Source organism: Notamacropus eugenii, chromosome 4, assembly GCF_028372415.1.
Source record: "Notamacropus eugenii isolate mMacEug1 chromosome 4, mMacEug1.pri_v2, whole genome shotgun sequence".
Classification (NCBI taxonomy): domain Eukaryota; kingdom Metazoa; phylum Chordata; class Mammalia; order Diprotodontia; family Macropodidae; genus Notamacropus; species Notamacropus eugenii.
In genome coordinates, this window is record NC_092875.1 from 77,289,208 (window position 1) to 77,865,923 (window position 576,716).

Here is a 576,716-nt window from a genome sequence, read left to right on the forward strand (position 1 = left end):
GTTACTCTGCTGTTTCTTCTGTCTTCTGGAGCTCATTTGAAACTAGCTTTCTCCTGAAGACCCTTCCTCTCTTGGTTCCCTCTTCCAAGGATGGCTGCTCCTTTTGTCATTCCTTTTGACACACCTCCAGAAGGAGGAACTGACATACTCCTTGCTCCCCACTGCTACTCCAGATACTCCCTCTGCCAACATTATTCAGCAATCAGCTTTCTTCTGCCATGTTTAATATAATCTATTGCCTATCATTATAACTCCCATCATGTCCAAGTCCTTATTGCTGCCATATATGGTCCTTCAGGTTATCTTCTCTGGCCTTGATATTCCTCACACTACTACTGTCTCCAGACCCATACTTTCAGTTGTGCCTGACTCTTCAGGACCACATTTGGGGTTTTCTTGGCAAAGATACTGGAGTAGTTTGCCATTTCCTTTGCCAGATCATTTTATGAATCAGATGAAGAAACTGAGGTAAACAGGGTTAAATGACTTGACCAGGATCACAAACTAGTAAGAATTTGAGATCAGATTTGAACTCGGGTCCTTCTGACTTTAGGCCCAGCCCTCTATTAATGGCGCCACCTCGCTGCCCTATTTTTGTGTCATCTACCTTAAACATTCATAGGAGTAGTCATTCTTTAATCAGCTCTTCCAGGTCCCTATCCCTACTTCTGCCAACTAAATTTGTCCAAGTGCCAGAATTCATAATTTTGCCCATACTGATGAAATCACAAGGTTTTGGAAGCATAAAAGTCCTTTACTTAGAGGAAAACTAAAGTCAACATGCAATCGAGAACACAATATAAACTGAGGCTCAATTTCTGCTTCTGATACTGAATTGTATATGACTCCCTCCAAAGCTACCAAACTTATGCTCACAGGTTGTATTTCTAGTGGCAAAAAGGCCTTGGATTCAAGGCATTTTAGGGAATCTGAATTCTCAAAATTCGAGCTCAAGATCCTACTACTTTGTTTAGCTTTAATACTCAGTGAGTTGGCACAAATAGCTCAAAGCAAAAGGATTTACTGAGATGCTTGGTAAGCACAATTATAAAAAAAAAAATTGCCCCTATAAACTGGGGGTATCTTCTCCCACATCTCCACAAAGTGTCAGTAGAAGGAGTGGACACTTATACAGACATAGTAGAGAGGTACACACACTTCAGGAGTACATGTGGCCAAGGCAGCTTACACTTATGACATTGTAGGGTTCTTGTGTCCTTTCCCTTCTCATGAGGTCTTCATTCATTGGCATTTGGCAGCTAGGTGGTGTGGTGGATAGAGTGCTGGACCTTGAGTCAGGAAGATCTGAGTTTAAATCTGGCAGCAGACACTTACTAGCTGTGTGACCCTGGGCAAGTCACTTGCCCTATTTACCTCAGTTTCCTCATGTGTAAAATGAGCTGGAGAAGGAAATAGCAAAATCACTCCAGCATCTTTGCTAAGAAAACCCCAAATGGGGTCATGAAGAGTTGGACATGACTGGAATGATCCCAAAACAAACAACAAGGGTTCTTGTATTCCTTTTCTTCTCGCGAGGTCTTCATTCTGCTCATCTTGGGCACAGAGTCTCTGGCCAGACAAACTGTTCAGTTAGGGCTTGTTTCTCTCCTGATAACTAGGAATGGTTCTCTTCTCAACTTACAGAAGTCATGCTCATCAAAGATGTTTCTTGTCTTAATTTTCTGCTGGATGCAATGTTTCCTACTGAGAGAGTAGTTCTATGACTGATGGGAAGGAAGACAGAAATCCTTTACCATATCTCCCAAGGATTTCTCCTCAAGGGATGGACTCTTCCATAGCTGGTTCCCATCTCAACTACTAGAGGTTCCTCAGAGCTATATGTTGCCTTGAATGACTTCTTACAGACCATGGCTTTTGAATTTTAGAAGGCTACCAGTGGGATGGTTGATGGATGATCTGAGAGCTTTTTCATGTTTTGTTAAGAAGTAATAGAATATGGACATCTCTTTGCATTAAAAAAGTAACAGATCTTAACACCTCATTGTCCGAGTGACCATTTGCTTATCTTCTGTGATCTCATAATTATACTAGAAGGAATTCAAGTGATCTAGGTTGTCCTGATCAATTACTTCTTATCCTTACTACAATTAATAATAGCTAGCATTTATAATGCTTTAAGGTTTGCAAAGTCTTTACAAATATTATCTATTTTGATCTTCACAAAAACCCTGGGAGGAAGAGGAAACTGAGTTACAGAGTGGTTAAATGACTTGAAGATGGTGGAGGGGACAACTCAGATCTTCCTGACTCCAGGTCTGCTATCCGCTATGCTACCTCAATGTGACAAAGAATAGTTCATACAATACTTAATAAAATGGGTCACTTTATTCTTTTTAGTCCCCCCAAGGCTTCTGTGAATATTTGAAGTATTATTAGACACATATTATTACTCTTTTGGGGGCATTTATCATTTTAATGGCTTTTCATGAGCATAAACAGCACATACCATCCTATCCCTTCATTTTAGCCATGGTAATTGGTATATACTTTAAGGTGTTCAAATTACTTCACATACATTATTTCATTTGATCCCTATCGGACCCCAGTGTGGTGATCCCTAAAAGATAATAGAATCTGATGCAGAAAATTGAGACTTAGAGAGGTTAAGTGACTTGTCCAGGCTGACATAGCAAGTAAACACCAAATGTGGGATTTCAACATAGAATGTCCTGATTCACAGTCTAGATTTTTATCTACTATTTTATCTACACTGCCTCTAGAAAGAAAAGGGGTTTGTATTTGCCCAATACAATGCTAATGACCAAATGTTAGCTGTATTTGTCTTGGTGGCAGATTACATGCTGACACAGGAAGAGGGAGTAAGAAATAGCCAGACTCCCAACATAGTAATAGTAGCACATCACTGAGTGAGCAAAATGAAATTGTTTGCAAAACCTCTTGAGGGAGTAAGAGACCAAAAAACCCAATAAATTACTTTACCACAAGATAGGAAGTATTAAATGATGATTTAAAGAGAAATGAATTTAGTATTTTACTTCTGCCTATCCTCTGTATTTCCATTTTTCCCCTCCCCTCCACTATCTTCACATTTTTTTAGCATCATATTCCTTTCACTGATTCTATTTTCTTTTGTTTTGTCATCCTCTTGTTCCTGTGGTATCTTTAGTTCTCTTAATCTCCTCCTATTTCTATTATCATCGATTGATCTTGCTTTTATAACTTGTCTTCTTTCCTCCTCTACTGCACTTGGCGTCTCACCCGTTAACCTCTTCCTGGTGTTACTTACCATGTTGGTACATAGTATTAATCTCATAGGAGTTTGTGCCCATGTAGAAAGAATAATTCTGCTATCATACAAAATCTAAGGATGTCCTCAGATATAAGATTTCCTAGTTTCCCAAAGATGCATATAGAATATATTCATATATATTTATAGAATAATATATTTAGAGCCAGAAGATCATTTGTTCCCAACCTCTCTCCCATCAAAGAAGGAAGAAACTGAGGACCAGAGAAATGAAGCAACTTGCCTAAGGTCACACAACTATTAAGTTTTAGAGTTGAGTTTTGAACTCAAATCTCCTGATTCTGAATCAATTATGCTTCCCACTACACCACAACCTTATAGCATAATTAGGCTAATATTTCTTTTTTCCCCAACCTCATATGACATAGGCTAGGTCTTCATTATGGGAAATAGAACTTACCCCAGCACTTAGCACAGACTCTGGCACATAGTGGATGCTTAATAAGTATTTATGGATTGATTAATATTAAGTCTGAAGAGTTTTGAAAGTAGCCACCATATTTGGGATGCAAGGTATTCCAGCTCTTTCTTTGGTTTGGGGGATTAAAGTTGGTTTTATAAGAGAGGAAGTACATAAAACAATTAGATTTTTACTATGATGTCCTTTGACTAACAGAATGGAAGGTTTAGGCCTATCATGAGACACTCAAGGGAGTGAGAGAACTGAGGCAAGGCATTAAAGGTTTCATGACAAAATGTTCATCTCATCTGATAATGTGGAAAGGATACAACTGGGTTTCTGTTTCAAAAAGATGCAGTGGTTTTTAGGCCACAGAAAGAATAGGAAGAGGAGTCAGGGATAGTCCTATGAGAAATTGCCCTGGGATTTGGAATGCCCACATTCCCAGAATTACAGAAGTTGAGAATTGGAAGGGACCTCCATGGCCATTGAGTCTAATACGTACATGAAAAGAATTTCCACTTTAACCTGCCCAACAAGGGGTTACCCAGCCTTTTCTTGAAAATCTAAAGGGAGAAACTTCCACCAAGATTTTATAATTCCTCCTAGTTGATAGGTAACATGTTTGGGTCATTCATCATTTCCACACTGAGGCAGCTTACTTAGCAAGTGAGTACCATGGGTTTTCTTGGGGTGGAGGTTCACATTCAGATACATTGGACTTCTAACTCTGATGTCATAGGGAGGGATACACCATGGATTGGCTAGAGGAAGCTCACTCCACAAAAGTGTGGGGCATAGAAGTTTCTAGAGGTTTTCAGGAAACAGCAGGAATAAGAAGTATTGATATAAGACAAAAGGAAGGGAGGGATTCAGAACAGAGGTAACCTGCTGTTGAGAAAGAAAGGCAGGCCCCTAAACCAGAGAGACTTTTTGGACTATCACATTAAGTTGTGTTCATCCTTCGTTGCCAAAGAAGACCATGCCATCAGAGAGATGATGACATGACTTGCACTTGACTTTGTTTTGAGTGAGGTAGGGCTGTGCAAGATCACTAGCCTCACTTCTCCTCCGGAGCCATCTTATCACATTAAGTATTAGAAATCTGAACGCCCACTGTCCTTCTAAAACATCACTTTCATGGCAATAGAATATTCTTGAATTTTCCATTTGTGGAAAATGCACTTAAGTGAAAGTTAAACTTAATATAGAATTGATTTTTGTATGAGAGCTGTAGCTCATGTACAGTGCCATGAGCGATCTGGTTTGCATGTCTTTAAGGTCTTCCTTAAACCCACAGGAAGATAGTGTTTCACTCTGGGAATTATTCCATGAGAGAGTGCAATATCTGCATTGTCCACAAGGTGTCACTCTCCTTGAAGCAATAATTGAGTGTTGAAGTTCAGTCCTTTATTTCCCTCAGATTCTTCATGACTCCCACGACCCCATGGACCATAACATGTCAGTGCTGTTCATGGAGTTTTCTTGGCAAAGATACTGGAAGTGTTTTTATTTCTTTTCGTTTCCTTCTCCAGTGGATTAAGACAAACAGAGGTTAAATGATTTGGCCAAGGTCACATGGCTAATAAGTTTCTGAGGCCAGATTTGAACTCAGGTCTTCTCCCCTCCAGGCCCAGTGCTCTAAACCATCTAACTGCTTTATAATATCTGAGTCATCCTCGTTAATAGTACATGAGGAGAATTACCTTTTGAAGTCCTACTTCATCCATACAAAGCATGCTGCTCTATGATCTGATTCACTCTTGATCCAGAACTAATCTAGGGAATAAAATTGTTACTAAAAAATATTAAAATACAAAATTTACATTTGGAATACAGCTCATGATTCCCCCATATTCATGGATTCAAAGCCTTAGTAGTTTCTGATTCCATTGTTTATTGGAAATAGTGAAAAATGAAAAGAATTGGGTCAAATACTCCTATGTGAAATCATCTGCCTCCAGCCAGCTCCAAAACCTTATCCCGCCTGCTGTCCCAGATCTTTGGATGTATCAAAGGGATTCCTGAACTACATATGCCACAGTTCATGGAAAGGAATAAGAAAAGGAGCTGTGGTCAGGATACCATATCTGGATCACAGAATATAAACAAGAGAAAGCAGAGGGAAAGCTTGTATCCAATAAGGTTGTCACAATGGATAGAGCACTGGGCTTGGAGTCAGGAAGACTTATGTTGATAGGTTCAAATCTGGCCTCAGACACTCACTAGTTGTGTGACCCTGGGTAAGTCACTTAACCTTTGTTTGCCTTAATTTCCTCAGCTGTAAAATGGGTACAATAATAGTATGTATGTCTCAGGGTTGTTGTGAGAATCAGATGAGACAATAATGGTTAAGTACTTAGCCTAGTGCCTGGTACATAGTGAGCACTATATAAATATTAGTTGCTACTGTTAACCATAGATATCCCCAATACCCTGTTCCTAGCCTCATTTTCTTTTCTTTTTTTTGAAAAATTAATTATTTTATTTGTTTTCAGTTTTCTACAACCACTTCCATATATCTCAGATATTTTCCCCCTCCCTCCCAGAGGTGGTGTGCAATCTTATATAGGTTCTACACATAGATTCTTACTAAATACATTTTCACCTTAGTCGTGTTGCATAGAAGAATTAAAATGAATGGGAGAAAATACAAAACAAAGCAAAACATAATATAAGAGAAAATGGTCGGCTTCATTCTGCTTCCCAATTGCATAGCTCTTTCTCTGGATGTGGAAGGCATTTTGCCTTGAGTCCCTTGGGGATTTTTTAGGTCCTTGCATTGTTTGAAGGGCTAAGTCTACCAGAAAAATTCCTCGCACACTGGTTGTTGCTGTGTACTAAGTTCTCCTGGTTCTGCTCCTTTCACTCATTAGCCTTCTTTTATTCTCCCTCTGTACTATTTCTCTCAGCTTCCATAGACTCAGTTATGACCTCTATGTATATCACTCTTGGATCTATTTATCTAGCCCTAACCTCTCTCTTGACCTCCACTCTGAGTACCTCTAACAGCCTACTGGACATTAGCAGTAGCCTTCTGGTTGACTTCTCTGCCTCATCTTTCCCTGCTCCAGTCTATACTCTACTTGGTTGTTCAACTGATCTAAGTCTCCCCCCATCCAATAAACTCCTCTCGGTAGCACAGTGAATAGAGCACTGGGCTTGAAATTAGGAAGACTCATGCTCATGGGTTTAAACCTGGCTCAGCCACTTACCAGCTGTGTGACTCTAGGCAAGTCACTTAATCCTGTTTGCCTCAGTTTTCTCAATCTGTGAAATGAGTTGGAGAACAAAACGGCAAACCAGTCCAGTATCTTTGCCAAGAAAACCCCAAATGAGGTCAGAAAGAATTGGACTGAACAACAACTTTTTGGCTTTTTAAGCCCCTTTCACTCTTAAGACCCTTTTTAGTCTTAAAGCCCCTGGCCTCTTCCTACCTTTCCAGTCTTTTTATACCTTTCCATGTACTTTATGAGCCAGTGAAACTGGCTTCCTTGGAGTTCCTCACACAGGAGAGTCCATCTCTGAACTTAGAGCATTTTTATTGACTGTCCCTCAAACCTAGAACTCTTTCCTTCCTCATCACCACTTCCAAGTTTCATTGGTTTCCTTCATGTCTCAGCTAACAGCCTACCTTCTATAAGAAGCCTTTCCCAGGTCTCCTTCATCTTAGTGCCTTCTCTCTGGGATCATCTCCAACTCACTCTGTATATGTTCTGTTTGTACATAATTGTTTGCACAGTGTCTCCCTTGTTAGATTCTGAGCTCCTTAAGAGCATGAACTGTTTTGTTTCATTTTGGTTTTGGCTTTTCTTTGTATCCCCAGCTTTTAGTTTAGCACCTGGAACATAGCAGGCACTTATAAATGCTAGCTTGTTGAAAAGCAGCAGGGGAAATCAATCATTCCTTTGAGCTCACCAGTTGAATGGGATTTACAATGGCTGGTAGTCTTGGCACTTGGGATATTGCCTCCTGACTTTTATTCCCAGGAAAATGCTAGGAAAGATCAATAAAGAGATGATGGGCAAACATCTATAAAAAGGAAGTGATGATTCCACAATTATGTGGCTTCATCATGAACAGGTAATGACACACTGACCTTATTTTCTTTTTTGACAAAATTTCTAAACTAGTTGATGAAAAAGGCAATGGATATCATTTACTTAAAGTTTAGTAAAACTTTTGATCAAGTACGTCATACTATCTTGTAGTGAAGACATAGATTAGATGATACTATAATAAGGTGGAAATAGAACTGACTGGATGGCCAGATTCAGAAAGAAGTCATGCCAATAGTTCAACGTCAGTGTGGCAGAAGGTCTACAGTGAAGTACCCCAGGGATCTGTGCTCAGGCTTGTGCTATTGTGGATGACTCACATCTAGGGTTGGGGTAGGGATTAACTAGTACACTGGATGACGGAACCAGGGTCCAAAAATATTGTTCCAGACTAGAGGGATGAATCTAATGAAGTGAAAGTCAGTATGAATAAATATCAAGTCTTATACTTGGGTACAAAAAAAATCAGCTTCAAAAGTAAAAGATGAATGAGGCATGGCTAGATAGCAGTGCTGAAAAGGATTTGGGGGTTTTAGTGCACTGCAAGTTAAACATGAATCAGCTGTGTGATGTGGCAGCCAAGTAAGGTAGGCAATCTGGGGCTGCATTAGGAGGGCCACCACTTCCAGAAACCCTTAGGGAAGTGATAATCCCACTGTACTCTCTGTTCATTGGACCTCATTTGGAGTATTGTATTCAGTTCTGGGCATCAGGATTTAAGAAGCTATATGTAAGCCGAAGAATGTCCAGAGGAACCAGAACAGTAAAGCACCTGGAATCCATGACATTTGAAAATTGGCTGAAGAAAATGGACATGTTTAGCCTGAAGAAAAGAAAACATGGGAGCGGGGTGATGATAGCTGTTTTCATGTATCTGAGGGGCTGCCATGTAGAAGACCAGGAAAGGCTTCTTGCAGAAAGTAGTATTTTAGTTGAGACCTAAAGGAAGACAGGAAAGCCGGGGGTTGAAGACATGGCTAAGGAGCATTCCAGGCATGGAGAACAGGCAGAGAAAAAGCATGGAATTGGAATGGAGCGTCATGTGCAAGGAACAAGACCAATATAGCTGGATCATATGAAAGGGATTAATGTGTAAGAAAGGGGGCAGTTAGGCAGCATAGTGAATAGAGTGCCAGTCCCACAATCAGGAGGATCTGAATTCAAATCCAATTTCAGATATGAGCTGTGTGACCCTGGGCAAGTTACTTTACTACTGTTTGCCTCAGTTTCCTCATCTATAAAATGAGCTAGAGAAGGAAGTGGCAAATCACTCCAATATCTTTGCCAAGAAAACCCCAAATGAGGTCGTGAAGAGTCAGACATGACTAAACAACAAAAATGTAAGAAAACTAGAAGAACAGGATGGTGCCATGTTTTGGAGGATTTTATATTTGATTCTGGAGGTCATAGGGCATCACTGGAGTTTATTAAATAGGAAGGTCACGTGGTTAGACCATGTTTACAAGATCACTTTGGCAGCTGAATGGAAGGTGAGCTGGAGTGGGGAAAGCCTGGAAGGGGAAGACCAAGCAGAGCACTGCTACAATAGTCTAGCCAGCGTAATGACAGCTGCCTCCAATACAGTGCTGGCAGTGACAGAGATGAGAAAAGGGTCCTGTATATGTGAGATGTTTTGAATCTACAGAACTTGGCAATACATTGGATATGGGGGAGGAGCTGCCGATAACAGCTAGATTCTGAGCCCTAGTGACTGGGACAGCTCTCTTGATAGTCCCAATTGTTCTAGCCTGGAGAAAAGGTTGACAAATAGAAATAATCATAAAAATTGTAGAGAGCTTTAAGGATTACTGTTTCATTTTTTCCTCATAATGACCCTGAGAGGTAGGTGCTATTTTATCCCCATTTATATAGATGAGGAAACTGAGGTAGGCAAAGGTTAAAGGGCATGGAAACCCAGGGATAAGAATTTAGTGGTTGTAGAAGTTAGGTCCTGTAACCCTCATTGGGATCAGAATGTCAAACCTCCAATGGTACTGGGAGGAAGCAGGAGGCAGCCAGCCCTGAATACACAGTGTACAGATCATATATTCTTCTCTTCTCTTGAGATTTCCTGCTTGTTGTAAGCATGAATTTCCCAAGACACCCAGTGGTGGAGGAGGGATGATCACTTCTCATGTGTGCCAGTATTATCTAAAACATCTGTTAATCTCCCTATCTATAAATCATCATGACCTTGGGCCTAGAGGAAAATAATAATTCAAAAATAAAAGGCAGGGCAAGGGTATAGGTTACATTTGCTTTCCTCAAATGAGATTTACTACCTAGAATTTAGTGAGGAACAAAGAAAATCCAGTTCTCTTTCCATGCATTTTGGTCTCAAGTATATGGTACTGAAAAGTCTCACAAAATCCATTTGCTGAATAGTGATTCCCTACTGTACTGCAGTCAATCTGCCAACACTGGAGAATTTTAATAGCACTTAACACTACAGAATCAATTCAGTCATTGTTATCATGTAAGCTGACATCCTGCTCTCAAAACCACTAATATTCTGTAGGGTATGGGTACAGTTTATTTTCTTACGTTGTGGCTCAGAATACATAGTTGAATTAGAAAATATTTTGATTTTCAAAGAAACAATGGCAAAATACGCCTAGGAATATTGTGTTCCCCTTCCCCCACCTCCCTTTTTCTTCCTCCCTTTCTCACTGTCTTTCTTTTTCCCTTCTCCTCCCTCCCTTTCCTTCTCACTCCCTCTCCCACTCTTTATTTTTTCCTTCTCTTCCTCTCTTTCTCCATCTCTCTTTTCTCTTTCCCCCTCTTTCTCTTTCCTTTTTTCTCTTTCCCTCTCTCTTCATTTTTCTTTGTCTCTGTCTCTGTCTCACTCTCTGTCATATGTCAAGTTAAGTCAAAATGAGTAGGGAGGCAGGAGATAAAATTTTCTAAAGAAATAATTTTTACTTTTTAAAATTGGTCTGAAATATCCTAATAAAACAAACATTTAGAACCTTCAATTTTCTTTTTCTCCAGGAGACTGAAGACAGGGAAGATTATGATATTGCAGTTTCTAGGATAGTGGGAAAATCAAATGGATGCTAAAGCATTCAATTGTTTCTCTGGTTCTTTAATATTTTCCTCCATGTTTTATATGTTTAGCTTTTTGAATGAAATTCAAATGGATAGAATTTGAATGGAATTTTGGTGTAAGATGAATAACATTTTTTCATGTGTTTTTGGTGCTGATGCCACTGCAACTTGGTTTTTTCCATTATTGATTATAATTCCCCCTCAAAAAATAGAGCCAGAGTATTAAGTATTGACATTGTATCCCATATTGCCACCCTAATGAGTACAGGATGACATGTTGAAGCTTATTGCAAGAGACTTCAATTAATAATATTTCCAAGTGATGGAACCAGTGCAGAAATAACCAAATAGTGAGAAACCTGCCATGATAACCTCCCAAAGTGGTCATATATTTAAAATTCCATAGTACTTCTTCTTGAGGTACATCCTCAGAACTCTAATGCCAGGCAGGGAAAAATCTAGCTACTAAAAAAGAAAATACAAACTTAATTAAACAGTAGGTGGTAAAAGCAACGCAGAAAAAGGGAGTGGGCTCTAGGAAGCCATTTGTTGCCAGCTTCAGATCTGAGATTAAACAGTAACGCTATCATATTTCCACCTACCCAAATGGCTTGGCATACTCTTATTTCAAAATCTGATCCTGTCACCTGCTTGGGTGGCAGATGTGAATGTCTCTCTATTCCCCCAGGCACATCTGGGTAAGGTGATAGCCGCAGGTTCATTTTAATTATTTGATAATGAGAAAGATGATGACACAGAAGACAGGCTAGGAGTTAACAGTCATTGTGTAATTAGAACCTTTTCTAATGTGTGGGAGGATTATTATCTCCATTTGCTAGCTCCTTCCTAACAACTGCTACTACTATAGCTAGATGTTAATGACGTTGAGTCATTTTCTGTCGTGTCCAACTCTCTGTGACCCCATTTGGGGCTTTCTTGGCAAAGATGCTGGCGTGGTTTGCCATTTCCTTCTCCAACTCATTTTGTAGATGAGGACACCGAGGCGAACAGGGCTAAGTGACTTGCTCAGGGTCACCTAGCTCGTACGTGTCTGAGGCCAGATTTGAGATGAGTCTCCCTGACTCCAGGCCAGGTATCCACTGAACCACCTAGGTGCTAGTGATAATAGTGCTAATTCCCAGTACTTACTGAGGGGAAAATCCTGGCTCTGGTCTCAGGTGACCAATATTTGCTATCAAAACTGCAGTAATGCCCCATAGTATCATAGCATCATAGATTGAGGACTGGAGGCTCTCTTAGAGGCCAATTAGATGACCCTCCCCAGTCCCATTTAACAGATGAGGAAATGGAGCTTGGATAAGTGACTTGCTCAAGATTTCACAGGTAGTAAGAGGCCAGTTCTCTGACTCCAAACCCAGTGTTCTTAGGAACATACTTTCAATTCTAAAAATTATCTAGACAAGGTAGAATTTATATCATTATATTTATATCTGGTAAGAAGATAGTTCTCTGAGCCTCAGATTTCTGTGGGTTTGTCTTAGATAACTGGTGGATAATGTCCCTAAAGGGCAGCTAGGTGGCGGAGTGGAGAGAGTACAGGGCCTGGAGTCAGGAAGGTTCAACTTCATGGCTTCAAATCTGGCCTCAGACACTTACTGTGTGACCCTGGGTAAGTCACTTAACCCTGTTTGCTTCAGTGTCCTCATCTGTAAAATGAGGTGGAAATGGAAGAAGGAGAAGGAAATGGCAAATTCTTCCAATATCTTTGCCAAGAAAATCCAAATGGGGTCACGACTGAAGAACAGTAACAGTGTTCCCTAAAAACCAATGTATTTGGGTAAATGAGGAAAAAATCCTTTTGATGTGCAAGAACTTTTTTCTCCTCACTTTGTGAATCAAAAATGTATGTTTCCCAGACTATGACTCATCTCCACAAAATCTCACTCTCAGGCCACATCATGGCATGAAGGTGATCCTTAGCTTTTCAAAGTAACATTAGTGTAGCATAATCTCTGTCATAATCTATCTGGGAAGGCTTTCAATCTATCCATTGTGCCAGATCTGTCTGTTGCCCAAACATTATCCTAAGTACAAAGAGATTGGTCATTAACAGGTTAGACACTGGAGGATGAGTTCTTTGGCCATGGCTACTCCATGAAACAAGACGAAAAGTATAACATGGCCCTCCATCCTGTGTGGCCTGCTTTTGCTCCTTTAGTGACTGTGGCACAGTGGTGAAAGGGAGGAAAGGGGTCCATTGGTTAGGTACTGTTGCCAGTCACTGACTCAGTGACATACAAATAGTTATCTGTAGATTTTATTTACACTTGGAGTGCAAGCTCATTTGGATGAAAAGTCAGGGAGCCTAGACTGTCCGCTTCAGCCATCCCACATAGAATGGGAATATATAAGTAGGATGAATACAATGGAAGTTTGCAGAAAGCAGTAGGGGAAGATAAGGTATACATATCAGATGGGAAAAGATAAGGATTCAGCATCTGGCAACAGTTCTAAGAATCTCCATTTTTCTACCATCTAGAAAGATCATTTGAACTGTTGGTACTCCAAATGTGAGATGTGTGGCCAATGACCAGTTAATCTGACGTACTATGAGAGGAACTGAATAACACCATCACTGATAATCTTGCTGGAAAAAAACCAGAATATATAACGAAATTGTAGCTAAAAGGAAGGATGGCTCTCAAGTTCTCCTTGGAGAGGCAGAAAAAGAGATGGAAATGTTAATTTTATCATGCACTTAAAGGAAATAAAAAACATCATGAGACTCGGTCATCTAGCCTTGCACTACCACACAGGACAATACAACAGAATGACCATGAAGATAATTGCATCATAGGTACCAAACATATTACAGAGGATGGAGTGAAGAAATTCCAGGGAAAGCTTGGCAAGATCATCCAGATCTATACCTTAGCACCCAGTGACTTCAATGTTAAAGTTCTCCCACCTCCTTTTAAAGGTCTCATTAGCGTAAAAAAATTAAAAACAAAACACAGCCTTAAAGGCTTCCTTCCAACAAGGAGTTACTCTATATATTAAGATCATCTGAGATCTGATTTGATAAATGCACACACAGAGATAACTGTTCATCAACTCTCTGATTATCAATGTCAAGTGAAGCATTAAATAGTATGCTTGCTAAAGGTGTTTGTCCCTGTCATGGGGGATGTTCTGCACAGGATCCTTGTAAATGCTGGTATTCATTAGGGGTGGGTACTCTAGATGCTCTCCTTTTAGGATAATGTTATACTGATTGCATTACAATGCATTGCTGAACTACCTCAATGAGATTCATGATTACTCAGAGAAGAAAGAGCATAGGGAAAAAAAGACCCACAAAAGAATGAAAAAGTCCAATGTCCAGATTATGAAATGCAGTTCATTGGCCAGTTTGCAGGTGGTCAATGAGTTGGGATCCAAATTAAATAGTAGCAGGAGAGCAGACAGCATTGCAGTTGGAAAATTCTGGGCTTTTTAATGATACCAAATTGCTTCTTGACTTATTTCAACCCCAGCTTTCAAAAGCCAGCTTTCTCACAACTCAGTTAGAAACCTGAAAGCTGCATATTGACTTAGAAAATCATAACTTAGCATTATCTATTTTCTATTGTATTTCGACTTATTTTGTTAAGCATTTCTCAATTACATTTTTAATCAGGTCCAGCAGTACGAGAGGGCTGAGAATTTGATATCTATGTTACAGGTTATGGCTATGGATATTGGAATTCCATAATATCTGGGAAGTCTAATTTTTAGTTGAACTAAAAGGAAATGGAAAGATGTATGTGGACACACATAGGTCATAGCATGTTTCCAAAAAAAAAAAAAGGCCTACCTGCATGTAAACGGTGCAGGGATTAGTTGTAGTTGTTATTCAGTTGTGTTTAACTCTTCATGACCTTATTTGGTGACCTTCCCATACATTTACAACTTTTTTTTTTTGGAAAAATGCTGGCATGCCTTGCTATATTCTTCTCCAGCTCATTTTGCAGATGAGGAAACTGAGGCAAACAGGGTTAAGTGACTTGCCCAAGGTCACACAGCTGGTAAGTATCTGAGGCCAGATTTTAACTCAGTAGGATGAATCTTTCTGACTATAGACCAAGCACTCTGTCCACTGTACCATCTAGCTGCCCTGGTATAGGGATATCATGCAGGAAATATCTGAATAGTAGGTAACTGTCAGAGAGATAAGGGTGGGGAAGAGAGGGAAATGGAGGTTCTCAGAAGCCATCACAGTTGCAAATGTCCAGGTACATATAAATGTCTCCTGGTTATAGTTCCATTCAGGGGTGAAGAGGTACTTGTGGAAGATGATATCCATGAAGATGGCTAAGGTGTAGTTGACATTGTTGGCGGTGCTTCAGCCAAAAGCTCAGATGAAAGCTGAGTTTTTAGAGACAATGAAACCAGCCAGGCTGTACTGTAAAAACACATAACTGGATGATCAAGGCCCCCTTTGCCCATTCAGGGTCAATGTGCAGTTGAGTCTGGTGTCTTTGAAGGTGAAGATGTGAATAGTTCCCTTATAATAAGAGGCACAGAGGAAGAAGGAGTGGTGGCTGAAGTTGATGAAGTAGATGGGGGTGGTTGAGTCAGTGCCCCAACTTAGTTCCACCAGCTTCTCCAAGATATATACAGAGTAGATGGAAGGAAAGTTGAGAGGGAAGACATTGGGAGCTAGGAAGACCAAGAGAGGCCTGGAATAGATAGAATTTGAGCTTTGTTTTAGAGAAATCAGGGAAACCAACAAGTGGAGCTGAGGGAGTCAGGGGTGGGGAACCACTTATGGCCCTCTAGGTCCTCAAGTGTGGCCCTTTGACTGAATCCAAACTTCATAGAACAAATCCCCTTAATAAAAGAATTTTTCTGTAAAACTTGAACTGAGTCAAAAGTCCAAGGACCTAGAAGGCCACATGTGACTTCAAGGCCACAGGTTCTCCACCCCCAGAGAGCAAAGACACAGAGAAGAAAGATGGAGTGTCATTTTAGAGGAACTCTAGATAGGTCATTGTTTTTGGTATGTACAGTGTGTTTTTGAATTGAATCATTGGTGGATTGGGAATCCAAACTTCAGGGGGTTTAGAAGTGAGTGAAAGGAGAGGCAGTGGAGGCATGGAGCATGGATGGATTTCTCAGAGATTATCTCTGAAGGGGAGGAGAGATAGAGCACAACAACTACAAGGGGTGGTAGAGTAGAAAGAACTTTGTTGTTTGGTTTTGGTCCGTTTGTTAAGGATGAAGGAGCCATGTCAGTGTTTGTAGTCACCAGAAAAGGAACCAGAAGAGAGGGAGAGGCTCAGGATAAGAGAGGATGGGAAGGATAGCAGAAGGAGATGAGAGCCGATGAATAGGCTTTGGTGACAAGTACCACTTCTTCATGTGAGGTAGGAGTGAAGGAGGAAATAGTGGGGGAAGAGGTTGGAATGGTGGCAGATGATGCAGATAATCTCTTTTTATTTTCAGTGGGGAATGAGATAAGATCTTTAACTGAAATGGTGGAGGGAGACAGAGGGTGTCATAGGAAGTCTGGGGAGGGATAAAAAGGTTTAAGTAGCTGCTGTGGTAAGTAGAATAGTAAACTAGTCAACAAGTGTCGGGCCTGAAGTCAAGAAGACTCATCTTCCTGAGTTCAAATCTGACCTTAGATATAACTAGCTGTGTGACCCTGGGTAACTCACTTAACTCTGTTTGCCTCAGTTTCCTCATCTGTAAAATGAGTTGGAGAAGGAAATGGCAAACCACTCCAGTATCTTCGCCAATAAAACCCCAAATGGGGTCAAGAAGAGTTGGATAGAATGGCAAAATCATTAAACAACAACAAGCATGCACATGCACACATACATATAGATATGTGTATATTTAAATGTGTATATATACATGTATATACGCATTTATGTTAAGAATTGTGATTTTGCTAGTGGAGGAAATTCCTAGATGAAGAAACCCTGTCAATATAGAGTGGCAACCATTCAACACATTAGAAGGATAGCTCCCTGTGGGCACTGAGAAGTTAAGAGATTATATCAGTTATCCAACAGCTAGTATATATAAGAGGTGGTGCTGGGCCTTCTCCAGTCATCCTGATCTATATCTGGTCACTGGATCCAAATGGCTCAGGAGGAGAAGGTGAGGCTGATGACTTTGCACAACCCTCCCTCCATTAAATTCAATTCACTTGCAAGTCATAGCATCATATCCCTGATGTCATGGTCCTCTTCAAGAACAAAGGACAAACCACACACATCACAGGAAGTGGCATTTGACCCCAGGTCTTCTTGGCTTCCAGACCAACTCTTTATTCACAGTGCCAGCTGCCTCTCAAGATACATGACATAAGAAAAGTTAAATAATAATTCCAGAGCTAAATCATAATATAATATAGCATCATGATAAATGTCATTAGATGATAGTACATGATTATGCAATGAATAAATGTTGGAAAGATAAGGCTATAGAATTTCAGAGAAGAGAGAGATTACTATGTGGGGGAATAATTGAGGGAATGATTCATGGAGGAGATTAGACTTGAATTGAGTCTTGAATTATGGGTGGGATTTGGATTAGCAGAGAAGAGGAGGAGAGCACATTTCAGGCTGGGTGAGTAGCATGTGCAGAGGTGGCAGGGGGGATGTCACGTGTTGAGGACAGATTGTGGAGGGTTTTGAATGCTAGGGTAAAGAGTTTGAACCTCATCCAATAGGTGATGGGGAACCAGTGAAGGTTTTTGAACAGGGAAGTAACATGATGAAAAGTGCTTTAGTCAGATTAATCTGGCAACATTATATGAAATGGGTTGTATGAGAGAGAGACAGGAGGCAGGGAGCTCAGTTAGGAGGAAATTGCAGGGATGAAAGTCTGATGGTGAGGACTGGTGTAGACTGGTGTGGTAGGATTTCAAATCTGTGTTTGGAAGCATCTTTTGCATAGGTGAATGGCTCTGGGGAGTGTCCTTGCAATAAAATCAAACAGATAAAATTTGGAACTTAATGCTCACAATGTAGAAGAAAACTACACAAGTGAATTGTTATGGTACATTGTGGGCATATTGTGATAAACAGGCATTCATTATCTTCAGCCTTGAAACAGGAAACAAAATATGCCTGTTTTTATGTTTAAAGTAATTTCTTTTTCTTCCCTATGAATAGTGTTCTTTCAGTAGCTGGGACACTTTCCACAATCAGTTTGCTTCCACAAGAGGTATAACCTTGACGCATTAAAAATGGAAATGGGAGGGTGAGTGAAGAAGGATTAGATAACAGGGAAGCATAGGATTTCATAAATGGAAGGGACCTTGGAGATCACCTAATCTAACCCCTCGCCTCCATTTAACAGATTAAGAAACAAGTTGAAATAGGGAAGATCAACTGCCCAATGGGGAAAATAGTCAAAGTCTGTTGTTGTTCAGTAGTTGCCAACTCTTTGTGACTTCATTGGGGTTTTCTTGGCAGAGATACTGGAGTACTTTGCTATTTGCTTCTCATTTTACAGATGTGGAAACTAAGGCAAACAGGCTTAAGTGACTTGTCCAGGATCAAATAGCTAGTAAGGATCTGAGGTCAGATTTGAACTGAGGTCCTCCTGACTCCAGATCCAGCATCTATCCACAGTGCCATCTAGCTGCCCAATGGTCAAAGATCAAAGGAAAATTCTGCAGCTACCAGAGGGCTTTGGAAAAACAAAGAAAGACAGTTTTAATGTTTGCTCTCTTTTTTTTGTTGTTCTTGCTTTGTTTCTTCTTTCTTGTGGCTCTTCCCATCGGTCCTAATTCTTTACAACATGACTAAAGTGAAAATAGGTTTAATGTGAAAAAAATAAAAATATGTATGGTATGCTGGGGGTAGAGGATGGGTGGTGTTATCTGGTTATTGTTTTAGGCCCTTCATTATTTCTGGGTTTTTTACTGGGTGCCAGTACTTTCATCTCCCTCTTTTCTCTTTCTGGCTGTTAATCCCCAGGAAATGACCTATGTTTTCTGGTTTGCTGTTCAAATATCTGGAACCATTCCTGGCCAGGTTCATTATCACTAGTTAATTTCCCCCCTTTTAATTTATGAGTGACTAACTTGGCTTCTCCAAGCAAGAGGCCATAGTTCTTTTAACTCTCAGGTGTCATTCTATTGTGAGTGTTATTGTGCTGTGGGTTTGTGCATGAGGATAAGCTTACTCATGCCTGAATTACTCATGATGACTAGACAGTGCTATAGGGGAATAAGCCAAGTGAGCCAGGAGACTGAAGGTCTACTTCTGATTCTGCTGCTTACAAGCTAGGTGACTTTGTCCTCTTTGGGACTTAGTTTCTCTATCTAGTAAAATATAAACTGAGGGAGGAGAGTGTTACACTAGAATCTAGATGATTTGTAAGGTCTCTCCTATTTCTAATGTTCTATTAAATGAGGAACCTTGCAAGAAAAAAGCTTTTGCCTATCTTTAGGGTTAGGGTTAGGGTGATCTCTGTTCTTGTCAAAACTCAAAGTTTTGTGCATCTTTGATACATTTATCCTGTGATATTATATATTATAGTTTGTATCCTATAACATCTATCAGATATTATGTATTACAGTTGGTATCCTATCCCCTTACAAGTGTAAACTCCAGGAGGGCAGGAATCATGTTTTATATAAACTTTGTAACTTCTCTAGCCCCAAGCCTGGTGCTTGGCACTTAGTAGGTTACAGATGCTTAATAAATGTTAGTGTAGCACCACCTTTGGGCTGCCTTTCCCACCTGAACTTGCATTCAAGGATTAGTTCTCTCAAGACACAGACACTATTCCAAGATATTTTGTGGTTTTGTACTAAAAGCCCTCATCTGTGCATTCATCTTTAATAGTCAGCCAGGTAGCACAATTAGCTCAAAGCAAAGGCATTTATGTGTTTTTTCTCTTTCTTTCTCTATTTCTCTTCACCTTTTCTTTGTCTCTTTGTCTCGTCTCTGTACTCTTTATTTGTCTCTTCTCCCAATGTCTGTCAGTGTATCTCTTCCCTTGGTTTTCCTTAATCATATATGTGAGAGATAACTGATCTCATTCTCTTCTAATTTTTTTTATGCTATGACTTTATGTTCAGGTTACATTCCAAGGTTATTGAGTTATATGACATAAGATGTTGGTCTAAATTTTTTGTAAATTTTTCTAAAGTAACTCATACTAACACTTTATTATTTTGATGATAACATTTGATAATTAAATGTAACAAACATTTCTTAAGTTCCTCCTATGTTCCAGGTATTGGACTGGGTTCTAGAGACACAAGAACAAAAATTAAAACAATCCTTGTCCTCATGGAGTTTATAATTAATTAAAGAGAAGAACACATACACAACTAAGTAAATATTAAATGAACACAGTAAATACAAAGTAGATTTTTTAGGTGGGAACTCTAACAAATGTTAGAACTAGTCAAGTAGAAAGAATGATAATGATTAACAGATGAACTTGTGCATTGCGATTGAAGCAATAGAAACCAATGCTAGAGGTAGCTAGGCAGCACAGTGGATAGAGCTCTGGGCCTGAAGACCTGGGTTCAAATTCAGCCTTATACATTTACTACCTGGGCAAGTCACTTAACCTCTGTCTGTCTCAGTATTCTCAACTGTAAAATGGGGATAATAGTAGCACCTGCCTCCCAGGGTTGTTGTGAGGAACAGATGAGATAATATTTGCAAAGCCCTTAGGACAGTGCCTGGTATAGACTAGGTGATTAATAAATGCTTATTTCCTCCCCAATGAGATCATCTGTCAATCAATCCAATTGACAAGTATTTATTAAGTATCTGCTGGGTGCTGGGGATGTATGTTTAAAGATGAAATAATTCCTAATGAAGGAGATAAGAAGTATATATTCAAGTACATACAGCATAATATAAAGTGAATAAATATATACAAATAGTTAAATGCAAGGTAATTTGGAAGAGTAGCAGGGACATATTAGAGCCAGCATAGTAAAATGACAATGGATTGTAAAATTTTCATCGTATTTACATCTCACAAATCCACAAATGCTACAAATCAGATTTGGATTTATTGTTTTATTGGTTGTGTAGATTTAAGAAATGATACAAATAAAACTTAAAAGTGCATAGTATATACATTTTTTCTTGGAGAGCCAGTTGGCAAACATTTACTTACACAGCTCTGGAGGGAGGGCACAGGCAATTGGGGGATCAGGAAAGGTAGCAGATGGTAACTGAGCTTCATTTGAAAGGAAGAGAAGGACGCTATAAAACGAAAGTAAGAATGGAATGTATTCCAAGTATGGAGGGCAGCCAGGGCAAAGGTATAGAGGTGGGAGATGAAGTGTGTAGGGTGAAGAACATAAAGGTCATTTTGACTGGATTACAATTTGTGGGAGGGGTAATAATGTCCAGAGAGATTGAAAAGAGAGCTTGGGACCAGGTTATGAAAGGCTTTTTATAAAAAGGTCTATTTATTGAGTTCAGTGCTTAGGCTAACCTTAACAAAAATAAAGATTTGCAGAGGTCACTGTAGCAGTCCCTTTCCCAGTCCTAGCCTCCCTCTTCTCACAATTCAACATAATCCCTTAGGGACAGTGCTGCTGTTCATGGGCAGGGCTATCTGGGTGCCACTGAGTTGGACTCCTCAGATCCAGAAGAGTCTAGCAATGTCCAGTGAACAGTCAGTGAGGTAGCTGGTTCTCTAAGACAACAGGATTTTGCTTTAATGAGTGGGGCCCTGTTAGGTTATTACTAGACCTTTCTAGTACCCGTGTCCATGGCATCGTCCTCAAGATGGCTCCACATTTGTTGACACAATGTGAGGTGTTCAGTGTTGGAAGCACAAGTCAAAGTGGTTTAAGGATTCTTCTTTTATCTTGTGTAAATAGGACTTTGGTATAAACTAACAAATCCTGTTCTGCCAAGTACAGGCTATATCATTAGTTACATTAGGGGGAGATTAAATACTTCACACTGTTGGTTCCTTCTAACTATATGCCTTCAAATTTTTCCCAATACCAAAATGTTTTTCTCTCCCTCCTACCTTCCTCAACTGAGAAAAAGGAAAGTAAAACTTTCATATTAAACATTTAGAGTTGAGCAAAATAATTTTCTGCATTCTATCTATCTACCTACCTACCTACCTATCTATCTATCTATCTATCTATCTATCTATCTATCTATCTATCTATCTATCTATCTAATTCTTCATCTTGTATACAATACTTCTTTGTCAAGAAATGGGCAGTGCAATTCCTCCTCAGTCCTCTAGAACCCTGATTGGTTGTTGCATTGGTCCGAGTTCTTAAATCTTTCAAAGTTGTTAATGATATTTTATATATACATATGTATATATAAAATATAATTATATTTTATAAATTGTTCTCCTGGTTCTGTTCATTTCATTCTGTGTAAGTTCTCATAAGTCTCCCCAGTTTTCTCTGAAATCATCTCCATTTGTCATTTCTTACAAGACAATAGTACGCCATCAAATTCATATACCATAATTTGTTCATCCATCTGATAGGTATTTCCTTAGTTTCCAGATCTTTGGTACTTCAAAAAGAGTTTCTATAAACATTTTTTTTGGGTTATAAAGTCCTTTTCATTTTCCTTTCCTCTTTTGTGTATATGAATCCTTTTCCTTGTTGAGGAAAAAGTCTAGTAGCTGTATCATTGAGTCAAAGGGTATGTTTGCAGTTTGGTGACATTTTGAGCATACCTCTAAACGGATTTCCAGAATACCTAGACCAATTCACAACTTTGCCAATAGTGCATTAATGTATCTCCTCCAAAATTTATCATTTTCCTTTTTTGTCACCTTTTCAAAATGGAGGGGAATAAGAGAGAACACAAGAGCTGCTTTAATGTGCATTTCTCTAATGGTTAGTGATTGGAAACATTTAAAAAATGTGACTGTTGATAGCTTTCCCAGCCAGAGTGCCAAAGAGGGTCCATGACATAAAAATGGTCAAGAACCCTTGGTCTAGAATGATAAAATAAAATGCATTTTTTTCTTGAGCAAGGTTTTCTGTGGGATTTGCTTTTTCCATGGGAGATTTCATGGATGTGACTCAGAGAATATTAAGGATTTGAGTCATTAAATGTTCTAGCCTTGGCACCAGTGCATTGTTGTTGAGTTATTTCAGTTGTGTCTGACTCTCCGTGACTCCATTTGGTGTTTTGTTGGCAAAGTTACTGGAGTGGTTTGTCATTTTCCTCTCCAGATCATTTTATAGATGAAGAGCTGAGGCAAACAGGGTTAAGTGACTTATCCAGGGTCACACAACTAGCAAATGTCTAAGGTCAAATTTAAACTCAGGTCTTCCTAACTCTAGACCTGGCTCTCTATCCATTGTATGACCTAGCTGCCCTGGTACCAGTATATTTTTCCTTCAAAGAGAACAAATTTAGAACCAGACCATGGAGGGCGGGGCTTTCATGCAGACAGTTATGAATTCCACAGACATGAAGGAGAAATTACCTGAAATCCTTTTTTTCTCCACCTATATCTGATGCTATGCTATTTGTCCAAGGTGATGGTACTCTAAACTCATTCTCATCTCTCTGATGTCTCATGGTCCTTCCATAGTTCAGCTATTAGAGATAGATATCTTTATAACACAGAAACCACCAAGGGATGTATATGTGTGTGTATGTGTACATATGTATATACATATATACACATACACACACATATACGTGTGTGTATATATGTATGCATGTATTTGGCTTACATCCTTTGTCATCAACTGAAGAAAAAAGTTAAAACTTGAGTAGTGTCTTCAGAAGCCTCTTCTGATAGTATAGTGGAAAGAATCTGGTTTTGAAATTACGAGCTTGGCTATGGAACGGCACAGAATGAGACTGCTATTTCTTCATAGGGTTGTTGTGAAGATCAAATGAGAAAACTTCTGTAAAGGGCTTTGTAAATGAAAACTCTTACTTTGTCATAAGATTTTTAGTTAATATGGGGCCATGGGGATTATCTAGTTAGGACTGTTTACTTTGCAGGTGAGGAAAGAGGTCCAGAGATGGAAGATGAGTTGCTCAGTAGAGCACAAATAGAAGGCGGCAGAATGGGATTCAAACCCAGGTGGTCTACACCATTTACTAGAGCACGCTTACCCTCCTTTGGATTAGAGTCTGAGCTTTCATTCTAAAGGTAAGAGAAACATGGGCATAGGGCAGTATAAAAAAGGAGTTAAAGCTTCCCTTGTTCAAGGCATCAGAAAAAATAATTGTGTACCTCCAGGAACTGTGGTTCTGGCTTTTCAAATAAAAGCTAAATTCATTTGCAAGTCATAAGAACTCTGACACACAAGATCATGTCTCCCTTTGGAGTAAAAAATTAGCCATTTGATGACAAGGGATAGATGTATACAGCAGTTGTATAGAAGCAATGAGGCCAGGATGTTTTACTCTTGTGCTGACATTGGCCCTCAACCAAAGCCATTGGGTTTAGTTTTGCTCTTAATATTTAAATTTGTAAGTAAGCATGTGCTTCTGTATGCTTTTCCACTTTGATCAACTTCAGATTGTCTTTTTTAGGAAACCAAGGAAAAGCAATATAGGAGGTTACCTTGATTTTTGTAAAGTAGGAGAGGGTTAAGGTTGCCCTTTCTTAGCAATAAATTAGGTGACAAATGCTTTATACCTTACTGTATTTTCATCAAACAGGGTTAAGTACCTGTTTGCCTCAGTTGCTTCATCTGTCAAAATGAGCTGGAGAAGGAAATGGCAAACCGCTCTAGTATCTCTGCCAAGAAAACTCCTAATGGAGTCATGAAGAGTCAGACATGACTGAAAATGAAAGATTTTCATCAATAAAAGCTGAAGATTATAAATCTAGCTATACTAAGGACCTATATATTTAGCTACACTAAGAACCCATGTAGGGGGTGCAAAATGAATTTTTTTCTGGTGAAATATGGCAGCTTAATATTCGTTGAGACCCAATTTCAAGTTTTACCTGCTGGATTTGACTGCCAAATTGTTTATGAAATATTTTAGCCTCTCAGAGTTAATACTTGTTCAGATAACAGAGGGAGGATTATCTTCATTTCCTCTAGAGAATCTTTGATCTGAAAAGACATACAAGTTCTATATACTCTCTACTGAAGATTTTGCATAGCTGTTTGACATCTCCAAAAAGTTTTTCTAGAACCAGGGCTTCCTTTTTCTCTGGGAATGTGAAGCACCCTGCTTACTTGGCATTTGGACCTATGTTATATCACCCTGTGCCTACCAGAGGATGTGCTATTTTATGTAGGCTTTGTCTCTGGCTCACCAGTGTCTGGCATGGTGCCCAGAGCAGACTGGAGGAGTTGCTTATTGAAAACTTATTGAATTGAATTGTTGAATGGGGCCATAAAATGGGAGGTTGTTGGTGCAGAAGTGCAAAAGAGGAAAAAATTCTTCACTGTGGTTGCTTGATTTTATAAATTGAGATTAGTAGGTTAGAATGAGGTCTCTCATAAGTATTGTGGGTCACTGAGGTGACATGATCTCTGGCTTCCAGACCAGATCTGGTCCAATATTAAATTGACTTTCAAAGTCTTGTTGAAATTCCACAGTTGATCTGTTTGTTGGAAAATGGAGATTTTCTCTGCAATTGATATGCTGTCTGGGACCAAAGAGGTGTCCTTCTGGATGTAGTGGGAAGGATTATTCAAGTATTGGTGTAGTGGTGGTAGGAAGAACTAGAGAAGCATTTGAAAGAAATTTAACTTTTGGAGAAGGGTTACATTACATGAGTTGTTCAGCCATTTCAATTGTGTCCGACTCTTCAGGACCCCATCGACAGAGATACTAGAGTAGTGTGCCATTTCCTTCTCCAGTTCGTTTTACAGATGAGGAAACAGAGTTAAGTGACTTGTCCAGGGTCACGCAGCTAATAAGTATCTGAGGCCGTATTTGAACTCAGGTCTTCCTAACTCCAGGCCTGATACTCTATCCACTGTGCCACCATTCTGCCCTTGTAAATACTACAAAGTTATTTGGCCAAGGTTACATGTGTTACAGATGGGGCAAGAGTTCGTGAGTAGGTTGGTAAAAATGACCAAGATCAGAAAAGCTTTGTGGAGTGTGAATCAAAAAAGTAGAGCCACATCATTGACTTTTTCTGTTATTGCAACAAAACCAGCAAACCCCTATGCCTCAGTTTCTTGTCTTTGACTAATAGTTATAATTCCAACTATCTGCCTGAGTAGTAGAGCATGAATTAAATCATGAGTTATGTGAAGCCCTTTGTGTTGGTTTATGGACTGTGCTGAGTCTGAGGATCCTTGTACACATAGACATGGAAAAAGCCCCAAATCTGAATCACTAGATTCATACCCATTCAAAAATATAGTGTATGAACTCCGGATTTTAAGGGACCATGAGTTCATGCTTGACAGCAGGTGCTATTTTTAATCTTTTTTTCCTATTGCTATTATATTCCTATAATATAATAATTCCTGTTATATTATATATAGTAATATATATATTATATATATAAATCAGTATGTAATAGTACAGTGCTGGCACATAGTAGGCACTTAATAAATGCTGTTGCCTTGGTTTGACTGGACTGATACATTGAATTTTATGAAGGTTACTGGAAAGGACAAAAATTCAAAGTGAAAGATACTCAGTTAAACAGCATAGTAAATTAAGTGATAAAATGAAATCTGCCTCATACCCATAAGGAGTACAATATCCTGTAGGTTCCACATCTCCCATGCACCCACGTAAAGTGCACCCACTCAAAACCACACGTGGCCAAGGAACATATGTGGAGGGCCTCATATGTGGGAACATGTATGGCTAATACGCAGCAGTGCCCATTTCTGATTAGGCAGAATGGATCTTTGGGATGTCATTGTACTGAATCCTGCTGGACCTTGGGCTTCTGCATCTAGCTACAGTATTTGCTGAGCTTCCCTCACTGGGCATCTGTTAATACTCAGCTCGCTTACGCCATGTGTTGCTCTCTGCCACCATCTGCTGGGGGGCATTGACTAGTTTCTGGGTAGGGCTAAAGTTCTTTTAGTCCACAGTCTAAGGCTAGGCAGCTAGCAAAAGCAAGCAGATGTTCTTAGGTTAAGACTGTGTGCCCTTTGATTTGGTTTTCTCCTACTGCCAAAGCTTCTTGCTGGTTCCAGCTCTTTGAATTGGGAGCTAGAAAATTATTTTTAACTTTTTCTAAATTCCTGATTATCAGTCTACGTCTTATCTATAAGTATATGTGGGCAGGTAGGTGGAGTAGCGGATGGAGTGCCAGGCATGAAGTCAGAAAGATTTATCTTCCTGAGTTCAAATCTGGCCTCAGATGTGACGCTGGGCAAGTCACTTACCCCTGCTTGCTTCAGTTTCCACATCTGTCAAATGAGCTGGAGAAGGAAATGGCAAATCACTCTAGTATCTCTGCCAAGAAAAACCCAAATGGGGACATGAAGAGTTGGACACAACCGAAAATGACTGAATATCAGTAACAAATAGGTATGTATAAAACACAAGAGTGTTCTTGTACCCCTAGCCCATATTTGTCCTACATTTATCTATGGTTCTCTCAAACCATTTCAGAGAGTCAGCCTAATAGAACCACCAAAGAGCTATGTGGGCTTGGACAATGAGGCTTACCCATACTGTGTTCAGTTAACCTGCAAAGAAACCTGGAGGGAAGAACAAAAAGGCTAGGTGAAGCCATCAGGGTTATCAGCCTGTTTTAGATAATTTGTTATACCCTTTTACCTTTATTATGTGTGTCTACCATCAACAAAATCACTTGTCTTTTTTTTTAAATTAAACATTATATCTAGAACAAAAGTGTTGCTCTTTTACAGATATCTTTTTAATTAGATGACAATTAACTTTTGATTATAGTGACTCTATAATATCTTTAATATTTTACCTCTTATCATAGATAGTGAGTAGAGGAGGTGAGGGGGGAAAAGTGCAATAAGTAAGGTTTTAAAAATGCGATTTATGGCTTTTAGCACCATAGTTGTCTAGATTTAGAACAAGAAAGAAATTTTTAAGGTGGGGTGGGTAATGTGGGCACTAGCCAATGAGTCAGTCAACAAGCATTCATTAAGTACCTACTTCACACTAGGCTTTCTGCTAAGAGCTGGAGATACAAAGAAGAGCAAAAATAGCCTTTGCTCTCAAAGAGCACATGGTCTAATGGAGACAGCCATGTGTAAACAGCCATGGGCAAATAGGATGTATACAGGGTAAGTGGGAGCTCACCTCAGAGGAAGGCACTGAGGTTAAGGAAGACTGGCAAAGACTTCTTGAAGGTAAGACTTTTAGCTGAGGCTAGAAGTAAACCAATGAAGCCCAGATTCAAAGAGGACCAGAGGGAGAGAATTCCAGACCTGGGGCAGGGCCAGTGAAAATACACGGAGTCAGGAGCTGTAGTGTTGCATCTGAGGAATATCAAGGAGGCTTAGTGTCTGTGGATGCCAGAGTACAATGTGGTGGTATGGAGGAGGGGGTAGAAGGTGTAAGAAGAGTGGAAAGGTTGGAAGGGTTCAGCTTGGGGAAAGGCCAGGCATGTCATCAATGCAAAATGTTTTTAGACATTTTTTTCTAATTTTGCCAAATCTAGCTTAAATTTTAACCTATAGGTTTTTCAAGGGCTTAAAATCAGAAAAGTTCCTTATTTAGTGAAACACGTTTAAGCTCAATCATTTGGCTGAATTCTTCTCTTTTAAAAATATTGTTTATTTATATTACTCTTTTTAAATTTTGAGTTCAGAGACTTTCCTTCCCTTTCCCCACTCTGCTGCACACTGAGAAGGCATACAGATGAGGCTATATACCAGATAACACACCTTGTAAAGTAGCTCATCTTTGGAAGTGAGATTGCTTAAACAAGAGAAAAAGCCCCAGATTTCATCCAAGGAGAAATCCCTCAAAGTCTGAAGTATAGTAATCTGGCGATAGGAGCACGATCAAGGTGCCAGCTTCTCCACATTTTCCTCTACTTTCTTGTCAAGGAGCTGAAGAGAATCGGCAACCACATGTCTTCCTTGTCTCTTGAAGATGGAGAACACCAGGGACTCGCTTTTCTCAAGTTCTTGCCAACTCTACCCCTTATTTAGGCACAGATCATTGAATAATCAGTCTCCACCAATGAGAAGAATTTATGCAAATGGATTGAACAGCATGTTAGATCTTTTTCCATTAGTCTTTTCCCCTTGGACCTTCATATAACTTGTCAAATACTTATAAAACTTTGTGAATAAATGTATTCATGGAGTAAAACAAAATTTTACCTTTGCAAGTAGTTTCTACTGTTTTACTTTACTGAAGAAAGATTTTCAGAATTTATAATTTTTAGATGCCATAAAATTCCAAGAGGAGAGGGTACCTTCCATTTGGGGGATGTTGCAACTTCTGTCCTTGTTATACCTTCTCGGTAAATATTCTTGTGAAAGGAAGTTGATGTTATCTGGTTGATTGATATTGAGAGTACACACTGGATTGGGGTTAGTGAGTATCTTATGGTAGAATTCCAAGTCAACTGCCCCCTGGGAACAGGGTCCACTAGTGGGAGTGGGAATTGGGGAAGATGGTAACATGATTTTACTGGTATAGGGAACTCTCTTTATTAATGTAGAGCAAATTTGTAAAATTAAAGAGCTGCCTGAGGCATGTAGATATGAAGTGATTTGTAGCCTGTGTCAAAGGTGGACTTGAGCCTGAATTTCCCAGAACGAGGGTAACTCCCATCCATATGCAATGCTGCCTTTTCTCCAGGGGAAGGACACTAGCAGCTAAAGGGAACAGGATAGGTTTTCTATAGGAAGTGACATTTAAGTTGAGCTTTCAAGAAAGCTAGAGATCTCATAAGGCAGAGGTGAGAAGGGAGCACATTCTAAGTCTAAGGACTGGCTTGTATGAAGGCATGGAGATAAGCAATAGAATCTTATATGTGGAAAGCAGCAAAGAAGCCAGATTAATGCATGAAGGGGAATGATATGCAATAATCCTGGAAAAGCTAGGTTGCAGCCAGATCATAAAGGGTTTTAAAAGCCAAACAAGGAGTTGGTTTTTAAATTAGAAATAAGAGGGAGGCACTAGAAGTTCATGAATAAGGGAATAACAAAGTCACTTCTACATTTTAGGAATATAAATTTGGCAGCTGTGTGGAGGATAGATTGAAGTGGAGAGAGGCTGGGAACTAGGAGACCAAACAGGACAGTATTGCAATAATTCAGTTGAGAGGCAATAAGGGCGTTATCAGGAGTGGTCATTGTATGAGTGAAGAGAAGGGATGGATGTAAGTGGTGGTAGAATTGACAAGACTTAGCCACTGATTTAATGTAAGGAGTGAGGCAGAGGGTGACTTCAATCCCATGAGCCTGAGTGACAAGTAGAATAGTGATGTTCTTTACAGAAATTGGGAAATAAGAAAGAGGAGAAGGTTGAGGGGGACAGAAAGGAAGAAATATTGAGTTTTAGAGGAGATAAAATCAAGATGACAGAGTAGCAGAAATCAGTGTAGCTGAACTCCTCTCCATAAAACTCCAAACAGATGTAGAAAATATACCAGACCAAATCCTAACAGGGAAATGCAGAAGATGTCATGGTGAGTCATTTGTCATACCCAGGTAAGCATAGAAAGACAGAGAAGTCTGTGAACACTGCGGGTGGGTTTGTGCAGGAGCATACTGGTAGTCCAGAGACTACAAGGAGGTTATGCATCCAAGCAAACTAGGTTCTAGGCTCATGTTAAGGTAACCCAGTCCCATTCTAGGGCACTGAGATGGGGACAAGTGCCAACTGTTAGTTTTTATCACCCACTATAGTTTGGGGCCACAGATTTAGGGCACCCAGTGGTGGTATTTCCAGGTAGGTAGGCACTAGGCTGCTGCTGCTGTTTGTCTTTTCTTTCATTCTTTTTTTTGTCCTTCATTCTTGAAGAGGACCATGACACGAGGGAGGTGATGCCATGACATGCAAGTGGATTGGATTTAAATGAGAGAGGCCTGTGCAAAGTTACCAGCTTCACTTTCTCCTCTGGACCCAGGGTTCAGTGACCAGATATAGATCAGGAAAACTGGAGATGGCTCAGGATGCAGTTAGTATATTGAGAAAAGAGGATGCTCAAAAGCAAGCATCAGCTTAGACCCCAAGAACAGAGGGAGGTCTCCCTTCCAACATCTAGCCCAGACTTCAGAGGAATCAGGCCAAAGGAGAGTCTACAGTTCTATCCCACTGAACCAGGAGAGCTTTCTAGCTGGCTTACAAGGGCTGAGTTGAGCAGCATTCTTTTGCTTTTCTGACTGAAGCCCAGGTCATGAACTTTCAGAGTTCAGACCATGTGGGCAGTAATCAGACTTTGCCTCGGATCAGTCTCTCTCTTTGGGAGCACTGAAAGCTTGCAAGTCCTCAGCCTGTCCCTGAGGTCTTGGAATAACATAGCACTCAGTACTCTAAGAAAGGGGCAACAGGATCAGTCTAGACTATCCTTCCAGAAATATGGCAGAGTTCAACCTTAATATGAAGCCTGAAGTCAGGAAACAAGCAAACAAACATAAGAATCCCTTTATAAAGAACTATTACAGTGGCAAAGAAGGTCAAGACACAAACCCAGAAGAAGAGAGTGATTCCAAAACATCTAAAAGCAAAGCCTCATAGAAAAAGACAAAGTCCAGGCACAAACTCCATTAGATTTCCTGGAAGAAATGAAGCATTAATAAATAGAGTTAAAAACATTTTTATCAGCAAAATGACCATATTAGAGGGGAAAATTGGGAAAGAAATGAAAGTGATAAGAGTATTGGAAAAAGAAGTAACATTTTGCACAAGAGGTATAAAACCTTGCTCATACAAGAAGCTCCCCGAAAATTAGAATGAACCATATAGAGACTAATGAATCTATGAGGCAACAAGAAATATTAAAACAAAGTCAAAAGACTGAAAAATAGAAGAAAATGTAAAATATATCATAACGAAAACAAATCGATTAAGGAGAAAAACTTTAAATATCATTATACTAGCTGAACTCCATGACCAAAAAAGAACCTAGACATCATTTTCCAAGAAATCCTAAAAGAAAACTACCCAAATCTCTTAGAACCCAAGAGTGAAGTAGAAATAGAAAGAATCCACCAGTTACCTCCTGAAAGAAACCCCAAAATGTAAACTCCCATGAACATGATAGCCAAAATCTGGAGCTTCCAGGTCAAAGAAAAAATATTGCAAGCAATCAGAAAGAATGAATTCAAGTACCTCAAAATCACAGTCAGGATTCTCACATGAGAATCTGCCATTTAAAAGGAATGCAGAATGTGGAATGAAACATTGCAGAAAGCAAAGGATATGGGCTTACAGTGAAGAAAAAATTTACCCAGCATAACAGAATATAATGCTACAGGAGGAAAATGGACACTTAATGAAATAGGGGACGTCCAGTCATTCTTGATGAAAAGATGAGGGCTGCATAAAATTTTGAACTTCAAACACAAGAATTAAAAGAAACATAAAAGGTAAACATGAATAAATAATGATATAGGATTAAACAAAGATAAACTGTTCATATTCAAATATGGGGAGATAATATATGTGTCTCCTCTGAACCCTATCATTATTAGGGAGTCTAATTAGACAAAACCTAGAAGTGGTTCTGTTATATCTTGATGATCTTAAGAGAAAAATGGATAGAGGGTAAGAGGAACATACTGGAAGGGGGAGGAAGTGAAAGGAAGGATAGGGAAAATTATTATCTCACATAATCTAGGTTCACAAATAGATATCTATATAAACTAGGAGGAGAGGGAGTGGGATGGAGCATCTGACACTTCAGCCTCACTGTTATCTGAATTGAATGAAGGAAGGAAGAATGCATACACACAGGTGGATACAGAAATATATTTCACTCAATAGGGAAACTAGGGGGAAAGAGAACGGTGAATTAGAAGGAGGGTAAATTAAGGGAGTAATTAGTCTTAAGCAAAATAAACTCTAACTAAGGATGTACAAAAGTATTGAAGGTGCAAAGAATGGAAATCTGAGGTGGTGTCTATAAATTGGGGAATGGATGAAGAAATGGTATATGAATGTGATGGAATACTATAGAGCTGTTATAAATGATGAAGGAGATGGTTTCGAGAAAGACTTGTATGAATTGATGCAGTGAAATGAATAGAACCAGGAGATCAATTTACACAATGACAACAATTTGGTAAAGGTAAATAACTCTAATAGAATTAAGAATTCTTATAAGAATAATGAACAAGCATGATTCCAAAGAACTGATGCTACCCATCTCCTGAGAGAGAAGTGAAAAGACTCAGAGTGCAGAAATTTTAAATTTTAAATTTTAAAAATTATTTTAATTGACTATATATATTTGTGATGCGTTTTGTTTTTCTTTTGCTCTTAATGGGGAGGGGGTTGGGGATGAGCAGATGAGAAGGTAGAGTTTTGATGATTAAAAGATATATAATTAAAAAATAAAAGAGTACATAGGAAAAGGAAAAAAAAGTGTTCTGTTTTGGACATGTTAAGTTTGAGGTGCTGATGAATAGCTACTTGGAGATGTGTCATAACAGGCCAAACATAGAAAGTTAATTTGCTTTAGGTGCCAAGTGACTTATGTGAATTTTTGATAATTGTGTACTTCTGGTGACTGTACAGTTTGAAATATACACTTTTCATATAGTTTTATAAAAATCTAGAATTTTGTAAAATTCAGGGATGAGAGAGGAATATATTGGGAGGAGAAAGAAAGAAACAGAATGGGGTAAATTATCTCATGTAAAAGAGGCAAGAAAAAGCTTTTTCAGTGGAAGGGAAGAGGGGGGAGGTGAGAGGGAAATAGTGAACCTTACTCTCATTGCTTTGGGCTTAAGGAGGGAATAACACGCACACTCAATTTGGTATGAAAATCTATCATACTACAAGAAAGAAGGGGGGAAGGGGATAAGCGGGGTGAGTTGGGGTAGGGGATGATAGAAGGGAAGGCAAATGGGAGGAGGGGATAATTAGAAGTAAATGATTTTGAGGAGAGATAGGGTCAAAAGAGAGAATAGAATAGATGGGGCTGGGATAGGATGGAGGGAAATATAGTTAGTTCTTCACAATATGACTATTATTGAAGTGTTTTACATAACTACACATGTATAACCTATATTGAATTGTTTGCCTTCTCAGTGGGGATGGGTGGGGAGGGAGGAAAGAAGAATGGTTGGAACTCAAAGTTTTAAAAACGAATGTTAAAAATTGTTTTTACATGCAACTGGGAAATAAGATATACAGGCAATGGGATACAGAAATCTATCTTGGCCTATAAAGAAATAGAGGGGAAGGGTATAAGAGAAGGGAGGGGTGTGATAGAAGGGAGGGCAGATTGAGGGAAGTGATAATCAGAATGTGCACTGTCTTGGGGTGGGTGAAGGGGAGAGATGGGGAGAAAATTTGGAACTCAAAATCTTATGGAAGTGTCTGTTGAAAACAAAAAATAAATAAATACATTTTTAAAAAGAGAGAAAAAAATTCAGAATTCTGGTAAGAGATTAAATTCAGGAGTGGGGAACTACAGCCTATAGGTCACATGTGGCCCTCTAGGCCCTCAATTGTGACCCTTTGATGCAAATCCAAGCTTCAGTCAAAGGGTTGCACTTAAAGACCTAGAAGGCCACATCTGGCTTGGAGGCCACAGGTTCCCCATCCCTGGTTAGAATATGGGAGCGAGACTGGGGCTGGATATTGATTTGGGAGTTGTCTATAAAGAAGTAATAGTTGAACCCATGGGTACTGATCAGATCACCAGGGAGAAAGTCTCAAGAAAGAAGAGGACGAAGGACAGAGCCCTGTTATACTAGTGATCAGAACACGGAGGAGGATAACCTGGAGGAGAATTTAGAGAGAGGAGTGGAAAAAAAAATCTAGGATGATGAGGTGTCTAGGAGGAGGGGGTGGTCACATTTTCAAATGCTGCAGAAAAGGAATAAGCACTGAGAAATGCCATCAGATTTAACAGGTAATAAATAGATATTGGTAACCTTGGAAATAGTAGTTTGTCTTAGAACTTTCAGTGTGTGTATGAGGCTTTAGAAAGAAGACATTTTAGTTTGGAAAGGTTCAGACCCTCTACCCATAAGTAAAACAGTTTGCCGCTTTTGAGGAAAGAGGTGAGAAAAAGCCGGATGCTCTGGTTAGCGTTTTCCCTCTCAGTGAAGTTGACTATGACATTGAAGGTTGTCAGTGACTACTGAGTGTTTAACGATGGTGGGTTTGCATATGTAGCCACTGTAGTGCTTACATCCAACTCATTAATTTGTAAAGTGCTTGACCCAGGGAAGGGAGTGGGGGGACGATTCTGAGTATAAAAGACGCTAAAAAAAAATGTACAAGTTAAAACCTGTTTTGATTTTTGACAGAGCCTGGGGAAAGGAACCAATCATGCAATAAAATTCACACACGTTCTAGGACAATGAGCAAAGGGAGGGAAGAAAAAAAAAAGAAAATTACATGATAGCATTATTATATATTTAAAAAGAATAGTAAGTTGTACATAATATATTGGTAGTTTCATGTACAATTATCTTTTTTTCTATTCCACTATGTTATGGAAATGTTCATTCCTTAAGTTCAGAATAAAATGAAAAAAATAAAAAACCACACACATTGCTAACTCTAGGGATTTCAGTTAGAAAAGATGAGGGTGAAATACCACATTGTTTCCTTGACAATTAACAATGGTGCTATTATGAAGCAGGCTACAAAGGGTAGAACGCTAGACAAGAAATTAAGAGAGACTGGTGTTGTAGTCTTGACTTTATCATTCATTGTGTACCCTCAGGGATGTTCTTTGATTTCTTAGAATCTCAGTTTCTTCATCTAAAATGGAGATAATCATCCCTGCCTGTTTTTAAGGGTTGTTGTGAAAATCAAATCAAATAATTTAAAGTTCTTTGAAAAACATAAAGGGTTATACTAATGACAACTATTTGTTGGTGTTATTTACCTCAGAGTTAGGAAGACCTGGATTTAGTTCTGCCTGTGATATATACTGACTGTGTGGCCTTGGGCAATTCACTTAACTTTTCAGTACTCAGAGTAGAAACTCTCAGAGACTATAAGCTGCAGTGTAGATGAGGACCTGTATTGGTAAAGGCAATCTCTTCAAATGGAGTTTCCTGTACAATACCAATGAAATCACATGTCTAGACCCTATTTCTTTTTTTACTACTACTGTCACACATCATTAATTGCCTAATGGACACTTCAAACTGGATTTCCATATGTCCTAAACAACAAAAAAGAGAGAGAGCAAAAGTGTAACTGTTGTGAATTGCAGTTGTCAAAAATAACCCAGCAGAAGCATATGGAATCATTTTTTCACATTGCTTTGTATAAAATTTATATAAACTTAAAATATCTTTTTGGGAAAAAATTAAAAATCATACGCAAACAGGCCATATATGGGATAAATTGGGAAGGCACTAAGATTAAAGAGGACTAAGAACAGCTTCTTGTAGAAGATAGGACTTTAGCTAAGACTTGATGGAAGCCAATAAAGCTGAGAGGCAAGGATGAGGGGGGAGAGAATTCCAGGCATTGGGCATTGCCAGTAAAAATGCATGGAGGTAGGAGATAGAGTGTTGTGTTAGGGGAACATAAAGAAGGCCAACATCAGTGGATCCTCAAGTACAAGGTAAAGATGTGGAGGAGGGGATGTAAGGTTTAAGAAGGCTGTGAGGGTAGGAAAGAGCCAGGTGATGAAAGGTTTTAAGTGCCAAAAAGGGTATTTTATTTGATCTTGGAAGTACTAAAAAGCCACTGGAGTTTGCTGCATTAGGGTGTGACATGGTTAGATTTTGTATTTTAGGAATCGATATGATAGTTGAGTGGAAGATGGGTTGGTTTCAGGAGAGTCTTGAGAAGGGAAGGCCAACCAGCAGGTGGTTGTGATCAGCCAGGTATGAGATGATAAGGGCCTGCATTTGGGTGTTTGCAGTGTCAACCTGAAAGTTTGCTTAGAGGAGGCAAACAGTCGAAGCTAGTGAACATGTATATACACGGAGCCAGAATGTGAATTCTGACTGTCTGATAAAAGGAATGAGAAGGTTTAAATATATTTTAGAACAATCCCAATTCAGGACTCAAATTTATGATCGTCATATGTGTTTAACCATAGTATGAGAAAGGAATTTCCTTCATTGAATAGATGGTAAATATAATAAATAAGAGAGCTGACAAAGTGTTAATTGGCCCAGGATATCTATGTTTTCTTTGCCATTAACATGACATAACATAGTAGACATCCATAAAATATTAAGAAGAGAAAAGTCTCACTGTTCAAGATAGTGTCTCCAGTTAAGGCTCCTTGTCCTTGGTATTCATTAACAGAAAAATGTTCTGGTCAGCTTCACCTGGCCTTGGCTTTCTCTGAGTTTACTCAAAGAGCAAAGATAGGAATATTTGTTAAGTTGAGGGGCTTCTTCTGGTTGATTAGTTCAGGCTCTGGCCCTTATTGAGTTCAAATAATATTAAATGATTATCAGTAGTATCAAAGGAGAGAAGAGACAAATAAAGATATGTTATGAAGATAGATATGACAGGACTAAGTAAGAGATTGGATGTGGAGGGTGAGAGTGAGGAGGCTAGGATGATACCCCTATTGCAAGCCTGGGTAACTAGGAAGATGATGGTACCCTTAATGTTAATAGTGAAGTTAGGAAAAGGGTAGAGTTTGGAGGGGAGAAAAGGTACTGAATTCAGTTTTGGATATGTTGAGTCTGTCTTTGAGACATTTAAATGGAGATGTTTAAAAGGTAGTTGAAGATGCAAGATTGGAGGTCAAGAGAGAAATTAGGACTGGATTAATAGCTCTGAGAGTCATTTGTATAGAGGTGATAGGGGAATCCATGGGAGCTAATGAGATTGCCAAGTAAAACAGAAGGAGGGAGAAGAGAAAAGAGAGTTTAGGACAGAGTCTTGGGTGTGGTTAGTGCACATGACCTGCATAAAGAACTAGCAAAGAAGACAGAAAAAAGAGCAATCAGGTCAGCAGGAGGAGAATCCGGAGGGTCTCATCACAAAAACCTAAAGAGAGTATCAAAAAGAGTGATTGACAGTGTCAAAGGTATGAAGAGATGGAGAAGGATGAGTATGGAGAAAAGACCATTCGATTGGGCAATTATAATGTTGATGACTGTGCAGAGAGAAGTTTTGGTCATACATGAATCCCCTCATCACACACTTCAACTCAGCCAAACTTCTTTGGTGTTTCTCCCACATGGCACTCCATCTCTTCTGCCTGTGTACCTTATTCTGGCTATCTCCTATGCCTGGAATGTACTCCTTTCTCCCTTATGTCTTAGAGTCCCTAGTTTCCTTCAAGGCTCAGTCAAGGGTTGTTTTTGACTGAAGCCTCTCCTGATTCCTCCAACTGCTTGTGCTTTACCCTCAAAATCATCCTGAATCTCATCTCATCTCTCTTCTCCTCTCCCAAACACTAGATGTTTAATAACTACCTGATACACATAAATTTTATACATATATAAACCAAGAGATAGATAGTCAGAGTTAGGCACAGGCATGGTGGAATGTTGAGAAAAAGGGGATAACATATTTCAAATTCCTGGATATACAGAAATCTAACAGGAGTAAGCAAGGAAACACCTGATCTTGGAGTGGGACACCTTTTGTGGATCTGGTCATGTGCTTTGGCTCAGTACTGGGCACATGTGCTTTTCTGGGATGACATAGCTACTTTTCGTTGGTCCCTGGGACTGTGATTGGGGTAGGGATGGGGAAAGGGTCACTGCAGATCAGGAGGATAGCCTCTAGTCAGCGAGGAGGATGGACCATAAAGCTGGGGAAATGTTTTTGCTCATTTCTCTTCTTTTGGACTCTTTTCTTTCAGGTCCTTTCCCTTGGACTTCAGGCAAAGGGTGGGAGGAAAGTAGATTTCTTTACACTTCTCCAAGGGTGGCTGCCAGCACATAGCTGCAGGAATATGTGTTTTCCTAGATAATTTGGTAAGTCAAGAATTCCCAAGCTGGATTCAGCTATCAGCTGACCAGAGAGCAGAGAGCATCTCAGAAGATGGTCACTGCTGGGATACTCCCACAGCCAAAGGACAAAAGAAAGCCATACTCTAGCTGGTCACGATTTATTGACCTTATGAACTCTGAACCTTATTACCTACACTGAATGGCAGTACAGTCCAGATGAACATGGAATATCCATCTAAACATTCCACAAAAAGGTCTTTACCTTTGTGTGTGTGTGTGTGTGTGTGTGTGTGTGTGTGTGTGTGTGGTATATGAGTATTTGAGATTTTCGTTGGTTTTCTGAATTTGTGATTGATTGCTCACCTACAAGCCTGTTCCATCTTAAATATTTTCAGTGATGGAGGAAATAAACAACTGTTCTATACCTAATTTCCATATTAGGTATTTAGTACCCTTTCTAGAAGGACTCAGATATTCGCATTTTGGGAATACTCTAGACATGAGCCATGCCTAAATTTTGTGAGAGAGTCCTAGAACGATACTCTGGGGTGGAGGAAAAGCAGTGATATGCTGGTAAATGTTTAATAACCAACTCTCTGAAAAAATTCATGCAGGACACACTTTTAAGTTTAATTTGCATTATTAATATTTTCTTCATCCATTTCTTATGTTTAGACAATCAACAAAATGATGGATTAAGCTCCTATTTATAGAGTTTGCCAATTTCTGAGGTAAATACTCATACTGAAAATTTAACAATTGGTTCCAAGTACATCCTTAGGGGTAGAGATGGTGAGGGAGAAGCCTGATACCCCCTCCCACTTCATCTGGGGTCAGTCTGTCCTCACCCCCAAAATAAATTTGGACCTGTGAGTACATAGTGACAACTTCTTGTGGGAGGATGCTCCCTGGACCACAGGTGAGAGCGATAGAAGCACATGCTTTAAATATGGAATCATGCATCTCAAATCTGCAAACATTTCTACTCTGCTATAAAAAAAAGCAAAGTTGTAAATATAGAAATGTTAACTATGAATGACAAGTCCATAAGGATGTCATGCGTAATAGTTTCCAGTATCTCATGGCAAACCATCTTGAATAGCTATAAAAATGTCTTAAACTCATTACCTAAGTAAATTTTAGAAAGAACAGTTCATGGTGAAATGTCCATTCTACACTTTATACGTATTTATCCTTCTAGGAAAAAAATGTTTAATTTTTGATCATTTGGCAGAGAATGTAGGCACATGCTCAAAGCAATGCACAATAGGCCAGTTTACCCATGTAATAGATATAAAATGAGGATAATAATATGTGCGGTACCTACCTCACAGGGCTGCTGTGAGAAATGTGCCTTGTAAACCTTAAAAGCACTATGTGCATGTGATTTGTTATTGATGATAATGACAATAATAGTAACAGAACAATAATGAGAAGTTGAGTAGCTGAGATGGTGACTTGTTCGTAGTTAAATCCATGCCCTTCTTCTTATTTGTATGACCACCACCATAGTTCAGAATGTAATCACCTTTCATTATCTAGGAGATGTAGTGGATAGGGCATAGGACTTGGAATCAGGAAGACAACTTAAAATCTTGACTCAGACACTTATTAGCTGTGTGATCCTAGGCAAGTCACTTAACCTTTTTGTGCCAATGGGTTGGATCAAGTAGTTAATGAAGAGCAGGAAGCCACTCTGGGCATCCTTGACCAGGAATATGAAAGAATGGTCGGCATAGAAGAGCTTGGGGCTCCACAGCTTCTCATATCCCTCAATCTCCTAATCAAAGGGACTGTCCTCTGTATCCCATTCAAAGGCTGTAACATGGAAGACACTCTACAGGTAGAGGTCTTTCTTGCCTGACATGAGAGATGGGTTCTTTTCACTCTTGATTAGGCCCAGGCCAGCCAGATGTTTGTGGAAGTCGTGAGTAATCTCTACAATGTCTTTGGGCAAATGGCCATAGCCCTCTTCTACAGCTTTCTCACTCAGGTCTTCAGCTGCTTTTTGGTCAGGAACTTTTTAAGTCTCTCCAGGAGCTCCACATAGTGGGGACATGATAATGATGAAACTTGAGAACTTATGGGCTGGAATCATCTCAACAATCTGGAGTGTTGGGTTCTCATCCTTATAATAGTTGTAAAGACCTTGTATGTTGCCTCAAGGGGATACCATGTGGGTAGGAGCAAGTCATTATGAAGCCATGGTTGTTGACCATCCCACGGTAGAATTTTTCATTTCAGTGAGGCTTGAATAACGTGGCATCGCTAGATGAGGGTGCCATCAGTCTTTTTTGGTGACCTTGGAAAACTTGGTTCAGGTGGTCTGGGAGGCCTGCCTCAGAAGCTGATTCTAGAGTGCTCATAATTTCCGGGTTTCCTTCTGCTCTGGATCAAGTAGTCAACAAAACAGATAGAGCTGGGCCCATAGAGGCAGCTACCCAGTTTCCATGTCACATTGTGAGCCAGGAGATGCTGAGGGCTTCAAGCAACTTAATTGGTTTATACGTTTTTTCTCATGCAGCTTATCCTTGCTTAGCACTGCCTTGGGCTGTGAAGCTATGACTGCTTTCCCCCTTCTAAGATCAGCCCCAGGGATGAAGCAACTGACCAAGAGGAGAGTAAGATGTTCCCCACTCCCTCCACTCCTGGGCACTGACGTGGTAGTGGTTGAAGGTCAGGCTCCACTTTGCCAGGTCATCTGTCTTCTCACTTTGTTCTGTTTCACTTGTCTTGTGACCTGTTTGCTTCTTGGCCTTAGCTGCCTTGGCCTCTGCCAAGGGGTAGAGATTGGTAATGAGTTGTGTCAGCCACATGACTGTTGGGAGACTAAGGCCCTGCTTCTTGTTTCTAAGAACCTTGAAACTCACCCAGAGGGAACTCAATGCTTACTTTTTTCATTCTGATCTTGGGGGCACAGATTTGAGGGGGATATTAGTTGGACTGTGTCCTCAGCCCTGACTTGGCACTGCCTCTCTCATAATGGTTATTTTTCACAAAGTAATAATTTTCCTTCTAAAAATCACCAGACCAATAATAATTTTTACATCAAATATTATCATATTCATCATCACTATTCCACCAAAACTAGATTTTGGCATTTCCTATGATGTGATTTTCCTATTGTCAACATCTGCTGAGGTCACAATAATTAGATTTGGTGTTAGAATCTCTTGTTTTCATTATTGGTGTTTTCTACCTGGAGCTGATATATATATATATATATATATATATATATATATATATATATATATATATATATATATATATATATATATATATATATTTTAAAGGGAAAGGCAGCCAAATTTCACTACTCATTTTAATTCCTGCCAGATTGGAATGCTTCTCATGCCCAAGAGCACACAATTCTGAGAGAGAGAGAGACAGAGAGAGAGAGAGAGAGAGAGACAGAGAGAGACAGAGAGAAAGACAGAGAGAGACAGAGAGAGACAGACAGACAGAGAGAGACAGAGAGAGAGAGACAGAGACAGAGAGAGAGAGACAGAGACAGAGAGAGAGAGAGAGAGAGAGAGAGAGAGAGAGAGAGAGAGAGAGAGAGAGAGAGAGAGAGAGAGATCCTCCTTTGGAGGAGGGGGTCTCATGAATAAGGTAGATGATTATGGTTTAAATATAGCACTGCTGAGAAGCGAAAAGTTCATGTGGCCTCTTAAGGTGCTTTGAACTTGTCATGTTATTAAATCTGCCCATGTAGAGGTGTATTTAGCACCTAGCAAAGTACTGGGTATAGGTATATTTATTTTATTCTTATGAAATTTCTTTTTCATTATGAAATTAATAATCATCAATAAACATGAATGGTTCAATATACAAAGAACTAAAAAAGGGGATTCTATATGAAACTGCCAACTTTTGTTACCTAGTTGTTTTTTTTAAACCGTATATATTTAATTTTAAAAGGTAGTAGCAAACTTATGATTTGCATTTCCTTCTGAATTTCTTTTTCTTCTCTTTGGTGTATTATTAGAATATTTTATTGATGTTCCTTTTTCCTCCCTCTCTTCTTCCTTTCCTCCCTTCCTCCCTCCATCTCTTTCCTCTCTTCTTCCTCCCTTCCTTCCTTCTTTCCTTTCTTTTTCTTCTTTCATTCCTTTCTTTTTCTTTCTTTCCTCCTTTCTTTTTCTCTATCTTTTTCTCTCTTCTTCCCTTTCTCCCTTTCTTTCTCTCCTATCTTTTTGTCTGTCTTTCTCTCTTTCTTTTCCTTCCTTCTTTCCGCTACTCACTCACCTTTACAAATGGCTCCTTTATCCCCAATAGATGTTGTCCCTTAGAGCCAATATTTATAATCAAACAAAACAAATGAATGCATGGGCTGTATGTGGTCCATTGTCTCTCTCCTGAAAGGAGGATGGCCTGCTTCATTATCAGTCTTCTGAAGTCATGATTTGTCACTGCATTGACTCATCTTTTATATTACCTTGTAATATATTGTGTAAATATATTGTAACAAATACATTGTGTAACTTGGTTTTCTGCTTCTGCTCACTTCACTCTACATTAGCTCATGTAAGATGTCCCAAATTCACCTGAATTTGTCATATTTGTTATTCTTATGGCACCATAATATTCTAGTACATCCCCATACCACCGTTTGTCCAGCCATTCACCAGTTAATGGACACTCAGTTTCCAATTATTTACGACAACAAAAAAGTGCTAAAATATTTTTGTACATTTGGTTCATTTCCTTCTGAATTTGATCTCTTTAGGTAAATCCCTAGAAATGGAATTTCTGGGTCAAAGTGCATGCATAGTCTAGTGATTTTCTGAAGACATTTAGTGAATGTTTGTTGACTGATTATATTCATTCTGCCGTTTTCTTTCATAGAGTGACAACATATGTGCTGTATAAATAATTAATAGAAGCTTAGTAAATTTGATTTAGTTCTCTATATTGATCTTGAACAAATGTGTTTCTCTGGAACTTAGAAGTTTATGGTTATGATGAACATTTATTAGATATTCATCTTACTCAGAATACAGAGGAAGAAATAGGGGCTATGCTTGTTAAGTTTGTTGCTGTATAGTTTTTAAATCCTATAATGACATAGCCATTTACATGGGCTGCATTAGGTTTAATCAATAAGTAATGACAATTCTATCTATTGTTCCTTTTGTAAAGGATATTTTTGGCTTAATCAGTACCTTAGCTTGAAAATTTGACATATTCCTCCTTATGGGAGATAAATTGAATTTTGAATAATCTATTAAGACTAGATAGAGGGAGAAGGAAGTTTACCAGAAAAAACATTAACCCAGATCATTTCAAGAGCATTTAAAGATGAAATAGGAAGGGCAACAAATAGAAAAAAAATGGAAAGAATCTGTCGAGGTTATTACAAAAATCTTTTTGTATATCAGCAATAATGGAATCACTACGATTTGACTTTAATCTTAGTTTCTGATATTCTGCATAAGGAAATAGAAATAGCACTACAGAAAACAATGATGGGAAGAGAAGTTAGATTAGCCCAAGCATACACAGAAGAGGTCCATAGGCAATGATCTCTTTGGGGGGGGGGGGGTATCTATGCCTAGTGGTATACTCTAGTGTATACCCAGTTCAGTGGCTTTTTGGGTATAGTTTGGGTATAGTTTGGAATTGCTTTTCAGACTGAGTAGACCAGTTTGTGACTTCACCAACATTGGTGTGCCTGTCCTCCCATATCCCTGCCAACAATTGTAATTTTCCATTTCTATCATCCTCGTCAATTTGATGGATTGGAAACAGAAATTCACAGTTACTCAAATTTACATTTCTCTTATTATTAATAATTTGGAACATTTTTTCATGTTTGCTGACAGCTTGCATTTCTTCTTTTGAGAATTACATGTTTGTATCCATTGACTATGATGATGACTCAGTCTTATACCTGTTACATGTATATGTGGAGTTGTCTAAATATATATAGACAAGACTCATGGGTAGCATGGATAGATATGATCTGGTCTACTTCTGTGGAGAGTAGGAGGAAGGTTATGGTGGCACCACCAGCAGTCTAGTTAGGGTAGGTGAGAGACATGGGCAGTCAAGGTCTAGGACCACTAAGCCAGGACATTCTCTCCTTCAGATTCAGGTGTCAGGCTAGAAGTATATCTATCTGCTATCCCTCAACTATCTTTAGGGATTATGAATCTGGGTTCAGAATGAAAACCATTTCCCTGTTTGCTCTCAAGGGCTTAGACTTGCCAGATTGTTTCCCTCCCACCAAATACTGATTATACAAAAGACCATCACAAATAGTTAATAAACCTCTTATTGACAAAAGTAGCAAAGAGTAATTGGAAAAGTTATTAGATTAGGATATACCAAAGAACACACAAGAGTAAATGAACTCTTCATCTGGGAGAGAGACAAAATCTTGGCTTAACCAAGGAGGGAGGCCTGCATATCCCTTCTAATGAAAGTTGGTGGGGCCATTACACATCATCTGTTGTTTGGGAAACTCAAGCCATTCAGACTCTTAGGGTCTAAGCCAGGGAACACTCTGCATTTGAGAAAGCTGTGTACACTAGGTGTCCCCACTTTTGCTCTCCTTTTACTCCTAAACTCTTCGTGGTCTGATGTTCTATATCATCATTCAACTAAAATTGCCCTTTCCAAAGTTCCAAGAATATATTCATTTTCAAATTCAATGAAGTTTTCTTCATATTCATCTTTCTTGGCTTCTTTACAATATTTGACACTGTTGATCACCTTTTCTTTTTTCCTCACTAGACTTTTGTGACACTCTTCTCCCTTGGTTCTCCTCCTATCTGTCTGACCACTACTTCTTGTTCTCCTTTGCTGATTTTTTCTACTCATTCATACCCACTCATTTTGGGTGTCCTGAGTCATTGGGAAGATGGTGGTACTAACAATATGACCCTGTGTAAGTCATATAACATCTGTCTGCCTCAGTTTCTTCATATATAAAATGAAGATAATAGCATCTACCTCCCAGGGTTTTTGTGGTGATAAAATTAGATATTTATAAAGTGTTTTAAAGCACTTTTAAGCATTTATATAAATGCTACTATTTTGAATATTATTATTATTAAATAGGGAGGTTTGAAAGAAGAATAGGTTTAGAGGGGGAAGATAATGAGTCCTGTTTTCTACACTTTGAGTTTGAGATGCTGGTAGTATTTCTTGATGAAGATGATCAATAGGCAGTTGGAAATGTGGGACTATAGTTTAGGGGAGAGAGATCAGGGTCAAAATATATAGATTTTGGTGACCACTAGACCTTCGGAATCACCAAGGTAAAGAGTATTAAGAGAAGAGGGCCCAGGACTGAATACTGAGGGACAACCAAGCTTAGAGTGTGGAAGATGAACAATAGACAGAAGAGACTGAGATGTTGGGAAAGGTAAGAAGTTAATTAGGAGAGATCATATTTGTAGGTAGCAAGGAAATAGCCAGTAGATTGGACACTAGATCAAAGATGAAAGAGAGAAAAAGAATGACCTGTGGAGTTGGCTAGTGAGGGAGCCAGGAGGGGATGGAATTGAGAGCTCAAGTATAGAGAGTGGCCTTGGAAAGAAGTGTCATCTCATCCCCTGAGACTAGAACAAAGGAGGAGATAGAAGAGGACACAGCAAGGGTTCTCAGCCTGAGGAGGACAGATTTCAAGGGACCCATGAACTTACATTGGAAAAAATTGCATCTTTATTTCAATATAATTGGCTTTATTTATAATCCTATGTATTAAATTTTATGTATTTGAAAACACTAGTCTAAGAAGGGATCCATAGGCTTCATCAGATTACCAAAGGTAGACTTTGACACAAGAAATTTAGAACCCTGACATGGAAATTTTAAAATGTGGTGAAAAGGACATTGGTGAAGTCACAGAAGATAAATATGGTTTCCATGGTCAAGTAGAAGGGGAGTTCATCTGCTGAAAAAGAGGGAGATGTGGATGTGGTTGGGAGCTTAAGGGAACAGGAGGTTTAGATTAGTCAGTCAATAGATATTTATTAATCACTTACTCTGTGCCAGACACTGTGCTAAATGCTGGGATTACAAAGAAAGACAAAGATAGTCTCTGCTCCCAAGGAGCTCACACTGTGACAAGTCGAGTTGTTGTTCAGTCATTTTCAGTCATATCCTACACTTTGTGGCCCTGTTTAGGGTTTTCTTGGTAAAGAGACTGGAGTGGTTTGCCATTTTCTTTTCCAGTTCATTTTATAGTTGAGGAAACTGAAGCAAATACAGTTAAATGACTTGCCTAGGGTCACACAACTAATAAGTATCTGAGGCCATACATGAACTCCTCTTCCTGACTCCAGGTTCTGTGCTCTATCCACTGCACCACCTAGCTGCCCCCAAACTAGACTATTAGTCCCCAATTTCAACCTGTCATCTTTCATTCCTAGAATGTACTAATTCTTCTCCTCCTTTAATGATCAGGGAATAAGGATAAGGAAATAGTGGTGGTGAGCATTGGGGGACAGTAGCCTTGGAAGTTCCATGGGAATTGGTAGGAACATAGTTAACTTTTGTCTCCTTTTAGAAATATTTATATATCCAGGGGGCTATTTAGTCAGCAATGATGCCACTTCAAATTAAGACAGAACTGAGAAGTTATACCAGGCAGAAGATTTAGATGCTGATTCAAGAGCCCTATTTCAGGGAAATAACTATAGAAAATGTGCATTTTCTATATTCTGGGATTCCTTTTTTTTTTCCTGATCCTGATTTTGGGATTTTCTCTTCCTAAGACTGCTAGTGTTCTTGGCTGAATTCCATAGACTCCACACAATGAGTGGTCTCTCAGGGTGCCTTTGATTAACAATGAAAGCAGGATTAGTAAACTTGACTGGTTTAATATACTGTTCATAGCTTTCCTCCCCTCACATTCTTGAAGACAGTGCAGGAGTGATAGGAAAAGGGGTGGGAGTTTAAGGGAGTCAGTCATCTAAAGATGCAGCAGCATCCTACCTGTGGGTCCTGTGATACCCCTTTTGACACTTTAAGGGGCCAATGGATATGCAGTGTGTATTTGCCTCAGTTCAACAGAGGGAAGTTTCTAGGTTTTTCAGGAAAAGAAAGGACATTCAGAGAGGAGGAAAAAGAGGGAGACCACGGGGAATAAAGGATCAAAGAGGAGAAGGACAGATGAAAAGATATAAGAGAAAGAAAGGGTGGGAAAATATCCCTACGGATATGAAATTCATGGGGGATGAAACAAAATTGCCAGGTCCTGATTAGTGTGAATATAATGAATCCTGTGAAGTGGTCACATGTATTTGAATTCACACTATTCCAAATTACAATTATGTAAAATATGGTCATTGGTTCCAGCTTAAAAGAAACAAGCAGTGTAAATTGGAATAATGCAACCACTTCACGGGATTCAGTATTCATACTCCTTGGGACCTTTTGTAGTTCTAGAGGCTATGAGATGCCTAGTCTAACCTGGCTATCATCATACATAAGCCTGTAGTTACACATTTCAACATATGATTATTTGCCAAATCTTGTTGATTTTACCTCTACAACATCTGTCCCTTTCTCTCCACTCACATAGCCTTTCACCTACGTCTGGCTGCCATTACCTTTTTTTTGGTACTCTGCTCTGCTTTCCTCTCTTCCTTCCTTTCTCCTCTTATGAATCTAATGATCATTTCTACATAGCTGAGTCTCAGATCTATATTCATTATAGATAGAATTTACCATCAGTACTGTAGCTGACCTTGATGCCTTGTTCATCCTCTTTGAAAACATTTGACAACATGGCTGAAAGCATCATGCTTAAAAGCATGGGAGCAAGAAAACAGCCTTGTTTCACTCCATTGATGATTGGTAAAGGCATGAGAACATCGTCCACTATCCAGAACTTGGGCAAGCATGCCATCATGAAATTGACGTACAATACTGATGAACCTCTCCGAACCAAATTTTGACATAATTTTCCATAAGCCCTCATGACTAACAGTGTCAAAGACCTTGGTCAGATCTACAAATGTTGTGTATAGACCTCTGTTCTGCTCCTGGCATTTCTCCTGGAGTTGTTGGGCAGCAAACACCATATTGACTGTTCCTCAGCCCTTCCTGAATTCACACTGGCTCTCAGGTAGATGACCATCTTCCAGGGGAAGGATCAGTCTATTAAGGAAAACTCTAGCAAGAATTTTGCCAACAGTGACTAAGAGAGAGACCCCCCTGTGATTGTTGTAGGACAGTCTATTTCCTTTACCTTTATAGAGATAGATAATGGAGACATCCTTGAACTCCTGGGGGATAACCTCTTGACATATAACTTGGAAAATTTCAGTCAGCTTTTGTATGAGCAATAGTCCCCCTACCTTGTAAATCTCAGCTGGACATAGAATCAGCACCAGGTGCTTTGCCACATGAAAGGAGCCCTCAAAACCTCTTCTTCACTTGGAAGTTTAGCTAAGCAGGAATTGACTTCAACCTGAAGTGAAAAGTCAATGGCCTTACCATTGATTGATGATGGTCTGTTGAGAACACTATGGAAGTGTTCACCCCATCTCTCTAGGATCATGTCCTTATCACTAATCAATGTGACTCCATCAGTACTAAGTAGTTGTGATGCACTATAGGTTTTTGGTCTGTAAATAGCTTCAGGGAATCATAAAAGCACATTGGATGTTACTATCAGCATAAAACTGAATTTCATCTCCCTTGTTACTGAGACAGGCAAGTGATGAAGCACCAGGTCAGGATACACTAGGAGCTATAGTCACAACCCTGCACACAGGTGGCCCAGGCCATAGGGTCGTTTCTCACAGGAAGCAACAGTGGAATTCAGCAGCTCTGTCAGTGTCGGAGAAGACTTTTAAGGATCATACTGATCACCTCCTGGTGTGAGGAAGGGGACTAGAAAAGGTTCCCTAAAAATTGTCTGCTTACCTAACCCTGGCCTGGTTACTGCGGCAGGTGGGAAATCCCACTTTGTGGTCAAAACACAAAAAAATGTACAAGATGTACAAAGACATCTGCAAAGATGATTCCACTCATCATTGGCACATGGAACGTGCACTTACAGAAAACACAAAATTCAGTAGACCTGAAAGATGAACTGCTCTTGTTGTAAGAGAACTCAACAGGTATTATATCCAAATAGCAGCCCTGAGTGAAACAAGGTTGGCAGATGAAGGCCAGCTTACTGAAGTTGGAGCTGAATACACATTTTCCTGGAGTGGCTGCAGTGAAGGGGAGCACCCTGAAGCTAGTGTAGGTTTTACAATCAAAGCTAATCTAGTTAGCAAGTTGGTATGCCTGCCAAAAGAAGCGAATGACAGGCTCATGACAATGTAATTGCCACTTGCAGGAAAACATCATGCCACCATCATTAGTGCCTATGCTCCCATCATGATGAACCCTGAGGAGGTCAAGGAAAATTTTATGAAGACCTAGAAATCACACTGTTTTCTGTTTACCTAAATGCAATAAAATTTCATAGATGCACCCTCACAGTGAACATTGGCATCTAATAGAGTATGTGATTGTAAGGAGAAGAGACAGACAAGACAGACAAGAGAGTGACAAAGGCAGTGCAGAGTGCTGGGCTGATCATAGACTTATCCTTTCCAAGCTAAATATTTGCATTCATCAAAAGTGCTGCCCCCAGGCAAAATGACTACTAGAATTAATGTCAACAAATTAGAGCTATTCTCTGAGCATGAACTGTTTGTTGCTAACTTGGAGGGAAAGTTGAATCAACATACAATTGGCAACAGTGGAGCAGAAAAGGAATGGGCAGCTTTCAGGGATTTGGTGTACAGCACTGCATTTGCTCATCTGGGTCAGAACACTCGCAAACACCAAGACTGGTTTGATGAAAATGATGGGGAAATTCAGAAGCTGCTAAATGAAAAACAAGAACTCCACCGGATTTACCAGCAGGATAGTTCATCCATCTCTAAGACGGCAGCATTTAATTATATCAAAAGTAAAGTACAAGCAAAGCTTAGAGAGATGCAGGACTCACACATGATAATGTATTAAGAAACATATTCTCATAGCTACTATTTTCATATATATAGTTATTGTCTCTCACTTTTGACTTCAACTTCCTTGTGAGGAGGGAGTACTTCATACTTTGTATTGTATCACTAGCACCTAAAAGACCTTGGCACACAGTAAGTACTTAACAAATGCATTGTGATTGATAGATTCATTGAACCATTACACTAGTCTCCTAATTTGTCACCTTGCTTCCAGGGTCTCTTCTCTCCAATTCATCCTCCCCAGAGCCATCAAACTGATATTTCTAAAGCATGGATCTGATCGTGATACTCTCCTGTGAAAAAAATCTTTAGCTTCCTAGTACTTCTAGGATAAAATCTCCTGGCATATAAGACCCACTACATTGTGATACTAGTTTTGAATGATTTCCCTATACATACTCTCAATTTCAGTGAAACAGACCAAAGAGCTGTTGGTGTACATGCCATTCTATCTCCTGTCTCTGGGGCTTTGCCGAGGTGGCCCTTTATGTCTAGAACAGTACTCTTAAACTATGGGTCATGATTCCATATGGGGTCAGGAAAAATTTGGCAACAGTAAAAGACTTGTGAACACTCAAAGACCAGAAATTAATTAAAAATCAAACATATAATGAATTGAAGGTGTTTCTGACAGTGCTTACCCATGTTGCATCAGGCAACTTCACTGCATCCTTGGTTTTGAACACAAAGTATGTGCGCTTTGCACTGCACATGCCTTAGGCCACACAACACCAATGACCATGCCAAAAATGTGGAAAGGGGTTGTGAGTGGAAAAAAATTTAACAATCCCTGGTCGAGCATGCACTACTTGTACCTGGTAGAATTGCAGCATTCCTCAAAATATGACTCAGGTTCTTCTACACAAAGCTTTTCTTGATCCTTTCAGTCATTTACTCTCTTTCCCTCTTGAAATCACTTTGTATAACTGTAAAGGAAGGGGGTCAAATGAGTTGATCAGTCACTCCACCCTACCTAAGCTAAGAAAATACACTGGCTTGCATAATTTTATCAGGTTAAGAACATCTCTAGTGAATCAAAGGCTTTAAATTGATGTTCACCTTGTCATACCCTGAGTCTTCTATAAAATAGCAAGTCAGTTTGGAATCTGGTCGTCAACTTCTTGGCAGCGTAGAGAAGAGAGTAATTCTAATCAAGGTAAAATGAGTGCAGTGGTGTAGATGAGTTCTAAATTTCTGTCCAGCTCTGACATTCTGTTACCTGTGTAACACTTTGTCAAACCTAGGCATAGAGAGGTCACCAAATAAGTAAGGGTTCATGTGGCCACTTCATGCTGGAAATAGGTCCTGGGTCACATTTCTTGGCTCTTACTTGGGCTAATTGTCTTTCCCAGTCTCTTGCTCTGATAAACGCCCTTTGAAAGTCTGATTTGGAGAGCCACACATGAGAAGAACTGGGAACTGATTAGAATTACATGGAACATATCCAACTTTCTACTAATTAGCTGTGTACTTTACCTTTTTCCTTACTTTGAATTCAACCTGGTTGGTTATACATTGAACATCACAGATACCATCATTATCCCAAGGCCTTCCTCTGAATCCCACTTTCTCTCAGGGACCACATTATCCTCCACATTTATAGCACCATTCTGTAGTTGAGGATCTCCTAGAAAGGAAACACATTTGAGATCAACAGAGATATAAACCCCACCTGAAATAGTAGCAACCATGGGTAGGCAAAGAGCACAGACTGGGTGCCAGTTCAGCCTTCATGTACACCAGTGGGGCCACTATGGTTCTACCCCAGTCCCCCAAAAGAAATATTCTTGGAGTTGCTAGAGAGTCAACTCCATCAGACCTGCATGGTCCACATAACCTGTAATCATATTGGAGGATAAGGTCCAGCCTTGCTCTTCCATATTGTGAACAGTATTCTTCTGTTTAGGAGGCTTTGTTCAAGAACTTGAGTGGAAGTTTATTCTCTTTTAAAGACTGGATCTAGGAACTCTCAGTTCTTCGCAATGCTTCCAGCTACTGCCATCTATGAGGAAGCCAGAAGGGATAAAAAGGCTACCCTTCCCCAGTGGCTTAAGTTCATTCCTTTCTCCTCTTTGGCCTCTAATCTCTCTGCTCAACCTTTCATAGGCCATGTTTCAAAGCACAGGTCAGATCCACCATAGCACGTAACTATGGAGTTATGATTTAATCAAGCACACAGCTCAAGGGAGTCTTCATACCATATCATGGACATGGGATAAGAATCCCAAATATATTATCAGTGGTCTTAATAAAAACTTAATCTCTTAATCTTGTTGAGTTGGTCACCATGACCAGAGAGTCAATATGAAGTCAGATTGATTAATTCTTTCCAGCCAAAGGTGGAGAAGCTCTACACAGTCAGTTAAAATAAGACCTGCAATTGAATGTGGCTCAGATCTTAGTGAAAATTCAGACTTAAATTAAAAAAAAATAGGAAAAACCATCAGACCATATAGGCATGACCAAAATAACATCATTTATGAATATGAAGTGGAAATGATGAATAGATTTATGGGATTAGACCTGGTAGACAGAGTACCTAAGGAACTATAAACAGAGGTTCTCAATATTGTATTTTATTTCTTTTCCAAAGAAAAAGAGTAAGAAAGCAAAATGACTCTCTGATAAGGCTTTACAAATAACTAACGAAAGGACAGCAAAAAGTAAAGGAGAAAGGGAAAGATATACCCAACTGAATACAGAATTCCAGAGATTAGCAAGGAGAAATGAGAAGGCTTTCTTAAATGGGCAATACAAAGAACTAGAAGAAAACAACAGAATGAGAAAGGCAAGAAATCTCTTAAAGAAAATTAAAGATATCAAGGGAACATTTCATGCAAAAACGGGCATGATAAAAGACAAAAATGGTAGAGACTTAACAGACATAGAAGAGATTAAGAAGAGGTGGTGAGAACATACAGAAGAACTATACAAGAAAGATCTTAACATCACCAATAACCATGAATGATGGTATGGTTACTGATCGAGAGCTAGAAATCCTGGAGAATGAAGTCAAGTGGTCCTCAGGAAGCATTTCTAACAATAAGGCTAATGGAGGTGATGGAATTCCAGCTGAGTTATTTAAAACCCTAGAAGATAAAACTGTTGAAGTGCTATACTCAGTATGCCTGCAAATTCAGAAAACTCAGCAGCGGCCAATAGAATGGAAAAGGTCAGCTTATGTCCTGATCCTAAAGAAGGGACAATGCTGAAGAATGTTCCAATCGCTGAACAATTGTGTTCATTTTACATGCTAGCACAATTATGTTTAAGATTCTGCAAGCTAGGCTTTAGGAATATGGGAACCAAGAATTACCAGAAGAGCAGGATGGTTTTCAAAGAGGCAGAAGAACTAGAGGCCAAATTGCCAAGTAAGTTCCAGAAAAAAAATGAACTTCTCTATGCTAAAGCCTTTGACTATGTGGATCACAACAAAATGTGGCAAGTCCTCAGAGAAGGGAGTACCAGATCATCTTACTTGTCACATGAGAAACCCTCCTGAGGGCCAAGAATCAACAGTTAGAACTGAACATGGAACAACTGATTGGTTTAAAAATGAAAAAGGAGTATCAGAAATCTGTACATTGTCACCTTATTTATTTAACATATACAGAGTACAACATGTGAAATGTCAGGCTGGATGAACCAAAAGTCAGAATTAAAGTTTCTGGGAGAAACATCAATGATCTCAGATATGCTGACAATACTACTTTGCTGGCAGAAAGAAATTAAGAAGTTTCTTGGTGAGGGTGAAGGAAGAGAGTTTAAAAGTTGCTTGAAGCTTAACATAAAAAAAACAACAACAAAGATCTTGGTAACTGGTCCTGTCAATTCCTGGCAAAGAAGAAGAAATGGAAACAGTGTTAGATTTTATATTCTTAGACTCAAAGATCACTGCAGACAACAATTGCAGTCATGAAATGCAAAGACACTTGCTCCTTGGAAGGAAATCTGTGGCAAATCTGGACAATATACTAAAAAACAGAGATATCACTTTGCCAACAAAGGTCTGCATAGTAAAAGCTATGGTTTTTCCATTTTCAAATTTTGGTACTGGGGAAGACTTTTGAGAGTCCCCCGGACAACATAGAGATCAAATCAGTCAATGCTTAAATAAATTAATTCAGACTTTTCGTTGAAAGGCCAAATACTAAGCTGAAACTTAAAACCTTGGTTGCATAATGAGAAGACAGGACTCATTGGAAAAGACCCTGATGTTGGAAAAAATTGAAGGCAAAAGGAGAAGGAAAAGGTAGAGGATGAGATGGCTAGAGAATGTCCTGAAAGTTGTGGACATGAGGTTGGACAGACTTAGGAAGATCATGGAGGACAAAAGGACCTGGTATGTTATAATCCATGGGGTCATGAAGAGTTGGACGTGACTGAACAACAAAAGACAGGCTTTCTACCCTCTCTCTTGGTCACTGTATTCTAGTACAGGAAGATGGATGAATTATAGAATTATGGATTCAGAACTAGAATGGACCCTAGAAGTCATCAAATCCAATGCTCTCATTTTACCCTCAATGAAAGTGAAGCCCTAGTTAAGTGACTTGCCCAAAGTCACGTAGGTAGCTAGGATTTGAACTCAAGTCTCTTGACTCCCAATCCAGCACTCTTTTGTCCTTGACATTTACAAGTGGAAAAAAAGGACATAGTATTGCTATTTTAAGAAGACTTTTAAGTCTCTGGACAAAAGTTAGAAGAAACAGGATAATTATTCTTTGGAAGTCAGGGTGTCTGGTCACTTTAGGTGACTCATATAATCAGTGTGGTTTGAAAATGAGAATAATTAAACACTCACGACAAGCTGTACAAACACAGACACGCCACACCACAAACAACAAACACTGTCTCATTGAATGATGGAGAAGGCTGAGGGAGAGTACATTTAAAAATGGTTATTTAAAGCTGGGAAATTTCATCTTGCTTCTTAAGGGCGAGAGGAGATTAAATGAACTCTGAAAGAATCCAGCCCAGATTTTGCCTTTTGCTTTGGAACTGTGCCCTGATTCTTAAGGACAGTGTCTCTTATAGAGTCCAACTCCCATTATGTGGGTGACACGTGATCTAGTCAATGGGGTAAGAAGGATTCCCAGCTTGGGTTCATCCAATCCAATCCCATGGGATAAGTACTTTCTTTTCCTTTCCCTGATAACACTTTAAGAAAAAGGTGAAAATGTTCCTTCCAAATACATTTTACAACAAAAAAAGACAAAATGTTTTCTGGGTTTATTTGTTTGTTTATTTTGTCTTGGTTTTCTGTTAAAAAAAAGACATTAAAAAAAAGATATTGCATCCCTCAACTTCCCAGGGATTAAAGTCTTTGCAACTGAGTCTTGTTATTTCAGAAACTAAATGATCCTGATTGAATTTCTGTTGAATGCCCTTTTTTTTCTCCTCTCTTAGGGAGATTTCTTTCTAATAATATAGTTCTCAATCCAAGGAAGAGGTAGAGAAGACAATTTAGAGTTAATTGGGATAGGAATGAGCAAAACAGCCCAAGGGGAAGATTTGGAACTGTATTTGAATCCTTTTTAAAAAAAGCATAAATAATTTAACTGCATTTGGTTTTAATCTATTTTAATTGGTTAATAACTATAGCAAGGTGGTAGGAAACAGGAATGACTTGGGATGTGAGATAGGGGAGATGGTTAGTCAAATAAATACAAATAAACACAAGGCCAACCCCCACCTGGTTATTTTTTCCTCTCTTCTACAACCCCCCTTCTGACTTCTCTTCTGCTACTTGACTGTGGAGGAACCTTACCTGGTTTGGGGTGGCAGGTGCATCCCCTCCCCCCTTCATCCCTATGATTTTGTAAAGGAAATACAAAGCAAAAAAGAGCTGATGAGAGAAATAGCATTATTCCTGAAAACGGCTAAATATCAGAGGGGTTAGTGGACTTTTGGAAGGGGGACAAGAAGATGAATTTTGTTTGGGAAGTTGGTAGGGTGAAATCTCCTTGGCCAGGTTCCTGTCTCCATGCTGTGTCCCCTTGAAACACTTCAAACTGAAGATGAGCTGGGCAGGATGACTGGTTCTCTCCTCCTTTCCTGTTTCTTTCCCTTCTTTCTAGCATAAAGGAAACCTCTGCTCTCCTCCTCCTCCCCTCTCCTCTTCTTTCTCTCCTCTCCTCCTCCTTCTTGTCATCCTCCTCTCTCCTCCTCCTCCTCCTTCTCTCCTCTCTTCCTCCTCCTCTTTTTTCTCCCTCCAGCATCCAGGACTCTGGCAACTGGCACATCAGCTTTCTTCTGTTGCTGCTTTTAATGGGAAGCATGAAGCTGTGAACAGGGCTGATCTTTCCATCTCTCTCAGCTACTTCTGATCCCCCTCCAGATCTCTTGCCTCTTTTTGACTCCTCACTTATGTTGGAAATGGATTCTTGGCCTTCAGAAGGTCTGGGCAGACTAAGGGAGAAGAGGAGGGATACTCAGTGCAGCTGGATCCATTAACCATTTACTCACTAGCTGTTTTGCTTCCCCTCCCAAGAATCCAATAAAATCCAGGTGAGTACATTTTGGAAAGAAGGGTGGAATTGGGGGCTTGTGGGGGAAGGAAGGCAGGTAATGAAGGAAGGGCTGTTACCAGGAGCATAGTCATCTCTCTTTTTGTGCTGCTATATTAGCTTGATAGGTAGAAATGAAAGGAGAAATGCTCCTTTCCACCTCTCATTTCTGTTATTTCTATACAGTGGAAGCAGGGGGAGGGCAAACTCAAGCTTATCTTACACTTGTTTGGATTTTCATTTTAAAAAGCTACCTCCTTCCACCTATATGTAACTTTAGTTGAACATCTGATGCACTCTTTACCTGTACTGGGGACATGTTAACACACTGTTCCAGGAACCAGTATGATTTTTGGCGACGGTTAATTTCCTTTTGTTAAATTTCTTCCACTTCAAGCACTCATTCTGTCTTTCCCACTTCAACCTCCAGGCAGGCAGATCCATCCCTAGTCAATGATTGGGCTTAGTTCAGCTTGGTATCTCTTTGTCCCATTATTGCCAGAGGCTTTAGGTACCTAGGAACAGAAAGTTCCCCATCACTCTGGTCCTGGCTCTTGTTTTATGGGTGAAATGCAGTGGGTGTGACATTAGTGAAAGGGAGATGATGGGCAGATGTAGTTCACACTGTTGGGGATAATTACAATTTAGGAACCATTTCTGCCACTTAATATTTCGTCCTTGTGCTTCTTATCTTCTGCATCCTACTCAAAATAAGGGCCATTAAAGGTCACTAAACCACCTTTATACTAATCCATTCTGGTATATATTTCTTCCCCCGGGATAGAAAATGCTTTTGTCTCAGGCTTTCAAAAAGAATTAAGAAACCCAGAGTGAGAGAGAGTCTGGAGCCTTTCTTTTCTCCCCTCCTGATGGCTTCATAGAACAGATGCTTCTAGGAGGCATGCAGTGAAAACATAAACATTCCCAGACTGTCTTTTCCAGGTTTTGCATGTTGGCCTGAGGGTGAGAAACTGTCAGCAGAGAAAGAAGCAAGGGTTGAGGAAGCATGAGCCCAAGGCATCTTTGTCTTGACAGCTGCTTCAGCTGAGCTGACATGAGTTGAGCTGATACCTCTCCATCTTTCCCCTCACCCTCCTAAGCTCATCAAGGCTGCAGCTGAAGAACTGTTCATAGTCTCTTAATTCACAGGATCATCAATATAGAGCTAGGAGAAATCTTAGAGGTCATTCAGTCTGACATCTTCATTTTACAGAGAAGGAAACTGAGGTCCAGAGAGGTTAAGTGGTTTGCCTAACGTCAAAAAGATAGTAGTTGGCACAGTCAGGATTTAAACTTAGATCCTATGACTCAAGGTTGAGTACTCTTTCCATGGCACTTGGAGGGGAATTGGACATGAATAGGACCAGGCATTTATGGAGATTACAAAAAAAGATGCTTTGTAAAGAGATATGTAATGCTTTGGGAGCTATGCAATGAAGATCAGAGATTGCCATCACTCAGAAATGATATCAGCGTTGTTGGGGGCATTTAGGATTCCAGTTATTTCTATAACTTAGACTGATCCCCTTCCTGCATGGTTTCCAGACTTCCATTCTACATCATGACCCCTCAATCTTCAGGGAGGCAAAAGGCTGAAGACAGCCTAGCACAGAAATGTTATTAGCATCAAATAATAATACTAATATAGTATATAATAATAGACTATACTTTGCAAACCTTAAAGCATTATAAATGCCTGTTGTTTTTCCTAACTTCCAGTCTGATGATGGCTTCATTCCCTGAGCCTTCTACTTCATTCCTATTGACTCAAGGAAGGTTTTAGAGCAATTCAGGTGTGTGCTAGTAAATGCCTAACAACCTAGCTCTCCCGGGGGGAACAATGTATGCACACATACTTTTTCAGTTTAATCTGCTTTACTAAGTTTGTTGTTACTCAGTTGTTTCAGTGGCATGTGATTCTTAGTGATCCCATTTGGGGTTTTCTTGACAAAGGTAATAGAGTGTTTTGCCCTTCCTTTCTCCAGATCATTTTTATGGAAACTGAGGCAAACAGGGTGAAGTGACTTGCTTAGGGTCACACAGCTAATAAGTGTCTGAGGCTGGATTTGAACTCAGGTTTTCTTGACTCCAGGTTAGAGGGGCTCTATCCACAGCAGCATTTAGCTTTCCCACCATAGTTAATACTTAAGTGTAAACAAAACAAAACAACCCCCAATAAATCAAGCCCTGATTAATAGTGATGGATAATTTCTGAGGTATAAATGCTCACCTTGAAAACTGAACAATTCATTCTCAAGCAGGCTAGAGCTGGCTCCAGCACACTCACCCCTGTCCCTAGAAACTTAGTTCATCTCTCTCCTATATGGTAAACTGCCTGAGAGAAGGCACAATTTTTCATCTAAGCACTGCATCTCATCTGGTGATTTATAGTCCCTTACACTGTTGGATGTGAATTGGAAGCCCTGTGCAGTCTTTATTTTCTTTTTTTCAGATCTCAGAGAGCTCCCATGCTATCTCGTTGCAAAGTACTCTTGAAATGCCTGAACCCATTTCATGTGAATCTTCCTCTCAAGGTACTGGGGAAAAAGCAAAGAGCCCTGAATTTTAAGTCATGGCATCAGAGTTCAAAGCCTGCCTATGCACTTAATACCTGTGTAATCCTAGGCACATAAAGAGACACCAACAGGGCCCTGGTTAAGCTAAGGTGCACCTAGTAGTATTCTTTCTACAGACAGGTTTGGTTTTTTGCCTTTGGAACATCTCTCTTATAAGACCTTCTGTGCAGGCATCCATCACCACCCTGGACTACTGAAAAGGTGAGCCTGTAGGTGGGTCTCCCTACCACAAACCTCTCTCCACTCCAGTCCATGTTCCCCTCAGCTGCTGCCTAAAATATGGGTCTGACATGTCACTCCCCCTCTCAAGAAATTCTAGTGACTCCCTATAACCTCCAGGTAACATAAGATTATATTATAGTTGTATTATGTATATATAATATCATTATATTATAAATATATTATTTATAAATATAAATATAAGATAGTTTGACTTTTAAAGCCCTCTCCAGTCCCTTTCTGGTCATCTTAAACCTTACTGGCCCCCCCTCATCCTTTGTAATTCAGTGACACTGACCTTGCACAAAACACATCATTCCCCGACTATAGACTTCCTTCCTTCTTCCTACCTTCTTTCCTTTCTTCTCTCCCTCCCTCCCTCTCTTTCTTTCCTTCTTTTTTTCTTTCCTTCTTTCTTTTTGTAGTTTCACCTCTAATTCTTTTTTAAAAACAAATTAAATCATTTATTTTTAGATTGCAACATTCACTTCCATAAGTTTTAAATTTTCTCTGCCTACCTTCCCTATCCCTTACCCATGATGACTTGTAATCCAGTATAGGCTCTACATATACATTCTTATTAAACATATTTTCATATTAGTCATGTTTATAGAAGAATTAGAATATATGGAAAGAATTGTAAGAAAGAAAAAACAAAACAAAATAGAGCAAATAGTATGCTTCCACCTGCATTTAGACTCCAAAGTTTTTTCTCTGCATGTGGGTAGCATTTTTCATCATGAGTCTTTTGGAGTTGTTTTAGGTCCTCACATTACTGAGAAGAGCTAAGTCTATCAAAGCTAGTCATCATACAATGTGGCTGGAACTGTGTACAATGTTCTCCTGGTTCTGCTCATGACTATTTTCACTTACTGTCTCCCCATGTATAGAACTCTCTCTCTCCTCATCTCTGCTTCCTGGCTTCTCTGACTTTCTTCAGCTCCAAGATAAAATCTACAAGAAGCCTTTCCACAGCTCCCTTAATGCTTGTACTGTCTCTCTGTAATTATTACTATTGAGGAAACTGAGGCATATATAGAGGTGAAGTGACTTGCCTTGGGTCATATGAGTGACCAAGGCCAGATTTGAACACTAGTCCTTTTGACTCCAGGCCCACTGCACTATCTGCTGTACCACCTGCTGGGGTTGAGAGAAGGGGATAAACCAAAACAGTTTAGCAAAAATAATCACATTTTAAAAAATCTAGCATTATATGTAGCATTCCACCAGCAAAGTCCCCCACATCGTCGAAGACGTGGGGAGGTGTGTCTTCTCTTATATCTTCTTTTGGGGCTAAACTTGGTCTTATTTTCTCCCTTGTTCAGTTTTTTTCAGTCATGTCTGACCCTTTTGGAGTTTTCTTGGCAAAGATACTGGAGTGGTTTGCCATTTCTTTCTCCAGTTCTTTTTACAGATGAGGAAACTGAGGCAAACAGAGTTCAATGACTTGCCCAGGGTCACAAGGCTAATAAGTGTCTGAGGCTGGATTTGAATTTAGGTCCTCCTGACTCCAGTCACACATACTGTGCCACTTAGCTGCCCACATATAATACATATTTGTATATTATAATTATTAAGATAGTCTATAGGGGCCTTGTATTATCTACATTTTGATTCTCTCGCAGTCCCTTGCAAGGGCCTTGGGATACAGTAGTTGCTTAATAAATGCTTGTTGAACAAGAACTTCTGAAAAAAAAAAAAAATCCCAATGGTGGACCTCAAGGCAAAAAGCCTTCCACACTCAGAGAGAGAAATATGGAAGTCACTCACATAATGTAGCAGATCATGTTTGTGTATGTGTATCTGTTTGTGTATCATGTTCTGATTTGTTATACGGATTCTTTCATTTATCTTAGTCTGACTACACAGCATGACGATAGTGAAAATATACTCAATAGGAAAGTTTATGTAGAATCTATACAGAATTGTATGCAGTCGTGGGGAGGGAGGGAGGTAGTGGGGGGTGGGTGGGGAGGGATAAAATCGCAATTGTATGGCAGTGATTGTTAAACATTAAAAAAAATAAAAAAATTAATAAAAAAAATAAATAAATAAATAAATAAATGCTTGTTGAAGGTGACGGTTTTTGGGCATGTAGAAATGAAAGTAGTGGTCATTAAGAGGTGTTAGGAGTCATGCATAAGAACAAGTCATTCCAGACTAACCTCATTTCTTTTTTTTGACAGGGTTACTAGGCTGGAAGGTAGACTAGGGGTATATCACAGGCACAGTATAACTATATTTCTCCAGGTCAGTTAACAAAGTCCTTCATGATACTTTTGTGGATGAGTTGGAGTGATGTGGGTTAAATGAATTTAGACTTCCTACAATGATAAGGGATATCAGAGGTAATGATCAATGAATGGATGGACAACAACCTTGAGGGTGGTCTTTATTGCAGGTAGAATTTGTCTTTAGCCTAACTGTTCAACATTTTTATGTTGAAGGCAGAGATAACACTTATTAGATTTGTGGATACCTGGGAACTGGGAGAGAGGATGAACCTCAGGTGACAGAATAAGATCCAAGAAGAAAGCTTAGCAGGGTAGAACTAGGGGCTACATCTGATAAGATGGTATTTGATAGGGACAAATGTAAAATCTTGTGTGAGAGTCAGAAAATAATCAGAAATAATTAGTTATCCAAGTACTAGGGAAAATGAGATGAGAGAAATGCAACTCTATGATAATTGCTTGAAAGACTTGAGGGTTTTGGTACATAGAAAGCATAATGGAATTTTATGGGAACGCTAAGGATCTCTGACTTCCCTAGCACCATTAAGTGACTCGTACAGGGGGAGCAGCTACTAAGTGCCAGAGGCAACATTTGAACCCATATCTTTTTGGCTTAATACTTAGCATTCTATTTTCTGTGCCAGGCTACTTCCATAGTCTTAGCTTGTATTAATAGATGTTTAGTATCCAAAATGAGGGAGATGTGATAGCCCTCTTGTCTTCATCTCTGTTTAGACTATATCTCTAGCACTGGGTTCAATTCTGGATATGGAACCCACAACTCAGGGCCTTCTAAAGACTTTGGGTTTACATGGATGGGGTCCAATGCTGGGATCTTCCCTAAACCATAGCTCTTTCCCTCTTTGGCTTATTGTGCTTCCACCCAGTGTTTACTCTGAGAAGTCTATGTGTCTAGGTTTTCACAAATGTAGGTAACAGGGATTCTTAGTTTCTGTATAATACTCAAGACATCCAAAGCATTTTGGGTATAAGGTTGCCTTTATTTTACCCCACAAAAATGCAGAAGGTGCTAAAAACTCCCAGGAACCTATTAACAGATGTAGAAAACATATAATGCAAACTAGAAGAATTTCCCTTTAAAGGAACTGAATTCATGGTTGCTTGTGGGGAAACCCTGACATACTCATTGATTGCTACCTCTCCTACACAGCCCTACCCAGCCCCTCCTAGTCATGTAGTGCTCTTGGATGTGTATAAAGTATAGGCCAGGTGTGACAGCACTCTCTGGAGGAAAATTCCCTCAGGGGATGAAAGAGTGCCAATGGGAATGCTCCCCCAGGGTGTGCTGGTACACCTGACCGATGGCCTGTGTCTGCCTATAGCAGTGCCCCATGTGTTTAGACTCCACCTGTTAGGCAAGCATACTTTAGAGTTGCTAGGCAGCCAACCTCCTTTCTATCAGACCTGTGCTGTCTGGATAATTCATCATAACAGCAGGGGTATTCCTCCCTCCCCACCCCCATGGTAGTTTTGCTCTCTAGCTATAATAGATTACATATGGGCAATCCTTTTTTTTCCTTCCAAAGCCACGCCATTCATTCTCTAGAAGGCCCAGGTCCCATCCTCCTGAACTTAGGGTGACTTTTGAGGAAACCCTTAAGCCTGGTACTGCCCAAGACATTTTCCTTCTTGTCTAAAAGGCCAGATTCCAGCAACATGATGCCTAGGACATTTCCCTCTCTAACTAAGAGGTTGAGATTGAGGAGTATTGTCCATGAACTCCCCTCTCATGGTAATAGGCACAACAAAGTTCAGGTCTTCTGCTTCCTTTTTTTTTTTTGAAGTTTTCAACAGAAAAAAACCTATGCCTCATTTCAAATGCAACATTATTCAATTAGATTTGTTGTGTCATTTCAGTCATGTCCCATTCTTTGAGAACTCTTTTTTTTTATAAATTAATTTATTTGTTTTCAGTTTTCAACAATCACTTCCATAAGTCTTAAATTTTCTCCCCCTCTCTCCCTCCCCTCTCCCTCCCTGAGAGGGCATGCAATCTTACATGGGTTCTACACATTCATTCTTACTGAACACTTTCACATTTGTTATGTTGCTTAGAAGAATTAAAAAGAACAGGAGAAACTCTGAGAGAACCCAACCCAAACCAAACCAAAACATAACACGAGAAAAAAGTCTGCTTCATTCTGCATTCAGTTCTGGTCTTCTTGAGGCAGTATAGTACAGTGGCTTGGGAGTGGGAGAACTTGGGTTCAAATTCTGTCTCTGATACTTACTAACAATCTTGGCCAAATCACTTTACGGAGAAATGCAAAGTGTAAACCAAGATTTCTTTGTGAAGCTGTTCATGAGGCTGAGTGGACTTTGTAGTATCAACCAGTTAGGAGGGTTTAGCTGCCCTCCACTTAGTACTTGTGTGGTCTTGGACAAGTTGCATACTCCATGGGTCTCAGTTTCCCCATCTGTAAAATGATGGGGGCGGGATCCCTTCTAACTGTGATCCTCTGGTCCTTTGACTTAGGGATGGAGAATAATGGTTCCTTTGGTTTTATTCTTGCCCCTGACATCAACATAATTTGATTCTTTGCTACTCACAAGGTATAAAATCCAGGAGACAATGTTTCCTTCCTTAGTTGTAGGGGATGTTGTAGGAACATTGGACCAGAATCCTTTAATGATACTCTATGATTCTAAATGGAAACCAGAAAACTATTCCAGATGAGAACAATGACATTCTGTAATAAAAAGAACATTATTTCCAGAATCCCAGAGTCATATACTTTGAAGGGTCCTCGGAGGTGTCATCATCGTAATAGTAATGATGCTGATAATATATCACTTTAAGGTTTGGAAATCCTTATACACACATCATCTCATTTGATCCTTACAACGACCCTCTGGGGTATCAATATCCCCATTATACAGGTGAAGAAACTGAGGACAAGAAGGTTAATTGATTTGCCACTACCAATCATTCTACATTGCCTCACCCATACTTGAATCAGAATCTACTCTAAAACATACCTGACAAACTGGCATCCAGCCTCTTGAAGACCTCTGGTGAGTGGTAATTGTGCCTCTCAAGGTAACCATTCTGATTTTGAATAGCTATAATTATCAGGAGATTTCCTCTTACATTAAGTCTAAATCTGCCTCTCTACAGCTTTCACCCTTTGCTCCTAGTTTTGACCTCTGAAATTTAGCAGGATAAGATCTAATTTCTCTTGTATACATCAGCTCTTCAAATACTTGATGTCAACTATTCTGAACCTGCTAAGTCTTCTCCAGGTTATCCATCTCTAGTTCCCTTGATTAGTCCTTATATGGCCTCATCTCCAGTCCCCCTACCATCCCAGTCACCTTCCTATGTATGTTTTCCAGGTTATTCGTGTCCTTTCCAAAATGTGGGGCCCAGAATTGAACATAATAAACTTTAGTGTGATCTGATTAGGACAAAGTACAATGGGGTTCTTTCACTTCTCTTGTTCTGGATATAATTTGTCTTATTAGATTAGGCCAAAAACTCAAAATTGGTCCCATTTTTTTGCTCCTGCATCTAACACATTAGCTATCCCTCACAAATTTGATGTGATTTGATGTATGCCCTTATTCAAATCATAAAAGCCTGTGTATGTTTTGAACTAGAAGGGACCTTAGAAGCAAGAGTGTGCTAGAGTCAGCTCAAAAGGATTTTCTAGAGCCAACTATTAAATATTCAGTGATCATTTACACTTGGGTAATCAACAAATCAGGGCTTGATTTATTGTTTTCTTGACTACTTAGATCTAAGAAAGTGAAGGACAAAATGTTAATAATGCAGATAAACTTAAAAGAATATCTACTACGGCTTTTTTGAAGCTGGTTGTTAAAATTTACCATGACACCCCTAGTCCAATATCCTCATTTTACAGATTTTACAGGGCAGCAAGGTGATGAATAGAGCCGTAGGCCTGAAGTCAAGAAGATCTGAGATCAAATCTAGTCTCAGATACTTACTCTCTGTGTGACCCTGGGTAAGTCATTTAACCCTCTTTGCCTCAGTTTCCTTATCTGTAAAAATGAGCTGGAGGAGAAAATGACAAACCACTTCGGTATCTCTGCCAAGAAAACCCCAAATGGGGTCATGAAGAGTCTGACACAACTGAAACGAATGAACAATGAAACTGTGAATGACTCCAAGGGGGTGTAATCTTTCTAATATCATATGGTGGTAGAGTGAACTTAAATCTTTTGACTCCAAATTCAGTTCTTATTACACTGACCATTGATTAAAAAAAAAAAACAAGAAAAAAACAGAACAGGCATAGATCCCTGTAGTATTTCACCAAAGCTGCCTTTCCAAATTGATCCTGAGCCATTGAAAGACCTTAAATCTAAATTTGCCTCTCTCCAGCTTTTACCATTTGAATAACCACTAAATATGATTATCCAACTAGTTCTAACTCTACCTAACTCTAGGTAGAAACCAGAAACTTATTCTAGATGAGAAAAATGCCATTGTGCAATAAAAAAAAATTGTACTTGGAATCCCAGAGTCACAGAATTTGAAGGGTCCTCAGAGTCGTAATAGTAATTAGTGATAACGATGATGGTAGTTGGTATTTTTATATCACTTTAAGGTTTGGAAAGTCATTACAGACATCATCTCACTTGATCTTCACAACAATCCTCTGAGGTATCAATACTCCCATTATATAGGTGAAGAAACTGAGGCCAAGAAGGTTAATTGATTTATCACTACCTGCTGCTTTGCCAGTCTCTTAATCTTCTCCACAAGAAAAGCATGAAAGACTTTGTCAGCCTCTAGATAAACAGTATCTATGACATTCTCTTGTTCTGCCAGTCTAGTGATACAATCAATAATGAAAAGTGATGAATCTGGCATACCCTCAGTTTGATCATAAGATGATAGTGGGGATGAGGGAAGGTGGGGGGATTGGGGACCTTAGATGAAGCCATCCTTGCTCCCTGTATTCATTGCTTCCTGGTCTAGTTATTTACTAATCAGACATTTAATAATAGGTTCCAGAATTTGTCAAGAATAGGTCAAGCTCATTGGCCTGTAGTCTATAGATTATGTCCTTTTCCCTTTTGGCCTTAGGGTATATCTTGGGGCCTCAGTCTCATCATCCACAAAAAGAGAGGATTGGACTAAATAATCTCTGATATCCATAGTCTCTAAATCTATGGTTCTGTGATCCTATTTCCCTCGAGTGGGAATTTATACCTATTCCTGCAATGAGATGGAGTAGTCAGGGGTTATAGGAAGAGCAGGCTGGGAAAGAGACCAGCTGTGACATGGTTTATTCTCACTAGGAAGTAATCAGTTCTAGTTGTATTTTGGGTTGCTTGCAAATTTTGTCTTTCCTATCGTGACCTAGCACATAGGCTCTGCCATATGCTCTGGAATTTCATTTAGTTTTGTTCTTATGTATGTGGGGCAGTTCTAGAGTTTTGCCCCCCAGGCAAACTTAGCACAGTGAAAGCCATTATACTGGGTCTCACTTTAGCTTGGTTTAACCTTGCTATTGGCTAATTTGAATACAAGAATTTATTTTGCTTATTTACAAGATAGATACCTGTGTGGGGGTCAACTTTGGCTCACTGCTACAGTCAGATCAACAGAGAGTCAAATAGCACCATGGAAAGCGTGTTATTTGAATTATATCCCAAGATTAACTGTCCCTTGGGCTCCATCACCATCCATACAGAAGCTAGTGAAGTAAAAGCTGTATGGAAACCAATAACGTAATTTTCTTCCTGAAGAATGTCTATTTGAGGGCTTCTCCAGGTGAGTTTTGAAGCTTGGGTAGGCTGTCAACACTCATCACCTTCCTGGCCACTTTCCCTAATGCTCTGCTATATATGCTCTCAAGGGATACAAGCTAATTTTAATACCAGACTAAACAAAACATAATTAGGAAGATTAACCTGCACTGCATGTCTCTTTCCCCCTCTCCCCCACTCCCTATCATAATGTATTCCAAGGCCCAATATAAATAATATTTTCATTACCCCAACTTTATGCCTGTTCAGGAGCATGGGGAAAGACAAGTAACTGCATAATCCATGGCCTGATAATTTTCATGTTACTCTTTATCTTGAATCAAAGGAAGAGAGAAATCATGTTCTCCTGGACCTCAGCAGATTTGGGATTAGAAACCCCAGATTCAAATGCTGTCCGGGTTACTTAAGCCTTTTCACCTCTCTAGGTCTCAGTTTTTTGGTTATTTCAGTCATGTCTGACCCCATTTGGGGTTTTCTTGGCAAAGATATTGAAATGGTTTGCTATTTCCTTCTCTAGCTTATTTTACAGATGAGGAAACTGAGGCAAAAAGAGTTAAGGGACTCACCTAGGGTCATACAGTCAGTGTTTAAGGCTGGATTTGAACTCAGGTCTTCCTGACTCCAGGCCCAGTGCTCTATTCACTGTGTCACACAGCTGCTCATAGGAGTCAGTTTCCTGTAGTGCAAAACAAAGGAGCTGAACTATGGACTGTTTAAATTCCTTCTCAGCACTAGTTCCTATAAATCCATAGCCTGCCACTTTCTTGTTGAAGTCATCTGACTTGTCTGGACCTCAGTATCCACATCTGTAAAGTCAAGGGGTTGGTCAATAACATTATTACCATCCTTCCATTCTAAAACATCCTACGAATTTATCTCTTCCTTTGCTCAAGATTGGATAAGAAATCCAAAATGAAATAATATACACTCCCTGGTGGAACAAGTGTCAAAGAATAATTTTCGAAGGAGAAAATACAAACTGCCAATAATCACATAAAGAAAAACTGCTTTAATTCCCTAATAACCAGAAGATATATGTCAAGGTAACTTTATGAATTAATTAATCAGGGATATGAACTAGGTGTAAACCAAACCCTAGATATGCCATTGAATCAACCAATCATCATTTTACCCTACTTTTAAAAAACTACATAAACCAGATGAGAATATTGAATCAATGAAGAACATTAGACCAGGTTCTAGAAGTCCTTGAAAGCTGTTAAATGAAATGTAGTGACATTGAACAGAAGGTATGTTGATGTAGGCTGAAGATACTCAGCCCCACCCTGTGGGAATGTCTGAAATAATTAAGCTAGTTTGAAATCCAAGATTTCAGTGGGAGGGAGAAGAAAGTAATTCCAGCTAAGCTTTTATGAAGGGGGGAAGGAAGAGAAAGTCTTTCTATCCTTCCCTATCCCCATTGACTAGAGGAGGAAATAGTAAATTTTGGAGATTCTGAGGATCTGGACTTTCTGTTCTCCTAGTCATGTTCCCAGAACAGCACTGGTTGGCAGTAGTGTCTGCTCAGGAGCTGAGGACAAGCTGGACATCCTGAGCTTCATGATGCTATAAGGAACTCAGCAGGAGGTGCCTGAGGAGAATTTCATGAAGGGGGGAAAAGGGGAAGAGAACTTTTAACAAACAGCAGCAGTGAGTCATCCCTTCTTCACAAGTATTTTCTAAGCTTTCTCCTGGACTCTGTACGTACTGGTTGAAGAGTGTGAAGACTGTCTGAAGAATGTTTTGCACGCCCTGTTCTTACTATAATAATTTAGTAACCACCCTTTTCTAAAAGCTAATTAAGTCTAGTTGACTAATTGTCATGAACTGATAATGCCTGGGGAAGCACACTAATGGGGGCTTATGAGCTATAATGTTAGGAAAAAAAATTCCAGCCTCCAACTCCCCTGGAAAAGCTAGGTGGTGCAGTGGATAGAGTGCTTGGCCTGGAGTCAGGGAGGCTTATCTCAAATCTGACCTTAAGATACTTACAAGCTGTGTGACCTTGGGCAAGTCATTAAACCCTTTTTGCCTCAGTTCCCCATCTGTAAAAGGAGCTGTAGAAGGAAATGGCAAACCACTCAAGTATCTTTGCCAAGAAAATCCCAAGTGGGATCACAAAGAATTGAATGCAGCTGAAAAATGACTAAACAATAGCTAGACCGTGGAAGAGGAGGAGAAGGCACCCTTTGGGAGTGGGAGAGAAGCTCCAGAGCATGTGGTTCATCAGTACAATTCAATGACAAAATTCAATAAAATAAGTCACAAAGCTTATGATTGCTTTTGACTCATTCTATTACTAGGATTTAATGTTAAAAATTTCATTAAAAGATAAAAAGTGCCTATCTGTATAAAATATTTATGACTTCTAAAAGAAAAAAAATATGTCAATCTACATGCCTAATGGTTAGAGAATGGATAAATAAATGATGGTATATTCAACATCATTATGATTCTACAGGGCAATGAGATCTGAAGTAAAGGTTGTATACCCTCAAGGGGTCATCATCAACCAATTAGAGAGGTGGTATTATGAATCACATGCCACTCACCTTATGATAGTCAGTCATGGGCTCAACTCCAACACAAGTATTTTCCTCTCCCCCACCTCATTCAGTATCACTCAATACAATTCCACTATACCTAGTCCTACAATTGTCCTACTACTACTCCGCTGGGACTCATTCCCTCAAGGTGATTATAGCCTTAGCCAGGCATCTTCAGCAGCTGCAGAGGCAACATTTCCTATCTCCCTGCAGTCTCTCTATATCCTACCTTCCCTCCTCTGTCTCCCATCATCTCATGGCCATGGCAGATGCCCAGAGAAGGTTGTGTGCTCTAGGACAGTGGCCTATGAGTAATGCTGACATTCTCCCCCTCTCTCTCCTTTTTGTTTTCCAATGGGACAGAGTGAGTCACAAAGGATTAGCAGGTATGGGTGGATTGTACTCTACACCAGAGCTCTCAGTACATTATTTCTTCCTAAATTTTTTCAACCCTTTTTATTATCTTTAAAGGTCCTACCATTCATGATCTTGATTTCATCCTTCATGCCTCCGCCTATATCCAATCAGTTGTCAAATTCTATATTTCTTTCTGCATGGTCTTCTGTATCTGTCCCCTTCTCTCTATTCCCAGAACTACCACCGCAGGCCTTCATCACCTCTCAACTGGACTATTACAATAGACTTCTAATGGGTCTCCCAGACTCTTCTCTCCCCTTTCACACCTCTCCTCCTCACACTTGCCAGTGATTTTCCCAAAGTGTGTGTCTCTCTACGAACTCCACTGGTTCCCTGTTGACTCTAGAATCCTGTATTATTTCATTTTTATTTTATCACTTTCTAATTTCTATTTTTGTGTAAGTTTTATAATACACAGATCTCAAAAGAAACACAAGATGGGCAAATTTAGAGAATCTATCGCAAATATTCATATGGACTATTTGTGCTTGACCTGTGGTAGAGCATTCCAAGGTCTGATGCTATTTTGGTCTCTTCGAGAAAAAAGGTCCACAACCAACCATAACACATATAATGGTGTAGAGAATATACTGGAGCTGTGTACTCAAAAAGTTTTTTGTTGATAGGTGTGCATAATCCCAAAAGTTTGGAGAACATTGCTACATATGTCCTACCCTATGATTTCTTCCCCATGAAGATATTCAAACCTATGCAGACTGTCTCTAACTTGTCCTACAACTTGGAGTCTAAGAGAATTACCCAGGGCCTGAGAAATTAAGGGATTTTCCCTGTGTGTCAGAATTCAGGTCTTCTCATTCCAAGGTCAACTCTCTGTTCACTATAGATGGCATGCTGCTTCTCATGCTACAGAAGTAAGAAATAGGAAGCATACAAAGAAATCTAGAGGGAAACAAACAAAGTGATAGCATTAGAACCAGCAAAATCATAACTGTGTGTAGGATGATTCATCTAAAGAAAAGAAAACAACATCAAGGTGGTGAAACTTCACGGACTCCTGGCAAAGGCCACAAAACAAAGGACTTGTTTTGTTTGATAACATATTTGGCTCTAGTTTATTAGATGCTAAGGGAAGCTTGTATTACTTGTGTTTGTTTTTGTTAATAATTCCATTCTATTTATTTATATTTCTTTTTAAAGAAATATTTTCATTATTTATTTATTCAATTTCTTTTTAAAGAAAGCTGGTCGGAGTAAGGAGCAATATGACATTGGAAAGGGAGAGTCTGTTCAGGGCAGGGAGAAGCAAGGCTAGGGAAAGGAGGAGAGGGCCCTAAGGAAGGGAGAGCTGGGGGAGCAGAGCTGAGAGGAGAGGTTTGCTTCAGGGCCAGTGTGTCATGGGTAGAGAGTTTTTATTTTTAGCCTCTTTGTAATTAACACTTTGGTGCCCCTGACATTCTGGCTACTGGAATACTAATAAAAACTAATATGAAAATATTATAAAATATCCTAAATGGAACGCTCATTGCTCTTGTAAAGAAGGTGTCCTTCTCCCGCAGTGCACTTCTCTGTGAGTAGAATGTGTTGAGGTGAATGAGAGACACAGAGAGAGAGAGAGAGACAGAGACAGAATGAGAGAGAGAAGAGAGAAGAAAGAGAAAGAGAGAGAGAGAGAGAGAGGAGAGACACAGAGAGAAGAGAGGGAGAGAGAGAGAGAGAGAGAGAGAGAGAGAGAGAGAGAGAGAGAGAGAGAGAGAGAGAGAGAGAGAGAGAGAGAGAGAGAGAGAGAGAGAGAGAGAGAGAGAGGGAAACAAAGAAAGAGGCTTCTAAGGCTGTTTTTTCAGGACCCTGGCCACGTGGCATTTGAACGCCACAAGGTGGTGCTGTGCGGCTTTACCGAGATCGCTGGGATTATTCACCAGGGCCATGAAATAGACATACGCTCCAAACTAAACCAATTTAGAACTCCTGGCCTGCCTTTCCTATTGCTCTGGCCAGCTGTTCAGCAGGTTGGTGCTTAGGGGATGCAAACTAATTTTAATATTGGTCTAAGTAAAAGATAATTAGAAAAAGAAGCTGCTGCTATTATGCCTTACTTACACTGCCGGATACTTTTGGTGATATTCAAGATATATTAGCTAAATGGATGGATGCTACAAAGTCATATAATGCATTACTAGAAAAATATAGAAATTATTTTTTTGGTTTTTATTGTTTCCCCTCTGTTAGTATGGCTGGGAAGTCCTTTGCCTTTATCCAGGCTTTGTTTATTTGTACAATGAGGGGAATTGGGTTATATGATCTCTTAAGTATCTTTGCAGCTTCTAAATCTTATGAAGCCCTACAATGAAAAGTTAACATTATTAAGCATAACACTTGGTATGATACCTTGGTCATATTTACTTTAAAAATCTGTAATTTCATTAATATGAGTGCTTCCTGTGATGACACATGTACTCCCTCCATGCCTATCTTTATGAATTGCTGTGGCCAAATCCTCCCTCACTTTCTGGTGTTGATTCACACTTCATGCTAGGGGCTTCCTCCTGGTGTGAAGTACCTGGGAACACTTTGGGCTTAGTATTAGGATTTTCATTCTTTGATCCCATCATCATGAGCCCTTAGATCTACAAAATTCAAAACATGAAAGTTTTATTTTTCAAATTAATGGACATGGAAGAAAATCATGTAGCATCCCTCCTCTTGGCTACCTTCCCAATTCACACATATTTATAAAACATTATTCCCCACTAACCTGATGCTCACTTTCTCACATATACATCCATTATCCATGGGGAGAGAGGACATAGAATTCAAGTACAGTGCCAGTGAGGTATACACGTGGCCGTGGCATTGCATGCCAAAGAAACGGTGGGGCTTCAGCATCTTCTCCATCCTCATGGAATCCTTAGACTGCTCCCTGCAGGTGCATTATTTCAGCTGGGTGAATTTGCTCATCTGGGTTTCAAGTGTCTGGCCCTCTCTGCATGCAGTTCAGCTCTTAATTGCCAGGGCTGGTTCTTGAAATTATGTTTGACTTTCTCCTTTGCGGCCAGAGATAATGCTTCTTGAAGTTTATTCCCTGCTTCCCTCTCTGTATCTATGTCTCACTAGAAAACTTGTCTTGGTGCCTTCTTCAAATTCTCTTAAACCGAACTATTGAAATGCTGGATGGAAGGAGGGATGTTGTCTCCTGCTGTTCCAATACCCTTGCTACAACATACCCTCATAGGTTGTGATTAAGGAGAGAAAATGTCCTCTTTGCTCCTTGTTGTTCACCGGTATAGACTGAGAGATCTCTTCTACAAAGCAGCTCCTGGCCTAAACTCACCGGAACTCCAAGGCTAGGAGGCTTAGCGATTTAGAAGCCTCCAGGATGTGGCCAATCCCCCCAGCCAGTGGTGAACATGTCAGAGAAAGATATGCATAAAGAGACAAGAAGATGTCAACTCCTTGTAATCTGGAATCATACATTGGGGCAGTAAATAGTTTAGCTAATGGCAAATTCCCCTTCCTGCATTTGCATTTGAGTCCACAGAAAGTCAAGACATCCTTTACCAGGCAATCCTTCCCCCATCCACTTATATAGTTCATGTGACATAGCGCTTCCCTTGCTGGGGCTCCAGGAAAGGGGGAAGCCAGGGTTTTTTTTCTGGTATGTCATTGGTCCCTTCCAGGGTCCCTTCATCAGTCTTGCAGCATTCTCTCTCCCTGTTCACTGGTTATTACACTCTCTCCTCTCTTCCACACTCCTCCCCCAACACTCCCTTTTCTCTTCATATACATATGTGTGTATACATATACACATATATACATGTATATATGTGTGTATACATGTATGCATGCATATATACATATATTGATATTCATCTCCATCTATCATCTATCTATCTATCTATCTATCTATCTATCTATCTATCTATCTATCTACCTGTTTATCTATCTGTCTGTCTGTCTATCTATAAAATCACCTAGTACCTTTGTGGCTTTGCCTTTCGTAACTCAGTGCTACCATACTGTTTTATTGACATCGGCAGTCTTGCCATATTGTCTTCCTTCCCCAGGGGACCAGCTTTCTAGCTGCTGAACAGTATAGAGTGATTCCTTTGGATCTTTGGCTTCAGCTTCGTAGGACCTGCTAGAGCTTGAACTTCCCTGGGATAGTCTTTAAGAACTCCAGGACTGTTCGTATGCCATGATAATGGCTGTGTTTGTCACTCAAAAATACATCTTGAGGGCCTGAGTGCCTCCCTTCTTTTGAAAATTATCTTTTGTACATCTGGGTCCCATAACTCCTTCCCTTTCATACAGAAGTTCTCTCAGGTTGCTATGAGAACACTGTCTTCTTGCACTGTTCAAACAAACGTTTACCTGCAGCCCTGGGCAGAGAGATAACAAGCCAGTCTCATTAACTTCTGCACTTCTAGCGCTTTGGCTCTGTTTCTTACTCTTGCTGAGGCCCACAGAGCTTTGGGATTTGGAGGTGCACGCTTATACCCTCACTACTCATGTTTTCCTCTGGGGCACCTGGACTTGATTATTTAGACTTCATGGACTTGCACAACCCTCTGCAAATATAGATCAAATATTTGGCTCATCTCCTTAATTACTTAGCAGTAACATGCAGGGGTGGACTGGTAAATTGTTGAACAAACAATCCTCCAAAAATGTAACCTTGGCACACTTTTAAGTTCAATTTGCATTATCAACATTTTCTCCATCATTTTCCTAAATCTAAACAATCAACCAAACAATAAATCAAGATTTATAGCATTTGCCGATTTCCAAGGTGTAAATTCTCCCACTGAGAATTTAACATTTGGTTCTTGTGATTCTTTTCAAGCTGGCTCCAGCACAGCCCTGCATTTCTATTTCTGCCCTTTCATTATGCTTCAAGTTACTTTGAAGGTCTTAGGATTTTGTTAGTATGGGCACTCCTTTCCATCAGACCAGATTGCAGCTCAGCTGTACCTTACTAGATGAGTTACTATGGCTGAGATCCTTGCCAGCCTGAGGACTGAACTTGTGGCAATAAACCTTTCCTTACTTCTTCTCTAGGCTAAGCCCCAAATGGTAGACACAGGCCTACCAAGCTGGAAAGGCAGATCAGGAGAACCTGCTAGAGCTTGAATTTCATTGGAATAGTTAAGAACCTGTGATAGGTGTATGTTTGTATGTATACCACGATGAGGGACCAGAGTCAGTCTTTATGGTTATATCATGCCACAGATTTTATGTCAATATAATATCAATATGGTCCCTTTCCTCCTTTCCAACTCCTTATTTTACCAGCTAGTGATGCAGGGGATAGAGCACTGTACCTGAAGTCAGCAAGACTTCAGTTCAAATCCAGTCTCAGATAGCTGTTACCTGTGTGACTCTGGGCAAGTCACTTCACCTGTTTGCTTGTCTGTAAAATAGGGATAATAATAGATAGCACCTACTTATTATAATAGCAACAACCTAACTGGATAAAATGAGATAATACTTGTAAAGTACTTTGTAAACCTTAAAGCGCTGTACAAATACTAGCTCATTATCGTTGCTTTCATTCATTCATTATTTATTTATTCATTCATTTATTACCTTTAGCTCTTGGAGGTCTGGATATATAGGATTCCTTCTTCCTCTTTAAGTCTTTTGGTATATATACATTCAGGAGAGAATTTGTATTTGTCAGTGACTGACTGTCACCTGGATAGGAACTTGGAGAAGTCTAGAGGATGGTAGATGTTGAAGTAGAGGGGACTCGGGGTGGGAATTAAAGTGAAGGACACATGCATCCTCATTTCTCTTCTAGTCAGTGACTAAGAGTCGTAGATGGATCTAAACTCACCCCTTCCTTGTATTATGTTGTTGTCTTGGGCTCTTTTCATCTCGTGTTCTTATTTTTCTGAGTGCTTTTTTGGTCTCCTGTGTTTAACATTGGGGAGCCTGGTCATTGAGTATTTCCTTTTTGAATGAATGCTTTACTGACCCCTCTTGGTCCTAACTGAAATTACCAAGAGGGTGTGTGGGTGTGTTCATCCTTCATTGGGAAGAAGACTATGCCATCAGAGAAATAATGACATGACTTGCACTTGACTTTGTTTTGAGTGAGGGAGGGCTGTGCAGGTCACCAGCCTCACTTCTCCTCCAGAGTCATCTGAATTCGGTGACCAGATATTCATCAGGATGACTGGAGATGGTCCAGGATGAGGCAAGTGACTTGTCCAAGGTCACACAGCTAGTGAGCTTCAAGTGTCTGAGGTGAGATTTGAACTTGGGTCCTGCACTGGTGCTCTATCCACTGCACCACCTAACTATCCTACTCAGAGATTAAGCATGAGGTAGGAGAAACAGGAAACAGGGAGTGTTGCCTTCAGCATTACAGAGAGATGGGTAGCCCCAAACCTAGCATAAAAGTACCTTCAAGTCAACTTGTAATTCCTAATGAGAAAATAATATTGGAAATAATTTTCAAATTTCACCTGACAAGAGGGATTAGCTGAAATTGCTGAGAAGGCAATGACTGAACACCTTAGTTAAGAGCAAGCCAAGGGTCCCTAGGCCTCTAGACCCTTCTCTGCCATGGTTCAGCATTCGTTATCATCTATCTGTCTGTCTGTCTACCTATCTATGTATCTATCAGATACATAAATGTACCCCATCTATATCGCATATCTATATATCCCATATATATGTATATACATATATATATATATATATATGCCACATGGAGTCTTTTTGTTTTCTCATTGCTGTTAAATGTTCTTCTTTCAATGATTCAAACCAAATTTCTTCCTTTCAGTACATTTAATGGGTTCTTCCTTTTTCTTCCTCTGCATTTAGCTGTTGGTAACGAATGCTTATTTGCCATGGACTCTGGTCACTCCCTCATAAATGTGCTGTTTTGACCACAGCTACATTTCTATGACTTTATTGTTGATATAGGTAAACAATTCATATATGTATACATATATGCATCCTATGTGCATACACACATGTTGTGACCAGTCATTTTGGGGATAGCTACATTGCCTGGGTAACTTAGTGGTCTGTTGACATGTTTGCTTTTCAAGTGCATACATATGACTCCTATCTGGCAGCTGTGTCTCTGTGAAAACTGTTTGTTAATGTCTCATCCCAGCACCCTTTGTTTTGTTTCCCTCTGATCACCTAGCCAGGAGCAGCTGTTCTATTTTCCCTACTCTATGGTTGCTATCCCTCCCTGGGTTTTCCCCTCCTTCCCTGGATCACACACTTAGGAAAATATCAGGGGGAACAGAATCTAGTCCAAAGTCAGTCTTTTTAGGAGATAAAAAATAACCTAGGCAGCCTTATTCCCAGGAATATCCCTTCTGATCTGCTTTCTAAGATTTTGTTCACCTGTGCAAAGAGCGTTCTGGGCTACTTTTCAGACCTGTGGAATTGTTCAGGGAAATTTTCTCAGCTTTCCTTGGAGATCTGGTATGTATCACTCATTCTTCTGGGGAGATTCAGTCTGGCTTGCTTTCTGTGGTGTTAGTACTGGAAGGGATGCTGTCCCAGACAGTCAGTCAGTCAAAAAATATTTATTAAGTGACTCCTATGTAGCAGGCACCATGATAAGCTCTGAGGACATAAAGAAAGGCAAAGGATAGCCGTTGTCCTCAGAGAGCTCACAAGCTAATGGGGAAGACAACATGAAAGCAACTATATACAAGCAAGTTATATATAACTGGTGTTACCCTCAGCATTAATAGGGAAATTTGGAGGGTGTTAGGGGGAAAGATAACGATTTTAGTTTGGGACATGTTGAGTTTAAGATATCTGCTGCACATGCAGGCAGTACTTTTTGTTGTTATGCTAACTTTAAGAATTGTTGTGGAATGTACTTAGAATTGGAATTGCATCCCTTGGGGCCCAGTGGGATTTAGGGGCGCTGCCATAGGTTGTAGTAGGACATTTGGGCATGATTTCTGGGTTTTACTTTTTCTCATCTGTAAAAGAGGAGGGGGGTAGTAGCGTTTTCCTTTTAGAGTTGGTTGTAAGGAATAAGAGAGAAAAAAAAAGATGGCAAAGCAATTTACCAAACATAAAGGACTCCAAATATAAATGTGTAATTGTAGGAGTTAAAGAGAATGAAATTTGGCAGTAGAAAATTGAAGCTGAATATCTAATAGACCTGTTAAACCCCATTAGTTACACTGAATATTAAACTGATCCTATCAGGGAAGTAGGGAGAGCCTCTTTAGTTTGGGCCCTTAAAATAACTTTAGAGAAAATAGATTTAAGAATAAAATCCTGCCTTCCCACATTCCTAAACTGATTTGTATACCCAAGCAGCTGCATTGGCAGAACCCATTTAATTATATCATCAGATTTTTAAAATGCATTATAAATTTTTTTTTGCATTCCATTTATCTTTTTAATTATGATTGGCTCAGGCTAATATCTTAAAAAGCTTCTCTTACTTCAGTGTAAAAGACAGCATTGTATCATAGATGGAGGGTTCAATACTGAAGTCAGGAAGGCCTGGGTTTGGTTTCTGTCTCTGATTAACATACAAGCTGTGTGATCCTGGCCAAGTTGCAACTTCTTCGTGTCCCAAGGAAACTTTCTAAGGCTATAAATTGCCAACAATTTGCTTAATATGTGTTAGTGAAAGGAGTTTGCACATCAAAAGTTATCTCTACTAATAAAATCACAAATCTGAACCTTCAATTTCCACCTCCCCATTTTTCTTCCTCCGTTTTTTCTCCAGCATACATGGGCTTTATGGTGAAGAAACTGGCATGAGACTTAAAATTCTGCAATACTTTGGGGACTAGAGAGCTGGACTGGTCAGGACACGGTGTTCACCCTCAAATGTAGTAGACAAAGGGACTAGACTTGGAGTCAGAGATCCAAGTTTGAATCTTACCTCAGAAACTGACTGTCTCTGGGAAAGTCATTTTGTATCTTTCTGCCTCAGTTTCTTCATGTGTAAAATGAGGATAATAATAGCGCTTCCTTCACAGGGTTATTTAAGGGTTGAATGAGATAATGTATGTAAAGTCCTTTGCAAACCTTAACTGTCTTTCAGGCACCTTCAAATGGATGTCCTTCAGACATCTGAAATTCAACACATCCAAAACTGAACTTGGTTATCTTTCCCACCAAGCTTCAACTTGCCCTCAACTTCCCTATTACATCCTCCCAGTCCCACAGTCTTGCAGCCTAGATATCATCCTCATCTTATCACTATCTCTCACTCGCCATATGCAATCTGTCACCAATGCCTGTCAATTTCATCTTTGCCACATTTCCAGAATAAGCTCCTTTCTCTCCTGTGATATTACCATCATTCTGGTGCAGGCTCAGCTATCAAAGTGATCTTCCTAAAGCAAAAGTTTGACAGTGTAACCCTCCTATTCAAAAAACTTCGGTGTCTCCCTGATGTTTCCAGGATCAAATATAAAATCCTTTACTACTATAGTGTAGGAAATGATGAGTTGGTGGACTTAGAAAAATATGGAAAGACTTGGACTTCTGAAGGAAGATATTATCCATCCTCAGAGAAACAGAGGACAAACTAGTACAGCCTTACATAGATGCAATTGAATGTATATGTCTATATATGAGTATAATTATAGATATCCAAGTATATCTATGAGTATATGTATGTATACATGTATATATGCGTATGTGTAAATTTATGTATATGTATATATAAATATATTTCCACTTAATTATAGCCTTTTTGAGGGGAGAATGAAGAGGGGCAAAGAAGGAAGTAAAAAGTGCATAGCAGAGAACAAAAGAAAACTTACAAGCAAGCAAAGATGAACAGCTCAAAACCCAATGTGTGGTATTTATTCTATAGGCTTTCTTGAAATGAAATTTGATTCCTGTATATTTAGAATCTCCTCTTATGTTCTGCTGTGCACATGGCAATGGTTTTTTTTTCTTATTTTGTATTTAAGTTTATAATGTTTCTTTTTCTTTTCTTATCATGTATTTAAGCTTTAGTATTCAAGTTTAAAATAAATTGATAAAAAAAAGAAAAAAATGATAAAACTCTCAAGTTTTATAATCTCAAAGCCTGACCCTCTCTACCCCAAATGCCTTTCCAGTCATTCTACACCCTCCACCTCATGCAGTTCCTTTCTGATCCAGTGGCACTGGCCTCTTGGCTATTCCCATCTCTGGATTCCAGGCATTTTCTCTGACTGTCTCCCATGCCTGGAATTCTCTCCAGTCTCATCTCTGCCTCCGAGCTTTCCTGGCTTCCTTTAAATATGAGCTAAAATACCCCTTTCTAAAGAAAGCCCTTCCATGATGCCCCTTAATTCTAGTGCCTTCTCTGCTGAATATTTCTAGTTTACCCTGCACCTATTTTGTTTGTGCATAGTTGTTTTCATGTCATCTCCCCTGTTAGACTGTAAGGTCCCCCATAACAGGAGCTGTCTTTTGCCTTTGTGCCTCTAGCACTGAACACGGTGCCTGACACATAGAAGGCGCTGAATAGAAGTTTATTGACTGACTGATACATAAATGTGAGCTATTAGAGGGGATTTTTGTTCAAGCAGAGGTTGGACAAGATGATCTTGCGATCTCTTCCAACTCTGAACATCTGTAAGTTTGAAAACTCAATTGAGAAAAAAATTTACACCTTAAATTTTTATCTAGTAATAATCTATCTCCAATGGCACAAAGTAAAGTATCTCAAGGAAAACGCACTGGTTTGAATAGGAGAGAAACAGAACCCCAGAGAGGTTGCAGAATTATTTTCAGCAATCCCCAGACCTCCTATGGTTTAGACTTTTATTATTATTGTTATTAATTAGGAACTATGCTATCATGATATGGAGAAATCTTCGTGTGGAAATTTCCTCCACCATTGCTGTTTAGTAATTTTTCTTCAACTTATAGTGTTAATAAATTACCTAGAGTACTGAGAGGGTAAGTGACATGCCTGTGGTCATGCAGGGTTACCTTTTTTTTGAGGGGGGGAAGGCAAGGAAATTGGGTTTAAGTGACTTGTCCAAGGTGACACAGCTAGTAAGTGTCAAGTGTCTGAGGTCGGATTTGAACTCAGGTCCTCTTGACTCCAGGGCTGGTGCTCTAATCACTGGGCCACATGACTGCTTCTCTATATATTATCTATCTATCTACATACATACATATGCATACACACATGTGTACATGTGTATATATAAATATATTTAAACACATATATTTATACATACACATACATACACATACATATACATATATATATGCATACACACACAGACACACACACACATACATATGAAATACACCACTGGAAACACAGGTTTCCCTGACTTCAAGGTCAGTTCTCTATCTACTATATACACTGTCTTTCACAATTTTTATACAGACTGATTCCAAACTATTACATTTTTTGTAGCCAAGGAATTTGCCTGACAAATTTAGGCCTTTAGAAAGAGCAGTTTTCTGTTCAGGATTTGATACACTTATATGTAAACAACATTGGTCTCCTTCATACCCATTGTGGACAGGATACCCCATATGGAACATAGTGGGTGCTTGATAACATTTTCACTGATGAAAATGCTCTCATCAGCTCTTTTCAGATCTGCCTTCTCTCCCTCCCCGTTCTCCCAACTGAGAAGGCAAAAACACCAAAACCAAACCCCTGTTACAAATGAGTGTTGTCAAACAAACAAATCCCCTATGGCCCCTATGCCTTAGATCTGTATTCTGCGTATTTTACCTATTAGTACATGGGTAGCATGTTTCATCTTTAATCCTCTGGAATGTGGTTGGTTATTGAGTCGATCAGAGTTCCTAAGTCTTTCAAAGTTGTTTATGTTTACAATATCATTGTTATTGTACAAATTGTTCTCCTGGTTCTCACTTCACTTGACATCAGCATATACAACTCTTCCCAGGTTTTTCTGAAATCATCTGCTTCATTATTTCTTGTGGCACAATAGTATTCCATCATATACATACAACAAAACTTGTCTAACCATTCCACAGTCAATAGGCCTTCACCCCACCCCTGGCCTTTACCACAAAAAGAACTGCCATAAATATTTTTGTACCTGTGGATCCTTTCCCTCTTTCTTTGATCTCTTTGGGACGTTGACCTACTAGCGATATCTCTGGGTCAGAAGGCACGTATAGTTTTGTGGGTTTGGGGGCATAGTTCTAAACTACTTTCAGAAGAACCCTAATTTTATATAACAAATGTTTATTAAGCACTTATTACTGTGTGCAAGGTACTATACTAGGTGTTAAAGGAACCAAGACGAAAACAAACCAGCTCCTGCCTTTAAGCAACTTAAATGCAGCTTGATGAAACTATACCTTTAGTAGTTCATTCCTTCTAAAGAAAACATAGTAATATGCCTACATTTTCTCACATGTCCTCATGTCCTTTGCAAAACTTTTGTCAGGAGGGAAGACCAGGCCTCAGAACACCTATTTTACAGATAGGAAAATTGATATGCAGAGAAGCTTAGTGCTTCATACTAGATTGCCTGATGAGATGGATGTGGGCTTAGAGTCTCAGACTCTTCATTGACCAGTTGGTCTTCTTTTGATGAGCAGCCCTTGGGAAGTAGTTTTGGTGTTTTGTATCACCAAGGGACAAGCCCGCCCTGAGCTATGGATGGTTCATGGTTCCATTTTCCATGAAGCAAAGAGAAAAGGATTATGAGATCACAAGAAAATTTTAGAGCTGGAAAGGAACTTGAAGTCTGGTCCAAAGAGGTCAGATACAGCCTGCAGGATCTGTATGGTCCACAACATTCCAGAATGCTGGAATGTAATTGGAAAATATTTAACAAAATAAATAAAAACATGATAAAGCACAGACAACATAAGTATGTGGTTTTTAAGTCCATATACAGCCTGCAGGGATCCTTATGGACAGTCTAGTGGACCCTCATTTCTCCTCAAGTTTGACACAACTGGTCTAGTCTAAGCTTTTAATTTTGTAGGTGAGCAAACTGCTCCAAGGATGGGACATGACTGACTCAAAGCTATTCAGGTAATAAGCAGTAAATACTTATTCAAGTAATAAGTATAAATATTGGTATTCAAGTAATAAGAGTCAGAATTTGAACTCCTGTATTGAATTTTTGAATATGAATTTTCTTACTCCTGTAACTCCCTCCTTCACCCTCCACTCCTCTTCTGGGTAGATCCCCAATTACCTCTGTCATTATAGGGATTCTCCCTAATCCCTTTTTCTTTTTTTCTTTCTTTTTTTAAAAATCTTCCTTCTCTGTGTAGTTTCACCCTCAGAAGAGTGAGGGCAGAAGATTTTGGGCCTCCTTCCCAAAAGCATATGGATGGCAAAGCTCCACATGGACCAGGCTCCCATGCTCTCTCCACCAAGTTATTATGATATTTTACAAGAACAAGACTCTGGGCTCTCTGGCTTGGACTGCCCTTTTTTGGGTAGGCCTAGAAACCTGCAAGACATGCGATACCATCAGATGGATGAGAGCCAAGAAGTACCCTCTTTCAAGCGTCGAGGTGGCGTGGTGGATCATCGGGATGTCATCTTGGCTCACCAGGCTCACAAAATCCACAGTACCCCCCAAGCCAAGCGAAAGGAATGGGAGTAAGTATACAATAGAATTCTTTTAAGACCCACTTAAAAAGCGTGGGCAGGGAGCTAGTATTTTTGTCAAATGCAAAACACTCTACACATGTTTGGCATTATTTGTACCTCATGTATGTGGCTATGAAAACTAGGCCAATCATATTTTTAGCCAAGTATCATTTTGTTTCCCTTACCTCCCTCCTACTTACATGTCACAGAAAAGCAAGAGTACAGGAAGCAATAATAAAATATTGCTGAAATCAAAGCTTAGAGACAGTTGCTTCAAGTCGTTTGCATTCATAGAAGTGTGGAACAAGGGTTGGGTGGTGCCGTCACTAGTGCAGGGGAAATGGGGGGTTTTTGTGGTCTTCCATGGGATTCTTGCTGCCCCCTACCCTTGCCTGACTGAAGCTACCACTCCCTAAGGGGGTTATATCACTGTTGTATACCTTTCCCAGGTCCTGCCTTTTCCCACACCATGCTGGTGCAATTGTCCTGGCTAGGCTGGACGGCCTAGATGATACTACAGTGTTAGCTACAGGGCTGTGCCATGTGAAACATTCTGAATCAGTGGCAATGGGGGCATGTGCTGACTTTCCCAACCACAGCCTCAAGGTTCCTGTCTTCCTCATTCTTCTCTTTTGAATTTGTCCCAAGTTCCTGATTATGGTTCTGCGGTTGGGACACAGAGAACAGAACTTGTTTTCTAATAGGTTTCTAATACTAGCTAATGATAATAATAATAATATGGTTGTTGAATTGAATTGAATTAACTGTAACCTCTCTCCAGTTTCTGTTTCTGTTTCTCTTTACCAATGATTCACAGAAAGTACCTTTAAAGGCCCAGATAGTGCAATAGAGAGAGTGCGGGTCTGGAGACAGGAAGACCTGAGTTCAAATGTGGTCTTAGGCACTGACTAGTGTGACCCCAGGCAAGTCACTTAACCTCTGTTTGCTTCACTTTCTTCAACTGTAAAATGGAAATAATAATAGAATCGACATTCCAGGGCTGCTGTGAAGATCAAAGGAGATAATATTTGTAAAGTACTTATCACCATGCCTGGTACATATTGGTGCTTAATAAGTGATTCCTTCCTTCCTTTCTCCCTTTCTTCCTTCCAGCTTCCTTCTTTGCTTGCTTCCTTCCTTCCCTCCCTCCTTCCTTCCCTTCGTCTCTCCCTCACTCTTCCTTCTTCCCTCCCTCCCTCTCTTCCTTCCTTCCTTCCTTCCTTCCTTCCTTCCTTCCTTCCTTCCTTCCTTCCTTCCTTCCTTCCCTCCCTCCTTCCTTCATGAGTGGGGAAGGCATCATGACACAATAGAAAGAGTATTGACTTTGGAGTCAGAAGAATAGTTCAAATCTTTCCACTACAACTTATTACCTATGTAAATTTGGCCAAGTCATTTCAACTCTCAAGGCCTCAGTTTCCTTATCTGTAAAATGAGGAGGTTGTATTTGATGAACTCTGAGGTTTTAGACAGCTCTAAATCTATGATCTTACAATCCTATGCCCATGCATAGTCTCCTCTCCCAAGGAATCTCAGAGCAGGATCATGTGAAAGTTACATGTATTTGACCATAGCTTATGAACACAGATTAGACGCTAGTTACTTCAAGGGACTGACTCAGTCCAAGTGTGAGATATGTAAATCTCATAACCCAAAGCTATTCCTGGAAATTACTCAGATAGTACAGGTCTATAGGAAATAGATTTTTTGTTCAGTGTTTGCTTGCCTTCTGGAGGAGGAGAGGTAGGTGGAAGCCACAGGGTGACACTGTGAGTCTTGGGACAAGTGTGAAAGACTCTGTGGTAAAGAGTGACTCACTGAATGTTATTCAGCTCCTTTCTGAGAGCTTGAGTTGATGACTGTCATAAAAGTTTTGGGATTCGTTTATGGGCTCTTATGAGTCTTTTGAGTCTTTTATATTTTTTGTGGGGAGATATAAAAACTGTCCTGTACCAGATACTAATTTGGTGCCTTGAGTTTGGGAGCAGGGAATCTTACTTAGATTTGGGGAAAATCAGATATAAGCTACATTTGAGTTTTCTTTTGGATACGTTCATGGGGTGATTCTAGATGGGGACAATGAACTAAAGAGAGACAATGAGATCATTTGTGGGTGTAAGTGCCCAACATTGAATGTGAGTTCATATGAGCCCAGAGTCTTAGAAGTGTCCTGGACCTTGAGTTACACTGAATCAGCATTCTAAATCCATTTCTAGATAGGATCCAGTGTAAAGTATCCATGAGAGATTTGAACAATGGCCAGTCACACCAGCCCTGAAGATAAGAGTGATGGTTATAGCTACTCTAACCTACCTACCTTAACCTACCTACTCTACATGGGCTCCTTCAGTGACCAAGTCTCATGGCTTTTACCTTCACAACATCTTTCACATTTGTTCCCCTCCCTTCACTTGAAAATCACCCTCTTATTTTAGACCCCCATCATCTGGACTATTACAACAGCAGCCTCCTAATTCCTGCCTTAAATCTTCCCCCCATTCAATCCGTCCTCCACATGGCAGCCACAGTGATAGCCCTGAGATACAGCTCAGATCGTGTCACTGCTCTGCTCATTAAACTACTCTGACTCCCTATTAGCTCTAGGATCAAATGCATCCTCTGTTTTGTATTTAAAGCCCTTTAAACCCTGACTTCAATCTATTTTTTCCAGCCTTAATAACAATAATTACTATTGTAGCACAGGTTAAGGAACTTACCCAGGGTCACACAGCCAGTATATGTTAGAGAAAGAGGGAGAAGAAATCAGAAGCAAGAAGAACAGGACATGTCATGGGGAGGAATGGGCACTGACTATGGAGTTAGAGTTCTTGAGATCACACCCTGCTTCTGATGCTTACTACCTATGTGTCCTTGGGCTTAGCCTCCTGGGGTCTCAGTTTCCTCCTATGTAAAATGAGTAGATTGGACTAGATAAACTTTGGGATCTCTTCTAGCTGTAGATCTATAGTCCAATGATCTTGGCCAGCTAGGTAGAGCAGCCCTGGAGTCAGGGAGGACGTGAGTTCAAATCTGGCCTCAGACACTTGTGAGCTGAGCTGTATGACCACAGGTAAGTCACTTAACCCTGTTTGTCTCAGTTTCCTCATTTGTAAAATGATCTGGAGAAGAAAATGGCAAACCACTCTAGTATCTTTGCCAAGAAAACTCCAGATGGAGCCATGAAGAGTCAGACATGACTAAAGCAGCTAAAGAACAACAGCAACACTTCCCTTCTTTTAGAAAGGCAGCACATCATAGTGCATAGAGGGCTGGCCATGGAGTCAGGAAGACTTGGGTTCAGTTCCTGCCTGTGACAGGTGCAGGCTGTGTGACCCTGGGCAAGTCACCGAAACTCTCAGTGTGTTAGACAACTCTCTCAAACTCTTAATTGCAAAAAAGGTACTGACCTGCCTGGTAGACAGAGTCCCTATATCACTGAAATCCCATCTATTCTCTAGTTCACTTTCAGGTTCTTGATGGGGCACCCAAACTGCCCTTCTTGTTCCTTATTCACAGAAGTATGCCAGTAAATATTTAACAACTGGATCTCAAAATAAATGTATGTAATAGACATTTTAAATTGAATATACACTATTGATGCTATAATGAACACATTATATGTTATATATAACATCTTGATATAATATATAACATAATAATGCAACAGTACGCATTATTTCTCCATCACTTTTTAAAGTCTAGACAATCAACAAAGCAATGAATCAAGCCCTGATTTGTGGTATTTGTGGATTTCTGAGGGGTGAAGGTTTATGTTAGCTCCAGCACACCTCTGTGCATGATTTTCCTTTCAGTTTATGGGAAATTCTCCCTCTTTAAATAGCTGTCATTTAGCATTTCTACAAGAATTCTTTTATCTTTTTCTATTTTTTCCTTGTCATGTAAATAAATAAGGTAAAGGGATCTCTAGATCAAGCAGGTGTCTTGGATATCAATCCACTAGGCAGTTACAGAGGGTTCAGACCATTGGAGCTCACTTCCCCTCTATGAAAAAATCAAACAAAAGATCATGAGTTATAAGTAGGACCTTATAGGTCATATTTTCTATGCCATGAATTTGCTCTGCATTCTCAACAAGTAGTAATCCTGTCTTTGTTTTAAAACCCCTAGGACTCAGGAGTGGGGAACTTGTGACCTTGAGACCACATGTGGCCCTCTAGGTCCTCAAGTGCAGCCCTTTGACTGAATCCAAACTTCACAGAACAAAGAAGCTTAGATTTGGTCAAAGGTTGCACTTGAGGACCTAGAGGGCACATATGGCCTTGAAGCCACAGGTGTCCTACCCCTGTGCTAGGTTGTTTCATTCCACTTTTGCAAATCTTAAATTATTTGGGAATATCATCTCCTTATATTTATTTGAATCTGCTTTTGGGTGATATCTGCCCATTGGTACACATCTCTCTCTCTCTCTCTCTCTCTCTCTCTCTCTCTCTCTCTCTCTGGTGCCAAAGAATTATCTGATTCTTCCATAAATCTGGGTTTAAATCCTGCCTTAGACACTTACTAGCTGTATAATCTTGGGTAACTCATTTAATCTCTGCCTCAGTTTCCTCATCTTTAAAATGGGGGTCATAATAGCACCCACCTTCCAAGGTTTTTTTTGAGGGATCAGATAAGGTAATATTTGTAAAGTGCTTAATGTAGTAGCTGGTACATATTAAGCACTTAATAAATTCCTCGTTCCTTCCTTCCTTCCTTCCCTCCCTCCCTCCGTCTGTCTCTCTTTTGTTCCTTTCCTCTTGTCCTTGTCCTTCCTAAAATGTGGCATCCAGACCTGAATATAATATACTAGCTAAGGCTTTCCTCGTTCTCTCCACCATATTTCTATTAATGCTGCTTAGGACTGGATTTGTTGTTGGTTTTTTTTTTTTTTTGGCTATTATTCCGTTGATTGATCCTAAGCCGCCATAAGCGGTAAGTGGAAAGACTGACCAGTGTCTCCATAGAGTGCGTCAATTAGATTTGACCTGTGCTGCTGAAACTTCAGTCTTTCTCCTCCTTGGCCCACCACGAGGGTCAAGGCAACGTGTCTCCAGATGTTCCTTGGCAACACACTTATCAGGCAGATTCATCAACACCTCCTCATCAAACTCAGAGGCAACTACATGGTCTGCTCTTAAGTTTCCTGAGGCAGTGCTGACATCTGGTGGCAATTACAGTTACCACTTATGAAACTAAAGTTGTTTCGGAGGGTGCTGCTAACACAATTCTCACTCAATCTCTGTCTGTTATTTTTCATTTAAATGAAATACATCCCTCACTCCACAACCCAAGAAATGACATGACAATTTCTTTACCAACCTTAACTCCTATTTTCTCCTCTTTATGCACTGTATACTAAGGCTAAAATAAACTGGTCTTTGCCCCTTGAACTCATGCTATATTCACCTCTGTGCATTTGCTTATACTGTGCTCTGTCTTAAATGTCCTTCCTCCAGGAGTGTACTGAAGCCAGCTCAAACCACCTCTGTAGAGTTGATTGTCAGATTTTCAGTGTGAGCCTTTACACCTCTGAAATTAGCAAATGCTACAAATCAGGGTTTGATTCGTTGTTTACTGATGATTTTCTAGACTTAAGAAAGTGATGGAGAAAATGTTAATAATGCAGATTAAATTAAAAATTATGTCATGAGAACATTTTGCTCCTTGGAGAGCCAATTGTTAAACTTTTTACAGTTCACCCCTATCTCCATATCTTTTTGCCTGTTGAATTTCTGACCAGTTTTTAAAACCTAGTTCAAATACCATCATGTCTGGGAAATTGATCTTGATTCTCACTCCCCACGCCTAACTTGGTAGTGACCTCTCTCCCATTGTGCTTTGAGCTGTACACCTTTAATACACTAGTATAATATTTTATATTATTTGTGTTTGGGTATCATATATCTATTGTTGAGTTGCCATTTGGGATTTTCTTGGCAAAGGTACTGGTGTGGTTCACCATTTCCTTCTCCAGCTCATTTTACAGATGAGGAAACTGAGGTAAACAGGGTGAAGTAACTTGTCCAGGGTCACACAGCTAGTAAGTATCCTAGGCTGAATTTGAACTCAGATCATCCTGACTCCAGGCCTAGTGTTCTATCCACTGTGTCACCTAGCTGCCCTACAAGACTATAAACTTGAGAGCAAGTTCCTTTGTCTTATCTAAATTTTGTGTTTTCCCCAGTGTCTCCATAGAGTGCATCAATTAGATTTGACCTGTGCTGCTGAAACTTGTGTGTGTTTTGTGTTTAGCATAGTATCCTAAAGAGAGTAGGTCCTTAATCAATAATTGTACTTCTCAAGTCTTCTGAAAGGAAAGAGGATTTTTGTAGGAAGGAAACGTGTTAAGGCTTTAAAACAAGAGTTAAATGTGACTCATGGCTCAGGACCCCAGTCTCTGAACTTTCACAGACTAATTTCAGTCTTGGGGGAGGCTCCACAAATCAGAATTTTTTGGCTCATTTTGCCCCCAACCAGTTGCCTCTGTGAAATCTCAGTAAATCTTTCATAACTCATGTCTAGATCTCCATAAGTCTTCAACTCTCAAGCAATCATGCAGGGTAACAATGCAGATCAGGGACCGGATACAGTTTTAGCCTTTATTTCACACACTAAGGAAAATACTAAGGACTCACAAGAATACATAAGTCATCAATACAATTCTCTGCCCTCTCCTGGAAGCCCCCACCTTCCTCAGGGCCTAAGACAGTTCCACAGACTTATACCATTGCCTTGTCATTTGCCCTTTCTTTTTAAAAATTTTAAATATTTCATTTTTTTCCATCTATGTGTAAAAACAATTTTTAGCATCAATTAAAAATTTTTGAGTTCCACTATGCCCAAAAGGCTACAAAACTGTGCATACCCTTTGATTCAGCAATACCACTACTAGGTCTTTATCCCAAAGAGATTAAAAAAAGTAGGGGGAGGGAAGACCCTATTTGCACAAAAATATTTATAGCAGTTCTTTTTCTAGTGGTAAAGAATTGGAAATTGAGGGGATCCATCAATTGGGGGATAGCTGAACAAGTTGTGGTATATAATTGTAATGGAATACTACTATACTATAAGAAATGATGAAGAGGCTGATTTCAGAAAAACCTGGAAAGACTTAACATGAACTGATACAAAGTGAAATGAACACAACCAGGAGAACACAGTATGTAATAACAGCAATACTGTATGATGAACAGCTCTGAATGATTTAGCTGTTCCCAGCAATATAATGATCCAAGAAATTCCAAAGGACTCATGATGAAGAATGCAATCCATCTCCAGAAAAAAGTACTGATGGAGTCTGAATGCAGATCAGAACATGTTATTTTTCACATTTGTGTGTGTTTTTTCCCTTTGGGTCTGTGTCTTCTTTTACAACATGACTAATATGGTAATATATTTTTCATAACTGAACATGTGTACCTTTCTCAAATTGCTTACCATCCCCAGGGGGTGGGAAGCAGAAAATTTGGAACTCAAAAATTTAAAAAATGAGTGTTAAAGATTGTCTTTACATATAATTGGGAAAAAATATTATTCAAAGAAATTTTGAGTTCCAAATTCTCTCTCTCCTTCCCTTCTCCCCTCATTGAGGAAGCAAGCAATTTGATATAGGTTATATGTGTATAGTATGAAAAAAAAACTCAAGAAAAATAAACTAAAAAAGTTTGCTTCAATCTATATCCAGAGTCCATCAGTGTTTTTTCTGGAGGTGAATAGAATTTGTCATTCTAAGTCATATGACTGTAGATAGTTTTGATTTCTTCATCTGAAGATTTTGGCTTCTCTTTAGAAGGGAAGCAAACTTAGGGTTGCTAAGAATGACACCCTCTGACATTCTGGTGAGTTGAGCTTTCGCTCCAGAGACCTTTATGGGCATCAAACCTTATGTTACTACCTTGAAGGCTTGATTCCCAAAGAATAGAAATGAATTGGAAGGTTTCCATTGGACCCATGTGATTTGGATAATTCAGGGTAATAGTTATTGCTGGGCAAAGTCTAGGTCTTTTGCTTCCTTGTTGTAGCTTTAGTCCTTTGCTTCTCTCTGGGGATCATATGCTCAATCTGATTCCCCTAAGGGACTAGGGCTGCCTAGAAATTCTCTTTTTTCTCTACAGAGGATTGGGATTAGGGAAATCTCACTGGTGGGCCTTGTGTTTTCCTTATCCGGGAGTCAGACAGTTGAGAGTACATGTAACTGTCATGTATCTTTGCAATTGCTTCTTGGGTTTTAGGTAGAGGTATGCAGAGTTCCCAAATTCTTGATTCTTCATAGCTCCCCTGGCTGCTGTCATCTCTCACCTTGAGTTTAGAGGGTTGATGGTACCTGGATAGCTACGCAAAAGTCGTCTCCCCCATCCTCAATGCCACGAATACATTCTCAGATCTTTGGTTTTTGACCTGTGCTCAGAAAAGGGGGATAAAAGTGCAAAAAAGTATGATCCCTTTTCGGCTCAGCTCAAAGGGCTGTCTTTGACCTTCAACAATCTGAGCCAATCAGTTCCTTCCCAGTTGATATGAACACAGTCCCAGGAAGGAAGGAAGCACCTACGATGTGCCAGGTACCGTGTGAAGAGCTTTACAAATATCTCATTTAATCCTCACCACTCTGGGAAAGAGGGGCAGTAGGTGCTGTTATGACCCCTATTTTACTGCTGAGGAAACTGAGGCAAATAGAGGTTAAGGGATTTGTCCAGGGTCACACAGCTAGTAAGTGTCTGAGGCTGGATTTGAAGTCAGATCTTCCAGATTTGGGGCCTACCCCTCTTTCCCTGTACCACCTATCTAATGTTAGATCTATCAGGAAACTCCTTTGATGAACCTCACACATATACAGTTAAAAAAACCAAAACCAAAATCATACATCCTTGACTCCTAAGGAAAGGAAAAATTTCCCCAAATTTTGAATACATTTTATTTTACTAAATGCATTTTTATTTTATGTTATGCAACAGTGAAAGCAGTCCAAAGTAGGTACTGATTAGAGAAGCCAGGATTTCTCTCACTTCCTGTTGACAACCTAATTTTAGGGAAGTTTGTCCATCCTTGGTAAGGGATTGAATGATAGGCTTGTACCTCTACCTGAATCAGATTTTGTGTGTGTGTGTGTGTGTGTGTGTGTGTGTGTGTGTGTGTGTGTGTGTGTATGTAGTGAGGGTTTTTCTTCCTGGAGGTGCCATATATGATCCTAGGTACCCAGGCAAACGTGTTGAGCATTAATGATCGTGAAAGGCCATGAGGGGGCTTTTAAAATGAAACTCTTGGTTCCCAGGAGGATTCAGCTTGGACATTTCCATTGCTCCTCAACATTCATCTGACCGAAGAGTCCTCCTTTGTATGTGTAATACTTGGATTTTACCCAGTGTCAGAGTTAAAAAGACCCACAGCTCGCATCTATTTTAGGGTAACGTTAAAAATGCTATTGATATTGCATGGAATTGAATGTGGCAAGGAGACAGACTGGGCAGCTCCCAGAGAAAATCAAGTGGCCTTTCCCTAGTGTCCATTTCTCATCAGAATATATAGAGAATGAATAAGAAGAATAAAGACCAGTTAGTCTAGATCACAAGCTGCCTGCCTCTGGCCTTGGGACAAAGTAGTTTGTTATGCTCATGGAGAGGGAACAAAGACTTGCTGGTGTGTTTTTGCCCTCAGGTGCTCGGAATGGGAGACTCTGATTTTCTCTCTGACTAGCCTTGCATAGGAACTGGGGTAGAAAGAAAACCTAAATACAAGAGGGTGGATGTGACTGCTCATTAACACCAAAGAAAGACTAGGTTAAAGATGGAGTCATTCATGTTCAGAGAGAGAAGATGGGTGGGGGGGCTCTCTCTTTTTGTTTCCACACCAGGGTCCTTCTATGTAGCTCCAGGGATGCCCACAGGACATTGTGAATAATGAGCCCAACCAGGGGAGGGGATTTAAAAAGGAGATTAATTTGAATATGAGGATCTTGGGTTTCCTGGGCAGGATTGTAATACCGAGTTAGTTTGCTATACATCTTAAATAGCTTTAGATCTTGTATTGTACTGCAGAACCGTGGAAGCTACTAAGGAAATTAAAACACACACACACACATATACACATACACATGCACACACACAGATGTAGTAACAAATATGTATATTATATTTTTATATGTGTGTATATACATATACACACATACATACATATATATGAGGAAACATTATATTGAGACTGGGGACATTTAAAAAAGAAATTCAACAAATGTTAATTAGTTAATTCACTTAATTAATTATTTAAGTAAGTGCTGTATATAGGACCTTATACATGGTACTGGAGTTACAAGGAGCTAAAATGTGAGTCTTTGCCTTCCAGGAGTTCCCATCTATGCACTCTGGCCCCACTCTCTCAGGGCCAGGTCTGTTAATGTCTCCCACAAGGTTGTTAGGGGTTCTGAGGGGATTGGGAGTGGTTTTTCTCTGCTGCTATAGGCATAAGCTCCTACTGGCTATACTCCCTCCACTAATTAGGGGCTAAGTGACTAGTGTCCCAGTTCCATTTAGAGATATTATCTGTTGGTTTTTACACAAGAATTTTAATTCACGTATATGGAAAGAGTAAGTGTACACACATTTCTCTCTCCCCTGTCTCCCATCCCATGCTGGTGGTTGGGGGTGGGATTAAGCTCTTAGATAAAGCTTTGTTCTCTACATAATATTGGTTCCACCAAGTTCATATTCCAATATGATGTCATGGCTGGATGAGATCTTCTGCTGGGCTGAGGTCCCAAATATTACCCCCAAAGGTTGTTCCTTGCTGCCCAGGGCATCATTTCTGGGCTGGTTTCAGCATGGTCTGGACTCCAGTTCTTACCCCTGTGGTCAGAGACTCTACCTGCACCCAGAATGGAAGAGAATGAATAAAAGGATCCATGTGGCCCCATTTCTTGGGGCTCATTTTGCCTCAGAGAGGAAGAAAGGCCTGAAGCCTCTCTCTTCACAGCAAAGTCTCTCTGGACTTTGTGAGTGCAGGAGTCACCATGCTTCCTCAGCATGAACAGAGCGAAAAGAAACCAGAGCAGCTGACTCAGGCCCTTTGGAAGATGCTGACAATTCTCACTATATAGCCAATTGATAAAGGCTCTTCCTAGCTGTGGGGTTAGCCAACCAGAAACTAGAACCAGTTACAGCATATCTACACATGCTTCCCAGTTTCTCCAAGGCCCTTTCCTTACATATCCTCACAGTTCTCCCAGAAACAGCTCCTTAGCATCCTTCCCAAGGAGACAGCATCTTAGGTAGTCTGTGCATGCACCAGCCCCCTCCCCCCACCATTACCTATACATATATAATACAAGGTTGGTAACTAGGGTGAGATTGAAGCAAAGCAGAGATCAGGGTAAAGTACGAGAGAGAGGGAGAGAGAGAGAGAGAAGGAAGAAAGGAAAAGAAAGAAAGGAAGGAAGGAAGAAAGAGAAGGAAGAGTTTCAGCCAGGTGAGGTCAAGAAAGACTGTGAATGAGGTGGTATCTAAGCTGAACCTTGAGAGTGGGAGGATGTCAGCAGAGTGATGTAAAGGGCAGATCAATATAGGATGAAAGAAATGTTGAGAACAAGGTGTGTTTAAAGAAATCTGATGAGGTTTTGGTAGGAAAACCTATCTTACAATACAGGAAAGTGGGGGATAAGGGGATAAGCAGGGTGGGGGGGATGATGGAAGGGAGGGAATGGGGAGGAGGGAGCAATTTGAGGTCGACACTCATGGGGAGGGATAGGATCAAAAGAGAATAGAAGTAATGGGGTTTAGGATAGGATGGAGGGAAATATAGTGAGTCTTATACAACACAACTATTATGGAAGTCATTTGCAAAACTACACAGATTTGGCCTATATTGAATTGCTTGCCTTCCAAAGGGAAGGGGTGGGGAGGGAGGGAGGTAAAGAAGTTGGAACTCAAATTGTTAGGACCAACTGTTGAGTAATGTTCTTGCCACTAGGAAATAAGAAATACAGGTAAAGGGGTATAGAAAGTTATTTGGCCCTTCAGGACAAAAGAGAAGACGGAAACAAGGGCAGAGAGGGATGATAGAAGAGAGAGCAGATTGGTCATAGGGGCAATTTGAATGCTTGGTGTTTGGGGGGGGGGCGGATAAAAGGGGAGAAAATTTGTAACCCAAAATTTTGTTAAAATGAATGTTAAAAGTTAAATAAATAAATTATAAAAAATTAAAAATTAAAAAAAAAAAGATCATACCCTAAAAAAAAAAAAAAAAAAAAAAAGAAATCTGATGAGGGAAGTGACTACTTTTAGCTAAAAGGATCCAGTCTTGATTCCACAACCACCTTCTAATGAGATTTCTTCTGATTCAGTTTTCTTCCCTTAGTTTGCCTTTGTAAGTACAGGCGAGAACTTCTAGGACTCTTTCTACTGCTCTACCACAAGAAGGTAGCACTGCCTCATTCCTTGGGGTAGCCCTTGCAATAGAGGATCAGAGGTCAAGCTTTGTTGACCCTGATAATACGGTAGCCCCCCATCCACTTCTTCCCATGAATCCTGACCTGGTAGGGAAATTCAGACCACCAATTGAGATGATATGGTTTTTATTTCAGTAACATCGTGATTATAATCACCTCCGTCAGCATAGCCCCGATTTTGTCATTGTTGTTAGTAATAATGTTTTGGAGCCCATTATACTTTTATGAAGTACTTTAATATTCATTATCTCTTTTAATTCTCATAATAATCCTGTGAAGTTGGTAGGGCTGGTATTTTTATTGCCCAGAATACGATAGCTATGGAGTCTATGCATCTAGTAAATTTCGGGCAGGATTCATACAAGGATTTCTCACAGTTTTGACTTCTTCCCCAAAGCAAATACACACACATACACACACACATACGCATACACCCACATATTTTGGTATTTAATACAGTGCTTATTGATTACTGCATATGTACAAATATGTAATGCACATATACATATGTTTATATGCATGTGTATGTGTTATATATATGTCTGTCTATCTATCTATCTATCTATCTATCTATCTATCTATCTATCTATCTGTCTGTCTGTCTGTCTGTCTGTCTGTCTATCTATCTATCTATCTATCTATCTATCTATCTATCTATCTATCTATCTATCTATCTATCACCAACCTTGTGGAATCATTTACCTAATGTCATTAACATGGTTACCCTGTAGTGATCAGGGGTTCAGTACTTTTAGTAGTTGGGGATGTCTGGGCATTTATGAAGATGAGAGAGGCAGAGAGGGAGGACTTACCATTTTAAACCAGTCTGTCTTCTATTTACTCAAGCAGTATCCTGTATAGCCTTGCTCTGGGAAGTTAGGTTTATAGGGAGATATTGAAATTGGGATAGCAAGCTAGGTCTACTTGCTACTGCTATTACACAAAAAGAATCTACATGGAATCCCCATGGTTTTTAGTTGCTATAGCTAAGTGGGGAGGGGAAGAAAGGGGGGGAAGGAAGGACCAAGCATTTACTAAGCACTTATTACTAAGCACAGACACTGTGCTAAGTGCTTTACAGATATTATTTCATTTGGTGATATTTGTCAAGAATCAAGACCTGGGGTTCTAGTATTGGCCTTGCCACATACTTGCTACATACCCTTGAGGTACATGGGTCATTTAGTGTCTCTGGGTCCCAGTTTCTTCATAGGATTTAGAGCTGAATGGGATTGTAAATATAATTTAGTTCTCCTTTTTCAAATAAAGAAATGAAGGCACACAGAGATTAAATGACTAGTCCAAGGTCCCAAAGGTAATAAATATCAGAACTAGAATCTGAACCAGCTGTGAAACCCTAGAGAAGTCTGGGTCATCTATGACTCTTTTAGAACTAATCTCTAGTGGTTCTTTATGAGCTGTAGGATAAAATATAAACTCCTTTCTTTGGCATTTAAAGCCCTTCAAGATCCAGCCTCAACCTCCCTTTCTGGCCTCATTAAGCATTACTCTGCTTTCCCACACTCTAAGGTAGAGCCAGACGGGTCTTCTAGCTTTTTCACACTCATGCCACTCCCATCTTCGGCTCCCCTGCCTGTCCCCTGACTGGACCCCATGCCCGGAATGCATTGCCTCCTCACTTCTACCTTGGAATTCTTCACTTCCTTCCACTTATCTGCCAGTGCCCCCATACCCCAGACCTTCTTATAACTCCCTTGTGTTAATTTTCATGTACATGTTGTCTCCCCCATTAGAGCATAAACTCCTTGAAAACGGGACTGTCTCCTTTTTGTCTTTGTATCTCTACTAAGTATCTGGCACCTAGTAGGTACTTTAAAAATACTTTTTGGTTGATTTTTGGATTTATTAGATGATTAGGAGAAGAAAACCTATGGGCAGCCAACTGTGTAATTTTCTAGCATGGCAGTCAATGTGTCTATTACATAGCATCTTATCTTTGTGGTCAGTATTTAAACTAAACCTCTGGGTACAGTTGCCTTTCTCCATTTGCTTTCGGTTGAGTTTATCCCAGCAACAGATCAGCTCACCAGATGGCGATGTTGTTCTCTCGATGCATGGCTCCAGGCTGGGTAGCTTGCCAGAGATTGAGGGGAAAACTGTCAGCAAACTCCTTTCTGGTACCTATCTCCCAGGTCAGCTGAGTGCGTACTTCATCTGTACTGTTCCCCAGCCTTTTTTGAACTCCTTGTTCTTAAAAATGGAAAGATGCTAGCGATAAATAATCCAATTCATTTTATTAGTTAATAATTAATGAAATTACATTTGTGGTGGGTTTTCATCCAAAAAAATACTTTGTAAACATACTAATAGGGAGACAAGGTTTTTGGGTTTAGGATCTATCTCCAAGTATGGATAGATAGAACGAAATCAGGCTCTAGGAGCCCTGCCTCCTGAGCTCTATTTTTCAGTTCTGTCTTTGTTTTAAGAATTTTTAAAGGGGAGTCTTTAGTTTCTGGGGTCTCATTTTCCACATCTATAAAATGGGAATAGTATTCAGAAGTAGTAATTAAAATGGAATGTAGTGGATGAAGACATTTTCATTAGGGATGGCATACTCTTTCAAAAAATGATTGGACAGTACTAACCTAATTGATTGAAAAATGTGTCTGGTACCAAGGGGCCAGGGTTTTCAGTTTAACTGGTGGATTTCTAGTTCAATGAGTCCCTTGAATCATCCTTCTCTGAATTATCATATTGGGTTTATACAAGTCAACATGACCTGAGGAGGTTAGATGAGATTGGTTACCTACATTTTAATTTGTGCCCACCCCCTCCCAGATCCCCCTGGAAAATTTTTTCAAAAAGGATCTTTTTACCTTTTGTTAATTATAAGATTAGTGCTGAGAGAGAAAATGAATAAAATCTTTAACATGATTAAAGATGTGAACAGGGTAAGGGTACGCAAAAAGATTTTGTTCACTAAACATTTTATATCAAAACTACAAAGCACCCTTTGAAATTCAAAAAAGATAGTACAAATAAAAAGAAGTAATAATGTTACATTTGTAGCATTTTATGCTTTTCAAAGGGTTTTTCTTTGTTGTATCCTTTGATTTTCACAATGACCATGTGGTACGACATACATTAAAAAACTCCATTTTACAGTTGGAAAAAGAGAAGCTTAGAAAAATTAAGTAAATTATCCAGACTCAGCAAGTTAGTGGTAGAGCAAGGAACCTCAGGGATTATCTAGTCCAACTCTCCTTTGACAGAAAGGCAATTTGCCTTCAGTTTCGGTAATTAGCGCAGTTGAGATTCACACCCGATGCTTTGACTACAAACTAATTTCTTTTTCCACTGTGCTACCAAGCAGTCTCTCTAAAGTATTTATTACCGAATAAGCAGGAAACTTATGAATTTGTAACCCCAAGAGGTGACTATAAATATAAATACATTCTAAAAAATGTTTGGATTAAATTTTGGTAGAATAAATCCATAATTTATTAAGAGAAAGGAAGTTTTGAGTGTGTCATCAGGGAGGATATTTGTCACTTTAACAAACCACCAAGCATTTGTTAAGTGCTTACTATGTTCCAGGCATTGTGCTAAGCACCCGGAGCTTACATTTTTGAAGACAACACATACATAAAAAGGTATAACACTTCATTTCAGTTATTTTTCTAACTTGCATGTGGGGATTGGGTTCCCAAAGGCTAGTTGTGGGTGACTACTTCTACCATGCAGTTCACAAGGCCCCATCAGTGTGCTTCTCATTGACAAAAAAACAGTAACATTAATCGGCTCTTAGTAAAGGTATCTTTTATGATCATGTAGCAAGCATAGTCGATCAGTCAACAAGCATATATTAAGCACTTACTGCATGTCAATCACTGTGCTTAGTTTGGAGGAAATGAATGAAGGTCAAAAAAGAAAAAAGAAAAAAAACCCATTCTCTCACATAAACCTGGGGCATAACTGAGGGATACCCCCAAATACATACAGTTTCTATGGGGAAAGTGGGCTCAAATTCAGAGTACAATTATAGTGAGGCTCGTGAGTAGGATTCACAAGTAGCAATGACAACTCACAATTCCTAGTACTGCAGGGCCTGGAAGTCCTTATGAAACTCTTTGTGAATTCAGCATCTCTTCTGGGCAGGCCACTCAGCTAAGCCTCCAGGGTCTGCTCCTTTTGTGAATCCATCAACTTTCTGCTGTACTGTGAGGGATCATATTCCCTGAAGTAGCTACCTCCCTTGATTGAATATTTCTCTGTAGCCCTCTCTGTCTTTGGGTGTGTGTCGTTGCTCCCAACTGGATAGAGTATCTCCTACCAGACTAATATCTCTAATGATATGACTGATGGGAAATGGGGAAGAAAATATTCTCTCCTCTTTACTGGCCTTGGGCATGTCTCTAGCACTCATACTCAAACGCCTCAACTGCTGAGTTGTTTGTATCTTTTAGGCTCAAGGGGCATGACTGATTCTCTCTGACAATCACAAGATGTTCCCTGGGTGATCAGTCACACTTGTCCAACAGCTAGCCCCCTATAATCTTCTCAAGTTGATTAAGGAACTGCTTCACATGGTGTTGTGGGTTTTCAGGAAGACTCCTTAATACCTAGTACTTATCATCATCATCATAACTAGCATTTATTTTGTATTTTAGTATTTTAAGTAAGGGAAAGGGAAGAAGGGAACAGGAAGTTACTAAGTACCTACTATGTGCCAGGTACTGTCCTAAGTGCTTTACAATTATCTCGTTTGATCCTCACAACAAAGTTGGGAGATAGATGATATTATTATTCCGTGTTTCACTGAAGAGGAAACCGAGGCAAATATAAATCAAATGACTTGCCCAGGTCATAGGTCTATTAAATGTCTGAGGCTGGAATTAACTTCAGATCTTCCAGATCTGAACCACCTACATGCCTCTTTATTTTTGTATATGCTTTGAATTTCCTTAAAAATGTGTTGTTTCATATACCCACCCCTCCCCCACAGAATGTAAATTCCTTGAGAACAGGGACTATTTGGCTTGGTTTTTATATCTCCAGTCCTTACTAGGATGGTTAAAAACATTCAAGAGACATAGTTTCTGGGTAATTTAATCATTTTGTTAATAAGGCCAGCAGGTTATTAATAAAAGGATGGTCATTTGGCCATTTCTCTTAGACTAAAGATAATAACCTCACAGTTTATTACCCTTCAAAACAGTAGGTGGTCCATCAAACAGTAATCAAACCTAATTGACTAATGTGATTGGAAGTGGACTCTATTAAAATAAAGGGCTGAGTATCTCTTGGATAAAGTATCTGTATATCAGACCACCCATAGCTTTATTGTTGTTATTGTGAGCAGAACACAATGGATTTCCCCACTCTAGATTAAATTTCTTGCAAGGCTGGGTGAGGTCTGACCAAGATGAAGGCAAGTCAGTGCAATCTCATTATCAGTAATGGCCTTCAAGAAAAACTTGACTTAAAGTCAGGACTTTGGAAGAAGGCGGGGAGCTCTGAATCTCTCCAAGATATTGGCTATTAATAATCATTTCTCATAGTAGTATTTGGAAAAAATTAAGTATTTATTAAATTGAATTCAGAATTTTATCCCTATGAGCATGTATATTAGCAACCAAGAATGAGAACTCTAGAACTTCTATTCTTATTTAAAGGCTAAAAGGAGGGGGAGGAGGAGAATGAACCTTGGAATGTACTTCTTGAACAGAAGTAAAATCTATCTAAACAAAATCTAACAGAACTAAAAGGATCTAAAAATCATTAGAAATATGCTTTTAGGTTAGAAATCTCACCTGTCTAAAGCTCAGAACTAAAGGATTCTGCAGAGGAAAAAACTGGAGACTTCTTTTAAAATAGTTGTTTAAATGAGCACAGGCCCTTAAATGCAAAGCTTGAAAGAAATTATCCAAGCTTTAAATGAAAACAGACTGTGAGCAAATAGGCATCATAATGCAAAATGGGAAAATACTGGTACTGGACTGATCTCAGCTCCTGGTGTTCATCACCATTAAATGCAGCACCAGAGTCCAGAAAGCATGGAAAACACTGGGGAAATGTGATATGTTGGCACAAATACCTTACAGAATAACTGGGCTTTTAAGTTTATCTTCAAGACTGCTTTAAGATATATGGTAGTTTCTCTATGTACTTGCCTCCTCCTCTTTTGGAATTGAGTAGAAGACCCTGGTAATTTGTCTTTGTACATTGACATAACATTTATTATGTCTGGCAAGTGAAGCTGCAATATAGTACAATATTCTTATCATGTAACCTGTGAGTCAGCCCCTCTCACATGTGGGCCCCCAGAAAGGTTTTCCCAGGTTTGAATCACTCTCTGGATCTGTACCTACTCAAAGCCATAGCTCACAAGTTCCCACCAATGTATTTGTTTTTTTATCAACTAGGCAGAGAACACATTGGTTCTAAACAGTTAACTTTTCATCAACTAGTAACAAATACAACGATAAGAATAGATTCCTTCCCCCATGTACTCATGGAATACAGTCTTTCACAGTGGGAGGACACGAGAACACATATGACCAGGAGATATGCATCAAGTAGCACATGGGACCAGAGTTCCTATAGGAATAAGACCTCCTATGCCTCCAGTGGTATAGGGCTCTCCTCTGATAGTGTCAGCACACTGTTTTCTTCTGTCCCCAGCTAGCTATCTCACTAGATATCATCTTCTCTCTGTTGCGTGTTGCTGCCGATCTAGTGGTCATTGAGGTTTTTTTCTGCTACCATCTTTGGACCTGCAGCTTTTCAATTTTCTGTTGGATTCTCTGCTCCTGTCTATTAAGGTACAATGATGAGAAAGCCTCTTTTTGTAAAGACTTAGATCTCTTCTAGTCCACAGCTGAAACTATGGACCACTATAGCCAGCTAAGAGGTGCTAAAAAATAAACAAATGAACAAAAAGCCACTCAGAGTAACACAGGCTAAGGTTGTCTGTTCTTTTGATTGTCTGTGTCTGGTGCAGATTCATAGTTCATGCGTCCAGATAACTATGTGATTTAAGTTCAGAGAATTTCTTGCAACTCCTTCCTAATGGGAATACCATTTTCCCCAAACCAAAAGGATCTGTGTTAAAGCAAGGGTAATGAAGCTCCCCCTTAATCCTGAGATTCCCTTTAATTGGTAATCAAATGAAGTTGAGCAAGAATAGTAACTAAATGAAGTAGGCAAGTTTCCCTCCTTATCCACAATCCTGCCTTTATTTTATATATTTGCCAGTAACAAAACACTCTGGCCAGTGCAAAATATCATTGTCTCCTTTTACTAGTATTTTCTCTGAAACAGGATGGCTCATTTAAAGCAGCCTGTTTAAAACAGCAGGAACTCTAAAGGCATCCTTAAGGTTTTCAAATGAGAAGTCTGTAGAGAAATGAAATGAGCTGTTTTTTCTTCTCTCAAGCTCAAATTAATAATCATCTGGTAGCTAATGAATGAACAATGCATTCTTGTCCCCCAGAATTTACCCTTTACTTTACCTGTACAGGAATTCCCCATATAATTTTCCAACAAATAGTCATCCAGCCTTCGCTGCAAAACCTCTAGTAAGGTGTCTTCACATTGCTTCTTGAAGCAGCTGATTTTAATTTTGGATTGTTTTGATGGTTAAGAATTTTTTTCCCTTGCAGAATATAAAATCTGCTTCTTTTCACCATTTACCCATTCTATCTAGATCTGCCCTCTGAAGCCCAGAAAAACAAACCTGATTCATCTTTCATTTGACAGCTTTTCACATACAAGGTGTCCCAAAATTCTTAGTGCAGTTGTAAGCTTTCCTAGCTTTAAAAGACTTTTGGGATACTCTGAATTTAACCACCAAGATTGTGTCCTGACCAAGTCTTCCCTTCTTTGGGGCTACCTTTTTGCCATATGAGATGTATCTGATGTTTATATCAGTTAGCCCTTTTGCCCTGAACTCTGCCCCTGGCATCAACAAGTTATTTTTACTTACAAAGTTCTGTTTCCTTTTATGGGAGTGGAGGTAGCAAAGGGAGAGACAGGCGAGGGATAGAGAGAGACAGAGATAGAGATGGAGACAGAGACAGAAAGACAGAGAGAGATATAGAGACAGAGACAGCAACAGAGAGTTGATAACAAACACAATTTTATCATAGCCTCCATAATCTCCACACTAATATTGGAAGCCTAATATTTACTTATTTTAGTCTTGCTATAATATTATTTCAGACACCCCCCCACATGTGGATTATTGGTTCTAAGATAATAAGGATTTTTTTCTATCACCATTTGTCATTTTTCATACTTACCCAACAAAGGCTTAAAAAACCTCTTATTGAGTCCAAATGTTCTGTGATTGATTTTTTTCCCAAATTAAACTAATTTTTTTCTTTTTCTTTTCTCTTTCACATAATAATCCTTTATATTCAAACATTTTTCTAATTATACATAAAACTTTTTAACATTCATTTCTTAAAATTTTGAGTTCTAAATTATTTCCCTCCCTCCCCTTCCCCCTCATCAAGAAGGCAAGCAATTGGATATAATTAAACTAATTTTTAAAAAGATTTTAAAAACAAACCTACCAAACTGCTAGATCAAGGATACATCATAGATGTGATATATCTGAATGTTACCAAGTCACTTTGACAGAGATAGGTAAAACCTGCTTGACAGGGAGGGGGAGCAAAAAGGGGAGAGAAAGTTCCATTATAAATTGCACCTATAAATCAATTGGAAATGATTATCATTATATCATCATCATCATTATCATTATTACCAGCTTCAGTTTGTAGCTCTGTTTTGATGATTGCCAGATTTTTATTTCTAGACCTGTTCTCTACCTGGGCAGTTCCTTATCTCCAAGTACACATTAAATATTTGTTTGATGTCTTGCCATTAACTGAAACTCAGCACATCCAAAACTTAGCTTGAAAGCTGCTGCTCCTTCCAACTTCCCTATCTCTGTTAATGACACCACCATTTCTAGTCATTGTTCTTTACATCTTTGACTCATTCCACTTTTTCTTTCTCTTTAAAAAAAATTTAATTTGAAGTTTACACCATTCAGTTCCACAAACTTTTGAATTCCAAATTTTCTCCCCTTCTCTCACCTCTCTCCTTCCCCCCCTCCCCATGACAGCATGCAATCCGATATAATCTCTACACATATACATTCACATTAAACATATTTACACATTAGTCATGTTGCAAAGAAGAATTAGAACCAATTCATCCCACTTTTTCATTATCCCTATTTGGTCAATCTCCAGTTCTTGCCAATTTCATCCTGGTAAATGTCTCCAATCCCTTCCCTCCCGTCTATTTCAATGACTCCCACCTTTGTCCGCTGGGGTCTGAATTACTGTAACATTGCCCTTGTGGGTCTTTCTGCTTCTGGGTTCTTTTGCTCTCCCATCTATCCCACATAGCTCTGCCATACTAACCCTCCTCCTTTTGGTCCCTTCTCTACTTAAAAGTATTCAAGACTTGATGTATTAGGACATAGGCAAGTAAACTTGTCTGCCTAGATTTTAAAAGTAATTTTATTGATGTCTTCATATGTTGTATGCCATATTCTTTTCCTGATATACCCTTCCCATACCTAGAACACTCTCTTGTCCTAAAGAAAGTCAAGTAAAACTGCCTAGTACAGCAACCTTCTCTGTCAGCATATTTTGCCTCAGGCATCCAAAGCCTCCCTATACAGCCTCCCCTCTCCCACCGTCTTCCCCTGCTCTGACTTCTCTACTAAGAGGAGGGAAAAGTGTTTCATGCTCTGGAATTTTTGTGCTCTGGAATCAGTATTGGCAATTTCAGCCTGGCTTTTAAGATTAGAGTTACTGAGTCTAACTAGGGAGGGGAACGGTAATAAATATTTATTTGTCATTCACGATATGCTAGGTAGTATGTTAAGTACTTTTATAAATCTTATTTCATTTGATCCTCACAATAACCTTGTGAGGCAGGTGCTGTTATTATCCCCATTTTACAATGGAAGAAACAGGCAAATAGAGGTTAAGTGATTTGCCCAGGGTCAGAGAAGTAGTAAGTGCCTGGGACTGAATTTGACCTTGGATTTTGCTGACTCCAGATGTGGGGCTCTATCCACTGCACCACCTAGCTGCCCCATTTTTATAGATGTGAAAATAGACTCATAGAGGTTAAGAGATTCGCCCAATGCTATAGACAGTAAGTATCAGAGTCAATATTTGAACCCAGGTCTTACGAATGCAGAGCCAACACTTTTCACACAGCTTTTCTATAGATGAGGTTCTGGGATCTAGAGGTCTTTGGTGCTGGACTGACTAGTGAAGCCTAGTGTTAGAGGCTCAGGATGTAGAATTTTTGGAAGAAGGTTGTGATAGCTGGACAAGGGAATGTTATTCCAAAAATATGTCAATGATGAATTGATTTAAACAATTGTAAATAAATTTAATTATTTTTACTCCTCTGAACATAGTTGATTTGATTAGATAAGATGGATTCAGACTATATACTTTAATGTATAAATATTATGAAATATTAGGGGCATCTAGGTGGTGCAATGGATAGAGTACCAGTGAAGGAGTCAGGAGAGTCTGAGTTCAAATCTCTCCTCAGGCACTTGACACTCACTAGCTGTGTGACCTTGGGCAAGTCACTTAACCCCAATTGCCTCATCCTGGGTCATCTCCAGTCATCCTGATGAATATCTGGTCACTGGATTCAGATGGCTCTGGAGGAGAAGTGAGGCTGGTGACCTGCACAGTCCTCCCTCACTCAAAAACAAAGTCAGGTGCAAGTCATGTCATTATTTCTCTGATGGCATGGTCTTCTTCGGCAACGAAAGACGAACACACACATTATGGAATTATTAAAGGAGCTCAAATGTTACAGGTAAGGTCCTTTCTTTCCTTTTGAGTGTCCTCTTTGCTGTCCTGGGGGGCCACCTGAGATCTGCCCCCTCTGCAGAATCAGCAACTTAAGGTGGCAGTGCCTTCAGCTCCGAGTCTTCAGTGTGTTTGCTAGAGTTTTAATTATAGTAACACATTGGTCACTCCAGAATGCACATCTATTACTGTCACCAGGACCTGATTAATAGGACACAGTTCTCATTTCCTCTCCTCTTGCTGTTCTCTCCCAGTGCCTCTCCCCCGCTTGCTGCTGTGCCATCTGTGTGACCAGAATGTAATCCCATTTGCCAGGTTGGCATGGAATCTCTAAACTCACCAGTTGTCCGGTTCTTAGCTTCGGAAGGGGCACATTCTGGTACAGACAAATGCAGGTTGGGCTCCTGTAGGACCATATTGGAGGTGGCATTACATTTTTCCTACCTAAGCCTTTGTCAAATTTGTTAATGAGCAACTATCTAAGGTAATCCTATTGGCATTTGCCCTGGTGACCTGGATATAATAACTGTTTGCACAGGTATTTAGTCCCAGATGGAGTCAGAGCATTATGCAGTTTTAAGTGGGTGTGGAGAAAGTTCTGAAAGTACAGTTCCTGGAGACAGCATGGATTACTGAAGGGGCCCTAAATCTCCCATCAGAGAAGCAAATATAAGAGAAAATGCTTACCCTGGAAGGGAAAATTCACCTCTTCCCATTGACAGACTCTGGTCCATCCACTGGCAATTTGAATTGGGAGATGGCCCTTCCTGTTAAAGCTAATCTATGTCCTTGAACACATCCCCTCTGGTCTCCTCTATGCCTTGGCTTTATTTGTAGCTTCCACCCCCATCATATTCAATCTTTCCTTTCTTCCCTTATGCCTACAAACGTGATCAGGCCTCCTCGTCCTAAAAATGTCTTCCCTTCAAATATTGTCCCAGTTCTCTGCCCTGCACATGAAGCTTAAAAGAGTCTACATGCCTCTCTTACCTCACCATCTACTCACTCCTCAACTACTTGAAGCACGACTTCTGTCCTCAACACCTTAAGGACAATAACCTCCGCTTTTTAGGAACAATAACAAATTTAAACCATATAGAGCACAGTGCTAAGTACTGGAGAAGAGACAAAGTTGTTAGATAAGACAAGAAACTACAATTTTGAAAGGGATAAGATACTAACAAACAACTATACGGTGGGGTACTTAGTTGGGTGAGCCTATAGTCTCCTCCACTGTTTCCTGAACAAGTTGCAAAATTCCCTGGACAAAGTTAAATTCTCCTGGGAACCTTTCACCCAAGGAAGGAGATAAATTCAGGATAAATTTTTGGAATAACGTTCCCTTGGCCAGCTATCACATCCTTCTTCCAAAAATTCTGTGTCCTGAGCCTCTAACACCAAAAAAATCTCTTAAGGAAAGAAAGACATGTAAGGGAAGAACTCAAGAGAGGAGCATATCAAATCCTGAGTCCAGTTGAGTGGCCCTCCAAGGAGAGAGCTATACTCAAAGAAGTCTGTGTGAGGATTCTATGAAAGGGTGGGGGGAAATAAGCATTTATTAAATATCTATTGTGCATTGGGAGCTGTGCCAAGCACTTTATAAATATTATCTTATTAGAAGGGAAAAAGGAGTTACTAGGAGTTCTGAGTAACCTTTTCTCCCTCATGAATTCAACAAGTGTGCCTCTCTGTCATCATACATTAAGCTTGAGCCCATATTTCCCATAGACCTTTGTATATTTGTGGTAGATTGTGTATTTGTGGTATACCAATATTCTTTTGTTTATACCAATTGTTTTTGCTACACCTTCTTAGGAAGTGCCTTCACTAAAAGCAAACCAAGTCTCCTTTCCATTATTGTAGTAATGGAAACTACATTGGTGGGAGCTGAAGAGCTACACAGATTTACCCATGGAATGCTGAGAATAAGCCACCATCCTCTAGGGAATCTAACCTGTTTGTGTGAATAAGAGCACACATAAGACCAGAGCTCCAGAGGTGATGCTGTGCATGGGACAATTATATTCCCCAAAGTTGTTCTCCATTGTCATGAGGGACTTCTAGCACAGAGTCCAAATGGAAGAGGAATGCTGAGGTTCTCCAGTTGTTTCTGTTCACACGGCACACTGTACTGACTGTATCCAGCTCCATAACATTGCAAAGCCTTTCCAATGACATTCATAATCACGTAATAGAATATGGCCTAACTTTTCTTTTGGGGAAAAACTAAGTGAATGAAAAATACCTATTTTCAAGTTTACGATTCCCAATTGTATGGATAGCCTAGCGTATTAGCATGTATATCTTGGACAGATACTTTAGATGAACAATGAACTGCGCCTAGATTGAATAGGAGTAAGAGAGGATGATTGATTACATTTGAGAAATTAAGCAATTCTTTAATGTTTCTGAGTTCCTCTATGAAATAAAAAAAAACAACTGTCTTTAGATAGTATTCTTCCAGACATGGTCTATAGTTTCAAAGTATGAAATTATCCAAAGAATTAAAACTGTAGGTTGTTAGTCAGCTAATCAGTAAGCATTTATTACATGCTTTTTATATATCAGGAAGTGTGCTAAGTTAGAGGGATACAAAGAAAGGCCAAAAAAGCCCCCAACAAACCCCAAACAACATGAACAAAAAACAAAACCCAAACAAGCAAACTAATGAAACCAACTAAACCAAACCAACCAACCCACAAACAAAAAAGAGTCCCTACCCGCACAACGTGTACATTCCACTGGAGAAGACAACATGTAAATAGCTACATATATGCAAGATATATGTAGAGTAGCTAAAAGGAAACCAGAAAGTTGTTAGCAAATGAAATGATCCTAAAAGGCATTCTGTAGGAGATATACCTTGAGCTGTCTTGAAGGGAGTCAGGGAAAATAAATGGAAAAAGAGGTGATGTCCCAGGAAGGCGGGTCAGTTAGTGTAAAGTTATGGAGACAGGAGAAGAGAATATTGTGATCAAGGAATTGTCAGTAGGTCAGTGAGCAAGTCACTTAAGCCTGTTTGTCTTAGTTTCCTCATCTGTAAAATGAGCTGGAGATGAAAATGGCAAGCCACTCCAGTATCTTTGCCAAGAAAACCCCAGATGTGGTCATAGAGAATCAGAAATGTGGCTGGATAGTAGAACGGGAATATGATATAGGAAGATTTGGAAGACTTTATTTTTTTTAAAGTTTATTATTTTTATTTTTCTATTGACAACCATTTACAAATGAATCTATTTTTTCCTACTAATTCCTCTCCCTCATTGAGCAAATTAAAGAAAAAAATCCGCTGAAAAATAAAGCTCTGATTACATAGCTTCGGAGCATGGCAAAACAAACTCCCACATTAGCTGTGTCCAAAAATGCATGCGTCTTGCTGCATTTTAAGTTCTAGTATGTTTCATCTTAATCTTAATTCTTTTGGACTTGTGGTTTATCATTGTGATCAGAGTTCTAAAGGTTTTCAAAGTTATAGTTAGTTATACATTTAAATCTATAATATTGTTAAAATTGAATAAATGGTTCTCCTAGTTAGGCTCACTTCACTCTGCATCCGTTCAAATGGCATCAGTTTCCTCTGAAAGCATCTATTTCATTATTTCTTATGGTACAATAATATCCCATTACATTAATATACCAAAATTTGTTAACCATGTCTCAATAGCATACCCTCAAAATTTCCGATTTTTTGTTACCATGCATAACAACAAAAACAAAGGTAATAGCTGGACATTTATATAGCACTTGGAGGTTTGCAAAGCATCGTACAGATACCTCATCTTCCAAACAACCCTGGGAGGTAGGCATTTTACAGAGACGAGAACGAAGGCAGACAGAAGTTAAATGACTTGCCCAGGGTCACACAGTGAGTAAGTATATTTGAATTTAGGTATTCCTGACCGCAAGTCCAGTGCTCTATCTACTGCATTATCCATGAAAAGAATTGCCATAAATATTTTTGTACATATAAATACTTTCTCTCTTTCTTTGATTTCTTTGGGACATAGACCTAGTAGTGTTATAGCTAAGTCAATAGATATGTACAGTTTGGGATTTTTCTGGTCATAGTTCCAAATTGCTTTCCAAAATGGCTAAACCAATTCATACCTCCACCAACAGTCTAATAGTGTACCTGCTTTTCCTATAGTTCCTCCAGCATTTGTGATTTCCCTTTGTCATCTTTGTGACTAGAAGTGGTACGAAGTAGAATCCCAAAGTTCTTTTAATTTGCATCTCTCTAATTATTACTGAATTAGAATACTTTTATATACTTATTAAAAGCTTGGATTTCTTTCTTTGAAAACTGTTTGTTCTTATTCTTTGGCCATTTATCTGTTGAAGAGTGTCTCTTAGCATTATGTTTGAAGCAATTCCTTATAAATCTTGGATATGAGATGCTTACCAGAGAAACTGACTGCAAAGATTTTTATCCTAAATAATGTCCATCCTAATTTTTATTATATTAGATTTTGTGCAAAATATTTACATTTTATATAGTTGAAATTATTCATTTTATCTTGTAATCCTTCTCTATTACTGGCTTATTCATTAAATTTTTGCCTTTCCATAGATCCAAAAGGTAATTTCCTCTTTTTTCCTCTAATTTGTTTATGCTGTGACCTCATATTTAGAGCATATATTCTTTTGAATCTCATATTGGTGTGTGGTATGTGGTGTGGGTCTTAACCTAATTTCTGTCAGACTTTTTCTAGCAGTTTTTGTTCAGTTTTCCCTGTTGTTTTTGTCAAATAGTGAGTTTTTCTTCCAGTAACTGTGGCCTTTAAGTATACTGCATATTGTGTTACTGTGTTTGTTTGCTTCTTTGTGTTGTATACCTAATCAGTTTCTGTAATTGACATCTCTCTTTTTAAAAACTGGTACCAAATCCTTTTAATGAGTACTGATTTATAGCACAGTTTGATTAATGGCATTGATAGAACCCTTATCTATTTTTTTTCATTATTACCCTTGAGATTAATTTTTGATCCTCCAAATGAATTTCATTATTATTTTTTTGGTCTACAAAATATTCCTTTGGGAGTTTGATTGGTACAACAAAGAATAAGTAAATTAATTTAGGTAGCATTGTCTACTACCCATGAACAACTAATGTTCCTCCACTTATTTTGTCTATTTCTATGAGGAATATTTCACAGTAAGATTCAAAGATCTGTGAGTGAATCTTGGTAACTACACTTCAAATATTCATAACTTTTGTTGTTATTTTGAATGGAATTTACTTTCTAGCTTTTCCTGCTGATTTTGTTGGTTAGATATAGGAATGCTGATATTTATGTGAATTTGTCTTGTATCCTACAAATCTTCTGACATTATTAATTATTTCAGTGAATTCTTCACTGCTTCTCTAGGATTCTCTATATCATCTGCAAAAGTGATCACTTTGTTTTCTTTTTGCCTTCTCTTACTTATAGTACAATAATATTCCATCACTTTTATTTACCACGATTTGTTAGCCATTCCTCAGTCAATAGACATCTACCATGTTTCCAGTTCTTTACTACCACAAAAAGTGCCACTATAAATATTTTGGCATATATGAAGATTTTCTTATCATTGACCTTCTTGCCATATATGCCTAATAGAAGAATCTTTAGGTAAAAGGAAATGTACATTTTAATTACTTTGAGTAATTCTAAATTACTTAGCAAAATGTTTGTGCCAATTTATAACTCCACCAACAATACCCTTCTGAGTCTGTTCACCCATAAGCCTTCCAATATTGATTCTTCCCATATTTGTTATTTTTGCCAAATTAGAGGGGATGAGATGAAAATTTAGGATTGCTTTGTGAGGGTATTTTAAGGATAGATGGGGGAGACATGGACATCTTTATGGACATGGTAGCATGAATAGTCTACAATATATTACCAATTTTGCAAGAGAGGTGGCATTAAGGACATCAATACTTAGATCCATAAAGCACCAATTTTAGGGAAATTCCCTGAACAGTTGAGAATTGATATATTCTATTTTCACTAAGGAAACAGGGATTAATCATGCTTCTTAACCTGCCCTTCTTCCTCCTCCTCCCCCGCCCCAATAAATTAATGTTAAGAAGTATCAGGGAGTCACTGAATACTTCCAAAATAATTAAAGGCTTACCTCATCTATCATTGTAAAACTGACTATGGACAGTGTGGGAATTTATCTTGCTCGACTATGTCTATTTGTTTTAAGGATTGTTTTTTTCCCTCTTTTTCTTCTAAGTTGGTTGTGGAATAGCATGGGGAGAAAATAAATATTATTAATTGGAAAATCTAAATGACGATTAGAATTTTTAAAAAGGTATTATCTGAGAGGTGTATGATTAAAAAAAGAGGTGGTCTAGTCATGTAGCAAGAGCGAAAGATAAACAATGGACAGCGTCCATGCTTCATTGGTATCTAGGCAAAGTCAAAAGATCATAGAATCATGGAGTTAGAATTGGAAGGGACCTTAGAGGCCATTTAAGTCCCAGGAGAGTCCTCCTTGAGATGCTGAATAGACACCTTATGGAGGATTTGTGGGAGGAAATGGACAAGAGTTACATACATTGAGAAAGTAAAGATGGCTTGTTATCTATTCCAGTGAAGTAGGTATTCATATTAGTAATATCCCAGATCCATCAAAGTATCAAATTAAATGGAATTTCAAAATGAAAGGAGTAAAATCTCAGAGCTGCAAAAAGCCCCAGAGATCTAATCTAAAGCATACCTGAACAAGAATCACTGCTACAGTATCCTTAATGAATAGTCATCCAGCTTTTGCTTGAAGTCCTCCAATGGTGGTGGAAGTTACTCCCTCCCGAGGCAATCTATTCAATTTCTAGGATGCTTTAATTGTTAAGAAGTGTCCCTGCTATCTAATGCTTCCCATGCCATAAACTTGAAGCTCTTAAAAAAATCTAAACATGGAGCTCTGGATTTAATCCAGCTGAAGTAGACTTTGGGGGTATGATCATTTCTCCAGTCTTGGATATCATACATTTCTTAATAGAAAGGCCCTTAAAATGTGGCTTGTACCTAAGATTGTGTTAGTAATTTTGGATGTCACATTATACTGTTGACTCATATGAAGCTTAGAGTTGATCAAAACCAAAAACCAAGCCCTTTTTCTGATACATTGTTCTCTAGCATTATCTCCCTAATCTTATGTTTGATTTTTAAGCTAAATTGCAAGACTTGCGCTTTTATCCCTGTTGAATTTCATTTTGTTACATTTAAATCTGTTTCCTAGCTTGTTAAGTCCTGACTCTATCATCCAGCAGCTTAGATATCCTTCCCAGCTTGTGCTATCTACCGATTTGATAAGAGGCTCTCTGTTCCTTTATCCAAGCCACTGAGGCTTGGATAAGCCAAGAGGCAAGCACAGATTCCTGGGGCACTCCACTAGTAACTTGTTTCTAAGTTAACATTGAACCCCTAATGACTACTCTTTGGGTCCAACCATTCAACAAATTCAAAATCCACCTAACTGTACTATTGTCTGGTCCACATGTTTTATGTTCAGAGTTTCTTAAATTGTAGGTCATGACTCCATATAGGGTCATGAAAAACTGTCAATAGTAAAAGGTTTCTGAACATGCAACAACCAAAAATTAGTTCAAAGTCAAATGTGTAATGAATCCAAGCTGTTTCTGGCAGTGCTTGCCTATGTTACATTATGCAACCTCACTGTAGCCTGGGTTCTGAACGCAAAGCATGAGCACTTTGCACTGCACATGCCCTTAGGTCACACAACACCAACACTGCTGAAACATGGAGGAGGGCTCATGAGTGGAAAAAGTTTAAGAAGCCCTGTGGATGAATAGCATGAGAGCCATTGTGTAGTGCTTTGCTAAAATTTACGTAAAGTATATTTGCAGGATTCCCTTAATTTGCCAGTCTCCCAGTCTTGTAATCCTATCAAAAAATAAAAGAAAGTCAGTCTGCTCTTGACAAAGCTTTGCTGACTCTTTGTTGTCACTGTTTCTTTTTCTGATTGGTCACTAACCTTCTCTTTAGTGATATGTTCTAGAAGGTTACCAGGAGTAGAAGTCAAATCCAGTGGTCTAGATTTTGCAGACTTTCTTTTCTTTTTCAAAAATTGGGACATTTCCTTTCTCTTATCAGAGTCAGAATCATAACCAGATTTTTTTTTTCCTCATTGGGGCAAGTCCTATAAAGCACACTCAAGGTGAGCCATGTGAAATACATAGTCAGTCCACTGAGTATGGTGAGGTGGGGGGCTATATAAAACCTAGATATTAGCTCAGGGCTTTTAGAAGGATCGCTATCTGGAGGCCAGGACAGAAGAGAAATTTACCTCAGTCCAGCACCTGGTACCTTTCTATTTTGTTATTATTCAGTTGTTTTCAGTTGTGTTCAACTCTTTGGGATCTCATTTGGGGTTTTCTTAGCAAAGATACTGGAGTGGTTTGCCATTTCCTTTTCCAGCTCATTTTACAGATGAGGAAGCTGAAGCAAAGAGGGTTAAGTCACTTGCTCAGGGTCACACGGCTAGTAAGTATCTGATGCTGGATTTGAACTCTGGAAGATGAGTCTTCCCCTGCACTCTGTGCATTATGGCGTTGCCCAGCTTTCTATTTCATCTATTATTGCTAACTAAACTAGGTGATAAACTCTGCTGTTTTAATTCTACTAAAGACCAGCAGGTATTTTCACTTCTCTCTGAAGAGAGAGGCCTCTAAATTTAGCATGCTGGGACAAATCTCCAATTGCTCTGCCTGTTATAGATCTGGAGATAACTCATATTCTTCATGATCTTTCAAACGTGATTATCAGTGGCTCAGCGATCACATTGGCTAGTTCCTTCAATGCCTTAGGGTGTAGTTCAATAAATCAGTTATTCAATCAATCAATTAACAAGTATTTGTTAAATGACTACTGTATGCCAGGTACTGTTCGGGTTTGGGGGTTACAAATACAATGAAATAAACAATCTCTATTTTCAAGGATCTTATATGTGTGGACCTGGTGACTTGAACCCACAGAAACAACTAAGTCCTTTCTTATTTCCTTCCTGCTTATCTTGGGTATCAACTCCCTGTTAACTATTGTTGTCCAGTCCTTTCCACTCCAAAGATCCTTTTCCTTGGCAGAAAAAAGGGAAATGAAGAAGTGTGGCCTTTTTTCCTTCCTCTGTTATCACTATCTACTCCAGAAGTGATTCTATCCATTCTTCTTGTTACTCCTGTTTTCCAAATATACCTTCTTCCCATCCCTCTTTTTGTCCTCCTTAGCTTTCCTGTCCAAACTCCTGTCATCCTGAATTTTATTTTCCCAACACAATCCTTGCAGGACCACTCCATGCTTTTCTATTCATTCTACAACACCTACCCCTGATTTTATCTTCTACTGATGTCTTATTAAAGTGTAAGTTGGTTGATGAAGGTCCTGTGCATACACTGTCTCTTTGGATAACTTCCCCATTACTTTCTCTTTAGAATTATTCTCTCTGTGACTTTAGGATTTCATTCTCAAGGTCTTTCCATCTTCCCCCGGGGCTGACTTTCTTTTTAAAACTTTAGGTGAGGATATTGATCCTACTTATCCTTTCTCTGAACTCTTTGAAATCCACTTTTCTGAAATCTAGGGATTGTATTAGATGATGTCTAGATTTCCTCTCATCAACCACAAATTCTAAATTTCTGGGAAACTCTCAATCTTTCCTGAGATTCCCTTAAAAAAGATATTCTTACAATGTTGAAGCAGCAAGGTCCCCTGAGGGAGAGAGAGGACGCAGCATGTGCTCCTAAAGTCAAACCACTGCCACCATCTTGACTGCCATTTCCTCTCAGACTCTGATGGAGACAGCCCAGGACTGAGCCCAAGAGCCTTGGGAATAGCAATGCTTCCAGCCCTGTGCTTGCAGCCATCATCCTGGGAATTCCCACCCGTGGAAATGCAGCCTGGCTGCTTCTACAGGTGCTTCAGCCACAGCTATCAAAGACCCAGAAAAGGAAGTTCTTACCACAAAAGTCCTTGGAGCTGTTAATTGGTTCAACACCAGACCCTGATGTGATCTTTTCCAGGAAAAATAACATTAAAGAAGAGGCATTACCATCTGCTTTGCTGCTGCCCCCTAAGGACCATGGGATCTTTCCATCTGACTTGGAGTTGACATCTTTCATATGTGTTGTCTTCCCCATTAGAAAGTGAATTCTTTGAGAGCAGGGACTATTTTTATTTCCTCTGGTATCCCCAATGCCTGGCACTGTGCTTTGCATATAGTAAGTTCTTAATAAATATTTTTCATTCATTCATTCTTTCCTTATTGGTGAAGGAATCCAATCCAATGTAACAATTACTCTGCTTGTTCCTCTGCCTTTTGATGTATGAAATAATCACCAAGGTAAATTAAGAAATTGTTAACTGCCCTACTCTCGGCAAAGAGAATACTCCAGCTAATTGAATTCTCCCAATACTACTGGAAAATTCATCCATGTGAGGCTTATGATGTGTTTCCCAAACTCTTTATCTTTCTGTCCTCTGATGACAATGCTACTTCTGATCTTTCCTCCATTGATCTTTATCCAAAAGCTTTCCACACGCTTCCCCCCCTCCATTTCTGGGAGTTCCTGACATGAAAGTATCTTCTTAATGTACAGTGCTATTCTGTACCTCCTCCCAACCTCATCCCATCCCATCCCATCCCATCCCAGTCCCAATCCCATCCCATCCCATCCCATCCCATCCCATCCTATCCTATCCTATGTCTTTTGAATAAGTCACACCCTTTCAGAATTATATTTCAGCTTTTGGATTCATCCTACCAAATCTCAGTAATACCTGTGAGGTCAAATTTTGTTTCTTGCATTAACATCATTTTAGTTGTTACCTATATTTTGTGCTTTTGTGTATAGACATCCTAGGCCATGGTTTTTATTGCTGACTTCTTTCTTGGATTTTTGTCTCCTGTGGATTTTTCCAAGTCTTTGTTATGACTCTTCTAACCACATTCTAGCTATTGTCTATGGAATATAATTTGGCAGAGACAGGTAATTTTTTCCCCTCCTCCTAACTTCAGTATAAATCTCTTTTGATTAGATTTGCAAGATTCCAAGCAAATACATTCTCACTGACCCTTGTTTGAGAGTATGGCCCACTTCCAGCCAGGAACATGTAATTCCTATATTTAAAATCATGGTCCAGAAATTCAAATCCCATTCTTTGAAGGTATCTTTTAAACTAGCCGGTCACTTCCCAGATCTTTCTTCTTCTGCATTTCTTGAATTGGATGGGCAGCGGTGATGCAGATCACACTTATGCTTATAAAGTCTTCAGGTTCTTTACCAAGATTTCTTCATCTTTAGGATGTCCCCTGACCATACCATTTGTGCCCAAATGAATCTTCAGAAGTAGATAGGTAATAAGCTTTCATTCTGTAAAGTTCTCATAGATAGCGGACTTTGCGTTGTTTTCAGATCAACAAATAGACTGTCTTTATTTTCCCTCAGCAGGAAATCAACAACCTTCACATCTTCTCTTTTCTTCCTCTGACTCTTACTTGATGGAATTTGTGGATCAGTTATTCCTTGGAAGTCAAGCAGTTCCTTATCCTCAGTGGGTCTAGATTATTTGTCATTGGCAAGAAACTCACATCTCTAACTTAGTTTCAGGTGTTCAGGGGGCGTTCTCTTTTCCCTTCATGATACTTTCTCTCACTTTCCACCCTCCTGACTTAAATCAGGATTCCTCTCCTTCTTTAAATCCTTTTTCTTCTTTGTTTTCACATTGCACTCCACATTTCATTTTTTAAAATGGAACCATTCATTCACCCTGATAACTCAGAGAGTTGAGAGTTTCTTCACCTTCTTGGAGCATAGATGATAAAACCTTGCACACGACAAGAATACAAAAGCTAGATACTTTACACAGGTAATGTATACATTGCAAAACATTATTTTTTTGTGAAAGATTTCCTTGCTGGAAGTGAGATCCTCAGGCCATTTTTCTTTCTTCCCCACTCCTTACCCCTACCTCAGAGAACAGAAATGAATTGAATTGAGGGACGTTAATTCTCTCCAGCACCCCTGAATTCTTTCCATATTTGGGGTGGGAGCTCAAATCCAGAGTATTATTATAAATCTGGAGAATAGTTACCCTATTCTCAACCTAATCATGAGTTCCTCTTTCACCTTTTCCTACTACTTAAGGAAGTATTATAAAACTGGAAGGCTACATAGGTGTCTAGGGGAGATAGAGGCTCATCAGAGAGAAAAGAGTTATCTTGATTATTTATGGCCTCAACTAGGAGTACTTTGCTTTTATGGTAGGGTCAAGTGAAATCTGTCCTATATTTCATGTCTTGTTAGTTGAGTGCTTGCATGCAAATGGAAAGTTGTGTGTATGTGTGTGTTGTGTGGGTATGCGTGTGTGTGTGTGTGTGTGTAGATTTAAACATGTCATATTCTGACATTTTCAAAGGAAACCCTCTTTGGGGAGCCAATGAAATATGGATGATGCTTCTCCTATTGAGCTCTGTTTGTGACAGCACAGAGCTATGGCAATTGGTCTTGGGTTATACTATAATGCACCCTATTATATATTAAGTGCATTAGAGGTTTTTTTAAGGTACGATGGGTGTAATCATATGCAACTTATCTTGTTAGAATATGTGCCCAGATAATTTTATTTTTTTAAAAAGAACATTTATTAAATACTATGTGATGAATCAAATGATCGAATGCTTTGCAAACCTTAATGCTACTCATTATTATCATAAAGGAAAGTATTTTAAAAGGATATGGTTCATTAAATGAAAGTAAAACAACTAAACTTAAGTTAACAGCTGAACTTATATTAAAATATAAACTTAAAATCAGAAACAAAATAATTTTTTTGGAGACATTAGAATGCACCCTCTCTAAAGTTACCAATGATTTCTTAACTGGGGGCATCTAGGTGGCAAAGTGGGTAGGTCACTGGGTCTGGAGTTCTGGACATCTGAATTCAAATATTTACTAGCTGTGTGATGCTGGGCAAGTCATTTAGCCTCTCTATGCCTCAGTTTCCTCAGCTGTAAAATGGAGAGCATAATAGCACGCACCTCTCAGGGGTGTTGTGAGGACTGAATGAGATATGTGTAAGGTGCTTAGCATAGTACCTGGCATCATAGTGAACATTTAATCAGTCCTTGTTCCTTTCCTCTCTCTCCTCCTAACTGCCCAATCTAAAGGTTGCTAAGCTTGTCTAAATCCTCATCCTTCTTGGGTTTTGGGGTTCCTGCTCTCTCCTGGTTCTCCCTCTATTTATTGGAGCCCTCCTCAGTCTCCTTTGCTGGTTCTTCACCCAGGTTGTGTCTGCTAACCATAGGTGTCTCCCAGGGTTCTGTCCTGGGCTCTCTTCTCCCTCTACACTCTTTTTCTCAGGTGATCTCATTATCCTACATGGATTCAATGATCACATCTATGCTGATAATTCTCAAATCTATTTCTTTAACCCTAGCCTCTCTGTTGACCACCAGACTTGCATCTACAGTTATCCCTTGGCCATCATGAACTGGATGTCTCAAAGACATCTTAGAATATGTCAAACAGAACAGATTATCTTTCCCCCCAAAATTCCCATCTTCCTAACTTCTGTATTACTGTCAAAGGCATCACCATTCTTCCAGTCATCTAGGCTCATAATCCAAGTATGAACCTCAATTCTTCTCTCTCCCATCCTCCCCCAAATCCAATCAGTTGTCAGGTCCTGTCACTTCAATCCCTTTGGAAAATCTCTCATATAGAAAATCTCAATCCTCCAACACTGTAAGCTTCCTGGTTCAGGTCCTCATCATCTCCTGCCTGGATTATTGCAAGAGCCTGCTGGGTGGTCTCTGTGCTTTAATTTATTTTCCACTTCAATTCATCTTCCACTTAGTTGTCAAATAGAAACTTTCTAAAATGCAGGGTGGACCACATCATTTCTCCTACTCAATAAGGTCCTGTGGCTCCCTATTACCTCCAGGATCAAATATAAAATCCTCCATTTGACTTTTAGAGCCCTTTTAATTTGGTCTCTTCCTATTTTTTCAGTCTAGTTATACCATACTCCCCTCCATGTAGCCTGGGATCCAGTCACTTTGACCTCCTTGCTGCTCCTTCCTCTTCCAGCTCTGGACTTTTCACTGGATGGCCCCCATGCCTGGAATTCTCTCTTTTAAATATATAATTAATTAATTTATTTTTAGTTTTCAGCATTCACTTCCATAAGATTTTGAGTTTTCAATTTTCTCCCCCTCCTCATCCCCTCTTCCTAAGATAGCATGCAATCTGATGTAGACTTTACTTGTACATTCATATTAAACATATTTAACATTAGTCATGATGTAAAGGAGAATTAAAACCAAAGAGAGGAACCATGAGAAAGAAGAAACAAAACAAGTGGAGCTCTCTTTTGCCTCATCTCTACCTCTTAGATTCCCTGGCTTTCTTCAAATCTCCTTCTGCAAAAAGTTTTTTTCAGACTTCTTTTATCTTAGTGTGTTCGCTCTGAGATTAATGCCAATTTTTCCTGTATATACCTCCTTTGTACACAATTGTGTGCATGTTGTCTCTTCCATTGGACTGAGTTCCCTGAGAGCTTTTGTCATCATTGCCGTTTGTGTGTATGCGTGTGTGTGTGTGTGTGTGTGTGTGTACCTAGCACTTACTACAATGCTGGGCATATAGTAGGTACTTGTTGACCATCTCACTGCACAAGCTTGTATACATTCCTGTGATTATGTGAGGTCTGAAGGGAAGGTAATCTGACGGGAAAGATGAGGACTTCTTAACTGGTCTTTAAAAGACAGATAGAAATTTGACAGATGAAGGGGATGGGGAGAGAAGCACAGGCATAGTCAATAGATTCTCAACACCTGTGAGTTGTTCAAATATAGTACGTTTGGGAGATAGTTTATACAGTTTGGCTGAAGCACTGAGAGGCTGGAGGGCAGTAATATGAGATAAAGCAGAAATGGTAGAGTAACATCAGAGTTGTAGCGGTCCTTAAGTGCCAGCCAGAGGAATCTGCACAGTACTCAGTAGCCAATAGGGAGCCATGGAAATTTTTGAGTCAGAGAATGTCATGATCAGATCTATACTGAAGAAATATTATGCTGGAATTGACAAGCAGGATAAATTAAAAGTAACTACTGAAATCAACCTCTACAAGTGACCTTCAAGTTGCTGAATCCAATTGCCATGTTTTCAAAGTCATTTCCTTTGTCTTTCTGTAGTTTTTTTTTTAAAACACTTTCCTGGTCCTTTCTCCACACTACTGCTCTCCTGGTTTTCTTCCTACCTCTTTGTCCTTTTCCTGTTTCTTTTTTTCATTGGTTTTTCTTTCAACTCCCTCTGCCTAAGTGTGATTATTTGTTATGGTTCTGCTCACAACCTTCTTCTCTCTATATATTTTATCCTTTGACAATTTCATCTATTCTTTTGTCTTCAGTTATCCTTTTTTTCACCCCATCTGCTTCCCCAAGGTCTGACCCCATATTGCCAACTGCCTACTAGACACCTCCCCTCAAGTGGCTTGTTGGCCTTAAACATAATATGCCTCAGTCTTCATTATATTTGCTCTAAATACCCCTCCTTCACCTGTTTTTGTTGATGGTATCATGATTTTTCCACTCATTCAGTCTCAAAAATGTGGAACTGTTTTTGGCACTTCCCTTTCTTCCCTTTCCTGCTTCTAAGCAATAGTCAAGTTCTATTGTTTTTTTTCTACAAGATGCCTCCAACATCTCTCCGTTCCTTTCCACTTCCATTGCCATCTCTATAGCTTGGCCCCTCATCACCTCTAGCCTGGATTATTGTCATAGCTTCTTAGCTGGTTCTTCTCTCTCTTTCTACCCTTTTTCTCTTCCTCCCCTCTCTCTCCCTCTTTCCCTCCCTCCCTATTCTCTCTCCCCTTCCTTCCCTCTCTTTCTCTCCTTCTCCCTCCTTCCCTTCCCTCTCTCCTTTCCTCCTTCTCTCCTTCCCTCCTCCTCTGCCTCCCTACCACCCTTGTCCAATCGATCCCTACACTGTAACCTCCCCAACTGCATGCTAATTTCTTCCCTGCACCATCTCCCTTCCCTTCCTAGAAGACCATTGTCTAAGGGAGACGTGAAGGTTTATGGGGAAAAAGAAGAAGGACCCTGGTCAGACCACAGGATTGAGAGTCAAAGGGACCCTTGAAACCCTTCATTTTACAGATGGGGAAACTGAGGTCTGAGGCCGTACATGTGGTAAGTAGCAGAACTAAGATAGAAACCCAGGAATCTGATTCTTCACCTAGTACTCTTTTGATGACATTATGTTACTTGTGTTTTTATTCCAAGATGGAGAACAGTATGATTGGGTTGCTTCTAACCAGCAGAGTAGAGAAGAGTGCCATCTTGTTTCTGGGACAAATCCACATCAATTTATCAATAGCTCTTTATGACATATATAATAGATGGGGGCTCAGAATATTAGGGTACCTGTTTATCCCTTCGTGGGCTGCCTGCCCACTTCCTAGACCAATTATGAGAGATACATTCAAGGAACACAATCACCCTCAAACTATGCTTCAATCAGAGAAAGCTTTCATTTGCTCAGGAACTTGAGGGCCTGCTTTCTGGATGAATATGATCCAGAGAGGCTTAGTTGGAGCCCTATTTTCAGTTTTTTGTTTTGGAAGCATAGAAAACCCTTCTCTGTCTCTCTGGCCTTTTCCCTAGAGGAGACAGGAATGGACTGGAATTTCTCCAATATGCCAGACCAATGGATATGCTGAAACCACGAGAGCTGGTTCTTAGGCCTTTTTGCCTTGGAAGCACTTTCCCCCATTCTAGCATCTTGCCAGCTAGTTCTTCAGCCTCCTCCCATTTGTCCCCTGCTCAGAGGCTTTACAAAGCTCTGAAATCTGAAAGTGCTGAGGCCAAGTGTCTTTTAAGTGCTCTAGTCTCCTGTGACCAAGAAAGGACCTGCTGGGAAAATCTGTTAACTCCTTCCTGATCAAGACTGTGAGGAACACACTGTCCTGCTGGCTAAAGGGGAAGGGAGAAGGAACTGGGTCAGCAAACAGCTCCAAAGTTCCCTCAATACAGAGGGAGTTTAATACATAGCCACCTACCAAAGCCCCCTTCCAGAGTGGAACCAATGAGCCATGGGCATGGGTTAGCCTTGGGCATCATGGCTTGGAAAATGTGGACAGAGCTTTCTTCTGTACCTTCAAATGAAAATATTTTCCAATTCCCACCCCCCCTCCTTTTTCTTGGATCTCTCTTCTCCTTTGCATTTTCTTCTGTCTCTTTGCCCATCCATTTCTCTTTTGTATACTCTTTTTCTTTTTTCTGGGTGGTGCTGGGGGAGGAGAAGCTGGATTCATCTCATTCTCCTGTGTAGCCCCTAACCAGGGGTCAGGAAGATAAGAATGAACTAGATGAGAAAATCAATTTGGCTTGCTTGGGGAAGGGCGGGGAGAGCTCAAGCCAGCCATAATTGTACTGACACATCCCCCCCTTCTTTTTGTACCTGCATCTCCGGAGGGAGGGAGGGAGCAGGGAGGCTCACAGCAGGTGGGCGCTGGGGGTTAGGCTGTTGGCCATCCTTAGAGCAGCCAAAGCAGAACAGGAAAGAGAGGTCTGGCCCATTCAAGTGCCACCTACTCTTTTGTCTGCCTGTCTGCAAGGTCCCTCTGCTACCTTCCCACACACCTAGCCTGCTGTTTAATCAGAGGGTAGGCTGTGTTGATGGGCCCATAACAGAGCCACTGTTACTAGCACAGCTGTTGACTTCGCCTGCCCAATTCTTTTCTAAATGAAATTTTTGGCAGCAGCAGGTGACATGTTGCTGCTGGCTGCTGCCCTCCTTTTATCCTTCATGGGGCTAGTGCCAGCTTCTTCATCTCTGCTCTCAGCCGTTAGTTTCCCCCCACAATCAGGAGAGGAGAGGCCGTCTTCCAGGTGGGGTGAGCTGTTAGGGTGAAGTGCACACCTGTCCAACCAGGAGTGAGCCTGAGCTCCCCAAACACTGGCCATCCCATTTCTTTGCCCCTAGGCTAGTCAGAAATCAAGCAGTACCCTTTTTTCAGTGCCTTTCTTTGCAGAATCCTATATATTTTCTGCTTAAGAGAGATGCACACACACACACACAAAGGTGATGGTTACTGTCCTCAGAGTTTTTTGTTTAGTTCTAGAATCAAAACATAGGAAAAGAGACTCCAAAAGATAAAGCTATCTAAAGCTACTAATGGGCTCCGATTAATACAGTAAAATTTCACTAATTTGGGAGATGGAGGGGAGGGATTGATAGGTGACAGAATGAATAGGGGAAAGCCTGAGTAATATATTTTGAAAAGAAATGTAATCCATATGGCAACGAGAACTGGAAGAACAGAATATTGTGTTGCCCAATATGAGGCCTTCAGGAAGCTACTTAGATAAGAATCATTTGTAGCTAGCATATTACATTTTTATATGAAAGATAATCCTTTTAGAGTATTTGCTCATCATACTTTCAAATACGCTAAATATCCCCTTCCAACCTTTGTTCACCTTACTCATTTGCTTATGAGAGGCTTTTTCTTACTTAGCCAAATATGCTCTAGTCTGGATTATGACCAATTCTACATTAATAATAATGATAGCTAGCATTTATATAGTGCCTACTATGTGCCAGACACCATGCTAATCAAATATCATTTGATCCTCACAATAGTCCCAGGAGGTAGGTGCTAGTATGATTTCCCATTGTATAACCAAGGTAACTGAGGCAGACAGAGGGTAAGTGACTCACTCAAGGTCATAAAGCCAATAAATGTTCGAGGCTAGTTTTGAACTTAGATCTTCCTGACTCCAGTCTTAGCACTTTATTCACTGTACTATTTAGCTGCCAATTAGTGAGTTCTGTGTTAATGATCTTTTATTGAGTAGTATAAACAGTAGTACATAGGAACACAGGATGTGATCAGAACCACATGAGATTAAATAAGAAAACTGTTCTGGAAGTAGGGGGCTGGGAATGAATTCTGGATTAAATTTTAAAGAAGAAGAACATGAAGTAAAGATGTATAAAATAGCGTAAGGATAAGAAACTTGTGTCCTGGGACTGACTTGTATCTTTACTCGTAATTATCTGGAATCAGTATAGTTTAATAGAGCCAGGTCCTGATTAGTGTGAACAATGAATACCTCCGAAGTGGTTGCATTATTTGAATTCACAATGCATATTTCCATTTGGCTGGAACCAATGCCCATGTTTTATGTAATTATAAATTCTAATAATGTGAATTCAAATGCATGCAACCACTTCAGGGGATTCATTATTTGCACTAATTGAGACTTAGCTATAATGTAAAGATGGCTAGGTTGGGAACTGGGAGTTTAGAATTCTAGTTTTTATTCTCCTATTAATGTATGATTTAGGGTAGGCCCCTACAGTTCAGTTTCCTTACCTATTAATGGTGTAGCACCTACCCTCTCTGAACTCATTCTCTCAACCTCCTCTGTCTCTGGCAGATTAGATTCCCGCAGGGGACCATTCTTCCCCTCGGGGTGCTAGGGGGGTAAACTTAAAGGGGCTGGGGATTCCAATATCTTAACTTACTGTCTCCCCAATATCACTTAGCCAATTAGTATCTCCTCAGTATCAATTACCCAGGTAATATTAATTAGCTTCTACACAGAGATAGTTATTGAGGAAGTACTCTAGCAAAGACCAAAGAACAAAAACATCCCTCTAAATGGGAAGGTGCACCATTCTTTCTACATATCCAACCAGTCCCTGGGGAAAGTGGCTTCAAACTTGAACTGGCTTCCATAAAACATTTCTCCAGCCTGGGGTACTTCCTGCTTGGGAAGTGCTTTTTTCCCTTCATAGAATCTCTACCACATTCACTTTTGGGTTCAGTAGAGCCAGTGGATGAGTCGCTTCCTTGTCCAGTTGGGCTGGCTCGTTGCTGTTCCTCAGGGCTGCTAGATGGTTTTCTCATCATTGGCTACTGCTGCCACGGGCTCTTAGATTCTGTCTATCTTTGATTGATCTCCTGGTCTCACCTGTTGCCCTGCTACTTCCCTCTTCCCACTTAAGATCTGGAAAGAAGAAACACAATGGGAATAGTGTCACCATGCATTCACAGACACGTGGTGGCTGGATGGGGAGATAAGGCAGCCAAGCCACTGCCTGTCCCCCAACCTAGAAGTTTGCAGCAATCCTTCATCTTTGAAAGCCATCAAAGAGATGGGGACCTGGACCTTTTTGTAGGCATATTCAAGTTCTAGCTTAATAGTCAATTAAAGGCTCCTTTTTTTATATCACCATGTGGGCAAGAAATAGAAAATACTTTCTTGTGCTAGGAAGGTGAAGGAAGAACCCTTTCATGACACATAACTGCAAGTAGGTTCACTAAGCTTCCACATGGGTATGGTAGACCATATCTCACCTACACCAAGGACTAGGCCCTCAGGCATTACAGAGAGAAGACAATTATGTGCCTCACGGAAAGTGAGATTCATTTAAAAATGGTGGCACAGAACTGCATGAGAAACAGGGGATAACTTTGGGTAATATAGCATTTTACCTGGAAAGGTTTTAAGGTAAAACATTCTATTTCTTCAAAAGGCCGTATTACTCAAATATAGTTTATATTACCCTGTTGAGTGAAAACACAGGCCTCTTACTATTGATGAGACACTGTATGTGAAGAGCTCCCAATTATTCTTCTCCTTCCTCTCCTTCTTCTCCTCCTCCTCTTTCATCACCATCATCATCATGATCACCATCATCATCATCATCATCATCATCATCATCATTGTCATCATGAGCATTTATATCCAAAGTCTGCAAAACCTTACAAATATTAATTCATTATATCCTCACAATAATCCTGGGAGTTAGATGCTAATATTTCCATTTTACAGATAAGGAAACCAAGACAGACAAAGACTGGAATGACCTGGCCAGAGCCACACAACTAGGTGTCTGTTGTGGGATTGAACTCAGATCTTCCTGACTTCAAGTTCAGCACTTGATCCACTGGCATAGCTGCTGCCTAACTTCGTGGTAATTAAGGAATAATCCCCAATCTCAGTCCATGATGAGGAACCCTTACTTTGCACTGAATCTTTCCTGATCCAGCTAGAATGAAACACAACAGGCCATAGAGTAAAGGAAATTTACTTAAAATAGAACATGAGGTAAATAATAAAGGGTGTAATCAAGCAGCAACACCCAGTTCTTCAAATTGCAACCTCTTAAGCCTCTAAGATAAGGGTTCTCATTTTGTGTCATGGGCCCTCCCCCCTCCTTCCCCTGCCACCATTTGGAAGTCTGCCGAACCTTTTGGGCCCTTTCTCAGAGGAATGTTTTTAAATGAATAATATAAAATACATAGGATTACAAAGGAAATTATATTGAAATATAGATATCAAAATGTTAAAACAAAACAGCTCAGATAAGTTCAAACACCCCAGATTAAGAACCCTGCTCTGAAAACTGAAGGCTGTTAAGTCCTCACTCCCAGAATTACTTTTCAGATCAGCACTAAAACCTATGGAATGGGAATGAATGGATATTAAGAGATTTGCCTATTAGGGTACTGAAGACCATATGCCTGAAAGAATCTGTGTCTTCATATAGTAATACCAAAATCTGGGGGCACTTCTCACTAAATCCAGTATCGTTGAGAGAGCAAGATGGGCACAAATCTCTGGGGAGTCAGATTAGTAGAAAATAAACTAGCAGCCAAAGGAGGAGAGGAAGGGAGGAGGCACCATTCAAAGAGCAATAAGACAGAAGCCCCCAATGTGGAAGAACAAACCAGGACCTCATCCAGGACAGCACTGCAAATTGTGTGGAGTCTTCAGGTCTTTCAGGAGGGTTGACCAGCCTGAAGGATTGGGGTTGCTGAAGTTCTTGGAAAACTCCAAATTCTTTCCCTTAGTATTATAATCCAAGAGGACTGGATGGGACTTTGGTGGAGGTTCACAGAGAAGTGATGAGTTATATAAATCTTTAGGAAACCCTGAGTTCCTTCTCCTTAGTGGGGGCCCATCCAAAATAGTACTCTGATCAAGAGGGCTATGAGATTGCCTTGGGGGAAGGTAGAGGTCATTGATTAGAAAGGAACTTGCACCCTTGAGTTTGAGCAGAAGTCCTTTCAGTGTCCTTTGTTCTACAAATAAAGATTATTTCATGTTTGATGCCTTATGACTCTGAATGCTTGTAAGGGTAACTCCTCCCTGTGGCAAAGTACTATATCTTGATATTTTTAGGTGGGGCAGACAAACCAGATTTATGAGATAAATGAGCTAATGGCAACTTTTGGGGGGGAGTACAAGACAGTGAGTTCTCAGAATTCATGTAGGTAGGAGTGAATGAACTAGAGTAACTTACGAAATGCTCTCCCTCAAAGGGTTACTAGCCATTTAAGTCAAGAAGGCTCTGGCACAAAGGCTAAATTTTAGACTACCCCTAAGCAGGCATAAATGATGCATAAATGAAGGGAAGGAAAGTAAAGAGGGACCCATGACACAATGTTGAAGATTCATGTCCCCAGTATATACTTATCAAACACACTGTAGTTTATCTCCTGAGCTCTCTTCCTTCTTTCATCCTCCCACTTAGCCCCTTTTAGAACCTGAGTTCAGGGACCTGCAAATCTATATAGAAAATGGAGCAAGGTTTAGAAATACAAGAAAAGATTGCAACACTTGAGGAAAAGACACGTGTGGACTTTCTGTAACGAGAATGAAAGCTTTGTAAGCAAATCTCCTTTAGGACCACATTGGACTTACAAAAGCCAGATGTGGTTTTCTTTCCCTTCCTGCGATTCTTGCCTAAAAGACCTTTCTTCTCACAGGTTGATGATTGATTTCTCAACCTTTCCATGTGAAATATAACGAGCTCTGATTGCTTAGCTACCGCTTTATCACCAGGTGCAAAATGTGTAAACTGCTTTCAGGTTCTGAAGCCACAAACCCGATTCCCAGCTGGTGAAATGGAGGAAACTTCTAGCACATGGTCATAAGCTAAAAAAGTTGAATTTGGTTGAATCTCCTTTAATGAATTTTCTTGATTGCTGCCAGTTTCTCTCTGTTAAGGGATTGTGTTAAGAGGAAGTGTGGTGTAATGGATAATCAACTTTGAAGCTAAGAAAACCAGGGTCAAAGTCCTTCCTATGTGTTTCTTATATGCTGACTGTGTGACCCTGGGCCTCTCGGTGCTCTGGACAGCTCTAAAACCATGAACTGCAGAGTAGGTGTCAATCTGCATTGGTAGATGGACTTTCCTCACCTGAGAGTTCACTAGATTAATCTAGCTTACTAGATTAATCATTGTTCCAGTCCATATCTATCTTGAAGGTTGTAGACAGCTTTATTTTTTGTAATGTTCTTTGGCTCTTGCCATGTCCAGTGCTTTCCGACTTCCTTCTTGAAGAAAGTATTCATGGTATGCAGATCTCTTTTATAGGATCATACAGTTTAGAACTGGAAAGAACTCTGAAGATCATCTCATTCAATCCTGTCACATAATAGATGAGGAAAGAGGAGCTCTGAGAAATTAAGTGATTTGTCTGAGGTCACACATTTGTCTGAGGTAGAAGCCAAGCTCCCCATATTTGATTATAACTATAACTATATATGTATATATATGTATGTGTGTGTGTGTGTGTGTGTGTGTACAACTTTGTCCTCCCTTTTACTCATCTTTGCACTGAAGTCATTGATTAACATAGTATACATAGACCCAATTTGGAGGATCTCATCAAGTTCCTCATACAGTTCTCTGTTTTATCATTTGCTAAACACATTTAATAATAATAATAAATAATAGTGGATAAGCTGTAATACTCTTTATGATGGCTTATTTGTTTATGAGAGTGCTGAAAGGTAAGATATCCCCAAATCCTATGAAATGATGTTTCTTGTTGCCTTGGGCTCACAAGGAAACCAGCTCTCACAACTCCATTTTCACTTAGCTGTGACTTCTGTTTTGGGGGGTGGGGGTGGGGAGTGAAGCAATTGGAGTTAAGTAGCATGCCCAAGGTCACACAGCCAGTAAGTGTCAAGTGTCCGAGTCTAGATTTGAACTCAGGTCCTCCTGACTTCAGGGCCTGTGCTCTATCCACTGTCTTTGATTTCATTTATCATGTAACATAAGTGTAGGCTGTGTAGGTGCAAGCTTGCTGAGTATTCCATGTCCACGCTTGAGGGAGGGGGCCAGTCCCAGTTCCTAAAAGATGAACAGGGACCCCACCAGGCAGTTCAACCCATACTGACTCATGTGCTGCCTCCCTTAAGCCCGCAGGAAAGCAGGATGTATTGATAAATCAACAAGGACATGTAATATATAATTTGGCCACCAGGTGATGCTATACTAAAGACATACCCTAGTGATGCTGTAGGAGTAGATCTGATTCCTGCTGTGAAAGATTCCTAGTAATAATGGTTTTACTGGTCACTAGAGGGCTTTTAGTTCAGGAACTTTCAGATTATACCTCCTCCCTCTCCTTCCACTTCCTCCTTGGGATTGCTGGGCAGTTAAAAAAAATCCTGACTTTGAGGTTCTGAATTTTAGCCAGGGACATGGACATAAACATTTCTCAGAATTATTAAAATAGGGGGAAAAAAGCAAATGTCCTATGGTTTGTTAGCCCCCAGCTCACATCTGGAACTTTCTTTTTCTAAATTACAAGCCCCCACATTCATAAGTCTCGGACAAACAACATTTTGTAGCCGTTCTGTTTATCTGTGTATCTATGTATCTGTCTATGTATCTATGTATCTATGTATGTATGTATCTATCTATCTATCATCTGTCTGTCTATCTATTTAGGGGAAAAAATGGAAAAAGAAATTAATCAGGTGCTCCAGCCCTGATCATTTCCTAGTCTCTTTCTCATCTCCTTCTGACTATCCTCAGATAATAAAAAAATAAACAGAAGGATGTGTGTGAGTTTGCTAACCCTAAAATCCCAATGAAGCTCAGAATTTTAAAAAGAAGCAAGGCTGGTTCAGGGCAAAAGGTCCAAATTCCTGCTCCTGATCACTCCTCCCCACTCTGCCATAACCAACAATTCCCATCACTCTGGAATTTCCCTCAGCAACAGTAATCCCTACAGTCTTCCGAAGGCTGCTTACATCTCTTCTCTCTTCCAGTCATGACAGGTAGAGGCTTAGGTTGTGGTATGAGCAGCCTAAGATGTTCCATTCTCAAAATCTAGGCTCACCCATATGGGAAAGAGGCTCAGACAGACAGACAGATCTCCAGTCAGACAGCTGGTAGGTCAAGTCAACAAGCATTTATGAAGTTATTTCATAATTGCCAGGCACTGTGTGAGCTAAGCATTGGGCTTACTACCACTAGGCAAAACCAGTCTGACTACAGTGTCTTTATTAGCACTTTAAAGGCAGAGGGAGGGGCAAACCTGTCACACCTGCTCACAAAATCTCAGCTTTTCTCCTGTCCTCTTGTTGCAGCTACATCCCTATTGCAAGTACATACTCAGGGTGGTCCTTGTTCAAATGGGTCACTGACTCAATTTCCCCTTTGGAAACCCTTTGCTTCCTATAGAGATGAAACATGCAGCAGATATCTGCTACATGAGAAAAAAATCAGTATGATTTGAGTCCTTTATTCTAATAGTGTGTCAATATGTGGCTTATTAGGCAGAAATGTGGCACTAGATACCAAGAGTTAACATTCGTAGAAAGGTAAAAAAAATGGATCCTTTGCCCTATCCCTATGGAAGCAGGAAGGGACCATAGAGCACCGAGGGATCTTTGGAACTTTTATTCATTTCCAATTTGGTGACGTGATACAGACAACTTACGCACCCCCTGCATCTCCCCATTGACCTCTGAGTCACCAGAACTCTGGAGTATTCAGTGCTGTTCTGGGGCTATTTATGCAGGCGGGCTATTAAGCTCCTATTATGTGCACTTTACAAATGTCTTATTTGACCCTGACAATAACCCTGTGAGGTAGGTGCTGTTGTTATCCCCATTTTACTGAGACAAACAGAGGTGAAGTGACTTGCCCAGGGTCACCCAGCTAGTCAATGTCTGAGGTTAGATTGGAACTCAGGTCTTCTGACTCCAGGCCCAGTGCAATGTGCCACCTTAGCCATCCCATTATTGGAAGAATATTGGTGTCAACAATGACAGGTTTTGTGTTCCAGAGCGGTTTGGGATCATTTAAATTTCCCAAATGTAATCTCTTTTTCTCCTTTTCATTTTTGGGGCCAAACTCATTGCCCACTAAAGAACCCGTTTGAGACAGAATGTTCCAGTGGACTAACACAATGGGATGCCCAATCAGCTGTGTGCCTCAATTATCCCTCTCTACCAAAGGCAAATAGAGTTGACACTGCTGAAAAAGAATGCAGAGGCTGTGGGCACAGACACTTGTACCCCAGAATCTTCAATCTACTTGAACATCCGTTGACCTCGGAGGGTGGGGTCCCTGTTCATCTTTTAGGAACTGGGACTGGCCCCCTTCCTCAAAATTTGGCCCCATCAGCTAGATGGAGCAACAAATAGAGCACTGGACCAGGAGTTAGGAAAATCTAAGTTCAAATCGAACCTTGGACAATTGGGCAAGTTACCTAATTGCTGCCTGTCTCAGTTTCCTTATCTGTAAAAGGGGGATAATAGTAGCATTTACCTCCCACAGTTGTCAGGATCAAATTAGATAATCTTTGTAAATCACACAGTACAGCACCTGTCACATAGTAGATGTTTAACAAATCCATCCGTTCATCTTCCTTCCTTCCTTCCTTCCTTCCTTCCTTCCTTCCTTCCTTCCTTCCTTCCTTCCTTCCTTCCTTCCTTCCTTCCTTCCTTCCTTCCTTCCTTCCTTTTTCCTCCTCAGGCAATTTCTTCCTTATTCCTCTAATACGTTGATGATGTCAGCCTTTATGTCTATATCACGTACTCATTTGGAGCTTGTCTTAGGGTTGAGGACACCTTCTTAATGCTTCATCCCCTTATGTATCTTTTTTCTTTTGAATAAGGAATATTTGTCCAGAGCTTTGTCTCAGTCCTAGGTTTTATTCCACCAAGTCTCAGTGATGTTTATGAGACCTGACTTGCTCCATTTCACTAGGCCCTCTAGTTTGAATTTGTTGCCTAAAATTTGGGCATTTGTGTACAGGCATTTGAGGCCAGATTTTGTCTCCTATGAACTTCTGATTGTCTCACCTGCTATTCTTTGTAACTTATCTTTATGGTATCTAACTTTGGGATACATATATACTGTCTGCTCTCTTCCCCCCTTCCTTTTGATTCATTTAATTAATTTTGTAAGACACATGGCAAATCAGATTTTGTTAGGTGCACACCATCTTTGGCTAGGAATCTATTATCCTTATATCCATGATCCAGTGTAAAGAAGGAAGCTTGCTTACCCACCTTAACTGTTGTGGTTATGAAGGATCTAGAATGTAATCACCAAGTGTTAGTAGGTATTAAGGAATCTTCCAGCAATCTTGCAATCATGTGTGAATTTGTTAGTTATAAATTAAAATCAGTTTGAGAGAATTATTGGCCTTGAGTATTGGATGAAGGAAATTGGCCCCACACAGGAAACATCTAGTGATGTGAGCATCAGTCAGTCCTTTGCACCTATATATAAAAGAAACAAGTAATTCAGTGGTGAAATTGTCCAGGCTGACCTCTTGGATTGTTCCAGAAGGCAACAAAAGGGAGAAGGGACTTTCTCTCCTCTCCACTCATATTGGTCATGTTAGTGGTGTTGTTGGACTGGTAGGAGATGATGCATTCAGCCAGGAGCAGGGACATGGCCAGATATAGATCCATAGTCACCTAAGGGAGCAGTTTCAAGGAGCATGACCCTTTGAATCAGAGAACAGAGATGGCCATCAAATAAAGAGATGAGCAGAGGCTGGGAGTACAGCTTAGTGGCCTGGACAGAAGAGATGCTTTGTTCAAGGAGAACTGCAGTTCAACCACTAAAAAAGACAGGATTCCAGCCCATGCAGTGCCAGGAGCTGAGTTACTCTGCTGCGTATTAGGGGGAAAAAGGGGATTCAAAGAAGGAAATAGAAGCTTTACCTGGGATAGACGGGATGTTAATTACTAACAACAGAGAGTGGGCAACACTTACTGCACAATTCATAATTTGTTTCTTCCTTTTCTGCAAAGAACAATGGGAAAAAGAGAACAAAGATGAATCATGTGGAGTTGATAGCCAGCTTCCCCTGATTCAAGTCATCTGAACAGGTGACCCACAGCTTCAAGTACTGAAAAAACTGGCAGATGTGATTGCTAAGCCACAAGATCGTGGAATTTGGGAGAGGTACTCCAAAGTTCTCCTTTTAAGTCTCCCTAAACTATGGACTACCCCACTCACCATGCCAGCTATTCCCAACTTTTTATTACCTCCTCAAGCCTCCCATTGTACCTCCTGCCATTTAACTGAGGCTTTCTTCTTGTATTTCACTGGAAAAAAATTGAGTTCATTTACCTAGCTCCCTCCTTTCTCCCTCCTCCTCATCTGATATCACTCATGCATCTTTCCCCACTATCTCCTCCTTCTCTCTTGTCTCACATGAAGTGGTGGTCCTCCTTGCCAAGGCAAACTCTTCTACATACACACATACGCACACACTTTTCTACACATACTTGATGCCATTTCCTCCCATCTTCTCCAGTCGATTTCCTTTTCTTTCATCTCCACTCTTTCTCTAAGCTTCAGTGTCTACCTACTGGCTCCTGTCCTGCTGCCTACAAACACGCCCAAGTCTCCCTTCTCCTTACATAACCCTCACTTAATCCCCACCCTTATCTACTATCTCTTTCCTCCCTTTTAGCGGTACACCTTGAGAAAACCAGCTACGATATCTTGCTTTCTCTTCTCTCTCTCTCTTCTATACCCTCTGAAATCTTGTTTAAAACCTCATCATCCAACTGAAATGACTCTCTCCAAAGTTACCAATGATCTCTTTCAGATCTAAAGGCCTTTTCTCAGTTCTTATCCTTCTGGATCTTTCTGCAGTATTTGACATTATCAATCACCTGCTCATTCTGGATACTACATCCTTCCTAGGTTTTCATGACCTTACCCTCTCCAGCTTCCCTTATCTGTCTGATTACTCTTCCGTCTCTCTTGCTAGTTCCTCATAGTTCTTATCCTCTTGGCAGTCCCTGACATTGTTGAACACCCTCTTCTCCTGCATACTCTCTTCCCTTTAGGCTTAGTTTTTTTCCAAATAAAGATCCATCTCCATTTCCCCTACCCTCATCCATGAGAAAGCAATAAAAACCTTTTAGGTTTTAGTGATCCTGATTTCTTCTGGTTCTCCTCCTGTGGGATCTTCATTCAGATCATGCCCACTAATCATGGGTCTCCCAAGGCTCTGTCTTGGACCCTCATCTCTTCTCCCTCTAGACTAGCTCAGTTGGTGAGCTCCTCAGTTCCCATGCCATCAATGATCACCTCTGTATAGAGGCCTCCCAGATCTCAAATCCCAGGCCCAGCTCTAACCTTTCTCCTGAGCTGTAGTTCTACATCACCTACATGCCTTTTGGGCATCTTGAACTGGATGATCTATAGGTTTCTCAAACTCAGTATGTCTAGAAAAGGACATAGAGAAGGTTCCTCTAAAACCTCTCTTACTTTTTAATTATTTTTTATTATTACCTTCTTCCAGTTACCCAACTCACAACCTCAGTGTAATCCTTGACTCACATTCATCCCACACATCCAATCTGTTGCCAAATCTTATCATTTCTACCTTTATAACATCTCCCATTTATGTCCTCTTTTTTCCATTCACATAGCCATACTCTAGCAGGGACCCTCATCACTTCTTGTCTACATTATTGCAATAGTTTTTTAACTGGCCTCCTTGCCTCACATATCTCCCTACTCATATCTACCCTAAAGTGTCCCACCTTAAGCAGAAGGCCTTTCCTGGTCCTTCCTGCCAGTAATGCCTTTCTTCTGAGATCATCTACATACTTTGTGTATGCGTGGCTATCTACATACATGACATGTCCTTTTAAGGTTAGTGATAGTGTTTTTTCTTTAGTAAACATTTAATAAATGTATATTGACTGACTGATTCAATGTCAATATGGCAGGAGGTCTGTAGTATAACACTCCAGAAATCTGTGGTTGGCCCTGTGAGGTTTAACATATTTAACAATGACTTGGATAAAGGCATATATAGCTTTGTGTACATGACCCAAAGCTAGTAGTGATAGCTAACACAGTGGATGACCCTGAGCAGAAACCAAAAAGATGAAATTCACTAGGGATTAATGTAAAATCTTTTACACCTAGGTCCCCCCAAAAATCAACTTCATGAGTCTTAGAGGAAACATGTTTGAGCAGTAGTAGTTCTGAAAAAAAGATCTGAGGGTTTTAGTAGGTTGCAAGATCACTATGAGTCAGAATGTGGTACGACAACCAAAAAAACCCCAAACACAAACCCAAATGTAATTGTGGGTTGTATGAAGAAGACATAGCTCCCAGGAATAGCAGGGTGATAATTTCACTGTATTCTGTGCTCTGAATTGTAGTTGCTAGGGAGCTGGTTCCATGCCGGAAGTGTTTACAGCTCTTTTGTGACTCATATTATGGCTTCTTCACCCAGCCAGCACAACAGAGTCCCTTAAAAGCAACTTTTTGACTACTCCATTTAACTCAGGGAGAACTTCCTGAGGCCTATTTGATATCTCAGTTAAGATGTATAAATGCCTTTCAATCTCCATCATGGTCCTGGTTGCTAGCATCATTTCATCGGAGCTTAGTTAGCCGCCTGGAGGGGCAGAGTGGAGATAGTCAGGATTGTTTTGTGTTGCTCAGCCATGTTAAAATTGCTCCACTCTCCCCAGTATGCTATGAGGCAGAATGACATATTGGATAGCCTGCTGTACTTAGTGCAAGGTTCAAATTCTTCCAATGATACTTCCTATTTGTGTGACCATGGTAAAAGGGAGATAACAATACCAGTAACACATATTACAGGGTTGTAAGAATTAAATGAAATAATACATGGCAGTTTAGAAACTTTAAAGTGCTTTATAAATGTCAGTTATTATTACCTAGTCCAACTCCCTTATTTCCACAGATAAAAAACTGAGCCCTGAGGATTCGTGACTTACCCAAGTTCACATAACAGCAGAGTCAAAATTTGATCCTCTGACCCCAAATCCTATGTTCTGTTCTCCATGTGCTGCCTAACAGCCTATGAATGGATGAATGCAAAAACAATAATAAGCATTTATTATGTATTACTATGAGCATTTACTACTATGTAGTACTACATACTACAGGCACTGTGCTAGATACTAGGGAAATAAGTACAAAATTTGAGGTTATCTCTGTCCTGAAGGAACTTACATACTCGTAGAAAAAGGCAACACATAGAGAGAAGTGCTGGCCAGGGAGGAGCACTTTGGTCTGGGACATCATTGGCATAGGAAATGGAGGCATAGAGCAATTGACAGACTCCTTCCAGGGGTTGTAGTATGGATTTGATTACTATTCCAAGAGCAAGAGGGGGAAAGTAGAGGGCTGAGAGAGGATGGGCAGGCCAAACTGTGGTCAAGTCTGGGGGTGGCTAACTATGATGAAATCTCATCAGTGATTATTGTGCCCATTTGTGTAATAACTTCACCACATACTGGTCAGTGAGCAGGTTTTGTTTAAGCAGATAGGAATTCATAGGCAAATCTCTGGATTTTTAGGGTATATCTTGAGATAGACTTATTCTATTTGGAGAATCAAAAGACTATGTATTCATATCATAAAGAAGTTCTTGGATAAAACTCAAAGATTTTGATTCAAGTATTAGCATTTTAAATTTTAGCAAACAGAATGTGAACCAACATTGTTGCTTTTTTCCACTACCCCTTGCAGTACCAGACTAGTAGCAAAGAAAATGCTTTCTGATGATTTCTAGAATCAGTGGGGAGCAAAGAGATTTCTCTCGTGGTGGCTCTTTTTAAGAATTCCCCACACTAATCTTACAACCTTGAGAAATCTGATATAGCTGTGGTGTAGTGGGAAGAACTCTGGGTCTGTTAGAGGACTTTACTACCCAGCTGACCTTGGGCAAATCGCTTAAAGTCTTTAGTTTTCCCATTTCTAAAATGAAGAAATCCACTAAACTTTTAGAACTTCCAACCCCTCCGCTATTGACTACCATTAGGGAACTGATTGCACAATAAATTCATCTTTAATAATAATAATAATCGGCATTTGTATAGTGCTTTAATGTTTCCAAAGCTTTTTACATATGTTGACTAATTTTAATCCACATGACAATCCTGAGAGGTAGATTCTACTAATCCCCATTTTACAGATGAGGAAACTAAAGCCGAGAGAAGTTAAATGATTTGCCCAGGGTCACAGAACTAGCAAGTAGCTGAGGCATGATTCAAACTCAGCTCTTCCTGACTCCAAGTCCAACTCTATATCTAGTGCGCCACTTAGTCTTGATCTGTTGGCCTGGCACTGCAAAATCATCCTGTGGAGCATGATGAGGATGGATCCTGGCCCCTTCCTGTGAGCCATGTACTCTGATTCACCTCTGAAGGATCTGTGAGTTGGGACAATGCAGCATCCCTTTTTTTAGTCCTCTTGGACCTCTACTTTGGCATGATGAGTGTCATCCCAGGGATCATGCTAGGGGATAGGACCAAGCTCCAACCCTTGACAAAAGATGTGCATGATCAGAGAGGCTCGTTGGTTCCTATTGTAACTCAATTTTTTTTTAGCTAAGCCTGGAGCATTTTACATAAGACTCTTTAATTGGAGGAGAAAATGATGACACAATGCTACAGATCTACGTGAAAGAAGAAGTTGGAAAGGAGAGACATTCTTTATGCTGGAGCCAGACTTTTTTGGGGATTGACTCTAGATACATGGAGAGAGAAAGACAGGCTTTGGAAGTAGCAGGCATGTAGGGGAAGCTGGCTCCTGAACCTGAGCCTAATTTTAAAGTCAAATCCTCTAACTAGAGACTTCAGAGAATTTTCCCTTGAGTAGAACTGAGGTCTCCCTCTTTGGTTTGAGCTGCAATATCTCACTCTGAATGGGAAAATCTCATTTACTCAGTGTATTTTCTGGCATATTATAATCTATATAACTTCTCTGATTCCTATGTGCTGTTTGTTTGGACAAATTGGTTTACTTGATATTCATCATTTGGGATGGTCTTTTGTGTAATTATCATTTGATGGGAAGGAATTAAATCTGTGGGTACAATTTTGAAATAACCCCCTCCAAGAGCTATTAGGAAAGTAGTTTTGTTTTGAACCCGTTATACCTCTAGAACAGCAACTTTTAGAGGGCAAAAGAGACACAAGTAAGGCAAGAAATATTCTAGAGATATCTACCAATGTTTTCCCATGAGCTACTTGTCTATATGTTTAGATATCCCATATAGACAGATTCATGTTACATGGAAACATGTACTTCTTACATTTTTATTGGGGGAGGAGTTGAAATTGTATTAAAAAGGAGTGATCACTAAGCCAGAAAGACCCCTCCATTCAGTAAGTTTTAGAAGAAATGGTTTCTGCTGTCATTCTTTCTTTCTTTCTTTTGAAGAAGTCTGGCTTAAGATTCAGAAAACTCTCCCTTAGATATTTCCAGTGGGGTAAAGGAAAGGTTATTTCTCTCCCAACTCTCTCCCCAGAAGCAGCTATGATGGCTACATGCAACATGGCTGGATCTCAAGGCCCTTGCTACCTCCTTCTTTCCTTGAGCACAGGTGATGGATGTTTCCAGCCTTAGTTGCCACCTCATGAATTTGAGAAATGGAGTCAGTTAGAGAGGATGGAATATTGGCAGCAGGAAGTTTTTTGTGCCATTGGATTCCTTGGAGGAGACGACAACCATGACGTGAAGATGAGGCATGAAGTCGTGTCTGTCTGGCTAGAGCACAGGGATCTTGAGTCAGTTGCTCAAAAGGTGCAGATGCAAGGTGAAAGTGAAATGCCTGTTCAGCAATCCTACCAAGTCTCCTGGGAGTCTCCACCTCCTGAGAGAGCAAAATAAGAGTTACTGTTTCATGTTTCAAATACTCCTTAATGTGTGTTTAGGAGTCTTTTGTGTTTTAAGCATTTCTTTTGTGGAGGAGGAAGTGAATAGCTGACTTACACCTGAAAGCTGCTGCTTTGTAGATTTTCTAGAAGGAACCTTGTGAATATCTTTTGGAGAGATCCTTAGATGTTAGCCAGACCTAAGCTTTATTTAAGTGATTTCCCCTAGAGCTTCAGGATAGGGGCATAATGAATCAGAGTGTGAAGAAAATGTTTAATCTCTTCTTTTAGAGGTTAGGCTACTCCAGGGCTGAATTTGGATTTGAGTGAATCAAGAGTTGGAGCCCATTGGTAGGAAAGTGATCCCTTCAGAGCCATGAGAAGGAAGGAAGGAAGGAACTTATTAAGTTCCTACTGTGTTCCAGGAGCTGTGCTATCTCTTTTATGTGTTATCTCTTTTAAACCTCATAACAACCCTGAGAGGTAGGTGATATTATTATACCTATTCTATAGTTGAGGAAATAGAGGGAGGTATAAATAAAGTGACTTGCTCAAGTTTACATAGCTATCATGTGTCTGAGGCTGGGTTTGAACTCAGGTCTTCCTAACTCTGGGTTCAACTTTTAGTCCACTTAGCCATACCATAGGGCATGTGTGCTACAAATGTAGATTTCAGACAAAAATAAGGAACTCCATATTTCTAGTTGTGATTGTCCCACTAGCTTGTAGTAGGACCCTTGACTAGTCACTTAATCTTTGTAACCCCTCAGTTTCCTCATCTATCAGATAGAGATTATAATATTTTACCTACCTCACAATGCTATTTCCAAGATAAGAATAAATTGTGGGAGTGAAAATACTTAGAACAAATAAAAGATGTTCTTCTACCCATCCCTTAACAGATGGGCTCAAGAAGCAGAATGGGGTATACTTTTTTGGAGAATAGTACCATGAAGCATTTATAAGGCACTTTAAGGTCTGCAAAACTCTTTTTACAAATATTGCTTTACTTCATCCTCTCAACAACCCCAGCGGGTAGGTGCTATAATTATCCCCATTTTATAGCTACGAAAATTGAAGCAGACAGAGGTTAAATGACTTGCCCTGGGTCAGAGAGCTAAGTGTCTAGGGCAGGATTTGAACTCAAGTAAGGGTTAGTCTTTTTGACATCAGGTCCAACACTCTTATCTATTGCACTACATAGCTGCCTCTGACACAGCCACCATGAGAATTTGTTTTTCTTGATAAAGGATATTTGTTACAAGGGCTTTGGAGGTGGGTGGGAGGATGGGATGGTAGGGATAAGAAAGCAAATAAAAAAGAAAGAAAGGAAATAAAATAAAACAAAAAGGAGATTCATTGAGGAAAATTTTCAAAAATAGAGAAGAGAAAAGAAGAAGAGAAGGGGAAGAAAAGGAGAAGAGAAGGAAGGCAAGAAAAAGGCACAGAGGACAGCTTTGAAAGTTACAGAATGAATTTATCATATAAGTAGAGATCAAGCTGTACATAACAGAGACATGAAGTTTCAAGTACAATTCTTTTTATCTCTTGTACTTTCTATATGGAAATGCCCATTTTATTTGGCTTTTTTAAAGTTCACAATGAAAATTTAAAAAGAAACAAGAAATAAAAAAATCCTAAGCAGTCTTTCATACAAGAAAAAAAGGTAGTACAATAATGTCAGTATATAGTATTATTACAATAAACTTCAGGGAAACACTTAAACATCCCTAGGGATACATTTAAAAGCATTCTTTACAAGACCTTTAAAGGGATGAGCTCCACATTTTTAAAAAAGGAAAATTATTAGTTAAAAATATACCTATACACACGGAATTATAACACTAGAAGGAATCTTAGCAGTCACTTGGTCCAGCTCCCCTACCTGAAACCTTCACAATATACTCAGCAGCCTCATCTTGGTCAAGCAAATACCTCCCTAGGCTGCCCATCCTACTTTCTTTAGGAAGTTTTTTCTCATGTTGAGTTTAATTTACCACTTTACAAGTTCCATCTACTGAGCTTAATTCTTCCTTTTGGGGCCAAGCAGAATAAGTCCAATTTCTCTTTCATAAGACATCCATTCAAATACTTGAAGATGGCATGCACAACCCTTGTAAATTTTCTCTTCTTCATGCTAAGTATTCCTAGTTCTTTCAACCGGTCTGCATATGCTACGGTCTGCCATCCTTTTACCATCTTGGCTTCCTTTTTAAAAAAATTATTTTATTTTTAATTTATGGAATGAAACAAACATTTCCATAACATAGTACAATAAAAAAGATGATCGCACGTAGAACTGCAAATCTACTAGGTACAAGCTGCTATTCCTTTCAAATATACAATAGAACCATGCAAATTCATTCTTTTCCTTATTCTCCTTCCTTCTCCCCTCTTTCTCTCTTTCCCCACTCTAGAGATAGCTACCATTAGACACAAATAGGTGTATATATATATATATATGTGTGTGTGTGCGTGTGTATGCATATATACATACACATATATAATTATTACATACTTCTATTTATCAGCTCTTTCTCTGTTTTTCTTCATACATTCTTTGTAGTTAATTTGGGTATTTGTAATAGTCAAAATGACTTATTCACTCAAAGTTGGAAAAAATGGGCCAGTAAAGCCATCATATCCACTAATTAGGGATTTGATTTTATTGATAAATTGATAAAAATCAAATCCTTAATAAGCAATAAAGGATCTGACGTCTTCCAGTTTGGAGCAGGACAATATAAACTCCTTATCTTCTTTAAATTTTCTTAACTTTGATATTTTAAAAACTATAGTTGGTTGAACATTCTAGTCCCTTCCATGAATACAGGAGATACAACACAAATCCAACCATCCAGGCCTTATTTAGAAATCACAACATTCTCTATGGGAAAAGCCTCACAAGAGGTGGTGAAACCCATATGGTAATATCCAAAGAGAGCCAAAGTGACTATGTGTAATGAATGGACATAAACTGTGTTAGGGGAAAGCACTGTCTTATCTGCCATATGCTCCCATGATGTAGAGACTTCATTTTGAAGAAAGTAGTGTGAAATCGTGGTAAGAACATGAGTTTTGGAATTAGAACACCTGAATTTGAATTCCAATTTTGTTACCTACCACTTGTCTGATTTTTGGCAAGATATTGGCTTCAACATTTTCTCCTTTGTAAAAAGAAGCAGTTGGATGAGATGATGTCTAAGATTCTTCCCAGCATTAGGCATTATGAGCTTTAGTCTAAAATTCAATAAAACACTTCTCTTTTTGTTATAGCTTCCATGAGACAGTGTGATAGGGAGCCTCAGACCTCCTTATGACATGGCAGAGAGGAGCTTAATTCCTAAAATTCTGGGGCTCAGGAACAGGTGAATTGCTCAATTAGACTTTAATGTGGTAGTGATATCCATAAAAGCACAGGAATAGGAAGATATGAATTTATTAAGAAATTTGTCTTTCCATAGGGCCAAGAGAAAAACTAAATAAAAGGAGAATTGGGCCTCTGTGTTGTCTATATGATACCCATGTTGGGGCAGCTAGGTGGTGTAGTGGATAGAGTACCAGTGCAGAAGTCAAGAGGACCTGAGTTCAAATCTCTCCTCAGACACTTGATACTCAATAGCTGTGTGAGCTTGGGCAAGTCACTTAACCCCAATTGCCTCATCCTGGGTCATCTCCAGTCATCCTGCTGAATATCTGGTCACTGGATTCAGATGGCACTGGAGGAGAAGTGAGGCTGGTGACCTGCACAGCTCTCCCTAACTCAAAACAAAGTCAAGTGCAAGTCATGTCATTATTTCTCTGATGGCATGGTCTTCTTTGGCAACAAAAGGCGAACACACACACACACATATTATCCATGTTGTGACCGGTTGTGTTGATGGATTGTTGAATATGGTGACATGGATCAAATACTCTTCATATCCCAAACTAAGACCCCCATAACCAATTTCAGAAGGGGCACTAGGGCAGTTGTTAAATAATAAGGATTTGAGGCTTTTGGATGTGAACCAGGAAGACAGAAAATAAAATCTTCGGGTAGATCTGCTCTTGAAGAATACCACTGTATCATCCGGTAATTGTTTTTGAAACCAAATGTAATTTAAGGTAATTTGTTTCAGGAATCATTCTGGTGATGCTGCCCTGGTTAATTAAATAAAGCATTCAGGGATGGTTTAGTAACGCTGCTGCTGTGTGTTGATCTTACTTGCAAAATTTAGTTTTGTTTGATAAATCTAATCTCCAGGTAACAGATGTGAGTTAAAGATTTGAACTAATAATCTCAGTTGATTTTTTGTCAGTCTCTTCTTTTTGTGACCCAAATCTTCCTACTTGTAAAGAGAAATCATTCAGAGGATTGTGCATTCCCTATCTAGTGATTTTAAGAATCCAGGAAGATTCCTTACCCAAAACAATACGTTACTCATTTGTTAGCAGATACCCCAAACCCCAAATATATATATATATTTACTTAAAACTTACTACTTCATTTCTGCAAGGACTTATAATTTCATTGGTGCAGATAAAATAAATCTCAACTCTCATGTTTGAGAGAATAGCTCTACGAGTTTCTGTGGTCCAAAATATCCTAAATCTCCTGGTGATCAACCTTCTAGCAATGAACCTTTCCTCTCTTAGCTAGGCTGATTCTCTGAAAACAGACAGACATCTAGTCAGTTTGAGGACTTGTGAATCCTCTCTAGCTTGGCAGGATCTGCAATTAGAACTTCTGTTCTGTTAGCATATCCTTAAGGAAGCCCGGATCTTTGATGAATCATCAGAAGGAATCTTTCCTGGAGTTTAAGACTTTTTGTGCCTGTAAAATGGAAATACTCCCGGAAAAGGTAGCAACCTCAAGTCTTATCAAAATTCCCTCAGTAGAATGTGGGCTTCTTGAAGACAAGAACTTTTTTTGTCTTTGTATCCCTAGCACCTAGCACAATTTAGCTTATTAATTTTAGAATACTATATAGGGATCCTTTGATCTTTCCATCCCTGGTAGGGGCAGGACTCCTTGAAAAAGCTTTTTATAACGACACCTCCACTTTCCTCTCCTCTCACTCTCTCCTTAACTCCTTACAATCTGACTTCTGACCTTAACATTCTACCCAAACCACTCTCTCCAGACTTACTAATGATCTCTTAGTTTCCAAATCCAAAGATATTTTCTCAATCCTCATTCTCCTTGGCTTCATGGAAGCCTTTGACACTTTGAATCACTCTCTCTTCCTTGAAACTCTCTTCTTTTTAGGTTTTCAGGATACCCCTCTCTCCTGGTTTCCCCCCTACCTACCTGACCGCTCCTTCTTTGTCTCCTTTGCTGGATCCTCTTCCAGATCACACCCTCTAACTGTAGGTATCCCCCAGATTCTCTCCAATCATCTTTTCTCTCTATAACTCATATGGATTTAATTACTATCTCTATGCTGATGATTCTCAAACTTACCCATCCTGCCTCGAATTCTCTGCTGTCCTCCAGTCTTGCGTTTCTAACTGCCTTTCAGACATCTCAAACTGGATGTCCAGTAGAAATCTTAAACTCAGTATGTCCCTATTGAATTCACATTTGTAACATTTCTCTATACATCCCCTTCTCTCCTGACACTCCTATCACTGTAGTGCAGACCCTCATCTCCTCACACCTGGATTACTACAATAGCTTGCTGGTAGGTCTGCCTGCCTCAAGTGTCTCCCCTCTCCAATCTAGCCTTCATTAAGCCACTAAAGTGACTGTCTTAAAGCACAGGTTTGGTCACGTCAGCTCTCTACGCTCTACTCAGTAAACTCCAGCACATCCTTATTACCTTGAGGACCAAGTTTAGAAGGCTCTGTTTGGCCTTCGAAGCCTGCCTTCCAGTGTTCTTACATCTTACTCCTGACATGATCCACTGACACTGTCCTCCTGACTGTTTGACAAACAGGACATTCCATTTCTGGGTTCCTGGAATTTTCCCTTGCTGTCCTTCATACCTGAAATGTCCTCTCTTCTCTATTCTGCCCTAGCTTATTTTAAATCATTCATTCAATAAACATTTATTGAATGCCTACTATGTGCCAGGCCCTGTCCTAAGTGCTAAGGATACAAAAAGAGGCACAGGACTGTCCCTACCCACAAGGAGCTTACAGTCTAACGGAGACAACACATAAACAAATGAATATGAAGCAACTATATACAGAATAAATAGGAAATAATTAAAAGATGGAAAGCCCTGGAATCAAGAAGGGAAGACTTCCTCAGAGGGTGAGATTTTAACTGAGATTCAAAGGAAACTTGGAAGGTCAGTAGTTGGAGCAGAGGCAGGAGAGTGAACATGCCTAGAGGACAGCTAGAGAAAATGCTGAGAGCTAAGAAATGGATTGTCTTGTTCCTGGAACAGCCAGGAGGCTGGTGTCACTGGATCAAAGAATTTGTTGGAGAATATAGCATAAAAAGACTGAAGAGGTTGGAGGGGGCTGGATTATGAAAGGCTTTGGATGCCAAATAGTATTTTGTATGTGCTCCCGGAGGCAATAGGGAGCCCTGGAGTTAATTGGGGTGAGGTGACAACTAAAATCCTACCGTCTATAGGAAGTCTTTCCCAAACCCTATTAATTACAATGCCTTCCCTTAATTATTTATCCTATATCTAGCTTGTACGTACTTATTTGTTTGCATGTTGTCTTCCCCATGAGATTTTAAGCTCCTTGAGGGCAGGGACTGTCTTTTGCCCTTTTTTTACATCCACAGTACTTAGCACAGTGTCTGACACATAGTAGGCACTTAATGAATGTTTGTGGATTCATTGATCACTACTATCATTATTCCACTACACACTATTCCATTCAAATCAACCTGGACCACTCCATTTACCCCTGTATCTGAGATATGCCCCTACCCCTCTTCAGCTGTTGAATTCTTACCTCAAGGACTTCTCTGATACTCTGCATTAATATCAGCTTTCCTCTTGTGTCATTCCATAACCTCTGATTTTACAACTAAAGCACTTCTGTAATATTCAATAGTACAGCTATTTTCACTTGTGTATTGTCTCCCTCCCAGACTTGTAAACTCCAGGAGGACAGCGTGTTTATTGTCTAAACTTTGTATCTCCTCTCTAACCCTGCCACCTTGATAGATTTATTTAGTGAAAGAGTGTTTCACTGTTTAGCCTAAGGCTTGCATCGTAAACTATATTAACTGAGAAGAAATAATGGAATACATCAAGAAAGATTCAATGTTAGCTCATACTTACCTAAACTGAAACTTTGATCTCCTTAAGGAAGCAGAATTCGACTACGTGGACCTGATAACTTCAGGACAGAGTTCTCAAACCTGGCTGCTTGCAGCCCTTCGAAACATATTATGTAACCCTTGTCTTTTGGTTAGGTAACTTGTAATCAAATGAACAAGAGAAGCAAAAAGTGTGTGTGTGTGTGTGTGTGTGTGTGTGTGTGTGTGTGTGTGCGTGTAGACACATACATACACTTTGTATCTATATATTATGTTATATAGTATATAGATGGCAGTGGATTAGGGCCTAGAGGCAGAAAAAAACTGAGTTCAAATCCACTCGAAAACGATTACTAGCTGTGTGACCCTGTGCAAGTCACTTAACTCTATTTGCCTCAGTTTCCCCATCTGTAAAATGAACTGGAAGAGAAAGTGGCAAACTACTCCAGCATCTTTGCCAAGAAAACCCCAACTGGGGTCATGAAGAGTCAGACATGACTGAAATGACTGAACCATAACTATACACACATGTACTCATATACATATACACAGACACACACGTACGTATATATAGATATATACTCATACTGTCAACTCTGAAAACAAACGACCAAAAAGTCACAGAGGTAATAACTCTAAAAAACCCAAAGAACTTACAAAGGTTACCACAACCATAGGTAACTTTAAGAAATAAAATAAAATATAAAAACAAAGAGCCAACAATGGTTACAAGCATGTGTTTTCTTTATTTCGTGGGAGGAGGGAAATTAGACACTTGTGCTGGGGCCTCCTCTGGTAGGAGACCCAGTTTAGTGTGGGCTGACCTCGATACACATACTGATGGTTATGTAATGAGCTGTAGCCCTGACAATGAGAGCTAACAGAAACAAAGAGGCAAGTTTGATTCTTAGCAGGGCTTCATGACCTGAATGTGGTTTCTGCAGGTACTTTTCCTCAGGGACTACTCGGGGCTGATGTAAAACAATTCTGGGATTTTGTGGTGGCTGAGTCCATATGTTGGGTGAGTGCAAAGGATTATTGGTATGCCAAGCTCAGAACACAGCTTGCTTGCCGGGTCTTAGCTTTGCAAGACAGGGTGTTGCCTAATAGTACAAAGAGAAGGGTGGTCTTGGCATGGGGATCCTGACAGTAGACTCTCTCTCTCTCTCTCTCTCTCTCTCTCTCTCTCTCTCTCTCTCTCTCTCTCTCTCTCTCTCTGTCTCTCTGTCTCTGTCTCTCTCTGTCTCTCTGTCTCTCTGTCTCTCTGTCTCTCTGTCTCTCTGTCTCTCTGTCTCTCTCTCTCTCTCTCTCTCTCTCTATATATATATATCCCATTCAATTCAATAAACATTTATTCAGTATCAACTCTGTATCAGGCACTGTGCTAAGTCCTGGGGATACAAATAAGAAAAACAAAGACAGTTCCTGCACCCAAAGACCTTATCTTATAATCTAATGGGGGAAGATACACAAAAGGAAGCTAAAAAGTGGGATGAGTGGGCTGGGAAGCCCACCAGAGTGTACCTAGCAAAGTATAGATATTTCATGGCATTGAAACCAAACAGCGCTGCTGCTGCTGCTGAAGAACGGAGAGTTACCTGGAAAGTTCTGTAAGTTCAGAGCCCTCTGTAAAGGAAGACTTTGGGAGGAATTTACTGTTCTACATTCCCGCTCTCCAATCAGAGGGGACAGGCAAAATTGAGGGTGTTGAGAAGGTGATGATCATCAAAACTGGAGTTGAACTGTCTGATGTGATGAGACTTCAGATGATCAGCCTATTCTAAGAAAAGAATGATGTTCTGTGGAGTCAAAACCAAGCAGAACTGCTGATGGAAAATATACTAGGTGTACCATATGTATATTGCGTATATACATACATAGAACTATGTACATGCATGTGTGTATACACATGTTACATACAGTTAAGCTTTAATAGCTTCAAACTGCACTGATACCCTGCATACATACATACAGGCAGAGATTATCTTGCTTAAGAATAATAATAATAGTCTACATTTATATGGGGATTTAAGGTTTGCAGGGTACTTTATATGTGTTATGTCTTTTGATCCTACCATTCTGCAAGGTAGGTGCTATTATGATCTCCATTTTACAAATGAGGAAACTTGAGGCAGACACACTGGTTAAGTGACTTTCCCAGGGTCATATAGCTAATAAGTATCTGAAGCAGGTTTTGAACTCAGGTCTTCCTGACTTGAGTTCAAATCTTGCCTCAAACATTTATTATATATGTACCTCAGAGTCCCATCAAGGTGGCCCTCCTCTCAGCTAGACCTAGGTTCATGGTACTGTGTGTAGTTGTCTATTCACATTCACGGCTCTGAGTCCTCACTGATGACATATCTTCTCCTACCACACCAATCCAGATGACGTACAAATTCAAAGCAAAAGGCAGGTGATGACACATAATAGCAAGATAATATGTGTGTGTTTGTCCTTTGTTGCCGAAGAAGACCACGCCATCAGAGAAAGGATGACATGACTTGCACTTGACTTTGTTTTGAGTGAGGGAGGGCTGTGCAGGTCACCAACCTCACTTCTCCTCTAGAGCCATCTGAATCCAGTGACCAGATATTCATCAGGATGACTGGAGATGACCCAGGATGAGGCAATTGGGGTTAAGTGACTTGCCCAAGGTCACACAGCTACTGAGTATCAAGTGTCTGAGGTGAGATTTGAACTCAGGTCCTCCTGACTCTGCACTGATGCTCTATCCACTGTGCCACCTAGCTGCCCCTAGCAAGATAATAACAAATTTGGTGAAGCTTGGAGCTATTCTCCCAACCCACAATAGCACTAACAGGTTGAGTTCCCAGAGCAAGGTTACTGCTCTAGCTTTCTTTTGGGGTTCTAGTAGTTTCCTTAGGGGCAGTGCATTTTTTATAATGCTGTTGGCTCAACTCCTAATTCTAGTGTGTTATCCTCAAAACCTATAGCCAGTTATTACTTCTCCAATATTATCTACTAGTGCCAGTCTCTCTGATATAGTTCATTGGCAGCTCAATATTATTAACAATTAACATCAATTAGCTTTCACAAAGGAATATTTACTAAAAAAAGATGGTGTTATTAAGTCACTTCTAACTCCTTGTGACCCCATTTGGCAGATACTGAAATGGTTTGCCATTTCCTTCTCCAGCTCAATTTACAGATAAGGAACTGAGACAAACAAGATTGAGTGACTTGCCTGGGGTCATACAGCTAGCAAGTATCTGAGGCTGGATTTGAATTCAAGAAGATGAGTCTCTGTTTCAGTGAGTACCCCAACATACACAGGGGGGCTTGCTGTCACAGGTTCTTAGATCTGCATTCATAAAAGGAAAGGCAATTTTTGAGGGGTTAACAGTCACTTTAATCAAACACATATATCATTCACCTAGTTTAGGGGAGTCAACACCCTGAACTTCAAAGAAAATACAGAGAAATTAAAAGTCAACAACATGGCTTCCTCTGCCTGAATTCAACAGACAGTTGGACCCCAGCTGCCTGACCATGGTTAACAGAGAGGAAAGATCCTCCTCAGTCATATTCAAATAGAAGCCTTATATTTCTTGATTATACTAAAACAAAAACAGCAACAGATTCTATTTTACTTGCCATTACAGTCTCCCTGACTTCAGGTCCAGCACTTTATCTACTGTACCACCTAGATGCCCCCAAAACACCCAAAGTACGAAAACATTTCCCTAAACCAGGACAAACTTTCTTCTCTACACCTAAGTCCCTAGGAAGAATGAATTCAGCCTTTTTTTTGTTTAAAAAAATCAATATTATTTTATTTTTTAGCTCTGAATTCTTTCCTTCCCACCTCTTCCTTCCTCTTCCATTGAGAAAACACAAAAAGCAAAACCTATTACAAATATCTATAGTCAAGCAAAACAATTTTGAGTGGGTTCAAACTTAAAGTGGCTGCTACAAACATTCCTCCCACCACTGAGTTCACTTCTGGGTGAGGCAAAGCTCCTTGGCTCGTATCTTGGCTGCTATGTCAATCCCCTGCTGGGCTGCATCAAGCAGGTGTTCCTCAGGGCTGGCTCCTCATTCTACTAGTTCTCCTGATCTTTTGGAGCTCATAATCATCCTCAATTGCCTCTTTCCTCTGATTGAAGGGCTGGAGGGTGGAACAATAAAAACTCCTCTCAAAGCCTTCTTTTAGGGAGAGCTCAGAATTTTCTAGCTATCATCAGCTGCTTTGCTTGATTTCAACTCCAGGAACATCGTGCCTCCTCCAGGATGAGCTCCTAACCTGAAATCTCATCGTCATGCAGATTGACTCAGTTCTGATACTCAACACCTCCTCAGCTCCCTCAGCTGCCTCTCCCCTCGGATTGGAGGGCTGGACGTGGAGCAACAAACTCCTCCCAAAGCCTTCCTTTATAGAGGGCTGAGAACTTTCCAGCTAACTTCAGGTTCTGAGCTGCTCTGCCTGGTTTCTGACGCCACAAACATCATACCCCACCCTAGGCATAGTCACCCTAGTGACTCCCCTGCCTTACCCCCTTTCAGCTGCCTTTTGTGTATTTTCTTCCCCTACTGGATTATAAGGGCAGCTAGGTGGCACACCCCAGAGTAAGGAAGATCTGAATTCAAATCCAGCCTCAGACACTTACTAGCTATGTGACCCTGTCATTTAACCCTGTTTGCCTCAGTTTCCTCATCTGTAAAATGAACTGGAGAAGGAGCTAATAAAACACTTCAGTATCTTTGCCAAGAAAACCCTAAATGGGGTTGTGAAGAGTCAAACATGACTGGAAACAACTAAACAACAAAACATTAGCTTGAAAGCTCCTTGAGAGGAAGAGTTATCTTTTTCTTATTTGTATCACCAGTACTTAGCACAATGCCTGGCACATGCTTTATTAAACACCTATTAAATATTTATTTACGGACTGATATGGCTTCAGTCTTATCCTTTCCATCTCACTACTCATTCACCTAAGAGCTGGGAAAAATAAACATAAAGAGGGAAAAAAACCAGAGGCGCCATATGTTCACAGCCACATGTTGGCCTGAAAGGGGAATACATCATTGGTGCTACCTCTTTTTTCACCTGGAGGCAATTTCTTCTTCTATTACCACCAGGAAAGAGAAAGACTAAGTTTCTCTATTGGAGCCTTCTGTATGAATTCTCATTTTTGGTTCAGCAGCTAATTAGAGAGATAGCTAACTAACTAGAGAGATGGACAGACAGACCGCATTTATTAGGCACTTACTACGTGCCAGGCACCTCCACCTGAATATTTTTTCCTCGCATGGTTTTCATAAGATGTCTTTCTCCTAGTTTTCCTTATTCCTGTGTGATTACTCCTCATTTTTCTTTGTATCGTCTCCTCAAACTTACCTTCACATATCTCAACTTCCTCCCCTTCAGTTCACTCACAGAACTTTGACATTCATTCATGCCTTCATGACCCCTTTAAAATAGCCTCCTCTTGGGTCTCCCTGCCTCCAATCTCTCCTCTTTCCAATATAACCTGCACACAACTGCAAAATTTGTATTCTTTTTCTTTCATCTGTCAACACTTTTATTATTTTTCTTTGTAAAATTTTGATTTTTATTTCTTTTTAGTTTTCAACATTCATTTCCATAAGTTTTAAATTTTCTCCCCCCCTTTTTCCCTTTCCTTCTCCCCAAAATGGCATGCAGTCTGCTATAAAACTCTACATATATATTCCTATTAAACAAACTAAATTTATATTCTTAAAACAGATCTGATCAAGTCACCCCTCTCTATACTCCACACAGCCAATAGTTCTCTACCGCCTCTGGGAGAAAATATGAGCCCCTTATTCTGGCATTTAAAGTCCTCCATAGTATGGCTCTTATCAGCCTTAATTTCCTGTTACTTTCCTTTCTGCACTCTTCATTCCAGTCTTACTGACCTACTAGCTTTCTTCCATGGACAGTTCTCTATCTCACTTCTTCTTTAGATAATAGAATTCCCAGCTTCTTTCAAAACACAGCTCAGGCACCATCTCCTATATGAGGCCTTTCCAGACATCCTTCTTAAAGTTTCTCTCTCTCTCTCCTTCCCTCCTTCCCTCCCTCTCTCCCTCTCCCTCTCCCTCTCCCTCTCTATATATGTTCTCTCTCTATTTTATATGTATATATATATATACTCTCTCTCTCTCTCTCTCTCTCTCTCTCTCTCTCTCTCTCTATATATATATATATATATATATGTACGTATATATGTATTTACTTATTTGGGTCCATGACATAATTGCTCCCCCCAGCTCCAAGAAGAATATTAGTTTCTTGAAGGCAGAGACTTTGATTTTTGTATTCTGCCTTTGTCTACAGGGCCTTGCATATAGTGGGTGCCTAATAAATGTTGAATTCAATTGAATTCATTAGGTGTTCAATAATAGTGATGAAACATCATGGAAGGGAGCTGTTGAACTCTATGGTCTTGCCAGCATCCAGTCTCATTTTCTAATACTGTGAGAACGTTTTTTGGTCAATAATGAGTAGATAAAGGCAAGCATAGAAGGCCCATCAGATGTGAAGGTAACACAAAGCTAGAAGAGATGGCTAACAGTTAAAAGACAGTATAATGCAGAAGAAAGAGCTCAGGAATTAGAGTCCAGGGACCCGGTTTCAAAGTCTAACCCTGTTGCTTCCTGCCTTAGTAATATTGGGTAACTCACTTGACCTCTTTGGGAGTCACTTTCCTGATGTGTAAAATGATCCTTTCCAGCACTAAATCTATGACTCTTTGTAAGAGAATTAAAAAGTATCCCAACAGGCTAGGAGAATGACTGAAACAAGTAAGGCACAATTTAATAGGGATAAAAATAAAGTATTTCAGTTAAAAAAATCAATTGCATAAGTACATTTGGGAAGGTGTGTGTGTGTGTGTGTGTGTGTGTGTGTGTGTGTGTGTGTGTGTAGCTTTCCTTAGCATTCATTGCCACCTTTACTTCATTTTGGGCTATTGGTATCCTCACAAAATTGGTACAGCACCAATGTTACGTGCACCCCTCATCCCTTAGCTCTTGCTCTCTCTCCTCAAATATTTCTCAAGAACTGTCTGCTATCTCTTTTGCCCACTTCACTCTCTACCTTGTCTTATTGTTATTCAGTCATGTCCAATTCTTCATGACCCCATGGACCAGAGCACATCAAACCATTCTATCCTCCACTATCTCACAGTCTCCCCAAGCTCATTTGCTGTTTTCATGCCACTATCTAGCCTTCTCATCCTCTGCCATCCCCTTTTCTTTTTGCCTTCCATCTTTCCCAACATCAGTCCTTTCCAATGAGTCCTGTCATCTCATTATGTGACCAAAGTACTTAAGTTTCAGTTTCAGTCCTTCTAGTGAATAGCCGAAATTAAAGTATTGACTGATTTGATCTCCTTGCTGTCCAAGGGACTCTCAAAAGTCTTCTTGAAATCATTAATTCTGTAGTGTTCAGCTTTCCTTCTAGTTCAGTTCTCACAGCCATATATTGCTACTGGAAAAACCACAGCTTTGACTATATGGACCTTTGTCAGCAACATGAAGTCTCTGCTTTTTAGTGTGCTGTCCAGATCCACCACAGCTTTCCTTCCAATGAGCAAGCATCTTTTAATTTCATGGCTACGGTTGCCATCCACGGTGATCTTTGAGCCTAAGAATATAAAATCTGACACAATTTCTATTTCTTCTCCCTCCATTTGTCAGAAGTGATGGAACAAGTTGCCAGGGTCTCAGTTTTTTGGTTTTTTCCTGTTAGGTTTCAGACCAGCTTTTACATTCTCCTCTTTTGTTTTTCCCTACTAGTGCAGTAGAATTTCTTGAGGGCAAGGATTGTTTCTTTTTCATTATCAATCACTTTTCTTCTCTTTGATACTTTCTTCTCTCTAGGTTTTTGTGACATTACTCTCTGTCCTAACTTTCTGATTGCTCCTTCTCAGTCTCCTTTGCCGCATCTTCATACATGACATCTCCACTAACTGTAGATGTCCCTCAAGGCTCTATCCTTGGCACTCTTCTCTTTTCCCTCTATTTGATTTCACTTGGTGATGTCATCAATTCCCATGGATTCAATTATCATCTCCATGCAGAAGATTTTCAGATTTATTTGTTCTATTAGCTGTGCATATCTAAAAATGGACATCTCAAAGATATCTTATACTCAATGTGTCCAAAATGGAACTCATTATCTTCCTTCCAACACACACACCAATGCTTAGCGCAGAGTCTTGCATATAGCAGGCATGTAAACACATCTGTTGCATTCAACAGATCCACCCTCTGTTACCTGTCAAATGTGATAATATTTGTAAAGCACTTAGCAGAGTGCCTAGCACATAGAAGGTGTTTCATAAAAGTTTATTCTTTCCCCCTTCCTCTTCCTAACTTCTACCTTCTATACATAGCTCTTAAAGATATGCCTTATTCAATGAGTTCCTTTTGCAACTACACTGAGACAGTTCCCCTTTTTCCTTCTTATCAAAATTCCATTTGTATCTTCAGCATTCAGTTTGCAAGACTTTCCTGCCCTGTTGGGTCTGTCTTATGTTTTCAAATTTTAGCCTGTTCAGTCTTATCTACCCTTTGAAATCTGCTCTCTCAAAAATTTAGGGTCCATATCAGATGATGCTGAGATTTCCCTTTTCTCTATCAATGGTTTCTAAGATGGAGGTTCTGGTCTTTTCTACATCAAACCACACTGCTGTATGCCTGTGAAACCTAGACAGTCCTTGACCAGTGCCAAGTCAGGAAACTGAATCGCTTCCATTTGAATTGTCTTAGGAAGATTCTGAAGATCACCTGGCAGGAGAAGGTACCAGACACAGATCCTTACTCAACTAGAATGCCAAGCATTCAAACTCTGCTTCAAAGACCACAACTCTGATGGACTGACCACATTGTTGGAATGTAAAATATACGCTTGCCAAAAAGGCTGTTTTATGGAGAACTTACACCAGGCAGGCTTTCATATGGTGATCAGAAGAAGAGATAAGAGGACACTCTCAAGGTCTCCCTTAAGAACTTTGAAATTGGTTGTGTAACATGGGAGACACTGGCACAGCACTGCTCAGCATGGTGTGCCCTCACCAGAGAAGGTGCTGTGCTCTATGAGCAAAGCAGATTGGAAACAGCTCAAAAGAAATGCAGGATGTGAAAATTTAGAGTATCCACCCCAAATGTTTACAGGGACTTTTTGTGCCTAACCTGAGCATTCCAAGCTCCTATTGGTCTGATCAGTCACAGTCAGACACATTGAAACGGGACTCTAGCACAGTGATGTCATTTTGATCCTCTTCGAAAACAAAGGACAACAGCCAACCAGTTCTTTCTTTTTGACTAGAATCCAGTCAAGAGTAACAGAGTTGCTTATGATTTCCTCTCTTCTTTGAAGAATGAAAATATGAAAAGAATCAAAAATCTGTTAGTATTCTGTTTTTGTGGTGGTGATAGAGCAATGGGCTTGGACTAAAGAAGACCTGCGTTTAAATCCTGTCTCAGACACCTACTAGATATGTGACCCTAGGCAAGTCACCATGCCTGGCACATGATAGGCATATGGTAAGCATAGAAATGCTTATTTCCCCTTCTCTTTTGACAGAGAAAGAGTTCTAGCAATTGTTCAGCATTGAACCTATAGAAACCTTACATCAACGTGCTGTTTCATGTCTCCATGCTCATTTGTTACCCCAAATTCTTTGTTAATATTTCATCCTTCTGTCCAGGTGGTCTGTGGTATAACCCCACAATAATATGACTTTTCTCGCGCCTTCTGTTGCTCTTTATCCAAATGCTCTCAATCATGCTTACCTTATCAGGTTCTGGAATTTCCTCACATATGAATGTGAGTTTTTATATATAATCTTTATATATAATCACATATGAGTGAGTTCTTTATATATGTATCTACTTTTCCATCTTCTTTGTATGTAATACTTCTCCATTTTCTGTTCTTTTTGAATAAGGTATGCCCTTCCAGAACATAATCCATTCATGAGTCCCATCCCATCAACTTTCAGTGATATCTGTGAAGGGGCAGCCTTCCCCAGGAGGACGTTAGGAGTGTGTGTTCGTCCTTCCTTGCCGAAGAAGACCATGCCATCAGAGAAATGATGACATGACTTGCACTTGACTTTGTTTTGAGTGAGGGAAGGCTGTGCAGGTCACCAGCCTCACTTCTCCTCCAGAGTCATCTGAATTCGGTGACCAGATATTCATCAGGATGACTGGAGATGACCCAGGATGAGGCAATTGGGGTTAAGTGACTTGCCAAGGTCACACAGCTAGTGAGTGTCAAGTGTCTGAGGTGAGATTTGAACTCAGGTCCTCCTGACTCCGCACTGGTGCTCTATCCACTGTAACACCTAGCTGCCCCGCATTAGGAGTGAGGGAGGAAGAAGACGTGCAGCTGCCAGTGAGGCAGTCCTCAGAGCCCAAGTAGGTATATGGCGGCTGGTCAGAGGACTTCCTTAAGGATGAATGAACCATGACTCACTCCTGCCATCATTGCCCTGGAACAAAGCCCCAGTTTCTATACTTGAGTTATAACTATGCTCTGCAGATATATACGAGCTGCTTTTTCTGCCCCCTTCCTTTAACATTTTCAGTCTTGCCTTTATTTGTTAACCATGACCTTGGGAATGTTACTTTTTATATGTAGGTCTCAGAGGCAGTTGAGCTAGATGCTTTAAGATGATAGATAGTTAGGAAGAGACCTTAAAGGTCATCTTGTCCAACCCCCTTATTTCATAAATGTGAAAAATGAGACCCAGAGAGGTTAAATTACTGGCCAAAAATCATACAAGACAGTAAGTAGGAGAGCCAGAATTAGAACACAGCTCTTTTGATTCCAAATCTGTTATATCATGTCAAAGGTGGTCTAACTCCAAATCTTGTGATTTTTCTCATTAACTCACATTACATGCTCATGGAAGAGAAAATTAGAGATCATGGAAAACAGTTAATAATCCTAAAAAATAATTTATTTTTGTCCATATACTTTTAAATGTTCACATATTCACACAAAGATTGCATGGATTCACCCTTCTCTGTCCTGTTCTCCTTCAACTACCTCTTGGCTTAGTAATATTTTCTGTAATTTGATTGCATCGCTCTGGGGAAGATGGGTCCCTATGGACAGATAGCCTAAAAAGAATAACCCAATTGCAGAACCCAGGTAGAAAAAAACCCACTTTTTTATGTTAAAAAAAATAGTGAGAAGCGAACTGGATTTAAAGTCAGAAGATGTGAGTTTGAATCCTAACTGTGTCATTAACAATCTATATGACCTTGAGCAAATAACTCACTCCGGGTATCAGTTTTTTTTCCTCTATAAAACAAGTGGGTTGGACTCAGGGGTCTCCAAGGCTCCTTCCAGCTCTGACACTTGTGAGTTGAGAATGAACTTTTCTTTGAAACTTCTGACCTTGGGCAAGTTAACTTACCTCCCCCAAAGTCCTCTAGACCAGGGGTGAGAAACCTGTGGTCTCAAGGCCATATGTGGCCCTCTAGGTCCTCAAGTGTGGCCCTTGGACTGAAAAAGTTTGGATTAGGTCTAAAGGCCACACTTGAGGACCTATTTGTTTTGTGAAGTTTGGATTCAGTCAAAGGGTAGCACTTGAGGACCTAGATGGCCACATGTGGCCTTGAGGTCGAAGGTTCCCCACCTTTGCTCTAGTCAGTTAGGGAGTGTAACCAGATCATTCCTTCCAGACCTAACATTTGAAGCTTCCCTAGTGACTCTAGGAAAAAAGACAGGACTTCCCAACCCTTCCTAGAGGTCCATATCAAGTCAAAGTAGGCCTGTCCCCCAGGTAGCTGCCACCAGGTTAATTATGGGCTACTAGGAGATTAACCATTTCCTATTTCTTTGCCTAGGAGACCTCTGACGGAGACAGCTCATAGCCCAAAGGTGGTCCCTTTGCTACCTATCTTGGGTGCTAACATCTGACATCGAGAAATAGACTATGGTTGGCTATTGTTTTTCAGTTCGGAAGAGAAACTCCAGACTTCCCAGAGGGGTTTGGCTTTTATTCTTCTTTCAAGGAATGTGCCTAGTTTCTTTAGAGCTCAAGCAGGCAGTATCTCTACACTTGATTCACCTTTCTTCAGCCCTCCTCCCACCACACCCCTCCTGAGGCCAGGGACTGGGAGAAGCACGGCACTGTACCACTACCACTGGGGTTCTTGGGGGAAATGGTGAGAGAGGAAACGAAATCTTCCTTCTAGGCTTTCTGAGGGGGAGGGGAATTTGTCCCAACTTCCCCTCTGCCTCCCCATCATCTCTATCCCCCACAAACTCTGGTGGGTTTGGTCGTGCAGTACCTCCTATGATTGGTCCCCAAGACATCATGTGCTAAATATTTGGGCTGCTCTTTCCCACATTAAATTGATCAGTCGCTGCTCATTATAGCTCAGCCTACCAGTGGTTCAGACCTTTTCTCCCATTTTTTTCTCCCACTCTTTTCTCTTTCCTTCCCTCTTGATCCATCCCCCCTTCTTATTTTAGCAAATTCAAAAGAAGGAGGAGAAATCTAGCGGGGAGGAAGGGGAGGTGGGAAATGCCAGACATTGCAGCACCCCAGCAGTGGTCATGACTATAGATGGTGGATAGCACACACTCCTTGGGCTTTCAGGTTCGGATTTTACCGAATTTCCTTGCTGCATTCAAGCCCTAAGATGATGCCGAATTGAGACACACGCGCGCTCGCGCGCGCGCACACGCACACACATCAGGGCAGGAGCAGCAGCCGCGGGTGGGGATACAGGAAGAGCAAACAGCCCTGCGTCTTCAAGGAGCCTAACGCGTTCTTCCGAGCATCTTCCCTCACCCCCCTCCCCAGCCCCTCCAACCCCCCAATCTTTTCTTTTCCTCTTTTCCAACCCCCCCTTTCCCCCTTTAATTTGTTTCATTTTTTCTACATATATTTCATATATTTATTTATTTAGGGCTCAGAAGCAAATGCTCAAGTGATATAGAACGGGGGGGGGGGAAGGGTATTATCTGCTGGGTTTTCTTTTCTTTGCAAAGAATACATTTTATTGATTTATTTTTTTAAATGATTTTTTTGCGGGAGAAGATAGAACCGCACTCAGTTGCAGAGAGAAATCATTTTTGAAAAATGCAGTCCTGACCGGGACATCGGAGGGATTGAAGGTTGCATCGCGTTCCCGGTTGGGGGGCCGCTGGGGGTGGGGGGGTCCGCATTTCTTTAAAAACTGTCTATGTGGCAGCGGGATCTGGGAACCTAAGGTGGATTTTTTGGGAGGAAATTGACCTTTTGGAGGGGGTGGAGAGAGGTTTGCCTTGATTTCTTCATCAGGTATTATTTGCGTTGCTTGTCTTGCTCCCCCACCCCATCCTCCACCCCCCTTTCCCCCGTGCCCCGCCCCCGCAACCTCTCTGCCCGCCCCTCCTCCCCCCGAACAGCAAGGAAGATGTCCCGAGCCGCTGCTGGCCCCTGCTCTGGCCGGGCTGCTGCCTGAGCCGCACAGCGCCCGCCCCGCCGAGCCGAGCCGCCGCCGCCCGATGGGATGGGATGTGGAGCTGCTCCGCAGTAGCAGCAGCAGCAGCAGCAGCAGCAGCAGCAACCTTAGCAGCAACAGTAGCAGTAGCAGCAGCCGCCTTAGCAGCAGCAGCAGCGTCCGCCGCAGCATCCGCCGCAGCCTCGTAACCCTCGGCCCTTTCCTCTTTGCAGGATGGCCCGGTTCGGAGACGAGATGCCAGCCCGCTACGGGGGAGGAGGCGCCGGAGGAGGCGCTGGGGCAGTCGTGGGAGGTGGAGGCGGCCGGGGTGCCGGGGGCAGCCGGCAGGGAGGACAGCCTGGGGCGCAAAGGATGTACAAGCAATCCATGGCGCAGCGAGCCCGGACCATGGCTCTGTACAACCCTATTCCCGTCCGACAGAACTGCCTCACGGTCAACCGGTCTCTGTTCCTCTTCAGCGAGGACAATGTGGTGAGGAAATACGCCAAAAAGATCACCGAATGGCCATATCCTTTGCCAAAGACCCTCTCACCTGCCACTCCCCACCTCCTCTCCCTTCTCCTGCCCTGCCCTCCCTGCCCCCACCACTTGCATGGCCACCCTAGTTTGAAAAAGGAATAGGGCCCTAGGGCAGTGGGTCGGGAGTCAGCCTGCTTGGGGCCCTAGTCAAGAGTAGGGAATCAATCAGAGGGTTGGGGGCTGAAGAAGACAAGGGGGTGGTCATAAGAGGGAGCTGCTTTGGAGGGTTAGGGTTTTGCCAGACCAGACACAAAGCTGGAGCTACCATGTTGCTCTGTGGGGAACTGGATTACTCTTAGTGACTCAAATTAGGGCTGGGCAGGCCAGGCCATTGCACTCTCTTCCACCCAATGGGCTAAGATTGCAGAGGGGAGCTCTGGCTGGGGCTTTGAGGCCGGTTCAAAAAAAGAGTCGTTTGGCCAAGACAGGACAGGAGCCTTTGAGAGAGGGGAGCCTGGAGGAAGAAAGAGGGGTCTTAGTGGCTGTGCTTTCTCTCTGCTTCTTCTTTTCCTTGATGAGTGTTAGATACCAGAAGCTCATCAGTTGTAGGCCAGTCCAAAGGAGGACCAAGTGAACTCTTCACTTTCTGTGGTCTTCATTGGGTTGGAAGAGAAAGGACAGGGGGGCAAACTTGCTTTATCCAACTGCACCTGTACAGGTAGAGGAGGAGAAGGGAGACCGGGGACCATGTGAAGTCTACATGGAGATTGTAGGACTTCTTGCTGCACCCAGTTAATATGGTATAGTATGGTCCTAGATGCTTGGTCCAGATCTGTGAAGTAGTGTATTTGTATATGGGTGTTACTGCTATATGTCTGCATGCGCAGTTAACATATTCACTAAAATGGTCCTTAGAGGTGTTGGTTGCTATCATTCAACTTGGTAGGGCAAGCATAGATTTCCTCCTTCAGCAGAAATCTGACATGCCATCTTCTTACACTTGCCCATAAAAACCCAGTTTGGGTCATTGTGGTAGAGAAGGGAAAAGAAATCAGGCTACCTGGGCTCAGCTACTTATTCCTAAGACCTCCTCCCCTCCCTTAGTGATACATGCTACTTCAGGTGCCCTGGCGGACTGGGTGAGAGAACTGAAAAATTACCATCCATTTGGATACACCAACTTTGGTAGGTATAAATACATTTTTGTTAAAAAAAAAAAAACAACTCAAGGCTAAGTGGTTGGGGACCACATTTTTTCATTGATCCTCTATCAAAATGTACCTCAGAGTCTATCAGACCCCTTTGGACTTGTCTCTCCTTGAAATGGGGCTAGAGGAAGGTTTAGCATCACTTGAGCTGTATGTAGGGACTGGTCTTTGATTTGTTGCATGGGTCTGTTCAGTCTCATAGCAGGTCCCTAATCATGACCTAGATTCCATGTGAGCAAATTTGCTGGAATTGTCATGGTTAAATTTTCATTGAAATATGTTCGGTTTTTTTTAAATTTAAGGTTCCTCCTAGATTCTCTTATGATAAAAAATGGTCTGTGTGGTTGCTTGTGGTTAAAAGCTTTGGGTTTAATTCCTATTTGATTTTGATCCTAGAGCTGAGTGCTTTGCACCCACCAGGAACAGGCATATGCCTGAAGCCTACTAGCAATGGTGGAATGTTATTGGTGGGCCAGAGATTGAATGGAGCTGCTGACTTCTTTGGATTGAAATTTTAGTGGGGACCATAAATGTTTGAGGTGAATAAGTTGATGAGAACTCAATTTACCCCAAGGGCTGTGAGAATTAGTTGGTTCATTGGGAGGTCATGGGGGAGGAAGAAAGAGGGAGGAGATTACATCCCTAATCATAGGAATTCTATGAAAATTATTGATGGAAAATGACCACTATGATTACACAGCTCTTCAGAGTGGTTCCTGAGGGAAGAGCCTCCTAAAATGGGAAAGGTATTGCCTCAAATAATGGCTGAGGATTAACTAGTCAAAATGGTTGGAAATCCCCTTCCATTCCGGGGATTTCTGATATGCTCAGTAATAATAGTTCTGTTTAACTTTTCTTACCCAAACTTGGGAAGCTGGAGGTTAATAAAAGGTGGCTAGCACTCAACTGGAATTTCAGGAGCTACATCCTGTAGCCTTTTAGAACATGTGCTATGCAACAGTGGTTTTCCTGCAATCCCCTCTCTTTTGGAAGATTGCTTTGGGAACAGGCACAGTACTGACATGTTTTAGGAAAGAAAATGGTTTAAGTTCCCTTTTTCAATCTGATTTTGAAGCTAAAGGAAATGAGGGGAATGAGAGGCTTTATCCCGTGTCCTTAACTCGCCTCTGCCTAACCTAGATCACCTAGTAAATATCCCTGTTGAACAGGGGGACTTCAAAGGGCTTACCTAAAGGAAGGATTGCAGCTTGGCAGTGCAAGGCTAGAGCACAAGCCTTCATTTGGAATGCCATTGTTTGCTTTGGTGAGCTGTCCTAAAGCTCTTTGTAGCCTCAAAATCAGGTTTCCTGCATTCTCACTTGGCAGGTTGTGTGTGTCATCCAATTGCCCATGAGTGGTAAAGATAGTACTGTCCCCTCCTGAGGTGGAAGGCCTTTGCAGACAGATTTAACCAAGCAAAAGGGCATTGTGAGTGGAACACCCAGGACTAAATCCCAAGGCCTGAGATGATTTTAGGAAAGGTTGTGGCTAGGCACAGAGAAGTAGGATCATCCGCAGTGTGTTCAGTGCACAGAGAATGGAGGAGCCAGTGACACCCAAGGCTGTATGCAGACTCCAGACATTGAAGTTCCCAGGATGGAACATGGATTTGTCCACCACTCAAAGATACCTGTCATTGCTTGTTAGGTTGGATCTTTTATCTGATAATATCATTTAAGGAGGGCTGCTGAGCCAACTAGGGAGTGTGTTCCTGTCTGACATGTGGAATAAAGAGGACATGTGTGTTTTTATAGATAGAAATGTAAATCTAAGTCCAAATGCTTGCAGAAAGCTCTGATCAATAGAGAATGTTGTTTTCATAAGACTTAGAGCTGGGAAGGGTCCTGAGATATCATCTTCTAGGTATAGTAATCCCCATATTTTACTGATTTCGAGACTGGAGCTGAGGGTGGTAGCGTGACTTGTACTGAGGTCACACATCCAGTCAGTGGCAAAGCCAGTATTCGAATGGTATTTATTCATCTTATTCCAGGTTCAGTTCACTTTCCAAGACAGGGAGCCAACCTTAGAATTACTCTACCTTTTCCGTTGCCTCCTGTCACTCCCTTAGCACCCCACTCCCACCCTCTGAAGCCTGTAAAACAGTGAATTCTTCCCTTCTCAAAATGTAGAAAACTGAAATGAATAAAAGTCATTAAAATTGTTGCTTACATTAGTAATTTCTGTGAGTATACTGTTTTTCTGGAAGTAGGCTAACTGCATCCCCCTGGTATGAAGATTTCATCTATTGGCACGCACATTTAAATATGGTCATACTGGTCCCCAATGACTCCCAAAGAGTTTAAATCTGTCAGCTAACTAACATACAGCTGGTAACTTTGAGCCGGAGCTTCCTTTTCATGCTACTTTGTACTCTGAATTTCCTAGCAAAGCAAGCAGACTTCACTTCCTATTTCTAGGTCTGCTGATGCCAGCAGATCTCCAAATGAACTTGTCAGGGGGATTTGTCCCTAGAAGGGATGGCAAATTCAGGCATCTGTGTTTTGACGTAGTTGAGCCCTTCACTAACGAACCTGTGGTTCCGGTTTTTATGTTCATGGGAAGCCACAGAAATTGAGTTGGAAAGGAGCTCAGAGATCATGTAGTCCAAGCCATACCTGAACAAGAATCCTCCCCTACAACATTTCACACAAACCATTATCCGGTCCCCACTTGACGACAAGCAGTAATGGGGACTTTTGAAGGCGGCCCATTTGATTTTTGTACAGCTCTGTTAGGAAATTTTTCCTTTCTAAATTCTAAATTGAACTCTTTCCAGTTTCCACCCATTCCTCTTGGTCCTGACCCCTGAAGTCAAGCAGAACAAGTCTAGTCCTTTTTCCTTATGATTGCCCCTCAAATACTTGAAGACAACAACTGTGCCTTTCCCCTTCCCCCAACCTTCTCTACAGGCAGGCTTTTCAACTGATCCTCCTGTCTTTTTGAACCCTAGACATGTTGACCCCAGGATTTTTAGGAAGCCTGATTGATCAAAATTTACAAGGCACATTTTTTTTAAAAGCATAGATTAGAATTCATGACCCAAATGGGAATCTGAGAGAATCCGTGATTCTAAGGAGAGAGGAGCCCGCAGGTTGCTAGTGAATTATTGATGTGTACAGAGTAGATGCAATTTCTTTTATTAGATGCAGAACTATATAACTTCTTAACTTAGCTTGACTGGCTTATTCAGAAGGTAAAGCGACGAGGAGTGAGTTAATTTATCCTATTTTGTCAGGGAAATGACTTTTTTTTTCTGCTCTTGTTAAAATGATGGCAATGATAGGGTTAGGTCCTAGCTAGTTAAATTGGAGAAAGTGAGTAAATTGGTTCTGAAATGCATCTTTGCATCAGTACAGAGGAGACATGGATGGTTTTTAAACAATTGCAGTGCAGTAGACAAGATTCTCAGACATTAGGCTAATTAGTTCTGCCTCTATTGTGAATTAAATAGTGTTTTGAATGTTGTGCTCATGGATAATTTATTATTTCCTAAAATTGATAATAATTGTAGTCCTTGACCCTAATGTAAAGAAACTGGATTGTGGGTGGTAGGATGTTCATGGGGATGAAAAGGCTCACACCAAAGATGGACTGGAAAAAAAAATTAGCGGGAGAGGCATGCCAAAAATTGGAAAAAGCATGAGAGCCAAATATTTATAATTCTGTGGTGAAGCCAGCTTTCCAGAGTTTGGATTTGTTATTTTTCATTTGGGGACCATTTCGCCCTCTTGAAGGTGGTTTAGTACCTCCATTCCATTTCTTTATCTTGAGCACTCATGCTCCAGAGTACTTTCTTGGCTTTGGGGACACCATGACAGTGAATGTCCAGAGGGCAGGAGGCAATACTTTTCTGTACAAGTTCATTTGTTCTTTTTGCAAAAGGTGGGGGATGTGGGGAAGAGGAAGGAGGCATCTCCAGATTTGCACTAGAAAAGCTACAGCCACCATGAGAAATAAGAAAAGCAGCTAGAGAACTTGGCTTCTCAACATCTGGACCCTAACTCTGCTGTCTCCCTCTGTACACACACCCAAAGAAGACGTCTTTTCCTCATTCAATCATGGAGTCATAGGAATTAAAGCTGGCAAGATGCTTAGTAATCTTCTGTTTCAGCAGTATTTCAGTAGTGACAGATGAAAACTGCAATAATTATAATGAATACCTTTAGCTCACATGAGATAATAGAATACGATGTGTATTAATATTGGACAAGAAAGGAAGATAATGAAGTGGGCTTCTTACTGTGCAGTGGTCACTTTTCCCAAACTTGTTTAAATTTTGATGGAAAAAAAGGTGGGGGAATTTATTTGTGGGAGTTAGTGGTGGTGGTGGGGGAAGGTAGAAACTGATAAAGGAAGCTTTTATCATGGTTAGAGAGGGTAGATTCATTTGTATTTATTAATTTGACCATCTCTATTAGAAATAGTTAAAGGGCTACTTTTAGCAGAGTTTTGGCATTCATTTCAGGATGGAAAAACCCATGTCCATTTGGTCTATTTTCTACTCCTATCAGTTGCTTTCTCTCCTCAGGAAGAATGGGTGGCTTATCGAGGGGGCACAATGAGAAAGTAAGGAAAAGACACACACACACACACACACACACACACATACATACACACATGCACTAGCCATTCACTTTCTTATCCAACCCTTTACGCCCCTTGCTGCTATGTATCTTTGTTTTCTTGCCTTCATCTTTTTTGGATGTATCAGAGCACACCATTTCGAAGAGATTTGCAAAATGGAGGCCACACAGATTGTCAGGGACATTGTTAGCTGCTGCTCAAGCTACAGGGCAATCCAAGTGGGAGAAATTGCATCTGCTTCTTTCCTTTGGCCCCAGTGAGCTTTTCTGTTGTATTTCTTCTCTAAGTCCGTGCTGTCCTACTCTTCTTTCTGTCTCTAGTATTAGAGAGGAGAAGGTAGAAGGGAAGTGGCAGAAGAGGGGGTGAAGTAGCCTGTGGGAACATGCCATACTCGATCCTTTGTGGATTTCCAGTTAGCAATAATTTAAGCATTGTCTTATTGGAGATGCACCCATTTTTAGGGAGGGAAGGAGAGACAATACAAGCCAGAGTGATGTGGTCAGAGCATTGGTGGAGAGGTTATTTCTAGAGGAGTGAGTGAATCTGACCTCTGAGTAATGGGCATTTTATTTGAATGAGTTCTGTTTAGAAGTTGACTTTGTGTGGATGGCTAAAAGCAGACTAGTGTCTAGTGACACAGGATTTCTGAAGGCATCTTGCTTTCATTTCCACATTGAGCTTTGTTGCCTATCTCAGAGTTGGTAGATGTGTCTATTTTGACAAAGTAAATCCAGTGTATTTAGTTAGTTCTCAGCCAAGGTCTGGAAGCTTGGGACTCTTGGGATCAATCTGAACTCTCTGAAATGACCCTTAAGTAACAGTGGTCACCCAGATTCTGAAATGGAGGTGTGAGCTAAATTTGCTTGTGAACTCTTAAAACCAGGAAATGACATTCTTTTCAGCGTGTTTCATCTTTGTTTTTCTTTTTTGGCCATTGTGAATGTTTTATCAATCTTCTTAGAACATATATACATGAAACGCTGTCTGGAGTAGGAACATGAAGCCTTGATAATATTTTTTCAATCTTGAGACTAATTTAACTGATTCATCTTAAATAAGACATTAATCCAGAATTTCCTGCTCTGCAAGGGTTACAAAGATAATGACCTTCAAGAACCAATATTAATACACTTCGTAATCTATTATCTCATTGACCTTTATCACTTTCTTTAGTAAGAATAATGGATGCCCAGTGCCTCTGCTGACATTGCATTTTCCTCTATGAAATTTTTATGGTATGTTGTGGATTTTGTGAACAAGAAATCAGAAGTGGAGGTATCACAATGATAGAAAGGGAAGAACTGGCAAAGGGAGATTTTTTGGGAGAGGAAAGAAAATGGTCAGTCAAGGTGTGGATGATTTTAATCTGTTCTCTGTGGGGTGGCTAGCTTCAGCATGGTTCACCTGAGGTAACAGATGAGCCAGAACTTTCCCCCTCTCCAACCTTTCCAACACTTAAAGTGAGGTTTCTGTGGCTAGAGAGGTTGTTCCCCTTGAATTAAGGAGAAATCTTATGGGACTCTTGAGGGAGGGTCTTGGATATTCTCAAGAGTCATCCCACTTTGGCAGTACATGGGTCAAATGTAGGCTTTCAAATTATGACACATGAATGGTTTACCATGCAGCAATGGAATGTGGGTAGCATTTGGCAGATTTTAGTGGGCAGCTGCAGGGAGGGCTCTATTTATTGTATTCCTTTTGGCCAGAGAATGATCGATTTCCCATCATTCCTTGTCAGGTGTAGTAGGCCACTGTTAATGGTCCCAATTTCGTAAAACATACTAATTACTCCTGAACAATGTCTTGTTACCCTCTGGCTGAGCCCCATCTTGGTTTGGAATTCAAATGTTGAACACAGTTGGTAATTAATTGAGTTTTTTTGAAATATCTTCTGTATGTTCAGATAGTAGATAATACCAGAGAGACACAAGAAGTAAAGTATACATGAGTTATCTGGCTTTTAGAGCCTTAAAATCTTATTAAGGAGACATGATTAACATGCCTGAAACAGTCTGTTAATTATGCAAAACCATGCATACTCAAATGCTAAATTGTGCTTAGTGAATTGTGGTGATAAAGGAGTCAGAAAAGAGAGATCCATGTGGGCTAGCATGGGCCAAGGAGTGCTCCTTGCTGGAAGAAGGTGGAATGTGAATTGAGCCTTTTAAAACAGTAAGATTTAGATAATTAGAGAAGATTAGGAAGGGTAGACTCTCTAGAAAAAAGGCATAGAAGTAGAGGGAACCTAGCTCAGGAGATGGGTTTGACTGGAGTATCAGGTCTGTATTGGAGAGTAATGGGCAACAATGTGGTATTGTACAAATTTATGAACGGCTTTGGAAATCATATGAAGAAGCTTAGATTTGATGGGATAAGAAATAGGGAGCCCCTGCTGGTCTGTTTGTTTAACAAATAACAACAAGAAACATTTATTGAGATCACTTTGGGCTAGGCATTGTGCTAAATGCTGGGCGTCCAGGTACAAGCAGAAGGAAAGATTTCCCTTTTCTGCTCTCAAGGAGTGTAAATTCTAATGGAGTAAGTCAACCAGGGCAGCTAGGTGGAGAAGTAGTAGATAGAGCACCTGGAATCAAGAAGATCTGAGATCAAAACCAACCTCAGACACTTACAAGCTATGTGACTCTGGGCAAGTCACTTAACCCCTATTTGCCTCAGTTCCTCATCTATAAAATGGGGACACACTGAAGAAGAAGATGACAAACCACTCCAGTATCTTTGCAATGGAAATTCCATGAATAAAATCCACGAGATCGCATAGAGTCGGACGTGACTGAATGACTAAATAAGAACAAAGGCAACACATAAAAAAAAGAATTGAAAAGAGGAGTGGGGCAGAGGTGAAGGTACCTGATCCAGGGACATGTTAGAGAAAGTCCTGTGGAGAGTCACAAGGGTGGCCTGGACAGGAATGAAGACATGACCAGCCTGGGCCTCCTCCTTTGAATGGAGGTTTTGGGAGGAGCCAGCCTGATCAGAAGAAGAGGCAGAAGAGGTGGAGGGTACTTTTGATGTGAGAAGTAGTCCAGGGGTGAAGGGAGCTTCTAGGATGAAGAGTTTTTTATGGTGTGGTATAGAAAGTCTGGAGTGTAGCTTGAAGAGAGATGAACAGTAAAGTCTCTCTGAACCTCAGTGTTCTCATTTATAACATGTGGCGGGGGGGGGGGCGGGGAAGAAATATCATTGTTGTGTTAGAGGCAAAGTCAGAGGCTGATGCAATAATCCAGGTGTAAAGTGACAGGACCTACTCAAGGGAAAGGGAGAAGGAAAAAGGTATGAGTGAGAGATTTCCAAGAAACAATGGATAGGACTTGGTGCCTGAATGGAGGAAGGGAGGTCAGAGGTTTTGAGCTGGTGAGAATGGACCACAAAATGATGAGAGCCAATGTGTTTGAAGAGGAAGAGGGTCAGCTTTCAGTTTCCAACTAGATGCTGTGGTAGAGTAAAAACAAACAAACAAACCTGTTGGATTTGAGTTAAGAGGTAAAGGACATAGGTTTGAATCCTGGCTTTGCCACTTTAAGCAAGTTGTTTTATGTCTCTGGGCTTCTATTTCCCTATCTATATAAAGTGAGAAATGAACTAGATGATCCCTGAGGTCCCTTCTAGCTACAGATCTTGTGTTCCTATGAAATAATCAATCAACAGAGATATAGGAATTGAGCTGGTGGGCATAAGAAGACAGGAGACGCAGGGAAACTCAGTGGATAGAGAGTTGACTTGAGAGTCACCTGGCTTCAGATGTGTGATGCTGGGAAAATGATACCCTAGCTAACTTTCAGAGAACTTAAGTTGCAGAAGATTGCTGATCTTTGATGGGAGATCCCGACACTGGTGAAATCTTAAGTTCAGATGGTAATGATAATTTTTTTTAAGGAGAAGACAAGTCAACAGAATTTTGAGGTGTAGATATAGTGAAATTTACATACTGGGGTCAGGAAGAATTTGATTTCTCTTAGTACCTTAAGACTCCATAGCTCATGCCAAGACTGCCCTGTCAGCTAAGGTCTGTCCTTATTACTTAGCTAAATTTTCTAATTAAATTTGGATCTTGAAGGCTCCATTGGATCTTTCTACATTTCCACCAGCTGAATACTTCTTAGCTTAGCTCCGGAGCTGAAAGCCACTCCTTACTGAGATGATGTGTACCAGATGTACTGAGATGACGCTTGATTGTCTGCAGTTCCAATTGGCATAATTCTTCAGAGACAGATTTTTCCAGGTCTACCCTTGTCTTTTCTGTTATCTCTTCAATGATTTCTTCATCAGGTCTTTGAAGGTCTGATTCATCTGCATTCATAACTTCTTTGGGAACCAGGTCAGGTTTTTTTTAGGGTATCTCAGGTGAGCAAGCTAGAGGCCTGGATCAACTCTTCCTTGTGTAAGAAGTCCTCCCGTCTTAGGGCTAACCTCATTCTGTAGTCACCTATAATCCCTGATTTACTCAAGGCTCCTGAAACTTTGATGCCACTTCCCCCAGGAAGCCTATCCTGTTTCTCCTAATTGCTAGTACCCTCCACCACCCCCTTACCTCTACACCTCCCTGCCCCCAATCCTGCAATTACTTTCTATATATTTTATATATTTAATCTCTAATGTGTGTGTGTTCATCCTTCATTGCCGAAGAAGACCAAGTCTCTAATAGGAAGGAAGAAAGGAAGGAAGGAAGGAAGAAATGGGTACTTAGTGAGCACCTACTATGTGTCAGGCATTATGCTAAACACTTCAGAAATATTATCTCATTTTATCCTCACAACAACTCTAAATGGTAGGTGTTATTATGGTCCCCTTTCTATACTTGAGGAAACTGAAGCAGATAGCAGTTAAGTGACTTGCCCAGGGTCACACAGCTAGCAAGTTTCTAAGGCTAGATTTGAACACTGGTCTTCCTGACTCCAGGCTCAGAGCACTAGTCACTGTGCCACCCAGACACCTCAATAGAATATAAGTTGCTTGAAGGGAGGGACTATTTTGTTTTTGTGTTTCCAGCATCTAGGACATCTAAGACATAGTAGGTACTTAATAAAACCTTACTGAATGAATATTAGCCCAGGCTACCCTTGCTGCATAGCTTAGGACCCCTGGAAAAGTAGGGTAGACAATGAGTTGATGGCATTGCCATTCCTACTTCCTTTGAACCTGTGTGGGGAGCTCTAAGAGGGGGTGATTCTAGTTCTTTCGGGAGGATGCTTATGATAAGCCGAGAAGCATCAGGGAGGGGCACTTGGCAGAGATGACATTCACACCAATTTGGAATGTTTGCCGTTCTCTCACTGAGTGATGCTGAAGGTGACAGAGGCTTAGGACTTTTGAATGTCTTGGAGTTTAATTTATACATGCTTTTTATATAGGAATCTAAGCCAGCTTTTTGGGTGACCTTTGGATACCACATGATCAACAGGCTTGCTGCAGACATATACACGAATACATGGCTGTATATATAGAAGGCTATATTTAGAGAGCTCTCACTCTATATCTGTTAGCGAATGTTGAGATGAAAGCTACTGCCTCCTCCTTTTCTTTTTCTTCCTCCTGGGTCTTTCAGTCTGGGTGTTTGGCCCATTTTACAGATCATGTCTCACTTGTATATCTTGGCAGCCTAATTGCTCCTGGTATATATTATAACTCTGTAGCCCTTGATGTGCCCAAGCAGGTCTGACCTTGGCTGTAAGTGGAGAAGGCAGTGGTCTGTGTGGTGTAGTTTGGGGAGTGCCCCATGGCCACCAAATACACCAAATGTTTCCGCCTCCCTTGGTCCAAGGAGGCCAAAAACCTGCCATTACAGAGTCACTTCTTTCACAATAGATCAGTAAAGGAATAGTTTGTTAACATTTAGAAAGGGGAACTATAAGCAATAAGAGTCAGCATGACTTCATCAAGAATAGGTTATGCCAAATTAACCCCATTTCCTTTTGTGATGGGAATGCTAGAAGGGTGTATTGGGAACGCTGCAGGCTTAGCAGATGGATTTCAGCAGGGCATTTGACAAAGAGGCTCATGGTATCCTTATGGGGAAGATAGGGAGAGACAAGTGGACTAGATGATAATAAAGTTGGATGGATTCAGAACTGATCAACTTATGGGACCCAAGAAGTCCTTATGAAAGGATTAACATCCACTGGAAGAGGGAGGTCTGTAGTAGAGGGCCCCAGGAATCTGCCCTTGGTATTTTCTGCTTAATATTCTGTCACTGGCTTGGATGAAGACATAGATGTCATATGTGTTCACTTTTCAGATAATATAAAGTTAGAAGGGATAGTGAGCACATATTATATAAGAATGAAGATTAAAAAATATTGTCTAATAAGAAGACACTTTATAGGAAAAAAGAAAGGAAATAAACATTTGTGAAGCACTTACCATACATCAAGCACTGTGCTAGTTAAGTCCAGCTTTTGCATTTGAGTCTGTACAAGGTGGAGGAGGCACAATGAGACAGCAGCTCATGTGAAAACGATCCGGAGCCTTGGGTGGACTCAGCATTCTGTGGAAGTCAACTGTGAAACTTGGTAGACAAATAAGTTGACTAAATCTTGAATTGTATGAAACATGTTGTTCGGTCATTTCAAACTATTCGTGACCCCATTTGGAGTTTTCTTGGCAAAGATAGTGAAGTGCTTTGCCATTTCCTTCTCCAGCTCATTTTAAAGATGAGGAAACTGAGGCAAAAAGTGTGAAATGACTTGCTCAGAGTCACACAGCTAATGAATGTCTGAGGATGGACCTGACCTCTGATCTTCCTGACTCCAGACCTGGTGCTCTATCCACTTCACCAGTTAGCTGCCCCATATGAAACATAATATCTAGAACAAGAGAGGTGATAATCTTGCGTACTCTGCCCTGGTCAGACCATAGCTGAAGGATATTCTACATTGTAGGAAGAATACTGACAAAATTCCTGAGGAGGGTGACCTAGAATGGTAAAGAGATGAAACCTTTATGTAAGAGGAATAGTTGAGGACTTGAGGTTATCTAACTAGAGGAAGAGAAGCTTTAGAGAGTAATAGGAGAGCAATCTTCACTTGTCTGAAGAGCTTTTCAATGGAAGAGACTCTCAATTTGTTCTCCCTAGCCCAAGAGGGCAGAACTAGCCTTATGTTAGAAGCTGTAGAAGGGAAGATTTAGATAAGAAAAAATGTCTTAACTGGAACTGTCTAAAAAGAAAATCGACTGCTTTGGGAGCTAGTGAGTTCCCTGTGTCTGGAAATCTGCAAGCCCAATTTGGAGGACCACTAGTTTGGTTTATTATAGAGAGGATTGCTAGTCAGAAAGATGTTAGACTCCAAGGACTCTTTCAGTTCTTGAGATTCTGGGTGATTTTGGGTATGAGTATGGTCTCAAATTGACTTCCTTCATGGTATTCCTGAAAGTTGGACATATAGGTATAGGACTCAGCTTTGAAATAATAAGACTTATTTAGAGATCCTTTGGTTTTGGATACCTCTGTCCAGTTACCTGAGTCTTTGGCTATCAGACAAATCTATTATCTGATTTTTTTTTCCCTAATTTTGTCAGAATAGTATCGTGGGCCAATGGCATCCCACATTCGTTTCAATGAATCTCTGAGGATAGAGCACATTTCTTTTGGTCCTTAAATTCTCTTGGTAGGCAATATGGCATAGAGTGCTGTCTTAGATTGAGGATAGGCTAAGGTTCAAATTCTGCCTGAGATATTTACTAGGTATGTCACTTAAGTGCTGTCTGCCTCAGTTTCCTTGTCTATAAAAATGAGGATACTAGTCGCACCTTCTTCCTGAGATTATTGTGAGGATCAAATGAAATCGCATATGTGAGGTGCTCTGCAAACCTTAAATATCTAGTTAGTATTATGGCTATCATCTCCCATGATATCCCCAATTCCTGGAGAGAAGCAAGTCCCTTCTGCTCATCAGATTCTTGGAAATTCTCTGCCCTAACAGTAGTTTTCACTTGTTGCCTTTTTCTATCACCTGGACACAAGGAGTGGGTGGAGGAAGAGAGATAGAACAGGGGACTGTCTATGACTTTTCTTTATATTTTCCTTTTCTGGAGATCAGAGAGAGAAATCCTACTTGACCTTGGGTATCCATTTTTACGGAAGGCTAACGCTTAGTGCTCAGTTAGGTCTTTGTTGGGTTTGCAGGATGTCAACTGAAGATACTGGAGCAGAGAACCAAGTGATCAGCTAATTGATTCTCCTGTGGTGAGGTGGTAGCTAGTCAAGTCAATATAGTTCAACAGATATTTATGAAGCACCTATGATGTGCAAAGCCTTGTGGTAGGTTCTGGAGAAGATAAAACTTAAGCTTAGATCAGACATGGTTGCTGTCTTCATGGAGTTTACATCCTAGCAGGAGGATATGCCACATACGTAGATAACTATAGTGGGAAGTAATCCAGAGGAACATCACAGAGGTGTAAGCAAAGAACTTTGCAAGGTCCAAGGAGAAAAAGAACATTGTGAATTGGGGGGGCTCAAGGAAGGTTTCTTGAAAGAAAATAGCATTTGATTTGGCTTTAAAAGCTAGATAATAATTCAGCAGGTAGATAGCTGGGGGAGGGTAGCAAAATGAAGCATTCTAGGCATAAGAAATGGCACCTCCTTTGTATATGTGTGCTTTTTTTGGGAAGCCAGTTGTTAAATGTTTACCAGCATACTACTCCCCGTATTGATTGTTAAAGAAAGTCAGGGATTCTGTGAGGCAGATGGGAAAGGGCAATGTATTGAAAGCCAGTCCAAAGTCATAGACCTGGTAGATGTAACACTTTGTATGGGAAACTGCACATAGGCCAGTTTTCTTGGAAAATAAAATGTCTGAAGAGTAGCATGTAATTATCCCCAAAAGGTAGACTGGAACAATATTGTGAAGGTCTTGGAATGTCAAACAAAGGAGCATTTATTTATTTGATCCCGGAGGAAATGGGGACCCATTGTAGCTTCTTGAGCAGGGGAATGACTTGGTCGGAGCTGTGCTTTGGGATTACCAATTTGACAGCCTTATGGAGGAGATGTTAGGGAGAAGGGAGAGCCTAGGAGGAGGGAGACCAATTAAAAGGTCAAGAGGTGCTAAGGTCTCAACTAGGGTGATGGCTGTGTGAGTGAAAATGAGAGCATGAAAGAAATGCTGTGGAAGAAGAATCAACACTTTGCAGCTGAATATGGGGGAGGGAATGAGAAAGAATGGGAAGTTGAGGTAAGTGTCCATTCTTCACTTTCTGGTGGGTTGAAAACTTCTGAGACATTCTGGTAGACAAGATTGGAAATTAAATGGGGAGCCTGAAGAAGAGTTTCAGGACCTAGAAAGTGAGATGAATTTATTCAACTGCCTGGAGGTCCTTAGTGTAGTGGTGTATAGGAGACCAGAACTGGATTTCTCAGTGGGGGGAGGGGGATGGGACATGTATCTGAAGGACAGTAGAGTATGATGGAGAGCCCAAGATTTGAGATCAGAAGACCAGAGTCAGAATCTTAATTCATTTAGTTACTACCAGTGTGGTCTTGGACCAGTCCCTTCTTATTTCCTCCCCTCCTCTGTAAAGTGAGATGACTGGACTGGATGGTTTCTGATTTAAATCCAATAATCCTTTCAAAAGAGAGTTTGTTCTGGGCTAGGTGCCAGGAATAAATTCTGTATTTGGGGGTAAATTTTGCAGAAATACATAATAATATGTAATAACATTTAGAATGCAGAGATTCTTAACCTGACTCTGCAAGGGGTCCATTGAGAGATTTGTGAACTTGTACAGAAAAAAAATGACATCTTTTATTTTTAAAAGTTATTTTAAAAAATTTAGACAAATACTAAAACTTAAATACATAATAAGAAAAGAAGAAGAAACATTATAAACTTAAATATAAAATAAGGAAAGAAAAAACATGGCATGTGCGCAGCGGAACACAGGAGAGGATTCAAAATATATAGCAATAACTTCTCATTTCAAGAAAGCCAATACTGTGCATTAAGCTGAAAATTGTCCATCTTTTCTTTGCTTCCTTGTAGGTTTTCTTTTGTTTGTCTTTATTTTCATTAACCTTTGGCAACTCCCTGTGTTTTATGCATCGAAAACCATAATTCTGAGAGGGGGTCCATAGTCTTCACCAGACTCCCAAAGGAGTCCATGACACAAAACAAGTGAAGAAGCTCTGATCTTGATATTTGGAGGTGTCCCAAATATCTGGAGGAGTCTGTCTTGCTTTTTCATTATTTTTCTTGAAGGGAACATTGGATTATTTGTCTGAGATGGGAGGGTTGCCTTGGGAGTGTTTCAGAAAGTTATTCTTTTAGCAAGACTGACACACACTCATGCAGAGATGGCTGAATGTGAGCAAGAGCTTTGTTTGCTTTGCCCTTTTTTCCCACACTCCCCTTCCCGATTTTGCCAGTTTTCTGAACTAAATGATCTTCACTAAGGTCCTTCCCTGCTCTTACATCCTCTGATTCATTGTTCTCTAAGTCTTATGCAGCACTCCCATGCTAAAATGCCACCATCACCTTCCGTGCTAATGGGGAAGAATTCTCTCTGGCTGTAAGATGGCAGAGCTCTTTCTGTGAATCCACCTGTTTTCCTTCTTGGTTTTCCCAGGGAAGGCTCTCTGGAGAGATTTTTCTCTCCACCTCCTCTTTCCTGAATTGAGTCCAAGTGGGATAACACATTATTAGGTGGGGCTCTTTCAGAGAATATTTCTAAGAGGGTTTCTATAATAATAATTATTATAATACATGTACAAAGGGTGCTTTCCCACAAATAACATTATTTGAGGGTTTCCCTGGCTGGAAATGACCTGACATGTGGACGTGTTAGCCCTCAAGAGGCATCTCCAGGAAGATAGACATGACTCATTAAAGTGCCTACAGTGGAATTTGCAAAGAGCAAAATGAAATAAGTTCATGTATGCTAAATACATTCTAGTCTCCCATTCTTTAGTCCCGTGGACTTCTCTTCATTCCATGAAAGCTCTGATACTGCATCCAAGCCCTTTTCTCTCAGGTATCACAAAGCACCCTTTTCCCAACCTCCCCTGTCCTACCTTCTATAATAAGATCTGACCTTTATCATGGAAATCAGTATCTCACAGAAAGCAGTCAAACACTACTGTGTTTCTTTCCTTGCTAGCTTCTCTTGTACCCAGTGCCCATTGTCTCTCCTGACTTCAAGAGAAACTCTTTGAAAATCATGTAAACAATATTGGAATTGGGACAACATGATATACGTGGTGCAGATGAGGGTCTTTATTTCCCTAGGGAATTCTAGGGAAAAAAATAGCAATATTGTATTATTTTTTCATATGCATATATCTGTCATTTAAAAAATATTTTATTTTTTCAATTACATGTAAAAACAAATTTTAGCATTCATTTAAAAAAATTTGAGTTCCATATTCTTTTCCTTCCTCCTTTCTCTCCCCTGCATTGAGAAGGCAAGCATTTTGATATGTATTATATATGTACAGTCATGCAAAACATTTCCATAATACTCATGTTATGGAAAAAATATAGACCATAAAGCAATCCCCCACAAAAAGTAAAGTAGAAGATAGTATGCTTTGATCTGCATTCAGAGGCCATCAGTTCTTTCTTTCTTTGGAAGTGGTTAACATTTTTCCTCTTAAGTCCTTTGGAATTGTGTTAGAACTTAGATCATTGTACTTCTGAGAAGTCATTCGCAATTGATCATTGTACAATATTGCTATTGATGTACAATGTTCTTCTGATTCTTCTCACTTTACTCTCCATCAGGCTTTTCTGAAAACATTTTCTCCTTGTTTCTTATAGCACAATAGTATTCCATTACAATCATATACTACAGCTTCAGCCATTCCCCAGTTGATGGGCATCCCTTCCATTTCCAATTCTTTGCTGTCACAGAAAGAGATGTTATAAATGTTTTTGTACACATTTATTTAAAAAAACTCAACAGATCTCTTTGGGATGTAGACCTAGTAGTGATATTGTCAGGTCAAAGGGAATGCCTAATTTTATAGTCCTATGGACAGAGTTCCATATTGCTCTCCAGAATAGTTGGATCAGATTACAACTTCACCAACAGGGCATCTGTGTCTCAATTTTCCCACATCTCCCTTCAGCATTTGTCATTTTCCTTTTCTGTAATATTAGCCAGTCTGATTGGTGTGAAGGAGTACCTCAGAGATGTTTTGATTTGCATTTAATTTGCATTTTAATTTCATTTCTTTGCCTGAAAACTGTCTGTTCATATCCTTTGACCTAAGTGTTATCCTTCACAGAAGAATTCAAGCTTTTTGAGATGAGGGATAGGTCAGGTTTGTCTTTGTATCCTGGTTGTCTATCATGGTTTCTCACATGAAGAAGGAGCTTAATAAATGCTTATTGATTAATTGATTGATTTCTGCTTTTTCTCAAAGGATGCCTTAGAATTGGTGTCCTATATTTTTTCTTAACTTTTATTTTTAATGGAATATTGAGGTTTCATAGAGTCATAGCCTTCAAGTTCTTCAGAGTCAGAACACACCTTTTCTCAGGCCCAGACACCTGCATATCAAAATGGTAGAAAGCTAGGTCTTTAAAAAAATTATTGGGCAAAAAGATCACCCCACAAAAGCAAAACATGACTATCTAGAAGCCTGTAGTTCTTTGTTGCATATTTTTCTTGGTGGGAGAATGCCATGCTAACATTAGTGATCGCTTTTTCCAGTCTGATTCCTAATATCAAGCTCCCTGGGCTTTGTCCTGCTGAGAATGGGTGTAAGCTGGTTAATTCCAGCAGCAAGTCCCATGTCATACTCTCCAGGGTCCTGATATAAAGGCAAGGTTTCATCTCAGCTGGATTTCTCCTAGTTAAATATTTAATAAATAATACATGCAGCCTGTGATGCTGGGGATTGTTTGATAGTGAAATTAATGAGAGTTGTAGGCACCACACATGGCTATTTCAGAGCAAGTCAGCATTCACTTTTCAGGTACCCTGGTGATGATGAACCATGCTGTTCATTTTCTTCTTTTCCCCCTTTTCCTTGATCTCTCTCTTCTCTCTTCTTTCCCTCAATTATTCTTTTCTTCCACTTCCTTCCACCTCTCACTTCCTCCCTGTATTTCCTTTGGCCTCCTCCTTTCTCTTCAATTCTCATGTTTTAATTTCTTATCTAGCAGCTACCCTTTTCCTCTATATCTATTGAAGTGTTTCCCTTTATGTCTATACATCTTTATCTGTATTCTTTGTACTCTTTCCTTGGGTCTTTTTCTTTTCATCTCATCTGCACTGCACTTTCCTCTGTCTTTCTTTTGTCCGTTTGTCTAATCTATAAGCACATGCTTTAAAAACCAAACCAAACCATTGCCTATAGGATATCAGTTCCAAGTTTTTTGTTGGATGTATCCTTGAGATGAGATATTTGCTACAAGTATCCTTCAATGATCCAGTCAACAAAGACTACCATTGTGTACTCCTCAGTTCATTAGTCTGCCAGGAGAGCTTGTAGGGGCAATTATATCTTATTATGGTTATGGTAATATATTTATTACTATGTAGTGGTACATTGTTCTGTTTTATGTATGATCTGTTTGATGCAGGTATACCTTCAGTGATAGATTAAAACCTATCTATGCCTTCTCATCCTATATTATTCATCTCCCTGTCTTTAAATCTTCAATAGAGGATTTGCCCAGTGTGCTAGAAGCTTTCCTTTAATGCCTAGGCTGTTCATCTGTTCTTCCTTGCTTTTATTGTATGACTGTCTTCCTTCATTTTCCCATCATATATGTCCTAGATGGTATATTTCATGCCACCTCTAATTTGTAAGCCATCAGTGGCAATTTATACATGTTACAGAGATCTGCCACACATTTACCCATCTGCCCATACATCACCCAGAGTTTTAAATCTTTGGGGATTGTGACCTTACATGATTCTTTGCCATATATGCCGTATATTTGCCAATATGTCCTGATTAGGACGAATAATGAATTCTGTGGATTAGTCACTTTTGTTTGAATTCATACTGAATATTTCCATTGAACTGAAATCAATGGACATATTTTACGTAATTACAACTTCAGATAGTGTGAATTTGAATACCTGTGACCACTTCACAGGATTCATCATTCACATCAGTGAAGACTTGGCTGTTGCATCACTGGAAGAATTTTGATCTTAAAAAAGATGAGTTTTTTTGATGTGATGAAGCAGCTTGTGATTGTTGAAAGTACTCCAAAATATCTCAAGTTCAACTCAACCCTCTTACTCTCTCCTATTCAGTTCTGAATCCAGGTCATTGTCCTTTAGAGCACCTGTTAAAAATGTATGTACTGATAAGGAACTGCCCATTCAACCACATCTCCTAGTCTATAAATGGGCATTTATCATCCCTTTGGTTTTCCCTGTGTGAATTGTTAGGCCAGTCTCTTTTGAGCATATTTAGAATGAATTTAAGGAGACTCCATACTGTGCAATTAATTAAGCTTCACATCTAAGAGAAAATCCTCAACATCTACGGGGAATCCTTAAGCCTTTGGATGCTGCAGAAGAGATCCTGCATGACATCAGGAGAGAAGTGATTGATAGGAATTTATGGAAACCTTGGAAGATACTGACTATGTCATCTTAGAATTTATGACAAAGAAGGAAAGCAAGCCAGGAATAGTCTGATGTGCATTCTAGATTTTGGGAGAGCAAAAGGTTCAGATAAAAAATAGGTAGGATCCCATGGATTAAAATATAGAGAAAAAAGCTAGTTCAGCAGGTCAGGGAAATTGGCAAAGAAGAATTTTGAAGACAAAGAAAAATAATTCTGATGAAGGGAGAATTGTTTGAAGGGACCCGTGTGACTGCACAGGCAACTCATCAACCAACCTAAATTTAAAACACATCCACTCGAAAGATGGAAGCAAGAGCAGTTAGCAGACCATAGATACAGAAGCATAGCACAGACCTATAAGAAGATTGCCAGGGCTGCTAAAGCTCAGGTTGAATCGAGGGCAAGAAAACTAAAGATAACAAAAATGTGGTGGTGTCAGATTTTTTTTTGGCATATTGGGGAAAAGAGGTTCAAAGAAGGGAAGAGTCACTGCTTGGGGTGGATGAAAAAATCACAACAAATGAAGGAGAGCAGGTCTAGATGTCGGTTCTTAGGAATTTTTTCTACCAAAGAACATGGTCTTTGGACTAGAAAGATCCCCATTGCCTCTAGGATAAAATACTAACTCCTCTGTTTGGCATTTCAAGCCCTCCATAATTTGGTTTCAACCTAACTTTCTGGGCTTGTTTCAGATTACTCCCTCACATGCACTCAGTGCTCCAGCCAGACTAGTCTATTTTCCTTTTCCTCCAAATAACATTCCATTGCCTATCTCCAAGCTTTCTCAAGGCTACCTTCCCATTCCTTAAATATCTTCATCTCTTCCTCTTGGCTCAGCTCAAGAGTCACCTTCCTCAGTTTTTAATGTCCTCACAAAAAAAATTGTATTTATTTTGTATGTACTCTGTTTTGACTTCTCTGTGAATATGTTGTATTCAGCACCTTGAGGGTAGAGACTTCTCACTTTTGTGTTTATATCCCCATTGCCTAGTGTCGTGCCTGGCACACAATACATACCTAATAAATGCTTGTTGATTTATTGATCATTTGAAAGGACAGGATAAAAATGGCTAATAGGATGTTGATACTGAAAATAAGTGTGGAGCTAATATGAAAGAACATCTAAGCCTTTGCACATGCATGTACTTATCCTAGATGGATCACATATATTTGAGGGCATTGAAAGAATTGATAGATGTAATTGATAAGCCACTAGTAGAAATATCTGATTGGTTATGGGAACCCGGAGAGGTACCAGAGAATTGGAGAAGAGCAAATGTTGTCCTAGTTTTCCAAAAAAAGAGGGGAGAGAGTGGATGCAGATTCTTTACCCTTGAGCCTGTCTTCAATTCCTGGCAAAACTGGAAAATAAATTAAAGGAATGGTTAGTGAGCATTTATAAAAGGATGTAGTGAGCACAGAGAAACAACTTGGCTTCATCTAGAACAAGTCATGATAGACTAACCTCATTTCCTTTTTTTGACAAGGTTGCCAGACTGAAAGGTCAGAGGATTGTTGTAGATAGGGTTTACATAGATTTTAATGAAGAATTGGCAGCATCTCACATTATTCTTGTAGACAAGATGAAGAGATATATGCTAGACGTCAGTGGAATTAGGTGAATTTAGAACTACTTGAGGGGCTGGAACCAAAGTATAGTCATGAATGGCACCATGTCAGCTTGAAAGAAGGTGGAGTGTGCCAGAGATGTGTGCTTGGAATTGAGCTATTTAACATTTTTATCAGTGCCTTTGTGGGGAACCTGGGGTCTCAAGACCACATGTGGCCCTGTAGGTGCTCAAGTGCAGCCCTTTGACTGCAAACTTTCAAACAATGAGCACAGTGGGATCTTGTATTTTTCATGCCTTTATACTTTAATTTTATAACTATGAAGATTTGCTTTGTTGTAGTAAATCATCTGCTAATTTGCCTGTCCTCTTCTGAGATTTTTATTAAGGATATCACTATTTGAACAGGTCATTGTAATAAAGAATTTGTTGAAGTAATTTGTAGAGAAAGTAGGCATAAAGGGGAGGAACTGATGTCCTATTGCTCAATTTTTAAAGATAATGACGTCGCTTATTATTTTCCCCAATATTTTGGTTCTTTTACTTTCTCTAAGACTCTTTGATAATGGCTTACTCAGTGTTTTAAAAATCACCTCCATTGTGGATTTTTTCCTATGTACTTGATCTAGTCTAATTGTTCTTTCTATGTGTACTTTTTTAATCATTGTATTCATATAGTATGACAGGGTCTGAAGAAATGTGGTCCCTTCCACTGTCATCAGTAATGAAAATAGTTTGTTATAGAAATGCTTACAAAACTGTTCCATTTTTTTGTCTGTTTGTTATCCTTCTGGTCTTATCTAAAAATGATCATGGGATAATCTGGCTTAGTTGTCTCATACCAAATTTTTTTGCAAACTCATTTTCTCTTTCTGACTCAGATGATGTGTAAGACATGAAGTTTATAGGAACTCATAAGCATATATAAAAACACATAAAATACTCAAATAGCCCATCAGTTGGATCTCATCAGCCCTTCCCTTATAAGGGAACTAAACAATATTGCTATCAGAACAACTTTTTGAAATTCTGCCTGGTTTCTTTTCAACAGAGTCATGCAGTGTTCCTGGACTCCAAGACTATATAGAGTACCAACTGTGGCGTAGAGTCTCCTGCAAACATATTCTAGTGACTGCAATTCCCTTTCACTGAACTTTCACAGAGTTATTCATATTAATAGCAATTCATATTGCCGGCAGGAGGTGGCAAAGTCTAGATTCATTTTCTCCTGACGTGTGATTTTAATCCGTCAGCTTTCGTTGTTGATCATTTTCCTCCTCCAAGAAACATACCCTTGAGGAAATTTCCCTTTAAAAGTGTCCAGACACTTGAATTTATATACTTTTAAACCTAGGATCACTCCCAAGGCAGACTTCCAAGGTAGAACTCCCACCTTAGGCTGAGTGGCATGCCCACCTCTTCCTCTGCCAAATGCCTCTTTAGGAAGAGAGGCATCCATGCTGCTGCCATCTTGAACTATGAAAATTTACTTCTCTGAGTCTCTCCTCTTAGGCCACATAAAAGCTCATTCAACTCTGCCATGTTTCTGCAGAAATGCTACCAGTGTCTTGACTTGGCTGTCATCTCTTAGGTTAAGAAAAGTCTCTCAGGAAATCAAGTTTCTATTCAGTGATAAGACACCATGGGTGGAAACATATAACTCCCATGTACTTCTGTCCTAAGGTTCGCAGAGGGAAGGGAGAACAGGGAGGCTAGAGAAAGAAATCTCTTTTATTTTCTTCCCTTCCTTCATTCTAGAAGAAAGCCTTAAAAGAAAAATGAAGGAGTCCTGAAGAGAAAATGAGATGGTCTAGCAGGTCACTTTTATAGACCATGGGGAGGGTCAGTTCCTTTAGAAAGGATCTTTCTTATTGAATTTCAGCTAGACTCATCAGGATTTTCGTGGCAAATGCGCCTATGAGCATTCTCATACACCATGAGGAGGTGCCTTTCAGATTTTTCAAATTCTTTTTACAAATAATATTGTATTAGTATATATTTTTGATCTGAGGATTTGGGGAATGGTGGTATAGAAACTCTTACACTGATGAAGATTAGCAACCAAACTTTAATTTGTAGTCTTATTTTTGTAAAGTGCTTAGCATGGTGTTCGGCGCAGAGTTTGTTGTGGTTCAGTTGTTTTAATTGTGTCTGACTCTTTGTGACTCCATTTGGGGTTTTCTTGGCAAAGATACTAGAGTGATTTGCCATTTCCTTCTCTGGTTCATCTTACAGATGGGAAAACTGAGGCAAACAGGGTTAAGTGACTTGCCTAGGGTCACATAACTAAAAGGTGTCTGAGGCCAGATTTGAATTCAAAAAGATAAGTCTTCCTGACTCCAGTTCAGGCATTCTATCCACTGCAGCACCATTTAGCCACCCATTAAGCCAAGGATATTTGGGTTCATTTTCCTGTAGCACAGACAAGTTAAATGACTCTCTGGAAATTACACAAGCAGCCTTAGTTGAAGATTAAGACACAGTTATCTTGAGTTCCAGTCCAGGAATCTTTTCCAAAAAGGAACATACATTATAACAAAAAGCATTTATGAATTCTTTTAAGGTTTACAAATGAGGAGACTCAAAACTCAGATGAAGTAAATTGTCAGTGGCCACATGGCTAGATTGACTAAATTTGCTCCTGACACCAAGTTCAGCACCGTTTTTACTATAGCTGCTGCCTCTCACGCCTACACCTAATTCTCGTGGAACCCATCTCTTCACAGTGCTAGACTTCTTCCCTTCTCAGATTCTTTCAGGTATTTGGGGAAAGGGCTCCCTAAGTGGACATGATGATTTCTGGCTTCCTTTTTAGGAAGGTGCTAGCTTAGTATGTTATAAACATGGGGAGGAAAGGGGCACAGGGGAAGAGGCCTGGCAAGGAGGATCTGGAGTGGGTTGGGCCAGATGACCTCTAAGGCTCTTTCCAGTTTTTGGCATCTGTGATTCTGATCTTGAGAAACATCCAAGAGTTGTGCAGTCACTAGGGCTCTTTCCTGGCTCTTTCTGATAGTGAGTGGCATAGTGCTTAGGATAGATATACAATTCAGCAATATCTGCTTTAAAAGGAGATGAGGTGTTCCATTCATTCTAGAATGACATCCAAATAGGACTAAGATTTACTGGAAGCGATCAAGAAAATGTTCAGGGAAGGAGTGGTGCAGCATGTTGCCTTGGAAGACCTGCCAAAGCCACACCTTTAGCTTCTGGCTGTTGCTGTGGTTCTAATGTTTGCATTAAAATTCTTGAACATGGCCGCCTCTGACAAAGGGGTGGGCATCTTAGTGGGAAACATGGGAAAGGGGTTTTCTGCCATCCCTTCTGCCTTTCCATCCTTATATGACCTTGGCTAAGTCTTTAAGTCTGTGCCAGTGTACTCATTTGTGAAGTAGAGATGATATAATAAATATAGAAATAGAATCAATGGCTATCAAATTAGGTAACATACGTAGAAGTGCTTTGCAAATCTTCACTAGATGGATTCTAACTATCGTTATCATTATTACCTCTTTTCCTAATGCAAGTAAATATTTTGAGATCTTTTTTTAAGTAGCAAAGAATACATGATATCAGATAATTCTTTGATTTTTGCTTGCAATGCAACAGATTTACATTTTACTTACAATTAGTACCTGTGGTTGATAGAATACTCCACTGGATGCTAGAGAAGATATGCAATTTATATAAGACATAGTCCTTGCCTTTTTGGAGCTTATATTGTAATTCATGGCCTCTTAGAATTTCTTTGGCAAAGCAAAAAACAAAATACCATGTGTAATCCAAGAGGGGAAGTTTGTTACTGTCGGGAGAAATTATATAACGCTTTCTCTTTGCTCTCCTTTCTCCCTCTGATGTTGCATTATTTTTCTCCTTGCCCCACTATTGTTAACTTGTCCATTATCTCTTTTTCCCCCTTCCATCCTTCTCATTTTGCACTGTCTCTTCATGCTCCATTTCCACTCCCTTGCTTTATTAACCCAAAAGGCAGAAAGAACTCATTGTCTTTTCTTTAGAAAAGTAGTGGTCCCTAAAGCCTTTCAAAGCCAGTTTAGTCTGGTTCCTTCAATCTTCTTTTGCATTCTTCTTCTCCTTTCCCCACAATGAGTATATGGTATCTATAATACCCTCTTCCTTTGAGATTCACTGTATGCATATATACCTCCTAATGCAGATCATAGTGGCAGTTATCTCCAAGTCCTGCCTCATAGTATTCTCCCTTCTTTCTCAAGGAATACAGTAGCTGGTTTATAGTCTTCCTCTCCACCCAAACTCCTGCCGTATACTAGGGAATTTCAACATATATCTTGATGTTCTGACAGATTCCTAGTGTGGTCTTTTAAAAAAGGTTTGAGAGGCACAGTTTCTAGGTAATTTAATAATTTTTATTAATAATTCCAACATTTTAATAAAAGGATGGTCATTTAGCCTGACTCTCTTAGACCAAAGACTCCTCATGACAATGAGCTGATAGTTTATATGTTCTTGGAAGAGCAGATGTTCCCTCCAGGTGGCAATCAATTTCATTTGGTCAACAAACAATGAGAAAATGAGTATTGCAATGAGAAGATGGGCTGTATTACAATAAGGGTCTTGGGGTATGTGGCTTGAGTCATCCAAATCTTGGTCAAAGAGACTTATCAATTTCCGTATCACCTGTCTGACAAAAGGGAGAATCAACACTTACCTAGATCTATCTGAGCAAATGCAATGAGCAGGAATGGACCCATTAGTCCAAACTTAGATTTTCTCTTATTGTCTAATTAGATCTTAGCCATTCTGGCTTGGAAAGTGCTTTAGAAAGATTTCCCACACTGGTTGGTTTCTGGATGAGGAAGTAGAAAAGGGGAAGAATCTTGATCCTAATACAGTAATTACTTATTAAATATAAATGAGAAATATTCATTTATCACAGTAGCTTCCTATTTCCTCAGTCTCCTCAAATCCCATGACCATCTCAAGTGTTCCATTTCCATGATCAAGAATCATGAAATTCCCTTATCTGACCATAATTTCCTATCAGCCATTTTTCCCCTGTGCCTTTCTCTTTTTAAACCTATTCATCATCCTTACTATGGTCTCCAGTCCCTTCATCTCTCAGTATTTTTCCACACCACTTCTCCTTCCTTGGCTTTCCTGTCCTCTCTTCCCAATCTTGACCTTACCATTGATGAGATTAGTTCAATTAATAGTCTTCTACTTTCAAATTCCTTGCTCAGTTGTTCTACCACTGTTCATGCCTTGCCAAGCACCAACTCTAAATTTCTACGAATATCCATCCCCCTCTAGTCCTTCTCTGATGAAGAGGTAACCCTTCATCAAAGCAAATTCCTTTGGCAACTCACTTTCATAATTGCCCATCCCTCTTTCTCTAAACTTTAATCTCTCACTGCTAGTTTCTTCTCTATTGCCTATAAAGACACTTTGGTCTCCACCATCTTTAAAAGTCCTTCACTTGACACTACTATCCTTCTAAATTATTATCCTATATCTTCCTCCCCTTAACTTAGCTAGACTCTTGGGAAAAAATTGACAACTGTGTACTCCTACTCACTCCATTTCTCCTTTCATTCACTTCTCAGGCTTTTGCAGTGTGGCTTCTAACCTCACTACTCAACAGAAATTGTTCTCTCCCAAGTCAACAATAATCTTTTAATTGCAAACCTAGTCATCTTATGTTAGCCTGCATCCTTCTTAATCCATCTGTATCATTTGACACCATAGTCTACCGTCTCTTCTGGTACACTCTTTTCCTTTCTGGGTTTTCATGACTCTTGTTTCCTTTTGTTCTCCTACCTGTCTGACCTCTCCTCAATCTCTTCTGTTGATTCATCTCCATATCCTACATCCTAAATGTGGCTGTACGCTAAGGCTTTGTCCTGGGCTCCTTTTCTTTTCTCCATATGCTCTCACTTAGTGATCTCATCAGCTCATGCATTTAATGATCATCTCTATGGTGATGACTCCCAGATCTGTTTTTCCAAACCTAGTCTCACTCTGGAGCTCCAGGGATATATGTCCAACTGCCTATTGGACATTTTGAATAGGATGTCCCATGGGTATCTAAAACTCAACATTTCCAGAACAGATTTCATTGTTTTTCCTCCCTAAATCATGTCTCTTCCAAACTTCCCCATGTCTGTCTAGGATACCACTGTTCTTTGAGTCACCCAGGTTTATAACCTCAGACTCACCTCAACTCCTCAGTCTCCCTCCCGTATCTAATCAGTTGCCCAACCTTATCGTCTCTGCTCCCACAGCATCTCTGGTATCTATCCCCTTCTCTTTACTCAAATAGCCAACACCCTAATTAATGCCCTTATCTCCTCTTTCCTGGACCATTGTAATAGCCTCCTAATTGGTCTCTCTGCCTCCAGTCTCTCCCTCCTCCTTTCAGTCTATCCTCTGCACAGCTGCCAGATTGATTTTTCTAAAGCACAGGTCTAACCATGTCACTTTCCTGCTCAGAAAGCTCCAGTGGCTCTATTGGCTCTAGAAGCAAGTATAAACTTTTCTGTTTGTGTTTTAAAGTCTTTCACAACCTGGCTCCAACCCACCTTTCCAGCCTTATTATGTGTATTACTCCTCTTGATGCACTCTGTGGTCCGGTCAAATTGACCTTACCATTCCTCAGACACGCTCTCTTTCCTATCTCTGTTCTTTTCCATTGGCTCTTTCCAAACATGGAACAAACCCCCTCCTTAACCGTCCTCTTTGAATCCCAAGCTTCCTTCAAAGCTCAGCTCAAGCACAGCCTTCTACATGAAATCTTTCCTCATCTCACTGTTGGTATCCTCTCAAAACATATCTTGTATTTATTATGCATAGAATTATATGTGTGTGTGTTGTGCCTGCGGGAGAAAATAAGCTGCTTAAGGGGAGGGATTGTTTTCTTTTTGTCTTCTTGTCTCCAACACTGGGTTAGGCATTTAATAAATGCTGGATGGCTGATGAACAAGGGTTGAAGAGGATTTTTCTGTCCTTGCCTGAGGATACCTTCTCTATCCGCCCATCACCCCGTGCACACAGACCACCCCCCTCCAAACACACACTTCATTCCTTTCTACCTCCCTTTGTATGTGTTTGTCCTTGTTCACAAGAGGACTTCCATTTCCATTCTGCCTTGGGGCATGTCTTTATGATACTACCCAGCATCTCTGACTTGGTCCAGAAGCCTTGGCGACCAGCCTATGGTAGCAGAGCAACAAACCATTCTGAAGTTTTAATACCTGAAAACATTTTCTTCACCTTACTTAAGTATTCTCCATGAGCTCTTTGTGTATCTCCTTCCTTCTTTCTTCTGCAGATCATCCTTTCTGAGGAAGAAAATCATCTGGGGTCAGTGAAGACCTAAGGAGGAGATCTTGGCTAGGGACCTTTTGATGTTAAGTCTGTACTGGGTGCTGTCATATTGATTAAATTCCTGGGATGGCTGCCAGGAGCCTCTAGGATTAAATCAATAAAGTTTGCAAAAGTAAAAGCTTCTTAGTGGAGGCATAGAGTATTTCAGTTTATTTTTTAATGATAAGGCTTCAAGGGGAGTCTTTGCTGATAGCTGGGCCAATAAATCAGAAGGCATGCAGATTCAGATATGCAGAGAAATGGAAGTAAAGGAAGGGAAACATGATACTGAAGTTACATGTCCTGGGGTCCTTTGGACAGTTGATTCCCGCTAATATTATAATTCAAAGCAATCACTGAAGGAGCTTAAGGGTTGGAGGTAGAAACAAAAGCCGGAGAAGGGGACATGGTTAGAACTGCCAGATTGATAGGACTAAAACATAAATATGGCCTTCTCACTCTCCTGCTCAGATCGCTTAAGTGGTTCTCTGTTGCCTCTAGGGTAAAATGTAAACTCCTCTTTTTGGCATTTAAAACTTCACAGCCTAGCTTTATCCTAGCCTTCAGACTCATTTCACATTAACCTTCCTCATGTTTGCTACACTTTATCCAAACAGAGACTGTGCCCAATCTCTCCTTTGGGTACAAAGGCCTCTTCACCTTCTTCAAAAGACCCTTCCAGGCTTTCTTGGTGTTGCACATGCTGTAGAACTTGGAGTGGATTGGTCATCTCTTCAATGTGGGGTCTTCTGGTCACCCCTGGTGGAGCTCCCAGCCTTCACATCCTTTGCCATTGTTGTACAACTGATCTGAGGGCTATATGACTCTGAGTCTATCGCTTCCTTTTCAGATACTCTTCCATCATCATTGTGGGAAGAGAAAGGAGCCCCCTGGAATGGAGGGCTGTTTTGTATCTTTCTCTCTTTTGTTGATTGTAGTCACTGATTTTTTTTAAAAAACACTTGGTTGGCATTTTATCCCATTTACTTCTTACTGATTTATTGTGTTGTGGATTTAAAAAAAATTTTTTTTTGAAATTTCAGTAACTCTTGTTGCCATGGGCAAAAAATTCATTTCTTAGTGGTCAACCTTCTCATGTTCAGTGAGCCCAGTGCAGCCTCAAGGCCACATATCCCTTTCAGTCCTCAAGTATGGCCCTTTGATTGAATCCAAACTTCACAGCACTCTGTGAAGGGCCACATCTGGCTGGCCTTAAGGCCACAAGTTCCCCACCCTGAGGTAGCCTCTCCATACTTTGTCAGGCTAATCATTGGACAATGGATCCAGTTTGTGGCTTTGACTAGATTGAAAACTTTTCTAGGTTCATAGGGCCTACCAAACTCATATTTTTCAGGCATAGATTTCAGGATGCCAGAATCACTTCCACACCACAATAAGGCATTGCATATTCTAAGTAGGAAACAGAAAAGGAGAATAAGTGATGATGAGAAGAGGGTGTTTTCTATTCAGAGCCTGCTCATATGGGGCAAATCCTGAAAATGCATCAGTGTACGCAGAATGAGAAACACATTTTTGGACATGACTGATATGGGAATTTGTTTTGCTTGACTATGCATATTTTGCAAGAATTCATTTTCTTTTTTATGGAGTGGAGTGGGGAGAAGAGAAAATAGGCTTTTGTTTGTTGAAAAACTAAGGAAAATTCTCATCAGTGTCCTATGGTTATGGCCCCAGGTTATAAGATTCTGCAATGCTTAATATCAATTATTTTCTTCTAGAGTTGTACTCCATTGTTTGCTCTTCTTATTCCAAGATATTTCAATTTTCTTTTCTGTTTTCCTTGTTTTTCATAGCTAAGAATTAGTTAGTGCATGTTGTTTCTGTAAAAGTCCTCCTCAGATTCATCATGATATAGAAGTAACCCATGGTCCTTGAAAGCTATGTCAGTAGAGTATAAACTCTGATGGACTCTACTAAGCTGTAAAAGTATTAAGAGCAAACCCAGCAATGGATGTGTGTGTGTGTGTGTGTGTGAGAGAGAGTCTCTGTCTCTGTGTGTGTGTGTGTGTGTGTGTGTGTGTGTGAGAGAGAGAGAGAGAGAGAGAGAGAGAGAGAGAGAGAGAGAGAGAGAGAGAGAGAGAGAGAGTCTCTCTGTATGTGTATGTGTTTCCCAAAGACTACCCTGACTAAATCAGAAAAGGCTCGCTGCTGCAGGTTTGACCATTGATGATTATAACCTCCACTTTGCTGTAGTAGGCATGTTCATCAATAAAAGATTGGATTCTAGTAGAAGTGAAAGTCCAGGGCAATGTCATAATTGCTGTATGTTTAAATGATAATTTGAAAAGAAAAATTTTCTAAAGGGACCTTACTGTAAAAAATATATCAACTCATATTTCTATTACAGGTGAAGGTTTGCAGAGTACTTCTCTTACAATATCCTTGTGAGTCAGGTGGTACAAATATTTCCTCCATCTTTGCAAAGGAGAAAACTGAGGCACAGCTGAGAGACTTGCCTGTGGTCCTATATCTAGTATGTGTCCAAGGCAAATTTCAAACCTAGGTTTTCTCACTCTTAGTGTAGCAAGCAAATCTCCATGGATGCTGAGGTGATATTTATAACAAAACATAGAATTCCTCAGAGGAAAATCAGGAATAATATCTAACTAACATGAGTAAATGAACATATATGGTTGGGGGAGTGGAGATAGAAGAGTAAGCAATACCACATGGGGAAAAGCAAAGGCAGCGGAGTGTCTTTTCTCACTTTTAGTCAAGCCTTCAAGAGAAAGGAGAAGCAGGGACTTTGTACAGATAATGCAGAGTTTGTTTATTTAGAAGAAAAGTTCTGGATACTGATTGCAAGCAGAGAAATTCATGGGTCTCTAAAGGTGAGGTAAGCATGAAGATTTCAGGTGAGGTAGAAAATTGAGAATAAGCAATCATGGGCAGAGAATGATTAAACTAGCGTTTAAAATTGTCTAAACTGGGGCTGAATATATCAGCCCAAGAAGACAGAGGGTAGATTTTTTCCTCAGAACTGAAATGATGAAAATCTTAATTTGAGTGGTATTGGAAGACATATTCCCTTCCATCTGCTGGTGGATTATAAATTGTCACTGCTTAGTTTGGCTTTCCTTTTTTCTCCCCCCATCTTGTGTCTAGCCCATCTATAACATAAAATGTCTCACTTAAGTATTGTTAACTTGACATTGGCTCTGCTCACACTTCACCAGAGCCAAATGCCTGGAATGTGAACAGCTTTCACCTTGTAGAACTGGCCATGGTACTGAAAATGCGCAGTGTCTCAAAGGCCACCCTTGTTAGCACTTATTCTTTACCTGAGATCCTTGAGCTATTTGGCAAGTGGGAAGCTGGTGGTGATTTCCTTGCTTTAATTTTGAATTACATCTGTGTTTTATGTCTGAGTTGGTTACAAAGGTTACCCCTTCTCTTGTTGTGTCCATAAGACACAACAAGAACTGGATGATTAGGAGTAGAGATCTCATTAATTTGATCCATTTGGGATGGGTATTATATGAATTGGACAATGGACAATTAAATAATGGATGGTTGATCTTGTATGATATGGTGGAGTGAGTGCTGGATTTAGATTTAGAAGACCTAGTTCTACTAGGTGAAAACTGTAGTACTACTAGGTGGTATAGTGGATAGAGCATTGGGACTGGGGTCAGAAAACCTTGAGCTCAAATCTGGCCTTGGAGTCTAGCTATATGACCTTGAGCAAGTCACTTAATCCTATTTACCCACTTTTCTTATCTGCAAAATGGGGATAACAACAGCCTCTATCTCCCAGGGTTGTTGTGAGAATCAAATGAGATAATAATTGCAAAGGACAAAGTGCACAGTGCCTGACACATAGTGAGCATATATAAATATTAGCAACTGCTCCTGCTGCTACTACTACCATTACCTGTGTGTGACCACTTTGTTTCATTTTTTATTAAGCCTTAATCACTGAATGGGTGCTGTCTCAGTCAAACTGAGACCTATCAAAGACCTTAGTTTGAAAAGACCCCCACTGTATCCTGGGCCATCTCCAGTTGTCCTGATTCATATCTGGTCACTGGACCCAAAGGGCTCTAGAGGCGAAAGTGAGGCTGGTGACTTTGCACAATCCTCCCTCACTTAAATCCAGTTCACTTGCATATCATGGCATCACCTCCCTGATGTCACGGTCTTCTTCGAGAATGAAAGACAAACAGCAAGAAGCAGCAGCAGTGACATTGGTCAAGTCACTTCACTTCCCTGGGCCTCTATTTCCTTATTTGTAAAATAAGAGGGTTGTACAAGGCAGTCTCTAAGGTACCTCCCTAGTTCAATCCATCATTCAACAAACATTCAGTCCCTACTATGTGTCAGGCACTGTGCTAAGGACTGGAGGCTATAAAAACAAAAAAGAAACACTTCCTGGCTTTAAAGAAGTTTACCTTGTTGGGGGTAGAGGAAAAGGGTAGGGAGAAAACAACACATACACAGATAAACAACAAGTAATATCGTTGATGGGATTGGGAAAGGAACTGATAACTACTGGAATGGAAAGCCCTCATATAAAAGACTTGGCACTGGAGCTGAGCCGTGGAGGAAGCGAATCTTAACTCAAATTAGAATTAGAAGCAAGACACAATTCCTCAGTAATGTTTTTCATGCCAGTCCTGATGCACATAACTTTCTTGAAAATAAAATCTTGTCACTTCCTCCTGACAAATTTAGGCCCCCTATCTCTTTCCTTTGTATATGCAGACCAGGCAACATCCCAACTCCTCCTCAACGCAGCCCCCCCATCCTGGAAAGGCCCCAGCACCCAAGTGGAAGAATGGACTGACTAGCTAGCAGACCAGATTGTATTTTCTTGGTGGAGGAGGCAGGAAGTAGGAAGGATAATATGGACAGAAAGAAGTTTGCGCATGGAAAAGGACCAGTTTCCTTAATGCTATAGGAGAATGTGAACTTGGGGAAATGGGAGCAAAGTCATTTTAAGTGAATTGATTTCACTTAATATAAGAAAGTGATTCTATTAGAAGAGTCAGCCCATCTTCCCCTCCAACAAGCAGTTGGTCATTTTCAACCCTCATTCCTCATGTTACTTGTACCTAGCTTCAGGCCCATCTATACCTATTGATGACTCTATTTATGGATGGAGCCATTTTTAGCTGCACATGCCTGGATGGTTCTGTTTCCCTTTGCATCCATGTGTTTCAGAAGCCAGCTTTCCTTCTTCACTTCAGAGCCTCTCATCTCCTTTCTTTTTATGCTCCTCTGCTGCCTGATATATTGCTAGATTGTGCTGACATCAGTGTATTTCCCGCAAACCAATCAGTGGACAGGAAAGGCCTTGTAACTGGCTCCTCTCCTCAGCATCCAAGGAGGCACCCAATATATCCAGCTCCTACCTCAGGGTTAGGACAGCATTTGAGTGAGGCTGGAGAATGCTTCGCTGCTTTGACTTCCTCTGATCCATGTCTTTTCTATTTCCAGTCTTGGTTTCTACTTGCTGCCTTTAGCATTTCTTTCTCTAATGAGATTACCTACCTTACTGCAAATATTTCTGGCCATTCCTTTGTGCTTACCTAATTCTTGGATGCTCTTGGGGCCTGGAAAGAGACAAATTGCATAATGGCTCCATCTTATGTTCCCATGCTGCCCATCACCAGCTTTTTGAAGGATGAGTTTTCTGTTTCACCCCAGAGGGCATACATAGAAGCAGTGGGTAGAAGTTGCCAAGGCGCAGGTTTCGTCTGATATAAAGACTGAGAGCTAAAAAGACCTTAGAAATCACTTAGCCCAAATTCCTCATTTTACAGATGAGGAAACTGAATCCCAAAGAGGCAGAGTCACCAGTGATACATAGCAGAGTTCAGATTCAAAACCACATCATCTGAATCCAGTGCTGTTTATTGCATACCATGCTGTCTAAAAGGGAGAGTTGTCTTAATAGCCTTAAGAGTAGACGCCTAACTGGAGGTCTGAGCTGGATGACCACTTCTCAGAGATGTTTTTTAAAATTGAAATGAAGTTCATCTCTTTTCCAAGAATTCCGGGCCATTCATTCAGTAGTTAAAGTCAGGGTTACTGGGTTGAGTGGATAACCACTTTGGATAAATTAGTAATTTTATGTTATAGAGATTTCCATTCAGATTGCTCTTAATGGCTTATGACTTCCCTTCTAGCTCTGTGTAATCCTATGTGTCTTTCTTCTTCTATCTCCTCTAAGAAAATTCACACACATTCACATCTACCCTATTTAAAAAAAAAAAAAAGAGAAAAGGGTGACATCTTTAAACAGCAAACCAGTGAGCTTGACTGATTCCTGGGAAAATTCTAGAACATATTCAAGAGATGGTTTTTGAAAATTTAGGAAAGAAAGTGGTGATTGCTACATGGCTTCATGAAGGAGCAAATCACAATAGACTTACCTCATTTCATTACATATTTATCTCATTGTTGCATGACAATATTTTATTCTTTCCTGATTGGCTCTAGATCACACTATCACTTTTTAAACTTTTTCTCCCTGCAGCCTTCTACACCATCTCTCTCCTCCTCCTTCTCAGCAGAAGACTTTGTTTTCTACTTTGCTCAGAAGGTAAAGGTCTTCACTCCCCTCTCCTCTTCAGTTTCTGATGAAGAGGTGGGCCTTTCTCTCTAAGGCCATCCCTTCTACCTGTATCCCAAATCTCATCTCTTCCTGAATCTTCAAGCAGATTGCTCTTGCAATCATCATTCCTCCTCTTCTCTAATTTTCAGTCCTTTTCTAGCTACTGTTTCCTACTGTCTACAGATAGGCCAAGGTCTCCTCTGTACTGAAAAATTTTTCATTTGATCTAAGTGTCCCTCAAGCTCTCATTTTATAGCTTTCTTCCCTTTCACAGCAAAACTAAAAAAATCTGGGTGCTTGCTTTCCCTTCTCCTCTTACTCACTTCTCAGTCACTTGCAATCTGGTTTTATACCTTTTCACTCAACTAAAACTGTACTCAGTAAGGTTACCATTGATCTAATTGCCAAATCTGATGGCCTCTTCCCAAGACCTTTCTGATTCTTCTGCCACTGTTGACCACCTGGATTTTGGTGACACATCTCTCTTCTGGCTCTCTTCTCACCCATCCAGCTACTCCTTTGTGGAATCACCATCCCATATTCATGTGTACATGTATCTACCCTCTATTTTGGACCCTTTTCTCTCTATACTCTTGTATCAACAAGGCAATATTCACAGCACCGGTGGTGACTATGAATATGCCGGTATAGTTCTGACTCACAAAGTATAACAGACTCTCCATATAGGAAGCAGAAGAAAAATATTTATTCAAACACCAGGAAGCCTAATCCCACAGAAAACCAAATCCATCATAACAACAAAGAAATCTATACACAATAACAATGCAGGGGGCACTACTATCCCCTAGATTTCCCACAAACTCCCTTAAACAAATCATAAGCAGGTTCCCTTAAACAAAATCACAGATAAGCTCTCCCTCTCATGCTAGTTGTCTGCTCCCTCTTTCCCAACTCTGACTGCTCTGATGCCCCTCCTGCTCCACTCATTCAGCAAACTCCTCCCACCACAGGCTCCATGTGACTTAGACTTCCATGTGACCCAGGCAGATCTTCCCATTTAAATTACCATTACAACACTCTCTGTTGCCGTAGGGTTAATTAACATCTCTGTGCAGATGACTCCAAGGTTCCCAGCTACTGTCTTTTGCCTGAACTCCCCTTCCATGTTGCCTTTTGGATATTTTTCACCTGGATGTCCCATAACCATGTTAAGCTCAACAATACCCAAGCAAATTTCCCTCTCAAATTGCCCCTCCCCAATCACCTAATCTTATTTCTGTTGTGTCACTTCCACATTTCTACTCACTCAGGTTTGTAAGTTCAGAGTCATCTTCAATACCTCACTATCCATCACCCCACATAGCCGGCAGATGCCACCAAATCTTATTGATTTTACTGTCACAACATCTCTTGCATCCATCTTTATCTCTCCATTTACATGGCAACCACATTTCAAGTCCTTATCACCTCTCATCGGGATTATTGCAGCAGTCTCTTACCTTGGCTCAATGTTTCCAGTGTTTCTTCCCTCCAATCCATTCTCTGCACAACTGCCAAAGTATCATTCCCAAAATTCATGTCTGACCATTTTACTCCCTTGCTCAAAAAGCCCCAGTGGTTTCATACTATCTAGTTTCCTTCAAGGCTCAAGTACTACTCCCTCCATAAGCCTCTTCTTGTTTCTGACAGTTGTTAGTGCTGTCCCTCCACTCCATATCTCACCATTTCTGGAATATATTTTGCATTTACTTATCTGTGATTTTGTTGGTTTTTCTCCATAAGAATGTAAGTTCCTTAAGGTCAGAGAGTGTTTTGTTTTTGTCCTTGTATCCTTAGTACCCAGTATGGTGTCAGGTACAAGTGTGTGCTACTAAATGTTTGATGAATGAGTGTATCAATTCCCTCTTCTCCTCTACACCATGTCTTCAAGACCTCTCTTTAGTATATCCCATTCTCACCTTCTCTGCTCTAGTGTCTGAGGAAGGTTACTCCTTCCATTTGTGCTTTTGGTCCCCGTTGTTGCCTATCCAAGAAACGTGCCCCCTTTATCATCACTTTCTTTCTTCTTCAGCCTTTTCTTATCTACTGGCCCTTTGACTGTTGCTTCATACATGTTCATTCATGTCGTCCCTATCCTTAAAAATTTTTTTTCATTTGACTATGCTGTCTTTTCAAACTACAGTCAAATTGGCTTTTCTCTCTTACATAGCCAAACTCCTAGGAAGGTCCATTTACAATCATCACCTCCATTTTCTGACCTCCCCTACACAGTCTTTCTTATGACTCTACCTCTCCACTAAAATTGCTCTCCCTTTGGCTACCTAGTTATTATATTTAAGTTATTATATTTAACTGTTATATCCAACAGTTAAAAATGAATGGATGAAAAAAGACTTTATTAAGTATTTATTATGTGCAAAGTACTGAGCATACAAATATTAAAAAATGTCTTCCCCAAAAAGTTTACTTTCAAATAAGGTAGACATATAGGAAAATAATGAGCAGGAAGGAGTATTTTAGTGAGTGGTGTCAGAGGTAATAGATTGATACACTCTAGGAGCAAATGCAAACATTGATTTGATTATGACTCCAGAGCTTGAAAGAGAGGGTGTTGGGAGGGAAAGACAGTATCCAGCTCTGCACACACAACCATTTCCTCCCCTGGACAATGTCTTTCCCCTTTACTTTCATGAACATTGTTCTCTCTTCGTTCTCCCCTACCTATCTGACCATTTAGTCTTCATTTCTAGGTCATCATACTACTTTAGTGTCACTGAGTATGGACACCCCTCAAAATTTTGTCTTGTGTCCTCTCTTGTTTATACTTTTCCCCTTGGTGATAATCATCAGTTCCCATGAGTTCAATGATCATTTCTCTTTAGATAATTTGTAAACTTATGTGTGTGTGTGTGTGTGTGTGTATATATATATATATACACACACACACACACACACACACACACACACACACACACACACATATGTATATACAGTCCCATATCTAAATGTTCCATCTGAAATTCAGTGTATACAAACTTGCCCCTCCTCCAGACTTTCCTCTTTGTTGGTAGGGTACCACCATATTTTCAACCATCTAGATTCATAACCTTGAGGCATCTTTAAGTTTTCTCTCTCCTTCACCCCTCCCATCCAATTAGTTGAAAATCTTATTTATTTATTCACATCTCATAAGCTGTTGCCCTTCTCTTCACTCACATAACCTCTACCTCACTTTGGACCTTCATGTTCTCTCATCTGGATTATTTTATTAACATCCTACTTAATGGGTCTCCCAATCTCCAAGTTCCACACTGCCAGCTAACTTTGTTGGATATCAGAGTCAGGACACACAAGAACTTGACAGGATAGAACCATGGACCAAATCCAAAACAATTAAATTTAAAGGGATTATTTATTATTATCATTATTATTGTTGAATAATAATAACCAACATTTATATAGAAATTCAAAGTTTGCAAAATGTTTTAGAATAATATTTATGTAGTGTTTATTATGTAAATGTGTACTAAGTGCTTTACAATTCTTGTCTTATTTGATCCTCACAACAACTCTGGGAGAGTATGATTGTCCTCATCTTTTCAGATGAGGAAACTGAGGTTATGAAAGGTTAAGTGACTTATCCATAGTCCTGAGGCTAGTGGATGTTAAAATTGAGATCTGAACACAGTCTTTCCTTACATCAGGTTTAGTATTCTGTCTACTTGGGTTCAAAAATGAACTGCCACAAGTACAATGTGAAAAAAGCATGGTTAGGTAACAGTTCTGAAGGGAAAAGATCTGTTAAAATACTGGCTAATTTGATTTATAAAAGGAAAGAAGAAAACCAAATAAACATTATCAAAAATGTAAAAGGTAGATCACTACTAAATGGAGAGGAAATAATAACAATTATTTTGCCCAACTGACAACCTGAATGAAATGGATGAATATTTGCAAAAATATTAATGGCCCAGATTAAAAGAACAGGAAATAGGATACCAAAATAACCCTGTCTTAGGAAAAGAAATTGAACAAGCCGTAAATGAGCTCCTTAAGGGAAAAAAACCAAACCAAACCAGGACCAGGTGGAATTATAAGCAAATTCTACCAAACATTTAAAGAACAATTAATTCCAAGCTACATAAACTGTTTGGAAAAAAAATAGATAAAAGAGTCTTATGAAATTTCTTCTGTGATAAACATATGACCTTAATGACATATTATATCTTGATACCACTATCATGGTTCTTCTTGATAAGCTAGGAAGAGTGAAAACAGAAGAAGAAAACTACAGACCACTTCCCTAATGAATATTGATGCAAAAATTTAAAATACTAGCAAGGAGATCATAGTAATAAATCACAAAGAGCATACACTATGACCAGATTTATATTAGAATTCAAGATTGGTTCAGAATTCGGGAAACTCTAGGCATAATTGACCAGATAAGTAATAAGAACAACAGAAATTACGTGACTATTTCAATAAATGCAGGAAAAAAATTGACAAAATATAATATCCATTCCTGCTTAAAAATAATTAGAAAGCAGGAGAATATATGGAGCTTCTGTAAAATGATAAATAGTATCTATCTAAAACCAAGAGCAAGTGTTAGCTATAATGGAGATAAGCTAGAAATTTTTTTTTAAATTAATTAATTTTCAGTTTTATACAATCTCTTCCATATAGCTTAGACTTTCCTTCCTCCCTCCCTTATCTTCCCCCCTCCCTCCCCGAGATGGCATGCAATCTCATATAGGTTCTACACATATATTCTTATTAAATACATTTTCACCTTAGTCATGTTGCATAGAAGAATTAAAATGAATGGGAGAAACCATGAAAACAAAACAAAGCAAAGCATAACATGAGAAAATGGTCTGCTTCATTCTGCGATCCAATTCCATAGTTCTTTCTCTGGATGTGGAAGGCATTTTGCCTTGAGTCCATTGGGAATTTTTTAGGTCCTTGCATTGCTCTGAAGGGCTAAGTCTACCAGAAAAATTCCTTGCACACTGTGGTTGTTGCTGCTTACAAAGTTCTCCTGGTTCTGCTCCTTTCATTCAGCATCAGTTCATATAGGTTCTTCCAGGCCTCTCTAAAGTCTTCTTGTTTATCATTTCTTACAGCACAACAGTATTCCATTACATTCATATACCACAACTTGTTCAGCCATTCTCCAAATGATGGGTGTGCCCTCGATTTTCAGTTCTTGGCCACCACAGAGAGCTGCTATAAATATTTTTGTAATGTGGGACCCTTTCCCATTTTTATGATCTCTTTGGGATAAAGTCCTAGAAGTGATATTGCTGGGTTAGAAACTTTTCTAATAAGAGCAAGGATGAAGCAAGGATGCCTATGATCACCATTACTATTTGATATTGTGCTGTAAATACTAACTATAGAAATAAGACAAGAAAAAGTAGTTGAAGGAATAAGCATAGGCAAAGAGGAAATAAAACGATCAGTTTTTCCAGATGGTAACATGGTTTACTTGGAGAACCTAGAGAGTCAGCTAAAAAAATGAATTGAAACAATTAACAACTTCAGCAACGTTGAAGGATATAAAATAAACCCCCATTAAATCATCTACATTTCTGTATATTACCAACAAAATCCAGCAGGAAGAGAGAAAGAGAAATTCAGTTTAACAATAGATAGCATAAAATACCTGGGAGTCTACCTGCCAAGATATACACAATAACAATATGAATACACTTATAAAAAGCTCTTCACAGAAATAAAGACAGATCTAAATAACTGGAAAAAGATTAATGACTCCAACCAATATAATAAAAATGAAAATATGACCTAAATTAATTTACTTAATCCATGCCATACCAACCAAACTACCAAAGAGCCACTTTATAGAGCTGAAAAAAGTCATAACAATTCAGCTGGAGAAATAAAATGTCAAGAATATCAAGAGAATCATACAAGTCATTCCCCAATTGATAAATGGTCAAAGGATATGAACAGGCAATTTTCAGAGGAAGAAATTAAAGCTATCTATAATCATATGAAAAAATGCTCTAAATCACTATTGGTTAGAGAGATGCAAATCAAAACAACTCTGAGGTACCACATCACACCTATAAGATTGGCAAACATGACAGAACAAGAAAATGATAAATGCTGGAGAGGATGTGGGAGAGTTGGAACACTAATTCATTGTTGGTGGAGCTGTGAGCGCATCCAACCATTCTGGAGAGCAATTTGGAACTATGCCCAAAGGGCTACAAAAATGTGCATACCCTTTGACCCAGCAATATCGCTACTAGGACTATATCCCCAAGAGATCATAAAAATGGGAAAGGGTCCCACATGTACAAAAATATTTATAGCAGCACTCTATGTAGTTGCCAAAAACTGGAAGTCAGGGGGATGTCCATCAATTGGGGAATGGCTGAATAAATTATGGTATATGAATGTAATGGAGTACTATTGTGCCATAAGAAATGATGAACAAGAAGACTTCAGAGAGGCCTGGAAGGACTTATATGACCTGATGCTGAGTGAAAGGAGCAGAACCAGGAGAACTTTATGCACAGCAACAACCACAGTGTGTGAGAGTTTTTTCTGGTAGACTTAGATTTTTGTAATAACACAAGAACTTCTGAAAAAAAAAAAATCCCAATGGTGGACCTCAAGGCAAAATGCCTTCCACACTCAGAGAGAGAAATATGGAAGTCACTCACATAATGTAGCAGATCATGTTTGTGTATGTGTATCTGTTTGTGTATCATGTTCTGATTTGTTATACGGATTCTTTCATTTATCTTAGTCTGACTACATAGCATGACTATAGTGAAAATATACTCAATAGGAAAGTATATGTAGAATCTATACAGAATTGTATGCAGTCGTGGGGAGGGAGGGAGGTAGTGGGGGGTGGGTGGGGAGGGATAAAATCGCAATTGTATGGCAGTGATTGTTAAACATTAAAAAAATAAAAAAAATAAAAAAAAAATAAAATAAAAGAATATCAAGAGAATCAATGAAAAAAATGGGAAGGGGCCCTAGTAGTACCAGATCTCAAACTGTACTATAGAGCTGTAATTGTTGAAATAATTTGTCACTGGGTAAGAAATAGACAGGTTGATAAGTTGAACAGATTAGGTATATAACATACCAAAACAAATGAACATAGTAAGGTAGCATTTAATAAATTCAAAGATCCTAGCTACTAGCGCAAGAATTCACTATTTGACAAAAATTGCTGGGAAAACTGTACAGTACTCTAGCAGAAACTAGGCATATACCAGCATCTCATACCGTATACCAAAATAAGCTCAAAATGGGTACAAAATGGTAGTATTAGCAATTTAGGGTACCAAAAAAGAAATTATCTGTCAGGTAAATGGATAGGGGAAGAGTTCAGGACCAAACCAGAAATAGGGATATTCAGAGGAGGTAAAATGAACAATTTTGATTACATAAAGTTGTGTTTTTGTATAAACAAAACCAATGAAGCCAAAAAAAAGAAGAAAAGCAGGAAAGTAGGGGGGAAATGTTTGTCATAAATTTGTCTGATAAAGATTTTATTTCCAAAATATATATATGGAACTGAGCCAAATCTACAAGAAGTCATTCTCCAATTGATAAATGGTCAAAGGATATGAGTAGGGAGTTTTCAGAGAAAGAAATCAAAGCTATCAATAGCTACATGAAAAAATGCTCTAAATTACCAATAATTAGGGAAATGCAAAATAAAACAACTCTGAGGTACCACCTTACACCCATCATATTGGCAAAGAGTACAAAGAAGGAAAATGACAAATACTGTAGGGGATGTGGGAAAACAGGTACACTGAGATACTGTTGGTGGAGTTGTGATTTAGTCTAATTATTCTGGAACCACTTTGGAACAATGCCCCAGAAGCTATTAAACTGTATATGCCCAGCAATACTGATATTATGTGTATATCCCAAAGAGGTCAAAGAAAGAGGAAAAGGACTCATATGCACAAAAACATTTAGAGCAGCTCTTTCTGTTGTGTCAAAGAATTGGAAACGGAGATGTTGCCAATCAACTGGGCAAGGGCTGAGCAAGTTATGGTATATGAATGTGATAGAATACTATTGTACTATAGGAAATGATAAAGGGAATGGTCTCAGAAAAATCTCGGAAGACTTGTGTGAACTGATGAAAAACCAAGTGAGCAGAATTAGGAGACCATTCTACACAGCGACAGCAATGTTAGAAAGATAAATCAGCTGTGGAATATTTGCTAATTTATAAACTCTATGATGTGTCAACACAGTGATCCATCACAATTCCAAAGGATTCATGATGAAACATTGCTGTTCACCTCTAGGTAGAGAATTGATGGATTCAGGTTGCAGATTGAACCATTTTTTTCTTTTCTTGCTTTTTTCCCTTTGTTTTATTTGCTTGCTTTTTTGGAACATAGTTAATGCAGAAATTTGTTTTGCATAACTATACACATTTGTAAGGGTTTTGTTTCTGTTGCCTTCTCAATGTGGGGGAAGGGGAAGGAAAGAAAGAAAGTTTGGAATTGAAAAACAATAAAAATTCTCTCTGTTTAAAAAAAGAGAAAGATTTGAGTGTTTCAGTAAAGGTAAGCCCACCATGTCATAAAACAACCAAAGAATGTTAACAATATTAGGTATAATAAAGATGGAAGTCACAGTGCGTCTAGAACAAAATAGGTGATGGTCCTTTTGTACGTTGGCCTTGGGCGAATCCTATTCAGTTGTGGATGTCACATTTCAGGAAGGACAGTGTCAATAGGATGCCTGCCCAGGGGAGGATGATGAGGATGATAACAGTGTGGTTTAGAGGAACAAAGGATGCTTAGTTTGGGGAAAAGAAGACTGAAGGGGAACATGAGAACACTCTTCAAGAATGTGAAGGGCTTTCTTATGGAAGACTGACTTGCTTTACTCTCCTTGGCCCCAGAGGGCCGGATGGATAGAAATTGCAGAGAGGTAGATTTAGGAAAATTTAGGAAAATTTTCCCAATAACTGGAACTAGCCCAAAGTGGACTAGATAGCCTAAGGAGATAGTGAATTCTCCACCAGTAGAAATTGACTTGAGCAGTCTGGACGACAATTTGCTTGGCATATCACAGAGAGGACAACTGAACTCAACTCGCCTTTCTGAGATTTATTATCTGTGTGACTTTAGGTAAATTATATAATTTCTCTGAGCCTCAGTTTCCTCATTTGTAAAAAGAGGGGGTTGCATTAGAATGACTCTGTCCCTTGCAGCTCCAAATTTATGCTCTTGTAAGCTAGATGACCTCTGAGTTCCCGTCCAACTCAGATTAGGTGATTCTATATATTTGTAGAATATGTATATTTTTATATATTTATATTTATAGGCATGATATAATGCAAAAAGGAGGTGGAGGGAGGTAGATCAGTGAATGAGCTCCTAGGAAACACTTTCACATGTATCAAATTTAAATTAATTTTTTCCCATCTGATTGGTCATTTTTTTCTTAGCATATTTGCTAGTTTCTAAACCGATTTCTGTCTGTTTCATTAGGAGCATCCTTTCCTTAACCCCCTCTTCCTTCTCTTTGGCAAGATTGCGTGATATTTAGGCCAGAAGGTTAGAGTTGAGACTTCTTGGGTTCCTTTTCTAGGGTAGAGGTGAGATCAGGGCATATACTTGTGATTAATGATTTCAATTTGAAATTCTGCTGTCATTCTCATTTCTCTTTCTGACTGACTATGGGCAGTCCTTTTCCGTATCATTGCTTGTTTCTGCCTCTGTTGAATGAGTCTAAAGTTAATATAGTCTCTTTCTGTTGGGGTGTGTGTGTGTGTGTGTGTGTGTGTGTGTGTGTGTGTGTGTGTGTGTGTGTGTGTGTGTGTATCTGTGTGTGTGTGTGTGCAGGATGGAAAGGGGTACATAGTAAGTGTGGTTTATTTATTGATGCTAATAGAGTTCAGTGATAGGAAAGAAAAAGCATTTATTAAATAATAAATCTGTGCCAGAAACCGAGCTAAACGCTGTTGACAAGAATTTCCTAATGAAATCAAAGATCCCTTTTCCCTACATGCTAACTGAGGCTTCATCGCCTCATACCAGGGGAGGACTTGGGCCGCTGGCATTGTACAGCCTGGGAGACACTGAGCAATTTAAACCCTAATTGTTCAGCTAGAGGGAATGTTGAATGTTTCTGTTGTCCCCCTGAAGCCTTTGGTGGAGATTTGATATCGAAAAAGTCTTATCAACATGATTTAAGGAGCAGAAGGCCAGGGCGAAAAAGGGATGGATGGTAACTTCCCCATAGGAGCTGGTAAGAGAATAAGCCAGCCAGCAGTGAGGGGAAGAAAGGTCTGGCTCCAATAATGGTATCCGCATAGCAAGTGGCATCCAGGGAAAAATATGCTTGGAGTCATTTCTTTGTATGTAAATGTTTTTTCTTATTTCCACACTCGGCGCTTGTGGGGTGAAGGAGCACTGCATATTTAGGAAACATCCCCAGCTTTGTTCTCTGTCCTCTTAATTACAAGCCTGCACAGATCCCGCACAGGAGGCAGGAAGCCCGGCATAGCCAATCAGAGGCCAGGCTTGCCGCTGCTGATTTCCAAAAATGCTGTGTGGCTGATATTTTCTTCAGAGTGAAATGGAGTGTGGCCGTCTGATTTGGGCCAAGAGCTGAATGCTGGATGTACTCCTAAGTTCCAATTTGAAATTGGATTCCTTGGCTTGCTTTTTAGGGCACTGTTTTCCTGCTTTTGAAGTGAGGCTAAGCAGCAGTATTTCCTTACCCCACAGCAAGTCGGTATGTGATCATAGAATTTAGAATCCAAAAGGACCTTAAAGATAGAGCCCATTGCTTTTGTTTTTATACCTGAGGAAATTGAGGCCCATAAAAGTTAAATAGCTTGCCTACAGCAGCTAGATAGTATGGTGGGGTAGAGCACTGGACTTGGAATCAGGAAGACCTGGGGTAAAAAAAAACAAAACTGGCCCCTGCCTCAGTTTTCTTAACTGTAAAGTGGGGAATAATAGCACCTGTCTCCTGGGGTTGTTGTAAGGATCAAATGTGCCAGTATTTGTAATGTGTTTAGCACAGGGTCTGATACAAAAGAGGAGCTAAAGAAATGTCAGTTTCCTTTCTTCTTCCCTAAGTTCATACAGTCAGCAAATCATAGTTCTGGAACTTGAAGCCATGTCTCCTGAGTTCAAGACCAATGCTCTTTTCAATTGACTGTACGACCTCCAAAATACTCAGCCCACTTCTGGTTTACGCTCTGTGACTCTCCCCAAATACCTCTAGAGGAACAGTTGAGGCTCAGATTAATTACCTTTGTGGTTGTGTAGCCTGGGATGTGTCACAGACTTGTCCTTTGAGTGAATTGATGACTCCTCTCCCCTGTCTCCAGAGTGGGTACCAAACACAATAACCATAGTACTGGAGATGCTTTGCAGGAGACACATAGAAACACAATTGCCCCCCTGGCTGCCTTCCCAGTGAGTCAGGCCTTGGAGAAGTACACAACAAATGTTCATGTAAGGGAAAACTCCCTGGGATCACCACACAATGCAGCTGCTTCCTTCCTCATACTCACAACACTTGCTTGGGTCAGTTTCCTCACAGATAATCCAATGCTGCCTGAAGGTAGGAGACTGGGAACCAGTCCAGGCAGTCGGTGAGTGAACATATATTAAGCACCTACTATATACTGGACACTGGGCATACACATATGGAAAAAAAGACAGTCCTTGCTCTCAAGAGACTAAAGGGAAGTGAAAAGGATAGGAAGAAGTACTCCATTCAGCAGCATGTTGACAGGGCCAAAGGAGGTCAGCCAGGTAGGGAGTGAAGAGGTGACTGACTTGGGCTCCCTCCTTAGATAGAAGTTCTGGAAGCCCTCCTCCCTCCACCCTTCCTTCAGAGGGGTCCCAGAAGCAGAGGGTATCAAGGAGGTGTGAAGTGATCTTGCAGAATGATGAAGTTCCTGCGGGCATAATAAAGTCCAAAGAATTGTCCCGCAAGAATTGCCACCCTTCCTTCTCAACTACCCGTAAATAACACCACTTCTGCACATGAGGATGGTATGATTAACTTACCCTCTCCCGGTGGCTTTGCTGATCTCTCCAAGGTAGGATGCTGGGATCTGGGAGGACCCAGAGGTGACAATGGCAACAGCAAATATTCAACATGTATTCTATATAAGGCCCTGCGCTGAATTCGGGGGATGACAAATGCTACAGCCTCTTGTCTTCAGCTGGTACTGAAGTAGATAGAGTACTGGGCCTTGAGTCAAGAGGACCTGAGTTCAAATCTGGTCTTGAACACTGAATTTGTGACTGTGGGCAAGTCACTCAACCTCTGTCTGCCTACATTTCCTCAATTGTAAAATGGGGTTAATAATAGCACCTACTTCCCAGGGTTCCTGTGAAAATTAAATGAAATAATATTTGTAAAACACTTAGCACAGTGCCTAGCACTGTGCCTAGCACTACACAGTAGGTACTTAATAAATGATTGTTTCCTTCCCTCCCTCCCTTCCTTCCCTACTTCCCTCCCTCCCTTCATTCCTCCTTTCTTTCTTTCTTCCTTCCTTCTTTTCTTTCTTCCTTCCTTCTTTTCTGAGTTAGCATTCTAATGGGAGGTTAGAAGATACAGCAGATTCACAATTGAGTATAATACAAGGTAGAATGTGATAAAGAAGGGGACCCATCAAAGTGCTCTAGGAAAAAAAATAAGCAGAAGTGATCCCTTGGTGGGGAGAGGGTGCAGGAAATAGAAATCAGAGAAGGTTTCATGAAGGATTTGGCATTTTTAGAGAAAAGATGGATAAGGCGTATATTCCTGGAGTGGTGGACAACCTGTACAGATGTACAGAAAGGTAGGAGAAAGCAGGGCAGGGGCAGGGAACAGCTGACGGCCCATTTCAGCTAGATGTTTAAAAAATAAGGCAGGGGGAGGGGAGTGGAATAATCATTTTGGAGAAGTAGGCCAGAGCCAGATTGTGTAGAGCCTGGAATGCCAGGCTAGGGAATTTGTATTTTACCATATAGGCCAGGGGTCAGCAAACTATGACCCTGAAGGCCACATCTGGCTCACTGACTATTTTTGTCTAGCTGGTGAGCTATGAATGGTTTTGACAAAACATCTTTTACAAGAACAGACAGCAGTTGGCCCATCCCTAATATAAGCAATAAGAATCCTCTGAAAGCTTTGGGTCAGAGGAAAAACCTGGTGTTGCCTGCGTTATTTAGTGTGAAGATGAAATTGGCCAACTGTGCAGAATAAATGGGTAAGTGGGGAGGATGGGGAGAAACTGGAGGCCGAGAGACCTGTGTGAAGATGGCACAAGTCAGAGGATGAGGGCATTTTCTTTTGTAATGGGAGCTAGCCAACCTCCCCTCCGCCACCCTAGTTCAGGCCTCGTATTCATGAGCATTAGACCATCTTCCCCTTAGTTACTGGGCCTGAATAACTCCCTCTGTTCCTTCTTATCCTTCATTTCCAGAACTAAGCACAAGGCTTTGCACAGAAAAGGTGCGTAATCAGTGTTCTTTAAATGGAATTTGTTGAATTCTGAGTCACTTTCCTGGTTATCAATAATATCCAAATCCCTTGCTCACCAAGCTTGTTTGTGCTGGGGTCACCTCAGGAGGGGTCTGAGCTTTGACCAGATACATTAGCGTTCACTAACAAGGACCAGCAGAGCCTGTTCTAACTTGAAATGAAGAGGACATATTATCCCAAGGGGAATTGTAGGACCTTGCGGAGGCCTTGTCAGCTCAGACTGATGTTTATGGGCACACAGAATTCAGGGAGAAATATCTTTCTGCTCCTTAGGGGAAAATGCAGCATTCAGAAAAAAGGACATTTGCATTTTCAGGGTAATTTTGTGGGAAAAAGAGAAAGTATATGCTTTTTGTGTTTGATCAGAAGCTGACTGGGCAAATCACTGACTTTAGGGGAGATTAGCCTGAAAAACAATGATTGTGTTTCTCTTAAAGGAGGTTTTGGTAAGGCCCTGGTGGACTATTATATCAGAACCCAAAAGGTCCTGGTTCTTCTGCATTTTACATTAGTTTTTAGTCCTTTGGAGGTGTCAATTTACTTCTAGTTTGTCTTGTACTGTGTGTGTGTGTGTGTGTGTATGTGTGTGTCTGTGTTGGTTTAGGACTCAAACTCAAGGCCAGTTTTGTAAGAAACATGGCAAAAAGGAAAGGGAGTGGAAAAGAGAAGAATTTCTCCATTTTTTCTTAAGATATCAGCTGCTCTGTTCCTGGGCCCTTGGAAGAATTTGCTTTAGATAGTGTAAAACAGATGGCTTTGGCAGCTGTGTGGTGGCAGGGGTATGGGGAAGGGGAGGTAAGGTAGGAAGTGTGGAAAGCATGAGAAATTCCCATTTTCCTAGACTTAAGATGACACAGACTAGTTATGGTCATTCCTTCAGGGGGACTTCTGAAATGCTTGGGCCAGAGGGTGCATGCACACAGTTGGACATAATCTACCACCTCAATGAGCCGGTGAGACTTTCCTTAACTCTCCAGAACTCCCTTTGAATACATGATTTTAGCCACCATCATAGCAAACTGCATTGTGCTTGCTCTTGAGCAGCACCTACCTGATGAGGACAAGACACCGATGTCTGAACGTCTGGTGAGTGGTTCTTCTGTGCTTCCTTTCCTCCCTCCTTACTTCCCTTCCCTTCTCTCCCCTCCCTTCCCTTCCCCTTCCCTTCCCTCCACTCCCTTCCCTTCCCTTACTTTTCCTTCCCTTCCCTTCCCTTCCCTTTCCTTCCTTCCTCAAGAAAGAAGGTGGCTCTTGGCCCAGAAATACCATCTGCCTTATAACCCTTAGAATATTTCATTCCCACCTTTCATGGAAGCCTATGCATGTGTTTTTAGATTGAGAAACCAAGGGAGGAAATGTCTGAATGGCTTCTGCCCTGATTAGGGGTTATACCTGCCTTCTTCATTAGCAGCCTCCATCTGGTCACCAAACCTGCTAAAAGACTACTGGTTTTAGATTGTGGAGGCATCTGTTTTATTTCATTCCTGTTAAAACTCATTTGGTCATTCAGAGTTGAATTCCCCAGTGAGGAGAGTCAGTGTTTCTGGTTTTCTCCTGGGGAGAGTTTATTCTGCTTTAATTCATTCTAGTCTTCAGCAAGAGTGCCCAGGGAAAAGATTTCTATGTAGGACATTCCGTGTGTGTGTGTGTATGTGTGTGTGTGTGTGTGTATGTGTGTGTGTGTGTGTGTGTGTGTGTGTGTGTGTGTGTGTGTGTGTATGTTGGGGTGGAGAGTTATGGGAAAGGAGGTCATGGTTGCCTACTTGTTCCACCTTCTATAGCTTAATAGTTCTATGGAACTCCCACTACTGCTAATACTGACTGACTTTTCTCCTCCCCACCCCAGGATGACACAGAACCATATTTCATTGGAATTTTTTGTTTTGAGGCTGGAATTAAAATCATCGCCTTAGGGTTTGCTTTCCACAAAGGCTCTTACCTAAGGAATGGCTGGAACGTAATGGATTTTGTGGTGGTGCTAACAGGGTAAGTTGCTTGCACTGTTTCTTTAGGGGAGAAAATTGGGCGGGGGAGGGGAAGAAGAAGAAGAGGGAGCTTCTAGTCTTGAATGCTTGCTTGAAGATAGAGCTGAATCAGCAAGTCTAAGAGTTTCTCCTCCTATTTTTCTGGATATTAGAGCATCATTGACAACTTGACTCTTGGTACGATGCGCTGGTGACTTGGTTGCTTTTGACAACTTGGGAGGTTTCTGTGTGACATGATCTCTTATGTGCAATCAATCCTTCAGTATGTTCCAGGGAATGGTTTGTGAAAGACCGTTGACTCTGGTCTTCCTCTGTCCTTGGAGTTTTTTTGACTTGGGAATTCAGTTCTCGTTCTGTTGGAGCCAAAAGCACCTTCCCTCCTCTTTAGATAGACATCTCTGTTGCCTTGAACTGGATTTTGTAGTTATAACTCATGTCAAATATTCTGTTGTGTCAATTTCACGTTGCTTCTGCGTTGTTCCTGGGGGAGTCACTGTAGGGGTGGCTGGATTCTTTTGGCTCATGTGAATGGGTGGTATTTGTTTCTAATTGGCTGGGGGATAACTGAATGATTACTTTGCCATCACCATGGTGAATAGTGATGAATCATGTTCCCTGATTTTATTGGATGTGTCCTTTTCATTATTCCCACCGAACTGTTGTGGTTTGTGTAGGATATTGTAATGATAGAGACCTAGGGAGATATCACATTCATGCCCTTTAGGTTTTCTGTGTTCATTAAGGAGATATGAGTGAGGATTACTGGCAGGGCTTTGTTCTGACAGTGTAATATATAACACGCTTCTCCACAAACATCTCAACAAACATTTATTAAATGATTACTGTATACAGAACCATGTGCTTTAATGTAGAATTCTAAATTTTTTTGCTGTAGACAGTCCCTGGAGTTCCTCTAAACCCACGAGAATGGAAAGTAGGAGAAATAAATATGAATAATTGAAGAGCTACGTCTACCACTCTGCTTATAGTTCTCCTTTCTGCTATTAAGTTTTCTTATTTGTATGTTTGTTTTAAATAAAACATAAGGCATTGCACATCATACTTGGCAAACTGCCCAAAGGGTTGTTTTTGTTTCTTGGGAGGTTCTCATCTGACAAGATCCCTGCCCTCATGAAGCTTATTATTATGTCTAGTTGGAGATAGAATATATACAAAACAATACCTACTGAGTGAATGAAAAGACACCATTAAGAAGGTGAATTTGATTTGGGCTTTAAAGAATTGGTAGGAATACATTAGATAAAGGGAGGACAGTGCAGACAAGAGGGCATACCTCGATCAAAAGCATGAAAGGAGAACAGCACAGAGTACATTTAGAAGACAGAAAATATTCCAGTCTGGCTTTGACGTAGAGAATAGAGGGGAGCATGGCATGAGAGTGTAGTGGCTGTATTACGGAGGGTCTTGAATGTCAGGCAAAGGAGTCTGAACTTTACCTGATAAGCAATGAGGAACCACAAAAGATTTCTGAGCAGGAGTGATATGAAATTCTCATAAGGAAAATCAGTATGGCAGTGGTACAAGGCATAGGTTGAAGAGAGGGCAATAGTGAAGGGAGAGAGACCTCTTAGGAGGTGATAATAGTAAAACCTATGGTAACATAGGCCAGGACTAGGGAAATGATCACGGCAGTAGAGAAGGAGGACTGATATGAGGGATGTAAAGTAAAACTCAATGATGATGACAATTATAACAGCAGCTAGAATTTATATAGTGCTGTAAGGTTGCAAAATACTTTACAAATATTTTGTTTGATCCTCATAACAATCCTGGGAAGTAGGTGACATTTTTATCCTTATTTTACAGATGAGGAAACTGAGACAGATTTGAGATTATAGGGTCACACAGCAAGTAAATATCATGTGAATTTGAACTCAGGTTTTCTTGACTCCGGGTTCAGTGCTCTATTCACTATGTCACTTAAGAACCTATTGGTTTTAGACTGGTCATTGATTTGTCCTGGGAATAATTGACGTGACTTTGTTGAAGGTGCAGGGCCTTGAAAACCTCTGATTTTTTTTTATTTTAATTTTTTATTTTTAATGTTCTACAACCACTACCATGAAACTTAGATTTTCCCCCCTACCCACCCCCACCACCCCGCTCCCTCCCCAAGATGGCATACAATTCTATATAGGATATACACATACACTCCTATTGAATACATGTTCACTATAGTCATGTTGTATAGAAGAACTAAAATAAATGGGAGAAATCATATAACAAACCAAAACATAACACACACACACACGCACACACACACACACACACACACACACACACAAATGATGTGCTACATCCTGCGATTGAATTCCATATTTCTTTCTCTGAATGTGGAAGGCATTTTGCCTTAGAAGACCATTGAAACCTCTGATTTTTTTAAAAACATAGTTGACATAGCTAAAAGTGATCCTACAGCCTTTGCTGAGTATACAGTAGGTGTCAATAGATGCTTGTTGAATTAAATTTCAGCTGTTTGTGTTGATCCCCCTAATCAAGCTAATTTGTCATTTGCCCCGTTCACTTTGACCATGCCATATTTCTTTTGCTTCTTTTCCCCAGATTTCCTTCTAGACTCCAGTTTATAATCATCTGCTTCTCTCCCTCATAGTCTGAAGCCTTCCTTTGCTTCTTTTCTGCATTATCCCCAGTCAGCTATTCCTCACTGTCTGGCTACTGACTCCTTTGGGCCATTTATTTAGCTTAAAGCCTATTCCTAGCTGCTGTCCAAATTCTTTTGGCTGTGTCAGACTAGGGCTTAGATGGGGAACGTTCCACACCTTTGCTCCAGATTTCAGTCTTGGTTCAATTCCATTGCCCTGGAAAATACACGAGGGAAAAAAACCTTAACTGCCTAACATCAAGTCAGGTTTGCTTTGAAGCAGTGATGTTTTTGAATGGCTATATGATTTCTCAGAACTATCTCTATTCTTTTATATTTGTCTTGTATTTAATGTTTTATGTTTCCACAATTACATGTAAGAACCACGTTTACCTTTCATTTTTTAAGATTTTGTGTTCTAAGTTTTTTCCCTCCTTACCTCCTCTCCTCCTCCTTGAGAAGGTAAGCAATTTGATATAGGTTATCTGTAATAAAACAAAACATCTTTCCATATTAGTCATGCTGTGAAAGAAAATAGAGACAGAGACAAGGACAGAAAGAGAAGGAAGGAAGGAAGGAAGGAAGGAAGGAAGGAAGGAAGGAAGGAAGGGAAGAAAAGAAAGAAAGGAAAGAAAGAAAAAGAGAAAGAAGAAAAATTTTAACAGATTCCATCAGTTTTTTCTCTGGAGATGGACAGCATTTTTCATCTTAGATCCTTCTGAATTGTCTTGGATCTTTATATTGTTGAGGGTAGCTAAGTCATTCACAGTCAATTGTTGTACCATATTGCCATTGCTGTGTATAATGTACTTCTGGTTCTGCTCACTTTACCTTGTATCAGTTCATATATGTCTTTCCAGGTTTTTCTGAAAGCATTTTGCTCATCACTTCTTATAGCAAAATAGTATTCCATCATAGTCATATACTACAAGTTGTTCAGCCGTTCTCCAATTGATGGGCATCCTCTCAATTTCTAATTCTTTCCCACCACAAAAAAGCCTTTATATTTGTAATCACAAATGAATTTCAAAACCCTTATCATTTTTCACAGACTTCCTAAATTTTTTGTCTTTTACCTCTATAAAGTTTGGAGCAAACAACTACTTAAGTTGGTATTTTTAATGGTACTTCTTTCATTGTGGTTGATGGCCTGGCTCATTACTATGTCAAAAATGTACATGAGGGAAGCATCACAAATTTTGATTCTTTTACTTTTAATAGCATTTACCATGCTTCTAAAATACATGATAGGAATAAAACCAGAAAGTTGCATATAACTGAAAGATGTTGGTCCTTTCTGTAGTATGTGCCTCTGAAAGGATAGCCTTGTATGGGGAAAATTCCACAAAGAAATTAGCAAAGAAAGTACTGGAAAAATATTCTGACCCTGTATTCAGCAGACCTCAGGTTGGAGAACTAGCCTGGCCACTTTCTTGTTGTGGAACCTCTGGTGAATTACTTTCCCTGTATCCCCCTCAGCTTTCTCTTTTGTAATATAAGGGGCACTTTGACTAGTGACCTTTAAGGTCACTTCCAGTTCTGTTGGTTGATGAAAATATTGGTATCTCAGGATTGAAGCCAATGGGTAGCAACAGAATTAGGGAACAGGCCCCTTGGCTGGATCAGGGACAAGGAAATTGTAATTCTGCCTTTTCCTTTTTTTGCAGTCAGCTGTAAACCCAGAGTTCAGGACTAGAGGCAGAGAGGGTTTGTCCAACTTGGCATCTCCAAGGCAGAGCTCTTGTTAATGAAGTGTTAGTTATTAATTGGAGGTGCCATTACACTTTTTGCTTCTACTTCTCTTTCCTCGGAGTTGCTCTTCAGATGTGAAATATGGAGGATGGAAGACCACCCAGATGAGCAATAGGGAAGGATTCTAAGTCTTCTTCCTAATTCCTGTCCTTGGGTAATTTTAATCCAACAGGTTTGTTAAACACCTCCTATGTGCAAGGTACTATACTAGGCCTGAGGATACAAATATGAAAATCAGCACACTCCTGTCCACAAGAAAATGGAAATTACTGGAAGTGGGGGATGAAGGAGGAAGAAGTCAGACATATGTACAAATAAGTATATTGTAAGGAAGATTGTGAGAAAGACCAAGGAGAGAGAACCCTAGGATACTCAGGAGGGAAAGGTCACTTTCAACTGAGTGAGAGACAGGGGGAGATATCTCAGAAGGCTTCAAGGAGGAAACCTTTACAGAAGAGGCTTTCAGTAGATGATGGGAAAGAATGTTCCATGATGACAGTTAGCCATAAGAGCCAGAACTGAGAGGGAGGAGGAATGAATGTTTTGGGGAGTGATGATTCCTGAGTTTCATTGAACAATCTCCTTCCTGTTACTCCTGAGATTTAAGCAGTATTGAGTGACCCATAGAGGGCTTGTATTGTTTCTGTCTGCCTTTCCACATCCCTCCTGATGCTATGGGGATAGGGAAGGTCAGGCCATCCCTCTATTCTATTTGTGAGGAATCTGTTTGTGTGGACAGGACCCAACTCTCAGCTGTGACTCCAAGTAGCTGTAGCATGCACAATGACCACACCATTTCAGCAGGCAGGGTAAATCAGGTCGGGAGTAACTGACAGTTACCCTCAGTGAGTTGGGGATGTGTACCCCAAGCATATGAAGACTTCCCCTGGTGGAACGGACAGAAGGGGGCTCCTTGTTCCAGTGGCCTTGAAGGTGGCTGGAGCAGGTGCAGTGAAGTGCTTGGAACATGGTCAGACACCAGCAATGCCAGGGTCATCCACTGCATCCTGGGCCACTGCCAGTCATGTGACTTTTGTCTTGCCACTGGACTTTGATGACTCTAAAAGAGTAGCATGATAACTTTGTGCAAGTCTGTCTCACTTACATCTAATTCACCCATTTCTAATTTACCCTGTGATGTCACTGGACCTCTTCGAAAACAAAGGATGAATAACCCCACCAGAATTTTTATACTGTAGTCACAAATGCAGGCTTACCTCTGATGAGCACAAAGCTAATGGTTCCTGTCTCCTTTGCCAGAGATGGAGATGAGGAGGGAGAAGGGAGCCAGCTTCAGGGACGAGGTGAGGTGCTGAGGATGTGACATGTGGGCAAGCTTGAACCTCTTAGCTGAAAGGGAAGCCAATAACCGCCTAAGACTGAGGCAGTAGAAGGTCTGACAGATAGATGAAATTTTACTCCAGAATTAGAGAGATGATAAAGGAGTTTACCAATCATCCTCTCCCTCTCTGCTGTAAAGGGTACAAGAAAGGGGGGGCTCCCAGATCAAGGATCTGTGAGAGCTGGGCAGGGGAGGCCTTAGGCCTCACCCAGGAACAGGCTAGCCTTTAGATCTTAACCAGGACTTCTTGGGAAATAATTTTAGGATTCTTTTAATCCTGTCATATTTGGATCTGGATTTTTTCCAACTCATTTGTCAATCTGCAGGAATTGTGCTTGCCAGAAAAGAAGCGAGTGAGGCCAGGGTTTGAGGAAGACTCAGGAACTGAATCCTAGAGCCTGAGGTGCTGGGAGCGTATCCCTACCATCATTGTTAATTATGATGAATGTATTTTAGGGGCAGGGAACAAAAAGGCAAAGGACAGACTCACCTGGAAAGAATAAATAATTGTTATATTTATACACTGGATCAGTGTTATAGGACAGGAGGAAGTTGAGATGTACCTGTGTATAAAAAATAATAATTCCCATGTGCATAGCAAAGTATTTTTCTTACAACAAATAACCCTATGAAGTAGGTGGTAACAGGTTTGTCTTACCATTTTATAGATAAGAAACTGAGCTTCAGAGAGATAAAGTTACTTGTCTATGGCCAAATATCAAGTCAGAGTATAGCCAGGATTCAAACTTTGATCTCTGACCTGAGTCAGGTGCTCTCTCTCCAAGATTCTGCCTAGAAGTAAACTACTGTGCCTCTAGCACATGAATCAATCAATCAATCAACGTTTATTAATCATCTGCTATGTGCCAGGCACTGTGCTAAGTGCAGGGGATACAAAAAAGAGGCAAAAAACAGTCCCTGTCCTCAAGGAGCTTACAGTGTTAAGGAGGATACAGTGTGCAAACAAATATGTACAAAGCAAGCTATACGCAGGATAAATGGGAAATAACGAACAGAAGGAAGGCATTGGAATTAATGGTTGGGGAAGGGTTCTACTCAAAGATGGGGTTGTAGTTGGGACTTAAAGGAAGCCAGGGAAGGCAATAGGCAGAGCAGATAAGGAAGAGTGGTCCAGGCATGAGGCAAGCCAGAGAAAATGTCCAGAGGCAGGAAATGGGGTATCTCGTTCATGGAACAGCCAGGAAGCTGGAGTCACTCAATGGAAAAGTACATGTGGGTGGGGGTTAGGTGTAAGAAACCTGGAAAGGTGGGGAGAGGTCTAGGTTCTGAAGGGCTCTGAATGCCAAACAGCCCGTTGTGCATTTGTACATCATGGTTCTGTATGAAATAGGAACATTTTAGAAACAGTTTTACTGCCTACCTCTGTACTCATGAACTTGTGTGCGTGTTGTTTGATTGATTGTAAGCATGTATGGGTGCATGTATGAAGGAATTTGTACTGTGGAGGGGACCTGAGTGCAGATATATCTTTTTCCTATGTGTGTATAACACAGCTATCTCTATGCATAAAATTCTATTTACTGAGTATCCTGTGATAAAGACTGCCAAATGTTTTACACCTCCTGGTCCATTTCAGCTCCACAATGCTAGATATATTTTTATGATTCCCTGATTTTTTGAAGGTCAGAAAGGGCCAGAGACTGCTATCTTCATTATACGAAAGCAGCCAACTATGTTCACAAAGCCAGTCACAGAGCAGGTAAGTGATGGAGCCAGGGAAAGGACTTTCACAGCTTAGTTATACTAGTTAGTTCATGTTAGCCTTCTTAGCAAAAGCCTGTGCTCACTTAGGTATCTGCATGAAAGGAGAAATTCCTCCTTACTGTAAGTTCATCATTTAATGAATATCCATTGATCCTCTATTTGAATACTTTGCTAGACTTGTAGGAGAGATAAAACAAGTTTTAAAATGGGTACTCATCATCAACAAAGTTCAGTTGGGTCAAGGCATGATAAAGCAAGAATTGATAGTATGTCATAAGTTCTAGGTTTTATGGTCAACAACAAATACTAGAATACCTCAGTGAAGACAAGGGCTAAAGAATCAGGTAAGGCTTCATGAAAGAGGTAGACTTGAATTAAGTAAAATTTGAATAAGCAAAAAACCAAATATAAATAAAGGTATGAAGATTGAAAATGTAAGTCACATGGCCACGGGACAATGAGGAAACCATTGTACCTAGATCAGTTGGGAAACAATGAGGAACAAGGTTAAATAGAGTGGGATTGGGTTATTAACAGCCTTAAACACCAAGCAGTGGGTTTTGGCCAATGAACTTCTTTTGAGTAAGGGGACAATATAATTAAAATGGTTTTTAAGGAAGATTAACTTCATCCTCCAAAAAAAGTCCTTCTCTAATGCCTCCTTGTGGTATAGAGGTGTTCCTGGGTTCTTAAAGGATATGCCATGTTTAATCATGCTGAAAAAACTTTGGTATACTATGACTTCTGTCCAAGGACCCTTTAGATAAGGTCAAAAAGCCTCAGCAGCAGCATGATGCTCTAGATGATGAACCCATTAGCCATGTTATCCATGAAACAAATAAAAAAAATGTGTGGTCTCTAGCTCTCCTGAAGTTCCCTTCCACTTCTGCAGGTATGGGGGCAATAGGTGCTAAGTACTGAATTTTAAATAGACTTTAAGTAGTAACTCAACTATGGATACCATAAAGGAATTAATCAGGTGCATCCCTGATTAATCTGATAATTTCTACCAATCAGCTTGACGAGGTAATTGGGCAGGAGCTTTGTTCAGAGACATCCATGAGGCACCATTCCGTGGAGGTAGGTATGTACACTGACTTAGAGGACATTCCAAAGACTGAGACTTTGGGCACCCAGAGAGACAACACTTAGAGGAAATGCCCTACTCTATGATCTCTAAAACTGAGTTCTAAATTTCTCTCTATTTCTATCTGCTCTCCTCTCACCTCTCTCTCATCTCTTGTCTCTCCTCTTTTCCTCTCTGTTTCTGTCTCTCTGTCTCTGTCTCTCTCCCACTGTTTTTCTGTCACCAGAACATGGCAGGGTAGACCTGTATTTGGGGAGTAGAGTAGGGAGAAGGAGCTTGGGCTCATGTACAGTTTCCATCCCCTCAGGAGCAGTTAGTTGACAGTGACTTGAGGCAGAAGTATACATGTCTTTACATGCAGCCTAAGAGGAGAGATCTTGAGAGCAGACTTTCTTAGCTTAACAGATGGTAACAGCTGGGATACTGAATCCTGCAGAAGTACATGTCAGAGATAGATGTGCCTGTTCAGCCTAAGAAGGTAGTTTATGGATAATATTCATGAACCCCAAACTTTTGCATGGCAGAGTGGGGATTGTGAATTCCCTGAATAGCGTAGTCCCAGAATATGGCCTTTTAGCCAGAAAAGGGAGATTTCCTAGGCAGTTCTATTTGGATAATCCCAAAATTTAGCGTTCAGGGATTAGATCGTCTAAAAAAGAGAAGGGAATATCCTGATGTGTCATGCTTCTTGGAGAAAAAAAGAAGACTGCATAGTTTCTGCGCAGTGTCCTACTTGAAGAACAAGGCCAGTGAGTTACTCAGACAGTACAGATCCAATGGAAAAGGAATTGCAGGTTCATCCCCTCCCCTAAAACGTATTTACCTTCCAAGAAGTAAGCTAGGAAGCATTGGAAAGGGTAAGTGACAAATAACATTACAAAAATAAAATTGTATTTTAACAGACAGGAAATGGTTGGTGACGGGTGTGGGAGTCATTTCTAAATCAGGTGTCTGTTTACAGACAAATCATTGATTTGTTAGAGCAAAGATAAAAATTAACACCAAATTAGAAGAATGAAAATGATAATGTGCAATGAAAACAGCTCCAATATGATCTATTTAAACAAGCTGTTGATGCCAAAAAAAACATGAGAAACGGATTTCAGAACAGACAGATACACACAATTACCATTTTCTATAGAAGTTTCACCAATGCAGAATAATCACTACAGTAAGGAGGCCAAAGCAGTCTACAAACAAGCTTCTCAGACAGTATTCTTGCTTGATCTCTTTGCTGGAAAGATAAGTCACCTAAGGGCAACAATACTCAGCATAGAAACTCATTTGCAAAATCTTACAGAGGAGGATAGTGGAAGATTATGAGCAGGACCATCTCCTAAACCACAGAGTTGTAGAAAGAAAAGCCAATTTGCAGAAAGCTTAGTAGGAGATCTCTTTAAGCCAGGTCATCTCAAGAACCCTTTAAGATGAAACCAGAAGGCCTAACAAGAAAAGTAAAAAAAAATCTGTAAACATTTCTATAACAAGTCATTTTATCAATAATAGTAAAACCACTACATTTAGACTCTAACCAAAAATGACTAAAGAAAATAAGGATGGAAAAAATGGCAGACCAGACCACGTATACACAGTAAAGATCTTTATAGGAGGTGACTCAATTTTGAGGGCCTTAAGGGATTGATTTTTAAGATATATGAAAGAGGAGAAAAAACCCCCAAAATAATTGGGAAAAATCACAGATGTTATTATTGCTGAAAAAATAAGTTAGTTGAAAGGACATCAATATCTCCCAAACCATATGCCTACTTTCTCATCTCTACAAAATATGAAAATAACCTACATGCATAATTCAGGGCATTCTTCCTTAAAATATGAGAAAGGAACAGACTTGCAAACATTGTTACCACAGACCTCGTCATTATAGTTATACAATTGACAGAAAGGTGTAGATAGTTAAAATCTCACTGCTTATTTTGTATTGATCATGTTGTATTGATAATAAAAAGCATTTAATTTGCAGGGCAGAATGTCACATTAAAGTCTTATCTCCAATAAGATGATTCCCATGAATATGTTCAAATCATACAAGATTCCTTGAAAGAAGCAAAAACAGAGATAACTTTGTTCCAGGTTACACAAGCAGTAAGCCCCAAGGCTGGGATTTGAATCCAGATCCTCTGACTTCAGTTAGTGCTCTTGCCATTGTATCACACTGCCTCTTAATGGAACAAAGTTATCTCTGTTTTTGCTTCTTTCAAGGAATCTTGTAGGATTTATTTTTTCAACATTCACTTCCATAAGATTTTGAGTTTCTAATTTTCTCCCCCTTCCTCTCCTTTCCCCACCTCCACGGTTTTCTAATCTGTACAACAAAGAGACCAGACTAGATAGCATCTGAGGCCCCTTTCAGCTCTAGACCTATGATCCTTTGCTTTTATGATACCAGTATTATCAGTCATTAAAAAGGGAAATATGTGTTGGCCACCATAATGGAGGATGTCCTGTATAGAATCCAAATGCAAGAAGGATTGCTGTAAACCCTCTTGCTCATAGATGACAAACTTCTCCTCACCCCCATTAAGTTGTAAAGACTCTTAAATGAGATCTGTAAAAATCCAAAAGACTTTTTAGCCCAACAATCCAAGCTGAAAAAAAAACAAAGACAAGTAGATGAATAATGGCTATTGTTGAGATCTTGATATGCATTTGGATGAATAGCCCATTGAGCTGATATATAAATATACAGATATGTCTATATAGATATATGCACATCTATGTTGATATTATATCAATATCTATATGGCTACATAGAGATGAGATAGAGAAAAAAATGAAATGGGTCCCAAACTGAGTAGGAGGAAGAGGATTGGTTAGATTAGGATTGAATAGGAGGAATAAAATAGGCAGGTAGGTGGAATAGTTGATAAAGCATGGTGGGTCTGGAGTCAGGAAAACCTGAGTTCAAATCTAGCCTCGGACACTTCCTAACTGTAGGACCCTAGGCAAACCACTTAGCCTCTGTTTGCCTTAGTTTCTTCATCTGTAAAATGAAAATAATAATAGCAATCATCATCATCATAGTAATATTTTCCAGGGTTGCTATGAACATCAAATGAGGTAATACCTCCAAAGCACTTAGCACGGTGCCTGACATATCCAGGTGGTGGTGATGATGGTGGTGATTTTACTAGAAATTCCTCTGGGCTTTCAATCACTCTAAGCTTCTCTCTGACACAAAAATTTAAAGACCATTTAAAAACCACCATTCTTCTTTTGGTGATTCTGTCCATATAGCATCTTGAAATACCACAATCTGAAGTATCAAAATTCTGGGTCACCCAAACGGTCCACAACATTATACCAATAGTGAAATGCACATAAGATGTCATCAAAGGAAGTGCAAGAATCATGTTAATAGGAACAAGAATGAGAAATAACTGGAGTTTACTTCATTGTAATGTTAAGAGATCTAGGGGAAAATCCCTAGAATGGTAGACAGCTCTCCTCCCCATCCCCCACCTCCTGTAGAATATTTCATGAAAATTATGGATATGAGATTTGCAGGTTAAGGAGGGTAAATATAAGACCTACTGTGTGCCAACACTGTGTTAAGCACTCTATACACATTATCTCATTTGATCATCACAACAGAGGGTGTTATTTTAATCCCCATTTTACAGTTGAGGAAACAGCAATCAAGTGACATGGCTTGTCATCTGTACTCCTACATGAAATACCCACATTGATGAGATCGCAGATTCATTGAATGGCTGAGGTATAAGCTATATCCTGACTATTTGAAGGATAGATTCCTGCACAAGTTATGTCATTCATCCACTGTATTTTTTCCTATCCAAAAGGCAGTGATTATGTATTATGGGACCACAGAATCTGAGAGTTAGGAAGGACCCCATACTTTATCTGGTCCAACTTGAACCTAAAATATGAATTTCCTCGGGACCCATCCCTGGACAGCACCCATCATTAGGAAGTTTTTATTTGTTTGTTTGTTTTCTGCATTTGTTTATAATGAAATGAAATCTGTATCTCTGCAACTTCCACTCTTGTTCCTAGTCTAGTCCTCTAGTACCAAGCAAAATAAATTGATCCCCTTTCCCACATGGTGATCCTTCAGACAGCTGAAGACAGCAATTCTATTTTTCCTCAGTATTCTCTTCTCCAGGTTAAATATCCCAAGTTCCTTCAGCCACTCTTTGCATTGGTTGGGTTCAAGTTTCCTCCCCTATTCTGATTTCCCTACACTACTTTGTCATAGTACTTCCTAAAATGTAGCATCCAGAGGGAAGCTAGATAGTGTAGTGGATAGAGCACCAGTGCTGGAGTCAGAAGATCTGACTTTAAATCTGGACTCAGGCACTTCCTGGTGGAGTGACCTTGGGCAAGTCCCTTAACCTCTGTTTGCCTCATCTGTAAAATGGGGATGATCATAATAGCACTCCACTTCAAATCTCAAAGGGCTGTTGTGAAGATCAAATGAGATATTTATAAAGTGCTCAGAGGCACAATGCCTGGTGCACAGTAGGTGCTACATAAATGCTATCTATTATTATTTGTCTAATCTGATGACTGTTACCTACTTCTCGTAAGTCATAGAGGGACAGATGATACTACCAGAAAAAAACCTGAAAAATGTTGCTGGGGGGTTATGAAGTCATATGTATTCATGATGTCAGAGAACACAAGGAAAGCCCCAAGCTTAAGCCATGGACCCCTTGTGGTGAATTTAATGAAGACTCTGGAAAAGAGCCTTACAAGTGTGGTCAGGCATGAAATGAATTATGATTTTCATCTTTGGAAGTAATGATTATGTCAGTGAGATCATATATCCATGAGAATGTTGGAATATAAAGTCCTTTGAAAGAAACTGAATGACTTTGAGGTGTAAGTCATATTTTCATCATGGCTGTCAATACCAGGAGAGAATAAGGGGTTTTAAAAGAGAAAAACAAATTTGGGAAATAAGTATTTGGTCAAGAAGATGCTGTTCAAATAATGGAATTTGAATTTTTAGACTGTGGTAAACTATATGATATATGAATGATAGACCAGGAATGGAGGGCATCTAGTGGTGGCTAATAAAAATATAATTGTCTGGAGACTTGCAAATCTGATCAAGAGAGCTTAAAATTGAAAGGGAAGAAGGGAAAGAAAACTTCCCAAATTCAAATGGCAAGCTATTTTCCATAGATAAATATTAGATATGCTAAGAGACAAGAAAAGTAATATCAGTGGACAAGACTGGTCATTCAAAAGAGATAATATCAAAGATCATTAATATCCATGTCCATTCAAAAATTGTTGTTCATCTTTCGTTTTGGAAGAGAACTAGTGATATCATAGAGTGATGTTTTGACTTGCTTGTGAATGGGATTTAAGTGAGGCAGAGCTGTACAAAGTCATCAGCCATTCTCACTCTTCTAGAGTCATTGAAGTCCACTGACAAAGCAAAAGTCAAGATGACTCTTGATAACCCACTTGGCATCTCTGATTTCTGACAAAGCTCTAAGCATTCCACACCTTCATGGCTGTTACAATAAATTGTTCCCATCCACCCATTCTTATATGCTTTGGGTAGAAAATATATCACATGGGAAATAACCAAAACAAAACAGAAATATTAATCCAAGGTTATAAATACTATTTTTAATATCTCTAAGATTTTGTGTAATTTTGTGACTAATGACTGAAATGAAAATTTCAACCTTATTTAAAAGGAATATCTTTGATAAAATGGGTGTTGGAGCCTCACCACATACCAAAAAGTTATTCTTGAAAGGAAATACACCAACTGGAGGAGGAAAAACGTAGTGTAAAATGTTTTGGTGAGGATAAATGGAAAGTTTAAAAAGATATTGCAGGAAAAGTTTGCTATAGATCCCTCAGTCAATAGAAAGAAACAGAATGATGACTAGAAATGGATGATAACATCAGAAAATCAGTCACAAATCTAGCACAGACAATGAAATGGAGATTGAAGGTAGGATTTCAACTATCCAGGAAGTTGTTATAGTTTTCTTTCTGTTAAAATTAGTCAATAAACATTTATTAAACTTCTACTATGGTTCCAGGTAGTATGCTAAGCAAGAAGGGTTTTTTGTTTTTTTTTTTTTGAAAAAAGGCAAAAGACAAAGCCCTTACTGTCAAGGAACTCACAGTCTGATGGGGGAGTCAAAATGCAAATAACTATGCATGCAAGCTATATACAAGATAAATTGGAAATAATCAGCAAAGAGAAGATACTAGGTGTAAGGGGGATTGGGAAAGACATACTGTCAAAGGTGGAATTTTAGCTTAGAGTTGAAGGGGTCCATGATGTAGAGATAAAGAGTGAGGGAATTCTAGGCATTAGGAACACACAATGAAAATACCTAGAATCAGGAGATGGAGAGTCCCGGGGAAGGAGCAGCAAGTAGAATGAACAGAAAGATTGGTTGCTGAAGTAAAAGTGATGAGAGCCTTGGGAGGAAGTGATCAGGCCACCGTAGAGTTGGTGAGAGATAAGAAAGAGGAAACTGGGAATCATTTGATATGCATTTCTGATTTTGAGGAGAATGGATTCCAGAGATCAGAGCTCTAACATTTTTCAGGGGTTTTAACCTAAGAGGAATGGAATCCTCTCAAAAACAAAACTCCAACAAATATTTATTAAATGCCAAATGTGTGCGAGCTGCTGTGATAGAAAGACAAAATAAAAGTGAGCACAAGCACAAATGATTCTGATGAGTAAAAAAAGAGGGGAGTTAACTAGAGTGTATAATGGGTATGCAAAAAGAACTCATTGTCCTTCTTAATTTTTAAAAGATTTATATGTAGAGGGAAAGGACAGATAACTATCATCCTGTAAAAATTATTTGGGATTGTCAATGAGCCAAATGCTCTCATGTTGGTGATGAACTCTAGGAATGACAAGAAGGACTTTTAGGGTGCTATGTTGGATCCAACATAGGAATCACATTGATATAAATCAAAATTAGGAGTCTGAAGGTAACTTAGAAATCATTTATTCCAATCTCTTCATTTATTGGATGAGTAACCCCCAAATGGTTAAGTGACTTGATAAAAAGTCATATAAATAGTAAATAGCAGAGCCAAGATTCTCACCCAGTTTCTTCCTAGTTTCTAATTTAGCGTTCTTTTCAGTGTACCATTCTGCCTCCAAATCTGCGGTGCATTAAAATATTGCCATCTCCATGATGGAACTACTCTCCTGCATGGTTCTATGGGATGAGCACAATAGAAGTAGAGAAGGCTTTACTATTTAACTCTATTTTGTTTTTTTCTCTACCAAGGACAATTATCTTTGGAATGAGGATAGAACAAAAAATGATAACAGAGAATTTAAACCTAGGGAGAATGATCTACTAAGAAAATACTGAGATTTTTTTCTGAGTTCAGGCCACCAAGTCTGAAGCAGATTGACTTCCAGGTACTGCAAGAACTAGAAGGTGATCCTCTATTGTTAAAGGCAATGTGGCACAATAGAAAGAATGCTAGATGGAGTCAATAGAGATCTGGTTGATCCAACCTCTGACATTTATTTGTAGCAACATGGGTAAATTGCTCTTTCTGAACCTGTTTCCTCATCAGTCAAATAGGGATGATCATACCCTCAGTGTTTTTTGAGTATCAAATGAGATAATATGTTTAAAAGAGCTATTTGGGTATCATTATTATCAATCATTATTGCTGAGCTACTGTGGATTGGCAGTGAAAAATTGTGGTTAAGAGAAGTGCCACACTGTTGAAGAAAGCAAATGTATCAATTTTCAAAAACAAAAAAAGCAAGTGTGGATTCTTCCAACCTTAAATTAACTTTAAAAAAATTAACTTAAAGTAGTTAATTTTGTTGCTGGAGAAGTTCTAGAAATATCATTAAAGGAATGGTTTATAAAGTCTAGAAAGGAGAGGCAAATTATAACTGAGTCAGCATGAACAGGGCTCATTTCCGTTGCTGACAGGGTTACTAAACTAGATTGGGGAAATAGAGCAGATATAACATACATGGAAGCATTTGTCAAAGTCCCTTATAATTTCCTTTTGTTGAATTGGAAAAATAGGGGAATTGTGGGTTGGAAGACAATGGAGTTAGGAACCCAAGTTGAATAATTAATAGATTCATATCAACATTCAGGGAACTCTGGTGGCATGTCTCAGGTTATTAGCCCTGTTTGATTTAACATTTGATTTTATTTTGTGAGGCAGTTGGGGTTAAGTGACTTGCCCAGGGTCACACTGAGACCATATTTGAACTCAGATCTTCCTGACTCTAGGACTGGTGTTCCGTCCACTGCACCACCTAGCTTTGATTTAACATATTAAACTATTACTTAGTTTAAAAGATTTTTTTTTATAGCTCACAGCATGCTTATCAAATTTTTGGATGACTCAGAGGTAGTAGGAATAGATCTGATCCCCAGAAGATCATTGAATCACAGACTCGGAACTGGGTAAAATGTTAGAGGTCATCTAGTCTATTCACCTCATTTTTTATTTCAACAATTGGGGAGAACTGTGGGGAAAATCTGATAAAAATGAAATTTAATTGGGGTTGTTGCCAAGTTCTGTTTGAAATATCTATTTCACAAATACTGGGTAGGAAGGCATGGCTAGTCAAAGTTCATGTGAAAAAAATTGAGACTGTAAACTGAACATGAGTCAGCAAGGTTTTAGAGCAGCCAAAAAAAATCCAATGTGATCATAGCTTTAATTATAATCTAATTAATAGAAGTGTAGCAGGAGCACAAATCTTCTTCCCCCATAGGACAGGAGCACACCAGGGAGCAAGTGGATTTGTCATCCCCACCCCCTTTTAGGGAGCTCTTTCTCAGAGTAAACCCGTGGAATTTGAAATACCCAACCCAGCTACCCAAGAGAAAGACAGAGGATGGAAAGATAGGGAATATAGAAGTGCCCCACTAAAACCTAGGACTCGGTGGGGCATCAGTTAATCTCTCAGAGTCTGTTTCATCCTTTATAAAATGGGGATAATGATAGCACCCATCTTACACTGCCATTGTAAAGCTCAAATGAGATAATGTATATAAAATGCGTTATGAACTTTAAAATACTATGTCAGCTATGAAGATTGATGATGATGGGGATGATGATGATACAATAAATTCGAGGCTGCTGGGGGAAAAGATTCTCCATGAGCCAACTAGGAGTGAAAAATAAAAACTAGTTTAAGAAGTCACAGAACCATTTTTCAGGGCTGAAAGAGATCTCAGCATCTTATCTAATTCAATTCATCTCTGAAAAAACATTCCCCCTGTAGCATCAGATGGCTTTAGTTTTAAGACTTCCAAGAAGCAGGACCTCCATTGCTTCCTGAAATAGCATATTTCACTTTGGGATAACTCTAATTACTAAGAATTTTTTCCATGTATCAAACCTAAATTTGACTCTTTGCAACTTCTGCCCAGTGCTCCTAGTCTTCGCTCTGAATGTCTGATCTTTTTCCACATAATGATCATTATAATAAATAGCTAGCATTTATATAACACTTTAAGATTTTCAAAGAACTTTAAGTGATCTCATTTTGAACCTCACAATAACCATATGAGGTAAGTGTTGTTATTACCCCTATTTTACAGATAAGGAAACTGAGGTTGAGAGAGGTTGGCTTCTCTGGCACCACACAGCCAATGAGGCAAGATTTGAACTCTGGTCTTTCTGATTCAAAGTCCAGCCTCCTATCCATCCTGCCACATAGCTGACTCTGTGAGAAGCCTTTCAAGTATTGAAGACAATTATCATGTCTTCTCTTAAGTCTTTTCTTCAAGCAGTCCTCCTAAGCCAGGGACTTAAAGCCCCTTGGCCCCGAACTTAGTAATTTTTAACCGATAAACCTCAAGAGATAATAGAAACTTTATTTATAATCTATTGACTAAACTACAAAAGGTACACCTCTGGTCTCCTATCCCTTCAGTGCTGGAAAGGAGGAAAAACAGCTCCAACCACTAATTGGTGAAAGCGCTGAAGCCGCAATTTTGAGAGAACACGAAAACTATACCAGTTGTGTGTGGTATGGGAGTGGGGAAATGGGTAAAGATTTCTGTACAATTCCCAGCCTTTCTTATTAGTTCTCATTTCTTTCCTGGAAAGTCCAAGAAGGAAGTATTCTCACAACCACCTGAAACCACCTTTTCGTATGAGGACGTAGCTACGGGACCCAGATGTACAAGAGAGAATATCAAAAGAATAGATTCACTATTTTGGGCAAAACCGGACTCTCCAGAGTGATCTCTTCAAGTGTGTCAATTACTATAGGTCAGGTCCCCTGTAGAAGACAACAAGTGCCATCTGCTGGAGAGTGGCAGAACTACAGAAGCCCCCCAAATGATCTGAGGTGGAGTTATAATGAACTGTATCCATGGGAGCTTAGCTATTGAAGGTGGAGTCATGGGAGAGAGTGAGTCAGGCTTATAAGAGATGACTATCACCTGCTAGAAGCTAAGGGAAGGTCCAGGAGGCAGACTGTGGACGGTAATGGGGAAGAACAAAGCCTAGCTTCTCTTCTTGTTAGAGCCTTATCCAGAGCACTACCGTGAATCATAGACACTGTGCAAGTTTCTGTCGTGAAGGTTTCCTGCAGGAGGGGAAGGACTCAGCTTAGATACAAGTTTTTCCTATTTCAATTAATTTAAAAATAAAACTTTTATTTTTGAACCTTGTAGGCCCGAATTCTTATAAGAGAAACTAATGGTTACCTTTGGAGACATATCAGAAGCTGATATTCCTGGGTTTCATGTGAGATGGGAAATGAACCAGAGAACTAAAGATCCCTAAAGTATAGCTGGGGCCTGTGTGACATAAAAGTGTCACATATAACCCGTGGAGATGATATCCCTACTGTATTCTGCTCTGGTAATGCCATATCTGGATTGTAGTGTTTAGTTCTGAGCACCGCAGATTCACAGCATCCAGAAATTCAGAGGCATTACCATCTGGGCATTCATTCAAATCACTGATTAAAATTCTTGAGAAAAATAGGAAAAAAAGGACAGGGTCTGTTAGAGTCCTCCCTGCAGTTTGACTTTTGATCCATCAAATATCCAGTCTTGTCAGGGTTCTGAATTCCCTTAACACAGTCAATGACTAGTTTACATCTTGTCCCCAGAGATATTATTAGAGACTTTGTCAGATGCCTTGCTGAAATCCAAATGTACTGTGTCTGTAGCATTTCTCTGATGTACAAGAGGAAATGAGGTTAGTCTGATAGGGTGATATTGAGAAATCCTTGAAGACTTATAGTGATTGCTGCTTTTCTTAGAGTCCATAAGTCCTCTTTTTGTCCTTTGTCCAATATTTGTTGAGCATCTACTTCTTGCAAAATTCTATGCTAGGAGTTGGGCAAAAGAGAAAAACACAGTTTATGATCTAACCAAGATAATAGGTAATATGAATGTGTATTCGTCCTTCGTGGCCAAAGAAGACCATGCCATCAGAGAAATGATGACATGACTTGCACTTGACTTTGTGTTGAATGAGGAGGGCTGTGCAGGTCACCAGTCTCACTTCTCCTCCAGAGCCATCTGAATCCAGTGACCTGATAATCCTCAGGATGACTGGAGGTGACCCAGGATGAGGTAACTGGGGTTAAGTGACTTGCCCAAGGTCACAGAGCTAGGGAGTGTCAAGTGTCTGAGGTGAGATTTGAACTCAGGCCTTCCTGACTCCTGCACACTAGCTGCCCCCAAGGTGACTATAAATATGTGTAATGCAAAGCAGAACATAAGGGCAGTAAAAGCAATATACAGATATGCAAGGATGGAGAGATCACTTCCAACTGGAAGGTTAGAGAAGACTTCATGAAAAATATGAACTATAAAGGAAGAGAAGAATTTCAGTGGTAGCAATAGGGAGAGAATTGGAGAGCAATGGGAATGCCCTGCACTAAATACCCAGAGAAGGAAAAGTGCAGGACAAATTGAGTGGGAAGGCATAAAGTGTGAAATTGTGGGAAGGTCCACCTAAAAACACTGGTCTACTATAAGCATTAGGGGTGCCATCAAAGAGTTTGAAGTAGGAGTATGATTTGGTCAGGCTTATTGTGCACCAGGAAAATAATTTGACATCTGTATGTGATGAAAGATTAGAGAAGAGGGAATCAGAGGCAGGAAAGGACATGTATTTAAGATGGAATCTTCAAGAATAGCTCAGCTCGAATATAAAAGAATGACACCATTCTGTAAGGATAATATCAGTAACAATAAAGTTTCTTTTTAACAAGAACAAAACAGGGATCCTTACAGCTGTTCTGGGAGAAATAGCGAGAACAAGTTAGGAAGCAATTATAATTATCTCAACAAAAGATGAGGAGAGACTGAAGTGGAGAAGATAGATATGAGAGAGACTATTGAGAAAGAATCTATAGAATCTGATAATTGGTTATGTGTGCGTGTTTTTTGTATATACATATGTATCAGATACTAGCTTTGTGATACTGGGCAAGTCATTTAATCCTGTTTGCCTCAGTTTCCTCATCTGTAAAATGAACTGGAGAAGGAAATGGCAAACCATTCCAGTATCCTTGCTGAGAAAATTCCAAATGGAGTCACAGTCAGACATAACTGAACTGAATGAATGACAAGAAGGATGGATTTATGGGGGATAATGGAGGAGAAAAAAGAATAAAAAATAATTGCAAGGTTTTGCATCTCAATCAATGGGATCATTCAGCAAAGAGAGGAAGATTAAAAGGAATTACTAATATACTAATATATTTTGCATGTTTGAACATGTATAACCTATATCTTATTGCTCACTGTTTCAAGGAGGGGATAGGTGAGGGAAAGAGAAAAAATTTGGAACTCAAGAGTTTTTTCAAGTGAATATTTAAATTGTCTCTACATGTAACTGGGAGAAAATAAAACATTTTAAAAAGAATGTTAAAAGGACAGTGTTATGAAAGAAGATGATGAAATTCATTTTGAGCACATTGAATTTGAGGTGCCAGTGATGAAGACATTCAGGGGGCAGTGTATTGCAGGGATCTGGAAAAGTGGAACTGGAGTTTAAAGGAGTTAGCCCTTCTGTCTGGAATTCTATCTAGAATTTAGTTCTACAATTTTGCCAGGAATTGAAATCAAGCTCATCATCTTTGAAGCATCCATCTTCTTCCTTTTTTTTAATTGGCGCAGTGTTTATCCATCTTCAGTCTCATGGTACTTTTCCTATTTTCTATGATTCTTCAAAAGCCACTGATTGAAATTCAGTAATCACATCAGCAGGTTCATTCAGTACCAAGAGATGCAATTCATCTATGATTGGCTGAACTCATTGAGGATAACGTGATGCTCTTTTCCCATCTCTTCACTTTTCTTGAGTCTGGTTTCTGTTAAACATTTTTGCTCTGTCTTTTCTCTTCTGAAGATCATTATCCTCTCTTGAAAATACAAAGGCAAGAGAGGAGCTCAGTGGCAGTAGTTTTTCTGTCATCAGTTATTGTTACTTCCATCAACCTGTCATCAGTTATTGTACCATCATCACTCTGTAATCACTATCATGACTTCTCCCTTCCTCCACCCCCTGTAACCAGCATGACTTCATCACCCTAAACAGTTTTCCTGGCTCTTCTTCCTTCTTCCTATTGTCCCTAAAGTAGCTGAAAGGCCATTTTTTTGTTTTTATTTTATCAAAAAACACCCCCTTAAACTTCAGCATTACTGATATTAACCTTAAAGAACTATGTCATTCATTTACATTAGAGCTAAGCTACCCTTGACAATTCCATCTTAAGTACATGTCCTTTCTTCTCCTATATGTGTTCACCTCAGTTCCTTTTTCTTCAGTGGAATTATTTCCAACTTCATAATTATGATTTATCCTTGAAATTACCCCAGTTCTCTCGAGTCAACTTCCCTTTATAGCCTCTCATCATGAAACCTACCTGTCTTTTCTTTGATTTCCTGAAATCTTTCCCCCTCAAGTCTTGACTCTACATGAATATAATGTCTTTTTCATGTATGAGGAATCCTAAGATGGTATGATCACTTTCTCTCTTTACCTACTCTTTCTATTTTACTAGCCAGTATCAAAATCAGGCCCCAAATTGTCATTCGTCTTAGTACTTTTTCCATCTTCTGAAATATAGTATTATCATCAAGGTAAAATTATACCAATTGCTCTGCTTTTAGCCAAGAGAGACTTCTGGTAGATGACTACATAGATGAAGGCCCTTATTACAACTATAAATCTGAAAAATGAACTTCAAATATATTATTTGTATGGCCTGAAGACTATTTTCTGATCTTCATTTGTCTACTTTGCAGAATTTTGACCAGTAGGGAGAAGAGAGAGGGTGTGTGTGTGTGTGTGTGTGTGTGTGTGTGTGTATATACATGTGTGTACATGTAATAGAGATTTGGAGCATGTCCACACCACCTAAAATTCAGGCAGTCATGTGGAAGATACCAGGCCTCCTGTCTCTCAGAAGCAGATCCCTGGTGTCTCCAACATGGGTACTTCCATTTTAAATGCTCTAGACTGACATCTCAAATATGAGAGTCTCCATTTTAGAGGGTCTGGGATACTTCAAACCCCTATTACACTTATATTGGTGTATATATAATGTAGTTGGGAGTAGTTAATCAATGATCATTGATTAAGCACAAAGTCTATGCCAGTCTAGGTGCTAGGAATGCAAAAAACTGAAAATATTCATATTTTCTGGGACCTTATAATTTATTACCAGAGACAAATGGGTCTAGATAAACAGATGACTATACAGGTGGTTAGCCAGAGGTGGCTGTTAAAAGAGAATATTCTTCTAACCTTCCCAACATGTATGCCATAAGCAGTGCAAAGATGGGAAAACACTGTTCTGTTGACCTAAGTGACTTTGAGTGGTAATTGGGATGAGTAGAGCAGGACATGCTAAGAAATTCAGACTTCCACATTCATTCAACAATCTTTATTAAACATCACCTGTATACAGAGCATTATCCTGAATTCTGAGGAAGATACAAAATGTGTATAAGACTAAGTACCTGATCTCATGGATATTATAGTCTAGCAGGGGAGATACATGAATGAACAAATGTAATATATAATATTACCTAGTAAAAGAATTAAAGGTATGATGTGCTATGTGATATCTAAGGAAGAAGAATTTTTAAAACCAAATTCTAATTCCCCGATTAGAATGTAAATTCTTAAAGAGTTAAAGACTGTTTTTGCTTGTCTTTGCTATCCCCAGAATTTAGCACAGTAGTAAGTGTTTACTAAATGTTGAGTGATTGGACTGAGAGAAGGGAAGTCATGAAGGAGAAGATAAAAGAGAGCTTCACAGAAGAGGTGACATCTGAATTGAGCCTTCAAAGATAGGGAGGAAGAATATTCCAAGTTTGGGGAATAGCCTAAGTGAAAAAATAAGGAAACACAGAGCATGTTTGGAGAGCACTAACCTTTGTGTGAACCCCTCCCTAGCCTCTTCCTTCAGATAAGACAAAGTTTCTGTAGGCGCCATGGTTTAATGAATGGTGCCAGAATTGGTGCCAGAGAGCTAGGCTTTGTTTCCTGGCTCTGATACTTACTAACTTTGTGTGACTTTGGGCAAGAAACAACTCTACTAAGCCCTCAGTTTTCTTATCTGTAAAATCGAAGGGTAGGAATAGGTTCAATTCAAGTCAAACCCATTCAATTAATGTCTGTATCTGTGTACAAGGCACCGTGTTAGGTACTGATGATACAACTACAAAAATGAGACAATTTTTTACCTAAAAAAAGCTTATATTCTAAAATGAGAATATATAACAGATATACTGATAAATGGAGGCAAACTATAGTTAAAGTAACAGAAGGTGTTTTCAAGAGGGAGGGAGTCCTGATACCTGGGAGGATCAAGAAAGGCTTTGATTAGGAGGGGGGGCACCTACGTTGTGTCTTCAAAGAAGCTAGAGATTCTGTTAGATGGAGATGGTGGAGGGGGTGGGGTGGAATGCATTTCAGATATGGGAAAGCATAGTCATAGAGGCAAGGCAGGAGTTGGAATATGATGTATAGAGACAGCTAGCAGGCTAGTTTCACTGAAACTGAGAGGGCAGGAAGAGGAATAATTAGATATAAGACTGGAATGGTAGGTAGGACCCATATTGTAGATGACTCTACATGCCAGACTGACTATTCTGTATTGTATCTTAGAAGCAATAAGAAAACATTAAAAAAAATTTAGTAGGAGGGTGATGTGGTCCATTCTATGTTTTAGGCACATCAATTTGACAGCCAAGTGGAGAATGGATTGGAGGGGGGGAGAGCCCTGAGGCAGGGAAACCAATTAGTGGCTATTGGCATAGTCCTTGTATGAGGTAAAGTAGGCCTGAACTAGGGTAGAGGCTGTGTAGCAGAGAGAAGAGCATGAAAGAAAAAGATGCTGTGGGGGTAGAAAACAGGAGACTTAGCAACTAATTGAATATGGATGGATCAGCAGTTCTCAAAGTGTGGTCTGTGGACCCTTAGGGTCCAAGACCCTTTCAGAGGGTCTATGAGGTCCAAAAAATTTTGTAATAATAACCACAACATTATTTGCCTACGAAAATACTCCATCGTTTTCCAGCTACACATATAGGTAAGGTCATTTTCTTCATATATTTTAACTAAAACAGTATATCGCAGCAGACCGAATACAAAACAGATATGAAAATCTAGCTGTCTTATGAAGTCAAACATTAAAGAAATTTGAAAAATATGTACAATATACTTTTCTTCTTACTAATTTTTTTGTTTTGGAAATATAGTTACTTTTCATAAAAACATGTTATTTATGGTAACATGTAATGGACTTTATTCTTGTTGAGATAAAAAAAATTGAAAACCGTTGGAATATATGATCTACCAAGTCCCTTCAATTCAATTCAATGAACATTTGTTAAATATTTTTTATATACAAGGCACTGTATGTGGGCTAAGGGGTAGTCAAATACTTGGGTCTGTGGTCTTCTTGTTTTGGGAGATCCCTGCAATACTGCAGAATAGAAAGCATCCATTGATGCATATTCAAAGGTCTCATCCTTGTCGGTCCATCCAATGCAACGGAAGCTGTCCTCCTTGGTCAGTCCATGAGCTTACATTCCATCACTCTAAATACTATGATCTCGTGAAAATAGAAGAAATTCAGGTGCCTATACTTTAGCATTGAGAGGATTCCTTTGTTGCCTTTGCCTGAAATATACCTTTGTTGACCTTCTGACATTGGCTGCTTCTAAAAGGAAGTCATTTACAGCCATTCTGTAGTTAAAAGATATCTGTGCATTTTCAGAGGAGTAATTCTCAATATTTGGTGAGTGGAAGAGCCTGATAAGGGATTCTTTCCTAGCCTTGCAGGTGATTTCCTGGTGTGTCTAGAAAGCTGTGGAAGAATTAACAAAACTGAAAGGATCTGAGAGTTTCAAGTGGAAGATGGAAGGAAGTAGGAGAAAGCTGGACCTACAGGTCTGTGAGGAGTGAGGTTGAATTATCAAATTTTCATTGCCTTCGGCTGGGCAGCATTAGGGGAGCTGCTCTTGAGAAGATGGAGGCTCACTTCCTTTGCAAGGTGGAGAACTTGGGTTTTACAGTCCTGAAAGGAAAATGCCATTGACAGGAAAGATATATGGGAGTGGGAGGTGGTGGGGAGCATGGCCTTCTCTGCAAGCAAGAGTCCAGCACTTCAGAGCACAGGATCTAAAAGAGGGAGGAGAAATTTGGCCTTGGTACTTATTTCAAGGAGATTGTGTAAGGTGCAGATATGGAGGGAAAATTTTTTGAAAGAATGAATGTCTTTTGTGTTTGAAGAAGAGAATAAGGAACCGGGGGGGATTGTTAAGGAAGGGGTCTGGTAAAAGGAGGGGTGTGGGCATGGTAGGGCTCATTCAGGGGATGCTTGGGAATAAAGATGTGTGTTGCGGAGGGTGGGTGTGTAGACAGGCTTGCCACCACAGACCTCTTGAGATCAAATAGCATTTCTGCCTAAAATGTATTTTCATGGTGGACTTGTTTTGTTGTGGTTGTGGTTCAGGCATTTCAGTCATGTCTGACTCTCCGTGACTCCATTTGGGGTTTTCTTGGCAAAGATACTAGAATGGTTTGCTGTTCCTTTTCCAGCTTATTTTACAGATGAAAAACTGAGACAAATAGGGTCAAGGGATTTGCCCAGGGTCACTGGGTTAGTATGTGTCAGAGGCAGGGTTTGAATCCAAGTCTTCCTAGCTTTGAGGACAGTTCCTGGCTGTTAAAGCCATAGTCAGTCAGTAAATATTTATTAATCACTTATTCTGTGTCAAGCACTAGGGGTGTAAAGAAAGGCAGAAGATAGTCTCTGCCCTCAGGGACTTGACAGATGAGTAGAGGAGACAACATTCACATAACTGCGTACAAACAAGGATAACACAGGGTAGCACAGGTTAAATAGAAAATAACCAACCAAGGGAAGTCACAGGCATTAAGGGGGACAAGGAAAGACTTCTTGCAGAAGGTAAAGTTTTAGCTGAGATTTAAAGGAAACTAAGGCAGCCAGGAAACAGAAATGAGGAGAGAGAGAATTCCTACTATGGGAGGCAGCCAACAAAAATGCTTGGAGTTAAGAGATGAAGTAAGTGTCTTGTTGGAGAAACTACAAGGAGGCCAGTGTCACTAGATTTCAGAGAATATGTGAATGGGACAGTAAGATGTAACATTAAATTGGGGTGAAGGCAGATTATAAATGGCTTTGAATGTCAAAGAGTGGATTTTATATTTGATCCTGGAAATGATAGGGAGCCAATGAAGTTTATTGAATGAGGGTGGAGGAAGGGAGGGTGACAGCATCAGAGCTGTGCTTTACAAAGATTAATTTGATGGCTGAAAATAGGATGCACCGGAGCAGGAGAGACTGGAGACAAAGAAACCAGCAAGCAGATTCTTTCAATAACCGGGGTCATGACAGGATGAAGGCCTGCACCAGGGTGGTAGCAATGTCAAAGGAGAGGAAGGGGCCTGTGTGAAACTTGGCGCAAAGGTAAAATCAACAGGACGTGGCAACAGATTGGATAGGGGAGGTGAGAGAGACAGTGAGAAGCCCAGGGTGACACTGAATTTTCAAGTAATGTTTGTTTCCATGCTAGGAATTCCTCCCTGGTATTTCTTGAGAAGTTTATATGTTTTTCCAAATGTCAAGAAAAAAAATAAAACAGTTTCAAAATAGAGGGAAAGTAAAATTTCCTGCCAGAATGAAAGGTTAACAATCAACATAGAGACATTATTGGTTCAAAGAAATCCACGGACCTCAAGTCAAGAGCAAAAGTCAAAAACGCTGATGCGTAGAGGTGAAGGTCAAGGTGGACATTTCTGGAAACCAGGACAGTCTCAAGGGGAAGAGAAGCAGCTACAATCTAATCAGCCTTGTTTGTAACTGTTATCATGTTATAAATATGTGTTCGTGTCCCTGTCAGCTGCTAGCAGTGAATCATTCTTCCAAATAGAGTAAATATTAATAAGTTTATATGCTTAGAATTTGTTGTTGAGTCATTTCAGTCGTGTTCAACTCTTCATGACCCCATGTGGGTTTTCTTGACAAAGATATTGGAGTGGTTGGCCATCTTCTTCTCCAGCTCATTTTACACATGGGGAAACTGAAGCAAACATTGTTAAGTGACTTGCCTAGGATCACACAGCCAGTAAGAATGTGAGGCCAGATTTGAACTCAGGGAGAGGAGTCTTCTTGATTCCAAACCCAGTGCTCCATCCACTGTACCACTGTGCCACTAGACTCAGGGTCAGTAAGATAGATAGAAGGAGAATCAGGAGAGAGCGGTGTCAGGGAAACCTAGAAAGAAGAGAGTACAGAGGAGAAGAGGGTAGTCAACAATGTCAAAGGTTACAGAGAGCTCAAGAGATATGGGGATTGAGAAAAGAGATATGGGGATTGAGATCTGGCATTTGAAAACCACTGGTAACTTTGGGGAGAGCCATTTCAGTTGAATGATGAAGATGGAAGTCAAACTATGAGAAGAAAGGAAAGAAAGAGAAGAAAGGAAGTGGAAGCAGGGATTATAGGTGACCTCATGAAATTTAAACACTAAAGGGAGGAGAGAGATGATAGTGAGCAGGGATGGACAGATCAAGTGAGAGTTTCTTGAGATTGGGTAGATTTGGGCATATTTGTAGGCAGCGGGTAGATAGGATATGTATGCAGGTGGGGGTGGTGGAGGGGGTGATCACCTGGAGAAGACAGATGGAATGGGACCAGTTGTGCACCTTTTTAGGGAAAGGTCCAGCTTTTTATGAGAAATAGGAATGAAGTAGGAGACAGGCAGAAGATGTCTTCTCTATGTGATGTGAGATGAGGAGAATTGCCTTGCTCTAGGGAGGACCCAGTTGAGATTACGTAGCAGGAATTTGTAGTGGACCCACATGATTCTGTGATTTTCTCCAGCTTTATTCAGCAGTAGAGAAGGTATGAAGGTAGCAGATTATGGGAGTAATCCAAAGCAAAGGCATGTTCAACAATAGGATGATGGGACAAGGTACTGATTCACCAAGAAGTGAAGATGGGAAGGAAAGGAGAGTATAACTAGTGCAGAGGCAACAGCATGGAAAAGAACTGAAGGGTCCCAAGATTAAAGGTCATGGTAAGGATGAAGAACAGAGATCTTTTTCTGTAAAGGAGACCATATGTAAATAGATATATACATATAAGATATATACAGTGTGAATGAAGGTGATCTCACAGGGGAGGCGCTATCAGCAGAAGCGATTGGGAAAGGTATCCTACAGAAAGCAGGAATTGAGTTGAGTCTTCAAGGAAGACAGAAAAGCTACACTACAGAATGCAAACTACAGAAATGCTACCGAATAATGAAACAGATGGCAAAAATAATACTTATGTTTCAAATGATTTTGAAAAAGAGAGGGGCATGCTTAGAATGGAATTTTGCAAAGTCCTTTGTAAGTCTGATAATACAAGTCCAACAAATAGATCAAAACAAGATTATTTTTAAAAGCTGCTCTCCATGTCGTCCATTATGAATGAATTCCTTTTCCCACCACATTTGACAGACTGTACAAACATTTCAGGACCTGTACACAAGAGTTTATAAACATCTACATCTATGTCTGTATCTTTACCACTGTGGCTGTTACCATGGAAGGAAGCATAGGAGGAAAAGTGGTGCTGTTTATGAAAATTCCAAATATCAAATGTCCTCATGGCAGAAGTGACTTGAGAAGTTATTGAAGACCTTCAAAGGCACTAATAGATTATATTGATATCTAGCCAATACAGGCAACATTGAACACCATATTGATCAATTAAAGGCAAGAAAAATGAAATATAATAGACTGGAAAATTAAATTATGCCAGAATTTTTAATACCCTTAATCAACAATTGAATGCAAAATCTGAAAGATTGAGGCATCAGAATAGTGCAAAGAATGGTTTATTTAACAACAAAAAAAATTATACTAGAGAGACATGAGAAGCAAATAAAGTCCATTTATGCTTGTCTCCTGGGCTGGCATCTTCTTGTCTGCATGGGATCAGACAGATGTCATTCCATCCTGGATTGATCCCCTGAACTGGCTTCTTCTGTTTTGCAGGGGACCCTTCTTGTCTACAGGGGACAGAGAGATACTATTCCTACCTGTTTCCTCCACCTATCTCCTAGTCTCATCTACCTGCAGAGATAGGAGAGACATGACCTTCCATCCAGCTCCCTACCCTCACCCCTGCCAGTAATCCGTTCACCTGAGCTACCTAGCACCTGGAGAGAATTTTACTTTGAGGCTCAATATCTTCAGTCTCTAAACTTCCTTAGTGTACTTGCGGAATTTTATACCATATTTTAAAAAGATGTTTATAGGTTTTGTTGAGTGATACAAGCCATAAATACTTTGTATAAAGTACATAAAAACATAATTGGCCTATATTTGGAGGGATCACAGGTGTTCTTTTTTTTAGTCACAAATGTGTGATGCTTTCCATAATAAAGATGAGTAAAGTTTATAACAGAAAACAAAACAACTTCCAAAGGCTTCAGAACTCTTACTAAAGTAACAGTCATCCTGACTTTGGAACAATCCCAGAATCTGTGGAACCTCGGCAGGCATTTAATTCACCAACACACCGTAAGAGTCCCCACAACAACCTACCCAACAAGTGGTCATTCAGTCACCCAAAGTGGGGAAACTCACCACCTCTGAAGGTGCCACCCCGATCTTATACTTGTGAAGCTGATTTTCTGGCACCCAAATGCAGATCTTCATATTTGTCCCATTTGGAGTTTATTGTATTAGATCCTGCCAGGTACTAATCTAGTAAGATTTTTTTGGATCCTGACTATCTTATATACTATACAGCCTTTATCAAAGTCATTGATTAAAAAAGAGTTCAACAGTAGAGGACCAAACATAGATCCCTGAGATACTCCACTAGAGACTTCTACTCAATTGATATTGAGTCATTAACAACTACTCTTTGAGTTCAACCATTCAATCAGTTATCAGTCCATTAGATTGTATTATCATTTAATCCACCTCTCTCTTCTGCCCAAGAGTTACATGGAATACTTAATCAAAAGCTTTGCTAAAATCTAAGCAAACCACATTCACAACATTCTTCTTATTTACCTATTTAGTAATACTGTTGAAAGAAGACAATGAGGTTAGTCTGACATGGTCCATTCTTGATGAAGTTAGGCTGGTTCTTTGTAATGACCACTTCACATCCTGGATATTTGCTGACGATCTCTTTAATGGTCTATTCTAGAATTTTCCCAAGACTCCAACTCAAGGTCCCTGACCTATGATTAGTGACTTTATTCTCTTTTCTTTCCTGAAAATGAGGACAGCATTTGCCCTTCTCCAGTCTTGTGGCACCTTTCCTATTTGTTATGATCTTTAAAATCAATATCAGAGGCTCAGCCATCAAGTCTACCAGTTCTTTCAGGACCCGAGCATTTAGTTCATCCAGCCGACGTGACTTGAATTTATCAAGGGCAGCAAAGTGATGTTGTATAACCTGTATCAGATTGCTTGCCATCACAATGAGGGGGGAGCTAAGAGAGAGAGGAAGGGAATTTGGAACTCCAATTTTAAAAAAAAGAATTTTAAGAGTAGAACCAGGAGAACATTGTACACAGTACCAGCCACACTGTGCGATGATAGTCTTTGATAGACTTAGCTCTATATCTCAGCAATACAATGATTTAAGATAACTCCAAAAGACCCATGATGGAAAATACTATCCACTTCCAGAGAAAGAAGTTAGGAGTATGAATGCAGATGGAAAAGTACTATTTGCTCTCTTTTTCTTTTATTGTTTTGTTTCTTCTTTCTCGTGGTTCCTCCCATTAGTTCTAATTCTTCTTTACATCATGTGAAAATGTTTAATATGAATGTATAAGTAGAGCCTATATCAGATTGCATACCACTTTGGGAAAGGGAGAGGAGGGGGAAGGACAGAAAATTTAAAACTCAAAATCTTATGGAAGTGAATGTTGAAAACGAAAAATAAATTAATTATAAAATGAATATTAAAATTTTTACATGTAATTAGACAAAATAAGATGTTTTTCAAAAAAAGGAAGCAAAATGTCCTCTTACTAGAGTAAGATTCTCTTCTTTGTAAGTGTTGTCTAATTGAGTATTGACTTCCTATTAGTTATCTTTGTTTTGTCATTTCCAGTACAAAGGTTATTTTTCTTGGAAAGTGAAGCAGAAACAAATGAATTGAACGGCTCTGACTTCTCTCTATTTTTAGTCATTGTTGTCCCCTCCATCTTGCACAAAGGTCTTTTCCCTTCTTTGTTTTTTTTCCAACATAGAGAAAAAAATCCAATACAAAACAACACCTTTTTGTTGTCCCAAGTTTCCCTTGCCAACCTCAGTTTATTCTGAGCTTTAGCATTTCTGTTTTTGTAAGACTGTACCATCCTCTCCTATTTATTTTCTTTTATGTGGTCTTATTTCTAATTGCTATCTGTTTATTTTTTAAATCTAAGTTGATCAGTGAGCTCTCTGTATATATATAACTATATATATGTATAACTATATATATATATAACTATGTGTGTGTGTGTATATATATATATATTGTTCTCTCCATCCCTGCCTTAGACACCTATTTCCTGTTGGTAGTTTCCCGTAGTGCCTTCAGGTTTTCATTCTTAAACGTCTCCCATCCTTACCGGACTGACTTCTGATGAAGAAGCATGCCTCCCACCTCTTGGCAGAGAGTGGCTGAACTAGAGGTGCAGAATGCATTCACCGACTTAACCAATGTATTGATTTGTTGGACTGATCATACATATTTATTGTAAAAGGGAGCTTCTCTTTGGGAGGTAGGGCTGGAGTGAGTTAATGGATCAAGATAAGTATGCAAAAATTAAATAAAAAGCATTGTAAATGGACCAGAGAAAACAAAAAAGGACAGAAGGAAAAATGTTAAATTTTTACCACTTTATCAAATTTTTATTATTTATTATCAAATATATACACCTAAATGATACGTTTCTTTTTTTAAAAAAAAAAACTGACAAGTTCATCTTCCGATATAATCTTTTTATACATCTAAATGTTTATTTTTGTTGATGACTATACTCATAATAAACAAGAAATTTAAAAACAAAGGAAATGAAGTATTGCAAACTGGGCAGTGTATCATTTCAGGTTGCAAAAAGTTAGCCTCAGTGAGATGCTTTAAAAAGACACGATCAGGTGGCTAAAATTTATATCAGCAACAGACTGTCCTTTATAAACTAACAGTTAATGAATTCTCCTTTTATCCATACAAACCCCAAACCCTCTCAAGAATTTAGCAAATACACTATATTAGAACTAGAATGTAGGATTACAGACTGGACTGTTGCACACAACCACTCAAACAGAACTCTGACCCATTAAAATCTAAGAACAATATTTTTAATAGATATCGTCATACTGAATATTCAAAATCCCTAAGCTACATGGAGTGAAAAGATTATAAAATATAGAGACCTAGCAGAAGGAGTTCAAAACACGTGGGAATGGTTGGGAATGGGTCCATATCATCCCCAATAGTCCTGTCTGGTACTAGTGTTGTACCAGAGAGATTTTCAGTGAATCTGTAGAATTTCAGTGAACCTAAACTTCTCTCTTAATTCACTAATTTAACGATGCATGAAAAGCAACCCATTTTACCCATTTTATGACAGGTAGGTGGTGCAGTAGACTGAGTACTGGTCCTAGAGTTAAGAAGACCTGTGTTCAAATCCAGCTTGAGATACTTCTTAGCCGTGTGACCTTGGACAAGTCACTTAATGTCTGTTTGCCTCAGTTTCCAACTGTAAAATAGGGATACTAATAGCACCTACTTTCCAGGGTTGTTATGAGGATCAAATGAGATAATAATTTCAAAGTACTTAGTACAATGTCTGGCAAATAGTAGGTACTATATAAATGCTTGTCATTATTATTATACACTCGTATGATAGTCTTGATGTTGTGGTTGAATCATTTTTTCAGTCATGTCCAACTCTTTGTGACCCCATTTGGGGTTTTCTTGGCAAAGATAATGGAGTGGTTCACTATTGATTTCTCCAGTTCTTTTTACAGATGAAAAAACTGAGGCAAACAAGGTTAAGTGACTTGCCCAGGGTCATACAGATAGTAAGCATATGAGGTCATATTTGAACTCAGGGAGAGGAATCTTCCTAACTCCAGACCTGGCACTCTGTGCATTATGGTGCCACTTAACTGCCCTGCATGGTAGTCTATAGAACATTTAATATAAAAGAATAATAGCTGGATAGGAATTGATCCTTGGGGATCAATATATATAATATATATAAACATACATACGTATATATGTGTTATATGTTATATACTAAAAAACAATGAGAAGAATAAGATAATGGGTGAACATGAATGAGAATTTAATAAATAAAACTATACTGAAAGTAGACCATCACTAATTGCTTTGATATAACATTGATCTGTAAAAGTTTAAGAACAAAGTTTTTACTTGATGTCATCACACCCAACCCTCATTATTTCTAAGCTATTTGGAATGAAAAGTTTTTAAAATATACAGACCTTAGTGGAAAAAATTAAAATCTCATGGGAATAGGATGAGGCCCATGTCATCCCCATCATCCTTCCTATTATTAGAATTGGCCTGAAGGTGTTTTCAGTGAGTCTGCAGAAGAGGAGCTTACCTACCATTATTTTTATTTAACTACAAAAGGCAGTTACTTTATCCACCCTTTACCACCCTGTGAAAGTCTGCAGAACATTAAATATGAGAGATGACTTTATATATAAAATGTTAAACATAGATTGTTAAATATAAAAGAATAACATATAATGACTAGTCCCAGGACTGTTGCTATGTCAAACATCCTTGGCCCTTCACTCTCATGTCTGTCCTCAAGTCTAGCTGATTCCACTTTCTCAGCACCCTGTGCATCCCCTTCTCTCTACTTACACCACAATTACCCATATTCAGGCCATCCTCCTATGTCAATGGTCATTCTACACTATTGCAACAACCTTGTAATGGGTGTCCCTGGATTCAGTCCTCTTCCACAGTCCATCTTCCACACATAGCTGCTAATCCATACTCCCAGAATACAATTCTGACCATGTCATTCCTCTGTTCTAAAAGCTTCAGTGGGTACCCATTTCCTTTAAATGAAAATACAAAGTCCTCCATTTGGCTTTTAGAGCTCTTTTCAGTCTGGCTCCATCTATTTTTCCAAGCTTATTTATAGATTACTCCCCCTCATGTCTTCCATGCTTTAGCCAAAATGGCCTATTTGCCATTCCAAAGCTCTGGGCTCTGGAAGACCTGAGTTTAAGTCTAGGATTTAGACCCTTCTCTATATCGGTTTCCTCAATTATAAAACAGGAATAATAATAACACCCTTCCTCCCTCTTGGTTGTTACCAGGATCAAATGAGATATTTGTCAGTCCCTGAACACAGTGCCTGGTACATAGTAGGTGTTTAATAAATGCTTGTTTTCTCCTTCCTTCTTTCCCCAAGTAGGACATTCCATTTCCCACTATAAATGACTGGTTGATCATCCTTCCTGTCACTCAGGCTTGATGGTTCTCAGTCGTCTTTGGTTCCTTCCTCTCATAACATTATAGGTTAGGAACTAGAAAGGACCTCAGAGGTCATCCAGTCCAATCCTTTGATTTTATAGTTGGGAAAGCTGAGGCTCCTGAGGTTGAAGTGGCTTGCCCAAGATCATACAGGGAGTAATTGTCAGAGGTGAGATTGAAATCCAGGTCCCCACTCTCTTTCCATGCTACCATGATACCTTCTATATCTAATCAGTGGGTTCTGCCTTCCTAAATCTACCCCTTTTCCCCATTCCACAGCCACTGCCCTAGTTCAGGCCCTCATTGGTTCTTACCTGAATTAATGAAGTTGCTTCCTCACTGAGCTTGCCGCTTCCACTTTCTCCCTTCTTTAATCCATTCTGTACACCCCTGCTTTTCACTTTCCTTAATCAGCTCGCACCATCCACCTTTCTCCTCCCCCCCCCAAAAAAACAAAGCAAAAACAAATTAGCCCCTTTGTTAGCCCCTTATTACTTATAGGACAAAGTCTAAACTCCTAAGTTTTCCCATTATTTGAGGCACTCTAGTTCCAGCCTCATCTCATATTCCTGCAAACTGGAATTCATGGCCCTCTTCCCATCATTTACAATCCCTATGCTTTCACTCACACAGCCCCCTAGATCTGTAATGAACTCTTCCCCCTAACAGCTCTACTTGTTGAAAGTGATTTGTCAAAGTCCAACTCAGCTACTACCTTCTCCATGAATTTTTTTCCTAAAGTAATCCCTTTATCCTTGCTATCACTTTCTTTTTACCTAAACATTTATAGCTTAATTTCTATTATAGGATCACCTGGAAAAGTTCCTAAGAGATTATTCATATCACTTAATTTTATAGATGAGAAAAGGAAGACCTAAAGAGGTTAGTTTGAATCTCTTGCACCTTTAAAAAGTTCTTTTTTATTATGAATTTAACCATTATCAGGAAACACAAGCATTTCAATATGTAATCTGTATATTTTTCATTTCCCCAGCAAGATTGTAACCATCAATATCTAGTACAGGGCTCTATAAAAAGAAAGAACTTAATAAGTATTTGTTATATTGAATCAATTTTTAAAAATTGTTAGTGGAAGGAATTAGAGATGGTACAGGTTTGACTATGCTACTGCCTTACTCAATAAGCTTCAGTGACTCCTGTTATCTCTAGGATCAAGTGGAAATTGGTTGTGCTTAAAACCCTTTACATATTGACTCCAAACTTCTTTTCCAACTTCATAATACATCTCACACTCTCCTTACCATCCTTGCATTCTATAGTCCAATCCTTGTTCACAAACAACACTTCATATATCACCCCCTGCCTTTCTTAATTTTAATTTTATTTAATTAATTTTTAGTTAAAACTCTTTTTATTAAGAAAAATTCACTTTCTCTCTCTCCTACTACCTCCCCTTGCCCCACTGAGAAAAAAAAGAAAAACAAAACTCCCGTTACAAATACATTCAGTCAAACAGAACAAATGCCCCCAATGGCCAGTTCTCCCTTTCAACTGATCATCCCCTATACCTAGAACCTGCTTCGTCCATACCTCTACCTGTTAGGATCGTCCTTGAAGGCTCATCAAGTGCTACTTTCCACATGAAACTTTTTCTGATTCCCAAAGCTACTAGAGCCTTCCTTAGAAAATTATGTTTACTTTTTACAAAATCTACAAATATATTATCTATTCAAATATATATGTATACAAACATTTGTATAAATTGCATTATTTAAATTACATATATATAAACATGTTGATAAACATAAATGTATGTATTCATGCAAAATGTATTTATAAAATCCATTTTGAATATATGTTGTGTCCCCAATAGAATGTCAGCCACTTGGGATTAGGGACTATTTTGTTCTTGTCTTTGTATGCCCAGTGTCTAGTATAGTACCTGACACATAGCATGTCCTCAATAACTATTTGTTGATTGATTGGGAGTAAATGGTTAAAATTAATAAAGATAAAGTTAGTCTAGTATCAAATGACCATTCTAACATTTTGACTTGTAGAGACCTGAATACTCCCCAAAGGGAAGTTCTAAATCTGGAAGGAACCTCTGTTAAAATTTGACACAAATCTAGGTTAGGCATTTTTTCTAAAGGTCATCCCAAAGGTAGATTCAACCACACTGTCCTGAAGAGTAGGTGTTTTGGGTTTTGTTTTTTGTTTTTGTTTTGAGTAATTAAATCTGAAATTTTTTCAGCAGGATTGTGAGGGATCATGGAATCCATCTTGGATATCTCTTTCTGAACATGTCATCTTCCTCTTCACCCCCACTCAATAAATTCCAGTAGCTCCCTATCATTTCCAGGACCAAATATACAGATATTGATCCTCTGTTTTGCATTCAAAGTCCTTCATAACCCATCCCTCGTCTACCTTTCCAGCCTCCTTACACTTTGCTCCTCACCATGTACTCTTTGATCTGGTAACTATGCCTTCCTGACTATTCCACAAATGAGACCTTCCATCTCTTAGCTGTGGACATTTTCCCTGGCAGTTCCCTATACCTGGAATGCTCCCTCTCCTCACTCTGCTTACTGACCTCCCTGGCTTCCTTTAAATCCCAGCTAACATCCTGTCTTTTACAGGAAGCTCTTCCTTGCTCCTCTTAATTCTAGTATTAGTGACAATTTATCCTGTATATAGCATGTTTCTATATACTTATTTGCATGTGGTCTCCTCTATTAGTTTGTAAGCTCCTTGAAGGCAGGAAATCTTTGAGTGGGTACTTCGTAAATGTTTTTTGATTGATTGTTTGTACAAAACCAGAGAGTTCTCTTTTTCCTCTTCATTTGTTTTTGACCCTAATTTTACTATTTGAACAATCAAGAAGTGTTCATTTGTACCAGAGCATTTCATTCTATTTTTCTTGTATAACAAATTCACTGAAAAGTAATTAGAAATCACCCAGGCCCTTATATCCAGACACCCATTTGCCTGAGTCAGAATTGCCTGACCATAAAGACGTCTGATCATGAAGGTTCAATTGAATTCTACATTTATTAGGTACCTATGAGATAATATTTTTAAAGTGCTTACCACAGGGCCTAGCACATAGTAGGTGTTTAATAAATGTTTGTTCCTTCCCCTGATCCATAATTGTATTAGGCCATTTTAGACTCTAAATTGCCCAGCCTTCCTAGAGTCTTTGGGTTTTGAGAATAAACATGTCTGCCTGATTCAAGTTCTAAAACTTTGGGGCCAATTAGTGTCATAACTGCTGAGACACACACACACACACACACACACACACACAGAGCTGCTCACCTGCTGCCCTGACCCGGTGCTGTTGAGCTTGATAAAGACTTTTTCTTCACTGATGCTTTTGATATTTCTTTGGAAATGTCAGCTTCTCTTGATCAAAGTTGGCTACAAATGTGACTTTAGAAATACAAAGGCCATGTCTTGTTAAATGGCATATGACAGCTTCTTTGAGACCCTTGATTTTCATTTCTCATTCTCATTCCTATTTTCTCTCTTCTTTCTCCTTTACCCTTGTTTCTCTTTCTTTTGTTTATTGCCTTTTTCCAGTTCTGCCATCCGAATAAGCCTGGCTTGTGGGAACTATGGTTGCTGGAGGGTAAGGAGGATAGCTTTTTAGGAGCCCTATCATTGAAATTTTGTTTCTTGGTGGTGACGAGTCTTCTCCATCTCCACCTCTGACTGACATTTTCTTACTGCCATGATGCATTTGGAAGTTGAAGTACTGAGACATGATCTAGGGTGCTACTACTTACTACTTATTAAACCTGGGCCTTGTTTTCCTACTTTGTAGAATGAGAGGATTGAGCTAGATGACCTTAGTCCCCTGGATCAACTCTAAAATCCTATGATCTCAGAACATCAAGTTATTCCTTGAGAGTTTATGGGGGCAAGAAGAGAGAAAGAGATTGAGAGATGGTCTAAAGATCAAGAACTCTTGTATTACTGCTTTTTCTCTAAAATAATAAATGACCCCAAAGATATAGAAACATACTCAGCAGTATCCTAGTTGGAAGGTTTCCTGTCCAGTCTAGGAAAGCTTCTACTTTCTGTGAAGGCAATATGGAAGTTTTGCTCCATGGAGACAGTGCCCTGCAGAGAACTCTTGGTGACTAAAGGGCTCATGGTGCTACATAGAAATTTCTAGCCATCTGACTGACTTGTTCAAATCTCCAAAAAAGACTCTGAGAGGACAAAGTGATCGTTATAGGAAAAGTGGTAAGATGAACTCATTTCTCTTCCCGTTCTAAACCATATGATCCTATGTCCCTAAGGTAATATCTGGGCCCAGATTCTAAGCATTTTTGCCTTGGCTCTTCCTGGCAACCCTAGTTGCTGAGGAGGACTGTGGAACCTTCTGTTTTGGCACAGTTTTATTGTGGATGAATTTGCAGGTTGCACTGGCTTCATCAATGATCATTGCATTGAATTAAACCAGATGTCTTTACTAGACTCCTGTATTTGTAGACAGGGCAGCTAGGTGCACAGTGGATGGAGTGTCAGAACTTGAGTCAGGAAGATGAGTCTGGCCTTAGACATTTAATAGCTGTGTGACCCTGGGCAAGTCACTTAACCCTTTTTGCCTTAATTCTTAACTGTCAAATTCGCTAGAGAAGGAAATGGCAAATCACTTCACTATCTTTGCCAAGAAAACCCGAAATGGGGGTCACAAAGAGTGTGACTGAACAATATAGAATTTTTTGTTTCCCATGAGATACTGCAAATCACGAGGCCATTGTCACAGGAAAAATCTTCAGAGGAATAAAGACTTTGTTGGTAAGTCAACACTGACTGGTAGGAGGGTGTCTGCCTCTCTATGACCCCAAAGCATCAGCTGGCTTCCAACGTTAATGATAACATGGATTTTTTAAGTGACATTGGGTATATGATAGCTGACAAGAGAAAGAAGCCAGAGCTGCTCAGCTCTTACATTGCTTCTATTTTCTCTGCTAAGGAGGATGACCTTTGTCCTGGAAGTGATAGAACAAAAATGACTAACAGGGAGTGAAACACAGGAGAGGAAAGGAAATAGTAAAAGAGCATCTGGCTGCCTTGATCAATTCAAGTCACCTGCTCCAGATGAACTACAGCCTTGGGTAATGAAAGAACCGGCAAATGGGATTGCTGAGCTACTGTCAATTACATTTGAAAGATAATGGAGAATTCTATCTTCCATCAAATAATGGAGAATTCTAGATGTGCTGCAGGGCTGGAGAAGAATAAATGTCGGCTAGATTTTCAAAAAAGGAGAAGAGAACAGAGTCTGCCACCTACAGCTTAGAAACTTTGACTTTGATTCCTGGGAAAATTCTAGAATGTGGATTTAAAGAGATGACAAATGAACATCTAGAAAAAGAAAATGGTGCCAGTTATGATCCAGCATGACTTCATCAAGAACAGGTTGTGCCAGACTAACTTCACGACCCTCCCCTTTTTTTTAGAGTTACTACCAGTTATTATACTGGTAAGTCAGGAGAATGCTAAAGACACCGTTCACCTAAATTTTAGTAAGGCATTTGATAATGCTTGATAATGGCATGCTATTTGTGTGGGAAAAAAATGGAGACTGGCTAAAAATTCAGCTAAGATGAATTCAAAATTGGTTAAATGGTTAGACTCAAAGGTTTATGGCTTCATATCGACTTGGCAGGAAGTCTCCAATAAAGTACCCCAGGAATCTGTGCCTGACTTGTCCCATTTACCATTTTTATCAGTGATTTGAATAAAGACATGGGTGACATGCTTATCAGATTTTCAAGTGACAGCAAAGCTGGGAGAGATGACAGGGTCAGAATGAAAAAGATCTTGCCAATCAAAAGCATCTGAATGAATCTAATAAGCTGGAATTAAATAGGGATAGGTATAAGGTCTTATGCTTGGGTTCGAAAAATCAACTTGTACCTCATCAGACCAATGGACCATTATATTCAGGTCTGAGCAACACATTTTGGGAAGTAATGCCAGTATGATGAAGGCCTCAAGATCATACCATATGATGACTTGTTGGGGGAACATGGGTTATTTAACCTGGCAGGGAAAAAAAAAGAGACTTAGGGAGGGGACAAGATAGATGTCTTCAGGTGCCTGAAAACCTGTCATGTAGAAAAGGGACTCGACCTATTCTGCTTGGCCTCATAGGACAGAACTAGAAAGATTGAGGCTTTATGTAAGGAAAAATAATCCTGACAATTAGAGTTATACAATGGTGTAGTGGGTTGTAAGGACATAATAGGCTCTCCCTTTGCTTTGTGAGAAAATCCTGGCTGACTCCTTGCTGAATACATGGGATTCAGATAGGAGTTGGACTGGACAGCAGTGTCTGATGTCCCTTCTGCCACAGAAATTCTGTTACTCTTTTAATTTCACCCTTTTTCAGCTTTTGCCCAGCAGACCACTGGGGTTCTGTATGTTCTTGCTGTCCGGGATTTTCCTTAAAGAGTCAAATTAAAATTATAAATAACAAATAATTGCGGTAGTTCTTTTTAAGGTTTATTGTTTTTTGTTTTCAAAGCTAGGATTATTTGAATATACATGTGGAATTTTTATACATATATGTGCATGTATATATACATACATATATATGATACGTGATGCACATATACACACATATGAAAACCCCTCAGTATCTAAATGACCCTCGTTGGTTTTTTTTTTCAATAGCTGTGGCAGAGAAGCATAATGTAGTATTTAAGACACAAATACAGGCAGCTGTGAGCCCAGAAAGAAACCAGGACAGGAGCTCTGGGGACAAAGATGATAGGAAGAGCTAATTTTAGTGGCTAGAGAGGAAGCGAGAAGGAGAAAGACTGAGGGGGAGGGGAGGGAGAATGTTTCAAAGGTGTGTTGGGTAGTGCATGAATAATAGTGTGGAAGGTAGAGAGAGAATGGGCAGAGAACAGAGAGGGGGTGGGGGGAGGAAATATAAGGCATAAGGCTAAATGATAGGGATGAGAGGAAACCAAAGTGACAGAGATTAAAATACTAAAGCACCTTATCTATATTACCTGATTTAATCCTTACAACTACCCATTAAGGTAAGTTACGTAGATGTTATTTTCCCCATTTTACAAATAAGGAAACTGAGATTCAAGGAGGTTAATTAACTGTGGTCATACTAGTTAATGTCATAGGTCATGTTTTCAGTACAAGTTTTTCCTGCCTCCAAGTACCACATGGTCTCCATTGCACCATGTGAATAGAGAAGAAGGGAGCATTAAAGGAGAAGAGAATATTCACACATCTAGAATATTGTGTTCAGCTCTGGGCACCACATTTTAGGGAGGATATTTATGAGTATCCAGAGGAAAGCAAGCTGTTCATGTCACATGGGGATCATTTGGAGGAACAGGAATGTTCAGCCTGGAAAAGAGGAGGGAGTGCTGGAGTGGGAATCAGCAGAGAGGAATGATTATTGTTTTCACATATTTGAAGGGCTGTCACATAGCAAAAGGAATTATTGCTCAGTTGTGTCTGATTATTTGTGACCCCATTTGGGGGTTTTCTTGACAAAGATACTGGAATGGTATCTCCAGCTTCTTTTACAGATAAGGAAACTGAGGCAAATATGATTAAGTGATGTGCCCAGGATCACACAGCTATTAAATATCTGAGGCCAGATTTGAACTTATGAAGATGAGTCTTCTTGTGACTCTAGGCCCAGCACTCTAGCCACTGCACCACCTAGGAAAAAGGATCTGATTTATTCTATTTGGCTGCAGAAGGCAGAATCCAGAACAGTGGGTAGAAGAGGCAAGAAAACTTTAGACTTGATGTCAGAAAACGATTCACAGCTGCTAGAGGACTGGCTGTCTCAGGAGATGGTAGGGTCGCTTTCGCTAGAAGTCTTCAAGAGGGTCCATGTCACCATTTCCTGAGTATGATGGAGAGAGGACCCTTTTTTCAGGTACAGGTTAGGCTAAATGACTTATGAGGTCCAGGTCCCATCCAACTCTGAAATTCTGATTCTGATGAGGGAGCATAAAAGGAAAACAGAAGAGAAAAAATACGGTAAAGAAATACAGGAGAGAGGGAGGGGAGTGGAGAAAATGTGGCAGGAGATAATATCATGGGGGTTCTGTACATCCATTTGCATTTAACAGAAGGCATTGAAACAGCCAGGAATGCTGGACAGGCAAAGGGGGAAATGCTGTGGATGATATGCGTGTTCGTCCTTCGTTGCTGAAGAAGACCATACCATTAGAGAAATGATGACATGACTTGCACTTGACTTTGTTTTGAGTGAGGGAGGGCTGTGCAGGTCACCAGCCTCACTTCTCCTCCAGAGCCATCTGAATCCAGGGACCAGATATTCATCAGGATGACTGGAGATGACCCAGGATGTGGCAGTTGGGGTTAAGTGACTTGCCGAAGGTCACACAGCTAGTGAGTGTCAAGTGTCTGAGGTGAGATTTGAACTCAGGTCCTCCTGACTCCTGCACTGATGCTCTATCCACTGCACCATCTAGCTGCCTTATGGATGATCTAGAAGACAACCAATCCACAAGCATTTATGGAGTACCTGCTAAGTGCTAGGCACAGACCTAGGCTCTGGGAATAAAAAAGACAAAAATAAAACAAAAATATGAGAAAAATAAAAAATAATCAGGAGCTTAGGGAGATAACATATGCACATATAGGTGTATAGATGTAGATGTAGATATATATATATATGTATGTATGTGTATATGTATACTTATGCACATATTTATATAAACATATACACATCTATACGTACATATGCCCATATGTATATGTATGTATATACGTTCAGGGCCTCACCACCTACCCTGCAGCAGGACTCTCTAATACATATTGTCTGCGTCAATTAAAGTGTGTGCTACCTGAAATCTAGGACTGCTTTTTTTTCTCTTTTTATACCCAGTACTCAACACATAGTAGGCACTTAATAAATTCTTATTCCTTTATGATCATGGCTTGAGTTGGGGGTGAGGGCGTGGGAGTGGCTGTGTGAGCAGAGAGAAGGGGACTGGTATGAAAGACATTGCGAAGGTAGAAATGATAAGATTTCATACAGAGAGTGGCAAAAGTGGGAAAAGCATTAGCGTCTTTGCTAGGCAGCCCATTTAAGCCAATGCTGGTTTTAGGCAGTGCAGATTCATAATCATAGCAGCGACAAAATGTTGGCACTAGAGGGAATCTTAGAGGTCATCTCTTCCTGATCTTTTGGTAAGGAAATCCCAGAGCAGGCCAGGAACAATTCTTGCAGGTGAAATCTGTGTTTTTCTAACTCTGTTTGGTGAATTACAGTCAGAATTTTAAAAATCTCAATAGGGTGGAATAAGGGGGTGCCACATTTGGAGAAGAACATTGACAAGTTAGAGGATGAGCAGAATTGAGGGCAGCCTGGAGACTGTGCCACATAAGGATCAGTTCAAAGAACTGGGCACATTTAGCCTGTAGAGGAGAAGACTTAGGGGAGACATGACAGCTGTCATCAAGAATTTGGAGGAATCACCTGGGAAGGAGTGATTGCATTTCTTTACCTTGGCCCAGAGGGTCGAAGTAGGTAGAAAATTGTAAACAGACCTATTGAGGCTTGTGGTAGGGGATAGTTTTAAAACAACTAGAGCTTCCTCAGAGTGGAATGGGCTAGACCAAGAGGTACTGAACAGTGAACCTAGACTGGGAGGGGGAGAAGGGCATTCAGACTGAGAGGGAGGGGAGCTGACACGATATAGGTCATGGCATCGGGTGGTGGAGCGAGTTTCTGGAATTTATTTGGGTATGGGTTTTATTAAGTGGTCTCTGAATTCTCATTCAACTCTGATTTTGTGGTTCTATGAAAAACTTTCTTCTCATCCCAAAGGTCATCGGAGATCTTCGGTCACCTCACCACTGCCTTAACACCTGAACACATGCCTACCTGGGGACTTCTCTTCCCTCATACCCTCATTTTACAGATGAGGAAATAGGCCCAGGGAAATGATGTGATTTGACCATGGTCACATGGCTAGTCAGGGGCTGAATCATGAGCAAATCAGCAGATGGGGTATCTCTCCAGATTCACAGTGAATTCATTAATCAAGCATTGATAAATTGTCTGCCATGGGCCAATCCCTCTTCTAGGCAGGGGAAAAACAAATATAAAAAATGAAACAATCCCTCCCCTCAAGAAGCTTGCCTCCTAACAAGGCAGAAAACAAGCACCTATTGAGAGCCTCTAAGATCCCCTCTAGATCCAGGGTTATCATCCTCTGAAAAGGTTTATTCAGAATTTATATAAAGAGAGGAACCACGAAGTGGTTAGGCATGACAGGCCCTAGCAATTGGGGAGATAGGAAAGACTTCAAGGAAAAAGAAGATGTTTGAGTTTCTGCATTTCTTTTCCTTGATGGGAAAGGTTTTTTGTTCTTAAAGGGGGAAATGATGGATCAGGTCTTCTCTCCAGGCCTCGGTTTACCCATTTGTGAAAAGGAGCTAGAGAAATGGCCATTCCAATTGGATACATTCTATGATTTTGTTGTTATTTTTGCGTCTGACTCTTCATGATGACATTTGGGGTTTCCTTGGCAAAGACACTGGAGTGGTTTGCCATTTCCTTCTCCAGCTCTTGATAGATAAGAATTAAGGCAAACAGGGCTAAGTGACTTGCTTAGGGTCACACAGCAAGTAAGTGTCCGAGGTCAGATTTGAACTCAGGAAAATGAGTCTTCCTGACTTCAGGACTGACATTCTATCCACTGAACTACCTTGCTTCCCATGTTTCATGATTGTTAGGTACTTAAAGGGGAGTAAGAGGAAATGTTTGGGAGCTTTGCTAAGAAGCCCTGCCTGTTGTAACAGTCTTTCCCTTTGTCATGTATACAAGAACAAATACATGTTCTGTGGAACTCTGTGTTGGTAAAGTTACTGAGGTCACAGGATTTAGAACTTGAAGGAGACCCAGTGTAATGTCGAGGGATCATGAGGATTTGCATCCCTGTCACTTAGCACAGTGCCTAGCACCTAATAAGCCTTTCATAAATACTTGCTTGCTTGATCATAGGATTTGGAAGCAAAAGATATCTTAGATATCATTTAGTCCATTCCTTCTTTCTCTCTCCCTCGTTCTCCTCACCAGCCATTTTGTAGAACAAGAAACCAAGGCTCAGGAAAATTAAATAACTTGATCAGATAGCAAGATTTGAACCCAGTTCTTATGACTTCCATATCAATAGTCTTTCAGATATCCTACAGACAACCAGGTGGTACAGTGGAGAGAACACTTGACCTAGGGTCAGGAAGACCTGAATTCAAATCTAGCCTCAGACATTTACTTGCTTTGTGACCCTGGGCAAGTCTCTTGACCTCTGCCTCAGTTTCCTTACCTGTGAAATGGAGATTATAACATCTGTTTCCTATTAATGTTGTGATGATCAAATGAGGTGCTATTTATAAAGCACTTTGCAGACCTTAAGGTCTGGCTGTCCTGATGATAATTCCATGCTTCCCGTTAGAGTTACATGGGGGGGGGGGGGGGGGGAGCTCTGTCCTAGGTGCTGAAAAGAAAACATGGTTTCTAGAAACTGTGTCCCCCACTCTAGGTGACAGATAGCAGAAGGACATATATGTGACTGTATAGACTTTCCAAACTAAGATACTATCTGAAAGCTTTTTCAATGGTGAAATTGGATTAGCATAGTGTTTGAAGAAGACAATGTGGTGATAGTGAAAAGGGCCATTGGAGACCTGAGTTCTAGCTCCTGGTTCTGTCACTCATTTCATTGACCAAGTCACTTCATCTCGCCAGACCTCAGTCCCTCAATATGTAAAATGAGGAGCTTGGATGCAATCACCTCTAAGGCAGGAAGAGTTCTAGACTGTGATCTATAAGCTTGGGTTTTAAATATATATATATATATTAATATCTGTATTTCAACAGAATTGATTTCCTTTGTAACCTTACGTATTTTATTTTATGCATTTGAAAACATTCTTCTGAGAAGGGGTCCTGAGGCTTCAGCAGCCTGACTTCTGGCAGGGTCCAGGACTCAAGCAAGGTAAAGAAGCTTTGCTCTAAGGTTTCTGCTACCTTTTAAATTCTGAGTTTATGAAAAGCTAGCCAGCTGGTATATCTCTGGAGAGTGAGGTATTAACGTCCAGGACAAGGCAGCATGTCAAGGCTAAATGAAGCAAGAGTAGCAGCTGAGAGCCCAGCCCAGGGCCTTTGAGGGGAGACAGGCTCTCTCACCCACTGAACACAAAATGGGCTCTACTTGACTCTTTTTCATTTGCTGGTACCTATCCCATTTCTCAATGTCTTTAGCAACTCCTGCTGTCTCCATTGCTTCCTGCACCTAGAAACTCCAGAGAGAGTGAAAGCAGCTCTGTCTCTTGCTCCTGCCCAGTGATGTGTAAGGTGCCCAGAGGGACAGGCCACTGGAAAGTGACTGAATGGGTCTGTGGATAGTTAATGTGACACATTTCCCTCTAGCTCTGGATGAGAGCTGACAGATTGGCAGCCTGGGTCAGTGCCAGATACCTCAGAGGTTTGACTTTCTTTCTGACCTGGACAAATGGTAGCCTCCTTCCTCCTACAGCCAGGCAGTGCTTTAGGGTGGGGGTTCAAAACCTGTTTCTACTGCTAAATACCTTTGTGGTTTTAGATAAATCACTTCATCTCTCTGCTCCTTTGTAAAATGAAGCTCCCTTCTGGCTCTCATCACCTGTGATTTGCCCAAGTTGACCATAAGTAAAAAAATTAGACCTTCAGCAGAGTCATAGCTATGTGTAAACAGGAAGATACAGGGGAGGGGATGAAAGCAAATGGGACTAAGGAATGGGGGATTAGGAAGGGGTTGAGCCAGTGTTGCACATCCAAATCACCAGCACAGGGTTTTAGTATCTAGGAGCTGCTATCTTAAGGTAAATATGTAGTTCTAGAGAGCTTTGTGGGACTAAGAAAAGTGATAAAGACAGAAATATTTAACAAAATGAGAATTTTTTAAAAAGAAAAGTAATAGAGACATTTCTTTCCCCCACCATCCCAACTCACTTGTGTTTAAATATCATCCAACTCTTCTAAGTCTTACACTTAAACGAGAAGATTTGAGGCTCCACGCTTCTAGATTTGAAGCAATGGATAGAGATAAGGATGTGTTAGTATCCAAAGCTGAATGGGATTGAAAGTGTTTTGTACTTGGACTCATGACTTTCCTCACAATATTTACCCCAGGGTCTGTTTGAAGCTGAGTTAGAAGAATAAAGTCAGGGGTGCTGAAGGGAGTTATATGCTGGTGTGTATCACAGATTGAGCACATCTCCCTCTATTTTGGTTATGCTCACACACTGACACTAGTATAGGCACATTTTCATATTATAACTACATCGTTTACAGGTATAGTCTTGATGAGGCTGAAAATTTTCCCACCCTGGTAGGCTAAGCAGACAGTGACTTTTAATACTTTTAAGAGTCTTCCCTCACCATCTTTTCTCTCTTCCTGGATTCCAAGTCATTAGCCCTCACCCTTGGCCTCCCCACCCTATTGATTCATCCAGGAACCCTAGTTTCTAAAGAGCAAAGATTGTATCAATGAGCCAGTCTCCATGGCAACAGTTATGAATGAGCCAAGGAAGGTAACCGTGGAGATGGTGTGAATGAGAAATGGCCTGTTGCCATGGAGATGTGGTGAATGGAAAGACACCCACTGGCACGATATGTCATCGAGATGGAATAGCGTCGGCATGTCTATTTTCAACTCTTGAGTTATAAAAATATATTGTAATAAACCTCACGATCTTCCTCCTCCCTTTCCCACCGCCTCCCACCCTATTCCTCACCCCTCATCCTACAACTCTGCACTCATGCGCAGATTGTAACCTCAGAAGCAACCCCCCTGTCATTGACTTTCTGTTCCTCCTTCCCTCCCTCCCTGGGCAGCCCTCACCAACTCCTGGCACCTTGATAGAACACTCTTATATCAGATTGAGTACATCCTAGAATAGCTGTGGCCTGGCATACCTAACGTCAGGATCTCCTTTTGGAGGTTTCCTGACAATGGGGTTAGCCAGTTCCCTATCACAGGACATTTTTACCCATGGATCTCAAAGCATTGGGAAAGGCTCTTCACAATTTGTGACCTCCAATGAAGTCTGTTCAAAAGGAACATGTAAAAATCATAAGTGAGGCCTCTGATTTCTAGGGACTTAGGTTTGAAAGTGTAACATAATAGTTTTGAGCTTATTAACCATCTACTCTTTATTCCACCACACTTTTCCACAGAGTTGTGATTTCTGTCCTTTGAGGAACAAAGTAAATCATTTTATGACATTAACTTAGTACTGCCCCCTCCTTAAACATATTATTTTGAGAATTTTTACCCCTTTTGAAATAGCCAGAAATCTTTTGCCATGGGTTGTCTCAGAGCAAGTGTTGAGAACATTTAGGCAGCAAATTAGTGTTTGGCACCCACCGAAGTTTAGCTAACTTTTGAAGTTAGCTGGAGAATTCAATGGCATGTGGAAGAATTTCTCGGAACAACTACAGATCCCTAAAACAATAATAGTAGTTAAAATTTATCTAGGACTTGCTGTGTACTAAGCACTGTGTAATTACCAATATCAACTGATAGCCCATATTTCTTGAGGGCACTCATTGGACTCATATACTCTGAGGAGGAAGGAGCTAGACATGTATTTCTCTTCAGAGATTCAAACCTCCCCCTGCCCCCCCCAGCCCAGAACGTCCCTAGACTTTGGTTTCACAAAGATTGGTTCCAAACCAGGAATCTGTCCCAACAGGATTATATTCTCTTTGGCTTATTATACTCCCACTCTAAATGTGTGTCTAGATTTATCCTAGAATGGATAGCAAGGGAACCTAACACTCAGGGTAACAAATGCACATTTCATAGAAGACAGCCTTTATTTCACACAGAAAATGCAAAAGACACAAAGCATTCACAGAAGGCCAGAAAGAGATAATCCATCACAATACCTCATAAGCTTCCTCTTGGAAAGAAATGGCACAAGATTTCCATTGAATCAACATTCAGTCAGTCAGGCAGTAAACATTTATTAAACACCTACTATGTGTCAGGCACTCTGCTAAGTGCCAGAGATGTAAAGAATGTCAAAAGACAGGAGTCTTTAAGGAGTTCATAATCTAATGGAGGAAGGCAGTACATAAAAAGAAATTGGAAGTTAGAGTGAAGGAGGTTACTGAGCTCAGAGAGCATTCCTGGATGGGAAATGATGAGGTGGCTGCCCTGGGGCCCCTCTCTAAATAGAGAATTGGGAAAAAGCTCTCTGATGTCTCACCCTCTACCACCTCTCTAATCAGAGGGAGGGAGGGGACCACAGGAACAGGGAGTACTGAGGAGCTTGTGATGAGTTTCTGGAGGCAATAATGAAGTCCAGGAATAGCCCGATGGGAAATGATGAGGTGGTTGCCCTGTGCCCCCTACAAGATTCTGATGATAAAACCCTAGCTCACTCAAAGGGCTCTACAAAGGGAATATTCTTAGGGTGTTGGCTTCACTTTTACTCCTTCAATAGGCAGCAACAATTGAGCTTAGCACGTGGGCAGAAAGAATAAATGGTTAAAATAGGAAGCTTCCAGATGGCCCCTAGTATCTGCCCTGTCCCTGCTCCTGCTCCTAGCATCACTCTTCCCATCAATGGCTTCTTAGTGTCCTGATGTCCTTGCCCATGGGGCACCCAGTGTCCTTGTGGTGGGGCTTTGTCCACCCCCATTCACGAGGCTTTGTATTCCAAGGTCTGAGGTCTCCACAACTGGATTTTTCTCAAAAAGACTTTTTGTGCTTGCCCTGGGAGTATTTTGTGGTCCGGATATTGCTCATTACAGCCTCTCTTCATCTTCTTCAGCAATATTTGGAAGCCTGATTTGTAGCTCAAGGCTGGGCTGAGGTTGGATTGAGGCTGTCACTAGTATTGTGGTAGCCAGACCATCATCCTGTCTTTCCCTTCCCTGTTTCAACTTATATAAATGGGAGTAAGCCAGGCGGGGAGGTGAATGTATGGGAGTGGGGGAGGGAAAGGGAAGTGCTTGGCAGGCAGGAAGCAGGAGGGAGTACTGGATTTAATATAAAGAATAGAAGGCAGGATTGTGATAGGCCTAAGAGAGTAAGGCAGATCGTCAGCCTGGTACAAATGAAAGGTACAAGGGGGCTGGCTGATGAAAGGAACAAGCCTAGAAACAGATTTCTCTCCTATATTGGGTCTTGCAGCTCAAGGCTGGCTGTCTCTCAGTAATGACTAAACAATCCCTGGGTATTAGTTACCTTATGCCCGGAAAGAACTTTGGAGCTAAAAACACACTGGAAGCTTTAAGTATTTTCTGTACAAGTCTGCAGATTGTATAAGGATCTTTTCAGATTGGAAGGAGAGGTGCTGGAAAGAAATAAGTAGGTCCCAGTTCCCCAAAAGAGGCTTGGTGGTCCATAAAGGCATGCTCCAGTTTGCTCCCTGTCTTAAGTCTGCCCTCCTTTTCCGGGCCTGCCATTTTCCTTCCTTTTGCAGGGTGGTGTAGGTTACTTCTCACTTACAGCTTTCTCAGGAGAAGGTTTGTTCACATTAGGGTTCCTATAAATACACACCTGACGATATTATTTAAAGGCATCAAATGGCCTAGGTAGCTGCATTGTTAGCCTTGTTATTAAAAATAGCAAGAGCCAGTGGGAGGCATCTGTCAGCTCTTCTGTATTTGTTTTCAACATACCTGTCCCCAGGTGGCATGACTGATGGAGCTTGTTCATGAGAATGATCTGCCCACTGGCCATCTGCCCACCTCCCCTCCAGACTCTTCCATGAATCTGTGACACCCAGTCTCTGGGGAGTTGTAATGCCCTATCATTGGTTCGATTTCATGAGGCTGACCCTAGCCCCTTACGACTTATGTTGAGATTTAAACAAAAAATATTGAGGCACTTCTAGAGATATCTGGAGACTCCATAGGATATGTTACCACAGCACTTGTTTGGGGAATATTTAGGAATAATTTCTACAAAGTCAGTGTTTAGGCTTGCTTCCCTTATTCCCTGTTCCTTACTCTGGTGAGTGTAGTCAGTGACCTTACTTTAGAACAGTATTATCAGTGATCTAAAGCCTGGGTAAGGAAGCTGAACTCCTGAGTTCTCCTGGAGAGGTCAGAGAAGCTGGGTTCAAATCCCAGCTTGGATATTACTTTATAATAGCAAGTCGCATGGCCGTTCAGAACTCTGTTTCTTCTCCTATAAAACAAAGGAATTTTATTAAAATTTCTAAAAGGTGCTTTTTTCAGTTCTAAATCTAAATTTCACAGTATAACCTTGGGCAAGGCAGTAGATCTCTGTACCCCCATTCTGTCCAGTGGCAAAGAGAATCCTTATCCTCAGCTTATTTCCTAGGGCATAGGATGGGGAGAAAGAAAAATAAATGTTACAAATTTGAGAGATTAATGGGTCTGCATCCACCTTGATGCTGGGCAGCTCCTATGGCATCTGCTTCTCTTCCTACTTGCGTCCCTGTGAGTGAAGGACATTCCAGGGGTGGAGGAGAGTAGTAATTCCAGCCTAGATTTCTGAATCTGGGCCGCTGTAGCTGACTCTGCATTGGGAGAGCAGGTAAAAGGGAAAGTGTGATGTGGTGTGTGTGTGTGTGTGTGTGTGTGTGTGTATGTGTGTGTGTGTGTGTGTGTGACTGAACAGTGTGGGCTAGTGGGATGCTGGAGAGGAGAGATATAAAAGGTAGAGAGAGTTGGAATGAGGTGGGACCTAGGGGACGAGAGGAGAGAAAGAAGAGTAGTTTAGTGTGTTATTGTCCCAAAATGAGGGGCTTAGGGTTCTCTCTCACCTACAACTTGGTCACCCTGGGTAGAATAATAATATTTTCCTAATACTTAAATATTTAGTCAATCAGCAAGTGTTTAAATGCCTGTGTGCCTGTGTGCCAAGCACTGAGCCAAAGTGCTCAGGCTACAGAGAAAAAGAAAAAAGACATTCCTTCCCTCAAGGAGCTTCTTGGGGAGATGTCATACATAAATCAATACATATGAGATAATACTGAGTAAATGGAAGGGGACTTGGAAATGCCTCCTGGAAGAAGTCTTGAAGGGAACCAGGAATAATAAATAGTCCACTGAGGCTGGTAAGGTGATCCCGGCCTGTTTTACTGATGACCCCTATTATCCCTATTCTAGTAATGAAGAAATGGAATCCCAGAGAAATCAAAGCTTGCATGTAGTCATACTTAGACTGAGTAGGGTAGGCAAGACAGGAAGCCTTCTTTGTGGAGGGGATGAGATGTAAGCGAGGTCTGGAGGGGTGGGTAGGATGAAGATGAGTTGTAGAAAAAGGTAAGTATAGCCAAATATTTGTAAAACCATTAGCCAATTAAAGAAAAAAACCAGAAATGAGAAAGGGGAACTCTCCCAGCGAATGCAAAAAAAGGAAAGAAAATGATCAGAGACTATCGTACAATTATGTGCCATCAAAATCGAGATTGTAAAAAAAGAATGAGTATTTACAGAAATATATGTACAATTATGTGCCATCAAAACTGAGATTGTAAAAGAAATGAATGAATATTTACAGAAATATTCAATGCCCAAATTAACTAAATAGAGGCCAGTAAATTGGTACAGTGGATCAAGTGCGGGATCTGGAGTGAGGAAGAAAAAATAGGCCTCAGACATTTAGTAGCTGCGTGGTCTTTGGTAAATCATTTAATCTGTGCTTGCCACAGTTTCCTCATCTGTAAAGTGGGGATAATAATATCATCCACCTCCCAGGGTTGTTGTGAGGATCAAGTGAGATAATAATTCTAAAGCGCTTGGCACGGTGCCTGGCCCATAGAAAGAGCTATATAAATGTTAGCTGTTATTATTAGGAAATGTAAAACCTAAATGAACCAATTTCAAAAGGAGAAACGAAAGTCTGTTAATGAGCTTCCCCATAAAACGGCACAAAGATTAGATAGCTTTCAGTAGAGAGCTGAAATGGAGACTGAAGGGTAGAAAAGAGTCTGAAAGTCCCTGTATGAGCAGCCTAACCCTGTTGGGACTCACTGAATTTTCATCTTCCCTTTCTGGGAGTGGGGCAAGTGTTCAGAGTGACTGCCCCAACCTACTGCCTAGTGCTGGGATGTATCACCTCAGATTCCATCTTCTGGGAGTCTTCCAGCGTCATCAGTAAAGACTTGTGAAGTTTTATAAAGCATCTCAGGATGTAACCCTGAAACTTACGCCTTCACTGGCTTATGGTCACTTTCACATGGCACCAGTTCTTTCTCTTTGAACAAGTCTAGGGAATCTTACCTTTGACCCTGGGGTTTTTTCAGTTTTGTTTTCATGATTATACTTTCCTGATCCTTGAACTCTACCTGTAGCCGTTAAGCCTCCTGGACTTTCTTGGTCCCTAACCAGAATTTTCTAACTTCATAAAAAGATGTGCCACACCCTAATTACCTTATTTCTAGGCACCCCTACCTAGTATTCATTTCTTTCTCTATGTTCATACACTCCAGCGTACAAGATGCATTTTCTAGGCTTTATCCACAACAGAAAAGAGAATATTCAAATGCAGAAATAACAGAAGGTAAGATCATTAAAAGTGTGTATAAAAGTAATCTACTTAGTTCCAGAGTAAGTGATTCCAAACTTCTTAAACTGTCCTAGATTAAAGTGCCTCTTGATCTTCCCAAGGCCTGGATATTCAGATTCCCTCTGGGCTGATAAGAAAATGGTGCCCCCTTGGCCATGAGAATGGCATCTTCTTTTCAAAATTTGGTCCAGTGCTGTTCTTAGCCCCCTGTGGGCAAAACTCAGAACACTAGATTAAAGTTACAAAGGCAATTTTTTACCTCAATATTAAAACAAAACAATTCTTTTGGATTTGTCCAAGAGTGGAGGTGCTTCCTTGGGAATTAGTGGGCTCTCCATTGCTATATTCAAAGTGGAGGCTTGGTAATGGGATAAAGTGGAAGAAATTTCAGTTCAGGGAGAGATTATGTTATATGGTATTCAAGGTGCCTTTTTGAACTCTGAGATTCTGTGAGTCTGTGGCTGTGTTCTCCATATTGCTATGGGTATAAGTTTCTTCTCCCTTGAGTCCAGGGTGTTACTGTGAGTAACCCTGATTCACTATGTTCTATGCTATAGAACAAATGGGATAAGATGCTATAGAATGGACATTGACAGCCCTAATTACCTGTCTCCCCTCTCCTCCCAGTTACAAAGAGGCAGTAAATGGTGCTTCCCCAACCCTCACCATAGGACCTGACCCAGGGCTTCTAGTGGGAAGCTAGCTTTTTCATACTGTGTTGAGATCCTTCTAATTCAGAGCAGGGGATGGATGGTCCAGTAAATGAAGCAGGAATTCTTAGCTTCTCTCTAATCTCTAGTAATTCCCTGGGATTGTACCTCGCCGTTGCTGTTTCCAGGTTCAGTGCGGCTGTTTGGCAGTCATCATTGATGTGACTCACAGCCCAAAACCAATCTACATCCTCTATTGCTAGACCACACCAGAGACATGTAAGTCTAATAGCAAAAGCATTTCATTAAAAAAATTACAAGCAAGAGAATCAAATGGTAAAATATTCTTTGCACCCATACACGAAGGAAGGGGTGAAATCTCTCTGCCTTCAGCAGGACAATTTTCTGATATTCTCTGATTCTTCAGTTTAGGGGTAGAGAAGACACAGTCACTTCCAAAATCACCGCAATAAAAGGTTAGCACATAATATTACCTGCCACTTGGAGTTTCTTTCTTAGGGGTCCTAACAAAGTTTGGGAATTTTCATAGTCTGGCCACAACTGCACTCTGCACCGTCATCTTCTGTCTTCCTACACCTACTGCGGCTCTACATCTTGCCTTTCCCATATCTCCTCATATCACTCTCCCCTCCCATGGCCATACATTCCTATCTCTCATCAGTGTTTCTCATTCATGGTAACATACACACACACACACACACACACACACACACACACACACTTCTTATAGAACATTTCTGACCAATGTGAGTTCTCTCTTAGTGAAGTCATCTGATGCTACAACTTCATGTAGGAGGCAACTAGGTGGCCAGTGGCTAGAGATCTGGGCCTGAAGTCAGGAAGACCTGAGCTCAAATCTGACCTCAGCAAGTCACTTACCCCCATTTGCCTCAGTTTCCTCATCTATCCAATGAGCTAGAGAAGAAAATGGCAAACCACTCCGTTATCTCTTCTAAGAAAACCCCATTGACAGTTTTGGTCCATGGGATCAGAAAGTCAGATATGACCAAAAAGTAAAAACAGGCTCATATACATGCAACCTTCTAGGAGATGTGCTTCTAGCAGTGCAGAGAATTTCTTCCAATGAGAAATGACCTCTCAGCCCCAAGCACAGTGAGAAATAAAAACCATGGACATTCATACTTATTCCCATTAGAACTTCACTGTTATCAGCAAAGAAACTTTCCTAGCAGCATCGTTTGGGGAATCCTGGGGCACTTGTTTTCTTCCTCCATCTGTCCACTCTGTGGTTCAGATCCAGCAGAGCTTCTGTACAAGTGTGGTTCAATTAAGATAATACTGACCTGAGAGTCAGGAAATGAGTTTGATTCTAGAACCTGTCGACTTGAGACAAGTCAGTTTCCCTCCCTTACCCTCTGCTTCTTCAGCTATAAAATGGGGATTATCCTATTTGCCCTAACCTATCTCTCAGGGTTGTTGGGAGGAAAGTACTACCTGAAGGGATTATGCAAATTTTTATTGGTAATTATTTCTGCATTCTTCTTCCGGAGGAGAGAAGGCTGGCAGCCCTCCCTGAGCTCCCACAAAAGCTTGTGGGATTGCGGAGGGGTAGAAAGGAAAGGGCAGAACTTTGCAGCTGTTTCAGGTGTGGTGAGAAGCACAGTTATTATTTGCAATGATGAAGCAGGGAGAAAGAAAATGCATGTGAAAGACAATTTTCTAGATTTAGCTCTATATAAGAACATTAGAATACTTGGCTTACTGGCTCTTGTACAATTAACATAAATAAGATTTGTGGATTGGGGGAGCAGTTCCTAGTAATATTAAAAGAATAAACCCATTTATGTTAGCTCCTTCTGCTCTCCCAGGTCCTTCCTCCCTCCCCCTCTCCTATTTGGATTGTGACTTTCGCTGACTCATCGGTAAGAAGGAAGAAAGGAGGGAGGAAATAGGAGCATCTCATTGACCATTTTCTCCGTCTAGTGACTCAGCGGTGATCCACATTTTAATTATCTTAGCTTAGAAACTTTATCAGTCAAAATGCATATATCCTGGCTGAACATCCAGCATGCGCAGCCCCAGGCTAGCTCTCTTGTGAAAGTACCCTTTTAATATATCCCCTCAAAAATCCCCAGGATGCCCTGAATAAAATGATGCTGTCTGCTCTTGTCTTTTCACTGAAGAATCCCGGAGGGCCTCCTCTTTGTGCAGAGCCCCCCTGGCCTGACCTCCCTCTCTGAACTGCCACTCTTGGGGGAGTGAATCTGGTAGGGAGATGGCTTTGGAGGAGATTTGAGGAGACAGAGCAGGGTAACTGGTGCAGGATTTCTAATTGAAACCCAGGAACCGTTATTAGAAAGAGGCTATGGAACATGGGGGCCTTTGAGTAAGATGGAATAATAATATATGTAGCAGATGGAGTGTTGGCCCTGAAGCCAGGAGGACCTAAATTTAAATCCCAATTCTGCCACTTCCACACTGCCTTTGTGATCTTGGATAAGTCACTTAATCCTTCTGATCCTCAGTTTCCTTATCTGTAAAATGAGGGAGTTGGAATAGATGGTCCCTTGTTGCTCCTATTGTCTAATATCTAGGGCACCCTCCACCCTCATGTGGAATCCCTGAAAGAGCTTCCCAGAGTTAAGATGCTAAATGGGCCCCTATTCACTTAAAACACTAGCTAATGAGTTCTAACCAACGGGTTCATTTTTGGGACATAATTAGTTCAAAGTAACAGCATAATAAGAAGATTTAGGATAGAACATTCCCTCCGTAAACTTAGGGCACACACACATGCATGTGTGTATATGTTATGTATCTATATATGCATACCATATACACGTATATATGTTGTGTGTGCGCGCACACACATATTTTTATTGTTCAGTCGTTTCCAACTCCTCATGACTCCATTTGGAATTTTCTTGGCGATGATATTGGTTGGAGTGGTTTGCCATTTCCTTCTCCAGTTCATTTTACAGAAGAGGAAACTGAGGCAAACAGGGTTAAGTAACTTGCCCAAGGTCACACAGCTAGTGTGAGATCAGATTTGAACTCAGGAAGATGAGTCTTACTGACTCTAGACACAGCACTCTATCCACTGCACCACCTAGCTCTGTATAAATATGCATATACACACATATATACATACATATGCACACATGGAGATAGGATATCTATATATCTATCTGTGTGTGTGTGTGTGTGTGTGTGTGTGTGTGTGTGTGTGTGTGTGTGTAGGCAACCAGGTCATCAGCCTTAGTCTGATAAGGTATAGTGACTACTCAAGGCTTTTTCCAGGAGAAGGCATAATATCTGTTTAGTTTTAGCCACCATACCCAGATAACAAAAACCAGGCAGAGTGCCCCCAGGGTGAGATTAGGTCTTTCGTTTTCAGTCCCCTCCTTTTGGGCTGGAGATTGAAACCTGTTATAGATAACTACCTAATTTGTGTTTAGTCCTTCTTATGTAACAACCCCCATGATCCTCTCTGGCTTAGCTGCCAATAAATTTGATCCTGGACAAAAGATAACCAAAGGAGATGAGATCAGTGTTTTGTGCCCACCTACCCTGAATTCATAACTTTATTACGTTTGTCAGTGGCAAAGCCTGATTACCTTGGTGCTGTGTTTTGGTCATCAAAAAGCCTCTGTCTCCCTTCAGTCATATATGATATGAAGGATGAATTAGATGTGGGAGTAAATCCAGGGTTATGCTGTGCCTGGTTTGTATTGGCTCCTGAGAGCTGACTGTTAAATTTTTGGTGTGAACACTTATGCCCCGGAAACTGACAAAACTACAAATCAGGGTTTGATTTATTGCTTTGTTGACTGTCTAGAAGTAAGAAAGTTGATGAAGAAAAACGTGTGTGTGTCTTGCCATTTTCAGAAAGCAGGTTGTTAAATATCTACTAGCACACCCCTGAGTAAATCTTGAAAGGAGTGACGGGGATAGATAGACATCCTAGGGAGGGAGATGGCACTTTGCTGTAGTGCAGAAGGAGGAACCAGATGGTTTGTATACAGATAAGCTTGGCGACAGTAGAAGTTGGATAGGTAATAATAATAATCCTTCCATTTGCCTACTGCTTTACAATTTACAAGGCACTCTCACATTCGTTATCTCATTTGATCCAAAAAACCACACTGTGAAGTGGGCAGGGCAGATACTGTGCTCTCCATTCCAGATAGAGTGCCAGGGCGTCCCTCATAAGACTCAGGACAACAGCTATCTAGGTTAGCACCCACTTAAATCCATCCTTCATGAGCTCCTGGTTTTGTATTTGCATTCATATCTGACAGCCAGAGGACACATCTGGTTAAAGCAGAAGACATTTCAACTACATAGCAAATAAGATGGCAAGAAAAGGTTGCCCCATGTACACATGGGACATACTCCCCCTGGGTTACCAGGCTTAGCCAACGATGGATGACCATATGAAAAATTCATATGCTCAGGGACACAGATGCAGGGAACCTGGGTGACTGGGGATCATGCTCAAAAGGGCACATGCCTGGATCCCATGTATTCTTATGCCAGGAGCCAATATGGCCAGAGTACACATGGGAAGTGCACAGTGTGTGTGACCGGGGTAATTTGTACCTCTAACACTGCAGTGCTGCAGATGTCCTCTGGCAACGTTGCATTTTCTTTGCTGGGTATCATGTTATTTCTGCTGGTGAACGGTCACTAAGCTGTTCTTTTTCTACCTTCTGCTGGGATTCAGCTCTTTGGGGACATCTATTGGATCAAATGAGATAACACTTTTGCTTTGCAAACCTTAAAGCACTATATATAAATGCTAGCAATTATTCTGCTAAAATTCCCTGCTTCCATCTGCTAAGGTGCATTGTGGCTAGAAAGTCTCCCCAACCCACCTGACCCCACCATCCCCAAGAGAGTCTTGAGCTCTTTTAGTTGATAACTGAAGCTATGCACACTATAGCAACTAGCACTCATCAGCATAATGTCCCAGTCTAAGACGTAATCTATTCTTTTAACAGCCTTTGCCTAGTGCTGATCCAAAGTCCATGAACCCAGACAACTATCTGATTCATGTCTAGGAAATTTCTTGCAACTTCTATTAGGTACCCAATTGTGAGCCTGTGTTCCCAAAACATAACCTCAGGAACTCTGTCCTGCCAAATGCAAATGTATAGGAGCTATAGTGACAAAGACCGATGCAGGAAGGTGAGCCTTTGTTCCCAAAATCTTCCTTGATTGGGACAAACTTGAAGTTGACACAATTCCATTCTTGCCATTCTAATGCACATCTTCCATCAGCAAAAGAATTGTTTGCACTGTATTCTGGACAGTCCCACATCTTAATGGTTTCCCTATATACAGATGAGGACACTTTGATGACTCATCCAGGATTTGATGACTATTGAATGGCAGAAGTAGGCCTCCTCTCTTCCTTCTGCTTCACCCGTGCCTTTAAGGGGAAGACAATAAGCCTTCTAATCTTCATGCCTTTTGGGGGCAGCTCATTAATAATTTCTCCTTTTGAAATTGGTTTATTTCATTTATATCTTCATAATAATAACTAACATTTATATGGTCTTTACTATATCCTAAGTACTGTTTATAAATAATTTGATCCTTTCAACAACCCTGAGAGGTAAGGTGTTATAGTTGTCCCCCTTTTGCAATTGAGGAAACTGAAACAAACAGAGTTTAAGTGACTTGCCTAAAATCGCACAGCTAGTAAACATCTGAGGCTGAATTTGACCCTAGGTTTTTTGACTCCAGGTCCAGCACTCTATCCACTGGACCACCAACTGCCTCGAACCTTCAAGTTTCAATAGGACCCTCCTGTTGGAAGGCCCTTAAATATTCCCTTTTCCTTCTTGCCAATAACTTCCCATATCAGAGGGAAGAAAACAGTAGTTTACTTACTCAGAAGGAATAGATTAGCAAAAAAAATCTGTGATGTTGTATGACATTGTACGTGAAGAATAGGTACTAGACACACCAGATGAAGGAAACTTGATGGAGGACATTTTGATGAGGACATACCAAGGATCCAGTAGATGGAAAAATAGAATATTGTGGTGATGCTATACTACAGACCGACTGGCCAAAAAGAGGAAACAGAAGCTAAGGTCTAGAAGGAGATCACAAAGCTGAGGTGGAAACATAGGGTAGTAGTGATGGAGAAATCTCAGCTATATAAACACCTACTGAAGGTCTTTTCCTATGTAACCCTTGTAAACTCTGATGCATCCTTATCCCAGCTTCCACTCCCATCAGTAAGTCCCCAGAGATTGACTACATCTGCCTGTCAGGGTTCTAAAGGATCAAGGATGATTCTCTCATGCCAACAGTTTAAGCCCGCATCAATGTGTTTCCCCACCAAGAAACATTGTCATCCAGCCTTAAATAGCCCTTAGAAAGGGTTTTTTTTTTTTTTAGTAAGGTGGTACAGTAAGAAAAGTTGATACAAAACATCCCCCCAAAAAACTCTGGTGAACATTCTCTCACAGGTACACAGAGTCTGGGGAGAATGGACTCAAGTTTAGATAGTACATGTAGCAAAGGGGCATCTCACAGTTCCTCGTTGTTGGAAGTCTTTTTCTCTCATTCATGTGGTACTCAAAAAGTTCCCCGTGAGCATGGTAAATCTGAGTCCAAGTGTCCTTGACTCTTGATGCAGACACTGCCATCCACTGATTTGGGACTACTTATGGGGAGAGCGAGGAATCCAACATCCTCTCGACCCTTTGAAACTTGAAAGTTTCTCCTCTGCCTGAAGGTATGGAATGGAAGGAGACCTAGCCAAGGCTAAAGCTGAGGCCTCTTCTTCTCCCTCCTCCAGGAGTGTCACAGAAAATCGCAAGTTTCCTCAGTCTGTCTGAATAAGATTCTTGTGTAACATTACTCTGTAAATTCAGTTGAAAGGCCTGGACTATTGTAGTAACCTTCCAGTTGGTCTTCTTGCCTCAAGTTTCTCCCTTCTCCATATAGCCCATCCTACATTCAGCTGCCAAAGTGATCTTTTTAAAGCTCAGGTGTGACCCTGTCACCTCCTCCCTCTCCCCCATTCATTAAATTCCAGTGGCTCCCTATTACTTCCAGGATCATAGAAAATCCTGTTTTGCTTTTAAAGGCCTTATTAACTTGGGTCTTTCCTACCTTCCCAGTCCTCTCCTACTTTATTCCACAAACACATTGCAGTCACATGGGCTTCCTTCCTGTCCTTGAACAAGACATTGCATATCCAGATTCCAGACATTTTCACTGGCTGTCTTCCATGCCTGGAATGTTCTCTTCTCATGTCAACCTTCTGGTTTTTTTCACTTCTGTGAAGCCTCAATTAAAGTCCAACCTTCTGCAAGGTCCCCTTTAATGCCTTCCCTTTGAGATGTCCAACTTCCTTCCACATATCTTGCTTATACATAGTTACATGCTTTCTCCCCTATTTGCACATGAACTCCTTAAAGGTAGGAACTATTTTTGTCTATCTTTGTATCTCTAGCACTTCTCACAGTCCCAGTACATAGTAAAGGCTTAATAAATGCCTATTGACTGAGTGATTGATTTTTGACATTTGTTCTAAGACCTGTGAATAATTGATTGATTGAAAATTAGGGTATCAAGACTAAAAAGAAAGGGCATGATTTCAACACCACCCTCATACCCAGCCTACTGTTAATAACCTCCAAAATGTTCTTCCTCCTCTAGTGTCCCCCTCACCAATCTAGCCTGCACGTAGCTGCCAAAATAATTTTCTAACAAGTTACTCTGCTGATCAGAGTTTGCTCATGGGATTGCCAGGATACTGGCCCCATTGTGATGAGGTCTTTTTTGTGGTTTGAGTGCTTCCTTCCTTAAGCCTAGAGAAAGACAGCATGTCACTGTCTTAATTATCCAGAGAGGGAATGCAATAGATTAATTGCTTATCAGTCCATATTTGTCAATTACTCTTTTTTGTGCATGAGAGTAGTCCTTTCTTAAGATACTGCGGTCTCCCCCGAAGGCACTCAACTCTCAAATATCTAGACTTTCCTCTCCCCTCTTCTTCCCATCTTCTACAAGCTGATTTGATTAGCCCCCTCATTATCCAGGTTCAAAATTAATCTACGAGTTGAAATGGAGTACTGATCAAAATATTAAAATAGGAAATCTGTTGTCTATACCTAGCTCTGAGCCCCTACCCACTTAGCATGCTATGGTTGAATGGCTTATTGTATGTTATAAATAGAATAAAATGAAAAGGAACTAGATCAAACTCCTGTATGGAGACATTTACCTCCTTTTCCTCTTCCAGATCTTTATCTTCCACAGGGGATAATCCTAGTCTCTCTCTGTGTCTGTCTGCCTCTTACACACACACACACACACACACACACACACACACACACACACACACGGCTTTCAGAAAAGGTAAAGAGAATGTGTCATTTGCGGGAGCAAATCTCAGGATTCTGGACTAAAATAGGGAAAGTGGAGAACACAGTGAAAAGTTTCCATTCCCCTGTTTAGGTTCAATGGCCAGAACTGAAATTAATCTCTCCAGCTCACTAGTTAAACAGAGTTCATAGTAATTAGCAATCTTCATAAGTCTCCCAGCAACAGTGATTTCCCACTTTGCTGTCTCTGCTGCAGGGTCCAAATCTCTTTTCATGGTGCTGTGGTTTCTGTTGATATGGGTAATGGTGTCTTTCCATGTGACCTATGGTCACTCCCTATTCACTTTTCTTTTCTGGAAGTCCCAGATCAAAAGGTTGGAGGAAGGAAAACAGGAATCAAGCAGAGGTGACTGCACTGTACAAATAATGTCCCCTTTATTCTTTTATGTGACTTGTAAAATGAGAACTCACTAAGACCCCAGATAAGAGAGGAGGGGTAATCACTATCCTATGGCAGGATCCTCATAAACCACTTTACCAATCTCTCTGTCTCCATGAATTATCTCCTTAGGCCCAGGAAAAACCATTTAATGAGATAAAAGAACAAGGCAGATTTCTTCTCCCCAGCTACAGGATTAAGAACCACCTCCATAGACCTCAATCCACAGTTTGGCTCTCAGTCAACTTTCCAGCCTTCTTTCATACTCCACCCATACACAGACTGGAGCCAAGCTGTACTACTAGCCTTTCCATGAACTCAATATTGATCTCCAGCCTTAGGGGCTTCCTCCCCATCCCTACACCCATACCTGGACAGCAACCCCTTTTCATTGGCATCTCTCAGAATACTTGTCTGCTTCAGCATTATTAGATGTCATCTTCTCTGTACAATTTCCCATGGCTCCTCTAGTCATTAGTTCATAGAGTATTGTACCCAGAGTCAGGAAGACCTTAGATCTCAAACTCGTACTAGCTATATGATCTTGAACAAGTCACTTTAACCTCTGCCTCCCTCAGTTTCCTCATCTGTTAAGTTGAGATAATAACAATATTTTCCCCTTGGGGTTATTTGAAATAATATTTATGAAGTGCTTTGAAAACCTTGAAGCACTCTGTAAGGGCTAGCTAGTTCTTACTGTCTTCCTTACACTCTGCTTATTTGCATCCATGTTGTATCTCCCAAGTAAATTATAGGAAGCCCCTCAAAGGCTAGGGCTCCTTCATTTTTGTCATCATATCCCTATTCAATCACATTTACTAAATACTTACTGTGTAAGTATTTAGTATTTACTGGTACTAAAAGAACATAGTAAGTACTTAGTAAATGTGGTTCAATGATTATCCATTTTAATTGAAGTAGAGGTAATGGGACCCTTGGAATGAAGTCTGCACATCATCTTAGAATTTGTTATAGACAAGAAATGGAAATATGAGCATGGGCTGATTGTACCTAAAGTTTTCAGAGAGAGTATTTCAAAGAATTCAGAAAAAAAAGAATAGGATCATGTGGCCAAGGATTCTATAGGGGACACCAGCTCAAGGGTGCTCTCGAGAATGAAATTCTTGAAACATAAATGCAGATATTTCCAGTGACATAGAAAATGGGCAGCTGTCTAGATAAAAATTGATATGGATATTCATTGATGACTTTTATTTTTAAAAGATATGCTCAGAATATGGAAACTAGAGAAGATAAATGAGGATGAATTTTTTTAAAGTGTTACAATTCTATACAAAAAAGTATCAATGGTCCAAAAGCCTAGAACAAGGATTCCTTTTGGGAGGTTGGTGAAATGAATGAACCATGTTTTTAAATGCATATAATAAAATTCATGGGTTTACAAAGGGAAGCATTTATATTGGGATATATTTACTGAAGGAATGAAAACCAAAGAGTTTGCTGATCCCAGGATAAAAGCCCCTGGCCTAGAAGGAACTGGTGCTTGCTTTGAATATTCTGCACAATAAAAGAGATTTTGTTAGAGGGCATCAGAAGAAAAAATAAGGGAAAATGATCACTGCTTGAAGAGATAGGGGGCAATTATAATAGAGGATGGAGTAAGAATTTTTTATTAGTGTTTTGTTTTTGAATGATCTTCACACTGGGAAGTATAGAATAAAAGTGATGTATAAGGAATAGAAAACGAGAAGTGAGGGGGATGGCAAAACAAAATGAAATGAAATGGAAAACCATAGGAATTCAAGTCATGTCATCTTCCTAAAGTGCAGGTCTGGCCAAGTCCCCCTCCTACTCAGTAAACTCCAATGGTTCTCTATTACCACCAGGAACAAATATAAAATTCTCTGTTTGGCATTCAAAGCTCTTCACAAGCTCCTACCTTTGCAGTCTTCTTATAGCTCCCTCACCCCCATACACTCTCTGATCCAGGCCTCCATAATGTTTCTTAAACAAGACACACTTCATCTCCTTACACCAGGCATTTTCGTTGGCTATGCCTCACGCCCTCCTGGCTTCTCTGGCTTCCTTTAAGTCCCAGATAAAATCCCACCTTCAACAGGAAGCTTTTCTCTCTCCCCCTAAATTCTAGTGCCCTCCTTCTGTAGATTATATCCCATTCATCCTGGTTTTAGCTTGTTAATACATAATTGTCTGCATGCTCTCTCTCCCATTAACTGTGAACTCCTTGAGAGCAGGGACTATCTTTTGCCTGTGTATATCTGGTTCTTAACAAAATGCATGGCTCCTAGTGGGAGCTTAGTAAATGTTCATTGATTGACTTCTCAAAATGTTGTAAGGACCAACAATTGTGATTGCTGAGCTACTATCAGGAACCCTTTAAAAATCATAGAAAATGGGAGAAAGTAGGGCTAAACTGAAGATAGAGAAATGTCCCCATTTTCCAAAAGGTGAAGGTGAATCTTTCAGCTGTCGGCTGGCAAATCTGACCTAATTCCTGACAACATTCATTCTAGAATGAGTTATTATAGGGATGACACGTGAACACTTAGAAAAGGAAGTGGTGGTCATCATTATAAGCCATCATAGGATCAATAAAAACAAGTCATGCCAAACTTGCCTCATTTCCTCTTCTGATAGGGTTTCTAGACTGATGGATTTGAGAAGTGTTGTAGTCACATTTCAAAAAGGTATCGACCATGTCATCATGATTTCCTTGTATATAAGATAGAGAGAGCTGTGCTAGATAATGCTGCAGTTAAGTATAGTGAGAACTGATTTAACAACTAGACCCAAAAAGTATTGGACTGAGATTTACATGGAGGTAGTGGTCTTTAATGGGGGTACCACAGGGATCTGTTTTTGGACCTCATTGGTTCAACATTTCTCTCAGTGAGTTGGACTGAGCCCTAGAGGGCATGCTTATCAAGTTTGCAGACAATACAAAGCTAAGAGAGATCAGTTATTACACCAGATGACAAAATGGGGATCTAAAAATATCTTGCTGGGTCACAAATGGGTAAAGAATCTAAAAAGATAAAATGTAATGCCCTTGAATTAAAAAAATCGACTGTACATGTAAAGGATGGGAAAGCAATAGCTAGAGAGGAATTCAGATGAAAAATACTCCAAAGTTTTAGGAACTACAAGTTCAATTAGAATGGTGTGGTAGCCAAAAAAGTCATGCAACATAAGGCTATGTTAATGAGATTTTAATTTCCAGGACAATGGAGGCACATAGCTTGTTGTATTCTACCCTGGTCCAACCACTGCATGGTCAGTTCCAGGTGCCACATTTCAGAAGACGTTAACAAGCTAAAAGATAGCTAGGGGAGAGTAAGATGAGAGAACTGAAGGGAGATGAGCCTGGGAAAAAGAGATTAAAGGCAATGGAATATCAGTCTTCAAATATTTGAAAGATTGTCTTATGGAAGAGGCTCTGAAACCTGTTCTGCTTAGTTGTAGAGAATGGAACCAGGAGGAGCTGACATGGTACAATGGGAAGAGCCTTGGTTCTAGAGTCAAAGGTTGCTGTTGTTGAGTTGCTTCACTGATGTCTGACTCTATGACCTTCTTTGGGATTTTCTTATCAAAGATACTAGAGTGATTTGCCAGTTCCTTCTCCAGTTCATTGTACAGATGAGGAAACTGAGGCAAACAGAGTGACTTGCCCAGGGTCATGTAGCTAGTAAAGTGTTTAAGGCCAGATTTGAACTCAGGAAGATGAGTTTTCCTGCCTTCAGGCTTGGCTCTCTATCAACTGTGCCACCTAGCTGCCCAACTATGCCATTTACCTATCCAGAGTCAGAGTTAGAGGACATGGATTCAAATCTCACCTCTGATGATTGCCACCTGTGTGAGCCAGTCACTGGCCCTCAAATAGGGAGAGTTGTACTAGATGACCATAGAAGTCTTTTTTCATCTGTATCTATGATCCAGGATCACTTGATACGATTTTTATATGATTTAAAAAACATTCTAACAGTCACAGATATCCAAAAATAGAATGGACTATGTTGAAGATTAATGAGTTTCCTGTGATTGGAGGTCTTTTCATAGAGGCTGGGTGATTATGTGTTGGGGACGCTATGGATGGTTTTCATGTCTTAGATTGCTTCATGAGAACACGACCTCTAAGGATCCTTTGGATCCTCAAATTCCATGATTTTGTGATTCACTTATCTTCATCCCTTTCTTGTTCTCATCCCAGCTCTATTTCCCCTTCCCCTTTTCTTTTTTTTCAGCATTTTGGCAACAGTTGGCACTGAATTTGACCTCCGGACCCTGAGGGCAGTACGTGTTCTGAGGCCCCTGAAACTGGTGTCTGGAATCCCAAGTGCGTGAGTTACATGACCTAGTTCCCATACTCTAGTTTTGTACCTTCCCCTTAGCTTCCTTTGCTTCCTAATGCCACAATGAGAAGTCAACACCTGCTTCCTCTGTGCCATATCCTGTATTTAAAATGACAAATGGATCCTGGATTTTTCTCTCGGGGGGAATCCAGGAAGCCTCAAGAAGTGTGGAACAGGGTCTTCAGTTGGACCTTAAGAGAGACTGGTCATAGGGTTGGATGCCTTTTCTGAAGCAGGACAAACACAGTTCTAAACTTTCCAACTCACTAAGGGACATTTCCAAAACTATTAAGCCACATTCTCAGGTAGGAATTGTGTAGAAGTTTTATTACAAAAAAAGTGAAATCATTTTCCAAAGTCATATCAGTCCTGACCTATTTATGTCCTCCCTCCTCACTTAACATTAAGCAGATTGCTGTAGGCTTTCATTTCCTCATTCAAAATGGGGCCAGACTGGCATTGTTTGCTTCTTCTCTGGGGTTTCTTTTAGTCCGGGTCAAGCAATAAGACATTCCAAGTTGCCCAGCTGTGGGACCTCCCAGAGGAACTTTTAATAATTAGCATTGTCCAAAAGTGGAATGAGCTTCCTGGGTAGACAGCAAGTTCCCATCACCGCAGGTCTTCAAGCCAAGGTTAAATAAACACCAGTCGGGAATGTTGAAGAATGGATTCTTATTCAGGCATCGGTTGGACTAGAGGGTCCCTAAGGTCCCTTCCACCTCTGAAATTCTCTGATTCTGTGTGAGTCTGAGAGTGATACTTCACCTTCCTCAGCAGAGCTCTTTAAAAAGAAATAGGCTCCAGTGAAAAGCAAATTGCTTTTTTCTTTTTTTTTGAGGAAAGGAGGACTGAAGCCGTTATTAGCACTTACCCTGATATTTTCCACTATTGAATTTAACTACAGTTCCTTGAATTCTGACAATTTTTCTTCCTTAGGGGGGTTTCTACCTTTCTAGAAGATCGGTGTAGCAGATGGCAGATTATATGCCTTCTAGTCATATAGCCAAATTATGCACTATGTATTTAGAACTTGGAAATCTAAAGGGTTTATGGCTACAGTTACTTAACTGCCTTGAAAATCATAAAGTGTTAGAGCAGGAAGGTATCTTAGACACTATCTAGTTCAATCCCCTAATCTCATCACTGAGGAGTTCCCTCCTACCCTGGGACTTCCCATACTGCATCAGCCACTTCTTGTCTCCAAATTCACCACCATCTTTCTCTTAATTCATTTGCCTAAAATGGGACATCCTAGCTAATGGTAATTTCTGCCCCAATTTTCATTGAATTTGGAAGTCAAGAAACTTCCTTCTCTTTCTTTTCCTTCCCCAAGGAAATCTCTGTCTCTATCTGTCTCTCTCTGTTTCCTCCTTCTTCTCCTCTTCCTTCTCCTCCTTCTTCTTATCCTTCTCCTTCTACTTCTTTTTCTTCTTATTCTTCTCCTCCTCCTTCTTCTTTTCTCTCTCTGTTTCCTTCTCTTCCTCCTTCTTCCTTTCTCTGTTTCCTCCTCCTCCTTCTCCTTCTTCTATTCTCTGTCCCTGTCTCTCTCATAGAACAATGAGCAATGAGCCTCAGCCTTTTTGAATACAAGGACCTCCTTCTAAATGTCAAAAAATTTTACAGACTTCCACATCATAACCATATTATTTTTATCTGTTGCTGAGAAAATAGATGACAAAAAGCTACTAAGAATTTACTATTTTGTTAGTCATGGAAATGTTAACATAATTTGGAAAAAATCATGGTCCATCTATATGCAAGATGTGTTACTTGTTCAGCTGATTAGAAGGAGTATTCCTTCTCTCCCCCTACTCCCCAGTTGGTCCACAGCCCATGAGTTGGGAACCACTTCTGTAGAGGTTAGCCTTTCCCCAAGCTCTAAAAGTCAATGAAGAGGTACCTCCTCTTTTGGAATTCTCTGTCTCACCAACTGTGGGATTTTGTCTCTGTTTTTCCCCAGGTTTACAAGTTGTTTTGAAGTCTATCATGAAGGCGATGATCCCTTTGCTACAGATCGGCCTCCTCCTGTTTTTTGCAATCCTTATTTTTGCAATCATAGGGTTAGAATTTTATATGGGAAAATTTCATACCACCTGCTTTGAGGAGGTGACAGGTAAGGCCCAGGCTGCTTGAGTTTGCTTCTCAAGCATTCTTTCCATTTTCCTTCTTTGGTTGTTCATTACAGTGGCCTCTTCAATACAGGCATGGAAGCTCGTTTATGTTTCTGGCACCTGTGCACTTTTCCTTGGAAAAGTGAGGAAATGGGTTAAGACTTGGTTGACCTTGAGACGTCATCTGAGGCCTTCAAGTGTTTCTGGGTGCCGAAACCGGGGAAGAGGGAGGGTAGAACCAGCCTAAGTGTCCATTGAACTTAGATGAAAGGAGCCAGCTCTGAGCAGAAATCTCTCTTCGTCATTATGACCCTATTTTCAGAGATCGCCAAGAAGGACAGTGGAGGAATTTGTTCTTGTTCCTCCTGCTCCTATTTTGTAGCCACATTTCCTAGGGGTGCCTGACTCCCACCCAAATTCTATCATTATCCGAAGGGATCAATATGGTTAGAGGAAGGTCATGTCTCACAAAGAGAGAGCCTATACCTGAGGGGGAAGAGGTCCCCTCACCTTTCTCATGGAGCAATTGTTGGCTTGTGCAGATGGATTAATTACTGTGTTCCTTCTGACTGCCAAATGTACCTGTGGTTGGGGTTGAGGTGACATCTTCAGGGACCCTCTCCACACTCAGTATCTCCACCAGATAGTGATGGGGCAAAGCCAAAAAAAAAGTGGGGTAGGATGGTTTGAGAGTCTCCCCCCACTGTCTCCTACTCCTTCTGTCTCCTTTTCTCCTGGGCTTGTGGAGTGTGCTCAATATGGAACGTCCTAATTATTTCTCTCCCGGATGGAGAAGGTGTTAATTGAGGCAGAGCTATTTCTGCTTCTGGCCACGTCACCCTGGCAGAACTGGAGAGAGAGAGAGACAGAGACAGAGAGAGAGAAAAAGAGAGAGAGAAAGAGAGAGAGAGAGAGAGAGAGGCCATGGCCCATTGGAAATGCCACCTACAATCAGAGCAGCCAGGGCCCCTTTTTCACAATTGGTAGAGGAGAATTGATAGAGATTTGTTTGCATGGAGATGAGGCAGACATAGTGTAATGGAATGGGATGTATTTTCTTCTTAGGAATCTGATGGCGAAAATCTCTATTATAGGATTGAGAACTAGAAGGGACCTCAAAAATCCTCTAGATTAACCTCTTCATATGACAGATGAAGAAACTGAGGCCCAGAAAGGGGAAATAACTCCCTTAAGGTCATGGAGGGAATAGGGAGTAAAGTCAGGATTCGAACTCAGGTCTTGTGACTCTGATTGTACTGTGCTGCCACAAGTAGACAGTTTGTATGCACACACGCACACACATACACACACACACACACACACACACACATACAAGTACATTAATGGATATTAGGGCATAGAGGAAATGTAATCACCCTTTGGATCCTTGCTTTTCCAAAAACAAAGTTCAGAGGGCTTCTTAGGCTCAGTGGATGAAATGAAAGGTCAGTTGAGCTCACCTTGCTGTCATTGCTCCATTGTGTCTGACTCTTCTTGATCCTGTGGTTCACTGAGGAGATAATATTCAAAATGAGCCTTGAATGGCAGGTAGGATTTCATCTAGTAAAGATGTTTGGGGGAAGAAGATGGGGAGGAAGGCATTATCAGCCTCAGAAAGTATATGAGCAAAGTCACAGAGTCTGGAGAACACATGGTTTAAACAAACAAACAAACCAACAAGAGGCCTGCTTTGACGGCAGTGTTCCCTTATGGAGGGAAGGACAGTGAGATAAGTTTGGGTAGAGGCAGATTGCAGGGGGTAGAGAGGGAGGGCCTAGAATACCAAACTATGGAGATAACAGAAGGCAAAGGGCTCAGCACTTCTATTTTGGATAATCAGATGCTGTTTTCAACAAACTTCTCAGGATTCATTTTTCCAGGCATTAAGCAAATATTTGTTGAGCCCATATTCTATTTCTAGCACTGTACCAGGCCTGAATGAGACATGAAAATATTGCAAGATATGGTCCTTATCCTTCTAGTCTAATTGGAGAATCAAGAAATCCACATGTAAAACAAGGCTGCCCAATTACAATTTAATGACAAGATGAGTTCTGTAGACAGTAGATGCTTCCAGAGCTCCAAGAACCAGAACTACTGGGAGTTTTCATGGTGAAAAGAAGGTGGATGGAAGAAGAGGCATTTAAACTTGATGGATGGGAAGATTTTAGTAGATGGGAGAGACGAGGAGAGTCTTCCATGGCAGTGGTGTTGCCAGAAGTGTGGCCAAAAATGAACACTTAACAATTCAGGTTGGATCCTCTGTGGTCTCATCATGACAACAGACCAAGAATACCTACTTTTTCCTAAAATGAAATGTCAGCTGTCAGCTTCCCCTGCTTTAACAGAAGGACAGTGCCCAGGAACCCAAACCCAAGGGTACTTAAGTTGTTCATTTTTTGGATCTGACCCACCAGGTGGCCAGAGAAATAGAAATGACTCTAGGACCCTTGGGAGTGATCTCTTGGAATAGCTTTCTTTGTGTTCCATGTTTGTGTCCCCCACCCCGATACTGAGAAGGACTTTCCCCCAAAACTAGATGGAACTGCTCAGCTAGAACTACAGTTCTTCTGACTGATGGCATTATTCACTTTTGCAGTATTGATTTTCACTTATAAATTATCAACATAAATTTATCAGCATTAAACCTGGCTCTTGTCATAATTTTATTTTATTTTATTTCTGCTGGGCTGGGGAAAGAGTGAGAGCACATTTAGTCACTTAACTTGCTAATAAAATAATACGTTCTTGCTCTTACCACCATGAGCATTAAAGTAACTGGGTCTACAGAGAAAATAACACTGCTCATCCTCAAGTGTCCATTTCTTTGTGACTTGGTAGGTCAATCAGATGCCCAAAGTCTTGGAAACTCAGCTCTGAGGTAGGATCTGTAACATCTCCATAGAGAGATCTGTTTGATCTCTGACTTCCATTTCTACATGTGTCTGCATAGTTCTTGCATTCCATGGGCTTCCCTTGGAGGACTTGGCTTCTCCTGTCTGTTCCCTGACTCCCATAAGCTTCTAGATGCTGTGGTCACCATCTCTTCCCTTTCTTTCTTGTAGATGATATTCAGGGCGAGTCTCCAGCTCCATGTGGAACCGAGGAACCCGCCCGTACCTGCCCCAATGGGACCAAATGCAAGCCCTACTGGGAAGGACCCAATAATGGAATCACTCAGTTCGACAACATCCTGTTTGCAGTGCTGACTGTCTTCCAGTGTATCACCATGGAAGGGTGGACTGACCTTCTCTACAATGTGGGTGCTACCAGGGACTGGGGAGGGAAAGGGAAGGGAGGGAAGGTAAAGGCAAGAGTGAGACATCCAGCCTCTGAGGCAGCACTGGCCCAGAGGATTGTTCTGGCACTAACACAGAGGGAGAAAGAGAGGTGGGGGTGGGATGAGGGTTGGAGGTCCTGGTATAGCCATGCATATGGCCAGATTGTGGGTTATATAGTGGAAGGAACACTGAATTTGGAGTCAGAATCCCAGGTTTGAATCCTCCCTTTGCTACATGTATTTGGTGGCTAAATGAATTTCTAACTTTCCAGGGGACCAAGAAGAAATCAGGTTCAGGGGTCAAGGAAATCAACTTTGGGTGTTATCAAAAGCACAGAAGTGGTGTTTTACACTAAACCTGCTTCTGTCACTTCCTTCCTGTGTGGCTTGGGCACATCACTTCCCACCTTTGGGTCTCAGTTTTCTCACCTCTAAAGTGAGGCGGTTGAATTAGATGATTTCCAAGGTCCCTTCTCATGCTAAATCTGATCATTTCATGACCCCAGACCACATATCCTGATCCTGATGAAAATCTCAGGATCTCAAAGATATTAGGCTCTGGAAAGTCAGGAATTTAATGGAACCAGGAAATTCAGTATAAGGGGCTGTGTCTTTTCAGAAAGCTAATTCTCACTATTAGCTATTAGTCACCTTACCAGTAGAGTAGTTTATGCTATAGAATGACTTGCTGGTCAAGTACGACTCCCTTCTTTCCTAGCCTCCGTTCCTCCTCACTCATATTAGTATAGCATGATGCTAAAGTTGTTTTGCCCAGTTTGGCGATGGTTTCTCTAGCCCATGCTGTCATCGGTCTTGTGTTCCTTGTGATCAACAACCATGCTCTTACTGGCGAAGCAGGTGGCCAGGGTAGTGTTGTTCAATCTTATGACAAGGAAACAGAACAAACCGAACAGTTCTGCTACCGTGGAATGTAGAGCTACTGTGCCCTCGACCCCATTGACTAAGTAAGTTTCTCTGACCAGAGACCCCCTGGGAAATGCTTCTGAACTATTAGGTGCAAAGTACAGTATGTTCTTTGAATGCTGGTTTCAGAGAAGCCTCAGAGAGGAATGAGTAACTCCTGGTAATTGTCAGAGGGATTCCATTCTCTAAGTGTCCCAGGCTAAAAAAACTGCTCCACCTTCTTTTTCCGCTGGCTCCGCTGTTCTCAGATTTGTTCTGGGGTGCTATTTTATGGCTGTTTGGAGGTGAATATGGGAGAGCTCCAGCAATTTAATGCTTTCTTGACCATCTTGGCTTGGCAACTGAGAAACTGTGGAGATGCCGTGAATGTAGTTGGTCATCACAGGCAAAGACTGTTCTAGCACTGAAGATGTCTCCTTATACTGGGTACAAAAGCCCTTACTGACTTTTTGAGGATGTGCCCTTGATAAAGTGTGAAGTCCTTGCTTTGTCCTGGGTTGCCCCATTGTCTGATACATTGAAGATGATTCATTGATTCACTAACAGCTCGTGCTTCTGAGATTTAACCTTTAAAAAGAGAGGCTGAACCAGACGGTTGAAAGAAGTGGAGAAAATGAGAACTGGGAGGTCAGACAGAGAGAAGCAAGTCAGATACATGTAGATTCCATTCTCTGAAGGAAAGCCTTCACAGTCAGCCCCTCCACAGAGCCCCAGGGATGCCAGTAGAAAGAGGTATCCATAAGGAATTCTTGGACCAAACTGAAGGCTGCATGATTCAAGCCAGTAACAGGGGAGTAATAGTGGTAGAGCCATGGTTGAGTTTCTACATCCAGCAAAGGTAATAAGTGAAAAGAGTATTTGGAGTCAGAAGGTCTGGGTTCAAATCCTGGGTCTCTATGAACTACCAGTATGATCTTAAGCAAGTTACTTACCCTCTCTGAGACTTAGTTTCCTCATTGGTAAAAGGAAGGGTTTGAACTAGTGACCACCAAGGTCTCTTCCACTACTGAGTCTATGAGCTAATTCCTGGGCTGAGCAGAGATGTTCTTAGAACAAGCCTCCAGAAACCAATGGAATTGTTCTTGAATCTAACAGGAGCTAGAACCAGGAAGCAACTAGGAACAGATGTGATATGGAGACGGCCTTCAGTGGTACTGTGAATTACATGATACTGCACAGGTGCAGGAAATCTAAACTAAAAGCATGGGGAGACTTCAACTCTCATTGAAGACCAGTGCTCTGAGTCTGGAGGAAGTCTCTGAGAGGAGTGGAGAAAGAGAAAGAGAATTACCTTGACTTTAGGCTCCATTGTGAGTTCTTTGCAGTTTGGGTCAGTTTAAACAAAATCAGCCAGTCAGCCAACAAGCATTATTAAGCATTATTCAGGCAGAACTTACATGACAGTTGAAGGATCTTAAACTTCTTTGTAGAAACATAGATGGGAAATGAAATATGATTTTTCCAGAGGAAACCCCACATGGGGGCCCAAGTCAAAAAGAGACTGTCAGAGAAAACCCCCAGAGTTGAATTCAAAGTCTGTTTAACCTAGAGATCACAGATTAGATGAAGATGAGAAATTCCAGAGGGACCAAAAAAGTGTGATAATGGAAAGGGAACTATAAGTGACTTGGGGGTCAGGTGTCCAAAGTGTTGGCAGAAAAAGACTTGGAAGCTCAGAGTGGAGGCATTGGAAATTTGCCTGGCAGGAAGTAGATGGAGTGGGGAGGAGATTTCAAGAGCATCTCTTTACACTGAATGAATGAAAGTTACCAGAAGTCTCCTCCTCAGGAAGTTTAAACTGAGAATTGCTAAAACCATAAACAGTTAATAACCTCTAGGCTTTTCCAGTGTCTTTAAGATGAGATGTCTTTGATTCCCCCAATTCCATTCAGCCTTCAGTCTGAGCTGCCAGTTTCTCCACACCTCAGGTCTCAGAAGGCAAGCCTTCCAGCTCAATTGCCATGATGCAATGTGAAGAGAGGGATAGAGTGAGGACATAAAGGAATTGAGTGTGCCTGGTCAGACTGATTCCTAATCTAAACTAGATTTTCACAAGGGTTCTGAGAGAATTCTGGGACTTAGAATTTCCACCCTCTATTGCTGGAGAGAACGACTAGGGGTGTCTACAAAGCTTGAGCTGGGATAAAGTAAGGTTGGCTTGAAGGTAACCACATTCAATGCCTTGTACCCTGCTGTGTCAGTTTGACTTCAATATAGAGCAATAATGGAACAAAGGCGAACTTCTCATTGTGAGAGTCAGGGAGGGAACCAGACTTTTCCTTCCTCTGCCTCACTATGGAGTGGATGTGGTGCTTGCCACATCAATCTCCAGGCTTGTACCCCAGCCGTCTTCAAGGTTTACAGTTAGTCTACCACCTCTAGAGTGTTGTGTTTGGTTCTAGACACCCCATTTTAGGGAGGGCATTGGCAGGCTGGAAAGCATACAAAGAAGGACAACCAAGATGGTGGAGAGCTTCTAGTCCAATCATGTGGATTTAGCCAGGAAGACAGAAGAATCAGTGGGGGTGGGGTAGGGAGACATTAGCCTTTTTCTGTCTTGCCCCTGAGGAAAGAACAAGGAGTAATGGGTGGAAGTCACGAAGTCATATTTAGGTTTGAAATCAGAACTAAGTTCCTAACAATTGTAGCTATCCCACAGTTAAATGGGCTGCCTTAGAGATGAGGGGTCATGCTCCATGGAGGGCACTAGAGGATTTTCATCAAAGGCAAGCTGAATGCATGTCAGATTTCTTTTTCAGGGATGGATTGGACACTGAAATCCTTCCAAATCTGACATTTGGATTCTGTAAAAAGGCATCAGACATTGTTGACTTCTCCCTCCCAAGGAAGTACAATGGGTTTCTGTTGGAGAAGCCAAAGCCTATGTTATGATTGTGCCCATTGCCTAACACCTCTGGGAATGAACCAAAGTCACTTCTGGACTGGGCCAAAAGCCGCCTTCTCATTGGAGTGTTGTGTCTGTGATTTCTGAAACCATCTTTCTGTTTAGCAGTAAGACTGATCTCCAGAACCCTTGCCCCACCATTTCTGTTCTAGCTGTGGCTCTCTTTGGGTTCAAGGACTAATGCCACATAGCCTTTGTCTCCATATTGAGGGGGAGCCCACTACCTTCTGAGGCAGCTTATGCTACTTTGGGATAGCTCTGATCATTGGAAAGGATTTCCTTGTATCAAACTTAAATAGTCTCTTTGCATATTCAACCTGCTGTTCCTTCAAAAACTTGGAGACAACCATCATGGCCCTCAAATCTTTCCTTCTCCAGCCTCCACATTCCCACTTTTTCCAACTAATGCTCATATGACATGAAAATGACTCCCTTCACCAACGAGACTGTCCTCCTTTCAATGCTTTTCGACTTATCTATATCCTTCCAAAGATGTGATGGGCAGAAATGAATGTGATGCTCCAGAGGTGGCTGATCAGGACAGTGGCACTAGAACTACCTGATTCCTAGAAGCTATGCCTCTCTGAAAGCAGCCCAAGAATGCATTGACTTTTTTTTACTACTGTGTCACAGTTCATTCATATTGAATTTATAATTCATCATAAAATCCTCAGATCTTTTTCTAAACTGATGCTTAGCCATGCCTTCATCATGTACTTGTGAAACTGACGTTTTTGCATACATCATATATATGTGCATGTGTCACACACACACACACTTCATCCTATTATATTTCATTTTAGATTCAACCCTCTCAGAATTCATTTGAAGCCTGGCTCTGATATCAAAGGTTTTAGCTATCCATTTCAGCTTTCTATTTTCTGCAAATTTGATAAGACTATACCTTTATCCAAATAATTCATAAAAAGGTTTAATAGTGCAGGGTCGACCACAGACCCTCTGGGCACTCCCCTGGAGACCTTCTTTCAGGTTGATATTGAACTATTTAATGATTATTGGGATAAGTGCTATCAGGATCTCTTATTGAGAGTCTTTTCTTTTTCTTCTTTCTTTCCTTTCTATTTTTCTATTTTTCCTTCCTTCTTTCTTTCTTTCCTTTCTATTTTTCTTCCTTCCTTCGTTCCTTCCTTCCTTCCTTTCTTTTTTCTTTCTTTCTTTTTTCCTTTCTTTCTTTCTTCCTTTCTTTCTTATAATAGTATTTATCCAGAGGGCCAGCTCATTCTTTTTGTTAAATGGATAAGTGCATCAAAGTCCCAACTTAGTCTTGGAAGGTATTTGGTTTTTACCAAATACGGTATGACTTACATATGGAAAATATTTTTAAAGTTCAGCAAGCAATGGACGCATCACTGAGTGTGGAGAAGAAACTTTTTCGTCATTGGTCACTCATATACAGCTATTAAGCTCTTACTCTGTGCCAGGCATTGTGCTAAACTCTGAGGCTGCAAAGAAAGACAAAAGACAGTCCCCGCCCTCAAGGACCTTATGATCTAATCTTAGAGTCAATGACCATTTGCCCATTATGTAAACTGCAGGAGGGATAGCCTATTATATTACAGGTATGTAGGATAGGTATGCAGAGTAAAGGATGGTTCAAAAAGTCAGTTCAATCAGTCAGTATGCATTTATTAAGTATATGCCAGACTAAGCACTGAAGCTACAAGATACAAGAGGCATAACTAAAAAGCAGTTCATTTGAAAAAGATCTAGATTTGAAAATAAAATTTAAGAGATGTCAACAGAAGGATAAGATGGGAAAAGGGTAATTACTGGGGCTTAAGTTGCAGTTCTAGATCTCTCTCCCCTCCCCAGGATTCTCTTCTCTATCAACATTCTTCTTACATGAGCTTCTCCACTTCCTATCTCTTTGCCTTCACACACCATGTCCCTTGGGTTCAAAAATCTCCATGTAAATGACTCCCCAATCTATATATTGAGCTTGAGTTTCTCTCCTAAACTTCAGCCCCCCATCACCAACAGCTCAGTAGATATTTTCACCTAGATTCTGACTCAGCATCTCAAAGCTTGATGTGTCTAAAACGGAACCTACTATGTGCCAAGCACTGTGCTAAGTACTATACAGATATTCTCTATTGTTCCTCACAACAACCCTGAGAGGTAAATGCTATTGTGATCTCTCTTTTACATTTAAGGAAACTGAGGCAGATAGTGGTTAAATAACTTGTCCAAGGTCACAAAGCTAGTAAGTGTTTGAAACTGGATTTGAACTCAGGTCATCCTGCCTCCAGGCTCAGTACTTCACCCCACTGTCTCAGATTAGAACATTTTATCTTTGTATTCCAGTATCTTGCACAGTGCCATACAGTTATAATCCCTTGATAAATAATTGTTGAATTGAATGAAATAGGATCTATTAGTTCAGAAATTTTTAAACACCTAACTTGTGCAAGAGACCACAAGGAACAAAATAGTAAATCTGTTCAACAAACTTTTTTCAGGCACCTACTATGTGCAAGAGAAATGAAGATTTGCCTTTATAGATCCTATAATCTAGTGAAGAGCTCTGATGAATGCATCAATGACAGTAGGGCTAAACAGTATATGACAAGTTCGTGATGGAGGCAAAAGCAACATGGCATATGGGCTGTGAGGGAGGAAAGAACATTGCCAATGGGAGGAATCAGGGAAGGGATCCTAGGGAAGGTGGCGTCTGAGTTTGGATTTGACGGTTGGGTAGGAATTCAGTGGGATGCCAGTTACTCTGGATTTTGTTGCTAGAGTGTCCTTAGGATTCCAAGTGGGACAAGGCCAGGAAAGAAGATTTTGGGTGGGTAGGGAAGAGATAATAATTCTACACTTCCAGGAAGGAATGGTTTACACATATTCTACTTTGAACCCCAGCTGAGGTAAGAAGCAGAATCCTCTTCGCTGAGTGGGAGTCCTATGAGAGATAGCTGCCAACACAAAAACCTTCTTGTGGGCCTGGGAAGGCTGAGGCCCTGCACATGAGGATCCATGTATAAAACAGGACACTCGAGCTGCCCCTCTAAACTGTCTCCTTGCCAGATGCCCATTATACTTATGAAGATCACTAATGACTAGAGAGAAAAGGGATTCAACAGCAGTGGACAGAAAGCATGCTCCCAGTTAAAGATTCAGAGAATCCAGGAGTCCAGGTAATAGAGGAAGATAATGTCCTGGTGGTTTTGCAAGAGAAGGCTCCCAAGGTGACAGTGTCAAGGAAAGACCCATTCAACCAGAGATGGCTCTCCATGGATATTCTGGACCAAGGAATTCAGCGCTCAGTTGCATTCCTTCTTCCCTTGCATAAAGTTTCCCATTCTCTTAATCATGTACCTTCAGAACAAGCATATTTTTGTAATAAGGTCTCCTCCCAACTAACTACTGGGGACCTTGGGTACTCTGTTTGAAAAAGAAAACACTGCCTGTGCCCCAGATCCCAGGGATGGAAGCAGAATTGAGGGGGGCCTTCAGTTCAAAGAAGAATCTCACTGCCTCTCATTTTCATAGAGATCTTCCAAATGGCCTGAGAGTGCTGGGCATTTTGCATGTGTCTGCTGATGGTGAATGCCCAGAGTAAGTGCTGCCACATGATGCATATTCTCTGACCAAGCTCTGAGCAGTCCTTAGGGAAATGAGGCCTATGGAATGACTTCCTGAGCCAGAGCAAGGAGCAGAGTGAGAAGAATGGAGATGAGGAACCCCTCGATGGGATGGAAGTGGGAGTGAAAGGGAGGAGGGAAATTGGATAGAGAGATTGAGGGCTGAGGCATACCAGGTCTGGCGCTGGTAAAGCCTCCCTCTTGGTGGCTGCTAGAGAGATTTATCTGCTGTAGCACAGTATAGTTTCTAGACAGACAGGTGTCCCCATTTTCCAGGAACCCCCTCACCACATGTGCCCAAAGCAAGCAACTTGGCAGTGTCTAGAGAAACCAAAGATTGACTCAGCTTCCCTCAGGGGACCCTCTCCCTACTTGTTCCTTGCAAGCAGGGGTGAGGCAGATTGACAGTGGGTGTGTGGGTGAAGCTGGAACTGCCTCTTTCTAGGCTGTCCCCACTCAAAAGGTAAATATAGAGTGCTAAGCTCATCAGCCAGAATCACTTAACAAACAAGGAAAGGACCTTCCAGATTTATGGATATTTAATGAAATATCCCTTGATGCAATTGAGAGCGACTCCTCCCATCATCAAATATGGAGATTTCCATATTAAATTAATACGTACCTTTGCAAAGCGTTCTATGCTAATGCTCTCTTGATATGTGGGAGGTCAAAGAAACAGCAACTCTTCTTTCAAAGCTTGCATTGTTAACAGGAAGCAGATGAAAGAGGGATGCTTAACCTTTTTTGGTTCACAGACACCTTTGACAGTCTGGAGAAGCTTAATACTACTGTGGTTTGCTGCCCACGTTCATAATGAGAGGAAATGCTAAATTTTAGTTAGAGCCTAGCAAAAGTAAAAAGGTAAAAAAAAATTCCCACCCAAGTTTATGGACTCGGTAAAAGCTAGGTCTGGGGACCTAGAGGTCGAAGAGCACAGACACTGAGGGTACTATAAACTCAAGCAGCAAGCTCCAAGAAGGCAGAAGAGGAGGAGGAAGTAAGGGGAAAGAGGCAATCAGAAGGTGCTAGGAAGGAAATTAGAGGGTGAAAGATGGGCAAAACCCCTCTTGCAGATTTCCCCTGTATGTTGATAGATACGTGCATCGTCTGTATATGGAGGTTACATTTCAAGTCCAGCACCAACAGTGGCCACTTGATAGTGTCCATCAGGAATTTAAGAAGTCAGCAGTTTGATGCTTAGCCGACTGACAGCAACATCTGCCTAATGGCATGATAACATTTTCTAGCGAACATATGCATGTCACCTTTTTACCCATATTATTGCATTTTGGTGATGTTTGTTTGGATTCATCTCAAGCTATTAGTTCGACTAACAATCTTATGTATAATGTAATGCAATGTATGTAAGTACTATATGTAATAATTACAGCGATAATAGCAACTGAGGGGCAGCTAGGTGGTGCAGTGGATAGAGCACGAGTCAGGAGAACCTGAGTTCAACTCTTACCTCAGACACTTGACACTCAGTAGCTGTGTGACCTTGGGCAAGTCACTTAACCCCAACTGCCTCATTTTGGGTCATCTCCAGTCATCCTGATGAATATCTGGTCACTGGATTCAGATGGCTCTGGAGGAGAAGTGAGGCTGGTGACCTGCACAGTCCTCTCACTCAAAGCAAAGTCAAGTGCAAGTCATGTCATCATTTCTTTGATGGCATGGTCTTCTTCGGCAACGAAGGAGGAACACACGCACAATAGCAACTGACAAATATACCTTCAAGGCTACAAAGAGATTTACAATTGTTACCGCATTTGAACCTCACAGCAACCCTGGAAGGTAGGTACTATTAGGATCCCCATTTTACAGATGAGAAAACTGAGACTCAGGTTGGATGACTTATCCATGGCCACACAACTACTAAATGTCAGAAGTGTAAGAGTCCTCCTGATCCCAAGTCCAGCACTCTATACACTATACCCTTCTTCCTGAATGACCAGGACATTGAATCTTTTAGTTAGCCAAATATTCTGGTGACTTCTTGGAGGGGAGTGGGGGAAACAATGCTTGGATCACTGATCTTCAAGGAATTAGAACACACCAGAACATATAGATCTGAAGCTAGTAGTATTGTGGTAATAGCTCTGGGCTTAGAATTATTGTAAAGAGTACAATTGCTATTGTAACTTAGGTAAATCCTTGACTTCATCATCAAGGATATTCTTTTCATTGATACAGATAACAACACCACCATACCTTTTCATCCTGTATAACTCTTGGTCATATTTTCTCATGGCCTCCCTTGCTTAGATGGTCTCTGCAATGTGCTAAATACATCTACATGCATATATGTATATATAATGTATATATATATATGTCCATATGTGTATGTGTATGTATTACCTGGATTGTCCATCTGTTGTCTCTCATTCTTACTATATGACTGTCTCGTCTTATTACCTTACCTGTTCATAAATATGCTCCTTAATATATTTTATGCCTCTCCCTATATGTAACTTTTCAGTAGTAACATGATAGAGCCTACTTGTACTTTCCACCACCCTTTGGGCTACTGGTAGATTTAATTCTTGTGATGTTTTATGATCTGCAGCCATATAGCATCCCTGGGATAATGTGAGGTGTTAAAGATATGGGTTTTGTAGGAGTGAGCAGACAGGATCCAGACTGATCTCTTCTTCCTACTAATTCTGGGTCCAGCTCATTGTTGAGGGGTAATGCCTGTTAAAGATGTACATACCAATGGATTGATTTTCATAATCTAAACGGTATATATTTTTCATCCACTTAGTTTCTCCAGTACAGAAAATTGGACCAATCTTTCTCACATTGCTGTAGATTCTACTGAGAAAGCTTTGCAGGATTCTAGGATTTGTTGTAATCAGTACAGAATCATCTGCAAATAAGAGTATTTGGAGATTTTCAACATCAAGAGGCAATCCTTTTTACTCAAGCTGTATGGAACTTAATTTAATTTTTGGCAATTCAAAAGACACTTTAGGGTTGCCTTGGCATCTTTTCTCACACCAAATATTGTAAAGTACTGTGAGAAAAGATTTAATTGTTATATTTGGGGTATGTATGAGTTTATGTAATTGCCATAAGCCACATGAGCACCACAGCAACAAGGATATGTGGGCATAGCAGTGCTCTAGATATCAGAACACTTGAGTTCTTTTCCCAGCTTTATCGCTAGTTTCCTCTGATCGAGTTAGATTCCTTTAATTTTTTTATTTCTCTGTCTATAAAATGGGGAGAATTCATTTTCCTGGTTACTTCATAAAGAGAGTGTAAGAAAAATGAAATGATGATTATAAAGACTTACCAAGTCTTTGAAAGAAAGGACCCTAAGGATTCTAAAGGATTGTCATAATGGCTTGTTATTGTTAATGGCCATTATCTTAATGGGCATGGCTCCATTGAATTCCACAGTCATTCTCTATTCAGACAACGGGCACTTGCATGCCCAACTCCTACTCCAGTGGGCAGTAAGCATGCTGGCACCTTTCCTGGTTTCCGGGAACCATCTACATAGAACTGCCTCAGTGAAAACCTATGTCATATACCCAACCATTACCTGGATTATAAAAGGAGGAGAAAACTTGGAGGGGAAATTTGTGCAACTGTGTTTGCTAATGAATTGTTACGTATCTGTGGTGGGCACGGTTCTCTCTGTTTGGGAACTTCCTTTTATATTTTCCCTTCGTTCAAACTCCTACCACCTTGGAAAACTGATTTCTCTATCAAAACCTGTCCTCCTTCACCTTCTCCTGGTTGTGCAGGATTAATAGGTGCATTGAATAATTAGACCAGGTTAAAAAGAGAAAGAGCACCTTTTGTAGAGAATCATAGAATATCAGTGCTGGAAGTTATTTTAATGATCATTTTGTACAGATGAGAAACTAAGGCCAATCTGAGAATAAAATCGAATCACATTGACTGGGAAAGGAAAAAGCAGATGAGTGAATTGCCATATGGTGGCCTTCTTGAATGGCCCCAAGATCTCTTGCTGGCTTCAGCGGATCAGGAATCCTTAGAACATATAGATGGCTGTGTGGTCAGGAACCTGTCCCCTTCCTTGCTTTCTCAACAATCTGATAAGAGAAACTCTAAGGGAGGCAGGATATGAATGGTCTCTGGTATGGTGGTGCTGCCTGTGTTCCTGGGGGACTTAGCTACTTCTCAGATTTGTCCCTGGCAGGTCCTGTCCCTGCCCTACTTCTCCTATTTCCACTTCAGCCTCCTCAGCTCTCATTACAGCAGCCCGAAGATTTCCGCCTCCTATCTAGCCCATGTGGGTGCTTTGCTCCCTTGGACTAAATTTAGCACTGAGAAATAGGAACAAGAAATCTTCAGCAGTTCATGTAGACAGATGAGGAGAAGTACAAAGGCTGCTCTGGTTCCCTTCCGGCCCTGTTTTGTCCTCTCTCTGCCAGCACCAGTCTCACTCAGTACATCTTTCCCCTTATACATATCAGGCAATGAAGCTTTAGTTCTTTCACAGGAAAAGGCTTGAAGCAGGGCCCAGTGCATTCCCTGGGACTGGTCTGGCTTGTTTGGGACAATATTCCCTCTGTTAACAAGAGGGGTAAGTGTATACCCACTGGAGGTGGTGGCTTTCTTGGTCCTGAGTCCTGTTTCACATCCTGCAGGGTCTCCAAGACTTCCTGTCTCAAAGTGTGTCAGATGAGATGTAGCCCAAGGCAGCCTCTCAGAGGCAGAGGCTGTGGCTGTTTGAGCTATCTGGTATCTGTCTTTTTTTTTTTAAACTACTTATAAACTTAATAACTGTCCACAGACTATTAATCACACAAATACATATTTATCACTTTACAGCCCCATAATATTCCATTACACTAATATCCTGCCATCTATGTAGCCCTTCTCCTAGGGCTACAGTGGCTACTCTGATGGGTAAACTGGGAAAGAGGGTCTCAGGGTCTTCTCTGAGGAAGTTTAACATGTGAGTGATCCTGCCTAGATCCTGAGCCCAGGGCAGACAGACAAGACTGAGGCATTCAAGGGTGCCTCTGACCTTCTTGCCACATTGGTACAGGAAGAACATATGTCACCATCAGAAAAGACCAGAGGTACAGGAGGCAAGTCCACTTGCTGACATTTCCTGTCAATTGTTTCTTGATCCTGTAATAAGGAGAAATTGATACGGACCCCAAAGAAGGGGTGACTGGCTTGGCTCCCATCTTCCATCTCAACCCCTTATATTTTGGTGCTCACAAGAAGTCCAGGGTTCCAACCCAGCCTAACCTTTTATTTACACTTGTTTGGATCCCACTTCCCACGCATGTCTTTCCACCAGAAGATATTGACACATGGGGTCTTTTGTGAGGGAAGGGATGTCGCTTGGCTCCTAACTCCTTTCACTGGCTTGATCAGAGGTCCTGAGTTTATGTCTAGATAATCCCCTACAGGAATTATAATGGTGATGGGGTTGGGGAGACCATACTGCTGAAGGCTTCTCAATCCTTTTCTGTTCATAGGTCTGAGCAAGAGAATGAGAAAATGTCATCCACCCATTGCATGGGGAAAATCCCTCTCCTTTACCAGTTACGGTTGCAAAATCTCCATAAGATTACTCAGGGCCTGACTTTTTCCAATTAAGTTGTATGAGACAAAGATGGGACACTTTAGATTAGCTAGCTTTCATCTTCTACCACTTTTCCCTGAATTGCACATGTATCCAAAATACCCTCCCCGTTTCTCTGGCTTATGTCTGTGTACTCCTCTCCTCTCTCCTCCCCTCCTTCTCCCCTTCTCTCTTCTACTTTCCTTTCCTCTTCTCTCTCCTTCCCATCCCCTTTTCCTCTCCCCCCTTCTTTCTATTTCATTTGCCTACATACACCCCTCTCTTTTATATCACCCTTCACAATGTATGTTCTTTGGCTTGGAGAATGAAACTCCATAGAAATCACAGACTTCCTGATTTGGAAGGAAGCTCATGAATCACTTCTTCGTTCTTCTTCTGTCTTTGGTTTTTTCCTTGCTGGCCTTACTTTAGGTTGTAGTTGAGGACAATGGGCCTGAAGGAGTGAATTCACAGGTTTCTGGCTCCCCTACTGTGTGGCCCCATGTAGGGGTATAGAGCAAGGTGAATGAATGTGAGGGCTCAGGGAAAGGGAGCTAATTTCTCAGTTCATCCAGGACGTCACCATTTGAATTTAGGGCATGTCATTTATTTCACCACTCTTTGCTCCGTCCTAACTACTCCTGGCCGTCCTGTATTCCCAGATTAATCATGTGCCCCAGTATTCTAAGAGAAGCTTTTCCCTGTGGGACTGTCTGAAGGGCTGTTAGCTGCCTGCTGGGGTTTTTCCTGTGGGTTGGACCTATCCTTTGTTACTCCCACTTACAGGTTAAAGAAGCCCCAGTCTTCTGGGAGGTAAAGAGCTGTGGCCCTCCACTCCCACCCCACCACCAACTGCCCTAGAGTCTCACTCAGTGTTTTGCTTTTCTTTTCCCTCCTGCTACAGAGCAATGACGCCTCAGGGAACACCTGGAACTGGTTGTACTTCATTCCCCTCATCATCATTGGCTCATTTTTTATGCTGAACCTTGTGCTGGGTGTGCTGTCCGGGTAAGTCCACTCTGTCCCTGCCTCTTCATTTCTCTACCACAGATTCCAAGTCCCCACCCATGTTGTCAGAAGAGGAATAAACTGGAGGAGAGAACGGCCTCTCTCCCTTCCTTCAGTACCCCAGGCTCAAGGGCAGTGGTATCCCTGACCTATACCCCCAGATGTAAGCAAACCCTGTGCTGACCTATCCTCTTTAGTCAGGGCTGTCACTCCCACCTCCATGCCCACACAGCCAGATAGAACAGGGCTGCCCTACAACCTGTGTTAAGCCAGACAATGGACCCCAGGACTTTGTGCTTTGCAGGGAGTTTGCCAAGGAAAGAGAGCGGGTTGAGAATCGGCGAGCTTTTCTGAAACTCAGACGGCAGCAGCAGATAGAAAGGGAGCTCAATGGCTACATGGAATGGATCTCCAAAGCAGGTGAGGCCTTTACCTCCTGGCACATGGGGCACGCTGTGGCTGCAGGGTGACCAGGCAGACTAGGTCTGAGCCTCTCTAAGTTAACACCAGGACCTCAGAGAAGAAGGATAGGCAGACACCCTTGACCAGAGGAGGAACAAGGGAGTACTGGACAGGAAGAAAAGACAAAACTGGCTCTGAGAGATCTGTCAGTCTATTAAATGATGCATTTTTGATATTTCTTTATCTGATCATAATCATCCATTATTCTTTCTTTTCTCCTGCCTTACAACCCTCTAAGCTCATCTTCATTTTCACCATGACCTTCAGTCCCCCAACCCCTCAATTCTTTCCCTGGTCATCACCCGATCATCACTGGCTATTCTCTCCTCCCTTCCCCATCTTGACTCTTTTGTGGACTAGTTCAATTCTACACTATACTTTTCAATCCCTTGGCCCTTAATCTCATCCTAAATCTTTCCCTGCCCAACCCCAGCCATGGACTTACCCCACTATTTGCTGCCTCTACTTCTATTCACATCTGCTGAATGAAGTTGGTTGAAATCACAAAACCATATTGACTGAATCCACTACACCTTAATGTTATGTAATCACAACTGGGCCCTCACTATTTCAAGGCAATTCTTTTATGTCTCCCAAATTGATTCACTGTCTCACTCACTGTGGCAGATTTTCCAACGTTTTCATCTCTCCTCAAACTTCCCATGGTGCTCACTCCCACCCACCCCCAACCCTCTCAGCTGAGAATTTTACCTCATGTTTCACTGAAAAAAAAAAAAAAGATGAGGCCATTTGCCTAGAGCTTCCTCTTTCCCCCTCCTCCTCATCTTGAAATACTCAAGGGTCTTCCCCCACTATCGCCTCCTTCACCTCCTCTTACATGAAGAGGTAACCCTTCTCCTAGCCAAGGCTAACCCTTCTACATGCATGAATGATCCCATGCCGTTTCATCTTCTCCAACAGGCTTCCCCCTCTATCATCTCCACTCCGACTAACCTTCAGTCTTTTCCTGTCCACTGGCTGTTTCCCTGCTGTGTATGCCTACAACAATAGCATGTTTCCCTCATCATTAAAAAACACAACTCACACCTGATCCATCCATCCCTATGAGCTATTGCCCCATATCTCTCCTTTCTTTCATGGCTACACTCTTTGAGAAAGTCATCTACAATGGATACTGCTATTTCTTTTCTTCCTGCTCTCTTAACTATCTGCAGTTCTTCTGACTTCATTATTCAACTAAAATATACTCTCCTCAGTGTTACCAATGACCTTTTAATTTATCAAATCTGATGACCTTTCCTCAGTCTTCATCCTTCTTGACTGCTCTTCAGCCTTTGATACTGTGTATACCATCTTCTTTCTAGGTCTTCACAACGCTGCTCCTCTCCTGGTTCTTCTCCCACTTGTAAAAACACTCTTCAGTCTTCCTTGCTAGATCTTCCTCCAGGACATGCCCATTATGGGTATAGTCCAAGGTTCTATGATGGGCCCTCTTCTCCCTCTCTAATCCTCTATCATATTTGGCTTTGTGATCCCATCAGATCCATTGGATTCAGTTATCATCTTTTTGCTAATGATATTCAGTTCTACTTACCCAGCACTAATTTCTCTGCTGACCCCCATTTTCAAGTCTTAGCTGCCTGGCGAATATCTCCAACTAGATGCCCTGTAGACATCTTTAACTCCTAGTCCAAAACTTACCTCACTATCTTTTCTTCTAAGTCAGAGGTGGGAAACTTGTGACCTTGAGGTCACAAGTGGCCTTCTAGGTCCTTGGGTACGGCCTTTTGACTTTGTCAAAGTTCTACAGAACAAATCCTTGATTAAGGGAATTTATTCTGCAAAGTTTGGATTCAGTCCAAGGGTTGCACTTACTAGAGGGCCACATGTGGCTTCAAGACCACTCTACTCTAAACCTTTCCCCCCTTCCAGGCTTCCCGGTTACTGCCAAGGGTACCATCATCTTCCCAGTTATCCAGATCACAATGTGGGTGTCATCTTTGACTCCTTACTCTCTTTCAATCACCATATCCAATTCTTCAAATGAGATAATAATTGGAAAAAGCTTAGAGCAATGCATAGCACATAGTAAGTGCTATATAAATGTTATCTATCATTTTTATGACTATGATCATGTGTTGCCAAGTCCTATTAATGCTACCTTCTAAACATCTCTTGCATAGACCCCCTTCACTCCTTCAGCTCTGCCACCACCTTAGTACAAGCTGCCATCACCTGACATCTGGACTATCACAGTAGCCTGGCAGTGGGTCTGCCCGCCTCAGCTCTTTCTGCCCTCCATTCCATCATTTAGCCAGCTGTCAACATGATCTTCCTAAAGTGCAGATTTGACCATGCTACACACACACACACACACACACACACACACACACACACACACACACACACACACACACACACACACACACACACTGAATAAACTCCGGTGACTCCCTATCAAATCAAATATAAAACCCTCTGTTTGACTTTATGAACCCTTTATATAACCTGGCCCCTTCCTGCCTTTCCAGTGTTCTTACACCTTACGCCCCTCCCCATTTAGGGGCATTTGCTTCCTTATGGTTGCTCACACAATATGCGCCATTTCCTGACACCAGGCATCTTCACTTCCTCTCTCCTATACCTGGAATGCCCTGCCTTCTCATCTCTGCTTCCTGGTTTCTGTGACTTCTTTCAAATCCTAGCTAAAATCCACCTTCTGCAAGAAGTCTTTCCTGACCGCCCTTAATGTTCTTGCCTCCCCTCTAAGATTATCTCCAATCTATCCTGTAGATAGCTTATTTGTACAAAACTATTTGTCTGTTGTCTTCCTCTTTTGTCTCCAAGCTCTGTAAGGGACTCTGTTTTTTACTATTCTTTGCTTCCCTAGTGTTTAGCACAGTGCCTGGCACTTAGTAAAAACCCCTTAGTACATGCTTGTTGACTTGATTTGACTATGGGAATCAACTGGTCATGCTTTGGCTGGCCAGGCTCTTATTCCCATAGTAAAAGAACTCTGGAGACTAACTCATGTAGGGGAAAAAAAATCCTTTGTGTCATTCTTTCAAAAGCCAAAAGGGGACTCTGTGGAAGTTCCTTAGTGCTTGTTCCAGGACAGCAGTATTTATTCCCTGGAAACTTTATTCCCCAAGAGAACCCACTCTGACTTGGTCTGAAATCTTCCCAGGCCATCTGGGATGTGATTCCAGGCCAAGCGTGGGTCCTGGCCCTGCGAGGGGGAAGTTCCATCTGTCTGACTGCAGGAGGTTAATTTGCTCTTCTTTTCCCTCAGAAGAAGTGATACTAGCAGAAGATGAAACAGACGGCGAGCAGAGACACCCCTTTGATGGTAACTCCTCTGAGCTTGACATGATATGTGATAGAGGACATGCTAGGGAAACACTAGGCAGTAGGGGCTTCCAAGGTGGGCTGCTTCTGGCCAAGAGTCATTTTAGGAGACGCTCAGGGAGCCATGCCTAGAATTATCTAATAATCACAGGAGTTAGCTTGTGGGGATGGAGAAGAATGGGAACCTACCTCCTAAGGCTGATTCGTGAAAGACAAATGGGGCAGCATTGTAAATACAGAACTCTGGGTCTGACCCTACATGACCTATGCACTTTGAGTTCTACTGTGGGAGATTCCACCCAATCAAGTTTCTTATTTGGGAACTTCTTATTCAGAACTGACAACAAAGCTACTTTTCATTGGAGACTCTATTAGCTAAAAGGTAGAGTCGAGAACAAAGGCTGTGTATCAGTCAGTTATAAAGAAGAGTTCGTAGAATATGCTATTGGCAAATGAAAACCAAAGTAACTCATGTGGCAGTCTAAATGACTCTCTCCAAAGGTTGTTTGTCATTATATTAAACTTCACCATGTTTGAATTGTGCAACTGGGTCCCAGAAGAGAAGAAGCATCTAGAAGGCAAATTTCAGCTCAATATAAGGAACAGCTTCCTAACAACTGGAATTTGTAAAAATGGAATGGGCTGCCATGGAGATAGGGAGTTCCCATTACCAATGGTCTTTGAGCAAAAGAGACTGTCTGTCAGGGGTTTTATAAGGAAGTTATATTCAGGCAGAGGTTAATCTAGCTTGTCCCTAAGGTCCCTTTCAACCCAGAGTATCCATAATTCTGTAACTCACTTCTGGGTCTGCTTCCAAATGCTTAGATGAGTCTCTCCAGTACTTTCTTTAGTTCCCCAGCCAAAGTGCTAGAGGGAACAGGGCAGAAACCATTTCCCTAACAAAGTTCCCTATTTACCCAATCTCAAACTTCATGAAGATCAATTTCTAAGAACATTCAGAGAGTGCCAAGGCTGGGACAACAAGGGTAATGTCTTTTTCTCTTGCCATGTTCCTATTGTTGGAGCTCTGCGGAGAGCCACCATCAAGAAAAGTAAGACAGACCTGCTCAACCCTGAAGAAGCTGAGGATCAGCTGGCTGACATGGCCTCAGTGGGTGAGTTTTTCTCTCTCACAAGAGGCATGCTTGGGATGATGGAGGGTTCAGGAGAATCTAGTGCTTTTCCCCATAGTACCTTCCCCTTCCACCAGCCCCTCAGAAACAAGAAAGCTTTTCATTCTTTGGATCCCTGATGTTAAAGAAGATCTTAGGCTATATTTGGAAAGGTATAGGATCCAGAGCAAGGGAGGTGTATAGACCTTTTGAGCTGTATCTTGATAAGGTGGACACTCCATGTTTTAGGAAGGATATTGTTAAACTATAGTCTTTCCAGAGGAGGGAAACCATTCTACCAGACCATGTGATAATATTCTAGGTGAACTGAGGATGATGTACTTGGGCAGGACAAGACTTAACAGGGCCACAATAACTCCCTTCAAGTATTAGAAGGGCTGTCATGTGGAAGAAGGGTGATGTATTTTTCTTGGCTCCAGAAGTCAGAACCGGAAATTGCAAAGATATAGATTCTAGCTCCACATAAGGAAAAATTTTCTAATAGTTTAAAATGTTTTTAACTTTCAGAGTTTAAAAAAAAATTGGAGTAGGCTGCCTTGGGAGGTAGTTAGTTCTCACTAAAGGACTTAACAAAGTATATAGAAGAAATTATCATCCAGGTTTGGGTTAAACTTTGGGGTTTCTGGAATCCCTTCCAAATCTGAGGTTTTGTGATTCTGTGAAATAGTAGTAGTAGGAGTACTCAGGGAGACATCGAGAAAGAAAGGAGAGATGGGATTGGAGGTTCTTTGGCAAAATACAGCTGAGACATTAGGACTGATGATACCTCCATAAGCAGTTTCTTTAGTCAGTACTATAGGGATGAGAACAGGTTTAGTCAACAAATATTGGCCAGATACATATTCTGGATCAGGTGTTGTGGACAATACAAAGATATATGACATGGGCTCTACTTTCAAAAACTTACAATAAATTTAATCAGGGAGGTGCTAACAGTAAATCTAGCCAGAGAGATGAGATTTATAGTGCCTGGTGATTACCATAGTGCCTGGTGATCCCCACTGATAGTGGCTGGTGATCCTCATTTATAGCATACATATATGTATGTATGTATATGCATGTATATTGTATATATTATACACAGATGAGCACTGTGACGCACCATATAAATGTAAATAATTATTATACTGCCTTTCACATAGTAGGCAACTAATGAATTTATATTAAATGAATGAATGTTAAGAAAAATGGGAAAGTCTAGACTAAGAAGAGTTTGTTTGGAGGCAGAGGGGACATAAATTTGCTTTGGGACAAATTGGATGTCAGAGGGCAATTGGAAATAAAGATCAAGGATTCAAAAGGCATTTCAAGGCTAAAAACAGATTGGGAGGCCCAAGGCAGGAATCTTTCTCTTCTCTTCACCCTCCTTGGTGAGGTCAGATGAAGTCTCCTGCTCTCAGTTCTCCAGCCTCAAGCCCTGAATTCTCTTCCAAGAGCTCCCAACTTTGTAGTCTCCCACTGGACCTGACCTCATCAAGCCTTGCTCCAGTTGTTCATGAGTCTTTGGCTGGCTTGACTTACTTAGCTTTAGGAGTTGGTGTCCTCATATAGGACCCAGAGCTGAAATCAGAGTCTCTGAAATCATCTTATCTTAATTTTTTAATGGAATTCTTCACTGTAGCATTATTGTTTCTTTCTGTTGGTGATCCTTTGCCCTTAGACTCCTCAGAAAAGAACTCGAGCATCATTGCAAGAGCATTAATTCAGAGTTTTAGGACAATAAATATGCGTGTTGATCATAGCTGCTGGCTCCCAAAGCATTTACTGTGTTGTGGCTGCTAGGCAGATGGTATTGTTTCCAAAGTCAAACAGAGCTCTGTCAAACTAAGGTCTCTCCTTCTTAGACCATCCATGTCTATACCCATGCTTCTGAAATCCTACCCAGAATCCTACATGAAGCATTACCTTTTGCCTTCACTCACTGTGTGCCCTTAGCTGCCAGCTGGAGCTGGAGTGATGCCTCTCTCGCTGCCACCCCCAACCCCTCACACCCCATCCCAGGCAACTGTCCTGAACAATAGCCTCTATGCCACAGAAACCCCTGTAGTTTGTGGGGAGAGGCAGAGAGTCAGACTCAGTCCCTACCGAAGCAGATAAGGGCAGATAAATTCAAGGGATCATTGACATTTTGAGATATAATTGTTTGGTTTTTTGGCTGTTAAGTTAAGGGAAACCTCCTTCCTGTAAGAGTCCCAGCTGCAGAGTGGAGGAGGCTGGGGTGAGGCATGGGGGGCATTAATATTCCCTGAGGCTGGTGGGTTTTCTGGGGAGGCTAATTGACTCTCTGGCCCCTGGCCTTGTCCTGAGCTGAGTTATGGATTGGTTTCCTGTGCAGGAAGGGCCTGCTGAGACTAGCCTGACATTTTCCTTTCTCCCCTTGGCAGGTTCTCCCTTCGCCCGAGCCAGTATTAAAAGTGCCAAGCTGGAGAACTCGACCTTTTTTCATAAAAAGGAGAGGAGAATGCGCTTCTATATCCGCCGCATGGTCAAAACTCAGGCCTTCTACTGGACAGTTCTCAGTCTGGTAGCACTCAACACGCTGTGTGTCGCTATAGTCCACTACAACCAGCCAGACTGGCTCTCTGACTTCCTCTGTGAGTGGCTCCTCTTGTTCCTTCTGCCCTTTTTGGCATTCCCCTTCTCTGTCTTTTCTTATAAGGCCCTCACTCCTTCCTTCCTTGGCTTCTTCATGACTGGATCATTCTCCATGTTGTTTTTTACTACTAGGCATCTGGATGGTGCAGTGGATAGAGTTCTGCCTCAGTTTCCTCATCTGTAAAACGGAGGTCATAATAGCACCTATGCCCTAGGGTTGTTGTGAAAATCAAATGAGATTTTGGGGGATGGGAGGATGGGAAGGCAATTGGGGTTAAGTGACTTGCCCAGGGTCACACAGTTTACTAAGTGTCTGAGGTCAGATTTGAACTCAAGTCCTCTCGTCTCTACTGTTCCACCTAGCTTCCACTAAATGATATTTTTAAAGCACTTTGCAAACTCCATTGAAGTTTATATGTATACAAACATTATCTATTATTACTTATACCACCATTCCTTCATTCATATATGTGTGTGTGTGTGTGTGTGTGTGTGTGTGTGTACTTGGCACATAGCAGGTACTTCCTTGATTATTGATTATGTCTCTTCCTCTAGTTTTTTGCTGTAGTTACTATTGTCACTCTTATTACCACATCTCCTCTCCTCTAACTAGTAATCATATTGTTTAGAAGCTATGATGATCCATGTTGAAGCCCAGCCCAGCTGGATTTCCTTCTTCACTCTGTCTCTGCTGCACTATTTTTTGGCATCAGCCTGGGAAGGTCTCTAACCACTTCCACTACCCATTTTCCCCACAGCATAGTGGAATAAGACCTGGACTTTGATTCAAAATCAGAAGGGCCTGGGGACAAGTCCCTGATTTCTTGCTTGATTACCTTGGGCAAGTCACAGAGCCTTAGTAGATCTCAATTTCCTCATGTATAAGAACAATAACTATAGCACTTTGTCTATATCTGTAAAAATGGAAAGGGTTGAACTACATGCCTCTAAGGTTGAGATCTCTAGTTGTAGGTGTCATCCAGTATTCTAAAGTGAGAGGCCGGGTGATGATACAGAAGAGAAAAAGAGTAGGGGAGTAGGGGAAAAAAAAAGTAGGACTTGGATTTTTAGTATTTCTTCAGCCAATATATCTCTGCCTTCCTCTTCTCCCTTTGAAGTCCTTATTCAATTTTTAATTTCCCTTTTGAATTTCAATCACTTGGGCTCAGTCTGGGAAAGTCCTACCTGCAGAGCCCCTAGTCTGTGCCCTGCAGGGTCCTAAGGTGGGCCCAGGATGCTTAGAGGCTGCTGTAGCCAAAGGCTGTTTCAGCAGTCCGGAAATGTTGCCCTTCTCAGTGGATGAAGATGGAGAGCCTTTGGGCCTCTCCATGCCGGGACTAACAGACAGAGGAACCCAGGCATGCTCCTGAAAAGGAAAGATGTTAAAGGTGGGGAAACCTCTGACCAAGATAAAAATAAAGAGCTTTGGACAAGCTATAAGCACTTAAAATCCAAACCAGAGTAAGAGATGTGGGGAAAAAATGAAAGTTAATTCCACCACCACCACCAGGAGAAGAAATCAGTTCAAGGCCCTGGACTAGGAAGGGAACTACTGACTTTGTAAGGAGTCTCCTTGAGCTTTTGTCTTGAAGCTGTTCTGCTCCCTCAACTTCCTTTCCAAGTCTGGCTAAAATGCGTGTATACTGGTAGGCTCTAGGTTCATAAGATCTGCCTTTTGGACCTGGGCTACCTTGGCTTGCAACAGAGGAAGAGTTTACCCAACGGACAGGCTGAGCATAGGGAGCAGCAAGCGTTAGTGGAAAGGTGTCCTTGCCCATTCCCTGTAACTTTACTGTTCCGGATTGGCTTGGTACGGGAAGTTTGGAAAGAAGAGGGCTCTGACCAAGTTCCAACTTAAGTAATTACATGCAGGCTCCCTGAAGGCTTTTCAGGAATGAGGATTCTTTAGGTCCTGCCTCTAACTTTTGACTTAGGAGAATGGTCCTCTAATATTCTCCCCAGGCAGTGGTTTTATTTGTCCTGGTTTAGGGTGGCCTAGAGATGGGGTACAAGAGAAAGAGCCCTGCCCAGGACTGCCATCATCTTGGTGCATGACTCTGGGCAAGCCTTTACTTTCCTTCCCTTGCCCATAATACAAAGGGATCAGAGTCCTACCATATTTCACTTCCTTCCCTCCCACCAGCTCTCCTACAGCTTCCTATACAGATATCTCTCTGGAGCTACACATGTGTGATTTTTCTTCCCACTCAACTTCCCCTCCCCTCTTCCAGTTCTATCATCTATGAATCATGATTGAATCCATTTGACCTTTTTTCCCCAGATTGCATGTGTCCGACTAGGACCTCAACTAACCCTCGCTATAACTTTCTGGACCAAAATACCCCTTTCCAGTCACCAGTCCTCTATGTATGTAGTTTCCCCCATTAGATCATAAGATCTTTGAGGACAGGGACTATCTGCTTTTGTAGTTGCACCCCCAGACTTAACACATTGCTGGGCACATATCAAGTACATCATAAATGTTTTTTTCATTCATTTATTCCTTTTCAGTTCCCATCTATCACTAGTTTTAAAATTTCATTTGGATTTTTACAACAAATATTTAATCAACAAATATTTATTAAACGTTACTTTGTGCTAGGCACATAGGGGATACAAGTCCAAAGATAAAATAACTCTCACTTGCAAACACTTACCTTCTAAAGGGAAGACAGTAAGTAACGTTGTCATGCATTATAATTATACACTGAAAAGATTGAACCAATAATCCAAAAGATCAGATTATCCCAAAGTCCCCTGCATTGGATTTGGGGTTGTGTGATGGATCCCTGTAACCCCATTATATAGATTTTTGGCATCAGAAGAGGAAGTGGAGAAGCTGCAGTATCTTGGTTTTCCCATGAGAGGACCAGTTAACTCTCACTTCATTCAGCTTTGCTTTGAGTCGAATGATAGCTCTGTTTCCAATACCAGTGTTACTAAAAAAGAAGTGTCACTGTGATACCACTGGTTTCCACACCTTTCTCATTGGATCAGGCAAGAACCAGTGTCTTCAGGGTAAAACCACAAGTTATAGAAGATCCTGAAGACCTAGCTCAGAGCACCAGCTAGATATTTTCATGAGATTTGCTTGTTTTCGCTCCCCCTGAGACTGTTTTGGATGAATGGGGATGGGAACATTAGAAATTATCTTTCTCCTTTCCCAGAGGGAAAACTGAAAACCAGGAGAACATGGCATTTACATAGAGTCGCCAACCATGCCAGAAGCCTATGAGGCACCAAGTTCAAGACTGTCAAGTATCCTTAGGATCTTTCCAGAGGAAGAGCTACCTGAAGACCCCAAAAACTAATGCTTTTTTCTGTTTCCACTCTCTCTTACTTGCAGACTATGCAGAATTCATTTTCTTAGGACTCTTTATGTCCGAAATGTTTATAAAAATGTATGGGCTAGGGACGAGGCCTTACTTCCATTCCTCCTTCAACTGCTTTGACTGTGGGGTAAGTTCTGGAGAGATCTACCTGTTCAACCTTGCCTAGAACCAGCTGGGGCTGTAGTGGTAGGAGATGGAGTCTCGGAGAAAGTTCCAGTAGCAATTTTTCCACCTCCCCAGAGGGTAGCAAGAAACCAACCCTCCAAGGTTCAGAGTGTAACTTCTAAGTTGGCAATAGGGAAGTAAAGCAGAAATGAAGAGACACCATTCATTGTTGGTGCCACAGAAGATGAAGGCCTTTTAGTGCCACTGTAGTCAGGGACCACAGTAGGAACTTTTAAGGGATGTTTCCACCATGGGAAAATGGCAGTGGTGGTGGTGGGGGTAATAGAGAAACCAATGTCACTGGGTACCCAACCAGCTGCTTTTTGCTGCAGGTTATCATCGGGAGCATTTTTGAGGTGATCTGGGCTGTGGTGAAACCTGGAACATCCTTTGGGATCAGTGTGCTACGAGCTCTCAGGTTACTGCGTATTTTCAAAGTCACAAAGTAAGTCTTCTCTGCTCCCTGCTCCCCTGACATCCCAAGTGGGAGGTGGGACAAAAGGAGGGTGACCTCTCTCCAAACACTTGCCAGGAGCCAGTCGTGATGGGACATGGGGGTTAGGAGTGGAAGAAGGGCCTGGGTGGCCACTGAAGTTTTTAGATCTCTTGAGGTGGGGGTGTTGGCATCCAAGCCATTCTCCCATTGTCCCCCTCCCTGATTGGCCCAGCCAGGAGTAACCGTCAGTAACTGTGTCTTCTGTTGGTAGATACTGGGCTTCTCTCAGGAATCTGGTCGTGTCCCTCCTGAACTCCATGAAATCCATCATCAGCCTGTTGTTCCTTCTCTTTCTTTTTATCGTTGTGTTTGCTCTTTTGGGGATGCAGCTCTTTGGAGGCCAGTAAGTGCTCAGCATCCAGACATCCACCTCCTTGCAGCACCTGCTCAAATCTGCCCTTTTCCAGAGCCCCATAACTGCCTTTGTTCCTTCATGTCCCATTGGAACAGAATTGCTGCCCTGGCCCTATCCCAACCATCTTACCCATTTGGGCCATTTTGAAAAATGTCCTCCTGGGTTCCTGGTGTCATTGCTACCAGTGACTTGCCCCTGGGCAGCAAATTGGTAGGAAGAGCCTCAGGGAACTTGAGGCCATGGAAACAACATTAGTTTCTGTCTTGTACAGGTTCAATTTTGATGATGGAACGCCTCCTACCAATTTTGACACTTTTCCAGCAGCAATAATGACAGTATTTCAGGTATGGCTTCTGCCCTGCCCCCTCAGCCCACTTTGATTAAGTCTAGAAGCCTGGTTATTACCGTAATCGTGGAGGTGGCGTTTTAGTCACATAGTGAGGATGGCTAAGCTACTGGCAGGCACTTCAGAGAACTGACCTGAGATTTAACCCCTCTTCTTCTCTTCCTTCCTCTCTCCCTCTTCCTCATCCTCCCCTTCACCTTTCCCTCACTCTCTCCTTCATCTTCCTCTCACTCTCTCCTTCATCTTCCTATCCCTTGCCTTCATTTTCTCTTTCCTTCTTTACCTTTCCCCTCTCCTTTCCTCTTCCTTGTCTTCTCCCCTCCCTGTCACTAGCCTGAGCCACAATAATAATTCTTACCTTCTCATCTTCTTAAACTTTGAGGGCCTGAGACAAAGAGTAACCAGGGGGCCACACATGGTGTCCATAGCCTAAGTAACTCCCAACCAAAGTCTTATACTCTAAGGGGTGGCACCATCTGGAGGAAATGCAGGGATTTGTAGGCAGGGGATTCAGGTTCAAAGGTCACCTCTACCCCTGATTGCCTGTGAGATGTTGGACAAGACAATTAACCTCTTCTAGCCTCAATTTCTTCATTGGTAAAATGAGAGGATTGGACTCCACTGACCTCTAAGATTCTGTCCAGCTCTAAATTTATGAGCCTATGGGGATGGGGGAAGGGAGCACAGGCAAAACTTACTTTACCTCCTTCCTCAAGCAAAGTAGCTTGGAGAGGAAGGCCCTGCTTCAGTTTCTAGGAATGTCTTATGATTTTCAAAGGGCCTTCGTGAGGTTCTATCTTATTCTCAAAAAAATCATGTGAAGTGGATGTAGGCATATGGTATAGGAAGGAGACAGCATGGGGCAGTGGAAATAGCACCAGACCTGGAGTCAGGAAAGACTTGGATTTAAATCTTGCCTCTTTGGACAAGTCTTTTGCCTTTTGGAGAGTGTCAGTTTCCTCATCTGTGAAATGAGAATAATGATGCCTATGCTGCCTACTTCATGGGGCTGGTAGAACAACCCACAAAATGATAGCTAGCTAGGTAGATAGATTATGTGTGTACATATGTATGTATGTATGTATGTATGTATGTAGGGCACTTTGTATGCCCTGAAGTGCTGGCTAAGCATCTGCTGTTATCGGTAGTAAGTCAGTCAACAAACTTTTATTGAGCATTTATTTCTCATGTGCTAGGGACCATATTAAGTCCTAGGAGTACCAAGAAAAGCACAAAACAACTCCCTGTCTTCAAGGGAGCACACATTCTAATGGGAAAGACAACAGGCGAATGTTGGGGTACACACAAGCTCTATACAGAGTAGATGGAAGGTAATCTGAACAAAGAAGACACTGTAGCCACTGGAGGGACCAGGAAAGGTCTTCTGGAGAAGGTGGGATTTCAGCTGAGTCTTGAAGGAAACTAGGGAAACTGAGATAGGGTTGGTATCGTTGACATTTCATAGCAGAGAAACCTGAAACCTAGAGAAATGAAACCCCTTGCCCCATGTCACACAACACCTGGGAGTGTTCTAGCCCCAGCAGAGTCCACTGTTAAATTTACACCTCAGTACTTAGCAAACATTACAAATCAGAGCTTGGTTTATTGTTTTGTTGATTGTCTAGACATAAAGAATGATGAAGAATATGTTAACAGTGCAGATTATACATAAAAGTGTGTCATCACCACATTTTTATTTTCAGAGAGCCAGTTGTTAAACATTTGCCATCACACCCTGACTAGAATCCAAGTGTCCTTATTTCCGTTCCAGAGCCCTGAAATAAAAGAGACTCAGAAAATCCTGTACCTAGCTTTTAAAAAAAAAAACCCATTCAAATATATTTTATTTTTGATTTATGAAATAACAAAAGCATTTCTGTAACTGTAGAATTTTTTACAAAGAATGATTACACATGAAACTGCAAATCTATTATTTGCAACTTGCCATTCCTTTCAACATATATATATATTCATTATATATTTAAATATATGAGAGTTATAATGTAACTTTCATTTTTTCCTTTTTTTCTTCCCCCCTCCACACCCTATAGATGGCTACCATTAGACACAAATATGCATGTATGTATATATATGTATATATGTGTGTGTGTACATAGATATGTAAAATCATCTTACACATACTTCTGTTTATCAGTTCCAACTTTAAGAATTGGGATCCAGAATTGAGGGTAAGAGAATGGTGACCTAAACCCACCTATAGGCAACCTTTGACACATTTTTCTCCGATCAAAAATTTGAGCCAGGATTTTGAACAGCATTCCCCACAAGGCAACTGAGGCCAGAGTTTGCCTTTAGGATAGGAATTTGCCTGTCCCACCTTAATAGTTGAGTGTCTGAGTCTACAGAGAAGACCCCTCTGACTGCGGAGCTGGGAAGGGCATCGATTTCATCTTTTTGGATTTTTTTCAGATTTTGACTGGAGAAGACTGGAATGAGGTGATGTATGATGGGATCAAATCTCAAGGGGGTGTCAAAGGGGGCATGGTGTTCTCCATCTATTTCATTGTGCTGACACTCTTTGGGAACTGTATCCTTTGGGGGACCTGATGATGTGAGGGAAGAGAAAGAGAATAAGGAGTCTGTGACCAGGAGAGTCTAGGTATACAGGGCATGGAGGATATGAATGGATGTATATACATAACTAGCCAAGAGAAGGCATAATATGGCACAGGGGACTTGGAGTCGGTAGGACATGAGTTCCAATCCTGCCCAAGACATTTCTTAGCTGTGTAACTTTGGGGCAAGTCATTTAAACTGTCTGCCTCAGTTTCCTCATCTGGAGAAAATGGGAATAATAGTCATACCTACTTGATAGGGCTGTTGTAAAGATCAAATGAAACAATCTTAAAGCACTATATAAGTGTTAGTTACTATTGATTATTATTAATCATCCATGAATAGATTGCTGAACTTGGAATCAGGAAGCCCTGAGTTCAAATTCTGTCTTAGACACTTTGAAGTTGTGTGACTTTGGGCAAGTCACTTTAGCCTCTCTTAGACTCAGTTTCCTCATCTGTCAAATGAAGGAATTGGCCTCCAACGTTGCTTCCAGACCATAATCTATGATTTCACAACACTGTTGTCCTTTGACTGACTGTGGCTCGTTCCTTGACTCCTGGCTCCCCAGATACCCTACTGAACGTGTTCTTGGCTATCGCGGTGGATAATCTGGCCAACGCCCAGGAGCTCACTAAGGTGGAGGCAGTGGGAGAATGTTTCTCTGGCAAAGTTACCACCTGCTCATGCCTAATCAGGACAGCCTAGTGGAAGGGGAACCTATGGGAATGGGGAAGTGGAGAGGGTGTACCTGGAGGAGCACCAAGACTTGGTAGTGCACAAGATCAAAATATGTGCTCTAGATCCCAAGGAAGGAAGGAGGGAAAAAAGGGAGGAAGAAAGGAAAGAAGGAAACATACATTTATTAAGCACCTACTGTGTGCTAGGTACTTTACAAATATTATCTCAGCTGGGAAGTTCCCAGCTAAGAAACCAGCTAGCCATAGACACTCTAACCTCCATAGACTAGAGGGTGAGAGCAAGGCAGGCTGTAGGTGGATGTGAAATAACCTTGAGTTCCCTCCCTTGGAGCCCATGAGGTTGGCCTATATTCTCATCAGACAAGTTCTGACTAGTCTGATGAAGCTGGCTCTTCATAAGGCACTGAGAAGTTAGAAAGACCTAAATTCAAATAAGGTCTTAGATGTTTACTAGCTGCGTGACCTTAAGCTAGTCATTTCATTTCTGTTTGCCTCAGTTTCCTAAACTGCAAAATGGGTAATAATAGACCTCTACTTCCTCCCAGGGTTGTTGTAAGGATTAAATGAGATAATATTTGTAAAGCACTTAGCACAGTGCCCAGCACATGGTAGGCACTATATAAATGGATAGACGTTGGTGACTGGAGCCTCAAGTGTGATTTCTCAGTATGACTGGAATTTGTAGATAAAGAGGCAGGACAATGGAGATTTGGTGTCTGGAGACCTAGGTTGGTTTGTATCCTAGCTCTGTTACAATTTACCATGTGTGTGACCTTGAGCAAGTAATTTATCTTCTCTGCTTCTACTTCCTCATCTTTAAAATGAAGATGTTGGTAAAGTTCCTTCCGAGCTCCGAAGAGAGACATTTCCTGTATTGCCTCCTGGGCTAGCATCCCCCTCTCCCGCAACATTCTGTTAGGCACCTGTGAGTGGGGGATTAGGAGAGCGTAGCAAGGACAAAGAACAGGTTTAAAAGAAATGAGGCAGGAGGGGAATTGGAAGGCCAAGCCCACCTGACTGCTTATCCCCAGACACATATTCCTGGATCCTTTTGTGAGTGCACAGTAAAGGCTCTTCCCACACTGAATCACCTCTTGGCAAACAGAGCCCTAAGTATACAGCTTCTAACTCACAATCAAGCAGGCCTCTCTCTATTAGGTAAATGTGATCAAATATTCCAAGACCCCAGTCACCTCCAAAACTGAGTTGATAATGTACCCAGAGGATACAGCCTTGCTTTAGTATCAGTTAAAGGCAAATGGGTTTGAAGAGATAGTGGTGCAGTGGATCCAGCATTGGGCTTGGAATCAGGGAGTCTTATCTTCATGAGTTCAAATCCAGCCTCAGGCACTTAGTAGCTGTGTGACCCTAGGCAAGTCACTTAACCCTATTTGCTTCAGTTTCTTCATCTGTAAAATGAGTTGGAGAAGAAAATGGCAAGCCATTCCGGTATCTTTGCCTAGAATATCCTAAATGGGGTCACAAAGAGTTGGACATGACTGAAAAATGATTGAACATATGAAGAAAAGCTTACTTTAGATACAAAATCAATGCCTACCCCGAATGGTCTTTCGGGCTCTGGCTTTGGGCCGCTGAATAGTCTAAGCAGTTTCCCAGTGATTGTGTACTATGTGCTGTCTTTCCCTAAAAGCTAGCCCTTCCTGATTTTTCTACCTATTGAACTGTCTGAGACCCCTATTCATTCGATAAGCACCTTGACCTACTATGTGCAAAGTGCTAGGAGAAGTATAGAGTAAAAAAGGCTATAGTCCCTGTCCTCAAGGGACTTGCAATAGAGTTTCACTCAAAGGTACCCCAGAGGAGGAGTGAAGGAAAAATATCTCCCTCCAAAATCTTTGCATTCCTTAATGTACCCCATGGCTCCTGGAAATCTTAAAGACACCCCTGGAGCGAGCCATATAATGAAGCTACCCTTTATCCAGCAAAGGAGGGAGAGTGATTTTTTAAGTCTATTAGTCCAGAGTAAATGAACCCCCAGGATTCTTGGAATATTTGATCACATTTAGCTAATAGGGGCCTGCTTGACTGTGGGTTAGAAGCGGGCTGTCTACACTGTATATTTGAGGTTCTGTTTGCTGAAAGGTGATTCAGTGTGGGAAGAGCCTTTACTGTGTACTCGCAAAAAGATCCAGGAATATGTGCCTGGGGATAAGCCATCAGGTGGACTTGTCCTTCTCACTCTTCTCCTGCCTCACTTCTCTTAAACCTGTTCTTTGTCCTTGCTACTATCTCCTACTCCCCTAGTAAATCCTGTTCTCCTAATACATCACCCCTGCTCTGGCCCCACTTTCATCACTTCATAGCGTAAATTACATAATTAACCAATTCAATTATGCATGGTCCTCCACCTTTGAATCCTGGGCTGCCCCCACCATCTGCCTTCCCTGCTCCTAGTTCTGGGCTGCCAAAAGCTGCTGGAAAGAGCCATGCATCCATGCTAACTGGATCCACTACAAATCCATGTTTTTTTCATCTCAAAATGGGCCCTTTCAGCTACACAACTGTCTTAGTTTTCTTAGATTCTTTATCATGCTTCCCACAATGGCTACTCCAATACCACCCCCTCTCACAGCAGGTGACCTTGTTTCCTCCAGGCTGCTGTCCATGGTGAACTTCCTCACCTCCTCTACTCCACCACTCTTTCTCTCACCCATTCCCTTTTCCATTGTTTCAGTCAGAGAGAGAGACGCACACAAAGAGACAGATATAGAGAGACAGAGAGGACAGAGACTGAGAGACAAAGACAGAAACAGAGGGAGACACAGAGAGAGAGACAGAGAGAGACACACAGAGAGGAGAGAGACAGAGAAAGAGACAGAGAGACAAAGACAGACACAGAGGGAGACACAGAGACAGACAGACAGAGATAGAAAGACAGAGAGAAGCTCCCAGAGAAGATGGGATGGATGGGATCATGAATAGAGGGGCTGGCTTTGGCAAAGAAAAGGGTTCTCTCTCTCTCTCTCTCTCTCTCTCTCTCTCTCTCTCTCTCTCTCTCTCTCTCTCTCTCTCTCTCTTTCTCTTTCTCTCTCCCCCTCCCCCAACCCACCCTATCTCTCCCTATCTACTACTAAAAACTTCTTACTCCCTACTGAGACACTCAGGTCTCCCCCATCTTAAAAAAAATAAATTTACTTTCTCCTATCATCCCATCAGGCTAATATTCAATATCTCTTTTCCTTTTCACTGCTAAATTCCCAGTCATCCCTATCCATTGTTTTTACATCCTCACCAGCTTTTCATTTCTCTGCCCCCTTGCAATCTGGTTTCCAAACCCACAATATGCTAAAACCGCTCTGTCAAAAATCAGTAAAAATCTCTGAATTGCTAAATCCAATGGCCTTTTCTCATTCTTTATCTGTTCTTGAATACTCTGCAACTTTTAACACCATTGTCATTGTTCAGACCCCTTTTACTGGTTATTCTGCCCTGTCTTGGTTTCTTTGACATCAATTCTATGTATCTGATGGTTTCTTCATATTTTTTGCTATACCCTTCAGTTTCTGGTCACCTAGGCATGAGTGTTCCCCAAAACTCTGGCCTGGGTCTTTTCCCCTTCTTTCTCTACCTTTTCTCCCTTGATGATCTAAATTTTTCCTGTGGGTTCAATTATTATCTTGGCACAGGTGATTCTCAAATCTGTTTATTTGTCCCTAATCTCTCTCCTGAGCTCCAGACTCATATTACCAACCTAGACCTTCAGTACTGCCATTTCACAAATATTTGTTGATGGATCACAAATTCAACATGTCCAAAATGAAATTCGTTATCTTTTGCCCTAACCCCGCCCCCTTCCAAACATCCTTGTCTCTGTTTAGGACACTTCCTAAGGATTCATAATCTGAATAGTTCTGGATTCTTCCCCTTTCTCTCCCCCAGCACATCCAGTAAATCATCAACAAGCATTTAATAAGTGCCTACTAAGTGCCAGGCACTGGGACCCCCTCAAAAAAACCCAACCGAAAACCTTCAAATATTGTACATACTAATGGAGGAGCCTGCATTTAAATAAATAGGTACAGACAAGATATACACAGGATAGAAAGAATGTAGTCTTACAGGGAAATATTCTGTTTCTGGGACTACCAAAAAAGTCTCTTACATAAAGTGGAGTTTGAACTGATCTTGGAAGAGGCCAGTGATGTCAAGAGGGAGGGATAAGGAGGCAGAGCATTCCAGGTGTGGGTGAGATGATAGCCAGCACAGAAGCACAGAGATAGGATGTGAAGAGATCCATACACATGAGTTGGTAGCACCATTCTGTTGAGTGCATAGAAGTCAATAAATATGAGAAATCTGGAAAGGTAGAAGGGAACCAGGTCATAAAGAGTCTTAAAGGGCAAGCAGAGGATTTTATATTTAATCCTGAAAAATAATGGGAAGCCATTGATGTTTATTGACAGAGTGACATAGTGGGACCTACACTTTAGGAAAATCTCTTTGGCAGCTGAATGTAGGAGAGATCGGAGTGGGGAGAGACTTGAGGCAGGGTGACCAATTTGAAGGCTATTGCAGTAGTCCAGGATGGAGATGATAAGGGCTGAAGCTAGAGCCCCAACTATATGAATGAAAAAAAGGGACATATAAGAAATGTGATAAGGATAAAAAAAAATCACAAGATCTAACACCTGATTGAATATGTAGGGTAAGGGAGAATGAGGAATCGAAGAAGAAACTGAAGTTCCAAACCTGTGAGACTAGGAAGATATTGCTGCCATCAGTAATAATAGGACAGTTCAAAAGAGGAGAAAGTTTTGGGAGAATGATAATAATTTCTAGGGGCAGCAAGGTGACCCAGTGGATAGAGTTGTAACCCTAGAGTCAAAGAATCTGAGTTCAAATCTGGCTTCAGATACCAACTGCATAACCCTGGGCAAGTCACTAAACCCTGATTGTGGAAGGAAGGAAGATAGAAAGGAAGGAAAAAAGAAAAGAAGAAAATAAGTTTTGTTCTGGACATACTGGGTTTCAAATGCCATAGGACACCAACTTCTAGGGCAGCTAGGTGGTGCAGTGAATAGAGCGCTGGGCCTGAAGTCAGGAAGACTCCTTTTCATGACTTTAAATCTAGCCTCAGACACTTACTAACTGTGTGACCCTGGGCAAGTCACTCAACCAGTTTCCTCATCTGTAAAATGAGCTGGAGAAGGAAATGGTAAGCCACTCCAGTATCTTTGCCAAGAAAACCCCAAATGGGGTGGTAAAGAGTCGGACACAACTGAAAAATGACTTAACAACAACAACAAAGACATCCAGTTCTAAATATACAATCAGCAGTTAAAGATGCTGGATTGGGGATCAAAGGGGACACTAGGCCTAGATATATAGGTCTAGGAATCATCTACTTAGAGATGATAAACTTAGCCCATGGGAGTTGAGATCACCAAGGGAGAGAGAAGACCTTAGGGGATAGCCACAGTGAGACAAGATGACAAAGATCAGCTGTTCATCAGTTCTACCATCACAACATCTCCCCTATCCTAAGACCACCACTCGATTTCAAACCTCAGTGACCTCTTACCCAGATTATTTAAATACCTCCTAATTGATGTTCCTGCTTCTAGTGTCTTCTAATGTCTTCTCCTCTTCTGTCTACCCTCCATGCAGCTGCCAAAATAATCTTCTAGTCTGACCATGCCACTGTCCTCTTCAAAAACCCTTGAGGATTTCCTGTTGCTTCTCGAACAAAATATAAACTCCTCAGCTTGGCATTTTACACCATGCCCAATCTAGCACCATCATACCTTTCCAGCCTTATTCTGTTTTTAACTCCTGCTCCCTGTGCCCATCAGAATCTATATTCCAGCCTAACTAGACTATTAGCTGCTCCTCTGGGCTTCCTCTTGACTCCATTTTGCTCACACCGATGCCTGGAATATACTCTCTCCTCACCACCTTGGAATGTTTTTTTCTTCCTTCAGGAACAAGGTTCTCTGTGCATTCTTCCCTCATTCCCCAGGCTGTTAGTGCTCTCACTCTTTCCTCAAATTATCTCATATTTACTTCTGATGTGCCCTAAAATAGAGTTTAAGTTTCCTGAGGTCAGGGACTGTTTTGTTCTTGTCTTTATCTGCAGAATCCAGCACAGTATCTGATGCACAGATGTTTGTAGAATTGAATTTAAATTTGGATGGGGTTGCATCTCTGCAAAGTCAATTAGAATTGGAAAATTCCATTGAGAAAGGCCATTTGCCACTCCTGGAGAGAATGCAGATGGCTCAGTCAGGTTAGGAAGACTGATTCCAAAGGGGTCAATTTCCTTGGGATGTTTAGCTTAGAAAAGAAAAGACCTGAGGGGGGAAGGAGGGAGACATGATAACTGTCTTCAAATATTCAAAGGGTTATCAAGTGATTAGATTTGTTCTGACTGATCCCAAAGGGCAGAACTAGGAATGATGGGTAGAAGTTCCAGAGAGGCAGATTTAGCCTTAAGGTAAGAAAAAACGTCTTCCACTAATGGTACTATCCAGAATGGAATGGCAGGGCAGGGAGAGGGGAGCCTTGTGGATCCTTCCCTCCCACCTCCACTAGACATCTTTGATTTCAAGCTTGAAAACCATTTGTTAGGATTCTTTCAGACAGTCATACCCACTCGGAGATGGCTTGGAGTAGTAGCTGACCTCTTCCTTTCCTCCATTTGGATGAACCATATTAGTAGACCAAGCCAGAAAAGAAGAAACCCTCCGCCTCCCAGCAGCCAGGGCATCCAGCTTTGGAAAAGCCTAGGGGAAGGGTCCTAGAGCTGAGGGTCTTTCACACTGCCATGATTCTTAGCCAGAGAAGTCCTGTGCAGAGGGAAAGGGGAGCCCCCTTAGCCAAAGACTGGCTGATTCTTCTCCGTCTCCTTGTTGTAGCTGACAAGGGATGTCCTGGTCTGGCTGTTTCCTAGGTGGTAACTTTGCTTCCTTATCACAAAGAGCTATGTTTGCCTAAGGAAGGTGCATTGGAGTAGCATGATGACTCTACTGGTGGGGTTTGTTCTGTCCATTCTTTCTTTCTTTTTGTTTTCTGTTTTACGAATAAGGGGCTGCATGGAGGCTGAAGATGGATTAAAAGTCCAAAACGTCTTTTTATGTATGTATTTTTTTAATGTCTTTTTTACGCTCCCTTTTCCAACTTCCTTCTCTCTGAGTCTGTCCAGCTGGTGATCCCCCAGGGAAGGCCAGCAGCAGTGAAACTTTACCTGGCTTGTCCTTCCCTCTTGAGCTCCCCTTCCCCAGAGAGAGCTCCATCCATGCCCCTGTGGACCTGTGGGCTCCCTCCTTGTGTCTTTGTGCGGGAGCTCCGTGTGCTGCATGCCACTCATGGACCAGTGAGCTTCCTCCCTGCATCCCTGCATGGGGAGCTGTGAGCATTGCATGCCCTGGGCTGTAGGGCTACTGTGGACCAGTAGGCTCTCTCCTTGTGTCTCTGTGTGGGGAGTAATGAGCATTGCATGCCACTAGAAGGAGCCCTGTGCACATGAGGGGAAAAGGTGGGGTTTACTCCCCATGCATGTGGGGCTGGCTGTGTTTTGACTTTGGAGATTCAGAGACCTGAGGGGCAGAAAACCAGGAAGAAGAAGGGAGGAAAGTCTGACAGCTGTGCACCAGCTGTTCATTGGCCCCCCCAGGCAGAGGCCAGGGCAGATCCCAGCTGGGGGAATTTGAGGGACAGGGTTTAGAATAGGGCTGTTAGCAATCACCAGTCCATGCTAGGGTCAGAGATCAGGGCCCAAGGCTTCTGTCCATGGTTTGTGAATGGGGAACATGTGTGCCTTTTAGGATGAACAAGAGGAGGAAGAGGCGGCCAACCAGAAGCTTGCCTTACAAAAAGCAAAGGAAGTGGCAGAAGTGAGTCCTCTGTCTGCAGCCAACATGTCAATAGCCATGTAAGTGCCACTCATCCGGGGGAGCTTTGTCCAAAGGCCCAGGGACCAGGGCCTGGCTGGCTCCATCCCTCTGGGTTGGGGCATGCACAAGATTGCCCAGAACCCCTCTGTCTCAGCAGGAGGATTAGTGAGGGCGGCTTCCTGTGGCTGACCCTTTGTTATCAAACTAGCAAACCTGTTATCTCTTTAATACTGACCATATCTTAGGGGGTTGAGGGAACCTTTACCCATACATGAGAAAGGGAGTAGCCAGACAAGACCTTGTGTCTCTTTGTGTGAGAATTTTCCCCAACAGGGCAGAGATGGGAAAAACAGTTATGGGAGGGCAAGAGCTTTGAACCAGGGTGGATGCCAGGAGGTGGGAGAATTTCTTTCTTTGGAGAATTCTGAGAGCAGGAGAGATTCCTATTCAACTGGGCTAAGACGGCTGCCTTCCTGTTCAGAATCAGGGGGATGGCTGAATGTCTTCTCATTTCATACTCCCATGGTTCCACTCCAGGAAAGAACAGCAGAAAAACCAAAAATCCTCCAAGTCAGTGTGGGAACAGAGGACAAGCGAGATGCGGAAACAGAACCTGCTGGCTAGCCGGGAGGCTCTGTACAACGAGCTGGGTCCTGAGGAGAGGTGGAAAGTCTCCTATGGCCGACACATGAGGCCTGACATTAAGACTCACCTGGACAGACCCCTGGTGGTGGACCCCCAGGAAAACCGTAACAATAACACAAACAAGAGTAGGCCTAGTGACCCCTCCATGGATCAGAGGCTCAGCCAGCAGCGGGCTGAAGACTTCCTCAGAAAACAGGCCCGTTATTATGACAGGACACGCGGAGGCTACGAGCGGGCTGATTCAGGGGGGTTGGAATCCCGGAGGCAGAGGAGCGGCAGCAAAGAGGCCGATCTCAACCATGAAGGGTCTTATGGGAGGGAGCCAGAGTATCAAATCAAGGAGCGTGATGGGAACCAGGATCGCGGCTTTAGGCAGGGAGAGCCAGATCGAAGCAAACCAGGGGACCCCCATCGGAGGCATCAACATCGGCAGGGGGGCAGCAAAGAAAGCCGGAGTGGCTCTCCTCGGACAGGTGAGGGTGAGCGGGAGCCTCGGAGACACCGGGCTCATCGGCGGCCGGGTGAGGAGGGCGCTGAAGACGGCAATAAGTCAGAGCGGCGGTATCGCCACCGAGAAGGGAGCCGGCCCAGCCGAGGAGGCGACGGGGACAATGAGCCTGCAGATGGGGACCGGCGGCGGAGACACCGCCATGCTGCTCAGTCTACCTACGACAGTGACCTCAAGAGAGACGAGAAGGAGAGAAGGCATCGGCGGAGGAAGTAAGTAAAGGGAACTCCAGAGCTTGGGTGGGATGGGAATAGGTTCGCCATGATTACCAAAGGTCATCTCTTAAGTGACTCATTGGACCTTGTATTGACTGTACTCAGGAAATACGCAGTGATCTCTAGGAGTGTCCAGTCCAAAAGAGGGACAAGATTTTTTACCACCCTCTTGCTATTTCTGCTCATGTAAGCGATCTCTGCATCAGTTCGGTCTCTTTTAATTTTTCCTGTGTTATTATGTGTATGTGTGTGGGTTTTAAATTGTCTTAATGTTAATAGTGAGCTCTGCTGCTGCTGTTGGAGCGCTCAGCAAGGTTGCCCTGCCTCTGTGCATTCGCCTCCTGCTGTTGGGCTGTCCAGAACTCCTGAACCATTTGGCCCTTGGGTGGTCTGAGTAACAGGATCAAGTCTGCACAGGGGACACCTTCCCCAACAGGCCAGGATAAGACTTCCTGGATACTCAGTCCTCCACTAGCTTTCTCTCTCTCTTTCTCTCTGTCTCTGTCTCTCTCTCTCTGTCTCTGTCTCTTTCTCTCTGTCTCTCTGTCTCTGTCTCTTTCTCTCTGTCTCTCTCTCTGTCTCTGTCTCTCCATGTCTCTGTCTCTCTCTCTCCCTCCCTCTCTCCCTCCCAGAAAAGGGCAACAAGGCATTTTCCTTGCCCATTGTCTTTTGAAGAAGTTATCCACCGCTTTTATTCACTCCCATTGAGTCTTCCCTGGATACTCACTACCTATTCTCAAAAGGGAGCAAAGGACCTCCTGGTATGTCCCCAAGGTCCCATTCTTAGGCTAAAATGGGCTGTGCAGAGATTAGGCATTGCTCAGCTTGGGGAGCCTCTAATGCCCACTATCACCACCAGTGTCACTGGTCATCAGCCTCACCCTTGGTGTGAATCCCAGTGAGCCACCCTTCCACCCCATGGGGTAACTGACACTGGACACCTTCCTTCTTCCCAGTTGAAGCCCTGAGCGTGGACCATGCATGGGACTTGGGAGAGGGTGTGGATAGAGATGGAGTGCAGTTAATGGTGAACGGTGTATGAGCAGTTTCACCTGGAAGTCACTAATTTCTCTAAGTAAGACTAGTTAATTCCAAAGTAGATTTGAGGCACATTTTTGGAGAGGCAAGTTAATTAAACAAGAACACCAAAGAGAGCATAATGTGTCACGGACTTAAAATCAGAGAAAACAGCTATTTAAACCAACTAGTGAGAAAGACCCTGGGCTGGCTGCCAGTTTAATTTTTCTAAGATCAAATGTGATAACAGGACTTCAGTTATCCCTCAGAATATCCAGTGAAGCCACAACTGATTATAATAGCAAAAGTTTTATCCTAAAGTTGAGATGTTTTTTTTCTTTTTGGACCCAGATCATACATTACAGTCACAGGTCACAGAATATTAGTTAAAAGTTTTCTTAGAGGCTACATAATCCGGTCTATCTATAAACAGAAATTGCTTCTAAAATATGCCTGACCAGTAATATTTCAAGACTTTGAGTGAAAAAGAAAAGAGGAAAGCCCCTCATGTCTGTCCTAGGGATGGCCCATTCTTTCAGGCAGCTCTAATTCATAGGAAGATGTGTCTACTTTGGGGCACTCCTAGTGCTGCTCTCTGGAGTCAAACAGAACAAATGTATCCCCTCTTTTTATAACAGACCTTTCAGATTCTTAAAGATAACTGTCATGTTTCCTTTAAGTCTTCTTACCTCCAAGCTAAGCACCCCACTTGAACCAATGCTAATATTCCCTGCTTTGAAGACCCTTTTCTACCCTGCTCCCTTCTCAGCTTATCACTGTCTTTCTTCAGAGGCAGCTAGGTGATGGAGTGGGTAGAGTACCAGGTCTTTGGTGAGGAAGACCTGAGCTCAAATTTGGCTTTTAGACATTTACTAGCTGTGTAAACTTGGGGAAATCACTTAACCTCTGTTTACCTCTGTTTCCTCAACTGTAAAAGGGGCATGATAATAGCACCCGCCTTGCAGGGTTGTCATGAGCATCAAATGAGATAATAATCATCAATGCTTAGCACAGTGCCTGACATACAGTAAGCACTTAATAAATACTAATTATTATTTTATAAGTATTAAATTCAGAGCACAGGACTGATACAATATTCCATATATGGTCTGACCAGGGCAGAGTGCTATGAAACTCTCACCCTTCTCCCAACCCCCCCCCCCCCCACTCTCTTGTTCTGGACAGTTTGCCTTTCTTCATGAAGAATAAAATAATATTACATAATTTTTCTGGATGTCATATCACTCTTTTAAGTCATATTAAACTTGCAGTCCACTGAAACCCCAGATCTTTTTCCAAATGAACCGCTATCCAATCATTCCTCCCCCATCTTGTATTCAGGAAGTTGATTTCTTGGATCCCCAGTTTGAAACTTTACATTTATCCCTAGTAAATTTCATCATATTTCATCTTATATATCCCTCTAATATTCTAACCTCTCTCAATTTCTTTGAATCTTGTCTCTGTCATCCAGCATGGTAGCTGTCCTGAACTTTTTGTCATCAACAGACTGGATAAACATGTTGTCTATGCCTTTACCATTGAGTATTGATTGATAAAAATAAAAATAAACTATTTAACAGCACAGAGCCTAAGACAGAAGGATTGCCTCTAAATTAGGGGCCGTGGCCAGTCTTTTCAATGATAACCAGTTGTGGGGGCTTGTCTCCAACACAATCATATGTACCTTTATCCACCTCCCTCCCTTATACAAGCTCCACATCTCCCCATTTCTGAACTAAGCTTTAGCTCCTCAGGTTACTTATAACCCAGCCACTAGGTACCCATAGCCGCATTTTCACGGATGTCCCTGGGATAATCCATTCCCCTTCCATTACACCTAACCTTTGTCCTTGAGATCACTTCATGGCCATAGAAAGCAGGCTTAGGTGCGTGAGCTCTGCACTTTGGGGTAGCGACAGGTAGGAAAAAAATCCCGCCTCCCCCACCTCCTGGAGTGGGACACAGTGAGTCCCACAGAATAAGCAAGCATGGATAGATGCAGAGGTCTTTACATTATCTTTTCCCCCAAATGACCCCTCTTTCTTCTAGTTATCCAGGTTTTTAACCTCAGAGTCATCTTTAACTCCTAACACCTTTAACTCCTGACTGTCAGGTACCATCTTCTTGTTTCTGCCTCCACTTCTCTGACATCTGTCCCCTCTTCTGCAATCCCATGACCAACCTCCATGGTTCAGGACCTTCTTTCCTCTCCCCTGGACTGCTAACAGCCTCTTCATTGGTTTCCCTCCCTATGGTTCTCTTACCTCTCCAATGCAGTCACATCTCACCAGTGCAAGTCCGACCAGGCAGCTCCGCCCCTCCAGAAATTCCAGTGATTCCCTATTGACTCCAAGATCAAAATTATTTCATTTTTTTCTTATTCTTTTAAAATGTCTAATTCTTTGGATAAGCTTTATAATTATGTAATTATGAGTACAGTAGTATGCATATATAATTTACAAATACATAAATCTATACACATTAGGGTTACATGGCCCCAAATTTTTATTGATAGGGGTCCATGATCAAAAAAGTGTGGAGGTCTTTGTACTAGAGAACTTTAAATTAAAAACAAACCACTACTAAGGGGCAGTTAGGTGGTGCAGTGGATAGAGCATCAACCCTGGAGTCAGGAGGACCTGAGTTCAAATCCAACCTAGACACTACTAACTGCATGACCCTGGACAAGTTACAACCCAAATTGCCTCCAAAAAACCCCACCGTTAACAGGGAGCTAGGTGCCACAGTAGGTAATGTGCTGAATTTGGAGTCAGGAAGATCTGAATTACTAGCCAGGTGATCCTGCATATGACAACATTGGCACAAAATTTAACAAAGGTTCTTACTGTCTTCTGGAGAAAAAGATGGAGAAGTAAGGGCTAGATGATAAGACCTAGATAATTATTAATAGCTAGCACTGATAGAACACTTTAAGATTGATAAAGTGCATTACCAAGATTATCTCATTTTTTGTTGGTAAGGTTAGTAGATAACTGAAAGATATCAACCCAAGATTAACAAATCAAGTTGTTGTCTGATAAGCCCAGGAAATAGGTGCTCCTGTTATTCCCATTTTTGCAATAGAGGAAATTGAGACAGTCAGAGGTTAAGTGACTTGCTCAAGGTCACTCATCTAATAAGTGTCTGAAGCTGTATTTGAACTCAGATCTTCCTGATTCTGGTGCCAGATAACTAAAGACCCCATTATGACTTCCAAACCCTGCCTCTGTGCCAGGCTTATGGTTTATTTTCCAAGCTTCTCTTTCACTTTCTCTCTCTGTCCAGGTGATCTGTACCAATAACAATTGGTCTACACACCCATAACAATATTGCTTTTGCTTCTCCTACTCTTATTCTCCATCCAAATGTTCTCCACCATGATTCCTAGGATGAGAAGTGAAAGGCAACTTTATTTCTATTAGGGATAGAGTAGTGGGTTTGTTTTGAAAGTACTCTGTAGCTTTATACCTATCTGAATTTTAAAATTAAAAATAGGGAACCCAATTTTTAAAAAAAAATGAATGTTAAAATGATTTTACCCATAATTGGGGAAAATAAAACATATATTTGTAAAAGATATAGGAAAAAGAAAGGATGTCAGAAGACAATGGTTTTCATAGTGTAACATCCTTGTCTTCTGGCTCTTTAGGATGCTGAAGGATTTTACTATTAGGTTGCTTTTTCACACTTATATGAATAGCTGTCCCCATCCCTGCCTTAACTCTTCTTAGAAGCATTGTGTGCCTCAATTTGGGGGGAGGGCTGTCAGAGATGAGGATGTTACACCATGAAGAAGTATGTTCTAGGAATAGGGAGCAGGCAGTGCAAAGATGAGTGGAGGTGGAGTTCTGTGTGAGACGAAAGGAGAGAAGGCCAGTTTGAACTCAGAGTATGAGGAGAACAAGTTATAATGAGAAGAGAAAGGTAGATCAGGGCCAGGTTTGTGAAGGGCTTTAAAAGCCAAATGAAATTTATATTTGATCCTAGAGCCAATAGGGAGTCACTGGAATTTATTGGGTAAGGGAATAACATGGCCAGAGCTACACTTAAGCATCTTTGAGTCAAGTGAATTGAAGGAGAGAGAGAAACTCGAGGCAGGAAGAGCAATTAGCAGGCCATGGCAATCGTCTAGACTAGATGTGATGATGGCCTGGACCCAAGGTGGTGGGTTTATGTGTAGGAAGAAGGGGTTAGATGGGAAAAGCATGGAAATAGAAATAACAAGGTTTGACAGCCATTTAGACATGTGAGAAGAGGAAGAGGAAAGTTGGAAGATGATGCCAAGGTTCTGAACCTGGGAGATTGGAAGAATGATGAAGTAGGTAAGTTTGGTAGAAAACTGAAAGTTGTCAGCCCAAGATTAACACATCAAGTTATTGTCAGATAAGAATTTTGATATGTGACGCTAATGTCTTTCACTGGATTGATCTCTTTGAGACTCCTTATGGGTCAGTGCCTGTAAATATCCCGCTCTTGGACTTTAAGCCCTGCTCAAGCCCTATTGTGTTCAATTTGGAAGACCACATTTTAGGAAAGATTTTGATAATCTGGAGTAGATCCAGAGAGTGGAGGGAACAAGAAATCACACTTAACCAAATGAAGTCCAAACTCATGGTCTTATACAACTCAGATCAGATAAAGAATGGAAAGTACACAGTGAGGAGGAGAGAACATTCAGGACAGACAGGAGAGCTGTGTTCAATCATTTTAAAGGCTGTCACGTAGAAGTATGATGTTTGTTCTTCTTTCCCTCAGAGGGAAGAACCAGAAGCAATAGGCAGAAGTTGTAGGGAGGCAGACTTCAATTCATTGTAAAGGATTACTTCCTAACAATTAGAGTTGAACCAAAGTGAATTCTCTTGGTAGTTAGTGAGCTCTCTGTCGTTATAGAGGTCACAAAATCTGTATAGTCACTCGTTGGCCATGTTGCTGAGAGGATTCTCATTCAGAGAGGAATTGAGCTCAGAGATTCTTGATTCTGTGGTTCGTCCCCTACAGAAGGCTGTTGGGGATCATACTACCTGTTAAAGATTTTTTTGAATCTGTCCACCGGGTTCCACTAAATCATTCCTGTAGCGTTACATTTGAAATGTACATCTTGCACATTTGAAACTTGAGTCTGGGACCATGATTCTAAGATGTCGGCTGTATTTCCTAACTTGGATTTGGTTGGTTGTTTTTCCCCCCTTTGGACTGCCTGCCTCAGAGAGAACCAAGGTTCTGGAGTCCCTGTGTCTGGCCCAAACCTGTCTACCACTCGGCCAATCCAGCAGGACATGGGGCGTCAGGAACCTCCACTGGCAGAAGATATCGATAATATTAGGAACAATAAGTTGGCCACCACGGAATCCACCAACCCTCCCAACACCATCCATGCCCTCCACCCCCAGAGCCCAGCCCAGATGGGTAACCACACCAACTCCCCACCTATGCGGCCCCCGCCCAGTCAGCCTGTTGGAAACCCATCTAACCCTGGTCCCCCCAAAAACCCAGAGAACAGCCTTATAGTCACCAACCCCAGCACCCAGAACAACCCAGCCAAGACTGCCAAGAAGCCTGAGCACACGGCGGTGGATATCCCCCCCGCCTTTCCCCAACCTGTCAACAACACAGTTGTCCAAGGTAAGTCTCTCCTCCTCTCCTCTCCCACTAGGTGTAGTGCTATAGCACTGAGAGCTTGCTGGGGAGAACTAGGCAGCAGAACCCCTGGCACAAGCCCCCAACAACCACTACCACCTTTACATGTTGCTGTACTGTGCTCCCCTCCCTGCCCCTTGATCATTTTTAATGTGGAGATGGTAAAACCCAGTGGGGTGAGAAGGAATGGGAGCATTTTTAGGGATTTACAGTATTTTAACCTCTTTCCAAAAACAAAATCCCAAATGAAATCAGGTTTTGATTTCTATAAACTACCTGGAGTTAAACTATTTGGATTGATATCTGACACCATCTTGCTTAGGGTTAGGAACTAATACCACTGAGGTTATCCTTTCCCAGGATGCATTCCCCACCACATCAGATACAGAAGCTATACTTAGTGGTGATTGACTTTCCAGATTCCATTATCCATACCAGGCAGGGTGGTACAGTAGGGATGGAGCATTGAATTTGAAACTGGCAGACCAGGGTTTAAATCTCAACTCTGTATGACATTGGGCAAACTGTGTAATCTCTCTGGCCTTGATATACCTTAGCTGTAAAATGAAGTTGGACTAGGTCACCTCTGATGTTGCTTCCAACACTAAATCCTTAGATCATCATGGTCCTTGGTAGCTTAGGAACACACAGAGCTGGGCCAGTAGGTAGCCTGGCCCCTGACAGACGCTGCTCTGAATACCCCTTCTATCAGTGAAAGCTTACTCTTGCTATCTGCAAGATACCTCCTCTGGAGAGCTGAGAGACCTCAGGAGGTAGATAGTGAGTGAGGCTTTTTGGTGATCTGTCCCAATAGTAAACAAAAATGCCAACCCAGACCCACTGCCAAAAAAGGAAGAAGAAAAGAAAGAAGAGGATGACTCTGGAGAAGATGGCCCCAAACCCATGCCCCCCTACAGCTCCATGTTCATCCTGTCTACCACGAACCCGTGAGTATGGCCCTGAGCACAGGACTTTGGTGGGCCTGGACCAAGGCTCCTATCGCTCTGGGCTCGCGATGACCACAATGGCTGGCTAGTTCTTGGTGGGAGAGGTCAGTTTGTCATGGCAGTATGCCAAGGACAAGACAGGTCTAGCCAGGGAGGAGTTTTAATTCTGGGAGGGTGATAGGGTGAGGGGGCTACTGCTGGTTTAGTGGAATGAACATGCAGATTGGCAGCAGAAGAGCCGTATTCAAAGCCCTGTTCTGCCACTTTACACCTTCATAATTAACTTAATTACTTAGTGTTTTTTATTTCATCTAAAAAATGAAGGGATCAGACTAAATGACCTCTAAATCATTCCTTTTTGAGCTCTGAAATGATTGCTTGTTAGACCCTCACTTGTCCTCTGAGCTTTTCAGGCAGGACATACTTACTGATAAGAGGTGGATATTTGAACAAAGTTATGAATTTGGGGAGAGAAGTTGCCTTAGCAGGTCAGGCTAGAGCAGTGTTTCTTAAACTGAGAGTCAGATGTCCCCAGGGATAGGGTGAGAGGGAAAGGAGAATGGAGATCAGAGGGCTGTGGAAAGCAGAGCTGTGTTTCCCAACAGCTGCTATGGGGGTGACCAAAAGTTGTGGTCCCAAAAGGTTGGTTTGGCCTCCTTTCTCAGTCTGGGTTTTTCCTCTGTCCCCTTCCTCTGAACCTGCTGCCTCTGTGGCAGGGAATAGTCACAGAGACACCAGCTATATGCTTATTTGATTTTACCTGATGTGCTGGGGGAGTATGAAGTCCTGAGAGCCCCTAGGAGAAGACTCATCCTCTGGGTCTGGGATGACTTTGACTATCTTTGATTTTTAGCACTGGTGTGGGCTGTGAGGTCACAAAGCATGTGCTTCCTTGGCTCTGATCCACATCATGTCTCCTTCTCTCCCAGCTTACGCCGGCTGTGCCACTATATCTTGAACCTTCGATATTTTGAGATGTGCATCCTGATGGTGATCGCCATGAGCAGTATTGCCCTGGCAGCTGAAGACCCCGTGCAGCCCAATGCCCCCAGGAACAATGTGAGCGACTCCCTATGGCCCCTCGGCTCCTCTCTCTACTGCCTTCCACTCTCCCTTAGTGTGCTAGTTTTCCAAATTAGCGTTGATCCCTTCAAAACATAAATTTAGTTCAGAATGTCCAGGACCTGGAAGAAAACTCATTATCTTTCAGGGCCCCCTGAGGCTTTTTACACCCAATCCTCCACCTCTGGAAAGCCCAGCTCCAAGACCCCTAGAGTGCAGTGAGGGCCTGCACACCCGACTGGCACTTTTCACATAACGGAAACTACAAAGAACCAGGCCTGTGGCTAATGGCCTTGCAGGGCATCTGTGAATTCCTGCTGGGCTGTACACTGTCTCCCTCACCTGAAGAGGAATCACTAGATGCACTGCAGAGATACCCGACTGAGAATTGGTCTGTGTTGATCTCGAGCTTTGGGGTCTGAATTTGGAGAACTTGATTTGAAATGCAGAGGATAGACAGATCACAGCTCCTACATTAAGAATGGAATGGGCTATATGAATAGGTAGTGAGATCCCTGTCCTGTTGAGGGTATTCTTGCAAGGAATGGATGACCACTTGTCCAAGGATCCATCATATATCAGCAGGATTTGAATTTGGATGGATCCTTGCTTAGCCCCTGTCTGGTTCTGATTCTAAGTCAGATCCTGTGGCCCATCCAGCCCTTGCTTCCAGAAGGTCTCTGATTTTCTTGGAGAACTCTTCCAGCAGATTCTTGCTGTGTAAGGGGCATTACCTAAGCTTGTTCTGTGCCCTTGGTGAGCAGACAGTAAGATGCTCCTGAATGTGGAGGCAGCTACTGGCTGAGAGAAGCTGAGTCAAAGCTCAAGTGGACTTTGCCATCACTCAGGTGAATTACATACTATGATCCATGGCCAAGAAGCTCCTGAAAGTTAGGTTCTGTTCACGCCTTGTACCCACAAGCAACCAAGTTTTGATTCTTGTAGTCTTTACGTTTATAACTTATGGCCTGTGGGGAGATGACTATTTGACCCAGAAACAAGGACTAAAAATGGCTCAAAACTTTGGTAAAAGAAAGCTTCTTTCGGGCCGAGGACTGGGGCCCCTACCAAAGGTCAGCCTGTTCCTATTGCTCTAATGCCTCCCCTTCCCAGTGACAAAGCTAGGTTTCCTTTTTCTTTTATGAAAACTGGAAGTTCTTCTTAAGTAGGTTAGGTGCGAGGCCCTGGCAAGTCCCATAAATCAGAGGCTGGCACAATCACCTTCCGCAGCTTACCTTGCATTTTCTTTCTTCTACTCCAGGGCTGGATGGAGCCTGCTGGGACCTCATGGGGGAGATTGACAGAAATAATTAGAACACAATTCCCCAAAGGGGCCAGAAATCAGGGCTGTGCTAAAATGTCTTGCACAGCTCAGGCTGGTGCATCTTCTATTTTTTCTATCTCCTCATTTCCACAACCAACCTCTGGGGGTTGGAGCTGAGGAGGACTGGGTCCCAACAACAGAACTTCTCTTGGACTTAAGAGATAATGAGGATGGGATGGGGGAACATATCACATGAGAAATAGCTGAAGGAATGGTTCAGGAGGCAATGTGGGCCGGGGGAAAGAATACTGAAGTTGGAGTCCCACGACCTGGCTTTCAGTGTGATTCCAATGTACACTTGCTGTATGACCTTGGGCAAGTCATTGGCTCTCTTTAGGCCTTCATTTCCTGATCTGTATAATGAGAGGGTTGGATTGGATGACCTAACATCCCTTCCATTTCTGAGGGTCCACAGTTCTATGAACTGAAGATGTTTTGGCCAAAGAAAAGAAGATTTAGAAGATTTACATGATAATAGTCTTCAAATATGGGAAGGACCCAAAAGGAATTATATTTGTTCTGTTTGGCCTTGAGTGACAGATCTAAGAGCACTAGGGTGGGGTTCAAGAGGGGTGGGAGGGAATTACTGGAGGCAGATTTTGTCTCAGTTTAAGACAAAAATTCCTGACAATCAGCACTGACCAGTGCTTTGTTACCTTGTGAGAGTGAACTCCCTGCTATTAGAAATATTCAAGCAGAGTCCAGGTGACTACTCATCAAGGATATTATATAGGGCCCTTCTGATCCTTAATATGGGCAAGTATATAGGGCACTGGGCTTGGAAACAGGAAAACTCATCTTCATGAGTTCAAATAAATGAGTTCACTAAGTAGCTGTGTGTCCTTGAGCAAGTTACTGAAAACCCCATTTGCCTCAGTTGCTTCATCTGTAAAACGAGCTGGAGAAGGAAATGACAAACCACTCCAAAATGGGGTCACCAAGAGCCTGAAATGACTGTATAACAATCCTTAATATGGTATGACTTGGGAGGAATTTAAAGAAGCTACTTATCTATTCCTGAGGTGGATCCTCCCATCCAAGAGGCAGGGAGAGAGCAGATCTGGTTTTTGATGAGGACAGGATTGGGCCCTTCTGATCCCAAAGCATTCTCCAGACCACCTGTCTAGTAATTGCCTTCCCTGCTCCAATGAGCAGCTGCCTGGAACTGACAGGAGCAGGCAAGGAGTATAATGCAAGAACTTGGATCCTTGCAGCAATGAAAAACCACCCCATGTACATCTGAAGCCTGTAAAACCCTTTGGACTCCTCCCTCCCCATCCCATCGATAATATTTCTGGTACAGTAATCATCTGCTAAACAAAAACAGGCTTTCATTATATCATCTCTTCTCAGCCCTTACAGTCTGCCTTCTGACCTCATCACTCAACTAACTGAAAGTGCCAAATCTACAGTGACAAATGCTCTCTAAACTGCCAGAACTACTGGCCTCTTTTATTTTTTTTCTTAGTCTTCATCCTTCCTGAGCACTCAGCAGCATTGGAGACTGGAGACCTACCTCCTCCAGGACACTCTTTTCTCCCTACATTTTTATGAGACCACTCACTCCTGGTTCCCCTCCTAGCTGTCTGACCTGTCCTCAGTCTTCTTTGCTTTATCTTTGACCATATCCCTACTCTTCATTGTGTGTGTTTCTCAAGACTCTGCCTTCTCGTCTTTCTCCTATCTCGGGATGGTCTCAGCATTCTCTTGGTCTCCATTTTCTCAATCTGGGTGACTTTCAGATTGCTATCATAGATGCTGGATGAGTGCATCTATGGATGATGCACTCTGGATGAGTCTGTCATCCACTTGTCTTTAAAAGAAAAGGAAGGACTGATGGGAATGTCCTTTAGAGCACACCTATATACCCAGTCTATCACCTAGAACCTCTGTCCAGTCCTAATTACTCTCCTAAGGTCTAGCCCAGCATCACCAATATTTCCAACTGAATGTCCTATAGGAATTTAAACTCGGTGTGTCCAAAACTAATTATCTTTCCTCAAAAATCTTCCCCTCTCCCTATCGTCTCTGTTTTCTGTAGAGGATAGGTACCATCATAAAGGCGGTTGGTGTGCAGTGGACAGAATGCTAGCATTGGAGTCTGGAAGACTTCAGTTCAGACCTCTTTACTAGCTGTGTGACCCTAGATAAGCCATCTAATCTCTCTTAACTTGTTTCCTCACAGCTGCAAGTGCAGGTAAGGAGTATGATGCAAGAAGTTTGATCTTCGCAGCAGTAAAAACCACCCCATGTGCATCCAGAGCCTGTAAACCCTCTGGACTCTTCCCCTCCATCCCATCAATAATATTAATAGCACCTACCCCCAGGGTTCTGGTGACAATAGAACGAGATGACAGAAGTAAAGTACTTTGCAAACTTTGCAAAAGTGCTATACAAATACTAGTTATTATTATCCTTTCAGGAACCCAGGTTCAATATTTTGGAATTTCTTATCTGTGTTCATGTTGTTGTCCTCCTCTCCCCCAGTGGTATGTAAGCTTCTTCAGAACAGAATCTGTTTCATTTTTTTATTTTGTATTCTCAGCATCCAGCACAGTGCTAGGGACTGTGAACACTTACTAAATGCTTGGAGGATGGATGGATGGCTGGACAGATGGATAGAAGAATGAAAGAATGGAGGGATGAAGGGATGGATGGGTAGATGAATAAGTAGAAGGATGGAGGGAGGGACGGATGGGTGGGGGTATGAATGGAGAGATGGAAGGATGGATGGATGAATTTCCCTTGTCTAGAGCCTATAACAGGCTCTTTACTGGTCACCTCAGTCCAAACTCTTCTGCTAATTCAACTTCAAAGTTTTCTATAATCTGGTCTCACTTCATTTTCCACTACTCACTCATTCATATAACAATTATTTAAGCCTTTAATATGGTGAGGGTCCCAGTGCCAGGGTTATGGCTAGTCCTTTCCCTCCAGTACCCTCTCCCCGACCCGCTCACATGCTTACTTCCACCTCTGGTTCTTTGCTCATGCTGATTACTCATCCTTCCCTCCTCCATCCATTTCAGTCCAACTTGCTTTACAAGTCCCATCTAATCCCCCGCTGCTGAACTTCCCATTGTTCAGAAGCACTAGGGCACCTGGATTCACTGTCACACATTTGGGCTCTCATTGTGTGGTGTAGATATCACTTTTCTCTCCTGAATTGTACTGTGAATAGCTTGAGGGCCAGGACCATATTTTTTTGTGTCTATCTATCCCCTGTGGGGGTAGGCACATAGTAGATGCTTAATTGGTGATTTGTTGATTGACTGAGCTGAATTATAGAAGTCACCTGATCAGCAGAATTTTATTAAACCTATAGAGCATTAGATCTGGGTAGAAAGGGGATGATGTGCCTGGATTTCAAAGATCACATGGTCTTATTACCATTTCTGACTCCCTTAGTACCATCAGGAGCTCCAGACAGATGGTAGTAAGGAAATACAGAAGTCAGACTGGCTTTGGGCCAGAAGATGGACTTGTCTTCGAAAGCCCTCTTCTGTTCTGCAAATAGCGTATTCCAGAGGACTGAATGTAGAGAAAGAGTGCCTGGTCATCAGGGTGCTGGGATGGGCTCATGCTAGGGCAAGTTTGCTGTGCTGCCTGCCCCCAGCTCCCTTTCTTGTCATATCTCTTTCCTGATGTCCAGTGAGAGCCGTGCTCCTATTTCTCCCTGATATGGCCCAAACAAGATATGATTAGATGAATTGGCACCAGTGTCTGTGGGATCATCTTTTGTGGGATAGAGTTTAAGAGTGGAAAGTTGCATAAATGAGGAGAGGAAGAGGTATTTAGGTGGCACGGGGGATAGAATGATGGACCTAGAGTCAGGAAAAACTGAGTTTAAAACCAGCATCAGACACTTAGTAGCTGTCTTCTTAAGTAACCTAACCTCTCTCTGCCTCAGATTCTCCATCTGTAAAATGGGGATAATAACAGTACCCACCTCCCACAGTTGTTGTAAGGATAAAATGAGATAGTATTTATAAAGCACTTTGTAAATCTTAAAGCACTATATGAATGTGATCACATAATATATTTACATATACACACATGCAAATGCTAGCTATCAATTCCATGTATCAATAATTAAGGATGGTGATTCCTGTTGTCTCTTGGCAAGCAGAGAGGCTGTGGAACACTGAGAGGGGAGGTAGAGGGAATAAATTGAATTGAAGGGACTGGAATGGGGAGGTGTCTCACCTCAGTGGAAGGGAGGAGGTCCTCTCTGAAGCACACACCCATAGGAGAGGAGATGTGTATCTATAAAGACTGGGACATTTTGATGGATTTAATCTGGGAAGCGTTTATGCATTAGGGAGCCACCTTCTCTGAGAAAGTGTGCCTTCATGAGTAGCACCCCACCCCAGAAGAAAGGACTTGTGAATTCCTACCCAGAATGGGGGGAGGGGTGGGGAGAAATGACCTAGAGGGAGAGCTGAGATGGTCTTTGTGAAGACTGATCATGTTGAGAGCATGGAATAAGACCGGACCACACATCTGGGACACAAGGCAATTCCTACCATGAGATACTTCTACCAATATGGCTTTCCTCATGAACTAATACTTCTAAGATCAAGATGTGATGTTAAAAGATGAAGGATGGAGCAAAGGCAATTGCATAGGTCCTTGATACTATACTAACTCTTCTAACTTGGTTTCTTAGAAGCTGGCATGAGTGCCAGAGAGAGAATAAAGTAGGAACACATGAAAATAGGGCCCACAAATCAGAAAATAAAATTTAGAATAGACTGAAAGGGAAGGGAAATAACAAAAATAAAGCAAAGAAAAGCTTTCTAGGGGTAACAAAAGAAAGTTAACAAAAATCAGAAGTTGGGGAGGAAGGTTTTGAACTAATGAGTTAATTGAGTTGGAAAAGAAAAGGGAAATAAAAAAATTGATTCAAGTAAAATCCAAGCACTAGGGAAAGGGTAGGCAAAGGGGATAGAGTAAAGGGGAGAGCTCCTATACGGAATGAGGTTATCATGAATGCAACTGAAGACTTATCCAGAAGATCATAGATTTAGAATTAAAAGGGGTCTTGGAGGCCATCTAGTCCAACCCTCCCCCCACTTAACAGATGAGAAAACTGAGGCACAACAAGATGTAAATGACTTATCCAAGGTCACACAGATCAGTAAGTTGCAGAGGTCCATTGCTCCATCCTTTGCACCCTGCATGGTTAGAGTTAGGCTGAGTTCAATACCTCGATCACTGACCAGCCATCAAGGGTTAAGAGCATTCATGCACCTGTATATAAATAGGTTAAGACTAGAGGAAAGAGAAGCTCCTGCAGGAGCATTTGATCTTTGCGGAGGACTTGCCTTCATAAGAGCAGCAAAGCCAAGTTAAATGTTTGGTTCAGCACCTGCACATCTGGAACATGTGACTCCACCATTTGGAGCTTATTTATAACCAAGGTTGAGAGGACATGCCAGGCTCTGTGGATCCCTTTGAGTTTTTCCTCTTCAAGCCCTTGATTAGAGCTCCCCAGAGAAGCAACCTGATACTGGTCACCAAATCCCCACCTGCTTGCAGTCCAGACTTCTGGGGCAGTCCCCTCTCTAGGCTCCTGTCTGAGGAATAACACTCAACCTACTTCCTTTCACTTCCAGGTGCTGCGGTATTTTGATTACGTCTTTACTGGCGTCTTTACCTTTGAGATGGTGATAAAGGTGAGTTCGAAGAATTGGGAAAGAGGAGCCCAGGACTAAGGTGTGGATTCTAGGGAGAAAAGGTGGGGGTGAGGAGAGAGACTTTGAGAGACTCCATGATAGGGCTGCAAGAGACAGAATCCACAAAAGCAGTGTCCTGAGCACTGCAGAAGGCCACTTCACTTCTTGGACACCATATCTTTAGTAATTCTGATATTTTATAAGAACTTTGTGCTGTGTAATATAAGCCATTATTTTTATTATAATTGCTATGTTTAAGGCACTGAGCTAGGCACTTGGAATACAAAGGTGGGAAGGGAAGGAAAAGGAAAGGAAGGGAAGGGGAAGGAATAGAAGGGAAGGAAAAGGAAGAGAAGAGAAGGGAAGGGAAAACAATATTTGTCCCTTCCCCCCCCACACACACACTCAAGGAGTTTGCATTCTACTGGAAGATACAGTAAACAGACAAGAAAATATAAGACTTTTTGAGAAGGGAGAAGGCACCAGGCACTAATGACTAGGATTAGGAAAGGCTTCCAGATGCCTCCAGGAGCTCCCCATGACCTCCCGCATCAAACACAAAATCCTGTTTGGTTTTAAAAGGCTTTCTCAATCTGTCCCCTTCCTACCTTTTCAGTTTTCTCATACTTTTTTCTCCTCCACACACTTCATAATCCCCAATCCAGCCACATTAGCTTCTTTGCTGTTCTTCCAGTTGACATCCAACTCTCCCTCCATGCCTCTGCACTGACTGTGCCCCTGCAAACGTACAATGAGCTTCCTCTTCACCTCTACCTCCTGGCTTCTCTGGCTTGCATCCAGACTTAGTTCAAATCCCCCCTCTTGCAGAAGGTCTTCTCCCCCCCCCCCCCCGACACACACATATTCACACATACACTCACACACACACACACACACACACACACACTCCTAGTGTCTCCCTTCTGAGACTGCCTCCTATTTATACTGTGTATTTCTTGTACATACATAGGATTTTGCATGCCGTCTCCTCCATTAGACGGTGAGGTACTGGAGAGGAGGGGTTGCGTTTTTGCTTTTTATTGTATTCCCAGTGCTTAACACAGTGCCTGACACATTGAAGCACTTAATAAAAAGCTTGTTGACTACCTTAAAGACCAGAGGAAGTAGTGTCTGACCTATACCTTAAATAGCAGTAAAGGTTCACCATTTCCTTCTTTATCTTCGATCAGGAGGCCAAGTAGGAAGATTTTCAATTAGATATAAGCACACTTAAGCCTGCCCCCTTGTTCCAGGGCTAAAGGGGAGATTGGTGGGGAAGAGTCCATGAGGAAAAGCATTGCCTAGCAATGGAGCAAGAGCCTGAGTAGAAAAGAACTGGTTTGCCAGTTTGCAAGCAGCTGTGTTGGGCTGATAATTCAAACTGGAGGGGAAAAAGGTCAGCAGAAAAGAAGACAGATCCAGGCTACACATAGTCTGAGAAGCTTCTTCGTACAAAAGTCCAGGACAGTTATGGAAGAGACACCCTCAGCCAGGACAACAGGAAAGTGCAGAAAACAGTTGGATACTAAGACAGTGGCTACAGGTTCCCTCAGCAGGAACGTAGGGACCGAGATTGAGTCTGCAGCCCTCACATCCAAGCAGGGAGCCCTGTCTGCTCCCCCTTTCTCCAGCATCGTTATCACTCCTACACTGTTTCGTTCCTGGCGTCCAAGAGTAGACACCTTCATTTCACACTTCTCATTTCTGCCATGGCCTGGAAAGAAGCGAATTTTGGCTGGTCCCACATCCAGCTACCCTCTGTTCAGGAATGGGTCATCAGGCTAACTCCATCTGCCTTTTGCCCCTCCACCACTTTGTTCACTCATGTCTAAAGGTAGATAGAAGGTTGAGCACACACACATATACACATACGCACATACACACACACTCTACCGCAAACATGGACACAGACACATACCCAAGGTCAACTGCCCTATCTTTGGATCATGAGCAGACAGTGTATAAAATCACAGGCCACTTACTGCCTTGTTCTCTTTGTACAGATGATCGACTTAGGGCTGGTTCTCCATCAAGGAGCATACTTTCGGGACCTCTGGAACATCTTAGATTTTATTGTGGTCAGTGGGGCTCTGGTGGCATTTGCCTTCACGTAAGTTTCCTGACAAGCGTCATGCTTGCCTATCCTTCCCCCTCCCCCGCCTCCCCCCCCCCCCCCCCGCCCCCGCCTGGGTCTGCTCTCTCCTCTGGCTCAGGGGAAGAGTGCTTTGTAGTGATGGGGCCAGGTGGAATGGGGATCGAGGATGCACCCTGAAGCCAAGAAGGATTTGGATTGGCTTTTTGCATGATGTCTGCCATGGGGAAAAAGGACCTGTCTGTCTCCCTCACACAGCAATGGTGTCTAACCTCATCACCCGCGCCTATTGCTGTGCTGCTGGTCTCAGGCTAGCCTTGCCAGACCATTTCACTCACTCATTCTCTGGGTTCAGCCCTGAGCAGCTGTCTCTTTGGGGTCCCCCCCCAAAGAAACAATTGGGAGCAGAATGTGCATGAGGATTCTGGGGACAAAGTCCCCCTTACACAGTAGGTGTGGTGCATCTCCCCCATGTAAACATAACCTCTTCCTGCCAGAGCACCGTTCCCTCCCCAAGGGCAGTGCTTCATTTTGGTACTCCAAAATGGCCCTTGAATGTCTGAGTACTGGCCAATTATTAAGCCTCCAAGGTGGTGGAAACTCTTCTAGCACAGGACAGCCCATAGATATCTGAGCAAAGGTGAGCAGGCCTGAGAAAGGAAGCCAGATTTCTTGGAGACTGGTTTCTGTGACACTCAGGGGCAGTCCCATGAAGTCAGGGTCTCTGAGTCAGACCCTTCCCAGGTTCTTTGCTCTGAGGTTATAGTGGCCCTTGGCCCCCTCTTTCCTTGCCCACCTTGCCTTTAATACCTCTGGCAGATCTGGAGGGACCAATGAGATCAGTCATCACTCAAACAATAAATATGATACTTGGTTTGGAGGCTAGGAGTTTCTAAAATTTTGCAAGGTAGCCTGTGTTCAACAGAACCCTAGGTAGGTGCCTAAATGGACCACCCTTCAAGTCTATATCAGAGATGTTTGTTTATGTGAATAGAACTAAAACATTAGCTATGTATCCACTTATTAAGTGAAAAACAACCAAAAATTCTGATTTGCTCTGAGATTTCTGGGACAGGGAGGTGGCACAATGGATAGAGCACCAGCCCTGGAGAGAGGAAGACCTTAATTCAAATATTATCTTATGGTACTTACTAGCTGTATGACCCCGGGCATGTCACTTAATCCCAATTGCCTCAAGAAAAAGAAAATATTCCTTAATGAAGCCAAAAGTTGAGTATCCAGACTCATAATATTTCTGGTTCTGTTCTCTCTCTCCCTTCCTCTCTCTCTCTCTCTCCCTCCCTCCTTCCCTCCTCTCTCTCTCTCTCTCTCTCTCTCTCTCTCTCTCTCTCTCTCTCTCTCTCTCTCTTTCTCTCTCTCTCTCTAATTTCTTTTGATGGAAGCTGACTCTCAGTACTCATTTTGGAGTTAGGGGGTTTGGCTCTGGTGACGGCTGACATAGAGAGATCTTCTGTAAATTAGTCTGGCAACTAGAAAAGCGAATCCAGGTTGGGGAGTGCCTCTGAGGAAGTCCCAGGTCTAGCTATCCCTAAATAAAACTGAACTTCTTGCAGCAGGGGAAGGATACATGCATGTTCTAAGTATCCTTTGGATTTTAGGACAAGTGGTAAACACCATGGCTCTACCTTCCTCATGAGTAAAAGCCTAAGCATCCCCTAGATTTGTTGGGTGAAACCAAGTAGTGATATGTGGACCCTGATGTGGAGGGGAAAGGGCTGCCTCTTGTTCAGTAGGGGTCTCCCTCCTTGAAGAGATGTTCATCTCCATACATCCATTCATTCCCATTATTCATAAGCACTTAGCTCAAACCCTTTGCATGCTCTGCACCAATTAGCCAGTTCCCTCAGTTATTCCATCACGGTCCATACAGGAAATAATTGTGTTGGGGGTGTTAGTTGGGTATGGCTTCAGCAGAATTGTCTTTGTGTTTACTTCATCATCAAATTAACTGAGACTTTCTTTTCTCAACCTTTACCAACACTGAAAATCTTCAACCTAGGAATCAGCTTTTCCAGAAAAATGTTTCTCTGTCTCCTTCCCAGTGGGCAAGAGATCTCTTACCTATATAATGGACAGATGCCAAAGGAAACCACCACCTAGCCTCTCTGAGCCTCTGCTTTGCCATCTGTAAACTGGGAGGGTCAACCTAGATGATGTCTGAGGTTGTTTTAGATCTAAGTCCTAAGGCCCTATGCTTGTACTAAATGTGGTACACACTGTACTGCCCCATTGGTCCTCTCTTGAACCCCTGCCCATCCATGAGAGTAACTGCAGGGAGACCTTTAGGAAGCCATGGAGGCTATGGGCTTTTTGGTTTATCCATGAGTAATTTTGGGGGGAGGATCTAATTTAAAAGACCTCAGACTATCTACCGTAACCATACCTACTTAACCTTCACCAAAGGTTATAAATGTGGTAGATTTTTTCATGAATGTGACAAACTCTTAAGCATACATCATAGAATTTCCAAGTTGGAAGGGCCTTAGAGGTTAGTGGGGCCACCCTTCCACTCTTCCATGGCACAGAATCCTAGAATCCTAAAGTTGGGAATCCAGGGAACGACAGAGTACATCTCGCCCAGGACTCATCTAAATCCAGTTCTTTGCTTTGCAATGAACACTGGGCCTGGAAGTCAAAAGACTACTCTGCCATTCCCAAGCTATGAGAGCTTAGGCAAATGGAGGTAGCATGGTCAGAAGACCCAGCTTCAAATCCTAGCTCTGATACTACTTCTGTGACCTTGACTCTTCTCTGGGCCTCAGTTTCCCTAGTTATACCATGAAAGAGTTGGGCTGGATGATTTCTGAGGTCGCTTTAGGTACTAGCATTCTGGAATTCTGTTCCTGGTAAAGACAAATGTGAGGCAACCTTCCTCTTACTCATCTGGCACATGTAGTCCTTGCTTTAAATAATCCTGTGTATGAACTTAGGGGCTTACACAAAATAGCATTAAGGGGGTTCATTTTACAAAGGATTTACCATAAGAGCCTTCTAATGATCAAGTTCCCTAAGTACATTTAAAATAAAATTAATTACAAAAATTAGATTTGCACTTAGTTTCTCAGCAATACAGCTCTTTTGTAATTTGAGCTATTCCTCAAAGCTCTAGTGGAAAACAAAACCCATTTTGGGGGAGAATTCTGTTTTGAAGCATCCTAAAGCTTCCCTCCCCCTACTATCCTTCTCCCTCAATTAGTCTGGTGATCTCAAAAGGGAAAGTATAGGCTTACTGACAGAAAGACTTCCAAGGGTTCCTTCTAGTTTTCTGTATTCTTCTGAGAACCTAGATTTAAGGACTGACTATGTTACTACATATGTATCCTTGGACATATCATCTAACATTTCTGGATCTTAGTGTCCTTTACTGTAAAAGGAGTTTGGACTAAATTCTCTCTAAGGTCCTCTCCAGCTCCAACTCCTATGATTCTCTGAATTGTTCTTATTTTCTATGGGAATCTAAGGAATTAAGGAGGGAACACAGAGAAAGTCTTTCCTTTCTCTGAGAGCATGAGACCTATTACTAATGGAAATACCAGGCTCCTTGGATGACCACCATCAGGTTTGGGATCAGCCTAGAGTTGTAAAGAGGCCAGGCATCACCTCTGAGTCCTAGAATGGAAAGGGATAGAGAGCCCTAAATTCCATGCTCCCTTGTTAACATCTGAGAGGAGCCTCTGAGCTTTCCTGGGAAATGACCCTAGAAATTCTCTACTTAGCTCATGGTTCTAATCATCTACTTGCCTCTAAATTTCCTCCTTCTACCAGGAGCTCCTGATTTTCCTCTTTCCTTTTAAGTATTTCTTGGGGCACTGATGCCAATGGGAAAATTGAAGGAGAGTCAGGGCCCCTCTAAACTCAGATGCCTTTGCTTCTTTGCCTTCCAACTTTATACCCTTTGGTTCAGCTACACTATTCTGTCCTGAGTGCTCCTCTACTTAAAGACCATCACCCACCCCCAAAAGATGCTAAGCAAACCTCATAAAGCCAAAAGTTGTTAGGAGCACATGCTGTCAGTTCTTTTCACTCCAGGAGCCCCCAGGTTCCTCACCACAGACAGGTAAAACCAGAAGTTAAAGCAAGTATTATCCCTTTAGGAGACTGAAACTATTCCCAAGGGTCCTATAGTTTATCGACTTCATGCAAAAAGCAAATGGAAAGTAAAGATTCAGGATGACAAAGCTATAGATAGCTAGAGAAACTAGCTAAAGAAATTGGCCCCATAAATGGGTCAGAGGCTTAGGTTGGGTCTCAACTTCAGAAGGATGTTTTCCTCCATTGCTCTCCTTCCTCTCCAAACACCAACACCTAGAGTATAAATGTTGCTCTTGTGTGTTCCATTAAGTGTGTCATAACCACTGTTATTTACCCCATCACACTGTAACAGGCTTAAGGCAGTTTCATCAGGGCCAGGCAATGGACATTTCTCAACAGCTGGAGTTTTATTATGCCTCAGTCCCCATCTGCTGCCAAGAGCCCATCTGGATTTGTTGCTCTAGCCAGTGGAAAGGAGGGCCCAGGGCAGGCTGGTTGTCCTCCCATCTCCTCTGACTGAAGCAAAAGTAGCAATGATGCTAATCACGACCAGGCTGGGCACCTCTCAGCTCAGTGCCTGGTCTGGGCAGCTTCCAGCTTCTGCTTCCTCTTCAAAGATCCTTGTCCAGCTGCCTGTGACAGAAACCAGTGTTTGGCCAATGTGGAGAATGTCTGAGATATGGAAAAGGAGCATAAGCAACTGCCCTTTTTGTGGTGGGATTTAGGGTAGGGCAGTGGGGAAAGTATTTCAAATTGGTCTCCAGAAAAATTTAAGTCCCCCTTATGGGTTCAGGATTTGAGATCAGAAGGATCCCAGAGGTCTTTGGTCCTTCCCCATTGCCTTGGGCACTCGATTTCATGAGCATATTGTCAAGGCCTTCCAAGCTATCTGTTCGTAGAGTTCCCATTATAGATGTTCCTTATTCCCAGCCATCTCTGTAGGTGGCTCTATTTCCTGATCTGGTTTGGGACCATCTTTGCCATGCCCTAGGTAATTAATTCTCCCTTAAAGAGCACTGCATTTGGAGTCAGAGGATCTGGATTTTATTCCTAGCTCTGCCTCCTACTGCTGAATGACCTCAGTGTTTCATCTGTAAAATGAGGGATTTGGACAAGATAACCTCTGAGGTCTCTTCTAGCTCTAAATCCATGAGCCTATGATCCTCCATACCACTTGGAGCAACAACTTGAGAGGGCCTTTCCTCTATGTCTGCCCTGGGTTGGACCCCCAGGTGAAAGGTGTCTTACTAAGAGCCAAGCAGCTCTTCTGAAGGCCCTCCAGGTGGTGCTCTTGCCTTTGGAAATCACGCAGCCCTGAACCATTTTGGTATCTTGAGTCATGGGGAAGCTGCTCCAGCTGTGGGGTAGTGCCCATTACAGCAGGAAATGAGAACATGTCTAGACAATGGGTAAAGGGGTTAGTTTCTCAGACCGTACTTCTATTCTTGCTTAGTCAAAGAGATGCCTCTCTAAGGTCTCTGAGGCCAGAAAGCAGCATGATTAGCACCCAAAGCAATCCTCTAAAATTTAAAAAAAAAAGGCATCTTCTTACTTCCAAAGACAAAGCTGGAGTCCAGAGGAAACCATCATACCAAAGCAGGGAGAAAGGTGTTGTTTAGGCATGTGTTGTGTGTTTTTTCTTTTGAGGTCGCTCACCTCTACTTGTCTCTCCCTCTCACCGCCACGTGAAACAGGAGTACTGCACGGTAAAGTCTCTCTTTCTGTCTCTCTTTTTCCTTCTCTCATTCTCTCGCTCTCACCCTAATGCACTCCTTTTATTTCTATATGTTTTCTCTTTTTCTATGTTTGTGGTTGCCTACCTGTTACTTTGAGTCATAGGGTCTGGGACTCAATCTTTCACCCCGCTCCCTAAACATGTGAAAACTGGGGAGCATCACAGAAAAGTCTGCAAGAGACTTTGAATCAAACATTTAGGTGAACGTCAGGATTTCCAGCTTCCTTCTTGATCCAGCCACTGACTCAAAGATTGTTCTGATAATGTGTGCCTCAGTTGCCCATGTGGAAATGAGGCTAGTGAGAAAAAATAACAAATGTATACAAAGAGTATCAGGAGTGCTGGTGAAGAAAGACAATGGAAAAGTATTTCCTTACCAGATTTTTGTCTTCATTTACTTTAGGGAGGTAGGTGGATTTCATCTGAACAAGATTCTTCAGTCCCCCTACATAAGAGGGCAGTGAACAGCTAGACATTCTGCCCCACCCCCCACCCTCACCTCTGTCCGCAGGGAAAGGCACACATCTGTTGGTACCTCTGCCCCTTGAAAACACACTGCAAAGCCAGTTCCTGATCAACCAGGGGTAGATGACCCCAGGGCTTCCATTCTGCCATGCAGGATGAGAGAAGATTGTTGCATGTCAGGTGGAAAGGGTTAAAGTTTATCTTAAGGCATTTTAAAAATAGGTGGTTGTGGCTATCAGGAAACTTATGATAACTGGTAAATAAGCAACAGCCCCAAGGCTCTGGAGAAAAGACCCAGATTGGCATCTCAGTTTCCTTGCTCATGCAGTGTCAATCCTACCTTGAGGAAAGGAGACTATCCCTCAAGAAGTGTCTACTTTTTTTAGCCTTCCATTTTTCATCCCAGAAAAGAGAAAAGAAAGCCTAGGGAAGAGTAGGTAATCTAGAACAAAGATGCCTCTTTCACTGTGGGTCCTACTCAGTTTCTCCTCCTAACCCTGCCACCAAGTCATAATAGAGAGAGCTGCCTTCTCCAGGTAACAGTCCTTCCAAACAGCTGTCCAAGGTGCTGGACCAGAGCTTTTAGAAGGAACTGTCTGGTAGGAGATAAGCCTGTGGCACTCAGAGTCCCTGCCACCAGAGGCAGTAGAGGAGCCACCACACACCGTGGACTTCGCAAACTTTATTTGGAATTCCCTAGCCTCTGTGCTGTTGGTTGGGAGCTGCGTTGGTTCTAGGCGGCATCTCCAGGCAGTCCTCCAGAAGGAGAGGGATATGGAGTCCCTGGGGAGAGTGACCCGCATTAGGGAAAACACCAAGGGCCAAGTGGAAGCCTTGGCTTCTACCCTTGGCAACCCAGACTTTGTTTTTGTTTTTCCCCACATGGACCTTCAGGCTATTTTGAGTTTAGCATTTGATTGAAAGAGTTTACTTTTTAGTGGTGTTCTTTTTGGGGTCTGGGACACTTTTGTTCATGAATAGGGATGGAAAGGGAAAGACACAAATGTCCAAAATACATCCTCATCTTTGACCCCTTCTTTTTGCATATCCCAAAGAGAAAGATTTAGCATCCCAAAACAAATATATTGGCCTCTAAAACTGCTTGGGTTTAGTGAGGCACCTCCTGCTTAGGATTCAAAGAGCCAGGTCAGAGTTCATACAAAAGAGGGTAATCAAATGGGAAGTGGCAGGAGGCTCATGTTAGGATGGTTGGAAAAACTGGTGATGGAGAAAAAATTGGAGAAGGGAAAACTTGTGAGAAGATATAATAGCTGTATCCTAATCCTCATTGTTCTGTGGAAGAATCATTAGACTTTTTCTGCTTGATCCCAGAGGGCAGAACCAGGAACAGTGAATGGAAGTTAGAGAGTCAGATTTAGGCTCCTTAGAAGGAAAAATTCCCCAGCAATTAACTGATCCAAAGGTGAAGGGGCTGCCTCGGGAGTCAATGGGACCTCTGTCACTGAAGATCTTTTAAATAAAGACTGAATGAACATTTATTAGGGATTGCCATTAAAGTATAGGTTGGATGAGATGACCTCCAAGGTCTCTTCCAACTCCTGGGAGTTTGGTTTTGTGATTCTGTGACAGTCTGTGTAAGCAGGAGTCTTCACACACAGCTGTCTCAGGCACTGGGTGTTAACAGGGTTCACGGACCCATCCTGGTAAGTGCCCATGCTTTTTAAAAAGCCCCAGAGCTGAGAACCAACCATAAGGAGCAAGCTTCCAACATGTTCCAGAGCACAGGGCCAAATGGGAAGCTAGCCCATTTCTCCTCCAAGGTGGGAGAGGCCAAGTTCACTTAATTCCCAGGTGTTTGAACATTCCATACTCTTTGAGGGTAGGGGCTTCATAGAGCCAGTTGAAGACCCCCCAATATCCCAATGCTGAATCTGAGTTTTGCTCTCTCTTGCCCCCTTCTCCTCAATTGTTCCCTACAGTGGCAATAGTAAAGGGAAGGATATCAACACAATTAAATCCCTTCGGGTTCTCCGGGTGCTGCGGCCTCTCAAAACCATCAAACGACTGCCAAAACTCAAGGTGAGATGGGAGTTGGAGGGTTTGGACCACTGTGGAGCATAGCTGTGCACTGAAGCCCCTGGGCATCATCTGGAAATATGAACACCTTCATCACAGTGTCACAGAGAGAGCTCTGAACAAAGAGGCAGGGGACCTAGATGTCTAGTCTCAGCCTTAGTCCCTGATTGTGTGGCCTTGAAGTTCTCTGTCTCCATTCCCTTAACTCCATGGTGGAGCAGCTAGGTGGTATAGCAGATAGAGTGCCAGGCCTAGAGTCAAAGAAGGCTCATCTTGGTGAGCTCAAATCCAATCTCAGACACTTAATAGTTATGTGACCCTGGGCAAGACATTGAACCCTGTTAGCCTCAGTTTCCTCATCTGTCAAATAAGCTGGAGAAGGAAATAACAAACTGTTCTAGTTTCTTTGCCAAGAGAACCCTAAATGGGATCATGAAAAGTCAGACACGACTGAAAAATGACTAGACAACAGCATGATGGAAGTAATAATCCCTTATATGCACAAATAATAAGGTCACTGAAGAAGCTCTGTCACATCTATATGTATAGTGAAAAGAGCCTTGGATCAGCAGCACCAGAGAGCACCAGCTCTCCTACTTAAGGTTAAGCTTACCTGGGTGACTTAGGAAAATCACTTTACCATTCTGGGTTCTTAGGTTCTCTTCTGGAAAATGAGAGGCTTAGAATGAATGGCCAGAGAGCTTTCCCAGCTTGAAATCCCATGAGCCTTTGAAAGCCTAAGGTCAGCTGCAATGTTAGGGATTGATCTAATGACAGTAATGATAATGATGAATTTCTGTTGTGATTCAGTCATGTCTGACTCTTTGTAACCCCATTTGGAGGTTTCTTGGCAAAGACACTGGACTGGCTTGCCATTTCCTTCTCTAGTTCATTATTCAGATGAGGAAACTGAGGCAAACAGGGTGAAGTGACTTAACCAGGGTCACACAGCTAGTAAATGTCTGGGGTCAGATTTGAACTCAGGTCTTCCTGACTCCAGGCCTAGCACTCTCTGTTCTATCCACCTAGCTGTCATCATCACCATCATACCAACAGCTAATTTTGACATAATGCTTACTACATGCAGGCACTGTCTCAAATGCCCTATAGTTATTATCTTTTTGGTGCTCACAACAATTCTATGAAGCAAATGCTATTATTATCCCCATTTGACATATGAGGAAACTGAGGCAAACAGGTTAAATGACTTCTCCGGACTCACATAGCCAGTAAGTGTTTCAGGAGGGATTTGAACTCAAGTCTTCTTAACTCCAGACCCAGTGCTCCATATTCTGTGACTCTGGGCATCTGGTTTTACCAAGGAGTTGGGAAGAAAGGAAGGGGAAAGTCAGAATTAAGTTAGGACCATAGCAGAGACAGGCAAAAGCAACAAATAACTCAAGACAGAGAGGATAAGCATCAGTACTCCGAGAAGGGCATGGGACTGTTAGGCTCTGAGAATGCAGAGATTTGGCCTGGCATTGAGGCTTCAGTCTGGGAAGGCAGGCTGGCCAGCTGGACCCTGGGACAGGATTGAAGTTTAAGGTCTGCAGGAAAGTCGGACAGGGAAGCTACTAGCACAAGGTCTCATCTCCCAGGCACCCCTTTCGCACCTGCAAAGACTGTGGGAAGCAGGAGTTTGCAGATCAGGGGTGCGGGATGGCAAGGGGTCTCCTGTCCAGTGGGTGCACTGCTCTCTTCCTGCCCTCTCGCCCTGAACATCAGGCCCCTCTCTGGTCCCTGCCCTGACTCTGTGTGCTTGCTTCCCCTCCCCAGGCCGTGTTTGACTGTGTGGTGAATTCCCTCAAAAACGTCTTCAACATCCTCATCGTTTACATGCTCTTCATGTTCATCTTTGCTGTGGTGGCCGTACAGCTTTTCAAGGGCAAGTTCTTCCACTGCACAGATGAGTCCAAGGAGTTTGAGAAAGACTGCCGGTGGGTCCCTGTTGCCACTCCCTGTCCACCCCCCTCCCTCCCTCATGGAGCTTTCCAGCCCTAGACTAGGGAGGGGGCCCCCAAAACCCTGCTAAATGGACCATTCAGCAGTGGCCTGGGAATTGGGATGATGACCCCTAATCCTCGGTGAGCCCCTACTTTCTGCCTTACTTAGTTGTTCAGTGGTCCTAAAGACCTGTGTCAGGCCTGTCCTTTGCCTAGGTCAGGGAAGGAAGCAGCAGCTGTGTGGCCTTTAAGTCATACCACTCTGGGAATGTGCCCAGCTTTAAGAGCCATTCCTCCCAGATCTGGAATGAAGGGAAAGAACTCTGACCATGCTGCCCATACTGGGAGCTGATACTGCTTGGCTTGAAATTAGCCAACCCCAAATCCCTGCCCCTCACTTTCATAGCACAACCAGTTCTCACAATGCCCCACCCCACTCCCAGTGACTGCCCAGGATAAGCTACTTTTTCACTGATCGCCTTTGTTTCCTTCTCAGAGTCCAGGGGTATGACTCCAGAGGGCTTCCCCCTGGGTCCATTAACTGTTCCTCACTCCTCTTTCTCAGGGGCAAGTACCTCCTGTATGAAAAAAATGAGGTGAAAGCCAGGGATCGAGAATGGAAAAAGTATGAGTTTCATTACGACAATGTGCTGTGGGCTTTGCTGACCCTTTTCACCGTGTCCACCGGAGAAGGCTGGCCACAGTAAGGGTTTGGGGGCTCCTGGTTTCCCACTTGGGTGACCCTTAGGGACCTCTCTGGGGCTTGCAGTAGTGTCTGAGAGGTGTCTAGTTCAGGACCAGGATGCTCTGTGAGGCCCGCTTCTGTGTCCTTTAAAGTGACCCCATGTGTGCATGTTGACCTTGATCCTCTACCTGCTGCATCTGTGTGTCTGTTTCATATGTGGACAGAAATGCCAGAGGGGACTCTTAGCATAAAATGAGGCAGAGGCTCAGTCCCTAAGAGCAGGGATGTTCAATGAGAATGCACTGACCACCATCTCCACCTGGTTCTCAGTAAAGGAGCCTGAAGAACAATGACTTAGCTAAGCAGGGATGGGGCTCAGTTGAGCTAAAGAAGCAGGACAGGGCAGAGAGGGAACAGAGATGATCCGAGCACCACCCCCCACATCCCTAATACCCACACATAGCAGAAAGGAGGCATAGATCTATAGTCCACAAAAGCATAGCATAGCAGGTTACCCTGTGATTTATGAGGCAGCTCTTACAGCCCTAACTTGCTTCTTTTTTACTTCTTCATATTTCTTCCTTTGATTTCAACCCTAACATCACCTCTTGCCATCCTGTCCATCTCAATCCCATCCCTCTCGACCATCCCATCCCACTTCCTTCCTTTTGTACCCTTTATCCCTGCTCTATCCCATTTCTTCCTTCCCTCTTCTGTTCCTCCTCCCTTCCCCTCTTTGAACAGGGTTCTCAAACACTCAGTGGATGCAACCTTTGAGAACCAGGGTCCCAGCCCTGGGTACCGGATGGAGATGTCCATCTTCTACGTTGTCTACTTTGTGGTTTTTCCATTCTTCTTTGTGAACATCTTTGTGGCCTTGATCATCATCACCTTCCAGGAGCAGGGAGACAAGATGATGGAAGAGTACAGCCTGGAGAAGAACGAGGTGCAGGCCCCTAATCATCCCTTTCCCTTTTCATTTCATAAATTAGGAAAAAGGGCTATTTCTACAGGGCACCAGTTATAAGGCAGGGAGGTGGGAAATTCTGATTGAAATTGAAGTTCTGTCCTTGTCCTGCTGGTGCCACCAATTCAGTGAGTGGATGACCAAGTCTTGAATATCTCCGCAGAAGAAATATTACCTTCCTTCTCTTACCTCCCTCCAACAGAGAACCAGGATAAATTAAATCTTCCATGGGAAGGTCTCATTATTTGAGCACAAAGTGTTCACATTATTGGTTTATTCTTGAGGACAAAGTTGCTGTCGCTGTTTATCCTTCATTCTCAAAGAGGACCATGACATCAGAAAGGTGATGCCATGACTCCTAAGTGAATTGGATTGAAGTGAGGCAGGGCTGTGCAAAGTCACCAGCCTCACTTTCTCCTCTGGAGCCATCTGGGTCCAGTGGCCAGATGGAGATCAGGATAACTGGAGATGGCCCCCTGAGGACAAAGTAAGGACAGCATAACTACACCTTCTGTGGAGGACATCAAAATCATAGGAAGCTGGGAAGCAAAGGAAGTCATTCCTTTTTCTGACCAGCCTCAGACCTCTAGAATCCATAGCTGTAAGTCGCTGGCTTTACCGTTAGATCTCTCCCTGGGGCTCCGCGTGGTTTGAGCTGGTGTTTAGGATTGGGGAAGTTGGAAAACTAGATATAAGATAACTAAAAGAATGGAAGCCAGAGCTTGGAGAGGGAGAAAGGATCACCCTGAGATCTGAGGGACAGGAGTGGGGATGGAGCTGATTCAGTGAATGTTAGCAAAGGAAGAAGGAATGAAGTTCCCCTCTCCTCCAGACCATCCACTTACCCGGCTCCCTGCACCCCTCTTTCCCCCTCCCTCTCTCCTCCTATTTTCCTCTTCCTCACATTGGTCTCACCTCCTTTTTCCCTGCAGAGGGCATGCATTGACTTTGCCATCAGTGCCAAGCCCCTAACAAGGCATATGCCTCAGAACAAGCAGAGTTTCCAGTACCGCATGTGGCAGTTTGTGGTGTCCCCTCCTTTTGAGTACACGATCATGGCTATGATAGCCCTCAACACCATTGTACTCATGATGAAGGTGAGGCCTGTCCACTCCATGCTGGGGAAAAAGAGGAGGGGGGAGGAGAAGAAGGGAAGGGGATTTCTCAGCAAGGCACTGGGCCATGTAGAGCTGGAGGCCAGTGCAGACTGAAGACCCTGGGCCTGCCATTCAGTGAGGGGGGAAGACTGAGGGCTCTAGCTTTGTCCTGGGTTCAAAATGAGGTGGGCAACCAACTGACTCCCCCCACTTGCCCTCTCGTAGTCAACAGCATGCCTACCCCCTCTCTTCCTCCTCTAGTTTGACGGTGCCACAATTGCTTATGACAATGCACTAAGGGTGTTCAACATTGTCTTCACTTCCCTGTTTTCTTTGGAGTGTCTCTTGAAAATCATGGCCTTTGGGATCCTGGTAAGTCTACCCACATATTTGACTTATGGCAGAAAAGGTGGAGAGGCCAGGGCAGGGGAGGGAAAGGGAGACCAGATGGCTGTCTTAGAGTTCATTTCCACAGGTTCCACTGGCCATTTTGCCAGGGAGTCAAGCTACTAATTATCTTTAAGTCTTGATTTTTTATAATCACAACTTGGATTCAAAGGATTTATAGGTGGAATAGAGTTTATTTTACACAAGGGCTCAGAGAAGGGAAGTCACTTTTCCAAGATCACACAAGTAATGAGTTCCCAAGTTCCTTGACCTCAGTGGTGGTTCACATACTGAACATTCTTCATAATGAAAAAGCCCCCATCGGTGCTTTTCTGTGTCTGACACTGGCCAAAGTCAGTATACTCCTACAGGTGGAAGGACCTCTGAGATTCTAACTTCATCTAAACTGCAGTCACTGGTCAGAATGAGGAGCCAATCTTCTCACAAAGGCTCAGGGACTCCCTATGGTCTTGACTGGGAAACCCCTATGATCCTGTACTGGGAAACCAGGCCGGATCACATTTGAGTATCACTGGGGCTCTGAGCCTCTCCATCTTTCCTTCCAAAAGGAGCTGGGATCATTTCCTAAGTTCTCTTGGGTTTTGTTTCTAGCTCATACAAACAAGGTAGACAAATAGCTTCCTCTCAGTTAAGTCTCAATTTCACCATGTATGAAGATTACACACTAGAGAATGAGGAGGGGGAAGAGAGAGGGAGTAAGCATTTATTAAGCACCTACTTGGTGCCAGGCACTATACTAAGCACTTTATAAATATTATCTCATTTTATCTTCACAACAGTCCTAGAGGGAAGGGAAGGGACTAGTATTATTTCTAGTTTCCACCTGAAAAACAGAGACTGAGATTAAGTGACTTGCCCTGGGAGACTCAAGAGGTAGTAAGTGTCTGAAATCACATTGAACTCAGGGCCTCTTGACTCCAGGACCAGTGCTTCATCTACTGGGCCACCTAGCTTCCTGGGGGCTAAACCAAAAGACTGAAGGTCTATCAGTGATGGCACTATGTGAGGCCTTAGATTCTAGAGGCTAGACAGTAGAAGAGGGATCTTTTATCCTATGAGATCAGGGAGTCTTTTTAGAGTCTTAAAGAAAAGGTAGCATAGGGTAATGGACAGAGATCTGGTCTCAACATTAGGAAGATCTGGGTTCAGATCTGGTCTCTGACACATACTGACTGTGTGACCTCTCCATACTCTAAACAACTAAGTTACAGAAAAGATGACAAGCCATGCTGGTTGTTGGAGTTTCCTCACCCAAGAGCTACCTACACCAATGAGATCATGGGTCCATTCCCTATCCTGATAAAAGGCATCCTCATAGTGCTAGAAGCTGCTACACTTCACTTCCCTAAGGCTAGACCCAATGTGAATATGGAGAGGAAAACCCAGGACCAGATCTAAGTGCCATCATGCTCTTTTTCTTGGAAGTCTGGGAGTATTTAGTATCTGGTCCAGGTCCCAATGAATCCTGGTGAAAAGCAACACCTTGAATTCCTTGGTATTTTTTATTCTTTTCTACTTCAAGACTTGGATATTTATTAATCATGTGATCTTGGGCAAATAACTTCTTTGTACCTCAGTTTCTCCATCTATAAAGTGAGGGGGTGGAGCTCTCTAACCTCTCTGATCCCTTCCAGCTTCATGATCCAAAGACCACTGCCGCCTAATACTGTGTAGATAGATAGATAGATGATAGAGAGAGACAGATAGATAGATAGATAGATAGATAGATAGATAGATAGATAGATAGATAGATGGATAGATAGATAGACAGATGGATGGATGGATGGATAATGTTCATGGGGCTTGCTGGAATCAGTAAACAGTGAGCAAAAGACCAAAATACTCTGGATCCTGAAAAATCCCAATCTATTCTACTTTGCCTTATGGGATTATATTGAACATTTGAAAGCATGCTTAGCTCTGGTAGAAGCAAAAATGAACTTGTATTGCACTGTATTTGGTTAACGTAGAGAGGAGAAGCTGCCCAGACACGGGGTCAGGACGGAGAGTTGGGTAGAGAAGAAATTAATCAAGGAGGAGTCATTTGCCCCTAATGATCCACAAACTGAATAGGGAATCAAGAGCTTATTGTGAATCCTTCAAGTTGGTACCACTGCCATGGCCCCTCATTTCATTCTAGCCTCCTTATTGCCTTTTTCTGTAGTTAATAGACTGGGATTGATTGAAAGTGAAGGTAAGGGGGCTGGGGAAGAGCCCAGAACATCCCCTGGGGGTGGGGGGAGAATTCTGTGAACCTTACAAGCAGTCCCTTGACAGGTCTGGAGGCACACTCAAAAGAAAGGCTGCCAGGCCCAGCCTCTGGCCTGAGAGGCAGGACCAGGCTTTGGCCATACCTGGTTCTGCTGTGACAATTTGTGTTGTTGGTTTCTTGCTGCTTGCCCTCCCTCATCTTTCTTTTGTTTTTTTTTCTCTCTAGAATTATTTCCGGGATGCCTGGAATATCTTTGATTTTGTGACAGTTCTGGGCAGTATCACTGATATTTTAGTGACTGAGTTTGGGGTAAGTGCCACACTAGCTCCTCTCTGGGCTGTGACTGTAAGGTAGCAAGGCCCCTAGGGCCAATCCCTTGGTCTGGGCAAAGCCAGACTGAACAGGGCAAGGAAGGCCAACAAGGAGGCCTACAGTTACCCAGCTGGCCAAGAGTGGTTTCTTAGAGAGCTTCAGGACTTGGCTGGAGCCCAAGGCTTCCTTAGCCATCTGAGCTAAGAAGGGCATAGGAGGGAAGGGCTGAAAAGTCAGTGCTCACTTAAAAAGATGTAGAGAGATCAGCTAAGAAACCCAAGGTCTAGGAATACAGGATGAGAGCTTTTTGTGTTTTTTGTTTTTCAATTCTTTATTTCTCAATGATGTTAGACCATAAGCCATATGAAAAGCAATTTGCATTCATAAGCCACAGATTCTGAGAGTTGAAAGGGACTTTTTAAGGTCATGAGACCACCTTTCCAACCTGTATTTGTATATGGTGGCTTGGGAGGCAGTGGGGACAGTGGGAGCCAACCTAGAATGGACCATTACCATAATCTCCCCATGGAAACTGATAATCTCCCTGTGGATCACATTGGTTGGTCCTGGCATCAGACAGATGTCCCTATAAGTTCCTATAAGCTACTCCAAGATCAAAAGGCAGGACATCTCCCTAGGTGTCCTACCTACTCCTACTCGGCAGAAGTACTCCTACCAATGAAATACCCTTGCTTCTTCTCATTTCTATCTCCCCTGCCCTGGTACCAACCTACTCTCTTCCCCAATGTTATTTGGAGGATTCAAGAGGAACTAGGCTCATTCCCCATTTATGCTGAGCCTAAGTAACATTCTACCTGGAAGAAGCCACTGTGACTTAATAGGAGGAGCACAGACTTGGAACCAGAGGTTCTGTGTTGCAGTCCCATGTTTATTCATTCCCAATATAGGCTTATGAGAACAATTTAACCTCTGTTCCTCAGTTTCCTCACCTATAAAATAAAGAGATTGAATTAGATTTTCTCTAAAGTTCCTTCCAACTCTGACTCTCATGATCCTAATGCATTTTTGCATCCAGATCCCCTCCCCCTACTCTTACCTTTCTAGTTGGTCTAATTGACTTAAGCCCAGAGGCCTAATAATTCTGCTGGCTTTTTTCCTTGGCCATTCACCAGTAATCCTAGGACTGGGGTCATCAAAGAGATGGAATAATGTAGACAAGGCCTACAGGGCAATAGAGTCTAGGGGAGGGCAGAGGCTACAAAGACCAAAGCTACTTAAGTGGTCACTTTGGGGAAGGGATTGCAGAGAGAGATGAGACCCAGGTTTGAGCAAGCTGGCTCTGAATTCTAGAGAAAGTAGTAGAAAAAATATCCAGATGCTCCTGAGAACAGCTGAGGAGACAGTTTTTAAGAGCCTTCCCATAATGGCCTTTGGTCCCCCACAACTTCCACCAAGTGTGTCTGAGCAGCAAAAGTGAACATTTTCTACCTGTACCCCCATCCTTCTGTGACGCTGATTGTTTCATAGGTCTAGGAAAGAACTGGGAGGGATGGAGAGGGCAGGCTGCTTTGAACATGCCCTGTCTCCTTCTCCTGAGAGGTCAGTAAGGACATAGGCCTGCTTACTGAAGGGATCATTGCTCTAAACATAGCTGAGTCCATTCCCTCTGTTGCTAGGTTTAAGGCTGAGGGTTTAAGGGTGCTGTCAATCCTGTTCCTTCTCTAAGGGACCAGATAAAAAGTAGCCTCCTCAGCCAGGCCTTCTCCATAACCCTCAGCTGTTGGTTCCTTCTCAGGGACTCCTATTCAGCCCCTTGCTGTCCTGTTTAGGACCCACCTCAGAGAACATGCAGTCTAAGGAAGCAGCTCTCTGGCCCAAGGATCTCCACTGCTTCCTGACTCTGAAGGGTCTTTCCTTACTGCACAGAGCTCTCAGATTGGAAATCTATAGCTACTATGTTCATGTACACTGTGTGCCTCCCTTCTGCAACTGCACAATGGCACATACGTATTCTGAAGCCTATAAGCAGTTTCCTCCTGAATCAGCTTCTTGACCCTGAAGTTTTCCAAGTGGCCTGAGGTTTCCCTGTAAGGTCCATCTGGAAATCTACCTTCATTATATATGACTGCTATCCCAGCCCAAGCCAACTAGCTAATGGCCTTGTAGAGAAAGAGGGGAAGGAAAGGGGAAGGAAGAGCATGGAGGTAAGGTGAAGCCTGAAGCTCCAAGTCCTTGGGCTTAGCTGGAAGCCAAGGTAGAAGACTTGACTGATTTTTCCCTTTCCTTATGCAGTTGATGGGAGATGTTCCATTTCAACTATTCCACCTTGGATGAATTCTGATTCCTAAAAGTGTAAATAACCAAACTGTCTCCATCAGCTGAGACAGACTTGAGCAGGGCCAGTGGGTGGAGGACCAAAGAGTGCACTGGTATTCGTATGATTATAATCAGTGACAGTGCTGTTACTACCCTTAACAAGAACCATTTTTGGAAAGTGACCTCTTTTGCTGAAATGAGAAAAAGATAGGCATATCTGCTGGTGCCCCATGCCCTCTCAGAGTCTAGTTTGTCTGGAAGATCCCAACCTTTCAACCTCCAGGTAGAGGCTGTGAAAACAACTTTCCATGGGGTAAACTCATCCCCTCCTTCTCTCTCAGTCAGACACTGGGGCTGAGCCTAATATGGCAGAGTTGGCCCAATCAGAATCTGGGAGGTGGCAGACCCTGTGGCTTGGGTGTCTTGAGTCCCTCAGTTGAGCCAGCCACACTGTATCCCTTCTCATTCAGCCAGTAGACAAAGTGAGATGGGGTGGTTAGGTGAATAAGGATGAAATGCTGACATTGACCAGGGGTGACTTCGGTTTGCCTCGTGTGCAGTATATAATGATTGTGTTTCTTGTCTTGTCTCTTTTCATGCTCGCTCTTTATACTGTATGTGCCAATGCACAACGCCGTCTGAAAAACTCATCCAATCAAAATGCACTATGAAACTCATGTGTCCATCCATGACCTGGTCTGTGTGTCCATACACCAATGACTATATCCCAAACCCACTCCCCCTACCCCCTCTTTGGAACCGAAATCCATTGGGTTTTGGCACTGGTAACGAATCAACCTAAAATGCTGAATAAACCTCCCCATGTGCCCCCGCCCAATCCCCCATTCATCTTCAACATCTACATCTAGGATCCGGTTGGTTTGACTTCTTTCTGAAGCCTAAATGCCTTACATTAGCGGAAAGCATCCTCTTGTCTCGGCACTGCATGGCCCGTGCGTTTGGACAGCCTGAATCGCATCACCCCTCCCACCTCCCCCCCACCTTACTCTTTGCCTGGTTCTGTGTGTGTGTGTGTGTGTGTGTGTGTGTGTGTGTGTGTGTGTGTGTGTGTTTTTCTTACCCTTTTGTTCTGATCTTTGTTGGGTCTGAATTCTGTATTCTTTTGGTTGTTTTTAAAGTGGTCCTTCCCTCCCTCCCCCAATTGGTCTCCTATGTGCCAGAAGGCCCTGAATACCTAGGAGATGAATCCAGTGAAGCTGCTAACTCTTTGGACTCCTCACTGAAGGGAGCACCCTAATGTCTACTACACCAACCCCACAGAGCCATTCCATGATGTGCATGCTCTATATCGACACTCCCTTGCACACACCTACATCTAGTACTGTTACACATTGTCTTTTTGGTGGAAAGGGCATGGGATGGCAGAGCCACAGCCCAGCCTACCCCGGATGAGAGTTGGCAACATCAGAGTAGGGATGAGGGGAGTGCCCAGGTGACCTGGACAGGTCTAACCCTTGTCTAGTCACTTCCATAAAGGAAGTGTACACTCCAGTGCCAGCTCGGCTCCAGGCTGCACCTTATACACATTTCCCTGGTTCCTTGCCTCCTCCTACAGACACTTCTTTATCTACAAACACATCGACACTCTGACTCTTATACTCGCTCACCCACAATGCACATACTCTCAGGCCCCATCTCTGCTGCCTGTCACTGTCCCAGAGATTCTCACATTGTCAGGGCATATATTCAGCCTGCTTTCTGTTCTCCCAGGAGTCTCACTTTGCTGCTTGCATATGCCTCCCTTTTCCTAAATGACACCCTTAGTCCTAAAAGGAAACTCTTTACATTACCCCTACATTAGTCTTTGGTCTCTCTACAGGATTGCTTCCTCTAATGATGGTGCCCACTCCCCTCCCTTTTATCTGGGGCAGCTTATCATTAGAGATTCCTGAGGGAATCTGAGGGAGGTGTCTCTACAGTGGGGTTGGTGCCACCACTCGGACTCACTTGAACCTTTAAGGGCCTTCCCATAATAGCCTTATGTCCCCCCAAATTTCCACTGTTTGTCTGCCTCTACTGGGGTAAGAAATATTTAGGCTGCTAGGTCTAGAGTTGGGGCTGTGTGGGGCTGGAAGCTTCAGAAAGAAGCTGTTAGTGCTTCTACTCACAGAGTACCATGGACTGAAGCAGAGGGAAGAAAGCAGCACAAGGAGAAGGAACCCAGGCACCCACCCTCCCAGCCTGGCTAGTGCACAAAGTTCATGAAGCAAAACTATCTGAAGCTAGGTGATAATAAGGCCCAGATGATAATAGAAATAAGAATCTATATACTGTTTTAATACTTTCACAATGCTTCATATATATTATCTCATTTTATCCTCACAACACATTTTATCCTATAAGGAAAGTGTTATTATTATCTCCATTTTACAAATAAGGAAACAGGCCAAGAAAGGTTAAATGACTTGCCCAGGCTTACACAGATAGACAGTGACTGAGGCAGAATTCAAACCTGGGCCTTCTTGACCCCAGATCCAGCACTGAATCCACTATACCAAGCTTCCTTGCAGACATTGTCTCAGACTTTCAGATATGGAGAATCAGGGCTTGAAATCTCTGACCATTCATAGGGTGTGAAATTCCTAGGACTTCCTGCTTGTGGATGGGCAGGAAATACCATGGGAGTCTTGCCTTTCATGATATTGAAGCAGGTTCTGTCCATACTAGAAGCAGGAAGCATATGGCCAGATAGGAAGAAAGGGCATGGGATGGCAGAGAGAACTGAGGGAAGAAAGAGGAAGAGGAGGCTCACCTCCTCATATACCTTGTACCCAAGCTTTCCAGTCCCCCACAGCCCATAGGTCTAGCCCAAGGGTAGATAGAGAGGTGTGGAGGGCAGGTGGGGAGTGTCCAGAAGAAATTGTCCAGGCAGTTAGAAGCAGTAAAGTAGGAAGAAGGTTTGGGGGTAATTTGAGAGTCCATGATCCCTTTGCCCAGGAAATGAGGATAAGGGATGAGTAAGGTTTGAATTCTGCCCTTCCCTCACTCTTTCAGGCCTCATTTGCCCCACCCTTAGACCTCTCTCTCTAGACCCCTGTGTGTCTTCCTCTTGCTGTGTTCTCAGGTGGGCGGTGGTAGACTTTCTGCATGCATCTCTCCCTTGGGACTGTCCCATGGCTTCCCCAGCATCACCACGGCCGACTGAAAACTTCTTGCCTTGCCCCTGTCCCTTCCCTTTCCCCTGCCCCTGCTTGAGGTCGCTGTCCCACTGCGGGAGCTTCTGCTGCTCTGCATGCTCTGTTGGAGTCCACATGTTATGCTCCACCCATGGAAGGGATGGCTTGCACTTATGGGATCGACAGGAGGGGAAGGGTCTTTGAGGGAGCGGGAAAGGGGAAGAGAAAATGGCCTCAAGTGGAGTGCTTCGACAAGGTCCACAGGGTAGTCTAGTCCAATTCTATGGGAGTTGTCCCAAAGTACCAGTTGTACAGTGACTAGAGAGCTGGAGAGTTTGTCCCAGATGTCCCACCCACTACATGAGCTGGAGGCAACTTGCCCAGTTTCCCTTGGGTCAAGTTAGTGTGTTAACGGAAACCAAGGGTTTTTTGCTGTGTGTTTTATCACACCAGCTCAGGGGCACAGTTTGCACTCCTGGAGCAGGAATTCCAACCCAGCAGGCACTATAATGGCTCCCCAGAGGCTAAGTCCTGCTTGTAGAGGCTGTCAGGGAGCTAGGGTGTTGAGGCTGATGCCCCTCCATTGTCCCCCTAATGAGTTTTCCGGAGCGAGTTGGTGTAGTCTCTGTGAGCTAGAGACCTGTGAAAGGCACTTGGGGCCCTGCTCAGAGGTAGCCTACAAAGTTCCCATAACCCAACCTTAAAGAGATCGCTCCCTGGGGGTGATGAATGATGTGTGCCAGTTAGGCGGGGACCAAAAGTGGGGTCCTTTAACAGGCTTTACATGACCTTCCCCCACATAACCTGAGTGGATTGGTAACGTAGCAGAGGCCAGGACTTTAATGCTCTATTTCCAAGGCTAGCCTAGCACCATACGTCATTTACTGTTGCCCTCAATTGGCCCTGGTGGCTCTTCTCCACCTCCCTTTCCCTGAATCCCACTCTCCTCAGGCCCATCTCCAAGAATAGAGCAGAATGATTATTTAATCTAGCTATCTCTTAGACATACTTCCTATGTTTTATCCCTGCTTTTGCCCCAGCCCACCCCCCCCAAAAAACCCATAGTGCCTGCCTCCCTTATACCTGCTTGTACCCATATACCCCCAACAACACATCCCCATATGAATTTGTCAACCAAGTGAGGAAGCAGTTGCTTCCTTATCTTTTCCCTCTTTCTCTTCCTCAATGGCTAGCCAGCTGCAGTGAAGCCAAGTAGACTACTGGAAAGAAATGCAGCTCATGGTACCTGCCTTGGGTTGGGAATGAGGGAACACTAGGGTGATCATTCTTCCCCATACATCTCCACTCCTGCCACAAGGGTCCCAAAGGCCCCAATTTGGCCAAACAACAAAATTGCTTATTCCCCAAGGAGGCAACAGCCTTGCTTCTCTGAACTGGTACACCAGAGCTCTCCAACCAGATCCCATCCTATTCCTAGCTGGTCTTTCCAATCAGTGTTTCTCTGGTGCTTGGGTTTTGGCTTGGGTGGGGAGGAGGAGGAGGAGGAGGCAGCAGCCAGAGGTGGTGGCGGCAGCTAGGAAGCAGGGCCCTCAAGTAAGGTCTGTGACTGCAAGGCAGGGAGGGGCCTGACAGGGGAGGTGCTGGTGGCAGGAACGGCTCAGACTCCCTGCCCCCAGCACCCAACCCCTCTGTCAGCCTGGGACATTTCCAAGCTCACAACACCCATGGGAGCTCCATCGCTTACTGCAGGCTTGGTCCCACGCTGCTCCACCCAATCCCAGAAGCTGTGAAGCCATCCCAGAGAGGGGGGAAAAGGGCCAAAAATGCATCTTCACGGACTCACCGGGCAGCGAGGACTCACCCTGCAGCCGAACAGCCCCGGCTCCCTTCTGTCCTCCCCATCCCCGCTCGCCAAGGGGGTAAGAAAAGATCCTATTCTGCTTCTCCCGATTGGCTCGAGCGCTGCTGCTCTCAGCCCTTGGCTGATCGTCTGGGGGTGAGGTCAGGGCGGGCCAGAGCGGGGTGGGCAGTGCCACGCCGCATGGTGCTGTGCCGTGCAGTGCACCTGTTGAGTCCGTGTGACTGATGCATTTCTGGCCCGGATCGTAACATGCACATGTAACACGCACAAGTCCACCAGGCCTGAGCTTGCCGGCTTCCCTCTCTTTGGTGTCTGTGCATCGTACATGTGTGACGAGACTCGGCGACATTACCTGCTTGTGTCCTAGTGTCTCAGTGCATTTGGTTGTTGGGATAAACAAAAACCATAATAATTTTTTTCCTGATTGGATGATTCAAATATTTTTGTTTCTTTTTCTTTTCTTCTCTTTCTTTTCTTTCCTTTTTCTTTTCCTCTTTTATGGGTTGCAGGATTGGGTTGGGTGGGAGGGTGTTAGCAAGTGGCTTCCATTTTGAGTTGTTTTTTTTTTCCCCTACCTCCTTTCTCCCTTGCTTTTCCCCTTCCTTTCAAGCTTTTCCTCAGTGACATTGTGTTGGCTCTTCCTTTCTTTCTTTGCCCTCTTTGTTTGGGGTTTAGATTGCTTTCTCTACTTGGTTTTGGGTTCTGGCGTTGTCCAGATTGACATAGATGTTGAGTGACTTTGGGGGTCTGCTTGTGTGAGCAGATGGTCATGCCTTCTCTCCATCTTCCCAGAACAACTTTATCAACCTCAGCTTCCTCCGCCTCTTCCGGGCTGCCCGCCTCATCAAGCTACTTCGCCAGGGTTATACCATTCGCATCCTCCTCTGGACCTTTGTACAGTCCTTCAAGGTAAGGGCTTATGAGGACCAAGGGTGGGCAGGTGTCAGCTACTCCCATGACAGAGGTAGAAGTAATGATGAGGAGATACCAAGTAGGAAGCAAAGCTCCACCATTAATTCTGAAGTTACTCATTAGGAGCACTGACTTAATTCAGCCAAGGATGTTCTGGGGCAGTCCAAAGTCCAAACCCGGTAAGAGGCTCTCCTCTCCTCAGTAGCTTCTTCTCTTTCTACCAGATCCCAACCTGTGCTGGCCAAACCTAAAAACATTTGATCTAATCAAAGTACAGGTTTAGATCACTCAATTAGAGAAGACCAGAGGACCAATCATTTAGGGAAAAGCAGAGGACCAGCCAAGAAGGAGGATGTGGGACGATGTAGTTCTCAAGTCAGGAAGATGTGGATCACCACAGGGGAAGGGGAACTAAAAGTCTTCACCTGACTTCTCTTTAGGCTCTTCCCTATGTCTGCCTTCTGATCGCCATGCTTTTCTTCATCTATGCTATCATAGGGATGCAGGTGAGTTGTGGGTTACTGTCTGCAAGAACCTCAGTTGACCCAGAAGTGGGGTGCCCTTTTCTCTCTCCTCCTCCTCTTAAAGTTTTCAGAGGGTCTAGATGAGAGGAATTTCCCATTTACTTTATGCAGAAGAAGGACAATAAAATGCCAGATTTGGAGATTGGGGGATGGGTTCAAAGATCCACAAGGTCATGGAATCACAGAGCTGGAAGGGACCTTCAAGATAATCTAATTCAACTTTATTATAAATGAGAAATCTGAGACCTAGAGAGGGACATGGGTTTGCCTGAGTCCCCTTTTCACTACATCACGTTGTCTTTTCTGGTAGCTAGGTGGCACACTGGGTAGAGCTCTGGGCCTAGAATTAGGAAGACTCATCTTCCTGAGTTCAAATCTGGCCTCAGATTCTTACTAGTTGTGTGACCCTGGGCAAGTCACTTAACCCTGTTTGCCTCAGTTTCCTCATCTATAAAATGAGCTGGAGAAGGAAATGGCAAAACCACTCCAGTATCTTAGCCAAGCAAACCCCAAACAGGGTCATGAAGAGTTGGACATGATAGAAATGAATGAACAACAAAAAATATTGTCTTTCTGGTGATAGACCAGTGACCTACAAGGTCATAGAGACGAGTAAAATGAAGCATGCAGGCCTCAGACTCAGTCTCATGCAGCACATGGCTTCCCCTTGGGTAGATGTACCCAAATCTTATCTCATATCATTTTCATTCACACACATTACATATGCTCCAGTCTATGAACAGCCCTATGATCTACCATCCCCATGCCTTTGCTACGGCTGTTCCCTATGCCTAGAATACCCTCCAAAGCTAAATCAAATGCTACCTCCCTCATGAATTATTCCCTGATCCCCCCAGTACTCCTCTGCCTCCTCCTACCTCACAAGACTATAGCAGGAATACTTGTCTCATCCGTACGAGGGAGCCTCCAGCTTGATGGTTCCATCCACTACATGATATTGGTTGCACGGTGGCTCCGCTATCTGCCAGAAGCAGCACAGGGTTAATTTAGACAAATAAAAACTGAGTTTCAGGAGAAGAAATTGGAGGAGAAGTCTTTGCTTGAGGTCAATTTTCCATTAATTCTAGCTGTTTCTTGGCTTATTCTTCATAATCTCTCTTGACTTTTAATCACAAACACATCAAAGAAGTGTAACGTTAGAGTATTATTCTTTCCAAAAAGATTTATGAAATAATCATTTCTACAGTACCAACTATGTGAAAGACATTTTTACAAATATCTTTTCGGAGTCTTACAATACCCTTGGAAGGGAAGTGGTGTTAGTATCCCCACTGAATAGATGAGGAAAATGAGTCAGACAGGCAAAGTGACTTGCCAAAGGTCAGGCTTATACAGCTAGTCAGTATCTAAGGTGAAATTTGAACTCAGGTCTTTCTGATTCTCAGCCCAGCACTCAGTCTTTTGCTTCATCTAGCTGATTTCTTAAAACTTTGGATTCTTGACAGGCTGTTTTCCTTAGTAGCTTATCACAAAAGGAAATTCTCCCAGTTATCTAAATTTTCCACGTTATCATTATCTGCCGTTTCATCTTCCCTGTCCTTTGTAGCGATGTAGAATCCTATTTAATTTGGCGCCCCCCTTAAGCATTTATACCGCATTAAAGTGATCTGTGTTTATTAAATTCTTAGCCCTTTCCTACCCCGCTAATTCCTGAAGCTCCGTGGGAGTCAGCCCCTGCTCCCTGCTCTAAGCTCCAAAGTACTGATGAGGACCCCAGACCTGGGAGTAGCCCAGTCTTCTTCCCTGACAATGCTTGCCTCCCTTAGGTGTTTGGTAACATTGGCATCGACGTGGAAGAAGAAGACAATGACGATGATGATTTTCAAATCACGGAGCACAACAACTTCCGCACCTTCTTTCAGGCCCTGATGCTCCTCTTCAGGTGAAATGGAGGTTCCTGGGAAGAAGCAGGAGGGATAAAGAGAGATAGAGTCCCCAGATGCAGACCTCTTTGGCAGAGGAGGAGAGGAGACAGGGCCTGAAAGCATGGGTCCTTCATTCTTTGTTTCCTTAGCTCCCTAACTGAGCTGAGTGTGACCTGGCGCTTGGGTCGGTCTGTGCCTGCCAAATACTGGTTGTGAATCCTAGGTGTAGTATTTTAAGAGGAGACACAAAAAGTGACATCAGGAGTCCTCTGTCCCCCTTTCATACCTTAACTATGGGGAAGGCTGAAAGGCTTGTGATTCAGGGCCAGGGGGCTGAAGTTCAAGGAAGTGGGGTGGGTAAGTGTCCAGTCCTCCCTCAGCACAACAGGGTCTGACTTCCCTTCTGTCCCTAGGAGTGCCACAGGTGAGGCATGGCATAACATCATGCTGTCCTGCCTCAGTGGGAAACCCTGCGATAAGAACTCGGGCATCAGGGAGCCCGAGTGTGGGAACGAGTTTGCCTATTTTTATTTTGTGTCTTTCATCTTCCTCTGCTCCTTTCTGGTGAGTCTGGGGAAGATCCTGCTGGCCCTCACTCTTTTCTGGGAATGGGGGTGGATGGGAATGGGGGAGGCTACATTTCTGTACTGCTGCACTGTGCCTGGAGTATCCCTCATTCATTCCATAAACAATGATTAATCAATTAATCCATAAACAATGATTAATCAATGTGTAAAGCCTCATGCTTGACAACACTCTAGGGTATGTACAGAGAAGGAACACATGTTATCTGTCCCATGGAGGTCATCATCGAGTAGGAGAGTGTTCTAAACAAAATAATTCTAATCTAAGGCAGTACAGGCCAAGGACCAGAGGAACAGATTTGCCACAATTCCTTCAGAGATCTGTGGAGCTGCCTTAGAAGGCTAGGCCCTCATTTTTTGCAGAAAAGATCCTTGGGTACTTTTCTCTGCCAGTGGGGAGATAGGGGCAGGGAGGGACAGGGAGGAATTATCAAGGAATCTTTAGGAGGACATGAATAAAAGAGAAGCTCAAGGTTAAGGGAAGAGAAACGGGAATTTCTAAGACAGATGAGGGGGAAGGGTAGACAGAGACAGGTATCACTTTACATTTTTGGTTCTGGGCTCTCACTTAAAGTTGCCTCGTCCACCCTGACCCACTGCAGATGCTGAACCTCTTTGTGGCTGTCATTATGGATAATTTTGAGTATCTCACCCGAGACTCTTCCATCCTGGGCCCCCACCACCTGGATGAGTATGTGCGTGTCTGGGCTGAATATGATCCTGCAGCTTGGTAAGAAATTATCTGAACTCTTCTGGCCTTACCCCTAGCTCTCAGCCTTGGAGGCTGTAGTCTGGGAAAGGCCCTATCTCCTCCCTGCTCCCAGTTTGGGGGAATGTTTCTCAGGCAAGGCTCTATGGGCTCCACTGGCAAGGTTAACAGCTGTGAGGAATGAAGCTAAGGGACCACAGGCCTAAGGTTTCTTCCAGGACCTCTGTCTTACCTCTTCAGGAGAGAGGTGCTAGACCACATGATATTCCTACTAACATTCATTCTGGGGTAGGGGCAAAGCAAAGGCCCTGTGTGGTCAGACGGTTACAGGGAAGGTGGAAGGGCCCAAAGGAGAAAGAAGAATGGAAGTACCACCTTGTCCTGGAATGTGAACTGATCCTGACCCTCCAAATCTGAGCTCTAGTTTAAAAGACCTTGATGGACCTTTGGTGTCAAGGGTCAAGGGCCCTTTGAGCAGGCTTTTGGGCTTCACATCTTGAAGGCCCTAAGCTGATGCCTCTGCCCCCTTTACTTTCCCCCTCTACTTCTTTGCATTACTAATATAGCTCACAAAACAAGCATCCTCTCTCCCCCAGACCACCTTCCTCTATTCAACAAAACCAGGGTAGAGTATCTCTAGTCCATTGTAACCACAGCCCCCAAATTCCCAACCCAGTCATCATGCAAGGTTCACTCATCCCCCCACTTGGGCCTTAAGATCAAGGGCTGAGGTCTTTGGAAGACCTCACTGGAAGCCTGCCATGCCTGGGCTATTGGGACCTTCTCATGTCTCATCCATGGGAGCTAGACAGGGAGAGGGAGAGTGGATGTTCTGTTATGGCAGCCCCTGGGAATCTAGTACTCCCTAGGCAGGGACCTCCAGGGAGCCTGGCCAGGTCTACAGGAACTCTTAGGGTCAGTGGATTTAGATTTTTGCTGGTGATTAACTTTTTACTCTTTTAACTTTAGGTCATTTCAGTTGAATTGCATCCAGCTACTTTTCTGATAACCATTAGCATCTTGCCTCAGCTCTCCTCACCCAGAGAGGCTATTTAGATTGTCTGCAGGCCCAGGAAGGGATTGCCTTACAAGCCTGACTGTGCTTTGTTGTTGTAACTCCACCACCCTTTCCCAATTCGTTCAGGGGATGGGTATGTTTGTGTGCGTGTGTGTGCGTGTGTGCTCATGCACGCTTGTTTGCCAACACATAAGTGTGCAAGTATAAATAGATTTGATCTTTGATTTAGAGTTGAAAGAGACTTCAGGGGGCACTTAGTCTGAACCCCTCGTTTTACAGATGAAAGGTCTGAGAAGGAGAGGGACCATCCCAAGATCCCTCAGCTAACAAGTAATCCAGAGTTAATGTGAACCCAGAGTCTCTGACCCCAAACCCAGGGCTCTTTCCACAGCCCCACTGTCCCTGTGAGCCAGGGATCTCAGAACTAGTTTTGACTCTAGCGCAGAGCTATCCAATCAGATGACTGTGAGGTCCCCTTGGATTGGTTCATTAGTGTGCTTGCTTAACTGGAAATGTAAAACTTAAGGGCAAGAAAGACTGTATTCTCATTGCCCCTCAGTCCCCATTCTCTTGTGTGCAGTTAGATTTCTCCTGTTCTTTTACTCTAGTACAAAAGTCTAGAGCCAGTGCTGGGAATTTCCAGCCCCGTTATTTATTTCTGTGGCCATGATCCCATGACGTCTCTTTGTGATGCTGTGTCTGTATACATGTATATGTTGTATTTGACCCTTAGAATCTGCACTAACACCCGTGTATTCTTCTTACAGCGGTCGGATTCATTATAAGGATATGTACAGTTTATTGCGTGTTATATCTCCCCCTCTCGGCTTAGGCAAGAAATGTCCTCATAGGGTTGCTTGCAAGGTTTGATTTCCACTAAAACCTGCTAGCATCAACGGAATGAATGTGGCTTTTGGTTCTAAATATATATATTTCATATATATATATATATACATCTTTCGATATATCTTGCATTTAATTAGTGACCTCTTAGCAAACAGAATGCCTAAGATAATGCAGTCACTTAGACTCAAAAAGCATGGAGCATATCTCAAGTTACCGTCCACCATCTCTGCTTGCTGTTAGCTGAAGCTGGGCATTCCAGGGTCTCAACTGCCCCTCCCCCCAAACCACAGTCTCATTAATATGGATTTCCATTTGGGGAGGAGTAAAACTGCATTGACGACTCCAGCACTGACTCCACTCCCTTTCCCCTCAACTCCTGACGAGCCCTGCCCTCTTTCCCAGGTCCCTCCCTCTCCCAGTGAGACATCCCTTTCTAAGGTGAGGGACTTCGCCCAAGTTTAAAGAAAAAATGGTTTTCAGGTTTCTGGTAGAGAGTTTCAAGGCCCTCCCTGCCAATTTGCCAATAAACCAGAGGCAGAAGTGAACATGACTTTGCTCTTTCTGTCTGCCAATGAGCAGTGAAGTAATCTTTTTTTATTACTTTTCTTCCATTTTTTCCCCCTCTTTTCAATTTGTTTAAAAAATATATTTTCTTGTTCTCTGCATCTCTCTATCTATTTTTTCCTGATTTTTTTGGCTCGTGTGATTCTTCTCTCTCTGTGTTTTTTTTCCTCTCTTGGTTTTTTTTTCGTTTTTCTTTTTGGTTTTGGTTCTGGTTTTGTTGTTTTGGTGCTGCCAGGGGCCGCATGGCTTACCCGGACATGTATGAGATGCTCAGACACATGTCTCCACCCCTGGGTTTGGGGAAGAAGTGTCCGGCCCGAGTTGCTTATAAGGTAGACTAAATCTGACCCCTACCAAAGGAATCTAAGGTCACTTTTCTTTTTTTAAACGTTGACAAAGACAACCTACCAGATCTTTTTTTCTATTGATACTTTTTTTTTTCCTCAAACAAAATAATTATCATCGTCATGATCTTCTTTAACCAATACAGTTGTGTCCATTCTCTTTGGTTAGTGTGTTGTGTTTCAGAGACTCCATTATGGCCAGTAGCATGGGGTGGGAGGGGCCCCTAGAGAATCAGCCCAAGTTCCTCAGACCCTCAATCACTGTCCTTCAAAAATCACCACCCCACCCCCTCACACACACAGACACAGACACACACACACACACACACACACACACACACACACACACACACACACACACACACACACACACACACACATACACTCTGCACAGCCCTCAGCCCTCACCTGAGAAGTGGGGAAGGGGATAGAAAACCTGTGGCAAAATGGAGATACTGAACAGGACAGGATTATCTTGGCTCAACCCAGAGACGTCCCCAAGAAGGTCGCCAATCATCTGGAACCATACTTAGCAAAGGGAAGAAGGGGAAATTTCCCATGAGCCCCGAGCCCTTTTTCCCACTCCCCTATTCCCACACACACATCCACCCCAATGCCCAGGGATGGCTTTACAGAGCCCCCTGGATGCCCGGCCCCCAACATTGGAATGTGCTTCTTTGTTGTTACAGAGTAGACGGGCAAGCCGAAGCTGGGGTCCCAGGACAGGCTGGCTCCCTGATACTGTGGATATGCATGCTGCATCTCCCAGGAAGGGCCCAGGGTGGGGCAGGGGTAAAGGATATGTGCATGAAGGGGCCCTGTGCATGCTGCAGGGAGAAAAGAATTCCCCCAGCCAGAGAGAGCCTGCAGCAGGGGACTGGGGAAAATTCCAGGCAGCCTTTGAGGTAGGACCTTTCTGAGGTTTCAGTTGGGTTTCTGAACTAAAGTCCATCCCCCTAACCTCCCCACCCTGCAGACCTCAAGCAAACCTCCTCTCTGGGCCCTGCATGAATAACCCTGGGATTCCCATCTCTCCAAAGACAGATTTTTCAGATAAGCCACAGTAACTATCTAAGATTCTGGAACTTTAAAAAAAAGAAAGAAAATAGCCCCCTGACAAATGACCCTAATAACCCTAACCTTGGTTTGTTCCCTTTCCCTCCCCTTCACAGTGTCCCTTCCAGCCCCTTCTGTCAATGCAGTTCTAGCCTGTCTCACAGCTTCTCTCCCCTGCCTTCCTCATTCATCCTTCCCTCTCTTCAGGTCCCGATTCACTTTCATTCTTTCCGTGTCACTTTCATGCCACTGCGTGGCAGCCAATGCCATCTGCCTTTCAGTGTTTGAGATTTTTGCCACTTTCCATCTCAGATGCAGTGGCTGCTTCTCCTCTGTGTCTCATCTCTCCTCTCTTGGTCTTTCTCTACTTTTCCTGGTTCCTGAACACCCGCATATTTGCCTCTGAGTCTGTGTCTCTTCCGCTTTAAGCTCCCACTCTTGCATTCTTCTCTCTGTCTGTCTCTCTCTTCCTCATAGTCTCTGGGATGATCCCTCTCCTCCCTGGCTGGATTCATGTCTCTGGATTTCCCAACCCTAACTCCTCATTTTCCTGTTTCTTGCTAACTGCTCCACTAAGGACGGTGGGCTCGATGTCTTAATCCCCTGGTGGGCCTCACACCCCAACACCATCTCCATGACACTTACAGCCTGACCTGGCCATCCCTCCTGCCCACACCACTTAGTCCCTTGGAATAGTGCCCTTATCTGGGACCTAGGGAACAGACCCTACCCCCACCCCCACTCCCACCCTCACCATTGCACTGAGCCGAAATCTGGACCTGTCACTGAATACTGATCCCTATGGGAGCTATGAATGAGTCTCGAGATTCCATGTGGATGCTTTCCTGTCTGTGACGCCTTGTCCATGGCTGCTGTGTGGTGCTTGGTGTTCCATGTTGCATGCCCTGCATGGCCCCACCTCCTTCCTCCCTAGGGCCAGTGGCCTGTGTAACCATCCACCTGCCTGCCCACCTGCGTGCGCACTGAGCATCTTCTCAGAGGGAATGTAGCGTGTGATGGTCTGCTCCAATCTTACGCAGTCTGGCCCAAGTTGGAGGGCATTCCTGCCCATCCCTTGGCCCACGTGCTCTGTGCTTCTGCCTCTGCCTTTGCGGCCTGCATGTACTACCCAGAAATGGGTCTGTGAGGCTTCCAGACATGTTCTCTTTTTCTTTGGAGTTTGATCTGAATCGAGCCATCCAGGGAGAACTCTGTTGGGCCAGGACATAGGAAGACCTGGGGGTAATGGTGTGGGGTGGGTCCACAGATTGCAGGGGACAATTGCTGGGTTCACGAGGATAACTAAAGGTGCTTACAGACAGAAGACATTCCCTGACTCATGCAAAGGATGCAGAAGGCATTAAGGCTTAAGCAGACCACCACAGAGGAGTGATCTCTCCTCTTAGACACAAGATAGGAGCCCAAGAGCTGGCCACTGCCTGGGTCTCCCTTCACCAGAAAAAATGGGGACCTTGGATAACCTCCAGATACCTGGCCCACCACAGAGTTCTTCCTGTTGCTCTTTGATTTTTGAAATGCATCCTGGAGGGGGTTGAGGACACAGGGGACAATAAGAGGGGCACTGGGCTGATTAGCTCCATGTTGACTCTCCGCAGAGACTTCTGCGAATGGATTTGCCTGTTGCAGATGACAACACAGTTCATTTCAACTCTACTCTCATGGCCCTGATCCGGACAGCCCTAGACATTAAAATTGCCAAAGGTAAAAGAAGGGGTGAGAGAAATGGGAGGCACCAACGCTAAGCCATGGCCCTGATCCTTTGAAAGGCAGGAGGGTTTGTGGGGAGATGTCCAGTGACCACCTTGAGACCCAATGGGCTGATAGACAGTCCTGACTGAACCCACACAAAAGGGTCATAGGTGTTGCACTTTTCATGCCAGAAGCCCTAGTCCATGTTTTGGGGGGACAGTGTCTCTACCCAAAGATCCCACTGACTACCTGAAAAACACCTTTCTCAGGAGGGTGGCTGTGGATAAATGGGTTGGACAGGAGAAGGAAGGAGAGATAGGAAGACTCATACAGGGGCATCAAATACCCCAAACTCCTAGAAAAGAGAGTATTCAATCGAGGTGACATAGGGACCTCCCCAGGAAACATCTTCTAAGCAGTGGTGGAAATAATGAGGAAATTAGGGATAGCAGTTGGACCCCAGAGACCTATGCACTGCCCCTGATTCTGCAGGGTACATAGCAGGACCTTTGCTAGACTCTTTCATACTCCCCTTGGAGAGAAAACCTACTGAGCTGACATTCTGGGATCCCTGCCTTTAAAGAAAATGTTTGTCTTTGGAGTGTGATGAAGGACAGTCACTTTAGTAAAAACTTGCACCTTATGCCCTCTGGTGTGGATGATTGTAATCATTTATGCAACACTTGGTCTGAAGCCAGAGTTACCTGGGCAACTCACCTAGTTGGCGCACAAAGCTGCTCGTTCATGTCCACCTGGGTGGCACCTGTTTGCTTCATTCTCTTCCATAGCCATACATTGCACCCATAACCCATAACCCCAGGCATCCATCCATCTGGCAAAGGTATGTCCTTATGCCCAAAGTGATTAGCCAACAGCCTGGAAAGAGAGTGCAGGTAGCTTAGTGCCACACATCTCCACTGCTTAAGAGAAAGCACATCTCATGCACTGAGCAGGGTTCAGCTACAGGAAGAAAAGTGTTAGCTGACTTGGAAGATGAGGGCTTAAGTAAAAACAAGATTGTAGTGGATAATCTTCAACCTACCTGAGATGCTTTTATGTATGTTAGGATAAAAATAATAACAGCTAGCTTTTATATAGTACCTTCTATGTGCTGGGCAGTCTGCAAAGCACTTTACAAATATTATCTTTTTTGACCCTCACAGCAACCCTTTGAGGCAGGTGTTGTTATTATCTCCATTTTATAGATAGACAGAGGTTAAGTGACTTGCCTAAGGCTATACAGCTAGTGGTCAGGTCTTCCTGACTCCAGGCCCAGATTCAATCCATAGCACCTAGAAGCAATATTCATATAGGCCAACATAATACTCATTTTTATCTAGACATTAAAGAATAGACTTACTTAACAAAACGTACCACCTGTGTTAGCCTAATCTGAATTACTGTATATATTTGAAAGTCAGCAAATATAAGTGGTAAAGTCAAAAGTTTGGTAGGAAGAGAAAGGACAGAGTCACGGATAGGGTAGCTCAGGGACATAATGTGGTTAAGAAAAAGGTGTTTTAGGTTCTGGAAGACATGAGTGTGCTCATCAGAAGAGGGCAGTGTTTCTTTAAAAGATTATACTACTCCATTATACTTTATACTACATTATAGTTTCCATCTTCATTCACCACATATTTACTGCACACCTCCTGTCCTAGAGACAGTAAGAACACAGAGATGGGTAAGAGAAGATCCTTGCTGTCCAGGGGCTCATAGTCTAACTAGGGAAGAAAGCAAATGTCCACACACTGCTAATGCAAAGCAGTGATGAATGCCCTAGGAGAACCACCAAGGTCATGCTACAGGAGTCTGAAGAAGAAGCCAGAGGATCCAACGTGTATGATCAGAAAAGCTTGAAGGAGGCACTAGAATTAGGCCTTGATGGATGACTTGAATCTTAGCAGGTGGCAAATGTCTCCTCTGAGAAAGTACAAGGTATGTCTGGGGAATATCCATCCTGGATGGAATAAGAAGTCCCATTGATGTGGTATCCGAAAACTTACAGAGCACTTTTTTCACAATAATGTCGTGAAGTAGGCAATACAAAGATGATGATCCTTACTTTACAGATGAGGAAACGACGGCAGACAGAGGTGAAGTGACTTGCCCATGGTCACACAGCTAGTAAGTGTCTGAGCCTGCATTCAAACCTAGAGGTTTTGATTCCCACCTCAGCACTCTTTCAAATATGCCTAACATCGACATAGAAATGCAGACTGGACTAGATTGTGTAACACCTTCAGCTTAGGTTTTATTTCATGAACCCTGAGGAGCTGCTAATTAGTGCTGAACAAAACAGATCTCATCAGAGCTGTGACTTAGGAGAAATCAAAGGTAGATCAGGGACTGGAGGAGGCCAGGATGGGACAGGGTAATAGAGGCCCAGGCAGGAAAGAAGTATAAGGAGTGGTGGAAGTGGGTGAGTGGCTGGGGGGTATCAGGGAGGCCCACAATGTTAGTTGCTGCAGAGAATGAGGCAATGAATGTTTGGCAACAAATAGGCTGCTAGGCGCCTTGAGGAGAATGGTTTGGGAAAGGCAGTAGGGACAGAAGCCAGAGTTAATGAGCAGGTGATAAAGGACATGGAGATGACTGAGAAGTCTGGTAGCAAAAGGGAGGTGAAGTTAGAAGGGTTAGCTCACAGAAGTAGCAGAATGGAGGAAAAGACTGGATTGGGTTGTTTACTTTTTAGAATTGGGGAGATTTGAGCATGGCTGTAGAAGGAGAGGAAGGAACCAGTGGAGAAGGAGAGCTGAAAAATATCAGAGAGAGAGAGAGAGATAACAATTGGCAGAGCAAGATCCTGAATAATACTAGCTAGCATTTATATAACACAGATATCTCATTTTACCTTCACAATAAATCTGGGAGGTGGGTACTATTATTATGTCCATTTTACAGATGTAGAAACTGAGGCAGGAGTTGTGACTTGTCATTGGTCACACTAGTACAAGCCTGAGACAGGATTTGAACTCAGGTCTTCCTAACTCCAGGTGCATTTTATAATCCACTAGAACCCACCTAGCTGCCTCTGAAGCAAACAGAAGATGGAAGCAATAGCCAAAGAAGATGGTAGAGGGCTTTGTCTCAGCAAAGTTGAAGCTCTTCTTATCCATGAAAGCCCAGGAGAAAGAGGAGGATGCATGATGATGAAGAAAGATTTGGGGGGTGTGGGGGAGGATGGAAGTATGGAGAACTCAAGTCAGCCTCTGTATTAAAAAATTAAGAGTCCAGGTCAGCTGGAAAGGAATCAAGTTTAGAAGTTGAAGAAAAGAAAAAGGTGAGAGGATGAGACAGAAATTTGACCAGATAAGTAGAAGGAAAGCCCAGCTACCACTAGAGAACATAAATCTAGTGAACCCAATCAACTATTTTGCAACTTTTAAGAAGCTTAGGAGTAAAAAAAACCAGACAGAAGATGTTACTCAGAATTGAGAACTGGCAAGGCAGGTGTAAGTACTAATGTCACTGGCCACAAGGTCCAGGGTGGGTAATAAATAAAGTGAAAGATGATGGGGGCTGAAGGAAGAGGAGAATGAGGAAGGGGAATAAGAAAGTAGAGCTTACAAAGAGCACCTTCCTGAGTCTCAAAAGTCAGAAGAGGCCCTACTCCTGGATCACTGTCTTGCTGTGGTGGAAGAGCTTGCATAGCTCAATGAAATCATGAGGTAGGCCATGTAGGGTTACCCAAGATGGACAGATCACAGTGGAGAGTTCTGGCAAAAAGGGGATCCATTGGAAAAGGAAATGGCAAACCCCTCCAGTATCTTTGCCAAGAAAAGCCCATGGACAGTATTAAAATGATAATAGAAATGACATCAGAAGATGAGCCCCTTAGGTCGGAAGGTGTCCAACATGCCACTGGAGAAGAGTGGAGGACAAGTCCAAGTAGCTCCAGTACTAATGAAGGGGCTGGACCAAAGCTGAAAGGAAGCTCAGCTGCAGATATGTCTGGTGATGAAAGGAAAGCCCAATGCTGTAAAGATCAATGTTGCATAGAAACCTGGAATGTAAGATCCATAAATCAAGGTAAGCTGGATGGAGTCAAACAGGAGATGGAAAGATTAAACATTGACATCTTAGGTGTCAGTGAACTTAGATGGATGGGAATAGGTGAATTTATTTCAGGTGACCACTAGATATATTACTGTGGGCAAGACTCCCTTAGAAGAAACGGATTAGCCCTCATGGTCAATAAAAGGGTATGAAAAGCAGTACTGGAGCATAATCTCAAAAATGACAGAATCAGATGTGTTCAAATCTAAGGCAAACCATTGACCATCAGATGGAGCACAGATCTATGCTCTGTGCTCTAACCACTGAGGCTGAAGAGGCCATAGTTGACCAGTTGTATGAAGACCTACAACATCTTGTAAAAGAAACGCCAAAAGAAAGATGCCATATTCATCATAGGGGAGTAGAATGCTAAAGTAGGAAATTAAAAGAAAATTGGAATAACAGAAAAGCTTGGCCTTGGAGTACAAAATGAAGAAGGGCAGGGACTAGGAGGGTTTTGTCAAGATAACTTGCTGGTCATAGCAGATGCTCTTTTTCAGCAACCCAAAAGGCACATGGATAGCATCAAATGGTCAATGATGAAATCAGATTGATTATATACGTTACAACCAAAGGTGGAGAAAGTCTCTTCAGTCAGTTAAAATAAAACCTGGAGCTAACTGTGGCTCAGATCAGGAGCTTCTTGCTTAAAAAAATCAGATTTAAATTGAAGAAAGTAGGTAAAATCATCAGACCATATAGTTATGACCTAAGTAATAGCCTTTATGAATATGAGGATGAATAGATTTATAGATTTAAAAGATTAGATGTGGTAAATAGAGTGCCTAAAGAACAAAGATTCACAATATTGTACAGGAAGCAGCAACAAAAAACATTCCAAAGAAAAAGAGCAAGAAACAAAATGACTTTCTGATGAGGTTTTACAAATAGCTAAGGAAAGAAGGACAGGAAAAAGTAAGGGAGAAAGGGAAAGGTGTACGCAACTGAATAGAGAATTCTAGAGAATAAAAAGGAGAGATAAGAAGGTGTTCTTAATGGAGCAATGTAAAGAAATAGAAGAAAACAATAGAATGGGAAAGACCAGAGAGCTCTTCAAGAAAATGAGACATAACAAGGGAACATTTAATGCAAAAATGGGCATGATAAAAGACAAAAATGCTAAGGACTTAACAGAAGTAGAAGAGATTTAAAAGAGATGACATGAACATATAGAATAACTATACGAGAAAGATTTTAACTCCACAGATAATCACCATGGTGTGGTTACTGATCTAGAGCCAGACATCCTGAAGAAAGAAGTCAAGTGGGCCTTAGGAAGCATTGCTAACAATAAAGCTAGTGGAGGTGATGGAATTCCAGCTGAGCTACTTTAAACCCTAAAAGACGATACTATTAAAGTGCTGCACACAATATGACAGCAAATTTGGAAAACTCAACAGTGGTCACTGAATTGGAAAAGATCAGTTTATGTCTCAATCCTAAAGAAGGACAATGCCAAGGAATGTTCAAATTACCAAACAATTATGATCATTTCACATGCCAGCAAGGTTATGCTTAAGATTCTGCAAGCTGGGCTTCAGCAATATATGAACCAAGAATTATCAGAAGAACTGGCTAGTTTTTGAACAAGTAAAGGAACGAGAGACCAAATTGCCAACATTCACTGGATTATAGAGAAAGTAAGGGAGTTCCAGAAAAACATCTATTTCTGCTTCATTGACTACACTAAAGCCTTTGACTGTGTGGATCACAATAAAATATGGAAAGTTCTCAAAAGAGAGGGGAGTACCAGATCATCTCGTCTCCTGAGGAAACTGTATGTGGGCCAAAAAGCAACAGTTAGAACCAAACATGGCATAACTAATTGATTTAAGATAGGGAAAGGAATACAACAAGGTTGTATATATTGTCACGTTGTTTGTTTAACTTTTATGCAGAGTACATCATGTGAAATGCCAGACTGGATAAATCAAAACCCAGAATTAAGGTTGATGGGAGAAATATCAACAATCTCAGATATGAAGATGATGCTACTCTGATGGCAGAAAGTAAGAAGAATTAAGAAGTCTCTTGGTGAGGGTGAAAGAGGAGAGTATAAAAGCTGCCTAGAAACTTAAAATAAAAAAAAACTAAGATCTTGGTCATTGGTCCTATCACTTCCTTGAAAATAGAGGAAGAAGAAATAGAATCAGTGTCAGATTTTATATTCTTGGACGCAAAGACCGCTGCAGATAAGCAACTATAACCATGAAATTTTAAAAAAACACTTGCTCCTTGGAAAGAAAGCTATGGCAAATCTGAACAGTATACTAAATAGCAGAGATATCACTTTGCTAACATAAATCTGTGTAGTCAAAGCTATGGGTTTTCCAGTAGCAATGTATGCTGTAAGAATTGGACTATAAGGAAAACTGAGCACCACAGAACTGATGCTTTAGAACTGCGGTGCTGAAGAAGACTTCTCAGAGTCCCCTGGACAGTGAGGAGATCAACTCAGTCAATACTTAAAGAAGTTAATTCAGGCGGATTCATTCGAAGGACTAAAACTGAAGCTTAAATACTTTGGCCACATAATGAGAAGACAGGACTCATTGGAAAAGACCCTGGAGTTGGGAAAGATTGAAGGGAAAAGGAAAAGGGGATTCCTGAAGATGAGATAGGTAGATAGTGCCATGGAAGCAATAAACATGAACTTGGACGGACTTCAGGAGATAGTGGAGGACAGAAAAGCCTGGTATGCTATGGTCCATGAGGTTACAAAGATAAGACATGACTGAACAACTGAACAACAATTCCAGAAGCCACTAGCTAGTAACCTTTACCTGACCAAGAATGCCCTCTACAGCAGAGTAGACACAATGTGGTACAGTGGAAAGAATACGGGTCTTAGGGACAGTAGAGATCTGGGTTTAGATTCCAACTACACTTAGTTGGTGTGTGACCACAGGTTAGTCACAACCTCTCTGAGCCTCTTTCCTTCTCTATAAAATGGGGATCGTAATACCTATGCCTACCTCATGGGGTCACTATAATTATCAAATGAGATAGTTTGTATACAGTGCTTTATAAACTTCAAAATGCTACATGATACCAGCTATTATTATTATTTCCAACAACTGGCTGCCCAGACTTTACGACCTAAAGTGAGGGGAAAATTCCCACTGCCGGAGTCAATCAATCCTACCTCTAGATCACTCTAATTATCAAGATGTTGTTTTTCATACTGCATAAACCTGTCTCTCTGTCTCCTCCACCCATTGCTCTTGGACCCTCTAGGGCCAAGAAAACCAAATCCAGTCCCTCTTCCCCATGACAGCCCTACAACCTTTCAGTCTCTGAAGATAGTGCCAAGTCCTCTTGGAGCTAAACATCCCTAGTACCTTCAACTGATCCTCCCATGTGATATGATCTTGAGTTCCCCATCATCGTGTTTGCCCTCCTCTGAATGCTCTCCAGTTTATTAATGTCCATCCTAAAATGCAACACCCAGGACTGAACACAGCATTCCTGAGCCATAACTAGGAATTTGTGCACAGAGGAAGTACAATGGTATACTTAATGGAAGTACCTAAGGTGTAATTTCCAGGAGGAAGAAGCATGCCTACTACCTCTTGAGATATACATACTGCTGAAGGAAAAGCTGGGGGCTGCTGGGAGAGAGGTAGCCTGCCAGGTAGCGCTGTAGGCACCCTGTAAGTTTTGCCACCTATCTATGACTCTGAAGGCAGAAAAAATAAGATTGTCCCCTTCCTTGTTCTGAGCACTGTGCTTCTCTTAGTAGCCTAAAATAGTATTAGTTTTTTGGAGTGCCATGTTGAATTGCTAATTTACTGGATTTTCAGTACATTAAAACTCTAAGACCTTTTTATATGAACTGTTGTCTAGCCATGCTTTCCATATTTTGTATTTATTGAAGGTGATTATTTGACTCCAGAAGTAGTCTTGTTGTTCAGTCATTTTTCAGCCATGTCCAACTCTTTGTGACCCCATTTGGGGTTTTCTTGGCAGAGATACTGAAGTAGTTTGCCATTTCCTTCTCTAGTTCATTTTAAAGTTGAGGAAACTGAGGCAAACAGGGTAAAGTGACTTGCCCAGAATCACACAGCTAGTGGATGACCAGATACAGTACTTTACCTTTACCTCTATTAAATTTCATCTAAATAGATTCAACTAAATAGATTCAACAGCCTATTTAGATCTTTTTGGAACTCAACCTTACCATCTAACATATTAGCTGTCATTTCCAACTTGGTGCCAGATGCAAATCTGATAAACATACCATCTATGTATACCTTTAGGTAATCAGTCCCAGAGGAATGAGAGATGTTGAAGAATGATAGATATCCTGAAGTCACAGAGGAGCAATTCCAATGAGGAGTAAACTATGTGTGTATTCTTAAAAAAGCAGATGCACAGGGAACTTACCAACCAACTTAGTTGTTTTTTGATTTGGGGTAGTGTTTTTTTAAGTACAGAAGATAAAAGCAAAGCCAGATAACAGAGAGTGAATAAGAATGCAGCATGGTTCTATAAAAATGTCTGGAATGCTAACCCTCAGAATGAGCTGAAGTTGGAAAGGGAACCTAAGACCAATAAAAAGGTGTTTTTTAAGTGATATTGGGAGAAAAAGGGGCAAAGAAGGGACAGGACCCTTGCTGGGGGAGAATGAGATAACTGACCAAGAAGGCAGCACTACTCATTCATCCTTCATTTGTTTTCTTTGAAAAGAAGAGATGATCCTTACACTGAAAATGACAAAATAAAAAATGCCTAATGGAGTCCATACCTAAGACAGGAGCTAGTAAGAGTGCCTCGATGCTCCCTTAGGAATTCAAGGCACTTCACCCAGATGAACTACAAGCAGAGATCCTGAAAGAACTGGCAGATGTGATACTAATATTCAAGCAAACATGGAAAATGAAAATGGTATCTTTAGATTGGCAAAGGGTAAATGTTGTTCTGAATTTCAAAAAGAGGGAAGAAAACAGTCTGTAAACTATACATCAGTGAGCTTGACTTTGATTCCTGGGAAAAGTCTAGAATGGATCATTAAAGAGATGACTGGTGAATCTAGAGAAGGAAGAGAATGGAGCCAATATTGCTTCATCAAGCATAGGTCATCCCAGACTAACCACATTTCCATTTTTTGTCAGGATTACTAAACCAGGAGATGAAGGGAATTCTGTGCACATGATTTACATTTTTTGCTAGAGTATCTCCCTCATATGGAAAAGATGAAAAGATATGAACCATGATTCTGATATAATCAAATGGATTCTGAATAGGATAGGTTGCCAGACTCAGAGTGGTTGTTAATGATTTAATGTCAACATGAAAGTCTCCAGGGATCTATGCTTGGCTATGTGTCTTTAACATTTCTGCGCATGATTTGGATAAAGGCATGGATGCTGTACTCATCACATTTTCACATATGGGAGGAATAGTCAACACACTAAATGACAGTCAGGTCTAAAAGGACCTTGAAAGGGCATAACATTGAGCAGAATTTAAGAAGATGAAATTCAATAAGAATAAAGGAAAATTCTTACATTGGGCATAAAGAGTTACAAGTATGATATGAGAGGAAGTATGGTCTAAAAAGCAATTTTTCTGAAAAGGATCTGGAAATTTTATGACTACAAGCTCAAGGTGAGTCAGTAGGGTGTCATAGCAGACCCCTCCATCCCCTGCCAAAAAGCTAGTTCAGTCTTGGCTGAATTAAGAGAGGCACAAATTCCAGGAACAGGGAGATGAAAATCCCCTTGTATTCATCCTTCCCAAGGCCTTTTCTCTAGTACTGTGTTAATTCAGAGCACAAATGGTTTAAGAAGGACATTGATAAGCTGGGAAGTGTCAAACAAGTATAGTGAAGGCTCTTAAGCCCATGTCATATGAGAATCATTTGAAAGAGCTGGGAGTTTTTAGTTTGAAGAAGAGAAAATTCAGGGGGTAACATTAGCTATCTTTAAATATTTGAAGAGTTTGTCTTATGGAGAAAGGATTAAACTTCTGTTTGACTGCAGAGGGCCAAACCAGGAGCAAAGGGAAGAAATTGCAAGGAGCCTAGTTTAGGTATGTATGTCAGGGAAACTTCCTAACTATGACAGCTTTCCAAGAGAAATGAGGGTGCCTTGAGAGGCGATGAACTATCTTTTCTTAGAGGTCTTGAAAATACAACTGAATGACTAGTCAGATGTGGTGTGATGTCAGGTGGTAGTACGGTGGATAGAGTGCTGGACCTGAGTTGAAATCCCACTTCACAGTAGCTAAGTGATTCTGGGCAAGTCTCTTAACCTCTATCAGCCTCAGTTTCCTCAACTGTAAAATAGGGATAATATTAGTTCCAATCCGACAGGGTTATTGTGAAGATCAAAGAAGATAATACTGGTTTAAAAGTGCTTAGCACAGTGCCTAGTGCATACTAGGGTCTATATAAATTCTTTCCCTTCACTTTCCCTAATCTGGAATCCTCATATGCATGGGTTAGACTTAAATAGCCACTGAAGAACCGATTCTAACTTTCAGGTTCTGTCCTCCTATGATTCTTTGATTTGTCCAAGTCATTAATACCAATGTCCAGTTAGTACAGAGCTAAGGCTAGATCTCATGAGCCTGGCAGCAGAAACCTGCCGCAAGTTGACATCAAACTAATTACTCTTTGGGTCAGTTCTTGAACTCATCTACCTCACTGTCCTATTGTCTAGCCCTCATCTCTCCATCTTCTCTAAAAGAATAACATGAGAAACTGGCAAATACTTCACTAAAATCTTCTACCTGTGATATTTTCTTGGTCTGCCAATGTATTAATCGTGTCCAAAATGGGAAATAGGTTGGTCTGGCATGATCCTCTCTACCCATCTTATCCTTTAAAAAATCCTCATTTGACCCTGCCGTCCCCTCCAGCTACCATACTATATCTCTCCTCCTTTTCAATAGCAAACTTTTTGAAAAAATTACCTACATTCATTACTTCCACTTATTCACCACTAATGGGAAAGATTTATTCAGTCATGTTGATCATTAAGTAATACCAACAGAGCAAGGCAAAGAAGTTACAGGTCCTGAGGGAGAAGCAGGCAAGTATAGGTCCAGGACTGCTAGAGCCTAGCCCAGCCTGGCCAAGGTGGGATCCATCAACCAGAGGCCAGAAAGGGCCTGGAGTTTCTCTGTCTCCTTGTTCATCCAGGAAGGATGAAGAGGGAGGCTGCATTGGCAATCCAGACTTTGTCAGTCTCCCAGGCTTGCCATCTATTAGGTTGTTTAAAATCATTCTTCAACCTCCTTTGGTTACTCACTTATTGGTCTTTTGCCATCTGGCTTCTGTCCTCACTCGACTCAAACTGCTCTCTCCAAAGTTGCCAGTGATCTCTTCTAACTGCACTGACTTTTTCCCCAACCCTCTCACAGTATCCCTTTACCCCAACCTCTTAGCCAAGGACTTTTCTCATATTTCAACAAAAAAAAATCAAGACCAATGACAGAGAGCTGCCTCTTCTCCATTTCTCCTCACCTCAAATCACTCAAATATCTTTCTGCACAATCTCTTCTTTCATTATAATCTCAGATGAAGTGGCCCTTCTCTTTGCCAAGGCCAACCCCTCAAAATGCACCCCTGATCCTATGTTTCTGGCTTTCTCCAGCAAATTTCCTCCTCCCATTATCATCTCTGTTCTCTTTTTATCTTTAGTCTCTCCCTATCTACTGGTTATTTCCCTGCTGCCTACAAAAATGTCCATATCTCCCCTTATCCTTAAAAAAAAGTTTTAAAAACTCTCATTTCAGCTGATCACTCCCACTAATCATAGTCGCCATCAGGGCTAACCTCCTCGAGAAAGCTGTCTACACTAGGTGCCTCCATTTCCTTTCCTCTTCTAAACAATCTGCAATGATCTCTTAACTGTCAAATCTAACAACAATTTCTCAATCACCACCAACACTATCAACACTATCCTAGACACAATCTTCTTCCTAGGTTTTCATGACCCTGCTCTCCCCTGGTGTTCCTCCTGCTGTCTAATGATTCTTGAGTCTCTTTTTGCTGGACCTTTATCCAGGCCATGCCCACTAACCATGCGTATTCCCCAAGGCCCACTTGGCAATGCCATCAATGCCCATAAGTCCAGTTAGCCTCTTTATGCATGTAATCTTCACATCCATATTTCTAGCCCCACCTCATCTCTCTACTGAGCTACAGTTATGAATCTCCAACTTGATGTCCTGTAGGTATCTCAAACTCAACATGCCCGAAACAACTTATGATCTTTCACCCAAACGCTCTCCACTTTTGAATTCCTCTATCACTTTCAATGGTGCCAAAATCCTCCCAGACACCCTGTCTCAAAGCCTAGGTATCCTCCTCAACTCTCCCACATATCCAAATCCCTTGCCAAATCTTGTGGTTTCTACCCGCATAGCATCTTTTGCATATGTCCTCTTCTCTCTATTCATACAATTACAGGTTTAATTGAGGCCCTCATCACCTCTCTCAGACAAATGCAATAACTGTCTACTTGCCTGAAGGCCCTTGTCACTCTAATGCATACTCCACTCATGTGCCAAGGTTTGTCTTTCAAGCTGTGGATCTGACCATGTCACCCACTCCCTTCTCAGTGAGTTCTAGGGGTTCCCTGTGTCTTTCAAGATCAAACATAAAGTCCTCTGTTTGGTATTTCCAGCTCTTCATAACTTGGACTCTTCTGACTTTCTGGTACTTCTCATACCTTACTCCCCTCCATACACTCCACAATCCAAGAGCATGACTCTACTTACATTTCCTCAAATGTGATACTCCATCTCCTATTTGGTACTAACTGTTCCCCATTCCTGGAATGTTCTGCCCCCTTATCTCTGTCTCCTAGTTTCACTGTCATCTTCAAGGCTCAGCTCAAATCTCACCTTCTTCTGGAGGCCTTTCTTGGTCTCCCCAGTTGCTAATGCTTTCCCTTTCAAATCATCTTAATATACTCTGTCTCTGTCTTGTGCATATGTATACCTGAGTGCCTACATATTTGCATGTTCTCTCTTCATTAGTATATATATGCATATATATGTAATCTCTTTTAGTTTTATTTAATACCACTGCCCTCTCCAAATTCTACATTTTAGCCATTCTCCAACCCTAATACTCCATCTTCTATCTCATGCATTTGCACAAGTCACTGCCTATGCCTGGAACACCCTCCTACATCATCCCTTCCCATTAGAATCTTTGCCTTCCTTCAAGTCTCCACATAGGGTCCACCTCCTCCATGAAGCCTTCCCTGATCTGTCCAGTGGTTAATGCTTTCTCTTTACTCAGTTTTCTTTGTACTATATTTATTTGTGAAAGTGTTATATCTCCTGCCCCTCCTCCACCTCCCATATAAGCTCCATGAAGGCAGAGACTGTTCCATTTTTGTTTTTAAAATCCCAGCATATAGCACAGTGCCTGGCACATAGTCAGTGATTAATAATATTTGCTCAATTGACCTGTTCTGGATGATGCTATGTTGGTTTTTTGTCATCACCACTTCCTTTTCAAAATGTCCCGTAGTCATTCTGGTGCATACATACTGGACTTCAATCAACCTATTAACATCAAGCTCACTGGGGTATCGTTTGTGACTCCTTTCCTCTCCTCCTTCTTTTCTTCCATTTGACCCTTTCTAATTCACCATAATCTTTAAAAGATCACATGCCAAGGCTCAGCAATCATATCTGCAGGCTCTCTCAGGATCCTAGGATAAAGCTCATGTGCTGTCTTAAATTCATCTAGGGCAGTTAGGTACTCTCTTGTTATCTCCTTACTTACCTTGGGGGTCAGCTCTCTATTAGCTCTTTGTGTTTGGTCCTTTCCAATCTAAAGAGCACTCTCTTTTATAGAGATAACAGAAGCAGCAGAAGAGTTGAGTAGATTTTCCATCTCTCCCTTGTCCCCCTGAGTAGGGGTCCTGTTCCTTCCTATCTTCCTCTTGTTATTCTGAGAAGTCCTCCCCAGTCTTGGCTTATTCTGAGTTTTCACTCTCCTCACATGATTCTTACAGCCTGATGCCAGAAGTTTGTATTATATGCTATCAGCCACCTTGCTTCTTTCATTTACATGTCTTTTTAAAAGAGAAGCTGGTCAGTAAGTCCCTATTCATCCACAGTGGTCTTTTTAGGCAACTCCCCTTTTTCCTCCTCCCAGGACTACCTTCTCTTACGTGTCTCCGGAATTGCATCCTGGACAGCTTCATGTCCTTCCTGGACCAACTTCCCTTGGAGAATTTTAGTGCGTGAGTTTCCCCTGATCCTTCCTCTGAACCCTTGGAAATCAGCTCTTACCAAATCTAGAGTAGGTGACAGGCTACAATGGCTTTCCTTCTCCCTATCACAAGGTGGCAGGCCACAGTGGCTTTTCTTCTTCCTGTCAGAAGTGCTAAGAGAGAGTTATCATCTCCTCCAAGGTTCTCATCAGCAACTAATTCTTACTCATTGGTCAGAATCAGGTCCAGAACACCAACTTCCCACATTACTGCTGCCATCTTTGAAACTTTCTATTCACAAATCCAAGTCAAAACAGCAAGCATTTGTTAAGCACTTGCTGTGTACCAGGCACTGTGCTAAGGGTTAGGGGAATAAAGAAGGACAAAAATACAGCCCTGCCCTCATAGAGCTCCCAAACTATTATGGGAGATAACGTGCATTTAGGATTAGCATTCCTATATACAGGACAAACTGGAGGTAATCTCAGAGGGAAGTTGCAGTAGAGGAGATCAGGAAAGGTCTCCTACAGAGGGTGGAATTTGAGCTGAAATGAAGGAACCTGGGGAAGCCAGGACACAGAGAGGAGGAGGGACAGCATTCCAGGGATGGGAGACAGCCAAAGGCATGAAAATGATGGATGGGGCATCCTGTTTGAGAAATAGCAAAAAGGCAACTGTTAACTGGACTGTAGAATATGTAGAGAGAAGGGAAGTGCTATGATTAGAAAGGTAAGAAAGGGTCAGATTGCGAAGAGCTTTAGAAGCCAAACAGAGGATTTTATGGGTGGCCACTAGGGTTTATTGAGTCAGAGAGTGGCATGGTCAGACATGTACTTTGGAAGATTACTGTGGTGGCTGAATGGAAGATGATCTGGAGTAGGGAGACACTTGAGACCAACCAGCTGACTACTGCAGTAGCACGGGCATAAGGTGATGAGGACCTGCCCCTGAGCAGTGGCTATGAAGAAAAACAAATGTTGAGAAGGTAGAAAAGTCTTGGGAACAGATTGGATATGTCGAGTAAGAGTGAGGAGTCAAGGGTGACACCTGAAACTGTGATGCTGGATAAATGGGAGGATGTCGATGGCTTCAACAATAATAGAAGTTCAGAAGAAATGAGGATTTAGGGGGACAGATAATGAGTTCAGTTTTGGACTTAAGGTGTCTATGGGACGTAGACATCTTATGCCTATGCCCAATAGGCAGTTGATGATGTGACTTGAGGTCAGGAAAGAAGGCTAAGGCTAGAAAAAAAAATCTGAGATTGATCTGCCTAAAAATGATAATTGAATCAATGGGAGTGAGAGGAAGAAGAGTCCTTTGGAGGATACCCACAGTTAGTACATATGACCTGGATAAACATCCAGCAATGGAGAATGAGAAGAAGTCATCATACAGTTAGAAGGAAAATAAGGAAAGCAGTGTCACAAAAATCCAGACAGCAAAGAATCCTGGAGAAAAGGGTGATCAATGTCAGAGGCTAAGAGAGGCCAAGAAGGATGGAGACTGGGAAAAGAGCTATAGATCTGGCAATTAAGAGATCATTGTAACTTTGGAGAGAGTCGTTGGTGCTGTTGTTATCCCCATTTTATAAGTGAGTAAACTGAGGCAGAGAGAATTTAAGGGGCTTGTCCAGGGTCACACAGCTAATAAGGGTCTGAGGGCAGATTTAAATTCAGGTCTGTCCTGACTCCAGGCCCAGTGAATTATATACACTGTACCACTTAGCTATGAAATGCTTATTATGCCCGAGGCATTGGGCTGAGCACTGAGAATATAAAGAAAGCCTTCCCCCAAGGAGTTCACGTTCTAATGGAGGGGACAACATGCAAACAACCTACACACAAGATCTACTCAGGGTGAATGGGAAGTCATCTCAGAGAAGGGTGATGGGGTGGGGTAGGGTGCAGGCAGGAGGGAGACGATGATGCCAAGGTCGTGAGCATTCCTTTTGGCTCTTCTTAGCAGGTTTCCTTCCCTTCTTGGGGGCCCATCTCCCTATGGATAGGCCTGAGATGCCAAGCCCACATTTTTGAGACCCTAGGACTAAGCCACTGACCTCAGAGGTGCAGTCATGTGCGCAGTCTGGGAGACTTCTGAAGGGCATTTCACCTTTGAGCTTCATTTTATTACCTATGGGGTATGCTCTTCAGCCAGGCCTACTGTGCATGCAGCTTGGCTGACTGGGGCATTCTGCCCCACCAGTCGCACCATACATCTAGAGCTCTGTTCTTAGTCAGTGCTGGGACAAATTCAGCCTCCTTACTGACAGGCAGTGCAACCTAATGGTTAAAGATCCCATACCCAAGGGTCCATGTTCTAATAGAGGGCATATAATATGTACTCAAGTAAGACATGAGAGGCTATGATGGAACAGAAAACTGTGGGGCATCTGCAGAAGGAGAAATCACTTTCACCCAGGGGTGCTAGAGAAGGCCGCAAGAAAGACTTGGTGACTTGAGGTGAGCCTCAAAGATCTCCACAGATAGAGATGGAAAGGTAAGGTGGGCAAAGGCATGGATCTCAGAAAAGGGAGGGCAAGAACAGGGAACACAGACTAGGCCACTTTGGCTAGAATGAAAAAATATATGAAGGGCGAAGGACAGGTGGGTAGGAATTAGACTGTGAGAGCACAGGGGAAAGAGATTAAACTCGGTCTAGTAAAAAATGGGGTGTCAATAAGTTTTGAAATAGAACTGATGCGACCATAGCAATGTATTAGGAAGGTGACTTCAGACACTGATACTGCAGAGTGGCTTGCAGGAGGAACAGACTAGAGGCAGACCGGTTAGGAAGATATTACAATAATCTGGGTGAGATAAGGACCTGGTTTTGTCATTTCACATTTATTAAGCACCTACTTTATGCCAAACACTGTGCTAACAATGGAGAGGAGGGAACAAATATGAGTCATTGCAAAGGTAGAAATGCCAGACTTGGTAAGTGATTGGATGTGGGGTATAATGGGAAAGAAAGAGTCAAAAGTGACTGATAGAATAATCATGGAAGATTGAAAGGACAACAGTGCTTTCAACAGAAGGAGGAATTGGGGGAGGCGCTATTTTAGGGGATGCCAAAGTCAGTTTTAGACAGATGAGGTACTGGAGGTGTTGGTGGTCCATCCTGGGTGGAGCTGTCCAGCAGGCAGGTAGAATTTCAGTCCCCATCACTGACTTCCCCCAGTCTCCTCTTTGGGCTTAGATATTCAAGTTTAAATTCCAGACTTATGTCCAGCCCTTGGAAATCTTCTGCCAGCCTCATGCCCCTGTCACTTCCAGAGGTTATACCTGACAGCGCAGGCCTGGCTCAAATCAGCCCACTGGGACTAGAGGAAGGGCCAGGGGTGGCCAAATGGCTAGAGAGCAGGCGGCTGCTGGCCCAGCCCCACATTCACTATGTTCTCCGACTGATCTTACAGGGGGAGCAGACAAACAGCAGATGGATGCTGAGTTACGGAAGGAGATGATGGCCATTTGGCCCAACCTTTCACAAAAGACACTTGACCTCCTCGTCACCCCCCACAAATGTAAGAATGATTCCCAATACTTCCTCCGGGCCCCAGGAGAAGAGCAGCCTCTACCGTGAGGCCCTGGGCCAGCTCCTTATTCTGGGGTAGGAGTTTTGGAGAAGGCTCCTGGGCTAATGTTGTAAAGTTTGCAAAGGAAGAAGGATGGGGTGGGGGAACCGTGCTGGAGGGAAGAATGGCCAAGGAAACAGCAGACAATCCCCCAAGTTTGAAGAGGGTGGAGACATGGTGAGAACCAAGGACAGATGCAGCCACACTTCTGCCTCCTGACAGGCAGTATAAACTAATGGTTAAAGCAATGATCTAGAAATCAGACCTTGATCACAGATGAAGTAATCTCAAAAGCACCTTCTAACCCTAACATTCTGTAAGGCAACAGAGTACAGTGGGAGGCGTCAAGGATAGTGGGAAGACCACTAGATTTGGAGTAAAAGAACCTGGGTTCAAATCCCAACTTAGCTACTTTCCTTTCTCCTCTGGCCCTCTACCTCCAATTCCTATGATTCTACGTGGGCCCCAGGTTCCCCTCTGAAATGGGCTTGGGTTCTTCAGAAAGGCAATGAGATGTTGCCTGGAACTGGGTTGGAGAACTGCCCTGGGGAAAAGTCTAGTCTCTCTCATGCCAAGCCTGCTTGTCCCATTTGCCTACAGCTACAGACTTGACAGTGGGAAAGATATATGCAGCCATGATGATCATGGAATATTACCGACAGAGCAAGGCAAAGAAGTTACAGGCCCTGAGGGAGGAACAGGCAAGTATAGGCCCAGACTGCTGCAGCCTGGCCCAGCTTGGCTACAAAGGGGGAGTCTAGCTGGGACCCATCATCCAGAGGCTACAGAGGGCCAGGGATATCTCTATTTCCTTGTTCATCTAGCAGGGGAAGAAGAGAGAGGCTCCACTGGTGACCCAGACTTTGTCCATCCCCTTGCCTTGTTAAGAGGTTGTTTGGAGAGGAGATTCCACAGCCTCCTTTGGTTACTCTTCTCTCTCTAAACCATGGCTTCTGGGAATTCCTTAGATATCCCAGATTCCTGGGTCTCCCTTAGAGGCATTCCTCATCATTTCTTTCTACTGTATATTTAGGGAAGTTGGAAAACAGAAAGTACTGTCCTCCTTGTAAAAATGAACTCTTGTGTCCTAAGAGATTGACATTAAAAATTCCCCCTCAGCCATCTCCAGACTCAGAAATAAAAACTTTTCTAACTTGATTCAGCCTTTCTTTGAGGAAAGGTCCTCCTGCAATTTCTGTAACCCCCTCCCAATCCAGAGAAGCCTCCCTAAGACCATATATTTCTCAGCTTCTCTGTGCCTTAGTTTCTTCTTAATACAGAGGAGTGATCCTGCCCCTACCCACTCCTACTTTTCTATGCTTTCTTCTCCTCTCCCTCTTTTCCCTCCCCTCGTCTCCATTACTCTCCTCCTCTTCCTTCTCTCTTTTGACATGTGAGCACATTTTGGCTATTTCATAGCCACAGACACCCAGCTAAGACACCGGACTGGCCTTATGTCCCTCTGAATCACATCTGTTCCTACAGAACCGGACACCACTGATGTTCCAGCGCATGGAGCCACCATCCCCAACTCAGGAGGGTGGCCCTGGTCAGAATGCTCTCCCCCCTTCCCAGTTGGACCAAGGAGGACTGTGAGTATGGCCCAGAATGCGCACAGTAGGCACCCCCTCTCCCAAACCTCTAACATTCTGCCTTTTGAAAGAATGAACTGTGCTAAGCAACTGATACAAATAGAAAGGCAAAACAGTCCCTGTGCTCAAGGAGTTCTCTTTCTAATTAGGGGAGACAACACATATGGAAGGATCCAACTGTAGGGTATATGAGAAAAAACCTTGGTTCAAAAAGTACAACAGTAGTTCAGATGGAAGTGCCAGAAAGGGAGTCAGTACTGACCAGCCAAACAAAGAGTGTGGAGGCAGAGCATTTGGTAAGACCAAGTGGTCCTCCATCTTATAGCAGGTGACTCCGTGCCTCATCCAAACAATGTGAGTGACCATGTCTACCCAGCAGGAGGCGTGCATTTCAAGGACTGGGGCCCACATTAGGACTGAGCCCAAGGGAGTGGAATGGGAATACTGGGTTCTTTCTTCAAGTGATAGGGATGAAAGTGGGGGAAGGACTCCCCACTGTGCTTGCCCCTGCTGGTTCCTGAGCACTTAGATGAGATCATCCTATTGAGAGGCCAGAAAGGTGCCTTGCTCTCAGAGTAAGGGGGTGCAGAAGAGTAGACCAGAGGACCACCTTGCCATTTTCATTTCAGTTTAGTAAACATTTGCAGAGCATCTACACAGAGATGAAGATCCTGTTCTCCAGCACCTCACAGTCTTGAAGACGAAATAAGATACAGACTTCTAAATTATAGGATGTTTAGGAAAGGTGGAGGCACAACATATGTTGAGTCCCCCAGGGGGGACTTACTGCTTATTTCTCTGTCCCACCTTTGCAGTCTGGCCCATGAAGGTGGCATGAAGGAGAGTCCATCCTGGGTGACCCAGCGTGCCCAAGAGATGTTCCAGAAGACAGGGACATGGAGTCCTGAACGAGGGCCTCCTGATGATTTGCCCAATAGCCGACCCAGCTCTCAGGTACTTATATCCTCATGTCCAAATGGGGCCAGAAAGGGTCAAGTCTTGCTTGCCAATTCCTACTTCACTTAGGGAAAGGGAGGGCAATGAGCCAAGGAGGAAGCAATATGGGAGGAATAGGATGGGAAGGGGTCAGTGAGGAGGGAAAAAACAAAGTATGAAACTGACTCCCTCTCTAATAGCCCAAGCCTATAGAATCACACAACCTCAAGGACCACTCTCCGTCCACTCCTAACTTCTCCTGGCCAGGACAAAGACAAAATCCTTTTTCAGGGTGGAGCTTTAGTAGACGGGCAAGGAAGAGAAAAGTAGAAACAGAAACCTCTCCAGAGGATAGAGCTCTTATTCTAACACAAGCATACATAGCCACATGCAGACACAGCTTGGCTTGGCTGGCCCACAGCTTTTAGAGTGATGGCCTCTGACTCTATATTCTACAGTATCTGCGGAAAAGTTACAAATCCTCCCCATCTCCATAGTGAGTTCTTTAAAATAATCTGATGAGGTAGGTACTGAAATTATTCTCATTTTATAGATGAGGCAACTATGACTCAGAGAGGTAACACAATAGAATCAGGGTCCCAAGAGCTGCTCCAAGTCATGATTAGAATTCGTCTCCCTTGACTCTCTCTCTCTGTCTCTCTGGAGTCCAGGGCTCTGTCTACAACAGCATAGTTATTAGAGATGATGTTGCACTGGGTAGTGTCCAGAGAGCACCAGACCTAGCCAGAATTGCAAGATCTGAGTTCAAAACCCTGCTTTACTACTCCCTAGCAGTGTGGCCTTAAGCAAACTCTGGTCTTTAGCATCCCCCTCTAAATCTTGTGATCTTAGAGTCAGTCAGACAGACCCACAAAGAATTCTACCACTCTTAAAAGGTCTTTATTGCTCTAGCTCCTGAGGAGTCCATCCTTCACCTCTGACCCATGTCTCTCTGTCCCAGGCTGTTTGGCTAAAACATATTAGTGAGCTGTTTGTTAATACCGACTCAACATTCTTTGCTCCATCATCTCCTGTTATAAACATCTGGGTCTAGTGGCTACAGGGAGGCTTTATAGTTTTCAACCCCAGCCCAGTACTTCAACCCACAACTCACAGTCCCTGGAGACAGACAGGCTGCCTTCTTTCTCTTATTCCAAAACCTTTTGCTGACAGTCTGTCTCCTGGTGTGGGTGCTATCTGTGGTTCTCAAAAAGCATTCTAGTATAGTGGAGTCCTGACTATGCTACTTACTGCCTTTGTTTCCCCATCTGTAAAATAAAGGGGTTGAACCAGAAGATCCCAAAGGTCCTTCCAGCTCTAAATACTGTGGTAATTTGTAGCAGAGGCATAATACCTTCTACCTAATGAACAATACTGCTCTTTTAAGGAAAGGTCATCAGCCCACCCCATCTCCCCAAGTTCCCTCTGATGACATGCCTCAGGTGCCAGACAAATCCCAGGGGAAAGATTTCCCTTAAATCTCAAATTGTGATTTTAAAAAATCATAAATACTTTATAGTCAAGGATGACCCATATTTCTAGTCACGGTAAGATAAGGGTTTCACTTCCTCAAAGAGAGAACAGTGACAGAAGTCAGCAGCCTCCCTTAGCTTCTTCTGCCAGGGATAAGTGGACTGTCACTTCCCAGGCTAAGGGACAAAGAGACTATATGAAGGGCAAGGGGATGTGGGGGAAGAGGGAACAGAAGGTGGCAAAAAGAAAAATCAAGAATAAGCAAGAGTCTCACATCTCTTTCTATTTGGTTTCTCACAGTCCTTTTCACTGATCCCCTCTTTTCCCCCAGAGCAGAGAAGGCAAATGAGACATGGGCCACCAGGACAAGAAGCTAGAATGGGATGGTCAGTCAATCTACTGATGCTAAATCTACCACTCCAGGGCTAGTCCAGAGGTGCCAAGGTTGTGGAAGTAATTTAGAATTCTCTTTCCCCAACCCCAGCCCTGAAGTTGTTAGGAAAGAAGAGATCTGAAAGTAAGGTCTACAGAACAAGTGAGGTGTAACGACTGGCTTGGGAAGCCTGTGATAAAGGTCAGGGGAGCTAAATATTTTGACATGGTGTACGAATCACTTATAAAGTATTCACCACATGAGGGTCCATCTGCTAGGCTGATCAACCAGTAGGACAGGGGAAGCCAGAGCTAGTTCCCAGGACTCCTGGTTCTGTTTGGGATCCCCTTGGCTCCACACGCTTCAAGCCTCAGGCTCACCCACCCCCTTGCTGTGTCCCCTGCAGTCTGTGGAGATGAGAGAGATGGGGAAGGACGGCTACTCAGACAGCGACCACTACCTCCCTATGGAAGGGCAGGGCAGAGCCACCTCCATGCCCCGGCTCCCAGCTGAAAACCAGGTGAGGGGCTTTCATCGGAACCTTCCCAGGGGGCAGGTGAGCCCACAGAGGGCCCTCTCCCCTAGAGAGCAGCTGTTGCCTAAGGAGGCCTTCAACTCTGCTCTGTAGCCCCAACCCCAGAGGGATGTGCTATTATTCTCCCAGATTTTGTACTTTTGAAAGACATACCTTCCCTTTCTGGGGACTGTAGGTCATGATTCGCTAAGCATCCCATGGTGTAGGGAGTTGGGGGTAGGGATAAAGGCCTGAATACGGAGGAACTGAAGAGAGAGATGGTTCCAATTACTCTGCCTAAGAGGCACAGACAGCATGGTGGCTCCAAGGCTAGCTCCATAAGGCCAGGCTAGGTTGGGTGGGTAGAGGGGAAGGTGTTGCAGACTCCTTAGGAGTCTGAAGAGCCAGAGGCTTCTTTTTAGCCACTCAAGGCCCAGATCTCAGGGGGTGGAGCCAGTCAGACCACTCAGAAATCTCTTCACTAAGCCTTTGTCCTATCCCCACCACAATATCTACATGAACATGTGTGTATGAATAGCTACATATACACATACATATTGGATAGTCAATGCACAGATCTAATGGAGATGAGCTAAAGTATTAATAATGGAAATCTATTAATCCTTGAATCCAGTTTTGTTTTATTTTTATTGGTTTGGGTATATAACATTGGATCTTCTGTAGTGGATAACTGGCTTAGACCAACTTTGAATGAGTTTGGGGCCCCAAAGTCTATGTTGGCATCTGGCCCATTGCTTGGGTTGGAGCAGGGGTGGCAAGAAAGGGGAAAAATTCACCACTGGCAAAGAAAAACTTACAAAGAAGAAGTGATTAGTTGTTTCTGGAACTATATAAAATACAAATCCCTTGGACCTATTCCTTCTATAGTCTTCTCCAAGAAAACTCTTTCATTATGCCCAGCAAGCTTGAGCTCTGTGGAGAGAGACCCTCCTTAAGCTGGAGCCTTCCAAGGAATCAGAGCAAGAGAAGGAGTCTGAAGGATAAGGGTGGTGACATTCTCTTTGTAAATCCTTCTACACTGTCAGCACAGTTAAGATCAATCCTTAAAGCATGCTGCCATTTTGGCTGGGGGAAGATGTCCAAGTGGGGATTCAGGTTGGGAGGCAGGACTACTGGGAAGACCATTGTCAGTTTTACTGCTCCTACATGGCGCCTCCATCGACCCAATCCATTCTATACTTCCTGCCTAAGAGTGCTGAGGCCTAGCGCCCTACACATTTTACATCCAGGAAGGTAGGCAAAATTGAAACTAAAGGAAATATGTCACTTTTAATTTGGAGAACAAAGGGAAGGAGAGAGCTTTTTTGTGAGCACTAACAATCAGGGGAGTAGTGAATGTGAGGTGCAACCAGTGATGGGAGAAGACTGACCTTCCTCCTCTTCCTAGTCACTTTGGAAAAACAATGGACTGTTCTTGCAACTGGTCTGAGAGGCAAGACTTAGGGGGGGCATCAATTTGATTTAACAATATAACAAATATTAAGTGTCTTCTCTGTGCAGAGGACATAGTGGGAGTGGCCAGCTCTCCCATCCTGAAGGTTATGGGTGGTATGTGATATGTGTGGGTGATGACATGGGTACCCTTTAAAACCCATTGGTTTTTTTGATGTTCAATCCAAATGGATACAGGTGAGAATGTGGAAGATAAGGGGACCCATGCCTCACTCCCAGGAATTGGTCTGCCAAAGGGAACTTGGCCTTGGAACACCAAGGCCCTAACAGACAGATGGACAGACAGTGGACAGATTCCATCAGGCTTCCGGTGCCGCATGAGCATGCTCGTGGCCTCGGGCAGACTCAGTATGCCCACAGCAAGGGCCACTCCCAGCATGGCAGAGGTTCATGTGAACTGTACTCTTCATTGTGATAAAGATGAGACTTTGGGAGGGGCCTTGGTGTGAGTGTGCATATCCATGCACGTATGAATGTATGTGCATGTGTGTGTGTGTATGTGTGTGTGTGTGTGTGTGTGTGCTGCAGACTTCTAAGTGGTTGATTCTTGAATTGCATTACCAACCTATTAGCTTCTCCCCTATCCATATTGTAAGATGTGTGTGTGTGTGTGGGCAGGGGAGAGGGGAAGGGAATTCTGATTCCATGGTGTTGATCATTGTCAAGTCAAAGCTGTAACTCCCCTTCCCCTGACTCTTAGGTGGGCTCCTCCTGGGACTGAACCTCATGCAGGGGATGATGTAAGGAAAGATGGTGTTAGCAGGACCCTCCAAGTTCTGGCAAATGTCTGTCACAGTAGTCAGGAGTTGAGAGCTAAACTTGTGTCTTGTATGGCTTGGCCCTCCCAAAGCTATTGGATGGATGGATAGACAGAATGGTGCATGATTGAATGAATGGCCAGGGAGTCTACGAAAGACCCTGGAGTAGTCCATGTGTTTGCATGTTTGGCTTTAGCCAAGCTTTATGTGTGGCATTTGCGTTGGAACAGTGGGTGGCTTCATAGGGGGCAGGAACCCCTAAATTCTACTAAAGGCTGCACTGTTTCCTCTGGGGGCAGAGGTTCATCAGGAAGAACCCCTCCCCTTCTTCCATATTCAGGGAATGAGTCTGCTTAAGGAGGAAGGGAAGGGCTTTGGGAACCAGGGTGGGAGGCACGGTGGACAGGCTGAATATCCTGTCCTAGAGAGAATGGAAAGCCCTAGAGACACATATGCACACACCCTCAATCTCCAAGAAACATGGATGAGGCCATTGGCAATCAGGCCTATCAAGGTCTCGCCAGCCTCAGTGGAATGAGGAGACTAGGGCCATAACACTGCAGCTTTTAGCAAAAGCAATAATGGGCTGTAAAGGCCTCCTGTGGGTGATGGGGAGGCAGGGTCAGGGGACTTAATGCATGAGGCAGGGTCAATGGTCAGGGTGCTGGGAAACTTGCTCCAATCTCCGTGTTGCTTTCATTATCTCACATTTATCGATCATGTGCCTCCCTGTTGTCTTTCTATCTGTCTGGCCTTTTTCTGTCTGTCTTTTTCAATCTTAACATGTCAGCAGAGTGGTTTGTTCTCAGCAAACCTGCCCAGCATAAATAAAGAGTGTGATACGCTCTGAGATTAATTATCTGGAGGGGCTGCTCACTGATGACATTAATCTTCTCTTGCTCTCCTCACTTTTTCTCAGGTTTCTCTTTCCCCTTCCTCCTCCTGCTGTCCCCTCACTCACTGAGTGACACTTTTACATGATTTCTCCTCCCACTGACCAGCTCCTCCTTTTCCTTTTTTGCTTTGATATTTATTTTCTCCTTTCTGTTCTTTCTGTGTGCACCATCCTGTGGGGCTGACAGAGGAGAAAGGGCCGGCCTCGTGGGAATAATCTGAGTGTACGTACCTGGACTGGGGGGGAGGGGCGCTAAAGCTCTAGCCCCTCCCCTGTTTCTTCCCCGCTGATTCCTGTCACCCCCAACCTCTGCTGCAGGCTTGCTGTAGTGGCCAGAGCCTGGCTGTGCCTGCCACCCCACCCCATTCTCTCTCTTCAGGCAGGGTCTCTGGAGGTTTCTTGCTGCTGATGGGGTTGTATAGCCCTATAGGAGGGAACAGCTCTATGGCTGCTACCAGGTCTGGTCCAATCCAACAGTCATAACTAAGCCTGTGCAGGGGACTGAGCTTGGTGCTGAGGATTACAAAGATGAAAGAAGGGTCCCTGCTCTCAAGGAGCTCATGGTCTAGTAGACTGATTGATTCTTAATGTCTCCTCTCTCAAGATGACTTGGGCAGCTTCCCTAAGGACCCCAACGTCTATGATGATGTGCTTGCCTCTTTGGCTTTTCAGTCCTTGCAAGCCTCTTAACCACCCCAGAGACCTAGAAACCCTAAGCTAAGCCCTCTGATTTGGGCTTCAGGCTGGAGGCACCCCCATCCTCCCAGAGGTAGGCTGCTGAAACCAGGTCTCCTTGTCTTCCCTTCCCTTCAGACACCTAAGCAACTGTCCACTTCCCTCTGAGTACTCCTTCCAGCTCAGAGGCCCATCATTCCAGACTCCAATTAAGCAATAAACTGACCAACACACTACCCTACACCTCTTCCTCCCCTCCTCTATTCCCCTTGGCCTCAAGGGAGAAATATGCAGTCTATTCTGTTCCCCCATTGTGTTTTGGCCATAGGTGGGGCAAGAAGCAGTCCCTCTCGGTCCTAGAAAACAAGATCCTGGGCTCCCAGCCTTCTTCCCTCCTGGCACTTTGAAACAATAGAGAGTTTCTCTGAAACATTCAGTCAAGTGAGGTCAGCAACATAAGAGGAGTTACCAAGGGAGACAAAAGGAGCAGGGCATCTTTTTGAAAACCAAAAAAACCCATTTTTTTTCTACTCGGGACTGGATGGGATCCTGTAAAGCACCTGTTACAGCCTTTCAGCCTTCCCTTCTCCATCTCCCAACCCCCTCCACCCACCCAATGTCATTAGAGGCCAGAGAGAGGGTCTGTTTCTGGTCAGCTCTCTGTTGACCCAGGCTCCCACAGACAGAGGAAAAGCTTATGGCCTAGCCTCCACTGAGGCTCTCCTCACATTCCTTTTTACACTCAGTGTATGTGTGTCTCTCACAGATGGCAGAGGACGTGCCCTTGGAGAAGAGGTGAGGGGTGGAAAGAAGCTTTGCCATCCTGGCCCCGTGATGGGCCTGAGGCAACAGGGGAGAGCTATACATAGAGGCAGGCAGGGTCCTGCTCTCTGAGGGTGAGATTACAAGGCTAGGCTCAGCTCAGAAAGAAACCAAATGAAAAGAAAGGAAGGACACGGAGGTCCCCGGCCTCATTTAACAGAGAAGCGAAAGAAGATACAAAGATGTTAGCAAAATCTGGGCCTAGAACCTAGAGGATCAGACTCTCCGCTCCAGGCCAGGCTTTTTCCATGTGGCTGTTCTGCTTCTGGGGATTCTACCCCCTTACCCTAGGCCCTCCCACTGAGACCCAGGAAAGTCAAGTGGTCATGGGGGTAGTATTTCTGGAGCCCAGGGCTCAAGGGCACCTAAAATGGTTTAGTTACATCTTTCCTGAAAGAACAATTGTGGACAATTAAGTGTAGCTTATGTGGACAAGTCACTGCTCCCCTGCCCTGCCTGTTTTCCCTCCCCAAACACACTAACCTGCTCACAGGTGATGGGCAAGACTGACCTGGGACACTATTGAGGCTTTGGGATGGTCTGAAAGAATTCCATGAAGGATCCAAAATGGTCACCTTCACCTCCCTCATCAGCCTGACCTACTATGCCTCAGTGACCCCCAGAGCCAAGCCTACACAGCTCTAGTCCCCTTGGTAGGAGAAAGGGACCGGAAGGCATTCACCTTAGGCTTAAAGACAGCCTCTCCTTGCTTTCATGAATGTTAATAAACCAGAAAGACAGTTTAGGGCAATGGAGATCTATAAGTGGGAGAAATATTAATCCTGTGTTCCCCTGCACACACATTCCATTCCATAGGAGGATACAGAAGCTAGGATAAAAAGGGAAGCTGAGTATCACCACCAGTTTTGTAAAATATCAAGGTAGGGGAGCAAAATGAGTGACCTTTGGGAGTCCTGGCCCCAAGTGTTCCAGAGCTCATTGGACTCTACCCAAGAATTGGCTAGACTTCACAAAAGCTTTTTCATATGGGGTGTTTAAGGCTAGGAAAGCCAAATGTCTAACTGGAACTAACGGTACTGTTTGGTAGGTTGTCCTGTCCCCAAATACCTTTTCCAACTTTCCCAGCTTTCTCTCTAATCCTGCCTTCCATGGCACCACACAGTAATGGTGGCCATCACTACAGTCTCAAAGACATTGCAATGACTGTGGCCATGGAGAAAGGGACAACACCTCAAGTCATATCCAAAGATTCCTCCCTGGCAGGCCCCCCTGCTATGGAAGCACCTGGGTTGGGGACAAGTCTACCTCCAAGCTGCCCTCCCTCTACTGGTAACCCAGTGGGGATGACCCCAAGACTGAGGTTGGCTGCCTCCAGGGCTTTGTCTACTTCATTAGTGACCATACATTTGGGCTTCTTGTTCTACCCTCAGACCATCTCTGATACCAGTCCCATGAAGCGCTCGGCTTCCATGCTGGGCCACAAAGGCAGGCGCTTAGATGACTACTCCCTAGAAAGAGTCACCCCAGAAGAGAACCAGCGGCACCACCAGCGACGTCGTGAGCGGGGCCACCGGACATCAGAGCGCTCCCTGAGCCGATACACAGATGTGGATACAGGTTGAGTGTCACCTGTGCCCTAACCTCCCTGTACTGGTCAGCCATCCAAGCAAGATACCATCTTATATCATCCTCTTCTAAGGAGAAAGCTGGTGAAAAATGTTCTGTTATCCAAAGTAGGGAATGAGAGGAATATGGAGGTGATGAGGGCTGGAGAGATATGGGTACAGGAACTTCAAGACTGGAATTCCCTGTGTGGGCTATCTGGAAAAGAATTCACAGACTCAAGCATTGTTGAGGTCAAGCTGGTAAAAGATTTATTATGCTTTTCAGCAGGCAAGAGTTCTTAGGGAACCAGCAACCTTAGAGGGATAGAGGTAAAGTTTATATAGAATATTGAATAGTAAAATATGTGCCAAATGTACTAACTAGGTGATCCAGGGCAGGATTAGAGAGTGGTTAAGTCAGTTCTTAAAGGAACATTCACTTTTGGTATCTACTGCACAGGTCATTTTACCCAGAGTTCATCAGGAAATAGCCCAATAAGGGGCTACATGGAGGTGTGGTTTTAGGCCTGAAATGTCACTAAGACAACTAGCAGTCAGGGCTGACTAAGGAATATCAGGCTGCTCTCATCAATGTCTTGTTAGGCAAGATAAATGTAACGGAGTATCCATATGTCTAAGTCTAGGATACATATGATTGTTAATGAGTAATAAATGTTGTTATGACCCAGTACACAGCCCATTCAGCCAGTACACAGTGGGTTCAGACTATTAAGTTCTATAGATGCAGCTGGCTACTGTATCAGCAAAAGAGATAAAAGTTTTGCTGGGGTGTCCTTGGACTGGCAAGAAACTGCCTGGAATAGTGTCTTGAGGCTAGAAAGAAATGTGGTTTTTAAAAGAAAAATGTGATTTTAGAATTGGGACCCAAGCATATGCATCCAAGCACCCCATCAGAGAGAGGAGGTAATAGGCTCTATGATCCAAATGTATAACGTGGCAGTCAAAATAACTGATGTACCCATAGGCTGCTTTTGGAGAGGCATCAATCTAAAATGAGAGAGGTGTCAGTCCCACTCACCTGTCTCTGCCAAGACCAAACCACACTGGGAATATCATGTTTAGCTCTGGCTACCACATTTTAGGAAGGATGGATAAACTGAAGAGCATCCAGGGAAGAAAAACTACATACTGGTTGTTCTCAAGATGTTTAGCCTGAAGATAGTTGTCTTCAAGTATTTGAAAGACTTTTATATGGAAAGGAAGTTAGATTTTTTCTGTTTTGCTCCATAGAGCAGAACCAGGGGCAATGGGTGGAGGTTTCAGCGAGGTTGATTTAGCATCAATCCTAACCATCTGAATTATGGAAAAGTAAAATTAGCTGCCCTGGGAAGTAGTTCCCTCTCACTGGAAGCCCTCAAGCGGAAGCTAGATGACAGCTTGTTGGGGAATGCTGTCATAGGAGTTAGTGTTCAGGTATTGGGCTAAATGACCTCTGAAGGTCCCCAAATCTGATATTCAGTGAAGTATGAGAACAGGAACCTGTGAGTCTGGAAAACCAAAGAAACAAGTCAGAGAACAACTGGGTGAACTCCTCTGGATAGTCCTCTGCCCTTCCCCCTCAGGCAGGCTTGGATATAGGTCAGAAGTGTAAAGGCACCTGCCCTTGTCCACACTTACTCTTATGGTACTTGGAACAATGATGAATAATGATGTTAGCGGGAAGAACATCAGTGGCCTGAAATAAGTATGATACTAATGGGTCATATTTTTTTCATTTTTATTAAAAGTTATAAGTTGTTTTAAAATATATATATATATAAAGGTACATAGGTAGGATCCTAGGATTCTGAGCTGGCCCTGTCCCCCCTGTCCCCCCTGGCAGAGCTCACATCACTGCTGACCCCCTCCCTTTGAAGAAAGAACAAATAGAGAAGCTCATCTGCAGGGTGGTCTGCACTGTCATTTGGGAGTGAGGTAAAGATACAAGAAACTTATAGTCTAATGAGGGAAACTAGACTGATCCACGTGAAATACTTAAAGGGTTAAATTGTACTATCGTGATAGGCACTGGGAGTGTAGAGAAGAGAGGGGCTAGTGTGAACTGGAGTAGTCAGGGAAGGCTTCATTATACAGGAAGGAGAACCTAAGGGGAGCTAAGGAGAGGAGAGGGGCTATTCCTGGCAGAGCTAACAGCAAAGTTATCTGAGCCAGGGATGAATGAACCCAGAATATCGAGGACCCAGAGGAAGGAGAGAGGATGTAGTCACCCCTAGAAAAGGTGATGGTCTAAGTGAGATACAGGAGACTGGCAGGCAACATAAGCCAATGTGTGTATTCTATGCAAATTATATAGAATGAATATAAAGGGAAGGAGTCCCAGGTAAGGTGGGCAATGTGAAAATGAAGAGTTTGGAGTCAAAAGCCTAGGTTCATGTTCCAGGTTCTGCCACTTCTTTGGATGAGTCACTCCCCTACCCCAGCCTCAAAATTTCCTTGTCTAGAAAATGAGGGAACTGGACTAAGGTCCCTTTGGGTTCTAAATTCCATAGTGTTATTATGATCATAGTTCAAGGAGGGCTTCACAGAGGAAGGAGGCATCATCCAGACAAATAGATTAGAATGTTGGGAGCCTAGTAAGGGGTTTCATGATGCATCAAAACAAAATTTATCAATAAAAATTAGGATAAAGGAAGTAGAAGGGCCTTGCATGAGAAAGAAACTGCATGAGCAAAGGCAAAGATGGATAAAGTGTAGATAGAAGGAATGAGAAGATCAATCTGATACGAGGGTCTTAGTCAACTTCCCACCTCTGTCACTTCAGATATAATCATTAATAACACCTGCGTAAGTAACCTTGGACAAGTCACTTACCCTCGTTGGTCTCCAGTTTCCTCACCTATAAAATGAGGAGACTGAATTAAATGAGGTGATTGAATTAAATCATGGCAAAGGTTGATTTCAACTCTAAAATCATCTAAGTCTCTTAAGGAGAATGATAAGATAGAAAGGTCCTTCGTAGGAGGGTTCAGGTGAACTGAAGCTGAAGAAAGGACACCACGTGGAGGCATGAGGGAGTAAGCACCTGGAAGGTCTAGAATGGTGTCCATGGAAATAAGAGATGGACCAATGTCAAATGTAAGGAGCAAGTCAAAGGATGACCAGGAGGATAATAATCAATGGAGCTGATAATGATGATGGAAATGGGTAAGTTGGTAGGAAAGTACAGTTTTAACACTGAAGTTTTAAGATACTAGAAGAAACACCTTAGCGGAGATACCACTGACACATCTGGAGAGAAGTCAGACTTAGAGACATGGTAGAGACCCTCCACAGAGCGTGGCTGCTGAAAACTGTCAGGGACAGAGAATGAGCGACTTGCCATAGAGGTCCAAAGCCAGTGGGAGACAGTTTGGGGGCTCAAAGAAGAGCTGCTTGAGGATACCAGGTAGGAGCTTGTTAGAAAAAAGAGAGAGCAAAGTCCAGGGAAGGAGAGCACTTGTAGAAAGTCTTTGCACAAGGAGGCTGAGAGTCAGAAACAAGAGAAAAGTGAGAACTGTTAAGAGAGTAGGTGGTAAGTAACTCTGGCAGCCTCCCCCAACCAAGTTCCTCTTGGTTCCATCAATTTCCCCACTAGGTCTGAAGTCTAAGGGCAGGGTATAAGTACTTAGGGCATTCCTGCCTCCCTTACCCATCTCTCATGTGTCATGTCTGTCTCTTCCTATCTCTGGCCCAGGCTTGGGAACAGACCTGAGCATTACCACCCAGTCTGGGGATTTGCCTTCAAAAGATCGAGACCAGGAGCGAGGAAGGCCCAAGGACCGAAAACACCATCAGCACCATCACCACCACCACCACCACCACCCATCTTCTGACAAGGAACGCTATTCCCAGGAGCGGTCTGAGTATGGACGGCCCCGAGCCCGAGACCAACGCTGGTCTCGTTCCCCCAGCGAGGGCCGAGAGCATATGGCTCATAGGCAGGTGGGTCTGGCATATTGCCCCTCTCCCCCTGGTTCCACTTGGTCATGGAGAGCACAGAGATATGAGTGAAAGGTCAGGCTGACAGCTTCAAGGGCAGGACTTAAGAGAAATCTAATTTGGGAGACTAAGACTGGTCCTCCATCAAACTATCTTCCACTATGCCCTGAGCAGTCCTGCTCATAGCTGTAGGGCCTGTTCTTGTCACAGCTCTCCTTCAGGACCTACTCACTCCAGTGGGTTCCCCCAGCCCCAGAGTAAACAGAATGGCAGTGGGATACAGTCTAGTATATACAGAGAGACAGGGAGCAACAGAGAGCAAAGGGCAGAAACAAGCACTAATAAGTAGTGAAGGATAACTTGTGCATCAAGGCCTTTCAGGTCAGTACCTGAAAGAAATGTATGTTGGGAAACACTGAACTGGTGAGAAGAAGGTAGGCAATGAGTATCTGCAAACTAACCAACCATGAGCTCTAACACATAGGCAAAGGTCAAGCAACTGCTGTAGCTGTAAGAAAAAAAACTGGGCAAGAAAGAGTAGGATGGGTAGGGGCCAAAGCCCTACCACCAACTAGCTGATTCTCCCTTCTGGCCTCATAGCCACATGTTCCCTCCCTTTCTCCTCCTCTCCCTTCCCCTCCCGTGTGAGGAAAGACCTACTGATCTATGCCTAGAGTTGGGGAAGGCACACAGGCCAAGCCCAGAAACTCTCCTTCCCTCCACCACAGCAGTTGCCCTCCATAATTCCCTGTGTGCCAGGTCCCATGACAGTCCATAATGGAGTGGGGGTAGGAGGAGTTATAACCCCCCTCACACACACAAGACTAAATGAGAATGGGACACTCATTCCCCTTAGGGGAGAGATGCCCAGCTCTATGAAGTGGCTACCATACCCAGGAGGGCACTTCATCATTAGCTCCATCCCAGTGACCACAAATTCGGTGCCCTCTATCCTTACCCATGCCATTCTCTTCTACTGCGGCTACTTTTGCTTAAGTTGTTTGAAATCTCTTTTTGGTTTTCTGGACGGTTCCTCAGCTCAGTTGGCCCTGCCTGGCCCTGGCTCATGTCCCTTGCCCGCTGCCCTGCTGTGTTTTTTTTTTTCCTTTAACCCTTGGCTTCCCCTTTTTTGGTTTCAATTATGATTTATTTCTGTGCTCTGGACTCGTGAGTAATTTTGGGAACTTTTGCTACTTTAAACCCCGAAACTTACAAAACTCCATTTCTCATTTCTCTTCTCACTGTTTTTGTGTTTGTTTTTTACTTTCTCTCCCTTGTTGTCTCTTATCTCCTCTTCCCTGTGGCTGTTGCTTTCCTCCTTTTTTCCATTAAAATGTTGTTTTTCTTCTTCCCCTCCCTCCTCTGTTTTCTTTTCCGTTGTCTCCTTTGCCTCCTTCTCTCCGTCTTGTCCTCCGTTTCCTCTTGTCTCTTCTTGGTTGGTTTTGTTGTATATTTTTTTTTGATTTCCTTTGTTTCAATTTTCGTGTAGGGCAGTAGTTCCGTAAGTGGAAGCCCAGTCCCCTCAACATCTGGTACCAGCACACCGCGGCGTGGACGCCGCCAGCTCCCCCAGACCCCCTCCACCCCCAGGCCACATGTGTCCTATTCCCCAGTGATCCGTAAGGCTGGCAGCGCAGGTCCCCAGCCGCCGCCGCCGCAGCAGGCAGTGCGCCCCTGCAGATCCTCCACTCCCGGACCACGGAGGTACCAGGCCCCCTCTGCCGAGCACCAGGTGGGGGAACGGCCCTCTGGAGGGGGCCACGGCAGTAGCCGCTCACCAGGAATGGAGCGGCATGCCACTGCCCCACCACGAAATGAGTCCCCGAGGGCTTACCGTCATGCTGGGTCTCGGTGGCCAGCACCTAGCCCCCACACCTCAGAGGGGCACCCGGGACTCCGGCACCACGGCGGCTACTATCAGAGCTCAGACTACGACGCCGACGGCCCAGGGAGCGAAGAGGCAGCCTTCACTTACGATACCCCGCCACATGCCTCCTCTGGTACCGGGCGGTCGCCCAGGACTTCCCGGGCAGGAGGCCCAGCCTCAGTCTCGCCCTCCAGACACGGGCGGCGATTACCAAATGGCTACTATCCTACCCACGGACTGGCCAGGCATCGAGGGCAAGGCCCCCGGAAAGGACTGCACGAACCCTATAGTGAGACTGACGATGATGACTGGTGCTAAGTCCTGATGTGTGTGCCCCTCGCACACACACACTCACACACACACACACACAGCCCCCAAACTTCCCTCATTCACATGAACCTACACCCAGAAGACAAAATTACAATAACTGTCACGAAAAATGGAAAAAATGTTTTTTAATTTCAAACTCTTGTTAAATTTGCCAAGCAGGGATGGGCAAGGGGAGGGACAAGTTGGGAAGGGAAGCTGGAAAACGAAGATTTTCATAAAAGGGAAGAAAGAAAAAACTTCCTTGAGGATGGAAAGAGGAGGACAGAAACAAGGGGTGGGAACAAGGATCCAGAACATATCTGTCCTTTACAGACAAAGTCAGGATAATCCTTGAGGAGAAAAGGCTACAACTTGCAGGTCTGGGGACCAGCTCAATCATGCCAGAGCAGACACCTTTCCTGGAACATCTACCTTAGAGCCCTTCAGGAGGACAAACCTCATAGCTAAAGGGAGTTTGAATTTGTTCAGCAACTTTGGAGAACTTTGGGGGAAAGGAAAAAGAGGGAAAAAAACATTTTTAAAAAGTAAAATGGGAAGAAAAAAGAAAACCTCTATTGATGAGTTTTATCATCTCAATTAAACTTTTCCTTTTCCTAATGAATGACAAGAAGAGTTAGTACCCATTCTCCTGGCGAAGAGGGACCTGATGCAATATAAATGCACACAGCACACCCCCCTTACCCCTCTCTGGCCCCTATGCAGACCTTCCTCTGCACTGAGACAGACCTGCACACACACACACACACACACACACACACACACACACACACACACAGAGGAGTGCTTGCTGGTTATACCAAACCCTATTAATACTGCCTGCAGAAATAAATTTTAAAAAATAAACTAAATTTTAAAAAGGACAAAAAAAAGATTGAGAAAAGCAGCATTTTTTCTGACATTTGGTCCTGCTTGAAACAACAACAAAAACGAACCACCAATTCCTTTGCTTCTTTTTTCCTTTTTCCTACTTTGTTTGAAAACTGTGGGCTTGGGACTGTGAATTATTGCATGAAATTCAAAAGAAAACAAAAAATAAAAAAAAAACAAAAACAAATCAAACCAAAAGGGTTTTGGGTTGCCATGTTCTTAGTCCTCCTCTTGGTAAGGGTTCATCATCACAAGCAAGCTTTTTCCAGGGACAACAAAGAAAAGAGTATTTTTCTCTCCTTTTTCTCCAAAGTAACAAGTTATTGACAAGGATGAATCAGAAAGACCTTGAACCAAGGAAAGGAAGGGTGAAAGGAGATAAGCTAGGCAAGAGACTCCACTAGCCAAAAGAAATTGGAGTAACCTTTGCCTTCCCTAACAGGATCACTTTGAAAAGTCAATTGGAACCGACTTTTGGAGCTAGAATTCAAACCAGATGCCCTGCCCTCCTCTTGCCCCTGCCCCTTGAACCTTTACTGTGAGGACCTCACACCTGGCTTCTGCATGCCATTGATGAAAGATTCTGTCCATGGACTGCACTCCCTGGGGCTCCAAGTAGTGGCTCAGAGCATTCTGGGAAGCTATAGGTCCTGGATGCCAAGAGATAGGAGAAGCTGTGGCCATCAATCTATTGTAAAACACTCTTTGTGAGGTTTCACCATGAGCTACCTGTTACAACTGTCTTGCTGCCCTGTGCAAGTTCTTTGTGGAACAGTTAGCTTGCCCTGGCCGGGTTAGCTTTGGCAGGCTTAATGAGTTTTATTTCATTTGTTTCTTCTGGTGCCAAGTTGGAGCCAGAAGGAGTATATTATGGGATCACCAACTGAGCCCTGCAATGAGCTACTTGGCATAGCTTTTTGCTTTCAGGCAGAACCCCTTTCTTTCTGAGCCCCTGCAATTGAGATTCAAGGCCAACAGAGTATCTACATTGGTTGAGGTGAGTGAAAGGTTGCAGGAGAGATGAGTAAGCTGCTCCCAGTTCTTCATGGAAGACTGAGGGGCTCTTTGATCTTCCAAGTTCCCCAAGCCTCAAGAATTCAACTATCTTCAACTGCCCACTGCAACCATTTAGGTGGATCCTACATCTCTCTTTACCTGGTTCTCTACTCCACCTAAGATTACTTACATGAAGGAGAAGACTGGATGAACCAGATTCTAGTCCCTGTACCATATGAAGGTCAGTTAGTGAGCAGAAACTAAAGGGCCCAAGTGACACAGACACAGAATCCTGTCCCTTGCACAGTACATTCCTCTAAATTTCAGTCCAAATCTTTTCATGGCTCCTATGTAGAGATTGCTAAGCCACTAAAGTTGAAGGTGGACCCTTTTGGGTCCGCCCAAAGAATTTTGGGTTCACAAGTTACTGAGGAAATGTGTCTGAGGTCCTTGGGAAGTTACTACTAATGCCCAGGTCCTTTCACCAAGCTTAGCCAATGAAGCTCAAGTTAAATCACTGCACTTCAGGTGGTTACAGAATAACCCTAGGACATGACTTGGTGGCAGGTAAGCAATGAATCACAGTGTCTTGAGTTGGAAGGAAAAACACCTAGTCTAATACATTCTAGAAGTAAGAATTCCTTTCTCCCCACCACATCCTCTACAAGTGTCTGGGTATTCAGCCATTGTTTGAAGACCCCCTTAGTGAATTCTACTTTTGGTTAGCTCAAGTGCTTAAGAAGGTTGTGTTTTTGTGTGTTTTTGTGTGTAGACTGAGCCTAAATTTACCTCTCTGAAACTTTGAGGCATTAATTCTAATTTTGCCTCCCAGGCCTCAGAATAACCAATCTAATGCTTTTTTCATGTAGCCCTTCAAATGGTTGGAAAGAGCTATTATATCTGTCCTCCCTATCCTCTACTTACAACCCTTCTCTTCTCCAAGCTAAACAACCCTTTTTCCTGCAACCAATCTTCATATGGCATGATCATGAGGGCTTTACCAACCTGATTGCCTCCTGGATGCTCTCCAGCTTGTTGTCAATGTCACTCATAAAATATGGCATCCAGAACTCCAAATGTGGCATAGCTATGGCAGGGTGTAGGTTATCATCTCCCTCTTTCTGGACACTATGTCTCCTTCCTTTCATGGAGCCCAAAATCACATTCACTTTTTTGGTTGTCATATTAACATGACTTGAAGACCACTAAGATCCCCAGACTGTTTTTAGATAAACTATGGTCTACCCATGCCTCCTCCATCCTGTACTTTTGAAATTGATGTTTTACCAACTTTCATGTAAGACTTTATATTTACACCTATTCAATTTTTATCTCAGTAGAGACTAGCCCATCGAGATCTTAATACCATCATACACGTTAACTAGCCCACCCAGCTTTGTGCTATTTGCAAATATGATCAGTGTCATTCATGCCTTTGTCCCAATCCTTTTTTAAAATGTTTAATAGCACTGGACAGAGGATAACTAGAGTGAGGGGCACTCAGATACAGGCTTCCCTCCAAGCTTTGACCATTCTTGGAACCAGTCATTTAAATCAGTTCTTAAATATCCTAACTATACTTATCATCTAAGCCCATAACTGCTCACCATCTTCTCCATAAAAACAGCATAAAAGAATTTGTCCAACAGAAAAAAAAATCTTCCAGAGAAGTCTCACAGATTGGCCCTGCTACCTGCATTCCCCACAACTCTCTGCTCTCTCTCACCCATGTACTTTTTTGTGAAACAGAGTACTTTACCCAAGCTTCTCTGGCTTTTACTGAAGAGGAAAAATTAGACTTTATATGTTTCTTACCTGTTTGGCTTTAATTACCATGGAATCCCAGATACCCCAAGGCTAGACTTCAGGTGATAAAGCAGAAAATGTAACCTGGCTAGACACAGGACACAGGCAGAAATCTTCACTACCTGCAGCTCAACTTCTTTCAAATAAGTATGTATTGTTGGCAGCCCCCAGGGTTTGAGATCCAAAGTCCAGCTCACTCAGAGATCCAAGCAGCCAGTCTAGGAGATTTCCTCTGTGAGACTGAGTCCTGTGTCTGGACTGTCCTAAAAGCCATGTATAAGACAAGAACTGGCTGATATAGTAAGAATGCCCAGAAATGACAGAGCACTCTTTGTTTCTGTTTTGAATATAGGGGCAGGGCTTGCAAACACCCAGTGTGGCCTTGATCAGGACCACCCCTTGTCATCAGAAATGGGGAGACAGGGTCACTCACTTCACTAAGGCCAGCAAGGGACAGCAATAACCCTGTTCCTCAAAGTTACAGGTTAAGGGAAAGGCTATGAGAAGCAGAATCCCTATATGGGTTTTGAAATCTGCTGCCTAGATAGGGATCTCTTTCACAGTAAACAAACTACTAAAATTCTTGTTAATAGTAAATATTAACAATAATTTATTTTTAATAGTAACTCATCTATAGCACATAAAAGATTGTTACAAAGCACTATTTTTAGAACAACCCTATGAGTTGAAAAGCACAAGTATTATCCTCATTTTACAAACAAGGAAACTGAGGCTCTGAGAAGTGACTTGTCTAGTCCTAGCCAGTAAGTGGTAAATTAAATTGTGGTAAGTGGTAACCTAAATTAGAATCAATCATAAAACATTAACATATATGATATACCTGGCTTTGTACTAGATATTGTAGATAAAAGACAAAAATGAAACAGTCCCTGTCCTTGAGTTACTTATATTCTTTTGGGGTAGATAGACAATGCCTATGCAAGTGTATATAGAATATATATCCCCCAAAATTACATAAAGATAAGGTAAGTGAGAGATCCCAGCAGTTGTAGGGATCAATAAAGACCTTGTATAGAAGATAACACTTAAAGTTCAAGTTTGAGGGAAACTAGGAATTCCAAGAGTGAGGAAGGAATGCATAAGCAGGATGGTGACCAGCCTATACAAAAGCATGGAGGTGGGAGATGGAATGTCAAGTGTCAGGAATAGCAATAAGGTTTGTTTGGATGAACTGCAGTGTAAAAGGAAGCAATGTATATAGTAAGCCTGATAAAGTAGTTTGGAGCCTGATGGAAAAATGACAACAGATGAATTTGGTTTTGACCCCAGAGGTACTAGGGAACTATTGAAATTTATTAAGGAAGAAAACAATGTGGTCAGATCTATGCTTTAGGAAAATCATTTTGGTAGCTTCAAGGAATACATCACAGAGAGGATTACTGATACATGGAGGCAAAGCCGAAAAGTACTGCAATGATCCAGGCAAGAAGCGATGAGGGCCTGAAATAGGTTGGTAACACATCTATGATGACTAACATTGCAACAAGACTGACGAGAAGGCTGATGGTACACTTGACAGAGCTAGAAAGATTCAGAAGAGGGATGGGTTTGGGAAAAAATAATTCATTTTTTTGGGGGGCATAATGAGTTTGAGATGCCTACAGACACCCAAGTCAAAATATCCAATAGTCATCATCTACACTGAGATGATAATTAAACTCATGGAAAGTGATTAGGTCAAATAATAATAACGGTATTTATATAACATCTGGTATTTGCCAGGCTCTTGGCTAAGCACTTTACAAATATGACCTCACTTGATCCTTATAACATCTGTGCGAGGCATATGCTATTATTATCCCCATTTTACATCTAAAGAAACTGAGGCAGACAGCTGTTAATTGACTGGCCCAGGGTCACACAAGGTCATATTTGAACTCAGGTCTTCCTGACTCTAGACCCAGAGCTCACTGTGCCCCCTAGAAGCCTGAAAGTGCAGCCTTCAAAGAGGGCCCAGAACATAGGCCTGGGGTATATCCCCTTACAACATAGAAGAAGACCCAACGAAGACTGAAAAGGAGCAGTCAGAAAGGTGGAGGAAATTCAAGACAGATGAAAATGTTCAGGATATCTGAGTTCTCTACATTGTCAAATGCTGCAGAGATTATAAAGAAAGCACTGTGAAAAGGTTATCAGATTTGGCGACTGAGATCCTGATAAGCAGTTTTGTACCCAGATATTCATATCCAGCGTGCTTTGTACTACACCCCTGGTACCTCTTGATTACACAGACTGACCTCATAACCAGGGCTTTCTCCAAGGTTTCAGAGGCCAGAACCCAAACCAGACTCACCTCACACAGCAAACTCTTGCCTCTTGACTTGACTCCCCCAGGATATACCTGGTCCTCCATGCTGTGAGTCAGACCTCCTGGGCCTCACAGAGTACATTACCACCTGCCATGGGGTGGAACCTAGCAGGAGAAGTTCTTGAAAAGTCTAATTACTTGCCTCTTTCAAATGGACCTTTCTCCACCTATTCTCTTTGTTCAGATTTATTTCTCAATGGTAAGCATACTCCCAACCCTTCCTTAACCCATCTCAGTGATTCTAAACTCCAGCAGACAATATACAAACCTGGTTCCCCAGCCCCAACTGCCTGCACCCTTATTCCCAACAACCTCAATCCTATTCCCCTGTAATGTTCCACTATAGATTTACCCACCTGATCCACTGGGCTTTCTGCTCCAAAGCCAGCAAACTTGGTCTCATCTCAAACATCTTCCTTTCTCACTCCTCCCATCTTCTGGCATTCATTGAGATCTGGCTTTTTTCCTGTTGACAACTGATCCCTGGCCTCCTTTTCCAGTTGTGGTTGAACTTCACTCAAGCTTCCCAACTGACGAGAAGACTCCCTGCTCCTCACTATGGTTACTTCCAGATTCTCTCTCCACCACTTTCACTCAGCAGTCCTTCCTTTGAAGTTCACGATATTCAAATTTACCAACCAATGCAGAGAACTGGTGGCAGTTATCTATTGATCACCACACACACCTCCCTTCCCACCCCCTTCAGGACATTCTTTTTTCTTCTTCAATGAATTCAGTGTCTGGCTCAGACATTTTTTTCACCCCAACTCCTGCTTTCATAAGAGGGGACTTCAGCATACATGTTGATGCTCCTTAAATACACTAATTTCCCCATTCCTCAGTCTACTAAATTCCCATGACCTACTCCTCCATTCTACTTTGGCTACACACAGAGATGGTTATACCACTGATCTTATCATCACTCATGAGTCTTGAACTCTGAAATGTCTTTACCTTATCATAATTTTTCATCATTTCATTTTTCATCATTCCAGGCCTTCATCACCTCTCACCTGGAGATCACAGCAATAACCTTCTGAATGACCTTCCTGCATCATTTCTCCTTATTCCAATCTATCCTCCATTGAACTGCTAAGATGCTTTTTCTAGATCATAGGTCTAACCATGTCATCACCTCCTCCCTAAGCTCTGGTGGCTCCCTATTTCCTCCAAGATCAAAAATAGACTCTTCTGTTTGGCATTTAAAGCTCTTTATTATTTGATCACTTTCCTCCCTTTCCAATGTACTCACACTTTACTCCTCTCCCTTTACTCAACAATCCAGTTACACTGACTTACTTTCAGCTCCTGGAACATGGCACATCATCTGCTATCTCCTCTCTATCTTCTGTGCTCTCTATCCTCACCTCTACTACCTAGCTTCCCAGGCTAAGAGACTCAGTTAACATACAAGAGACCATTCTCAGTCGTCACTCCCCACTCCATCCTACCCCTCCTCCCAGTACCTTCCCTGTGAGTTTATATTCCATTTATGTTGTATATATTTGCACATCACACTGTGTGAGCTCCTCAAAGGCAGGAACTGTCTTTACCTTTCTTTGTACCCTCTAGCTCTTAGCAGAGTGTTTGGCATAAAAAAGGTGCTTATTCAACACTGGTTGACAGGCTGACCAAAGTATCTCCTTCCAAACCCTGTGTTCAAGACCCCCAGCCCATTTTCATGAATTCCAGCAAACTCTAACAACTTGAAGAATTATGAGTTTCTTTAAATTTCTTTTGTTTCTATTTCCTAGCTCTTGAGATCTCTAGGTCTGTATCTAAACTCTGCAAACGACCCCCAGAACAGCTGTTGTTGGTATATAATGAAACCTAATTTTCCTCAGATTTGTAAAGCTCCATTTCTTAACACAGACATGGAACTCCAATCTCCACCATCACTCCCAGGAGAGCCTCCCTCTAGAGAAGGTGGGGGATGGTGCATCTTTGTTCTGAACTAAATGTGGGTGGAATTCAGACCACGCAACACAAAAAGATCTGATTTCATTAATGTTGATAGTGTCCACTACCCTGGAGAAAAGCTAGAGGTGGGGAGAGGGAAAATGCTGCCTGGAGAGAACAGGGCCAGTTTGTGGCTTTGTGGTTCTGGATGGTATTATATGTATGGGTGAGGGTACAGAGAAAGTCAGGTTCGAGAGCAACAAGATGGGGAAGTGAATAAGCCCCTTGTCATCTTGATTTTCAATCACTTGAATTCCCTGCCCTCCCCTCAGTCTGTTCTAATTTTCCATGATGCTCAATGATCATACACTTTAGCCACTGGGAAAAAACCCAGAATTGTATCTCATTTTGCCTTGGCCTCCTTTCCACCATGACCACCCATCCCCCGTGAGAAGTCATAACTGGTGGATATGCAGAAATACCTCTTCCTTCCAGTTTCATTGGTTCTTCCTCCAACTCTGTCCTCAAATGACTGTACTTTATGAGACCCAAGACTTCCTCTACTTTTTGATATGTCACACTCCAAGCCCCTAAGACCATTTTCAGAGGTGGGGGGCAGTTTTGAAGTGTAAGAACAGCAACCATACATTGTTATACCATTGGCAAAACAGAAATTCACAATCATGAAAGTTTACCTTCCAGGCTCCAGTCGTTGTGGTTAAAGGTAATGGAAGAAATATGGCTTAAGGGCTGGAGGCAATGATGAAAGGATGGCATCTAAAGTATCAAGCATCTGCAGATCCTCAACTCTGAGTAAAGGGAAGCTGTAGAAACTTTCCCTTTCTCAGCAAGGCAGAGGAAGGAGTCCTTGTGGCTTTCAGACAAACTGGCACCTATCCCCACATCTTTCATGCCTGTCCAATGTAACCCAGCAACAGTCTGGGGAGAAATGATGTACACAACAGTCCACAGGATAGGGGGCTGCCTGCTGGCCAGCAAAAGGGCACTGGGAATCCTCAGAGATTTTAGAGCCATCTGTCAGAAAGGGACAGAGACCAATTGGTTGAGGCAACCTTCTGCCTTTGGGCCTCAGGATGAAGCCTGAGGCCAAATATCTAGCCTGTACATCTAAATGCCAGCCCTGCAGCTGGGCTGGGGAAGGTAACCAAATGCCAGGGTAACAAGGAAAAGGGATCTTAGGGAAGGGAAGGGGAGGGGAAGGGAGGGGAGGACAGGGAAGGGAAGAGAAGGCAAGGAGAGAGGAGGGGAAGTGAAGGGAGAGGAGGGGACAGGAGGGGAAGGGAGGGGAGAGGAGGGGAAAGGAGGGAAAGGAAGGAGAGGGAAGGCCAGGGGAGGGAAGGGAAGGGGAGGGGAGGGGAGGGAAAGAAAGGGGAGGGAAGGGGGAGCCCAGAGCTTGAAAGAAGTATCCTGGCCCAACCAGAAGATCCCATCACCTCAACAAAGGCATGTGTCAATTCCTCTGGTAGGGAACATCTCTAGAGCTTAAGTCTGTCAGTCTTCCGTGCCTGAACTCTCATGGGTCAGTTTTCAGGTTCTCAAGCATGAGATTTCACAGAAACTCAGACTTTACATCCCTTGGCCCAAATGCCTCTACTCTGCCAGGAGAGAAAGAACTGGCTCCAACTTCACTTGGCATCAGAATGTGTCTTAGTCTTTTCTATCTATTCCAAGGTCTCAAAGGGCTGTGGTTGGTGACAGTGATAGTAGGGATGGCACCCCTCTTCCCAGGGGCTGCTCTCTCCTCCATGATGTCTGTGGGGACCAGATAGGAAGCAGTCAGTGGCCTAGGAAGTGCTACCCCTTGAGTTGCCTTCAAAATCAAAATCAAACATTTTGCTCCAATAAATCCCCTTTAGTGAAATTATGTTGGCTCTTGTTGCTCCCGAGTTCCTTTTCTAGGTGCTCACCACCCGTCGTTGTAATAACCGATTCTAGAATTTCCTCAGAACTTACAAGCCTGCAAACTCTATTCCCTTCCCTTTTTGAACTTCCCCACTAGATTGTGAGCTCACTGAGAATGAGAACTGCCTTTTGCCTCTCTGAGTATCCCCAGTGCTAGCTAGGTATGGTGCTTGGCATAGCAGGTGCTTAACAAAGCTTTATTGACCTGAAAATCAAGGCATCTGTCTACCTCCAGGCCTCAGATACCTCCTCCATTTCCCATAATCTTTCAAACATGGCCCAGAACAGCTCACTAATTCCTAAGGATGCAGTTCATCTTTGGGGACTTGAATTCATCAAGGAAAGGGACGTGTCTTCTTCCTGACACCTTGCTACTCTCTGGGGTTCAGTGACCTTCTCTGTAAGCTAAAGGTATTGGAATGACACTAAGCTCTAAATTCACCAAAGCACTGTGGGATCATCTGTGCCACGACAAGATTGCCCAAGGCCAACGTACTGCCTCTCCTTCAGAGACAATTCTAGCTCTGGAAGTCTTGAAACACTGGAGACAGAGCCCCTTGAATGATCAGAGCCAGGTGATGCCTGGAGATGGTGGCGGTGGTGGTGGTACTAAAGGTAGGGAATGGGACTATTATGCAGGTGGCTGGTAATGCCAACCACAGGAACAGGGAAATGAATAAATCAGGCTTTTATCCCATCCCCCTCCAAAAAAAAAAAAAAAGATGCCTCATCTTACTACTCAGTTCTACCAATGGGTCCTATAGTCACTTCTGTCCCAGTTGTCAGTGTCCCTATGTGGGATGTATCATTCTGCCTTCGGACTATGCTAGCCTAATCTCAGGACCTCCTCACTGTCTCTAAGGTCCCTTCTAAGCTCAGTCTTACATAATTTCATGTGATCACCAATAAGGATGTTCCTCCTGTCAGAGACAGTCCTAGTACCTTGGTGAGAAGGTAAAGAAAGTGCTTCAAAATGCCCCCTCAACCTAAAAAATCCCTGGAGATAAAATCTCCTAAAGGTGCTGAGGGTTCAAGCACCTCTTAGCCAGGGCTAAGCCAGGCAATGATGCTGAGAAGAGAGAATACAGGGCAAATGACTAGTGGTTTTATCTATAGGATAGGGAAATCAATAAAACAGACCCTCAAAGAAGACTTCCACTCCACCTTCCCTATCAACCATCATCTCTGTTACATGAGAATAACTGAGATTAGAAAGGTATAGGTTTATCAGAACTATAGTTCTTATAAAATTCAGTTTTGACCTTGCAACTGGCTTCAGCATAAAGGCTGCCTCTTCTCTTTCTCTCATCTTATGTCAGAGAAGAGGTCCCCCTACACCTGGTCTGTTGCCTAAATGATTCTTCTCTGCACCCCTGAGACTGGAAATTGATAAACATTTAGCAGCACATCCTCTCTAAACTCAGCTGATAGCTTGGTCCTTCCTTTCCCAGGTGGGCTGTTCAAGCCATCCTATTTCAATAGCTCTCTCCTATGTAACAGAGATGATTCAACATGAGATTCAGCTGAAGAAACCAGAAGCATTTAGCCTAAAGGAGAAAAGATTCAGGGGAGCACATAATACCTACCTTAAGATATCTGAAGGGCTCTATGATAAAGAGAAATTAAACATATCATTTTGGGCCAAGGACACAAAACCAGAAGCAATGAGTGGAAGCTGCAAAGAAACAAGTTTAGGCTAGATGTCAGAAACAACCCTCTTCCACCCAGGTTCACAATCTCAGAGTCATCCTAACTCAACCTCATCCCCCAGTACTCAATTAGTTGCCAAGTACTGTGATTCTTCTGGCATATCTCTCACAAATGTTCTCCCTTCCCTAATGTTTTTCCCAGCTCATAGCCTGAGACCTTCATTCTTGTCTAAATTTCCATAAGGGCTTCCTTACTGGTCTCCTCGCCATCCTCTACATAACTGCTAACCTTATATTCTTAAAACACAGATCTGACCATGAAACTCAAAAATCCTAGATGGCTCTCTCTATTGCCTCTAAGATAAAGTACAAACTCTTTCCTCTGGCATTTCAAGCTCCCCACAATAAGGCTCCCATCCACATGACTTAGGCCTTACTTCATATTACTTCTTTGTTTTAGTCAAACTGGCCTTCTAGCTCTGTAAACAGCTCACTATCTCCTGCCTCGGTGCTTTTAAATAACTGGCCCCTAATATCTGAAAGGCACTTCTCCATAGTCTGGGCCCAGGTCATATAGGTCATGCACAGTACTGCTCCTCTACACAAGGCCTCTGGGTGATCTCCCCCATGCTCATCTGCACCCCCCTCCCTCTTGAAATCACTTTGTGTTACATGTCTTATATTTACTTACCTGTATATGTTTTATCCTCCTAGAAAAATGTAAGTTATTTGAAGGAAAGCCATTTAATTTTTGTTTCTGTATCCCCAACACCTAAGCAGTGTTTTAGAGTAAATACTTAATCAATGTTAGGTGAATTGAATTAAATTTAAGTAAAGGGGGATTAGATTTGTTCTGCTTAGCTAGGGGTGGGGAACCTGCTGCCTCAAGGCCATATGTGGCCCTCTAGGTCCTCAAGTGTGGCCTTTTGACCAAATCCAAGCCTCACAGAACAATGGTTTGTTGAGGACCTAGAGGGTCACCGGTTCCCCACCCCTGTGCTTAGCCCTAGAGAGAACTAGAAACAATAGACACAAGATGCAAAAAGGCAGATTTCAATTCCACATAAGGAAAACTATCTAACAATCTTAGAACTCCCAAAAAGGGGAAATGCTACCTCAGAAGGGAGTTGGTTTCCCTTCACTAGAAAAAAGAGTCACAATAATGATAGCTAACATTCTACAGCACATACTCTGCTCCAGGCGTGCTAAGCACAGAACAATTACTGTCTCTTTTGAACCTCACGACAGCCCTGAAAGGAGGTACTATTATTATTCCCATTTTACAGATGGGGAAACTGAGGCAAAGAAGGGTTAAACGACCTGCCCAGGGTCACACCACTAATTAGCATCTGAAGCCATCAAATTTCAACTCAGGTCTTCCTGACTTCAGGCACAGCACTCTATCCAAAGGACCACCTAGTTCCCCCTAAGACATGAGGTCTTCTTCAAGCAGAGGCTGAATAAACCTTTGTTGGGACTGTTGTAGGGAGGATTCTGATCAAGTAAAGTTAGCCAAGATGCCCTCAGGTGACCTTCCAACTCTGATTCCTTTATGCAACACCTATTTGCTAAGCAGCTTCAATGTGCAAAGCACTGGGATTCCAAGTTTAGCTAAGACACGGTCTCTGATCTCTTTGACCTTGCAGTTTAGTTAGTGCCTTAAAAATGGTACAGACCAAATGCCAACAAGGAAAGAATGCAGGTGGTATGTGAGATGGAGCTTAAAGATGGGCACACCCAATGAGTAGCAGAGCCAAAATATGCTATAAAATATTGGTTCAGAGGAAGAATGGATCAGTGTGAGCTTCACTAGAAAAAGTATCCTGAAGGAAGTAAACTCAATCTGCTGTTGAAAGATGGGTTGGATCTCAATTGGAAGACAGCAGAGGGAGAATATTCTTAGGCAAAGCAGTAAAAGTGGTGGCAAGAATGAGCAAGGATTATTCAAAGGATATACAAGGGGAAAAGTACTTGGAGTTGTAAGGAGAGGGAGGATGGCAACAGATAGGGAAGCTGTGGGGGTAAAGGAGGAGTGGCTCAAAGGGACAGTTTGACTTCAGATGGTTTGGGTCTAAGATGCCAGTGCTCCATTTCACTGGAGACCTCTTCCTGACAGCAGGAAATCAAGAGAGGGAGATATCATGCTTGAATGAGATGTGAAACCCATCTGTATATAGGTGATTATGAAGACTACAGAGACAGAGAAACTCTGAGGTAAAGCTGACATTCGGCTAGGAAACATCTGAGGAATCCTAGACCTTTTCAGTTAAAGTCAGTGAAGTAAACAGGCGAAGAGTTGGGAGACTTGAGAACGTAGGTTTGGACAAGTCACATAAGGACTACTAGTAACTCAGAGAGATGGTATTAAATTCTGACTTCATGTTCTTAAATTCCTCTTGAGCTCTAACTCCTCACACAGTAAAAACTTTAGCCTCCACACACTTTCCAGCAATTTTCAAGTATAATCTGAAATAGCCAATAGCACCTCCTAGTGGTCTCCATGTATCAATTAAATCAATTAAAAACACAACTAAAGGAGCACTGGATAAGGAGCTAGAGCAGGAAGGAAACTTAAGGAATCTTAGAGGTTCAAACCCCTCATTTTACAGATGAGGAAACCAAGACAAAGAGAGGGAAAGTGCCTTGGTTTCCTCGTGCTCATGCAGGCAGCAATTAACAAAGCCTACATTCAAATCCCAGCATTTCCCCTACGTCTCTGCGATGGTAAGGCCATTCTGGCCAAAGACCAATGGGCAATTCTTAAATAATAGACACAAATTCTTAAAAATCATTTGAGAAAATGCTCATCCTTACTAATAAAAAGGGATGAAATTTTTAAAAACTTAGGTACTGCCTTATATCAATAAAACTGGAAAAATAAGAGCAGTACAATGGGCAAGGTGAAGAAAAAACAAGTGTATTCATTCACTGCTGGTAGAATGACACATTTGTAGAGTTTTTTAAAAAGCAATTTAGTAATATGACAAGAAAGGAACAAAAGCCACCATACCCTCTGAACTAATAATGCCACTGTTAGGAAAATATCTGAAAAAATGTTACAAAAAACAAGAAGACCCATTTGTTCGGTAACTCATTCCAAGAGATGTAAGTGCCTCCATAAAATATAATTTCCTTAAGAGAAGGAATCATTTCATTTTTGCCCTGGGGCCTGCCTGAGACCTTTAGCAGTTATGTAATCTCAAGAAAATCTACAACACTTACTAGGTGTGTGACCTCAGGAAATGTCACTTAACTTAAGGTTCAGTTTCCTCATCTGTAAAATGGGTATATTAAGAGTTATGAGTAGTTAATTCACATGATTGTTGAAAGGAAAGCACTTTGTAAAACTTTTAAGTGCAATCTAAATGTAAGCTACTATTAATTTCATTGTGCTGCACCTTTTCTACTGGAAAGCTTGGAAAAACTTTTGACCAGGTCAACGGAAGGAAACTCTAAACATCTTCTCAGAGGCATTGGGTTGGCTTTCACCCATCCCATAAGCCTGCTCTTGAAGGACAGGCAAAGTGACCCGCTGTCTTCTATCTCTCAGGCTTAGTTTCAACTTTTGGGTCACTGCTATAATCTTTTAACTCAAGGTAATGCCTTGGGAGTAATACAGAAGAAAGGAAGCACACTTGCAGAAAGAAACACAATGCATATACTTTTCTTTTTACTACAATATAGGAGGCTGATAGCAAAACATAAAATGATTGTGATCCAAACTTCCTAAAGGCTAAAGGTGAGATAGTCACAGTGACCAGACTAAATGGACTGGCCCAGGTACAGAAAATCAAACACTTTCAGACCTTTGGGCAACCTGTCTGTCATAGATCCAATGACTGTACACAGCCAGAAGAGAAGCAGGGTAGTAAAGTGGGAGAAGAGTACTGGATTTATAGTCCCAGGTGACCTGGGCTGACTGTGTTCACATCCTGGCTGTGATACTTTCCTGCAGTGTGATTTTAGATAAGTGAATCCTTTACTTTCTCAGGGTCTTAACATCCATATCTATAAAATGAAAGCGTTGGACCAGATCATCCACAAAGTTCCCTTTTACCTCAAGATAGGATCCTATGATCCTACCTGGAGCTTCAGTGAGCATCTTTACTCCAAAGAACATAGAGTAAAAGAAGTCTTATCTGACCAGAAAGAATATGATATTTTTGTACACTAGTGTCACCTTGATGATAATGTAGTCAGGTGGACTGGTAGCTGCGTGTACAACTGTGCCCTGGAATGATGATAAAGGCTTAAATGTCAGCCAGGAGAGAGGGCTCCATCCTTAGCTCTGGTACTGTTCCAAATAACTGACTTGGAGTGATATAGATAAAGGTCAAGAGATGCTTTAAAAATTTACAGTGATACAAAGCTAGAGTGCTGTAGCTAGTTCATTGACAAAAGGATCTTGAAAGGCCAGAACACGAGGAATGAATATAAAGTCAGGTGCTCAGGTTCATTCATATCTTAATGAATAGGGTAAGTCTTTCTTTGTATTACCTGAACTCTAGCAATGAAATCGGCACATAGATGTCAATAAATATTTTTCAAATGAATGAAGTCAATCAGAAAGAAAAAGTCATAAAGACAAGCTCTTTCATGGTCCAGATCATGGATTTTACATGGACCTAGTAAGCCAAGAGTCAAAAAGAAAAGATCACAAAAACAGGGAAGCACCAAGTGATGCTGACCAATAAGTTGCTTTTAATCTGAAGAATAAGTAAGAACTTAATCTATTCTTTGATTTTTGTAAATGACTACATTTTATGAAGTCTGGAAACCTTAGGAGAAAGAAAGTAGGTTTTTAAAAATAGCTCTAGAACCAAAGTATACATAGGTAACAGCCCACATGTTCCATGAAATCTTTATATTCCAATAGCGAATGAACAGATGCCCCTTGTCTCTATTTTGTGATTATATAGCTAATCTGTCTCAGAAATTCTCTCTCCTTTCCCCATTGCCCCCAAAGAGTTCATTCTACTAGGTCTCTTTGTGACTCAGAAGTGTCCAAGGAGTGTAGCACTTGACTTGGCATCACTGGATCACAAAGGGTCCTCAGAGGCAAAGTTCCTGTCATGTAGTCCAAGTCCCACCTAAACAGGAATTCCCTAAAAGACCCTCAATTGAATACCAGCCCAGCTACTTAGGAGCCTTGGGGGTCTTGGGAAAGCCAAAAAAGTTTCCTCATCTCTAAAATGAGGGGGTCAGGTCAGACAATTTCTTAAGAGATTTCTGGATCAGAATTTTATGATTCTATAAGTAAAAGAAGCCCAGGAAGAACTGGTATGGAAAGCAGTATAAAAGTTTATTCCATGCTAACTATGATCTAGGTACTGTGAACATAAGTATAAAACAAACAGTTCAAGCATTAACCTAAGAAGGTCACAAGTTAGCAGGAATATAAACATAATACAAGGCAAAGTGTGCTAAGAAGGAAGAAAATCCAGACAGAGGATTCTGGGACAATTTGAGGAAAACACTTTCTGCTGGAAGGTGAAGAAGGAAGGAGCTTCACTGAGGAGACCGCTCCTTTCCTGAGCCTTGAAAAAAAATCCTAAATCCATTGTAATCAAGCCAGATTTCAGAAGAGGCAATAGAAGACTGGTCAGTGAGAGAAAAATCAGGGTTGATTTGATGCAGGGTTTTCCTCAGGCAAAGCTTAGCCCTTGGCAAAATCCAGCTGATGCCTCAACCTCGCTAGCCCAACTAACATTAATGCAGGAATGCCACCAGAGGGCTCAGCCAGCCTCAACCTGGCCCTGCTGACACCACTTGTCTTAACTTGCACATGATTTTCTTTTTTCAAATGACAATGTAGCAGGGTGATGGAAGCATTCATGTAACCACAGAATGATACTGTTTGAAAGGAACCGTAATAATTATTTAGTTCAAACCCTTCATTTTAGAAATGAGGAGCTCAAGTCCTATTCTCAAACGATTTACCCAAATTCACATAGATATATAGTGATAGAGTAGGAATCAGAACCCAGATTTCCTGACTCTCAGTTGAATTCAGGACTCTTTTCACTACTTGCAGAAGATGTAATACTTCCTCTCCTCAACTTCATTGTTAGCGCCACCCTCCCTCCCACCAGATATTTTTTAAAAATGTAAAAGGAAGATAAAGCTTCAACAGGCCATACCACAATTAAGACTTACCAAAGACACAAACAAAATGCTGATCAATCAATATGGGGCAGAAAAAAGCCTTTATTATAAAGATAAAACTAACCACAGCATCTTTCTAGACTCACATAGACTGGATAAGCTAAGAATCTTCAGAAATACTCCTATGTTCCCCCAAAGCATTTCTGCAAAGGCTCCAAGATAAAGTGATCAGGACCACTGAGTGGTTCAGAGGCCATCCCCATGCTGGGAGCCCCCTCAGCATGCTAGCCTCTCTTGGGTACTTCCTCTATTCTGCAGCTGCGATCATAAGCAGCTCTGTTATCAGTCTAATTCCTCTGAAAGGAGCTGCAGTTCATCATGTAAAGGCAAGGAGGAGGGGAAGGAAGGGAGTGGCTGCAGCAGGAAGGAAAGGGGAGAGAAATGGTTATAGGAAAGGAGGAAGAAGGCACTACTTCAGCAAAAAAAGTAAAAGAATCATGAAGAAAGAACTAGTAACCAACTCAATAGTGCTAGATGACAGCACTGGGCCCCCCTAGGATCTGCCTGTAAACATCCTGCCTTCACAAGGTTACTGAATGGAGATGGAAAGCTTTCTTGCCACTCTTAAACCCTAAGCAGTTTACAACAGTCTGGGTGGCCCCTGGGCTCTGGGAAGGCTTTAAGTAGGAGGGGATGACAGGTCATTACAGTCCCAAGATGGGAATCTCCTTTCTCCTTCCACCCCCACATCTGCCTCCCACACCTCCGTGTAGAACTATGGTGAGACACCACTGACTCGTGGGATACCACACACTGAAGACTCATATCCACCTAAACCCAAACACTCAAACCGACATTTCCCAGTAGGGGAGGGTCATAGGATTAAGAGATGAAACTTTAGAACTATACTTAAAACATTTGCCACCTGATAAGGCAAGGACATTTATGAAAACCTGTCAACACGCCAGTGGCACCACTATCTGCCTGTGAGAAATACATGGGACTGTATGTCTACCATTAAGCCAGAGGCCTTTGTTACTAGTCTCAGGCATCAATCTCTTACGGCATCAATCATCTCTTATGGCATCAGTCATTACCCCAAACTCCTTTAGGATATTATAGTAGCAAACAAATACCAACTGGTTTGAAAATGGAGGAGATAAAAGAGTGCCTGCAGATCCATACTACTTTACAGGTTTCCCTCCTTAACTTCCTTCCTGCCCATTAAAAGATTAGTCCATATCCCCAAACTTCCCTTGTTTTTCCTGCTTCAAAAAAGCTGTCAGACCTTTGCATTTGACTTGAAAAGGGGGAGGAAGGATGCATTCTATGATGTTATACCTTTAAAAGTAGAAAACTCTGAATTCCTCTTTCCCCACAGTAACAAATCACTCCCACCCCCCAAACTGGGGCTTGGTATCCAGAATGGCTAAACACCACATATACTCTTTCTTTGGCTAAATATGTTTCAACCTCAGATACATTCCTTACACTGCATTCATTTCCGCCTTCCTGCCCTGGTCTTAGTGCCAAGAGAAAACCTCACCCCCAACCTCTAGCAGAAAGGGAAAGAATCCAGGGAGCTGCTTGGAATGTAGCTTCAAGGACCCTGATCCTCTAAGGGAGAAGGAAAACATGTAGGGGCATGATGGCAACACCCTGAGTTTGCTTCTTCTCTCTCCCAACACACACCAACAGCTTCTCATGAACTACCAGGGCGTTGCTCACAATTCCAGGCAACTCCTGGCATAAGGCCATGGTTTCTGTGGGGTGAAGGGAGGGAATCACTGGGTGTGGAAAGACCTACTCTGGCCTCTAGTTCCTTGGTTTCTCCACACCCACAAGAGTCTTTAAAAACAAAACCATATACGCAGAAGGGAATGGAGACAGCATGGGAATCTAAAGCTGAAAAGAGGGTTAGATCAGTCCCTCCTGAGGGCCTGGAGCTGCAGAGCCCAGGACAAAACTGCTTTTCCACTGCTTTTCCTTGGCTCACACCTGCACAGAGGGCCCGGGGGAATGTGGAAAAGTGGAAAGTGTCATGACCACTATTTCAGTTCCGATTCTCTAGAAACCAAGGCTTCCACAAAACAAAATGGGGAAGCTAAGCCACCCTTTCAAGGTCTTCCCCAGGATACAGAGGGGAACAGTCCAATGGCAGTAGCCCCTGCAATACCCCCTACCCCAACCTCCATCATCAAGTCTTCATTCTGGCACTAGATTCATTCCACAGTAAGATTTGGTTGGGGAGATAACACACGAAAACACACAAATTCAGTCTACCAAGCTGTTATTGAATATCACAGAGATCTGCAACAAAGGAGATAAGACAATATAAAACATGGTCCCAGTGCATAGTCTATACTGGGGAGGAAAGTTTAACACACCAAAGACATTAAGAAGATAATTATTTATGATCCTAAGAGTACAAAAGGAATGCAAAGGAATAATAATAGATAACACATATATAGTGCTTTAAGGTTTGCCAAGTGCCCATTTTATCCTGAAAACAATCCTCTGAGATAGTGCTCCAAGAAGCTTAAATAGGCTAAGTGATTTGCTCAAGGTCACTCAGCTAAGTACAAATTAAAAGAAAAATCTGAGCTCAGGTGTCTCTCCAGAGCTCAGTTCAGAGGGATAGCTGCTCAGAGGTAGCTAGATCATAGTGGTTAGAACTTAGCCTGTACACTAAGGAAGACCTGGGTTTAAATCTTGTCTTGGATATGTATTAACTGTGTGACCCTAGGCAAGTCACTTAACCTCTGCCTGCCTCAGTTTCCTCAGCTGTAAAATGGAGCACATGACATCTATGTCACAAGAGTTGTTGTAAGGATCAAATGAGATAATACTTATGAAGTGCTTAGCACAGTGCCAGGCACTATATAAATGCTTGTTCTCTTCCCCCACCTGAGTTCAAGTCTGGCATTGTTTCTATTGTACCACATTACCACTGTGGGTGGGCTACAGTAGTTAAATAAGGCATGAGGTAAACCTTGAACTGAAATCTGGAAAATGGATAAGATTTAAACAAGTGGTAGCACAAGAAAAAGCACAAAGGAAAAAAGAGGCAAGGGTGGGGGTAAAGAGAATGCCTACAGACTGAAGGGAAGGGTACAGGTAGGGCAATCTGGGAGAATGAGTTAGGGTCTGGGTACTTACTCAACAAACATTTTCTAAGCATCCACTGGGTGGCTGACTGTGCTAAGCACTGAGTAAGAAATAAAGTTTAGATAAGATAGAATGTCTAAGGTCATAGAGTTTAGAGTCTAGCAGGAAAATACAACAGGTAACAATAGTACACCTTCTTTGCTGAAAACACTGGTGAGCTTTGTCTGAGAGGTCTGAGAAAGTCCTACTGACCAGGAGAAGCTCCTGGAGGGACTGACGTTTGGGCTCTAAAACACAAGCAGGAAATCAATAGAAGAGGGCAAAACAATGCATTCTATACATGCTGGCACATATCCTGGATTCTGGGTGAGAATATTTTCCTCACAAAGATGTAAGACAGCATCTGAAGTCCAACCAAAATCAGGCCAAAAGGACCTGGAGATGAAGAAGCAACATGTCTTCTGGGTATAGGCACCAGAGACACTTGAGTAATCAAGGCCAAGCAGAGTGGGGAGCAAAGTTACTCAGTGTGAAGTCGGCCCGAAGGCAGGCAACGCATAACCTCTGAGCGGCTGCCTTGTGTAAGTCAAAGAGAGCTCAGGCAGGAGACAGAAATTCAGCCCAGGAAGCACCAAGCTCAGAAGGGCAAGCTTATCTCCTCAAGACTGAGAAAGAACACAAGAGTGGGTCCTCAAGTGCCCCCTTGGGACTGCTGCCTTTAGTCAGAATGCAATTGTTTAGGACTTCAACTAAGTATTTATGAAAAACTGATTTTTTTTTTAAAAAAGGGAATAGACAAAACAAAACAAAAAGAAAAGAGAGTGAAGGATCTGAGGAGAATGAAGTAACCCTCAGAATGTGTTTCTCAGCCAAGAGTCCATTCTTTTCTCATTCTTTCTTACCAGACAAAACTACAAAGATTAACAAAAAAGCACTTGTCTACAAACTTCCCAGTATAGCTGGTGTGCCAACGCTATCAGAAAGAAGGGTACTTCTCTAGAAGTAAGAGTAGCCAAGGCATAAATATAGATATCTAAAATATAGATTACGAGAAGCCTCCTTTCATCCTACCACCTCCAGAGAGGTCAAGCAGCACATGGAGAAGGAATGAGCAATATATAAGGCAGAGTTCTGACCTTTACTAGTTGTGTGACTATTGGAAAGTTACTTAACCTCCTTCAGCATCAATTTCCTAATCTGCAAAAATAGTATTACTAATATCTGCAATTACCTACTTGTTGTGAGGCAAACACTATCTAAACCTTAAGTTACTTTAGAAATAAAGAAATTATTAAAAGACATGTAATCCACAACCACTGGATCAATCAAAGACATCGAGATATAAGCATTTCCTCTGTCAGACTCTATTTCTCCCACAGAACAGGGATCACTCCACTTCCCAAAGAAGAGTTCTGTTAATGGATAATATACCAGCATTTTTAAAACATCAGATATCAAAGAAAAAGGATGCAGCATTATTTTGAGTTTTGACTTCCACAGATGGTTCCCCAACCCCCTTTAAGTTTCACTAAGTGCACATATAATAGCACGAGGTGGAACTCTAGGAGCAAAAGTGCTTGTATTGATGGGCAATCCCAACAGTTCACAAACCAAGGCTCAACCCTCTCCAGGTTCCCAGGACTCTGTCCCACCCCAGAAATTATTTAAAAAAGGATAGATGATCACTTGTTTCATAGATTAAAGAGAATTCTTTTTCAGATAGAACTGGCAGAACTTAATCTGGCCACTAATGTCCCCTTCAAATCTGAAATTCCGTGATTCCTGCCAGCACCATGGCTAATGATTTGGAAACTGAGAGAAGCTGCCAGTGACCCAGAAATGAGTAAGAGTGGCTTTGCAGCATTCTCAGACCTGCTGCAGGAAGCCAGGGCAAGGTTCATCCAGGAAGGGTGTGCCTCAGGGAGGGGGCAAGTCTGCCCGGGTTAAGGCTTGTCTGCCTAGCTCCACAGCCTAGGCTGGCGCCAGGAAGCCAGAGACAGCTTCTAAGTGCAGACCTCTAATGTTCACTGATGTGAGTGGTTTGCTCTCTAATACCTAATACTACTGAGAACCTCAAAATACTCTGTCAACAGTACTTAGTACTGTTTGATCCTTTCTTGGCTCTGTGAAACAGTTTCTGTAGTGTTACTAAAATGATAAGAAAGACAATATCTGTGATAGATTCAAAGAACAAAGATCTCAACATTCATATAGCTTCTTTTTGCACAATAAATAATAACAAAAACACTTTGGTCCCTCTCTAGCATCTGGCTTCAGTAAAAATCCCAGAGAGATTTTGCTATCAGTTTATGAAACAGAGATGGGAAACGTATCCAAAGGCAAACAGCCAGTTAATGAAATAGCTGATGAGGGAACCCTGCAGCCACTCCAAACCCCACCAATTTGTATGGGCCTCATACCTGCCATGTAGTTAACCTACTTTTGGTCCAGTGGTGTGCTGTTAGATCTCCATGGGACTTTTATCGTCAAAAACTACACTGTTGTTCTCCAGGGTCAGCCTCTGTTAAGGTGGTATTTTGAATCATCCTGGTGAAGACAAGGGGAGGAAGCTGCATTAAGCCTCCATTAATATGTTACCTAAAACAAACTCCTTCCCCTCTCCTAAAAGCCCCAAAAGAACACAAACCCTCACACAATGATCCTCAGAAATCACCTACACAGAATTTTGTCTTTATTCACTTAAAGTCATTCCCTTACATGCTATAATGATTCTTTTTACAGAAAGGGAAACTGAGGCACAGCTCATGGAAATAATTTATCTGAACATCTGCCATCAAAGAGGATACAGGAATCGTAGGATTTAGGACTAGAAGCAGTCTTCAAGGTAATCCAGTTTAACCCCTTCATTTATAGCTGAGGAAACAGGCCCCCAAAAGTGAAGTCTAAGATTACACATAAACATAGTTGGGATTTAAACCAAGCTCCTCCAATTCAAAATCCAACACTCCTGATTTACATGGGAATTCTGGAATCTGTATAGAACAGCTCAGCCTCAGCTGTGCTAAGTATTAGCTGATGATGGTGTTCCTGCTATTAAACAACAAAAGTAGATGGTCAAGCCTGGAAATGATACCATGAAGCAGTTCTGACCTCCACTAAAACAAAGACAAGAATGTAAATGCACAAATGAAAACTGCTTGCATTTAAAGATCTATCAAGACATCCAGCATTGATTCTCTCCGTTGTCCCTTACATTCCTTTTCCCCATCCTATCTCCAGCCTCCCCAATTTGAAGAGACAGAATTTGCATCAAAGATATGGAAGGGTTAATAGGAAAACTGAATTTCTTCAGTGCTGATATACATTGTTGTGAATTCCTACCCTGCATTTCTCTCTCCTCTCTCTCACCCCCAACCCTCTAGAAAGATGCCCACCCTCCAGGGAGCCCCTTCAAAGCAGCTGTTCCTGTATCTACAAGCTTCAGGCCAAAGGGTGGCTGCTTGGCAGAATGTCAGAAGATAGCACAGGAAAAAGGAAACCGTCTTAGGGCCCCAGGGATAATGGGGAAACAGAGCCGCCACTACCTTTTCTCAAGGTCTCAGAGGAAGGGAGGAGATCTACATCCATCCTACCCACCCCCACCATCCCCGCGCTCACCCATCCTCCCTCATATGCTGCAATAGAAAGCAGACAGCTTCCTGCAGCTAGCTCCCTTTTCCCTTCCACACCATATGGGATCCAGAAGCGCTTTGATCTCAGATCCATTAAGCACATCCCCAGCTTCTTTATTTCATTATGTTACCTACCCCGCCCCACCATGGTGGTTCCGATCCTCACAGAAAAAAAAAAAAGACTGGAGGTGGAGGGGGTGGGAGGGGGAGAGCTATGAAAGGTACAGTATCCCTTGGCCCAAGAAGCAGCAGCATCTGTCCTACTAAAACATCCCCCTCCAATTTCAGAGCCTTTCTCCCGTCATAATCGTCTTTTACGATCACCGTCTCCACTCCTCGATCACATCTGCCTCGGGGTTGGAAGGGTGTTTCTGCGGTGGGGGTTGGAGGCAGAGCTATTAAAAATCCCCTGGAACCTCCTGGGGGCGGGAGAGGAGGGAGAGCAGCTGGCAGCCAGATGTGGGCGTAGGATGGAAGCGCAGGGGAGGGGATTAATTGATGCCAGTTGGACTAGAGAAGGGGAGGGGGTGCGCGGCTAGCCTCGGCCTCGGCCGGGGGGAAGGCAGACAATTACCGTGGTGATTATTTTAACATTTACGGAGTGCCAACAATGTGCTAGTTGTGCTTTCGATCCGGAGGCCGGGGGCTGGCTGCAAGAAGGGGCCCGCAGGAAAATGTCGGGGCGGAGAGGGGGGAGGGAGAGGGGAGGAGGGGGAAAAGGGGGAAAGTGAGGGGGGAGACCAAAGGGGAAGGGAGGTGGAGGGGGCCAAGACGGGGAGAGAGGGAATGAGAAGGGGATTTGGGGAGAAGAGAGGTGGGCCAAGAAGGGAAAGAGGAAGCGGGCTCCGGAGGGCTGGCAGCCCCACCGCCCGGGTGGTGGCGGAGGCGGGAGAGGAGCCCTCAAGGAGCTCTCGGGCCTCTAGCCCAGCCCGCCCCCTTTCCCTCTCCACTCTCCCCTTTCCTCCGGCCACAAGGCCCAGGGGACGGACCCTAGCGGGAGACGGGGGCGTAACAGGCCACAGCCGCCACAGCCTCTCCCCAGCTGAGACTTCCTAAATTAAAGCCTCTCGCCCCTCCAGGGCGGCGGATGGGAGGCGGGACGAGCCCGCGAGCTGCGCAGGAGGCTGAAGCGCGTGCGCGAGCCAGGCAGGAGATCGATTGATTGATTGGTTATACGCGTGCGCGAGCTGGGAGAAACACTCCGGCGCGCACTGAAGCCAGACAAGCAGCTACGCTTCACGCGCATGCGCCAGCTGCCTTGCTGGTGCTCTTGGGCCCCGACACGCGTGGTCTGCCAAGGCGTAAAATGGCCCGGCCCCTACCACAGCATGCCAAAGAACGTGGTGCCGGGAAAAGGGCGCTGACTTAAGCCACTGAACCGGACGCTTCCGTACCTAACCACTATGCCTGGGCCTCAGTTTCCCCTTCTGTAATTAGCACCTACCTCCCAGGGTTGTTGTGAGGATCAAAAGCGCATAGCAAGTGCCCTGGCACATAGTAAGCAGTTATCCCTGGACCTCGGTTTCCCCTTCTGTAAAATGAGGGAAACTGGCTGATCTGACATCCCTTTCAACTCGCTAATGGGATTGTTAGGGACGAGCACGCATGCCTATAGCCCCCAGAGATAGGACCCCGGAGCCGCTTAGGTTCGGCTATCTGGGAAGGGGGCGGGGCAATGCCGAGGCTACTTTCTGTCTTCCCCTCTGCAAGTCCGTGGGAGCAGTGGGGTCGTAGGTCCATCCTGACCCAAGGCTACTGAGAGAGTTCAGCTCTTTTTACTTCTTTTTTTAGCGCTTCCCTTCTACGCACCAAAGTCTGCAAGTCCAGGATCCTTCCATATGGCAAACCCAAACTATGTCTGTGTTCGTCCTTCATTGCCGAAGAAGAGCACGCCATCAGAGAAATAATGACATGACTTGCACTTGACTTTGTTTTGAGTGAGGGAGGGCTGCGCAGGTCACCAGCCTCACTTCTCCTCCAGAGCCATCTGAATCCAGTGACCAGATGTTCATCAGGATGACTGGAGATGACCCAGGATGAGGCAGTTGGGGTTAAGTGACTTGCCCAAGGTCAATAAGTGTCAACTGTCTGAGGTGAGATTTGAACTCAGGTCCTCCTGACTCCAGTATTGATGCTCTACCCACTGCACCACCTAGCTGCCATGGCAAACCCAAACAGACGCTAGGGAATGGGCAGCCTCTCCCCTCCCCCACTAAAAGATCCTCCGCATTCTGGTCTCATTGGCCGTGCCCCCACCGCCGCCTCTCTAATGCGACGTCATTTGCATACTCTTATTTCCACCCTCCCAGAATTATTTACCCCCACCCACTCCTCTCCCTAATTCGTTTACTCTTACTGCCCCAGGAGTATGCACCCTCGGAATTCCCCAAACTTTCTCACGACCGAGCCCCTTTTCCTTGTCTGGGACCTGACTCTGGGAGACGTCTCCTGACCTGTGGAAAGGTCCCCAGGTATTGAAAACCGGCCAAGCTAGTTTGAGGGAGTTGTCATCAAGAGCTCATCCTTCCCTAAACGCCAAGAAACTCCCCAGACTTGGGGCTAGGCACTGCCTCCACCTGCGCCAGAAGCAAAAGTGCCTTAGGCCTGGGCTGGGAGAGTATTTAAACTGACCCCAGCCCATAAGCTCTTTCCTCATTCTTGCTTTCTGGACCCGACTCTAGGGTCTGCAATTTGGGCTTGAGAGTCCGCTTCTCTGGGTTCTTTATTGTCTAGAGAAGTCAGCTCCCCGCCCCCAGTAAACGGGATTTGGAGGCAAAGCCTGGAATTCAATAAGAAAGCTTTGGGCTCTTTAGAAGCAAGGTCATTCATTACATTTCCTCGTCCCGCAACTGGTGGCTAACTCGTTCCCTTCTCTCCTTCCACCTGTTTTGTATCCAACCATCCAGCTTCCCAATCATCTCTTTCCTCATCCTGATCACTCCTAAGAATTGTACTCCAGACCTTCCAAGGTCATGTAGTCAGCCTCCAGGATGGCCATCTCCACTCAGAAAAATGGCAAGCATCCTCACAGATGGAGAAACCCGAGAGTCCTCTGTATGGAAGGCGCTAGAGCGTCTGGAGATAGGGGTGTCTAGAGTTACCTCTAGGCCCAGAGAGCAGCTCTGGGGGAAGGATCGGAAGAGCATTTGACTCCTGAGTCTGGGGGAAAGAAAACCCAGCCCTGGGCATGGTTGGCAGAGCATAAGTTTCCTTCCCCCGGAAGGAAAGGACTTCATGGTTCCTGCTACAGGATGTGAGGCCGCAGCCGAATAACTGGGGGCCTCTTTGCTGGAGAGATGCCCTTCCCCCCAACCCCCACGCCCCTCATCCCCGGAAATGTGCGGCCTAGCCCGCCCACGCAGCTTATCTCCGCCCCCTCGAGCTCGGAGTTTCCCGGACTGCTAAGGGTTCGTTTGCTGCCCCTGCTGACCGCCCAGGTGCCTGGCACTGGAACCGACAAAAGCCAAAGATGGAAATCACCCCCGTCTCCGTGAGCCTTAGGAACTAAAGAAAGGGGAGGGGAAGCTAGCACTAACATCTGAAGAATCCTTCTGACTTTCACAGCCCTGTTCTCTGCACAGGATATGTGGGGGCGATTAGCAGGGTTCCTTGAGTTAAGGCTGAAATGGATGCAGGACTCGAAGCAGAGCTCTTCCCCCCCCCGCCACCACGACTCCCAAAGGCAAAGGGAAGGTGACTGAGAAACTGGGAGCACAGGAAGCCTGTTACCGGAGGAGGAGGGGGGAAGGGACTCAGACTCCAGATGCTGTCCGGCAGGGCTCAGGGGAGGGGGTGGAAGTGAAGAATGAGTATGAGAGGAAAGGGGCTCCCTCCCCCTCCTGCCCTGCTCTTCCTGCTCTTGGGTCACCAAAGGGGCCGGCTTTACCACGCACAGCGAGGGCGGGCCGAGACCGGATAGGATGCCCGAGTGCAGACCTAGACTTAGATCGGTTCTGGCCGTTCCCCAACTCCCCAGGCGATCTCCACTCCACTCCTCTTTCCACAGCATCCTAAGCTCAACCCCACCTGCGGTGGTGCGGGCGGTGCAGGCGCCGCCCCTGGCCTCCCACGGATGGAGCTGGGCAATCAAGGGAATCTAACTAGTTGGCCTGGGCTTTCGTCTGCTATACAGCCCCTCCCCCACCCGCATTGAGCTTAGACCCACACACAAATCCAAGGAGTTTAGGAACTCTAACCTTTCCTGGGGCCAAAAGAAAGGTTGAAATATGGCTTTTCCTTCTCCCCCCACCCAGAGTTTTACCCTGAGGCAGGCTGAGCCCTACTTTCAGTTCGGAAAAACTACGCTTGCAATTTGCTATAAATGTCTAAATCTGACCTCTGACCTTCCGACCCCAGTAGCCCCCAAGAGGCCCCATATCAGTCAGCCAACTGCCCAAGGAAACTGACTGTTTCACTATAATTTAAGGGGGATGCTGAAGCACGCTTCAGAACTCAAATTATCCTAAAAAAGAAACAGAGAACTCCAGGAAAGGGAGAAGAGACCAGTGAATACATTGGTGGGAACGGTCAGGACTTCAGACAACAGGCTCCCGCCACCACTCCCACACCCCCACACCCGGAGTAAGTAGCCCCGACCTCTCCCTCCCTCGTGGTAATCCAGCCCAACCAGTTCCTCAGGGCAAACAGCCAGGAAAGCTATGTGAGTGAGCCCCACTCCTGCTCCCATTAACTCTCCCTCCCCAGGGAGAGCAATGAACAAGGCCTGCAAACAGGAGCTTGAATTGAAAAGATCTTTTTATTTTCAGTTTGGCAATATTACAAAAAAAATCCTAAGGTTGGTTTTGAACAAAAAAATTTCAAGCAAACCTTGTTCAAGTAAAGAGGAGGATAACAGCATATGCTTGTAGGCAGATGGTTTAATGACTTAATACAAAGAAACTGGAGACCCAAACTGAATCTCAAGGTTCTTGCGGCAAGACTTGCTTCTCTAGGCCTCAGTTTTATCAGGTGTAAAACTAATGGATTGGGAGAAATCAACAAATATGTATTTTGATGCTTCCCCGGAACCTCAACCAATTACTGGTTTGGTTTGACAGTTAAGTTTTATAAACTCTAACCCCTACAGGAACAAGAACCATAGTTATGTGGAAATGTTAACACCCTAATTCAAGGTATATCTATTTCTAGTACTTCTCTCTTCTTCCCCTTCCCCATCTCCCCCCACCTTCTTGCAGTGTGACTCAGACCTAGATGACCAGTCTAATCTGTAGCTGAGATGGAAAAGGGAATGGAATTCCAAACCCCTATTTCCTGACCATCACTAATGAGGAATCTAGCTGGGAATCACTTCCCTTTCTAGGTTAAGTGACTCATAAAACCCTAACAACTCCACACCCACACTTCACTCCTCCAACACAGCCACTCAACACACAGAGGAGCAGTCCCACCACTCCCAACTCACCACCCAAGACTCACACTGAGTTCATAAGACAGCAAACAGGAAGTTCCCTGCGCCAATGATGTCAGTATGATCATATGAACAAGTGTGTCATTGTAGGGGTGGCTGAATTTTTTTTTTGAAGGGAAAAAAAGGAGGCCAGTGATACTCATGAAACACCAGTGAATTTTATATAAAAAGCTTTAATGGGACAGAAGTACCGCCCCCAATTTAAAAAAGTTTAAACCCTGAGAAAGGAGATTCTACCCAGCCTCCCCCACCTCACGTTCCCACCCCAGCAAACGCCCTCAACACCCAGCACTTGCTGCTCCCACCACCGCCCCCACTGGGTGGCCAAGAACAAGCATTAAGTTAGGGAAGAGGAAATACCAAGTCATGTCAATAGCACCATCATATATGTCTCTTTCCAACAGAAAGGTCTGAGGCAGATCTCTTAAAGGGAGGACCTCTAGGGTCTCCACGAGTCTATGAAGTCTGGATGCGTGCTGGCTGGCTTCACCGGCATCCACACAGTTTGACGCCGCGGTCCCTTCCGCCCCAGCCGGGAGGGTGACTATTACAGAGGTCAGAAAAAGCATCCCATCTTCTCCTCTCGGACCAGCCTCTTAGCAGCATTATGGAGCAGATTCTCCAGATCAGCAGCTGCTCTGTCCTCCCCACCACCACTCCCTTCTGCCACCAAAGCCGTCACCAGCGCCTGGGAAGGACAGGAGCGAGGTCAGTCTTCCTCTCTGGGAGGTGGTTGGCCAAAGCCTAAGCCCCCAGGTCACTCAGGGCTGGACAGCGGCCTCGACACATATCTTGGGCCAGCTAAAGCTACGGGCACAGTCCGGAGTACAGGGCTCACGTTAGAAAGCCACGACTGTCCGCACCAAGATGTTTATCATATTGTCTGCCTGGCGGCAACCCGGCTGAAGTTCACAAGAGGGAGGCGGGGCAGTGGGCTTTGGCGGCCCTCCGGTGTTACTCAGGATGCCGGAAAAGCGCTTCTGTAAAACTCTGGCCAGACTGGGGAAGGGGCCCTCCTCCACCTGCGACTGCGGTCTCCCCAGGTCTTCGGCCTCGACCTCAACCTTCCCTTCAGCCGGCGCCATTTCTTCCTCCAACCTAGCTTTCTTGCTGGGGACCAGCCCGGCTTCCCCACCCTGGCCCAAGCTACTGCTCCGTCGTTTGCGGTTGGGTTTCATTGAGCGCTGAGATAGTGTAGCACAGGGCACCGGAGGCAAGTGGCTGCAGGCGGGCGCCGGCTCAGTCTCCCTAGCTTCCTGCGTTTCCATAGGCTCTGGGGCCGGGATCGCCTCTTCACACACTTGCCAAGAGCCAGCTTCGGCTTCAGCTACGGTCATGGGCTGGGGCAAATTTGGGGCGGGAGCCAGGGCCGCGGCCGGGAAGGGCAGCTCCGCTTCGTCTGTCTCTACCTTGGCGGACAGGTAGAGCTCCCTGGCGCTCCGCATGACCAGCGATAGCTGAAGGCTCCGGTGCAACCTCAAGCCGCCGCGCTGCATGCGGGAATGGTACATCTTCCACACCGACATGGTCATAATACGCTGCGCTTCCTTCTGTGCTTCCATGTCGGGACCGGGCGCAGCACCAGAACAGAGATGGAAGGGTAGATGAGTGGGTGGTCGGGGGGGGTGACTCTTGGGCAAAGTCCGGTAACAGATGTGGGTAGCAAGAGGTATGACGCCCTCCTCTTCGCTTGCTTTCACCCCCAATTCCCCGAGACGCCCACCTCAAACTGGAGACAGATTCTTTCTCAACTCTCGAAAAGAGCCGCAACCGTTTACACAAATGAGGCAAACCCGGCCCGAGACCGAGCTCTTTATACCTCTAGTTGCGTCACTGAGTAGCCGCCACACCCAATCAGAAAGCCGCATCCCGGCTTTTCGACCCGCCACCGGAGGCCCTTTAAAGCCACAGGACGGAAATGCCGGACCTAATTCAAAGCCCAAGGGAGAGTGGGGGAGGGGAAGAAGGCTGGAAGAGACTGGACTGGACCGAGTCGGGGGTGGGGAGAAAATCCTCTCACCCTTCCCCAAGGAATTTTCTTCTCCTTGTTCTTGCAGTTGGGTGCATATGGTTCCTGATCTCGGTGTGAGACAGGGGGAGGGGGAAGAGCCCCTACAGCTCGCGGTGCGAGATAGACAGGCCGCTCGAATGTCAGCCCTTCCAGGGCGTACCTAGGTGGGGTCCAGCCAAGCTCCCCACTGGCACCTTGCAAAAGCGATCAGCGTTTGTCTAAGCATCTGAAAGAGCCTGGTATCTGTCTTATTAAAACTAGCAATTCCCAAAAGCTACATCACCCCTACTCGCTTTGAGGCTGGGGGAAAGGAAAAAAGACAGGGACAGAGAACTAGTTACAAATATTAAATGTGATGTCACAAATTCACTCCTGCAGGGCCGCCTAGTGATTCTGCTTTCCCAAAAGAAAAGAGGAGTGCAAGTAACTTGTGGAAAAAGTAAGGAGTTTGAACCGTAGCTCCGACTTCCCTAAGTCCGGCCCCTTTAAGAGAAGGTCCGCCCCTTGTGAAGCTTTGCTACATTCCCGCCACTAGGTTTCGTTTCCATGACTATATTAGGTAACCGTGACGTCCGGAGGCCCAGGGACCGTTCGCCGGGTGCCGGCTCTGCTTCCTCTTGCCCAAATAAGGGCAGAGGCACGGAATCGTAGGGTCAGTGAATGGGAAGCCTCCTTCCGGAACCCCAACCCGGGGCCTCGGAGCTGACCCGCCTCAAGGAGGAAGGTTACTTAGGAAGGATGAATTGAGAGCTGGAACTTAAGAGATTATTTTACAGATAGGAAAACTGAAGTTTGGGAAAGGAAATTGTACGGCTTACGGGGTAGTAACTAACTAGCAAGCGTAAGGGTTTCGTACTCTGCATTTTGTCTTCCTTTCGCTCCAGACTCCACGCCGACTCCGGATCTTCTTCCACCACGCCCCCACCTGGGTAACTTAAACTTACCCCACCCCTTTCAAGCCTTTCTTTTTTTTTTTACGTGTTATCTCTCCCTATTAGAATCTAGAATCTAAACTCTTATCCTAGAGGGCTGGGATTATCTTTCTCCCTGTGTTAGCATTCCTTGTTGGGGCAAGATGCCTATTTGTAAATGTTTAATAAATGCTTGTTGACTGCTGTTCTGATACCTCTTCCGGTCTTTCCGCTGGAGATTCCTCTCCACTTTTCCTAGAAGTGACTGCCCCTCCCTCTGGCCCTGCCTACGCTTCCTCTCCCCCTACCCTTTGTAATCTTTCCTCCACTCTACCCTCCTCGCGTAGGTGTTCGGCTTTAGAGCCGCAAGAAGTGGGTGGTCTCTCTCCTGCCTTCCCTCCGAAGCGGGGGAGGAGGGGGACGCTGGTTTCCCTCACCATCTCTGTCACCCGCTGGTCAAGTAATACCTGACCCCTGGGCGCGGCGCAAAAAAGGGAGTCGCTTAGGCTGCCCGTGAGTCCATAAATTTAGACTTACACCGAGGAAATGATTTCAGCTCCGTTCAGATCTCTGCAGCTCAGGTGCATGGCTCATGGCCACGGGTCTGAGACTCGGGGAGTTGCGAGTGGAGAAACCAAAGCCCTCCATGTACAGAGTGGAGTAGAGAGATGGTACGTAGATGGTGCCAGAGCTTCCTGAGGTTTTGAGGGTTAGGGGAAATTGGGGCAGAAGGGCTGAAGCACGGGAGGGATGTGATGCAGAACTAAGAAGCTTCATACTCTGCCTTCCTCATTTCTGGAGCTCGCTGGCAAGAAGAAAGGAAGGAACTTCTCAATCTGGGCTTCTTTGCTTAGCACACTCCCCGCACTGGGAATATACTATACCTTGTTTGTACATGGTTTGTCAGCACGTGGTCTCCTCCGTTAGACGTCTCCTGGAGGGCAGGACTGGCTTTTGACTTTCTTTGTATCCCCAGCCCATAGCCTGGAATGTAGTGGGCACTTAATGCTTCTTCACTTGACCTGAGATGGAGGGCACCGACGCAGGGCGACCAGGAAGGTGAGAAGGGGCTGCCTCCCAGCATTACGGTTGTGCACACACGCACAGACACACACGCCTACAAACACCACCACACCACGAGTTTCCCCCTACTGCCCTAGGCCAGCATTCCGGAAGAGAAGCCCCCACGTACCCTGACAGGGAGTAAGCATTCAGCCCCTTCCCCAGCCAAAAGCCCAACAGCCCCGGCCACTTCGCCCCCACTTCTGGCAGACGCCAAGGGAGGACTTGCTCTGAAGGAGCCGGACCCAGTCCCATCGGCTTCTCCGAGAGACGGCCTGTGCCGGAGAAGAGAAAGGGGACAGCTACCTCGGGGTAAGAAGCCAGCCCTGCCCCTAACCTAGATGGTGGCCTGGGATCGGGGAGAGATGGGGTGTCAGTGAGGCCACAGAGAGGGCGGAAGTCTCTGTGTTCCGGGATCCCGGGACCTCACTCCTCCCCTCTCTGTGCGTGGGACACGTCTCGTAGGTGGCCTGGGGGGTGCGTGATAGGGGCGGAGCCCACATTCCCTCCGGAGGTTGGGGCGCGCATACTTGGGGCAGTATGGGTCTGGGAAACCCTTTTTTCGTGATCCTGGAGTGAGCTGCAGAAGCTGCCCCGGAATAACTATCTCAGGAGCAGGGGCTGCGAGTGGGGCATGAAAGTGGGATTCTTCTCCTTCCACTCGGCCCCGGTTACCCGTGCCCTCCACGCCGTAGTGAGAGGTGCCCTACCGGCTTGAGTCCCAGCAGGGGGTGGGGGGAATTGGCAAAGCACCAGAGCTCCTGCCCCCTCCCCTGCCTGGCAAATCCAGATAACAGGAAGGGGGTGGAGTGCCTGGAGAGGGCCATGATTTTCCTTTTCACAGACCACCAGGAGAGTGCAGAAAGTAGGGAACACCTCCCGGTCCTGTACCGGTGATGGTGTGAGGACACTCAGGTCATGGTGAGCAAGACTTCAACTGGACCACCCGTGAGCTGCGCTACAGCCCTCGGGGCACTGAATGGGACCTGGAGCACCTGAAGACTTAAAATCCTACCTGGTTGAGAAGGGGGAAGAACCAGATTTTGGCGAGGGCAGAGTGCTAGCTTTGGAGGAATATCTGCCTCCAAATCCAGTCTCCCATACAACTAGCACTGCGACCGAGGCAACCCTCTGTGCCTTAGCTTCTTCATCTCTGTAATGGGGACAATAGCACCTCAGAGTTGTTTCGAAAAACAAATGAGATAATAGGCAAAGCACGCCATGTAAGTGGTAGCTATCATGTAGATAATGTTACATGGGCATCTAAAGACCATATGGCCTAGGACCCCAGTAAACTAAAAATTATTGATGATTCCCCCAAAGAACTTTTGTGTCTTTAGGTTCTATCTAGATTAATTGTATTAGAAGTTAAGTTGTGTTATTATGAAGTGTTTGATGTCCAGGATTCCCAGAAAGGATCTCAGAGGGCACTGCATCACATTTTGAGAACTGCTGCTCTAGCTAGGTAGGAGTTAGAGTCTGGGAGTAGGAGATACTGTCCAGAGAAAAGAGTGGCCCTAAGGGACCCACACAGTCCATACATAGAGTGAGAGAAGAGTACCAGGAAGAAAACAGGGGAGGGCAGCTGCTAAGCCATAGTAGATACCACCCTAGGTCACTGACCCTCATTTCCAAGGGACGATGAATTAGACTAAAGGCCCATGGGCGACATCTGTCTCCACCTTCACTGACCCTTGACTCTTATCTACCTACTCATCTTAGAGTCCAACCTTGGAAAATTCAAGATCATGGCTTGGGCCTTGTGATCAGAGAGCTTTCATAGAGAAATCTGTCCAGGTGAATGACACCTCCCCTCCCCCCAACACACACACCCAGGGTTCTGAGACCATAAGAGGTACATTAGAAGAGCCATTCTGGACTTAGAACTAGGTTAGGAAGAGGTGCTTATGGCTATCCTCCCTAGGAAAAAAGAGGGACCATGTTACCCACCCAGCAGCTACAGCTTTTATTTAGAAAAATCAAGAGGTAACCAATGCACCTTGCCTCCCTCACCAGCAACTCTACTGCCAGGGATCTTTGCCTGTCCCTTCATTATTTATAACTATTCATTTCAATAATGCTCCATGCTTTACAAAAAGCTCTTTTCTCACAACACCCCTAAGTTAGGTAATACAAGTATTGTTATCACTATTTTATAGATGAGAAACTGAGGCTGTTATCTTGCCTCACAGCGAATATTGCAGCTAGGTATGTGGGTACCTAATGCTTCTGAATATATGCCCACTTCTGCATGTGTCTCTCTGGCTGTCTGCCCTCACTGTAGATGCTGACGGGTGGGACAGTCCCTCCAGACTTAGACACTAGCCACTCTGACCAGCTGGACACACGTTCACACAGCTATTCACACATTGAGGAAACAGCAGGTCACACAGCAAGTAGGAAGAGAAAGGGTTGGGCTGGCCTAGGAGCTTCAGCAGCTGTGGGAGGAGGGAGGAAGGGGGACCTTGAGGAGGAAATGGGGTCACCAACCCAATGAACCAAAGCCTCCCCACTCTGCTCAGCTGATCATGGATCAACAGGCTCTGTAATTGGCAGTATCCAAATCCTGAAACACATCAGACCAGGTTGGCAAAGAGCCAGATGAGCAGAACACAAGTAATGCCTCTTAGGGGAGCTGAGGCTTCTACTCTACAAGCCCCCTAAAACCAGAGCTAGGAGATAGGTCTCTTGGGGCTAACATGGCTTTGGCATGCAGCATGTTGGATGACTTTCCCCAAGAAATGGATGACATTCAGTTGCCCGGATGGATGGGCTCCTCAATAAATTGACCAAGGAGTGGTCATGTGAGCAGCAATGAGTCCTGGTCCAGCCCCAGAGAAGGAAGAACACCCTGAAAGTCAATCCTAAGACCTGCCCTTCAGGGGTGGCTCAGGTCTGGCTCTCTCAGGTGTCACACCCTCCTGTGTCCCCCAGCCCAATAACAATGGTATACAATCTTCTTGCTGCTCATTGAGATCCTTGTGAGGCCTCGCCTGCTCTTTTTCCCTGTGACTCCTGGGAATGCCCAAGAGGGCAAGGGAAAGAGGAGGAAGTTCTCCGAATGGGGGCATGAGGGATCAGGATAATTGCGCTTTATAGAGCTTGGCCTAGAGGTTGAACTAGTCAGAGTAGGAGGGTTGTTCCTTGCCACCCCCAACCGGATTTTAGTTTGGCAGGAAGATACTTGGGGGTAAAGAGGTTGAACTTTGCTCCCTCACCTTTACCTACTTCTATGCCACAGATCCAGCCCCCCTAACCCTGGGTTAGGTAAGACCTGTTCCTGCCCCACATGCTCTTAGTTGAGGCCATGTAGTCCTGAAAGTTCAAGATATATCAATTTTGCAATAGAAATCCAACATTTTAAATGAATGCTACAAGCTTGTCCGGCTTCTGGAGTTTGGGGAGGAAATTCAGCCAAAAAAGCAAGACAGGTTACTCTGAGGTATAACCTTGATCATATGTGTCCCCATTGTGCCTTGTAACGGGCAGGAAAGATGGAGTCAGAGTATGGGGGCAACCTCCCCCTCCCCTTATAAGTAAGTGGAAACTTTAGTTACAAATGCCATTGTTTATTCTTATCAGTATTATTACTCCCATTATTCACATTTCTCCAGCTCTGCTCCTCTTTACAGTAGTTAATGTGCAAGCCTCATTACTGGGGGTCACAGGGGGTGAGGCGGGCTGGGGGCTGGGGAGCCTTGTGTGTGTTTTTGAAGGTCACAAGGTCATTGGCACTTCACACAGACAAATCCTGGCAGCCCCAGGGTCTGGGGGAATTTTTTTGTCTTTTTCTTTTTCTTCTTCCTTTTTTTGTGGAAAACTTGATTCTGGGCCTGACTTCTGGGGGTAGTTGGTGGAGAAGCAGCTGCAGCATCAGTGGAAAGCCCCAGCATTCCTGGGCCATGCAGCTCAGCAGAAAGGCGAATGGGCAGGAGGGGGGGTGGGGGGGGGTGGTGGGAAGTTAGATGAGGGATGTTTGAGAAAGGAAAGTGAAGAGCAGGACCCTGGTGGGGGGAGGGGGCAGCCCCCCTTTGGTAAGGCACAACCCTTGTCTTTGGCTCTCCTAGGAGGAGCGGACTCCCCTGCCCCCCTCCCCAGCCCACTTCAGCACAGTCCTTCAGATCCCTTCCAGGTTCTCTGTACAACGATAATTCCTAGGTCCTTTTCAGCTCCAAGTCTATGGTTCTCAGAATCATGGCACAAACACCTGCTTAAAACCATGGAATTTGGAAATCCAGAAGTCTCCCCTCTTTCCATATTCCCCTCACCCAGCTACCTCCTTTATTGCTAAATGACACCTCCCCTCAAGCTTCCAGGTGTATAAAATAGGGGATTCTGGTGACTTTTTTTCCTGGAAGGAGAGGCTGCAGCCTAAAGGGAGGGAGGAAGCTGGAGTCCAATAAGGGTTGCAGAAGTGGGGGGAGGCATTAGCAAAGCAAGACACTCTGAAATAACTATCACACCGGGGATAAGCTCAGGCCCAGTGTGGCTGAATCTCACCCACTCACTGTTTGTATTGGGGCAAAAGGCTCCAGAACCTAAGCTGGACCAGGGGTTAGGAATGTGCTGAAGGGTGGCTGGTAGACAACCCAATTTTAAATTTCAACTCTGGCCTACCCCTGTGCTCCTGTTCTCCTCCTCCCAACCCTTGTTAATAGGACAGGCAGCTCCACAGGCTACATAGTTCACAGCTGGATTTAGGGACCACAATACATAAGGGATACTCATACTGTCCTTCCTCCCTACCCCAGGCACCAAGGTGAGAAGGGGCTCCCACTCTGCCTCCCCTCCTTACTGATCCCTCCTTCCCCAATTTGGTCCCAGAACCTCAAAGGTGACCCTAGCTAGAACACCTTGAGGGGCCTTGTGCTTTGGGAGATTTGGGGAAGGGGAATTAGGACAGTTTAGGGGTGGGAAGGCAGATAAGGTGCTTGTATATTTGAGGAAGAAAGGTCTTGTGTCCCTCCCCAGGGGTTTAGAAAAGTGACTGAGAAGTGGACATACAGAATGGGGCACAAGAGGACTCTGTTCTGGGGGGTACACAGCTAGGGGAAAAAATTTGCTTGCTCCCTCTCTCTCCTTAACCTACACTGAGAAGAATCATTTAAAAAGGGTTTATCCTGAGGAGTTAGGAAAGATCAGACAGACAGCAACAGGCTATTTTCAGGAAATAGGGGAGGGGGACATAAGGTCCCCAATTCTGCCCTCCCCCTTTGAGTAACCAGCAGCCTCTCTTATTACTCTTACTTAACAGGGGGCTCTCTCCTAGGTACACTGTGCCAAAGTCTTGAGGTCTCAGGAATGGGAACTCCTTCAAAGTGCATGTCCCTCCCCACCCCCACTACCCCTTGCCTGGCAATCTAGAGCCAGATGTTGCAGGTAACAGACCCTTCAGCTACCCTCGTGTCTAGCACCGTGGGGCATGCTGGACCCTGGGCAAGATCCCTGAGGATGAGAAGGGTAGGTATCCTCTTACACTGCCTGCAAATGGAAAGCAATCCAAAGACAGCAGAAAAATCAAGGACAGCGCCACCATCTGGTTTCATCCCAAACTGTGGCACTAGGCATTTCCAAAAAGAATGACTCAAACTCAGAAAGCCTAGGGAGGATGAAGGAACAGTGTCCAGGCATTCAGACTCTCAGGAAGCTCTTACTTTGACTCCTTTAAAGAAGGCAGAGCAGAGAGCAGCCCAGGAATCATTTCCATTAGAAGGTAAATTCCTTATGGGGCAGGGACTGTTTTGTTTCATGTTTTGTCTTTCTGTCTCCAGCTCTTAGGCCTGTACCTGGCCCATGTAAGTAAATAAATACTTATGACTTATTAGCTAAAGATCAGAAAGAGATGCACCCAAGGTGATGATGGACAGAGAGTGGCTGACAAGGCTAGGATTCTGAAGGCTCAAACCCATCACTGGTCCTGTGGAATCACTCCAATGAAGTGGGAAGAGGAGGTAGAAGTAACACAGCAGGTACCCTCTGATGCGCCTGCCCTGTGCCCAGACCCAGCAGAGACTGGTGGAGAGAAAATAACATGAAACTGGGAATCATCTTCTCATCCTAGCCCTACCTTAGGGAAGTCATGTAACTTCTGGGGGCCCTCACTTGAAAGAGATGACGCCTATAGTCCCTCCCTTCCACCTCTAAATTTCTGAACAAATGAGAGGTTCAGAAAGAGCATGAGATTTGGCCAAAAGGCAGGGGCACCTAACTCTTTGGCAGACAGGTCAGCCAGGGTCTGAGAGTTTGTGAGGGGCCTAAAGGGGGAAAGATGGGGAAGAAGAGACAAGGGAAACAAAAATGAAATAAAGATCGCCTCCCCCCCCAAAAAAAATCCATGTTCACATATAACAATCTAGAAAACATCCTTATTAAGGAAAAGGAATAGCCACAAACCAGCTTAGTCAAAATAATTAACAATGCGAACTAACCCCCTACTTGGGCCTGTCCAAGCTAGACATGCCAGGGTCTCAAAGGGAAGGCCATGGACTGGCAGAAATGAGGACCATAAAGGAGAGAAGGGCACATTAAAGGAAAACCAACAGAGCCCATAGTATGTGGACAGATTTCTACCTACTCTGCTCCCCAGCCTGGTCCCTCCAACACCTTCTAGATCCCAGGAGGCAATTAAGCCTTGCAGGCCTCCAGGGTGGGAGGTAGAGGACATGGGGGGTGGGAGGGGAAGAGTCACATTCCTATTGGTTTGAAAATTCTAAGGGTCTTGATATTTCCAAAGAACTTAACACTTGCTACAAAAGGTATTTTTAAAGTCTGTACACAGGGCTTCAGGGAAAGGGGAAGAAGAAAGACAGGGACTAGACAGGGAGGAAAGTCCCAGGGTCCCCAGCTCTCAGGAGAGATCCATGTACACACAAGGTGTATACACCCAGCCTCCTGTTCCACCATCCCCCGAGAAACAATTCCGATTCAGTCTTGTGTTTGCCAAAGTAAAACCATTCAAGTCATTCCTACCGTAGCATACACAACACATTAAAGAGAACTGCAACCAATCTTTCACTTACACTGAAATACATGGAAACACATGTGCACTCAAGCAAATCACTATCTCACACACACTCACACACACACACACACACACACACACACTCTCTCTCTCTCTCTCTCTCTCTCTCTCTCTCTCTCCCTCTCTCTCTCTCTCTCTCTCTCTCTCTCCCCCCAAACAGTGCCCTGATTCAGTGCCTGTTCCTTCCTCCAGAAAGAACCAAAATGGGTTAAAGATCTGAGGCAACAGGAGTCTGGTGGAAGAACGATCACTCCCAAGAACTGTCTCTAAAACTAAGTTCTAGTCCACACCCTGACACTCCCTGGCTATGATACTGGCAGATCAATTTACCTGGGGGGGGGGGGGGGGGGGAAGAGGAGGGAGGGAGGGAACACCTTCCACCTCTCTGCTTAATGGAGTTACTGCCAGCTGCCCTCACTGCTCAGTTACCCACAGGATGTCCCAATGATAAAATTAAATAGATGGGAAGGTGTTTGGGAAAAGTAGGCTAAGAATGAAGATGAAAAAAGCCAGAGGCTATGAAGGAGGAGAAAGAAGGGCAGAAATGCAGACTGGAGGCCTGGAAGAACCATGTATGAGGAGAGCCAGAGGCTGACTCCAGCCCCCAAGGGCAATCCTCCAGGAGGGCAGGGGGAGTGTTTGCCACTGAGAGGCAGTCTGTTACTCATTTTCTCTTGCTTGTAGGACGAACATGCTTTTCCTTTCCTGGTAAATATTTTTATAATATATATATATTATTTCTAGGTCTATAGATTTCTCTCTCTTTATATATATATAGTTAGATCATTCTGAGTGTGTGTTTAAAAAAAAAGTAAAGGAAACAAAACCATGTTTGATACTCTCCCAGCCACTCTCAGTGCCTGTCATGACATGGGGAAAGGGAAAGGAGACCAGAGAAACCTCCCATTTCAGCCCACCCCATAGAACCACACAGCCCACCTGGATTTCTGCTCCTTGGTACTATGTGTCCTTTGGGAAAGAAGTGGTGCTGTTTGAGAGAGGAGAAGGAGAATGGGACAGACAGCAGCGTGCAGTGATCACACGTCCCCTCTGGCAAAATGGACCAAGGGCAGGAGGGGATGTTAACCAAAGAATAAACAAAGTCCAAAGTGAAAGGCAGAGGGAGCCCTTGCCAAAGGGCAGCCTGCAGGGGGAAGAGGGGGAGGAGGTGGGGATGCAGGCCAGGAAAGGCCAGGCCAGGTAGGGCATGGAAGAGGGAAAGGGTCATTGGAGGGCTTCGGCCGAGGGTCCAGCATCCCCATCATGGCTGGCCGTCTCAAAGCCGTGCTCCACGCCCATCATGTCGGGCTCTATCTTGCCTGAGTCATTGATGAAGGCCGTGTATGTATCGCCCTCGACCATGAGCAGCTTCGGCTTGGGGATCCAGCTCTTACGCACTACCCTTCGGGCATTGGTGCACATGTCCGCTGCGATGGCATTCATCTCACTCTCCTTAAAGTTGGGGGCGAAGTTCTGGCAGTAGACTTAGGGAGAGATGAAGGAAGAGGAGGGAAGTCTTAAGGACCATGGCTCATATTGTCTTCCTCACACAGAAATGTGCTAAGTACTAAAATGGCACTAACATTATTTTCTCCATGAATGAATACACCTGAACCAGCCCCATGTCCGTCCAGGGGACTGGCTCTATACTTCCCAAGTCCTGGACTCCCTCCCTCCCCAACATGCCCCAGTCCTTACACTTGACAGCATGGAGGACCCGGCTGTCCAAGGGTTTTCGGCTAGGGTCATTGGTGGAAGATCGGATGCCTGTGCCACAACTGTTGGCCAGAGTGTTCCTGGAGGGAGAAGTGGGATCAGAGTTGAACTCCATGGGACCCTTAGCCTGGCCAGCCCAGGTCAAGAGTGGGCATTAAGCCCTTCACTCCAGAGGAGCAGGAAGGGACTAAGTCATAGCTGAGTTTCATTGGGCCCTCAGGCTAGGTCCCAGAACTCCATGGATGCACAGAAGGCATCAATATATGCTTGCTGTTTTTAAATGAAGGGAAGACTGGGCCTCACCTGTCAAAAAAGGAGGCAAGGAGCCGACGAAGGAGGACTTTGTGCCTTGTACCCGCACTGACGTGACAGTTCATGAGCTGTGCCCGTGTGATGTATACATTGGTGCCTGGGAGGGGGAGGGGGGAAGATTTGCAATGCTAAGTAAAGGCCAGGCAGATCACCCAAAGGCTCATCCCGATAGACCAATAGCTATCCTACAAAAACCCACTTAGCTACCTTAACCTTACCCACCCCAGGCTGATGGACCTCTAGCCCAGGCAGGAGCTTGGAAATATTGAAGACATACACAGTGAGAGTCAAGAGGCCAAGGTAACAGAATGGAGTTGGACGACGTAACTAAGACTGGAAGAGATTTCAGGAGACAAGAAAGCTTAATGCTCCTGTGCTTGTTCAAGCCCAGTCAAGCTCCTCCTCAAAGATCCCCACCTAGTCTAGCGGGTTCCCCTAGCTTGGAAATGCTCTCCCAAGTCCCATCTGTTTTATGTTAAAGGCCCTGCTCAAGTCTTGCTTTCTCTATCTTTTCCTGACCCTTCCAGTCCCACTCCCCCAGCACTTCCCTCAAGAAAGTCCTAAGTAGTTGCTGACTGTATTACTCACTTAACCACTAGTATAATTTTTCACAGGTACAAATCCTATCTCCTCCTAAACTGTGACCTCAAGATCAAGAGCCCTGGTGGCCTTGTTCAGCCTTCGATCCCCCCAGTGACTGAACACACAGCAAGGCAGGCCTCTCAGAGTCCCGGGCCCACCTGTTACGAGCTCCAGCTTCTCAGCAGGGTCACCCTCGTCGTAGAGCTTTGGGTGGCATCGATTGCCAATCTGGTTGATGAGCTCAGCTGGCAGTGAGGCCAGGTCTTGCCGCACCCGGATTCGGTTGCGGGACTCGGAGACCACTTGCTCCGGCAGGGCCTCCACCTTTTCAGCTGGGGAGAGAGTGGGGAGGGGAGGGGAGGGGAGTGCCGATGGGGGCTGTAGGGCCTCCCCGGGGCTAAGCCCCTCCCTCCCCCGTCCCAGGGGGCTCGCCCGCTCACCTGTCTGGCCTACATTCATCATGCTGTACATCGTGTACATGTTGCAGATCTGGCGGTACTGCTCATCAGAGCCCTCCTCCCCTGCATCCTCCTCCTCATCCTCCTCATTGTGGTAGGAACTGGGGCTATCACTAGTGTAGGCGCTGGATGTCCCAGGACTGGTCCGTTCTGATGTGCTGGGCCCGCTCCCCATGCCCGCTGCCCCTGCTGGCACTGGGGCTGGTGCCATGCCCTGGGGCATCTGTTGCTGGGACCGGTTCCCTCCTAGGTCAGGGCTTGAGAACTTGGCCATTTTGCGGCTGCCATTGCTGCCACCCTCTTTCTGGCCACTGTCCCAGAGCCGCTTGGCTATAGGTGTGCATTGAACTGAGTCTGACTCTTGCTGCTCAGTCTTAACTCGAGAGACAAGGGGAAGTGGGGCGCTGCAAGCTGGCCAGCTGGAGGTCTGGGCTACAGGACTTTGAGGCTCTGATGAGGGTGTTTCCTCCACGTGTAGGCCCTGTGAGTCACAGCTGGGAGAGCTCACCTTGAGGAAAAATTCTGTGCCCTTCTCCATGATCTCCTGGATCTGGAGGAAGCCTGCAGTGTACATGAGGAGGAACTGGTCACCCACATTCATGCTGAGGCGGCCAGTATAGCAGAAGCTAAGAATTTGCTGGAAGGACTGGGGCTGCACGGCGGCAGGCAGCTCCACCACTGCACTCTTGCTGCTGTTAAAAAGGTCCCGGAAGTAAGAGCTGCTGGCAGCCAGGACAGCACGGTGGGCCTTGAAAGCGTGGCCTTTTACCACCACTGACACATCGCAGTAGAGACCCTGCAGCCGCTGCTCATTCAAGCATTCCAGGATACTGTTGCCAAAGTTGGGGATCTCCATCTGCAGGGTCTGGGCCATGATGGTAGCAGCTTGAGGAGGGATGGGGGAAGCCCCCCTTCCCTCCACCCAGGATGTCAAAGTCCTCACACAATGAGGCTGAGCAAAGCTCAGGGGCAAACCTCCCTGGATGACAAGAGGGAGAAGCTGAGGCACCAAATGGAAAAACAGGTCTGGAACCTGGGGATCCAGGCCCAGGCATCAAAAGATAGACTTTAACGGGAAAGGAAGGACTACAGGAGACTGGAGGGTCTAGATGGGAGAGAGGGTGTCAAACTAATCCCATTGTTGGGGGGGACGTCATGGGAACCCTACCCACCTCTCCAAAGCTCAGCTGAGGCTGCCACCAGAGTAGGAGGAAATGACACCTGACAGTAAATAAAAGGGCCCCAAACCCCGAAAATCGACCATGTGGGAATAGATAAGCTATACGCTGCCCTTCTTAAGCTAAGCCTCTGAGCTATACTGTTACTCTGCCATGGGCCTGGCTCAACTGCTCTCTGGGCCCCAGATGCAATGATTTCCCAAAGGGATTGTGGGTCTCATGAAGCCTGCTCTACCAACTCTTAGAATCCTAGAATGCTAGAGCCGGAAGGAACCTTGAGGATCATCCAGGTCACAGGGTTCTTAACTTGGGGCTACTTTTAAAAAATCCAGAGAAACAGAGGACAAACGAGGATAGTGCAATCTTACATAGATGCATATGAATGTATATATCTACATATGTGTATGATTACAGATATCTAAGTATATGTATGTGTATGGTTGTATATATGTGTGTATATATACATGTGTGTGCAATTGTGTGTATGTGTGTACACGCATGCATGTGTATGTATATACACAAATACATCTTTGCTTAACTGTAGCTTTCGTGGTGGAGGGGGAGGGAGAAAGGGGGAGAAAAGAACAAAGTAAAAGGTGTACAGCAGAGTACAAAAACTTACAAGGAAGCAAAGAAAAGATGGACAGCTTGGAACATAGTGTGTAGTATTTATTATATAGGCTTTCTTAAAATAGAAATTTATTGCTGTATATTTTGAATCCTCTCTCCATGTGCTGTGTACATGGCAATGTTTTTTTTTTCCTTTTCTTATTTTGTATTTATGTTTAAAATTTTTAAAAATATATTCTAATAACCATATTCCAATATAATCATTTTCTTTTGTAATCTATATTTTTTATTTTATGCATTTAAAAATCTTACTCAAAGAAGGAGTCCATAGACTTCAGCAGCTTGTTACAAGAGTCCAGGACACAAAAAAGTTAAGGGTCTCTGATCTAGGCCAAATCTCTTCATTTTACAGAGAAAGAAACCAAGGCACCAGAAGGGTCTTGCTCAAGAATACACACTGTTATCTCGAGAGATGGCATTTAATCCCAGGTCTCTCAGTTTCTTCACCAGGACTTTGGAGGAAAAGTGTCCAGAAATCAGAAATCAGAAGCCTGTGGACAGATACAGATTCTGACCACCCTTAGCCAGGAGATGCCAGATATCCCCAAAGTGGAGGAGGCAAAGGGGGGGGGGGGGGGGTTCAATGGATTGGACTGAGAAGGGGACAGAGAAAAAGCTGAGAAGGCAACAAGAGCTGGTTAAAAGGAATGATAATAAGAGCTGACATTTATGCAGCACTCAAAATCAAAGCACTTACAGACATTATCTCATTGATTTTGAAGACAATCTCATCACTCACCTAGCCTGGAAACACCTGAGGCTGTGGGCTGGGCAAAGGAGGGGAGTGAGCCTCCAAGGGGCTTTTAAAAATTCAATTAGCAATTCTTGGGGGAGAAATTATTGCAAATTGCTCTGCTAATCAAGCATACATAAACCTTCATACCTGGTTAATTAGAAAGCAGTTTTATGGGCTATGGAGACCTAACTGACTAGAGAGGAGAAATCAGAAATGGATCTGGCTTGGGGCCCTGTGTGATTTCCGATGACCCCCCGCTTCTCTAGGGAACCTGAGTCTGGGGGTTGATGATACTTAAGGAGACAAAACTGGGACCTTATGGGTTCAAAGATTCAATTTGCATCTCCCCCACCCCAATCCACGTATTTCTTACAAATCACTTTACCAGATTGGCTGACCCTCCAAAGAAGCCAAACAGCCAGCCTGGGCACTAGCCATGCTACCTATACCTCCCACCCACTCCATCCACCCCCTGGCTCAGGCTTCAGACAGTGAATTCCACAAGTAATACTGGAAGTAGAAAGGCTGATGAAAAGGAAGAGAAGGGAAGGGGAGAGAGATCGGGTAAACTGATGGGAAAACAGCAATAATAGATATCATCTCCAAATTCTCTAACATTTTTACATGTACATAGCATTTTCCCTTCAACAACCCTGCAGAGGTAGGTAGTGTAATTACTGTCTCCATTTTATAGATGAGCAAGGGTGAGGAGAGGCAGGGGTAGAAGCCAGGGAGGGGCCTTCAGTGGTCTACCATGACTTACAACATCACACATTTAGATTCTACATCTAGAGATCTTTCAGAAATGCCAAGCTCTCTCATTCAATTCAATAAGTATTAAGATCTTACTGTATGCCACATCCTGACAGTCCATGGAAGACTGAGCCCTCTCACTACAACTAAGCAACACTGTAGGAATAAACTCAGAATAATTCCCTCCATTAGCCCCCTAAGTGGGGAGGAGGGAAGGAGGCAGGGGCAGTTTCTACCAGGAACCCTAACCCTAAATTCTCACCTAAAGCTGGCTCAAACCAGAGCCCAAGAGGTCAGCAGAACAGCTCCAGTGCTATCTGAGACCCCTCTGCCCCTAATAAAATGACATAGGGCTCTCAACCTCACCAGGGTGGTGGTGCCTCCCATGTCAACACAAGGGGAGGAAACGAATAGGTTGCTAGGGGCAAGTTTCTCCAGAAATGCCTTCAAACACCCTGATTCCAAACTAAAACCTTTCTTGCCACCTAAACCAAATCTTCCTAGACTGACATTCCTGAATCGCTCACCAAGCTGCATGCAGGAGAAAGCTCCTAGCAGCTCTGGCCTTTGCTTAGACCATACCAGCTATTTGAGAAAAGAGGATTCTGTGCTCTGTTTTGAGGGGCATGGCACTGTGTCTCTAGGACATTCTTTTGCCTGGATGTCCTCATCAACTCCAGCTCCACAGAACCCAGACAAGACCATCCTAGAGCAAAGCAAAGTGAGTACAAGGACATCACTGAACATATCTTTAACTTAACAACTCTCCTCTCCCTCCTTTAAGTGGCACAGGCAGAGAGATTCATTCTCCTTTCTTGGCCTTCTTTCTAATAAGGAAGGAAAACTCTCCACTCTGTCAATGGCTATTTCCCTCTGGCACTCCTACCCTCCGAAACCTCTCAGTGACTAACATTTCTGCCCACTGTAGAGTTCAGCAAATTCAACTGGACACAGCAAACCAGCCTTATAACGCATGCCAAATTCTGTACCCATGGTCCCCCACACTTTCCACTTCCTCAAATTACTGACAATGATCACTTTTGAAATCGGGAAGAACATTTAATTTGGAGTCAAAGGACCTGGTTTCAAAAACTCAGATCTGCTCCTTACTACTTATGGGACCTTGGGCAAGGCACTGAACAGGAGAGAGTTGGACTTGATAAGCCCTGACCCTGGGCTTCCTTCTAGTTCTAGAGTCAAGATTCTATAAACTCCTGTGATTCTTCTCTCAACTCCAAGCCCTACAACATGGCCCTCTCTGCAGCCATGGACCCTGCTCTGGCTTCTCTAATATGGCAACATTCTGGCTTTTGTCCTGCCTCCCTGACTGGTCCTTCTCATTCTGTACTGCCATTTCTAACTTCCAAAACCATGATGCCAGTTCTCTATTAGTTACCTTCTGGGCAATTTCACAAACTCAGTCTAATGGGGGATATTACACAAACCACTCCGTACAAACAAGATTAATAATAATAGCAGCTAACTTCATATAACATAACTTTGTGCCAGGCACTGTGCTAAACACTCAACAAATTATTATGTCATTTGATCCTCAAAATAACCCTGGGAGGCAGGTGCTTTTAGTGTGTCCATTTTACTGATGGAGATAGAGAGACAAACAGGAATTAAGAGACTTGCCCAGCTAAATTTAAACAGAGAGACAGACACTTACTTGCCCAGCACCACACATCTAAAGAAGTGTCTGAAGCCACATCTGAATTCAGTGCTTTCTGACTCCAGGGCCCAGCACTCCATTCACTTCACCTAACTACTCTAGATCTATATGGGAAAACTGGAGATAATCTCAGAGGGCAGATGCTAACATTAAGGAGGTCTAAGAAAGGCTTCCTGCAGAAGGTGGACTCCAGTAGAGCATCCATAAGGGATGGCCAGTTGGAGGATGGAGTGTCTCATTCTAGAACAGCAAGGAAGTGTATGGAGGGGAGTAAGGTTTAAGATTGAAAAGGAAAGGAGGGGCCAGGTTATGAAAGGTTTTAAAAGCCAAACAGAGGGTTTTATATTTGAGCCTGGAAGTAATAGGGAGCCACTGGAGTTTACTGAGTAAGAAGATGACCTGATCAGGCCTGTGATTTACATGAAAGATCAGTGGATAGCTAGGTGGATGATGGACTAGAGAGGGGAGACATTAGAGGCAGGCAGACCAACCAGCAGACTATTGTACTAACTCAGGCATCAGGTCACAAGTCTGCATCAAGGTTGTGACAACATCAGAGGACAGAAGGGGGTGTATATAACATTAGGCAGACTTGACAGGTCTTCCCAACAGACTGGATTTGGGGTGAAAGAAGTTGAGGAGTCAAAGATGACTCCTAGGTTGTAAGAGTAGAAGCCTGGGAGGTTAGTGATACCCTCAACAGTAACAAGAACATTAGGAGAAAGGGAAGGTTTGTGGGGAATGATCATGAATTTCACTTTGAACATTAAGCAGAATGGTTCAAACCCCAGCTCTGCCACTTACTATGTGCCTCTTGGCTTCCTCTCCCTCCATCAGAATGGGAGTGTTGAGAAATGGTACTCTTCTTACTTTTCTGTTTTATCTCAATAGCTTAGCATAGTGCTTTGCAAAAAATGAGTACTTAATAAAAGCTTTTTCCTTCAGTCAACATAACAAATTTGATGGAAGGACAAACCTCCCATTAATTAAAGCTGTATACAAGTGGAACTGAATGAGATTTCCACTTATCAGAGGTCTTCAAGTTTAGGTCTGGCATCCACATGTTGGGGACACTATAGACCAGATTAGTGCTCTGTTGGAAGGTGGCTAATATGGCTCCAAGGAGACTTTCAGCTCTGTGGTTTTCTCATTAGCTGCCTATTCACTGAATGGGTGTATCTCACTCGAAGTGATAATGTGATAAGACCTTAGGCTGAAAGGGCCAGGATCTCATATTGCACCCTAGGCCAACTCCAGGTGTCCTAAAGAGTATCAGGCCACTGGATCCAGACAGCTCAGAAGAAAGTGAGGTTGGTGACTTTGCACAGCCCTCCCTCATCATGTCATCATCTTGATGTCGTAGTCCTCTTCGGGAATGAAAGACAAACACAACAACAACCTCACTACCCATACTATTCATTTTCCTTCCCAAACTAATTTCCTTTCCCAACTTCATTCCTACCATGCATGGCGCCAGCACTCTTCCCCTTTCTCTCCCTCTAGTCTCCAAATCCTATTAATTTTTCCTTCACTGCCTCTTATATTAGTTCTGCCCATTTTGTTCCTACTGCTACCATACATATCCATGACCCCAAGGTATCTGCCTCAATTACAACAGCCTCCTAAACAAGGGTCTCAGTCCATCCTCCACAAACTGCCAGACTAATCAACATAAAGCATAGATAACTCTGATCATGTCACTGCACCCACTAAAAACATTAAGTGACTTCCCACAGTCTGCAGTATAAGCCAGTTACGGATGACTTTTGAACAGTAGACAAATAATTTTAACTTGATATGTAGACAATTAGTAGCCACATGAAACTGAACACCTCTGTATGTCTATCAATAGTCCCCAATACCCTCCCCTATTGTCCCAGACTCAAAACTCAAAAACCTTTGAGTTTCTTTCTTCTACTTTCTTCTCTTTTTCCAGGTCCCTACATCCCATTAATTACCAACTTTTCTTTCCCGTTCTCTCCCACATGCATCCTTCCCTCTAGTCAAACTAGTCTCCACTCATATATTGTGTTCATTCTGACCTCTGGTACTTAGCACTTAGTCTTCCCTTTGCTTAGAATATCCTTTTCTATCTCCAAATCTCTCTCTCTCTCTCTCTCTCTCTCTCTCTCTCTCTCACACACACACACACACACACACACACACACACACACACACACACACACACACACAATTTCCCCCACCCCCTCCAAAACCAGCTCAAGTCTTCCTCAACTACTCTAAAACCCAGTGAGTTCCTCCCTTCTGGGAGCACCTCTGTGGTCTAAGCAACTTGTCCTTCCTGGATGTAGCCCCAGCACTTACTATAGTGGTTCAAATTCAGCTCTTCTACTTTATGACAGCATGACCTTGAGCAAGGCCCTTAGACCTTTCTGAGTCTCAGTGTCCTCATCTATAAAATGAGAATACTGAATTAAATGACCTCTAAGGTCCCTTCTATTTCTAAATCTATAAATAGGATCAAAGAATGATCTCAATAGAATGAGAGTAAAGAAACTGTTAAAAGAAATGGCTGGATGGAAATTTCAGTCAACTCTACTCCCTTGCCTATATCCCAGTATCCAAGATAGTCAAGTGATTACCAAGATCTTCTCCCTTCAAAGTCTCTCGGGTAGATGTGAACAACAGCTCCTCTATGCCAGGTCCTGGGCAGTGCTCTCTTGTTGGGGTGACAAAGATAACCAAGATTCTGTGATGCCTACCATCTCCAAGCGTACAAATCTGATAGAAAAGCTGAGACAGATACACACAGAAATCCCTTTTTTCACCATTACAATGGGTATCACCTGAATCTAACCTCTCTTCCCCTCTCCTTGGGATCCCACAACAGCCAGCTACTCAACTGCCTTGAAAAGTGATCTCCCCAAAGCAACTCTTTCTCACCAACTGCCCAGAAGGTATGTGATGGGGTGGAAAGAATGCAAGACTGGCATCAGAGGCCCAGTATGAATATCTCCATTCAGTGGTCCCTTTCTAGGCATCATTTTTCTCGCAGTTAATGATGGGGTTCAGACTCTGGGACCTCCCTGAACTCTAGAATCTCCCTACCAGGCCTTTCATACTCAAATTTGTAGCCAGGTCCTCCGGAATCTTCCCACTAAATCTGGCCTTTCATACTCAAATCTGTTGCCCTAGGCCTAGCCTGGTCTTCCATTGTCTATTACCTCCGGATTGCCCCACCTGCTTCCTACCTAAACCCTCCCTAGTCAGTTATCTCCCGATTCCCATCAAGGATTACATAACTAGTTACCCCAGTCCCAGCAAGATCCTCCTTAGACCCTCCTCCCAGACCACTAGACCACCTCTAGATCTTTCCCACGGATTTTTCTGTATATAAGTTCCATCTCGCCTCCATGAAGGCGCTCAGATTCAATCCAACTCAGACTCTCTCTAGCTGAGATTCTATCTGGCCTGTTTGTAAATACAAGCGTTACAAGTGCTTAGGCACCTTAAGAGTCAACCCAGTATGGCAAATCTTTAATAAACTTTGTTTTTCTTTGGCTTCAAGAAGGCTTGTGTCCAGTTCATTCGAGCAGGACCCGGTGTGTTGGTATTTTGGGATCCCCAGTACCCCTGAACCTCAACATTAAGAGAGGATACCCAAGGTCCCATCTCTGATCCTCTGATCACATCCCAAATCAAGTCTGAACAACAAGTCTGGCATTCAAAGTCCCCCACAATCTGCCCTTAAACCTACTTCAAAGATCTCCCCCAACGTAAACCTCTGAAATCTAGTTTCACTGCTGTCCATTCCATCATCGACTCACCAATTCAAATCCTACCCTTCCTTCAAGGGAGTGCTTTCATCCCACCCCAGCGTTCCCCCTCAGACTGACTGCCCTTATTTTGTACTCCAAACCCTCAATCTTAACTCTCATTTTCTGAACCTTCTTCCTATTCCTGACTTTCTGCCTCTGACTCACAAATCAACATCATCCAGAAGGGTCTGTCAATGGACTGTCAAAATGATCCAGTCACCACCTCTGAGACTCTCTAGGCCACCATTCCTCCTAAATGTAGTCTGGGTCATGAGAACAATGAGGTTCTGGAGGGAAAGGACTTTTGTATTTGCATCCCCTCTGTCTAGTACAAGGTAGTGCTTAACAGATGCTTTTCAATCATTCACCTTCTGTGTCTCTCTATGAGACAAAAACTCAACACTTTTCAGGTCCTTGGCTGCAGTTTTTCACAGAGCAAGGACTAAAGAAATGCCTGCTACTACAACCTCTGCTGCTCACTGGCTGCATGACATTGAGCAAAGCACTTCCCTTTCCTTGGAGAAGCCTCCATTTCTTTCCTGTAAAATGGGGAGACTGTTAGTCACCCTTAAAATAAGGAAAGGCAAAAAGGAAGGATGTATTAGGTACCTATTTTGTGCTAAGCATTTTACAAATACTATCTCATTTGATCCCAGCAACAATGCTGAGAAGTAACTGCTATTACCATTCTTATTTTACAGTTGAGGAAACTGGGGCAGAGGTTGACCTATCCAGGGTCATACAGCTACTAAGTATCTGAGGATGGATTTGAACTCAGGTCTTCCTGACTCCAGGTCCAGGGCTCTATCCACTGCACCACCTAGCTGCCTCACAGGGTATCTAATTCTACTTATACTATGCTCAGACCCCACAAGAGTACTCCAAACAGACCTGACCAAAAGTGTAATATTCATCTATAGGAAAAAATGAAGCAGGAAGCGAGAGGTAAGATTCTTTATGAAGCATCATGACATAGGAAAAAAGAAAAACTAGGAATGCTGGATTAGGAATGTGGTGCAAACTGCCACATTCAAACTGTGTTACACAGAGCAAGTCACTCTCTGAGCCTCGTTTTCCTTATCTATAAAATGGAAATAAACACATCTGCCCCGCCTCTCTCATACAGGGCTGCAAAGCACTGTTATTGGTAAGCAATAACACACTATACATATCTAAGGGAGGATTACAATCAAATTTCTTTGCCAGTCATTCAAAGCCCTCTACAATCTAACACCACCCTAACTTTTCAAATTCTTCCATTATCCCTCAAGGATACAAGCCACAGTCCAGCCAAACACAAATACTCTTCTGCCCCACTCCCAAAACACACCCAGCTGCCCTCCAAGTTCTGTGCCTTCGATTAGGCAGACCCTTCTGCCAGAAATGCCACCCCTCCCCACTTTCTTTGCATACTAGATTCCAATGAAATAACTCAAATACCATTTTCTCCAAGAATTCTTCCCAGTTTCGGACCAGCGTGGGATAACCTTACCCCTCTAATCTCAGTTTGCTTTGCAACTCTCTAAGGCACCTACCACAGACAGCTCCCTCTCCACCTCTCCCCACCCATACACAAAGACACAGACTCTCACCTAAAGAGCTCAGCCTCCATGGTTACCCTAGATAAAGCTGGAGACAGAATTCAAGGGTTTGGCCAATAGAGCAATAGTGCCCTAACCAACTGCACCCTAGGTAGAACTCAGCATCTCTGAGACCTGAGATGCCAGCACAGCCCCAGGCCCTAGCTACTCCCTACTAGCAGGAGTATTTTTGAAACTGAGTGGAAAAAAAAGGAAAGATTCCTCATCTCCTAGCCCCAAAACAAGGTGAGGGTGAGGCCAGAATATAGCTGCTCCCCAAAGGGAGAAGAGGTGTCAGGAGAGCCTCCAAAGTCAGGCTGCTTGGCTGATGTGTGGAGGATACTGGGCACAGGTTTCCAACAATCAGATTGGGGGGGGGGGGGGCAGGGAAGGGGACTGTTTCTAACCTTTCATTAAACCTGGAAGAACTGGCTCAACCCGGTGTTTTGCTCAGGCCTGGGGGCTCCCAAAGCACCTTTCTAGATAAAAGCCTGGTAAGATCATCAGGAAAGGAAGGAATTAGGAAACAAGAACATCCTAGTGGGAAGAATAAAGCTCTGAGTGAATTGTCCCAGACCAAGCAGATTCAATACCTGTCTTCTAACCTGAGGCAATGTGGCCAAAAGCACAAAAGCCCAGGCCCTGATCCACTCCAAAAGCAAATACAAACACTAAATCTGATTCCCACATATCCTCAGGCTACTGCTTCTAACAAAAGCCAGAAACCTAGAGACAAAAGAACCCTTCCAGCTTCCAGGACCCTGGACACTAATCACCAGCCCAAAGACCACTCAAACTGGGGCTACCAGGCTTTTACGGATTTCTCTGGGGCAGGGGCTAGGTGCATCCTATCAGAACTGGCCTTGGGGCTGAAAGGCCTTCTTCTCTCTTCCCACACAATTCCCTAGATCCTTCACTTCTCAGCTCAAAGGCCTAAATAGGTCCCCACTCTGCTTCCCGACAACAGAACTGCCCCTAGCCCAAGCCCAGGGTGAGTAATCTTTGGAAGGTTATGCCTTCCGAAGCTGCCAAGGAACAGACAAATACTATGACCCTGTTTGACACCCTATGCTGTGGAGATGAGACTTAACTGCTTCCCAAGAGAAATATTCTCTTCTGCTCCCTGCTAAAGTCCAGGGAACAAGCTTCTATCTCCTCTCCTCAGGAACCCTTTAGCACATCTGCATGCCCTGGAGACTGACCACTTGACACTCAGTCATCTCCTGGTCAGAGAAGGCCTTGTATGTTTCCTGTGTATTCTCTGGCCCTAGATTGTGAGCTCCTTAGGGAAAAGAACCCAGTCTTCTACTTCTGTGGTCATCTCCATTTCTTACACAGCAAGTGTTTAGTATTGACCTGGGTAAGCTCACTGGACTTTGAAGAGCACATGCCAGTGATGATTTCCCTATCTCCAAACCATATGATACGAAGCTGTCCAGCTCCATCTTAAGGAGGCTAGACAGGGAAGAAGAAAACCTAGCACCTTCCATCACTACAGAATAGACGAAGGGAATGGGGACACAGTATTGTACAGTCTCTGATACAACAGAGCTATGGGATCAGCCAGACCAACGAAAACAGGAACTCCTCTACAACATTCCCCCTTCCTCTCCTCTCCACCCTCAAACCTGGCATACAAACTTTAAGATAGCTCTCATCCAGTGATGAGGAACTCACTCAGTAGCTCCTAAGACAGCCCATTCCACTTTGGGACAATTTTTGTATTCTCTTAATTCTTATATTTGTCCTTATATCAAACTTAAATTCATCCTTCTAATACCATCCAGCGCTCCTAGCTTTGCTCCCTTGGCCAAGAAGAAATCTAATCACTGCTTCCCAAGATAATTCTTCATGTAGAGGTCCAAAATCAGCCCAAGGTCAATGGTCAGTGTCCTACTAGGCTGGTAATTATCAATGAGAAAGCAAGCCTGTTATGCTCAAGGGGTAGATGAGGGCTACCCTCAACCCAAGCCACTTACTTATCAAAGGCCTTCAGCAGGGGAGCTATGCTTGAGGAGAGCCTGCAGACCAAGCCTTTGCTTAGCTCCAGAGGGCGACCCTGGGGTTCAGTTGGCTGAGGCCAGGGGCAGCCTCCCTATGACAGAGACTCACTCTATTGGGTGAAAATCAAGCAACCACTAACTTATAACTAAGCACCAATACATTCATTTCCCCAATTCCTTATCCTGCAGGTTCCTGGGAAACGACCTATGCCTAGATTGGAAGGACAAGCAAATCTATACACATAAACATCCTTTTCTCCAGCCCTAAAAAGCAAAGAACAGAAAACTCCAAGAAATCTGACCTGAGGAAAGAACTGCAAAGCACATAAAACATGCTGAATGTTTGCTGAATGGAACTGAGGGCTATGGCCCTGGGCAAAAGATGCCCAAGCAGCAGCACTCCAGCCCTCCAATCCCAAGGCAGGCAGGAGGGACAAACTATCACTTCCTTGCAAGTGGCCAGGCAGGCCCTCCCAGGAACCTTTTCTATTGGGTGGGGGTTGAGGGAAGGGGAGGGACAACTACCCTGGGGCCACCCCCTCAGAAAACAAAATGCCTTCGTTAGGTGTTCCAGGCTGTTTCTAAAGCTGCCCACATGCCACCCACCCAACCAGCCGGCACCCAGCAAGGCAAAGAAACACAGCTGAGAGCTAGCAAAGCCAGAATCAGAGCCATAGCCAGCACTGAGCCAGGGAAGGAGAGAAACCAGCCTTGAGAAGCAGGAAGGACAGAGAGAAGAGGCTACACCTGGGATAGGGAGTGGAGGAGGAAGGAGAGTTGGGGGAAAAAGCCTATCCTAATGCCCAGCCATCTGTGTCCCAAGTGATTTTAATTTCTATCAGGTCACTGACTTATCATCTCTATCTCCACCACCACTCCCCCTCCCAAGTACATTCTAGGCTCTCCCCCACCTCCAAAAGCTTAGGGGAAGAAGTCACCAATCCCTACCAGGCCTCACAGCCACCTCTGAAAACACATGGCCTAGATTGCCCCCTCCCCTCCCCTCGACAAACACAGCTGCCCAGCAACTCCCAGTGGGGAAGGGAAAGAGGGATCACCGGGGTTACCCACCCTCCTTTTCCCCCCAGGAAGACTGGGAAGTTTGCTTTACCCAGGCCCCTCCCTGGAACCTTGTTTGCTAGAAGGGGAGGAGAACAGAGGAAGAAAGAAGAGGGAGGAGAAAGGATGGGAACTCCGAGTCACCTCCTCAGCTGGGAGCGGGGGGGGGGAACAGATCACCAGGCCACGGAAGGCTTAGGAGGGGTGGGGTAGCAGAGGACGGGGAGGGTCGAGAAACTGCCTGGGGATACAGCCTACAAGGCACCTCCACCTATCACTCAGATTTGCGGGAAGGCAGGGCAGGAAAGTCGTGGGGAGGAGGCGAAAAGACCTGGAGCTAGAAAGAGCAGGTTTTCCAGGACCAGCCCCCTCCCCCAAACTCCATGGAAGAAAGAGGGGTCAGGCAAAGGATTTTAGAAGGGGGGAGGGGAGAAAGCGGGTCTGCAAACACGGGATAAATCCGAAAAGGGGAAGGGAGTCACCAAAAGTCCGGGGGATGGAGGGTCCAGGGAGGTGAGAAACTCTGGACCTCAGGGGGCGTGGGGGGGGAGGAGCTGGGGCCCAGGTTGGGAAGGTGGGTTTAGAGAACTGAGAACTGAGTCGGAGAAGGGGGGGACAAAGGTCGGCCCGGGATGGAGCAGGGCTGAGTCTGGGGCCGGAACTGGGACGTGAATAGGAGTAAGACGAAACTTGGGGTCCGGACCCGGCTGAGATGGGCCTGGGGCTGGGGTCAGGGGTCAGAGTCAGGGCCGGGGTCGGGGCTGGTGCCGTGCTCGCTCGCTCACCTGGCGGGGGCCGGAGCCGGGGCCGGGGCCGGGGTGGCCTGCGGGGCTGCGCCGGCTCGGGCCGGGCCGGGCCGGGCTGGGCTGCGCTGTGCTGGGCTGGGCCCTGCGCCTGCCTCCCTCGGCTCCCAGGCTCTGGGGCCACGGGCCCGCGCCCGCCTCGCGCCCTCGCCTCAGCCCCCACAGCCGCCGCCGCTGCCTCGGGCTCGGTCCCGGTCCGGGTCTCCTCCTCCTCCGAGGTCTCCTCCTCCTCAGCAGCAGAAGCAGCAGCGGCAGCCGCGGCGGCCATTCATTGTCGGCCCAGGCCGCCTCAGCCGAGCCCAGAGCCCACGATCGCCGCGGCAGCAACGGCCAAAATCACACACACACGCACACACATACACACACGCACGCACGCACCAAAAAAAAAAAAAAAAAAAAGGCCGCTGCTTTGACGGCAGATACGCAGAGGGGCCGCGGACGTTTCCTTCTCTTCCCGCCCCTCCCCCCCCGCCCAACCAGTGGGCAGACCTAATCAGCTGAACGCCGAGGATGCCTGCGCTCCTCCCCCTCTCCTCCCTCCTCCTGTGGGGGAGGGGAGAAGTGAAGGGGAAGGGAAAGAGATAGGGGGTGGGACAAGCTTTGGGAACTGGCGCCAGTTACCTCTCCATTATTCCCCTCGCTCTTTACCACCAAGCTCTTCAAAGGGGAAGGGGAATTAGGCTTTGCCGATAAAAAGGATTTTGGTGGAAGAGGAGGGATATTACTCCCTGTCCCCCTCTGCCCTCTAGCCATCCATCAAAGGAATCATCTACTAGGGCAGATGGTAATGACCAATCCCAACCCCTTCCTCCATGGGGGAAACCTCTGTGGTTCAGGTACAATGAGAGGCCCTGGCCTGGTCCGAGCTTCGGTGTCATTACTGTGAAATGGAGGAGGAACCAGGGGCAGGGTGAAAAGAGGACCCGCCGCAATCTTTCCCAGCTGGGTCCTTCCAGAGGAAAACAGGCTTGGGCAACGGTGCTTGGAGACCCACTGGACACCTCCTGCCCGGTCTCCTGCTGAGTGAATCTTATCTTGGGAGGGAGCTCTTCTGGGGCTATCACCTCCCCCAACATCTTGGGAAAGTGAGATGGGCTTTGTCCTTCCCTTTCCCCTCACTTCCAAAGAAGGAACTGGGAACTCAGCTCCCTTACCTGAGAAACCGAGTCACAGATACCAAATTTATCTGACCTCCCAGTACCAAAGGTTAATTGTAAGGGTCAAATAAGATAACATATAAAGCATTCCAAATGCAAACCTTCAAAGCACTTTATAAATGCCAGACATTTTCTCTCCTAGGGCCAGCTTCCTCCTAGGACCCCTGAGGCCTATAGACCTCAGTTTTTAATCCTGTAAAATGTAGAAATGATAGTTGCCTTTCTTTCTGTCTGTTTGGGGGTTTGAACATTAGCTCCTTGGGGTCAGAGATTATTTTTTTTCCATCTTTGTATCTCCAAAGCCCAGCAGTTAATAGGCATTGAATAGCCAAATGATTTTGAAAAATAATTGACTAGGCAATTGGTTGACATTGATTGGTCTACTGAAGTAGTTCAACGTGCTTTGAAAACTTCTAACCACGCGAAGGCAAGGCATAACTGGTCAGCAATTCTTGGCACGCGCCTGGCATCAAATCGGGAGCTCCACGAGTCAAGAAACTTCAAAACTCCCTCTTTCACCGCTAAACCTCAGTTTCTACACCTTTAAAATGAGGGTTTTGGACAAAATGGTCCTTAAGCTCCCTTTCAGCTCTGATGGTCAAGAAACAGGGGTAGGGGCATGGGTTATGGCATCCATCGGGGATGGTCCTGCGGCTGGGCCACCGCACCCAGTACTCCCTCACCTCAGAACCTCCCCCTTCCCGCCCCGCAAAACCTCGCTAGCCTCCTTCGCGTTCCATTTGTCCCTTCCATCCGTCCGTAGGCGTCGTTTGCGATTGGTTGATAGGGTCACCTGAGCGTTTGCTCTCCCGGGGCAACATGGCGGCGCCCAAGAGGTAACTTCGGAAGCGTGTTCTGTTCCAGATTTCTGCTTGGCTGTTGCTGCTGCCGCTACCGAAACGGTGAGAAAGGCCTGGATGGCGCAGACCCGGAGCCGCGGCCCGACCCGGCCCGGCCCGGGAGGTGCTGACAGGGAGCTGTCCCAGGCTTCAGCCTCCGAGATTGCCTTCCAGTCGGGGAGGGTGGTCGCCCTCTGAAAGCCCCCATCCCGTAGAGGGCGTGAGAGCCAGCGCCTCCTTGAGACTGAAGGGACCCCGCGCAAGACTGCGTCCGACTTCTGGGCAGTAGGATGTCGGGGGCCCTGGTGCGATTTAATCGGCTGCAGCTCTCTTTTTCACAAAGAGGCCAATTAAGGCCCAGAGTGGTTACGTCACTTTCCGTGGTAGCATAACGAGGCAGGGGCAAAGGCTCTTCGAATGAGAAGGTGGGGTGCCGGGACCGTGAGACTGGGCAGAATAGCTGTAAGGTTTTCCAGTCACTAGGACTTCCCTTATTTCTTCTTGCTCAGTCAGGCAACAACCCCCCGTAGATGCCTATTCGGGTTGCTCTGTGCCTCCAACTTGATCTCCGAAGCCTTCAGAGCCATCTCCGAAGATTCTGCCGAGCCCATTTTATGGAGGGAACAAAGGTTCCTCCCTGCAAAGGTCCCACCACAACTGACATGGAGAATGGTGCCCAACCCGGGGCAGAACTGGGGGAAACGGTGATCTCCGAGGGAGCTGCCAGGATTGTTTTTCCCAACAGCAATGAAGTGTTTTACAACCCAGTACAGGAGTTCAACAGAGACCTAACGTGAGTGGAAATCCCAAATAGACCAAGGACTGGGGTCAGGGTCTAAGAATAGAGGACTGGGATCATCAAATGTTAGCTGGGTCAGGGATCACCCCAAATCAGCTTGTGGTTAATGGGACTGATCTACCCCCTCTTTAATACCAGAAGAAGATCCGTAGATGATATTGGGATGGGGGTCCAGGGTTCCAATGCTCAATATGGTACCCCTATTCCTCAGATGTGCCGTCATTACAGAGTTTGCTCGGATACAGCTCTTGTCCAAAGGAATTCAGAGTGAGACCCTTCATGAAACATCTTCTTCCTCTCTAATTCCCACTCACCCACCCATGATTGACCAGAGATAGGTCACACTCTTTGGCTCTCCCATATCTTCCCCATGTCTGGAGTCTAGTTATCATTGGCAATCAGGAAAGCCTTCCTGGAAAAGTTCTGTGCCATTATGATCCCAGATACTTGAAGGAGAGGGGAACTTCCCTTGGGAAAAGGGAGGGAGCTTCCCTGGGAGGAGGGGTATGGGGACTTCCCTAGGGAGAAGGGGTATGGAGGCTTCCCTTGGGCCAAGGGGGAAAGAAGAGACAAATCATCCCTTACACCAGGGTGCTTTGGGGGTGGGTGGCTATAGTTGAGGTGCCAGGTGAGGAGAAGTTTCAGAAGGTGATTGTGAACCTGGCTGAATCGGAGAAGGAAAGCATGGAGCCCTGTCCCAGGGACCAGCCCCAGACAGCAACTGTGGGGAACATCTGTGAGGTGGGACTGACCAGGGTCTTTATGGGGTTTGGGAGGGCAATGGGAGGCATGGTTCTGTCCTCTAACTCTCTGGGAATAGAGCATCCCTCTGGAGCTTATGGGTAGAAGACTGGGAGGTCAGGGTCTAGTTACGTTATGGAGGAGATTTTTGACCTAACCTGTCTCCCCCTAGGAGGGATTGAGTGTGTTGGAGGGCTTGGCAGCATCCGGCCTTCGATCTATCCGGTTTGCCAAGGAGGTCCCAGGCCTCCGAGCTGTGATAGCAAATGATGCCTCTGCCCGGGCTGTGGACCTCATACGATGCAATATCCAGCTAAACAACGTTAGTCACCTGGTGCAGCCTAACCTAGCTGATGCTCGGTAGGAGTGCCAGAGTTTGGTGGGGAGAGAGCCAAGGGCCTGGGCTTGCCATAGGTGACCAACACGTGCCTCTTCTCTCAGCCTATTGATGTATGAGCACCAAAGAGGATCTCAGCGATTTGATGTCATTGACCTAGACCCTTATGGAAGCCCAGCCACATTCCTAGATGCTGCCGTGCAATCTGTGTCTGAAGGAGGTAACAGCAGCAGAGGGGGACCCTTGGTTCCCTGACCTAAAAAGTGATGGGGTTGGATTAAAACATCTCTAAGGTCTTTATCAGTTTTAGAGCCTATGAGTAGAGTGGCAGCCAGCCTGTAGCCCCTGTCTATGACTCTTCTCTCTTAATCTCTCTAATACCCCCAAGGTCTGCTATGTGTGACCTGCACTGACATGGCTGTGATGGCAGGGAACAGCAGCGAGACGTGTTATAGCAAATATGGAGCCATGTCCATCAAGAGCAAAGCCTGCCATGAAATGGTAAGGGCTCCCAGAATAGCTTGACCTTCCACCTTCTCTTGTGGGTCTGGGAATGATTCAGAATCAGGGTCATTCAACTTCTACTAAGCACCTGCTCTGTACCAGGCACTGTGTCAGTGCTGGGGATAAAGAGAAAGTCTTTAGACAATCCCTGTCCTCAAGGAGCTCAATCTGATGGAGGAGACAACACAGAAAAAGAAAACTGAGAAGGATCAGGACTGAGGGGATGAAGTGGATGGGCCCTAGAGAGGCACCTAAAAGGAAGAGCCCTAGGGTATGGCTGAAGGGTTCAGATTCTCCCTGTGCTCCTTATACACTTCCTTTCTCCCAGGCACAGAATTCAGAAACCTCAGCTGGAATGTCAGTTACCACCTATGTGACATTGGACATGTCCTTATTACTCTTGAGGACTTGGACTCATCTTTGTATAGTCATTTCATTAAGGGAAAGTGGAATTCTACAGAAAGGAAGTTGGCTCCATCCCCTTTGAGCATGTTATGATTAGGACTCTCGGTGTAATAAAAAAGGGTGCTAGATGTACATTCAAGCCTCAGCCTAGAAGACCTGGGTTCAAATCCTAACCTCCATTTACTCATTATGTGACTGTGTGAAAGTCATCTCTCTTCTCAACTGCTTCCTCATCTATAGAAGTTAAGCTCTGATTCACTAGGAATCCCATGATCCCTTTGATAACACCTCCTCCAGGCACTAAGGATCGTACTACATAGCCTAGACCTTCGTGCCAACTGCTACCAACGATATATTGTCCCCCTGCTCAGCATCAGCGCGGACTTCTACATCCGAGTCTTTGTTCGTGTGTACACAGGCCAGGCCAAAGTCAAAGCTTCAGCCAGGTCAGGCCCCTCTGACTGGGCTATCTAGAACCCCTGGGGCCATGGGCACCGTTCTCTGTGCAGAAGGAGTAGAGTGGGCCAGTGTGAATCCAAGAGGGCTTCTGGAAAGAGGGTAGTCTGTGGGCTGGTAAGGAAAGGGACTAGAATCCCAGCAGTGTGGCCTGACTGAGAACCCTCCCCCCCTTATCCCCTCACCTATCTGTCCCTAGTAAGCAGGGATTCGTGTTCCAGTGTGTTGGCTGCGGTTCATTCCACTTGCAAAGACTGGGCAAGGCAGTGAACAATAGTGGACGGTAAACTGGGAGGCTTTTATTGAGGGTCAAGTTGGGGCTGGGTCCCAGAGATATGAGGCAGAACCAGATAGGAGGTGTGGAGAACAAAGCCATAACCATTGTCAGGGACCAAGTAATTAGAGCTGGGAGGGTATGTGAAGGCCAGAGTAGGAAAACTGAGCCTAGGAGTTGTGAAGTAGCTGAGCCCAGGGCAGGAGCAGCAAAAGAAAGAAGTGATCATCCTGGATAGGGGTGGTGGGGAGGGCCAGAGGGAACTGACCTGGGCCAGGAAGTAAGGTCAAGATAAAGGGCAGAAAGGGGTATGTCTGACTCACCACTCTCACATATATCTGCTCATATCCCCACAGTGTTAAATTCTCTGCAGCCACAGGCCCCCCAGTGGGGTCTGAGTGTGAGCACTGTGGGCAGCGACATCAGGTAGGTGACCAGTTGAGCTGGGCCAATGTTAAGAGCATGGTGGTAGAGTAGTCATTTTGTCATTCCCCACTTGTTTGTGTATCCACAGCTGGGTGGCCCTCTGTGGGCAGAGCCAATCCATGACCTAGACTTCGTGGGTCAGGTCCTGGCTGCCATCAGCAGGAATCCTGGGCGTTTCCGGACATCAGCTAGGATCCGGGGTGTCCTTAGCATGGTCACTGAGGTGGGAGTCAGGAGCCATGGTGGAGGTGGTCAGGGGGGGGCCCGAGCTCACATCTCCCTTTCCCACCCATTGTGTGACCCCTCTGCTTCCAGGAGCTGCCAGATGTCCCCCTATACTACACTCTGGACCAGCTGAGCAGTACTATCCACTGCAACACACCTAGTCTCTTACAGCTTCGGTAAGAGATACAACCCAGCCACATCTAGAGACAGGACTGAGGGGATGCATCCACAGACATGGGAGCAGATAGACACACATGATGGGGGGGAATGGAGTGAGGAGAACCCCCACAAAGGCCAGGGGAGCATGTGGAAGCACAGGGATACAGAGACATATGCATGGATAAAAGGATACCCAGGCATGTCTAGACACAGCTGCCCATGGCAGAGACATACAGAAACAGGTATGGATACATGTGAAACCACAGGCTTCAGGAGATCTAGACATACAGACACATGGGTATGTAGGAGAAGATGAGAACACAAGTAGCCACACAAGTACACACAAGCACACACACATGCATACACAGAGTCCTCTGTCCGGTGCCCTCTGGAGAGCCTCGGGGGCTGGAGGTGGGATCAGGAGCTTCATGTAGCCATGTCTCTGGCTCCCAGGTCTGCACTCCTACATGCTGGCTATCGAGTGAGCCTCTCTCATGCCTGTAAGAATGCTGTGAAGACAGACGTACCACCCTCAGTGCTCTGGGACATCATGCGCTGCTGGGTGAGTAGCAGGAATGAGAGCTCAAGGTTGGGGATGCCCAAGGAGCCGCCAGGCCCTAACATCCTTCTGTCTCTCTTCCCACTTCCAACCTCCAGGAGAAAGAGAACCCTGTGAAACGAGAGCGTCTCTCAGAGACCAGCCCAGCCTTCCATATCCTCAAAGTCGAGCCCAGGTATGAGGGTGTGTGTGGGCAGACGAACACTCAGCATAGACATGCCTTCGATTCAGCAAACATGTCTCTGTGGTGGATGTGATAGCAAGACAAGCCCCCAAGGACCTCAGGTCCTCCATGAGAAGCCATGACCACAAACACAGACACTCAGGAAAACCCACATGCTCACACACATCGTCCCCACACCCCATACTGTTCTCAAGGCTCCAGGCAAATTTCTGCATCCGGGATGATGCTAACCCCAGCTCCCGACAGCAGGGACTTCAGCGATTCCAGGCTAATCCCGAAGCCAACTGGGGGCCAAAGGCCCGAGCCAGGTCAGAGTAAGAGGGCATTTGGGGCCGGAGGAGGGAGGACCCAGGAAAAGGGGTGGGGTCGGGACTCAGAGCTGAAGGGGCTCTGCTGAGGAAGGGGCTCAGGTCAGTTCCTGCTCGCAGGGGCAAGGCCTCCTTAGAGCTGGCGGAGAAACGGCGACAGCTACAGAACAAAAGGAAGGAGTCCAGCAAGGAGCAGGGGACTGACAAGCTGAAGGCCTTCCCTTGCAAGAAACTCAAACAGGTGGTGCTCTCTTTTGTTCCCTCCCGTCTTCCTCTCATCCCCCTTCTCCCTTCCAGCCTCTTCTTTTTTCTACCCTTCAGCACCGGGGGGACTGTCCCTAAGCTAACCCCATTCTGTCTCCCTCCAGGGAACTTGCCTTTTGGGGAATGAATGCTGTTACTCTCACAGCCCTGAGGAACCCCTGCTCAGACCTGAGTCCAGCCCAGGTTCCTTGCCTTGAGGGCCTCTGCCCCTACCTTACCTTGCCCTGTCCTACCTTACCTACTTTGGACTCAGAGAATAAATTTAAAAACTCCTCCCCGCACTGAGAGTGAAGCATCAGTTGATCTTGCTGGGCCTTTGCAGGGTTTAATGAGGTGAGGGGAAGTGCATGGATCCAAAAACGTGAGAGGAAGGTCTCTCTGAGTCTGGGGAGTCTCTGGTCTGAGAATCATTAGGTAGAGATGAGGCTTTTGGATCGTGGGGTGGGGAGGGTGCCCTCTGTCAATGAAGAGGGATTCTGGAGACTGAGCAGTGGGCTCATCTAAGTCTTGGGGCTTGAGTGTCTCAAAGCACTGGGTTCTTTGCCAGAGTCCAGCATTGGTTCCTCTTGGTACAAACACAAAAATGAAACAGTCCTCGCCCTCAAGGAGCCACCGTTTTATTGATAAGTAAAACGAGTCATTTCAGGGGGCACCAGGAGCCAGGGGATGGGGAGAAACAGCCTTGAAGGGAGCTTGGCGTGCCAGTGCAGCTGCGAATGAGCTAAAGGATGGGAGAGAATGAAGACAAGAGGGTGGCCTGGTGCTGGGGAGTAAGTTCCTCTTTATCGGGAGGGCTCCAATAGAGCCCCAGAAGAGGATCTCTAAGACCCCAGTTCAGATTCTGCTCTGGAGTCTCCGTAAACATTGAACCTTCTCCAGCCTCAGTTCGTCGCCTTGCGGGAGGGGCGAGGTCCCCTCCCTCCTCCCAGTGTCTGATTCTGTGGTCTACACACGTTGGCGGTAGGGACAGCTGCCCAGAGGGCTGACCGCGGGGTTTTTAATGGCTTTTCTTAGGAAGGTGTGAGGCTCGGGGAGGAAGGACATACGAGCTGGGGCGACCCATCACCCGTCTGGGGAGATGCCCGCTGGGACGTCCCACGGGAGATGCCCCTCAGGCAGATGGGTGATGCGCGGGGCCCAGGGGAGGGAGGGAGGCTATAGGGGGCGCTGTTAGAAAGTCTGTGGAGCGAGAGTCTATCGTGTGAGTTGGAGATGGAGGAGAGCGGACGCTTGAATCCCTGCCGCGGAGAGCACAGTCTGAGCCGATTCCCGCGCCGGCCACACGGGGGCAGCAGGGAGACCGAGCCGCAGGCGCCTTTGAACTTGGCCGTGGAGCTCTCCCGACGGGTCGGCGGCTCCCCCAGCGCCCCTCCCCCCGGCAGGGGGCGGGGCTTCCCCTCTGCTTCTGCTGGTCCGGGAGGAGCTCGGAGATTCGGGCGGTGCCAGTAAGAGGCAGTGTTGGTGCAGGGGGCGCCAAGAACGTGGGCCGGAGTCAGAGAGGACCCGCATTCGAATCCTGCCCAAGATGGACCTGGTGGTCCATTCTAGTTCCTTCAGCGACACCCCCTCCGCCATACAACCACAAGCGCGCACACGCGTCTCTCGGCGGCCGGGGTTTGGGACCGGAGTGGACAGCTCCAGCCACGTGCCCCCGGACCTGGGGTCACTTTCTCTTCTGTCCCAGGGGCCCGGCTTTCAGATCTCTGCCGCCCCCGCGCTCCAATACCCACGCCCCCCCACATCCCTGCCCTCCCCGTGGGGGGGAGGCCTCGCTGTGGCTGAGCCCTCGCTCTAATGCGGGGCCCCCGAGTGGCTCGGCAGGGGCGGGGGGTCCCGCTCTGGGCTGAGTCCGGGAGCTGGCGAGCAGGAAACACCTGGCGGGGCAGCGGATGCAGCCTACGCGTGCTTCCTGTCCGGCTTCCGCCCCCTCGGGCAGAAGAGGGGTGGGGGGGGGGGGTGGGGGTGGATCGAAGGGAGGCGGCGCTCGGCCCGAAGAGCGAGCCTAGCCTGGCCCCAAGCCTGGGGGCCGCAGACTACCCCCTTCCCCGCTGTGGCCCTCAGCTTCCCCGTCTGTAACGGGAGGGGCATTGGACCTGAGGATCCCTCCTGAGGTCCCTTCAGTTCCGAATCCTGTGGTTCTGTGAATCTCTACCCGCGGTGGAACCGCGTGTGCCCAGTTGTGAGCCGTACAACCACTGCCTCCCATCTTTCTAAGGGAAGACTGTTTGGGGAAGTGAACGTTTTATGGGCTTTTATTTTTGGTAGTTAGTACAAGGAAAGGTTCTGGCAAGAAAGATTCATCTCATCCCTCTGTCTTTCTGGGCCTTGGTTTCCCTATCTGTACAATGAACTGTGTAATCCCTAAGGTCTCCAGCGATTTCTTTGGCTAGGGAACTCTTTGGTAAGGACATTCCCCCTACCAATACAGGTAGCCACCTACCTGCTTTGGCAATTTATAGCCTCAAAGAAGGTATTTGCTCCGGGTCCTCTAGCTAATACGTGTGAGAAGCAGGATTTGAACGAAGGCCTTCTGGGCTTCCAGGTCTATTCTCTATCAACAAAACCATACCGCCTCTCAATTGTCGTGTGTGTAGGTACATGTGTGAGATTTAACCTTTTATTTTTTTTGGTCTAAACCTGTGCTTTCATCTGTGTAGAGAACTCCCAATATAGATATCATACAGTGAGAGTTACCTGTGGGCACTGAAAAGCTTTGTACAAAAGCCATGGTCACATAACTGAGTTAGACGCAGCAATTCATCCAGGTCTTTCTGAGTCCAAGACTGGTCCTTGATTCACAATTCCAAGCTGCCTGTGAAGTGTATGTATATAAAGGCATGCGTGCACACATACACACACATCAATGGCGATTAAGGTTTGTAGATATGTGTATCTATGTCTGTATGTATGAAAATTTGGGTACACTGGTCTATGCAAATCATAGTGTCAATGACTAGGTATCAGGGGAGCTGGGAATCATCACCCCTTCTCCCCTACACCCCAACAAGATACCAGCCCATTACCCCCATAGTAATTTAAAACATTTTTTAAAAGATGGTGTTTTAATCTGTGCCAGGAAGTGGGGCCTGAAACTCAAAAGGGTTTTCCCCAAATCACAGAACAACTTGACAAATAAATTTTCCCCAAGTAATTTGGGGGGGTTAAAAGTAGGATGTCTGCTTAGGGGACTGCCCAGTTCCAACTCCCCTACTTCTATTCTAGCCCTGGATCCTGCCTTCAATCCAGACAGAGATAAGTACCTTCCAGTCAGATTGTCCATCATTCTCTCAAAGTGTGTTTCTGAAGTTCCTTCTTCCTTAAGATGAGGTGAGGCTGGACTAGAGTTAACCTGGTTGTGTAGAAAGATCACTAAATGTGGAGTCTAAAGACTTGGGCTCAAATATCTTCATCCTGTGTGACCTTAGGTAAGTGCCTTCCCTTCTCTTAGACTTAGTTTCCCTAGCTAACAAATGAATTTTGGAATAGAACTCTAAGTTCCCTTGTAGCTCTTGAAGTCTATGCCTGGGGGGGGGAGGGAGGGAATGGAGGTCACAGGTGGTGGACAAAGACACCCTGGAAAAACTCAAAGGATCCTCCTTCCCCATCCTCCCCAACTCTGTACAAGGGAAGGAAAGGAGGCTGTCTCTATGAATCTTCTCCAGCTGTCTTTTATGTATCTGTTTATCTGTCCAGGGATGTTTTCTGATGTATAGCCTGTATCAGATTGCTTGCCATCTTGGGGAGGGGGGAGGGAAGGGAGAGAGAAAAAAAATTGGAACTGAAAATCTTATAAAGGTGAATGTTGAAAACTATCTTTACATGTAATTGGGAAAAAATAAAATACTATTAAGTGGATGTTTTCTGACTCCACAAGAATAGAGATGAGTTCCCATCCAAGTGTCTCAGTGGAGAGGGAGGGGAACTAGAGAAGACCTAGTACCCAAATGGTATAACTTCAAGGACCATATGTAACTTCTCCCCACTCTCCTGGGACAGCTTCTGAGATCACTTTGGCCCCCTGCGGATCCCCCCTCAACTTAGTCAGGACCGAGCGAGGGAATGGGATTGGGGGAGGAGAGGAGAATAAAGTCCCAGGAGCCCCCTCCTACAGTGTTCAAGGCCCAAAGGCCTGAGAAACTTGGGACACTAGGGAGGAGAGGTTTACTGGGGAAAGGGAGGGTGTTTAAAGAAAGAGGAACAGAAGCTTATGAGGGGGATGTCTGAACACCCAGTCACAGGATCAGCAACTTAGAAAGGAGTGCGCCCTTCCTCATCCAGACGGACCCACAGCCATGAAATCCATGTCACTCCATAGTATGAGGGAGGGAACATTGAGGGGGATTTGAGTGGGGTTGGGGAACAAACTAGACTAATACCAGATATCCCAGAACTCCCAGCCCTAAAAGGCCCAAGTTGACACTAGGAGTTGTTGGGGGAAGGGAGGTAGAGAACAGGGAGGGGTAAAGCTACTTCAGACACTTCCCCAAACTGGAAGGGCCTCGTGGTGCCTCAGCTCAGAATTTTACACCACCCCCACTACCTCCACCCCAAAAGGGAGCCTGGTATAGTGGAAAGAATGGTGGATTCCAGGCCAGATGACCTTGATTTGAATCCTGGATCTACCAATTACTCTGTGACCTTGGACAAGATCTCTGGCACTCAGTTTCTCCATCTGTAAAAGGAGAAGTCTTATTTGTCCTTAAGGTTTCTTCCAGTTCTAAAATCTGTAATCCTTCCCCTTTTTCCCTACTTCAATTAGTGGGGAGTCAGAGAGAACTTCGATGTAAGAGCAGAAAGGCTTATTTAGGAGAAAGAACTGCAGAGAAGAAAATCACCTGGCCACAGTCATACACCTTGTACAGTTGTTGGCCCAGGTGCTGCTCAAACCCAGTTCTCCTGACCCCCAAATGGAAGTATTCCACAATATACGTGTTTCACATACAATGTGTCTCCATTAATCCGAAGTCATGGGGAACTCTTGACAATTTCTGGGGAGCCGAAGACACTGGATCCCCCAAAGTAGATGGCAAAGAATAATGATGGTTCTTTTAGCTCCCACCTGAGGTCTAGACAGCAGTCAAATGGGCAGGGTCTTGGCGACCTGGTGCTTGAAGATCCCTGCCCATTTCCTCCAGGGTCGGCACCAGCCCAGAATCCTTATCGGCCCTGGCCAGGCAGTCCCCAGGCCTTATCTGCCCCTCCAGAGCATCCTCTGCCTCCGGGGAGGAAACCCGCCAGAGGAGGGGGTGGTGAAGAGGGCGGGCTGGGAGGGATGGGGGCGGGGGCCACGGGAGGCAGCGTTTCCTCTGAGCAGCACACTGAGTCAGGGTGGAGGGAGCCTGGCTGGACCCAGCGGCTGGAGGGGGCAGCCCTGGAGGATCCTGGAGGCAGTGGGGCTTGAGGGTAAGAGTGGGAAGGGGTGAGGGGTGGCATACAGTGGGTGGCAGATGACTGTGGGATCTTAGACCCTAACCTACAGGGCCTGGAACCCTCAGACCCTGGCACACATGTCCTGAGACTCTCAAGCCCTGGCACATAATACCGTAGGCCTCTTAGACCCTGATACACATGTCCTGGGGCCCTCAGACCCTGGCCCAAACATCCTAGGCCTCAGATGCTGGTACACACAACCCTGGACAAAGAGAATCCTAACTCAACCTCCTTTTGGATTTTTTTTTTAACCTCCTTTGGATTCTAACCTAACCTTCCCCAGGAATCTTGATCCTTTCTCTAGGACTGAGGCCTTGAGCCCCATGTTCCCTGCCCCCAGGGAAGTCCCCTTCCCCCACCCAGACAAGAGTCTGAGCAGGTGAAACCCATCAGAAGGAAACAGCTAAATCCAATTATCAACCCCCAAAATCTCAGAATCAGCCCCCGAGATCAAAAGCTGGAAACCACAGGCCAGACAGATTTGCCTGGGAGGGCTTCTTGCTAGGGTTCATGTGTGCTATTCTGAGTCCCTGGTTGGGCAGCAGGGAACCAGGGGGGGCCCAGTACTCAGAGGGTATACTGCACGTGGCTGGAAATCTTGGTTAATGGGAAAACTGATGTGCATAGGCGTTTGTGGAATAGGCCTGCTTGAGATCACATAGGAAGGATGAACCCCAAGGGCAGACCCCCAACTTCCTGTAACCCCCTGATCTCTCCATTCTCCCACATTTTTACTTCTGGGGCCTGGTATCCCTTAGAGGCAGTGTAGTGTAATGGAAAGAACCCTATCAGATACTAAGGATTCTCTGAGCCTCTGGGGTTAGCCTCCTCAAAGTAGGACTATTCTCTTCCCAGAATCCAGGCAACCCACACGGTAAAAAGAGTCCCCTTTTGTATAGTCAGGAGATACTAAGTTCACCATTTGAATCTTGTTTCAGACACAAGTCTGAACTAAGCCTCTTTGAACCTCGATTTCCTCATCTGTAAAGTGGAGATTATATTTCTAAGACCTACCTCATAGGATCATTTTAAGGCTCCAATAAGATTATGTGTGTGTGTCAAGCCTTGAAGTCTGTATAAATACTATCATAATCCCTTCCTTCAGGCTACTCAGCCCAAGGTACCCCCTTCCACCTTTTATTCACTCACCTGACAGCTGTGGCTTCCCCATTTCTCCTCAGCTACAAGGTTATTAGACCCTAACTTGGGTCAGAGGAATTCAGTCTGGAAGAGCCTGAGAGATGGTCTAGTCCAAAAGTCCTCCTCATTTATAAATGAGAAAATTAAAGTGAAGGGAATGAATGCAAGTGATTCACTAAGGTTGCCCTAGCAGTAAATAGCAGAACCAGTACTAGAATCCAAGTCCTCTGACTCCAGGCTGATGGTTCCCAAATACCAGTAGTTTAAAGGATCTCTGATGGGAGGGGAATTTAGAAATCATCTGGTCTAACTCACTTTGCAGCTGGAGAAACTGAGACTCAGAAAGAAGGGACTTGCCTAAGTAGCCCAGTTAGTAAGTACTGCAGCTGGTATTCAAATGCCAATCCTTTGGCTTGGAATCTAGTGCCTTTTCCACTTTCCCTTTCTGGGGGTCCCCAATTTGGTAAATGGCTGGGGATCTGAGTATAGCATGTCTCCAGGCTCGGAAAGGAGTGAAGATGGAGGTCATCAGACATTCCCTTCTTGACTTGGTTCCCCCCTGCAGGTGAGCACCAGTTCCACTGAGGGGCCATCATCCTCTGGGTCCATGTGCCCTCCAGGGGACTCTGTGAAGCTGGGCCACACCATGATGGAGAAGCTAGAGGCTGTGCCTACACTACCCTCCTCAGCCCCCTCCCCAGCAGCCAGCAGCTCCTCCCCTGTATCTGAACCTGAGACGGGCACCCCCCAGGACGGGGACAATAGCCACCCTGCCTCATCCCCAACGCCCCCCAGGCTGCCTCCCCATGTGCCTGTCATCAGCCTGGGCCACAGCAAACCACCAACCATGGCTACCACTGAACTAACCACACCTCCCCCACTGCCCTCACTAGTCCCACTTTCTGCCCTGACAGCTGGTCCACCCCCACTGGCCTTGGGCGGCCTGCTCCCGACACACTACCACCCACATCCCTTTCTAAGCAGGTCAGTCTTGGGCTGGCCCTATCTCTCCTAAGGGTTGTGGAAGGGGGCCCTAGTTCTGGGGGAAAAGGAACTGGGGGGGGGGAAGGGTACATCTTGCCTACCCTGGACCTGTTTCCCTGGTGTCCTGAACCCCTACACCTGGGAAGGGGAGGGGGAGAGGGTCTGGCCACTCAGTGACCCCATGTCCCTCTCAGCGTCTACATTGGCACCACTGGCTCCTTCAGCATCTTCCCCAGCAGCCGACTGAAGCGGCGACCCAGCCACTGTGAGCCTGACCTGAATGAGGGTAAGTGTGTGTGTGTGTGTGTGTGTGTGTCTGTCTGTCTGTCTGAGCTCCCTCCTGAGCACAACCAAGCATGCCATCCACAGGAGTGTGCATAGCTCCCCCTTAAATGGAACCAGGAGGCCCCCAGCTCTCAGTCTCAGCACAGTCATCCAGAGATACATAGAGAAATCTACCAATATTGTCACAGAATCACACACAGCAGTGACACAAGGAATCACCCCAGATACAGCCATACATATAAGTCACAGAAACAGTGACAATGACAACCACAGCTTCACACAAAAAGAATCACCACCACATGGAGACAACCACACGGTATCATATAGAAACAGCCAGACAGTGATAGCTATACACAGAGAATTCAGCTTTTTTTAGGCAACCACTATGTGCAAGGCATATATACCAGGTCCCAGTAATACAGAGACAAGAAGAAAACAGTCTCTCTCCTCCTGAAGTTTCTATTCCACTGAGAGAATGCAACATATATACAGATAAGCAGGTTAAAAAAAGATGATTTGAAGGAAACAGAACAACTGTGTAGTATAAATTTATATGAAACAGAACTATAAAAAAAACAGGCCTGAGAGGTATTCTAAGCATTTTGAGCAGGGATTGGATGACCTTTTGTTTTAGGAATATTCATTTGGCAGCTGCAGAGGGATTGGTCGGAGATGGGGAGACAGGAGAGAAGGTAACAGTTGGGAGGCTATTGCCAACAGGGCAGGCCTGAGAGGTGATATGGGCCTGAACTACGTTAATAGTGAGAAGGACAGAGAAGAGGACAGATACCAGGGATATTGTGGAAACAATGGTGAGTCTTACCTTGGCAACTGACTGTATAAGGGGGTAGGTAGATGGATGGTCCTGGATAATACCTAGGTGGCAGCTGCACAGGGACAGCCGTGCCCAGCAACAGTCACTCAGATACTGAACGGATTAACAGACTCACACACAGAATTAGTCATACAGTCACAGACACCTCTTGTACAGACCAGTTACCCATAACACTTCTGAGAAACACAAGAATCTGTCCACAGAGCCAATAATTACACAGAGTAAGCACCACACTAAGAGCATCCCTGTACAGGTACTTACATGTCCTTTCTATCCCTGATATGCTGTGCTCCTATGACCTGGAAGGATTATCTACATTGGGGACTCAACTTGGGGGTACTTTTCAGAAGGTACATGAACTTGGATAAGGGAGGAGGAGTACACCTTTATTTTCACTAATCTCTAACTAAAATTCAATTATTCAAATATCTTCTTCTGAGAAGGGATCTCTAGGCTTCACAAGATTGCTCAAAGGGTCCATGACGAAACAGGTTAAAAACTTCTGAATTAGATGTGTCCAGGAACCCTGCCCATGGGGAAGAGGAAGTCTTAACACATAATTCGAGGACAGGAGGGAGGGTTGGCACATACCCTGCAAGGAAGGGCAACGTGGGGTGGGTTGGAAGTTGGTAATCAGGTATAACTGTGGCTCGTTTCAGGACGAGAGGGAGCTGAGGCCTGGATATACCTCCAAGGTCTGATCCTACGGTTCAACAGGCTGTGCCTGGGCAGCCTGAGTCCTCAGTGGGCTGTAGCCTGCAGGGGATAAGACATTGCCCTCCCAATGCTCCTCTCGGCCGTTTCCTTCGCAGGGCACCAACCTCTGAAGGTGGCTCGCCGCGTGTTCACCAACAGCCGGGAGCGCTGGCGGCAACAGAACGTCAACGGGGCCTTCGCGGAGTTGCGCAAACTGCTGCCCACGCACCCGCCAGACCGGAAGCTGAGCAAAAACGAGGTGCTTCGTCTAGCCCTCAAATACATAGGCTTCCTGGGCCGTCTGCTGCGGGACCAGGCGGCCGCCCTGGCCCCGGCCACGGCTCCGGCCCCGGCCCCAGCTGGGGTGGCTCCGCGCAAGCGGGAGCGCAGCTGTACGGGCTCGAGCGTGGGTGAGGGCACACGCCAGGCGCTGGGGCGCAGGGCAGAGGCCGTGCTCTCCCCTCCAGCGCTCCCGCCCACGCCCGCTTCCCCCCACCCAGATGGAGCTGAACAACACGTCAAGAGCGAGTGCTCTCTGCGGGACAGGATGGCCGTGGGATGCGAGGCTCGGTGACCCCCGCGAGTAGGGATGGGAGTGATACTACAAGGGGCATGGGCGCGCACCCCAAGAAGGACAGCTCCCCAGAGAAGAGCGGGGAGAGTAGCCCCTTCCTGGACTGCCCAGAATATTAGCAGCATCCCCGCCCCCCTCCCCGTCAATCCCCAAGATCGAATCGATCTGCGTGGGAAGTGGGACGAGGGCTGTGCAGTGGTCGTCAGTGGGGAGAAATGGGTGCCTTGGCTGCTGGCGGGGACGGGACTCTGGTCTAGGCCCCACCCTCAGGTACGCGGTTGAGGAAGATGGCGAGAGGGTATCCAGTGTCTCCAGAGGTCAGGTTCTAACGTAACCTCTCGCCCCCTGGGCACTCTAAGCCCTCCCCACTGCGGCCGGCTTTAATCTGTTTTGCGGTCGGCCCAGTCCCGGAGTCTAAATGTCCTCCTCCTGGGGGCACGTTTCTTTCAGGTTTCGCGTCCAACACGAAGAACAAAGCGGACATAGATATAGTGCCTCATTATTACCGCCGGGCCGATGCCTTGGGGAAAGCGGGTGGGGGGGACGACGAGGGGGAGGGAGAGAGAAGGAATTAAAAAACAATTTTTTTTAACAGTGTTAGAGCTGGAGAAGGATCTTAGACAATTAGTTTAACGTTCCTATTGTACCTACCAGAGAGGCAGCGTAGTGGATAGAAGGCTGCCCCTAGAGCCAGGAAGACCTCAGGGTCCGCCTCAGGCATATACTGGCCAGAGTGACCAAGTCACTTAACTTTTAGGTTCTTTGGACAACTGTCTAAGTCACAAAGAATGTACCGACCTGCACTGACAGAGGAAGTTCCCACACCATGAAAGCTCAGGTCCAGAACCTATGCCACACTACAACAAAAAGAATCCAGTCACCGAGATTGTGGTCTGTGGGGTGGGAGAGGTCCTAAGTGGCTTCTCTTGGGCTCCAAGTAGGGATGGGGGAGGAACCTTAAACTAGCGGGGATATGACCCTCGCCCTGCAGTTTTTTCCTCAGACCCAGTAGACCGGCAGTCCGAGTTCCCCAATTCCCATTCTCGGTTGTTTGTGATAATCACTTTAGAGCCTCAGGGACTTCACCCCAGTAATTCTGGAGGAAATGGACGTTATCTTCGCTCTGAGATGGGTTCTTAGAACACTTGAGTGTGAAGTAGGGCCTTTTGCTCCCCTTGGGGAGAGGAGTTGAATTACTCAGGAGCCAGAAAAAGAGTTCCAGACTGAAATACCCAAAGGTCGCACGGGTAATCAGTAGCGGAACCCAGATATGGGAGTAGAACTCCAAACACCAGAACTCCGGTCAAAAAAGCTCCAGGAGACCCCAAATTTCCCCCGGATCCAACTCACCCCGCCCTCACCGCCCCCACCCTGCGTTCGCCTTCGCGAGGGTTCAAGGTCTCTTCGTCTTTGTTTTTTCTTTATTTCTTTATTTCACATACACATTAGCCATTCAATGGAGAAGCTGGAGAGAGTCAGGCAAAGATGGTGTAACAGAAGCGCAGTGACAGGGGCCAGGGCGGGAGAAGGGGCAGGGGAAAGGATGGGGAACATACGGGCTGGCTGCCTACCTGCATTCCGCTAGGACACTGAAAACCCAGAAAACAAAACAGACAGTAAACTACCCTTGTTTCTTATGTATCTCAGTGCGGAGACGGGGAAGGGAAGGGAGGGGGACCAGGCTGAAGGAGGAGCAAAGGGACAGGGGGATGCTAAGGGGAAGCACACCAAATCCATTAGTACTATATAGAGATACTCATATATACTGCGTTTCTTAGCCTAAGAAGAAACTTGTTTGACGGGACGGGCGGCTTTGCTGTCCGCGATGCTGGTGCTGTCCGGGCGCATGGATCTCCGGGGAAGGGGGCGTGAAAGGAAAGGGGGTAAAGGGCTATAGTGCGGCTGGCCCAGGCTGGCGTGGGGAGTGGTGTCCCGGGGAGCGCCCCGGGGGTGGGGTGGGCTGGAGGCCCTGGAATTCTCCATTGGGAGGGCAGGGGGACAAAGTCCTCTAGACTTTATTGCTCCTTTTGTGTGTGTGTAATTTTGTTCGGTGTAGTTCGGGTCGGACGGAGGGTCTGGATTGGGAATGGGAGTGGGGGATTCATCTGATCATCTGGTCCACTCAGCCCCTTTGGGAGCCAGAGCTCGGCGTCCGCTCCACCAGCATGGGGGAGGGGGGTGGGAGTGAGGAGAAGGCACTAGGTTGGCCGGCCAGCGCGGGGGTGGGATGGGGTTGGGGGTGTAAGGCAAATCGATTGGGTTGTGTTGCGTGTGTGTGTGTGTGTCTGTGTGTGTGTTTGTATGTAGATGTGTGTGGTGGGGTTGGGGAGGGGGGGCCGGTGTTATTTGAGTTAGCAGGTTTGGTCCTTCCCTGAAGCGTCAAACCCTTTCCACAGCCTCCGGCGGGCGCTCTGTGCGGCCGGTCTGCCAGGGGTGCTGAGTGGGGCGGGGGTCAGAGGGGGGCGCCGGGGAAGGGAAGGGGAGAGGAAACTAACCAACTTGCAGAGCGCTCCCTGGACAATGCTGGTGTGGGGCAAGTTGGCGTCTGGCTCAAAGAAAGGCGCTCGAGGGGGTGGCGTCGGTGACTGGACACTGACCTCTGCAGGGGGCGGGGACAGGGGGAGGGGCCTCTGTGTCCGGATAGGGGGAAGAGGGTGGCCCCTGGCCAGGGGCCCCCAGGAGATCCGCGCCAGCCCGGGGCAGCCGCGCCCAGCCGCCGAGCGCAAACCGCTGTCCCGTGCGTTAACATAACAAAGGGCTATGCGTGGTTCCTAACGTGCGGTATGATACTTAACTGGTTCATAAACTGACGTATAATAGAGTTGGGTGGTTTTTTTTAATGTACTTTATAATGTACAAAGCACCAGGATTTTTTTTTGATTTTTTTTTTTATTTTTAACTTTTTTCTTTTTAAAAATTTTCCTCTCGTCCTTTTCCTCTCTGATTCTGTGATGTTTAAATGTGGTTTAAATGTGGAAATCCTTCCTTCAGCCCTCCCACCGACCCCGAGAACAGACGGCGACGCAGGGCAAGCCCCGGATCAGCCTCGTCCACGCAGGCAAACGGCTTCAAGAAAGAAAAAAAGAAACAACCGAAAACGAACGAACGAACGAAAAAAAACGAAAAAAAAAAAAACAAACAAACGGAAAACCCACTTGGGCGTCGGTGCCCGCGCATGGCGGGCGGCCCGTTTCTTTAGTGTCCCCAGAGCCACGAGGACATTGCAACAAAAATAGACTTTTTTCTTCTTCTTAACAATCTCTAACATACAAAGATAGGAAAACTCTCCAATGCATTGCACTTGGTTCAATGAAAAAAAAAAAGTTCATTCCCCCGTATATATATTTTTGTGTTTTTTTTAAAAAAGGTTTTTGTGTTTTTTCTTTTTTTTTTTTCTAACAGTCCCCGCTTCCTGTCGCCACCGCCGCCTCCTGCCCTCAAACCGAAATGATGGTAATCAGGGAAACAAACGGATTCCATGCAAATCCCCACCCCCCCACCCCCCCCATTGCCGCGGCCCGCTTCTATCTTGCTCTACCATCCCTCCCGCCCCCGCCCCCCCAACCAAGACGACTCTAAGCCGAGACTGTCCTAATTTGGGGGTTCCCTGTACCCTCCCTTCACCTCAGACTGCCCCCCACCTAGGCTGGGCAAGGAGGTGAGGCACACGCAGCTGGCCTGCAGCTTTATATCTAGTGCGAGGAGGGAGCAGCTGAGGCTCCCCAAAATCCCAAGCCAGGGCCTGGCTCCGTGAAGTTAGGGACACATCCAAGACCCAGGCACGGAGGTTTGTGCGTGGCAACGATTGTCTGGGGGAGAGTCCCCAGGAAAGGGGGTGGGTAGGAGTGGAGACAGGGAGGAGGCTGGACAGGCCAGCTTTAGGCTCTCCCCTCTCCTCTCCTTGCTGCAGGTCTGACCCTGTTTTGCCGACCGAACTGGAAAATCATTGCACTTTGACCAGGCATCACCCCTGGCCCCAGCCCGGCCCCAGCCACCCCCAAGCCAGCTCCTAACACCACCCTGAGTTGGGAGAGGAGGCAGCATTTACTGGGAGGCCACAACCCCCAATTCCACCCCTCCTTTCTCCTTCCCTCTCTTTCCTGGTCCTTTTCCAAGGCTGCAGATAGGGATAGACACACACACTCCACTTTAAAATCTAAAACCCTCTTGGGGCTGAGTTTAGGAGGTGAAGGCCACCCTCAGCTTTTCTTATGGGTAGGTCTGTGGCTGCTAACTAGCTTTCCTTACCCTCTCCTCCTCCCCTCATCTTAGGGCTGTCTTAATCTCTCTTGATCATAACATCTAAGCTATTAACCAATGCAAAACCATCAACAATAGAGCCCATGGCTCCCCCCAACCCGGTGCACTGTTGGACCGAGGCTCCCAACCTGTGTTTTGTGTTTCCATAGAATGTGTGTGAGAGAGACAAGAGAAAAGAGAAGAGGAGGGAATGGAAGGGAAGGAAAGGGGAGAGGAGAGAGAAGAAAAAAGAGAGAAGAGAAATAGAGACCAAAGAGAAGCTAGGAGGGGAGTAAGGCACAGAGAAAGAAGTCACACAAAGTGAGAAGGGAGTCCAGGAGAACCTGGAGTCTGTCTACCTATGAATGTTGTGTGGGCTTTGAGTCCCCTGGCCCCTGACCCTTTGTCCTTGCCCAAGATCACACCCAGTCAAGAGAGGAGACAAAATCAATTGATTGGCTTTTGGGCCTCTCTCCTTGGTCTGAGTCCATCCCTGGGGAAGGGGGGAGGGGGGGCAGAAGGGGCAGCTTTCTAGGACATGTTGATTTCTTTTTGTTCCCAATTTGATAACAATTTCCCAACTACAACAGGAAAAAATACAGTTAAAAACTGGCTAGAGGAAAGCAGGGAAGGAAAGAGGGGGTGGAAGAGAAAAAGTAGGGGAGAGAGAGAGTAAGCTCTGGAATACTAAACGAAGTATACCACCACCCAGCCATTACCTCCAGAGGAACATACATTGAGAGCAAGTCTGTAAGCACAAAGCCTACCTAGGGTAGATGTGACTTAGCATCCCAGCCGAAAAGCTCTCAAAAGGTGGCCAGCCAGCTGTGGACCTGGGGGCTGGTGAGGCTGGCTCCTCCTCTCCTCCACTCCAGCTTCGGCCTTCACCAATCCAGCTGATGCCCTTGGTGTTAGGCCTTTTTGGCCAGCCCAGGAGAAGGCCACAGGCCAGGGCTATTAAGCCTCTCTGGTGATTTTTCCTGGGGGGTTATTTTTGGTGGGGGAAGGACTGCTGGTGTCTTGGAAGAGCTGGCTGGGTTGGAGGAAAAGTTTAGAGCATGAAAAGAGCAGGGGAGATACTTGTGGGGATGGGCTAGTTCTCCCTTTGCTCAGACACTTAGAAACTGTTTCCCCAGAGTTCATGCTCTAGTTTTGGCCTCACTCCTTCCCATCTCCTTTGGGCCCTGTCTCCAGGGGGCTGAGGGAGGAGGGAGGACAATGTAGAACAATGGGGCATCCAAGGCAACAAGAGGGAGCTTATGAAGGGGGGGCAGCTGGCTGGTCCTGTTGAGAGCATTTCAACTTGTTCCTATAGACTGTACATAATGATAAGATGACATGAAAGCTATCTTCAAGGCTGGTGACAGGTAAAAGTGACTCTGGGGAAGAGAGTACAATATTGGGCTAGGTCTATTCCAGGGTCAGGTTCTGCCCCTCTTCCAATGGGCTCCAGCTGTCTGGCACCCCCCTCTAGGACAAGTTCATATCAAAACTTAGCTCCCTCTACCCTGGTGCATAAGAATAAAAAACAAAACTTCCGTGGTTCCAGAAAGGCATCAAAGACCTTCCTGGATCCCTGGCCAAGCCTAGCTCTCTGGGGCTCTCCCTTCCCAGGCCTTCAGGTCCTGGGTGCTAGAACAATGGAAAGAAGCCTTAGAAAGCACCCAACCAAGGTCAGATCAGGATCAACTGCCCATGCTGGAGGAATGGGACCAGACTAGGAGAGGGGAAGGGGCAAGAAGGATGCTAGCCCCTTGGAGATTTCTATCAAAACACCTCACTGAAGCTAGTTCTTCCAACCCCAAGGGAGTATCAGGCCTGAGATAGGCCCTGAGGTGGCTGGGGAGGTGTGCTTTGTCATCCACCAAATAGATAACCTTGGGCAAGAAGGGCAGAACTTGGGACCCTCCTAGCCAGGTTGGTTATGCATTGGAAAACTTTTCAACTTTCACTCCATTCCCCTTGGCTTTTGCCTGGGCTGTAGCCAGGAGGCCCCAGTGAAGTGCAGGGGTGTGTGTGTGTGTGTGTGTGTGTGTGTGTGTGTGTGTGTCTGTGTGTGTGTCTGTGTGTGTGTGTGTGTGTGTGAGAGAGAGAGAGAGAGAGAGAGAGAGGGGGAAGGGATGGAAAGGTGGAGGAAGTGGACAGGGGACCGCTCCTTGTCACCCTTTTTTTGTTTGTATTTGTTTTTTAAATTTGTTTTCCCCAGTTTTCCTTTCCTCCTGGCTGCTGGTGTGTGGCTCCACCCCAGGCCCCTTCTTCTGGGTCCTGACAGCTGGGCTGGGCTCTGTGGGCGCCAGAAGGGATCCCCTGGCAGGAGAGGGTAGAGTGGATGATGACTTTTAAATTTTTGCTTTTTGGTGGGGTGGGACTAGTCGGGCTAGGCTGAGCTGAGCTGGGCTGGGCTGGGGGATTTTTCCATGTCTCAAAATCTCTTCTTCCCCCTTTTTCCTCTTCTTTCTTTTTCTTGTAGATCTCGTCAGAGGAACCAGGACTGGAGAGGGATAAGAAAGGACAAGAGAATGAAAATGTGCTGGGGCTCTAGGCCAGATGGCTTCATGACCTGACCGCCTCTGCTAGTTTGCCCTCCTCATAGGGGCCTCAGTTCCCCTCCCCTCAATCCCAGGGGGCTAGAGCAGTGATGCACCCTAGAAAAAAGTCACAAAATTGCCACTCTATCTGGACCCCCCACCCCCTTCCCAGATGGCCCCCTGCCCCCAGTGCCAGGGAGCCCAGCTGGCCTTCCTGTGGGCACTCTGCCCAGTGGGTAGGACCCCCATAGCTGGAGCTGGCACAGGCCTGGGATTTGGTCACGTTTCCAATTGTTTGGGTTTCTGTGTGAGTTCTGGGGGGGTGGGGGTGGAGAGAAAGAGGATGCCAGGCTGGGGCTTTTGTCCCTAGGGTATGTGTGTGTGTTGGTTGGGGGGGGGGGGGGGCGTGCAGCTTCTGTTCGATTTTCTCTCACTCTGTCTCCTTGGATTGAAAGCTAAAATTCCCGTCTGTACATCACAGAAGAGGCCCCACCAGCTGAAAGGTTAGGGGCATGGGGTGTGTGTTGGGAGGGGGCCTGGGTGAGGCACCACATGGCACTGATACACTCCCTGGCAGTGCCAACCCCAAGGGGAAGGGGCATGTCACAGAGCCTGTTACCATCTGCAGCCGCCTGCTTGCACAAGTGAAGCTGCTTCCTCCCCTACCCCCCACCCCATTTACACCAGGATCCTCCTCTTTCAGGACCTCTGGGAATCCATGGAATGGGTTATTCCCACTATTAGCCAGCAGGGGGCACTACATTCCCATAAAATCTTGGCTTGTGGGTTTCAGCGCCCAAGTGCAAATGGAATTATTGGTTTGTCCTTAACAGAGAACCTCCTTATCTCTCCCGCCTGCCCCCTCCCCCCCATCCCTCAACTGCACAGAGCTACAGTCCTCTCACCCTTGTATGGGAGAGGAGGCAGTAGGTGGGAAGGGATTCCACACTCTCCCATGGGTATCTTAGTCTTTTGGGTCATTTGTCTGTGGAGGGGCTGGGAGAAATAATAGCTATGAGCCAACATGAGTATCCTGGCTGGGGTCAGCTTGGCAGCTTATCCCAGCCATGGGGCTACTCTTTAGGTAGGAGAAAGATGGAAGTTCTATGCTTAATAGATGAGTAAGAATGATTAATTACAAAGTCATTCATATTTCTATGGTGCTTTAATGCTTATGTAGTTTATAAAATGCTTTCCACACTGTGAGGGAGGTAATGTTAAGTTTCCCATTTTATAGATAAGGTAGGAGAGATGGAGGGGATCAAGTAACTTGCTTAAGGACACAGAATAGCAGGCTCATGTCAAAGGACCTGAGTTCCAATTCTGCTTCTGATGATAATTACCTCTTTCAAAGATTATCCCTGGACCTGTTTCCTCAGCTGTAAAGTGGCAGAGTTCAAAGAGATGGCCTTGGAGGTCCCTTTCATCCCTAGAACTATGATTCTATGACCACACATATCTTCAGGGTCACAGACAAGTGATGAACCCAAGAGATGAACCCAAGTGCCCTGGACTCTTTCCACCAGGCTGGGTTCATAGAAGCTTTCACTGGGATTCCTGGAGGACAGGATGGGCACTGTCAGATATCTATTGTGCCAACACCAGCGCATTCTTTCAGGGAAAACTGAAAGAAACTGAGGTTGTATATTGTATATTGTCATTCTCCCCCCCCCCCCCCATTACATTGTAAATTTCTTGAGGTCAAGGACTATCTTTGTCGTCTTGTATCCCCAGCTTAGTACAGGGCCTGGCACATAGTAGGCATTTAATAAATGTTTGGTGATTAATTGATTTAAATTGACTATGAATTAGGAAGACAATCGAAGGAGAAGGGCTAATAGTCCTGAGGGTACTGAACCCAGAGAGGAGTTCCTCATGTTGAGAAGCAAGATGAGGGATGAATGGGCCTGACTAGGACCCCTTTTATTGCTAAGATCAAAGAATCCAAGAGTAGAAAGGATCTTCAGGGCTGGAGATCATCTAGGGTCCCCAACCCCACCCCATTTCACAACTAAAGACCAAAGCACAAAGGAAGAAAGTGACTTGTCACACAGGTAGTAAGTGGCAGGTCCTCTGATACCATGAAGAGAAAGCCATTGTGCTTTCAGTTTTAGGACACTGCTCACCCTCACCTGATGATATATGGGTTCAAGTCCTATTTCAGCACTGTTTCCAGTCTTGATTCCCTCTGAGGTCCCAAAGACAAGCATCTTTCTAGATTTAGGTCACAGGGACCAAATGACTAGCCCCAATTGGAGACAAAGAAGGCAGTACTTTAGCAGGCAGATGCCAGTTAAGGAAATGCATCTCTGCAAAGGGCCAATAGGCCAAGGTCTCCAGAGGTGTGTGATTAGATGGCTTTTCCTATGCTGAGTACACAGCTGAACGGATGGAGGAATAGCCTTATCCAGGAGGGAGGGAGGAAGGATTCAGTCTCAAAGCCAGGGATTGAGTGGTGGGCATTTAATAGGTAGCTCAGGTAGGGGGTCTGGCCCCTCCCCCAGGGGACTGGAATCTGAGGGCCTAAATGGAAGCTCTTCTTGCACACTCCCCCAACTGATTAAAACATGGGAAAGAGAGCAAATTGTTGGAATTCTCTTTTCTTTCCTCACGCTTTTGTTCTCTCTCCATCTGGTGCTCTGGGGGATCAGCTAAAGTCACTGGTTACTGTGGTAACAGGACCCCCCCATCTTTAACCAGCAGAGCCCAGACCCCAAGCCCAAGGGACTTACAGTTTGTACTGCTCTCTTGTCCCCTCCCCAAACACAGACACCTACTTGCCAGCACCCCTGCCCTATGTGAATATTTAAGGAGGAAACTTTCCCAAACTTCCCAGAACTTTGACTTAGCTACAAGAACACTGAGTCCAGATAACTAGCAGGGGAGAATTGGGGGTAGGGGTGGGATACAATGGCAGCCATCCCTGGAGTGCTGTCAGAGCAGTCCAGGCTCCAGGGCTCTGGGCAGGCAGGAAGGGGATCCACTCAGCAGTCCTCTGTTTCTGCCTAGTCCAGAGCTATGTGGAAACCCAACTGGCCTCTCTTCCTTTGCCCGCCCTCCTTCTCTCTCTCTCTCTCTCTCTCTCTCTCTCTCTCTCTCTCTCTCTCTCTCTCTCTCTCTCTCTCTCTCTCTCCTCCCCCCCTCTCCCAGTACTCTGCCAGCAGGGCTCTCTCGGCCTCCCTGGCACAGAGCTGAGGGGGCTGGCTCCAGCCCCTGCTCAGGGCCATTGTTTTTCTTCTCAACACCCCCAAGTTCAAGTTCATCTGGGTGTTACATCATGTCTGGTTGCTCTGGGAAACCAGACGGGTCAGACGTGACTCCGGGGAGAGGGGGTGGGAGGCAGGGAGGGGGGTTTGAAGCTCCCCTCCCCTCCTTGCCGCTAGGGAGCTCTGAAGTTCTGAAGTTTGACAAAGTTGTTTCTTTTTGCCTTTTTTTCTTTTTTTTTTGAGGGAGGGAAGGGGGGGTGGCCCAAACCACACAAAATTTAAACTAACTTTCTCTGGATGCAGGCCTGGCGGCAAAGACACTGAGCTTGAACAGAAAGAGGCCTGGCCTCTATTCTTCACCCACTCTCTTTTTTTTCCTCCCTTTGGATTCTACTGTTCTGTTTCACAAGGCTCAGAAGGAAGGGTAGACGAGTCTTATGGGGGGGGGTGGAGCTTCAATAGACTTGACTGTGTCAAAGTCAAGAGGAGATTGGGCTGTGTGTAGCAGCAGTGTGTTGTGTGTGTGTGTGTGTGTGTGTGTGTGTGTGTTGTGCATGGAGGGGGGGTCGGAAATCCTTGAAGTGAAGGACAGGGGCATGAGAGGGGGGTTGAGGTTGGTCCTCATTATGCCAAGGGCCTTTCTCAAACTCCATCCCATCTGAGCGTCCATGGAAGACTGGAGAGACTCAGTGTATGAGTGTTTGCGTGCTTTTTTTTGGGGTGGGGGGAGACACCTTAATAGAACTCAGCTGAGAGACAAGGGAAGGGGGCTGTTATCCTGAGATGGGTAGGCTGGAGCCCACCCAGGCTTGCTCTGTCCCAGCCTACAGGGCATGCGATAAAGGCCGATAAGCTCTGAAAGTGGGGAGGGTCCTGAACCTCCGCTCTCCAGCCTACAGCTGAGCCAACTAGTGGGATAGAGTCAAGGGGTGTAATACCCTATTCCTCCCCTAAGACCTTGAAGTTCAGATTTTCATGGCCTTCCCAGCCTTCCCCATCCAGTCAGCCCAACCCCAGCACTGTGGCCTTGGCTGCCTTCCCCCAGGGCCTGGGCTGCCAGGGCTAATTAGCCAATTAGCTGATTAGCCTGTGAGCCTGGGGGCTGCCTGGGGAGTGAGGCAAACTCAGCCAGGAGGAGGGAAACCCTGGGCCCAGGCTCTGGTTCTGCCTTCTTCCTGCCCACAGACCCCCTGCTCCTGATAGAGCAGGAAAGACTGAGCAAGAGCTCACACTCCGTTTTCCTAGAGGAGTCCCATCCTCACTCCGCTTCCCAGTCACAGGCTCAAGGACAATAGGATTATAACTAGAGCGTACCTTAGAGGTCATGGAGCTCAGCACCCAGCCACCCCCAACACACACAGATAAGACACCTGGGGTCCAGAGGGCCAATTGGAACCAAAGCCCTCTGCCTCCTAAGGCAGCACATTTTGGACTCCACTGACTGGTTCCCGGGCCTCATAGATGCACAGGGGCTGACGGGCAGAGCCCTCCTACCTGAGACTGCTGTGGGATGTTTAGAAAGTTGCCGTCCCGGGGTCCGATGCTGACAAACCGGTTGGCAGAGGAGGCGCCTGTCGTTGAGAATGCTGCGGGGAAGGGAAGGAAGGGAGAAAGGGAGAGACTTGATAAGTTCAAGTTGGCCCTGTCCCCCCTACCCGGACACTGCCCTCGAGGGCTGCTGAGAGAGAGAGAGAGAGGCTTGGTTAGGAAGTGTTATCACCCCATCCCTTCCAGGTAGGCACTGCCCATAGGGGCCACCTTAGAAGGGGAGGATGTCCTCTGGGCCTCCTCCTGCCCAGATCTCTCATACACACACACACACACACACACACACACACACACACATACACACACACACACACACACACACACACACACACTCGGTCTCTCTCTTCACACAGATGTGCATTTATACCCATACTGCGTACTGTAACAGAACACAGCCACACTTCTACTTCTTCCCTCCCCACCCCACTTTCAAGCCCCAGATCACACTTCTCCTGAGGGCCCCAGAGGAGGAGGTGGAGGGGCCTTGGAACACCAGCTCCTTCCCTAGAAGCTCTGATGTTATCCCTGTTCCTGCCTCACCCACCAGATGGGCACTAGGGGAAGGCACTATGCCTAGGGAGCTCAGGTGTTCCTCTAGGCCCACAAACAGCTCCTTTCACTGTGATAGACACTGTGCTGGCAAAAGGCTTTAGGGCAGCATGAGGCAGGAGGGATGATTCCCTTGGCATAGACAGGCTGTGGTCACTTCCCAGCCTGTTCTGCACCAGGAGCTAGCGAGAGAATCTTTGGTCCGACCCAAAAAGGAGACTGTATTCTTTAGGGTTAGTCCAGGACTACTCCTCTTTCCATTCTGGGCAGTTCTGGGCAATGTCAGGCAAAGCCAAGCTGGAAGCTCAGATTTGGGTCCAGCAAAGGTATGAAAAGAGTCTGACCAGGAGGCTCAGTTCAGCCCAAGCTCACTACCCCTCCAGCTCATGTGGACTCTTCCTCTCCCAGGAGGGACTGAGTTTAATACTATGGTATTCTCTAGATTCATGAATCAATCAGGCCACACGGTCCTGAACTCTTCGGGACCTGAGACTGAGGGCCACTATCACAAGGGCTCATGATTAGACAATACTATTGGGGAGCAGGGGATGGGGAAGGAAGAGGGAGGGCCATGTGGATATGAGGTGCTGAAACTTAGGTCAGTTTTTGCCTACTGTCTCTCCAGAAGGGCAAAGAGAAAAATGTGCTTAGGCTTGGGCCACTGGGATTGGGATCCCCCACCTGCTTTCCACCTCTGGGCCTGAGTTGGGTCCTTACCAGACACACACCAGAGACCACATGCTCACCACTCTTCTCCATCTCTCTCCAGTAGAGACCCCTGCCCTGATAATTCAGGGTGTACCTTTTCCCACCCTTCTCCCAAGGACTGAGCCTGCATGTTGGATGGTGAATGGAAACGAGGGGAAAACATGATGGAGAACCAAAGAACCAAAACCATGAAAGAAGAAGAGAGAGACATAAAAAAGGCCAACAAGCCAGTGAAAAACATGGAGAAATGAGCCTGCCTCTGCCCCACCACAGGCTGGAGTCTACAGGAAACCGAGAGCCTTGGAGCCGAGGCTCCCGGCTGGCCTTGCACACTGTCAGTCTGCTGCACGTGCCCTCCCTCCTTCTTTCCACAGGCACCACAGCCCCATCTCTATCTCCCTCAAATCTCCTTCCCTGCCTCTGGGCCAGACGTGCCCTCTATGCCTTCTGAGTTGGTTAGACTTCTCTCTTCCCTTTGCCAAAACTTTTTGTTGCTTCGGAAACTTCAGGGAGGGGAGGGGAGTGAGACTCAGGGCTCCCTGCCCCTACCTCGGGATGGGAGGATGGGGGTTGGGAGCTGAAGGGGAGGTGGAGGGGAGAAAAAATAAGAGGAACAACAATGAGAAACCAAATGTAAAACTGAAGGAGTGAGGGTGCGAGGAGACGAAGGTACTGCATCTTTAAAGGCCTTGCGGAATGAAGAGGGAGGTAAAGAGGGAATGGCGGTAAGGTGATGGGGACAGGATTGCCTGGAGACTGGGTTTTGTTTCGAGTTGGGGTTTTGGTTTTTTTTGTTTTTGCTTGGTTTTCGTGGTGGGTTTTTGGGTTTTGTTTTAGGGTTGCATGGGCAGGGGGTGGTAAGAACAAGGAGACAAAAAGAAAAAAAAACAGCAATCACGCATGAGGATGGGATGGCTGCACCCGCCCCCCATTCCCTCCCGCCAGCTCCCCTTGGCCCAGCCCCGCCCTGGCCCGTGCCCCCTCCCGCCCCCCGGAGGGGCCCGGAGCAGCAGGCAGTGGGGAGTCTGGTGGGGGTGCTGGCTGGGTGGAGGCCACGCTTGGTCTGGGGCTCTGTGCTGTGTCCTGGAGCTCTCAGGCGGGTAATTTGGCTGGTGCTGGTGGGCCAGGGACTTTTGGTTTCGTTTTGGTTTTTCATCGTCCACTTACAGGGTGATGTAGGAGTCAAGGCGGCGCCGTCTGGGGTAGTGCTGGTGGATTTGGTATCAGGCATAGGAAGGGGCACAGGTCTGGCCACTGGAGGCGGCGGTGGTAGCAAAAATGACCCCGGGACTTTGCCCTGGCCACTACCGTTAGGCTGCGAACAACATAAATAGAGTGACGTATGAACGCACATCACATGGCACACAGACACACGCTCCCTGAGCTGGGGCTGGTCGCTCCCTTAGGAGGCGCAGCCTCGCTGACTGGAGCACTGGCTCCCTGGTTAAAGATGCAGTATTTGGCTCCTCCGTGGGGCAGGGGCTGGGCTGGGCGGGGTGGGGTGGGGGGAGTTTGTCATTTTGGTCTCTCAGATGTTGCTCCTTTTTTTTCCTCTTTTAAGTTTGGGGGTTCAGTTGGGTTATTGGTCATTCTTGGTTGGGAAAATGTTTTAATTAGGAAATTTTCAAAATGCATGTTTTGATATATTGTGTAAAAAGCAGTAAATGAAGCTGCACCAGGGTAAATACATGGCTCCTGCACACTGTCTCCTGTGAAGAGAAAAGACGGCGTTGTGTTGTGCACCCTCCACAACTCACCCTCACCCCCGAGTCCCTCCCCATTAGGCTTCTCTGGCCAGGCTGGATCCGGGCCTGTTGGAAAGAGGGCAGAGTGACCTCCATGCCTGTGGCCCTCAACAGATGTCCACATTAAGTCGAAATTCCCAAGAAGAGAGAACTCTGTCAGCTCCTTGTCCCCACCCCACAGCATGTGAAGTCGTCTAGATAACAGTATACCTACATGCACTCGTAGAGATAATTTTGTCTTTTATCCTTAAACATTGACCGGAAAAAAGAATCCATACATTTCAGTTCCAGGGTCTAAAGCCTCCAAATCAAGTACTTCCTTCCATCTACAGACACACCCTGACTTGCTCTATCCAGAGAAATGCTGAAGAACACTCAGAACCATCTCCTCTCCACTTCACCCCCATCTTTCCTTCTGGTAACAGGACTATCAGCTTCAGTCAGCATTTCCTCCCATAAACAGCTATTCAAATCCATGCCCCTCTTCTTCCTCCTAGAATGTAGTGAGGCAAGGGTGATGTTCGGGTTCTCTCATCGTTAATCCTCTCCGACAGCTTGATGTCCTGCTAGCTTTTCCAATTCCAGCACTTCCGACACTGTTAACTCCCGTTCAGACTGTGGCTAAGGGAGATTTGGCATTTGGAGGGATGTTCTTAGGTTTTTCATTCCCCACCCACCTCAACCAGCACAGTGTGGCTCTATGTACAGGTGAAGGACCCTGGATATTTCAGAATGGCTCATACAACTCAACTGTGCCTATCCATCCCAGGGTGACAATTGCCAAGCAGCAGTCTTTGATGGATGTAACCAATTCATACTCTCTATTTCACTCTCCAAGTGGAGAACATTGCTAGGAAGTCCTGGACCTGAGCCCCACTGCATGAGTGACCATCGTTTCCGAAGTCTGCCTCTCCCACTAATTCCCCAGTTCCCCAGGCAAACAGAAAAGGCCAGAGAGGAAAAGCTTTTAAATGTGAAGGGACAAACACGGAACAGATTACAAATGTTCCTGAGATACACCATTCACTGCTTTGCCTTTTCTCCCCAGTCTTGTCCCATTGTGGTAAGAGAATGATCATATCAATACTAATAACTCACATTTTTATAGAGCTTTAAGCACTTAAGAGAGGCCTGACAGCCACAGGCCAGTCTGGTTCTTCCTCAGAACTGCCTTAATCAGGGCCTAATTCACAGGGACTGGATCCAAGAGCTTCACAGGAATCAGCTGAGTGGTCCCAAGTACATTTGGGAAGGATACGCATAACATTTGTTCCTTCCTATTCCTCCAACATATTTGTCCAATATGGGACTCTGCACACAGCAGGTGCTTAATAAATGTGTGGTGAATTGTCATATAGGATTTCATAGGATATTACAGCTGGAAGGGAATTTTAGGATCATTTACTATCTCTATAAAACAACTGACAATTCTGAATCCCATTGACCTGAGCCTGGCATCAGAGCTCCATTGTTTAAAAATATCCAAATTTTAAAAATAATTTTCAATTGGTTCTTTCACTCTTCTAGAATCACAAACTATGAGAGTTCATCCTATCCAAGCTTATCCAATCTTTATTTTATAGGTGGGAAAATAAAAATTGAGAAAGCAGGAGGGAATTGCCCAAGGTCCAATCACTAGTAAAAGCCTTCTGACTCCAAGTCCAATACTCTTTCCACTGAGCTCTGCTTTGTCAGTCTGGCCACAATAAGCGTCTTTGGTAAATATGGAAGATTTTCTAGAAACCAGCACAACCAGTTCTTTTTCTCTCAATTACTTCTTTTTTCACTTCAGTTTGAAAGAGGTTTTAAAGGGAGAGAGGAGGAGTTTTCCTAAGGCCTCTTCTGAGAGTTCTTCCAGATTGCATTTTCATTTCACCTTGGGCTTTCTCCATTTGGGCCTTATGATCCAGGGCTTATACTGAGCTCTCTCCCTCCCTTAGGTCCGCCCTTGGCCTTGGGCCTTTCACCCATCTCCAACTTGACTGGTTTCAATCTTATAATAACCCTAACAGAACATCGTTTTCGCTGGGGAGCCTTTGGATACCCTGCCACAGCTGCCTTCAGAGGTTCTTGCAGACTCCAAGCAGTGAGACTTCTTCCTCTTCCTCCTTTTCCCCCAAGCCCTGAAAAAGTGAGGCCACCCTTACCCACTGAATCTCAAGGTCATCCCCCAGCCTAGCTAGGCTGCTCCAGCACAGGTGTTATGTCTATCTGAATCCTTGTGTCTTCTACCCGACCATGCTTGTCATTGTCAGGACAGGACACTGACTCTGCTGAAGGGAAAAGAATCCTCTACCCCCAAGATAGCAGAAGCTTTCAATTCAAGATGGGACTGATTAGCAACAATCAACACAGAGTAAAAATGATTAAGGTAAAGGCCATTTGCATGGTGTCCCCATACCTAAGTTCAGTCTACTGGGTTAGACCTTCTTAATGGGTCATTCTGGTCTAAGGAACCTAGAAAAGTCAAGCTAGTCCTATAAATGACATAGGGAGATGAGGAGGGACTAAATAGACCCTCCAGAGCCTCACAAGCTGCCTTGAAGTCAATCTACTGTCAAAGCTTCCTTGTGCTAGGATAGGTTTCAGCAGGCCCAAACTTAAGTCCTGGAGTCTATTCCGGTCAGTCCTAGGACTAGGTGTCCTACATGTCCACAACAGCCTCCAGTGATGAGAAAGCAAGGTTTCCTATTTTTTGGGAGTCACTTTTCTGGCTCTGGGTTCCTCTGGGACTGGGAGGGAGGCTGGTTGGCACCCTATGACCCATAGTCCAAACAAATGCTGGCAGAAAGCACTAGAAACTATCAGGATTATCTGAACTCTTCCCCTCTAGACACCTGTACTTTTGGGGGCTGATAGAGGTCAAGGTGAATGAAGAATGGGAGGAAAGCCAGTGCCAAGAAGTGAGCTACACAGTCAGTAGCAGACACCCTCACAGGATAGGAAGAGAAGAGGGGGGAAGTAAAGAGGTCATAAGAAAGAAAGAAAGATGGAAAGAGAGGGAGGAGGCACCTAGATACTGAAGAGTCAAGAGGGGAGGAGGTAGAGAGTGGCCTAGGCATTGAGTATTAACAATGACCTTCGCTGCCCATCCTCCCAAACCTGGGAGAAAACTAGGGGTAAGCTCTGTGAAAAGAGAGATGGCTGAGTTCTAAAACCTCTGCCTACCACATGTTTGTACTGGAGCACCATTCTGAGGTACTTTGGGGCAACCTAGTAGATATTTCTGAACCTGAAGCCTCCTGGATCCCTCTTTCCCTTATTTAGATTCCATGCCCCAAATGGGGCCAATTCTCTACTCTGTGGATGCTTCAGTTGACAAAGATTGGGTTGCAATGGAGAGGTAGAAAAGAAAGAGTATAGTTTAAAGGCTATGCCTCCCACAAAAAAGAACTCTCTTCTCCCTAGCACGACACCATCCAGCTGCGGCTCTAGCATCTGGCTCAGTGGTTTAGAAACCACTATTTTCCGATTTCCCCAATGTTCCAGTTAAGAAGTAAGGCTATGACTCCATAGAGGAGCCTACTATGCAAGGAGCTCCTTTGGAAGAAGACCCCTTTGTTGGGTCAGGTTGTCCCAAAGTCCTAATCCTTTATAGCTGGACCTGGGCACTAAATGATATATCCAAGAAAACAGGGCTAGATTTCAAATACTTCCTCTCCCTGTCTTGTTCCCCTGAGCCAGGCTTAAGAATACATTTGGCTCCTTGATGATCTGCCTCTAAGTGAATCTTGGGGTTTACAAGTGTCTCTGTTGGCTCCAAGAGACAAGAAGATAGACAGACGGACGGACGGACGGACGGACAGACAGACGGACAACAGACAGACAGAAAGACGGGAGGGATGAGATTGCAACCCAGGCTTTCTGGGGCTCCCTCGAAGCTCACCTGCCCTGTGGCCTGGCCTGTGCCATCCGAGCACACGAACTGCACAAACTCCTTCAGTGAGTCCTGGCCATGGTGGTGGTGGTAGCGGATGGTCGGGTGGGTGAAGTAAGGGCTCGACTGCTGGATGATGGAGGTCGAAGGAAAATGCAGAGCAGAGGCTGTCGCCCGGGGGCTCCCTGTAGGTACCACGGGAAGAGAAGTCATGGATAGAAAAAAGCATATGGTGGGGCTGAAGGGATAGGGGTAAGATAACAGGGAAGAAGGATAAAGATCCTAGGGATGAGAATGGGGGTCAGGAACTCATGTGAGAACTGAAGGTTTGGGGGCTAGGAGGCTGATAAAATGGTTTGCTGCTGCTACACTGAACTCTATACCCATTTCTCCAGATCTATGCTCATTATCGTTGAGATATATATATATATACAGGTATATACACATATATATTTACATATATGTGGACACAACCGTGCAGCCACAAAAAAATACCTAGCCTTTCTCCTTGCAGTCCCATCTCACACAAGACACTCCACTAGTTCAAAGATCTCTGATTTAGGAGAGGTGGGTAGTCAGACCTCCCACTAACACACAGTGCAGCCCCTTTACAATTTCATAGATGGTCCCTGAGAGTCCCCATGGGTGAACAATTCATCGCCCAATTGAGGCAAGCCAGCCTTGCCTAGCTGACAGCCTCAGACAACAAACACAGGTCATCCCTGCCCCTGTCTTCAAAGCCTTTCAAGCATGACAGGGCCTCCTGCAGCTAGGGCTCCCCAGCCCTAATGCTCCCCACCTCCATGCCCCAATGAGGCACTTGGTAGGAGAGAATAAGAGTTTATCAAGTGCCCATATATGCTAGGTACTGTGTTGAGGGCTTTGTAAAGATCTCATTTGATCAGGAAATAATGGATGCTGCCCAAGAGTCAACTACATTCCCCCATCCCCAGATACACAGCCACACATACATAATATTTCTACACCTCATGGGCACATTCTCATCTCAGAGGCATACATACATATGCTTCAGCCCTCCTTCACAGACACAAGCACATACTGCTGCAATGAGTGAACACAAAGGCACACTCCTCACAGATGTGAACACAAATGCGGAGCTCTCACTGGCATAAGCACACACTTTGCAGACACAAGTTCAGGCGCACACATAATTACCACATGCACACGCACACGCACGCGCACACACATGCATACACAAGCACACCCAATCTTCCCTGATCCCCCACCCCACCTTAGTCTTTCCCTGCTTCCATTTCTCCCTTCCCCTTCCCCCTCCCCCTCCCCGTCTGTTTCCAATCAACTAGCTTTTGCTCTCAGTTTCATGAGGGGGCAAAGGAGATTTGGCTTCTCTCTGGAGTTCATAAAAGCAGAGTCTGGAGCCCAAGATGATGGGGAGGGGGCTGCCTACAGCCCCCTCCCCCCAGACACATTCTCTCCTTCCCTCCGCAAGTCTGAGTGCTGCCTTTCCTGGATTCTCCTGCCTCTGGGCTCCTGGCCAGGGGGCCCTGAACCCTCAAGTGGGAGTTACAAGGAACTAAGTTCCCCATCCTTTCTGCTGTTCCTTCCCCCTGCTCTTCAGAAGGGACCAGAAGCTTGGACTGGGCTTGCATCTAAGAAAAAACTGAAGGCTTTGCTGGTCCCCAAGAGATGTCTCCAGAGTCTAGGTAGAAGGCTGTTGGTTCATGAGAGCAGTGAGAATTGAAAAGGCAACTATGAACCCTCTGCTACCCTTGACCTCCTGCCAGGCGGCACTCTCTTCAAAAACAGCCCATTAGCCCCAGTCACTGATGGTCCCTTTCCCAGGGCTTGTCCATTAGAGTGAGAAAAAAATGATTATAGGTTCATAGTACTTAGTAGTTCATAGTAGGTTCATAAGAGATCACTTAGTCCAATCCCTTTAATTTACAGATGAGAGAACTGAGGTCCAGAGATGGAAGTGACTTGCCCAAGTCAGTGACAGCAGCAGAACTGGCATGGTTTAGGCTAGTGGAGCAGTGTTCACTCATAGGACTGAGAGAGCTGGCCTGGGGGCAGCGTCCCCTGCACTAAGAGCATTCCCCTCACCTTCATACACAGCATATATGCACACTGCCTCCTTAAGATGACTCTGAGGAGCTTGGGCCTCAGTCAGGACATGAGAGGATAAAGAAGGGAAGAGGGAAGGAGTCATAGGAAACGAAGCCCTGCCCATTCCAAACATAACCAGAAGACTCCTCCTCAGACATGAGAGAAGAAGGGGACCTCTGGGGAATAAACCTAGATCCAAAGCAATTGTCCCCTTGCCCTCAGGACCATGCTCAGCCTCTCATGACCCTGGAACCTCCAGGCGTAGGTCAGTGGAAAGTGGAGAAGGGGACCTTATTGAATGCCCAGCCCTGCCTCACTAAGAGCCTTAACCTTTTGCCACTCTGGGAGGGAAAGGGTTGTGGTGGGGGCAGGGAACAGGGAAATCTAGTAGGTCTCATCTAGCAGGCAAGAAGATGATGCCCTACACCTTCCCTTCCTTGCTGACTTGATCTGCCCGAGTCAAAGAGAAAGGGAGAAGGAGGAAAGGATTTCACTTCCAGTTTGAACTGTTCCACTGACCCCCTCAGAGGGTTGGGGGAATGAGAGTTGGTGGGGCCACTGCTATTTAAAGGCTGCTTCCCATATCCCTCCCCCCAGCCTCCCCAGACCCCTTGCCCTGCCCTGGCCTACTCAAAAAGCTGGGAGGTGAGGAAAGATGCCACTCCCAGTCTGGGACTGCCCCCATGCCATGCCCTGCTGCCCTGGCCTGGCCTACTCAGAGAGCCGGGGCGGAGGGGAGGAGGGAGGAGAGGGAGCACGCCCCTGCCAGTTTGGGGCTATCCCCCATACCCCTCCCACCGGCCGCCCCCTCTTCCCCCCCTTCCCCAACCTCGGTTCTCACCTGGTCTCACTCCAGCTAGCACGGGCAGCGGGTGGTGGGTGAAAGCCATGCGCGGGGAGCTGGTCTGAGAGGAGAGGGCACTGCAGAAGTCCAGCTTTCCTGACTTCTTTAGAGAAGCCGGGCCTGGGGGGGAGGAACCAGCAACATAGGGTGGGTTTAGCAGAGGCCTGGGGGCAAGGTGGGGGTGAGAGGGGGTGCAGTGAAGCATGAGAAAGATGGGCAAGCCCAGCAGCTCCCTCCTCCTGATTCCTACCCAAACCCAAGGTCTTTGTTAATGCCCTGCTTCCCCCTACCCTTTCTGTCTCCTGCTTTCTTTTCCCTGCCTGTAAGACAACAGTAAGGGCACTCCACACACCAATTTATGTGTGCCATGGGGGCATTGGGAAAGAGGCAAGTAGAATGGTGCCCACTTTTGCCCCCTTGGCAAGCCTCTGCCCAGACTGTGGAAGCTATAAAGGAGGGTTTAGGACTTTTCTACTCCAAGACCCGTAAAAGAAACATGCAGGAGAACCTCCAGGAGCCAAGGCAAAAATCTCACAGGGTTGGCAGGGAGATGAAGGGTTGTGAGCAGGTCTTGGAGTGAGGGAAGAAACCAGAGTAGGAGCCACAGGAACAAGACAGCCAGGGGATGGTTCACTATGTTTCTCCCCCACCCAATTCGCTTCCCCCGTGTTTTCCATTCTTGTCTTCTTCCTACTATCTCCCTCCTGGATAGATAACCCTGGGCATGATGGCAGCCTTGGTCTACCATGCCAACTGAACTACCTAGAGACCTGGAGAGAGGGTGAGGAATCAAGGAAACCCCCAAAGCAGATGTCTGTCTTTGTTCTTATTGAGCATGGACGAAGGAAAGGGAGTACACAGTGGTCTCAAGGCCATGATTCCTCAAGGAAGGGTAGGATTTGGGCTTAGAGGGTACCCTGGGCAAGGTTTCAAATAACAACAGCAAAAACGCCACCAGCATCAAGGACAAGAACAGTTAACATTTAACTGTCACACCCTCTCCCCGATGACCAGATAAGGCTGGAGCAAAGCTTGTCCAAACTACTTCCCTCAGGAATGGGACATGGTTGGAGGAAAGAGATGAATGGCTGGGTCACACTGGGAACTGATTATTCATTCTCCTGAGGTGTCATCATTAGGTTCTGGGTCTGCCACCCAGCTGAAAATGAGGATGCAGAGAGAGAAAGAGAGAGAGCCTCATGGCTGTCCCCAATTCAGAAAAGCTCTGGGCTTGGCAATTACAGATGTCCCTGGGTTTAGCTGGTGCAGTGTCTGAAGAGAGCCAGGTTAGAGCAGGTGCTACTCTGCATGGCTTGGGGGCAGTGCCTTCCCCCTTGGCAGGAAGGACTCTTGCACTGGTGACAAGGGGCACAGGAGGCAGGAGGTGAGTTTAGAGGTGCCAGGGTTGGGAATGGGAGAAAAGAGGTGCCAAAGGCTCTAGGGCTGACTTCTTCAGGGGACAGCCAAACTGAAGGGGTGTGAGAGTCATCCAGACTGCAAAGAGGAGGTGGGGTAGGGGGTGGGAGGAGGAGAGAATGGAAGGGAAAGGGAGGAGGAGAGCTCCCAGTCACCAGCAGAAGTGTTATCCGGCGGCAGCTGTGTGCCACCTGATAGCTGGCATGACAGTGGGGGTGGGGGAGCTCCCGCCAGCTGTGCACAGCTGTCCCCACTGCCACACAGCACCTCCCCAGCTGTTCCTGGTCCTGCAGCTGGGCTGCTTAATTGGCGATTTGTCGGCAGCACAGGGAACAGCATGAGCAGAGTCGTTGAGGGAGAAAGGGGGGGAGGGCCTCAGGAGCTGAGGGCGAGAAGGCAGGCGTCCACAGAAGCGGGGGCCACAGGAGGATGGGGGATACCGGCATCAGTCCTAAACACCGCACACCAAGAGGAACTGGGGGGGGGAGCAGAAATCTCCTCGAGAAGAGCCCAGCAGAAGGGGCCCTCACTCCTCACTACTTCATAGTCCAATGCCAACCTCATGGTACTGTCACTAGGGCACCACGACCCTATGCCCCCTCCCCATGAGACAATTTCTATAGCCTAGAGAAGAACAGCTGCCTGGTGAGCCCCGCTGCCCTTAGTGCTGTTTTCATGCTCATTCACTGGCACTGGGGCATGGGAGCCTTCTTTCCTACCCTCTAGCTTGGCCAGCCCATTCTCTACAATTACTTTCCCACTTCTTTGGTCTCGTTTGTCCCTTCATTCTCCCTCCCACCAACTCTCTGAAGACAAGAATCCAGAACCCCTGCTTTGGCTAGCCTAGTCCACAAAAGGCCCCAGGAAACACTCCAGAGCAGCAGCTGTCTCCTACAGGGCAAATTTTAGGACAAGCCTGAGGATCTTAAAGCCTGTGGACATAAAGATAAGCACTTATCTTCCCATTCTGGGGAGCAAAGAACCATACAAAACGGAGACGCAAAGCTAGCTGGCGTTTGGGGGGCAAAGAGGCAAGAATGAAAGCCAAAGCAAGAAAACATCCAGAAAAGCACCCAACTTTCCTTTCCCCATCCACTAAATCCTTTTCAAAAGGAGGGAGACCCCAACCCAGTCTAGGCCAGCCCAGACTAGTTCACAGAGCTTATACTGCACCAATTCCTTGCTTTGAAAGCTGTATAAAAGGCAGACAATATTCCAAGGCAACAGGGCTTTCCATCAAGTAAGTAGGGTCCCTAACTTGCCCTGTATGCAAAAACAGACACCACTCAGAGGCCTGACTGTTCCCATGCCCTTACCCATGTACGCACCCAGGGATCCCTATTTATGGGCCCAGCCATTTAGGGGTTGTACATCCACACAAGGACATTCACACCTACACCCATGTACCTATATCTATGATTAAAATATTGTGCAACTATTCTCTTTCCATCTACAAATGGTCACCATGTGACCATGCTCATCTGCCCTGCCCATAAGCATTGAGATAAGGTACCATTCTATTCACAAGCCCACAAGCTACATGTCCAGCCAGGCATCGGGCATGTAATCTCCTTACAAGATACATATATGTCCACACAATGCAGTCTAACCAAGTAGCATGCCAACATCCTCCTCATGTATGCACCCACACTCACATTTATGTATTGAGGCATTCTAAATATGTACTCTTTACACACTGCCCCAGTTTTTTCAAAATCCTAACCTCACAACCTGTGGGACAAACATGCCCACATATATGGCCCTCACATGCATCAAGATGTTGTATACATGTCCTCCTTACAAACACACAGGTCTTTACTCACAGACACCCACCCACATGGGCACAGGTATAACCTGGATTTTTTAAGGCATTGTGCACAGACTCTCTTTACACATACACAGATGTCCGTATTTCTTTGTGTCTGAGTGTCAGGAGGTGCCAATTAATCTCGGGAGGAAAAAGGTAAGGGGTGGGGTGGTTCAGGAATAGGATCTCCCTACCTTGGAAATACTCAGAGGGAAATATCTAAGAGAGGTTCATTTTTTCTTAGGGCTAACTCATTCTATGGGTTCTTCACAAGACCCTCTCTTCTATTCAAACCCCTCAGAATGATCTTCTCTCTCCCTTTCTCTTGGGCCCCTCTGCTTTCTCTACAGGTGAGTACTTTGCACTGTAAAAAAAAAAGGAACCATAGAATTGGTGGTGATTTAGTTACAAAAAAGCCAGCAACAGAGAGGCTAAGGGAGGGACTGAAAGAGAAATGAAAATTTTCTCAGTATATAAAGCTGGAGGGTTGCCCTCCCTAGGTCTCTGCCCTCCAGGCCATCTTGATCACTGAGCAACGTTCACTGGCAAAGAGGCAACAAAACTGTTCCTCATACCTTTGGCCTGGTCTGGCTCTCATTGGGAAAGACAGGGGCGGCAAGAGCACCCCAAACTTGGCAATGTGGGGCTTCCTGGGGCAAAGCCAGAGGGAGCATGCAAGAGGGCTAGAAAGAAAGAGGAACATCTTTGCTACATACACCTCGGCCTCCTACTGAGATGGAACTTATTGGAACTGAAAGGGGACAGGGAGCTCACTCCAATTTAGGACTAGCCTAGACTCCCTAGTCCCTGACTCTCTGCTCTAGGTAGGGCATTGCTAAGGTAACTGTACCTGCATCCACATCATTAGGCCAACCACTGGACTGGCTGCTGCCAGCTGCGGGGGACCGTCCTGTTCCAGGGTAGAACACGTCATCCACGGGGCTCTCCATCTCGCTGTCATCTATGGACTTAGGGCGCTTGGTGGTGCTGAAGAGGAGAGAAAGAGAGTCAGAAGGGGGCAGAATGTAGAAAGAATCCAGGAAGTCAGTCTTAATCTTCGACTTCATAGAAAGGCGCCTATTCCCAAGAGGGAGGGGGAAAGAGAGGGAAGAGAAGAGCTGGCTAGAGTGGGGGTAAATTCCCTAGAATTTGGAGGGTTCTTACCTAGCAAACTGGCATATACTGGGGAAAGGTAGCAATCCCCATGCCTTCTGGCATTATCTGGCACATGTACCCTGGGGTTGGCAAACTTATGGAACTGAAAAGACCTCACCACCCCAACTCTTAACAGGAACCAATGTTTATAGCCTTCTCACTTATTCATTATTTATCCCTGGATTGTGTGAAAGACCTAGGACAAGGTGGGACAGACGGGCAGTGAGTGCTGAAGGCCACACTTACCTGGTGGAAGGAGGGGAGGTGATGGACCGCCGCCCAAGGGTCACCTGGTTTATGTTGTAGTAACTGGGGCTCTCCAAATCCGCCAGGGAGAAGTTAGGCCCTGACGCCGTAGCAACAGGAGCTAGATGGGTATGAAAGAAGGCCATGAGGTCGGAAAGTACAAGGTAGACTGGCCTTTTTTTTTTTTTTTTGGCATTCTGTCTTCAAGAGGTTAGGGCAGGAGGGAGCCTTCTAGGTCACAGAAGACAGGGGTGGGGTTCTACCAGCTTCTCTTTGATCAGACTCTCTAGGAATAGCCAATGACCAAGAGCATCAGGTTCATTCCACAGCATGGGAGCAGGGTCATGTGCTTGGGTGAGGAGGGTCTCCCTCCTAACAAGGTCTTTAGAGTACAAATTTTCTCCTCCATGGAGATGGAGATTAAGGCACCAGATCAGTTTGTTTTTATTTTTCCTGCAGGGTCTGGATAGCTTTGCCCTTGGTGGACTCCTGTTGAAGGAATAAATTGCCACAGCAAGGGGTGGGAGACAATGACTGTGTGGGGTCAGAGAGAAGCCTCTGTCTGGAGGGATGTACATGTGCCCTCTCCCCAAACCTAGCAGAACAAGGAAAGCAATGGCCAGACACTCAACACGGGGGCAACAATGAGATCCCTCCCATCCCAATTTCCTCAACCAGCCTGGTTCCAGGCCTCAGAGGAAAGGGGTTCACTTACTCTGTGATACTCTGACCAGCTCAGTCACATTCCAGACCCCAGAGGTCACAAAGCAGTCTTGGAAACTTAAGTGCCCTACAAGGGAGAAGAAGACAGGTGAAGCAAGGGTAGGGAGAGAAGGGCACTCTCTGGCATCTCTTGCCTCCCCTCCCAACCTTGACCTCCACATTTGTCCTGGAGGGAACAGTGTTGGGGCTGTGGAAAGTAGAGTGCCCCAGGTAACTCATGGGTCTTTCCAAATGACCCAGAGATTGGAGAGAAGGGGAAAGTGGAAGGAAGGACAAAGGAAGACCTGGGCAGGTCAGGGACGAATGGGAAAGGGACTCACCATTGGGCAGTGGTTTGATGTCCGCATCTCCTTGCTGGTTTGAACTGTCTGATTGTCCGGATTCTGCCAGGAAATACAAAGGGGCAGATGGGGTTAAGCTTAGATTTCACCCCAGAGCAGACCATCAGGCTACCCAGGAATAACTTAACCCTAACTCCCTCTTCCCACTCTACCTACACCTAAGAGCTGTAGCCCAGAGGTCAGCAGAGGGGAAAACTCCAAGAGATCTCAGAAGAAGAAGGTCAGGAGAGAAAAAAAGGGGTTCAAACCAAGACAAGGATGAAGCTAGGGAAAGAATTCAGCTCCCAGACCAGGTTTCCTCCCACAGCTAGAGAAGCCTTAGGAATCCCCATCCCCCACATCCTTTTGGCTGGCAGATGAGATGCTCCTTTAATTAATTAACTCCATTCCCAGCCATTCTTTCATGCCCGCCTCGTCCCCACCCCCATATACACCCTACCCCACCCTACCCTTTCACCTTTAAGCTTGCAGGCAGTGCCTGGCAACCCAGAGGGGGGAGGTGTGCCCCCAACGCTGTCGCCCGTTTTGTGCCAGCCAGTCTGGGGCTGTCTCATGCCCCAGTGCCACAGCTGCTCAGAGCTTAGACACAAGGGTCCTATTGTGCAGCTCTCAGAGAAGCAGGGATAGTGTGTGTGTGTGTGTGTGTGTGTGTGTGTGTGTGTGTGTGTGTGTGAATATTTTGCTGAGCTTGGGAAAGCCCCCTTCCTTCCCCATCTCACTATCCCCCAAAGCTTTGTGTGCCAGGGGCACTACAGGGACCTCCAGAATGCCCGCCTGGACATGGCAGTTGGCAGGAGGCTAAAGAAGTAGGGGGCCAGAGGCCAGTTGTGGGTGGGGATATAGAGAAAAGCAACATGGACACCTCTGAGAAGGGATGAGGATCTCCAAGGGCAGGCAGGCAGATCCCAGTAACCAGGTGGGCTGTCAGCAGGTGTGTGGGGCTAGGATTTCTCCTAGAGGGAGAGAACTACAGAGACTTTTCTGGCCTGATGTCTGACTTCCTGGATCATGGAAGGTAGGGAATCCTGGGATTCTCATCAGGTTTAGAGCTAGAAGACACTTTAGAGATGATCTAATCCAATCTCCTCAGTTTACAGATGAGGAAAATTGAGGCATCAAGAGGTTTGGTGGTAATGTCATATAGACAATAAGTGGAAGGCCTTTTGACCCCAAATCCAATTTTTCTCGTATATTCCATTACTTTCCTTCTGGGGGGCTTGTCTGCAGATTACTGCCCCAGTACAACCCTTCATGGGTTGGGGAAGAAGGGAAGGGGGCCAGTTCCTACTTCAACCACAGAAGAGGGAAGCTGTGATTAACAAACCAAAAATGACTGCAGGTTAAGGGAAGTCTGTACCAGGATTCTTGAAGGGAAGACCCTTCTACATTTTGAACTGGACATCACTACAGAATCTAGGTCCTATTTTCCCTGACCTGACTCAGCCCACAGTGAAGGGCAAAGATTATGCCCCAGTCCTACCAGCCTGTACTGTGCCAACCCTCCCTCTCACATAGCTTTTACTGGGTAGGGAGAGGTATCTGCCTATGGGGCCATTTATTTGCATGCTTTCCTATGCTTTAGAGGGAGCCTCTGGGAAAAGTTCTCCTTGATGAGGAATCTGACTAAAGGAGCTGCCTAGAAGATGCTTTCTCATCTAGGAAATGCAAGGCTAAGAGAAAATAGGATTAAATAGGTTTTTAGGCACTTTAATTTTCAACCTCTTGAGCTTCCTGATCATTAGAAACTGAAATTAAAATTAGAAAACACTCAAAAGTGAAATGAGTTGCCTCAGTAGGCAGTGTTTCCTACTGGTAAGATTTTCAAGTAGAGCTGGGTGACCATTTGTTGGGGATTTTGTAAAGGGAATTCCTGCTCAATTTAGATAGGGGTTAGTCGAGATGGCTTGCAAAGTTCCTTTCAACTCTTATAAGATTTATCCTAGATCTGAGCTTAAGCTCCAGCCAGCTTGGCTAAAGGATTACTGTTATTGCTAAGTAGATATGGGACCATAAAGGGCAGTTTGCTCACCAGCCCTACCACCACACCCCACACACTCACACACCAGGATCCTCAAGATCGGTTCCCTTACACAGTAGACAGAGTATTGGCCCTGGAGTCAGGAGGACCTGAGTTTCAAATCCAGCCTCAGAACACTTGACACTTACTAGCTGTGTGACTATGGGCAAGTCATTTAACCCTGATTGCCTCAAAAATAAAAAAAATTTAAAAAGATTGGTTCCCTGACCATAGGTTCTGTTGCTCATTCCCAACTTCCCATAAACTTAGAGTTCATGGCCCCGTAGGCCTGGACAGAGATTGCCTCAGTGGTAATCTAAAGACCTAAATCAGATCAGTCTAGGAACACAGGACCTCCAAGGAAAGACACCTGAATTACATACAAAGATAGGAAGCTGCCAAGGATCATTCTATGCCCCCAAGTCAACTATGGTAGAGGACATGGAGTCTTTGCCCACCAAGTTGGAGAAGTTAATACAGTTGTGGCTGCTTTGTGGGGAAAAGGGTAAGGAGCCCTGGAAAGAAGGAGATATGGCCCATGTTCTGTTTAAAGATAGGCCCATCTCCTGATCTAACCCAGAAAAGTCCATGAGGCTGGAGACCAAAAAAGTCATACTCCAACCTCCCAGAGCTAGCTTTGAAATTCCCCTTGGAAGGCACATACTGCTCGAGTTGTCCCATTCCATTCCAAAATCATCAGGTGAAGCCAAGAACACACACACGCACACATGCACACGCACATACACACACACACACACACACAAAGACAAAAGGAAAGAGACAGAGTCAGGGAGAGGGACAGGGAAGCAGGCAGGGACTTTAAGCTACAGAATTTGGGAAAGAAAGCAATGAAGAAATCATTTTTCCAATAGGAAATTACCCATAAATATGATTAGTATCCCAATTGTCGCCGTCATTGTTACGGCTGTGACTTTAGTTTAAAGGCAAAGAGTCAAGGTTTGGGCAAGGAATACTTCCTTCCCCTAGACTAAAAGCAGATCTGACTAGTCTGAACCCCTCGGCTTCTCTTTCCGTTCGCTCCTGGCAGCCATTTTAAACCTTGGCAGCCATCTTACTGCTGGCGGCTCCGGCCAGAGTCCCCACAATGCCGACAGCCGCCAGCCCCCGAGATGCTGAGCTTAGCCCCAGGACAAAAGACTGAAAATCTGGACATGGTGTGGGTCTGGGGAGAGGCTGAAGAGCCAACCTAGGGGCAGCTGGGTTTGTGTCCCTCTGTTTTAGAGGTAACCAAATACACCCTTTGGTCTACTGGGACTGAGGACACGGTTGTTCCTCTTAGGAGGGTTCTGTTAATATAGCTAACATACTAATAAGTTAGCATTTATATGGCACCTTAATAGTTACAAAGCACTTTACAAATATCATTTTGTCCTCACAACAACCCTGGGAGATAGGTGCTATTATCGTCTCTATTTTACAGTTGAAGAAACTGAGTCAGACAGAGATTAAGTCACTTGCCCACGGTCACACAGCTAATAAGTTCCCAAGTTCAGATTTGAACTCAGGTCTTACTAACTCCAGGGCTAGGGCTCTATCTACTGTACCACCTGGTTGTTCCCAGTATTCTCCAGGACTAGAGACCCAAATTAGCTAAATATATGCGACCCATTACCCAGACTGGGAAATTGAGGTTCCAGGGTTGGATGGGAGGTGATAGGTGGGAGAGCCTTCTCCGTACCTTCAGGGATGACTGAATGGTTAAGACAGAGTAGTCCTAGAAGCAATGCCAAGATCCCCAGCAATGCTGTTTAGCACTCCTTAGGGTGCTAGGTCCCCTGAGTAATGATATCCTTCTCTTCCCCTCCTACTCCCCACTCTCAATTTGTGGATCAGACTTAGCTCTGTAACATGGGGACACCAGGGGCAAGCTTCCTCCACAGGCTTACACATTGCTGAGTAGGTCCAGGGGGGCCTGGTGTGACATTCTTCAGTTATTCCCCTGCTTTTCAGAAGCAGTGTCCCTGCTCGCTGCTCCCTAGGGACTGGGGCCCTGACTAGCAACGCTTGAGGAGGGGTTCCCAGTCCACCTGCGTCATCCCATTCTCTGTCTCAGCTCACAGAGGACCCTCCAGGCCAAGGGCAAGGCAGCCAAGGGAAGAAGAGGAGGGAGGGAAGGAATGGCTCCTTCATTACGCCCCCTCCCCAGCCCTGATCTCAGAGCTCTGGCTTTTATCTGGCAGAATATGGCTTATCGGAGCCACCAGCTGAACAAACACACAAATCCACGGTTAGTGAGAGAAAACACTTTTCCTGAACTCTTTATCTCCTGTTCACAGGCCCTGCTTGCTCCCCACTGCCAATAGCTCAGGAGGGGAACTCTGCTTCTCAACAGCTGTTTCTGCCTTTCTTCTCTGCTTCTAAAGGTGGAGGGTTTTCACTGTGTCTCTGACTGTGTCCCTTCCTCGGTCTCCATTTCCTCCTCTCTCTCGGTTGGTCCCTTCCTTTCTTTCTCTCTCCCCCCTCAAACCCCAAACACTCCTCACCTCCCAATTCCCCACTGGTGTGTATGGCTGGGCACACACTGATCTCCGTTCCTTCACTTTAGAGGCTGCTTTCTCATTGAGAGACAATAGGCCAGCTGGTGGCCCATGGGTAAGGGAAGGGGGCAGGGAGGATGTTGGCTGGCATGACGAGGGCAGGTGCCCAGCTTCCTTCTTTATCCTCCACAGCCTAGGCCCTCAGCACCCCCCAACCACCCCCACCAAAGCCTCTCCCACTTAATTCCCCACCCTGGCACAGTCCACACACTCCCAGAGGATGTGTTCACAGCCAGAGGTCTCCCCTACAGCCTTTACCATAGAAACAGGCACCTATCCCATTGCCCTGGGGCCTAGCCTATATAGACCCAGCTCAGTATCTTCACCCAGTTGGTCACCTGGACAGGGAAGAAAGCTCCCTTCTCTACCCACAAGCTCTTGGACTATCTTATCACATAAAAATACTTCTGATCATTTATCACATAAGAATATTCCTGGTTGTTTGACTTATCATATAAAAATACTCCTAATTGTTTGAGGAGATGGCAAAAAGGAGGGGAGTGGGACAGTTAGCTACCAGGACTTTAGTCATAAAGCTAACATCTCTCCTCTTGGCCTAGGTATGAGGATCCTTTAGCCACATCACAGAATTAGGGCTTAAAAGGACATCAGAGAATCTATGTCTAACGTCCACATTTTATGGATGAGAAAACTCAGGCCCAGAGAGATTAAGTGATTTGACTAAGAGCAGTTAAATATCAAAGGAGACATTCGAACCGGGGTCCTACAACTCACAGAGCCATATCATAATGCTTTTCCAGGCTCTGTTAGAACTTAAGAATGGTGTTTCTGTATCAGGCCTAGCATCAACCTGCCTAACAATAAGAGGCCTCAGTGTCTCACTGGGGACCGGGCAAGAATGAGCTGCCTACAGGGCCCTTCGAGGGAAGGGACAATTCAGAATTCAACTCCAAAACACTCCAACTCTAAATCTTCTGCTTCCATAGCCAGGGCCCTCTAGCCCAAAGGTCACCTGCACAAAGGCAGAAGCCTGGACTGACAGAGAGATTTTCCCAAGGGCTCTAGCTTTCAGGGACAATTCAGAAACACTGGGAAAGAGAAGGCATCTGTGGGCTGACGAATCCTGAGCAGCCTACTAGGGAGTGAGTTCCAAAACAGAATTTGGCAGAGGGCTGCTAGGGGCCTCCTTTAATCACTTACACACATGTGATCTGTTACTCCCCCACTTTCTGAGTGTGGGGACTGTAGGAGACACTACAGGAGCGTAGGCCTCTCAGCCCAGAGCCAGGTTTGACAGGAAGCCACCAGCACCCAACCCTTCCTCTAACTTGGGTTCACCCCTCTCCCATCCAGAGGTCTCCCCTCTTCCTCCACAGCTTCCTGGCCTCATTCTTTCTTGTCCTGGTTTAGCCTAGTCTCTTGTCTTTCTTCTCCCCATTGCCCTCACTAGTCTCTTTCAGCCTCTCTGGTCTCTTCTCAGAGGGTGGGTATGCGTGCGTGTGTGTTTGTGTGTGTGTGTGTGTCTGTCTGTCTGTTTGTCTGTCCGTTCAAAAGAACTTTCTTTGCCTTTTATTGGGGTTTTCCATCTTTGATGGAAGTCTACAGTTGCCAGGAAGAGGCCAGCGTCACACATAAACCCCAGATTGGTGGCGTGTTTTTAATATACATATATATTTTTTGGTTACAGACAGGGAGATATTTATGGCTCCCGCTAGGTGAGGAAGGAATGTCCTGCTCAGAGCAGCCTCAGCTCCCACCCCTAACAAACTGTGCTCTGTTAAAGGGACAGTCTGTAAATCACCACCCAGCTGCTTCCCGCAGACATTGATTACTCCGCCAGCTCTTTATGAAGCAGGAGGAAGAACACATGGGAGCTTGTATGCACATACACATACACACACACTAACTCACACTCACTTTCTGGAACACGCAAGCACTCACACATATGTGCTTAGACACATATATGAACTCAGAACCCTCAAAAACCACACACACAGACACTTACTTGGAGATACTCATACATGTGTACATGTAAGTTTTCACTCCTATACCTACTTCTAGATATATACTCACACATGCACAGATGTACTCACATACCAACAAAACACATATTCACATGTGCACATATATGGATACACACGGATGCAGATACCTATACATATAAGACATACCAACATATCTTCTCTTGCCCTATTTTGTATCAGACAGACAAGTACACCCTCAGATAAAAACACACAGCCTTATACGAATGCACTTACACGCTGGTGAGCGCACCAATGAACACACTCACAGGATACACTTATATATAAACCTGCAAACACAAGGACACACATACATGTACAATCCAGGCCATACCTAGGAATGCAATGACACTGACAGCACTTCAGTTACCCCCACTAACAGCTCACAAACAAACATCAGTTCTGTAGGAGAGAAGCATACTGCCTCCCATTCACACACACACCCCATACCTTTTTGATTTAGTTAGAAGACCTGGGTTCAAATCCTGACTTGGTAGCTATGTCACTTTACTGAACTGAGCCTCAGTTTTCCCATTCATAAAATGGAACTAATAATCTTTATACTACCTGTCTCACAGTGCTGTTGTAAGAAAAATTATTTGTAGACTTTAAAGTACTCCAGAAATGTCAACTGTTATTCCCTGGAAGACCAATTGTCCCTTGAAAAGTGGTATGCATTATTCTTGTGCCTGCCCCAGCCCATCTCTCCTTAGTTTCTCCTTATAACTAAGTTTCTTCTTATAAACAAGTGGGGTGTGTGCTCTGGAATGTGGGCAGAATCCCAGGGGGTGTGCCGCAGATATGGGACAGGCCTAGGATTTGGAGTGCCCAAAGGGGTATCTATACTCTAGACAACATGACAGTACCCAGCTCCCTGGAAATAGTCAAGGAGCCAAACTATCCTGGAGCCCTTGCCTTCCCAACTTCTCTTCTGCAGTGCCAAGGCACAGGAAACCCAATCTTGAGTTGGGGCAGGGAAGGGGGGTGGGGGGGACCAAGAGGCTGGCCTATGGTAGGCAGAGTTGAAGAATGTGACTATTGTGCGTCCTGAAACTCAAGTCTAGGAACCTGAGCTGTCCCATAGAATCAGACAGGGAGACGGACAGGGCCTAGAAGGGTGGGAGCAGGGCACAGAGGTGCAAGGAGGCAGTAGACCAAAGTAGTCCTTGGGAATGCAATGAGACAGGAAGGCACATGAGACCCAAGCGCTGGCCTGAAGAAATTGTTATCCTGGGTGCCAGGTCTCTTCCTCTCACTTTCACATTTTCCTCAGTTTCTCCCCTCAAACCTGAGCTTGGGGCAGGAACTCTTTCACAGGTTAAATATGATTCAGAGCAGAAAAGGATCAAAACAAATGATCAAATGCCTCATTCACGATCCCACAGGGGATAAATTGGTAACTAACAGAGTTAGGGTTTGAACCCAGGTCTCAGGATTGTACAGTCCATGTTCTTTGCACCACGACACAGCACTTTCTGAACAACCTGTCAACCCTCCCATCAGAGGAGGAGCTGCCACCTTAATGCTTGGAGGACCTTAAACCAGTACTGTGAAAAGGTGGAGAGAATGTTGGTGCCAGGCACCGGGGCGGAGGTCAAGTGGGTATACGTAGGTAAGATCTTAGAGTCAAAGGACCTGGGTTCCAATCTTGGCTTTGCTACCTACCACCCATGTGACCTTGGGTAGACATTTAACTTCCCTGGATTCAAGTTTCCACCTTTGCAAAATGAGGAAGTTGGATTACGGAATCTTCAGGTGGCCTTCTACCTCTTCTACCTCCTGCATGTAATCCTATAATAACCAGTCAGTCCATAAACATTTATTAAGCACCTACTGAGTGCCAGGTACTGTGCTAAGCTGCCATGCTTGCATGCTTTCAGGAATCCTTCTCCTTTCTTTCTCCTTCCATCCTTTGCCTCCCCTTTCCCCCAGAACTCATAGACCCAAAAGATGCCTGTATAGCCCATGAGTAGGAGTGAGTGAATAAAGGGGAATTAGGAAGTAAGGAAAATAGAATGAAGAAGGTTAGTGACGGAGGAAAATAGATGAAGAAGGCAGAGACCCCTCCACTGGCTGGCAGTGGGGCCCTTCCCTGGAGATGGGGTTCAGTTGTGTGGAAAGGCTTGGCTGGCTGCTTGGTTAGAGTATGAGACCAGACCAAGAGGGAATTAGTTGCTTATAGGCCTAGCTAGTGGGTTAGCTATTACCTTCTCACCCAGTATTAAGGTCCCCTAAGAAATCTCCACAGTCCAGCTTAGTCTGTCTGAGGTACCTGAGTTCCCAGGGAACTGACAGTGGGTGTTAACCTAGCTGGCTCATTTTATGCTATAGACACTGCACGCCTGGCCTGTTGGACAGCTTTATTTAGCCTGGAGTCGGAACAGCATGTTCCAAGGTGCCAAGCAGAAACCTGAGAAAGCTGCCCCTTAGGGCTTGGGACACCAGCCTCCCCAGTTTGCCCCAAAGGCTAGAGGGTTTTGCTCCACAGCAATGGTCTTCACACTTCTGATATCCCACAGAGAAGGCTGTCCTAAGTCCATGTTAGGCATCAGCAGCACGCCATCCTGCCCCTACTTGCACCAGCCTCATCTATCCCCATGCAAAACCAAACAAATTGCTGCTAAGTTTGTTTTTCCCCACTGAAAATAAATGAACCAGGAATACCTAATACCATCCCCAGAAAATAAGAGTTCCCTGCTCGGTCCCTTGCCTCCCAAGCAACCCATCCTGCCTATGGTGCCACCTTAAGAGAGAAGAGAGAGTTGGCACTGCACTGTCTAGCCCCTTTTTCTTCCGCAGCCATCACATGCACCAGTGTTGAGCCAGAGCAGGGAAAACCCTGTAAGATGGTGCCTGGGCACTGGGCAGGCATCTTGTGCCAAGGAAGGCAAATAGACTTCTGTTTGTAAAAGCACCACCTTACTTTGCTCTAAAGGTTCACAGGAAAATAAAGGGAGTGGGGAAATGCCATAAAAAGGGACACAAAGAAATATGGAGCTAGAAAGAAAGAACATTAAGAAAGACAGAAATCTAGGAGGTGAGCTGAGTGTGATTTTTCCAGCCTGCTCAACCAGACACTCACAGCCCCAGCCAGAACACACCCAATCGCTAGTCTTAAGTCAATAAACAAAATCCCTTCCAGTGGGGGTTGGAGGGGGTAGGGCATGGAGATGGACAAGGAGATGACAAGCTAAGGCTGCCCCTACTCAAGACAAGGAGCCTATAGAGGACTATTCTTGGCGACACAGAACATAGCAGGTAGTAATCAATTAATAAATAACAACTCCCATTTTTATTGCCTTTTAAGGCTACAGAGCATTTTATTCATAACTCCTCTTGGAAGGCAGGTAGAACAAGGAGTAGTTTCCCATTTTACAGATGAGGAAACTGAAGCTGAGAGAAGAAAAGTGATTTTATGTGTAGTCACACAGCTAGAAAGTGTTGGAGTTGTGATACAAACCTGGGTCTGGAGACTCCTTTTTCTCCACTGCTCCACTGCTGAATGAATGAATGAGGTAACAGACTAAAGCACAATCACCTACTGTTCATGCTGAAATGTACTTCAAAGATCATCTACTCCAAATCCTTCAATTTGCAGGTGAGAAAACAGAAGCCCAGAGGATCCAGTCATTTGCTCCAGGTCACATGAATGAACTAATTAGCCACTGAATAACACAAGGCATGAAACCACGGTTTGAACCCCTTCAGATGTGTGCAGGTGCTTGGTCTTTATCTGGGGGAAGGCTCAATCAAAGGTGCTCCTTAAACATGAAGAAGCAACAAAAGAATGACGCAGGCTAGGATAAAGACAAGGTGAGGCAGAGAGGGAAAAACAGAGAAACAGTTCCTGGCCCAAGGGGGCTCATCTCCCTGCCCCAGGGTGGCCTGAGTTGCCTTGACTTGGCCTAACTTCTGATCTGAAGCCTTAGGACTAATCCTCCATGAGGACTATATATCTCTTAGAGGCAGACACCATTTGGTCCTGAGCGCTGCATCCTGTCTTTGTAGTGGGCTTGGGTCAAGGCAGGCCCAGACCCGAAGATTTGGGCACTATCAAAGAAGAAAAAGAGGGGAAGAAGCCCATAGACAAGTCAAGCACCCACTCCTCTACATCCCTTGACACGGGAGTTTTACACAAAGTGGGTTACAGTAACTGCCTGCTGGTAATTAAATATATACAAAGCAAGGTAGAAAGAAGTAAGGTAGTCACACCAGCAAGGCCTATGTGAACCAAGCCAGTGGACGAGAAGAGAAGAATGGGCCTCATCCCAGGCCTCAGATGGTCCTGGGGGAGGTAGATAGGTAGGGTGGGCCCAGTCTCCTCATCCCAATTGAATTTTCAATTCAATTCAATTCTTGCTGGCAAGACAAAGACAAAAATCAAAGCCAGCCCCTGCTTTCAAAAAGCTTGCATTTCATGGGGACATAACAAGATGTAAGTGGTTAAGATATAAGAGATGAGGGAGAAAGCTCTTTAACAACTAGGGGGATTTTAGAAGAAAAAGTTTTCATCAGGAGGTCGCACTGGAGCCTTGAAGGGGTCTCGGGATTCAGAGGTGGGGGTGGGGGGGAGTACATTCCAGGTTAGAGGATCTGCCTGTGGAAAGGCATGGAGGAGGAGATGAGACGCCAAGTATGGGGACAGCAAGTTGGCTAGTTTGTCTGAAACAGAGTATTTGAAGAGTAGTTGTATGCTTTAAGGCTAGAGGTAGGTTGTAACCATATGGTTGTGATTTAAATGCTAACTAAGCTGTATTTTATCCTAGAGGCAGTAGGGAGCCAGTGAGGCTTCTTGGGCAAGAAAGTGACATAGCCAGATCTGTGTTTAGGGCCATTAGTTTGACAGCTGGGTAAAAGATGGATTGGAAACCCTGGAAGCAGAGAGACCAGTCAAAAGGCTACTGCGATAGTGGAATTAGAGGAGCCCCGTGTTGCCCCTAGGCTAGGCCCATTCCAGCACTCTGGCTGAGGGCCAAGAGGCGGCACAGGAAGGCATGGCAAACCAGGGAAGGGGATTCAAGGTCAATTCCTCTCCCCATCCCCCTACCCTGCCCTTTGCTGCATCTCCGGATGGGTGAATGTGGGAGTAAGGGACAGCTGAAAGCCTGGCTCCCCATACCAATATGCTTATGCTCTCTTGTCTCTGGGCCAATCACAAGCTCAGGGCTGGGTCTCAAAGGAGCCTCGGTGTAGTACAGTCCTAGGCAGGCTTGTCTCTCCCCCTCCCACCTCTATTTCCAGCACTGACCTTTGTTGAGTCCCAGCTCCCCCATGAGCCTGCCCAGCCCAGGCCAGACCAGGCTTGACCCCTCTTGCCAGCTGTTCTTGGGGCTATTAATAGTGGCCCCCACCTCCCAGGGCTGAGCAATCCTGTCCCACATTTACCCTTTGTCTGGTTATTTTTAAAGGGGCAGAACACATCGTCTAGCACCGGAAATGGGCCTTGCTGAGCCAGCCAGACTTAGACTCAGACCCCTGGTACTGAAGGGGAGGAAGCAGGAGTCTCTAGAGGGTCACTGGGAATAAATGCACCTGGTAAGGGACAGGAACTTGAGAGACAGCTTCAGTGACATGAAAAGCAAGGCATATACAGTGTAAGAGAGACCACGATGGACAATGAACAGAAATGAAAAAGCTGCTGAAAGGAAGAATATGAGAGAAAAGGATGAGAATACAAATAAATCTACTCAACATTAAAATGAAAGACTGAAAGTGAGGGGCAGAAAGTTGAGGGAGAAGGGAGGAAAACACAAGAGAAATAAAAGGAGGAAATTACTCCTTTAAAAAAACAGAAGGAAAAACTTTCCTAAAAATACTTGGTGGCAGCGGCTGAGTTGTGCCGAGCCGGTTGGGCCCCATCCAGCTGCCTGCATCTGTTTGGCAAGCACTCAGCAGCAGCAGCAGCAGCAGGGCAGGTTACCCTGTGAGGAGAGGGGGAGGTAGGGTGGGATGGGTGAGAGGGAGGAGGGAGAGAGAGGACCCAGCTCCTACTACCTGGGCTTCAGGGGGAACAAGGGGGGACATCGACTCAAAGAGTGATTAGCAACAGACAAAGGAGCACAGACCAGGAGGAGGGAGTGAGGAAGGAAAGTACTCTGGGTGGTTGTCTGGGAGAGGTGTGGGGAAAATCGAGGCAACTCACCAGCCCCTCCCATACCTAAACGGAGAGAAGAGAACCAGCCTTCCCAGGGCCTGGGACTGGAGACGAGGGAGGGAAAAGGCAACAGACAGCTCCTTAGCCTGCTTTCCCACCACCACTAATCCTGTTGCATAGTCTTCTCCCCTGATGCCTCTCGTTCTCTTTCCAATTCCCTGGGAAGGGGGTGTCAGAAAAACTAGGAGAGCTATGGGAAAAGAAGCCCAGTGCAGCTGGTGAGACAGCTGGCCCATGCCTGCCCCATGACCTGAAGCCCCTCTACCCTGGCTTCTGCCTCCTAGGCTGCCAGAACATATGGACACTGAGGCCAGGGGCCATCATGGCCTCTGTCAGTCTGTGGACCAACCCCAGTTATGACAAATGGCCACTGAGCAGGACCTTAAAACTCCATGGTCTCCTGGTTGTCACAGAATTTAGAGCCAGAAGGGACCTTAGAGTTCATCTAATCTAACTGCCTCATTTTAGATACAGGAAAAATGAGGCCCAGAGAAGGAAAGGGACCAAGTCACACAGGTGATAAGTGGCAAAGACATTCCAATGCTTTTTCTGCTAAACTACATATACTGCCCAGTCTATACAGAGTCCTTACTCTATGCCTGGCTCTAGGCAAGGTACGGGGAGGGGGCCCTTAAGAAGTTTACAATTCTACCTGGGGAAAGAAGACCGCATAATCACGATCCAAGTGTGCTTCTCCTCTCCTGCCTTGTGGCTGGGATCAGAACAACCCATTCAGGAAGGGAACCCCTTGCATGATCAGGGCCTGCTTGGGGACCCTCAGTAGATGCAGGATAGGGCAGGCAATCAGAAGTCTAACAAACTGGATATGGGAACCAGTGAATAGACTTTCAAAAACCCAGGCCATGCGTGGAAGAAAATTCACCCAAAGGGATAGAAGGGGAGACCAGCTGGCACCCTCATCCAGCTGAGACTAAACTGACCATTTCTGCAACCCCTTTCCTCAGACAGACATAGATACACACAGACGTGGGCTCAGTACCAATCAAAGAATCTGCATTAAAACAATAGCTCAGCCTAATCCTCTCACAAAGGCTGGATGTGGGACAGACGGGTGGCAGCAGAAGAGGGAGGCGTGGAGTACCACTTTGCTTTCCCAAAGAGGGTAAAGAAGGGCATAAGGCCTAGGTAAGGAAAGAGATTCACTGGATTCACTATTGGGCAAGAAGTAGTAGACAGGACCGGGAAGGGAGTGAAGGATCACAGTATCTTAATGTTAGTGTTCTCTCTTTCTCTCTGGGGTGGAGGCAAGACAGGACTAAGCTCTTTCCACCTTCTCCTAGTATTAAGAGACAGACTGTCAGGGAATCCTGTTCCTTGACCTCAGAGCCCCAGCTCAGATGCTGGGCCAGTCAGGAGTACGATATTTCTCAAAATGTTTGGGGAAGCTATGGGAAAAGGACTCTGAGTCTGGCTAGTGCTTTCCAACTCAAAGAAACTGTAATGGTCCACCAGGAACCCAGATGGGTAGCATCAGGTTGGCAAGGCAGGCCGAGTGACATTGGGCACAGCTGGGCATCTGGCAAAGCAATAGCTATATCCATTGTTGATGCTGCAGAGGAGACATGGTCAGCCAGGAAAGGACAGAACTGCTCCAGGTCTGAGGTGGGGGGATGGTGGGTGTCATAACTTGGGATTTTGTGTTCAAGGTGGACATGTGATCAATTACTGCTTTCAATTTCCCAATCTAGGGAAACACAACTTCACCCTGGAAGGAAACTACCACTGGTCTGGGCTGCCAAAGGCAAGATGCCTCACCCACCTCCATCCCAGGGAAGAGGCAACAGAGATGTACTTCCAATATGCCATTGCTAGGTGGCGCAGTGAGTTAATACAATATATGCCCTCCACTGTCCATGGAGAGTCAAGGGGCAAAGCTAAGGGCAGGCTGGAGACCCTGGCAAAGGCTCCCAGTCATGGATCCTCCCTCATTCCTCAAAGCCACAAGAGCCAATGGGAGAGCAGGAATATTCCTGGCTAAAGGCAGGTATCCAGGTTGTGGTAGCAGCACTGCTTCAGGGCATCAGGGCCTGTTAAGGGCAGGGCAGGGCAGGGCTGGGGGTGGCTCAGGCACCAGACTGGGCCCTGCAGAAGAAGGCAGCTGAGGCTGAGATTGAGGCCGAGGCAGGGCAAGACAGCCGCTGCAGCCTCCTCTGCCAAATGCCATGATGTGATGTGAGGGGCTGAGCTTCCCCTACTCACTGATTAGGAACAGCTTGCAGTGCGGGGGCTGGAGGAAGGGGAGCTGGGGGGGGGGGGCTGTGCCAAGGAGAGGTGGGAGTGCTGGGATTGCCAGGTGCGTGGACTGATCTGATGGAGAAGAGTAGAGGTGGGGTGAGGGCCAGACTGTGGCCTGCCAGGCAGGTTTCCCATTCATGTTGCCCGGTTTTGGCCTTGCACAGCTTAGAGGAGACTGTGCGCTACAGAAGAAGTATAATTCAGTGAGCCCTAGAGGTCCATTTTTCTGGTCACAGGAGCCCCACCCCTGCTCTGCCTCTCAGTGTCTGCATAAGCCTCCAGCTGTGAATGACTTGCCCACTCTACCACCCACCACCTATCTTCATATACAAAAAGTTCTGGCTCCAGTTCATGTGTCTCTGTGGTAGCTCAGTGTGGATCTCGGGGTAGTGGAGGTGGGGTCCAAGGTACATTTTTCTTTTCCCTTGCCTACATGCATATCCTAAGGGTCCTTTCCCACCGAGGCTCTACATGCAAGTTCATTCCATTTCAGGCCTTCCACAGGGCCAGAAAAGCTTCTGCCCTTGTTAATACCTGGAAAAGAAGATGCCTCTCATTTCTCACAAAGGAACAAAGGAAAAGTGGGAGCCAGAAACCCAAAGTCAGAGATAGAGACCCAAAGACAGGGTGAGCAAAGAAGAGTCAGGAGAAGGAAAAACCTCCCGGCACTGGCGGCAGTGGCCTGGACCCGACACACCCTCTCTTCGGTGGTGGAGAAAGGCTTCTTTGTTCAGTAGGGAGGTTAGTCGAGGTGAGGCCCAGCCCCCCTCCTTCCTCTCCCCCAAACCCTGGGTAATACAGTTCACTGCACAGGCCTAGCTTGGTCTGGCCTATTTCCTGGGCCCCCTTATAATGACCCCTCAAAGCTTTCTTGCTTGGTGTTGGTTGGCCCTCTTTATACTTGATAGTTGAGCCCTGCCAGGTGTAGGGTCCTGCCCGCCCGGCAAACCTAAAAGCATAGCATAGGATGTAAAGGCAAAGATGGTCCATCCCTCTCTGAGCTCCATCCTCAGCACCAGAAGTCACAACATGATTCTTGAGTTAAGTGGGCCCTCTGGAGCTGAATGTTTGGACCCCAAATGTTTCCTTTATTGAGCTAACATCTACCTTCTGCCTCATCCTCCCATCACTCCAACTTCTGCCTCTGGGGCGGTGGAAAATAAGCTTAATCCCTCTTCACAGACTTGAAGACATCAAGTGTCCCCTTCTGCCCAACTCTTCTGTAGACTAATCATCCCTGGTTCCAAGAGTTTCAGACTCTTGCACCTTTACCTGAATATCCAGAAAAGCAGATTTTTCTTTTTTCCCCAGACCTGTCACTCCTTACTCCTCTATTTCTGCCTGAGGTCTCACCAGCTGCCATTCTCCTCCTCCCCTGTATTTGAAATCTTTCACTCCTTCCTTCTCTCTTCACATCACATAATCAGTTGTCAAGTCCTGTATTTCTCACCTAAACTCACAGTCTCGCTTTTCTTCAAGTTATAAAATAAGGATAATAATTATGGCTATGACTACAAATTAATCAAAAGGGAATGTTGCAAAACTGCAAAGAACAAGCTTGGCCACAAAGAAGAGATAGGAATAGACACTTCCCTCTCCTCCTTCGTAGAGCTTGGTGGTTAATGCATATGATACAATGCATTTGTTTCAGAGGGTATTTTTCTGATGTATTGTTTTGGTGCTTATAATTCTTCCCCCTTTTCTTTCTTTCGTATTATTTAGAATGTATCCTTTATTACAGGAACTATCTCTTATAACCATCCAACCCACTCTCATCTCATTGGCACTGCCCAGGCACTCATTACCTCTCCCCTGTGCTTTTATAAAGTCCTCCTTACTGATTTTCCTGCAGATCTTCTCTCCTCATGCAGCACATGGCTACCAGATTAATCTTCCTTTAACACATATCTGACTATGTCACTCCTCTCCTCAAAACCTTTCAGTGGTACCCTTTTGTCTACCAAGTCAAATGGTAACTCCTTAGACTCATATTTAGGACCCTCCACAAGCTGACACCTCCTTGCCTTTCCCTGCTACTAATTTTCACACCAAACTGCTGGACGATTTGCCATTCCCCCATACACATCACCGTCTCTGTGACTTTGCTCACCATCTCCCCTATGGCTCAAATGATTTCCCTTCTCTACTTGTTAAAAGTCTGTTTATCCTTTAAGACACAACTCAAATCATCTCTTCTTTAAAAGAAGCCTTCCCTAGTGTAGCTAGACAATGAAAAAGACTCATCTGGAAAAGACACAGGGGTTTTTAGCAGACTGAAAGCTCAATCTAAGTCAACAGCATGACATGGCAGCCAAAATATTAATGGCTCTTGGGCTACAGTGTCCAAAAGAGAGAAGTTAATTCTTCTTGTCCCTGCTCAGAACACCCCAGGAGTGTGGTTTTGATTCTGTGTACCACATTTTAGGAAGGACATCAGCAAGGTAAAGCACACATCAAGGAAAGTGACCCTGATGGTAGGGGGAACTAGAGGCTATTTCGAGGATTAGTGGAAGAAATTAGTTCCTACTATGTGCCAGGCACTGTACTAAGCGCCTTACAAATATTATCTCATCTGATCCTCACAACAATCCTGGGAGGATTACTAACTGGGGATGTTACTATCCCCATTTTATAACTGAGGAAACTGAGACAGACAGAGAGGTTAAATTACTTGCCTAGGATCACACAGCTGATAAATGAATGAGGTCAGGTTTTGAATTCAGGTCTTTCTGACTCCAGGCCCAGCACTCTTATCTACTGTTACACATAGTTGGATGGAAATAGGATTGTTTAGTCTGCAGAAGAGAAAACTTGGGAGGGGGGATGGAAAAGGAAGACCATGATAGATGTCTTCAAGCATTTGAAAAGTAGGCTTATGCCTGGTCCCTGGAGGCAGCAGTAGGAGCAATGGGGAGGGTGATCCAGAAAGACAGATTTCAGCTTAATACGAGGAAAAATCTCCCAACAGAGATATTGAGTACTGGATCTGGAGTCAGGAAGACCTGACTTCAAATCCCATCTCAAATCCTTCACTGTCTGTGTCTACAATGTCTCTCCTCTGACCCTGTCACCACTCTAGTGCAATACCTCATCATTTTACAACCAGATGATTTCAGTGGCCTGTTGATGGGGCTGCCTGCCTCAATCCAATCCATCCTTCAGCCTCCCAAATGATTTTCCTAAAGGCTAGGTCTTACCATATCACCCCTCTACCCCATTATCTCCAGTGACTCCCTATTGCCTTAGGATCAAAAATAAAATGCTCATTTTGGTATTCAAAAACCTAGACCCCTCCTACCTTTCCAGTCTTCTTACACCTTACTCCCTGACACATACTCCTTGGTCTATGACTTTCTAGCTGTTCCACAAACCAGATACTTCATCTCTCTGCTCTGAGTATTTTCTCTCGCTGTCTCCCATGCCTGGAATGTTCTCCCTCCTTAATCCTGTCTACTTGACTAGACTTCCTTTAAGTCCCAACTAAAATCCCATCTTTTACTGGAAACCTTTCCCAACCTCTCTTAATTCTAGTGCTTTCCTTCAGTCAATTATTTCCTATTTATCCTGTGTCTAACTTGCTTTGCATATAATTGTTTACATGTTGTCTCCTCCAATAGACTGGAATCTCCTTGAGGGCAAGGACTGGCTTTTGTGTCTTTTTGTATGCCCAGTGCTTAGCATGGTTCCTGGCACACAGTAGGTGGTTAATAAATGTATACTGACTCATTATATGACCCTGGGTAAGTCACTTAACCTTTCTGTGCCTCCATTTTCTTATGTACAGAATGAAGAGTTAGCTTTAAAGGACTTTAAGTTCTCTTGCAGCTCTAAATCTGTGCCGCCATGAAAACTGCAGTGGGTTGCTGTAAGAGATGATGAACTCTTCCTACCTTCAAAAAGAAGTTCCATGATTCTTTGTAGGGGTGCTGGAGAGGGTGGTGTAAAATTAGATGGATGAGACATGAGGCCATCCTAACTGTGAGATGATATGATCTGATAAGATTCTAGGCTCAGTTCCCCTCCCCCTCCAAATAGTAACACTTTCCCTCTTAGACCTGGATAGAAACTTGGTATCTCTTATGCACTCACTGCATATCATTTTGTACCAAAGCTATAGATGTAAGTTGTTAGTACACTAAGTATAGTATGTATACACACACACACACACACACACACACACACACACACACACACACATATATTCCCTTCCTTCCTCCACCGCAATCCAAAATTTAATGTATGCTCCTTGGGGACAGGAACTGTTTAATTTTTGTCCTTGAATCCTCAGTGCCTGGCATACAGTAGGTGCTTAATAAATATCTGTTGAATTAAAGGAATTGTATGTGTAATGTAATGCTAATGTCTATGAACTATATGAGAGCAAAGACTGTGTCTTATGTCACCTTTGTATCTCCTCCAGCACTAATCACAGTACACTCACTACCTGTATTAGGTGCTTAAGAAATGTTCATTGAAGTTGCCACTGAAGGAAAATGCCAGTCTGTACCATTTGCTAAAGGAGTTTGCTGCACATGAGGCATGGACTGAACATTGGTTCCATGGATGCCAAAAGTGACCACGGTTCTTCCCTCAGATGCCTAGGCAATCTGGGATCTTCTCCTGTTGCCCCATCCTAGATAAGGGCTCCAAGGAGATCTGAGCAAAAAAAACCTCCTTCCCTTGGTTTGGAGAAGCCAGAGAGATGGTAATAGCTTCCCTATGGTACCATGTGGGCTGAGAATTCCTGTCACCAAGCAGTGAGGCTGGATACCCCCTGGGGCATCCATTAAAAGGAACAGAGAGTTAGCCAGACCCAGGCTATGCTCTCCCTTCCCAGGGGACCCAGGCATCCTCTATACATGGGGAAGTTGAGAGGTGGGTTCATCTGTCACCAGCCAGGGTGAGCTCGAGGAAAGGAACCCATGGCCCAGCAGCCAATTCTTGCCAAGGATAAGGCTGTTGTGGGGGTGGGCAGCGGGTGTGGGGGAGATATTTTTAAATCCGTCACCTTTGCTCGATGCTATTTCTGTCCCTGAAAAGCAGAGAAGGGCCAAGAAGCTCCCTCTTCTGACAGCTGGGGGGGGGGGGGGCGGGAAGGGGAGAGAGAGGAGGAGATGCTGGAAAGGCAGCTGGCTCAGGGTAAGGGAGGTCACTGTCTACCCACAGGGAGCACCCTAAAGGCTCCCTCTGTCCCCTGGAGCTGGGCTTTCCCAAAGCTCTGAGACATAAACCAGATTCGGTTTCCTTCTATCTCTCCTCCCTGTTGTTAGATCCTTATGTCTTGGGGAGGAAGGGAGAGGGAGGGTGTGGAATCCTTCCCCAGGGCCTGTAAGTACTTTCATCCCCTGATCTCCTCCTATAACCCCAGTGAGGACCAACAGGCAACAAGGAAGCCCGAGGGAAGGAGAGAGAACTGGACTATTCTTGTTCCTGGCACCTGCTCACCTTCTTAATGGGGTTACCTTATTTCCCCAAAGCCCCCACAAAAACCCCAGGAAGCCTACCTTCCAGGACCCACCTGACCAGAGGCAGCACAACAAATGCAGTAAAATAGGACCCTAGACCACCCCCCACCTCCACCACAGACTTCAGGCCTGGCCTAACCTGGCCTGGTGCCCAGAGGCCACTGGGGTCTGGCAAATAGGGAAGAGGGAGGAGAAGGGGTTCTGGCTGGTTTGCCCCACAGGGAGCAGCAGCAGCTGGAATTGCATTCGGGCCTGAAAATCCCCCTGAAATTGTCTGCAAAGAGACTGAAGCTCAGATACACAATGTCCTGCCAAACTGTAGCCCTTTTAATTCAATTAAGCAAGGAATAGACTTCCCAGATCTGTGTGTACATGTGTATATGTGTGTTTGCATGTGAATGCATGTGCTAATTCTGATGTGTGTGGAACCTAGTGGGGGTGGGTGAATCTTGGGGAGAGTATATAGGTGAGTGAGAATTCTAGAGGGTATGTGAGCATATCCTGTGTGTGAGAAAATCCTAAAGAGGTATGAAAGGAGTAGGGGTGGGGGGAGTCATGTGTGGGTACAACCTTGGGGAAAGGATATATTAGGGAGGGGGCAGCTCACATGGCTGGAAGTAGAATATACACATTTGGGGAGTAAGGGGTATCTCTATGTCTCCTTCTCTCCTCTACTCTCCTGCTTTGGTCTTAAACCCTGGAGTAATGACATCATGGCCCTCAACTATTTATGTACTTGGCTCCCTTTCTCTAAACAGCCCCCTATTCCCTGGCTTTGTGAAGGGAAGGCTGGAAGGATGCAGCCCTGGGGACTGAGAAGAAAAGTCAGTAAGAGAATGGGGGCAGGAAGCAGAAGCACTGTGGTCAGTGGGTAGTAGAACTCTTTCACTAGAGTAGACTGGGGTGGGGGTGAGGGGAACTCTGTTTCGAAGGGACCTTTCAGAGTGAGGCCTGGAGAAAATTGGAAACCCAGGGGAAGCCAACTCCAGCGGACACTTCAACCCTTTCAGAAGTTCAGTTAGGTTGTCCCTGTTCAGCTTCTAAGGACAGTTGTGGGGGAACAGGGGAAAGTACATCACTTGATTCTGTACTGCACCATTTCTCTTTCCATCCCCTCTGAAGCTCTGAGGTTTTAACACCACGCCCCACCCCCCACCCCCATATTTGCCACCTCATTCACTAGATTGTCAATCCCTCTCTCTTCCGGTATTCCCGGTTCCTAAAGACACCCCCCCCCCCCCGCACCCCTCCGTAACTACTTAAAAAAAACCACCCAAATTGGGGTTTCCTTAATTCCAGTTGCGTCCAGGCTGAAACCTCCAGGGGTGTAGGGCCAAAGCTGCTCTCTCTATTCCCCTCCAATCCTATCTCCAACTTTCCCCTTTTCCTAGGGGCTCCTGGAGCTACTGGGGCTAACGTCTCCCACCCCCTTCAGTCCTCCCACCCCAGATCCAGTAGGCCCTCTCCTCTCCATGCAACACGACAGGGAGCTCATCTTTCCAACGGGCCCTCCAGAAGCCTCCGACAGCCCGGATCCGGGAGCAGGGCCAAGAAGAGAAGGGAGGAGGATTTTTATAAGCAGCGGAAGGATTGAGGTGAGGGGGAGGGGACGGAAAGAGAAAGGCATTAAGTCTCCAGGTAGTTAAGCGATCCGGGCAGCCCAAAGTAGAGGGTCGAGAGGTCCTGAACGTGGAGGGAGAAGTTCTCTTCTATCTAAATCACTAGCTTTTGGAGATAAGTGGATGGAGAGCTTCTCCTCTTCCCCGCCCCAGCCGGCCTCGGGACTACGCTGAAAATATCCCTTTTCTCTCCCTCAGCCACGTGAAAGCAGCAGCAGTTTCAGTGCGCCTGTGGCGGCCAGTCCAATGGCGGTTTCTGGCCTTACTCCTCGCCCCCACCCCCCCAGGCCTGCAGTGGGCAGGAGCCTGAGGCTAGGGGAGCAGATCTGATCCTCCTGGCAGGCCGCAGGACAGTGCACACTGCCCGGTGCCCCAAGGCCGCCTCGCTCCCGGCGAAGGGCTCGGGGGCTGGGCCGCGCCAAGGAGTGCCATGCTTAGCTGCGATGCGCTGCCGGAGGGGACCCGGGCTCCGGCAGGCGGGCACGGCAGGAGCGCGAGCCGAGTCCCCCAGCTCACAGGGCTCGGCGCGCACTAATGGGAGGCTGGCAGCGGCAAATTGTTGTTTACTTTTAATTAAGTAAACAATGTCGGCTTTCCCGCCTCCTCCCCTGCCAGCCCAGCCAGTAATTTGGGGGATGACAATGGGGTTGTTTCCTTCCTTCCTCCTGCCTTCCCCAACCCCCCCACTCACCCCCCTTTGCCGCACTCGCTCCGCTCCACTCCGCGCAGCGCCGCTGCCTCAGCCGCTTCGGAGCAGAGCCAGGGAGGGGCTGGGCACGGGGTTGGGGTGGGTAGAGGGGTGCCGGTCTGCGGACGGAGACAGAGAAAGTGGGGAGGAAGACTGAAGGGCTGGCTTGGCCTTTCCCTGGCGGGAAGGGACGGACTGGCCAGGACGCCGACCACAGCGCCTCACGTGCGGTCACAGAGACCATCCATTTCCATAACACTACAACACTGAAGAGGGAGGGGTCACCTTCCTCTAAGAATCCCAAGGCTCTTTACACTTCGTCTCTTTTCTGTCCCCTCTTTAGGGTCCCCTCCTGGAGCGGCAGCCCGGGAGGTTTCTCCACAAGAAATAGTGGGAGAAACTGGTAGGGCAGTATGGTGTAGTGGAAAGAGTCTTGGATTGGGAACTGGGAGACCAGGATGCCAACTGGCATTCTTACCTATGTATGAGAGGTTGAGCAGATCATTTAATGTCTATGGAACTCAGTTTTCTCATCAGTAAGAAGAGGGGGTTGAACCCTCTAAATGCTATGAAAGTGAAGCCCTAGTTGAGGATCTACTCTTTGCAAAGCATTGCGTTAGAAGTGATACTCTTAACTGAGGAAGGCCCAGAGAGACTTGTCTAAGCTCACAGTTATTTACAGAGCTGAGATTCAAACCCTCTGAAGGATTCTAAGAGGAAATCCAACGCTTTCCATGACACCATACTCTCCTTTCTTGCATCTCACAGCCTCTCCAGTAGTTTAAAGTCTAGTAAGGGAATAGGATACATACACAAGGAACTGGATTCAAGATACTACATAAGCACATCAGAAGAGCAAAGGTATGGTATTGTGAGGCAGTGGGGCTGTGGGAGAAGGAGAGCTAAATGAAGGGGTCAGGCTTTCTGGAGGAGGAGGCAAATGGAGCTGTGTTTTTAAAGATGAGTAAGATTTCAACAATTAAACTGGGGAGCGGGGGTGGAGAGTAAAGTAAGTAAGGTAAGTAAGGTAAAGTTTTAAAAAAGTAAAGAAGGTATTTCCAGGCACTGAGAACAGTAAAACTAAAGGCAACCATGGGAAGAGATGTCTAGTGGGATCGCAACCTTCCTTCATTCACATAGTGCTTTACAGTTTAAAAAATACCTTCCTTCCTTCCTTCCTTGTGACAACCCAATGAAATCAGGAAATTTAAGTACTGCTGTACCCATTTTACAGATAAGAAAACAAACTCAGAGAGGCTAGGTAATTTGCCCGTGGTCAAGGGTTAAAGTGGGAAAGCTAAGCAGTTGAACTGTTGATTGGAAAAAGTCTGTTGCTTTTCCCACTCTGCCATATAGTTTCTCTAGGTTCTCAGGCACCTTCTGGATCAACATGCCTGCAGAGAGCAGACTTTCTGGGAGGGTTATGAGCATCTGAAGTTGTTGTTCAGTCATGTCCTTCATGACCTCACTTAGGGTTTTCTTAGCAAAGATACTTGAGTGGTTTGCCGTTTCCTTCTCCAGCTCATTTTACAGAAGAGGGAACTGAGACAAACAGGGTTAAGTGATTTGCCCAAGGTCACACAGCTAGTAAGTGTCTGAGGCTGGATTTGAACTCAGGTCTTCCTGACTCCAGGCCCAGTATTCTATCCCATGAGCCTCTATCCTAGCTGCCCCTAGAGTACCTGAAGGAGGGAGGCCTAAATGTGCATGAACATTAGATGGTATTTGGATAGCATCAGCTAGCCTCTGGATAGCACCAGTTGTCCTAGAGAGGGGAGAGGGGTTGAGAAAAAAGTGAAGGAAAGCGTTCACCCTCACTTCCTCGGTCCTGAGGCTTTTGCAGGGCATAGCCTTATCATGTCTAGAGTCTCTTTGAATAGAGGAATAGGCTCTGCTTCAGAGAAATCTAACCATAATCCATGTCTTGGAGTAAGCCAGATTTCAAATGAGGTACTCTGGCATTGGTGAGGAACCCACAGCTACCAGCTAGTCAGTCCTAAAGAAAGACCAGTCAAAGCCACTGGCCCTTCCCCAACTATTTCAAGTGACAGGATCAAGTCACTGGATCATGTGTGTGTGAAGTGGTACTACAATTTCCTAACTCATGTTTGATCTTCATCACTAGCCCCCTCCCCTCCACTGCTCACTACACCTCCCTGAGGGCGGAGATTGTGGCAGCAAAGCAAGCTAAGGATGTTTGCAATTTCAGTGAAAGAGTAGGCCCTCCTGGCTGGAAGCAATTTTTTCATTAGGACCCCAGGGCCTCCCACCCACCCCATGGTTTTCATCCTTCACCACCCTCCTGCAAAAGTGAACTCCCCAAGCCTCCTCAGTCAGCTTAGATATACAAACAGGACAACATACACGTGCACTGAGCCAATCTCAATCACAGGGTCAGCCTGAGGCAGGGGGGCAGGAAGGACACTACCACAGACCTTCCATGGAATACCAGCTAGCCTCTAGGGTGAGTGGAGGAGAGAGCAAAGCATAGGGAAGGGGAGAAAAAGCCTTGGCAGCAACGTTTTTAACTAGAGCCTAGTAGGGTGGAACCCAATGTACCTTCCTGGCACCAGACAGGGCTGGCCTTCTGCTTCCAAACAGCTCTAGAGCCACAAAGAGCTAGCCCAGAGTCCAGACTCCAGGGGCTCTTCCCAGCCCCGTAAGAGCAAGGGAAGAGGTCTGTAAAACCTCCTAGCTCACCCTCACAAAACTAGAAGTGCCTACCTACCGTGGGTTCCACCCTTCAGCCTCACAAGAGGCCTGAACCCACATGGCCTCAGTCTGAGGTCTCCTGGTCACTACATCAGTTAAGGCTTTCGTGCGACCTGGGAAAGAGCAGATGAGCTCTCAAAGGGGTAAATACTCGCTCTCTCCACCCCAGGGTCTTCCAACAGGGGGCAGATGCTACAAGGGTGCGGGAGGGTGGTCTGGGTGGAGGGCGGGAGGCCCAGTGAGGGGCGGCTCCACTCTCGGCAGACACATGTGGTTGGACTTAAAAAGCTATTAGGGGAAAGAGGCGGCTGGCGGAGTGACGGCCGGCCTCACACCGAGGGGGGGCGGGGCGGGGGCAGGCGGGGAGATGCCGAGGCGGTGAGCTCAGCACCTCCTTTACTCCCTCCCTGTTAGAGGCCCCTGGACACGCGGACTCCGGGGACCCTACTTTCAAGGACGAAGACAAATCGAGGACTCCGGGTGGGGGAGGCAGATGTGTCCACTCTCTGGGTCTACCTTTAACCTCAGGGGCAGGAATCGAGTCATCAGGCGTCTGGGGATGCTGGACAGAGGCCTCCCCGCTCCTTCCCTAGGGTGGGGGAGGGGGAGGGTGGGGATCTCCTTCAGCGGGTGCCTGGGGCTGGAAGGCGAGGAGGGAGGGGAAGGGGGGAGCGGGCCCCACCCATCACGGGGCCAGAGAGAACCGACGGAAAGTTCCCTAGAGCCGCCAGCTTGTAAAATGCGCTTTTTCTTTCCAAATTATGAACATTTTTTAACGAGGGGGAAAAAAAGGCAGAGCAGCCATCCAGGTTTTCATTAGGACCGTGTGTTCGTGTGACTTTGTGTGGCTGTAACTGGGCTTGATTGGGACTGTGACTGTAGGTGAAGGGGTATGTGTGTGTGGGGGGGTGTATTTGCTGACTTTTCAGTATTCCTTTTGGAAAGAAAAGTTTCCCATCGCTGCCTCTCCCTTCCTTCTTGCCCTGACAACCAATGGGTTCCACATCCTCACTTGGCTCCTGAGTGTTCTTTGCAAACATTTTATGAGCCCTCACAGAATCCCCTCTATGCCAGGAGAAATCAGCCCCCTGCTCACTACTACCATCTAAGACAGAGAAAGGCTGGGACCCAAAGCACTTCAGTGAACACCAACTAGGCAATCCAATTTCTAGTGTCTCAGGCAACCCCACCTTCCCTGCCCTCCTTCTAATGGACGACATCCCAGGGATGCTCTGGGAATCAGCACCTTCACAGAAAGGCTTAGAGGTGCAGTGGGAGGAGCAATGGACCCGAGTTAGAAACTTCGTTTGACCCCTCACTGGCTCTGTGACCTCTGACAAATCACTTAAACTCTCTGAGCCTTAGTTTCTTCAACTATAAAATGAGGGAAGGTAACTTAATAAGCCGGAAACAGCTAATTATCCTAGAGAACAGAGCACTGCACATGGAATCAAAAAAAAACCTGCATTCAAATCCTGCCTCAGTCTCTTCCTAGATGTGCCATCTCAGGCAAGTCACTGAACTACTACTCTCAGCCTCAGTTTCCTCATCTATAATATAGAGATAAGAGTAGTGCATACCTGCCAGATCTATTGTGCAGATAAAATGAGATGTTCTGCAAACCTTAGAGAGCTATATAAAAGCTACTACTACTCCTACTATTATTATCATCCCAGCTTTAAATCCTAGGATCATAATACCCATCCACACACTCCAGAAAACCAAGCCTTGGCCCCTTTTACCCTTCTTGGAAAATGATTCTCAGTGAGGATATAAAACCCCCTTGGGGAAGGAGATGGAGAGTAGAATTGGGGAAGTGACCCATCCCAGTTATGGTACTTTATGAGCTCCCCAACTCAGTCTCACTGACCCCTTATTTGTGCCCCCAATTCGTCTTCACCCAGAAGAAAGCACTGAGGACAGCTAGAGCATGGTGGGGTTCCTCCAAGGCTGAATGTCCTTGGTGGGTGACAGGAAGGAAAAAAATGTATGGATGTCATGTCAGAGGGACATAGGGACTACCAGGCCTGAGGCCCAGGCTTCATGAAAAGGAGTCAGGCTGGGCGGCAGGAGATCCTAGTGGAAGAAACATTTGAAGAATGTGGCTGGCAGCTGGCCAGTGGACCAGGACCACAAAGAGCCCTTTGTTTGTGTAGTATGTCCGGGGATGGGGGGACAGAGTATGAAAAGAGGGGCGGGAACTAAGTGGAAAAGTGCCCCCTTAGTAGATGGGGGGTTGATGGGGGATGCCTGTCCTTTCTCCCACCTTCCAAACTGTATTCTCCCAAGTCAAATTACCCCAATCCTAATAATGAACCTTCTTCCTTTAACTCTAGAAGCTGCTTTCACGTCTAAAAGGCAAGTTTTATGGAAATGGGTGGATAGGGGATATCACCTCTCCCCTCCCCAAAACTCTGTTTCTTCAGGCTGAACTATTCTGTCACAGTAAGGAACCTCTTTTTCCCTTAACAAAGGAAGCCTCTTTCCCATGTAATACTCAAGGTTTGCTGAGGGTGACACTGAAGTAGCTCACAGCTGCCCAGAAGCATCTCAAAGTACCGTTTCCCAGATGCCTTTTGCCAGGGCTGAGTGATGGGGATTGGGGCAGGTCAGCAGAGAGGGGTCAGCACTGAGCAGGTAGTTCCACCTCGTTCTTACTGCCTCTGGACTGAACTATGTCTGGGGGAGCCAGGGCAATCCCTGACCACCTGGTTCTCACCATGTGCCCAGTTGCTTCTCTTTCCCTGAAGAAGGAAAGAGAAAAGCCTTAGAAAGGATTTCCCTTCCCCCTTCTCAGCAGAGTCCCAGGGCCTCTCTGGCCTCTTCCTGGCATCTGGAAAAGTTTGGGAAATGAAAAAAAAATGTTTGGAAACTTTGTTGCTCCCCAGCCCTGCCAGAGAACCAAAGCCAGGAGGGGGAGGGAAGGGGAGAGAAAATCAGGAGAAAAGAAAAGCACCCAGGGCAGGAGGGAGGCACCCAAAGGTGCCCAGTCAGACAGCTTTCACTAGAACCCCACCAACTTCACCACAGCCAACAGCAGGGGGGACTGGAACACTCCCATGCACCAAAACCACCCATCACACATACATGGGATAGCTTTTCCCCTGCTTAGTTCACACCAGAAACTTCCCTGTGCTACCTACCGTCTTTGCCTATGGATGCAAACTGTCAGACAGATGTATACCTCCCTGAACAGCTGGGTTCTGATCTGGGCAAAGGGGGCAAACTGCAGGCCTGAAAGCAGAGCCTCAGGCTATGTGAGAGAAGAGGCACTGGCAGGCTGCACATGGGAGGGGGAGGATACCTCCAGAGCCAAAGGGGAGGGATAGAGAACGAAAGACCCTGGGGTTGTAAGAAATGGCTTAGAATTGAGAGGGGGTGGGGTGCATTCTATTCTGGGCCTCCCGATAACGAGATCCTCTCTAAGCTTGATGAGGGGAGTATAGGGAAGGAAAATGAAACCGACTGATTTAATAGCAAAGGTCCACAGCATCCAGCCTCAGCAAGAGTAAGGGTGAACTGAACCCTGGGAGAAGGGAGATGGGAGGTCTAAGGAGCAGGTCTCTCCCGGGCCCTCTCTCTGTCCTCAAGGGAGTGTGTCCAGCATCAGCTTTATCCTTGGAGGCCTCAGGTCCTCTGTTACACGGCTAATTTGAATGTGTTCACAGTTTGTTCTCCTGCTGGGGGGAACTGGTGTCATGTGAGAAGAGAACAAGGCCCCAGCTCTGGAGTATAGAGAAGCAAGGCTCCAGGTTTGGAGGTGCCCAGTGCTCTTCCTGAGGGACTCCCAAAGAATGCTAATTACTTGGCAAGTGTATGTTTGGGGAGGGAGCAGGGCAGCAAGATGGGCAAAGGAAGGGAAGGGAAAGAAGGACTTTTCTCTAGCCCCAACTCTGAACTCAACTTGCTTATAATTGTGCCCCCAAACTCTGATCCTCTCCCCAAATGAAGGGTAAATAAAAGATACACCAATTTCTTTGGATGGCCAAGCACTACCCTGCCTGAAGGCAGAGAGGGTTAGTCTAGACACCATCTGGACTTCTTCGACAGGCCTAGAAGCCTAATAACCTAATCCCAACACCAGTTTAATGTGGTTCAGCCTGCTATGGGCTCTTTTAGAGCTGGGGCTGCGAAAAAGAGGGAGAAGAAACCTTTAGACAAACTAGCAGGGGAATCTACTTTGCTGGCAACTAAAACTATACCAATCTCATTTCCATAAGATTTCAGCATACCAGACTATACTGAAGAGACAGTTAACACTTCTCTGCAATAGGCCCAGAGTTTCCCTGCTCCTGTTAGTGGTCATGGCCCTAAGCCTGATCACCTCAACCCTCATTGTATCATAGATCAAAGAGATGATCATAGCCCCTAGAACTCAAAGTGACCTTCACCATCATTTGGTTGGAAAGATTCTGAATAGGGAAAAAAATGCAGGGCCTTTCCTTGGGTGACCTCAAAAGTGACAGCTGAATAAGAAATACAAGTCGACCTGTCAACTTCCTTGTCTCACCTACTTCTAGTATAGACAGCAAAAAGTAGACCCACCAACCCTCTTCCTCCAATCCTAGTAACAATCAGAAGAGACATTTGGCCCCCAAGTTTCCACAGAGGTAGAAGACAAAAATGGAAAGAAGAAAAAATATAAGGCACTTGCAGAAATGAAAGGAAACTGAAGAATGAAACCAAGAAAAATCAAGGAATTTCAAGGAATCACAGGGCTTTTGCCATGCTAGGGAGGGAAACTGTCAATGAACTACCAAGCTGAGAGGTTATCAGGGTATTCTCCTCTCCAAGGGCTCCTCTGGAAAGCCTGTTTTGTCCCAATTTTGCTCCGACTATTCCTACAACCCCTTTGGGCTGGGCAGGCGACCGTCAACTCTTACACTTCCCAGTGTTTGATCCCCTTCTCCAGATCCCCTTCCCCCACCTAGCATTCACACCTGCCAAGTCAGTGCTGGGGTTTGTGTTTCTCTAACCCGTGGGGCCTGTTGACACAGATTAGTATCTGCTGGTCAGAGGTCAAGAGGGAAGGATCTTGGGGTCAGGACCTGAACAACTGGAGCTGTAATGAGCCACGTGGGGAAGAGGCCCTGACTGAGGAGAGGGGAGGGGAGGGAAGGGGAGGGGAGGGGATGCACAGACCTACATCTCTGCCGGCATCCTCCACAGCTTTGAAGCAGTATGGACCTGTGTGACCTTCCTAAAACAGGGAGGAGGGGCTGTACCCCTTTCCCCACTACCCCTGAATGTCTTGCTCTCTCTGCAGACCTTGCCCAGTGGTTTGAAAAGAGTGAGATTGCTTATGATTGACCTCCCAGCTAGGAACTAGAAAAGGAAACCAGAGTCATGCAAAAGTTCAAGCACTCAATAAAGGAGAGCAACTCAATTTATAGTTAACGTTACAGAGTACTTTAAGGCTTGCAAGGTGTAACTAACAATTGTATAAGGTAGGTAAGATGGATATGTTTATAAGAGCTACCGACTCCTCCCCCCATCCAATAGAAAGCTCGCACTAGGACCCTCCTCAACTCTGGTCCAGAGGTCACTGATGTTTGCTAGACCAGGCAGTTGCCCCTGAACAGCGGGCAGCTGCACACTCCTCTCTCTGCTTCCTGAGAAGCCAAGGCAAGAATCACATCTGGCTGGCTCTTATGCACAAAGACATAGACTCTGCTTCCTCCCCCACGCCTGGCACTGCTTCTTGTTCTACCTGAGCACCCAGCCTGTCCTGGCCCTCCTTCTTCTGGGACACCTGGCAGCAGGCAGTCTGGCTGACTCACTTGCAGTCCTCTGGCCTCTGGCAAGGCTGGCATGGGGAGTTGGGCAGAGCCCCAAACACCTGGCAGTGCCGCCCTAGCCCCACCTCATAAGACTGGGTCTGTACCCAAGCCATAGAGCTGCTCCTACTCCACACTCCTGTTGCTACTTCCTGCCCTTCACCCAGTCCCCCTGCCCTAGGCCTTACTCTTTACTTCAGTCCATTTAGGTGAGGTGGTGAAGGGTAGACCCCAGCCGGCTATGCCCACTGAGCACACTCATGTGATCATGTTCTTTACTGCAGTGGCCTACACACTGCTCTCCCTCCTGGGCCTCCTCCAACCCTGGAAGCTTATGTGCTGTTAGGTGATGGGCAGTGGAGCTGGTGAAGAGCCATTCTTTCCAGTGGGTAAAGCAGTATCTGAAGACAGATTCAAGCAATGATGAGAAAGAGGGTAGGTGAAAGAAGATATGAATGAAGTCCACGTAAATGTAAGTGACAGACACAGGGTAGGCACACCCACACTTGTGAAGTCCAGGTGATCACTAGAACTAAGGGGTAGCTGAAAAGGGGGCCATTTTAGATAAATAAAAAGGCAGTCCTGCTTAACACACTAGGGAACAGCCCTGTAGAACTCATTTCTCTTACAGATAGTGCAGGCTGAAAATAGGAACAGCTTCGAGAAGAGTTGGGATAAATTAATGGGCAATAGAACCATCCATAATGGGTTAGTGGAGGGAATCTTTCAGGGTTGTTTATGCATATCCTGAAATTTTGGAGTCTAATCTTAGAAAACATGTTCTCCCCAAATCCACTCTTTGATGACTTGAAGGGACCATAGGGCACACCTGGACAGACAATTCTACGGGGCTTAGTCTGGATGGCAGCCCTGCTCCCTCCCAGGTGCCCCTGCCAAGGTCAGCCCTCCCCCAATTAGCAGCCTGAAGCTGCTGGCCCTCCAAAAAAGACTGGGGACAGCTGCTGGGCCTCCGGGCTCCCCTTCTAATTTAATTGCCTGCCCTCTTACTGGCCCTTTAAGAGCTTTAGCCTTGGTCTGCTTCTTAGCCCCCTCCTGTTTTGGGTTTAGAAGATAAAAATCTCTATTTGTGTGGGCAAGCTAAGCCAGCATCCCAGGAGGAACAGATAATAAAGGAGAAGGAAACCTCGGGAATTCACATCATGAACGCACTTACATGTGCACACTTGTGTTCACCAGTTTCTGTGTGTCTGTCTCTCTCTCACACACAAGCTCATACACATTCTCACACACACGCACACTCAAAGAGTCACAAAGCCTTACACTGGAACATAAATCCCACAAGCCATTTACAGAAACTTTACAAAACAAAAAATCAACTCTCAATGTTTGACAGGTATCTCCTCCCATCTTTGTCAGAAGCAAACCCTCCTGAACAAACCCCCAGGAAGGGAAAAAGGGGGGAGAGACAGAGGGGGAGGGGGAGGAGAGAGTGAGTGAGAGAGAGAGAGAGAGAAAGAGAGAGAGAGAGAGAGAGGAAAGAAAGTAAAATTATAAGGTTGGAGCTGTCAAGGCAAAAAGAAAAGCAAGCAAGAAAGCAACTCCATTATTAGGGTCTCCATGTGAAACCCTGAATTCATAGCAGCTGAAAATCTCAGGCTTTGTCTGGAGTAAACATAAAACATGAGCACTCAAGGGCGAGGGGAGAAGGTAGGAATCACAAATGGATAAAAATACACATTTTTAAACGTTTACAAACATCCCACAATACAAGTGGTATAATGGAAAATATTCTGGAGCACAGAGGTCCTGGGTTCAAATCCCATCTCTGGACCTTGAATGAGTCACTTAATGTCCTTAGATTTCAGTTTCCTTATCTGCAAAAATGAGAGTTGGACTGTATGGTCTCTGAGGCACCTTTTGGCTCTAAATCTATGATCTTAAGTATATTTGATATCACACACCCAACCAAATACAGATATCTTGTAATACAGACACATAGAGGCCCCCTCGACCTCCTTGCCACATCCCAAGGTACCCTCTATAACTGTGCCCTTCCCTCTAGGGGCAACCAGGGTTGTATCAAAGCCAGAAACAAACCCCTGGAGTTGGGGGTAGGGGGCCAACACCAGTTCTACATGAACCTTACACCTAACATATAGTGGATAAATACTTGTTGAACAAATGAATGAGAGAGACTTCAAACCCAACCGGGACAGCTGGGCAAAAACCAACTCCCAAGGGAACTCTCTTCTCTGTCCTGTGATCTGCCTCTTGCTGCCGCATTAAGATAGGCCAAAAGCATAACTCTGAGAAAAGATGTCCAGTAGACGTGGGGAGAAATGAACATGTGATATGTGAACTTACCTGCAGATCAGGTTATCTCCTGCAGAGAGGGTTGGTGGAGGCCCCCCACCACACAGTGATGCCAAGGTTCCCTCTTTACTCCCTTCCCACTCAGGGCCCCTCCCTACCACACTGGTTCTTCCAAATCATCCCCTCCTTCAACACCCCACTTCCCCAAAGAGCCCTGTAATCCTGGGAACTACTGAGTGGGAATGAAAGCTTTGGTTGGAACAGAGAAGAGACAGCTGAGGAGCAAATGAGAACATATCAGGGCAAGGGACTCAAAGGTCAGGTCAACTCTGTCCTCTGGGGTCCATTCTTGTCCTTAACTCCAACTTCCAGAAATTATAGGAAGGAATTTTCCTGGGTCACCCAGGAATAGAAATGAGAGGAGTTTTAAGCCCATGACTCCCACCATTCAGTCCCTGTTACCTCAGTGACTATCTCTACCAGAAGCATTCAGAAAACCTACCTTATCAGGCACTGATTTGGCCTCTTGCACTGAGCAGGGAAGTCTTTGGACTCAAGACCAAAGACTCTTTCAGTTTTCTTGTGCCCCTCTTTCCACCATTCCCTACACTTTCTTCCCTGTACCAGCGTCCATATCCCTGAATCTTCTCATTCTAACTTTGCACAGGTAGAGAACCCCCTGGCAGACTCCTAAACGGGCATGTGCCATATATAAGTACAGAACAAAATGAACCTCATGAGCATAGTCACTGGGCACTGAGCCTTTTTGCAAGTGTTGACTCATATGGTCCTGGGCTTCCCAATTTCCCCGCTCGCTGCCATCCTGCCCCTGACATCCCAGAAGCCCTTGGCCCAGTCCCTCCACATTCTTGAAAACAAACCCTTCAGTCAGGAAAGAGTCCTATGCCTCTGCTCCCTTCAGCGGTGCCTGCCCCCCATTCTCCCAGGAGGGGCTGTTGTCCCTGTGCCACATCAAAACACAAGGCTTTTAATAGCAGCTCCCCGCGGGGAAGCTCCCCCCGCCTCTGCCTCAGCCCTGCTCCTGACGGCAGAGACTCAGCGCCCTGTAATTACGGCAATTGTAATCTCTTTTACTAACAGGTAGATTAATAGCAAGGCAGGTTCACAAAGAGCCCAAGGAGGAAACTGCTCAGCTGCTGAATAGGCTGGAGGGGACCTGACACATCACAGCAAGCACGATCACAGACACACACACGCACACACACACATACATGCGCATGCATGCGCACACAGAGGTACACACATGCACACAGACACACATGTGCACACCAGGCACGCACATGCACACACACACACGCACGCACACACACTCAGGGATAATGAAAAGAATTGAATTCGAATTCTTGAAACTTGGATTCCAGTCTTGACTCTAGCCTTAAGGAGCTGTGTGACCTTAGGCTGATCACCTCAAATTTCCAAGCTTCAGACTTCTCATGTGTGAAATAAGGAGTTTAGGCCACAAGATTTCCCAGGTTCTTTTCTGGCCCCAGAATTCTAGAATAAACTCAATGACATTTGCACACCCTCCTACTGACCCAGACACACTCTACTGATGCTGAAAGTCCCCAAAATGGATCTTAAAGAACCCTATCTACGTTGTATATTCTAAATCCAATTTTTTTGTTGAAAAGACAGTGGAGAGAACAGTAAGACACGCTAGCTGGAGGTGCCTACACTGCCTCTCCATACCCATTGGCATACCCTACCCTACTTGGAAGATGAAAAGGCAGAAAGACTCCTAGGCAGAGGACCTGGGTGCAAACCTTGATTCTGCCACTTATGTAGCACTGCATGACTTGGAGCAAATTTCTCCAGGCTCAGTTTTCCAGTCTCTAAAATGGAGAGAGGTTGGACTAGAGCTCTTTGTTATGTTCCAGCTTTCCTTATTTCATAGGACCACCTCCACAGGTTTTGAACCGGGCCGTGTCCTGGAGAGACCAGCACTGGATTTGGCTCTCTAAATTTGTGCTGATACTGCTTCCACCATCCTAAGCAAGTCATTTCCTTTCTTCCTCTAGGAATCAGTTTCTTCATCTATATAGCGTTCAATTATGCAGTCAATCAACCTGGAATCAACAGCCTATCTTTCAAGGCTTATCACAATTATTCCCCTTCACCTACTATGTTCCAACCAAATGGCATTTCTTGCTGTTTTTCACACGTTACATTCTATAACCCACCATCATGCCTTTGCCCAGGCTGTGCTTCATCCCTAGAATGCCCTCCCTTTCCACCTCCACCTCTTAGTTCCCTCCAAAGCTTTGCTTCAATGATACTTCTTAGAGGAGACCTTTGCCAATGCTCCTAACAACATTTCCCAAAGTGATTCAGATTCATGGCTATTCCAGAGCTACCTAGCATTTATTTTCTATCTCTTCCATGTATCCATAATGTCTTCCCTCATAAATTGTAAGCTAAGGGCAGGGAGCTTTCATTTTCTGTCTTTGTATCCCTAGTACAGAACCTAGGCATATGGGGCTTAATAAATGTTATTGATGACTGAGAGGGAGGAAGGCAACCAGGAATTCTGACTCTCTGAGGGCTCAGGAACAACTCCAGTTATAATGGGCCAGATCAGCTGGAGAAAGTTGAGTGTCCCATCATAGCACACGTTATTCCTTAGGGATGCTGTGTGTGACTGCATACCCATAAACATACAACAATGTTGCTTCACATATATGAAGTGGGCACAGAAGCAACTAAGCATACCTCTATTCATCCACATAGAACTAGAAGGTCTGGGTAGGTGAGGTCAGGGACTCTGGATTACTCTGTGTCTCTTGTGTAAGGTGGTCTTTATGCATAGTCATGTCTGAGAGGAGAGAATGGGGGGAAAGGAAGAGTCTGGATCCTGATGGGTCTCTGTATTTATAATGACTGGCAGCCCAGGGAGAGGGGCTCTCTCTCCCTCCCTTCCCCCACCTCCCCCTGCCTGCCATGGGGAAAAAATGTGTGGCGAGTGGCCCAGACTCCTAGTAGCAGACCACGAAGCCCAGCGAAGCCTCAGGTGTTGGTGGCAGCTGTTTTCCCCATTAGCTCTCAGGGGGCATGTGCTGGCCGCCACTGTGGGCTTGCACCTCCAGCAGCAGTATTGGGGGAAAGGCTGCCATGAAGGAGCCACAGCCGGCACCTGCTTATGCCAGGCAGCTGTACCAGCCACTTCTGCAGCCGCAGGGCTCCCCCGACAGCCTTTGGCAAGGGGGGGCACTGCCATGCCTGGCACACTGTGGCCACAAGGCCTTCTCCTCTTCAGAAAACTAACAAGGAAGGAGCAGGCAGTGAATATTTAAGATCAGGCCTTAGCCTCCATCTCCACACAGGGTATTTATTATCTACTACTGGAATGTCTTTCCCAAATATGCATATGGGTTTGAAGTCTATGTATGCTGAATATCTGGGTGGGTGTGTCCCTTGGTGGTTTTTACAGCGGGGGAAGGAATGTGTGTATCTGCGATTATCAAGGGATGTGTATGTATAAATGGATAGAGGATAAATAAGAAAATGTATTTATCCTATGTCTGTTTATCAGGGGATGGGAACATGTGTATATATGAAGAGCATATCAGTTATATCCACACTCTCCTCCCACAGTAGAGTGTAGCAATTGTATGTGAATCATTGAATGTATGTGACTGTAGGCATATAATCAGTGGGTTAATATAATGTTGTATGCATATGTATCTACCAGGGATGTGTGTGTATGTGTGCATGTGCATACATGTGCATGATGAGTGGAAATGAGACATGGGTGTGTCTGTCACCAAACAGCCCTGATGAAGCAACCTCACAAAGGCAGCATTACCAGACAGGCGCCATCAAAAAACTAAGTTAGGCAGAAATGGTTCCTGCCTGCCAGAAAGTAGCATACTAAAAGTAACAGAGAGTGAAATCGACCTTGGTCCATGTGATACAATATTAAACATATGCTACATTTAATAAGGACAAGGTGCCTTTGGCCAGAACAGAAATACATTCTGAATAAATAGCTATCTTCTTGTACTCTAACCAGGTTGCACTGTGGCTTGGTGCCCATGCTTGGTGCGGCTTGGTGTGAGGCAGACACAGAGTTAGGGACAGTGGTCAAGTTTCCCCCTTCACTGGGCTGAGGATGATCTGATGCCTGGAAAGGAAAGTGGACTGTATGAAGGTTTGCTGCAGAAAGGTTAGTAGACGGTAAGAAGTCAAACAAAGCAAATAAGACAAAGGATTTGAAAGTTTCTACTGTAAGTGAGGCAGAGAGAGCAGGTACAAGACTGGATGAAGAAATGAGAGAGAGCTGGTTAGATGGACAATTGAAAGATAGGAGTCAGGGTGCCTTTAGGCACAAGGTGCAGGGCTGGAAGGAGAGTGTGGGAAGGAACACAAATGAGTTGGTTTAACTATCCTAAGGGAGGTTATGTGTAACATACACTAAAAATGACCGTTCTGAAGCCTTTGATAATTCATATACCTATAACCAAATTCAATAGATAGGGCTGGTAGAAATGTCCCAGATAGAGGACAGCAACAAATCTCAGGCCCAGAAAAAAAGAGATCATGGAAACACATGCCATGCGTGGTAACCAGATCAGAGCCTCTATGAAAGGCATACGATCTCTTTTCTTCTCATCCCAAGACTTTAGGATGATGAAGAGAGGGAACTGGTTTTTTTGTTTGTTTATTTTTAGTTTTTTTAATTGGCATTTTCTGTTTCTTACATCACTGGTACCAATGTTATTCCTCTACCTTCCCTTTCTTTCCATTTCCTTTGGTTCATCCCATGTAACAAACAACTTTTTTTTTAAGAAAAGAAGAGTCAGTACAACTGATCAGTACATTCAGAAAGTCCGAAAACATGTGCAATGTGTAGCACCTATGGACCTCCTGCCTCTACAAAGGGGTAGGCTAGATTGTCTCTGAAGAGAAGGAACTGTTTTCTGACAAAAATGGGGTACAATATTGTCCCTGCCAATGAATGCTGAAGGGTATCTACCCGAAAAGGATGATCTAGCAACAGAAAAAATCCTGTGTAGGGATGAGTTTAGCATCCCCATTGGTTCTGTAAAACACCTGGGACTCTGTGTGTGTGTGTGTGTGTGTGTGTGTGTGTGTGTGTGTGTGTGTGTGTTCCCTCCCCCCCAAGGAAGCCTTGAAGGGTAGCTCCCATTCTGGAATAGCTGTGGAGTGCAAGGCTTAGCTGTCCAGGCTAAGGGGCGAAAGCCCAATGACCTATTCAGAAGCACTACTCTAAACCAAGGCCTTCAGATACATAAAGAGCCAAAAATCTGACTGTCCTCTCAATCTTCATCTCTCTAACACCACCCACATTCACTTACAGAAAGAAAACACATTTTGGGGAACTGTTATTCCAACAAAGAACCAAATAGCTTCTTCCTCACTGCCTACAATCCTCAGGGACCTCCCTGGCCTCAGCTTTCCTAAATCCACTCAAATCAGGGGCTCAGCTCTCCCTCACTTTCTTTCCCCATTCCTCCATCTCATTTACCTATTATTTCTAAAATAAAACAAGGTCTCCAAGCTTCCCAAACCGAGAAGCATCAGTTCCTTCCTACCTGAATCCAGTGACAATTTTGCTTTCCCTTGCTACAATACCCGCTAAGGGATCCTTGGTGATGGAACCCCTAATACATGGAAGCCCTGGACAGTACTTGACAGCAGGTGGCAGATTAGCAGCTTCTGCTGCAGGGAGAGGATATCTGTTGCTGTTTTTCCTGCAGGGAACAAGACATATAAAAGCCTTTCCATGCTGTGAGAAGCAAGAGCTGCTGGGATGGAAAGTCAAGCCTATCCAAGGAAAAGGGCAGCAAACAGGCCAACTAATGCACTCTGCCCACTGTCTGGGAACATGGAACACCAAGGGTGATCCTGACAAAGCTCTCTGCTAAAGATAAGGATGGTTCAAGAAGAGGCCCTGCCAAGCCAGGCCAGTATTTGAGTAATTATATTAATGAATCTCTGGGTTGCAAAATCTAATATTAGACAGCACGTCTCAGTACTGTCTTCCTTGGTCATCTCCCCACGAGGGGCCGGGTCACTCCTGCCCAGCAGTATCATACTAACAGACTAACTGGAGGTAACTTAAAAGAAATGGCTGATTTTGAAACTGTGCCCAGAGATCCATAAGCCGGTTCTACTTTATAAACCATGACACTATAAATAAAATGTCTTGCCCGATCCCCTGGGCCCAGAGCCTCTCCCTTGGATACATCTCATGAGCTGGCTAATATCCTGAGGCTGTTGCTCCATTGAGCTCTGGCCTTTTGTGTTCGATGGTACAGCTGCTCTTGGCCTGGGCAGGCTGGGCCCGCTGGAACTCCTCGGGTCCTACATTCCCAATCCATGCTCATTAGTGGTACCTTTCCAGCACTCAGAACAAGAAGCTGGGCTAAACACACAAAATAGAAGACCTGTAGCTCTGGCCAACTTAATCAAGGCAGATCCCTGCATTGTCAACCTGGACCTAGTCTTGAGGGCAGTGGTAATGCTAACCTCTCAGAGGCCATGCTTTGTATCCCAAAGTCAAGCCCACCATGTGTTGGCAGTACCTTTTAGCTCATCAGGTTCATCCCTTTGCCTCTGCACCCACAGATTAAAACAAAGCCTAAGCAAGCTCTGATTCAGGGAAAACAAAATGTTTCCTATATTATAGCAAAAAGTTTACCAAATACAATGTGAAATAACAATACTGCGTGATCTAAACTACTCAGATAGCTTAGCTGATTGGGTTTGGGTTTTGTTTTGTTTTTTTTTTTGGAAGGGGAGAGGGAGAGGTATGTGGACCTTTAATTTCATCTATATAGAGAATTTCCCAGCGTGAAAATACTCTTCACTGATTTTGATCATCTACTTTTTTTGTCACTTTGGTCTTACAGAGCTGCCTAGGGGCATTAAGAGGTTAAGTGACTTACCCATATTGGGGTCACAAAGCTAATATATGTCAGAAAATGGATCTGAACCCAGGTCTTCCAAACTCCAAGGCTAGTACTCTAGCCATTATGACACAACCAAGCACATAGATTTTCGGTGAACCACTGCAAAAATTGAAAATCAGACAATAAAACAATGACCATACTGAGGGTGGAGGTTGTAGAGGGGAGAGGGTGTAACCCTAACTGTGGCAAGGAAAGAGTTGAATATGGTTTTTCATGACAACTTTTTCTTGCTTTCTGCCCAGTCTGTGTCATGTCCTGTGCCAGCTGGGTCAAGGGTCCTATTCTCAGTAGCTGGCTGGGTTCTCCACATATTCCAATAACTAGTGACTCTCCTCAGTGGTCCAATAGGAAGAGATTCTCCAAAAGGCCAAGGAATAGGGGTTCAATTTGGATTTCTGAAGGCTCTTTGGTTAATTGTTGGTGAAAATAACAGGGAAAAAGATTCACCCAAGGGCAATAAATACCCTGCCAAAAGCTACCCCTGTGGTGCCCATCCGCAACCAAATCAAACTATAGTTTGAAGACTCTTTCCACAGGGGATTCTACTCTTCTAGTGAGCCATTGTCCTTCTCTTAGAAGATATCAGGGCAAAGGGATGCTCATCCTTACTGACAGACCTGTTCCAATACTCACATCTCCCTCCTCAGGGCTGACTTTATTTTAATCCTCCCAAATTCATGAAAAGTTTACATCCTCTCCTACCCTCAGGAGATATTCATAGTTACCTATCATCTTACGTGGATAATATTGAATACATTTGAAAAAAAACAATTGTTAATTTCCTCCTCCACCTACTCTTCTATATGCTAAATTACCTTAATTATTTTCCTCTTTCTTTCTGGACCCAGTCTCCTAAGACTTTATTACATTGTTTCCTTGACTTTCAGGGAACGGTCCCTGAAATCTCTTCTACATCTTTCTTTCGGCTTAGAAATCAAAATGAGGCCAAGGACTTTAGAAGGGCCCAGTTTAAGTGGTGGGATTCCTCCTCTGAAAAAGGGAAAAGAGAAACACAGTAAATTAGACAGAAGACCTGGGGACCATGGGGAAATTTAACTGCCCAAGACTGCTGTCCTAACTCCAAGAAGATTTCAGAGGACTTCGATCCCCTCAACTTATAGATATTTGTGTGAAGGAGGTTCATCATTTCCTCAGTTGGGTTTTTATCCATATCCCCCTTGTTTTAAAGTCTCGTCTTCGCTTTGTCCCCCTTGGGAGCACACGGTTGCTAAGGAAACGATGATGTCATAAGAGATAGGTGGGGCCAAATATTCTCACCCTCCCTTCCCCCCTCCGCCTCCAAACGCAGTAAGGAGTCTGTTGACGTCACTTCAGAAATTTATAGCCCGGCTCAGGGAAGTATTTACACGATGGGTATGATGTGACCACATATCCAGTGTGAGGAAGGTGTCTATACATAGACACACACACACACGCACACACACACACACACACACACACATATAATATCCCTACTGTCTGTATCTCCGGTTGAGCGTTATATAACGGACATTATGTAATAACGCCCATTATACAATAATTATATACTAATGCAGGAATAATAAGGGTATACTCCCAGAAGGCTACACCCGCCCCAGTCTCCTGGAGATTGCCTCAGGGGAACCGCTATGGTGCCCGCCGCCCAGTCTACCAGAATCACCAGGTGTTTGACCCCTTCCCCCGGGAGCTTTGACACCCAGGGGGGCCTGCCTATCCCCCCAAGAGCCTTGAGGCCCTTCTCCGAAGCCTCTCCCATTCTGCACTTCGGCTTTCCACAGGCTGGAGCTCCAGCTCCCGACCCCGACCCCTGCGGGCGGCTCTCCCACAGCCCCACAGCTGGGCTGGAGCAGGAGCGCCACCACCACCCCCGACCCCACCCCCCTCTTTCCGTTAAGAGTTTTGCTGCCAAAAACAAAGAATTAGAATAAAATAAGCCCCAGAAGGCGAAGTATAGCCGTTGCTTTGGACTGGGTTTGGAGAGGGAAATGGGAGAAGGAGGAGCCGTTTCAGTGACCCTGCAAATCCCCAGTGGGAACGAAGGGCTGGAGGGTGGGAGGTGGGGGCTGGGGGGGGACAGCTCCAACGCCTTGGGTGGAAGCAAGGCAGGCCGTCTTCCACGCTTGGAAACAGCTCGGCCCTTCCTGCTGCACCCTCTCCAGCCTCCTTCTGTCAAGGGAAACCTTTGCCCTCCTGGGAAAGGTTAGGGAGCCTGGCTCTTCCGCTAGCTAAGCTGGAGCAAAAAGAAACTGCCAAGCAGGCCACTTCTTGGCCAGCAAGCCCGCCTCGGCCCCTAGGGAGGCCTGAAGGAGAAGAACAGTGATGCTCCCAGCCTGCCTCTGTGTGGAGCGCCCATCATGCCACTCCAGCCACCCTCCTCTGTCAGCCCAGCTGCCTCTGGGCTCAGTCCCTCTTGCCTGCAGGCCTACCCCGGGTATCCAAACCAGTCCCAGATTAAGTCTAGCAGAAAAAGGCTGAATATTTTAGGGGGAAGGGAGGCAAGGGCCAGGCTTTCCACAGGATGGGTCCAAACATTTAAATACTGAATGTCTAGGCTAAGGCCTAGGATGACTGACCTGGGATGATCTTTCATATCTCTTCCGGCTCTAAATCTTATGATCCCATGATCCCAGCTCCCCACATTGCTCTATATGAATATCTATCACACAGGTAATGCCTACAAAAGGTAAAGTAGCCTGGAATCCACCTGACTATTGCCACTCAATGTGTAGACTCATTCCTCTCCCTCAGCAAATGCCCCAGTACAGACACTGACCACCACATACTGAGCTACCTCTGCAAAGCAGGGACTTCCTCACAGCTGCTGGCAGGAGAATGCGGAGCTGGGAGATAGGCATGTTATTCCAGCCTGCAAAAGGCTCCTTAGGGGAAGGCTCCCCAGAGAGAAAGGGAGGAGAGAACTGAACCAGATACCACAGGTCTCATTCTTTGTAGTTCCAATCCCTTGTTCCAGTAGGTCAAAAGGGAGCTAGAAATATAACTGGAACAAAAGATGGAAATTCATTTTACTTAAAATACTTCTAATTTCTCATACAGATCTGCCCTCTGTTCCCAGAGACCAAGTTCCATTAGGCAGAGTCAGTAAGTGGGGCTTGAAACTCTCTCCCCATAGACCTCTAGAGTCCCAAAGTTAAATGAGATGAGAAGCGACTTCAAGAAGAAAGAACAGTGGTGAACCAGGAAGGGAAAGAATCTCAAATGCAATCTGGTCAACTAAAATCATTACATTCATATTTATTTTAAAATGAAATTCCAAGATGACTCTCAGCGTAGCAGCTTGGATATAGTGCCAGCCTGCTCTTGCTAGGTTCCTCTCAAGAAGCTGGGGTCCCAGACACCGAAGGCCTTGCCTGCATTCTGGGTCTGGATCAGTACCTCCCCCTTGCCAAGAACTAGGTATGCTCCTATTCAACTGGGCCTGCAGTGGAGAGGGTGAGATTGACATGACACAGAGCCTGCTGGATCTCTCTCTCTGTATACCCCATGTGCTTGGCAGAGGGGGGAGCTCTAGAGCTGAGTGTTGGCCCAGGTTAGGAGAGAGGGGTTGAGGGTGAGGGTGGGCCCTGGCTTCCAACCTGAAGTTCAACTTGGATTTGTTGGGAACAGATGTTTCCCATTCTAGGAGCCATCACAGCTATCTTGTCTAGTGGCTTTTTTCAAGTTGGCAGTACCAGGGAAGTTCACTATACTACCCCAATGATGCTAGTGGGAAAAGTCTCAGGCTTGTATCAGGAGACCAAGATTTTAGTCTCAACTCTGCCATGAACTTGCTGCGTGACCTGAGTTACACGATCTCCCTAGGTCTCAATTGCTTCAATTCTACCACGAGGGAGGGATAACACTTGCCCTGCCTACTTCACCAGACTAACCTGAGGAGAAAATGAGATAAGAGATATGAAAGTGGTAGCAAAAGGCTCGTCCACCTGGTGAAGGCCCCATAACAGACATCTCAACATCCTTTCCTCCCTCCGATCTCTCTCACCCTACAACAGAAGAGGTATTTTCCTCACTTAGAGAGCTTTATTTCCATTGACCATGCTTGAGTCTGTCCGTACCAAATCATGTGTGACACAATGAGAGGTTATTCCTTTTCTTACATATTTGGTAGTAATTTTATTCATTCATAGTATGAAATCATTTCTGAGCCTGGCAGCCAAAATCAACCTCAATTTTTACTTAACCAAAAAGAAATTTGGGTTTACCAACTTACTATGGATGTAGCCGGGTCAGTACACCTGTTTACGTACAAGAATGCTTCTGTTAATATGAATGCACTTTGAGTAAATGATATGAGATCTTGCTCGACACGTAGGAAATAAGCTGGAATATTGGTTATGTTATGGTAGCTCAAGATTGTCAAGCCTACCAATACACCTTAAATATCAAGACCCAGAGTGATTTCCATCAGAAATCATAAGATAAATTGAGTTGATTCAGCGATGGTTAGGGGCAGGGAAAAGCGGGAAGCCTACTCAAACCCCTATTGAGATCAGGCCAATGAATAGCCGTACCATCCCTTAGAAAAATACAGTACTCCTCTGATAAAAGCAACACAAAATTTCCAAAGGAAAGGCCTGGAATTATTTGGTTAAAAGAGAAAATTCAACTTTGCCAACAGTATAACGGCCTTGTTTCTCAACCACCCCTCCAACAATGACTGTGGCCACCTGCGTGGCCTTAATGAAGTCATTAACCTCTCTGGGCCTCAGTTTCATCATCTGTAAAATGAAGGAGGTTGGGGTTGGACGAGATAGCCTCTAAAAATCTCTCCTAGTTCTTAATCCTATAATCCTGTGATCTTTTATCATCTTTGCCAATTTAATGCGTGTGAGGTATAACCTCAGAGTTGGTTTAACTTATTATTCGTGATTTGGATTATTTCATGCTAATGGCTTACATTTCTTCTTTTCAGAACATTGGTTACACAATAACAATGTAACATAGTTACATTGGTTTTGTTAATACAAAAGCTTTCTAATTTTTGCAATCAAAATTATGTATCTTTTTATAATCAGCTTCATCCCTTGTTAACTTATGATTTCTCCCCCGGCTAAAATTTTCAAAGGGAACTCCCTTTGCACTCAACTAATGTTTTAAATGACCTGAGCTCTTGTATGTAGGTCACCTATCTGTTTGAAGTTTTCTGCCGGTATGAGATGTCAGATGTCTTTCTAAAGTATTTTCTGCCATACCACTTTCCAGTTTTCCCAAGCAGTTATTGTTGAAAAGTGTCTTTCTGATTAGCTTGAGTTCTTCAGTTTATTGTATAATGCTAAAGTTTTACATCTTCCTCATCAAATTGTTGAAGATGGTCAAAGACGGAAATAGTCAATGGGAAATAGGTACAATGATATTCCATTGATGAAGCTGGGAATTAATACAACCGTTATGGAAAACAATTTGGGTATGGAAGAAAAATCATTCTTGAGTATTTGTCTAGCAGTTAATATTTACATAATATCTTCAAGTTTGCAAAGTGTCATATATATATATTATCCTATTTGAATCTTTTAACAACTTTGTGAGGTATGTACTTCAGGTATTATTATACCCATTTTACAGGTGAAGAAACTAAGGCTCCAACAGATTAAGTGAATTACCCATGGTTGTAAAGCTAATAAGTGTTGAAAGCAACATTTGAACCCAGGCTTTCCTATTTCCCAGGCCGGTATTTTATCCACTTACACCACAAGGAGGCCAATGCCAAAAATAAAGGTCCCGTATATAACAAAATATTTATCTCAATACTGTTATTTGTGGTTGCAAAAAAACTCACTCAAAACCAAGCAGGGGCCCATCAGTTAGGGATGGCTGAACAAACTGTGGCATATGATTATAATAAAATATTATAATTCTGTAAGGAATGACAAATATGAGAAATTCAGAGAAACACAGAAAGACTTGTATAAATCGATACAGAATGAAAAGAGTAGTACCGAAAGAACAACATAGAAAATGATTCTAATAAACTAAAGGAAAACAATGCTAAAATACTCTTGAAGTCAGATTAATTGGAATGACCAGTCTTGGTCCCAGAGAAAAGAGGAGGAAACTTACCTCCCTCTTCTCGGTAGAGAGGTAGGAGACCATGCATGTGGAATGATGCATGTACAGTTACTGTCAGACGCAGGTTCTTTGGTGGCTGAGTTTTGCTCAATTTTTTCTTTGTTACAAGGGAGGATTCAGTGGGGGGAGTACATTGGAAAATGATTCTGATGTCAAAAAAACATAAATAAAAGTTATTAATTGGGAAAATTAAATTAAAACAACAAAAAAAAAGAGATGAAGCTCAGAGAAAAGGCCACAGACTGATGGAATGGGGTAAAGCCAGGTCCAGTAAAGTCCCCCACCCCATGCTCCGAACATTCTCTCTGCCTACTGGAACCCCTTTCTTGCCTAGCTAGCTCCACAGCTCCAATGTCCTTAAGATGGCGACAGCGGCCTACAGGGTTGGGCATTTGTCATAATGATTTCCATGGTGCCCTCAGTGCCAAGAAAACTAGTCTTCAGAAATGCCAGCATCTAAATTTACCCATCTCTCAGCCCCCCAGCCTCCCCCTCCCATCTGCCAATGAGGCCCTGCTAAACCCCCTCCTTTCCCCCACCTCAACCAATATAGTCTCCCTGCTGTAGATGCCCATAGTGACCCACCCAAAAATTAAGGTCTTATATATGTACCTACATATCTGTGTATCCTAATATATTCCTTATTTGTGTGTCAGGACATGTGCCTGAATATGCTATAATGTTCATGTGGTTATTTATTTATTCTCATTCAATCCCTCCTTTCTCACTTCAGGCACAGATATCTTATACAATATAGTTCAATGTCCGATGCAGGACAGATTAGATTAAGCATCAAGAATTTTAGAAAAAGGCCAGAGCCTATCTGTCCTTCCTCCTGTTGCTCCTAACTTATTCAAGAACTCTAGGGTACCTACCCCTGTAGTTACAGTAACAAAGATAATATTACAAGAAATTAGGGGACAAAGTCACCCCAATCTGCTCTAAGGGCACAGATAGTCAGAGGGCAGAGATCTCTGGAGCCAGGTATTCAATCTCTCCTCTCTATCGCCCAATGGTGGGAAGGGTCCAGCCAAGCTCCAATTCTAGTTCTCACCATGGTCAGATCCCTTAATAGCAAAGGCTCGATTCTTCCTAAATCCACTTCTAGTTTCCCTTACACTGGGGCAGTTCCACCTCCTGCTCTCCCCAGAAAGTTGTTGATCTTTCTCCTACCCCCAACTCTGGACTGAGGTTCCAAGGAGCCAAGTCCTCTGGGAATGAAGCAAGCAACCCAAATAAAAAAATTTTTCAACCCAGAAGCTCTTTCTCCTTTCCCCCTCCCCCTTCCACTGGCAAATGAAAACAAACAACAAATCAAAGAGGCCTTTTGTGTGAGCACCGGGCTGACACGGCTGGGGCCTTTGAAAAGACCTCTGAATTGGACACTAAAGGATAAAATAACTGAAGCGTGGCAGGTCCTGAGACAGAGAGGAGAGGAGAGGGAGAAGGAGAGAACCACCTCCCCTGGGCACGGAGGGCAGCCGAGTGTTCCCCTCTCTGCCCAGCTGCTCCAGGACACCTGAGTGGGAAAAGGGAAAAAGCATCCTTCCCTCTCATTTCTGTTCTCACCAATCTCCCCTCCTAATCACACATCCTTCCGCAGCTCCCTTTTCCTCGGCACCCCAGGTTTCTCCATCCCTGGAGGACGGCCTTGAAGAAGGCCTCAAATCCCCTGGTTCTTAGGCCTTAGACTCCTAAAGGAATATTAATACACTTTATAAAAACCCATCGGGACCTTTCTCACCTTAAAATGTTTTAGTAACGTAGGGTCAGAGGGCTATAAGAGATGCCGAGGAAATGGAATCTGCATGGTATCACAGAAATCAAACTAGATTTAGAGTCAAAAGACCTAGTTTTGAATCCTGGCTTACCACTACAGGGCAATGTAACCTGTGTGAGCCTCAACTTCCTTATCCGTAAAGCGAGGGGCTTAAAAGAGATGATTCTGAATCAGGTCCTTCTCCTGCTCTAAATTCTCCACCCGTTCGAACTCACCAACTGGTAAGGTGTTCAAAAGAGTATCTTCTTTCTGTATATTTCATCCAGGCAGTGCAAGATAGTGCTGGACCTTGGGTCAGAAGGCCAACCAGCTGATTGCCACTATCTCCTGGCAAAAGTGGTCCTCTTTCCCTATTCTTTCATGCTTACCCCATACTTTACCCAACCAAACCAAGATTGGGATGTTTTCTTTTTGCTCTTGCCTCCAATTCAACTTAAGAAATAGAAACTTCAAAGAAATTCGCTACACTCCCCCCACCCCACCCCCCAGGGATCAAAGGTAGGTAGTCCCAGGGACAAAGTATAAAATAACAGGTAAGCAGGACACCAGGATGAGAGGCAACAAGAAAAAAAAAGCTATAATTAGGGTGAAGTCAAGTCTAAGCTTTTCTTCCTAATTTTTTCGAGGTTTTTTTTCAGGGAAATCTCACTATCGGAAGACTCAAATGTGAGTCTCCAGGATCCCAGTTCTGAATCCCAGCTCTATCACCTCTAAGCTGTATAAATATGAGTAGGTCATTTAATCTGAGTCTCAGTCTCCCCATCCATAAAATGTGAATAACACCTGCCTTACTTAATTCACAGGTCTTTTAAAAGAAAAATGCTCCATCAATGGTAGCACGCTATATGAATATAGCTGCTTTTATTTTTATTACCTGCCTCCCACTGCTGAGATCATCTGTGTCCCCTCTGCACCTGTACCCAATGATCCTTTCATATTGCCACCTGGTGATGGGCACCTCCTTGAGGTAGCTCCCGTTGCCAACCCTCACACAAGATGGAGCTACCTCATAGGATACATACAAATGTCACTTCATGGAGTGGCAAAGTCAGATGGCAGGTAGGGAGGCAACATATCTGTTTCTCTTGGGAATGAGTTGTAAGGAGGGCAGAGAAAATGAGATTCCCACAGTGGGCGTCCCCTCTCACTTCACCTTTCACTGAGAAACCCTGAAGCAACATGAGGCAGACCTGGGGTAAGCAAAAAGTCCTGGTTTAAGAATTTTATAAACTTGGGGAAGCAGCAAAGCCGACAGGCCAGGAAAGTGGACGGCTACTTTACTTTCCCCAAAAGAATCCCTTGAATCAGGAGGAAAGCAGAGTTCTCCCCAGCTCCTAAGCAAAACTTGAGAGCAAAGCTCCAGCCTCTGGAAGGAAAGGGAAAGGGAAAGAAAAGAAGGCTCTTGCATCAGTATACCTGCCTAGATCCTGGACAAAGTTCACCTGGTGTCCAAGGCAAAATGAGTATGCGGTTACCTGCAAGGTAAGGGGCAGGCACCCAAGGTAAGGGATGACATAACCATCATTCAAAACTTTTCATTCCAGTATTTTATATTTTCAAGGCTGCTACCCTATGCAGGCTGCAGGATTGGAAGGGGGTAGGAATGGAGTGGAAAATCCTAGAGTACAACTTCTGGTCACTGATAGGTGTCGTATTTTCAGTTTGCTTCTGCCTTTCTAAAGACCAGTTCCCATGGCAAAAAAAGGCTTGTTTCTCCCACCTATACCTTAGAATCCCCCACTGGAGCTTGGGACAGGAGCCTCAGTACCATGTCTGTACTCAGAGAAAATGGAGCGATTTTGGCCTTGCCCCTTACCTGATCTATCATTCCAGACCCTTTCTTCTCAAAGCAGGAAATTCATATACCCCCCAAAATCAATAGAATTCTTACACATCAAGAAAGAATGTTCTCCCTCTTTGCATGAGAATGAAGATTTGGGGGAAAAATGGTCATTCTAATACCATACTTTCAAAGTGGAATGAGGTTCCTCATACCACTGTCGTCATGCCCTTCCTTTCCAGGCAAACCATGTCCTCAAGCTTCATCTAAGGGGTAACCAATGGTCTAAGAGCACCACCTTGGTAAAGGACACAATATTCCTTCAAACTCACCTTTACACTACCCCCAAATGAAATTGGCTCACTTTGGAACATGGTACTGTATTTACAGATGAAAAATCAAATTTCTCCTTCCTAAGCCCAAAACAATTCCCCCAGTGACCACCATCTTATAGTTGGAGAGGGTTGGAAAGACCAGTGGAGGAGAAAGGGGAGGATAGAGGACACAATCTATAGTCCTTCCCAAGCTGTCATTGTTCAAGGCTGGGCTCAAGCTGCCAAACCATTCAATGTGTTAAGAGAAGAGGGTGATAACTCAGCTCAGTGAATGAGCAAATGAAGAAGAGTTCTCTTTGGATCAGAACAAGAAGGCATATACACTGCTGCTACAGTCCACCTCCCAACTACCTTTCTCCTACAGGAAAAAACAAAGAATCCCACTGGTGGCCCAATTTGTCCTATGTATGCCCTGAATTCCCCCAAATCCCCCCAGCCAATATGCCACTCAACTCAGCCAAATTCAAAATATTCAAATAATTGAGACAAAAAAAATTTCTACTTTCATCAATTTGGATTATTTAAGGTTTGAGGGCCTAAATGATTTGATGGACTGGTTTATTTTATTTTATTTTTTACTGTGGAGACTCAGTTTTAGCAGAGTCTGCCTTAAGCAAGTAGAACACAGTGAAAACTGTGTGATTTGACAGTGCCACTGAGTTCCTTAGGTCAGCAGGTCATCACCCCTTTCCCCAAGAAGTCTGCCTGGTTAATTTGAGAGCCAGAGATGTGACAGAGAAATGGTCTCTTGTGACATTTGCTTCATCCCAACCTGCTGTATGTTGATGGAAGTCAAGAATGTGGCCTAAAATGTGAGGAAACAGCACTGATTCAACTGTAAGCATTCAAGTGGAAAGCTGGAGAAGGCTGGGTCAAGGAACATCATGACTAAAATTTTGAGTCTTCCTCTGTCGCCATCTCTTAATCAGAGGGTGCACAACCCTATTCCTAACCTGAAGATGCAGGTTAACTTGGAGTCAAGACTGCCCCACTGGCTCAGCTAATGGAACGATAAAGTTCCAAATCTTCCCTATGTCCTTTCAAATCAAAAACAAATAAAAAAGACATTCTATCTCAGTCAGCAGGCATGAGAATGGAGAGCTAACCTTTTTCTGGGTTGTGGCTGTAGTCCTATCTTAAAAAAAAAAGAGAGAGAGAGAGAAATATGCTGATTTAATAGTTGACTCTTTTGCCAGCAATGGTCATATTCACCCAGCGCCAACCGGGCCAGTAATGGACCTAGAGAGGAGCAAGGAGGCAGTGCCCAGCGGCAGTGCCCACAGCCACCCCGCTAAGAAAACTGCTTCTCTAGATATGAGAAAGCAAATGAAAAAGGAGGTAAAAATAATTCCTTTTTTCCCCAAAGCTTTCTTCCAACCTAAAACTTAACCTCTGTTGAGTTCCTCTAAAACCAAGACTGAGGGTACCTGAAATTTTATTTATGTATGGGTACCCTCTTCAGCTCCCCAAGTAGACAGAATGTTAATAGCTGCAGTTTTCCCTCTTTTTCTCCTGTTTCTTAAATGAAAAGGGGACACACACACACACACACACACACACACACACACACACCATGACATAGAAAAGAACATGTGAAACAGTCCATTAAGTTGAGCTACATCCTCATATGATCGCCTAAACAGAGAAAGGAAGGACTGAGATGAGAAAGAGAAAGCTAGAATACAGGAAAAGGGAGGAAAAAAAAAACAAGAAAAAGGTTTGGTAGCCCTCTCATTACAAGTTGGTTGGGCATAATGTAAACACACTTCTGCTTTGCTTAATCACAGAGTGCCGGCTCGTTTGGGTTTCAAAGGCGGCAGTAAATTGGGCGTAGCTGAGTGGAGGCTAAAAATTAACCAGCCATCTCTGTTTCAATTTGTAAGAAAACAAAAGCAGAAAGAAATTATAAAAGGGACAGGAGGAAAAAATAGAAGGGGAATTAAAGCCCCCAAGCCCCAAAAGCAGAGTAAAAAGAGGAAAGGAGAAAAAAATACTAAGAAAATCTTTATGGTGTAAAGATCTTTAAAAAATAAAAATAAAAAGCTTTTCCTAGGGGGAGAAATATTCTCTGCCAAAGAGAGTGGCATGAGAAATATATCATTATAAAAACTGCCATGCCCGTTACCACTGTGCCACACAAGTGTGCCTGACTTTTATTTATCTGCTATACATTATATGTATCCAGAGTACAGATCTGACCCGTTTAGTCCCAAAAAAAGACAGTAGGGAGTCAGAGGTTTGGACAGTGAAAGCAGAGTCTTCTGAGTTTGTTTGCTGTTTTGTTTGGGGTTTTTCCCCCTAGCTTTCTCAGTGAAATCACTGCCCAATTCTTCTCTAGCAACCGCTAGGCCTAACCAAAACAACTCCCTTTACCATCCCTACCCAATTCTTCAGCCTGAATGTCTAAAGCAGGGTACCTTAGTGTTGGATACATTCTTTCATTTTTATTGATTCACAGGAGGGAGAGTTCAGCCTGATATCCACAGAGCATCCCAGTTTCATTTCCTGCTGACATTAGCACTGCCCAGTACCATGCCAAAACCATGTTCCACAACAACGTAAGGGGGTAGCCCTGTGGTGCCCCAACGATTCTTCACTTTAATTTTAAAATATAATAACACATTCTGCATTCTCTCCCATCTCAATGTCTCCCAACACAGGACAAATTCTGGGACATTCCAGTCCCCAACTAAAGAATCATGAAGCTTTTTTGGAACAAGATAGTCCTTCAAAAGATGGAGACATAAAATAGGGAATGTTTAAGGGCTCCTTACAGAGGAAGAATAAAGAGGAAGGGAAGGAAAAAAAGAGAGAAAAGAAAAAGTAGAGCCTAGGAATAGTGCAGGCCCCTGCTAGAGTGCCCACCGAGGCCTACTGCGATTTGATCTTTTTTTAAAAATAATAAGACAAATAGGAAAAGAGTCTAAATCCAAGTAAATGAAATAAAATGAAAACAGTGTTCAGAATGACCTACCAGGAGTGTGGACAAAGTAAGCCAGGTAAAGATCCAGTTCTTTGATTGTGACTCCAATGTGGTGAGGCTGGACACACAGGCCGGGGTTGGAGCACTGGGGTGACTTGTAGAGCCGCTCCCCATCAGTACTTTCCAGGGGGATCCCCTTAAACAAAATCACCATGACCAGGTCGAGCCGCCACACCTTGTCGGCCTGGCGCAGGCAGTCAATCCGGCGGATCTTGCCCTTCTGGTCAGGGTTGGAGAGGACACAGCAGGGGGCCTTCTTGCCTGTGATGGTCAGCACAAAGTCCTCGCGGAACTCGGGCCGGATGTCCTTGCGCAGCTTGGCCAGGAGCCGGGACGCCCACTTCTGCTTGATCTCGGGCTTCTCCCCCAGCAGCTCATCCTTCACGGCCCGCTCCTCGTCCTTCGACATGCGCTTCTCATGTTTCTTGAAGTACTTGCGCTTCCGCGCCTGCAGATTGAACCAGGTGTAGGAGAAGGCACGGACATGAGGCAGCAAGGCCTCGATGAACGGGTGGAATTCATCCTGCAGGCGGCAAGACGGGAGCATGCGGGGCGAGGTGGGGAGCCGGCAGGAAGGGAGGGAGGGGAAGACGGGGAGGAAAAGAGGAGGAAAAGAGAACAGAAAGTGTTACAAGAGGGATGCTCCAAGGAAATAGACTCCCTCCTCCCCCCAATTTTGTTTCCTTCTAGTCACCCTAGGAAACTAGGGTTAGCCAGCTTAGCCAGGCACTTGCTACCACCTCACTCCCAGCAACCAAAGGAGAGAGAGCCACCGAGTGCCTATACACACACCTATTCTCTCTCTCTCTCTCTCTCTCTCTCTCTCTCTCTCTCTCTCTCTCTCTCTCTCTCTCTCTCTCTCTCACACACACACACACACACACACACACACACACACACACACGCACACACGCACACACACCAGACACACACCCATATACACTATCTCGGTTCACACACACAAGCAGCCGATATCCCCATTGCGCTCTGTTGCACCCATGCAATATCCATGTTATATTGCAGGGAGGATCTTGTATTATCTCATGGAGGTACAGTATCTATACACATATGTCTGCACACTCATGCACAAGAACTCATGCATGCAGAAACCCCCATGAGCCCAGATACTATTCAATTTTGGCAACCCCCAAAAAAAGAATAACACCCACAAGAGGCGAAAGAGATTTGGATCCCCACCCCCAGGTGCTTTTTCATTTTCTTCCTTCCAGATCAGTTTCAACATCTACCCTAGAATTTCTATTAATCAAATATAAATTTGAACTATGTAAGCATGACATTATTAATAACATCAGTATTCATGTTAATCATAGTAATAATAAACGAGACATTTATTATTCGGATAAACAAATAAACAAGGTGGCTCTCCTTGGTCACATCAGGGTTAAAAGCTACTGGGTCCTTTTCCATCCCCTTCTCAATCTTCCCACTGACCCCTTTAGCCTCTTTTCTCCACTCGGTCAGGTGTAAAGAGGACTAAGATTTCATTTTTTTGATTTGGGGGTTAAATAATATTTGACTCCTTTTTGCTAAATACAAAATCTGGAAAAAAAATAAATAATTACCATTCCTCCGAAGCATCCCGGCAAAGCCCAACACCAGATTCTGAAATTCTGGACTCAACAGAGTTGTGAGTTGGGGGTGGGGGTGGGGGGTGTGGAAAGGAGGGAGTGGGAGGAGGAGGAGAAAGGATAGGATGAAGGTAAAATTTTTTAAAAAGGAAGGGGGTGTTATTGGTTTTCTACAGAAGGGGGGCAGGGCTTGGTTGGATTCTCAGATTCCCCCCCCCATTTCCCCCTTAACCCTTCATGCACATGGGGGGGGGATTATTTTTTTTTCCTTTGGAAAGAAGAGAAAGGAAAGAAAGAAAGGTCAGAGATGGCAGGCAGTGAGAAAGCCCGTTGCCACACACGCCAGGTAAACAAAAGCCAACAATTTTTTTTCAATTTCCCCTCCTGTGCATCCCTCCAATTAAAAAAAAAAAAGATATATGCTGAAAGAAAAACCCAAATCCAGCTCCCCACCCCTATCCCTACCCCCACACCCCCCACACACACGCACACCCCCCGCCAAAAACCCAGGAGAGAAAAAGCAGCAGCTGAAGAAAAAGGCTTTCGGCTTTGGCAACGGCACAGGGATGTAAACTTAGATCTGCCTCTCTCTCCGCCTGTTTGGAGGAAAAGGGGGAGATCGCAGATTCCCGGGGAAAAGGACGAGTTCTGACCGGCTGCAGACCGTCGCTGGCAGAGGCGCGTGAGAGAGAGAGAGAGAGAGAGAGAGAGAGAGAGAGAGAGAGAGAGAGAGAGAGAGAGAGAGAGAGAGAGAGAGAGAGAAGAGGAGAGTGTGCTGTGGTTTTTTTTTTTTTTTTTTGCTTCTTTTCTCTCTCAAACTCCCTCTCTCTCCTTTCATGCTCAATCCCCATCCATTTGCTTGTGCCAAAGCCAGAAAAAAAAGGGGGGGAAGAGAGAGAAAGAGAGAGAGAAGGATCCACCTATTTGGCAAAGAGACATCTACTGAACAGCCAATGGCTGCATCAAAGGGGAGGAGGGAAAGGAGGAGAGCCTGGGAGGGTGGGGAGGGACCGGGCGGTTAGAGACCAAAAACAATTTGCCAAATCGACAAGTTCATATCTAATGAACACGCAAAGTCCAGCAGTTATGAATTTTTTATTCCATGCTCCCACTCTGGTAGATTTGGCAGCAACGACACAGCAAATTTGAGGGGGGGGGGGGGGGAGGCGAGAGGCGGCTGCGGAAATTATATTTTTTAGCCAGAAAAATAAATAAATAAAGGAATGCATATAACCGGGAGCCCCAGAAGGCCTTGGAGAAAGCAGCTGCGCCTTCTTTCTGTATTTTGGTTTCAGTCTCTCTCCCATACATTCACGAGCTCTTTTTCTGTCTCTTGCTTCCTTTTTTATTTAGGGAGGAAACAGGGAAAAGTATAAGTTATCATCCCGAGCTATACAGGTTTGCAGTTTTACAAAAAGGAGAGAGAGAAGAGAGGCAGAGACAGAGAGACAAAGAGAGACAGAGAGAGGAGAGGAGAGACAGAGCAAGAGAAAGGATAGATATGTAAACAACTCCTCCTAGTCTCTTACTAAATAGAAAACTCAGCTGGGCACCCAAAGTAGAAACCTTATCCCTGCATCCCTAGGTTAGAGAAAGAGGGAGAGAGAGAGGAAGGAATGAAGGAACGAAGGAATGAAAGAAGGGGAAAAGGCTCGTAGCCAAAATCAAAGACAAAAAAACAACTGAAGACCACTCTCTCCCTGCCTTCCTCCCAGCCTCCATCAGCATGCAGTATTCTATCAGAAAAGTTTTCCTTAGATTCTCTGAAAAATGCCCACAGACACAGTTAACTTGCTACATTGAAACAATGTATTTATTAGCCTTTTATAGTCCCTATCCTAGTCCCACCCTGATAGCACTATAGCGGTACAGGCAAACCAACAGAGAAATGAGAGTGACAGAGAGATTCACACTTAATTTCAGAAGTTATTTCCTGTCTTTTGTCTATGGCTCTTCCTTTTCAGACTTTATATTTCCTTTTCTTTCTCACTCTTATCCTCTTTCCACTTCTTTTTAAAAATAATTTTTGTTTTGAAAAGACATTTTCAAACCTCTTTTCTTGACTAACTGTCCCACTCCCCAAACTTACTCAGACTGAGCTGAGAGGCCTACACTGCACAGCACGAGGTGTCCATGGCAAGAGGGCAAACAATAACAACGACAACAAATTAAATGGAAGAGAGGGAGAGGAAGAAGAAAATTGGGGGGAGGGGGAGACTGATGGCAAGGAAGACAAGGGCTTTGATCCAGAAGAGTGAGATCAACACAGAGAAATGGGGTAAAAAGATGAGATCAGTGCTCAGCCCTGGGAGATCCTGAAGGTGAATAGCTCTTACTCCAGATCCTCAGGACAGGGCCAATGGTTGAATACTGTGAAAAGAGGCAGGGACCTAAGGAACAGTGAATCTGTCTTAGAAAAGAGGTCAAGGAAGTCTCATGGTTCTTCCTAACTACTCACTCAAGCCTATAGAGAAGTCACTGCTTTAGGACCTGAGAAGCAGCTGAAGTTAGAAAAGGGTAACAAAAAAAAAAAAAAAAGACATGAGAGAGAGAGAGAAGAGAGAGATGGACAGAGGCAAATGCCCTTTTCTGCAGTTAGACTGAGATCCAATTTAACAGTGGGGAAAAAAAGAACCTTATTTGAAATATCTCATAGTATTACTTTATTTTCAACAAAAGAGTCTCATGGGTTGTAAACTCTTGTGTAGATGCGGCATACAGACAATGTATAGACAGCCAAAATATAGCAAGAGGGTAGAAGCCTGTCCTTTTCCTCAAATGGCATACACTCACACATATACATTATATATATGTACATATATACATATATATGAGTATATATATACACATGTGTATATACAGGTGCATATATACACACATGTATATATACATATATATACACACATATATATTCAGGACTAGGGATAGGAGAGTAGATATGTTATGGCTACTTTTCAGTCATTTGATTATGTCAGATAATAACTGGCTAATATTGTACCTTAGCCAAAGAGGGTTGAGGGAGAATTTAATGTCTGACGTAAACTTAGACACCCAAAACAACTTTTTTCCTTGAGATACTTGAGATATAAATAGTTCACAGCAGAGTCAATGAAGAAATACATCATTGTGCACTCAGACATGCATGTATAGAGTAAGTATACATTTTTTAGTAATACAGTTTACACCGAACATTAGATGCTGTCCACAAATATATCCAGCCTTAGCCAGTTGTTAAGCATTATCGGCAGTATCTCTGTGTTTATGCAGGCACACAAACCAATGGTGTCACTGAGGAAAGGGAGGTTAGAATTCTAAGGCAAGTAAGCTAGAGGTCAGGTAGATAGAGAGTCATAGCTTGGACTTTGTAGAGAAGTGAGAGACCCATGCTCCTAGGGTGGGCCCAGGCAGATGGGCAAAAAGGTTGCCTCAGAGGTGGACAGAATCAATACCAAAGGTTGATTGTGCCTCTAACAACATACATACACACTCCCCACACACACCCCACCTCTTCAAGACTTAGAAAGATTCATCAGTTACAGGTCCTTCCCAAGTCAAAGAACCTAAAGAGAGAACAAGAATCATTTGCTGATTTGCCCAGTGGTCAGTTTCCATTGCCTTTAAAGGTGGCCAGAAGAGGAGTAATAGGAATGGGAGGAGGTCCCACAGGTTCCCAACCAACTTTAGATCTCTCATCCCTTTCCCTCAGGTAGCAGCTAAGGGCTAAGTTTCACAGGGACAAACAATGGGAAAGATATTTCTGGAAGACTGATGGGTATACCCCAAATAGCAAAAGAAGAAATAAAAGTCATTTCGACCCATAAAATCAGAAGAAACTAAGTCAGTCAGATCCCAAGCAGTACTCTCTGCCCTCCTGTCACCTCGCTCCACCTGTGTTCCCTTTGTGACAGACAGCAGCCCTGGGAACACGCCCCTCAGGAGCCCCAGACAAAAGGGGACTGTCCCCCTTTTGTTAGCAGAGTGAAAGCTCCTGTTAGAAAACTACCTGTGCCCTGTATCTGCCTCTTTCCCTCCTTTCCTCCCTCTTTTCGTTCATCAGGGAGTTCAGACAGCTCTATACCAGGCGAACCAGGGCCAAGACACAAAAGGTTTTCGACTATTGAAGGTTTCTCTAAGTTTGAGTCACCCAGAAAGTGCAAGGGTTCAGGAGATGAGAGAAAAGAAAAAAAGACAGGCAGGTAGCTGGAGACAGAAAACACAGAGAAATGGGGAGGAGGCAGAGAAGGTAAAAAAAAAAAAAAGACAACAAAAGTAAAAGAAGGCTAGAAAGGAAAGATGAGCATATTAAAGAGACAAAAGTAAATAAAACAATAAAAGAAAAAGAAATGATAAAATAAAAACACCAACAAAAATAATAGAACAAATTAAAAAGGGAAAAGGTTTCCCTTATTAAAAAAAATTACAAAAGCCAAACAAAGTGCTTTTAGAATTTACTTGGTCTTTATATTCTAGAATGGAATACAGCTTGTCTGTGTGAGGGAGAAACCCTTGTTGCTACTGTACTGAATGTGAGAAAATAGCAACAGTTTGCTCTAAAATATAAAAGTATATATGCAGGTTTCAGTGAGCACTGAAAATAAAGTGCCCAAGAGAGGGACACAGAGGGAAAAAACAGGGGAGAAGGGAGAGGAGAAGGGAGGAAGGAGAAAAAGAATGGGTGGGCAAGAAGAGAACAAGGAAAGCGCTGGAAACCCAAAGGGGAGTATTATGAGATTGGCAAAAAAGAAAAAAGGAGTGAAACAGAGATGAACACAGAGAGATAAGCTAGAGGAAGGCTTATTAAAAGTGTGGGAGAGATGGGGGAGTGGGAATCATCGGCTAAGAAAAAAGAAAAATAGCTATTTCTGATAGTAAAAAAAAAAACAACAAAAAACCTCAACATACTATTCTAGAAAATAAAGTGCTTTCTTCAGAAGTCCAGTGGGCTATTTGAAAGAAAACTGGAGGAGGTACTATCACTATATTGTAAACTGTCTTAAAAATTCTGCAAACCAATAAAAACATTTTCCCAGTCCTCTCACACTTGCCAATAGCATTGTGACCATAAAGGATTTGGTGACTATTTGGAACCATGACCCACCATTGGAAAATCAATTTTTCTCCAAAAAAAAAAAAATCTTACTTACTCATAGTGTAATTTTTTTTAAGGCCCAGCTTTAATTCCTCCAGACCTTGGCAGTCTAGAGGGCCCAGGATAATTTAATTTGCATAGCTATACTACAGTTAGTGTAAATAATCCACAAGCCTGGATAGAAAGCACCAGATATACTAGTTAGCACAAATAATCCACTTTACTATATTAGCAGCCCGTTGAAAAGGGCGAAGGAGAAAGGAGGCCAAAAATGTAGCCTCAGCTCTTCTGCTTCCTGTGGTTTTATGATTCACTCCAACACCTGTATTAGTCCATCGGGACTCAGCCTCTCACTATGATCCTGGTCAGCACCTTCAGCTCCCCCCAACTTCACCATCAATTTTCCCCAAATACCTGAATGAAGAATGAGTGATCAGCGAATGGAGAGACATCGGCACAATGTGGGGAGCCCGGCAATGGGGCAGGAAGGGACCAGGGCAAAGACCAGGATCATGAAACAAAAGGAAAAGAGGGAAGATCAAAGGGCACCCCAATGCCGATGCTTGCCCAGAGGAGGAAAGTTCTTCTTGGCCAAAGCAAACCTAATGAGACAGTTACCTGGAAATCAAACAATAAGTGCTGTTGCCAGAATGATCAAGTAATTTGATCAAAGCGGGTTTGGGGTCTGAACTAGCAAGATAATTGCCTAGGACTTCCATTTTGCTTGGCTCATCAACATCACATCGGTGAGGTCCTATCTTCAACAATTTGCATTAGAAGCAAGTAATATTCTAAGTCTTTTTTTATTTTTGAATATTCTCTTCTATCCCTACTCCATGTCTATCTCCCTTCCCCAGCATTCACCCACCCCAGAGGGTGCCCAAACAGTAA

The 576,716-nt window shown here is 43.6% G+C and overlaps 6 protein-coding genes, 3 long non-coding RNA genes and 1 pseudogene across 25 annotated transcripts in view; 4 read left to right on the forward strand and 6 right to left on the reverse strand.

Annotated features, from left to right (window-relative positions):
* Positions 1–40,221: 40,221 nt before the first annotated feature.
* On the reverse strand, positions 40,222–41,509 carry LOC140498173 (serpin H1 pseudogene; annotated as a pseudogene).
* Positions 41,510–162,282: 120,773 nt separating this feature from the next.
* CACNA1A (calcium voltage-gated channel subunit alpha1 A) lies at positions 162,283–414,177 on the forward strand. The gene is made up of 46 exons (XM_072602188.1): positions 162,283–162,850; positions 213,098–213,203; positions 213,964–214,103; positions 282,831–282,922; positions 284,899–285,051; positions 288,115–288,308; positions 302,228–302,331; positions 302,636–302,751; positions 306,047–306,103; positions 307,128–307,217; positions 309,620–309,829; positions 313,177–313,289; positions 313,660–313,772; positions 314,035–314,166; positions 314,450–314,522; positions 316,955–317,072; positions 317,673–317,740; positions 325,587–325,693; positions 326,193–327,020; positions 333,250–333,665; positions 334,495–334,627; positions 335,557–335,686; positions 342,632–342,691; positions 344,695–344,801; positions 352,977–353,076; positions 354,850–355,010; positions 355,582–355,719; positions 356,446–356,647; positions 357,601–357,765; positions 358,027–358,137; positions 360,611–360,694; positions 368,726–368,842; positions 369,286–369,351; positions 371,157–371,272; positions 371,669–371,819; positions 372,442–372,569; positions 375,212–375,308; positions 377,993–378,098; positions 395,748–395,855; positions 396,507–396,607; positions 397,392–397,498; positions 398,314–398,452; positions 400,687–400,800; positions 406,809–406,995; positions 410,677–410,924; positions 412,411–414,177. Exons 1-46 carry the CDS (start codon positions 162,558–162,560, stop codon positions 413,104–413,106), a joined length of 7,395 nt encoding a protein of 2,464 aa, XP_072458289.1. The 5' UTR covers positions 162,283–162,557; the 3' UTR covers positions 413,107–414,177.
* Positions 371,199–439,751, reverse strand: LOC140500027 (uncharacterized). The gene is made up of 4 exons (XR_011965609.1): positions 437,568–439,751; positions 436,241–436,347; positions 378,804–378,962; positions 371,199–371,287 (listed from the first exon to the last, which is right to left on the reverse strand). It is a non-coding gene; the product is annotated as an uncharacterized lncRNA (long non-coding RNA).
* A 2,418-nt stretch (positions 439,752–442,169) lies between these two features.
* IER2 (immediate early response 2) lies at positions 442,170–445,372 on the reverse strand. Its single transcript, XM_072602187.1, has one exon. The coding sequence runs from the start codon at positions 444,420–444,422 to the stop codon at positions 443,700–443,702; it is 723 nt and encodes a 240-aa protein (XP_072458288.1). The 5' UTR covers positions 444,423–445,372; the 3' UTR covers positions 442,170–443,699.
* Positions 445,373–450,397: 5,025 nt separating this feature from the next.
* On the reverse strand, positions 450,398–471,196 carry NACC1 (nucleus accumbens associated 1). Of its 2 annotated transcripts, XM_072602177.1 has the most exons (6): positions 471,112–471,196; positions 456,916–457,912; positions 456,634–456,807; positions 455,885–455,990; positions 455,564–455,661; positions 450,398–455,349 (listed from the first exon to the last, which is right to left on the reverse strand). In XM_072602177.1, the coding sequence occupies exons 2-6, from the start codon at positions 457,805–457,807 to the stop codon at positions 455,090–455,092; spliced, it is 1,530 nt and encodes a 509-aa protein (XP_072458278.1). In that variant the 5' UTR covers positions 457,808–457,912; positions 471,112–471,196; the 3' UTR covers positions 450,398–455,089. The 2 variants fall into 2 exon arrangements, with proteins under 2 accessions (XP_072458278.1, XP_072458277.1); XM_072602176.1 differs by lacking the exon at positions 471,112–471,196 and having other exon boundaries at positions 456,634–471,087.
* A 489-nt stretch (positions 471,197–471,685) lies between these two features.
* TRMT1 (tRNA methyltransferase 1) lies at positions 471,686–479,047 on the forward strand. Of its 10 annotated transcripts, none has more exons than XM_072602165.1 (18): positions 471,686–471,913; positions 473,050–473,188; positions 473,635–473,918; positions 474,136–474,191; positions 474,541–474,665; positions 474,838–475,025; positions 475,107–475,222; positions 475,391–475,503; positions 476,209–476,357; positions 476,567–476,650; positions 476,998–477,067; positions 477,156–477,290; positions 477,383–477,468; positions 477,905–478,013; positions 478,109–478,185; positions 478,389–478,508; positions 478,623–478,746; positions 478,871–479,047. In XM_072602165.1, exons 3-18 carry the CDS (start codon positions 473,656–473,658, stop codon positions 478,961–478,963), a joined length of 1,908 nt encoding a protein of 635 aa, XP_072458266.1. In that variant the 5' UTR covers positions 471,686–471,913; positions 473,050–473,188; positions 473,635–473,655; the 3' UTR covers positions 478,964–479,047. The 10 variants fall into 10 exon arrangements, with proteins under 10 accessions (XP_072458266.1, XP_072458270.1, XP_072458271.1 ...); XM_072602169.1 differs by having other exon boundaries at positions 478,623–478,743; XM_072602170.1 differs by having other exon boundaries at positions 478,389–478,502.
* Positions 479,048–484,038: 4,991 nt separating this feature from the next.
* LYL1 (LYL1 basic helix-loop-helix family member) lies at positions 484,039–489,197 on the forward strand. The gene is given in 5 exon segments (XM_072602186.1): positions 484,039–484,117; positions 484,120–484,169; positions 485,902–486,320; positions 486,515–486,606; positions 488,253–489,197. Coding segments are annotated over 5 exon segments (1,098 nt in total). The 3' UTR covers positions 488,711–489,197.
* A 922-nt stretch (positions 489,198–490,119) lies between these two features.
* The window catches only part of NFIX (nuclear factor I X), a 115,032-nt gene continuing 28,435 nt past the window's right edge, over positions 490,120–576,716 (reverse strand). Inside the window, exons 1-11 of one of the 7 annotated variants that reach the window (XM_072602179.1) lie at positions 570,731–573,271; positions 569,139–569,670; positions 515,710–515,772; positions 515,382–515,456; positions 514,667–514,787; positions 514,116–514,252; positions 510,040–510,162; positions 507,120–507,295; positions 502,656–502,803; positions 500,178–500,269; positions 490,120–495,440 (exon numbers count right to left, since the gene is read on the reverse strand). In XM_072602179.1, the coding sequence (XP_072458280.1) occupies positions 495,426–495,440; positions 500,178–500,269; positions 502,656–502,803; positions 507,120–507,295; positions 510,040–510,162; positions 514,116–514,252; positions 514,667–514,787; positions 515,382–515,456; positions 515,710–515,772; positions 569,139–569,670; positions 570,731–570,733 (1,485 nt within the window). In that variant the 5' untranslated portion in view covers positions 570,734–573,271 and the 3' untranslated portion in view covers positions 490,120–495,425. Of the gene's footprint in view, positions 495,441–500,177; positions 500,270–502,655; positions 502,804–504,811; positions 505,357–507,119; positions 507,296–510,039; positions 510,163–514,115; positions 514,253–514,666; positions 514,788–515,381; positions 515,457–515,709; positions 515,773–569,138; positions 569,710–570,730; positions 573,272–576,716 lie in introns of those variants that run through there. The other 6 variants (XM_072602178.1, XM_072602183.1, XM_072602184.1 and 3 more) reach the window with 6 other exon arrangements.
* LOC140500028 (uncharacterized) lies at positions 545,509–562,254 on the reverse strand. Its single transcript, XR_011965610.1, has 2 exons — positions 557,001–562,254; positions 545,509–556,284 (listed from the first exon to the last, which is right to left on the reverse strand). It is a non-coding gene; the product is annotated as an uncharacterized lncRNA (long non-coding RNA).
* Positions 553,070–555,427, forward strand: LOC140500029 (uncharacterized). Its single transcript, XR_011965611.1, has 2 exons — positions 553,070–553,415; positions 554,971–555,427. It is a non-coding gene; the product is annotated as an uncharacterized lncRNA (long non-coding RNA).

What these genes read in the sequence shown, in the direction of transcription:
- CACNA1A (XM_072602188.1), top strand. Translation starts at nt 162,558, where the DNA reads ATGGCCCGGTTCGGAGACGAGATGCCAGCCCGCTACGGGGGAGGAGGC. An exon ending in CTGGCTCTCTGACTTCCTCT is followed by an intron (nt 309,830 to 313,176) that starts GTGAGTGGCTCC and finishes TCTTACTTGCAG; the next exon opens with ACTATGCAGAATTCATTTTC. An exon ending in CCATTGTACTCATGATGAAG is followed by an intron (nt 357,766 to 358,026) that starts GTGAGGCCTGTC and finishes TTCCTCCTCTAG; the next exon opens with TTTGACGGTGCCACAATTGC.
- IER2 (XM_072602187.1), bottom strand. Translation starts at nt 444,422, where the DNA reads ATGGAAGCACAGAAGGAAGCGCAGCGTATTATGACCATGTCGGTGTGG.
- NACC1 (XM_072602176.1), bottom strand. Translation starts at nt 457,807, where the DNA reads ATGGCCCAGACCCTGCAGATGGAGATCCCCAACTTTGGCAACAGTATC. An exon ending in CTTGCCTCCTTTTTTGACAG is followed by an intron (nt 455,662 to 455,884) that starts GTGAGGCCCAGT and finishes TTCTCCCTCCAG; the next exon opens with GAACACTCTGGCCAACAGTT. An exon ending in GGTCCTCCATGCTGTCAAGT is followed by an intron (nt 455,350 to 455,563) that starts GTAAGGACTGGG and finishes TCTCTCCCTAAG; the next exon opens with TCTACTGCCAGAACTTCGCC.
- TRMT1 (XM_072602165.1), top strand. Translation starts at nt 473,656, where the DNA reads ATGCCTATTCGGGTTGCTCTGTGCCTCCAACTTGATCTCCGAAGCCTT. An exon ending in GAGTTCAACAGAGACCTAAC is followed by an intron (nt 473,919 to 474,135) that starts GTGAGTGGAAAT and finishes CCTATTCCTCAG; the next exon opens with ATGTGCCGTCATTACAGAGT. An exon ending in CTTGTCCAAAGGAATTCAGA is followed by an intron (nt 474,192 to 474,540) that starts GTGAGACCCTTC and finishes GGGTGGCTATAG; the next exon opens with TTGAGGTGCCAGGTGAGGAG.